The sequence below is a fragment of the Zalophus californianus genome, chromosome 1 (assembly GCF_009762305.2).
Source record: "Zalophus californianus isolate mZalCal1 chromosome 1, mZalCal1.pri.v2, whole genome shotgun sequence".
In the NCBI taxonomy this organism is placed as follows: domain Eukaryota; kingdom Metazoa; phylum Chordata; class Mammalia; order Carnivora; family Otariidae; genus Zalophus; species Zalophus californianus.
Window position 1 is genome coordinate 31,607,997 of NC_045595.1, and position 465,154 is coordinate 32,073,150.

The 465,154-nt window shown below is 44.3% G+C and overlaps 2 protein-coding genes across 6 annotated transcripts; both read right to left on the bottom strand.

The window, feature by feature from the left end:
* Window positions 1-6,888: 6,888 nt before the first annotated feature.
* PSMD6 (proteasome 26S subunit, non-ATPase 6) lies at window positions 6,889-21,535 on the bottom strand. Its single transcript, XM_027585967.2, has 8 exons — window positions 21,309-21,535; window positions 20,492-20,697; window positions 17,415-17,560; window positions 16,945-17,164; window positions 16,727-16,835; window positions 11,964-12,132; window positions 7,228-7,305; window positions 6,889-7,101 (listed from the first exon to the last, which is right to left on the bottom strand). Exons 1-8 carry the CDS (start codon window positions 21,451-21,453, stop codon window positions 7,005-7,007), a joined length of 1,170 nt encoding a protein of 389 aa, XP_027441768.1. The 5' UTR covers window positions 21,454-21,535; the 3' UTR covers window positions 6,889-7,004.
* A 76,524-nt stretch (window positions 21,536-98,059) lies between these two features.
* PRICKLE2 (prickle planar cell polarity protein 2) lies at window positions 98,060-413,133 on the bottom strand. 5 transcript variants are annotated; one of them, XM_027585020.2, is made up of 9 exons: window positions 413,031-413,133; window positions 412,161-412,246; window positions 184,694-184,877; window positions 154,497-154,610; window positions 151,291-151,428; window positions 147,300-147,503; window positions 144,003-144,189; window positions 137,739-138,611; window positions 98,060-104,077 (listed from the first exon to the last, which is right to left on the bottom strand). In XM_027585020.2, exons 1-9 carry the CDS (start codon window positions 413,070-413,072, stop codon window positions 103,203-103,205), a joined length of 2,703 nt encoding a protein of 900 aa, XP_027440821.1. In that variant the 5' UTR covers window positions 413,073-413,133; the 3' UTR covers window positions 98,060-103,202. The 5 variants fall into 5 exon arrangements, with proteins under 5 accessions (XP_027440821.1, XP_027440822.1, XP_027440823.1 ...); XM_027585021.2 differs by lacking the exon at window positions 413,031-413,133 and adding an exon at window positions 412,565-412,606; XM_027585022.2 differs by lacking the exons at window positions 412,161-412,246; window positions 413,031-413,133 and adding an exon at window positions 251,235-251,461.
* Between the last annotated feature and the right edge of the window lie 52,021 nt (window positions 413,134-465,154).

Here is a 465,154-nt window from a genome sequence, read left to right on the forward strand (position 1 = left end):
GTTTTTCTCCAGAGGTAAGTTTTGTTTCCACAGCTAGTGCGATCCCTTCCTTGCTTTTACATACGACTTCCCTCCCTGGAAGTGCAAGTGCATTTTGGTAGTTTTCAGAGCACAACATAATATTTTATCTGTAGAAACTGGGCCAGTGTTTCCATTTGCAAATCATTCTAAGAAATTAAAAATTATTCTTGTTCTTGGGGCGCCTGGGTGGCTCAGTCGTTAAGCATCTGCCTTCGCTCGGGTCATGATCCCAGGGTCCTGGGATCGAGCCCCGCATCAGGCTCCCTGCTCAGCAGGAAGCCTGCTTCTCCCTCTCTCTCTGCCCCTGCTTGTGTTCCCTCTCTCGATGTCTCTCTCTGTCAAATAAATAAATATTTAAAAAAAATAAATAAAAATTATTCTTGTTCTTAACATAGTAAGGGAAGCAACCGATTTGTGTGTTGGAGAAAATGTCCATGTATTACACAAAGGAGCCAGTCTGGTTTCAACCCCCACCATGACACGGACTTCCCATTCCGTCCTTAGATCAACCAACTCCTAATATCATTTCTAAGAAGCTCCTTTCGCCTCGGGCGTCCTTCTTAAACTTCCTGGGAAGAGGTTCACTCAATTTCTTAACCCTTTTTACTTCCATTCCCTTGCAGGTAACCTGGCCGTGGACAGCAGGAGACTCTCCCGATTCAAGGAAGGGGGTTGGCAGGAAGGCAGGGTAAGAAGGTCATTGTCGGCAGAGGGAGCAGACTGGGCAAGCACAGGTGGGAAGCAATGTGGAAGAGAACCATTCTGGGTGGAGCTTCTGGAAAGGAGGGGCTGAAGGGTTGCAGAAGTCGGCACCAGGTTGTCAAGGACCTGAAGTGTCATGGGGCCTTCACCCTCAGGAGCATACAGTTTAACCAAATGTAACTGTCACAGCCCAGAGAGTCCTGAGGCCCAGTGCCATGGTGCTGCAGGTGTCAAAAGTAAAAGCCATTCAGATCCTTCCCTTTTTCTTGCATTCCCCTCTCTTGTGCCTCAAACCTCATCCTTTACACCTTTCCCTCTTCTCTCCCCATGCCCCTCCCCACCCCCCTCCCCACCCCCCTCCCCATCTTAATCAAAAAGCTCTCCTGTAAATCAAGCCCACGGCCCTGCCCCTTCTCATCCCACTTTCTACTCTTGCAGTCTTTTCTTTCTACTAAGAAACTTTTGCTCCTGTTGCTCATGGGAGTTAATTAAACTTGTCTTTCACTTTGTAAGGCTGTGTGATTCTTGGCACTTCTCACCCCTTTTTCCACAACCGAAGCCCAGGGACCAAAGCTGGTACTAGCAGAGATTCTCTTTCAGGGGAGGGTGAGATGGAGCCCAAGGAAAAAGTTTGCAGGAAGAAGGGGAGATTCAAACACATAATTTAATCCCTTTTTTTTTTTTATTTTTTAAATCCCCATCCCATAAGGGCCCTCCAGTAACTGTGGAGGACAGCATGGAGAGGTGAGAACCTTGGGACAAAAATAAGTTACGGTGCTGTCGTAATAATCCAAGGAAGAGCTACTGCATTTCCCAACTACGGCAGTGACCATGGGGATAAATAGGGAACTGACTGCAGAGATGCTTTACAGGTAGAACCAACAGGTCCTGCCTGAGGTCTCATTATGTTGAACATTAAGGGGAAGGTTGAATCCAAGATAACATACAATTTCTAGCTTAGCCGAACTGGTTGATGAGCCTTACATGTATGATCTATGACAAAGAAGGAAAAACCTACAACGACGAATTTGAGTAGCCACTGGGAAACTCACATTTAGTGCCCAGTGGCTATATGTACAGTCTGGACGGAGCTTAAGAGAAAGGTGTGAGCTGTAAAGTGGAGGGTTGTCTTCCATTCTTAGATGGTAAATGAGGTATGGGAGTGTATGAGTTCACCTAGGAAAAATAGGGTTGCTGTTAAATTTGGCTCATTGTTAAAATAATGCCCATCTAGATGAATGCTTACAATGCCCAGTGAAGCATTTTGTAAACATTCTGTCTCTCACAAAGCCCCGATAGAGTAGGTAGTTTTGATCCAATCAAATGGAGGAGGAACATCTAAGAAGTTAAGTGTCTCGCCTACGGTTCCGCACCTACCAGTAGCGTTGCCAGGCTGTGAATTCAGGTCTGTCAGATCAATGGTTCTTAAGCTCTTTTTTCCTCCCCCCAGATTTCAAGAAAGGAGTATGGACCCTCTCTGCCAGAGGCACAGAAACACCACATTTTATGTTCCGTCTCCAGGACTTCACAAACCTGAAGCCCATCCTCCGTGGCCCAGGGAAAGAAGAAAGCCCAAGATGAAATCCTGGAGAGCGTATTTTTGGTGAAGACAGAGGATGAGGTTGAAACGGTTTCATTACAAGTTTAGACAGTTGACTCCATTGTAATTAACCCCACCAACCCACTCAGGTAATGTTTGCTTTTAATTTTTTTCCTCCTGCCTCTTTCTTCGGGATAATTGGAACAGCAGTTATTAGTTGAGTGAAAAAGTTAGAACTTGGGCAGGGAGATTGCCCAGCAGTTAAAGCATATGAGGGTATGGCTAAGTCATTGATGATGTCCTCGATCGGGACATTCAAGGAACAGAACCAGAAGCTGCCCTGCAGAATCTTTGCAGACACTCTCAAGACATTTTATTTGTAATTACCCTTCTGGTAAGTCTTATGATCCTCCTTCCGGGTAATTTGTCTATGATGAGACAAGTTAAATGGTTTATTCACCGTCACAGAGCTAAGTCCACGTTCAGTTCAGTATGGCCATTACTGGAAACGGGGCTAACAGAGGCGGATCCAGGTTACAGAGTTATGATAGTGGCATAGCACTTCTAGGGACAGGTCAGGGAACAGAGGAATTAGGGTACTAGGGGTTGGAGTCGAATAGCAGGTTTCAGTTTGAACCACAGAGCTGTTCAGAGGTGCTTGAGATCCCTGGGTCCTGGGTGAGACCATGGCAGAGGTTGGAAGTGGCCTGGGGGACGAGAACACTGAAGTTCAGGGTAAGGAGCTGTGAGGCGTGGCTATTTCTGTGTAGGTTGCCAGTTTCCAAGTGGTTGCAGTTGAGAGGAAGACAGAGCCAGCTGCTTGGTCTGGTGTGAAGAGGATGGAGCGGCTTGGAGGTCTGGCGGCAGTGAGCACAGAGAATTGGTGGTATTGGTGGGTGGTGATTGGCTTCAAAGAGAAGGCATTTTGAATGAGGGTGGAAATCCTATGGCCAGGAGACAGCAGTGCAGACTAGGAAAGTGTGGACTTCATGTTGGCCCCACGTTCCTGAGGTATATTTGAATGAACAGCCTCTAACCCAGAGGAGGACTTCGAGAAATGCAGAGTCCTCAAAACCCAAGTGCAGAGTTTCAGTAGCCTTGATACTCTGGTAAACTCCTTAAGGGGGTTGTTAAGGTTGTCAGGACGCCACCTAGTGGCAGTCTTGACTAAAGCGGTCACTTCCCTGAGGCCGCCTCGGGATTTCTAGAAGCTAGATGGAGGCCGATGGTTCACTGGCAGATTGCCCCTTTTACTTAAGCTCACAACCAATCTGTACACGAAAATTATGCCAGACCTTTGTGAGTGACAAACGGTGATCCTCCCCCTGGACCAAACCGCTACAATTCTTACTGTCCACTGTCTTTTGTAGGTCTTCAGAAACACAAAGACTAATGCACGCCTGGGGCTCTATGCCTCTGAAACCCACGTTAGTCCACATTCGAGTTTGTCACGTTTTTCCAGATAGGGATTTAACTTTACTCCCCCATTGCCATTGTGGAGGTGGCAGGTTGCTACAATTTGTAGTTTGTACAGCATCAGGAAGGTGAGAGATTATCGTAGTCCCCCTCCTTTCTTCCTCCTAATCATGAAGCAACAATAAGATTTCAGTGATCAGCCATTAATCCTCTTTAAAAGCCAGGTTAAAAACACCAAGGATTAATCCAAAATTAGGCAGTTTGCTAACGATCAGTAACCTGCTGATCAATTAATACTAACACTCGGTCAGGCTACTACAGGGCTAAAGGTGTTCCATCATAAAATGGGTACAGAATGGGGCGGTGGGGGTGGTAATGCAGGGGCAGCAAACTCGAGTGCCGGTGGGCCCAGCAGGTAGTAGAAGGTAATGGGGCCCTGCTGGAGAACCCGTGCTAGCTGGGTAGCTTGATGGGGAAAGTGAGCCCAGAGAGTGAGTTAGCCTCATCTGTCCATTTTTCCACAGAAGCTGGGTAAGTGACCTTTGAATTGTGCTTTCAGTTTTTAGAAGGTGACTGTAAATGAATTTTTATCTTGAAAACTAACTGGGGGGGGGGGGGAGGGTCGCAGGCGTGGCAGTGCTGCAGCTCGTAGGTAACCAGTCTCCAACTTTGTTTCATCAGGAAGCATCCTTTGCCATCCTGACTGGCTTTGGCCTTTTGAGCTTTTTTGATCCCTACCTGTGGGAAACATGGGCCTGGACCTAAAATGTTTTTGACAAGTCTTTTATTGGGTTTAAAATACTCTGCCTGTCCATAAAGCAGACGCTAGCATTCCATAATAACTAACAAATGTTAAGTTTGTTAAAAACGTCAGTTTAATCTCGATCAAATACAAGAAACTCAGTTTTCAGCTTATTCTATAAAAGTTGGCTGAGGTGGCCCAGTTTATCGTATGTGACAGTATTCTACTAACGCTCAGTGTACAGTGAAAAAGAAATCTTTTAGTATATTGCTTCAGTGTTCAGTGTGTTAGTGTTTTCACACAGAGAACTGCATGAGCCTGATTGCTCCCCGGCTCTGCAGATGAGGGGGAGAGGCTCCCAGAGATGAAGTCCTTTCTCCCTGCATCAGGCAGCTAGTGTGAGGAGAGCTGGGACCAGAATTTGGTTTTTCTGGCTTTAGTGTCAATGTCAGTGCTATTTCTCCCATACTATATGGCCTCGTTTAAAAAGAGATCTGTCGGATTCTAACTTTGTTTTCACCTCCAAACCGATACTTCCAGGCTAACAGTGTTCCCCTGGGATTTGTAACTGCATAGAATAACTTAACATGTAACAAAAGCTCCACTTTGTATTAAAAACTACATTTGCATAGTATTAAATGTGGAAAGCATGAAAATGTTGACAGTAGCTGCCCCTGCTGAGTGGGACTACAAGGCCGTCCACCTTACTTAGTATCTTGAATTTCTTTTGCAATGAGCATACATTCTTTTTCAGGGGAAAAAAAGGGAAAAAAATTGACTCCCTCACCTCAAAACTGTATTGTTTCCCTCATAAGTTATCAGCTTCTGGAGTTTTCAATTTCCCTATCTTGAACTCGGAATGGATAGCACTTGTTTCTTTTGGCTTCCCTTACCTATCACTCTCGCCTACTAATTTTAGACAGTTGGGCTGAAATAGTGAAAGAAAAATAAAATCAAGTACATTTTAAGCTAGCAGAGGAAAAAGAAAAAGTGCTTTGAGAATTCCCTGTCTAGACCAGGAGTTAGTCTAAGCCTTGAATGAAAAGCCAGACTTGCTCTGTGAGCACATCCGTCCCGGCGGTCTTAGAGGTAGGAGCCCAGGGGAAGGGCTATTTTAAGAAACTGACGTTTCAATTCTACTTTTTTCCTTTAGCATGAACTGCAAGGAGTCAATTTGCTAAGAACAGAATTCTCATTTTTAAATGAACCCAAGGAACACAGTGAGTTCTCAATGACTACACGCTGGATTTAAAATTGCTGATTTTCAGCATCATGGGTTTAGAATACTTATATTCACATTTTCCTCGAATTATAGTGATTATTGGTAAGGTTTTCTAAATAAGCATTTTTGGGGATCCAGCTGAGGATAGTCTCCTATGCTTAAGGCGTACGCAGCATGGACTAGCCTGCCCTTCACCATGGCGCCCTCAGGAGAGCGCTGTCACCCCCGCAGCACCACAGTCCCTAGTGCGTTCATGAACTGTGTCGTTGGCAATCGGGCTGTGATTTCCCAACCTTCGTTATTTCTAGTTTACGTACGTTTTTTATCATGAATGAATGTTGAATTGTATCACATATTCCATCGACTGGGAGGTTTTCTTCTCTAATGTTAATGAATCATTCCGATCGGCCCATAAGTAAAACAGCATGTAAACTACAGAAGCAAACTTCTGTCCCCTTCCTTTTACAGTACAGTGCCATTTCCCATTCTCTTTTTAACTCAGCTCTACCCAAACGGCTTTGTCGGAGTCAGCATCCAAAAAGCTTGGGGTCATCCCAGACTTTTCCTCCCCCTCCCCTCCCCCCCCCCATTCTAATCTTTCAGCGAAGTCGGCTGCCTGCCCCGTCCACATCACCATCAGGCATCCCCTCCAGTCGGTGACACGTCAAAGCCGGCCATCCCTTGGCTTATAAACCTCCAGTGACTTTCCCTCTTTCTTCGCCCAGATATTTGCATGTTCCTCCTCTATTTAAATGTCACCTTAGCAGAGGCCTTCTGTGATACCCCATGGGAGAGCTCTTCACACCGTACCTCACTCTTGTCTCCTTTATCAAGTTTTAGATTTCTTTTTTCCTAGCACTTAGCCCCATCTGACTCACCGAGCTTATAATTAAGAGAAAAACAACTTTGTTTTCCTTACTGTAGTTCTATTTGTTGGGAAAAGAACCCCTTGCCAATATCGACATAGGTTTTTTTTTTGTTGTTGTTGCTTTTAATCAATGTTTGGTGAGATTGGCGGGTTATGGTTGCCTCCTCAAAAGTACTGTTGAGGTATGGGCTACTCTAGGGCATGTACTCTTTCAAACTTCAGGAGACTGGGGTAAGACATGAAGGGTTTGTATTATCCCTAGTGATTTGAACTCAGGCACTGTAGTCTCAGATTACAGTCTCAAATGACATAAAATGACATTATTTTAACATTACTGGTACCTATCCTTAAAAGGTGTATATATTAAGAAAAGTAAATTGAAACAAACAACAATGCAGTATTTATTTTATACAGTTGAACTGGGTACATAGTAAAGTAAGCTATAAAAATTCCAAATAGTTATCTCTAAAGGAAATCCTTTGTTTACATGGTTTTACATATTAATTACTCTGGAAAGTTTCTGAACTCTGTTTAGTAGTAGATCTCCTTTCTTGATAGTTTCTTGGTACTGCCAGTTCTTGCTATCAGGCCTATAAATAAATTCAAGAAAAAAATGAATTCTTTACCAGTCACATTACTCCATAACAAGAGTCGACCTACTTTTAAAAGAATGCCCCCTTATTCTACACACAAATGACGTACAAACTTAGCAGTACCTGTTGGTCTCCACTATTTCATTTACTTTATCTATTTTGCAGTGTAGTCTCCCTGCAGCAATAAATCTGGACAGCTCCCTACAATTAAGAGGGGGGGGAAAAAGGGCATTAGAGTAGGAGCCTTATACAAAATTCTTAAAACTGCCCTAAATACACACTTCTACTGCCTCTCAAGGTAACATTCAGTGGGCTTCCTGCCTGTGCTCTTGACTATGCAGCAGCTGGGAAGATCATCGGGGGCATACTGCAGGATCATCCCAGAAGGTTAAATCACTTACTGGAATAAACAGCAAATTCATACTGAGTGTTTGTATCAAAGAATGAAATCATTCAGAAGCACGTGTTCAAAGCTTCAGAGAAAAACTTGGAGGCAGGAAAATAAGGAAATAATGAAACAAGAGCAGATGATGCTCAGGATTTTCAAAATTAAGACTGAAGAATATGCCACAATAAATAAGGATCAGGAATGCACAGCTGATATTAATCTGTTGTGAAAAAGTATTTCTGAATATCTATGTGCAGCCATAACCCAAACCTCAAAATTAAATAGGCAGAACATGCTTACACACAAATCTCAATAAGCATGAGTAATGAAACACTATCAAAGATTGTCTACCAACAAAGAGGAAAAAAGTAAATGCTTAAAAATGTACAATAGATATGTGAAGACTTTACATGGAAAGATGACTGCTTTAAAATAAAAATCTACTTGTAATAGAATTGTTAAATTTAAATAAAAATTATACGACCAGTTACTCTCCCAGATACTAAAACATCTTGATCCTAGCACATAAACAACAAAAAAGAGACTCTAAATCCTAAACAAATTTCTAACAAAAGTGCCATTTGAAATCCATGGGAAAGGGCTGCTTTGAGACAAATCCTAGAAAAAAAAACTGATAAATGTGGTTAAGTACAGAGAATGTTCACACAGGACAATACCAGCAAAACCAAGTCACGAACTAAACGACAACGTGGACAGATGTTTGCAGTATAAGCTGGGGAAAACACCGACAAATCAGACAAATGGCTCATTAAAAACAGAGGCAAAGTACATACACAAAAAAGATCAATTTTACTCATTAAAAATGCAAATTAAAGCTGTAGTGAAATGCCATCATTCTAGGGAGAACAAAGCATAATGGAATGTTGAGGAAGGTCAGAGACAAACACCATGTCTCACACTTACTGGAGAGCAGATTTGTGCTTTAAAAGTGTCGAGTATCATAACTAATTGCCCCAGGACCCACTATGCCTTCTGTACTAGTTGTGTCCAAAAAAAAAAAAATAATAATCTATGAAAAGGAACTAATTCTTAATGCTTTCTCATTCTTAATACCAAGATGAAATGTTTTTAATAAGGAAATGTACAATTTTGGAAAACCTGGTTATGAGCTTCAAAAAGCCTGAAAGACAAAAAAGTTACTGCTATTGGAAAATCTTAAGCTGGAGGTCATCCTAAACTAGCAAGCACTGTGGACAGTTACAGAGCATGCTTTATTTCTCTACTCTCCATCAAAATATATCTTGATCCAGTTGCTACAGTGTCCAGTCTTCGCCAACTGTTTGAGTTCTTTTACTGAGTGGCTTTCTACACTTGGGTTCATTTTCCAGACACTTAAATAGTTCCATCTCCACAGGGAACCCATGTGCAACTATTATCCCGGGACTGAGGTTCACAGAGAAAATCACGCAAGACCGAACAGCCTTCCTTGTCCCACCCAAAACTTGAGACGGGGGGAAACCTCTGAGAGTGGTTCTGACTTACAAAGAAGCTCCAGGCATGCACTCTGACTCAAGAATGCCCTCTCCTGAGGTGAGGACAGACTGCCCCATTCTAAGAGCCGGACTGTCCACACACCTAAGTGGACAGCGAGGCTGCTGCCCGTGCCGGCATCACCGGACTTGAGGCCTTCACGGGACCTCTGCCCAGACTACTTGAGGAGGGTCCACACAAGTTGTTAACTCCTGAGCCTGGCATTTAAAGCACTGCTTATCTCAGTTCCCGCACATACTGTCACACACTCTATCCAGTACAACTAGGCTACCGGTTTCAAAAACATGTATCTGTGCTATTTCTTCCATTGGGAAAGCACTTTTTTCCTCAGCTTCTTACAAAAAATCTTAAAAAAGCAGCGACATCCAGTCTACAGGTCCACCAGAAGGCATCTGTGGATGTGTCCATTTCTCAGGCACTTCAATCAGATACAATGACTCCTAGGTATGCTCATTCTGAAACTATGTGCATCAAGAATAATCTGGGCACAGCTTCCTTTCTGGTTACAACAACAAAATTTAACTCCAAATGTCCTCTGTTTCCATTCAAGTCCCATTCCTGCCTTTAGAGCCAAACCACTTGTCATCTCCCTCTGTGCCAATCAACACATCCCAGGATGACTCCTCTTCCCCAGCCATGGCTGTTTCTCCAAGCCCTGAGCGTGGTGGCTGATACACAGAAGGTATGCAGTAATGACAACCCGAGCATTTACTGAACAAACCACCTACCAATCAGATTTGCATCCCTTGTTTCAAACAGAAGACCTACCAACAAAGTTGTGTAACACAGTGCCTGGGTTTCTAACCTTAAACCTCTCAAAAGTAGTGTTTCCTCAAATAACGGCCCCTTCCTATTCTCCCGACAATATCTTACTGAGTCCAAGGAAGTAGAGAAGTGGAAGAATGGTATAGAATTATGTTCAACTTACCAAATCAGACCCTCCTTAAAAAAGGATTTCACCTAAAATGATTTTTATAAGGGAGGAAAAAAAGAATCTGGGAAAACCCAGATGTGAATTGGGTATCAGAAATTTAAAACAAGATCTTAGTAGGTAACAACTAGAGCTCTATACAACTTTTGCCTTTAGAGCTGGTCTGCAAACATGAAGGAAAAAAACTGAAATACCACCTGAAATGTACGTCTGGAATGCAGAGGTCATCGTAATGACTTACAAGAAGGCTGCAGTGTGTCTAAGTGACACGTTCCTGCTTTAGTTTGTCTTACCCGAAATTTCATGTGAGCCTCAAATGGCCCCTAAGTAGTGAAAGCTGTATCACCTCCAAGGCACAGTTAAGAAACTGAGGAAGGGACAGAACCAGACCAAGGCCACAGGGCTATTCGGTGGCAGAGCTAGAACAAGGAGCCAGGCCAACCCTGTTCTTCATGCACTGCTCACCACGGTAAGCCACTCGTTCCCCTGAGTCATGAGAATCACACTCGTAATGGCCATCCCCCATCCCAGCAACCAGCTCTCCTGGGCAGTGGTAACCAGACTTAAATTTCAAAAATTAGTTCAATTTCAAAATAAAACTAACCTAGGAAGACCAGCCTTCTATTTTGGTAAGGATAATTTTTAAGACACAAAACTATCACTGCCTTTTTTCTTTCAGAGGAAGAGAGTAAGGGGATTTCTGGTGGTGACTGTGCGACAGTGTAGGTTATACATAAGATTTATATCTCTGATCAAATGTAAATATGTAAAACCTCAAAGCAAGCCTATAAACAAATAGTGAGATGCATGCTAAAGTGTTTAGGGATGAAATGTACTGGTGTCTGAAACTCCGGAGTGCTTAAAAAATAGAATATGTAATAAAGCAGATACAACATGTTAATTATGGAATCAATCACTTATGGGAATTCACTGTAATTCCTTAAAATTTCCTACATTTGAAATTTTTCATAATAAATTAGGAAAATCAAACCCCTAAAAAGAGCATTTTTTTTTTCTAAATGAAATATACCATCAATGAACTTTACCAAATGACCATCTTTTTCATTTTGGGCCACTGAAAACTACCACCAGCACTTAACAGATCTGTCTTTGGGAACCACGGATCCAGATACCGTAAGGAAAGCACATACTCTGTGTACATCTTCCACACTCCACTCCCACCCCGCTAGTCCAGGCCACCGTAATAGCTGCTCCATGAGCTCCTGTATTCAACAGCCCACCAAGTCTCCCTGACCCCTCGAGGTCTGTGTAAGATAAGGTTTCATGCCTGATCACTCTCATGCTTAAAATCCTCCCAATGGCTTCCCACAGGACCTAGATTAAAACCCAAGCTCCACACCATGGCCCACCAGGCCCTGCACAAACGTACACGTGCCTGAGTCTCCCACTGCTGCCCCTCCCCCACCACTACCACTCCACTGCAGCCACATGCATCTTTTTGTTGCATTATCTCCAGAGATTCATTTCTATCTGAAATTACCTTATGTATTTATTTGCTTACTTGCTAATTCTCCCCATATAAAAAGCATCTTTTTTGAACATATTCAAGGCCATGACGACAAGGACCTTAATGCCAACCATACAGTAATGGCTTAGTATTTGATGAATCATTGATTTAAGGGCTAAAAGTCCCATCTTTAACAACTAATGTGACCAGAATTGCAGCAGCAACCAAAAACGATGAAGGCATTATCAGAGAAAATATGACCTTAATGTGAAACATGAGAGCGGCCTCTAGGAGTCATCATTAATAGCAATGTGGTCCACAAAGAAGGGACAGAATACTCCTGTCATAACACCTGGTCTGACTTAACCACTCTACAACTCAGTATCCCCAGCTGTTAATAAAAGGGGCACATCATGAAGGCAGATGACAGATGATTATTCTGATAATATTTAGAGAAAAATTATTTTTTTATAATTGAGGGAAGCAATGTAAACGGAGAAAATGTACAAGTTGAGACATTAAATAACTGAGATATGCATTAACATATTATTTATACTTACTGATCAATGAATTCCACACCAACACCAAAGGCTTCTGCCATATAGCCAAGAGTTAATGACCTATAGGATTCCAGCAGCTGGCTGTATGCATGAATTCTCATTTCTCTTACATAGTATCGATAGTGAGGAGCAAAAAGCCAGTCCTTTTTCATTTCCTGTTCCACAATAGCTGCAATGAATAAGAGGACAAATTATGAGAGCTTTTCTAAGACTGGTAAAACGTACAGAGGATATTGATCAGCAATCCACACAGATACAAATTATTTTACTAAATAACTACTATGTATCACTACTCAGAATAGTGAGGATATGGCAGTAAACCAAAAGACAAGACCCCTGCTGCCACAGAAACTAAATTTTCAAAGAGCAGAGATAAATGAATAAACAAAATACCCTTAGTAACAAATTCTGTGTTGAAAATAAAAGTGACAGGGTGACTAGGAGGTCTTCCGCTGGATTGGGGCGGACAGAGAAGACCTCTCGGAGGAGCCAGGCAAACAGCAGGAGGCACAGAGCAATGCAAATAATGCAGAAGTTGTCATCTTCATCCGTCCGTCTGTCCGTCCCCCTGCCCCATGGGAAGAGCCAGGCTCAGCCCAGAAGAGAAAAGAGGACAGATTCAGTATAAAGCAGAAGGGGGGCTGCTACAGGGATATGGAAGGTGAGCAAGACAAAAGAATGAAAAATAGACTTGTGCCTCTGGCTTTAACAAAGAAGCAAATCCCTCGAGAATTTTTGTTTTGTTTTCTGGTTTTGGAGATTTTTTTGGAGGGGTCAGGGCAAGGGAGATTCACAGTGTTCAAGTGGATTCACCTACTTTGCATCCAAGTGAAGATACCAAGAGATATTTAAGTATGGGTCTGGTGCTCACTGAAAAGTCTGGGGCTAGAAACATGAATTTGGGAATCATTGCCTTCCAGATATATTTGATGATAGAATGAAGATGGAGACGGGCAATGACCAAGCCTGAGGCAGTCACTGAGAGGTCTAACGAAGGATGAGCTTGTAGGTCAGGGGGAAACAAGGCTGTGTTATTGTTCAATTGTGGCAAGATGCAAAGGTTGCTCAACATCAAAAGAGATAAGGATGAGTAAGGCTACAGACAGTTTAGCAACACGGAAATCAATGGCCTTAAAATGAGATGATGCTCATTCTCACAGATAAAAGAAATGCATAAACATCAAGTCATTATGTTGTACAGCTTAAACTTACACAATGTTTTATGTCAGATCTCAATAAAACTGGAAAAAAAAATACAGTAAGAAAATCTATGGAAGAGAATGGGGAAGAAAAATGTTGGTCAGGATGGGTCACATTCATAAGCTGAACATAAAATATCTTCTTCTGTCATTTATGTGCCATTTAAAAGAAGACTCAAGAGTTCAATAAAAACTGTCCTTGGAAACAAACAAGAAATGAATAAAATATGAATATATTTTTCTCCTCTCAGACTGGCTAAGAGTGGAGGGGGGGAGGGGTGGTGGGGAAGGCTCTCTTCAAATGATGTAAATTGAGGGGCGCGCCTTGCTGGCTCAGACTATGCAACTCGTGATCTTGGGGCCATAAGTTTGAGCCCCATGATGGGTGCAGAGATTACTTAAAAATAAAATCTTTAAAAAAAAAATCGATGTAAATTAAGAGAAGTAGAAACTGCGAAACTATACATTAATCAGCACAGGGAATATAGTCAGTAATGTATTAACTTTGTATGGTAACACATGGTAACCAGATTTATATGGGTCATTTTAAAATGTATATAAACATCAAATCACTATGTTGTACATCTGAAACTGACATTGTATCTCAGTTATACTTCAGTAAAAAAAATTACGTAAATATAAATTGGCACATTTCTGGAGAGCAACAGTGATCAAGATGTAATGTATTTTCACTTTGTAAAATTCACTTTCTTGGATTTTTTTTTTTTAATGAAGCGGAAGTAGAAAAGATGAATTATAAGAGAATGTTCAAAACAAAGTTGCTCACAACAGAAGAAAACTGTAAACACCGTGATTTTTTTTTATCAGTAGAGGATAAATTATGGCACATCCAACACACTGAAATAGAAGGTCTTCTAAAAGTATAACTAGAAGCTCCAAGGAGCTCCACCTGTTTGATTTGCCATTACATCCGCAGTGTCTGATACATGACAACTACTTAAAAATACTTACTGACTCAATGACCAACTATTTTTATAGAGTCATGAAAAGATATTCACATTATATCGTGAAGAGAAAAAAAGCCACTTAGAAAACAGCACATAAAAGACACCCACATATGTTTAATGGTGTTACGTGCTTGTATCTCTGGATACAAATGTCCCTGAAAGACACACTTGAAACTTGATAGTGGCAGTCACCTCTAGAGAACGGACTCTGACAGGTTAGGGAGAGCCTTTTTCTTCTTCATATGACAGTGAAATTTTTCCATGGGTATGTATAACCCTGGGTTTTTGGTATATTGTTTTCCATTTCTTAAAGTACATTTAAATGAACAAAAAGTTTGGAAAGATACATAAAATCTTAAAATGGTTATCTCTGGAAGAATTTTGTGAGTGAACATGTGTATGGATTTGGGAACAGGGCTTTCTCTATTTTTATTTTAAAAACAATTGGGTATTACCTAGGATAGGATGCAGTTTCCTTTTTCAAATGAAATATTTTAAAGTACATACACTATGAATATTCAGGGAAGCAAACAGGTTCACAAAACCAAATAAATCCTACATCTCAGTACACTAGAGAGAATAAAGCATATAAATAATGATGACTATCATCAAAGAAAATTTAACTATCCTGTTTTCTGCATTTAAAATATCTGGGAGGGGCGCCTGGGTGGCTCAGTCGTTAGGCGTTTGCCTTAAGCTCAGGTCGATCGAGCCCCACATCGGGCTCCATGCTCAGCGGGAAGCCTGCTTCTCCCTCTCCCACTCCCCCTGCTTGTGTTCCCTCTCTCGCTGTGTCTCTGTCAAATAAATAAAATCTTTAAAAAAAATAAAATATCTGGGAAATGTATACATTTGGTAGAGATAAGTTTCACCCACAGTGTTCAAATAAAAGATTGCTGTTAGGAATGGGGACAGGAGGAAAAGATTAGTATCTAAACAATTCAGAGGTTTCCCAAAGCCATGAATTTCATTTTTTTCTCACTTTCCTCTTAAATTAATTAACGCAACAGATGTGCACAGAGCATGCAATAATGTACAGGCAATGTACTGGTGTCAAGTTCCTTACAAAGATAAAAAAAACAAAAAACAACCTGCTCCTGATAATTCCAGTTAGTAGAAGGAACAAACAGAAAGAATCACAAAATAACATACTATTTTAATTAGCGATGGGGCATATGACCACAAAGCACACAAAAGAGGTTCAACATCAGAGATCAGAGAAATGCCAATCAAAACCACCAGATACCACTTACACACCCACTAAGAAGCCTATAGTCAAAAAGACACAATAACAAGTACGGGATGTGAGGAGACTGAAACACACACACACACTGCTGGTGGGGATGCAAAATTGTGTAACTGCTTTGGAAAACAGCTTAGCAATTCCTCAAAAAGTTAATCGAAGCGTCACTGTATGACCCAGCAGCTCCACTACTAAATACACACACACAACCACACCACCCGAGAAGTGAAACCATAGGTCTATACAAAATGTAGACAAATGTTCCTTACAGCCAAAAAGGGGAGACAACCCAGACGTCCATCAACGGATGAAGGGATTGTAAAAATGTGGTATTTCCGTATAATGGAGTATCATTCAGCCATAAAACGAAATGGAGCACTGACACATGCCACAGCACGGATGACCCATGAAAGGATGGTGTTAGAGAAAAGGAACCAGGCACAGAGTGCCACACAGATATGATGCCATTCACATGAAACGTGAGAGTAAGAACACACAAATCTACAGAGATAGATCAGTGGTAGCTGGGAGAGGAACAGGAAGTGACTGCTTAATGGGAACAGACTTCCTTTTGCAGTGAAGACGTTCAGGAATTAGTGATGATAATGACACAACCCTGTCAAGATAATAAGGCCACCACATTTTAAACTGGTCAATTTTATGATATTTATATATCAAGTAAAAAAGGGGGCATAAAATGAGAGCTCCCCAGGAAGGTAGGGAAAGGATTCATTCTGAGTGAAGAAGGGAAAGGCCCCACATTTGAACAATAATTCTGCAATACGATCTTGTGTGCAAACGCACCTGTATATACATTTGAGAAACTAAGGCCAGGCAGGTAACTTGTCATACCCCAAGGGCCCTCGTTCCCACATTACATAGGGCAAATAGTATGAATTCTTATGAAGCAGCCTAACTTTTATGCATGGAGAAAGCACTCCATAAACACTGGGCCAAAACCCACTTCAAAAATAGACCAAGCATTGGGGAGCCTGGGGGGGCTCAGTCGGTTAAGCGTCTGTCTCTTGATTTCGGCTCAGGTCGTGATGTCAGGGTGGTCGGATGGAGCCCCGCATGTGATTCTCTCTCCCTCTTCCTCTGCCCTTACCCCCTGCTCTCTCTCACTCTGACATAAATACATCTTTAAAAAAATTTTTCTCAACAAACCTTTAACAGTGTAAACATCAATCTTACCTCTGCTACTCCCCCCCCCCCCTTTTTGGGGCCAAAAAATGGAGCAACACTAATCAAGGACCTGCAGCAAAGACCTGCACAGTCTGTCACATCTTAGTTATCTGCACACAGGATCAGGATTAAGACAAAGACCACTGAAATGAGCAGCTCTCTCCTTACCTAAGGACTGGAAGAAAACGGAGTACCGACACTCATAGAGTGAAAACAGGTACTGCCGGACCGCTGGAAGGCTATGAAGCACCTCGAGGATCTCGGCTCCTTTAATCACCTACAAATGAAAACACAAAAGAACACACAAATGTATGCTTTAAGGTGTATTCAGGTTAGAAAAGTGTGGAGTGATTTCTAAATATGAGTATTAAAGATTCGGGCATTACCTTTTCCCTGAGATCTGGTCTTTCTAAGGCAATCATGCTGACATAGACAGTGTAAGTCACAAAGGTCTTATAATCCATAAGTTCATAGGATGTGAATGTTGACACTGTGTCAAGGAAGAGTTCAGCTGCCTGTTTGAAATCACGAATAGCCACACAATAAAGACCTTGATAGACCTTTAGGCGGTTTCTCCTGTCCCAGTCTCCTCCTTCCTCTATTAAGCTATAAATAAAAAATAAAATAAGGTCACAATCTGGAAACGGACAAGGCCACTTTTTGTAAGTGTTGTGTTCTTTTCAAACAGAAAACAATTTGAATCAGAAGGCGATATTTAAAGAAAATATTTTACTAAAAAGCACATCAATTATTTGACCTAATTTACTAGTTGTAAATAAAATAGGTACATTTCTTACATCGGTTTCTTATTTATAGCATAATTTACAGGGAATATATCACCATCATTAAAAAGTACCTTTTGGCCTTCTCTGTGTTTCGTGTGATGAGATCATTATCCATATAAAATAATCCAATCCTAAGAAGATAGAACACAATGTCCAGTCGGTGACCCAAGGCCACAGTTTTGTCATATGTCTTGCGAAAGGCTGTCAGAGCACCCTCCTGTCAAGAGAACCAAGGCAACAGGTGAGGAAGGTTCAAAGTTTCAAATGCTACCAGCTGTCTGGAATTCTCGTAACGAGGGGTAGAGGGGACAGGTAGGGATGAGGTACCCACGGACTGGCAGCTGGTGAAGCTGGGTGATAACCGCATGCGGAGGGGTTCATCATACTTTTCTCTCCACTTGTATAATGTATAAAAAACACATCAGATATGCCTAAGCATATACTTAACAGTCTAAAAAATGATGTAAGAACATTCACAATTTATTCTCAATTGTTTCAACATTCTTTGTTGTACATAGTCAGCATTTTTTCCCACGTTCCTGTAAATTATCACACTACTTTAAGGGTAACGGAAGCTTTACCTTAGTCACTGACCATGAGAATACAAAGGAGTATTTAAATATGTAAGTAAGTCTGTGTCAAAATATCGTGGAATAAAATGTTTCTACTGCTTTAAAGACACAAACATGAATAAAATCATTTGTCTATACGTGGTAATTCTTAGTCTGTGTCTGGGTTTATGTAATTTTAAGTTACACAAGTTAATAACGGGCTAGTAAGACAGTAATGGGCACACCTGGCACTCAGATCTTGGTTTCTAAATACAACCCCCTGCCCCCCACAAGCTAAAAGAAACCAAGGATCCTTGGAGAAATGGATGATTCCAGGTTTGGAGAGTAAAAATAACAGGTGAGCCTGTAACAGCTTGTTGTATGAGAAAATAAGGAAGACCAAGGAGATGTCAAACAAAGATGATTTCTTGAAGGAGCTTCCACTAACATGCCTGTAACAAGACGAGTACCATAGAGAGTAATGACTGTGATCAATGGTAACACAGGGAATAATAAAAATCCAGTAACAGTTAATAATATATTTAAAATGAAAGTAAACAGGAAAGGAAAAAAAAAAGTTTTTAGAAAAATGCTACTTAATAAACATGGAAAATGACATGAGCACATCACCAATTTATAACTCCTGATATTGACTCGAGCACGTTCTTGTTGAAATTCTTCAAATCCAGAATCAAAAGCTTTAAGTTTCTCATTCACATCTAATAACGTATCCTCTTTAAAACCAAACCACATCACACAACTGATAAAACCAAACAAACTGTTGGCTATTTTTTTTAAAGAATACTTATTCATTTGAGAGAGAGAGAAAGCGCGCGCACTCACGGAAAGAGGGACAGAGGGAGAGAACCCTCAAGCAGACTCCGTGCTGAGTGCGAAGCCCGTCGTCGTGGGGCTGGATCTCAGGACCCTCAGATCATGACCGAAGCTGAAATCAAGAGTCCAACGCTCAACCAACTAAATCACTCAGGCACCCCCTATTAGCTATTTTTAAATTGTTCTGTATTTCCCAAATTTTTACAATGACCCAATCTTGTATTTACAATAAGAAAAATCTTGTTTTAAACCTAAAATGGGATGCCTGGGTGGCTCAGTCAGTTGAGGGTCTGCCTTTGGCTCAGGTCATGATCCCAGGGCCCCGCATCGGGCTCCTTGCTCAGTGGGGAGCCTGCTTCTCCCTCTGCCTGCCGCTCCCCGCTTGTGCGCTCGCTCGTGCTCTCTCTGGCAAATAAAATCTTTAAAAAAACAAACCTAAAATAATAATAGTTCTTATCACTAACATTTGAGCCCTCTGCCCCTATCTTTAATCCTCATTAAGCAGGAACTGTTGTTACCATATTTTACAGATGAGGAAATGGAGGGTCCAGTAAATGGTATTACTGAAACCAGAACTTTAACCCAGGCAATCTGATCCAAGAAACCATACTAATACTTTTTTATACTGATGCCATGACATCTGTCATGTAAATACTTCAGGTGCATATGCACTGCTTAAAATTAATGACATTCAAAGCCCATCCTCCTAACCACTATTAACACAACTGCTAAATTAAATTCAAAAGATGTAATACCTGTGGACATCGGTCTCATGCAGAGATAAGAAAGTATCGATCAGGTTGGCCACTACGTGGAAGAAATGACCACATATATTAAGACAAAAATCCTTCCTTGTCCCAGCAATTTCATTTCCCAGAACATACCCTAGAGAACATTAGCATATATCCACAAGGAGGCACAGTGAGGCAGGTTTTTACATCAGCCGCTTGTACTAGCAAGAACAGCTGAAAACATCCATGTCCATCAACAGCTGAAGAGCTAAGTAAACTTTAGCACAGCCTTACAATGGACTAGCTAGCAGTTAACCAGAATACGTATCCCGTTTATATACATTAACATGGAAAGGTCACGATGCAATGCTGAATGAAAAAGTAAACAGGACAGCATGATTTCACTGTAGTCCCACTTATTAAAAAAAACAACACAAAAAAACAAAAACAACCTTTTTTAGTATTTCATTTTTTTTTTTAATCTCTACATGGGGCTCAAATTCACGACCCCGAGACCAAGGGTCACGCGCTCCACTGACAGCCAGGTAGGTGGCCCCCAAAATCAATTTTTTAAAATATAATACTATCTAATTTACGTGCCTGTAAATATACAATGAAACAACTCAAAATGGTCACCTTTGAGAAGATAGGGAATGAAGAAAAATCAAATAGAACTTCAGCATTAACTAACGTTCAGTTTCTTATAAGCAGACTATTACTTGTATAAGTTTTTAAATTCAACAGAACCAGTGCTTTCCAACCAACGTGAGAAAAGTGCACTACTGAGAATGATCCCAATTTTGTAAGAGCAGTAAACCAACAAATCTCTGCAAGAGCCCTTAGGTTTTTATTGGCGTGGACAAAGGGAAGAACACACACACACCTGGCTGGACAGGGGATAGAAAACTTTTTCTGGACTTATTTTTGTGCTGATTCGCTAGGCCAGGTAAACACATTACCTTTGCGCTTGTTTTTTAAAAGGCAGTGAATTTGTGAAATAGTGCCTCTCTGCGGGGGACCGTCTCCACCCACCTTGTCGCCTATCCGGCACAGGTACTCGGCCTTGGCCATCATGGCATCCCGGATTTCGCTCTCTCCCAGATTCTTCTCTGCATCTTCCAGCTCCTCGTCCAAACGTTTCAACTCTTCCTCGTTCGCCTTTTTCATTTTATTGAGCAGGTCCGTGTCCATCTGCCAGTCGAGGGATTTGCACAAGGCTTCGTAATAAGGAGCCATGTCTAAGAGCCAAAAAGAGGGACAAGACTTAGAAGCCGGCGCCCCTGGTAACCTCAAAGTCAGTGTCCACCCCCTTCTCACACACACACTCGGTGTCCACCCCCTTCTCACACACACCCCCACACCCCCCGTCGGCTCATCCACCACTCTCCCCGCCGTGACCAGGAAGGCATGGGACAGAAGATCCTGGCAAAGGGCTTGGCAAAACGTAAACGTCTGCTGCCGAGAGACTGCTTAGACGCATCCTCAGACGTCTACGTTCAAGTCCACACAGCCCAGGGGCACCGACCCCACTCTAGCCCATCATGCGGACAGCTGACCTCTCCTACGGGGCTGCGCCAGCCCGGGCCCGGACGCTAAGAACAGCAAGTCCTGAGCCTCTCTTCTGTGCCTGGCTCGGAGCTCGATCCCTCGGCATATCCCCCCAAAGCTGCTTTCAGAGGAGAAGGGCCCCCACGCATGCAGACATCCCCCCCCAACCGAGAGCAAGGCTGGAGGGCCCCGAGGGCACCCCCCCAAGCCCAGAGCCCCTTCGGGGAAAATGCCAGCAGGCTCCGGGGCGCGGGGCCAGCCCAGGCCTAGGCCGCTGACTCGGCGCTCGCGCGGGCCTCACTGTTATCCCGGACGGCCGCCATCAGCTCGTCGCGCACGGCCGCGTCCCCGCGGTGCTCGGGCAGGCTGAGCAGGAAGCGCAGCTGCGCGATGCGCAGGTCGGGGTTCTTGGGCAGACCCTCCTCCTCTAGGTTCTCCAGCGGCATCTCGGCGGCGGGGGTAGCACCTGACGGCGGACGGCAACTCGGCGCGGACCCGCGGCGGCTGCGGCAGCGGAAGCGGGAGGAGTCAGCGAGGGCGCCCGGCTGCCTCCGGCCCGGCTTTCCGGTCCCGGGCCAGCCTCCGCCAGCAGCGCCCTCTGCTGTACAGGCTTCGGAACACCTCACCCGGCTTGAGCGCCGGCGCCCCCGTGTGGTCACGAACGGCTTTCCCTCGCTCCTGGCCGCGACAGACAGTCCCAGGATACATGCCGCCCAACTCGGAAGATCCATTTTCCGAAACTCTCCCTCCCTCCCTTTTTAGCTAGTCTACTTTTCATCCTGTTCGTAACTGACAGGAGCTGGCAAGCATTTGAAATTTTTGAAAATATCGTCATCCCATCACCATCACCAACAATAAAGGCAGACTCTAAAATTTGTGGAGTCCTTCCTCGCTGCCTGAGCAAGATTGTGTATCAGCTATTTAGCAATGCGGAAATAAAAACCTCTGGGCACAGGTCTAAATCCCATGTTCTTTCCGCCAGTCTAAGAAAATGCCACATTAATATTTTGTTTATGCATAATTTAAATCATCGCATGCCTGCATTTTCAGCCTTTTTGTTCTTGTAACTACAGTCTTCAGACTTGGTAATGGTCACGGGAAATTCCATCCAGTGAATTTGCCATAATTTACTTTTACTCTTCCTTCCGTTACAAGTCCCTTTCGGTCGTCCAGAGTTGTTCTTTTCTTAATATAAAACCTGAGATGAACATCACAGGTCATTTGATATTTTAGTCCCCCCCCCCCAAGCATAAATTCCCATGCAGGATTAATAGACAAAAGGTAGGAATGTTCTGTGAGTTTTAAATATTTAATGTCACATGGTTTTCCAAAAGAACTGAACCAGTTTATACAGCCAGTGAAACATTTGGGACTGCTACATTTGTGCCAGCAGTAAGCATTATACCACACATTTTTTATGATTTGCTTGTTTCAGTAAAAATAAGCATTGGAAGACACCTCAAAGGATAATAAAGAACATAGAAAAACATTGAGGACTCCATCATGTTAAACTTTTGGGGAAGAACTTTCTAGCCATCTTTCATTCATTGATTCAACAGATTTATTACGTGGTTGCAAAGTACTAGGGTTGGTTCCAGGCGCTGGTGACACAGCAGTGAAGAACACAAGACTTTGTCCTTGTGGAACTGACATTCTAGAGACACTTAGCTTCACTGACAGGTACCTTGATATATTAATAGGATCATTCTATACCTGTACCTGATAAACTGTTCTGTTCCATCCACCTTTCCATGCCAGTAAATATGGACTGACATTATCACCTCTAATGACCACATAGGATTCCATTGTTTTATGGGCCAACTTTTGTCCCATCAATCCTTAATTGCTATCAATTTGGGTAATGATTATGTCTTCAGTCTCATAAATACCAAAGTGTTGATCATCTATGTGCATATATTTTCACATTTATACAATCATTTCTTTTTTAAGATTTATTTACTTGAGAGAGAAAGAAAGAAAGAGAGCTGGGGGAGGGGCAGAGGGAGAGGGGGAGAGAGAATCCTCAAGCAGACTCCCTGCTGAGAGCAGAGCCCAATATGGGGCTCAATCCCAGGACCCTGAGATCATGACCTGAGCCAAGATCAAGAGTTGGCCACTTAACTGACTGAGCCACCCAGGTGCCCCTCTATAGTCACTTAACCCACATCCCTACAAGTGTAATTTCTAAATAAGAGGGTCTAAGCACTTTGTATTTTGACATATTACATAGGGATTATATAAATTATTTTTCCAAAAAATGAAATAGCAATTTATATTCCCACCAATATTTAAAAAAAGGATCTGTTTTCCTCTTTGCCAATACACTTTTATCAACCATTTTAAGCTTTGACAGTTATAGCAATGTTGCTTTCTTTTACATTTATTATTATAAGGTTGAATTCTTTTCACATATCTACTATGTATATTTCCTCTTATGAAATGCCTGTTTTACTTTGTCAATTCTCCTACAGAATTTTGTTAATTTGTAAGCACTCTTCACATCTTAAGGATACTAATTGCCTGTCAAATGTTGCAAATTTCTTCCCAGTTATTTTTTTTTACATTTTAATAAATTTTTTAACACAAATATTCAATATTTATATAGTTAATTTTATCAATCTTTTCCTTTATGGTCTTTGTTCTCACCATCACATCCTAGTAAGATCCTACTCACACTTGATTTGAAAATTATTAACCCACGTTTCCTCTTTTTTTTTTCTTTTCTTTCTTTCAGTGCTTTAATCTTTGATCCATCCGGAATAGATGTCTAAAGAATATGGTATGTCATATTTAAAATATTTCTACAATTTGCTCTGTAAAAAAAGTATATATATACATATGCATATACTATAACCATATTTTTTTAATCCAGAACCCATTACTTGACATAAGATTTGACAGCAAAGAATATTTGCAATTAGCTTTATCTTAATGAAACAAGCTTGTTCTCAAATGCCTACCCTCCTGCTTATGTAACCCGAAGGAGTGGCAGTTCTGTGTCACATGACCCAGAGCTGATTAGACCAAGTGAAGCAAAAGGAAAACAACTAATTGTCTGGTTGGCAGTTCATGACTAATCTGGCTTGTCTTGACTAGATGAGCTGGTTGGGTGAATTGTTTTCTTCAGAATTTGAACTAGGAAACTCCCTGGTTCTCCTCAGAAGGAAGCAGTCCAGGAAAGCCAATACCTGAATAATAATTCTAGAAGAATAATTCTAGAACGTTAATTCTAGAAGGAATAGAGAGACCTGAGAAGGCAGACATCCTAGAACTAAAGGACATGGCATTTCTAGTTTGAAAGAATCCATTGTATACTCAGCAATGCATTTTTTTTTTTTTTTAAAGATACCTCATTGTGAAAACTTAGAACACGGGGTACAAGGAGACAATTTGCAAGATTTTTAAAGAGAAGAAATAAGGTCACTTAGGCAAGAATAAGAATCAGAATGAAAGGTATCTCCTGAAATACAACACTGGGGACCAGAAATTAATGGAACAAGGCCTTCAAAAAAAGATCAAAGTAAAATGGTTTCCAACCTAGAACTCCACACTCAACTTTTATTCTGCAATGAATATGGGCATTTTAAGACCTGCAACGTCTCAAAACCGACCTCCCATGCACCTGTCCTCAGGAAGGACGTTGCAGAGGATGAACTGTCCCTAGAAAACAGGGAATTCCACTCAAGAGAGGAGCTATCTCTGGGATCTCGGGACAACAACCTTGCAGGTGACCTGGAGGGCTGCCCATCAGAAGTGCAGCCAAAGTGGGTTCTCTTTGAGAAGTCACTCTCTCTCTCTCTCTCTCTCTGTCTCACACACACACACACACTCACTCTCTCTCTCTCTCAGTCCACAAGGAGCTCTTACTCTAACTCCGAAATCTATGCAGAAGCTGACCTCTTTCTACCAACCCTATTGCTTACACTCTGGCCCCGCCCGCCGTCATTCTAGTCTGAATCACGGGTGTTCTCCTCATGGGTCTCCCTGCTTCCCCCCTTGTGGTCTTCTTAAACAAGCAACCAGGAAGGCATCATCCTTTCAAAATTTAAGTTCCCCATTTTGCTTGTGAAATCAAGCCCTTGCAGTGGCCCCCAAGGCCGTAAAAGACAACATTACCCAACGTCTCTGCTTTGCGCCCCCCACATTTCCCTTCACTCACCCTGCCGCCCGCCTCGGCTCCAGGCCCCTGCCCGCACCTACCAGGCATCTTCTCCTGGAAGGCCCTTGGCCCTGACCACTCCCTCTGCCTGGAAGGTGCTACCCCAAGACACCGTCCTTCCCTTCAAGGCTACTCAGATGTCACCTCTCAGAGGGGCCAGCCCCACTTATTTAGAATTCCATTACATCTCCCTGCCTGCCCTTCCAATCCATTTTACCAAGCTCAATTTCCCCCCCAATAAAATTCTTCTAAAGTACTATTTTTTATTATCCTTATTGCTTATTTCTGTCTCCCCAACTCCAGGGTAAACTCCAGGAGAGCACGGATTCTGTCATGGGCACGGTCACGGCCAGTGCCTCGAACAGAGCCTGGCACCTAGCAGGTACCCACAGAGGCTTCCTGAGTGAATGAACGAGTGAATGGGGTGGGGCTCCAGACGGGCGTCTCCAGGAAGAACAACAAACAGGTCAAATACGTGAGTTTGAAAGTTCTGAGAACATTGATACTCTTGCCCATGAGTTCAGGGGTGAGGCAGTTACAGGAGTTTGGAAAACTATGCCAAAAAACACAAAACAAATATGAATTCCAGCTATACCAAAGTTGTACCAGAAAGCAAGTGTAACTCTACAATCCTTCATGGACTCCCTTGTGAGCGACATTTTTGTAGTTATAAAAACGTAAATGCTAGGCAAGAATGGAAACGAAGCTATGACAGAAAGATTGGAAGAATGGGGGGGGTGCTGATGAAGGTGGGACCGGCAGTTTGGGGTGGAAGCAGATTGCACGAACTTCTCTGCCGTTCTTGTCCAATTTTTCTTTCTTCAGCCTGATAAAGGAACTTCCAACTACTTCCATTTTGACCTCCGGCAGTACTTTGTGATAGATTGTGTTCTTCTTTCCAGCTTATCTCTTCGCTCAGGCAAAAGACCCGGAGGGCAAAGCATCCTGTGATGGGAACCTCAACTACACCCCCCCCCAGAAATAGGGACAGCCCTGGCGTCAGGAGGACCCCCCATGATGGACTCCAAGACAATGACCCACCTGACCTTTACTGCCCACCTGCACGCCCTTCACCTCCTGGTCTTTGTCCCACATTCTCCTTAGAGAAACTAGAACTGTTTTCAGCTTTTTGGAGACAGTCTTTGAGATGCCAGTCCACCGTCTTCCCGGCGCCGGCCTCACTGAAATAAATTCCTTTCTAGTTTCACCATCACTCATCTCTCTGCCTTTGGATTCGGTCAGCGGTGAATGGCCGAGCCGGGTCTGTTTTGGACGTGGGTGTCCGAGCTTCCGTTACAAGCCAGGACCGAATCTACCCTCAGAGAGTCTGAGAACACGTGTATGTGCGGGGCTTTACTTTCCATAGCAGGGAGTTCAAAGTTAATATTTAAAAAACTGGAAAAGGGAAAAGTAGCACAAGTAAATGGTTTAGAAATATGGGGGTCAAACCCCCAAAACACAAGGTTAAAAGTGATGGTCTCCAGACTGCAGGGTTCTATTAGGGCGATGCTCTCATCCAGGCACTGTGGGTCTTTTTCCCCAAAATAAATCTTTACAAAACATATACTGCTTGAATACTTTGGAGAACATATTTAAATATTTGAGAAAAGAAGACAAAGCTCTGCTTTTTTGTTTTAATGCTCTTTTGAATTTCTAACTGTGAAGATTTTTCATCTGCAACTCTTTGTCTCCTAAAATTATACCTCTTCACAGATGTGTTACGAGTGTGTTTTTGTAAATGCATTACTCACTCTTGACACTTCGAGAAATCGGCATCGCCGGTGGAGGCTCTCCACCGGAGGAATTACTTTAACCCCACAGACAGACGGGTGAATTCCAACAGCAGTGAGCATTCCTGAATGAAAATAACGCACAGATTGTAGCAAATGCAGAAGACATTTGACTTTAATACTTGGGATACTTTCGGTGGTTGTTTATTATTTCTCTCACCCCAAGTTTTCACATTTTTTGTGTAAAGATTAATCTCTTGGTTGGTTGTGTGAAAATAGTCATTTCTGTCATTCGATTAGTGCAGGTGAACCCCAGCTTTACACAAAATCCAATACACATCTTACCCGATGTTATAAAACTAAGAGCTTAGAAATATTTCCATTCAAAGAGGGAGGGAGGTTAGATGAACCCAAGTCCGCCAGCCAAGAATTTTTTAAAAAGTGATCTTCAGAGAGTCAGACTTGTGACAGGAATTGGATATATGATGAAAAATTCAGTATTATGTTTAAAGGAACACCTGCCTCTCTCATCATTAATACAGAGAAGGCAGTTTAAATTAGATAGGACTGACGGAGTTTGGTTTCCTGCTCTTGTTCATACAGATTCATAACCATACGGGGACGGCCGTCACCAGAGGATCGCAATCCCACGGGGTGCCCCCGCCTGGTGCCCATATCCTCCAAACCATTTTCGAAGTCCTGGTGTCATGCTTTCCACTCGACGCCGAGGGGGCAAATTTCCAGTCAAATGTGTCTTTCTCGGGGCTTTTTAGCACTGTTACCACTAATTGCTGAGAAATCAATCGAACCCTGAACTGTTGCTGTGATTTTGTTGACCAAAGCGGCTCTTTGCCCCTTATCGACAACTCATTATTGAACGCTAAATCACCCATTCCATGAACCTCTCTGTAGCCATTACCTCAATTTGACTGGATTAACTCATTTCACAAAGACCCTTCTTTTAACCTTGACGTTCGGGATCTTTATACTTGCACAGAGGATGAAATAAATATGCATCTTCTTTGTCGAATCCTGCCTCACGGATATTAGCAATGTTTAACCAAAACAGGCTACGATGAGCTAAGGGCACGTATGTCTTCTTTATTTGCTCTGCTTCTGGGGCTTATTTTAAAATCATACTTTCTTCATTTTTTATTAACTGTATCACAAGCCCTTCTCTACTCAGGCCTGGTCTTATTTAGAGATCCTAGCAGCAAGCCCTCCTCCTCCTTCACCGCCTTTGTACTTTGCCTTTATGTTAGAGCATCTGGCTCCGAAAAGGATGTTCTGTTTCAGGGTGCTGGGTTTTTTCATCTGAGCAGAACGGAGTTCGCTCCCTATACTGGGCCTGCTGGCTGTTGATTGTGATGAGTACCATACCCACTAGGAAAAAAAGAAAAAAAAAAAAAAAAGCGTTCCTCTTACTGTATAATTAACTCTATCTGCTTGGCTGTGCTGGTGGTCACTTTTAATTACATGTGCTTTCGGATTTCTCATTGAATTTCAGAGACTTCATTGAGAGGCTCTGGTCACAGCTCCCCTGCTTATGTCCAAGGTGGGTTTGTAGGGGTAATTATCTCTGCTCCCGTCAGCATCTTTCCTGGTGGGCAGTTACTGATGACACCGTATAGGACGCATTCTTTCCATAGAGCATCTGCTTGGAACGCAGACTTTCAGTGTTATTGCAACATAATGATCAACTGATGTAGCCTGCTCATTTATTCCTCACTAAATTATACCTTTCCAAAGGATCATTTTGGAGCCAGAAGAGGGCTTAGAAAATGCTTATTCCTGGATCCGGTTATCAAACTTGAGTAACTGATGTAAACCATATCCGTTTTCTTTTGTGGATTACTAGAAGCCACTCGGGCAGAGTCCGAAGCGGCAAACGCGTGGGCACAGTACGACACCATCACGCAACCCCACCGATGTTCTGTCAAATAGTTGCTGGACTCTGGCTGTGTGCCAAGCTATGGCTACGTGCCAGGTGGGGCTCCTACTATGTGTTCGCGGTGCCGGGGCGCAGAACAGACTAGCAGCCTCTAGGCCCATGGAGCTTACATTCTGGTAGGGAAGAGACAGGGAAAGACGTGCCGACATTAAGCCACTAAGTAAATTATTTGGATAGTGGTGGGAACCGTGGTAACATGGACACATCAGTGGAACAGAGATGCTCAGGAAAGGCTCTTTGGTGAGGTGAAATTTAGGCTGAGATAAAAAGGGTGGGCTTGGTTTAGGGTCCCTCTTAGAGGAAGTTACCTTGTGCCAAGTCTCTTGATTCCGTTGGTAACTACCTCCTTTCATATACAATAAAAATAGTGATGAAAAGGTTTTATAGCTTTTTGCCCCCTTCACTATTTTTTTAAATAAAGATTTTTTTTATTATTATTATCTGACAGAGAGAGAGAGAGAGAGCACAGGCAGGGGGAGACGGAGAGAGAGGGGGAGAGGCAGGCTCCCCGCGGAGCAGGAGCCAGACACTGGGCTCGAACCTGAGCCGAAGGCAGCCGCTTAACCGGCTGAGCCACCCCGGCGCCCCCCGCCCCCCATCACTGTTTACAAACTAGAGAGTGATGGGAAAGAGCAGGGATTTGCACCTGGCCTTGTGCAGCCATTGAGAACACACCGGGTGGTCGGAAGAGCGGCCCGTTTCTGGTAAACTGCTGACTTGGAACTAACTATCAGTGTCTTGGTAGCTCTCCCACCTCCGGTCCTGCCCACCGCCCCCGCGGAGGGGCTGCTCTAGGTAAATACCTGAGACCCCGCGCGCAGCGGCGAGAACGGCAGCGAGCATCTACCTGAGAGAGGTCCAGGCCGGCCACATTCTGACCCAGAGGGAAGGTATGGGGCACTCAGACTCGGACTTTTCAGAATCGGAATCAGAAATTGGTGAGAATCACCACTTAGTAGCAGGCACAGAAACCAGGGTCACGGAAGAGAGACAGGCTGGGGGACAGAGCGGCCGCAAGTGAAGAGCACGCTGGAACCGTGAGCAAGGGGGAGCAGGAAGAAGGTGTTTATGTCTCGGAGAGCAAGGACATCGGGTGGCCACTTCAGGCAGAGCGGATGGACACAGGGGCGTGGCTTCACACACTAAAACGAATATTCATCAACCTCATGCTGAGAAGGGACCAGGGGGGCGCGTTAGGTCCAGAACCAGCAGCAGGACGAGCACGAGGACTCCGAGCTGTGCTACTGCTTCTGACCTTCCAAAGAGCTCTAGTACCAGCCTCACCCACTCGCACCAACCAGCCTATTTTCTGGAGGACTCATGAGACAGGCTGCGTGGCTAATGTTCCAGTCTCCTTCCCTCTCTCCCTCCCTCCCCTCCTTCTTTATCCCAAGTCTCCTGACATTAAATGCTCCTGACAGTCTCAGAAGCCATCTCTGCCTCCAGGAAGAGCCCTTTGGTACAAGTGAGCAAAACTACTCATGCCCTCACCCTTTCACCTAGTAATCACTTCTAGGAACCTACCCTGAAGATACACCTCCGCGAAAACACAAATGTACCTGCACATGCTTATATACACGTGAGGGCACTGTTCGAAATTATACAATATTGGAAACAATTTAAATGGCCAAATATAGGAAAGTGGTTGAACAAACTATAGCACATAACACACAATGAAATACTATGCAGCGGTGAAAAGGAGTAAAGGAGATCTTTAAGGGCTTTTATGGAGTGACTTGCAGAAATCAACAGTTATCAATGTAAACGGTATAAATTCAAAGGTAACTAAGGTGGTAGGCAATACAAGGCGGTAGGCAATGTAAAAGGTACAAATTCAAGGCGATAGGCAATATCAAGATATAAATAAGGCAGTAGGCAATGTAAAAGATATAAATTCAAAGGTAACTACTATGACAAAATAATCAAGAGAGAAAAAATTGGGACTCTGATTTTGGTCGTCAGAAGCATCTAAGACACAACCACAAAGCATGACTGTAACAGAGCACCACCAGTCGAGTGGAACTAAATGGCACCTGAACTCCTAGTTCTTCTTAAGATAAGCTTGGAAAAACCTGCACAGGACCCACTGAAATGGTGCGGTTTCAACCACCAGCAGATTCAGCAATGCAAAGGCCCGAGAAAGTCAACCTTGGGAACAAATTCAATAATGAGCGTTTAAGCAAGACCTGTGGCCTAATCGTGGCATAAATCACAACTGTGCTGGACTTCCTATTGCTCATCTATACTACTTAGTACTGCTTTTATTTGGAGCTTTTGCTCGCAGGAAGCACGGGGTAGGTGGGGAGCTGGAGCGTTCCTTTCCTCTGAAAAGCCAGGTGGAGGGAAGGACGGGCGGTGTTTTGCGTGGCAACCAGCAGAGGGCAGCAGTGCCCACCGAGTCTCACCAACCACCCCCTCCCCCATACAGCGAATGTAGGCCTCTTCCTAATTTCACCGGGGAAAACATCAGGAAAATCCACTCATTTAGAAGTTGAATATGATGAACCCCTGCCCCTGATTTGAGTTACAACTGAGGCAAAAGATCCTTAAAGGTTTGTATTCCTAATTTTAGATCCTGACAGTAATCTTTGGAAAACATGGAAATAACTTAGTATTCTTCATGTAGTCAGCTTTGTATTGCTTCAGCCCCTGCTATGGGCTTGACTCATTAACAAAACGAAACAAGACCAAAAAGAGGGTCTACCTCCAGAGGTAGACTCTGGAGACAAATCTAAAACTCTATTTTAAAAAAAGTTTTAAGCCAATGATTTTTTTAAAAGTGACTTACGATGATCCCAAGTATGTATTTTTTAAAATAATGTTTAACCCCATGGAGAATAATCAGCAGTGATCTGGAGGCTGGCGGTTCTTGGTTAATTCAAACCACAGAGAGCAGACATGTGAGCCCTGGCTGTTTCTAAGACTTTGTGGTTTCTTCATTTCTGATTTCCTTGGTAAATTAAATTGTTCAAACTTCGAGGGAAACCTTTATTTTGGTTTAATATTTTAAATTAGCCTAAAAATAGTAATAATGGCACCAAACTCACACAGCATTTGTGGTGTGCTGGATACTTGGTTAAGCACTCGACAAATATTAAGGCATTTAATCAGTACAACAACTCAAGGAGATAGCTGCTATTGTTTCTCCATATTAGAGCGGTTCAGAGAGGTTAAGTACCTTGCCCAAGGCCACACAGCTAGTCAAGGACAGCGGAGGATTTGAACTTAGCAAGTCTGGAGCCTACTGTAAGCTCCCAGCCATGATACCACACTTCATGGTGGCAAACATTAACCACACCATACTCCCTCTGCAAGCATGGAACCTTCCCATCGAATTACCTCCCTCTCCTTCCCCAAGAATTCCAACCTGCGGTCTCTCTAGACTGATGGATGGCCCCAGTCTTTGGCATCTCTTTCCCCTCTGCCAGGTGCCACGTGCATAGAAACCTTGACATTTAAGAGAATGAATTCTCTTGTTGGTTCACGTGGGTTTCACAAATTCTGAACTTTTGCTCGTACTCTGTGCTGATAATTTAAACCACTGTTTCGGCGACTTTCAAATCGAAGCCTAATTTCAAATGTATAGTTTAAAAGTTAGTTAATAAAAAAAAAATTAATCACTCAGCTTATACCCAGACTCAAAACAACTGTCATCTTCCCTCCCCTTATCCCCAGGGTAATCTCATCAGGTTGTGCAGCGGACGCGTCTTCCATAGTCCCTAAAACGCCTCTTAAATCTTCTCCATTTCAGTAGCAGTTCCAAATGCTCCCTCCCCTCAGCCTGGGCCTTTATAACAGCCTCTCAACTGGTCTCCAGACCCCCATCCGTCCCATAGACCTCTGCCAGATGAAGCTTCAGAAAGCAACATGTTGATCAGACCATATTTCTTGCTCTGAAACCTTGCATGGCTTCCCTTGTCTGCAGAATTAAGTACTGAATCCATTAAGGATTAGTTTTTTCACCCAGGCTCCAACTTTTTACTACTCCCCAGGCCAAAAAAATGCTTCGTTCTATAGGCAAATTCATAAAGACAGAAAGGAGAATGGAGGTTACCGGAGGCCCCGGGGGCGGGGGCAGGGAGAAGTGGGAAGTTCGTGCTCAACCATGGCAAAGTGACTGTTTGGGGAGAGGAAAATATTTTGGAAAGAGATAGCATGAAGGTTGCACAGCATGTGAATGTAATTCATGCCACTGAATTGAATACTTCAAAATGGTTAAAGTGTCAAATTTTACGTTATATATATTTTATAAGAAAAAAAATTCAGGAATATACGTTATTCTAGTCCAAGAGACCAACTGCTTCTCTCTGAACCTCACTCCCCCTGTTATTGTTCACCCTTATACAAGGCAGAAAACATGGACTCTCCATGCAGTCCACTATCTCTGGAACCTTGCAAGGTTCCCTGCCTCCTCCCTTTCTACCTCTGATGAGCGAAAGATTAGAATAAAACTTTCAGAAAGTCTCTAGTGGTTTTTATTGCTTTTCTGTCACCAGCTTATAGGAACAGTCTTTCCTTTCTTCTTAGTGAGCACAGGCCTTCTAAAAGGATACAGAAATAGTCAAACAAGTTTATTTCACGGATTCTGCTTTCCAATCAGATGGCCTTTTGTGGAATATTTTCTCCACGGGGGTCATCAATGCTCTGGACTGCCACGCCATGCACTGGGGAGTCTTATCTACCCCTCTTCAAAAGCAAGCTGGCTGGGAGATTTCCTAGACCATGTACAAGCCAAATGTCTGCAATTTTCAGCATTTTTTTTTAAATGGCGAACACAGATTCCACGCATTCAGCTTTATTTTAGGGAAAAATAATTTAGCATCTTATCTGTTTAAAAGGATGCTACAATTACTGCCCAAGAGCTTTGTCATCACTGAGAGATCTCTAAGTATGGTAAGTGCACATCCCTGGAGGAGACATCTCAAACAAGCCTTGCACCAAGAGCTCTGTGCTGAGAGGGCTGAGGAAGGTTCTGGGAACAGGGCAGCAAGCTAGCAACTCCTCGTGTCTTCATGCTCACCTCCGTCTCTCTGCATCTTCTGGGGTCCTTCTGCTGAAGTCTGAGGGCAGTGGAGTTCAGGTGAGGCCTTCAGCTCTGTGGAAGCTCTGGTGGAAAAACCTATGGGAGTATTCCCCTCCCCCCCCCCCCAACATGGGCTGGGCAAGTACAAGTGAGTGGCAGATGCCGGGAGGAGTCTGACGCACAGTTGATGTGGCTGGTGCCTCCTGGAATTGTGCATGGTGACAGCCTTGGTTGATATTGTTCCCTCATCCTCTCAGATTGCATCTCCTCCTCCAACATGCACAGGGAGAAAACCTCACCAGGAGGGCCTGCAACTTCTCACCTGCAACGCTGACAGAGTGGGGTAGTGACTCAGAGAGAAGGACCACAGCCTAAGATTCCTGCACCCAGTCACGATATCTCCCATCTGTCAGATTGAAAGAAAATAGCTGGAGATAAGCAAATAGCCCGAAACTATAATTCCCAAATACCCCTTTCCAAGGCAGTAATTAAGACTCAAAACCAACCACAGATGAGCCAGAAGATAGATCCCAAGACGGAAGAAGATAGAGAGGTCACAACCATTCAGCAGGATGTTGAACTCCATTTGCAACCACAAAGCTGACATTAATTAAACCAATAGGACCGAGCACTTACACACCAAATTCTAAAAGTTAAGCATATAAACCAAAAAATGATTACAAATTCAAGGAGAACTTGAGCAAATTACTATTATAATCAGAGACTTCTAGGCTACTCTTTTAGACAGCATATCCAGCAAGCAAATTAAAAAAAGAGAGGAATTAAAAAAACACAATCAATAAACTTAAGGAAATTGGCACCTATAGAACCTTACACCCATTGAAGAGGGAATATACATTCTTTAAGAAAAGATTTATTTATTTGAGAGAGAGAGAGAGAGAGAGCGCGCGCACACGCATGTGCTCATGGGGTGGGAAGGAGGGGCAGAGGGAGAGAGAGAATCTCAAGCAGATGCCCCACTGAGCACAGAGCCTGATGCGGGGCTTGATCCCATGACCCTGAGATCATGACTTGAGCCGAAATCAAGAGCTGGACACTTAACTGACTGAGGCACCCAGGTGCCCTGAGGGAATATACATTCTTTTCAAAGGTCCAGGAATATCCTCAAAGGTATCACAGAGAAGTGACTTAAGTCCACAATTAAAACTTTAAAAACTCAAAAGCATTGAGATTTCTATAAGCCACAATTTTCCAACTCATAATCGAATAAAATCAGACATAAGTAACTTAAAAATGACTGAAAATCTTTCCCATTTGGAAAGGGAAAGGGCTGTTGACAATGTTGGATTAAAGAAGAAGTCATAAAGAAAAGTAAATAGTTCTCTAGAATGCGAAAGAGAGTCGTAGGGAGCATGCAAAACCTTTAAGACACAGTGAGACCCATCCTGAGAGTTTATGACCTTGAATATCTTCCTGGCTAAACAGAAAAGACCAAGAGGAACTAAGGAGTTCTCATTTCCAAGGAAGCACACCAAAATAAACCCAAAGAAACTAGAAAGACAGATAAAGATAAAACCCCAAAGTAATAAGGTAGCGTAAGTAGATGGCAGAGAGGATAAATAGATTGAAGTTGCCTCTTGGCAAAGACTAATGAGATTAAAAAACCCTTTAAGGTCCTGATTAAGAAACAGCAAGAGAGATACCAGGAGAACATAAGCAGAAATAGGTCAGCTTAGAAAGGAGAAAAATAAATAAATAAAAGGAGAAAGGAGAAGTAGCCACAGAGACAGAAGTGATTAAAATAAATTAAGAGATAGAATAATCAGTTACATAGTAACGGTTTTCAAAACTTGGAAGGACAAATTCCTAGCAATATGATCAGTTATGAAAACTGACCCAGAAAATAGTTTACATTCTTGAATTAAATGTAGCTGGAGATATTGATAAAAGATCACGCATTTTTCCAAAAATGGGAGATGTTAGAGATATTTGAATACAGATTGTATAGTAAACGATATTTGGGTATTACAACTAATTTTCTTTGCTGTCACAAGTATGGCAAAGCCCTTGTCCTTAAAACTTTTGTGCTAGGGGTGCCTGGGAACGTCGGTTAAGCATCCCACTCTTGATTTTGGCTCAGGTCATGATCTCAGGGTCCTGGGATCAAGCCTCGAGCTGGGCTCCCTGCTCAGTGGGGAGTTGGCTAGAGATTCTCTCTCTCCCTCTGCCCCTGCTTGTGTGTGCCCTCTCTCACTCTCTCAATAAATAAATCTTTAAAACAAAACAACTTTTGTGCTAAAGTATTTAGGGATGAATTGTCATGATATATGCAATCTCCACACACATACACGGTAATATCATTCTAAAACTACAGTAATAAAAACAGCATGGTACTTGTGTGTAAAGATAGACAAAGCAATTAAAGAACAGACTAGACAGTCCCTAAATGCCCCCCTCCCCCATGGACAACTGATTTTTGAAAAAGGGACAAAGGCAATGCAAAGAATTCTCACTTTTCCACAAATGATGCTAGAATAATTGGATATACATATGCAAAAAAATGAACTTGGATCTCTAAATCTCAGCACATTACAACCTAAGTCTATAAAACTTCCCAAAGAAAAGAGGAGAAAATCGTTGTGACCTTAGGTTAAACAAAGATTTAGATGTAACACCCAAATCCATAAAAGAACAAATTTGTATGTTGGATTTTATGAAAATGTAAAATCTCTGGTGTTCAAAAGACACTGATAAGAGAATAAAAAGACAAGCCACAGATTGGAAGAAACTCTGGAAAGTGTCTGATAAAAGACTTGTACCCAGATTATATAAAGAAGTCTCAAAATTCTACAAGAAGAAAGCAAACAACCCAATGAAAAAGAGCAAAAGATGTGAACAGATACACCACCAAAGAAGATATATCCAGATGGCAAATTAGCACATGGAGAAGTGCTCAACATCATTAATCACTGGGGAAATGGGAATTAAGACCTCAAGAGATACCTATTACGATGGCTACAATGAAAAAGTCTGCCCATGCCAAGTGGGGGCAAGGATGGGAAGGAACTGGAGTTCTAACCCACGGCTGGTAGGAATGTAAGACGTTAGGACACTTCAGCAAATCGTATGGCACAGTCTTAAAAGGTAAACACATGATCCAGCAATTCTTCTTCTAGTTATTTACCCAAGAGAATAGGAAACAGACATCCATCCAACACATGTATATGATGACTCCGAGAAGCTTTATTTGTAATAGTCCCCAAACTGGAAATGGCCCAAATGTACATCAAGAGATGAATGGATAAACAAATTTTGGTGCATCCGTACGATGGAATATGGCTCAGCAATAAAAAGCAAGGTACGCACAACAACATGGATGAATCTCCAATTAATTATGCTGAGTGGAAGAAGTCACCCACAAAAGACCACATATTCTATGGTCCCATTTACGTGAAGGGTCCAGAACATACAAATCTATAGAGACAGAAAATAGATCGGTGGTGCTTAGGGCTGGGGAGTGGGCGCTGGGGGATTGGGAAGTTGGAGGTCAATAGCTAGACTACGAGGTTTTGTTTTGGGGTGATGAGAAGGTAGTAAAGTCAACTGTGTAGATGGTTGCAAAACCCTAGCACCAAAAAGGACGGCATTGCACTTGAATGGGTGACTTGTGTAGAAATTCTATCTATCTCAATAAAACTGATACGCAAGTAAGTAAGGGGAAGACCCTGCTCCCCTCTGTTGTCTGAGATATAAACAGACAACATTACATGACTTCTGAGTTCTCAGCTTATTTATTCAAAATTACGCTGGAATTCAACTCCACAAGCGCAGGGACCTTTCAGGGTTTTCTCTGCTGCTGTAATCCCCTTTGCTTAGACCAGGTTCAGGCACAAAACAGGTGCTCAATAGATATTTGTTGAATGAACAAGTAAATGAATTACAACCACTACTTCTGCCACAAGGCTCTGAAATAATGCCCATTTTTGGTTGCAGAGAACAGTCATGGTTTCAACTCTAGATTCAGTGGTGAATGGTCTCTAATCTCAACATTTTTATACTTAAATTTAGCAAACTGACCCACCCAGGAGGAAACGGGTGGCTGGAAATCTCAATGAACAGCAGGCAATGACATTCCCAAAAAGGGAGGTGGTCAATATTTGCTGTTTCCCGCTTAACCTCCAGGGTCTGCTTCCACGGTGACTATATTAACGAAGGCTTTGTGGTTATAAGCCGCAGACACAGACTCTGGTGGACTTAAGCAAAAAGGAGACTTATTTGAGGGAGGTACAGACCCTCCCAGGAGGCAAGAGAAGCTGCAGAACGAGTCTCATTATGCGAGGTCCAAGGGACTCCAGCCACCTGGCTAGTTACTTCAGGGAGCGAAAGCTGGGATGAACTCATTGTAGCATCTGCCCTTCCTCAGCTCACTTCTCTCAAGATTCAAAAGGTGAGGAGAATCCAATTGGTCCAGCTGGTCCCATGCTCGTCCCTGGCAAGGGAATCATCCCCGCTCCTCCCGGACCATGCACTTTTGGGGGGAAGTCATTCCTCAAAATGGTATCAAGGTGTGTCAATAGCGGAAGAGGGGACAGGGCTGGATGGGGGAGGGCCATGGAGGTCACTGCTGTCAGCTCTCTGTTTGCAGCCTTTTCAGGTTGATGAGTACGTGCGTTTTGGGTGTGATTTCACTGATGTTCTACTCAACAACCTTGGGTGTAAAAGGTGTGCCATTATACTGTAAATTAATAGTCAAATTATAAAATAATACCTACCTCTGACTGATAAGGCAGGAATTAAACTCGGCCATATGGGGCACAGGAGCTGGGGGTGGTGAAAACACCGGAGCCCCGGTGTCTAGGCAGGAGGCCTTCTGCTCCCTGAGCTGGGCGCCCTTCTGGTCTGAGCGGATCTTCTTCACCCCTCAGCCTTCTCCACTTCTGCCCTCCACGCCTCCACCCCCATCAGGAAATTTCAACTTCCTTTTTCCTAAGGTAATTCCTAAATAAACTGAAGCTTTGTGGGGAAGAACGAACAGGGAGAAGGCTGTTTTCAGGAAATTGCTACTTCAGGTCTGACCTGCAAACAGACCTGTGTGGCCACCAGGCTGGTTTCCTAGGGGCTGCCCACTGGGTGGCCTAAATGACAGCAATCGACTCCCTCCGCGTTCTGGGGGCTGGAAGTCTGACACCAAGGTGTGGGCAGGGTTCATTTCTCCTGAGTCCCTTCTACGTGGCTTGTGGATGGCTCTCTTCTCTCTGCTCATGGTCTTTCCTCTGTAGGTATCTATGTCCTAAACTCATAAGGACGCCAGTTTTTGTTTGAGGCCCATCATATGACCTTTTTTTTTTTTAACTTCACTCTATTTTACTTTAATAACTTCTTTAAAGGCCTATCCTCAAATATAGTTACATTCTGAAGTAATGCAGGGGGTCAAGACTTCCGCATAGGAGTTATCAGGGGACAGAAGTCAACCCGCAACATAATGGACACGCATGGTGAGAACCTTCTTGGTGCCAGGATGGAAGAAATACAGTGAGAGGGACACACAGTGGCACACCTCAGGGAACCCGCTAGGGACACTCCGTTATTAAGTCAGCAGTCACTTTGCCCCGCTAACTTCTGAATACTGCTTCAGCCTTGGTTTGCTTTTCTGCGTTATTAGCCAAGGCAGAGCATGGCCCATGTGTCTGATGTGGTTGATGCTGGTATGCTGTGAATTTAGACGGAGGTGGAGGGGCGTTAAGACTGGGTTGTGCTGCTAATCAATTACAATCTTTACGCCCGAAAGACTCACAGAAACAATGTGCGAGTGTGTTCTAAGCCCCATTCACTTATTTAACCAGAAAGACTTATAGTTGGCTAACTTGGGGTGGCCGCCCTCCTCCCGTAGCCCGCTTTGTGGAGGGGCCCAGCAAAGTGTTCAGGACTCAGGGGCCGAGGTCGGGCAGCTTGCCTTTGAATTCTGGCTCTGCTGCTAACGGACTACAGAGTCTCGGAAAATTGAACCTCTCAGTGCTTCGGAGTTCCTATCTATAAAATGAGTAATAACAACATTGCCCGACCCCTAGCGCTACTGCTGATTCCTTGTGTTACCACATGCAAAGTGCTCAGAACACGGCCTGGTACATACGAAGTGCCCAATAAATGTCAGCTAGTATTTATTATGTGGCAGCCAAGAAACGTTAAAATCCCACCTTAAAAATTTATCACCAGATGATGGGAGGAACTGTTTTGTTCTCGAAGTTGCTATACAGATAGCAATCAATATCTCTTTCATTATCCGAATGCCGGCTCTGTGAAGACCTAATCCATTTAAAATTAGAGTCCTTGCAGCAGCAGAGACAGCAAGCACAAAGGCTGACGATTTATTCTAGATAGACCCCAGCGCGTGGGCCATCACTCTGCCCCGATCGACTCTTGCTTTACATACATTTCTAGCAACCTTGCCTCTTGGGTTTTCCAGAAGGAGCCAATTGGAAAGTAAAGGAGGGAAGTGCTTAGAAGCAGGTACACTGGCAGTAGCAAAAAGAGACAGCTGAGTTTGTCAGCTAAAGGAAGAAGCAAGAAAATTAAAAAGCCGAGCAAACAGTCCTGCGCAGCTCAATAACCCCCAAGGGCTTCTGAGCACAGCACAATGATTGATGTTCTCAAGGATGACCCGCAGACCTGACTTCCTTACTGGGGGAATGGCCTCTCCATCCACTGGGCCGCCCAAGCCGGAAAAACCGGCCTGGTCCGCAGCTCCTCCTTCTCACTTTTCTCCTGGATTGGCTCAGTCACCAAGTCCTATGAACTCCTTCTTCAATGGATCTGGAGGTTCTGGTGCCTGACAGAAGGAGGACGGAGGTCTTGAAGTATTAATACATGGATCCCAATACTCTACTGTGACCACCTTATCATTGTTTGCTGGACAAGTGTACAGGAGATTTCCACCTGGCCTCCCTGCCTCCAGCCTCTTTGCCTGAGGACAGCAGAATCACGGATGGGGGGAGCTACATGCTCATGGTTGTCTAGTACCTATCATGTGTTAAACATACGCTCATCACTCTGTGCAAATAAAGAGAAACGGCATCTCTTAACATAGGCACAAAGTCACTATTTTATTTTAGGAAATAAGGCTAAGTATATGTATTCCGAGTGAATTAGAGAAAGTGAGGTCATGAGCTCAGTAAGCCAGGACCCCAGATACCATTTTGACTTCCACTGTATACATCCTGAGGGGGAAGGGGGGGGGGTGTGCGGTGTGGAGCAGACCTTAATTCTTCCTCACTTTCTTCTCTTATGCCCTCCTGAGCTTGATGGAGCACTCATCTGGGGCATTTTCCTCCCAGGGTCTGCTCTCTCCATTGGTGCAGGGCCGTGCGGCGGCGCTGGGCGTCTGCTGGGCGTGCTGGCTCTGCCGGCGACAGAGGGCACAGATCGGACAGTCTGATCCTGTGGAAACCACAGAGCTCTCTGTGCAGTGGGATGCAGGGTCCACGCTCACTTCTGGGGTTATTATTCTCCGCTCCCTTTATCTGAGGCTAAACTCCAAGAGAGCCATTGACACAAAGGCCGCGAAGAACTGAAGATCCGCATCCTAGGAGAATCCCTATCACTTTCACTTCATTCTAACTCTGAACCGAATGCAAATGTGCTTAGTGTCTTTCCTGCAGGCATTGCGAATACCAGCATCCACCTGATCATTAGGTTGATAAAAGTGCCTTCCAATTAGGAATCTTAAATAGGGCATTTGGCCCGCTCCGAAGCAATTTGCCTTTTAGCTCAAAAAAACAAAAACAAAAACAAAAACAAAACAAAACAAAACCCCCTTAGAATAGGGTGATTAGTAGACCCCATTTAGGTATGTACTTGTACTTGGTTCCAGGGAGTGTCCTTTGATGAACAACGGTCAGTCGTTCACAAACGGTTGCCGCCAACACACTGTCATCACTTCTGTGACCTGCACGTAGGCTTCTGTCCTTGATTTTCCTTTGCCGTCGCTGTGGGCCTCCTAATTCTCTGCACTTGCTCAGCATCTCCCTGCTCTCGGAGGGGTCTTGTCCTTAGATCAATAGTGCCCGGTGTTAGTGTGCTGAGACTCCCTCGGAAAGCCGTGTTGCACTGCCCGGAGACAGCCTGCCCTCATGCTGTGACGTTTTCCCCGCTGTATCTCAGAGCTTGGAGGCACGGGTCATGGAATGTCACGGAGTCACGTGAGAGCGCATCTGCCCCGCCAACGCAAGGCGGAGGGCTGGGCGCCGTTCCACGGGCAATTCGGCAACCGAGAAGAGGAGATTTTATTCTCAGTATCTCTTCACCCACCGCCCACTCTCAGCCTTCCCTTGATCTCCCAGGATGCATATGCCTATGGAAACTCCAGCCTCACTCTGTTTTTATTTTCATCTGTGATATGCTCACATTCTGAGCAAGAGACCGAGAGAACGAGAATGCTTCCATTCTCTTTTGCTTCCAAAGGTTTGGGCCGATTTTATATTTGTATGGAGTAGAAATTAATGAAAATAAAATACTTTTGTTTGGTCCAGGGGATTAAGATGGACACACTTCCAGTTAAAAATAAATGAGTCCCAGGGATGAAAAGTACAGCATCAGGAACAGATTTGACAATATTGTAGAACTTTGGGGATACGCAGTAACTACACGTAACTGCAATGAGCACTGCACTGTGTATTTGTCAGATCACTATATGGTACACCTGAAACTAATAGAACATCGCATGTCAACTATACTTCAAAAAAAAAAAACAGGAAAAAATTTTGCTTTTAATTCCCAGTGTTTATTTTTTTTTTAAAGTGTGGCTTTTGACCTAAATTGGTCGAGTAATTGCCATAGACTCAGCTTAAATCACTTTCAAACTTTGCAGACACTTACAATACAACCTGTTTTTGCATGTCACCATGCATAATTTTTTTAATCCCCCCCTTCTCTTTTTGAACTTTCTTTTCTGATTATTTTATAAATAATCTTGGACACGTGAGTGAAGCCACAGAAATATGCACTCTACCTCCTCTGAAAGTTTGGGGACACAAAGGAAACAGTCTTTTTATAATGTATTTTAAAATATATTTTTAAAAACAACATTTACTCTTTTCATTAGACTTCTTGCTATTATCCAAGAGAAGAAAATTAAAATTGTCTGTAATTCTACCTTTCAGAGATAATCACTTTCACCCTGTTGGTGTATAGAAATCTAATCTCTTTTAAACAGACAGAATTTGGGAAAAAAGCTTTCTGCAAAATTTTAAAGCCAAATTTAGAGGTAAAATGAAGTCAAGGTTTGGTAGCGAATTGGCATTGTTCCAAGAGTCAAAAAATAAATGAACTCAAACGTATTCCTGAAAAGCTGAGGCCAGTTCTGATGGAGCTATCTGGGAAGATTACCTAAATACACAATTCCTAGCTGCTAATTATATCATTTATGCTAAGTGTTCTATAATGAAGTTGGAAAAACTTAATCTCAAAAGAGCAACAAGGTAGGAAACCAGCGAGATGACTGGATTTGTATAACAGAAGCAGGAACCGATGTTCTCGAAGAAATGGTCCAACAGGGAATTGTTTTTAAAGATCCTTCTTCCATGTATCACCATAATACAATTTCTTTCATAGTTTTGGTTGATGCTCTCCTTAAAAGTAAATATAACCCCCAACTGGGAAGGGTGTACGCATCACCTTTCCTTTGAACAACTAGAGAAAGTCAGTTTTCCCTTCTTTGTTCAATTAAAACAGCAACTTGAAAATAAGAACACATGGCCATGTGATAGGAGTAGCTAGTCCTTTTATATTTTGTGCAGCCAGAGTACGTACATATTTCCTCGGATAGGGGGCTTTTGCAAATATAAGCAGAGATTTCAGTAGAGGTTCACTGACAAAAGAATGTTATGCCAACATCTTTTGGTGGAATTCGGTAGCCCAGTCAGGAAAAGAGGTCTTTTACATACATTTTCTATCTTAGTTAACATTGCCAACCATTCGTTTATAGAAAAAAATCAACACAATGAATATTGTTGCCCTGGTCTTAGCCCCCCAAATAATGTGCTCTTTGGGCCGGTCTCTAGGTAGAGATGGTGATTGAGGACTGGCTCCATTCGGGAAGCCAGGAGGAACAGCCCATGTTAACACAAAGAGGAAATTTAAGAGGCCTAGGGGCTATTTGAACAGTACCCTGGTTATGTCACACATTTATAGACATAAATGTTGCTGCCTCCATGTCCCAGCTACTCTCTCACAGGGCTGCCAGGTGCTACGGTGAAGCATCCCTCGGCATCCCACAGAACAAGAGCTCCCAAGGACTGAGGGTTAACCCACCTGACCAGTGGAAGCAGAACAGAACCTGAACACATGTGGGATCCCACACGGCTGGGGTTCGGGGCCATGTCATATTCAAAGGAAGAGCCCATCTCACAGAAAATGCACATCAAAAGCCACTGAATCTTGCTCAGTCTCACAAGAAAACACTGAATAGAATATTTTTAGTGCAAAGCAAGTTTCCCTTAAAAAGCCTCTTTAGATGACATTCCACTTCCAAAGTCTCTGACACTGCCTGCCAGGGACATCTACGAGAACGCCATCTTGTCTGTTTCCTCTTCCGAGGGACCTTCTGCCCACATCCAGACCCAGGGGCTCTTCTACCTGTGCGGTCCCTAGCTTCACTCCCTGCCTTATTTCTTCACTATCTGGACTCACTCATCCTTGCTCACTTCTTTCTTTCTTGTTTTTCAATTCTCTCATGAACAGGATCTTGCACAACAAAGTCGAGTCTGAAAACCCGTCACCAACCAATCAAAAATCATGAATCCAAGAAAAACTTCTCTTTCTGATGGAATTAATAGGGACAACATTATCAGCTTATGGAATTCTGGGCATGCCTGCATCCTACAATTGTTGGACAAAGCCAATGTTCTTTTCACCCGGCTCCTGGCTCCCAAGACTCTAGTCTCCAAGGGAAATGCTATATATATGCCTTTGAAGAAGGCTTTTGCTGTACACCCACTCATCTTTCATATTCTACCTCATTCATTCAATAAGCATTTTGTGCTAGGTGCTGGGTTACCAAGACGCACGTGGCAACGCAGCTATGAGAGAACCTGCACTGTGCCCTTTCATCTTCATACACACAGAACATGGGTAAAATACTGTGTCAATTATGCGGATGCGGAAAGGCATCTGGAAGAAGGAATCTGAGTTAGAACATGAAGAACGCGGGAGGGCAAGGTGTTCTACACAGAAGGAACAGCATTTGCAAGAAGTTCTCCTCTATAATGTGAGAACAAAGAGGGATAGGATAATTATCTTCAGATGTTTGGTAGGTACCTGTGTGGAAGGCAGAATAGCCTTGGTTTGAGTTATCTCAGCGCTGAGAAATGGGATCAATGGTCAGGAATAAGAGAAGCCAGATTTATTCCATCTAAAAAAGAACTTGCTGATACGTGCAACAACCTTACAGTACTGATAATAAGAGCAAATAGTTACATGATGCTTATTACAGGCCACATAGTGTTGTGAGTGACACATGTCCTTTATGAAGAATTACAGATATATGGAAAATCAATCCCCATAACTACCCTCTACTATTGCTCAATTTATGGGTACAAAAACGAGGCACAGAACGTACGTACGTAAGGCCCCTGGATTTGAACCTACACAGTCTGGCTCTGGCATCTATGTTCTCAGCCACTTTTCTATACTGCCAATGTAATAGCACAGTGCCTATTGCCAAAGGTTTCCAAGTGAGGGTGGGGTGGCCCTTTTCCAGGAATGCCGTAGAAGAGTTTCCTGCATCAAATGGGAGGCTAAGCTACATCACTTCTAAGGCCCCTTTTTCCTGTCAACCTGTGAGGCTGGCAACTCATCCCAAATCTTTTCTTTCTTTCTTTTTTTTTTTTTTAGGTTTTATTCATTTATCTGGGGGGGAGAGAGAGAGAGAGCACGTGTGCAAGCAAGAGCAGGGGAGCGGGGCTGGGGGAGGGGCAGACTCCCCACTGAGCAGGGAGCCCGATGACTTGTGGGGCTCCATCCCAGGACCCCGGGATCATGACCTGAGGCTCAAGGCAGATGCTTAACCGACTGAGTCACCCAGGTGCCCCCATCCCAAATCTTCTTGGTAGGTTCCTAACTCCTAACCATACTTCTCAGTCTCCTTTTTACCTCCCCAATTCAAGACATGACTTCCAAAATCACACAGCTCTCAGTCCTAGCTGCGTGACTCCCTCCACACTCTCTTGTTGCCTCCCAAATCTTCAATTATACAGATCAACCGAATGTTTGTGGAAAAGTCTCTCCACCTCCTCTCCTGCCTCTCGGCCTCGTTCCTGTGTGTCCTCTCCCTGTTCCCCCCACACCCTTCTGCAGCTGCACCCCTGAGATCCAGAAATCAATCTGGTGAAGACAGGATTCAACTCTGAGAGTGTAAAGGAGAAGCTGAGGGAGAAGCAGAGGGGGAGAGGGCCGGTCATGCATGCCGCAGTGTGGCCCTTTCCACAGGAGAGTCCTTTTGTGGACCTTTTACCAGTGTGATGAAAAGCTCCTCAGGTTTTGAGAGCACAGCAAGAGGACAGAGGAAGAGGAAAACGTGAGCTCTGTGTGCCGAGCTTGGCCTCTCAGGCCTGGAGAGCTTTTCACTGAAGGGTCTCTCAGATTTGGCTCGAAAAGGGGGAGCCATTCTGCCTGTCTCCATAGAACCGGGAGAGAGACTTCAGATATTTCTATTTGTCTTAAGAACAGCTGGTGGCTCCTATATGAATCTAATTAAGCATCTTCCTGGCTGCAAACACTTCAAGTTCTATTTTTAAGATGAAGAATGTTTCCCAAAATGTATCTCACAGACGACTGACTGGCTTCAGACATTTTATCCCCAGCACACCATTTTGTGGCACAGGCTAAATGGCATTAAAGAAATTACTCCGACCTGAAGCTTGGCCAAGTCAATAATATTGATTGATGGACTTAGGATGTCAGTCGTCTATAATACAGGGCTTCAGACCAGACTCACTGTCCTTTAACCCCGTCATATCTGTGGCTAAGGCCCTTTCCCCTGATAGCCCGTCCCCAAAATAAATGGCAGAGAAGATGAAAACCGAGTACATTTGCTTCAGTCAGATGAAGCAAAGATGCAGGTGCATTTCTGTCTGGCACCTATGCTGGAATTAATGCTGTCACTGGAACCTGGGTGGGCTTGGTTGGTCAGGGGCAGGCTCTCCACCCAAGCACCTAACACGGATCTGCTCTGTCCCATTTGCTGACGCCTGCAGCGTGACACCCCAGACAAGGTAACGGGATGCCCAACTGTGGAAAGTACAATTGTCAAAGAAAGACAGTTACTGTGATGTAAATCCCGGGGCTCCTGTTGAATCTGTCCTTCTGCTCATAAATACATACCTAAACCAAGAGATCCTTCTAGAACTTGGAATGAGTCTCCTCCTTTCTTCTGCTACCATCACTAATGGGTGTGATCAGGTGGCAGCTTAGCTCCTGCCCCATAAAAGGGAGCAGAAATCAAAGCTACCTACCAGGGGATTTTCCTACCTCAAAGGAAAAAAAGCAAAAAAATAAAATAGTACAGCAAGGGCTGTATAGTAAAATATATATTCTTCTCCCTAAAGAGAAAGAATTTCAGCCAATTCAGAGTGGATGGCTGCCTAGCAAGGGTCTCACGTTGCTCCCAACAGAGGGAGGGAGGCAGGGGTGAGGGGTGGGGGTGGTAGCAGCACTACCATAGAGAAAAGACAGCAAACGAGGGTGCAGAGCCAGACTACAAGGCAGAGGGAAATAGGAAAAGAGCCTGAAATTCTTCCTCAAGAATCCTTTCTTTTCAGGTGAGCGGAGCCAGGATTTCCTGTAACTATGCAGTCAGGGGCTGGGGTGGATATTAAGTGGGGCTTCTCTTTGGAAAAGGGAGAAGGGTATTGGGCCGTGGTTTGGGTCCTGTCTTGACAGTGCCATAGTGTCACCACGGCCCACCAGCAACTCCCCCACGGCAGGGATGGGCTAGCCTCGGAGCCCTCCACAACTGCCCGGAGACTTTCCTGAAGACGAAAACGGTCTTCCAGGCCCCTGCCAGTCCATAAACCGGAGCGATCGGTGTGCGATGCTGACAAGTCAGTCCTGCTTTGGGTTGACATGGCAACACAGCCTTACCTTCCCTCTGTCTCCCAAGTTTCCACGCTAGTCTGTGGAAAGGAGCAGCTCTATGTACGAGAAAGGGTGAAAAATGGAGAAAATCTTTCTTCAGGTATAATGGAAGCAGAGTCCGACTAGGAGAGAGAGAAGCGAAAATGGGCCAAAGAATAGGAGAACTAACTAAAACCCCGGGTCCAGTGAGGCCACTTCAAGAAGACGAGAGATACAAGCTTTGGTGAAGAGGATCAGAGTCACTGAAGACCAAAGGAAGAGCAATCACAGCGAGGAAGTGGCTCAAGCTGCTATCACAGTCGTTCTAGATATCCTGTAATTGAAGATTTGGCTTCGTGAAGTCAGAGGCCAAACTAGCAGCCAAAATTCTTGACAACGGGGCCATCCCTGGGTTTCTGCCAGCACATGGGAGTCACGTAACGAACCATCCAACCACAAACCCCCAACTCGGCTTCACTTCCTGCCCAGTAGGGGATGTGCCCATCTGCCCACTGCCCACCACTCTGTTAATAAAGGTCTTCAACCATGCTTTCTCCTCACTCCTTCTGCCCCCTGACCAACCCTGGTGCCTCCCCAGGTGGCCCTTCATGGTGTGCTGTGTCCCCTTCTCTTGAGAACAGTGAGTAATAAGCTCTTCTTCAATGGCCATTGTCTCTGCATCTGTCACTGTATCATCCCTGATGAAAACAGAATGTGGGTACATTTATAACACAAAACATCATTCTGAATCCTCAAGAGCATGTGTGCTTCTAAATTGTGTTGGCAGAGCTGTTGTCTGTGAGCAAGACTTTGTGCTCTTGGCCTGTATGATTTTGAAGGCCGAGGTCACCAACCAGCTAATTCTGACCACACTCAACCTTGTCTGAGACTTGCAAACTATGAGTGCTTCACAGGACTCCACTCATTTCACCCTCAGCCCTACACACAAGATGCCATCATCATTCCCATCTTACGCAGGAGCACACGGAATCAGAGAAGGTGAAGGAGGAGCTTGAGATGACTCAGCTCGTGGGCAAAGGATCTCAGACACTGTCTGGAGCCAGTGGCTGGGTTTTTAATGCTATGTTTATAGGATACCGATTCTTACCTCCAACCCACTTGCTGCACCTTTACTTCTCTCTGTGACTGTCACATAGTCACATGCATCAACAAATATTTAGTGAGGGTCACATGTATGCATTGCATTACCCAAGGCACCAGGAGTACCTGCCTGGAAGAAAAATGATCCCTGCCAGCTCTTGGGGAACATATGGAAAATCTAACAGTCCAAGATAGCCTCCAGTAAGACCCAGTTGATAGACAACAGGAAGATAATGGAGAGTGGGGGCAGGCTTTGAGGTAGCTGGAAAAGTGTGTGTGTGTGTGTGTGTGTGTGTGTGTGTGTGTGTGTGTGTGTGTGTGTGTGTGTGTGTGTGTGTGTATGGGGGGTGCTTAACCTGTACCTTCAAGGAAAGAGAGGGGTCAGAAAGTGGGGAACCGAGGTGAGGGCATGGAGGGGAGGGGCAGGACGGCAGGAGGAAGGGCAAAGGCACTTCAGAAGATTACACTTGCCATGTTGACACTTTGGCTTGGAGTGACCCTTCTTTGATTTACGTGAGGGGTTAGGTTGCATTTGAAGAGGTCTCGATGCAAGATGCTGAGGGGTCTTGCATGGCGATGTCAGGAATCCAGTGTTTTGTGGAAGAGCTGCAGCTGGAGGAGGAGGAGGTGTGTGTAGGAGTTGAGAGAGAAAGTTACTGTGGGCAGGAAGGAGCAGGACCGGGGAGGTGCATTGTCAGAGGAGAGGACCGGAGGGCTCTGTGAGGTTGTGAGGGGCAGCAGAGCCAGGGCGACATAGCCCTTGGTTCTGGGGGGTCGCAGAGTCCGGCGTCCCAAGATGGACGAAGAGCTGTCTGGTCAGGATTAGTGGTGTCAGAGACACATAGCATCAAAACGCTAGTGAAGTTCTTGCCCTCTCTCCTTATTCCAAGTCTGAGTAGAGGCATTTTAAAGATTTTTATTTATTTATTGAGAGAGAGAGAGAGAGAGAGAGAATGGTAGAGAGAGCACGAGAGGGGGGAAGGTCAGAGGGAGAAGCAGACTCCCCGCTGAGCAGGGAGCCCGATGAGGGACTCGATCCCGGGACTCCAGGACCATGACCTGAGCTGAAGGCAGTCGCCCAACCAACTGAGCCACCCAGGCGCCCTGAGTAGAGGCATTTTAGAGGCTGGTGTTACCTAGTGAGTTTTTAATGATTTAGATGACTAACACTATGTGCTAGTGTTCTATGTGTCAGTAAAGCTTTTGTTTTAAGCAATTTTCTGTTAATTTTTAGGTTTTATTGGATGAATAAAAAGTTACTGAAAATAGAAAGTATGTATAGGTGTTCAAAAGGAATATTCTAAATGACACAGAAGCCTACAGGCTGGAGATAATGACTATTTTCTTTTGGTATAAGCTAACCTTGCAAACATTATGTTTGCACATACACACGCATATTTGTGCGTATACTTTATATTGTAAGTATATTTTTACATATGTGTGTACTTATTTAAGCATATAGGTGTATGTACTTACACAAGTATACTCAAATTGTATATAATTCATTTACCAACAGATTGTTGTTTCTATGCCAAAAATTTTTATATATACACACAGAAAAATGTTTTTGACTTACAGTTACATGAACATACCATGATTTGTTTGGATATTCTACTTGCTTTCTGTTTTTAGGGATTATAAGCAATTAACATTTTTGGACATATTGCTGAGCCCTTGTCTGACGATTCAGGTAATTTTTATAAATAGATAAAAAATGTTATTTCTCAGACTTCTTTTTTCTTTGTTATTTTCAATATTTCCTCTTTATCTCTACACATCTGTTGAGCATAGTTTTCCCTTGGCCAATTTTCTCACACAGTCTCACTTGAAAAATGACTTTACAAATCTCCCATGAAGAAGGATTCCAGATAATTTATGTAGATATTTTACCTTCAAGGAGGGAGAGCACAACTCCCCGCTCCTTCAATGTGGGCTGTACACAGTGGGTTCCCTCTGAAGAGCACTGTATGGAAAAAGGGCGGTGGGAAAGTAACTTTATAGTGGGAAGACTGGACAACTACCTCAGCCAAGTGACCAAGATCACACCAACAGCCATAAATCATGCTGATAGTCTCCACCCTTGATAAGATGTGATGAAAACACACTTTACCTCCATGGTCTTCCTCCCAATAACCCTTGACCCCCGTCTTATCATGAGAAAAACATCTTCCAACAGTGGGCCATCCTACAGAATATGGGACTAGTATTCTTCTAACTGTTTGGGTCACAAGAAACAAAGTCTGAGAAACCATCACAGCCAAGACGAACCTAAGGAGATAGGACAACTAAATGTGATCTGGTGTCCTAGGGCATTGGTAAAACTAAGGCAATCTGAATAGAGACAGAAGGTTTAAAAAAAAAAAAAAGAGCGAGAGACAGAGACATGAGTAAAAACTGAGACAATTTGAAATATGGACTTTCGCTAATGATAATGTACTAATATTGATTCATTAACTGTAACAAATGTACCGTACTAATTAAGAGATTAGTCACTGGGAAACTTGGCACCTGGTAGATCAGAACTCTCTGTACTATCTGTTCAATTTATCTGTTAAAAAAAAAAAAGCTTTCTAAAAATAAAGTCTATTAAAAATGAGTGGAAGAGCACTCTGAACGTGGTTAGAGAAAATACTATTTCAGAGCTGTGTGAAGACCTAAAAGTAGAAGTGGGGACTGCACATTGGGCTACCGTTAGGCCAAGTTGGGCCCTCCCTGGAGGGGGGGAGGTGGTGCTGTGGGGAAGGGAGGTCCCCAGAGAGCTGAGTGTAGTCCCTGGCCCACAGGGAGAGAGCTCCAAGTACTGGGCCCATCATTCCTTAGTCCCTCTTATTTTAGACATTAGCCTTTTCCGAGTCCAGCTTTTGCGAAGGTGGAAGGTATGTGTCTAACTTCTGAGATACTAATGAACTGAAGAAAGACTCCCCACCACCGCCACCATCAGTATTCACCATCACTGACTCTGAACTTCAAAACAGTGGATCTATAAATCCTCTTCTTTTTATAGCCTTTTCTGAGATTCCAACCCTGCTTGACTAAAGGTGTCCATTCTAGAAACTCCATATTCTCTCTCTCTTTCCAGTTACACCAACGATGAAAAGAAGAATTTTCAAAACCCCAACACTGAACCCCAGGACCACCCCCAATAGCGACAAGTCACCATCCTGCACCAGGCCGGGTGCCTTAATGTCACTTGCTTTTCCACAAGCTGAAGCCTTTACGGGTGCACTGTCCACTGGAATGGCAAACTCTGCGAAAGAAAACTTGGAACCAGACTCTTCCCACAGAGTCACGAAAGCAGAGAATAGGGCAGTAGAAGGACACCATTCACTCATGCTCTCAGTCGGAGCAAATAATAGCAAAAGGCCATTACCATTACTAATCGGTACATTACGTAAAACACACCAGTAACTTTAAAGTTTTTTCTTCGCAGGTAACTCAATTTTTTAAAATATCAGTCATGTAACCTACTTCTAATAAAACTAGCTAATATAACTGATGACTTTACTATGTGGCAGACTGTTTTAAGCACAAATATTCACTCAATCATCACACAGTTCTAGGAAGTGGTTAGTAGTTTTGTTTCTATTATACAGATGAAACTGAGAAGCAGAGAAGTGACTTACACAAAGTCACACAGGAGGGAGAAATCACACCATGACACTTTGATTCCAGAACCCAGCCTCTTAACCTCTATGCCATGCAATACACATGTATCCTTACATACAAATATGTGTACATATGCACGTATACATAGAGATATATGTGCGCATGTTCGTGTGAATACACAGAAACCTGTCCTTACTGTAAACCATTGTAAAAGTAAAACATTCTAAAATTAATACTGTAATACATTCTAAAATTAGATTTTTCAAGTTCTGTTTCAACTAAACCTCAGAAGAAAGTCATTGACTTTTCAAAGGTTTGAACAACATGGAACAACAGCAAAAGCAACGGTTGGGTACTTAAAGAGGAATTCTTAAGTAAACTGCAATTTTCATATCCCTTTTAGCAGATACAAGCCTACGAAGATTATTACTTGAATGCTATTTCGAAGAAGGAATCTCTCCCTTAGGACAACTATTATCAGAGATACAATATTTAAGTACAGTTGGAAAACTTGAAATCCCCTTGGAGTTGGAGGGAAGTGGATTTCTCTAATGAAAGCTATTTCTGATCCTCCGAAGAAAAATAATAAAGGCCAGATTGATTTTCTTTTGCAGGGACTGAATAGGCATTCTTAAGCCTCACCCGCAGGTAGCAGACCTCCGACTTGGTATTTCGAGCTTGTAGGTCACAGACACGTCGTTTTATGAGTGCATGCAAAAGTAACCCGAGACATGGATGCTGCTGGCATTTGGAAGCCCCTTTTTAAAGATTACTTTCTAAAATGATGTATAATTTCAAATAACTTTAAGGTATAGCAGAATCATTTTATTTCTGCACCACAGTCCCCTAAGCGAAGAAAGGCCCCATTTCCAGTGGCCAAAAGAACCTCAGAGAGAAGCATTTTCCCCTGCAAGTAAGCAGCATAGCCAAGGACGAGAGCTGGAGCGCCATGGTCCTGGGGAAGGCCGATCGAAAGCGCAGATAGGAGGAATATTAGAAAGAGTCCGAGCTATACAGAGCCTGAGAGGTTACTGGACTATCATAGGCCGGAATGGTCCCTGCAGTGGCTGAAACCTTCCCCTGGGGTGCCTATCACAGATCTGCAGGTTTTCCCCTCCATGATTAGGAGGACTGCTTTTGTTCATGTTACCATGGTGATACCCAGACCGATTCAAAGGGAGTTTTCTAAAGTGTTGTGTGTTCGGTGTCTACGTATTTCTCGATATGTATATATCAGGGGTGATGCACAAACATGTGTACGCATGGACACAAAGCCAAATCCAATCACAGATTCTTTTGCTGGGTAGGAATGTCATTCTAGTACTGACTTATTTTGAATCTTATTTTTCATGGGTGGGTCATGAGTTGGAGGGAGTAAGATTTTCTGTTACACAGAAATTCTCGTTGTAACTATAGGCCTTCCTGAGGCAAATTCTCCCTCCTCAAGACCAATATGGTGAAATACAGGGTGGAGAGAGGGCCCAGGTCAAAGGTAAATAAGAGGACTGTCTTAAGGCATTCCCCCGCCCCTCTTTTCTTTCTTTTTTTTTTTTTTTAAATAAAGTCCATTGGAACTTGAGCAAGTCAGGGACAGCCTCCATTGTCTGGACAAGGGTTCCTAAAAGGAGAGACTATAAAGAGGTAAATCAGATTCATCCAATCTTAATTTCACTTTGTTCATAGAATCACCTGGCTGCCTAAATGGAAATCCTCAGTTATTCCTGCCTCTGCCCTAGCTCCTGTCCGCAGCATTGCCCACTACCCAGATGTTCAAATAAACCTCAGTGATTCTTGCCTTCTCCCCTTTAGCTTGCCCCAACATTCATTCAGTCTCTAAGTCCAGGGCAGTTTCTTCTCATAGCCTCTTAAATTAAACTTCTCTACATTCTCATCATCTTTACTAGGACCATTGCAGTAGCCTCTCAATAAACTTTCCTACCCCTGCTGTTCCCTAAGCCATCACTCACATGGCTACCAGATAGATCATTCTGAAAGAGATACAGTCTTGTCACTACTTTACTCAACAACATCCTTGGCAGAACATTCAAGGCCCTCCACAATCACATTCCCTGGCATTTTTCCACTTAAAATTGAGAGGCCAGCTGAGGTCAATATGCCCCCTTGAGACCTAGCCAAAATTCAGCTTGAGGCCCTTTCCTGGTTTCTGAGGTAGGTTTACAATTCTAAGATTTTTCCTAATTTCTAGGGTTTATATTCTCTTGGTCTAGACTCACTAAAGTTGGTATGTGACATTAACATACTGTAGTGAAAGATTATATGGGAAGCACCACAGGAAATATTTTACACACATTATTTTAACTAACACAACAACCCAGTGGGGTTGCAACTGCTATTCATATTTTATGGACAAGGAAACTGAGGCTAAGGAAGAAACACATCCAAAGGTACTGACACTAAGTGGAAAGGAGGTGGGCAGTCGGGTGTATCTGATTCTAACATTACTCTATGCCACTCTTCCCCTTTCTTCATATTTTGATAATTTATTCATTCATCCATCTATGAATGCATCAGGTACCCCGCTATGAATGCGGGCAGATGTTGGAAAGAGTAAGAAATGCACCTACTCCTAAAAGGAAACAGAATCATTCAGTAGGATATTATAGCATCTCAAGAGTAAAGCAAGCCCCCGATGCAAAGTGCTCTGAGCCAGCACGGCCCAGCTCCAGAGCCTCAAACTCCTCCCTGCTCTTCACTTGGCAGCCATGATCTCTCACAATGTTCCCTCTTCTCACCACCTTCATCCAGCTTTCTCTTCCAACACACCAGCCAGTTTGCTCTGCAAATATGCCAGGGCATTCTCATCTCTCTGGCTGTAACCAGCCTGATGTGTCCCTACCTAGAGTATTTTCTGCCTCCCTCAGTTCTATTTTTCAGCACCCATGTCAAATCCCACCTCCTCAAAGAAGCCTTTCCAGATGACTCCTGGTGTCAATGATCTCTCCTGTTCAACTATCTATATAATCATTTTGGCTGCCTATTATTTTCTATTTGACCCCCAATCCATTGCTTTGTTATCAGGCCTCTTTTTTTATTTTTATTTTTTCCCCTCCTTGGGATCTTTAGCAAAATTTCACCCCTTTTCAGTAGGAAGATAGCTCAACACTTCACTCAACAATTTAGGCTGTTCAGTTGAACAAGGTCAAATTTGAGTCCTGATCTCCTTGTCTATTAGCTCTGTGTCTTGGAACATTTATGTACCTTCACCAAGTCTCAGTTTCTTTATCTGTAAAATGAAGATTGTGAAGGGGTCTACCTCACAGAGCTGTCATGTAGACTAATGTATGTAACTTTTTTTACAAATACATATTTTTAAAGATTTATTTATTTATTTTAGAGAGAGGGAGAGTACAAGCAGGAGGGGGAGAGGGAGAGAGAGAGAAAATCCCAAGCTAACTCCATGCTAAGCGTAAGCCCAATGTGGGGCTCAATCTCATGACCCTGAGATCACAACATGAGCTGAAACCAAGAGTTGGAGGCTCAACCAACTGCACCACTCAGGCATCCCATATGTAACACCTCAGAGCAAGCTAAGAAACGCAGACCCTGGACAAAGGATGGAGTCATGCTATTAGATGATAATCACTAGGTGTGTGTTGTAGAGGAAGTCATGAAAAAATAACGTCTAGGTAACATCTTTGAACATAGAAACAAATGAAAACATGTGACCAGGAGCAAAATTCCATAGTTAGGATTTATAATCATTTGGAAGGCTGAGATGAGCTATGCATAAAATACAGAGGTCAGCTGGGTCACCTTGTTTGAACCACACGTACTTTTCACAGGTTCTGAGAAGTCCACTGCTGTCCCCAAGATTTCTCTGAATTCCTTGGAGGTCGTAAGTGTTAGTGAATCACCATGGCCCTGAACCTGAAGTTCTGAATGAACCGTCTACTATCTCCGTTCCCTAGTCAGTCTTTTCTTAATTTCCTTTAAATGAATCTCTCAGACAATCAGAGCATTTACTGCAAGTCTAGAAGAGTGTGTAGAGACTTCTATTGCTGAAGTTCAGACCACTAAAAATCTGACACTAGAAAATCCTGTTCTTAAAAGGGCCACAGCTATTTCCATGGCTTGAGTAAGTTGGAGCTTCCCTCCTAGTCACCTGGTCTTTCACTCCTTCCCACCACCACGTCCACTATTAAATGGAATTCTTCCTAATAATCAAATGCTGTCTTTATTCCTGCAAAATCTATGCCCTTAAAGCCTTATGTTTTCTCTTGGAAACTCATCAAGGTATTTTTTCAGAAACAGTTATCTTCCTAAAGGGAATAGTGGTCCCTGCTAATCTTCCATTTGTTAAAATTCATCACATCTAAATGACTGAAGTTATCCATCCCAATCAGACACTGGCATCTCTGCCACCAACTGTCATCTGGGGCACAACCAGGCCGCTTTTGATGTATCTATAAAATGAAATGATGGAGATGCCAGCCAGTGTCCATCAAACCATAGGTGTCAACTACACAGCTGAATGATGTAAAAATGATTAAGTCTGTCCAAAAGCAGTTAAGGAACCTACATCTGCCTCAAATATAGGAACATAAAGGTACACAAATCCTCACAGTAAATCAACACACAAGCCCAAGATTTAAATGTCATCAATGTGCTCAAGAGGAATGTGTTATTATCTAGCCCTCAAGAGGAAAGGTGAAGAACTGCTAAGTTATCAACTAAGTTATCTCAGCAGTTAGAGATCAACAAATAATTATGATGTCATATGGTGTCTTTGGAAGAGGAAGTGGCTAAGTTCAGTACTTCTACCTCAGTCTCTCCTGAAAAAGTTGGATTGCAGTCATCTGAAGGCTTGACTGAGATGGGAGCGCCAGCTTCAAAGATGTCTCCCTCATGTGGCTGCTGGCCATAGGTCTCAGTTCCTTACAGGTTCTTGGTAGAAGTCCTTCGCCACAGGACCGCTGGAGTGTTCTCTCAACATGGCTGTTGTCTCCCCTGAGACTGAGTGACAAGGCTGGGGGGACTATGACTTTCATCATTTAGTTTCAGAAGTCTCATGCTATAACTTCTGCCATGTTTTATTAGTTTGAATCCAGTTACTAAGGAAAGGGAATTGAGGAACGGGAATTAGGCTTCACCTTTTTTTTTTTTTTTTTAAGATTTTATTTATTATTTATTTGAGAGAGAGTGAGAGAGAGAACAAGAGCAGGGGGCAGAGGGAGAAGCAGGCTCCCCGCTGAGCAGGGAGTCCGACATGAGGCTGGATCCCAGGACTCCGGGATCATGACCTGAGCTGAAGGCAGATGCTTAACCAACTGAGCCACCCAGGCGCCCCCAAGGCTCCACTTTTTTAAAGAGAATGTCAGCCAGTGTGGGCCTATTTAAAACCACTGTGAGGAGAACACCTTTAATCTCATAGAACCACCTAGAGGTAACTTCAGGAAAAACTGAATCAAAGACTATAACATGTAGGGAGAACTCATTCTCTTCTCTCTCTCACAAGTCCTTGAGGAATCCTGTGCCCATTCTGTAGGGAAAATCTGACAGAGATAGGAGACAGGATGGAGGAGGAAAATGTGAATATTGGGCATGCTGATTTTTAATATTCTATGCCATCCAGAATTATGTCAGAAGCAGAGTGAGATTAATTGGGGAATTAAATCTCTTTCCTTGTTCTACTCGTTTCCCTCCCAAGCCCTTCTCCTTAGCCATGGAGGCTATCAAATGACACACCGGGTTTTTTCCTCCATTATTCTTCACACTAAGGACCCATTAGGCTACATCAATGCTTCCAGGGATCAAACAATCAATCATTTCTTTCTCTGAAAGGGGGCCAGAGTGATCACACATTTCGCTCTGCTTGATAAAGGCTACGGCTGGGGAGCCAGCACACACATGATAAAAATACTTTCCAATTGATATGCAGCTATTATTAGAGCTGGTATTTACTTAAACGGTTTGTGTCACCATATTGCATTTACTGTATTGTGTCAAAGAAGGAATGTTTAGCTCCAAAAACAGATTTCTTTTTTTGATGCTGCTAAGTGGCTTTGATTTACATCTGTACTTTACAGTCACTGTTTCCTCCTCCTAGAAAAAAATCTCCTCCTCCCTTTTCTATTTCAAGTGTTCATTTAAAGCAAAGAACTCCCGTTTTAAACTAAGACCTAAAACCAGAACTCTTTGTATGTTTAAAAAAAGGATCTAGCCTAATAGATTAATTCATAGGTTTGCCAAATACCTTACGGTATTTAATGAAACAAGGTCTCAGATTAGATGCAGCTGGCCAAAGGAATTTTTTTTTCCCCCAATGACTGCTAGATAAGATTCAGTCATAATTTCAAGGATGAACAAAGAGATACAGGACTCACAGAATTAGGAAGGTAATGCTGACCTTTCTTACATGAATTCCATCAGGTTTCCTCTCTCACCTCCAACTGCTGCACTGAATACCATTTTAAAATGAAGTAGAAGGTAACTTGCCAAGTCAAAGGATCATCACGTTGTTTCAGATGTGAAATCTCATTTATAGCTAACAGGGACCAAAGCCATAAACATAGCTCTAGCTGCGGAGCGGAAGAAACAAAGAATGGAAAGAATGGAAGAGCATGGAAGGACTTGTGGTATCTGTCTGGACCCCTTTGATGACTGTAGCCCCTGAGACAGAAGTCCAGAGGGAAAGTGAGAATAACCAGGGCACTCCAATGAAGGGAGGCCACCTGAAGATGACAATGTCCTTCAAACTGTCCTTCACCATATCTGGCGTGAAATGGAGGCTCATTATGTACTTTGTGAGCAAAGTAACTTAGGTCAGTTTGGGAGGAATTAAGAGCATATTTGAGTTAGATCCCAAAAGATGAATACATTGTTCCCCAAATATAAATTAGGTATCTGGAGAAATCTCAACTATTCCAGGAATTATGAGTATATGTCATTACTAAAGGAATAACAACAACATTTTGGAATTTAATAGAATCTCCTCCCTGCCACACACATTCCTCATCAAACTGAAAAATGTTTATTAAACACTATAAAAATGTTTATTATTTAAGGATAAAAATCCTGCACAGGCTCTTGAGAGAATATGACAAGTACATAAAAATATAAAGAAAAAGAAAAACCCAACCATAATGCCTTTATTTAGGAACAGACATTATAAACATTTTGGCTTATTTTCCCCCAGTAATTTTTTAAGCACCTTGTTACCTAGCAAGGATAATACTGCAAGTAAGCCTTTGCATCCTGCTTTTTAGAACTAAAAAAATTACATTTTATTCTGACTAAAAAGCGGATACGGGACGCCTGGGTGGCTCAGTTGGTTAAGCGTCTGCCTTCGGCTCAGGTCATGATCCTAGGGTCCTGGGATCGAGTCCCGCATCGGGCTCCTTGCTCAGCGAGGAGCCTGCTTCTCCCTCTGTCTGCCACTCCCACTGCTTGTGCTTTCTCTAATAAATAAAAATCAAATCTTAAAAAAATAAAAATAAATAAAAAGTGGATACATGTTCATTGTAGAAAATCTGAAAACAGGTATAAAGAAGCAAAAAATCACTAGGAATCCTATTGCCTCACATAATCACTTAATATTTTTGTGACCTTCTCTTCCAGGATTTTTTTTTTCCTGGTCTTTAACAAACCTGTAGATTCACATGAGAGAATGGAATCATTCGCTGTGTTCAAGTACCATTTATCCAAGATTTGAGTTAAAAACCCCAGGAAAGTCAAATAGTTTAATACAAATTAAGTGGATTTTTGGAGGGGACATACAGTGTTATCTGGGAACAAAGATGCCTCTAGAGTTGCAACCTAACTGCTCCTCTCAGGTGGGAGGCTTTGTGTCCCCCCTTTTAGAGAAGGTCTGGGCCAAGGACAAGACGGTGGGACACAAGAGACAACAATGTGGGAATGAACATTCGAGGCTAAGAGGCAGCTTGCAATGCCAGGAGAGCTGCTATCACCAACTCTCATGCAATATCTCTGCTACTAAAAATTCTATTTAGCTAACAAAATTTGTATTGAACAACAACAAATTGACACTAACCAACGGCCCCGGTTTTTCTCCCAGGGGACTCTCCCTATTTCTCTAAGCGAGGATCACACAGATTATTGCCAAGAAGAATTAAACTCAAAGGTCTCACAACAGCAGAAATAGAAACCAAATGATGATGAATCTGGATTTTACATTGCACAGCAATACAATTTTATGAGGCTGGTTTCCAGGGGGCACTGCGGGGTACAAGAGGCACAAACGCAGCTCTCCGCAGGTCACATGTGATCAACGGGCAAGCCGCCTGCTCTTCTGGAGGTCTGGATTTATCTCAGCAGAACCAGGGCTACTCGCGCCTTCTCCGTGAGTTAGCTGCGGCTCGCATCGGCTCACCAGGGAAAGAGCCTTTCACACACAAGGGAATTAACGTTTGTTCATTCCTTGTTTTACACTCACAGACTGCCTCTCACAAGAGCAGGTGCGATATACCGTGGGACATTGGCCAGGCGCATCTGTGTCACTGTGGATTAGTTTTAACACGGAGAATAATTATGTTCTTTTTGCTTATTGCAGATCTGCTGAAGTGGAGACAGAAGGGAAGGAAGAGGTTTAAGGTGGGGAAGATGTTTCAGCTGTTTATATTCAGTAAAAGAAAATGGGAAGGAGAGGGGGGTGGGTGGGGGGATGGGTGAAATAGCAGAAGGGGTCTAAGAGCACACTCCTCGTGATGCGCACAGAGCAATGCACGGAATTGTGGAATCGCCATGTTGTACACCTGAAACTAATATAACCCTGTATGTTCACAATACTGGAATTAAAATGAAAAAACTGAATAAAAAAGAAAAGAAAATTGGATTACAAATGTAACTTACCGGTATCATTAAAAGTAAAACAGTCCATAAGTATCTGAAATAAATAGCGAAGCTGGTCCTCCATCACCTGTACCTCTCCAGAAGGGACCACTGCTCCCGGTCGTGTGACCATGCTTCCAGAACCCTTTCTATCTATCACAGGTACATAAATACACATGCTGGTGTTTTCACATTGTCTGCTGGGCCCTGTGGGACATCCCTGTGCTTGGTCACCACGGTGGCATCTCATTTTTTCCTAAACAGCACCACCCGCTGTCCCTCGGTCCGAAGAACAGTAATAGAACCGACCAGTCTGAGAAGAGAAAGACATGCAAAGGCCAGGTCTTCACCTTCGATTGGAGGAACTATGAACAAATAAACGTATTAAGCTCTTGCGAGACTCAATAACTTCATCTGTAAAATGGGCCAAAGGACACCACCTCCACCCTAGCTGCATTTCTGGGAAGCCTAGTGAGTTCTTGTACATCAAAGTGTCTCACAGACTAAAGCAAAGCACGACCCTGCCTTCTCTGTAGCCCCCTGTGCGGTGAGAGAGGCAGAGAGTAGAGCTGAGGCCGTAACTGTGTCGGTGCCACACTGGAGCACTTAATGCCAAAGCTCTGGGCAATTCCGTGATGAAAAGGTCATGACAGCTTGTTCTATACCAAAGCTGATTGCTTTAGTATTTCAATTTTAGTCAGTTCTGAATTGATAGAACTTCAAAGACCTTTGTTCCATTTTTTATGGTGGTCCATCGCTCACAGAAGCAGAAAGCACTGGATTCAGAGGCCTCTTCGTTACTAATGAAGAGGCCATTTTCCTGTCTGCCTTGTGAAGATAAAACCGAAATGAAGCTGGGGTCTTTCCTCAGTACCCTTCAGAGAGGTGAGCTGGCAATGGATCTGGATTACTTAATAAGTGGTTAATGCCAGGGAGAGGTGGGAAGATAAGAGCCTGAAGGAAAAGTCACCCGAGGGTCGGATTAATAAGAGCCCTACCTGTGCGCTTTCCTGCAATATTGAGGCATGGGGCTTCTTACTAAGACAAGGCGATTCCATCCCCCCCGACAACAAGATAGTTCTGACTTTGCCTTCAGAATGGCCTGCAGCCTTGTCTCCAGGACTGTGGCTCATTTGCACATGACACCACCACGTGTTTCCTTCAACTTTATTCTTGAATTTGGCATTAAAAAAAAATAAGACCAAGACAGGGGCGCCCGCCTGGCTCAGTGGGTAGAGCAGGTGACTCTTACCCTCGGGGTCATGAGTTCAAGCCCCATGGCAGGCATACAGATTACTAAAACAATAAGGAAAAACACCAAGACACAAAATTAGGGCCTTTGAGCTTTAGGAGGGAAGAAAGGAAGCAGGGTGGCTTCAGTTTCCCAAGTTGTTAAGGAGACATGTCCTACCTCCCACCAGGCCCCAGGGGTTCCAGTGTCACAAGAAGGGATATTTACTGTCACTGAAACAGATACACTGCAAGGCTGCCCAGCATGGTGCCCACAGACACCCTCCTTCGACCTCAAATGCAAGCCGAACTTAAGGTCAGGTTCAAGTGCACTTCGAGTTGAGCAGAAGGAATTTGGTCATCAGACAGATTGCTGGTCATGAGGTTAGTTGCCCTTGCAGTTCATTAAGGAAAATTTCAACTTCTTTGATTCTACCCTGGGAAGATCAATCCTACCATGTAATAACTCACTGCCTTTTCATCAAAATACTGCAGATCACCAAAATTGCCCAAGCAAATAATCTAACTCAGAGCCCCCCTCTTTTTTCTTTCCCTTCTTACCACTAATGAGTATTTTCTTCTTCCTACCAGTTGCTGACACCTGGAAAATTCTTTAAAAATATATTGAGGCTTCCCATTGGGAGCATCTTTTCTATGAGCAAACAGCAGACCTTCCCCTCTTGTCAAGAACAAAAATCCAGGCTCCAGAGAATTCTGCTAGCAGTAATGATATTCTCCTGCTGCCTGTGGGCCTGGCTTTAGTCCATGCTTTTTTTCTTTTTTTAGAACAGGAAAGTTTTCCTTAACTGAAGAACTCTGCTCTTATCACAAATTTCAAGACATTTCTCTGCTTTAATTCTCAGGTGTGTTCTTTGTTCTGCTGGCTCAGGAGCAATTTTCAAGCCCGTTGTTCAAGTGTCCTCAGAATGAAGAAGACAAACCATCCCATCAGCAGAACAATAATTTCCACTTAGGGGGAAAATACATCTTGCCAATTCAGTTCACATTTTCCCAAACACAGTTGTAAAACTCCTTGCCCTGTGCATAGAGTGTAAAGGAAAAACCCCCACATGGAATGACTAATGAGGCAGATGCAAAACAGCTAACAATAAAAGCAAACACAAAAATAAAACAGCATGCGTCAGGTGCCATGTCAATCACAAGAGAATGTTTTTCACATCTAATCATTAAAGATTAAAGGCTGGATATTTAAAGCATGGAAAAGAGGGGGTCCTTTAACAATTTAAGTAAGGTGAGAAAGCAGTGTGGTGGGTTTGGGAAAAAAGAAATTTGGAGTCATACTTGGAGTCAAGTACCATTTCTTCTGTGAATTAGTTGGGTCTCAGGAGGTCATCTGACTAGTTTCTCAGCCTCATTTCCACCCTAGGTGGATGGGGATGATGGAAACAACAGCTCTCCATCCCCCCTGTCGGGAACTCACGAGAATCAAAGGAGATATTGGACACGAAGTTACTGCATGGTACTATATGAATATTTGAACTTTTTTTTTTTAAAGATTTATTTGAGAGAGAGAGAGAGAGAGAGAGAGAGAGAATGAGAGAGCACATGAGAGGGGGGAGGGTCAGAGGGAGAAGCAGGCTCCCCGCTGAGCAGGGAGCCCGATGCGGGACTCGATCCCGGGACTCCAGGATCATGACCTGAGCCGAAGGCAGTCGCTTAACCGACTGAGCCACTGACGTGCCCCGAATATTTGAACTTCTAAGAAGAGGTCATTTGAAAGAACGGAGATGGGGAGCCAGTGGATGGGACTGTGGCATGTGCGAGCTGGGATTGACCTGCCCCTTCAGGCTCCCTCCTACATCCCCCATCCCAGTTCTGGGGGGCCAGCTTATCAGACCTTTCCAGTAGGGCGCAGGGGAGAGTCTGGGCATGCCATGCAGCTGCAGAGCTAGCCAAGGCCCGGGAATTTCCCTCAGGTTCTGCATGAGAGCCCCCCTTCATTGTTTTTATGGAAAACTCAGACGTGTTTGAACTTGAACCAATGTTAATGGAATTAGCCACAGACTCAGTTAAGGGCAGTTGGAGTGTTGGTGAGGTGAGGTTCATGACTTGGAGATTCTCTGGGACTTTAATTGGGGCCAAGAGGGCAAGTAGTAACCTGAAATTGTTTTGTTGCAACTGGGACTGTACACTCTGTTCCAATCACTTTAGGGCTTCAGGAGAAAGTAGAGAAGAAAAAAGGAAGAAGCACAAAGATGATAAAAGAGAAAGAGAACAGGAGGTGCCCAAGAGCTACAAGTGCACACGCTGACTTGGCAAACCAAGGGAGTATGGCTTTCCCTCATTCCACAGCTCACCTGTGTCACGTACTCGGGTCTCCTGTGTCCCCATGGCCATGGCGGATTGATCAACTCAAGGGACGTAGGAATCTAAATGCATAGACGCCTATACCTTTTATCTGTCTTCTTCTGCAGCAGCCCAGGCCATTCCTGAGGAAGATTCCAGTGCATTGTGGGCCAGGAAATGAAATTCTGGGTTTGAGGTCTTAAGCTGAAGTTCCAGGACAGCATACCAGTCCTAAATGCCCAGAGGACAGCAAATTCATGTGATCTACTCAGTGTCATACTGGGGCTAAGCTTTGAGCCCTGGGGTTAGGTACAGAAGAAGAATGAAGTTCACCGAAGATTCAGGGCTCTCCGCGAGGCCGCCACCAGAAGACAGACCCATGAATAGAAGCACGGGTTCCTCAGGAGGTCATGTGTAGAAACACTCTCTGCCTCTCTAACCAGCTCTCCTGGATGTGTACACGCGTACACACACACACCCCAGCAGTCCCCAAGCTCAACCACGCACAAAAATCATGCTGGAATCTTTAGTTAAAAAGTTAGAGAAAGGGGGCACCTGGGTGGCTCAGTCGGTTAAGCACCTGCCTTTGGCTCAGGTCATGATCCCAGGGTCGTGGGATCGAGCCCCTCATTGGGCTCCCTGCTCAGTGGGGAGTCTGCTTCTCCCTCTCCTTCTGCCCTCCCCCCCCAACCTCCCCCACTGCTCATGCTCACTCACCCTCTCTTCGAGCATTTTCTCTCTCAAATTAAATCTTAAAAAAAAAAAAAATGTACACATTCTCTGGTGTCCAGTCTTCTTGCTACCTTACCAAATTGAAATTGTTGCGTCTTGGACCTGAGAACGTGGTATTTTTTAAATTATTTTAACATTAAAGAATCAGCAATTTGAGTAAAAGAGTAGCTCTACATCCCAATCCGAGAACACACAATTTTTTTTATTTTTTAAGTCAACTTGTAACACCCTGCCTATTGGTGTATTTAGAATTTTTGTAGTTTTCATACTACCGGAATCTGATTGTATTCTTGTACTCTACACCTCATTATCTGATGAGTCTTCTTGTTTACTCTAGTTTTTTACCTCCCTACTCCCCTTCCAGATTACCACTCATAAGACGTGTCACATTTTCTTCCACAGGCCTCTATGCTTACACACGTTAATATACACATGCATATTCTTGGCTATTGATTCTTTCCCATGTATATCTGAATATTGCTTTATTTCCACATAATACATCATGGCAATTCTACAGGTCCCTCGGTGTTGACATAACTCATAGTTGCATAATGTCTCATGCTGTATTAATTAGGGTTCTCCAGAGAAACAGAACCAATGGGGTGGGGAAAGAACAGATTTTAAGCGATTGGCTCATAGGACTGTGGAGTCTTAGTCCAAAATTTGCAGAGTAGGCTGGCAGACCAAATTCAAAGGTAGTCTGCTGGCAAAATTCTGTTTTGCCTTGAACGGTTAATCTTTGGAACAATCGGGGGAGGGTCACCCACATTACAGACAGTAATTTGCTTCACTCAAAGTCCACCTATTTAAATGCAAATCCAAAACACCTTCACAGAAACATCCAGAAGAATGTTTGACCAAACATCTAGACACCGTGGCCCAGCTCAAACCTGACACAGAATTAACTATCACACATGGTATGGATGCAACCCAATTCTCTCACTGTGCAATTGATTCCTCTAGTGATGGACTTGTAGGTTCTTTTTTCTGTATTCACTTTGTCTCTATGAACAATGCTCATGTATCAAAAGCCTTCATTTCCACAGGATAGGATCCCAGATGACTGGGTCCCAGGGTATGCTTACTTGTATTTTAACAGATGCTGTTAGATCATTTCTGAAATGAGTTTTAGTGCTTAAACCAAACTCTTAGGGTGATTCTGGCCTAGCCAGGTCAGCTCTTATCAGGGAGAGCACCAAAATTCAACATTTTCTTCTTAGGCCAATGTGGAAATGTTTACAAGAAACTTTCTCAGGGCTGAGACCTCAAAGCCTTTCTCATTCAAGTGTGCAGAGATTACAGGGGTTGGCGTATCTGATAACTTCATGTTACCCACAGGCATGCCCCCCCTCCCCATGCTCTGGGATAGACCCGGGTCAAGGATGAGGCATGTCCTTTCATTTGACTTCAAGGTCACCTTTGTGACTACAGGATAAGGCTTTGAGATGTTAATTTTCCCCCTTCGGGCCTATTCTTTCCCTTCCCTTTATTCCAACAAAGAACTTAAGAAACCAGATGCCAAAGAAGACAATCAAAGGGGCCTGGGAGGTTTCTTGTCCTGTACAGAATTTGGGACATTTCTGCAGTGTCAGAAGGAAGCAAGATTTCCAAGATGAGACAGGGATAGAACAAGCAAGGGAAAGACGCTAGATCAAGGGTTGTTCCTAAGCTAGGGGCAGAAGAGAAACGTCTACAGATTCTGGAACCATTCCAACGGTCTGGCTGAGAAGGAAAGACCTCAAGGTACAGGTGCTGAACATCAGGCTTTGGCAGATGGGAACTTTGGCTGTCTCCCCCAAGATGCCCCCTTCCAAGCATAGCACCCCCTACCCAATCTTGGCTCAGCGCAAGCCCCCAGAACTATGGTCCAGCCCTGGGTTAAAACCCTAGTCAGAACAGACATTAATCATCTTGCAGAAGAATAGGAGGCTTGGAGTAGAAATTATGTTGATTTATGGCAAGGTTTCTTGACACCAGCACTATTGATACTTTGAGCTGGTTTTTTTTTTTTTTTTTTTTTTTTTTTTTTTTTTTTTTGCTGTGATGTCCGTCCTGTGCATTGTAGGATGTTTAGCAACTTTCTTGACCTCTACCCACTAAATACCAGTAGCATCCCTTCCCTGTCCCCAGTTCTGATAACCAAATGTCACACGTCGCCAAATGATTCCTGGAGATGGGGTGGATTGTACCTGATTGAGAACCAGTGATTTAAGGGAAAGTAAGGAAAGGCTGTTACTTTTTAGTTTATGAGTAGAGATCCTTAAATAGGCCTTGACATTGATCTATTCCTTGTGTAAGGGAGGCCACCTAGCCATTGTCCTTCTCCCAGATCTGCCTCCCTGATATTTTGCTTGGGCCAATTATTAAACATTACCCTCCGTTCTCTGAACCACTTGTCAACAAGCAGATGACACCCAGCAATGGAAGGACGTGTATCTTAATTATACCTGTGGTGGCTAATGGGTCAGTGAGCATTTGGGGTGCCCTAAGCCCTTACTGACCTTTCCCAAGCTGGGGCCTGTCAGTTCCATGGCTATGCCAGACTACAATGAATGCCAGGTCTGGAAACGCTGGCTGCCCTCCAGGGCCTTTTAGTTCCACACTAATAAGCCTGATTTAGGCTTTGCATTACAGAGCAGCAACGAAGTGTTATTGCCAGCAAGGGCAAAGAGCTAATGTCCGTGGTCTTTTCTGAGCAAGCAAATGAACGTGATATTTTCGCCACCTCCTCTCTTCTGAGATGATTCTTGGAGAGAATCCACTTGGTTATCCATGGACGTGAACATAATTTGGAAGCAGCAATCATGCCAGATGGCCAGCTCAAGCTGGGAGCCCTCAGTAGATTCCTGAGCCAAATTTCTCATTCCCTGGAGGAGCAGAGTGGAGGGTGTGTGTGGCTGGGGAAGGCCAAGCTTTTCATTTCTGGAAAAAGAAGCGAAGACAGGGAGAAGCCGGCAGGAATGGCCACTGTCCTTGCCAAATATGCATGGTATGACTTAGGTGAATGATTGAGAAAACTTCCTGAGTGCCAATGTGGACAAATCCCACAACAGGATACCCCGGGAAGCCATGGAATGCCCTTTCCTGGAGGTCAGGGCCACCTGGGTGGTTCTGACTCTCCTGCTTGACTCAGCCAGCCCAGACAACCGGAGTGACCTCTCAAGGTGTGTCTCACAGTTCAGAGTCCTAGATCTGTGTGGGCTCTGGGGGTGGGCAGCGTGAGCAGCAAGGCACGGGGCCAGTAACAGGATCCTGGGGGTTGGTAGCTGTAATGAGCAGAAGAGGAACCCCGGAGAAACTTCTATACTTTAGTGTGCATCAGAGCCCGCTGGAAGAATACAGAGAAAGAGGGAGAAGCAGAGAAGGAGAGTGGGAAGCCAAGGGAACTAAAGTGGGTGGGAGGGTCTTTAGAAAGTGACATATAGGGGCACCTGAGTGGCTCAGTTGGTTAAGTGACTGCCTTCGGCTCAGGTCATGATCTCAGGGTCCTGGGATTGACCCCGTATCAAGCAGGGAGCCTGCTTCTCCCTCTCCCTCTACTGCTCCCCCTGCTTGTGCTCTCTCACTCACACAATCTCTCTCAAATAAAATCTTAAAAAAATGACATATGGACAAAGGACAAATGAAAGGCCACCAAGACTATTACAGTGACACTTTAATAGAACGGAAAGGAAGAAAAGTAGGCTTCAAGATCATGAAATAGTTCTATTTCATCATCTCAATTTTTACAGTATTTCTTTTTGATTACTAATTCATTACTGAAATACATCAGATTTTCATCTTTTGTCTTATAAACTAGGTCCTGGGACAAAAATCACCTGGGCTTTGGTCTTAGAAGTCATGGTTCTATCACTTAGTATAGGACTTTGGGCAGTTTTCTGAGCTTCAGTTTTCTGATATTTAAAATAAATATACATAATACCTGACTCCTGAAGTGTTATGAAAGTCAAATGCACAAGCTAGTAAACTAAACACAAAATGATGATTATACTCATTTACAACACAACAGTCTCATCCAATCCATTCTTCATTCAGCTTTCAACATGAAAATTTGAAAACCTAACCAGATTAAGGGGCTCTCATGTCTAAATGCTCCATGGTTCCCCATCATTTTCCAGAAAATATTCAAACCTCCACAGCTTAGCCGACACAGCTTCCCCAGTCTGGCCTCTCTGTATCCTGGCCCCGTCTGCCACCAGTCTAAGACTACATGCAATGGGATAGCAATCCTGTTCATCTGCATTGCATTCTCCAAATGCAGTTAACACGTGGTACCTACCTCCCTGCTGTCAGAGAGGGTCGGCATAGGGGGCCTTCCGCTGCGCATGATGGCAGGTACCCTGGTTTAGGGCTGCAAATGCAAATGCATGCAGGGCCAGGCAGGGAAGGTCAGTAGTGAGTGGGCTAGGGGGGAATATAGGTGAACAAGTAGGGTAGTCACTACTTAGCTAATTCTCTTGCCTTGCACAAACAGGGCTGCATGCAATGTGGGGAGATCTTCCAGAGAATCCCCTCCAGGCCAGGTTTTGATATGAACTCTCCTAATTTTTAAATCTTGACAAGGTATTACAAATTTTTTTAAACCAAGTGTTGTCCAAATAGAATATATCACAGGGTTGGATATGACCATGAGTGATCATTTTCAACCCCTGGCCTTATCCTTCATGTATGTTGAAATAAAACTGAACTTCTAAAAACAAGAAATGTTAATAGCTGCCCTGATGTTTCTTGATCAAATTGTTCTGGTCCATCAAAATGCTATGCGAGCACCACCTCTTATGGGAAGCTTGACTAGACATGCCCTCCTCTTCCCACACCCCCACCATTCCATCCCCTCTACCACTTCCTTAGTCCAAGTCTTCATCAAAGCAGATCATCCCATGATCCATAATGGCTGCTGAAACTCTAGCCATCATATCTGCATTCCAGGCAGCAGGACAGAGGAAGGAGGCAAAATGAAAAAAAGGCCTCCTAGATAAGTCAGTTCCTCTCAAAGAAATTTCAGAAGCCTTAACCAAAAACTTCACGTGCTTTACATACAACTCATTGTTCAATCATAGCTCCAATGGATTAGGGAGATATAATCACATCACTAACTAGAATAAAATCAGAGTCCTGTTGTAGAAGGGGAAAAAAAGGTTATTGAGTGGGCCATTAGCACTCTCCCATACTTAAAGACTTTGTTTTCCAGCTTCTACTATTGTTCATACAATTCATTCTCCAAACAACCACTATTTCTAAATTGGATTATACATCCTCTCCAAATTGAACACCTTTAACGGCTTCTATTCTCCTTTGGACAAGACCATAACCATGTAAGGCTAAAATGCCTGTGTGACTTGACCCCACTGCTTTCCTCTCCCCCACCCCCCAGTCTCATCCTCTACCTTCTTGTCCTCTGTTCCACCTGCACTGGTGAACGGGGCCTTTCCCACCGTTGCATAGGCTATTCCCCATCTTGACCTCTCCTTCCCCAACTGGCTGATGCCTCCAAGCGTCAGGTGAAGGACCACATCCACAGAAAGGCCATCCTCATCACCTAAGGTAGAACACTTCCCCACCTCCCTTCTTCTTGGGCTACACGCTCTCCCAACTTCTCTACAGTTGGGGGACATAGGGTTGGTGTGCGTAACCATCACTGATGAGCAGTCTTTCCCACTAGACTCTCTGTTGTAAGACAAGGGAACATGTCGGACCTGTTCCCATCTGCACATGTTCCTGTGCCTGATAGATTAGGGACACTCAGTAAATATTACCTGAATCTCTATCAGAAATCAGTGTTTGTTTGGCCCTTCTGGACTTAATTAGGTAAAGGAAAGGTGAGACTCAGCCAAACATTTACAAGCTACCCTATCTCTCCAAACCCATCACACAAAATTATGAAGCTAGGATTAGATCAGATCCTGCCCAACTAGCCGCTTAACACTTAAGAGCACTTCCCCTTCCTCCTTGTACAGAATAGCCTTTCTCACCCTTTCCAGTGCAGCTGTTCTGGGCTGGGGGGTGCATATCAAGTGGCTGCTCCCACATCCCGAATTCAGTTAAATGCATTAATCAAACCTCAATAATTAAGCATTTGCAAGGAGAGGATGCCCCACCCCGTTTCTGTTTGCTTCAAACTAAAACAAACACAAAACACAAAAAATAAAAACACAACTTCATGTAACTATTTGCCTTTAAACCTCTGCCTTGAAAAGGAGAAAAAAATTAAAACAAAAACCAGGCAGGAAATTCTCCAGGGATGGATCATGCACCCTTATCTGAGGAAGCAAATTGTACAGGATTGGGGAACCCATAAACCAAACGGCTGGCAACATCTACAGCTGGGGCAGGAGAGACCCATCAGTTAGTGATACTTCCCCTTCCCTAGATGTGTACGATCCATTCCATGCTGGGCCTAACAGACACAAAGGAAAAAGAATGTTAAAATTCTTGTACCAACCAGAGTGCTGACATTGGTTTTCTGCTCCAATTAGTGCGGGACCTTGAGAGTTTAGGGCGACACTCTGACCACATGAACTTTGGCGAAGTGGTGGAGGATGGGAGGCCCAGATGCCTTGACCCAACAGCAGATGTCAACACTAGGATGGTCCAAATAAGTGCAAGTTTATGCCTTTCCTTCTCCATGGGAGACCTCGGGAGATAGTATCTCACAGCCTTATACCAGATGCTAATCAGATTATATCCAGATGCTCTATAAACATGTGTCAGCAGTTGAAAAGACCTATCTTAATTGGGCCAAAATTACTTTTTCCAATGCTGTAGGTAAAATGCACAAGTGAAAATATAACTGTGGTTGTTTAAATATACCCTAAGGTGCTTTATTTTTCTTTAGCACAGAGAAAGTCCAGCTCGAGCAAAGGCATGTGCTTGCAAGAAGTCTGTTTGAGGGAAAACAGTGGAGAAAGACATTCGGCAGCTTCCCCAACCTCCCTGTACCTACATATGGTATTTCTCATTGCTTTAGGATTCCATCACCTGATTTGAAGACAGTGCAAGTTTTAATCCGTCTTTCCTTCTTGCTGATTGAGGAGCTCTTCATGTTAGCAAGCATGCTGATTTCCTACTGAAGAATCCCCAGAATGGTTCCTTGTGCATCCAGGGCAGAACTTGTGTTTTCCTACCAATGCCTCAACCTCCATTTGGTGTGGGCCTACGTAGTACATGGACCAGTGGGGGGACATCAGTGAACTGTGTCATAGACAGCTGTGAGCTTAAAAAAAAAAACAACAACAAAACAGTGTAGGAGCAGAGAGACAAGTCAACAGGCAATTACTACCCATGTGAAAACACCGTGACAGAATAAGATTAAGATGCTATGGGAGGAGAGAAGGGGTTCACTAGATTCAGACTGGGGATAGGGATGTGTAAGTCAGCCCATGGGAGGAAGAGGTAGAGTATGAAGAAGCCAGGTAAGCAGAGGGGAGAGAATGGTGTACTTCAGGCCACAGAAACTTGGGTGCCATGCACTGGGTCAGTAGCTATAATTTACACAAATTTCAATTAGGAGGTAAGTAACTAAAACTGTGTCAAAATGGAATGGGCTTCCCCAGAAAACAGCAAGTTCCATTTATTAGAAATATGCAGAGACTGCATTAACATTTTGTGGTTTTTTTTTTTTTTAAGATTTTATTTTACAGAGAGAGAGTCAGTGAGAGAGGGAACACAAGCAGGGGGAGTGGGAAAGGGAGAAGCAGGCTTCCCGCGGAGCAGGGAGCCCGATGCGGGGCTCGATCCCAGGACCCTGGGATCATGACCTGAGCTGAAGGCAGATGCTTAACGACTGAGCCACCCAGGCGCCCCAACATTTTGTCGTATTATAAAAATAGATGTCTCACCCAAAGCAAGAGAAACAAAAGTGAGAGTCAACAAGTCGGACTCCATCAAACTAAAAAGGAAACCGTCAACCAAATGAAAAGACAACCTATTAACCAGGAGAAAATATTTGCAAATCGTGTCTAATAAGGGGTTAATATCCAAAACATACAAAGAATTCACACAACTCAACAGCAAAAAAACTGATTAAAAAATGGGCAGAGGGTCTGAACAGACATTTTTCTAAAGAAGTTGTACAGATGGGTCACAGGTACATGAAAAGGTGCTCAACATTAGTAATCCGGGAAATGCACATCAAAACCACAGTGAGATAGCACCTCACAGTAGTCAGAAGGACTAGTATCAAAAAGACAGTAAGTGTTGGCAAGGATGTGGAGAAAAGTGAACCTTTGTACATGGTTGGTATGGCAAACAGGACAGAGCTTCCTCAAGAAAATTAAAAGTAGAACTATCATATCATCCAGGCATTCAACTTCTGGGTACTTATCCAAGGAAAACAAAAACGCTAACTCAACAAGAAATATACACCCCAATGTTCATTGCAGCATTATTCCACAGCTGAGCTATGGAAACAACCTAAGTGTCCATCAATGTATGAATAAAGAAATGGTGGTGTATATATACAATGGAATATTGTTCAACCATAGAAAAGAATGAAATCTTGCCTTTTGTGACAACACGAATCAACCTTGAGGGCATGAAGCTAAGTGAAATTAATCAGAGAAAGACAAATATGTTATGATCTTTTTTATATGTAAAATCTTCAATAAACTCCAAGCTGACAGATACACAGAACTGACTGGTGGTTGCTAGAGGCAGGGGATGGGCAAAGATGGACAGACTGGTTTTTTGTTTGTTTAAATTGAATAAAAATGGGGTGCCTGGGTGGCTCAGTTGGTTACACATCTGCCTGCAGCTCAAGTCATGATCCTGGAGTCCCATGTCCAGCTCCCTGCTCCACGGGGAGCCTGCTTCTCCCTCTCCTGCTGCTGCTCCCCCTACTTGTGCTCTGTCAAATAAATAAATAAAATCTTAAAAAAAGATAAATTGAACAAAAAATTTTAAAAAGATCTCTATAATAGGTGGAATGCTATACTGGGTCTATGGCCCCAACCCCAGACCCAACCCAAATATCCAAAGGTAGAGTTCAGGGAAGGGTTTTTACCTAAAAGCTCCACTATCAGTCATTAGGCAAATCAAAAGCACAGTAAGAAAACCACTTCACAAATCTCTAGTGTATGGCTTTGTTCTCCTGTCCTGCCTGATCACATTCTCTCCCTTTGTCTTTTTTTTTAAATCCTTTTTTTCAAACTTATCAATTCCTTTTATAAAATTTTTATAATTTTCATCTTTACAGTCATATTCCATCCCTTCATTGTATTAACCCTTATTTTTGTACATATATAAGTTTTTCTTTCTTTAAAATTTTGGGAGGCACTTTCTTCTAACCAAAATACACCCAAAATCTAGTGTGTGGCACTGATCTATACACCAGTGTGATCATATTTGATCATATTCTGTCTTTTTTGTTTTTGTTTTTATCTTTTTCTTTTTTCTTTCTTTCCCTTTCTTTTCCCCTGGTTTCAGGTCTTTTCTGATTTGTTTAGAGTATATTTTCTGGGGACGTTGTTACCCTGTTAGCATTTTGTTCTCTCATCTATTCTCCTCTGGACAAGATGACAAGACGAAAAAAATCACCTCAACAAAAAGAACAAGAGGCAGTAACGACTGCCAGGGACCTAATCAATACGGACATTAGTAAGATGTCAGAACTAGAGTTCAGAATGATGATTTTAAAGATACTAGCTGGGCTTGAAAAAAGCATGGAAGATATCAGAGAAACGCTTTCTGGAGAAATAAAAACTAAAATCTAACCAAGTCAAAATCAAAAAGGCTGTTAATGAGGTGCAATAAAAAATGGGGGTGCTAACTCCTAGGATAAATGAGGCAGAAGAGAGAATTAGTGATATAGAAGACCAAATGATGGAGAATAAAGCTGAGAAAGAGAGAAACAACTACTGGATCACAAGGGCAGAATTCGAGAGATAAGCGATACCATAAGATGAAACAACATTAGAATAATTGGGATCCCAGAAGAAGAAAGAGAGAGAGGAACAGAAGGTATATTGGAGCAAATTATAGCAGAGAACTTCCCTAATTTGGGGAAGGAAACAGGCATCAAAATCCAGAAGGCACAGAAAAACCCTCTCAAACCAATAAAAAGAGGTCAACACCCCGACATCTAATAGTAAAACTTACAAGTCTCAGAGACAGAGAAAATCCTGAAAGCAGCTCGGGAGAAGAGATCTGTAACCTACAATGGTAGAAACATTAGATTGGCAACAGACCTATCCAGAGAGACCTGGCAGGCCAGAAAGGACTGGCATGATATATTCAGAGCACTAAATGTGAAAAAATATGCAGCCAAGAATACTATATCCAGCTAGGCTGTCATTGAAAATAGAAGGAGAGAGAAAAAGCTTCCAGGACAAACAAAAACTAAAGGAATTTGCAAACATGAAACCAGCCCTCCAAGAAATATTGAAAGGGGTCCTCTAAGCAAAGAGAGAGCCTAAAAGCAACACAGACCAGAAAGGAACAGAGACAATGTACAGTAACAGTCACCTTACAGGCAATACAATGGCACTAAATTCATATCTTTCAATAGTTACCCTGAATGTAAATGGGCTAAATGCCCCAATCAAAAGACAGGCTATCAGATTGGGTCTTGTTTTTTTTAGTCGATATGCTGTCTGCAAGAGACTCATTTTAGATCCAAAGACACCCCCACATTGAAAGTGAGGGGGTAGAAAACTATTTACCATGCTAATGGACACCAAAAGAAAGCTGGGGTGGCAATCCTTAGACAAATTAGATTTTAAACCAAAGACTATAATAAGAGATGAGGAAGGACACTATATCCTACTTAAAGGGTCTATCCAACAAGAAGATCTAACAATTGTAAATATCTATGCCCCGAACATGGGAGCAGCCAATTATATAAGGCAATTAATAACAAAAGCAAAGAAACACATTGACAACAATACAATAATAGTGGGGGACTTTAACACCCCCCCCCCCAACTGAAATGGACAGATCATCTAAGCAAAAGATCAACAAGGAAATAAAGACTTTAAATGACACACTGGACCAAATGGACTTCACAGACATACTCAGAACATTCCATCCCAAAACAATGGAATACACATTCTTCTGTAGTGCCCATGGAACATTCCCCAGAAGAGATCACATCCTAGGTCACAAATCAGGTCTCAACCGGTACCAAAAGACTGGGATCATTCCCTGCATATTTTCAGACCACAATGCTTTGAAACTAGAACTCAATCACAAGAGGAAAGTCAGAAAGAACTCCAATACATGGAGGCTAAAGAGCATCCTACTAAAGAATGAATGAGTCAACCAGGAGATTAAAGAATTAAAAAAATTCATGGAAACAAATGAAAATGAAAACACAACTGTTTAAAATCTTTGGGATACAGCAAAGGCAATCCTGAGAGAAAAGTATATAGCAATCCAAACCTTTCTCAAGAAACAAGAAAGGTCTCAAATACACAACCTAACCCTACACCTAAAGGAGCTGGAGAAAGAACAGCAAAGAAAGCCTAAACCCAGCAGGAGAAGAGAAATAAAGATCAGAGCAGAAATCAATGAAATAGAAACCAAAAGAACAGTAGAACAGATCCACGAAACTAGGAGCTGGTTCTTTGAAAGAATTAACAAGATTAATAGCCCCTGGCCAGACTTATCAAAAAGAAAAGAGAAATGACCCAAATCAACAAAATCATGAATGAAAGAGGAGAGATCACAACCAACACCAAAGAAATACAAACAATTATAAGAACATATTATGAGCAACTCTATGCCAGCAAATTAGATAACCTGGAAGAAATGGATGCATTCCTAGAGATGTATCAACTACCAAAACTGAACCAGGAAGAAATAGAAAACCTGAACAGACCTATATCCACTAAGGAAATTGAAGCAGTCATCAAAAATCTCCCAACAAAAGCCCAGGGCCAGATGGCTTCCCAGGGGAATTCTACCAAACATTTCAAGAAGAATTAATACCTATTCTCCTGAAACTGTTCCAAAAAAAAGAAATGGAAGGAAAACTTCCAAACTTGTTTTATGAGGCCACCATTACCTTGATCCCAAAACCAAAGACCCCATCAAAAAGGAGAATTACAGACCAATATCCTTGATGAACATGGATGCAAAAATTCTCACCAAAATACTAGCCAATAGGATCCAACAGTACATTAAAAGGATTATTCACCACGACCAAGCGGGATTTATCCCTGGGCTGCAAGGTTGGTTCAACATCCGCAAATCAATCAACGTGATACAATACATTAACAAAAGAAAGAACAAGAACCATATGATCCTCTCAATAGATGCAGAAAAAGCATTTGACAAGGTACAGCATCCTTTCTTGATCAAAACTCTTCAGAGTATAGGGATAGAGGGTACATACCTCCATATCATAAAAGCCATCTATGAAAAACCCACAGGGAATTTCATTCTCAATGGGGAGAAACAGAGCTTTCCCTCTAAGGTCAGGAACGTGGCAGGGATGTCCACTATCACCACTGCTATTCAACATAGTATTAGAAGTCCTAGCCAGAGCAATCGACAACAAAAAGAAATCAAAGGCATCCAAATCGGCAAAGAAGTAGTCAAACTCTCACTCTTTGCAGATGATATGTTACTTTATGTGGAAAACCCAAAAGACTCCACCCCAAAACTGCTAGAACTCATACAGGAATTCAGTCAAGTGGCAGGATATAAAATCAAGGCACAGAAATCAGTGGCATTCCTATACACCAACAAGACAGAAGAAAGAGAAATTAAGGAGTTGATCCCATTTACAATGGCACCCAAAATCATAAGATACCTAAGAATAAATTTAACCAAAGAGGCAAACTATATGTACTCAGAACACTGTAAAATACTCATGAAAGAAATTGAAGAAGACACAAAGAAATGGTAAAACATTCCATGCTCATGGATTGGAAGAACAAATATTGTGAAGGTGTCAATGCTACCTAGAGCAATCCACACATTCAATGCAATCCCCATCAAAATACCATCCGCTTTTTTCAAAGAAATGGAACAAATAATCCTAAAATTTGTGTGGAACCAGAAAAGACCCTGAATAGCCAGAGGATGTTGAAAAAGAAAAGCAAAGCTGGTGGCATCACAATTCCAGACTTCCAGCTCTATTACAAAGCTGTCATCATCAAGACAGTATGGTACTGGCACAAAAACAGGCACATAGATCAATGGAACAGAATAGAGAGCCCAGAAATGGACCCTCAACTCCATGGTCAACTCATCTTTGACAAAGCAGAAAAGAATGTCCAATGGAAAAAAGTCTCTTCAACAAATGGTGTTGGGAAAATTGGACAGCCACATGCAGAATAATGAAACTGGACCATTTCCTTACACCACACACAAAAATAGACTCCCAAATGGTTGAAAGACCTAAACGTGAGACAGAAGTCCATCAAAATCCTAAAGGAGAACACAGGCAGCAACTTCTTCCTAGAAACCTCACCAAAGGCAAGGGAAGCAAGGGCAAAAATGAACTATTGGGACTTCATCAAGATAAAAAGCTTTTGCACAGCAAAAGAAACAGTCAACAAAACCAAAAGACAACCAACAGAATGGGAGAAGATCTTTGCAAATGACATATCAGATAAAGGGCTAGTATCCAAAATCTATAAAGAACTGATCAAACTCAACACCCAAGGAACAAATGATCCAATCGAGAAATGGTCAGAAGACATGAACAGATTTTTCCAAAGAAGACATCCAAATGGCCAACAGACACATGAAAAAGTGCTCAACATTGCTCGGCATCAGGGAAATCCAAATCAAAACCTCAATGAGATACCACCTCACACCAGTCAGAATGGCTAAAATTAACACGTCAGGAAATGACAGATGTTGGTGGGGATGCGGAGAAAGGGGAACCCTCCTACACTGTTGGTGGGAATGCAAGCTGGTGCAACCCCTCTGGAAAACAGTATGGAGGTTCCTCAAACAGTTGAAAATAGAGCTACCATACAATCTAGCAATTGCACTACTGGGTATTTACCCCAAAGATACAAAGGTAGGGATCCGAAGGGGTATGTGCACCCCGATGTTTATAGCAGCAATGTCCACAATAGCCAAACTGTGGAAAGAGCCAAGATGTCCATCGACAGATGAATGGATAAAGAAGATGTGGTGTGTATATATATATATACACACACATATATACACATACACACACATATACACACAATGGAATATTATGCAGCCATCAAAAGGAATGAGATCTTGCCATTTACAACGATGTGGATGGAACTGGAGGGTGTTATGCTGAGTGAAATAAGTCAATCAGAGAAAGACATGTATCATATGACTTCACTGATATGAGGAATTCTTAATCTCAGGAAACAAACTGAGGGTTGCTGGAGTGGTGGGGGGGGGATGGGGCAACTGGGTGATAGACATTGGGGAGGGTACGTGCTATGGTGACAGCTGTGAATTGTGCAAGACTGTTGAATCACAGATCTGTACCTCTGAAACAATACAATATGTTAAAAAATGAAAAAGATAGCAGGAGGGAAAGAATGAAGTGGGGGGACATCGTAGGGGGAGACAATCCATGAGAGACGATGGACTCTGGAAAACAAACTGAGGGTTCTAGAGGGGAGGGGTGTGAGATGGGTTAGCCTGGTGATGGGTATTAAAGAGGGCCACGTTCTGCATGGAGCACAGGGTGTTATACACAAACAATGAATCATGGAACACTACATCAAAAACTAATAATGTAATGTATGGTGATTAACATAACAATAAAATTTAAAAAAAGAAAACCATTTTACTCCCATTAGGTGTGCAAAGCCTTTAAGATGGCTCATTTTATATATATATATTTATAATTTTATAATTATATACATACACACACATATAAAGGAAAACCAATGATGAAGAAATATTGAAGTCTTAGGGCTCCTGGGTGGCACAGTTAAGCATCTGATGCTTGATTTTGGCTCAGGTCATGATCTCAGGGTCATGAGATGGAATCCCCCACTGGGCTCTGCGATCAGCATGGAGCCTGCTTGAGACTCTCCCTCCTCCTCAACCACCCCCGCCCCCCGCCATCCCCCCAAAGCACAGGAACCCTAGTATATTGCCAGTAGGGAGAACAGCACAGCTGATGTGGGAAACTGTGTGGTGGCTCCTCGATAGTTAAAGAATTATTGTATGATCCAGCAATTCTACTTTTAGGTATCTACCCAAAGGAATTGAAAGCAGGCAGACATTTGTACACCGATGTTCACAGCAGTGTTATTCACGATAGCCAAAAGGTAGAAACCACCCAAATGTTCATCAACAGATCATTGGATAAACAAAATATGGTACATACATACAAGAAAATGTTATTCCACCACAAAAGGAATGCAGTTCTGATACATACCACGCCATGAATGACCTTGGAAGATATGATGCTAAGTAAAATAAGCCAGGCAGAGAAGTGCAAATATTGCAGGATTCCACTTACATGAAGCACCTAGAATAGGATAGGCAAGAGAAAGCAGACTGGAGCTTACCAGCGGCTGAGGGGAAGGGGAATGGAGAATTACTGCCTAATAGTTATAGAGTTTCTGTTTGGAGTAAAGGAAGAGCTTTGGAAAGGGATAGTGGTTGTACAACAGTGTGAATGTATTTAATGCCACTGAATTTTGCACTTAAAAATGGATAAAATGATAAATTTTATTTTTTAAAAGATTTTATTTATTTGATAGAGAGAGAAAGAGCACATAAGCAGGAGGAGATGGAGAGAGAATCTCAAGGAGACTCCCCGGCTGAGCCCAGAGCCCAATTCCCAGGCTTGATCTCATGACATTGAGATCATGACTTGAGCTACAACCAAGAGTCAGATTCTTAACTGACTGAGCCACACAGGTACCCTTAAAATAGTAAATTTTATGTATATTCTACAATTAAAAAAAAAAAAAAAACCAAACCCACAACTCCCCAGCTGATTTCTAAGCAGTCCACAGAGCAGTTTTGGAGAACCACTGGACTAGTTGATTTCACAGCCTTAAGAGTTTGAAAGGCTTAAAAAGTCCAAAGCATTTGCACAACATTAAGTTAGAACAGACCATAGGGCCCCCCTTTGGAATACAGGAACTTATGAGCGCAGCTGAACTTCAAGTGTTTTTTGGTATCTGTGAGCCAATAAAGGGCCTCCCTCTGATGCAAACACTGAAGTGTAAGTAAGGTCTTTCCCAGGGAGGGTGGCAGACTGGGGGTATTTCAGCTCCTATTGCCCCCTTCTATGATCCACTTATGGGGAATTCCATTTCTCAGGGTCAGGTTTACCCAACAGAAGCCTACAAGCCCCCACCTGTATCTCCGGACTTGCATCAGTCTCCAGAAGTTGGGAAAAGAGGAAGGGGACTACAGCCCAGGTCTACACGTGGATTCCCTCAATAACGAAGTCTGAGACAAAGGCTGGGGTGCAGGTAGGTCTTCTTTGGGAAGTGATCCCAGGGAGGAGCGAGGGATGGAGGAATCAACAAGGAAGGAGTGAAAGTCTATTCTAAGAATAATTTAGCCGGACGACTCTAGGAACAATAAAAAAATCCCACAGGACATTTTGAGAAGTCTTAAGACCCAGAAGCCAGAACTGTCCACCTAGAAATCGAAAAGGGAAAATATTTACACTTCTGCTCCATTCCTTAATGTCAAGAATGGCTTCATGGGCATGAACTTCTTTCAATATACACTTTGGGTGGGTTGAGGGGGTGAAAAGTCAGAGAAGAGTCAGGGCAGAAAGCAAGAGGCAAGTGGCCTCAGGCCAAGACCCAAAGGGAGGCATTATCAGGCCACGTCAGCATGGAGCTCTATGAAGCCTGGGGGGTGGGGGGAGGGAGGGCTCACTGGCAGAACAGCAGGTGCATTAAGAAACTGGCCTGCGAGGGTGTGAAGTTGTGTACAAGAAGGGTCCAGGTGTTAAGAAGTGATCCTGCAGTTCTAACCCAGTTTGCAATTCCCGCATGGATCCACAATCTCAAAAGGACCATAGAAGGGTTGCCTACAGAGCAGCATATTAATCCATGACCTGTCTACACTCAGAGGAAAACGGCAGGGGGTCGACTAGGAAAAGAGGGAATACTGCTCCCAGTTGTTGTTTGATTTATAAGCTGGAACCCCTATAAATCACAACAAATAAAAAACATGTATTCTTTCCATCATTCGTTTGTCCCAAGTGGGATTCTTTTCCCCAAATTTCCACTCGTTTCTAAAATCGGAAGCCCCATTTCCTTGTCAGGGAGCGGGATGGGGGGAAGCAGCAAATTGCAGCTCAGTGGTTCTCAAAGCATGGTTCAAACTAATGTCATCATCATCACCTGGAAGCTTGTCAGAAATTCATATTCTTAGGCCCCTCCCCAGAGTCCCTGGATCAGAAACTCTGGTGGAGGCGGGGGGGGGGGGGGGCGCGGCTAGGGCCAGCAATCTGTTTTAAGAAGACTTCCAGGTGATTCTGATGCACGCTCAATTTAAGAAGTGCTGCCTGAGAACGCTTCATCAGTCACATGCTCTCAACCAGGTTTTCAGACACTCCTGGTAGAGCACGAGGCATGATGTGTTGACTCGGTTTTTACTTAATACCGGCAAACATTGAATATGCCTGCATTCATAGTTTTAGGGTTGCTGTCACAAGTCACCTCAAACCGATAAGCACTGAGTAACATATAGAATTATTGAATCGCTATGTTGTGCACCTGAAACTAATATAACACTGTGTGTTAACTGTACTGGAATCAAAATTAAAAAAGAAACTCCCCCAAACCCCAAAACAAAACAAAATCCAAACCAAATTACTAAAAACCTCATGGCTTTAAAACAACAGAAATTTTTTTCTCTCACGGTTCTGGAGACCACATGTCCATAGGGAAGGTGTTGGCAGGTCCAGGCTCCCTCCAAAGGCTCTCAAGGAGAATGCTTCCCGGCCTTTTCCAGCTTCTGGTGGCCCTCAGTGGTCCTTGGCTTGGGGCCACCGTGGAAGTCTCCACCCAGCTCTCACAGAGTCTCCTGTGCGAACCTCCCCCAACGCAATGCGCTCTCCTTCCTTTTATATGAACACGAGTTATTGGCTGTAGGGTCCGCCCTAAATCTCGGGAGACCTCATCTGGAAATCCTTAACTTAATTACAGAGCAAAGACCCTATATTATGGTCGCATTCAAAGGTCCTGGAGCTAAGACTTGGATTTACCTTTTGGGAGGTTAAAATTCAACCAACTGCCATGTCCAGCATACTAGAACCTAAATCTTCCTAAAACCCCCCAGTTTTTGTTTTTGTTTTTCACAGATAAGCAAACCTAAAATCCAGTCATTTAGTTACCTTTTCCCCGCTCCTTGGGCTATAAGGAATCACAAGTAACTGGGATGTTAACTCTCCAGCATGGAGAACAGGCGTTATCACCCCACACTGATGTTCCAAAGTACAATGACTTCAGGTCCATGGCTACACAAATGAGCCCTTCTCCCTCCTTCACCCCACATGTCTGAGAAGCATAGTAATTAATCACATCCAAAGGCCTGGTTGCTCACAGGTGATACTTGTCCCATGAAGCTGAAGGATAAATTACTACTTCAAACACCGGCTGCCCCGGAAACTAGCCACCTGTGCCCCAAAGCGAGCGCCCGCTACACGCTGACCTTGTATCCCAGGGGCCACTGCTGCTCCTGGCTCCAGTGCCCGGCTCTCTGATTATAGCAGTGGGGGAAATATGGCTTCTTCTCTGCCACCTTACCCCAAAGGTGGCAATATGCCCTCTCAATTTATGCACAAGCCCAAACCTGTCCGGGATTCTCCAAGTGAGTCAGTTCTTGGAGTGGTGAAGGGCCACCTTGCTACATAACTCCAGGGAGACCATTCGTGTTCTATTCCCTCAGAATCATGCCCTTGTGGGTCATGCCTGCCCACCCCTGACATGGCCAGAGAATGCATCCACGCTTGGGATCTCTCCATGCCTCAGAATCTTGGCCTAACTCACCTCCATCTTGACTATAGAGGAAATTGTCCTTTCCCCCAAAGAGACTTACGCCCAAGTTGATTGGCAAGGGGAATTCCATTGCCTTCATGGGAAGCGCCACCTTCACCTCACTCTCGGGAGTATAGTCTAGCCCCATGGCCCAGGAAGACAAATTCTAAAAGCTCTGACACTCTAATAGGTCCCTAACTAAATGTGAGTTCAATGCTGTCGGTGCTCTCCTTGCTATAAGTATAATTGTTGAAAGACATTTGTAGACATTAGACATCATGATGTTGGAAACCAAAAGAGTTTTTAAGAAAGGAAAGTAAACTCTCTCATGTACTTGCCAAGTGTCAGTCAAAAGGTGCTGTCTGGAAATGGCATAAAGATGGACTGGCTTCTAGCCCTGGCCAATGTTGGGTGTGTTTTTATTTAAATCCCAGTTAGTTACCATGCAGTGTAATATTAGCTTCTTATGTACAATATAGTGATTGAGCACTTCCATACATCACCCGGTGCTGATCACAAGTGCCCTCCTTAATCTCCTTCACTTATGTTACCCATCCTCTCACCCACCTCCCCTCTGCTAACCATCAATGTGCTCTCTATAGTTAAGAGTCATTTCTTGGTTTTCCTCCCTCTCTTTTTCCCCCGTTGCTCATTTGTTTTGCTTCTTAAATTCCACACACATAGGAGTGAAATCATATGTTGTCTTTGACTGACCTATTTTGCTTAGCACAATACTCTAGCTCCCTCTGTGTCATTGCAAATGGCAAGATTTCATTCCTTTCTATGGCTGAGCAATATTCCATTGTATAGAGGGACCACATCTTCTTTATCCATTTATCAGTTGATGGACACTTGGGCGGTTTCTATAACTTGGCTACTGTAGATGACACTGCTATAAACATCAGGGTGCATGTATCCCTTTGAATTAGTGTTTTTGTATTCTTGGGTAAATACCTAGTAGCGCCATTGCTGGATCATAGGGTAGTGCTATTTTTAACTTTTTGAAGAAACTTCATACTGTTTTCCAGAGTGGTTGCACCAGTTTGCATTCCCATCAATGAGCACTGGCCAACTTTGCACCTCCCTGAGGCTCACAGATGGGATGCCGTGTGGATCGGGTCTGAAGCCTTGATTACTTGCCCCTCATTCTTTCCTTGATCATCCTGTTTGGAAGAGACTGAGTGGAAACCACGTGGTGTTCTGCTGGGAAGATAAAGAGGGGCCTGTCCCATCTGCAGCTCAGCCGGCTTGTCTGAAGGAACCTCCTGTTCTCCGCCCACACCTGTACCGCCCCCAGCAGAGCCAGCCCCCAGGCTGGAAAGCTGGGTGATGGTTTTCACCTGAAAACAAAGAAGCTTCATAGGAGTGAGGACAGGAAGGAGAAGTAACTGGAGCCAACCATTGCATTTCTTTCCTTGGCTCAGCCTACCTGGGCTTCATTTGTACCCGCTCTCCTCTTAGTAAATGAGAATATCTTTGCCTCTCATGTCTTGTGTCTTTTTTTCTATCTGGGGCATAGAGAAAGCAACAAATGTGCCCAAGGGCATACAGTCGGCAAAGGACAGAGCCAAGTTACAGGATGTGAGCAGTCTAAATCTGTGCATAGTTCCCTTTCAGGGGATCCTAGGTCCCCAGAAAGCCACAGCTACTGAAAGAAACATCCCAATACCAGGAAAGCACTCTATCTCCTGGCTGGTTCCCACTTCCCATCTACAATGTCTTCACCACACTGCCTCTTCTTACCAAACTTCCCAGGTTTTCTTCCCAATTCCTCCCTTCGGATGCCCACTGTTCGGGTCATACTGGGCAGTTCAGGACCTCCACTTCCTTGCTTGGATTGATGCAACAATCTCTCTGCCCCGGCTCTCCATTTTCCTTCCACTCCAAAGTTATCCTGCCTTCTGCAAAACAAATGGAATCACTTTATGTTCTTACTTAAGAACTTTAAAAGGCTCCTCAATGGCCAGAAAATGAAGCTCACTCTTTTGCCCGGCACCCACAACCTTTCACCACCCACCGCATCTGTCTCCCCAGCGTTGTCTCCTGGCACCAAGGCTCCTAGCCACACTGACGGCACAGTATTCCCCGAGTCTGGCGTATGGCTCTAGGTTGCCAAGCTCTGACTGTGGTTTCCCCTGCCTTCCCACAACGTCTTCACCTGCTCAACTCCTGCACATCCCTCCAAATCAAACTCAGATAGTTCCTTTGAGAAACCTGTATGTCTATTCCTCTTGTGAAACCTCTGACCTTGAACTCCTCAAGGTCATAAGCGATATGCTTTTCAGTATGTCTGGTACCAAGTAAAATGGCTGTACATAGGACGTTCTTAATGTGATTTTGGGAAAGAATGTTTTGTTGAGCCTTTAGTAGGGGTCAGGCCCTCTGCTAAGTGGGTCCTAAAAATATAAAAATTTAATAACAAAAACTCTTGGGATGCTCTTTGGGGCTGAATGGTGAATGTACTCTTTCATATCACAGCACCTTTACTTCTTTTAAACTCACTTGCAGGGCACCTGGCTGGCTCTGTTGGCTGAGCGTTCGACTCTTGAATTCAGCTCAGGTCATGATCTCAGGGTTGTGAGATCCAGCCTGAGGCTCTGTGCTGGGCATGGAGTCTGCTTGAGATTCTCTCTCTTCCTCTTCCTCTGCACCTTCCCCACTCACATGCACTCAAGTGCATGCATGCTTTCTTTCTCTCTCTCTCTCTAAAATAAATAAATCTAAAAAAAAAGAAAGAAAAAGAGAAATTCACTTGTAATACCTAAGATTTGTAACAGGTTGATAGTACTTACATGTTCTTTTAGCAAAAATCTTATTTTAGCAAAGAAAAGTGGTATTTGAAACAATTTTTTTTTGAGTATAGTTGATACACAATGTTACATTCATTTCAGGTACACAACATAGTGATTCAATTTCTCTATATGTTATGCTGAAAAGTGGTGTTTCTATAAAACTTTTGTATAACAAGTCCTTAAATAAATATCTTTGATGGGTTGATTCCAGTGCAACAAAACTTTTTGCCTTGGCAGATGTATACAATTCCTGAAAAAACAGATCACTACACATGCACATACATGTGAGCGTATTATTAACGTTCTTCCAGTGCAGAGTGGGGGCAGGCCCTGGGTCCAGTCATGGCCCCAGGATCCCGAGCTACTGAATGCAGAACTTTGATCATGCAGGTGTTATGTCTGATGACTTAACCACTGAACTTATGTCCTTTGTGATGGAAGGTGACGGATGCAAGGAAGAGAAGGTGTACTTACAACACAGGTTTCTTTCTCATGGCGTAGTCTCAGAGAAAGGAGTGACAAGAGAAAAATCACATATCCCATTGAAATACAAAAATAGAACTGGTAAGCATGCACAAAATACAATAATTCCCTTAATTTCATTCCACTGAGCGTGGCTCATACAAAAATTAACAATGTCAACTACTTAGAAGTTTGCTCATTAGCGTAAGAGTATACTTGGCTCAATCTAGCAAGAAGCTTTTCCCTTGATACTCTCATCATTTTTGACAAAGACCCATTCAGAGGATGCAGGGACATATATCCTGTCCAGATTTCAAACTCGTGGAACCATTAGTGCTGGGGCCCAGAGGTGCCTGGGCCCTCCCTGTCCTTCCCCCTTCCCTGTTGGTCCAACGGACTCACATCCTTGGCTGAAATCTGGGTTCACAGACTTCAGCGGGGGGGGCACACTTTTGCCCTGATGAAGGTAGCACAAAGGCTCCTTCTCCAGTGCTTGTTCGACATTTTGGATGTGGTTTCATTTGTTGTTATACCTGTTATTTACCTGGATGGCCCAGCTAACAAAAACGACTCTTTGCTATCCCTCATGGGTCATTGGCCCATCTTCAGGGCAGGGGAGAAAACAGAAGCAAGGGACCCTCCAAGGGAGCAAATGAAGACTTGGACATCTTCTGAGTTCCTGCCCTCTGGGGTCCTATTCCTTTCCAGGCTTCTTCTGTAGCTGGTTCTTTGCAGGCCATGTTACTGTCCACACTGAGGATTTTATTTTCAGCTGTCACACGAGGTTAAAAACTTGTTTGTGCCCTGGTTGGTGTGCCTAGGAATTGTGTGCTGAGCTCTTGGCCTCTGTCTTTTTTTTCATTTTTATTGTTATGTTAATCACCATACACTACATCATTAGTTTTTGATGTAGTGTTCCATGATTCATTGTTTGTGTATAACACCCAGTGCTCCATGCAGAATGTGCCCTCTTTAATACCCATCACCAGGCTAACCCATCCTCCCGCCCCCTCCCCTCTAGAACCCTCAGTTTGTTTTTCAGAGTCCATAGTCTCTCATGGTTCGTCTCCCCCTCCGACTTACTCCCCTTCATTCTTCCCCTCCTGCTATCTTCTTCTTCTTCTTTTTTTTTCTTAACATATATTGCCTTATTTGTTTCAGAAGTACAGATCTGTGATTCAACAGTCTTGCACAATTCACAGCGCTCACCATAGCACATACCCTCCCCGATGTCTATCACCCAGCCACCCCATCCCTCCCACCCCCCACCACTCCAGCAGTCTTCAGTTTGTTTCCTGAGATTAAGAATTCCTCATATCAGTGAGATCATATGATACGTGTCTTTCTCTGATTGACTTATTTCGCTCAGCATAATACCCTCCAGTTCCATCCACTTTGTTGCAAATGGCAAGATTGGCCTCTGTCTTAAAAAAAAAAAAAAAAAGTTTTATTTACAGGACTGTGTGGATGGCATTCATTTGCAAAACACAGAGCTGGAAAGAGGAAGAAGGAAGAGAACTGCCCTGATGATTTCAGGAAGACTCCTTCCAGGGGAAAAGGTGCCTCTGGGTGACATGTACCTTGTGGGTGAGCTTGGGTCCACTCAAAACTGGCCGAGCAGTCTAGGTACAAAGCGAGAAGCTCTTCCCTTGATACTCTCATCATTTTTGACAAAGACCCATTCAGAGGATGCAGGGACATACATCCTGTCCAGATTTCAAACTCGTGAAACCATTAGTGCTGGGGCCCAGAGTTGCCTGGGCCCTCCCTGTCCTTCCCCCTTCCCTGTTGGTCCAGCAGACTCACATCCTCGGCTGAAATCTGGGTTCACAGGCTTCGGGGGGGGGGTACACTCTTGCCCCGATGAAGGTAGCACAAAGGACTGGACGATGGAGAAGTTCCCTGCATCCCAGCTCCCCGAGAGCGGTCAGCTACTATTTACAGCTGCTTGGGGCCCCTGCGGTGGGGCGGTTAGGGGAGAACGGAGGGGTGATCAGCAGCGCGCACCTGTGCTACCACCCCTCGGGACACCGTGCACCACTTAGACACTACTCGGTGTGGGCTCAGGCAATACTCTGGGGATCGGATGGAAGAAGCAAACTTCTGTCTTGAGTCCTTGGGCCAGTTCAGTGCAGACTGCAGTTAGGACTGCTGGGGAGCATTTCTCTGGAGATGCAGTGACCCCTTTGAAGACGCTCATAGCTCTGAGCCCCTGGCTGGGGATGTTTAACACAGGGCAGCCTAGTGATAGGAAAAAACGGCAGGCAACTGACTTATGAGTAGATTAAGAGAAGCCCATGGAAGGAAACAGCTTCTCGTAAGGATGAAGTTGGCCAGGGAGGAGGGTAGGGGTCATCTGCTCAGTTCAAGTAAGAAACAGGGAAGTGAGAATCTCTGAGGCGAAGCAGCAGAAGTGAAAGGAGAAGCAAAGCAGGATGATTATTAATCAGGAACTCCAGAGAAATGGGGTTTATGGAGTTAACGTTTCCGGAGATATATGGACCTTCTGCCATGCTTTGTTTTTTGTACTGGATAACTCAGATAATGAGGTAATTGAAAACTTTTCTTTCTGCAAGTCAAATTTTGGCTTAAAAAAAGACAAGGGAAAAGCAAAGGAGAGCTCCATAAGAACAGGAAATTTGTTTACCTTATTCACTGTTTTATCCTGAACCCTAGAATAGGGCACACAGTAGGTGCTCAATATACATCTGAGGAATGAATATGCTATCCAGTGAATTAAGCTTAGCAGTTTCCCTCTGGAGCCTTTGCTTTTGTATGGAGGAGAAAGCCTTCCCCAGTCTTTCTAGGGCAACACTCGGGTTGATGGAGGGCTCCATGCCATCTGGATTCTCTTGCATGGGTCATTTCGATCATTTAATTCTTTTATTCCTTTTGTTTAACAAATATTTATCAAAAACCTACTCTCTGCAGGCACTGATTGAGCTTCACATGTGTAAATGCAATGGTGGAGATATGTGCCTGCTTGGAGTTTACAGTCTTGTAGAATGTAGTTCTCTAAGCCTATTTTCATGGTTGGAGGCTTACATAACTGAATAATTTAACCAGACCAAAGCAACCAACCAACCAAACCAATCAAGCCAACACACAAAGAAACTACATCCAAAGCACAGGCCCTTTTGGCCTTCAGAACTTCTCATGGCCATCAAGTGACTCACATGACCAGACCATCCAGACTAGAAAGAACCTTGAGAGGTCATTTTAGATTTGCCCCCACATATTAGTCACAATAGGCTGGGTCATGCTGTAGCGACAAATCAACCCTGAAATCTCTACCATTGACTACAATGGAAATGTATATCTTGTTTACAAAGCTTGCTATGGATGGTTTCTTCCACATCGTGACTCAGCGAAGTCTGCGTCCGTCCAGTGACTCAGCATCTCACCCTGAGGCATCCAGATCACCGCGGTTTGGAAGGAGAAATGATAGGTAAATAAATACATAGGGGTGGTTCACTGCCTTAGTCTGGAAGTGTCACTTCACTTGTCCTCAGTGTTTTGGCCAGCACAAGTTGTGTGACCCCACCCAGCTGTAACGGGGTTGGGAGTGGAAGGGAACACATGGACATTTGGTGGGCATTAAATGTTTCAGATGTGCCTGTTCTTTACACAAAAATCCTCCTGAATCGTCATTGTGCAGAATTGAGAAACAACTTTGACACAGTTGATAGATGAGAGTTAGAGGATAGATTTTGCAAATAAGTGGGCCAATTTATTTCCTGAGTTCTTTATCTGGGAATAATTTTGAAATGAAAGGAATATAGGAAATAAACTATATTATAGTTATAATCTAGGCTCACTTTACTGGATAGAAAGCATCAACTTCTTTCTTTGTGTTTCTTCTGCCATTGGGGCTTTTATTACGTGTTGTACCATCTCATTTATTTCTAATTCAGCTGTAGATTTCTTATTTACTAAGTGTGCCCTGATTCTGTCCTGGCTTGCTCAGGCACATTTTCCAATAAACAATGGTGGTGTAATTAGCACTAGATCCATGAAAGAAGTATGTTGAAATATGGTAATTTATTCCATTTGCTGATATAAGTTTATTCCTGGGTAGCATTTTTCCAGATCAATATGGATTTGATTATTCTTAAACCTTCACTTCCTGGTGATGGTTCTTTCGTTATATCATAAATCGTCTGATTATAATTCAGTGGCAGGAGCCCTTGACTTCAGTTTTTGCATTTATAGTTGATAGTACTTGAAATGTTGGTTGTTTCATTAGGGAGTCCAAGGGCGCCATTACTCCTTGAAATTGGAAAACACTATGCTTAGCTGGAGTTAAAAATATATATACCAATTTGGGGGAAATTCAGTAATGCCAACCTGATCATCGGAGGCTGGGAGTGAAATTTTGCCTTGCAGCAACTCATCACCCAGAGGAAAAAAGCCCTCGCCTCGGAAGGAAAGCTGGAGCTTTGGCGGGAACCCAGACACTCAGGGGGGTAAAAGACTAAGCCCACGATCTCTCTTGGCCCTTTCTATTTACTGAACCAAGATTTTTAGGCATCTTCCTTTTGACTTCCCTTCAAAATATTTTTTGAGGCTCTATTGTATTTTAGGCCCCAGGAAAACAGTGTTGAAGACAGCCAGGACCCTGCCCCTCACGGAGTACAGGTTGCAAAGGGGAGAGTAAACTCACACTTACAAGATGGTGATAGGGGACATGCAGGGACCCCTGGGAGCCCAAGACAGAGGGACCTATTTCCAACTTTCTGGGCGCAACTTTTTCATCACGAAGGAAACCTGTGTCCACGGAGAACTGAAGAACGAGAAGTAGTCACATGAAGAACAGATGGAACAGAAGAGATAGAAGTGTGCGTGTTTAAAGCGGATACAGCAGCAAGTCTGGAGAGACTACGATGGTTAACAGGAAGATGAATGTCGTTGGACTTTCATGCCATTTACCTGTCATAGGCCAATCATGCAGGGCTGTCCAGCCGCTGTGGCTTGTATGTTCATGGTCATGGCTGGACTTCTCCATGAGACAAGACGAGCTGAAGACAGAGAGCAGGGGCCAGACCTGAGAGCTTGTCTACCACAAAGGGTTCTTAGGTTATGGGCCTTGACCATGAGAACAGATACAACGACTTCCCTCCTCTTTACCAGGCGTGAGGCCAGCTGGATGGAATTCACACAAGCTATGAAGTCAGAGAAAAACACTCGGTCCCTGCAGCTTGGGAGAAAAAAAAAAATTCATCCAGCGTCAGAAACAGTGTCGTCTGGAGGGGGTCTGAGTAGTGAGTGAAGAAGAGGTAAAAACTAAGCACCAGAGAGTGGCTGATTTGATTTACAGAATAAAGAGCAGGGGAGGGAGAAGGGAAGTGGGACAGAAAAGACCTGAGCACTAGGATCGTTCTTACGGGAGATACATTTTGGGGTGTCTGCTCAGCGCCTGGCTTTCCCTGTTTCCTCACCTGCAGATACTAGCATTCTGGCAGCGTGCTAGCTCGGGGAGTCACCCCCTTTCCTCCAATAGGTGATTTGACCAGGAAGGAGCACCTGATCCAAGCTGAGCCAATCAGAGTTTCTTCCTGAGAATAAGGGGTGAAATGTGGAGGATGGCAACTCAGGAGCTGTGAGGAGCCACGTCTGTCCATGAGCTGCCCAAAGCAAAAGCAAAGGCAGAAGCCTAAGCACACATTTGGTGGGAAACAGACTCAAAAATTGGGATAGACTCCTTCTCAGCTCTTGGTAGTTTTCCTCGTCCTGGTTCCAGGCTCTTAGGAAGGGGCTGCCCCTTTGGTCCTTGGAAGACACATAATATCCTAAATCAATTCTCTTTCCCTCTGTTTCCCTTTCGCTCTAGTTACTTTGAAGTAACTTTTGACAATACTTTAAAATCCAAAGAACCTGGCCTAAGACAGCTGCCCCAATCCCTCTAAGTTGTTGAGTTACTCTCTGGTACTCGTGGTCTCCTCTGTTTGCTAACTTGTGTGTTCATGGCACAAAGCTGCGCATCCACCTTGAGGATCTGATTTGTCTCTAGAATCACCAACCTGGCCGGGGAACAAGTACCTGCTAGTATTTTGCTGAGAAAGCTCTTAAAGCATCTCGTCTCCTGCTGGGTAGGATTGTGTCCTTTCACAGCTTAATCTACCCACCCCCCCACCCCCCCAACACACACACTTCAGCCTGTGTTTTTGATCATCTTCTGAGAAGCTTTCCTTCTCGGGCTCTTGTCTTGACGTCTCTCTCAGACAAAATTGGTTGTATTTAGAAGTTACACTGGCGTGGGTTTTCCATAGGGGCTGCTCTTTCTCACTGTGGGCCGAAAGCAAACCAGTGTCTACACCTCTGGTAGATGAACATTGGAGAAGAAGATCCTTCCAGAGCGAAGCTCTGGAATGCAGGCTGGACTGCATGCAGTACAAAGGGCTCTCGGAGGAATGGATTTCCCACAGTGAGAGAGGCTCAGAGCAGTTTCTCCCAAGGCTGGTCTCAGATCCCCGAATGCTTACGAAAAATGCAGTTTTCCTAGTCCTGCTGGAGACCTGCTGAGTGAGACTTTCTAGGGATGGGGCCAGAGACTCTGGACTTCAAATAAGCTACCCAGGTAATTTTGATGTGTGAAAGCCACTGGTTATGAGCCAGGAGTAGCAATCCTCATAACCAAACATAATTGTTAGACTGAATTTCACAATAAGCTCACTCTCTTCAATGTATTCATGATATATCTCAGAAAAATTAAAATCAGTTAAACTATACTTCTATTTGTGAAGACAGTCACTCCTGGGAAAAGTGAATATACCTCAGATCCTCTAAATTGTATTGTACACCCCAGCCTCAGATCTTTCCAACCTGACCAATGGACTTGTTATCAGTCTCCTGAAGTGGGTGGGACTGGCAGACATTTGTTTATCTGTTCTGGAAGAAAACAAACAAACAAACAATTGCTAAGGCAGAGTCTCATGAAGTGTGGTCCTCAAACCTGCCGGATTGGAATGACATGGAAAGCCCTGTTAAAAAAGCAGATTCTGGGGTTTGACCCCAGATCCGCTGAACCAGAACGTCTGTGATTAGGACCAGGAGATTTGTTTTGTTTAATAAATCTGCAGGCATTTCTTACATATAGGAAAGATTCAGGCCTTCCTGGGTTGTCTCTAACCCCAGTTTAATGCTTACATTAAATGACAACAAATGAGCACTGTTAGACCGGATACCCATGGTATCTTTCTGCTACTCTTTCTCTTCAAGATGATGATAGTAATCGCAGCAACAGATACTATGTTTTGAGCTCTTATAGTGGCAGACATAGCGCCAAGAGATTTCCATGCATTCGTTCAGTAAGCGCACATGATGCCATTACTCTCGCATTAGTCAGATAAAAACTGAGGCTCAGGGAAGACATGCACATTTCCCGAGATGATACAACAAACAAGTGGCTAAGAGGGGATTAAAGTGCTAAATGCTTGGGGGCACCTGGGTTGGCTCAGTTGGTTAAGCATCCGCCTTCAGCTCAGGTCATGATCTCAAGGTCCTGGGATCGAGCCCCTTGTCAGGCTCCCTGCTCAGCGGGGAGTCTGCTTCTCCCTCTGCCCCTCCTCTGCTTATTCTCTCTCTCAAGTAAATAAATAAAATCTTGAGAAAAATTGCTAAAGAGGAGCAGGGCAAAAGAAAACATACGGAAGCCGCCATTCGGGATTCATCCTTCATATACCTTAATTATAACTGGAATCTGTTTGTGGTGAGACGTCTTGAGGGACCATCTCCTGTGGGTCACCTCAGATCTCTCTGGGCTCACATGCATCTGTGTTCTTGGTCCTGCTCTCAGCCTGAGTTTCTGCTCCCTCTTCCTTCATCTTGCCCTGATGCTAGCAGGCCCAGCTCCACCTCCGGGCTGCTCTCCCTACACATCCTCCCGGCTTCTGCCTACACTGCCAACTGCCTCAGTCTCTCAGAAACCCTGAGTTTATATTCTTGAAAGAGGGAATCTGATTGGTCCAGTTTACCATGCCATGTCACTTACGTCACTTATAGATTGCTGGCTAGGTACCATATTGACGCCAATCATTTTAGCTGAAGAGGAGGAAGATGGGGGTCACAGAGTAAGACCGTGGCTGCCTGAAGGCCATGCTCCCCAGGAAGGTCTGTAAGCAGAACAGGCCTGGTAATTGTCATTTTCCAACACACCTCAAGCCTTCATCCAAAGGCTCTCAGAAGGCCTTAGAATGAAATAAGACTCGTCTGCAACTCTCAAGTCCTCATGGTTAGGGTGGGTGAGAATATTTGCTATGTCAGATTTTATGTCTGGTGGAAAGTCCAGTTTGTAAGCTCCTTTAGGGTAGGAAGTTTTGTTTTCTGCATTGCTGTATTACAAGCACCTAGAACAGTGCCCAGCACAGAGCAGGTTCTCAATAAATATTTGCTGAATAAATAAATGTTATTGCAGTATCCAGCAAGTCCGAAATGTTGTGGATCAGACACGGGAAAATCTGATTTACATACTGCTTTGGTCCTGGCTCCTTGATGGTATTTTAAAGATTTTACTTATTTATTTGAGAGAGAGAGAGAGAGAGAGCGCACACGAGTAGGGGGGAGGGGAAGAGAGAGAAGCTGACTCCCCACTGAACAGGGAGCCCGACGTGGGCCTCGATCCCAGGACCCCAGGATCATGACCTGAGCTGAAGGCAGACACTTAACCAACTGAGCCACCTTGGTGGCCCAGCTCCTTGACAATATGAATGCCATCCTAGCCATAACACAGCCATGGACATAACTCTCTAGACAACCCACCTATTATTTGCTTAAAAGCTAATACAAATATTTTGGGGTTGCTTGTTTTAATTCCTGCTAATAACTGAAAATTAACTGTGTGGCCTGTGTAGGAGTCAGTTTCTAGAATCCTTAAGGAACAAAGATGCTAAGAAAGCAAATCATTTACTTTGGTGGTTCTCAACCAGGAGTGATTTTGTCCCCAAGGGACATTCAGCAATGTGTGGAGACATTTTCTTTCTTTTTTTAAATTGTGTTAAAATAAAGATAACATACAATTTACCATTTTTAGGTGCTGAGTTCAGTAGTATCAAGTACATTTACATTGTTGTGCAAACAATTTCCAGATTTTTCATCTTGAAAAACTGGAACTCTATAACCATTAAATAACTTCCGATTCTCTTCTTCCCCCTCCCCAGCCTCTGGGGGAAATATTCTATTTTCCATCTCTATGAGTTTGACTACACTAGGTATCTCACAGAAGTGGAATTATACAATGTTTGTCTTTTGGTTGACTGGTTTATTTCATTTCCCATGATGTCCTCTAGGTTCATCTATGTTGTAGCATGTAACAGGATTTTCTACTTTTTAAAACCGAATGATATTCCACTCTACGTATACACCACATCTCGTTTTATCCATTCATCCATTGATGGACATTTGGGTTGCTTCCACCTTTTAGCTATTGGGACCAATGCTGCTATGAACATGGGTGTGCTCCTATCTTTCTGAGGCCCTGCTAAGGCCCTGCTTTCAATTCTTTTGGGTATAAGCCCTAAAGTAGAATTGCTGGATTATATGGTAGTTCCATGTGTAACATTTTTAAAAAAAGATTTTATTTGTCAGAGAGCGAGTGAGCGCACAAGCAGGAGGCAGTGGCAGGCAGAGCTCGATGTGGGACTCGATCCAAGGGTCCCGGGATCATGACCTGAGCCGAAGGCAGACACTTCACTGACTGAGCCACCCAGGGGTCCCTATGTATGCATTTTTTGAGAAACTGCTGTGCTCTTTTCCACAGAGGACACACCGTTTTACATTCTCACCCACGGTACACAGAGGCTCCAATTTCGCTTCCTCACCCACCCGTTATTTTATTTTATTTTATTTTTTTGATAGTAGCCATCCTAATGGGCATGATGCATGGAGAGATTTTTGGCGGTCACAACCCAGGGGGAGGAGAGCTACTGGCATCTAGTGCGTAGAGAGGTCAGCGATGTTGCTAAACATCCTACAAAGGCACGGGACAGTCCTCCGCCACCAACAATGAACTGGTCCCAAACATCAACAGTGCTGAGGTTGAAAAATCCCGATTGACACAATCAGGTTCACCCTTCATAGTAAACCTCATCCCCTGATACGTGTAGCCTGTCTGCTTTGCTGAAGATGCTCAAAGGCAACAATTTCATGAAACGTGCAAAGGGAGGGAGGACTGAGAAGATCGGCAACGTTTCTTTTATTCAAATTTTATTGGAAGTTTACAAATGTATTACAGACATCAGTAAAACATATCCATTTTACAGGGCACGGATCTCAAGCAAAGTGTTCACAACAGTCTCTGGCAGAGCCCACACCAAAGGCCTGTTGCAGACCTTCTTTACAAATAGCTTGACACTCGACACACAACACAGAGTCTGGCCTGCCTCACCTTCTCAGACCCTCTGAGGTTTTGTTTATGCACTTGGAGTTAAAGCAGGAGATGGGCAAAGCAATCCTGTACAGGAAAGAATGTGTTTAGGAGAGGGAAGACTGCCAAAGTCCTAATTTGCTAAGGAAAATGAAGGACTCTTAGACCTTAGAATGTTAAGTCAGGGTCCATCGTAGAACCAAAATGCTTTATGGAAACACAAGAATATCAACTAGAGAGGCTGGAGAGCAGACCTTACTAGTGGGTAATTCTCTCCAAAAAAATTTAAAAAGGCGGGACAGTGACCTATTGAACACGAATGGCCAAATGCCCAGTAGGGTGAAGGGATATCTCCAAAAACTCTCAGGATAGAACAATTTTTTTTTCTATCCTACAGATTCATCGTATTTAAATCACCAGAAATGTTTTCCTACATGACGTGACTTTCCTCCCTCCTTTTTTATTCCCCTTGGGGAAATCTAGTTTTGTCAGCAGGAAGTAAGCTTATAAAAGAGTATACCTCCCAATAGTGAGTCACGGTTTATGGCAGTCTTGTGTTGACTGGGCTACTATTATGAGAAAATGGAAAAGGAATCCATTCCTTTCTTGGTCCTAACCTTGACAAGTGCTTCCAAGTGGTCAGACAGACGAGCTCTGGTGTCTGCTGACAGCCCGAAGGGGCCAAGCACTGGATGCAAGGCAAAGCTGTCTTCATTTCTACTTCCCTTGTGCTTCGAGAGATGGACCTCAAAAGGCGGCCAACCTGAAAGTGCCTTCAGAATCAGGAGAGGAGGCTTCGCTGAGTCCTGCAGCTGGAAGGCTGTCCGTAGAGCCCATTTCAAAGCCTTGAAGGTGCCTAAACAGTTGCTAATAGCAACTCTTCTGACATGAAATATTCAGATAACTGGTTTCATTTCCCACTTTGGCCAGAGATAGATCCTCCTTCTTAGGCGTTAGCATCTGGTTTCTGTTAGACAGAAATACACACAGAGCACTTCTCCTTGGAATTCAAATATTTGTGTTATTTCTGGTTAGAAGGTGGGATTAGACGAAGAGTAAGATGGCCTCTTATCTGACCTCTGCAAAAGGATGAACAGAAGGCTGTGTGTAATAATTGGCCAAGAACATGGGAATGCAAAAGGAGGCCAAAGAGATTTGTCTTTGTTTTACTTAGAAAAGTCAGCCTCCACTTTTAGCATCCACAAAGGAATTGGGCTCCACAGTCATTTATGAACGAGGCTTCCTAAAAGGTTGGTATTCTGTTTTGGGCCCATGGCAAACGATGGAAAGATAAAAATCAGTTCACAAATGAGACTTGTTATCAAATGACCTCAGTTCTAATCGACTCATCCTGGCAGCGTGGAGTGTCATAAAGCTTTCTGAGGCTGCATCCATGCTCCCCAGGAAAGCGTAGAGCCATCCATTGGTTTTATGGGCCGGGTTGCAGGGATGGTAGAGCATGTGCTACATCTATGTCATCACCGGCTGCACCTGAACTCAGCAATGGCGAGGGGTACCCAAGAAGTGGAAAGCCACCGCGGGAGAAGGAAATACAGTTTGTTGCAGTGCAAAAGCATCCTACAGAATGGGAAAAGAGGATGAGCACGAGCTGTCTTCTGGTCCCCTGCTGGAAAGACAAAATTGCTTGTTCACTGGGCTGGCTGAGGACAGAACGGAAGGACTAGAGATGAGAAGGTGAATGCGGAAAGGAGGCATCAAACAACCACCACTAGGAACTCTACCCGCCTTGCACCTGATCCTGCTTTCCCTCACCTCATTCACCTTCATACTTGATAGAGATCCTGGAACTACACGACAGAAGGAAGGGGACCTGAATGCCACACTCCATGCCACCAGGCTGCTAAGAAAGCTGTTCACAATATCAAGGGTTGCATGTATTGGCAGGGCCATTCAGGAAACCGTCAAGGGCGACTTCTTCCTGGGAAAGAGTGCATTCTGTTGCCACTGAATTGAGCAGCGGTAGGAAATGACCTGAAGTCCAAAGTGGTGGTTTTAACCAAAAGACAAGGAGACCAATATGAAGAGAGGTAGGAAAAGCAAACCCAAGGTATTAGAGATGAGGAAACTAGGAAAAGATTACTTTTCTAGAACAGTCTATCGGAGAGGAAAAGAAATCTAGGAAGAGGTGAGTATAAGCCCCACTCACAGGCAAAACTTGACCAGGAAGAGCTCGTGGTTGTGATGGAGGAATCGGGTGAGGACCCTAAGTTCTTGCCTCAGAAGAGAACGCGTTGAGTTTCTGGGACTGGGATTCCGTGATGTTAGGTGTAAGTTATCACGAACGGGTAGAACTCCTCTCCAGGGCATTCACTTGGAGGTCCCATCACCTTTGTGATGATTTTACCAGCCTCCTGGGCATCATCTGTAAGGTGCCTGGCTGCATGTGGGGTGGGGAGAAGCTGAGATGGAACACACGGAGGTGAACTTGGTTATAGACAGTGTGACCCTGAGGCTTGCATCTCAGTATATTTCAGGCTCTGGCCAGCTGAGCTGCCAGATGCTCCCTGGGCAGCTAGCTCTGAAGTCACTTATCCCTCCCACCCTTTCACAGGATGTGGCTACGGGTCGATTTCCGGCCACCCTCTTCTTTCTGCTGATGGTGGCTCAAGCCTCGTCTGGGGAAAATAAGAGGTACTTTTGAAAAGGATGGAGTTAGAAAGCAGCTTTTACCAGGAGAATTTCTTTCACTGGATTCCAGGCCACAGAGGACAGACATGATTTTCAGTTGTTTGTTATGTTAAGCGATCTACTTTTGTCTCTCTTTTCTTTTTCCCAAATGCCTTTTTATTCTTATCAATCAAGGAACTCAAAACTCCAAATTGGACTCGCCCGATTTCTACCAGAAACCTGCCACTTCAGTAGCATGGTGTTGCACATTATTTCTTAATCAGTTTTGCCAAGCAGTTTACAAACTTACTATACAAACGTAATAGAGTTAATTCTCCGGAGGCTTGGATAATTAATGAAGCATTTAGATATGAAGATAGCATGCGGAAAACAGCCACAACCAACATTTGCATTGCTTTTTTAAAAAATCAGTGACAATGACAAATGTCATATTAATACCTGAAAAGCAAATTATTTTAATACATCCTGAATGGAGTGCCATTTCCACGACCTTTACAGCCTTCTTTTCCCCAGACCCATTTGGGATGGTGTCTGAAAAGCCACTTTTCACATTCTCTCCATAAAAAAAATACTAGAAAATATTAACTACTATACTGAAAAGAGACCACGCTCACCTCACCATGGCAGATGGGCACTGAGATACACCGTGTACTACATCAACAGTACATCTCACTAAAGGTGGGTCCTCCGATGGATTATTTCAACTGCCACAATCCATTAAAGGGAGGAGGAGAATGGAAGAAAAAGCCAGCGCTTCGTTTTGAACTGAAGCAAGGTAGGAAGTTTTATTTTACTATAAACAACACAACCGTTAAATGTCTTCTTCAAGCAAACTCACTTTTGAGCCCATTTTCTGTCTGACCAACAGTCCCCAAAGTTCAACACGAAAATCCCCCTCTGAACAGCATTTGTTTTTCAAGGCCATCACCCTGAAATCTCCCGAGCAGCTCCCGTTCCTGGGTAACCCAGACACTCTGGTTACGGGGTGTGTTAAACTGGATTCTTTCCACAAGCACTGGGGGGGGGGGGGGCGGTTATTCAAGGTAGTGGTCACCTCCACTCTACTTCATTTCCAGAAGCTCTCTTTGCTCTGACCTTCCTTCATATTCCCCTTCAGTCTCCACCCTTGACTTGCTTTCTGCTTTTCGAATTCCCTTGTTCCTTCTCCATGCATGACGTACGATCTAGAACACCCCGTCACTCCCAGAGCCCCACAGAACCTTCTGCCCCTACATGTGTACTGCTTAAGTTCATTTGCACTGAGGACAACCGGTTGTCAGGCTAAGGCAGCTGTTCTGTCTGCCTTGGTAAAGGAAAGCAGATAATATAATCCAGGAAACATGAGCACCAGAAAATAATGCCACACTCAAAACAACGTCATGCTGACATCACACGACGGGTACCACTCACAGTCACTTTCATTTTCCCCAAGGGACAGATCAATAGCAAGCAACTTCAATGTTCCCAGCAGGGATGGCGTTGCTCACGGGACTTTACGGACACTGGTTGGTTTCTCTAATTGGCAAAAGTTACGTTTGCAATTAAAAAAAAAATTACTATCACTTTGTAGAGAAGAAATTCTACTGAGGGTGGGAGCAGACTTAAGGATATCTCCTTAAGATGGAATGGAGCATAAAATACTTTGGGTGTAATAGTTCATTTTTTTTTTCAGCCACAAAAAGTCAAATTGAATAAACTCCTTTGAAAAAGGTCTCACTGACATGTAACAAATTTGTATAGAAAAAAGAAAAAAAAAAAAGGTGGTCCTGGATCACCTCTGAATACTACTCAAAGACAATGTTGGATGTGCATGCAAGTCTTCACTGAGTCCTACGATATAGAAATTCCTTTGATATTACAAAATACAAAAATATTTTATCAGAACTCTCATTTACATTGCATTTACAATGGACATGTAAATAACTTAGTCTTGGGTCCTGGCTAATAAACAAATTACTTACTGGAAAAAGGGTCCTAAAAGTAAGAGAACCAGAGAGGATATAAGCGAGCGGGAAACAGTTTGCCATCTTGCGAAAGGCGACTCCACACAGACTGACGGGAAGGAAGGGGCCAACCCTGGCCTCCACAGAGTCTACAGCGTTTCCAAAGTGAAATGTGCAAATAATACTCAACATGCCGAGAACTGGGACTACCTATTGAGTCAGTCTAGAACCTTGCCTCCACAACTGGCACCATGTTCCTCTTCTCCTCCAGCAACCACCCCCGGAAAGCGCTTTAAAACTGAAAACAGTGCAAGTTTCTGGATGTACATTCTTAGCTCCCATCTTCCCCCATTCCCTGACCCCAATCGTATTAAGAGATGATACAGTTTTTGCTCTTTTGTCTTTTCCTGCTGTGCAACTGTCCCCTGCCCCCTAACGTGGAAGACTTGGGGAGGCCGTAGGAGCTGTATTTGTGCAACAGCTCATCGCTTGTGACGTATCGCAGGCGGGCGGGCTGGGGGATGGGCTCTCCTAGGAAATAGCCCTCATTGTCAGACTCCGAAGAGGACGAGCAGGTGGAACACCAATCATACTCGGTGAAGTAGGGTCCCCACCGCTCCCCAAAGGCATTCTGCAGGGCCAGGTCCGACACCGTTCTCGGGCACTGGCCGTACAGGTCCCTTCGGGACCCTTGGCCCAAGCTCTCCTGGAAGCTCCGCTGGCGCATGAACTGGTCGTAGTCCTCCCTGGCTCGGAGCGGGGGCCTTTCTTTTAACCGAGAGATGGCCTCGCGCTCGCTGGCCAGGTGGAGGGCGTTGTCTGAGCGAGAGCGCCGGGAACGCCTGGAGCGGTGGGGTCGGAAGCGGCGAGCGTCGTCGCGGGAGGTACTTCTCCTCCGCGTGCGTTCGCTCATGGGCTGGATCCTCATGCCCTCCTGCCCTGGCAGCTTGCTGCCCGCCATCCCCCCCTCGAAATCAAAGCTCTGGTGCAGCCTGCCGTGGGACTGCAGGTCCCTGTACCCAATGGGGTTGCCGAGCTGGTGGAGGTTTCCCTCCATCTCCTGGTACTGCTGGGCAGAGAGCAGGCTGCGAACCGACTCTGCGCTCCGGAACTGCATGGACGAGTTAAGCGTGCCCATGTTGCTCAGCTTCTCGGAGACATTCATTCCAGAGTCTTTGCTGAGGTCGGGCATGGAAAACCGGGAGAGATGCTCCTGGCGCTTGGCGCCACCATCGGCAGACAGGCCTGGGGGGAGAGAGGGAAGAGAGGACCACGGACATTAATACAAACGTGCAGTCTTGTTCATCGGAACCGCCGTCTATCCAGGATCGCTGCATACGGTTGTGCAGTTGTACACTGCACAAAGGCGCTCTCAGAATGTTTGGGAGAGCTCTCCCCGCTCCACAAGGGGGGGGGGGTAGTGCCCACCTAGAGAGGATACCTGGTTAAAATGCATCCACAGAGGTATATTTTACTAGTTACTAATTCCTCCAAAGGCTCATCGAGGTCACTAGGAGCCCATTGTGCATCTTACCCATGCTTCCTCTGTTTAGAATTTCACTTTACAAAGTGTGTCAATTACCCCTTTGATCTAATGCTGCACTGTTAAGTACAGGAGACACATATCCTGGATGTGGAAGGTTTCAGCGACAGCCACTGGGCCATGCCCAGGCAGTTCCTACCAACACTGAGCCTCACATCTAATCCCATGATACCACACCAGCTCACTTTCCTGTTAGCCTCCAGCAGCTTCCCCCTGTGCCTGTAGTCCCTAAGCCCCATAGCCCAAATGTCTGGAACACTAAGTGACTCCCTGGGTGTACATAGAGGGATATTTACTCTCTCAGGCTCTTCAGTAAATGACTGCTCCAGGGTTTTAAATGGGCCCCTAACAGCCAGAAGATGTGAGTGGGACTCTGGGACACTCCTTCTTCCCCAGGGGAGGCACTTTTTTTAAAACAACACCATGACCAGCGGGTATCTCTAGCAATGGACCTGCAGTCCCTAGGTGCCATCACTGGCACCACTGAAATAAGCCATTCTGCAGGAAGTGGGAGATGCTTGACTTGGGTAACTTCCATGCTGCCCATCCTAAAGCAGCACTCTCGAAAGAGAGGCTTAAGAATGGCCCAGGTGGTAAAATCTCAGCATTTGCACTCATTACCTGTCGGAAGATGAGCAATTTGCCATTGCTGGTTGCAGAAAACATGTCTTTGAATTGCAATGGCCCATTATGACCCCTGCCACTGATTATTCATCCCTCCCTGCTGGGGCCAACAACTCCACTCCCCTGACAAAACTAATGTTCTGAACACTTGAAAAACTACTTAGCAATATCTATTTAAGCTAAATACACACACACACATGAATTATCAATGAAGCTGCTTTGAAAATCTGTGTCCTTGTGTGTGTGTGTGTGTGTGTGTGTGTGTGTGTGTGTGTGTGTAGACTTATGTGTTAATTCTTTTGGGTGTACAGAGTGGCGAATCTATGATTTTCCATTGTTACTCTTGATTATACACCAAACAGAAATCAGTTTATAGGTCCAAAAAACGTACAGGGGTATTTGGAGAAGCTTTCTTTATAGTAACTTAGAACTAGAAATAACTCAAATGTCAATTAATAGGAAAAAGGATCAATAAATTGTATTTTATACCATTCTCCCTTAAAAGGAATTAGGAGTCTGGAAAGAGGGCTGATTCCAGGACAGGAGGAGGGAATGTAAGATCTGAGCCTGGAACATCTTGCTATGCCAAAGAGGAAGGAAGTGTTACAAATGAAAAATGAGGGACTCACACTCGCCAAAGCTGAGCAACTTGAGCATCAAAACATTAAAAACAGTAATGATTCATAAACCATTGAAAAAGGAGGAAATCATGAGTCCATACCTATACCAGATAAACACACCAATAACTAAATGGGGGAGAAGACTGGGCTCTTGTATACAGTAGGATGTTGAGCAGAATGAGTATGCATGGAAGGGGTGCTGGATTGGAAGACCACCATTTTGTAACCACTGTACATAAAGATCGATTCATGCAAGAGTCAACTTATGCTCAAGTCAGGGGGGTAAAATTTGATGGGGGAGCAGGGTATTTGCACGGTGGTTAAGTGTTTCTCCACGTATTAGTTTCTAAGGAAAAATTTAGTAGCTACACAATGGAGAAATCAGATAGCACTTTGACCAGGAGAATCAACTTAACATCATCGATGAGGCGTAACTGGACATTGCGTGCCTCCCAACGTAGGTCCTGAGAAGGACACACTATCACTCAGGCAATGTTCCAGTTAGGAACATTTCCTGAATGGATTGAGAAGGAAACCTGAGATAAACTCCCAAATGACGAAAATTCTATTTAAAAAAAAAGGGACTATATCTTAAAACATTTTTTTTTTCCAGTATCATAAAAGTCTGAGGGAGCGTTCTACACTGAAGAACATGAAGGAACCATGGCCACAATATAGAATACCTGATCCCTCTGGAACTTATTCTCTAGTGAGAATGTTATAGAGCATAACTGTGGAACGACTGACAAAAATTGGGACATGGGCGGGGCGCCTGGGTGGCTCAGATGGTTAAGCATCTGCCTTCGGCTCAGGTCGTGATCCCAGGGTCCTGGGATCGAGTCCCGCATCGGGCTCCCTGCTCCTTGGGAGCCTGCTTCTCCCTCTGCTTCTCTCTCTCTCTCTCTCCCTCTCTCTCTCTCTGTCTCTCATGAATAAATAAATAAAATCTTTAAAAAAAATTGGGACATGGGCAATTAATAACCATATTATGCCAAATCTACTGTGGTAGTTTTGATAATGGTGGTAATTATGATACTGTTGGAGAAGATCCTTCCTCTTGGGAAATACACAGGGAAGGACATGGTACTACATGGCTGAGCTGGATGTGACTTCCTCTCAAATCATTCAGAAATACATTGCATGTGTGTGTGCGCGCGCAAGAGAGAACCAACGATAAACCAATGGGATAAACTGTTAACCAGAGGTGAATCTGGGTAAAGAGGACATTCTGGGTATTGTTTGTTCCATTTTTGCAACATTTCAGTAAGTTTGAAATTACTGCCAAATAAAAAGTTTCCCCCAAACTGTAGTGTGTGCATATACAATGGTTTGGTTTTCCATGTCCGAGGAAGTTACTGGGGCTGGGGGGTGGGTGGTGTATGCTATTGGCATCTAATGGGCAGAGGCCAGGGAGATGTTGCTGCACACACGGGGCAGACTCCACAACAAAAAATTATGCACCCCCAGAGGTCAGTCATGCTGCCGCTGAGAAACCATCATATGGTGGAATTCCACACAATGACGAGAATGAACGACACCAAGCAAAAGGGATGAATGTCGTAGAAAATGCTGGCAGACACAAGAGGGTACGTGCTGTGTGAGCCCATTTACATGAAGTTCAAGAGCAGCCTGAGGCCATCTATGGCGGCAGCGATCAGGGCAGCGGGAAGGGACCTCAGGGAAACTTCGAGGGTGCCAGAGATGTTCTGTATCTAGACCTGGGTGATGGTTATAAAAGGATACACATGGAAAAATTTCTTGAGGTGCAGTTTTAATATTTTGCTTGCTTTACCTCATATATAAGCTATACCTCAATAACATGGCATAAAAATAAAGCAGTGTTCTCATTAAAGAGCCAAATTTATAAACGCTGGCTATGCCTGTGGAGAAACTATTCTGCCAACCACAATACTTTCATCTAGATTTTTTAATTCCACTACCGGGGTAATTGTCAGGGCAGTTGGGGATGAGGTCTTTAATTCCCCCTTTCCCTGCTGCTTATCTCTGACACACACACCATAAAAGCTGATTTACAACAGCCTAATCACTTCCAGAACCTCCCCAACCTGAAGTCGGGAGAGGACAGGACAGCAACCAAGGATGCTGAATGAGTCGTCGGAGCAGGTGAACTCCACCCAGTAGGGAAGGAAAACATTCTTCAAAATCACAGGGAGAAGCAAAAGCTGTACAGGTGGGTGCAGTGATCTTTGCTGGGCTTTCTCCTCAAGCCTTGGAGTGGAATCAGGGTCAGCATCAACAAGCAAGCAAATACCATACATTCCCAAACAAGCTGTTTTCCTGACCCTGTCTTTTGGAAACATAGGCTATTCCCTCAGGGACATGGGGGTGGGATTGCAAAAGCTACCTGCTCACTGCAGACATTATTAATACATTAATTTACTTATGAATAAAGCTTCTTATTGATTAACTCAGATTTTTCTCCAGGGTCTTCCTGCACGCAGAGCATGAACAGAATGGTCAATGTTACCCACTGATGAGCAACAATCATGTATTTGCCCCTAAACAGGTGTCTCTGTGGTTAATTTCACTATTGGGAAAGTCCAGAGTCCTTATGCAGACCTCAAGACCCTCAGGGGCCTCCAAGATCACCCACCAAATGCTCTTCCCAGCTTACTTGGCTTCAGTTACACCTTCACCACCAGCGAGCTCACTCCGGCCCTCTTTGGAAAACCCTCCCCTCTGCACTGCTGACTTCTGCTCATCATTAATGTCCCCTCTTCAGAGATACCTGCCCTGATTGTTCTTTCTAAAGCAGCAAGTTGTCCCCCCAACAACCACTTTGTAGCCTTGATTTCTAAGGTCCCCACCCTGACTTATTTTCTTAAGTTCATATGTTTGCAGTTGAATGGATGTCCCCTGGGAGCAGGGATCATGTTCCCCTGTTCACCAGACCCCCCCCCAGAACTAGGAGTACCCCACTGGTGCTCAATAAATATTTATGGAATTAAGGTCAATGGAGCCTCACACTGCCACAGCTAGGAAAAAGCAGCTACCCTCTGAGCTGGAGTGGGACAGGACTTAAAGAACAACCAGTTGTAATTCAGATGGGTGGGATGCTAACCGTCAGGAACAGAAACACACGGTCACACCTGTCAATCTCATTGCCTGTGGCTTCATTACGCGGCCTACCATCTGGGGCGTCTCCAATTTTAAAGCCGAAGACGGGTGGTTTATAATTAGCTCCTCGATCTGCACAAAGTGTTTGGGCTTATTAATCACAGCTCTGGAGATGTGTTTAAATTAGCAGCTTCCATGCCCCCCAGACTATCACAGATCATACCTCAACTTAAGAAACCTTCCTTCCCTCCCTGTGAGCTGAAATGGAGAACTACTTCCTGGCTGGGTGACTTGGGGCAATCCTTGGGCCTCTAGAGACACATCTCTAAAATGGGTATAACGACAGTATCTGAGTTGGGAAGTTGTAGTGACATTAGAGGAGGAGAAATGTACTTTTCCTCGTTAAGACTCATCACAATTGCAGTACCTTTGTGTGGTCTCTCTTTCACCTTCAAGTCCTGGGCTAGTCTGGAACCTCCAAGAGGGCAGGAACTGACGCCTGTTTGCTAGCCCTCACCTTGCTGCCTGGTATTGCAGTATTCTATATGCTGGAAGAAAGTAGTAAGCAAGATCCCAAACTGCCAATGAAAGGAAGCATGCCCCAAGAATTTTATACCCAGCCAGATGTAAAGGCAAACAAATGCATGAAGGTGTGATCCTATGAATGAATGAATCTGAGAACGACAACACCCCCCGCAGGCCAGACACATGGCAATGTTCACTGAAGATGAGCCACAGTTAAAATAATTTGTACCTCCAAACTGCAGCTGGGGACTACTTCTCTACACAGAGGAAATTCATCTCTTTATTCCATTTGTCTGTGTAGCATGAGACTCAGTGTCAAATCCCTGCATATTGATAGAGTCCAAGCAAATGGGGCTCTCCTATGTCACTCTCTCCTGCTGCAACAGACACATTTTACTTTTCTTGCTGCCTAAGCCGGGATGTGTGCATGTGCATGCCCGCAAGTGAGGTGTGGTAGGGGAGGCAGAGACTGCCAACTCAATTCTCTGGGGAGCCCGCAGAGTCTGACCCCACGTGTGACACTGGCATGATCCCAGTGCCCCAACACATTCTGGAGAACCTGGCTGAAGAATCCCATCAGACTGCATGAGCCATGGATTCGAAGTCATTCTCTCTCCAGTGGAACTGTTTTCTTAATAGACAGAGAGGGTCTTTTCCTCCCCAACTAATGCAGGATTTGTGAGCGGTGCTCGGGCACTGTGTAGCGAACAGCCTGCATTTACTCTTACCCCAGCGATCGGTGTGGCCAGGAGCTACACAAACTGCAGGGGCTGCAGGTTTCCGTCAGCACCGCAGGCCCTGCCCCCAAAAAGGAGAGGTCGGCGTGGAATTTCGCCTCTGCTCCTCTGTGGTTAAACTGTCAGCATGAAGCTACAGCCCGGGTGCTGTAAGCAAAACCAGCATGTCAGTCTGAGCAACAGCCCCGCACCGCAAATGGAAGGTCTCAGAGAAGCCGGTGACAGTGAGAAAAATCAATGCCTTCAAAGAATGCCCTGGGTGTGATGGAAGAAAGGCAATCTTTGCGGTGTTCCCTCTCTCCGCTTATTCTGAGAGCAGAAAGGACGTGCTCAAGTCAAGAGAGAAGCCAACGCAGACTTCAAGGTAACGCAGCCCTTTTTGCTGTATCTTTCTGTTCCTTATTTATTGCCCTTTCTAGTCCTATCCCTCCCCTCCAAAGAAACTGGCACAGAAAGACAGTTGTGTTTCTGCCAACCTAAACGGTGCATTCTCATTTTACATTTCTGGGCAGTAAAAGAAAGAGGAACTACTCACCTTAGCCCTCTAGGCATTTACGACGCACTGATGATTTAGTTCGCCCGCAGTAGGGTTTTCCCTTTATGACTTTTTCTTTTTTTCTGAAGCAGAGACGTGAATAGGAATTGTCTGGAATGGGGGTTTGCAAACTAGAGCCCAGGGTCCAAATTCAGATCACTACTTTTTTTTGTAAATAGTTTTATTAGAACACCACTACACCTATTCATTTGCATACCATCTAGAGAGGCTCTCCCACTACAACGGCAGGAATGAGTAGTCACAACAGAGACCGTATGACCCACAAAGCCTAAAATATCTATTATCTGGTCCTTTCTAGAAACCGTCAACCTCTGGTTTAGACCCCGAATGTGCTGGGAAGCTGTATCAAGCCTAAGCATCCCCCAAAGTCGTGCGCTCTGCACAGTCTAAGTGTCTCAGGGCCTGCACAAAAAATGGCTTTGAGGGACAAGCTGATTCAAGGGTGCGTGTGGGAGGGGTAGTTTGATCAGGTCCCTTGGGATCCTTTTTCCGACTAAGTCAGCTGATTTCATCAACACTCAGAATTCCAAATTGGCAATAGCTGGAGAGAAGCTGTCATCTGGGCAGTGGAGTTTAACCACCACCACATGTTCCTCAGTGACAGGGCACGGAATGTTCGAGCAGAGCAGGACGGGGAAGGCTGAGGGTGGGGCTGGAAAGAGAGGGGGAGGGGAAAGGATAAGGGAGAAATTATGGACACAGTCAAAGTTCCTCGCTACTAAGAGTGTGACCTGTGGCCAGTGGCCATGGCGTCCTACCCAGACTTGTGGACTCCCGACCTGCATTTGCACTGGAGCCTCTCTGGTGATTCACACGCCCCTGAGGTTTAGAGGAACGCTGTGCCAGAGTTGTGACAGAGTCTCAGGGACAATCTTCTTGGCAACGAAAGATGCTTCGACTCCAGGAAGGCCCGCACCCTCAGATGCTGATTCAGGGTTTCTCAACGTTGGTACTACTGGCATCTCGGGCAGGATAATTTTTTTTTGCTGTATGGGGGCTGCTGTGTGTGTCGTAGGACCGTTAGCACCATCCCTGGGCTCTACTCACTAGATGCCAGGAGCACACCCCTCCAGCTGTGACAACTCACAATGTCCCCGGACACCACCAAGTGTCCTGTGGGAGTAAAACGGCCCTGGCTGAGGACTCCTGCCTGAACAGATGCAATCCTGGGGCTGCTGCGGACCACAGCCTAAGAAGGACTCTGTTCCTGATCTTTCGGCAAAGCTGGCTAAATCCTGCTCCACCCCACAAGGCAAACATGAGCCCGACCAGACAGGCTGGACACGCTCTCCTTCTAGAGAAGGATGAGTGCATTCCACGAGGCTGGGGGTGGTAATGTCTCCCAAATCGGGGAACTGCAAAGTTGTTTTCGCTCTAAACTCCCCTCAGCACACCCACTCCTCACAGTCTGTCTCTCCCTCAGTGGGTTTCAAGAGTTCCCTGGGGTTAAGGCCTTCACTGTCTTATTTTCCTCCTCCCTCTGAAGCTTTTGAAATCTCGAGCCCTGACGCAGCTCTCTTCCATCCTTAACTCTGGTCACAGCCTGTCTAGGGGGTCCCAAGGGACGAGCTGGTCATAAGTGCTTACAGTCACGTGTCCACCATCTGCTTCTGGGGTTCCAGGGAAAGTGCTGGCAGATGCAAGAAACAATTTTCTTCAGGCAGCTGCTGCCGAGAGGGAGGCTGAGGCGGGCTGGGGGGAGAGGTGCACGCTTCTGACTTCGCATCACCCCACTGCCTGCCCCGATTCCCCTCCAGGGAAGGGCCCTTTCCTTGTCCCTGACCACTTGGTGAGACTGGCCCAAAATAAAGAACAGCTGCCTCACAACCAGCGGGTTCGAAAGAAGGCCATGAGCAATTCTGGTTGCCCCAACAGAGGCCTTGGCTTCTAGCAGCATTCATTCCAGAGACTTGCCTTTGAGCCAGAGTGGCTGGGAAGTGACAAGTGTCACAATAGGACTAAAGCCGTTTTCTTTGCAGACCCAGGGCAGTTACCAGAGAGCGCCTGGTCAAGATCAAAACCCTGATTCAGAATGGAAGTCCCTTGCCTTCTATCTGCTGGATTGCTCATTAACTTCCTCATAAAGTTACCCCAATAGAGACTGACGTGTAAAAGATAGTGAGGGGGGAGACCAGGAAGTGACATTTTTAGAAACATGTGGGGTCAATTTTAACTCCTCTCCAGCTCCGTGGGGGATTGTGGCCAAGTAGCCACAAAGCCTATTGCTAATTGAAAGGATGCATAAAAAATTCAAACCAGGTGAAGCTTGTTTGTCAGGGTCTGCTCTGGACTCACACTGACCGCAATGCTGCTTTCCAGAATCCATCTACCCAAGTCAACAAGCAGACCACACTGGAGTCTATGTTTAGGAATCACTTGATGACACGGAGCAGAAGCTCAATGGCTCTCCAGCGGCAGAGAGCGGGCGGCCAGGGCCTTGGAGATCCATTTGGTCTCTTCAAAGATTCTAGACGAAGCCATTGCCAGGCTCTGGGAAGCAGGCCCTTTCTGGTGACACCTCCAAAGGCTCTTACACGGTACAGGGAAGACAGACAACTCAATCAGCATATCAGTGCAGCTGTTCCGGGGAGTAATCAGAGGAAGGAGGAAACACAAGGCTATCCTAGAGAATAAAGGACTAGCTCTACCTAGACTGCATGCTGGCAAAGAACCCCGTGGTGGTGCATGATAATTATCCTAACACCTCGAGGACGTGAAGGACCAGCCACACCAAGAGTGGGGGAAAGCGTTCCAGGCAGAGGGAACAACGAGAACATTCTGTACCAAAGTTCTGAGTGCTCGAAGAAGGGACAGGAGAGCAGCGTCACTGGGGCACAGAGCATGGTGTGAGGATAGGGAGGCAAATGGGAGCCAGAGGGAGGTTCTCCCAGGCCACTTTGGGTTTGAAAGTGTCTCTCCTGTGCTTGTCCGCAGGATGAATAAAGCCCCTCCCCGCCACCATGAGAGGCAGCACAGGGGAGTAGAGAAGAGCACTGACTTTGACGTTCACCTTCCAGCTTGGCCTCCTAGAGCTATGCCTCCGCAGGCAAGACCCTGGCCAGCATGGTGCCTCAGTTCCCTCATCTGTAAAATGGGAAGAAGAGTAGACTCCACCTCATTTCTGGTGACAGTGAGTAGTAAGGGGGTGAATACACTGAACTTAGAACAGTGCTGGGGCAGCGACATCCGACGGAATGTTCTCATTGTCTTTCACCTCGTATTTGCCACTTTGCGAGTAGTTTTCTGCCTGTTGTTATAGGTGAACTCACTAGGCACTGGGATGCAAGTTTTTCAAGTGGGTAACAGAGAGCGGGAATAATGTGCCCATGGTCACACAGCAACCACTTCAGAACTCCTACTTCCTGCCTTTTATTCGCATGAGTAGAAAGAGTACAAGGAATATGGCCACAGGGCTGTTAGTCAGAGATCTGACAGGAGGCAAAGAGAGAAGTAAAGAACCATCCATCCACACATTCGAGCATTGAACCAGTGGCCACAATTCACAAAATCCTTTTCATTAATGGCTAACTTCCTATTGCATAAATATGAATTCCTGCTACACGCAACAGCACAGATGAAGCTCATGGAGTGAAAAATGTCAGACACAAAAGAACACAACTAGTACGATTCCACGATGTAACATTAAAAACCGTCCCAAACGAATCCGAACTGTTTGAAGTTAGGACAGTGCTTGCTTTGGAGACGAGGGAGGGGCAGAAGGTGGGAGGGGCATTAGGGGGCTTCTGCAGCCTGGTGCTTGACCTGGGAGTGGTGCAGGACTGCAATAATTCATTGGGCTGCAACTCATGATTCCTGCACATTTCTGCTTGTTACACACCTATAAAGTCTGTATTAAAAATTACCACAAAGAGTGGCAAGAACGTACCCATGACAGTTTGAAAGGTGAATATGTGTAATGCATCCCCCTTCTGGTATGCTAGACGGGTATGGCTGGAACCCCCATATCTGGAGGGGAGGGCAGTGTGGTACCGGCAGGTGAAAAACTGAAAAGAGGAAAAAAAAAAAAGATGAGCAACTTGCCCAAGGTCATGGAGGATGATGGGAGTCAGTGACAGAGGCAGGGACTGAATTAGTTCTCCAGACTTCCAAAGGCAGCTTCTTCTCAAACTTGAGCAGGCATGCAAGTCACCCAGGTATCTTCTTAAAATGATGATTTGGATCCACTGCATCTGGGGCTGGGTCCAAGATTCTGAATCTCTAACAAGCCCCCAGGAGATGCTGATGTTTTTGGTCCACAGACCACACTTGAAATAGCAAAGGTCTGGGTACTTTCCTTTACCATGACCTTGGAAAGAAAGCTTGGTTTCCTTTGTTTCTCATAATACATCTAGGAAGGTGTTGATCGCAGACCAACCAGAGGGCTGTTCCTGAGCATGTAATGCTCCTAAATCTCTGGCCAGGGGACCAAAGAACCCTGAGTAAGAGGGAGAAAAAGTACGGTCTTGCTCTACCCTGTTCCTTTCTTCTCCACTCATCAACATAAATGAAGCTGCCACCAACCCATTTCTCTGCTGCTTCTTTTTGTTTTTTTTAAAGAACTGATGTATTTATTTGAGAGAGGGAGAGAGGAGAGTGAGAGTGTGCTTGCACACGAGACAACACGAGCCAGGGAAAGGGGCAGAGGGAGAGGGAGAAGCAGAAGCCCTGCTGAGCAAGGAGTCTGACACGGGGCTTGATCCCAGGATCCTGGGATCATGATCTGAGCTGAAGGCAGATGCTTAACTGACTGAGCCACCCAGGTGCCCCCATTTCCCTGTTTCTGACAAGAGCAAAGCCAGGACTGAGTTCTTGGAAAGCATAAAAACACTGAACCTGGCCATGCAAACTTCCCTTCCTGCTCTCGATCTGTGCCCTTCAGCAGGCTTCCTGAGGCAGCCTGGGCTTGGCTAGCCTCACCCTCCACACAGATGGAATAAGCAGCTGCTAGCCCAGGATGAGCTGGGAATCCAGAGTTCTCCAAAGCCCTCCAATCTCTCTCGCCCTACCTTGCCAATGGCACACATATCCCAGTCTGGGAGTTAAGGAAGCTTTTCTGAAGTATCCTCTCTGGATGATGCGAAAAAGGATTCTGTATGCAAGTAAGATTTGGCAATTTCTGAAGCACTTCTCAAAACCTTTAACTGGCGTAAGTGCAGTAGGAATTACCACAAAGAAGATACTTTGACAATAGAACCTCTTCCCCACCTGGCTCCACCCACACTCGAAAGGACACATTTTGGGAAACGGTGGCTTAACATTGATTTCCTGTTAAAATCCAAACATATCTGCTGACAATTTCTATCCCTGTCAATGGAACAGTGCCGCGTGCAGTGGAAACTGAAGCCTAGGGCAAAAAGGAAATAATCAGTAAAACTGATCCTGTCTTTATTTACAATTTTTAAGTTTTGTTAATCATGGATTTTTGCATGAATTTTGATTCTTAAAATGCTGCAATGAACTATTGCTTATCGTGATGACTGAGTTTTTGGCACCCCTTTCAATTCCATACCCACAGGAGGTGCCTCATGTGCCTCCCCATGGTCCACACTCCAACAGACAGGACTCTCCCCTTTTACCTTAGTCAAACCTTTCATTTCCTTTGTGAAATTCCATGGATTGTACATTTCCTATAAACTGTGTTTACTAGGGTAGTGAAAAAGTAATTGGTCTGGATAGGGAAGGACCTGGAGTCCAGTCACAGCTCTGCTGCTTTCTCTGGGAGGGAAGACTGAATAAATCACTTCTCCCCTCTGAACCTCAGCTCCTCTTCTGAACCTGCACTAGAGATTCTCCAATCTTCTCCCAGCTGAGAGTCTGTGATTTTTTTTTTAAAGATGGTTCAAAAGCCTTTTTTTGTCTTTTGTTTCTATTTAGATATATATTAGATATATGTCATATATTTGACATATAACCTTGTATTCATTTCAGGTGTACAACACAATGACTGGATATATGTATATACTGCAAAATGATCACCACAGTAAGTCTAGTTAACATCCATCACCATATAAAAGTTCCAATTTTTTTTGTGATGAGATATACAATACAGTATTATTAACTACAGTCACCATGTTGTACATTATATCACCTGGACTTATTATTTTTTTAAAATTAAAAAAATTTTTAAAAGATTTGAGAGAGAGAGAGACAACACAAGTGGAGGGGAAGGGCAGAGGGAGAGGGAGAAGCAGACTCCCTGCTGAGCAGGGAGCCTGATGTGGGGCTCGATCCTGGGACTCCAGGATCATGACCTGAGCCGAAGGCAGATGCCCAACCTAGTGAGTGACCCAGGCACCCCCTTTTTTTTTAATTTTTAAAAAAGATTTATTTATTTTAGAGAGAGAGAGAGAGAAAACAGGGGGAGGGGCAGAGGGAGAGAGAGAATCCCAAGCTGACTCTGCGCAGAGTGCAGAGCCCCATGTGGATCTCACGACCCTCAGATCATGACCTGAGCTGAAATCAAGAGTCGGATGCTTAACCAATTGAGCCACTCAGGCACCGCACCCCCCCCGGACTTATTTATTTATAACTGGACATTCGTACCTTTTGACCCCCTTCACTCATTTCTGTGAAAGTTTGTGATTTTGATTCTATGATCCAAGACAGACACCTCCCATTATCAGATCAGTATGGATTACTGTACAGGTACCAGAACAGAGCCTACTCCCCAAAGGAGTGATGTCTGATCATGGGGTAAAAGAGAGAGCAAGAAGTACTGGAGTGTTGTTTGAAATGAAAACACTTAGGATGTTTCCCGACAAACGTTCCCAGACAGTTAGGGAACATTTAAGGATGTAGTCTGTTGACAGAAAGAAAAGAAAGGGAGAGGAGAAAACTAAACCCAAGATTTGTGTATTTTCGTCACTGCTCGTTATGCCAAACCTATTGCTAGGTCACAAGTGGATCGTGCAGTACCTGTTAGCCTCTGCTTTGTCCCCAGAAAGTCAGAATGGATGGCCAAGGCTCACTTTATAATATAAAGTGGGGGGATGCCTGGGTGGCTCCGTTGGTCAGCGTCTGCCTTCGGCTCGAGTCGTGATCCCGGGGTCCTGGGATCGAGTCCCGCATCGGGCTCCCTGCTCAGGGGGGAGCCTGCTTCTCCCTCTGCCTGCCACTCTCCCTGCTCGTTTTCCCTCTCTCTGACAAATAAATAAATAAACTCTTTAAAAAAAAAATAGAGTGGGGTCCTGACAGCGCCTGTTTCAGAATTACCTGGGCAGCTTCTTTAAATGCAGTTTCCCGGCTCCTGTCCCATAACTACTGCATCAGGACTTCTGTGAGTGGAGCTCAAGACTGCATTTTCAGTAAGTGTTCTGGTTGATTTGGATGCCTCTTTCAAATTAAAAAACCTACTGCTTTGAAGTCAGATGAGTGTGAATAAATAAACAGGTCGGCCCCCCTCACTGGCCGGAAACCTTGGAATTCAGAGTCTGAAAAGCTGCCTGTTCTATAACTCGGCCTCGCTAGCGCCAAGCAAGGTGCGAGGATTCTGTGACCTGCCAAGCCCCGAGCCGCTCTCAGACGCAGGATTTCCAGGACAGTTTGTGTTACCTTTCCCACCAGATCTTGGCTGGTGAAGACTGATGACTTAATTCCCCGGCCCCTGTCACTAAGTGTGGTCCCTGTGCCAACCCAGCTAGGGTGGATGGCAACCCAGCTCCCCTGGAAACTGTTCAGATGGCTAGCTCCCGAGAAACCCATCAGGCTGCTGTAGAATGTAGACAGGGAGGGCTTTTACTTGGTCTGGCTCCAACTCTTGGGCCATCAGAGCTGTTCTCTGCTCTGGGAGCACATAAAACCTCCAAATATCAGAGCAGAGAGGGGACCACAGCGGGCATGTTCTGTAGTCCCCGTCTTCAAGCAGGATTTTTGGTCCTACCAACTGCCCAGCTCAGAGCACCTCATCTTTCGATGAAAGTACAAACTTCTATTACCTCGAAGAGGGCAATTTGGGAGTATCTATAGAAACTTGCAATGCGCATATCCCTTGGCCCAGAGGGTCCCACTTCTAGGGACTGATGCTATGGAAAAACCTGAACAAGCACACAAATACAAGTAAAGAATGTTTGCTGAAACACAAATTTTAACAGTGAAAAACTGGAAAAAAATCCAAGTGTCCAGCAATAGGGGATGTGTTAAAAGAATGATGGTACCATCATACAATGAAACACTAAATAACTTCATATAAGTTAGAGCTATATACACCGACAGGGAAAGATGTAAACAAGACATACTGTTAAGTAAAGAAACACACTGTGAAATGGTATGATGACTTTTTTGTTTAGAATTATTTATCTGTCAGCGTATGCCCAGAGACAAATACTAACAGAATTGTCACCTAATGGTGGGTGGATGCAAATTATGGGACGATTTCAATTTATATAGTACAGTTGACCCCTGAACAACATGGGTTTCAACTGCGTGGGTCCACTTAGACACGGATTTTTTTTTTTTTTTTTTTTTTGGATACAGTGCAGTGCTATAAATGTATTTTCTCTTCCTTATGTATGTCTTAACATTTTCTTTTCTCTAGCTTACTTTATTGTATAAACATAGTATAGAATATATTTAATATAAAAAATGTGTTACCTGACTGTTTATATCATCCAGAAGGCTTCCAGTGAACAGGAGGCTTTGAGTAGTTAAGTTTTTGGTAAGTCAAAAGTTATATGCAGACTTTTGACTATACAAGGGTTTGGTACCCCCAACCCTGTGTTCTTTAAGGGTCAATGGTATATATTTCTGTAGTTTTGTGATATTTTAAAAACTATTTTTGTTTGTAATTTAGAGAAGACAATAAAATTACATGGAAAAAGTTGGGAGCCCATCCCATCCCTTTTTACTTTGGCCCACTTCTCAGTAGAGCTAGAGGCAAGATGCTTTCCCTGGGGCTGAAACGGAGCCCAGGACAGGGGTACTGAGCACAAAGTCTATCCTTGACAGAACACTATGAGGCACAGCAAAGACAACAAATTCTACCCCAAATCTTGTGCTAAGTTATTCAGAACCTTTTGCGATGGAAAATATCTGGAGTTCCCAGGGAGGCACGGGAAATCAGGGTCAATGGTTCCAGATCTCAAACTGTCCTGTCTCCACCCACACCATTATCCCAAAGCTCTGAACCCAGACAAAGGACGTGCCGCCTCTAGGGCTGGTGTTAAGTGTGAGCCACGAGGACATTTACGGTGGTCATCACTACCGGCCAAGTAACGCCGTATGAGGAACTGTGCCCTGGTGGTTAAAGGCTCTCTGGACTTGGGCTGCCTCTCATCAGCTGTGTGATCTTGGACGATTCCCTTAAGCCCTTTCCGCCTCTGTCTTCCCATCTGTGAAATGGAGGCTCATTTGTTCAACAAATATTTCATGAATGCCTATCAAGGGTGAGATTTACCAAATACCCACCATGTGTCAGACAATGCACCAGCTGCTGGGGCAACAGTGGCCAAAGCAAACCAGATGCAGTCTCTGCCCTTAAGCAGCTTTCCTCCCGGTAGGGGAGGGAGACAATCAACAAAATAAGCGGTAAGTGGCAAATAGTGCTAAATGCTACAGAGGAATGTAAGGCAGGGAAGAGGGAAGGGAAGCATTTTGTGGGGAGCTGCATCAGGGAATAGGAATGGACCTCACCCCTACAGAATGAGCTAATGCACGTAATGCTCTCGGCGTAGCCCCATCCCATAGAAATTAGCCAGGAACTAAGGCCATTCCTACCAAGACGACCATTATCACTACCACTGTCCACCCACTCCTCTCCTCCTACCTCTGCAGCCAAGTCCTGTCTTTTGTAAGTTTTTCTCCATTGGTATTTCACCCTTCTGAATATGTACCATGGACAAGCCATGCCGCTAAACAATTTTACATATCCAACCTCATTTGATTTTTATGAATCCCATGAGAGTAGCTTTTGTTACTCTCATTTTTTTTTTTTAAATTAAGTGGAATTTGAGCCTCAGGGAGGTTGTGTGTGTGTGTGGAGAGAGGTGGGGGGTGGCGGATCACACAGGGAGCATGCAAATCTTAGTCAGCTTGATTGAATTCAGAGCTGTTCCACCTTCCAGGCCAGAAAGATGGATCCTACCTGCCCAGCTCAGAGCAGGCAAGGCCTTTCCTGAGGACCTGGCAACTGTGCCCATGTGCCCTATGGCACCATTTCCTGCCTAGGGAGTCGCAGCAGGCCACGATGCTGAAGACAACCAACTAAGGCACGTGTGGAGTCCTGACTTGCTTTCTCTCTCTGGGTCCTATTTTGTGATTTGGGGGTCTCCCAATAAACAGACTCAGGAAGTGGGCAACAGGCACCAATTAAACTGGAACCCTCAACTAGGGAATGGGAGTTGAGTGGGAGCAGATTAAGTGAACAGTTGAGGCCAGATCTCCAGATGATTTCCTCATAGTTTATATGATTTAAAAAGTTCCCCATTGGGGCACCTGGGTGGTGCAGTTGGTTAAGCGTCTGCCTTTGGCTCAGGCCGTGATCCCAGGGTCCTCGGATCAAGCCCTGCGTTGGGCCCCCTGCTCAGCAGGGAGTCTACTTCTCCCTCTCCCTCGGCTGCTCCCCGTGCCTGTGCTCTCTCTCTTCCTCTTTCTGTCAAATAGAGTCTTAAAAAAAAAAAAATAAGTAAAAAAGTTCCCCGTTGTTCTTTTTTATTAGAGTTTGCAGCACTTCGGGCTGCCCCCACGGAAAGAGCCTCCAGTCTCACAGAGAAGAGGTGCTGGTGGCAGAAGAGGAAGAGCAGAAAGAGGGGACAGGAAGCAGGAAGGCTGGGGTGCTCCAACGGTGCCCACAGCCAATCAGCAGGGCCAGGAGTGCTCCCCGCTTTCTCCATGCCCAGGGCAATGGAGTCCCTGCCGCTGGTACAGAACATACACGGAACTTCTCCTGAGGCAGAAAGAACCTTCCGGAGAGATTCAACCTCTGCTGCTAAGGGGAGGTAGGGGTTTTGGCAAAGTCAAACCAGGGATCACCCAGGTGGGGCGAGGTGTGGCTATGTGTCCCCGATGCGGGGGGAGAGGTGTATAGCAAGGGAGGGCTACAGGCGTGTTAGAAGGCATATTCAGCCTCAGCCCACTGGATGCAATACCCTCCCACACTCTGTTGTGACAAATCAAAAGGTTCCCAGACACTGCGGAATGTCCTGTGGGGAGTAAAATCACCCTCACTGAGAAGCTTGGGGTTACGTGTAGAAGGACAAGACATGAGCACTAGGACCCCGGGTCAAGCCATCGGCTGCGCTGTGGTGCTGAACACATTATTCAACACCCCCGAGACCTGGACACCGCTGAGATCTGGATTCCTTGTCTGTGAAATGGAGATGAGATGATACATGTGATTCATGGTGTTATTATCAAGATCAACTAAGAAAAGTCTACCTTAGTAGTTAACACAGTGTCCCACTGACAAGGCTTCACAGCTGTCAGCTCTACTTGTGACAGGAGATCTGGGTCGCCTTGGGGATGTACAGAGGGTGGTCTCTGAGCAGGAGGGTGGGAGTGCGAAGAATGAGGGGCTCTCGTTGGGTGGGGGTGTTCGAGTCTTGGGTTTGGTTTGTTAAAGAGAGGGCTTGCCTTATTCGAAACACAACAGAACGTGGGAAGCACTGCTCAGAATCAGTGCTGTCTGAAGCAGAATGGCAGAGGATCTTGGTTCTGCTGGAACAAGGCAGAGCAACAAGCAGGAAGATGAAGAGATGGGACTCCCCTGTCCTGGTGGGCTGTTCTCATCCTGCAATGGCGGCTGGTGGGGTGGTTTTGGCTGAGCCCAGGCTGGCTGCTGTGAGGAAGGGAAGCAAACGATGAAAGGTGTGGGAGATGATTTTTTGAGGGGTCTATGGCCGTCGGGGGACCCTGTTCATTTTGGCTTTACCTGCTGATGTGTCCCTGGAAAACCCTTCCCACCAGAGAAAGACCTAAGCTTTGTGTAAACTCCCTTTTCTCAGGCACAATTAAGGGGTGATGTCACCAAGAGCCCCTCTCCGTCTTCTTCAAGAGCTCTTATTTGATGGAGGAAAACACAGAGTAGTGGTTACGTGTGTAGACCGGCAAACCCCACTTAACCCATTCACTAGCTATGTGACCTTAAATTCTTTGACTATTGGTTCTCTCATCTCCAAGAAGCGGGTAATAGCTCTAATTCTTGTTGCTGTTATTGCCCACTTGGCTTTTCCACTTTAGTCCTTAGCTACAACAGTATCAAAATACATGGGTACTGAGGATATTCCCCATCTCTGTTAATATGGAAACAACAAACATATTTTTAGCGTTCACTGTGATCTATGCAATGTATTAAGTGTCTCCTCATTTCATGAGCCAAGAATTAACAGGGGTCTATCTGACTCGTGGGACTATCACCTTAATAACAATTTCTAGGCCCTTCGGGTAGGATTTGGTAGAGCACAGATGTTACTCGAGCACATTTTTGTGTATTCACAAATGAGCATTCTCTCCCTCAAGATGCAGTACTTCACAGAGAAAGGGCCAAAGTAGGGCAATAAAAGCAGAACCACCTCACAGATCATCCCAGAAGCCAGAAACAAATGCACATGATGAAGAATTTGGATTTGCCTTAATACCTTGCTTCTCAGTCTTGTCTGCTTGACAGAATTACTGGGGAGCATGAAAATATCCCCTTGCCCAAACCAAATGCCAGACCAGTTACCCTGGACTCTTAGGGATGGGGTGCAGACATCTGTATTCTTTACACTCCCCAGATGATTCCATGTGTGACCAAGATTAAGAAGCAGTGTCTGAGTACTTTAGCATCTACCTTACATCTCACCAATAGGTGTCCAATCACACTTTCCCTTAAACGAGATTGAGAAGACCTGGTGGCCATTTTCTTTAGAATAGTGTTACAGATTCACTCTAAACCTTTTGAGTTTGAGGTAGGAAATCCCATGAGATATTGGCTCCTTTTTTCCATGTTAATGGCAGCCAAGGGCCTCAAACATGTGATGGTTCTTGAGATTTGCTAAGGATAAGCAAGCCTTGGTCACCACTCAGTGAATGTGACCTAACTGTAAACTAGTGAAGGTCTCATCTCTTGTCCTGTCACAGTGATGAGATTCTAGAAGGGCAATGTCACATGATAATTTCCCCTCCCAACAATACAAAATCCTCCTGCTGAACTTCTGGACCTTGGCCTTAGAATGGGATTCTGAGGAAAAGTGGAAGGGTCCAGAGCTTTGAAGGTTAAGTGAAAGCCTTCTGTAATTTCGACAACATCCACCCGGGAAAAATAACAGCTGCTCAGTCTTTCTTCTTAAAGACCAACAAACATATCTAAAGAGCCCCAGATTCTGTTTCCCAGGGCCAATACTGGCTAATTTGTGCAATAAAAAAAGAAGGGGGTTTGTGAATCATATTTCTGCGTAGCATATGTTTATGAGGATTACTGTTTACTTAAGGAAAGACTTGCATTAATCAGATTTGTACATTAGTTGCTTGGCTAACCCTGGATACCTAGGGTAAAATTCAAAGGCACTGCGTATATGAAACCCAGGATATGACTAAGCACTGAAAGCAAAAGTAAGCTGCAACAGTAGAAAGATCAACAGAAAGAGTTCACAGACGTTTTTAACAAAACTTTTTTGTTTTAAATGGCATGTTCTCCGCTCATGTTCCCTAACACACGATATTTTTGACCCACTGCTACTTTGTATGCTTGCACTGGCTTTCTCAACTCACTCTGCAAGTCAGCTGACCTTTTCTACTTTAAGACACCCACTGAAGAAGGGGACGAGGCCAGTATCCTCAGAGGGATTCCAGGAGGTTGAGCCGGAGCCAGCAATAAAATGTGACTGCTTCACAGCTCCAAATATAGCTCTCTCCCCCTTGACAACTACGCTGGCCTGCTTTCAGTTGCTGGAACTGCACAAATTCTCTCCTGCCTCAGGGCCTTTGCATATGCCATTCCTAAGGCCAACAGCTTCCTTCCCCTCCCTTTCTCTTCCTGCACAAGACCAAGTTCTTTTATCCAATTCATAGCTTTAATGTCACTCCAGAGAGCTTCCTGATCATCCTTTTTAGGTGGGTTAACCCTCAATATTCTCTATTCTTGATCCTGCTTGTTTCCTTCACGGCACTTATTACAATCTATCCGTGAGTGTGTGTGTGTCCCCTGCTAGATTATAAACCATCTCCATCCTGTTCTCCCCCGAAGGCTGCACTAATGGCTGAGCTCTCTTACCTTCTGGCTTCATGTGGGTGGGGCTTGACTCCTGGGAGGAGATCAAAGGGCAGAGAGTGAGAGAGGTCAAGGTGTTGCCTTGGTTCCCTTCCCCAGGCTGCAGGTTGGCCCCAGTTCTCTCCCTGAGTCCTTAGTTCCTACTCAGCAGCCCTCCTTCATTGGCCTTTCTTTAATTACTCTTTGCAAGTGCCACCTATTTCCTGCTGGGGCCCTGACCCACACAGGGACTGGGTCTGATTTATTCACCAATGTATAACTGACACATGGTAGGTGCTCAATAAATATTTGTTGAATACATGAATATAAAAGAACGAAGAATCAAGATTTTTAAAAATGTCTTCCTCTTCCCCACTCTGTTTCCAAAACAATCTTGTATCAAACGCTAGGATAGCAAACAGATAAAACAGGGTTGTTGGGATTCTAGGTGGGTGGGGGAGACACACAAGCATGGTCCTCTTTTGGAATGGCAACTCTAGAAACCCAGCGTGTTGGAGATCTATTTTGGGGGAATGCCACGAGGGAGGATGTAGCATTTTCTCCTGTGTTTACACTTGAGGTACAGGACATCAGGGGCTGGGCTGAGAGTATTTACATCTCAGTGCTCCCAAGGGGACTTTGGGTTCAGCTGGTGGAAGACAGTGGGGGTGGATGGGGGTGGGGAGGAGATGGTACTTCTGTGCACCCACGGAAGAGTGTTTAAGATTCTTTTTTTGCCGTCGTCTTGGGGCTCAGGGGAAAGCTGGAATAAAAAATGTCCTCTGACCTGATGTGCTCCATCTCTTACTTCCAGATAAAGATGTGGCACCCAGGGGCCCTAACTCCTGAGACCCCCACAAGAAACAGATTCAGAGGGCAGAAAATGACAGAGGAAGCTATCTGCTTCTCAGGCAGCCCTAATCCCGAGCAGAAAGCAAGCCATACAGGACAGTGCTCAAGGGACAGAAAGCCCAGCAACCTACAGGTCACCGTTCCCTCAAGGATGGTGAGACCTGGGCTGCACCGAGAACGGTATGAGAACCTTGGGGCCAGGCTGGAATTCCTCTCCCTGCACGGGGGCCCGAGCTTGAAATACATCTGCAGACGAGGGCCTGGCTGGGCTTGTTTCTGGGGCTGATAATGATCTCCGTGGAAAACTTCCACTGTTGTCTGTCCCCCATTGTCTTCCCAGCTCGGGGCCCAAAGCAGGACCTGTTTCTCATCCACAGATGCAAAGAACAAATTAACTCCTCTAAGCTGTGCCGAATGGGAATTCTCTGAGGAGTTAACTGATGCTGGGGGCGGGGGCAGGGAGCGAAATCAGTGAAGGAAAGGCTGAGGTCCGGGAGTGGACAGTCGCCTTTCTCAGGTGGGGAGGGTGGGCTCCATTAGCACTGATAGGTGTTACATGGGCATAATTAGGCCACAGATTGTGGTAGACTCTTTAAGCTCAGATAAAGCTGGAGATTGAGATCCAGGGAGAAAGGGCTCATCTTTCTTGCTGCAATCATCCCTGAAGATCCACGTAGCAGAGCTCCCCACTTGTGGGTGTCCGCGTGGGTCTGGATTATTGATATCTACAGAACCGCCAAGCGTCATGTCCATCCATTGCTTCCAGCCTCTTCTTCCAACCCTGTACAATAGAAGGATTTCTCAATTCCATTCAATCTTCCCTCTCCCTGGTAAGTGAGCAATGGGCTGAGACACAGTTAAAAGGAAGGTGGCTGGAGGTCAGCACTCTGGGGCACCTGATTATAAGAATAATAATAACTCTCAAATATTGAATTTGCCATGTGCCAGGCATGCAATTAAGTGCTTTCTGCACATTACCTCATGCTACACAACAGCCCCGGGTGGCAGACATTTATATTCACACCCCAGGATGCTGAGAGGGTGAGAGATTTAAGCCACCAGCCTGAGGTCACACAGCCTGAGGTCACACAGTGGTAGTGGGATTTCAACCAGGTCAGTGTGACCCTTAAACACTAAACCCCAGCATGCGCTGCAGCTGGGATCAGAGCAGAAGCACAAAGGGCTCATTCTGCTGCAGGGGGTGCTTTTGAAATGCCTGGCCTGGGAGGCCCCTTCACAAACCATCAGGCCCTCCTCCGATGAGATTCTGAGTGTCTTCCGTGGGAAGCGATGATTTCCAAGGCAATACCCTGTGTCTAGACCAGGCTTTCTCAACCTTGGCACTACTGTCTCATGGGACCAGATGGCTCTTGGCTGTAGGGAAAGTGCTGATCTGTGCATTGTAGGATGTTGAGCAGCACCCCTGACCTCCACCCACTAGAAGCCCCTAGCACCCTGCACCCCAAGTTGTGACAGTCAAAAATGTCTCCAAACGGGGCACCTGGGGGGTGCAGCCAGTTGAGTGTCCGACTCTTGGTTTTGGCTCAGATCCTGATCTTGGGGTCATGGAATCCAACCCCGCATCAGGCTCCGCGCTCAGCATGGAGTCTGCTTGAGATTCTCTCTCTCTCCCTCTGACCCTCCTGCTCATGCTGGCTCTCTCTCTCTCTCAAATAAATAAATGAACCTTAAAAAAAAAGTCCCAAACATTGCTAAACGTCCCCTAGGTGGCAAAATCCCCACCCCTCCCCACTCACCCCTATTGAGAACCACTGACCTAGACCACCCTGCTCACACCGCAAGGGCCTTTGTGTACGAGTGTGTATCCCCGGTAAAGGAAATTTCTCTTCTGATCTTCTTACCTAGAACCCAGTATCCAGATATAAAGAAAGAAATTAAAAAAAAAAATCGAGTTATTCTAGGCTGTTTTCTCTCCTCTCTCTTCCAACTCTGAGCTCAATCTGCTCCCAAGGAAAAGACACAAGTAAAGCCTGAACTGGATTTTTCTGCCTTTGAAAATCAGCACCTCTAACTTAAAAAGCAGCCATCAGGATGTCTGCTCCCGCCAGGCTGAGATACCCAGGCAAGGTCCAGACTGCTCACTGCTGGGGAGCACAGAATCCCGGCCAAGGAGATTATGCCGTCAGAATCAGAATAAGACCCCACAGGTGGCCCTAGACTGATAACACCCTCAGGGAGGGCAGACCGGACTGGGCGGGATGACTGACCCCAGGAAGCAAGAATCCCTTACACTTTGCACAGTTGAAAGTCAAGGATCTGTTCCAACGAAAGGCCCAGAGAATAGAAATACACCAAAGGACGTTTTCTACTGCTTTCTGCAAAGAGCAAAATGAGCACGTTTTTGCCCCCACTCCTGTACAGCAGAAGAAGAAAAGAGAAGACGAGCTGGGTAATCTGCAAACTGGGACACCAAACCCTCGGGTAGCCAAGAGTTGAGAAAGGAAATAGGTCTATTTTAATTAAGCAGAGGGGGGAGTTCAGCAGGACATTGTTAAGCTGTTAAAAGTTTTTGTACCAAAGAAAACACTAGGCTTTTTCTTAGTAATCTGGTGTTGGAAGACACAGACTTGATCTAGACGGTGCCCCGCCTGTTTACTCAGCTGGATTTGTGGCAGTGCCCCCCAGAAACATGTCGTGCTCTGGTTTTGGTTTGGGAAGGGCAGGCGGGAGGAGGTGCCTGGCAGCACACGGCTGGGAAACACACACACACACACACACCAGACACACACACAGCTCTCTGGGTGTTCACGGTGATGCTCCTGAAAATTATTCTAGGTTAACCAACCAATCAACCCACCTCCAATTCATGGGAAACTTTGGTCTCCTGGCCTTTTCACTTGCATGTTGATTTCCAGCCGAAACAGGCCCTATTTGGAGTCAGAGTATTTTATTGTTCACTTCTCCTGCTGCATTCAAGGACAATACCAAAACCACCAAATGTTCTTGGCAGGTATTACTCTCTTTCACGTTTAGTCCAAACTGGGTACGTAAGAAACATACCATCCCTGTCTCAGGTAATGTTCTCTTAGCTTCCTAAGATGCTATTTACTGTGCCAAGGGCTATTTGATGTCAGGGACATCTTCAGAGCTTTTTAGAAGAAGCATATCTGATTTTTCTTTTGTCTAAACAGGAGGCTAGACTCATGGCTAAGAGAAGATGCAAAAGGGTACCATGGGCGAGAAGAAAGTTCTAACCACAGACAAGGTGGTAGGGAGGGCTGCTCGCTCAGACATGATCTGGGTTTCTCTAGCCCAGTGTTCCTTAAACTTAACTGGCCTAAGAGTTCTGTGGGGGCATTTGTTAGACATGTTGATTCCCAGGTCTGGGCCATGAAAGATTCTGTTTGCAGGACTGGGATGGGCCCAAAAATGTGCACTGTTGACAAGTATCCCAGATGAATGTGATGTAGGTGGTCCCCGGGTAACTAATTGATGGAGGGGATGGTGACTGTTTACTTGGAGAAATAGATTCCTCAAAGCTGCCCCAGGTGGCTTGTACTAGGAAGTGGGGTTTTAATCGCACTCATTTTCCACTGCTCGGGAGGCACTTCGTGTCTGGGCAGAGGAGGGGTGGCTGGCCCAAGGATGGGTGGCACAGAATCGCTGACGGGCCTCCCAGTTCCACCAGAACACTCCGTGGAGGAGATGCTCAAGTGAGGAGGTCAAGCATCTGGCGAGAAACTGTGCCAAACTATTTAGAAGGTTTGATTATGTTTATAAGTAAAGAGTGAGTCAAAAAAGTACATTTTGTTGATGCAAGTCAAAGGAAATCAAGATTTCAATACAAAACAGTTTGGGAACCCCCAAATGTCCCATTCTGGGGACATGGTGACATCTATTCGACTGAATATTAACAGTCATTAAATGTGATGGTGACAAAAGCTATGAAAATAAGCTAGCGACAGAATGCAAATGAAGAAATTTAGGACCCAGAGTATCCAGTATGTTTACAATTCAGAAAAAAAAAACCACACCAGTATATAGCGAAAAAAATATTAGCACTAGCCAAGTGGTAAGGGCTGGGTTGTATTTTTCTATCTTAATTGTTCTCATACATTTTCCTAGTTGCCCATATTTAAAAAACTAAGTTCTAAAAACCTGAGTTTCCAAGCCATTATCAAGTGGATGTGAGCAATGTCGTTTCCCTTTATGAGATTCCCACATTCAAAAGCTCCAAGAGAAATGCACACAGTTTCTTTAAAAATCTACTCTACAAAATCTTGTACCAGCCTGAAGAACCCATAGGTCCCCTGTCTCCACCCCCGGCCCATTTTCCAGTGTTGCCTTTTCAGTAATAAAATGAATAAAATCAGCAACCTTTTCTCTCCTTTCAGCAACAATGGTTACTTACTCTGGGTAGAGATGACTGCTCATGCCCCTGGAGGTTATAAATAAGCCTCCTGAATGGTTATTAAAAACCAGGACACTGGAAAAATTTCTCTGAACCTAGAAAATGTCAGTGAGACCATGACCTGAAACAGGCATGCATTGGCCCCTCTGGGGTGAGCTCTATCCTGACCGGTCTGTCTACTGCCCCCCGCCCCCCGCCCCCCGGGGCTCTGAGAATATCCTCGGCTTCCGCACATAGCACAAAACTGACCCAAAAACAGAAATGTGAGATGAACAGATTCTGCCACGACTTCCACTCTGCTGGTTTTCATCTGGCCCTCGGTGTGTGAGTCTGGTTCAGAGCCATGAAATACCAGTAAGAGGGCACCACTTCCATAAGGAACACAGAGAAAGTCACTCCATGGGACCAGTCAGAAACCTGAATCACATCCTCAACACTGAGCAGAGGGTTGGGCTCTGTCCAATCTGCCCTTGCAAAACGTCTCCTTACTGGCCTGAATTCCCCACATTAAAATCATTGCGGAGACATGCCCCCTTGCCTCCAGCAATTCGTGGTGGACATACATAATGAACATATGACGTCAAGTTCACATGATGGGGCTTCTGGAGGAAGAACCAGATCCGGGATCAGTCCCAGATGGGGTGCGCTCAGTAGCAGACACCTGTGCTGTTTACTTCCTTGTAGTACAATCCCATCTCCTTTGTAAATGCTACCTTGGTTTCTCTTTGAGAAGCCCATCTCCATTCTCAGTCCCTGCAGTTTGGATGGGCGGGACCCCACCACCTAGGGCCCAGGATGGGCATGTGACTCAAGACGGACCAATCAGAGCGAAGTTTCCTCCGCTCCTCCCACCACAGGAGTTAGTTTAAGAATTGTCGGGTGATGCAAGTCAGGCAAATGATACCCTGTTCTGGGACTTTGGGCGACACTATTATGAAAGATGAGTTCCCATTTCCTTTCACCTGATGCTAGTGGATGTTAGCCTAGAACTGCCCCCAGTCATCTCGACTACCACTGGGAAGAGCCCGCCTGAGAACGAAGCCAGCCGGTGGGGAGGAAGCAAGAACCCAGAGAGAGAGGGAAAGAAGGTGGGTCCCGAGGACATCATTTGGGCACCTGGGTCCAGCTGTTCCCAGAACCCAAATCCTGTGAACTTTGTAGACTCTTGATTTAAAGAAAACAAACTTACTTGTTTACACCAGTTGAGTTGGGATTCTGACACTTGCAAACAAGAGTTCCACCGTTCCCATGGATGAAGATGATCCCAAAGCATTCTCCAGGCTGGCCCTGAGGGCAACTGACAGGACTCTGGGTTTTCTGATCTGTAATTCCAGACCAGGCCACCCATCCTTCCCAGCGTAGGGGAGGAAAAAGGATCTGAGCCATGAAGTTCATGAGCATGACTGAGGTGTGGCCACTCAAGTAACAGGCGCCAGCTGGTTAGGAGGTTTGACCCAACCATTTAAATAAACTCGGGTAGAGGATGCATATCCAAACTATGCAGAAGAAAAGGAGCAATGTTCCTGCCCAGAATTAAATGTAGAAATGTTTTGCATTACAAGGATTAAAAAACATTGCAGACATTCTTGGTCAAGTGAGCTATTCCAGTTGTTACTCCAGATCCCCACACTGTTGTTCTCTTGCTCTCTCCCAATTTGCCAGCAAGGCTGAAAAATTACCCCACAACCCCCTAGCAATCAGTAGATCTGGGTGTTGCACAACGAAGTGTCCCTTGTCAAAGTGTGTCAGTGACACGTGTGTAGGTGCCACAACCGTGCAACACTCATCAAAGGCAGCAGGAAGCCCTTTGAGATTTCTGTTTTGCCTGGGTCCCTGCATATCTAGGCCAATGACACATGATGCTTTCAGCTGATGCTGGCCTGGGTCAAGAATCCCAGAGGTGGCAAACTTTTATACATTTCGATGTTTTCAATTTGATCCTCTTCTGTCTCTCAGGACCCTTCCCCCGAAGGCACTGTCACCCTGCCAATTTTCTCTCCTAGGTCACAATCCCATCCATCCTCCTGTATTAGTCTTCACTTTTGTTTACACTGTGGGCCTTCTTTCATATGTTTGTACTTGCCAGACATTCCTACCACAGGGCCTTTGCACATGCTGCTCTTGCTGCCTGGAATCCTCCTTCCCTTGTCCTTTAGGCATCACTTTTTCAGGATACCCTATCTGACTTCCCTGACTCAGCTATATCCCTCTTTGTATGCCCTCTTTGCCCACACTTAATCACAGATTCAATTTCATATTGTACAATTAGATGCTTACTATCTATGAAACTCCACTAGACTGTGAGGGGCAGGAAGGTAGGCCCCTTGTCCACATTAGCTCAGCACTGTATCCCTAGTGCTTTGCACAGGCAGTGGCACCTACTTAATAGTATTATCAGCTAATGGCACTGAGCACTTAGAGGACATCAGGCACTGTCCTAAGTTCTTTACAGGAATTAACTCATTTAATTCCCACAACACCCAAGAAGGCACGGCTGTCATTTCATTTCAGAGATGAGGACACTGAGGTGCAGAAAAGATAAGCCCAAGGTCCCAGAGGTATTAAACCACAAAGTTCACCTTCCAATGGCCGACTGGTCTACAGCCCATGCTCTCATTGACAATGCGGTAACTCACGGGGTAGGCCCTCAAGTCACACTGGCTGGCTGAATGAACAATGAATGAATGCACAGAAACCATCCTGTCTTTACTCCCATCGATACCTGCATTTCCTTCCTACAGGTCCCGGCTCTCTCTGACCCAACCACTCCTTGTGGCATGTGGCTGATCCTCAAGGAAGAGCCTCATTGCTGTGCTCAGGGCGCCTTGCTGGGGACCAGCTGACCATCTCCAGCTGTACTTTGGTGTAGCCTCTGTGTGAGGCAACTGGTCCCGATTTGAACTCGACTCTTCACCTGGCCCCAGTGTGACTTGAACCGTGGCCCTGACTCGCGCTACAGCCTTCCTCTGCCCTCTGTGGGTGCCTCCTGCCAGGTGCCCACCCCTGGACTGTGTGCACCTGTCTCCTTTGTCTTTAAGTGCCCCCCTGACCCAGGAAGGTCACCTCGGACTGCCAGCTTTGCCTTCTGCCATGCTCCCAGCTTTGCTCCAGCCCTGCCAGGGCCAGACGGACATCAGCAGACTGGCTGCGACAGGAAAAGAAATCCTGGTCCCTTCAGATGGAGTCACTGTGCAAATCCCGACTGTGACCATGACCCTTCCTGTGGGGATTATACCAAGGTGGTTGAGAGTAAGGGCCTTGCAGATTATCACACCCAGGTTCAGGTCCTGGTTGTCAGTGGTGACCATGGGGAGGTCATAACCCCCTTGGACTTGAGTCTACTAATCTGTAAAACGGGGAAAAGAATCAGACTTATCTTACGGGGCTGTTATGAGGATTTGGAGAGATGTTACATGTGACATCACCATCATGTCAGACCACAGTCTGTGGTCTTACAGTTGTCGCCCGTTACTACTAGCATCACCATCCCCGTGTGCCATGGTACGGGGGTTAAGGGCACAGGCCTGGAGCTAGAATGCGTGCATCTGAATCCTGCTCCTCCATTTCCAAGCTGTGTGGTCTTGAGCTACATAGCCTCTCTGTGTCTCACTGAAGTCATCCATAAAATGGGAATAACAACGGTGTCTACCTCATAGAGATATGGTGAGCTAGTTTACACAAAGCCCTTATTACTGTACCTAGTACGTGACCAACACCCCAACACCCAGCCTGTTGCCGCTGTTGTTATTACTATCTGCAATCCTGTGATCACCCAGGCTGCAAGCTGCTTTGCAAGCACGTTTAGACAATGGAGAGTTCGAGAGCTTCTGCAAGGCTCCAACGGTGCTCGTGTCAATGGTGAGTGACTGTGCTCGCCTGACTCACTCTGCGTGAGCATAACGGATGGCCGGTGTTTTCCAGGGAGAAGGGGCAGTATGCTCCCATTTCTAAACAAACCAGGAGGTGCCAAAGCCCAGATCAAAGGCTAGCAAGTCAACTGGGGCTGTTTCTCCAGATCTGTTCAAAGGAAAAATGCTGCCTACAGAAAGATCATGCTTTATGCCAGTTTAAACACTATAAACTTATTCAATAATGTGAGTTATTGACTACGGAAGGAAAAAAAAAATCCATTATCGTGAAGACTAGCTTTCACCTAAGGATCAAGGTGTTTTGACTAAGCCTTCTATGACACATACTTGTTACTCACAGACTAGGATTCCAGGATTTAAAGATACACAGTTCTGAGCACTGCCTTCTCAAAAGACGAGGGAATTTTCTAGCAAAATTTAAATGCAACAGTGGGGGTTGGCAGCAAAACGACCGACTTTCCAAGTGTAGTCAATATGACGTCTTTGGGGTATGTGCGTGTGTGCATGTGTGTGTGCGTGTGTGTGTGTGTGTGTGTGTGTGTGTGTGCAGCGTAGGATCTGGAAAGCTATTTAAGGTTTGCTCCAGTGACCAAGGATGAAGCAGTGCTTCGAATATGAGCTGCAATCTTTCTTCCACACAGCTGTGCCTGACAGATCTATGGAAACACAGGGGCACAGAATGCATTTCTTCAGCTCCCTGTTTCTCATGCCCTTCGCATGCTGGTTAAAAAAAAAAAGAGGGTCCCACGGGAACATCTGCAAACCTAAAAATGCAAACCTGCACAGCTGGTGGACGCTGGGAGATGTCAGTAGCCAAAACATTCCTGGAGGCCAAAGGTGCGCACCAGTATGCTTGGGATAAGATGCCAGCATGATAAAAATGCAATCATAACAACAAGTATCAGGTAACCATTATAGAAGGTCCTCTGCGTTGAAGACTATATTAATGAGTTTTCATGCATTATCATATACTCCTCCCCAAAACACTACGAAGGAAGTACTGTTATTCACTAAATTCCATAGATGAGGTAACTGAGCCTTACAGAATGTAGGCATTTGTTCAAGGCCACCCAGCTCCTACACGACAAAGGCTAGATTTGAACTGGGACTCCAAACCATTAATTGACAATCTGAAAAACTGGGGCTCATGGGAGAATTTCCACAGAGACTAATGATGGGGTTAAAATTGGGGTCATCCTACCAGCTCCCTCTCGCCATCTGGGTTGCCCAACAGGGCGGCCGCTAGCTACGTGTGGCTAGTGAAATTAAATGTAATTTCAAATTCTGCTTAGTGCTCTTGAGCACTTGAAATGGGGCTGGTGCAAGTTGATGGCCTGAAATTTTAATTTCACTTAATTTTCATGAATCGAAATTTCAACAGTTACATGTGGCTACTGGCTTCACTGGGCAGTGCTGATCTCAGGCATTTTTTTTTAGCAGTATCAGACACGGTTCTGGGATGCTTCCCCCAAATCTGAGACAGAGGGGGGCATTTGGTGTTTTGCCCAAGGGCCCAGAGAAAATCATAGGGATAAATTCCATGCCTCTTCTTTGGGATCCGAGATGGTATATTCTTCAAACATAATCACGTGGCCTTTCTAGTATTTCCCAACACCCAGATCTCCTGATTTTCTCCTAAGTCACCGCATGACAATAAAGTCAAAACAGACAAGCCCAGGAACAGCTGTTCTCAGACAGTGGCTGCATCACCATCAGCAGGGAGCTGGTGAAAATGTAGCTTCCTGGGTCCCCCCTCCATAGGGTCTGATGCAGGAGGTCTCGGGGGACGTCCTGGATTCCATGTTTGAACCAAGCAGCCAATGTCGAATGCAGGGAGTCTAGCTTCGAGAAACGCTGCTTCAGAGGCTGAATTACCTATTTATCTCCTGGCCTCTTAAATAATTATAGCATATAAAGTTTTCAAGAATAGCACAAACTGGGCTGAAAGCCAGGCAGTCATCACTCAGCATCAATTGCTCGCTTCTATGACGTGAGGTAAGGTGCTTAGTCACTGAGGCCTCATTTTTGTTTCATTGGAAACATGAGGGTAAAGATACCTGCTATTTGTCCCCAAGGACACACGAGAACACAGACGTGAACTTGTTTGGGAGGGATAAGGGTTAAAACCCCCCTGTAGAGACACCCTATGACTTAGAGACATGTTTTGCTTGTCTAGCAGAGTTTCCATAGACTTCACATTTTAAAAATCCACATGTTTAACTTGTCTGGAGAACTTGGCAACCTGGTATGATTAAGAGCACTGCTCTGGGGTCGTAGGCACATATTCAAATCCCCACCCCATCGGGGCGCCTGGGTGGCTCAGTTGGTTAAGCGACTGCCTTCGGCTCAGATCATGATCCTGGAGTCCCGGGATCGAGTCCCGCATCGGGCTCCCTGCTCAGCGGGGAGTCTGCTTCTCCCTCTGACCCTCCCCCCTCTCATGCTCTCTCTCTCTCTCATTCTCACTCTCAAATAAATAAATAAAAAAAAAAAAAAAAAAAAAAAAAAAAACAAAACAAATCCCCACCCCATCTTTTAAAAGCTGGGTGACTTGGGGCAAAGCCTTCAACTTCTCTGTGCTTCGTTTCTTCAACTCTAAAATGAGACTCTTAATAGGCTATCCATTTTCTAGGACTGGGAGGGTTTAATTAAGTGAGTTAATATTTATAAAGTGCGTAGGACCAAATTTGGCACGGGGTAAGAGCTACATAGCTGCTAGATGAATAAATATCTTTGCACACGGCAACAACCAGCTGGGGCTGAGCAGGGGCTGACATGCACAAGTTTATGACAAGTTCCACCAAGACCCACTGGACTCTGGGGTCCCTGATGTAAGGGGTAGACGTGTGTCTCCCTCCTCAGGTGCTCCGCCCATAAGGGAAGTGCATCTCAGGACAGTACTTCTCAGCTGTCTATGGTGAAGGACCCGTTTTTTATTCTCAATCCACCGTGGAAGGATATGTGACCCTCCTGAGCATGACTGACACACAGCACATGCCACACACAACTCATTCGTGGGTTGCACGACACCCTGACTGGTCCGTACCTGGACCAGGAAGACGAGCCCGCCGAGCATGCACTCGGACGTCATGGCAAGGTCAAACTGTTCCAAGAGTTCCTAAACACTGTCATTTTTAGTACTTCTCTCACTGCAGGCTGCGGCTAGCTTCCATGTGCAGACTGCACGTTGTGTAGCGCCATCTTAGAGAACTTCCACATCAGTCCTCACAGGCAAATGGGCTGGACCATTTGTCTGGAGAAAGCAGGCCTTGGATGGTCTCTCTCTTCCCCCTTCGCTCCTTTTCCGCCTGACTGTCTTCTCCTGTCCATCCACATTTCTTTGGCCTCTATCTGTACATTAAAATGATCTCCCTAATGAGACACTGGGGTTCGGAACAGCCTTGCAAGCTGTCATGGGTGCTGTGGTGTCTCAAGCACCACCCGGTGTTGTCAGTACTGTCTCCAGCTCACAGCTGCCTCTTCTCCTGAATGTTCTCCTTGGCCAGCAGTACCTGCCATGCCCCCTGCCCCCATCCACAACCTCATCCCGGAGCTGGTCTCTAGCAGCCCAAAGCCGGTGACTGGCAGACATGGTGTGCGGGACGTCAGCCCCTTTGTCCCAAGAGGGAGCCAACTGTACGATGCAACCCATCCTCCAGAGCCCCCTGTGGGGCCAGGCTGAAGTCAGATGCCAGCCCAGATAGCACTCTCTGCTTTGGCTTCCCCGCCCCAACCCTGGCCTGTCTCTCTCATCCCCTTCCCTGGAAGCCCGCCCTCAACCTGTCCCAGGCCCTGCTTATAGGGAACACGAGCAAAGACAGAAGCCATCTGAAACTGGGGTTCCCCTCCCGAACGACCTTCTGGAGGAAGGCACATGGCAGGAACAACGTGAAAGTCCTGAAGACAAGCTTCAGGTCACTCAGAGATTACTGCCTCTTGCTTTCTATTTTCTAGGTGACCAGAACCTACCTGTTGCATTAGACAGGGCCAGTGATTCCATGGAGCCTGGAGGGGTCTGCTCTGTGGGCGTCATGTCCTCGGTATATTTCAGGGAACTGATTGGATGGCGGGTCCGACACTGCTGAGTGGAGATGCCCCCTTCCTCCTCCTCCTCCTCCTCATATTTGGCGACTGGAATGTTGCCTCGGGTTTCACTAAAGCTCTGACTGGACATATCGCTGTAGCTCTCCTGGGACCTCAGCCTTCCCGGGTAATAGTCCTCGCGGCATTCCTTCATGAAGCTGCCACCGTGCCCCTTCATGGCCAGGGATGAGCTCCTTTTGGGGTTGCTGAAGTGCTTGGCCCACATGTCAGGCTGGGCCCCGGCCCCCTGCCCTCCCGGACTGTAGGAAGTTCTGATGTTGCACTGGCTGAGAAGCTGCAGGGGACTCTGGGACTGGTTCTGCTCCATCTTGTTCCCATAATGGTAGGGCTCGTCCCGGCTCCGCCAAATGGGGTCCCGGTTGAGGCTGGGCGTCTGGCTGGACAGGCTGAGCAGGTCCATCTGCAGTGACAGGGGGTCCACATCGGCTGACAACCGGTTGGAACTCACCTGCAGCTGGCTGTGCTGGTTTAGCATGGGCTCCTCCGTCTTGCCCTTGTTCTTGCCGATTTTGGCACTGCGCCGGGACTCCTTGGCCCTGGCGTTCTGGAAAGCCGAATCGGATGAGTCAGAGCCATTGGGGTCCTCCCCGGCACTGCAGGCCCGGGAGCAGAATATCTGGCCCTGCTTTGGGAGGAATGGCCGCCCCAGAAGGGATTTCTTGCAGTGAGCACAGCAGAAACAGGTCTCGGTGGCATGCCAGTGTTGGCCGTCGTAGGTCATCTGACCTTGGTCGATCCCTGGGGATGGAAAAGACATGGAAGAGGCTGACAAGCTGCTCAGAGTCCTGTGTTATGATGTGAAACACACAGCATCCTGGTTTGGCTCAGGGTTCCAGATACAACAGAATAAAATAACAATAAGTCACTAATCAGAACCTCACATAAATGGTATTCATGTCCCATTACGAGAGCCCCCTTGTTGTACCAGTCAGCTGCTTCTTAACTCATTTGCTCTGAGCAGAGAAAAAACTAGATCAACGTGGCCTGTCCCTGAATCCTTCTGCCTGGAATAGATTCTCCCAGACAAAATTATAATAAAGCTACTAACACATGATATAAAACTGCTTTAAATGCTTTGCATATAGGTGAAGTCACTTAACCCCGCCACTGTATGACATAGGTTTCTAATATTATTTCCATTTCTCAGATGGGAAAACAGAGGTACAGGAGGGTTAAATAACTTGCCTCACTCAATACAACCAGGAATCACAGGTGAGATCTGTACCCGGAAGTCTTGCTCCTAACCGAGACACTGACACTTTCTCTTTCACTCTCCTTGGGCGTCTGCTCAAATGCCAACTCCTTGGAGAAGTCTTCCTGCACACCTGGTAGCATGCTCTCCACTATTCTTCACCCTGACCTGCTATGGTTTTCTTCACAGCACGAACACTGTTTGACAATGCACCACCACACATGTGCATCTGCTTATTAATTCTCTCCCCTGCCAGAAGTAAAGCTCTAGGACAACAGAGTCATTAATTTTCTGTGGCATGTCCAGGAACATGGCCTGATGCATCAGAGGGGCTCTTTATATGTTGAATGGATGACCTGAATCCCTTACCAGCACAGGCCATTCAGATGAAGAAATCACTTTAACAGTTTAGTGGAAAAGAAAAAAGTGGATTTCAACACTTGGTAAGGAAAAACTCGGGTGTGGTTCATCAAAGACATCCTCCACAAGCACGCACACCCTTTGCTTAATGTCATCAGGAAAGGAAGAAACACATTTCCTCCCCAAGCAAGGGCTGTCCCTGGTTTGCATAATCTTGTTACATACCTGCACTGCAGGAACCTCCCAGGGGCCCAAGTGCTCTTGCTTCTCAGCATCTCTTCTGCCCCCTGCTGGTTCTAGGACTTAATCTCCCTGTGGGACACCACCTTTTTGGTTTTTTAAAAATACTTTAATTATTCGACAGAGAGAGAGAGAGCACACAAGTAGGCAGAGTGGCAGGCCGGGGGAGAGGGAGAAGCAGGCTCTCGCTGAGCGGGGAGCCCCATGCGGGGCTCGATCCCAGAACCCTGGGATCATGACCTGAGCCGAAGGCAGCCGCTTAACCGACTGAGCCACCCAGGCGCCCCTAGGGACACCACCTTCTTGCCACCCTTGGGCCATGAGCTTTGGGCAGGGCTAAAGCCATGCCTGGACCTACTACTGGCTAGTAAAAAAACTGTATCTCCCACCCTAGTGGCTGCTTCAGACGTGGGTGCAAGACCTGCACTAGTCCAATGGGAGAGTCACCTGGGACTGTCACTAAGATAGTGACGTAGGGAGGTTCTCTTGACAGCAGCTGCTAAGCTGGCAGGATGGAAGTCTGAGTGCACTGGGGAGAGCCTGTGGGCTATGCAGTCTCATGCAAGTGCTGCAGAATGGAAGGGGACCTTTGCAAGACTCCTGATTTCTGATAATAAAAATCTTTGCAGAAATGTAGTACTAGTGTGAACCTCCACCTTTAGTAGGAGCAGTCCTGAGCCTGGATCTTCCAGGAATCACTCTGAGAGCCCTGTCTGGAGAGGTGGTAAATAAGAAACCGGAGAACGATCTCTAAAGGGAAAGGCAAGAACAAAGGGCAAAAGGCAAAGCAGCTGTCCCGGCCTCCTGTGCTCTCGGCCGCCTACCTTTAGGTCCCTGGAGCCCAGGGAGAGGGAGAGAAGCACAAGGCACTTCCTCTCCTACGAGCTCCGCCCCAAACTAAGGGGTCTCTGTTTCTTTGGGAGTCTGGCCCTAGGGACTAAGAGGGGAGTTTTAGAGGGACAGAAGCTGCCACAAAGGCAAAGCGAAGGCAAAGCGGTCACCGTGGAAATGCACTGTCAACAGGGCATTCCTGGGAGGAGTGGGAGCTGGCGGGGCAGGGCTAGGGACGGGACCCAGAGCTGCAGCTCCATCCACACTTGGTCCCCAGGCTCCCAGCAGGAAGCAGGGCAGCAGTGCGGGAGGCTGAACTCTGGAGTCCTGCACAGTGGGGCTTCAGGAGTCAGTGAGGAGGAGTCAGATGAAGGGAGCTTTGCATCCCAGCTGCATCCCATTCCAGCATTTTTATTTTTCTCTCTTTCCTTCCTGTAAAGGGTAAGAGGGAGTCTACATAACTAACTTCTCTTCACCCTTCTATTCTCCATCAGTTGTGATGGAGCTGCTGAAGCCCATCTGCTGAGGTTCCAATCCCAGCTCTGCGGCTGTGTGACCCTAAGCAAGTGGCTTCATCTCTCTGTGCCTCAGTCCCCTCTGCAGTAAAACAGGGATAATAACAGTTCTGACTTCACAGGGTTGTTGTGAGTTAATGTGCAGAGAGTGCCTAGACCTGTATCTGCTAACTACTCTCACTGCTCTTCTTCTCCTAGTTTCGTTACGCCTTGATTGCCCATCTCCCTCTCTGCTCTGAGGGCCACTGCCTGGATGCAGTCCAAGAGCGAGCTCTGGGGCTGGCTCCGTCTTCCCTGCCCTCCCCTGAAGAGGGCTGTGCTCACCCCCGGCTGCCCCACATCCCAGGCAGCCGCAGGCTCACCCGCTCCCTGTCAGAGGCACGCAGGAAGCCCGGTTCCCGTATTTGTCCTTCCCCAGCTGCCTCTCCGAGCTTCTGCAAGGACGCATGCTCTGATGTGGCAGCAGGGGCCCAGTTCTGGGGACGGGGCCTTGCAGAAGGCTGGGCTGGGGGTCGGGTGAGCAGAGGGGAGGCGGGTGACAAAACGGCCCAGCAGGCAGTGCAGTGTGGTCCCTGATCAACATCCCTGATGTCAGATGGTCCTCTGAACTGGTCCTGAACTCGAAACATCTGGAAAAGGGCTCTGCTGTTCCACATCTAAGCGTTCCTTTTTAATTCCCCCCTCTGAGCCCTGTAAGCCCTTCTTGGAGGGTGTGTGTGTGTCGAGTGCTGCTCTAGCCTCGGTCTGTTTACAGGACTGTCTACTCTGCTGTGCGTGGGCAAAAGCACCGTTGCCCTAGCGACGGCTGCCTGATGCAGGGTCCGCTCTGAGTGGCTGTATAAATACGGAATATTTGTATAATAGGGTCAGAGCAAAGCACCAGGAGATGGTGGTATGCAGGACAGACAGAGCATACCCTTTCACCATTGCAGGAAAATGAGGTTTCACAGAAAAGTAGGGGAAGGGAAAAAAAAAAAAATCAGGGACCACATTTTAACTGCAGCAGTGATAATACTGCAGGCCACAGAGGTCCCCCTCTCTGGTAAAACGCTGATGCCTTTTTCTGGATTTAACAGGGAGGAGAAGGCAGTGCCTGTCAAAGTCCTGAAATAGCTAGAAGGAGAGAGAAAGAGAAGAAAACAGAGGGGGCTTCTGAGGTGGACCTGCTGTGGTGACAGACAGATTTTCTCTCTTCCAAGTTGCTGAGCAAACATTCTAAGTGGCAGTTTCTGGAGAGGCTTTTAAGCCCCAATGGAAAAGGACAGAAGAAACAGCAACACTTGCGAGAAGTAGGTGTCCTGGCGGCAGGTGAGCTGTCCGTACCCTCGCCGCCTACTGGCAGACCCAGAATCCACGAACAGCAGAGCTGGCTCTGAAAGCTGCACCATCTTCCCCCCGACACAGCCCACCCTGTCCCTCCTCATGTGGCCAGCCACCTGTCCAAATCGAGGTCCCCATTTCCTAATTCTTAGCATCGAAGCAAGTCTGTTTCCCTGTTTTGATCTTGTGAGAAATGAAAACTGGTGGGTCCCTGGTTGAGGCATCAGGCCATGAGAGGGGGAGGCCAGTCAGGGGTTAGGGGAAGGTGGATGGGCACATCACCCAGGCCCTCCAGCAGGGAATACCGCTGGATAATACTGCTGCATAGCAATGCTGAACCCCAGGCCCGGCAGGGACTCCAGCTCCGAAAGGCGTCATGAAAGCAGATCTGAGTCTGCGGGGACAGACTGCCCAACAACAAAGGACCACTGAGCACACAGTAAGTGCCTTGTCTGCAAAGCTGTGATTTTTTTTACCAGCTCCCAAAGCTCTCCAAAGTACTAGGCTAGGTTTTTATTTGAATAAAAGATCATTTCTGACGAAGCAGGGAGACAAAGTCACTTCTTTTGGTTCCTGACAAAATCCTTGACATGGGGCAAAATGGGCTCCCATTTTGGGCTGATCATCTCCATATCTCCCCACTAGAGGTAAGAAGCTGGCAGCTTCTGAGCAGATTTCTTGGACGTGCACAAGCCACAGGAAGAGCAGGCTGCTGGTCTCCCAGACATTCATCCCCTGCTAGCTCTTTCTTTTCCTTTTTAAAGGGTGGCTCATTCTGAAGGTGCCAGAACAGGCGAGCTGAATGAAGAAGCCACAGATGCAGCATGATCTGGAAGAGTGCTGAGGGTTGAACAAATCGGTTATTTGCGAAGGGAAAATGATTTCCACCATCTCAGATCTGCTGCATCTTTGGGGAGTTTATAGCTTATAAGCTACTTCAGGTTCTCTTGCTTCGTATTTGGCTGGGTCAGCTTTTGCTGAATTTTTTTTTTTTTTTTTTAAAGACACGCTTGCCAGAAACCATTTGGTTTTCTTGACTACCCCTTCCTACCAAGAGGACTATCCCGGTTCCACCCTCTGTGGATCCTCAAGTTTTCCAAGGAGGCTGTGGAAGACATCTGTTTACATTTTCCCTCAGAGTTTCCTTCTGGGACCTCTCCCCCTCCCCTTGGTAGTGGGGCTGTACATCCCATAACCCCAACTCAGGGGTGGGCCTATGACTCAGGTAGGCCAACCGAAATACCCTCTTGTCTTGTTTCCAGGGTGGCACACGTGACCAAACCAGGGATGATAAGGTTCCTATTTGGAGGAACTGATGTGGATACTAGAACAGACGTGGCCTCACTCCTTTTGAGAATGCAAGTGCTAAGATTATGTATAACTGGGGAGTCCTCTTAGCCAGCATGTGAAGGCAGCTTGCTTTATACCGATGCCAACAGAGGGCAAGCAGTGCTGAGACACGAAGGATAGAAAACCCTCCAGACTTTGAACCCTTGAGCCATCCCTACCTGAAGCAAGCACACCCTTGACCTTTCCAGTAAAGTGAGCCAAGAAAGTCCCTTTTTTCGCTTAAGCCAGGATGAGCTGAGAGCTAAAGGGCTTCTAACTACACCAGACGCCAAGGAGACCCAGTCATAGTAGGACTGAGCTGAGTACCAAGTGTTGCCTCACCTATGTGTTGGGCACAGGTGTCGCAATATTCTGCATACAAGGACTCAAAGCAGCGGCAACAGTAGGGCCTTCCCTCCTTCATGATGTAGCGCTGGCCGCCGAGCACCGTCTCGCACTCGAAGCAGCAAAAGTGTTTCATGTGCCAGTGCCGTCCCTCAGCTTCTGTGCATTCGTCTGCAAAGATGATCTAGAGATGGGGAAGCCAAAGGATCAGTGGTTAAGACCCAGCCAGGAGAATGCACTTTACCGGAGAAGAGCTATGGTGACCCCAAATTAGAAGGATGGGAAAACAGGTCTTTCCCACAAATTACCCAATAAAAAAATCTATCTGTATTTGAATATTCTATATTGATATCAGTTAGCATACTGGGATTTGCCTAGAGCACAATTAACCACAGTTTTTGGCCTGCCCAGATATTAACTGAACCACATTTTAATAAGAGAAATAAAGGTCTACCCTGAAGAATATAAAGCAAGACCAGACACTGATGGTTCGTGGGCACTTTGAACAACAAATACGTGTCTTATTTGGCTGATGCAATATCTTTCTATGTCATTTTAACACCTAGACTCCTGGTTTCTTTGTTGAAAACATAGTATTTGAGAAGGAGGATTGCTAGATGAGTGGTGAGTTCTCCAGTTCGGTCATATTTTTCACCACTCACTGCTGTCTTAAAATGAGTCACCTTCGTGTACAAAACCTGCCTTGCCCACAGAAGCATTTGTGTTTTGACCTCTAATACAGACTTTTTTTAAAATTTCAAAGCACAGACTTTAAAGCTGACTACAAACCACAGTAATCAGGGCGGTGTGGTACTGGTATAAAAACAGACGTACAGATCAATAGAAGAGAATGGAAAGTCCAGAAACAAACCCAAACAGTTATGGCCAATTGATTATCCACAAAGATGCCAAGGACATTCAATGGGGAAAGAATGGTCTTTTCAACAAATGTGGCTGGGACAGCTGGATAACCACATGCAAAAGAATGAATCCGAGCCGTATACAAAAATTCATTCAAAAGAGATCAGAGACCAAAGGAGCTACATACTATAAAATGCTTAAAAGAAAACACAAGTGTAAATTTTCAGGACCTGGATTAGGCAATGGTTTCGTAGCTAGGACATTGCAAGTGTAAACAACAAAAGGAAAAAAAAAACCAGATAAATTGGACTTCATCGGAATTAAACACTTCTGTGCTTTAAAGGACATCAAGAAAGTGAAAATGTAACCACAAAATGGGAGAAAATTGGTGCAAAGCATGTATCTGATAAGGAACTAGTATCCAGAATATACAAGCAACTCCACAATAAAAAGAAAAATCACTCAATTTAAACAAACAAACAAACAAAAAAAACAGGCAGAGGATTTGAATATACAGTTCTCCAAAGAAGAAGATAGAGAAATAGCCAATAAACACATGGAAAGATGCTCAACATCATTACCCATTAAGGACAGACGTATCAAAACCATAATGTGATATCACTTGCACCCACTAAGATGACTAATGAAAAGTAGTGTTGAGGATGTAGAGAAACTAGAACCTCCTTCACTGAGAGTGGGAATGTAAAATGCCATAGCTTCTCTGAAAGAAAGTCTGCATTCCCTCAAAAACTTGGACACAGAATTACCCTGTGACCCAGCAATTCCACTCCCACTTATATACTCAAGAAAACGGAAAAATACATGTCCACACAAAAACCTGCATATGAATGTTCATAGCAGCATTGATCATAATACTCAAAAAGTGGAAAGAGCTTAAATGTCCATCAACTGACAAATGGCTCTACCTAACATGACCTATACACACGAACTGAGTATTATTCAGCCTTGGGAAGGAATAATGTGCCGAAAAGCTACAGCGCGGATTCACCCTGAAAACATTACACCAGGTGAAAGACCACGTTCACAAAAGATCACACACTGATTCCATTTATGTGAAATGTCCAGAATATGTAAATGCATAGAAACAGAGAATAGATTAGTGGCTGCCAGGGGCAGGGGGAGGGGGAGAAGGGAAGGGACTGCTAATAGATACGAAGTTTCTTTTTTGGGTGATGAAAATGTCCGGGATTAGACAGCAGGGAGAGTTGCACAACTTTATGAATATACTAAAACCCACCAAACTGGACACCCGAGAAGGGTGAACCTTATGCTAGGTGAATTACATCTCAATAAACAAAAATTTCAAAAACCTCAATCATCATATTCTATTTGCCATTAGATAACAATAAAGTATTAGGAGCACTAATTTCCAGAAGTGGAAACTGAGGCATGAAGGTAAAGCGGCTGCCGGAATTCAGGTGGAACTGAATTCAGTTTCCCAAACACCCATCTAGAGGGTCTCTCCAGAACATCACCATCAGCATTAGAAACCAAATTAGTTAAGGCTGGTCAGCTTCCTCCTAGGAAAAGTGAACCCCTCCTAGGCAGGCAGGAGTGGGCTGTGGCTGAAAAGGGGAGTGGTGCTTGCAGAAGCTCACACTGCTGTTTGCAGGGTGGGATGGAACCAGAAATCCACTAGGAGGAAACCCCTATCCAAGATCTTTCCCAAATTAGTCCCATAAAAGTGGTCATGTTTAGAATATTCTCTTTTCTCCTCCCAACTTTTTAAAAAAACTTTTTATAGAAATATAAGCTCCAAACTTTTGAAGCCAAAGCAGATTTTCTCTTCTTGCAGTTTACAGATCAGATTTGGGTGTGCCTGTGGTGGGAGAAAACACCAGGCACAGGCTTGGTGTTCTAGTCCGCTTTCTGACCTGGGGTAGCCAATTCAAGTACCTCTCAGAGCGTGGGACAAGACTCTCCTAAGGGAGTATGCACCTGCCTCCTGAATCCCCATCAGAACTTTTGTCAGTTACAGGGAAACGAAATAGTGCCACCAAATGTCTCTCTTCTCAAACCAACATGTCCCACTGAAGCTCAGGAATCCCAACTCTTTTAAGACTTAAGTGCCACAGCATTACTAATGATTACTCCCCGGGACCCAGGCTGAAATCGAAAACTGCACAATGCTTCTCTGAGAGTTCGGGACTGCCCTAGTGCCGGTGACTCTCAGCTACAGAAACTGCCTTCCGACCTGGATGCCCAGGAGATGGCGACCTGCTAGCAACCGGGGAGGGGTGGGGCTTCTCCTGCGAGGCGTAATGCAAGAAGGTGGAGCGGCCTCTGGTTTTCTTCTGTGCAGAAGAGCACAGGACAAAGTATGGCCTATGGCCAGACGGAGGGGCGATGGGCGGGGCCTCCCCCCCCCCCCCCCCCCCCCCGCCACGCTGGGGCAGGGCAGCATGCTCTGACCTCGTCACAGGCTGCGCAGCGCGGCTTCAGGCACTCGGCGTGGTGCCGGCCACAGTATATCTTCCCATCTTGGTAAAAGTAGATCAGATCCACCAGCAGCTCGTTGCAGACGGTGCAGATGAAGCACGGCGGGTGCCAGCAAACGCCGTGGCCCGCACGGGACGCAAACACGGCGATGTCCCCGCCGTTAATCTGGCCTCCGCACTGCGAGGCAAACAGACACGTCAGAACAAACATCAGCCAGTCTCTGTCTGTCGGGGGGAGGGGGGGGGGGGCCCTAGCCGAGCCGACCGGATAAAAGCCCACCACTCCCACCAAGGGTGGGTGGCTGTGCACTTGTTTTCAAGCTAGTCACTGTGCTACCTGCTTTACATACACAGCAGGGCGGGTTTTGCTTGCCTGCCCTCCCACTCTTCTTCCTTCCAAGGAAGACAAAGCTAAAGTCACTGAGGAAATCAGGACTCACAAGGTGGGAAAGACAGAAGAGCTCCTTTGGCAGAAGCTCTACAGGCAGGGGGCAAGCTGACCCGTGGTGAAGGTGTCCATATCTTCTAGAAGATCCCAACTCCATCCGGAGGCACAGCTGAGTGTAACACCACAAGGAGAAGGGGGTGGGAGGGGTGCATTAGGGGCGCTGTACCATGGGAGAGGGAGGGGCACCTGGGTGGCTCAGTCGGTTAAGCGTCTGCTTTTGGCTCAGGTCATGATCCCAGGGTCCTGGGATTGACTTCCACGTCCGGCAGAGAGCCTGCTTCTCCCTCTCCCTGTGCCTGCTACTCCCCCTGCTTGTGTTCCCTCTCTCTCTGTTAAATAAATAGGATAAAATCTTTAAAAAAAAAAAAAAGATAGGAGAGGGAGTGGGTTCATAAAAGTACTTTAATGATTTCTCCAAAGCCTTTCAGGCATGTTTTCAGTCTGCTTTCTCTAACATCTTTTTACCTAGTCTTGACTGAAAAGGTACCACTTCTAAGGCCACACCATGGAAAGGGCTTCTCTCCCCCTTTCCTATCTTCTCACTCATGTTCCAAAGTTCCTTTCCCAATGCAGAAAGGACAAGGCAGCATCTCTGATAACCTATGTTATGGCTGAGGCTGGGCCTCTGAGGGAGGAGTAAAGTGTGAGGGTGGTGGGTCCTGGGAAAGGCTCTCTGCTGACCATGGCATTGGCCATGAGGTTCACAGGCTGAGGATCTAGTTCCATGGCCCTAAGTGAGTGGCTGGCTCTGGGGACAATGTCTAAAGAGTAGAAAAGATACCTCTAAACCTTTCCCACACCATGGCCATCATACGGGATTAAACGTTTCACAGGAAATGAAATAAAGGTCTCATGGAACAGTCTCTGGGAGCTCATTAAGGTAGTGACCAGACAAAAGAAAAATACTGTTGCAGAAAGTAGTATCTTTGCCTTTTGTAACATGAGTAGACCTGGGATAGACACAGTGATAAACAGATAAACGGAAGCACATTAAAAATTTCAAGGGTTTACTTGAGCAAATACAGATTTAAATTGGGCAGCACCCAACAGAAGGTGGTTAGGAGGGCTCCACCTACCTGGAGCCAGGAGGGAGGTGCTTATAGAGAAGACAGGGATGCAAAGCAAGGAAATTAATTGACTGGCTGTAGCTTAAGTGGTTGCCTTAATTTGAGAAAGCCTAGCTGCCTATTGGCAATTGGCTGGTCTTAAGTGTCATTTTCTCAATACTAAGACACTGCCCTTGGCTTAGGTTTTGGTTTGCTCACATAGGTTATAAAGCTGTCAGAGACATCTCAGTGTAATGGCCTCCTTGTTCAATTGCTTTAACAGTACGGAATCCTAGGCAATCCTCACCTTAATTCCATGATGTATGTAGGCATTTGTCACCTCCATTTTGCAGATGACAAAATGGAGGAAAAGTAACATGGTCAAAGTCATCTGGCAGAAACATGAGTCAAACTTCTCTGCCTCCGTGCTTCTGTCACTATTCTACACAACTTTTGACACCCGCTCATGAAATGTCCAACCTTCCTTTTTCCTTAAAAGAGTGCAGGTGGGCTGGTTCCAGGAGACGGATCTCAGGGGGACAGAATTCCTGACGCGAGGACACCAAATCTCACATCTTTTCTTTTTATTTTTTAAACTGTTGTTAGCATTTTTCAAAGTATTTATTTACTTATTTTAGAGAGAGAGAGGGGTGGTGGAGTAGGGACAGATGCAAAGGGAGAGAGAAACTCAAGCAGGTTCCGCACTGAGCAGGGAGCCCAATGCAGGGCTCGATCTCCCTACCCTGATATCACGTCTGAGCTGAAACCAAGAAGTGGACACTTAACCGACTGAGCCACCCAGATGCCGTTTTTTTTAAAGGATTTATTTATTTATTTTGAGAGAGATAGAGAGTGTGGGCGGATGAGGGACAGAGGCAGAGGGAGAGACAATCCTCAAGCAGAATCCCACTGAGTGTAGAGCCTGATGCAGGGCTCAGTCCCAAGACCCCGAGATCCTGACCTGGGCTGAAATCAAGAATCAGTTGCCCAACCAACTGTGACACCCAGGTGCCCCCCTCCTTTTTTCTTTTCCTGAATCTCACATCTTAACCATTGACCACCTGCATCTCAAGAGTGAGTATCAAGGGTGAAGATTCCACTGCCCAATCTCTGGTCCTGTGGTTCCCCTATGAAGTAGCATCTCCATTCCACCCACCTGAACCTTCTCACCCCATGCCTTTGAAATCTCAAAAAAGGGCCACCAAATGGCACCCACTCCCCTCAGGTAGTATCTCGATTTCTCCTCACTGAGCCAGTTCATGCATCTTCAGCACCTGAATGGTTTCCTCAAGAGCTTAAGGAACTGGAGGAGGCTTTTCAAAGAGCAGCACAGCCAAGAGCAGTGCCAAAAATGATGATCAGCACCAGAAGGCTCTGTGGCTAAGAGGAGGGGCAGGGAGAACCCAGGCAGCCTGCATTTCCACCTTTCTTTCTTTAAAACCCTCTGCCACTGTGCCCTGAGCACTCTGCAGGAGAGTAGGAGGAAAAACAACCCCCAGACCCAACTCAGTGAGGCCCTGGGGAGAATGCAGGGTTGGGGGGGGGGCGCATGAATTTCACTAAAGAACCCTCAAACCCAAGGAGAAGACCCTTTACCACCCCTTTAAATGGTCCTGGGATGATCCCATGGTCCAGGCAAATTCCATTTTCTAAAGGACTCATTTTAAAACATAAATCCATCATGTCATTCCTGTGCTTAAATCCTTCAAATGGCTCCCCATCTCCTTCCAATGGCTTACACAACTGGCCCTCTATGAACTTGGACTTCACCTGCTACCTCTCTCCCTTCACTCCCTCTGCCGTGCGACAATGGCCAACATGCTGTTCCTTGAACACAACAGAAATGCTTCTGTCTCCAGCCTTTGAGCTGCCTGTTCCCTCCACCCTCTGCCATCTGCAGGACACACTCCCTCAGCTCCTGCAAGACTTTGCTCAGAGGCCACCTTCTTCTTTTTTAAAGATTTTCATTTATTTGTTTGAGAGAGAGAGCAAGTGAGAGAGAGCATGAGTTGGGGAGGGGCAGAGGGAGAGGGAGAAGCAGACTCCCTGCTGAGCAGGGACCACACCCCCAACTCCACCCCCTCCACCCTCCCGACACAGGGCTCGATCCCAGGACCCTGAGATCATGACCTGAGCTGAAGGCAGACGCTTAACCGACTGAGCCACCCAGTCATCCCCAGAGGCCACTATCTAAGTGGTGCCTTGCCCGGCTACTTTCCTGAAAATTGCAAGCTCCCCACACCTGCTGTATTTTTTCTTCTTTATTTTATTGTTTGACTTTTTCCCCTAGAATGGACCTCCTTACAAGGGCAAAATCAAAAGCTTTCACATCTTTTGTTCACCGCTGTATCGCCAAGAGCTAGAACTGTGCCTAGCGCATGGTAGGCACTCTATGAAACGGCTGTTGCAGGAATGAATGCATGACAGGATACCAGCACAATTCCTCCCCACTCCCTGGAATCCATGCTCACCTGTTCACAAATAGCTCCTGTCATCGTGACTGGGAAGGGCCTGACATTCCCTCGACCCAAGTTTTCACGTTTCCTCTGGTTGCTGAAGAGCTTCAGCTCCCTCTTCTCCTCCTCATCCAGGGAGTTGCAATATCGAACCTGGACAGACACAGAGAATGTCATCGAGGCCGTTGCCCTCGCTCCGTGGGATTTCTGAAGCCCATGTCCCAGAGTTTTCTCGATAAATGTGCTCCCACTCAGCTTTACAGCGCTGGCCTGCGCTGGCCCACCAGCGGGCTTGGGGCTGGTGGACGTGTCTCTACCTCAGATAAAAGAGCTCTCTAAAGGCGCCGAAGTCATGAGCAGAGCCCAAGTCATGAGCAGGCTCAAGGTTCTGTAACAGTCCCTCAGCCTTACTATCTGCTCCACTGCCCCACGAAGATCCACATCATGTCGGGGAGCTCTGGCGCTAGTCAAGATCTGGGACTTTTTCCTACTTTAAAAATGATGTGGATCTTCAAATGGATTGTGGGGTCCTGATAGGTTCACCTCCTTCTGTCCATGTGAGTGATCCTTGACACCAAAGGATGGCTCCAGGCCAGCGAGCCAGAACAGTGGTCAGAGGGCTCCCAGCTTCTGTTCTCCTGCCACATTTTGGGAAAACGGGGAGCCAAAGGCTTGAGGTGAAGGAGTTGGTCCAGAGATACGTGCCCTGCTTCACGGAAGTCCCTGCATGTTTATCTGTGTGCAGGAAGGAAAGGGTGGCCCACTGGGCTTTGGCTAATCCATCCACTTGCGTTAAGATATTTGCCTTCTTGATAAACACAGAAACTCATGGCCTTAAGGGACAGACACTATGGACACTCAAATCCAGCATTTCCGGGTCTTTCCTATTAACACATACCGCGGGAATTCTGCCATAGTCTCCAACTATTATTAATACTGTTTTTAAAATGGTATCACTTTTTAAAACTTGAATATTTATTTAAAAAGAAAGTATATTATGATTATAAATTAGAAGTCAGCACCACCTACAAAAACCAGAAGGTGACCGTAAAACAAAACAATGTGAGAATGAAATCAGGTTGTTAGATTCTAGCTACTTCTGCTCAGGGGAGATCCTGAAATGGAGATTCTTTTTTTTTTTTTTTTTTTTTTAAGATTTTATTTATTTATTTGAGAGACAGAATGAGAGAGAGAGCACATGAGAAGGGGGAGGGTCAGAGGGGGAAGGTCAGAGGGAGAAGCAGGCTTGGGAGCCCGATGCAGGACTCGATCCAGGGACTCCAGGATCATGACCCGAGCTGAAGGCAGTCGCTTAACCAACTGAGCCACCCGGGTGTCCCTGAAACGGAGATTCTTAACACGATTACTTAAAAAGTGGAGACTGGTATGAGTTGGAGAGGTGTGAGAAAACTGCTAGCCCAAACTGAAATCCCACCCCCCCGCCTCCTGGGGCTGATTCAACCACTCCATCCGGAGGAATGAAGCACAATTTAAAAGGGAGTGATTCTCTTATTATGTGGCTCACTTTCATTTACTGCCACGCCTCTGCACCACCCAAAGTCCTGTGTCTGTCAGGCTTTGGGAAACATGGACCTCATTCCATGTCCTGTCTTTCTTTGCAGTAACGGCGGAAAGGTTAGGCAAAATGCTCAGATGGTTTGTTATATGACACTTAGTGGGAAATCTTTGGAGCAGAACTGTTGCATCCTAACTGGAAAACCAGCTGCTTCATCTGAGCAAAAGAGGGAAAGATCAGTTACTGACTTTAGAACCACTCTTTGTCCTCTAAAGGACCATGTTCAAGTGGGTGAAATCTGCCCACTGGGTCACTTGGAAGGAATTCTCTCCAACAGGAAGAAGGAATTTGAATGGTCTCTTTTCAAAAAACTACAGTTAACTGTAAACAGAATAAATCATTAAAAGCAGAGAACAGATCACCTTGCTCTATCAAGTAAAAAAGTGTTAAAAGAAAGCCGTCCTGTGGAAGTCCCCGTAAGCACCACCGCTGTGACCTGACTGGCCCAGAATGTATGGTTACACCACTGACATTTTATGGATGTGCTTTTAAAGAAAGGCACTCCCCTCCTGCTTGTAAAAACCCGCATTTTCACGTCCAAATTAGTTAACTGGGCATGGGGTTACAGTGCTCGTTCTCGCGTTTAAAGGAGAAAACATTGTTAGTATTTGTTTTATGAAGTCGGAAATGGGTGACAGGAAATCATGGCTCTCTTTCTAGGGACTTGCTTCAGTTTTTAAGCTTTTGCTTCACTTACGCAAATTTATTTTTGAGGCTGTTGAATTATCCCTTTTGATCTGAATATGGGAAGATAAAGAGTAAAACAGCACCTACTCAATTTCCCCAGAGATCTGGTTTGTGGGTGAGAGCAGTCGGTAGAGAGCTAGGGTCCAGCTTTTTAGAGGGCTTATTTCTCCCTTCAATTTAAAATTGTTTAAAATGCAATCAGTTAGGTGGACAATTCAATTCTAGAGGATAGCTATTTTTAAAAAACCAGATACTTAAAAATTAATTTCTAGTTTACAAACCTAAGCCCTTCAAGCAGGGTGATCTTTTATAAATGTATTCATGGATTGCCCTTTATGAGCAATTTGACTTCAAAGTTAAGAAACGCCTAATTACTGTGTCTTCTATTGAGGTTCAGGAAAAGAAGGATAGCCTGCAAGCCATCCTAACACATGTTCAAATGGGGACCCTGCCAAGTTGGCCTTTCAAGGACAAAAACACAGACGTTCAGAGCTGCAAATCTGGATATGTGACTTCTATTGCAGCATAATGTGGAAAACTTGCACGCTTCTTTGACATGAAAATGCCAGAGAATCACATTTTTTGCAGGGCTTGACCTTGAACTGGCCCGGGGAATGGCAATCAGCTAAGGGACTCAGGCAACCAGCATATTCTTCTTCAACTAGGAAAACCTGGGCTTGAGCTTTTAACTTTTAGGGCTCCCTGGACACCCCAAAACGGCTAGTAGCGCCAGGCACAGAGGTGAATCCGGTCCATAATGAGATCTGCTTCTCGGTAACACTCCAGAAAGTGTCGGGCCGTTTCTTTTGGCTCTAATTAAGGAAGTTAAATCCTAAAATGAAGGGCCAGAGTTTTTCTTCGGAGACCTCACTGATCACAGCATTCTGATTATGAAGAGGGTAACAATTCACAGAAGCTTCTAAGACAAGTCTTCATAAGGCCCCCGCGAGCCCCTTACCTCATTGTCATGTGGCGGCAGCTGGTGTAGTAGCTGCTTGATTCGAAGTTTCTCTCCAGGACTGTTGACGTAAGGAACCTTCTCTTCTGGGAGACAGCTGTAGTACTGGTGAACCTGCAGGATGAAAGCACATGGGTCACTTGGCCATTCCCACTCCCCGGGAAGAGGATCCCAGCACACATTTGACTTCCTGTCCTTTCTACCCTTTGCAACTCAACAGCATCTGCGGTTCTCACTGCAAGCAGACAAATTCATCCTTGAAGAAAGAGTGGAGCGAGTCACCCGTATCTTGGGGCTTTCCCTCTCTTGAAAGGGAAAAATAAAGCCAGCAAACTTTCCCAGAAAAAGAGAATTCAGCAAATAGGTGGGGGAACCCAGAGGGTAGAGCTTCGTCGGCAGGCTCCCCCTCCAAGAGAGAGAGAGACAGAGAGACAGAGAGACAGAGAGACAGAGAGACAGAGCAACTTTACCATTTTCTCTGTGAGTCTCCGGCATGCACCGTGCCTCCCTAGTCAAAGGGATGTGTCAGTGCCTGCCTCACCCTGGAGTCAGGGCCAGGCTCTGGCACTCGCTGAGCTGCCGGGTCCCTCAGCCTCCACCTACATTAAAAGCCCTCTAGGTTTGGAGCGCTTTATAAGGGCAGGTAGCAGTTCCCATTTGTCCGAAAAGAGAGTCACTACATCTAGGATACTGAGTATGTAATTAAAAAAATCGTCATTGACAGGAGTAGTTTTGCATATCCCAGAATGCTCCTGTTTATGGCTGTTAGGACATATTCTTGCACTTTCTGGGGCTCACTCAACTCTAACAAAGACTTGGGAAGGCATCTAATTTTGCCTGAGAAACGAAAACAGACATTCCACTATCCAGCTGTATGCAAAACTAGGGTCAGGAAAAACTGGCCAAAACAGAAGGTATGCTATTATACAGGAGAGGGGGGAAAAAAAATCCCACAAGCTCAGATGACATCATGGAAAATTCTTTTCAACTATCTCTTACCATCATGACCAGCTCTTGCGAAACAAGGCATTCATTCAACAAGACACAGAAGACAGAAGACTTGAGGCTCTAAATTCATTATATTTGTTCCACTCCACAAACTTGGTCTAATTCCCTTGAGTTTAGGGAGCCCTGGACATGAATACATGTTTTGGGAAGGCTGGGGCAAAGAGCTACAAAAGCTCTGTTTACTTTGATCTCCAGAAACGAAATCATAACTTTTTTAAAAGGTGGGGGGAAGGAAAGGCTTTGCAATGACAAGGCCTTAAAAAAAAAATGCGAAAGCCACCTTTATTTTCGTAACACATGATTGTAACCATTCACCATCGTGTGCGTATTACTGTCTTAAGCAGAGCCCAAAAGCAACCATAAACAGACTGCTCAGACTAGCTGGCTTTCTCAAGACAGGGGTTTCCCTGCAACCCCTCCCTAGAGGCACCTGGCAGGGAGCCACGTCTTGGGATGCGAAGGAAGGGTTCTGGGTTTTGAAAGCAGCCCACAGGTTACCAGCCCTTTCTCTGAGAAGAAATGAAAGCCAGATCATGAGTTAGTTTGGGATGAGGAGCTGGCCATGGGCTCATCAGAGACCGGCACCCCACTTTATGCTCAGAGGAATCCGTGCATCATACACTGTAGCAGGTAAGTGCAGGCAGAAAGCAGAGGCCTGTGTCTTGGGGAATGGGCCTCACCCCCAAGTTGACAGACTGCTTCTAGCAAAGCCTTGCTGCAGCATCCCCCTTTGTCATTCCCACGCTAGTGACAGAACCTTAGGGACAGATGCTAATAGGAAAGGAAATCACTGGAGACACTTGACAGGGGAGTCCAATTTGAGTGCAATGGCTGTCTCCTGAATTGCCCTCAGGACTCACACACCCCTCTTTGCCACCCAGGGCATGGGCTTCCCTGAGAGCCCCTGTGACTTGGCACCCTGAGCCCAGCCTTCGCTGACACTGGCCAAGGCTGAGCCTGGCTGGAATCTTCCCTGCCTCTTTTGCAGCTTGGACCAGCTGTTCCTGAACCCCCATTCGCGGCTCTGTCACTTCCCATCTCTGTGTTCCTGAGTGAGTTCCAGAACCTCTCAGAATCCTCATCACAGGACTGTGGCAATCAAACGAGAGTGAAGGCGAAGCACTTGGCCCTCAATAACAATCAGTAGCACGAATACATAGCGGTGAGTCTATTATCCGGCCCGCAGGCTCCCAAGGGAACAATCCAGATTTTTCCTGGCCTCTCTTCCATTTTGAGAGGCAGAGCCACACTATCAGCTTGCAAAGTGAGACCAAACCTGGAGGCCCCCAACGACCTTAGTCTAAGAAAGAAGGCGGCGGGGGCAGGAGGGGGGAATGTTATTTAAGCTAGTTTGATTTCAGAGGGGAAAAAAAAGCAGATTCTCACAAAGATGTGGTGTTCTCTCGAGAAACCCAACAGAATCGTAGGGTCTCAGAAGGAAACGGCACCAGCTACTGGAAGGTGACTGGTAAGGGATTCTCATCTCTCTAGTTCCAGGGTCCTCTTATCTCTGCCCTAGTCTTCTTCCTCAGCAGATCTGTCCCTTAGCTTCTCAAAGTTTAAGGTTTCCCACAGCTCCTGAACTTACACAACCTCCTTTCATGGCCATTCTAGACTGACTCACTTGGCTCCGTTCCCAAGTCGCCAGAGAAGGACCCTGCCTACCCCATCTTGGGCAAGGTCCACACCTGCAGACTGGATCAGAGAAGTTCCATCCTGTTTTGAGACGTCAGGGCTCGGCAAAGTAGAGATGGCCATGACTGGAGACCTCCAGCGACCAGGAGCTTAATAAGTACCCTGGCAAGCTGAGTTCCATCTTAAAGACTTGGAATTCTTCTGGCTACTCTTTAAGAACATAGCTCTATCTTTCCTGGCTGGGCATCTTGTGTTGCCTTTTATAATTCAAGCCTACTGATCACAGCCGCAGAAAATACGTCCTTTCTACCAGCATCCAATAATTCCTTGAATACAGAATGTACTAAAAATAATTCCTCTCAGAAGGCAGTCAACAGTTTGGTGAATGACTTAAAAATTTACCTAGTGAAATACACCATTCTGAAACCAAATCAGCTAATATTAACTAACAACCTCCCAAACCGTCCCCATGTCACATGGTAGGTGATCCAGCTTGCTCGGAGGACACGGAATGAGTTGGTCCTTCACCACTTCCCTTGGTCCTTCCACCACTTGGCTTCTGTGTCTCCTCCTGGTGTTCAAGAGCTTGGGAACTCCAAGCTCTTCCTTAAGCAAAGAGGTGGGAAGGATGGAGAAGCTACCCTCTCGAGTTCCCAATCTGGGTCTGGCTCGACAGAATTGCTGCATGTTGTTTCCTTTGGCATCCTCCAAAATAAAACTACTGTGTAGCCCAAAACAAACACTGAGCAAACCAACGGTAAGGGGAAAGTATTTAGTGTACTTTCTGGCACTATGGAAATTAAATTTGGCACCACGCCTGAAAACCCTGCAGATCGCTCATTTTCATCCAACCATGCTTCTCTCGTTAATTTTCACAAGCAAATAATCATATCCAATAGAATTTTGTCAATGATGACCATGACCAAGCAATACCTGCTATGGTGATCACTTATTCCTCCTGTGTATACTGAGTATCATTCTCCAAAAGGACTATGGAATGTGCTAGAAACTTGGTTCCATTTACTCATTACTCAGGTAGAGGTGCCCTGCGATACTGCACCCTGGGTTGAGCTGTACGAGGTACACTTCCCCCAAACAAAAGCATTTTGCACACAATCAACTGGCTCAGGAAAATGAGATAGCTGAAGGCCTTTATTTATGGTGTCACTCCCCACAGCGAGGTTTGGCAAGAGCTTCAGTCTGTGTCAGAGGGATTGTTAAGAGCTTTAGTCAGTGTGCAAATAAAATCTACAAAGCAAGGTCTCGCCCAGTTGGAAAGACTGGGTTTGTCAGAAGGAACTGCACATTTGACAGCATATCTGCCTGGACAGAGATGGGAAGGAGGGAGTCAAGTGACTCCCTGTTGGAGAGAAAAGTGTGCTAATTTAAAAAAAAAAAGTGCAAAGTGCTTCATTTAGAGCGGTGGTTCTCAAATTTTAGCTTGCATCAGAACCACATGGACGGCTTCTTAAAACACCTTTCTGATTCCACAGCCCTGGGGTGGGGCCCGATGATTCACGTTTGTACTGCCTTCTCATGTGATGCCCCTGCTGGTGGTCCAGGGAGCACATTTTGAGAGCCTTAGAGTCATCCAGCTGTTTTCCCTCAACAGCCGATGCCTTGGGGGTGCCAGGTAAATGATGCTATTCCTACGTTCTCCCGGAGATCCAGGAGGCCCAGAGGAGGGGAGGGAACTTGTTGAATCTCACTTAATTTTGCAGGTATCTCTTGCCACACCTACATACATGCTTAAGAAGGGGGATTCCATCAGCTCTGGTAAGGATAAGCCATTCTAAGGGCAAAGTGCTCCTATTATTGGGTGGGACATTTTCCATATCAAAAGCATCCTGTGTTCTTAAGAGTGCGAACCCAACAAAGAAGTCAGACTTTCTTGGCTGATCTCAGATTCAATTGTCCTTCACCCTCTAAATGAAGGAAGGAATCAATGAATATATTTATTTACGGAGTGGCTCTTATGGCAGAGGTGTTTTTATATATGGTATCTCGTAAACCCTCCCCATGCCCTGGAGGCTGGCAGATTGTACTCATTAGACTGAGCATCACACAGCTAAAAAGGGGGAGAGCCATTTTTGGACTTGGCTCCTTTACCCTCCCCTTTGTTTTTCGTGGATTCTTGGCCTTCTTTATCAAGAAAAAGAGAGACTGGCAGATGGATGGGAAAAAACTAAAAAACTAGATATAGTAGATTCCCAATATGTATGACTGACCACATACATGATGAACACGTTTTCCTTTGGCGTGCTCCATAAAATGACCCAAATGAACTGGCAGTATGTGAAATATGAGGTACTCCAAATGAAACGGTATTTCCACAACTCCATGGAATGATGGTATAAGGGAGTTGTGGCAGACATGGCTACCTACTTACATCCATTTTCCTTTTCTCCCTTAGTAAGAATACCAAAATCTTACTTGAAGCATCAATATGCCCACCTTAGAATAATATTTTTACATCTCCTTAGTAGCTATGAGTAGCCATGCAATTAAATTCTGGCCAATGACATATAGCATGTGACTGCTGGGAGGCTGAGCAGTTGGCAAAGGCCTTTTTTTTTTTCCCCATTCCCCCTTCTTACTGTTTCCTGTATGGAATGTAAAAAACAATAGCTGGAGCTCCAGCAGCCATCCTGTACCATGAAGTTCTTTATTGTACCATGGAACACCAAACCAGCTCTGGGTTGCCTATCTCCAAACTTCTTTTACCAATGAGAGAAAGAAATGATTTTTTTTTTTATTTACAGTTTTGGGTACTAGGAACTGAATGCCATTCCTAAATGATACAGCAGTGGTTCTCAAATGTTAGCACACTGCAGAATCATTTGAGGTCTTCATTAAACATTATCCCCATTTTCATTCTTCTGGGTCTGAAAAAAAAAAAAAAAGCCCAGAATTCTATATTCTTAATAAACACCTCATACCACACGAGGAGAAACACTGGTTTAAGAAGGCAAACATGACTCCACAAGGTGAAGGTAAAAACTCCTGAAGTATAATCTCTGATGTGACACATTTGAAACGCTTTATAAAAGCCCATCTTAACCCAGAGACTAACTAGAAGATTAGACCTTTATTTCACACTCTCCCTCTCCTGCAGTTTGAGAAGCTTGGAATCTCAGTTAATCTACCTCAATTCAGGAAGGCATTATCTAGTGAGGTCTCAGAAGGCCAGTGCTACAGAGAAGGGAAAGATGCTGCCTGAATTTGTGGCACGTGGTGGTTTTTATGAAAAGTGCACACTAGTTCTGAAATGGAGACCTGGAGAACAATCGGGAAGCATTACAGTCATAAGCAAGTGGAGATGGGCTGATTTTAAGGGCCCATTTGTTCACTGTGCCCCCACTTGCCAGAATTTCATTACCCAAGCAAGAGGAGAAGAGTGGTATTAAGTGGCATCTAAGAGGTAAAACTGTACCAAGTTTGGCTCCTTTCCTTTTCTCCTGAAGACCCACATTATAATTTTAATTGGTTTACTCAGGAAGTAATGTAGGAAATAACAGTCCAATACCTAATGCCTAAATAATGCCTCCATGGTGCTTTAACTCCCATAGGGTTAGGATCAAAAATCAGAAATAAAAGCTCATATGCAGTGTTTTCAAAGAAGAATATTTCAAAGGCTCCTTCCTTCCTTCCTTGCTTCCTTCCTTCTTTCCTTCCTTCTCTCTCTCTCTCTCTCTCTTTCTTTCTGGGACCCAATGTCTGATTCAACATTAAACCATGTCAGACATAGGTTCAAAACATACCCAGACTCCAGTCACCCTCCCCCACCCCTATAGGACTGTCCAGCCAGGACTAAGTGCTCATGGGAATTATTGCCACAGCTGCTTCTGGACCCTGGCTTTCACCTTTGTTCCCTGCAGCTGATTCTCTATTCAGCAAAAAGAACTACCCTATTTGAATATTAACCAGGTCATGTCACTGCTCTTCTCAAAGCCTTTCATGGCTTCCCATTCCCCTCTGATTCAAAGCCAAAGTCTTCACTATATGATCAAGATCATGCCTCCTTAACACTTGCCGGATCATACCGCTTACTATATTCCTGTGGCTCAGTTATGCTCCCAATGGCCTCCTTGCTATTCCTCCCACCTCAGGGCCTCTGTACTAGCCATTCTCTTGCCAGGCACATTCTTTTCCCCCGATATTTATGTGACTGCCCACCCTCACTTCCTCCAGTCTTTGCTCAAAGGTCATCTCATCAGAGAAGTCTTCTTCCTCAGAGACAACTACCCTAATAGATCCTTATCAGTGAGGACTACCCTAATAAATCAGCACCTTCATCACCTCTTACTCTTGAGATCAGTGCTTCTCAAATGGGGCTAATGTTGACCCCCAGGGGTTATTTAGGAATGTCTGGAGACATTTATGGTTGTCACAACTGGGGTGAGTGTGTGTGTATGTACAAACATGCATGTTATTTGCATATAGTGGGTTGAGGGCAGGGATGCTGCGAAATCTCCTACCAGGCAGAAAATAGCTTCCATAGTAAAGAATAACCTGGCTCAAAATGTCAATAGCATTGAAACTGGTAAACACTTACCCTGCTTTTCTGCAAAGAACTTACCACTTGCTGATGCATAATCTACTCATTCACTGTCTCTCTCTTCCCTCTAGAATGTGAATACCTGGGATTTGGTTGACTATCTACTCCCAGATGAGTGTCATATACTTAGCAGGTGCTCAACACATGTTTGCTGAGTGAATGCATGCTGTGTTCAAATCTCACCTTTCTGCCTCTCTGGTTTATGGAAAGATTTGGACAGATACACGGGGCAAGAGAATAGAGGTGAGATTTCCAGAGGAACCAGAGTAAAACTCACAGAGCTTCCCTTTCATCTCATCAAAGCACCTGCTTTGTCACTGAAGATTCCTGATGTGGGGGGATGGAGGAGCAGCTAGAAAGATGAATGGAGTAACTGACGAGGGACGATTTCTTTAAGAGGAAGGGGCAAAAACAACGCCCATTTGTATTTGAAGCTATAGAATTTCTTCCAAGTTGAGTCAACTTTGTTCAAACTACAGAAAATAATCACATTATGTCCTAAGTAGTTCCTGTAATCGCAAATCATGTGTTCTTATATGCCTCCTAGTTCCACATACTCACTCCTTCCAAACCTTTAAGTTTTTTAAATTTTTTATTGAGCATATTAGAATATTAAACTTCAATGTTTAGTTAGAAAATACTTTCCATTTAGTTTGGAGCATTACCTGGCAGTTATTGTATCCTGTCTTGAAGAAGAGGTCCCAGAAATGAAGGAAGTTGGAGTTTCAACATTTCCCCTTCAAACTACAATTACATAAAGACTCCCCTACCCCAATTTTACCAAAACACTCTTTGCAGAATGTCTACAATTTGCATACATGCCCTGCTAAAAATTCCTCAACAGTTGCTTACTTTTTTTTTTGGTAACAGTTTCAATATTGCCTTTAGACAAAATATACACATACATATGTATGGAAAAAGCAGGATGGTAGTTTCCTATAGTGGTTAAGTGTTTGGACTCTGGAATCATATTGTTTGGGTCTGAATACCGGATTGAACACTTTCCATCTGTACATAGTTGGGCAAGTTACTCTGAATTTCTTATAAAGTCAATATCTTCATCTGTAAAATGGGGACAATAACATTCACCTTAAAGTACTGCCATGAGGATCAAATGGTATAATGCCACTAGTACAGAGGCAGGCATGCAGCGAAGGCTCTGGTTTTTAGCTTTGAAGCCATTGAATGCATAAGTCATAAATGTCTATGTCATGGACTGGATTGTGCCCACCTGTTCACATGCTGAAGCCCTAAACCCCAAAGTGATTGTATTTGGAGACAAAGCCTTTAAAGAGAGGATTACATTTAAATGAGGTCAGAAGGGTGGGGCTGTAATCAGAAAGAACTGACGTCCTTATAAGAAGAGGAGACACCTGGAGCATGCATGCACAGAGAAAGAGCCATGTGAAGACATACCCAGAGGGCAGTTGTCTGCAGGCAGGTCTTACCAGAAACCAACCCTGCCGGGACCTAGATCTTGGACTTCTTGCCTCCAGGACTGTGAAGGAATAAAATCTGCTGTTGACGCCACCCAGTCTGTGGTGTTCTATTATGGCAGCCTGAGCAGACCGGACAGGGCCGTCTCCTATATGCATGGAACAGTTCAAGTGCTTGTGGGGAAAGGACACGCATACAAATAAGAAATGATCTCCGGATGAAGGAGGTTATATTTCAGTACAGTATATAAGACAAGTACTCAAGTGACCATAATGCAAAGTTAAAATAATGCAAGAGCCATCCGAGGCAGACAAAAACACAAGTTTCAAAGAACAATAAATCAAATTCCTAAATTTGTACATTTGCCCATTTCCATGGTGGAAACAATCCCGCTGTGGATGATTTCTAGCTACTCATGTGACGTCATTGGATATGGGACTGGGAAGAGATGCAGAGTAGCATCCATTATATGGTATTGCCACCACATGGATATAACAGAAGAAATAAACCCAAGCGTACAGATAACAGTGAAACATAGGAAAGTAATTATGAAAGGATGAGTTCTGAGTACCTATCACCTTTGTTTTTAAGTTAAGTTTATATAATTAAGCTTTAAAAATGGCTGAATGAGCACTGGGTGTTATATGCAACTAATGAATCATTGAACATTATATCAAAAACTAATGATGTACTATATGTTGGCTAACTGAATTAAAAAAAAAAGAAAGTTGCATTCTCAAAAAAAAAAAAAAAAGGCTGACTTTAACAACTGGCTTACAGAATTCCTGAAAACTTACCAACGGGATCTTGTGAGGTCAGCCAATTCCAGCACACCACTGTCAGAAACTTATATCATCAGTTTCTTTGGCAAACTCTCTTTAAAAAGGTAAAACAGTAGGAGGTCTGTAAATACCTAAAGACTACTTCCAAAGACATGAAGACAACCACCCAGCTCTAGCTCTGTCTTTGATGGTTCTGGCAAATAGCATATTGTGCCAAGTCATCTACTTTTGCTGATATGTTCTTCAAAATATTTACAGGTCTCACTCTGCTAGTCCTTTCCATATCCCCTCCATCCGTGTGCCAAAAATTTTGCCCTTTCTTTATACATCTTTTCCTCTGCTCGCTTCTTGTTTCCTTCTTAAATCCCTGGGTGTAATCCAGAAGCGAAGAACATTTAAAAATAGTCATTTATGTACTGGCAGGTGTCTGATTTTCTCTTCTAACGTTAAAAAGGATGTGAGTCGAACATATTGTAGGTATCCACAAGAAAGAAAAACAACAACAAAAACCCCACCTGAAACCTTAATAAAACTCTACTTTTCTTAAGCTAGACTGGGAATGGTGCTCTAGTAGGTCATTGATTCTTACTTGAAAAAAAGAAAAAGAAAAAAAGATCCTCCACTTCTGGGATAGCCATTCAAACCACAACTATGTTACTATTTGTCTACAGTGTAGAAGAGGGTAACTGCATTTGATATTTAATGTTTGAGTCTTGACTATGACAGATGCTCAGTCTGCAACTGTGACAAAGTTATCTAAATTCTCTGGGCTTCCGTGTCTTCATTTCTAAGACTAGGATAATTGTACTCATCTTGCAGCGTTGTGAGGAACAAAGGTGATGACAGAATGAAAATACACTGTTAACAGTAAGGCCATATATAATTGTCAGATATTATTACTGAAAATAAAAACAGTGGGTTTAAGAATTGCATTGCATTAGAATTGGGCAGCTAGTAATAATAACCTAAGTATAATGGTCTAGGGCCAACATGGCATTTTGTAAAAACCACCAAGCATCTAGGTTCTATCTTTCTATACCACCATCCTGTTCGTGGCATCTATTCTCCAAATCACAAAATGGTTGCTGGAGCTCCAGCCATCATATTCACATTCCAGGCTAGAAGATGGAGAACGTCCAGGGGAATATTACCTATCTCCCAGTTGGATCGATAACATTTAAAGAGATTTCTTAGAAGTACTATCCAACTTCTATTTGTAACCTTTTGTCTAGACCCAGCTCTAAGAGAAGCTAGGAAATGTAACCCCTAGATAAACAACTGCTGTTCAGAATAAAATCAGGTTTTGTTAGTAAAAAAGAAGGAGACACTTATATTGGAAGGACATGTAGCAATTGTGTCCCAATAAATATATCAGTTTTGGGTTACCTCTTCCCTAGGTGGACTCCTTAGGAGTCTCCTGTATGGCATCTTTCCTGTGTGTTAAGTTATTTTTTCTGATTCTACACTTCATATAATTAGTCCATTTTCCACCTCTATTATTAGAAAAGACAGATTTGCAATGTCATGTAAAACCATTTTGAAGAAAATTTAGAAAGGAGCAACAGGAGAAATGCTAGAACAAATTCAACTTTTTAACTGCCCAAAGTGATGTGTAAGGATACAAGCTATAATTCTAGTTAAGAATTCTTCCTTAAATAGACAGGAGATTGGTGATCACAGGATGCTGTTGAAAATCCATTTTAAATTACAAGTTGGTTGGGGTGCCTGGGTAGCTCACTCAGTTAAGCATCGGGCTCTTGATTTCAGCTCAGGTCATGATCTCAGGGATGAGCCCTGCAAGGAGAAGATGAGTCCCCTCCCCACTACACACACATACTGTGTGTGCATGCTCTTGTTCACGCATGCTCCTTCTCTCTCTCAAAAGAAAAAAAAAAATATATATATATATATATACACACACACACACAACTATATATAGGTTGGTGATCTTTATTTGGAATCAGTTCATTTAAGGCAGTTTCATTTCTGCCCATTAAATGACGGTTGTGAACCCATGAAAAAGTATGAGAACTAAGGGGCTGCGTATGTATTACTGAATAAATATTTCTGACCACCATGGCTACCTTCAGCCTGAGTTCCACTCCCTGCTCCATTAAGTTTCAAATGTATCATGCATATAATGGCAAGAACTGAGTCCTCCCTGCTCTGAGAGGTCAAAAGATCAGTGAAGGTTATACCTTGGCCTGCAGTTCAAGGTTAGCTATGGCCATAAAACTCTGAATGTCCTACACTATGCTATTGTGGAGAAACAGATGGGAAGGAAGGTTTGGTGAGGATGAGCTAGACGATGCCACTGTAACAGACAACAAGAAAATATCACTGGCTTTGCACCACAGTCATTTTTTAATTAAAATAAAAATTTTTAATGTTCTTATTGTGGTAAAGCCTATATAAGATTTGCCATTTTAATTATTTTATTTTATTTTTTTGTTGTTGTTAAGTAGGCTCCCTGCCCAGTGTGGAGCCCAAAGCAGGGCTTAACTCATGACCCTGAGATCAAGACCTGAGCAGAGGATCAAGAGTCAGACACTTAACTGACTGAGCCACCCAGGTGCCCCCATTTTATTTTATTTTAAAGTGCACAATTCAGTGGCATTAATTATAATCACAATATTGTACAACTACCACCACCACCACAATCTTTTACCAAAACATTCTCATCATATCAAACAGAAACTCTCTACCTTACATTAAGCAATAATTCCTTATTTCTCCCTTCCCTAGCCTCTAATCTACTTTCTGCCTCTATGAATTTACCCAGTGTAGATATTTCATCTAAAGGCAATCATACAATATTTTTCTTTTCTGGCTTATTTTGCTCAGCATAATTTTCCTAAAGTTCCTTCGTGTTGTAGCGTCTATCAGAATGTCTTCCTTTTTATGGCTGAATACTATTCCATTGCATGAATATACTACGTTTTGTTGATCCATCCATCTATTGATAAAACTTGGGTTGTTTTCACCTTTTGACTACCGTGACTAATACTTCAGTGTGTACAAATATCTGTTCAAATCTCTGCTTTCAGTCGTTTGGGTATATACCTAGGAGTGGAGTTGTCAGATCATATATTTAATTTTTTTTGAGGACTTCAAACTGTTTTCCACAGCGCCTGCAGCATTTGCCATTTCCACTGGCAGTATACATGGACAAGGGCTCCCACTTCTTCACATCCTCACCCACACTTGTTATTTCCCATTTTCAAAAATTATAGCCATCCTAGTAGGTGTGAAATGGAATCTCACTGGGGTTTTGATTTGCATTTCCCTAATGAATAACGATGTTGAGCATCTTTTCAAGTCCTTATTGGCCATTTGTTGATCTTCTTTGGAAAAGTCTCTATGCAAGCTCTTTGCCTATTTTTTAATTGTGTTTTTTTTATTTTGTTGTTGAGTTATAGGAGTTCTTTATATATTCTGTATATGAAAGCCTTATCCACACCAGTTTTATTTCACACTTACACTATACCTCTGATATGAGTAGGAAGAGACCCAGGTAATTGAGGCTCTATATTAATATGTGCCTCCACAATGATGAGAGCAGAGAAAACAAAGGCTGGAGCTGAATACTGGCAATTCAGTGCTTTTATCTGGATGTGAAGCATGCAACTTCTGCACATATTTCATTGGTTAAAGCAAGTCACATGATCACGTGTAATCTGCACGTGCCCAGAAGAAGCAGGAGTCAGTCATTTGCCAACAGCACTAATACCCACTATAGCAGTGAAAGAATGGAGTGGTGTGTGAGCAATACACTACCTTTCGGAAAAGAAAGGACAGTCAATTCTTGTTATTCTGGTAGTTATATTCTATAAAGTAACGGCAAACATCAAAGCAGTGAATAGTAAACCATTGCTCCTAGGTAAAATACAGGACTAGGCTCCTGCCAGCCTCTGGTCACATTTTTGTCAGTGGATCAATATAAGACCTTGCTTTAACTACATATATATATGGTTGATTTATTAATATTGAATTCACGGCTGACAGCCCTTGAACTCATGCTGAGTGAAGATCTATTATTATCTATTGAACATATATTCTCCATGAGACACCTCAGAGGATTCTTGCCCTCGGAAACATTAGACAGCACTTTAGCACTGAGCTTGCGAGGCAACTTAAACAGTGAAATCACCGAATGCAAAACATGTAGCACTAAATAGACGACAAAAAGCATGCGTCTTTTATGGGACCCGAAACAAAAGGCAGAAGCATTGCCTTGTTCAGCCTCAACTGGCAATGTGCATGGTGGATGATTCAATTTTCTCACCCCTCTACACATGTCTGGGAATAACTGCAAAAGTGCTGTGGGTACCGATCTGGGGGTTACAAACAAATTTTGATGATGAGTAGGTGAATTTGCAAATACTCTGTGAATAATGAGGATGAACTAGATTCTAATCTATTTGACCTATTCAGGAGTGAGGGGCTTACCCAGGATTCTAATTTAGGTCTGACTTCAAAGCTCATTCTCTTTCCATGTCACTACACTGTCTTCACACACCAGTCACAGGATTACACTCTACCCCAAGTATTGGATGAATAAATGGCCAATGCAGTCACAGTTCATTCTTCAAGCTTGAGATTCCTGCTCAAGCCTTGAATAATGAACAGGTTAGAGTGGCTGCTTAATCACGAAAACCACATGGGCCAAATGGAACTCCAGAAAAGGTGGACATCAATGAAGTTATTTGGTAATGTACATGCTTTGAATGTTCCATGGTAAGGATCATGTGAACTGACTCAGGCTTGACAAAGTTTTTTCTTTGAGGTCTATGCAAGAGAAGATAATGTGTTCAAGTTTATCCCCAACAAAGACCATGTCGTACTTGAAACGACTGCTCCAATCCCTGAGAGTACATTTTTAAATTTTATTAGTTTATTATTATTTTATGTACTTATTTTGTGGTAAAATGCATATAATATAAAACTTACCACTTTAACCATTTCTAAGTGGCATTAAGTACATTGTTGGGCAATCATCACCACCATCCAGCTCCAGAACTTTTTCACCTTTCTAAACTAAAATTCCATACCTATTAAATACTAACTTCCCAATTCCTGCCCTCCCACTCCCGCACAACCATCATTCTCTTTTCTGTCTCTATGAACTTGACTACTTGAGAGCAATTTTTACTACATGTTGTAACCAAATGTTCTTCTCTGAAATTCTAGTGAAAATCAGTGGGGAGAAAAAAAATGAGTCAGACAATATATCTATGCTTACATTTAAGTCTTTTTATAAGCAACTTGCTTCTTTTTTAATAAGGCAATTAAAGATTCCAGAGGAGACACTGGGCCCAGCCATCAGTATCCATAACAAATGAGAGGATGTGGGAACTCAGCTGTTCACAGAGAAGACCCATGAGATGAATCGCCACTGATAATTGGGCAAGTTATTTCTCCTGACTTTTCAGCCTCAGGGCGTTAACTTAACATTTCACAGATCACAGAATTTCCATTATATAGCACCTCTTCCTCACTCAAGACAGTCTCCTTATTATTCTATAAGTGTCATGAGAAGAATCAAAAGTGTTAGCCAATAACTGCAAGAAAAGAGAATTCAGTATCAACTAGGCTCAGACCCAGATAGGTAGTTCTGGCAGGTACTCTTCAGCATCCTGACATTCCTAATAATCTAGTGTAAAACAATGCTCATCCACATGTCATCACAATCTCATGCAAAAAACAGTAGATACCATTACGTGCTTAGCCAACAATAGTGTCTAGTTGTAGTAGCACCCTGTTGTCTTGGTCTTCTGTCATAATTACAGCATTTTCCCTTGTTGCCTGTAACAATCTTTACTCTTGTTTTAGTTTACTGAACATTCCTGCAAAACTTCTTTGGAAATCGGCAGAAAATGGATGAAAAAGAAAAGCAAAACTTTAATTTTACTCATATTTTTTAGAAAGCAGAGCTATAAAAATGGGGAGTTTCCAAATTTGTTCTTATCTACGTTAAGAAAAGGGAATAAAGATATAAAATAGACATGAAATGATCTCAACATCATTAGTATTGATGTGATTTTGGTTTTAAATTGTTTCACTATGCTTGAGCAAATATGAACTCAAGCGAGGTGGCTGGAAAGCACACTGACGTACAGGCTTTTCAAGATGGGAGGGAAAAGTCTTTCACGAGTAATCTAAGAAATGGTACTAAAAGGACATCCCAGAAGTTCCCTGTCAGAATTGGGAAAGAGGACGGAAACACTGATACTTGTTTAAAGTGAATGACATGTGAACACCCTGAGTGTGAAGGGAGCTCAGGGTACGTGAACAGTGGCAAGGGATCCAGCACGGTTGGATGTTAGGAAATGGTGAGCAACCCCTACAAAAATAGGAATATATTCCACAGCTTTCCAAAAGTAAAGGAAAATGAATGAAACTTCTATTAAAAAATAGAAGTCAAGGGGCGCCTGGGTGGCTCAGTTGGTTAAGCAACTGCCTTCAGCTCCGGTCATGGTCCCAGGGTCCTGGGATCGAGCCCCGCATCGGGCTCCCTGCTCGGCGGGAAGCCTGCTTCTCCCTCTCCCACTCCCCCTGCTTGTGTTCCCTCTCTCTCTGTCTCTCTCTGTCAATTAAATAAATAAAATCTTTAAAAAAAAAATAGAAGTCAAGAAAACAGAAAAAAGTAGAGGAAAAAAGATGGCAAACACGAACAACAAAAAGTGGTAGTAATAATTATCTAAGTTACCATTAACAAATGTAAATATACTATATTTATCAATTAAAAGACAGATTATCAGTTTGGATTAAAAAGAAAAACACATATCCATCATATGCTGCTTACTTAAACCCATAAGAAAAGGTTGAAATAAAGGAATGAGAAAGCACAGTCTTGTAGTTTTCACCAAAATGAACCTAATGTGCAATGTTAACATTCTACAAACCAGAATTTATTTTTTTTAAGATTTTTATTATTTATTTATTTATTTATTTCAGAGAGCGAGAATGAGAGAGAGAGAGAGCGCACATGAGGGGGGGGGAGGGTCAGAGGGAGAAGCAGACTCCCCGCCGAGCAGCAGGGAGCCCAATGCGGCACTCCATCCTGGGACTCCAGGATCATGACCTGAGCTGAAGGCAGTCGCTTAACCAACTGAGCCACCCAGGCGCCCACAAACCAGAATTTAAATCAATATAATTAGTAGTGATAAAAAAGGGATGCTACAATTGATTAACGATCGTTAATGATCCTCGGTCATTTCAAAATTATTAGTGATACAATATGTTGCTCACTTTGTAACAGCCACTGGTTCACTTTTTATGTTTCAGGAAAATATTATTAATGCAGCATTCATAAACTTTTTAAAAGCTATAAAAATGATTTTCCTGTTAAAATAAATCAAACGCAAAACACACTAAAAAGGGATGCTGCAAAATGATAAAAGGAAACATCTAGGAAAATATAGCATAACCATAAACTTGCAGGCACCCAAAACATAGCCTCAAAACATATAAAGCAAAAATAGAAATACAAAGATAAACAAACCCATAAATACAATGAAGAATTTTAAGATGCCTCTCTCAGCCATTGAAAGATCAAAAAGGTAAAAAATTATGAAGGCAATAGAGGGTATTACATCAATAGTGATTATTGCTCACTAACTCTATGATGCTGTTTTCCAATAACTAGGAAACATTACCTTCTTTATTCTTACTTTATATTGGGAGGAAAGACTTAATGTCTTTATTTTCTAAATGAGAAACAGAAGCTATATGGTGCTAAGAAACTTGGTCAAGATCACTTAGAGATATTACTGTCTGAAACTGATTTTTCTGATTCATAACTTTTTCTGGACTTGAATGCCCCTTTTTCTATCTATCTGTCTGATCTACAGTCCTTAAGTATTTTCCCTGACGTTATAGGGGGAAGAGGGGTCAAGTAGATAAAACTCTGCTCCTTCAATTCTGGCTCTATGTAACAACATGCAAATCATAGGCTTTCTCTCAGACTGTGTTCTTAAGCATCAAATGCATGGTTTAGGTTCAGTAATTTCTGTGGTCTCGTTTCTGTAGTTCTTGTGTCTGCCCTTGCTCTCTCCCTATTCTCTGGAATACCACTTCAGACTTAGATCTCAGTTTTGTTATCACAGATAGGCCTTTCCAAGAAAAGTGTTTTCACACCAACTGGACTTCCCAATTGGTAATTCTATCTAATGCCTCTTGAAATGCCAGGTACTGTAATAGTGGCCCTATAAGGCAGGAACCATTACAACCTCATTTTATAAATGAGGAAAAACGACTTCACCAAGGTAAACTTGCTCCAATCATAAGTATAGACAGACAGACATAAGTATAGACAGAGTGGCAGACGTGGATCAGGTCCCTGGTGTGTCTGATACCACAGTTATGGCTTTTAATCCCTATGCTTGGGAAAGACCACCCACAGACCTTATTTCAGCAGAGCTGTTTCTTCTGTACTATTCATCATCCAGATGGATTCTTGATTATCCACATAGCAATGGGGTCCAGGAGAAGATGGATGCTTCAAAATCCTGCACAAGCTCAATGTCAAATTTATTCACACTGATCTGAACCTCTCCCTCAAACATGAAAAGTTGCCAAGTGCTTAGCAAAATTGGTTCGTTGGTATTTCAGCTCCTTTCCCTGCCTACCTCTCTGTCCAAGGCTATGATGCTTGCAATGATTTGCTAAATGTGAAAGAGGAAGGAGAAAACAGAAAAGGGCATGAAGTATTCACAATCTTGACCATCAACTTGGAAGAAAAAAAAAAAATCTCCCCTCCTTTCCGCTACTAATCACTCAGTGCCAGTGAGGATGGGAATACCACTTCCTCTAATATCCTTTGGCAAGGGTCAGACAATAGATTTCCCAAAGCCCCAGGATTGCAGGGAAATAAGAAATAAAGTCATCAATAAGCTAGGCTAGTTAATGGTTACAGTCCCTTCTATGTTGCTGCTAGACTTTTTGGTACCTTTGTGGAAATTACAAGATACCCTCCCAAGTACAAATAGAAAAAGTGCCCAATCTCTTAAGATAAAGTAATGCATGACATCAAGATAAGATGTAAGGTGCCTTATGCTAAGCAAAAGGTACTCTTCCTTTCGGGAATCATCAGAGCACAGGTGACTATCAGCCTCCAATCACCCCCTTGGCTAGGAAACTTTGTGCAGTGCACAAACTGTACAACTGTATGTGGCAGCCCTGATCCCCTCTCAAGTGAGAGCTTATGAATTTATCCATTTGGTGCAGGAAATTCAGACTCAGAAACTGCCTGAATAATTAGCAAGATCTGATCACTGAGTTTTAATCATCCAGAGCAATAACAACTACCACCACTATTTACTGAGTGCCAACTACATATTAAGCACTGTCCTACAGAATTTACAGAGATGATGAAATGAGCCAGTCTGTGGAACCGATTTTTCAGTGCCATCCATCTGGATGTTGATGAGTTCTGTCCCCAATCTCCTTTTTATTGTGCATAATTAATATTAAGCAAATTCCTTCTGACAGCACTTGGCCAGAAGGCTCCATTAATTCCTGAGGCAACCACAGAACCCTAGGAAGAACCCACCATTGGTATGAGAAGATGCCTTCCTTCCTTTCTGTTAAAGAGCAAGTTCATTCATCAGTCACTAGACTGAGGTAATTGAAATACAATAAACTGCACATATTCAAAGTATATAACTTGATAAATTTTGACTATATATATATAGCCACAAAACCATCAGCTTAATCAAGATAAGAGAAAAAAAATCTCTATTATCCTCAAAAGTCTCCTGTTCCCTTTTGCCATTCTTCCTTCCCACTCTCCCCACCCCTCCTTTCCCCAAGTAACCACTGACCTGCTTTCTGTCACTACAGATTACATTTTCTAGAGTTTTATATAACGGAATCACATAGTATGTAATTTTTTGGTCTGACTTCTTTCACTCAGAATAATGATTTTTCGACTCCTTCATGCTGTTGCACGTCTCAAGTCCATCCCCTTTTATTGTAGAATAGTATTCTACTCTATGGATACAACACACTTTGTTTATCCACCCATCCATTGATGGACATGGGGTTTCTGATTTTTCACTATTTAAAAGAAAGCCCCATGTTTAAGGTATTGTCTCACTTAATCCTTACAATCATGCTATAGTTAGATAATAAAATTCTCATTTTTCAAATGATGAATGGAAAGCTCATGAAGGCGGATGAACTTGGTCAATGTTTGGGAGCAACACAGCTAGGATTTGAACACAGAGCTAGTGAGTGTCCAAGCTCATGCTCTGGAACACTGTGAGCTGAGAAGAATAGGTACTTCAAAGACAGAAGCCATGGGAGAGCAGCACAGAGCCTGAAGTCTCTGTGGGTCTTCCACAGAGAGGGTTGTCTCCATCTGCCTGTGAATGAGTCCCTGTCACACAAAGCAAAACCTCAAGACAGGGGCTGGGAAGTGCCCGTTTTACACTGGACTTGGAAAACAGCCACACAGGAATCACACCTGGACTAAGGGTTTGCAGGTAATGATGACTTAACAAATACCGGTCAAACGAATAAATGGCTGAGTGCAAAGTGAATGAATGAATGTACAGAGAAACAGATGGATAGATGGAGAAGATCAGTTATTAATTGACTTGATAGATTCATCTAACCATCTCATGAAACTACTCAAAATATCTCATGAGTCAGAAGGCAAAGATTATCCTGATAGTAAATCAGCTGTCACAGGAGCTCAGTGTAGGCTGCTCAGTCCACAGAAAGGGCGGCAGCTGTGCACGCAGGCAGGAAGTCCAAGTCTTGGGTCCCACTTGCCATCCTAAGGATCCCAGAAAACATTTACTATAAAGGCGGGGGCCATCCATCTTGAAAGCTAGAAACCCCCATGGCAGCTCTCCTTTCTGGTGTTTGCAGACGAGTCTTGGTTTCTCCAGGCATCCCACTCCACACACACGCCTTGACAAGGCCCTGCTTTTGGAACCTGGCCACAACGCTGCTGATGTGATCCGGGAGACGCCCGGAAGCCTGAACCCAGCTTCTAGTCCCATCTCTGACAGCTCCGTTGAAAACAAGTTCATTAACAGGCAGTTTTATTGAAAAGTGCACACAGGCATATTTCCCACTGCCACGTGATGATGTCAGTGCATTTTTGGAGCCAAGTTCAACACGGCATCCATCGTTGATATGACTGGTTTGCTGAGAACTGTGCAGGAGATCGCTTTGGGGCCTCCTTCTACCTCCCTTCCCCACTCACCTCTCACACGGCACCGAAAGCCCTGGGATGAGTGGCAGGGAAGGTGAACACAGCAGAGGCCGCTTAGAAGAAATTTAATCCAATCCAGTGGGGGAGCCATGCGTCTCACTGCAGCCATGAAATTCCATCCTGAGCTCAGCATGTACTGATGGAATAATGAAATGAAGATGGTAGTGCAAACGGCTGGTGAGTCTAACGATGGTGTTTGTGGGGTTTTTAGAGGGATGATTTGATTGTATGTTCCCTTCTTAAGAACCAGAACCACCCAGCAGGCCTAGAGAGATGAAGCACTTTGTCATTCTTCTCTCCCTTCCCCCAGATCTGCAAGCTTCTGTCCCTCTCGGTATAAATAGCTTCACACATTCAAAAGAACAAACTGTCTACAGCCCGAAAGTGAATATGGCAAAGCTGGCTGCTGGCACTGGGGACCCAGCCCAGGGCTGAGTCACAGCTGTAAAACTCATCCTTCTACAGTAACAGGGACCAGAGCATTTTCTGAGTTAACAGGCCAAGGGGAGGGCCGAGGAACAGAACCAGTGAAGGGATTTTGAAAGGGGGCGCCTGGGTGGCTCAGTCGGTTAAGCGTCTGCCTTTGGCTCAGGTCATGATCCCAGGGTCCTGGGATCGAGCCCTGCATCGGGCTCCCTGCTTGGCAGAAAGCCTGCTTCTCCCTCTCCCACTCCCCCTGCTTGTGTTCCCTCTCTCGCTGTCTTTCTCTGTCAAATAAATAAATAACATCTTAAAAAAAAAAAAAAGAAAGGATTTTGAAAGCATCCTGAATCTCCTTTAACAAACAACCCTGTACCCAGGCCATATTCAAGAGACATCAGTCAGGGGCAAGATGCTGGAGAAGGAAGGGGGTAGCTTCTGGGGCTCACCCCCTGTCATTACCCAACTCTGCTCCAGTGTCCTGGAGACCCAGAAAATGACCGTGGTGATGACAGCAGCTACCATTTGACGTGGACCACCTATGGGTCAGCATCTCCCAGGGTCCACAGAGAGATATTCAGTAGGTCTTCACAGCTACTTCAGACCTGGGCAAGAGCCTCTTCATTTTACAGACAAAATGAGAGAAGCTCAGGGTACCCCAGGTCACATAGCTAATAACTGGTAGAGCCAAGATTTGGCTCCATGTATTTCGAACATTGGTTTTTCCATTACCCGAGAGCAGCAGTTCTCAAACTGTGGCATGGATCAGAAACCCCTGAAGTCCCTGTCCAAAAAGAATGTTGGGCCTACCTTCAGAGTTCTGGTTCAGTAGGTCTGGGACAGAGCCTGGGAATCTGCATTTTAAAAAGATTTATTTATTTGTTTGTTTGTTTGTTTATTTATTTATTTGACAGAGAGAGAGAGACAGCAAGAGAGGGAACACAAACAGGGGCAGAGGGAGAGGGAGAAGCAGGCTTCCTGCTGAGCAGGGAGCCCGATGTGGGGCTCGATCCCAGGACCCTAGAATCATGACCTGAGCCAAAGGCAGACGCTTAATGACTGAGCCACCCAGGCGCCCTGGGAATCTGCATTTTTCAGTAAGTTCCCTGGGGTGGGGGGGTACTCATGCTGCTGGTAGGGGACCCATACTTTGAAAACCACTGGACTAAGGCTGACAAAATGTGGGTATAATCTAACCATCATTCTATGGAACAACCCAGCTCAAATGTCATCTCCTCGGAGAGGCTCTCCCTGGTCACCCCATCTAAAGTAGCTTCTCTAAATCGAGGACCAGCAAACAGTTAGTGGGCCTTTGCGTCAAATCAGGCCCACTGACTATTTTTGTAAATAAAGTTTTATTGTCACCTGGCCATGCTCAAACTGCTAATTTGTCTGTAGCCTCTGCTAGGATGTCAGCTCTAGCAGGGCAGGGAGACTTGTTTGTTTACGGCTGTCCCTCAGTGCCCAGCATAGAGTTGGCACCCCCTAATATCTGCTGAGTGAATGAGCATCGAAGTCAAGTGCCCAGGTCCGTGACATGGGAGCCTGAGGGCCAGTGCAGGAGGAAGAGGCGATGTGCTTCTCACCCTGTGGGTTGTCAGCCAGGATGAGACAGGGAGGAGAGCCGGAGATAAACAGAGATTGTTGATGGGGGAAAATCAGCCTTTGAAGTTTCCTGCTTCCTGCAGTGATGGGGAAACAGGAGGCGGAGAAAAGAGGAATCCCTTAGTCACCAGGGTCAACGTGAGATTAGGGGAAACTTCCTCCTCTGAGAATGAAAGAGCCTTGTGTGACACATGCCGCCTGCTCCTTCCAACACAAGCCACGTTGGCATCCTTGGCTCTGATATCCTGGGTGGATCGCAGCAGAAGAAAGAGGGGTGGAGGACGAAGGGCCCGAATTAGCAGGGGAGTCGCAAAGACAGCCAGGGTGAGTCGTGGCTCCGCCCCTTCCTACCTGTGGCAACCTGGACGAGTTTCTGATCCTCTCCGAGTGGCAAGGGATTCATGGAAAGAGGGAGGCATCTTGTACAAGGCTGAAATGTGATTGCTTATTCAGGTAACATCTGTTTATTGGATGGGTAATATGTATCAGGCATTATTTTAGGTACCAAGCGCACGCGGTGAACAAGGCAATGTGTGACTCCCTCCGAGAGGCTCACATTTGAGAAGGTAGGGCATCTGACAAAATGCACAGACAGAAGCCTACAGGGAGTACCAGTATGGGGGCTCTCTGTTGCCCTATTCTCACCTGCAGGCAGAATCATCAAGATGATGGGTGTGAGGGCTCCTTCCATTTCCCAGGGGTTTCCCAGCCTTCACATCCATGGATGCCTTGGTCAGAGCTGGACGCTGCATGGGCTCCATTCATCTCTCCCCAGACCATTCACTACCCCCTGCCCAAATTCTTCATGCAAAAGCAAAGTTGATACTGATTTTGTTTCACTTCTGAGCTTCATACAAATGGGTCCTGTAACACCTGCAACAAGCCAGATCTTTGCATGGCTGGCTTCTTCATGTCCTTCAGCAGCACTTCAAATCTCAGTTCCCCAGAGACTCCGTCTCTGACCAACCAGCCTAGATTAGCTGGTCCCTCCAACACTCCGGCCCACCTCCACTGTCACGGAAGCTGCTGTATTTTCTTCATGGCATGGATTAAATGGTACACCACTTGTAAAGCGCGCAGGATCGTGGGTGACACTGGAACAGTTCACTAAACGTTTCTATCACCATTATTGACATTATTGTTCTTTTTTCATCTATCACCATCTTGAATTATCTTGAACATCTATTGTTTTCTAATTTATGTCTCTAACACCCACCCTCTCACACTCTAGCAGAAACCTTAATCATCTTGTTTATTATTTTAGCCTCAGGGCCTAGAATAGTGCCTGAAGTATAGTAGATACACAGGAGTGTCTGTTGAATGAGTGAATGAATGCATGAAAAAGCCCCATCGCTATTCCCTCTTCACAAAAGTCTCCAGCATTCTCTCTGATTCACTCCGTACACTCTCAGGGGGGACACAATCCCTGGAACACCGCCAAGAAGCCCTACCCCATTAGAGGTAGGTGCTGAAGAGGCTCTAAGTGGCAAAGAGGCTAGAGCCAGGAGTGAGGCCTCCTGCTGACCCACTGGTCTCCGGTGGGGGGGGGGGAGGTTTGTAGAATATTCTTCGTTGTGGGAAGGCTCTCTTTGCACTCTGAGCTGCCCGCAGAAAATGCCCCAGAGACTCACTGCTTCCAGGCCTGGTGACCTCCTGGTGGTAGGAGCCCTCAGGCACTGAGGGGGATGTGTGGCAGAGCTCATTTCTTCAGCAGACGGCCCAGAAACCTGCTTGGGGCACAAGAGAATTCGGTCAGGTGGCTCCATGTGGGCCCCCGTCCAAGTTGCTCTGGCTCAGTGGAACCAGAAGTGCATTAGAAAGATGTGGCACCTTTACAACGCTCACACAGCAGACAACCTGGGGAAGAGAAAGGCCTCTGGATCGGCAGAATTCAAAATGATTTTACTGAAAGCCTTGGAGAAGGCCGAGAAGAAATCCAGGTCTCCCACTGGCCCATGCTTCGCTCACCTCCTCCACCCCGACCTAACCTTCCTCTGTCCTGGTCAGCCCAAAGTTCCCTTCGCCCTCTTCCTGCCTGCTGAGGACAATGGTCATCTGTGTCACTGCAGCTTCACAGGAAGGGCAGGGAGGTGACAACCACTTTATGGAGCACCTTCTGTGTGCACACACTCCCCCATTCGGGGTCCAGAGCAGCTCCTGTGGCCTACAGCTCTGAGACGATCAGCTCCCAGGTCGGGGTGGCTGAGACCGAATCTGTCCATCAGCTGCATGACCGGGGGCATGTTTTCTGAATTTCTCTGAGCCTTGCTTTATTCACCTCCGAAACAGAGACAGGAATGATAATTTCCAAATAAGGTTTGTTTTGAGAATGGAAAAGGAAGAATGCAAGCAAAGTGAAAAACTGTAATAAGTGTTCATAATTTTCTCCACTGTTCTCTTCGTCGTCATCATCACCATCATGAGAAAACTGAGGCTCTGGGAAGCTGAACATCTTTGCTGAGGTCAGGAAGGGATGGAGCTGTGGCCAGATCTGCCTGACTCCAGAGATGAGGTCCCCCCCATCCCCCGTCCACGCTGCTTGCTCTTCACCCCGTGGCTCCCAAAGGGCTCCGCGCATTTGGATGGGGACACAAATGATTCCCTGCCAGGCCCTTGGCTCCTACCACCTGGCTCCAGGTCCCGTCCTGGAGCCAGCAGCGCTGTGGAAGGTGTGGGCTAGAGCACGGTCCTTGTGAGATGTCACCCGTCCCCTGGCCCTTGTCAGTGGAGGAAAACCCGGAAGCAATTGAGATGGGTTAGGGGAATCTGCTTAGAACACATGCCTTTGAGAGAAGCACAAGGAGCAGGGAAAATTGATACGGAATCATCCTTTATGTAGAAAAAACATTTTGAAGACTTTTCTCTTTCCATGTGATGCAATCCGGAGCCTTTCAGCTTCTGCGGAGGACCCCAGTCCTCTGCTGGTCTCTTTTAACAACTATTAGTTGGGTGGCTGCCATGGGTCAGGCTCTGTGTGAGAGGCTGGGGGATTCCTGAAGAACAAACCAGACAAAATACCTGCCCTCTTGGGTCTTAGAGCAAAGTGGAGGAGGTAAATATCTAACAGATAATTATAGCAGAAGTATCAAATTATGTTTGAAAAGTGTTAATAAGGAAAGTAGCAGGGACCGCTACAAAGCATGTAAGTGGGGACCTAATCTCGTGCTGGGAGTAGGAAGTGGTCACAGGATCTCCTTGAGGAAACACATTTAATCTGATACCTGCTGGATGAGCAACCATCACTGAATTAAAAGCCAAACAAAGAATTTTATGTACCTCCAAGAGAGGTAAGTCTAGACTTTCACAGGGCTCATAACCAACTAATTTGCCCCCTCCTCTAGGTAGTACTAGATGGTCTGCTTTGCCACATGTGGCAGAATACTAGGAAAGCCAAACATTGGACAATTGCTCCCAATATCTTCACCCTTCCTGTGAGGGGTTGATGTACAAGTTCCAGAAAAATAACTGAACTGCCACTCTTGAGGGGCAAAACCATAGTTAAGGTCAAGGTAGTTTTACTAATGTTTGGAAACCAAGGATTCGGGCATTCATATTCGAGAACCCTCTATAGATACTCAGAGTATCCAAAACATTGATGGAAAGGAATTCACTCAGGAGACGCAATCTGACGGTCTCTTCAGGTTTGCATGGAGCAATGGGCAGAAATTAATAGAAAAAACACATCCATGAGTACCCAGTGAAGATGATCCACCCAGAGGACTTACCTTTCTGGACAGCAGTTTGTCACAATAAATCAAAAGCCTTAGAAAGGTTTACATGAGACCACGCCACCTCTAAAAATTCTTGTATAAGATGGATGGCCACTGTCCCCTTATTTAATACAGAGGAAAGTTGCCAACAAGGCACACGGTCAAAAATAAACCTTCAGCTCAGGGGTGCTCAATGGTGGTACTCCTGGCATTCGGGAGGGGTGGCTTTTTCTTTGTGCAGAATCATCTGGTAATTTTCAGGATGTTAAGCATCTCAAGCCTCTACTCATTTTAATGCTAGTGGAACTATTTTGACAATAACTACCCCCTTCTAAACATACATTTCCAAATGCTCCCTAGTGATGGGTGGGACCACTGCAGATAAGAAACTACCAATGAGGACCAGACAATCATTCCAAAGGATAATCTGGATCTAAATACACGGATACCAAAAACTGTTCACAATACATGAAGTGAAACAAAAGTCAGGGTAAGTTTGACAGCATCATCACATTTTTGTCTAAAACAAAATGGAAAGTTCTCCCATTACAAAGATACTTGCTGCACGCATACAATAAAGGTTGCAAAACAACAGTCCTTGATTCGTGGAATTATGGGTGACCTACCTAGAACACGGTAGGGACTCGAATAAATGTCTGCTGATGTGAGTCAGCCTTTTATGTCTTGATTGAGCCAGAATTTTGCTGCCAGATCCTTTAGGTTTTAACATCACTTTGATTCAGTGGTTCTCAACTGGGGTGACTAACCCAACCCCAGGGTCACAGGACACTGCCTGGAGACAGGTTTGGTCACCCCAAGGCCCAGGGGAGCGGGTGGTGTATGCTACTGGGATCTAGTGGTAGAAGCCAAGGAAACTGCTAATCATCCTACATTGCACAGGACAAACCCCAACAGCAAAGAATTATCCAGCCCAGAATTCCAATAGTGCTCAGGTACTGAAACCCTGCTCACCATTTGCCTTTCTTACGGCTTGTTAAGTATCCTCCAAATTCTTCCTGAAGTATCATCTACTGTAAATTGATCACTAGAACATCTCTAGAAGACAGAGATATTATTAACTGATTTGAAGACAAACTGGAGCTTGAAAAAAGACTACAGATGGTCAGTCAGGGCAGTTGAGGTACTGGAGGGCTCTCTGGATGACATGACACACCTTGTTTGAGGTGAACAGAGCGGAAGGATGGGAGCAACCTCACTGATGACTTTTCAGTCTGGTCATTAAAAATCATGGCATAAATGCTCTTCCTTTCTGGCATCATCTATTATATTTATCACTTTTTGCTCTACTTTAAGAAGGTCAGGTTTTGCAGCTAGTAGGTTTTTATGAAATTAAATGCCCCTATTCAAAAACACCTCCCTAAACGGGAGGTGACTTCCAGGTGCATTATACTTAATTGAAGGCATTTCTCAGAAGAAATAGAATTTAAATAAAGAGTATCACCTGAAGGTGTACTACCAACCCCATGATCAGGGAGTCAAATGAAAGGTTTTTAACAGAAATGAAAGCACATGACTCTCAACTCTGGCCTTTCGTATTTTGCCTGTAGCACAAAGCATTTAACTTTCACTGTAATTTCTCTTGATAGAAAAATGAAGTTTCTTAAATCAGAGACAACTAGACATGATATTAAACATCAGCATTTTTAGTGAAAAGCATTCAAGGTCTCAAATTTGTCTAATCTTAGAACATTCCACACAGCTTTTAAAAAAAATCTTTAAACATATAGTTCCATAAGTAACAGATTTTAAAAGATCTTATAATTTTAAAATTTGAATTCCATTTCTTTCAGGCAACATGATCCCTTCAGACACCTTTAAATGCAGACTCCATTTTATTAGGCAAATATACAGCCCTTCAAATGGCTTGAAGAGAGAGTCTCTCTGGAGAACAACAGCCCTTCCTAACCCTCTGTGTCACGTAAGTCTGAAGAAATTCAGGGAATAGAGAAAACCACCCAAGGAATAGCAGAATTATAAGAGATGGGAATATCCGTTCATTGGACATAATTCAAACCACTTGTTTAATAGCATTAATTGTTTTCTGTCAAAACAAATCAAGAAAATTGTTTTATATTTCCCAAAAACGCTCATTTTGGGTGAGTCAAGTAGCCTTTAAAAATACTATCAGCACTCACTTTTGGAATTGGTGAACTGAACCAAGACCCCAACTTCTGCAACTGTCTGTTCTCTTGGGCCAACCAAAAATTTTCTTTGCGTCTGGAAATCATAGGATGATGTTTCATTGTCTTAGAGAAGAGTCTACCTAAGCAGGAACCCCAAATAGCTTAGCTTCAGAATTTCAGGGCCCAATTTAGCAGAAAGTGAGGTGAACAAAAGAAAGATGGGTTTCCTAGAAGCTGCTGCAAATGAGGTTAGCAAGAAAATGAAACAAGCTCACAGATGTATCTAGGTGTGAAAACTCCCTGCTCAAACACTGGCAGGAGAACAGTGATGTCAAACAAAGATAGTCAATCACCCACCACCTCATTTGAGTGTTCAGACAAACTCAATCAAATGCTCTCATTCTTCTGAAGCTTACTCTTTAATAATACAATCTTTACCGAAACAGAAGGAAATAAAGATATAACCTTAACCTGCAAACCGAGAGAAAATGTTCTTATTTCTTCCTGCTGATATCTCAAATCCTCACGGAGATTATTTTCTGTGAATGTTTCTGTTCTAAAACATTTTCTTCCTCATAAGAATGAGAACAGAGATCACAAAAATGAAGTGCCTGCAGGGCTTAGGAAGGTCTTCTTCAAGACATAAATATGAACTTTTACATAAAAACTCCTAATATTTAAGGATTAGTAACTAATTCAAAAATTTAAATAATACTTTGCTGGCTAAACAAATCCTACCTGTGTGCCTGATTTCGGGTGCCAATTCGCGACCTCAAATATTGGAAGAAGAAATGGCTAATCAAAGAGATGTTATTAGGGGTCCACTCTTGAGTTGTTTGCAAATTCTTGGGTCTTCCCTAATCATAAAGAACTTTTTCTAGCAGGATTATCACACCAAAAGTCCCTGACTTTAAAATTTCAGGGTATTTTAAGCTTCCAAACATTCTGTCTGACATAGGGAAGATCACCAGAGTCGGCCATTTTCTGTGTCAGAGGGGCAAAACTAGGGTGTAGCTCTCAAAGATGATGAGAGTGTCTAGCTTAAGGAAGGGGCTTCTAAACCAACATGAGGCTGGTGGAGGAGAAAACTCCAAGAACAGAAATGCAAAGCGGAGGCTATCACTGAGGAAAACGCAGTGAAACAGAAAGAAACCGAGTTCATCTGATCGAGCCAATAATATTTGCAGCCTGTAGGTAGTTCAAATATTTCAGGAAATGCCAATGTCTTTCTTTGTAAAGCAAGGCCAAACTTAGTATTTAAACACAGCATATATCACTGGGAAGAATAAGGCAAATCCTTATGTCCTCACTCACCTTTAACAAAGAATCTTAAGATTCATGGCCAACGTAGAACTCCCTTCCCCCCTTCAAAAATCAAATTTCCCTTTCTAATGTTTCAAAGCCAACGTTTCTGAGAAGTTTCTAGTCAATCTTCTGTTGACAGTTAATAATGACAATCCAGAATGAATTAGCAATGGCCCACGTAGGACTCTTTTTCATTTCTCTTCCTAAGTGCCCACTGGTGCCCCAGACATTGTCAACCCGTGGAGCCCCAACCACTTCTCTGAATCAGCAAAGTGAACTCTTCCTTCTGAGCTGGAATAAGGAAGGATGGGCAGGACGAAGATAAACAGCCCAAACCACAACTGCCCTCCCCATCAAGAATGGTACCTGTTCAGGCTTCAGCCCCGGCGGGATCCAGGCGTACTCCTCCAAGGCACAGCCTGAGTCGTCGTCTGATGTGGAGTTCCTCTGGAAGTCAAACATGAGTTTGCTGACAGTCTTCTCCATCTCTAGGGGCATCACTGTCACCATGTGCTCCTCCTGAGGGCACTTGCAGTGTAGGCAGATCTTCCTGCAAGCAGCAAAGGCGGGAGATGAGAAGGAAGGCAAAAGAAACCATTTTTCACCTGGCTGCCAGTCATCAGCCCTTGGATCCCAAGCCATAAATGCAATTCCTTGGCAACTGCCTTTTGGCAAGAGCGCCTAAAGTGGCGCCCCCACAGCACACCTGTCTTCTTGGAAGGTGTGGTGCTGCACACGTGGAAACGTCACAAAAGGTCAGAGGCCACTAGTTAAGCCTCATGAGAATGTTCGAACATGGACTCCAACCTATTCTTCTAAATCAGTATCCCAAGAGCAATGTCAAAATATCTCTTACACTTAGTAGAGCACTGGATATGGACCATGACTGCAATTTTCTTAACTATAATAGTAATTAAACAGACATAATACATATGCTGATCAGAAATATTACCAGTGGATTTAACAAATACTGACAACATACCATTTCATAAAAATGTCCTAGAAGCTTGGGAAATGGTAGATGTTTTAAAGAGACTGCAGGTGAGATTTTCTTTAAGAAAAAGAGCAAGAATATATTTTTTTCCACCAAACAAATCTGGCCCCAAGGTCTCATGGAAAAGACATTGTCACCTCTACTAAATATCCCCATAGGTTTGAAATTCTAATCAGAAACCAAATCTTTCCTACATTGGTTTGTTTTTTTTTTTTAAATATACAGTACAAGAGGATCATGCATGTGAATTATTTCAAAAGGTAGCAGCCAAAGATAAAATCTCTCCCCAAAGTTGAACATTTCTCTTTTAAGGTTACCATCTGTTCCCTTTTCCACGGCTACAAAAATGATGAAGCAGTGAAAAGGTTGATGTCAGCAGCACAAAAGCATTTCTAGCTTCTACCAATAAAAAAGAGAAGAAAAAGAAATCATGGAGGAAAATTTTTAGAAAATGAGTTGTTGTACGTGGTATTCAGATCTTTATTAGTTTCAATAGCATCTTATCCAGGCCATGAGAGGGCCCAGAATCCTAATCCCTACATGGGCTTAATTTTTTTGAACAACAGCTTTGTTAAGATAGAAGTCCCGTATCACCAAGGTCACCATTTTAAAATGTACAAATCACTGGCTTTTAGTGTATTCACAGAGTTGTGAAACCATCACCACTATTTAATGCTAGAATGTTTTAATTAACCCAAAAGAAACCCAGGGCACATGAGCAGTGACTTTCTACACCCCCTTTCCCCCCAGGCCCTGACAACCACTAACCTATTTTCTGCCTTTGTGGCTTTGCCTGTTCTAAATTCCGTATGTATGGCATCATGCAATACTAGTTTTTTGAAACTGGCTTCTTTTATACAGTAGGCTGTTTTCAAGATTAATCCATATTGTAGCATGTGACAATCCTTCCTTCCCTTTTACTGCATTATGATATTCCAGAGTACGGGTTAAGTTACATTTTGTCCATCTATCCAATCAGGTGGCCATTTGGATTGTGTCCACTATTTTTACTTTTGTGAATACTACCGCTCTACGTATTTCTATACAAGTATTTTTGTGTGAAACACAGGTTTTCAATTCTCTTGGCTATACACCCAGGAGTAGAATTGCTAGGTCAGATGGTAACTTGATGTTTAACATTTTGAGGAACTGTCAAACTGTTTTTCAGAAATAGCTGTACCATTTTACATTCCTACCATTAATGAATTGTTTTATTTTCTCTACATCCTTGCCACACTTTTTAGTATCTTTCCGTTGTTTCCATCCTAGTGGGTATGGAGTGGCATCTTATTGTGATTTTGATTTGTACTTCCTTAATAGCTAATGATATTGAGCATCTTTCTATGTGCTTATTATATATCCTCATTGGAGAGATGTCTGTTCAAACTCTTAGTCCATGTTTAAACTGTTATTTATCTTTTTATTGTTGCATTATAAGCATTCTTTATATATATTTCTGAATACAAGTCCTTTATCAGAAATAGGATTTGTAAAAATATTCTGTGGGTGGTCTTTAGTTTTTTTTTTTTAATTGTATGAACACTTCCAAGTCTGTTCTTTTTTTTTTTTTTAACATAGGCCTTTGGGATTTTAATTAACAATTATTTATTTATTTTTACTGGAGGGGGGGCAGAGAGAGAGGAAGAGGGAGAATCTTAAGCAGACTCCGTGCCAACACGAAGCCTGATGCAGGGCTTGATCTCACAACCCTGGGATTGTGACCTGAGCCAAAATCAAGAGTTAGATGCTTAACTGACTGAGCCACTCAGGTGTCCCTGGTTTTCACTTTATTGATGATGACTACTGAAGCACAAACGTTTCTTATTTTGATAAAGTCCCACTTATTTTTCTCTTGCTATTGCTGTGCTTTTGGTATCCTACCTAAGAAACCATTGTCTAACTCAAAGTCATAAAGATTTATTCCTATGTTTTCATCTAAGATGTTTATGGCTTTAGCTCTTATATTTGGGTCTATGTTCCATTTTGAGTTAGTTTTCAAGCAAGGTAGGAGTCCAACTTCATACTTGTGTAGTTACTCAACTGTCTTAGCACCATTTGTTAAATAAAAAGTCTATTCTTTCTCCATTGGACTGTCTTAGCATCCTTGTCAAAAATCAGATGATCATAAATGTAAGGTTTATTTCTGGATTTTCAGTTCTATTCCATTGAGTTATCTGTCTGCCTTATGCAAATACCACTCTGTCTTGATCACTGTAGTTTTGCAGTAGGTTTTGAAATTGTAAATGTGAATCCTCCAACTTTGTCTTTGTTTTAAAAAAAATTGTGCTAGCTCTCTTGGGTCCCTGGCATTTGCATCATGAAATATGAATTTTAGGATTAGCCCTGCCATTTTCTGCAAAAATCTAGCTGGGATTTTGATAGGAATTGCACTGAATCTAGACATCAAGTTTGGAGAATATTGCTATCTTAATATTAGATCTTCCAATTTATGAACAAAAGACGTCTTTCCATTTATTTCAGTCTATTTTTTTTTTAAGATTTTATTATTTGACAGAGAGAGACAGTGAGAGAGGAAACACGAGCAGGGGGAGTGGGAGAGGGAGAAGCAGGCTTCCAGCCAAGCAGGGAGCCTGATGTGGGGCTCGATCCCAGGACCCTGGGATCATGACCTGAGCGAAGGCAGACGCTTAAGGACTGAGCCACCAAGTGCCCCTATTTCAGTCTATTTTAATTTCTTTCAATGCTATTTTGTGCTTTTCAGTCACAATCTTACACATATCTTGTTAAGTTTATTCCCAAGTATTTTATTCTTTTTGATGCTATTGTAAATGGAATTGTTTGCTTAATTTCATTTTCAGATTGTTACTGTATAGAAACACCAATGGTACATATACATTGATCTTGCATCATACAATCTTATTGAACTCGTCTTTTCAGTTTCAAGAGCAATGGTGTGTGTGTGTGTGTGTGTGTGTGTGTGTGTGTGTGTGTGTGTGTGTGTTTTATTCCTTAGGATTTCCTATATACAAGATCATGTCATCTGCAAACAGAAGCTAGTTTTATTATTTCATTTCCAGTTTGATACCTTTTATGTCTTTGTCTTGCCTTCTTGCCCTGGCCAGAACCTCCAGCACATGGTCAACCCAAGTGGCAGTGGCAGACATTTTTGTCTTGTTTTTGATCTTAAGGAAAAACATCCAATCTTTCACCATCAAGTATTATTTAGCTATGGGCTTTTTGTAGATGCCCTTTATCAAGTTGAAGAAGATTCTTTCTACACTGGTTTGTTGAGTGTTGTTGTTATCGTTTGCATCACAAAACGGTGTTGGGTTTTATCAAATGCTTTTTCCCCTCTATTAAGATGATCAGTTGGCTTTTGTCCTTACTCTATTAATGTCTTGTGCCTAAATTTTGACACCAAAATGTACTCAAGAAACAAAATCAGTCTAGTTCAGCCAACTCAGTCTTGTCAGATTCTCCCACTTCCAGCTTTTCATCAGATTGAAAATATGCACAGACAGAATGCACACTTGGATCTGGTTTGCATCTCCAAACTCAAAGAGGTTTTTCCAAACCCTGGCTGCTACTTTTAAAAATAGTCAGAGCCCATTTTAACAGTAACTCTTTAATTAACCAGCTACTGTAAAGAAGTCAGGGGTGTTAGGAAGTGGTCAGGGATTTTTCCCTCCAGTTATTTTATACCAGTTAATGACTTAAGGAAGAAAAAAAAAAAACTCTTGTGTGTTTAAGCAACCTTAGGAAGCTCTTTGGTGACTAACGGCTTATACTAGAAAGCCATACTTTTCAAACAAAATGTAAAAGAATTTTTAACAAATTCAGTCTCCAGAATATTCATCTGTACAACCCATGTATTCAGCAGTGCAGGGAAGCAAGTGTAATAATACAATATTTAATGTTTAATGGACATATCTAATGAATTGAAGCTCCAGAAGAAGAAAAAAGACAAGAAGAAAACAAAATACAGAATAACAGAACCAGACCCAGAATGAATCTCACTGAGTAGAACTATGAACAGAACAGAGAAAGGGGAGAGGGCTAAGGGCCGATTTCGTCACCCAACTAATCAAGCACCTACCATGTGCCAGGCACTGCTTTTTGCACTCAGGAAATCTAACCAAAACAAATAAGGATCTCTGCCTTCCTGGAACTTGAGCAATCCCCCTACCAAATAATTTGATCAAATAGCATATTAAAGATGCTAAGCGCTAGGGAATGCAAGAACGGTGAAGCTGGATGAGGGTGATCTGAATTGCGGAGGGTGCATTTGGCTTATGTATACCTTATACCCGTGAGCCCAGATCTGTACACCAGCCCTCCAAGAAAGAAAATATCATCCCCACTTTCCAGAGAAGAAAACAAAGGCCCCAGAGAGATCAAGCAACATGTTCAAAGTAAACCCTAAATGGTGAGCAGAACAGAGACTCAAAATAGGATTTACTTGATCCCTGAACCCTAACAACTGCAGAAGGCATACCTGATCCCAAGCACAAAATACCCTTTTGCTCTTGATCAACAAACACATTCAGAAAAATCAAAATCAAAGAGAAAACAAAGAAAAAAGAAAACAAAATGGTAAATCGAAACCATGAGGACCTCATGTGTTTTCCCTGCTAGCTGCTTGCCTTCCACTTCTCATTCATAATTAACAGGCACTCCCGCGGCAAGACGTTTTTATTTGCAAAGAATTTTCAATCTCTGAGTGATTCCATGACAGCCTTTGAAAGACTAATTTAATAACCCCTGTTTACAAATGGGGAACCCAAGGCCCAGATGCTCAGAAAGGAGCAGAGGGTCAGAGATAGGCCAAGAGGATTTATCTTGATCCTCATGTCTCTCTCCCCCCTCTTGGCAACATGTACACAGCAACACCCGACAGCTCTCTCTTTCGACACACTGATTAAAGCTTTTCAGGAGTGTGTGGGGAAATATATTATTTGGCTTAAAAAAAAAAAAAAAGACACTTATGAAAATAGAACCTGCTAGTATAGCAGGATTTCATTAAAAAAAAAAAAACTAACCATATAAAGTGTGCATTGGTTTCATTCTGTCAGAGTTGACATGTTTACCTGCACATAATTGGGTTTGTGACTGACAGGTTTCCAGGAAGAAGGCAGGATTCCGAGAGCAGTGATCCCGCATTCCCCTTCCTTTCCTCCCTCTGCAGGGCAAACCACCCCTGCAACGACCCCCCATCCCCAGCCCAGAAGTCGCAGCTATTAATGTATTTGCTTCCACATCCAGAAGCCACGATCTGTTCTTCCATGGGATACACAACACTGGTGGGCAGGTGGAGGCTCTCTTTTTAACTATCTCAAAGTACTCTGTCATCTGCACCCTTGGCCACGCCATTTGGAGAATAGCTAATTTATGCTAATTAACTCACCTACCGGGCTGTGGAAGGGTTGATTATAAATAGATTGAGTGCCTGTTGGGGGGGGGGGGGGTCTCATCTTGGAAATGTTGACAGGTTATTTACAACACTGATCCCAGAACCACAATGTCTTGTTTTGTGTGAGAAGCAATAGGATGAGGCAAAAAGGATGCTCCTTTATAATGCAATTCTGATAAGCTGATGTCCTCAACTGCAGATTCTAGATTCAGATGGCATCGTAACCATCATTAAGTCCTTTTTTAAAAAATGGCTTTCTCTCTTTCACGCTCCCGCTCCCTTTTTTTAATGAGTGGAAACATCTTTTGCAAAAGAACTCCTATGTGAAAACTCGATATATAAAACAGAGCTGCCCAAGTTGATGTGAGGGAAGGAGGCCTGACCTCTCTCAAGCTCAACCTGCTTTCCAAACTCCAGGCATTTTCCTGGCCCTAAGATCCCAAGAACCTAAGTTTGGAAACCAGCATACTTTCGACAGCTCAAGGTCATTCCTAGCACTTAGCAAAATGTGAATTAGACGCTCAACATTCTAATAGGTGATGGAAAGACAAAAAAAAAAAAAAGAAGGAGGCTATCAATGGCTTTCAAAAGACAAACAATTCCTAATCATGAAACTCTGCATATAAATAATTATCCTAGTCATGGGAAATTACATATCTGGTTGCCAAGACATTACATGGAGATGCTTGGGGAGGAGTGGGGTAACCCGGAGACTCAGATTTGACAGATCTGAGACAGGGCCCAGGAAGTGCATTTCTCCCAGCATCCCTGATGCACACTCAGAGGACATTCTTCTGTCGCTGGTCTTCCAGTTAGATGGGAACACTGGGGTCAGGGAAAGGTCTGAAAACATGTGTTCTACCCACACACCGGATGGTCTCAGGAACCCTGAGCAACGTACATTTTTAAAACTGTTCCAGGGAACCTATGGTGATCCCTTCTGATGGCCGTGTCTTAGACTCTCACATCACTAAGCCCACCTGTCACTCAGCTGGGTACCCTTCGGGGCACGGGTGTAAAAGGTGCTGGAGAGGCATTATCACATCAGCCACCAGAGGGGTGTCTCATTGCCAGCCCTGCCATCTGTCCTCCTGCCTTCCACCTCCCCTGTGCTGTGGGCTTCTCTGTCCCAAGTCCATGGCCATGGCCAGATCAGGTTCGGGCCACTTTCATGCAAAGGGTCAAAGGGCAGACTGCTTAAAGGGCAACTCAGCCACAACACACACTAAGTGACTGATGAGGAATGGGCAACACCAGCCATGTGGCTGCGCCTCAGGCTGCCGAGCTCAGAGTGGGAAAATACATTTTTGTTAAAGACAAAAGGGATAAAATTACCCAAAGTCTTCCATATCTTTTTGCTACGTAATGGACGTGTCCTTAGTATTTGAATTCTTCCATGACTCAGGGAAGGCAAAAAAATAACTTCTTTTATTCTTAATAAGAGGAAAAGGGGAAACCTTTTTCTCCTTATTATAAAGTTACTGCTTCCTTACCTTAAAAAAAAAAAAAGGAGCACACAGTTAATGGAGAAGAGAATCAGGAATTGCAGATAAGCAAGAAGTGAAATATTTCAAAACACTCACAATCCCAGGGATAATCACTGTTAAACAGAAACAGCTGCTGGTCCTCTTTTTTCCTTCGTGTTAAGAAACTGGAGACCAGATTTCATTCTATGTGCTCCCCATCAGCAAGTACCAAGAGACAAGACTGGCCTGGAATGACAAGGCATGAGCCAGAACACCCACACACGTACACACAACACTCTCGGCAAAGAGAAGGGCATTATTCAATCCAGATAAGTGGGTTTGTTCTGATCCAGTGCCCTGTAACAGGATTAGAGAACTTACTTATGTAGCAAGGAAGATGCCGGTAGTGTGGGAATTGCATATATATTTATGGGTATCGCAGAGTTAAGTTAGGTCCGTCAGATAAAAACACATCTGAAAAACCAGATTTCAACAGCTATCGACTTTCAATTTTCTGTGCAAGTGGGGAGAGATGGGGCATGGATAATTTAAAACCACTAAGCCCTGGCTGTGAATTGGGTCTTTGTACATCGTCACATACTCTCAATGCTGTAGCAACTGACATCACTTTAAACCACCTGGAGGATCCACCCTAGGCAGGATGGACTTGGGAGGAGCTGGGCAGGAGCTCGACTTTTGCAGTCTGCTCTGCTGCCCAATTTCCTTAAGTTTCCAATGAGAGCATCAACTTTTCACATGCATGCAAAGAGTCAGCCTAAAATGAGGTGAACATTGTTCTGAGTCACTGTCCCGCGGGGATACCTCCCCCTGGGTGTCCCTAGGGGGTAAATCAAAGTGGACGGGGTGAAAAGAGTTTTTACTGGGCTGCAGGCTGCCCCAAAGTCAACAAATGAAGAGACAGTGGGTGTCGTTAGCAGAAAAGGCATTGCCGTGCTGTGTTGCAAGTAAGCCGATAAGAACTGCAAGTGGGGGTCTGCCGGCCCTAAGATACAACTCACATAATCCTGTTGTGAATAAGGCAAAACTGTCAAATGACACAGAACACCAGCTGTTTCCCTCCAAAACTGCACAGGTCACATGACTAGATAACCTACGCATGGAGCTTCTGCTCCCACCTTCTGCAGCCTTCACCAAACACACGTGGAGGATCAGAACGGCAGAAAGGAAGACAGGCAAGAGATACATGGGCGGGGGATGGCCTGAAATGAAGTCAGGATGTTCCAGTTGGTGAAACTGCCCCCCAAAGCAGTAAGGGCTCAACATGACAGTTCTGACCTCCAGGGCCCAGGCTCCTGTCTCTCCACTCCAACCCCTGCTTTCTGACCCGAGGACGCCAGGTAAGGGTGAACACGGTGGCTACGTTTCTACTACTAGCATAATTTCTCACATTTATGGAGGATGTATAATATTCGTATGATCTTTGCGTAGTTTATCTCATTTATTCATTCTCAGCAGTCGTGTCGAGTTAGCATTTGAATCCATGGCACAGATACAAAAATTAAGGCTGTCAACTCGTATGTGACTTCACGGAAGTTGTACAGATGAGAACCTATGTCATCTGACTCCAAGACAAGGGATCTTTCTACCACCTTGAATCTTCCTTCTTTTTTTCCATGCATCCTTCCATCCTGCCATCCATCTGTCTGTCCGTCTGTCCATTTATCCATATCCATCCAGCCATGCAACCTACCCACTATCCAAGCAGACAACAGTGAATGAGCATCTACGGTATGCAAAGGTACAGTACTAAGATGCTGGACATAGAGCGGAACCAAGACATACGGCGGTTTTTAATCTCATGCAACTTAGACTCCGGTGGGGAAGGCACACAATAGGCAGATAAACAAATAGCTAAACCTGCCATTTGTAGCTTGTGGTAAGTGCCATAATGGAAATAAACAGGGAGATGAAGAAGAGACGGGCTGAGGATGGGTCAGGATAGGCCTCCCCGCTCCAGTGACTTCTGAGCTGTGATCAGAATACTGAATAGGAGGCAACTCTGAGAGAACCCAGGGGGAGCGTTCTCCAGGCAGAGGAAAGCAAGCACAAAGGCCCTGAGTGGGGAAGAGTGCAGCATGAGACATTCTCAGGAGATGGTATGCGGCCTCCCCTCCCCCATCACTGTCTGCCTCCATGACAGTGACCACACTGGATGAGCCGCTGCCTGTCCCAAAGCTCAAGCACAGATGGGAAATTCAGGGATGGCAACATCTAAGAGTGTGCCTCAAGTTCCTCTGTTCTCCTTCGTTCCCTTCTCCTTGAAATTCCTATGTCCCTCTGTCTTGATACCCAGATATCAGCATATCCTGTTATTTGCAGCCTGACTGGCTCCTTCACTCCCTCCCCCCAGCCACAATACTCTGTTCCCACCCCTTTCTGGCAAACACTCAGTCTGAATGAGGGACCCAGGCATGAACCTTGACACTTGCCATGTCTGCAAGCAAGATTCCTATCTCTGTGAGAAAGGAAAAATGGTTTCCTAATAAACACAGAAGCTAAAGGGCGAGGACTGTGACCCAGGGCCAGCTGGGTAGGAGGCTGGTGCGTGCTGAGAGCCAAGACCATGCTGCCTGGCTCCTTCCAGCTCCCTGCCCTCTGCCCGGGCTCCAGCGGCTCTGGCCATCTGCACCAAGAGGAGCTTCTCTCTCCCAGGTGCTGCAAAGGTGGTAGAGGATAATTTTCAGTGTAATATGTCAATTCCTATTTCCATGAGCAAACATACACAGCTCCCTACTCTGAATTTATCTTGTAATTTCTGAGCAGTGGAAACACATTCCCTTTGAAAAATAAGTCTCCTGTATGACCTCTCTTAGAAAAACTTTTCAACCTCTATCACCATACTTTGATTTAGGAGTATGACGTCTCAAACTGAGGGACAACGCCTTAGATCGGCTGTCCCCATAATCAGATCCTCAGGAGGTATCTGAGTATAAAGAATCGTAGGGGTTGATCCCCAAAAAGTCCTGAGGAAATTGAAAAGGGAACTGGGCGAAGGGAAGGGTGCCAACATAAGGTGAGGTAATGAGCAGGCTGCAGTGTTGGACAACAGTGACCCATTTCAGTTCAGGAGCTATGGAAGATGGTTTGAAACACTCCTCAGAAATGTATCACTGGAGAGTCCAAGAGGCAGAGGTGGTTATCCACCAATTACCAACTGGGTGAGGACTGTACCTGGGGCCCCTCGGCTTACCCACAGGCAAGACGTGGACAGGACCCATGGGTCACAGTAAACTGGGCTGGTAAGTGCCAAGGGGAAAAAGGGAATACCAAATATGTTTGCTGCAAGCAGCTTCACTTATTAAACAATAATTCACTGAACATCTGTGTACTATACATCCCAGGAGGTATTGTGAGGAATTAAAACGAAACAACAACAACAACAACAACAAATAAGAGTCCCTGTCTGACTGGGACACAAAGATATAGTCACAAAGAACTAAACCATACATATCAAAGTGAAGAGTTCTTTGGGGGATACTGAGGAGAATGTCCTTGTTTCGAGGAGACAGATGCTGAAATATGATCAGGTAAAGGGTGTTTGTCATTTCACACAGGTAAGCTAGAATATTAATAATATATATGCAAGTGTGGAGAGAGAGAGAGAGGGGACAACATGTAGCAAATGTGGCAGAATGTTAACAGAGAAATCTAGAAGAATGTATAGAAACAACGATGTTAACACGGCAGTTTTTCAAAATAATTTGTTTTAAGACAAACCAACTAGAAAACCACTTTCTGCGACTTTGCTGTTAGGAGAGTTATTAACAGAAAACCTACCATGTGTCAGGCACTGTGCTAGCTACAGAGAGCTCCTGGTTACCAAAGAGTCAGGGAGGGCTTGAGGAAGCTGGACATGAACGTTGCCAAGTAGGAGGATACTAAGCAAAAAGAGAAGGAAGGAATATTCCCAACAGATGAATAAAAGACATGGAGGTGGGAGAGAACACGGTGTCATCAAGATATGGAGAGGAGTCAAAGATGGCGGCAAGGGGGCAGGTGGAGAATTACACCTAACAGTCCATGTGAAGGAGTGTTGACTTCATTGTAAAAACGTTCCCTGGCCAGTGAGGAATCTGCCTACCAAACACACAGCTAGCTAATTCAGCATCATAATGAGTACACACAGTGAGCCCTCAAAGGAGAGGAGCTTGGCCACGGATGGTGTCTCCATGGCAACACTGCTACCTACATCACTGCAACCCCAAGAAAGGCTATGGGTATCTAGAGGAGCTCTGATTTCCTCAGCTGCCTGTCAGACCCACTGGTCTGTGAAGAATACACCAAGGTAGACAGAATGGTTACTCTTTCTGGAAGAATTCTTCAACCTCACTTTGTCCACATGCTAACTGTGATTTTATGACACATATGTTTTTGCTTCGTTGGTCACTGAGCAGAGTAAGTTCCAAGAGTGCTTCCTTTCCCGATGAGTCCTTCAGGAGAATAGTTTCTGAGGAAGTAACTGCAAATTAAATTCTAACACTCACCTCCAAACTTCATGGCAGGGACTGAAAGACTCCACAAAATACCTCTTTATTTGCCTTCTTCTTCCATGCCATCTGCTGAACTACTTGTTTAGACTCTACCTCCCTTGTAGAAGAGTTGGCTAATCTCAGGAAGACAAGATCTGAGGCATTAAATATTGATTGGCCTAAGTACTTAAAGGCAGTATCTAGTGCAATGCATTAAGATCTTAGATTCTGGAGGCACAGTGACTTGGGTTCAAATCCTAACTCCACTATGTCATTGACTTGCTGGTAGGATTAGACAGTGGATACATACAGCATGCTTCAGGTAGTGAAACCTGACTAGTTACCAGTATGTCACGCCCTGTTGCTATGTGGAAGGAAGGAAAATAAAACAAGTAAAAGCAGTCATGATCCCTGTTCTCTAGAAGTTAATCTAGACCCTACTAATGTATTCCAGTTAGGATAGAAAATAGATCAATGGAAAAGAGGGAGCAAATAAGTCCTTTCTATAAGTCTTTATTAAACACCTACTATATACTTAAAGGTGTGCTGGACTAATCAAGTAACTTGATTACTATCCTTACCAAAGGATTACTTATCTTTAGCATGCTTTTAATATTTCAAGGTCACACAAATGATCTTCTTTTCTTACCAAAATACAATAAGGTAGAACAGGTTACATACTAAATTATTGACCCCTGGACTAATCAAGCACTTTAGAGCATACCATGCATTTTACCCTTTGAATTACCTTTTTGAACCTCTACAAGGTTAATGAGAACAGCAAGGGCTATTATTTTCCATTTAGAGATAAAGAAAATGAAGCTCAGAGATGCCAAGTGCTATGGCTGGGAGTGCCTAGAACCCCAAATACTTTTTTTTTTTTCCCCTGAGCAGGGGAAGTAAAGTCCATTTGGTTCCATTTCTAGGGTATGATTTCCCCACGCTTCCTTTTCTTTTTTTAAATTAATTAATTTATTAGAGAGAGAGAGAGAGAGGGAGAGAGAGCTCATGTAGGGGAAGGGGCAGAGGGAGAGGGAGAGCGAGAATATCCAGCAGATTCCCCACTGAACTTGAAGCCTGACGGGGGGCTTAATCTCATGACCCTGAGACCATGACCTGAGATGAAATCAAGAGTCGGACGTTCAACTGACTGAGCCACCTAGGCACCCTCCAACTTTTCTTTTTAAGAAAATATTTTCTGATTGTATGCTGGGTACTTTCCAGCCAGTTCCTTATTCAATCCTCAAAGCACAGTACGAGATGGAAATTATCATTATTATTCTCATTTTACAGATGGGAAAACCAAGGCTCCAAGCGTTTCTGCAACTTCACCCTAGCTCCCACGGCCAGGAGGTGATGAAAGCAGGAATCCAAACCGAGATCTGTTGGACTCCAGAGCCCTTCACCAAACACCTGAATGCCTTTTTGATGCCCTTGCAGACTGACGGCACCGGTCCCCTAATCCATGTAGAACAAGTTGTGCTTTTCTCCGTGTTCACACAGAGACCCCCAAATCACTGGCAGGTCATAGGAAATTCTTAAGTGGCTGCTTATTAATAACATTTTCAGTTTATGTTAGGCTGCCTTTCATCCAGGGGAACTCAGCCAGCTCCACACACAGAGAACCACTGAAATCCAGCCATTTCTGGTATGGCGGTGGGCCAGCTGGCAACAGCATCCCTCAGGGGCTTGGCTTGCGGGGATTCTGGCAATGGTCACACCCTTCAAAACTTGACAGGGGCCCTTTAATATCCCTGCTGAAGGGCTTGAGGCAGAAACTTCCAGAAATCCATGTTCCTCAGTGAATGAGGCCAAAGGATCAAGACAACCCCGGCAGATTTGGGAGACAAGAACATCAAAAAACTGGGTGTTTACCAAATACTGAAGCTGGAAGTTAAGCCCCTCGATTCGGATTGAGTCAGACACAATAGGGAAAGACGTTGTTTTCAGAAGAGACCTGGCTTCAGTCAAGTCCAAGGGAAAACAAAACACATTTCTCAGGGTTTCCCACAGCGGGAGGCTAGGCGAAAGAGGCAAGATGCTGACTTCCCTTCCATGGAAGCTGGATCCATGGAATGGTTTTTGTGGTTTTGTTCCGAGCCACAGCTAGTTTCCTCATTCTGCAGCAGTGAGAAGACAGGGGAAGTACATCGAAAGAAAATAACATTTCCTAGTTTCATATTTTATTGGAAAGAAGCCCTTGATGGATTGAATTCACATGGTCTACAGGAGTAAGGGTTTGAAAATACTTTAGAATTTGTTATATTCAGATTTTGACAAGGTGATGGACGGTTGAAGAACGTATGCCCCCTGGACGTACCCCCACCCCCAAAGCCTACTGGAAATAGCCACACCCACACACTTTCGGCATGGTTGTCACCATGGACAATGGTCCAGACTGTGGACTTCCTCGGTGCACGGATGAGTCTCGGTCATTTCTTCATTGGCTCGTCTCACTATTCTTGCCCTTTACTCTCGTAGTCCAATTCACCACGACCTCCTGCCCCAGCTATTGTAACAGCCCACTCTTCGAATTCCCCTCTTCCAGCCCTGCCTTTCTAGAATCTATTTTCCACCAGCTGTTTGTTTTTTAAAACAAGGGAGACAACACTCAAGTCTCCTGCTTAAACTGCTGGTTCCCAATGCAGTCAGAATGAAGTATACTCTCCTTAACCCTGGCCACAAGATCCAATGTAATTTGCCCCCTTCCTCTCTCTCCAACTTTATTTTGTCCCACTCTCCACAGAGTCTACTGTGTGTTAGCTACATTGACCTTTAATTTGTCCTCTGAACTTGCCAAGGCCATCGTTCTCTTAGGATCTTTGCAGCGGCTTTTCCTCTGCCTGGAACATCCTTCCCTGCACTCTTTATGAGCCGGCCTACTCTTCACCATTCATGATCATTCAGACTCACCTCCACCAAGGACGCTCCAGAAAGTAGCCCACTTCCCCTTCTCAATCACTCGCTGTTCTACCGCCCTTCAATTTTTTTCTTAACATTTGTCACGCTCAGAAACTTATTTGCCGATGTCTCCATTATGCTTTTCCCACTATAATGTAAATTCTACAAAGTCAAGGAGCTTATCTTATATCTAGAACAATAAGCATTCAATAGGTATAGTCTTTAAAATGTTGAATCTTTAATGCCCAGCCCAGAATCTAGCTTGGCAGAAGGCTCTGAACCTTTCACGGCCAGGCACAAGATTATGGTCACTGTGTAAAATTTTCTTTTCTTTATACTTATTTTTTTGCAGTAACTGAAAATGTATATTGTTACCATGATGCCAGAAATGTAGAGTGTGAGTCTACTATTCACACAATCAGTAGTATGTCAACAAAATCATACCAAAGAAAGACTGCCTTTTCCTGGATTAAATGAAAGTAGGCAAAGAGGAAGGTAAGGGCAGAGAAGAAAGTATTTATTGTTGAGAATGACTGAGAATCGAACCATAACTAGACTGCAATTTAATTCTGTTAAGTGTATTGCAAAATGTCAAGTTTTTGAAAGAATGCCTTGAATATACCGAAAGACTGAAAACCCCTGTCCTAACCCAAAGCAAATGTTCAAAAACTTGTTCAAGTGTTCAATGAATACTAAAAAGTCTCTGAAACACAGAAGAAACGAGGACTGCCATGGCCTTGGCACCTGAGACCACAGACCTCAATTTACCCATCTGTAAACGAAAGAGATCCAGGTAATTCTCCTCTGTGGATCCAGGTATCCACAGAGCTTAACATTAGCCATGCAGAAAAGTAGTGTGCTTCCTTCCACAGAGCAGGAGGAGAGTTTGTTCCAGTCACTTAGTAACCTTTAGAGATTTTCCTGGATGAGGTTACAACCATATACCATCTAGTTTAGTAGTTCTTATCTTTTGGGTTACTTTATGTCTTTAGGAATCTGATGAACGCTGAGATCCTCTCCCTTTAAAAAAAAACACCCACACGAAAACACCCACATGTTCACAGAAATTTTTGCATTTAATTTCAAAAAGTTCATCAATCTTTGCTGGTCCTTTGGTACTCCTGGATTCCAAGTTTAAAACACCTGGTTTCGAGAACTGGTTGAGCACAGAAGGCCTTCTCTGCTAATCCCCATAGGGCCTGAGACAGCGCCTTCCATGTTGCTGATGTTCTATTTCTCACTCTCTTTTACAAATTCAAAATAGCAAATGATATCATAGTTACCGCTTAGGAAGCCGAACCTTAGCAATTCAATGGTACAGAATTTAAAACAACTTTTAAGCATGGCCAGGGCAAACCACAGTGGTGTTTAGGCAGCAGCTCAGGCAGCGGAACTGACAAAGGGAAGGGAAGGCAGATTTAAGCCAGTCTGATCAGTGGAGCCCAGTGCTTAGGTTGCTTTCCATCTACTCATCTTTCAGAAGCCATTCTAGCAGGAACCCGAGCTCCCATTGTTGGGAGAACGATATGTGAATTCTTTGCTTTGTATTTTCACCCCACTTTCTAATGAGGCAGGTGTTGCAGTGTCCGAACCTGCACAGAAAGCATGAGAGATGGGTGGGGGGCTCACTGTTCCGGCTGGTGGCAAGCATCTAGTCTAGACCAGCTTTTCAGGTGACTTCTGACATGATGAACTCAAACGCAAGGAGTAACTTAAGCAGTCATTTAAACCAATTCCTGATTCTTGATTGATAAGCTGTCAGGGGGAGGGCTTTAGCCTAGTGCTGTGCAGTTGCTGAGCCAAAAGCAGCCATTTCCTCTGCAGGGTCACCTACCTAATGGCTGAACCGCCCAGAGGATGTCTACAGAAAGCAGGTCATTGTAACGTGGGTATTCCTCCAGGAGCATCATAGCAGGAAAGCTGGAGAAAGACTACATTCACTGGTGATGAAAAGTGACAGGAACCTTAAAAACACTCACCAAATTAATCAGAACAACAGGATGCATATCCCAGAGAAAGGAGAAAAACTCTATTAAAACTTGAATTAACTAAAAATTCAATGAACTCAGACTTTCAATAGGCCTGCAGGTTGTCCACTTTGGGGAGGGAAGAATAAAGTGTGGAGCACGTGGAAAACAGAATTTCTTCTCCGCACATCTAAGCAATTAGGTGTTTAATACATAGTTACCAAATTGAAAAGAGAATCAAACTTCAGGGAGTTTTTAAGGGTTGACATTACATGCAGGTTAACTCTCTTGGGCCAACTGCAACGGATGGGTACGGGCTGCCTGGTGTTGTGGGTTGAGAACAATTCAAAGATTCTGTTGGTATGTGACGAACAGATTGTAGGGTTTCATCAGTGAGATCTGCAATGGACCAGGGAGACTGGGGTCTGGTGATGCAGGTGCCAGGCATTCGCCACGCTAACTCTACAGTCAGGATGTTTCTAAGAACGGATTTCATATATGGGTACACATTCACATAAGAATAATTTCCCCACCTGAAGAAGACTGCCTCTAGCAGTCAAATAGAAGCTTCTGGGGAATAACAGGGAGGAGTGAGAGAAGAAAGCAGACATCTGCTTACCCTGCCAGATCGCAGCCTGGTGTCCAGTGAGGTGACAGATACCAAATTCAAAGGATGTTCGCAGTCAACCTCTTATGACTTCCACTGGAAGAACAAATTCACTGGGAATTCACGTTCAGGATAATAATTTACATGGCTGCGACGTCCTAAACCACAAGAAACATGCACAAGAAACCCTGCTCTTCCTATAATGGTAGAAAAGTGATTGGGTATATTTTCCAAATTGGCAAAAATAAGACAGGAAACTAACTTGGATTTCATTGCAAATAGCCAAAACCTCAGTTAACCAGAATGCCCCATTCCTCTGAACAATCCTCTTAGGGAACACTTTTTGGGGGGCTAGCTGAAATACCTGAGACAACACAGCAAACACCTGTGCTCTTCAAAACTTCACAAAGCATTTGACTTTAATTTATAGAAACTGGAATATTTGTCACTTAAGACAAATACAACCTCATCTGGAAAACACTTCATCTACCTCTTCTAATTTCAGGTGTCCTGAATACTTAGGTGAGCATACCAGATAAAGGAATGTGTTTATTTATATGATATGTTTTGTGTAAAACACACATACACACAAGTAAGTTCCAAGATCTTTCCCATCTATCATCTCTTTTTTTTTTTTTGGAAGATTTTATTTATTTATTTGACAGAGAGAGACACAACAAGAGAGCGAACACAAGCAGGGGAGTGGAGAAGAAGAAGCAGGCTTCCCGCCGAGCAGGGAGCTGGATGCGGGGCTCGATCCCAGGACCCTGGGACCATGATCTGAGCTGAAGGCAGACGCTTAACGACTGAGCCACCCAGGTGCCCCTCCCATCTATCATCTCTACAGCTGTGAAGGCTCCAGACTCAGATGGTACAACCCAAATCCCAGGCTGACCATTTATGAGCTGTGGACCTTGGGCAAGTTATTTAACCTCTTTGTGCTTAGCTTCTATAGAATACAGATGATAACAGACTCTACCTTGTGAGGTTATCACGAGTATGAAATAAGATCCAGCACACACAAGAGCGAGCACAATGCCTGGCATTCAATGTTAGTTATTATTTTTATAACTCTGTAGGAGAAGCTCCGTAAGAGCTGAGTGATTTCTTTGAGGTTTACTCAAATATATAATTGGGATTAGAACCTGGGATTTCTGAATTTAGTTAAATTTTCTTTCCTGTGCAGCACTGGATGCCCGTTAGAAAGTGACAGGAACAAGAAGGAGCAGCAGTGGCATAACCAGGGAGCGTGTTAAAAATGCTGAGTCTGAATTTTAGCAACACCCCAAGGGGTATACACATTCGACCCAAGCAGCCTTCCTCTCTGGCACTCTGTGGGATGCTTGCATACCTAACAGCCCCGAAGGGCTTCTAGGAGTGAATGAGCAACACCAACACACGGTGAGGTGCATGCACCCCCTCTTCACTAGTGTGAAACATCCAAAGGTCAGATGTTTCTCCAGGAAGCTTCAAGTCATTCTCTGGAGAGCTACTGCTTCTCATCTTGCAGCACATATTCACAACACAGAGGGGTCAGGTCCTGATAGAAAACCTGACCTTTTAGTTCTCTGCACCAGAGCAGCCAATGGGGCAAATCACACGCCTTCACCGACAAGGCTGAGGTCATTCTCAAAGTTCACACTCCATCAAGGTCGGTGCTGGAAGAGAACTTATAGATTATTTGATTCAGGACCTTTATTTTAGGGATGAAAGAACAGAAGCTCAGAAAGGGAAACACATACGTTCTAGTTAGAACCTAATGTGCATGCAACTAGGGGTCGAAAACTAACAAGCATGGCCCCTCTCTCTCTACATACACTCCGACTGGGTTTGCCCATGTTCACTTACAATTTTAGCATGGCAGAACTTCCCACGCTGCCTCTTGTCCACCCAAGGGCTGCTTCCACTGGCCTTTAGCTTTTACTCCTCACCTCAGTGTGTCTTAACTGACTTTCCAACCAACCTCCCTTCCATTCTAAAAGCCACATTCAAAACTGGAGTTGACGCCACTGTATTCTGTTTTAGGTCTGACAAATTCTCTTCCATGTTTCTTCTAATCTTATCAAAAGATTAACTGAAAGGATTTTGAGGGGTGAATAATGAGATGTTTCTCAAATGAGAGATCCACAGAAATGATCTAGAAGGTAAAGAAAAAATATTTACAGTGGGATGTTATGGTAAGAATGGCAGACATTATTCAGGCTTCGGATGATGATTATCCTGGGTTTGAATCCCAATTTTACTCTTTACTGTCTGCATAACCTTGGGCAAGTCACTTAACTTTGAGCAGTCTTGGTTTCTTGACTATGAAACAGAGCTAATGATCCCTAGCTGCATAATTGCTGCAAGAATTAATAAGGCAAGGTATGTAAACCACATTATATGTCAGCTAGCACACAGTAGGTGCTCCATCTCTGATAGTTATTAATTTTTCTATACATTCACACAAACACTAACACAAAGACTATAAACAGATACACAGACAACCAAAACATACTTACACGTACACTAACAGCTACTCTGAAAACCTATCTGACCCTGTGACCACAGAAAGTATGGTTGTTTCTCAGCTGAATTCTGGAACTTTCCTGAACAAGCATCTCTGAGGACTCACAACTGATGAATGGATGCCAAGAAAAGAGCTGGAAAAATGGCATCCTGCCCAGTTGAAATAAAATGCTAAGAATTCCTGTCCCAGTTACTTTTAACCCTGGATGGGGCTGGATAACATTTGTAAGGTTTGATTTAAGGAGCCCGGGAAGGGTGGGGGCTCTGAGGCCAGTGGCGCTCCCCGTGTGAGAGGAATGGAGGCAACGCAAGTCAGCCATCTATCATGAGGCATGCAGAGTGCCAGACTGTCAAAGGTACCAACCTGGGCTCCATCTCTGTTCCACATTCCAAGGACTAAATGATGCCTGTGATCCCTCCAGAGCCTCAGGATTGGTTTATATATAGCAGCTCAAATGCTAGAACCAGGAAGAAGGGGGATACCAGAAATCACATTCTTCCTTCCTCCTTCGGGTTCACTCTGCTGTTCTGAGACAGTGAGATTTGGGTTAACACTTTCCCATATGAGGCCGGCCCTGACTTCCTTGAGGCCCCCACTTCCAACCAGTGAGGCTTCTCGATTCTGTGTCCCTTCTAGTGTCACATCTCCTCTTCTGTGTCAGTGCTCAGAAAATTTGAGTCTTTGGTTCAGCAAACCTGACTTTTCCAGACTTAATGGCCAAACATGTACTGGAAGTTTACCATCTACACCCAGGTGCATATCGTACTTGAAAACGTGCTCTTTTTAATTAATTCATTTTTCAAAATGGTCCATGGTGCTCTGGTGGAAAACACATACTGTGTTTAGCCACCAGTAAGGTTTGAGGATTTAAAATGGCTGCACTATGAGTTCTGTAGGACAGATGGGAAGAGGAATTTCTAGCTGAAGGAGAACAGAGGCTCCTGTCTTTGAGTTGCAACTTCACCCACAGGGAACCTTCAGCTTTACACTTTCATGGTGGATTGGAGATTGCTCTGATATTCTCCCAGCTGCTTCCACATTCTGGCTTCCCTCCTCCCCTCCTCCTAACTCCTCCATCTAGTCCCTCCCCCCCACCCCTTTCTCTTTCCTTGCTTTCTCCCTCTGCCTTGTCCCCAGGGAAATAACAAAACGAGCAACCCTCCAGGTTTCAGGCTCCAAACAAAGAGCTGCTCCAACAACAGGCCAAAGGAGAAAGAAAACCTAGTCTCCAAACTCAACTGGCCAAGCCCCCAGTGAGATTTTGGAGGACTTAGGTTGCTGGAAACTCAGTGTGATCTTATCCAACATTTTATTCTCTGCATCATCCAAACATGCGTTCACGTGCACGCACACGCACACACGGACAAGGCATACAAACAAGAACGTTTCATTAAAAATCTTCACAGGTTGGGACCAGAGCAAAGTGGCAAGTGTCAGTTATGAACATCAATGAGGGAAACCGATTTTCCCAGTGCCTAGCCCCAAAGCTTCTTAGTTTGCCACAGTTCACGGTCACCAGCAATTACCTGATTTTTAAGTACAACAGTCAGGGAGAGAGGGAAGAGAGAATGGTTTTCATGGGCCTTCAGACACAAAAGAAAAGTCCTTGGCCAAATGAAAGCCACAATCCTGCCTGAGGGACAGACCATTTTCACTGGAGTGTGTTTGAAAACAACAGAGACGAGAGAGGACCGTGTCTCGAGGCTTTCTGAAGAGAGACATTGCTGCTAATTCAAGGCTGGCAGGGCGGTGCGGTGGTTAAAAGCTCTGTTCCCACTCTGAGCCTTTGGAATTGAAGTGTAGTAGAAGCAGCATTCTGCTAGGTCCCAAGCTTCATCACCAGTGTGTCATTTAAGGTAAGCGCCTCTCCCTCTGTGGCCTTAGTTTCCTCCGTCAAATGAGTATTTAAACTCCTACCTCCTGTTGTGCATAGGTTGAGACTAAATGGGAAATATGAACATTATCGGCACCAGAAAGAAAATCCAACACCTTGCAGGTACCAAGAACTGGTCAAGGACATCACAGCCACCATTTCACGGCCATGCTGTATGTCCAGGAGAACTGATTTCCAATTTTCACATAAGGAAACCAAAGTTCAGAGAGGTTAGGCAACTCTCTCAAGATCACATACACCAGCAGGAGATAAGGGAGGTGGGCTGCCTTCAAGGTATAAATACAAATCTCTATGCAAAACACAACTTTCCTGAAAACCCATAGAAACCAAGAATGACCAACTCCCAATTCTGAGTCTCCTAAGGAAAAATTTTCTGCAAGACTCCTCTGGCTCCTTTGGTCACTTTTCATTTGTCCTTCAAACCCCTACGCTGGAGCTCCACTTCACCTAAATTTAAAAGAAAGATGTTGAGAAGAAAGGGAAAAAGAGCTGTCAAACCGAGTGACTAAAGTACACTCAGTGGCATGAGGCGCACACTCCCAAGTCTGGAAAAGACCTATCGTGTCAGCAGAGACCAAACATGGCCTATTCCTTTCTTCACAGCGCGTCTCCACACTGGAGCCACCCACACGGTGACATACACGCAGCCCTGTGACTTCTGAGGACCCAACCAGCAGATGAAGCCCACATCCAAAGGCCTCTCCGGAGGGAGGAAAAAAAAAAGCAAAGTGTCTGCACTGAGCAGAAGAAAGAAAAGGGCTGCCTCTCACATGCAAAGTTGGAACTGAAGAGGAATGTGAACAGAAATCCAGAAATGCGTCAATTCCAATTTGGATCCCACAGCTTTTCTGCATGTGACTCGTCAGCTGCCAAAACAGGAGACCTTCTTTCGGCATGCCTGAGCCGCAGCTAGGGCTAAATGATTTTTGTGATGCCATCCGGTCCCTCGAGTTCTACAAAACACAGTAGCCCTGGATGATGCACTTGATTCTGTCAACTCTATCAATAGGGTGGAAAGTTCCCTTGCGTGGGGATGGATGTGGATACTTACAGTCCCTGCTGATGGCACCTTCACCACCAGTCACACCCCTCTGCAGACAAATGGATATAAACATATTGCCTTTCCGGTGGACTGTCTTGTTTTTAGCAACAATGCTTACTCCGGGGATAGTGATAAAAAGGAAACAATGCCAGCAGTAACAATGGCTAGTATTTACTGAGCATGAGCCCCATGGCTAGCACTGCGCTCCGTACGCCCTCTCATTAAATCCGTGTACCTATCACACTGCCTTTAGGTCCTACTGGTCTCCCCATTACACAGACAGGGGTCAACCCTCAGAGAGGTGGCTAGCTCTAAGTGTCTTCAGTGTTGTCTGAATCCAGAGTCTGCGCCCTTGGTCAGCATCCCTAAACAGTTCCTAACCTTTAGGTTCCCTTCTCATGCTTTAGGCTTCCATAAATGCATCTTCCTTCCTACATTTCTATTTATTCCCCTACACTGCATGGCGAACCTTTACAAACCTGCCATTCCAAACAATGCTATTTTATTATTTCTGGCTGCCCCATGACTATTTATAGGCCGAAATGCCCAGTGGAGCCAACATGTTTTAATTTAAAAAAAGAACTTCCGAGGGGAAAGAGCATCTGATGGAAAGGCAAAACCTTTACAAGCACACAAGGAGCCATTAAAATCCAAATTTCCAAAATATGGTAATTCTGTCAAAGTTGTGACTTACTCCGGAGCCCAGGGGGATACTCATCCTGACCCATCTGTGAAAGCCATCAGCAGCCAATAAACCTTCTGGGGAGCAGGATTAGAGCTGCCAATTCGGCCTCCAGCAAGGAGGCCAAGCTGCTTCGTTTAGTGTAAGTCTCAGGGAGATGGTTTAAAACAGTCTCTGGAAAGAGATGATCCAGCAAAGCAAATTGCAGCCTCACAAGCTGCAGCTTTGGTATATGGCAGTCCATGCCGATACATTCATGGCACACTGGAGCCCTCCCCTGACTGTGGTCATGGATGCATGGCCTGGAAGCAGAACTCTCTTGCTGGGGAAATAATATATGTGCCTAAATTACACAAGAGCGGTACTTGGACCGGCGGATGGCATCGCATCTGGTACAGATCACTTACCCTGGTGTGATGTGGCCCAGCCCGGCTTATTTATGGTTCATAAAAGTCCCGTCGGACCCCAGCATATTCTAAGACCGCACAACAAAGAATAATGGGATTAAAGATCTGGATTTCATCGCAAGACCTCCACGGCAGATTAGTAATGCTTGGATTGGTTTTTGGGAAACCAAGAGTGAGGAGCACTAACTAGGAGCACTCCTCCAAGAACCCGATGTCGAGAACACACTGAGTCATGTGTTTCAGCCCGGTAGTGCAGTCATCTTTGGGAGCTCTGTCACCATTTCTAACATGAAAGCACTGGGTAAAATTCAACCTAAATTATTCGAGCACCATTTCTTTTACCTGGAAGTCTCCGCGAAGTCCTCCTTCCCCAGACCCTCTAAGGGTTTCTGACACCCTGAGCAGAAATGACTACTGTGCATGAACACTAGCAGGTGTTTGGTTTTTAAACCCTCCCCCCCTTATGATTATTATTTTTTTTAAAGATAGCTGCACTTCTTTCACAGAACTGCTGCTTCTAAAGCTGGAAGACGATGATGGAAGCGTTTCTTCAAGACTCCCTACAGCTGTGACATGTCACTTTGCAAGTGAGCTTTCTAATCAGCATTGAAAAGGTAAAAGGTGCCAGAGGACCACTAAAAATGTCACTTGACTAAGATAATGGAGCTGTGATAACCCCTCCTCATGCAAAGCATTTACATCCAGCTTTCTCATCCTTCCTAGAAAATACAGTTTTTTAATGTGAATCAGAACAAAATTCTTACCTATCTCCAGGGAGGGTAAAATGCCCAGTTTCAGGGGGCCGGGGGGGGAAGCTTCCACCAGACCCTCTAAGCTTGTCAATTGCCACAGTTCACTTTCTCCCCAGGTCTGGCTTCTAAGAACGCAAGCAAGACCGCAGGCAGCCAAAGCATCTTCTTCTGGAAACCCTTCTCAAAATCTAGACCCTTCCCGAAGCCAGAAGCAGGCTCAAGGTGGAGCTGCTCTGCCCGTGCTCGCAGAAAACAGCACTGCTGGTTGGAGACCCTGCTGGGCACCCACCGAGCAAGGAAAAAAAAAAAAAAAGTGTGACTTCTACCCTTCCTTTGGATCCGACTGCCTTCCTGAGAACCCAGCTTCTCAATCTGCAGGAAGTCACGGACCCCGGCTTCAGCGTCACCAACTGATCCTGAGCCAGACCCGGGGCGGCCAGTCAGCTGGTCGCAGAGCCCAAGCCACTGAACCAGGAAATGTGCAGCTCGGCCAAAAAAATAAATAAATAAATAATAATAATAATAATAATAATAATAATAATAATAATAACTGCCGTAGGAGAGGCTGGTTGGTGCCGGAGTAGTCGCTGTTGCAGTGCCCGCATCCTCCGCATGCTAATGAAGCCGTGACGTCAGCAAGTCAGTCACGGCATCTGGCCGCCCCGTCCCGCTGCCCCGCACCAAGATTTATTTACATGTAAATTAGCCTCGCCTTCCAAATCAATAATCCCCAAGTCAGGGAGAAGGGGGGAAAAAAGCCTTCGCGGGAAGCAAAGGCTCTAGCTCTGCAACCCCCGAAGGAGTACAAAAATATCACACGTAAGAAGACAGGCTTTAAAGATATACACCTATTTTTTTTTTTCTTTTTTCTTTTTAGAGGCTGTGCTCTTATGTGCCGGGGATCGGATCCGGGCACAGTTATCAGCCTGAGAGCCTGTTTTAGATTATATGCTGCATCAAGCCAGGAGTGGAATCCAAGCTTGTTTTTTCCTCCCCCCACCAACCCCAAAACTGTGTGGAGACTTCAAATGCCTGTACTTTCTTTTCTCTCTTTAACTTTGATTTCTCGGTGTTTGCTGGCTGCAGACTACGTCATCCTTGAATTTTTGTGCATGCCGGAAATTAAACAGAAGACTACTTTCCTCAGGTGCTTGGGTGATGAATTAGTCATTCCCTCCCTCAAGCCCTGACCCTAGCTCCTCCTGAGTATAAGAGATGACAAAGCATAAATCAGCCCAGGGGTATTTGAGGGCCCTTAGACCCTTAGAGAGCACTGCTTCCATTTCTCCATTTCACATATTACAAAACTGAGGTTTGAGTAGACGAGGGCTTTTTTTCCCCACAGTCACACTGGGACTTCAGCAAGGATAGGCTAGAACTGTATTTCCTGAATCCCAGACTGCAACTTAGTTAAACACCTTTGGGTCTCTAATATCCCATTCACTGTTCCGATGGAGGCCTATCCAGGCAATCAGCAAGAAGGAACTCCACCGAACTGGGGAGTCCTGGGTTCAAATCCATTAATTTCTGCAAGTGATGGATGTGACCTTGGACTAGTAATTTAACTCCTGGGGTCTTCAATTTCTTCATCTGTACTGTCCCTTCATTCAAGAAATATCTGCTGAGCACCTTACTCTGTGCCATGCACTGTTCTAAGGACTAGGTATGGATACAACGTTTGCTCTCTCCTAGCTCATATTCCAGTGAGAGAAAGGAAAAAGTGTTGAATGCAACTGTAGTGAGGACTGACACAATGTCACACTCCATAAAAAAGTGATTTCTGACATTTTGGATGAAGTCAGAAAAAAAATCACCAAGGCCTTCTTTCCACTAGGATGGTCATTGTTTCTATCCTCTATTTCCACGGTCACCTCTTCTTCTTTTTTAAAATCAAGTGTTCTTCCAATGCTGCCTATGCAGTATGCTGGGCCAGGCGAGAGGCAAGTGTAAGGCAACATTCTTGCCCCTGTCGTTGTGATAAGGAAGTGCTGTGGGGTCCTTAGGTGGAGGCTGAGGGAGGGGCTGGGGAAGCTGGGAGAGAGGTGTATTCTATCAGGCACAGAAGTGCCTCCAGGACAAAGCAGCCAGCCCGGCTCCTTGCCCACACTCCTCCGCCTGAAGAACCCACTCTGATGAGCTCTGCCCTTCCAGTGGGAGTTCCTGAAGCTTCAAATGAATTTCTTTTTTAGATGTGGGGAAGTTAAATGATGTCTTTTGTTATACGTAATTGTATTAATAATGCCCTATAACTTCTTTCTGAACGCTTCTCTTCGGTTCAGAGATCTTTCATGGTGAAAATCATGGGACCTGGTCTAACATGGCACTAATTGAAACAGAATACGAACGAATGAGTCACACTGCACTTCAGATGTCCATCACACAGAGCTCAGAGCATGTGTGGAAGTGGATAGTCCCCCTAGACCTCAATATCCTTCAAGGAGGAGATGAGCAAATACAACAATTTGGGGCCACCAATGGCGAGGAGGCATCCTACTCTGGTGTGGCCATTGAGAAGCCGCTTCAACTTTCTATGCGCCGTCCCGGTTTCTTCACCTGAAGATGGGCTCGCTACTCTCTGATGGACTTATGATCATATGAGAATTATGAGAAGCCATTCACAAGTGATTAACAGTGAAGCAATGACGAGGAAAGCTGGCCCAGGACTACCAACTTCACGAGAGTTAACAACAGAACATGGGGTCTGGCAAGGATGGCCTGGGGACAGACCCTGGCTCTGACATTTGCTAACTGTATGATTTGGGGCGAGAGGTTTTCATCTATAACAGGAGGGATAAGAACAGTGCCTACCTCTGCAGGGCTCTTTACAGAATCAAACAATCCTCAGCATGAAGCATTGAGCACTGAGCCTAGCACACAGCAAACGTTCAATAAATGTGAGCTCTTGGTATTGGACATAATGGTGCCTTCACTGTTAAATTTGGCACTCATTAGTAAACTGACTAGACAAAGTTCTGAAGATGGGAGGAGGCGGGTCAATGGAGACGGCAAAATCATCCCCACTTCCAGGGTATAACTCAAAGTCCCACCTAATGTGGGCGAGCTGCTGACATGCCCTTCACATGAAACAACAGACATTTGCAAGGGCTATGAAACTAGGGAGGAAAGCAGTAAAAATGACCAACAGGCACTAGAGGCCTCTCCCTCTGAAGCTGCACAAGAGGGCAAGACAGCTAGATTTCTGGGAAGCATGGACACTTCCTTCATTCATGTATCCCTTCACTCATTAAATGAGCTTCTACTATTTGTCCATCACTGTGTTAGGCCTGAGGGACTTCATGGTGACCAAGACAGACACGAGTCCTGCCTTAAAAAAGCTTAGAAATGAGAGGGGAAGACAATTAAGCAAGCAATTAGTGAAAATGATGTACGTCAGGATAGAGCACGTGCAGGGTTCTGGAAGGTCTAACTGCAGTCAGGAGGGGGATGGTGCAAAAGCACGTTGCTGAGGTCCTTGTGATAGCACGTTGAGCACAGCTTAGTGATGGGGAACCTGGAGATCTATGCATTATCCTTGTACAGATTACTGAAATAATAAAGCCTACAGATCAGTAATGCCTCGTGACAAGTATTTTCATCCTGGACACCATCCTACTCAGGATTTTTCGAAAATAAACTGCTAGGTATTAGACAAGGTGAGACCCCAACTGCTTGGAAATTTCAGAGACATGGTAAATGGGGACAAACCTCACACTGGTTTTTACAAAAACAGAGTGAAATTCCACAGTTATGACAGCAAACTTCTTGGCAGGGGGTGGCACGGAGAATAGGCAATACATATGAGACACTCAATCCAGTGGATTCCAGGGATCTGTGAAATTCAGGACACTCTTGTTGAGACAAGGACACAACTCCTGACCTTCAGAACTTCCTATTTAGACAGAAAATAAGATACTCACATAAGTGGCTGGAACTACATACAGTGAATAGGAAGAGAGACGCAGAAGACTAGATTCATGTGGCTGAGGTGATCAGAAATCAGGAAATGTATGACTTGAGTTCTGTTGAAGGTGAAAAATAATCTTTTTCCCCCCCCTGGAATGAGAAAACAATTTTATGGGGGGCGGGGGAGAAGGCCTTACCCAGCATGATACAATATCCAGAAGCCATAAATGAAAAGTCTGCTATAATCGCCAAGGTTAAATGTGAGCTGCTAGAGAAGGTGTTGCAGGCAGGAGGAAGAACACAGATATGAGAGAAAAGTGTTAGCACCCATGCAGAATTAAAGACTTGTCTGCAGGGGCACAAGACAGCAGAACAATACCAACGGGATGCTGGCAGGGGCTGACAAAGAGGGCGCTCCTCACATTCAGGAACATCAAATCAGCTTCACACTCTAGCCAGCATCCGCCAAAATCTTGTTAGAGGGGCGCCTGGGTGGCTCAGTTGGTTAAGCGACTGCCTTCGGCTCAGGTCATGATCCTGGAGTCCCGGGATCGAGTCCTGCATCAGGCTCCCTGCTCAGCGGGGAGTCTGCCGCTCCCTCTGCCCCTCCCCCTCTCATGTGCACACGCGCGCGCGCGCGCGCGCGCGCTCTCTCTCTCTCTCTCAAATAAATAAATAAAATCTTTAAAAAAAAAATCTTGTTAGAGGAGTGCAGGGAAGGAGCAGTGAATCACTGCTGGTGGGCTCATAGAAGAGACGGGGAAACAACAGGGGAACGGTGGCCCCTGAGATGAAGGGCTCTGTGGAGGACAGTCCTAATGAACAGCTTTTTATATCCACTTCCGGAGGTGTAAAATAAGATGGAATGGATTTGAAATGAACTAAAGGGGGATTTCACTCCGACTCAAGGAAGACTTTTGAATATGGAGATGATAAGAACCGGCACTGGTCACTCAGAGCAATGGCAGGGACTTGGTCTCAGGAACACTTGAAAAAGAGAAAGACAGGGGCACCTAGTGGTGCAGGAGGTTACGTGTCTGACTCTTGATTTTGGCTCGGGTCATGATCTCAGGGTTGTGAGATGGAGCCCCGTGTCAGGCTCTGCGCTGGGCATGGAGCCTGCTTGGGATTCTCTCTCTCCCTCGGCCCCTCTGCCCCTCTCCCCACTCTATCTCTTAAAAAAAAAAAAAAGAAGAGAGAGAGAGAGAGATAGAAAGACAGCACCAGTCCTAGCTAGTTAATAGATTAGTACCTCCTGGCCCTGCTACTGTGAAATCCTAATTCCTATAAGGGATATTACCAAAGTTTCAAAGCATGTATGTAACAAAAGTCAAAAGTTCATTTAAGTTTATTTTATTAAAAAAGATGTATGGGCAGAATATACATATTATATATGTACTTAGAGTTTATAATTTAATTTTATGATTATAATTTATAATTACATATATAGTATGTATAATACATATTCTACATACTCTATATACATAATTTTAAAGAATATTCTTCAAAACTTTATACATACACATATATATATATACACACACACAAATGCATAGTTTTATATAGTTTTAAATGATCCTCAAATTTCAAAATCCAGTAAATTTTTTAAAATGGGGCCGAGGAGGCTGACAAAGAATTGTTTTATTAGCTGGGGTAGGCTGGACTCTGAGGCAGTAACAAACAACTGTAATTCAGTGGTTTAACAACAAGAACTTGATCTCACACTCATGCAAAGTTGGCTGGAGGTGCAGAGGCTCTGCAGCCAGTGACTCCGGGATCCAGTCAGCTTCCTTCTTGTGTTTCTGTGGTCTCAACACCTAGTTTCTGGAGGTGCTTTTAGGTGCTTTAGCCTGGAGGCAAATGACATCACCTCTATTGGTCAAACTTGTCACATGACCTCACCCAACTGCAAGGGGGCTGGGAAGTATATGCCCCGGAGGAAGAGGAAATAAGAGACTCTGGGAACCCTGGTAACATTCACCACAGCTGTCAATTTTTATTTTTGCCATGTAAATCCATCAGCACAATATACTAAAACCATAGTGTCTTAAAACAAAGGGAGGTTGAACATCAAAAATAATGACAGTTCTAAATGAATGCTAGAGATCAAGGATGCATCTGCTTTGCTCCAAAAAGAAAAACGACAACAAAAAAATCCACATTCTAGATTTGTAATAACTCTCAAGCAACAACAACCAACCCACGTAAACCATACGGAAAATCAACCTGTGAGATTTCTGTAGCGCATGGAAGATACATGTGGGGCTCACCAAGTGCAGGTAAAGATAAATAAGGCACCCACAAAAGTGGGGCTGCTTCATGAAAAAGAAAGGCTCCAAGGAGATTCCCCTCCACAGTTAGTGTTAATGTTACTCCTGACTTGGTTTTCAGACAAGGGAGCAAGAATGAGAGGGGTGAACATAAATTATAAAATTGTTCATGACAGACATAAGGATTGACTCACCCGGAGCACCCCTTCTTTCTTGCCTATTTGTTTAAGACTCCGTATCATCAATGTTTCTCAGACCACGGACACATTTCTAAATCTTGTGAAAAATAATCCAGTACACTTGAAATTTAAAAAAAAAAAAAAAAAAAAGGCCTTCCTTTCTCCTTTCTGCCATTTTAGGAATGTTCCTCATCTCAGACATTTTAATTATTCTTGATCCTGATAATCTAATGCACGAAATACTACCACAGCCTCTTATCCTTTTTTAATTACATTAATTAAAAGGAGAAGTGTGGACAGGCTAGCACGGACAAATCAAAATGAAAGACTGTTACAGATTTTGCTCCCTCCCCCTAAAAAAGATTAGAAACTGCATCAATGATTTAAACATGCTTACCACTGCACATTTCCATGAAAATATTGTTAAACTGACATGATGCGCTAGAAAACATCGCTTTTGTTTTAGAGAAATAAAGCTATACTTTATTACAGCAGCTTTTTGGAAGTACGCATTTTCATTAAACAGCTGAGTAGAAACCTGAATTTTCTCTGAATAAAGGATGAGAAGAATGAGCAAGAGTTGCACAGGGATGCTTTGGTTTTCCAGCACTTCCTAAATGTGGGCACTAGAGCTCCACACGCTTCTCTTGGGAGAGAACACTGGCAAAATGGAAGATACCTCAGAAAAAAGGCTGAGAAACTCTCTGCCTCAGAAAACATTCAACTTGCAGCAAAGACCTGTCCTGGGAAAATTATTTCGGAAGACGTAATGTCACAGATGTATGAAAGGACACACTGTTTTTCTTAAGGAATGGGAAGGGCTTACATGCCAGGTGTTTTCTACACATAATCTCATTTAGTCCTCACCATCACCTCAACACTGTAGCTCTTACTATCCACTATTGCCTACATGAGGACAATGAGTTTCAAAGAGGATCAAGAATGGCACCAGGACCCACAGCTGAGACTTGGTCCTGGGTTTGAGGACAAAGCCTGTATTTCTCCCTCGAGTTCAGAGGTTCTCAAACATCCTCTCAAAAACCAGGTATGTCCCAATCAGGATGTGATATGTTGGAAATCATTTCTTATTAGAAAACAAAGAAAAATATGGAAGGTTCCCTGGCCCTCCAGATTAGATCAACTCTTCTTCTTCTTCTTTTTTTTTTTTTTAAGGTAGGCTCCACACTGGCGTGGAGCCCAATGTGGGGCTTGGACTCATGACCCTGAGATCAAGACTTGAGCCAAAATCAAGAGTCAGATGCCTAACTGACTGAGCCACCCAGGTGCCCCTAGATCAATTCTTTTGTAGAAAACTCATAGTATTGCTTTCTTAGATAACTCCTTTCCTTTAGAACTCTTGTTATATTTCATAGATCTGCATCCATGGTGAGGGACTATGATCCATCCTTGATGAATGTTAATGAATTACCTGATTAACATCTCTCTCTAAAGAGACTGCATGCTCTCTGAGGGCAGGGATTGTGCCTTTTTTGGCATGCTGTTCTGTTCCAAGCATCAAGCACAGTGCCTGGTGACCTGACAGCTCATGAATATTTGTTAAATGAGTAAAAAGTCTGACAATAATTTTCTTGTCTGGAAATTAGAGGGAATTCCTGTAAGAACGTTCCTCTGCTCACTTGCGTACCAACACGATTTTGTGAGGGTAAGGAGAGGACAGATTTACCTTCTCTGAAGCACTTTCTTAGCTTCACTTCCGTGATGGCACCTTCTCCTGGCTTCCCTTCTATCTTGTGACTGTAGTTCCTCAGTTTCTTTTGCTGATTCCTCCTCATCTTCCCAACAGCTAAAGACTGGCATAACCCAGGGCTCAGTCCTCAGACCCTTGCTCTTCTCTATGTACATGCACTTCCTTGATCTGGTCTAGGGTCTCCAATTCCACTTCAGACCAGCCTTTCCTCAAACTCAAGGCTTACAAATCCACCCGCATCTACACCTGGACGTCTGAAGACTTCTCAAATTTAACAAGAGATCAGTTCTCCATACCCTCCACCCCCACACAGATCTGTTCTGCTGGCAGGATTCACTCTCACAGTTAAATGGTAACTCCATCTTTCCAATGGTTGAGAACAAACACCTTTGAGTTACCCTTCACTCGTTTCCTTCTCTTGCCCTGACATCTAACGTAGAAGCTGGCAAGCCACATCCCATTGGCCAAATCCACTGTTTCACGTTTTTGCAAATAGTTTTACTGGAACACGATACTTATTCATTTATGCATGTCTACGGCCACATCCAGCTTGCAACAGCAAAGTTGAATAGTTCCAACAGAGACTGTATGACCTGAAAAGCCTAACATATTTACTCTTTGACCCCTTTTATTGAACATTTTGTAATCCTTGACTCATCCTGTTGGCGCTACCTTCAAAGCGCCTGCAGAACCGAACACTTTCCCATCATCCCCACCCTTCTCCCCCTGCTCCAAGCCATGTCCTCTCCCTCGTGGATGGAGATACAAGCCACCATCAGCTCTTGCCTCTATCTGGCCCCCCTTTGGTCTATTCACAAAACTGCAACCATAGTGATTCTCTGAAAATAAACAGTGTGTCACGCTTCTACTCAAAATGCACCAATGCTATCAAGAAATGGGCAGAAGACATGAACAGACATTTTTCCAAAGAAGACATCCAAATGGCCAACAGACACATGGAAAAGTGCTCAACATCACTCGGCATCAGGGAAATCCAAATCAAAACCTCAATGAGATACCACCTCGCATCAGTCAGAATGGCTAAAATTAACAAGTCAGGAAACGACAGATGTTGGCGGGGATGCGGAGAAAGGGGAACCCTCCTACACTGTTGGTGGGAATGCAAGCTGGTGCAACCACTCTGGAAAACAGTATGGAGGTTCCTCAAAAAGTTGAAACTAGAGCTACCATATGATCCAGCAATTGCACTATTGGGTATTTACCACAAAGATACAAATGTAGGGATCCGAAGGGGTACATGCACCCCAATGTTTATAGCAGCAATATCCACAATAGCCAAATGGATAAAGAAGATGTGGTATATATAGCAGCAATGTCCACAATAGCCAAATGGATAAAGAAGATGTGGTATATATACACAATGGAATATTATGCAGCCATCAAAAGGAATGAGATCTTGCCATTTACAACGACGTGGATAGAACTGGAGGGCGTTATGCTGAGTGAAATAAGTCAATCAGAGAAAGACAAGTATCACATGACCTCACTGATATGAGGAATTCTTAATCTCAGGAAACAAACTGAGGGTTGCTAGAGTGGTGGGGGGGTGGGAGGGATGGGGTGGCTGGGTGATAGACACTGGGGAGGGTATGTGCTATGGTGAGCGCTGTGAATTGTGCAAGACTGTTGAATCACAGATCTGTACCTCTGAAACAAATAATGCAATATATGTTAAAAAAAAAAAAGATGATGATGATAGCAGGAGGGGAAGAATGAAGGGGAGTGAATCGGAGGCGGAGACGAACCACGAGAGACGATGGACTCTGAAAAACAAACTGAGGGTTCTAGAAGGGAGGGGGGTGGGGGGAGGGGTTAGCCTGGTGATGGGTATTAAAGAGGGAACATTCTGTGTGGAGCACTGGGTGTTATGCACAAACAATGAATCATGGAACACTGTATCAAAAACTAATGATGTAATGTATGGTGATTAATATAACAATAAAAAAATTTAAAGATTAAAAAAAAAGAATAGTACAGTTGAAGCTTTATAATAGTGAAAAAGTGAGAAAAACCCAAACACAAAAGCAATAAACAGAGAAAAACAGAATTAGTTTAACATGTATGTTACATAGCCACTAAAAATAATGTTTTCAAAAACATTTAAGGGCAGGGGGAAAAGTTTGCAATACAAGAGAGAAGACAGTTACTTAAAACAGTACAATTTCATTTGTTGTGAAATATATATATATATTACTTAAAGCTAGAAAAAAGTTAAGTGATATTTTTTGAGGGGCTGGTAAAATTAAACTTCTGAGATTCTTTTTTTTTAAATACTGAGCATGCTGGGACGCCTGGGTGGCTCAGTCCATTAAGCATCTGCTTTCGGCTTAGGTCCTGATCCTGGCGTCTGGGATGGAGCCCCAGCTGGGTTCTCTGCTCAGCAGGGAGTCTACTTCTCCCTCTCCCTCTGCCTGTAGCTCCCCCTGCTTGTGCTCTCTCCCTTTCTCTCTGTCAAGTAAATAAATAAAATCATTTAAATACCAAAAAAAAAAAAAAAAATGCACCAATGCTGCTCATCTCAGAGTAAGGCCCTTGAGTTTGGGACCCCATGACTTCTCTGAAACCATCTCCTGCTACTCTCTGCCTTGCTATCACATGGACACTAGTCCTCACACACACCACGCCCATATTCCAGATCTTCGCATTAGCTCCTTCCTCTATCTGAAAGGTTTCTTCTGTCGCTAGCAGCATGGCTCACTCTCTCACCTTTTCTAGTCTTAAAAATGTCACTGCAGTGAAGCCTCACTATCCTATCCCAGATTGTCTTCCCTCCCACCTTGCCAAGAGTGCCAAACCTTTACCCTACTTTTTTTTCCTTAGCACTTGGCACTTAAAGTTTTATTGAAATACAATTTACATATCATACAGTTCACCCATTTAAAGTGTACAATTTGATAGATTTTAATATACTCATAGAGTTATGCAACCATTATCACAATCTAATTTTAAAACACTTTCACCAACCCTTCATGCCTTAGCCAGGAATAATCACTCCCCATTTGTCCCACAATTTCAGCCCCAAGCAGACATTGATATATTCTCTGTGTCTATAGATTTGCCTATTCTGAGCATTTCATATAAATGGAATCATGTAATATGTGATCTTTGGTAATCTGTTTCTTTCACTTAGTGTAGTATTTTCAAGGTTCATCATCCATGTGGTAACTTGTACCAGAAACTTCATTCTTTTTACTGTGGAATAATATGCCATTGTACAGATATACATTTTATTTACCACTTCATCAACTGATGAACGTTTGGGTTGTTTCCACTTTTTGACTATTATGAATAATGCTATCAGGATCATTTGTGTATGGTTTTTTTGAGGATGCATGTTCCACTTTTCTTGGGTATATATCAAGGAATAGAATTGCTGGGACATAAGGTAATTCTACTTAACATTTAAAGGAAGTACCAATCTCTTTGCCAAGACTTAAGAATCAACTGTTAATCCTATGAGGGTTCCCTTATATTTGTGATGTTGTTTTCCCCTGCTACTTTCAAAATTTTCTTGTTGTCTTTCATATTCTGACTGTGATGTGCCTCAAGGCAGTGAGTGTAGCTCTTTTTTAAATTTACCTACGTGGGTTGCATTAGCTTCTTGGATGTGTGGACTAGTATTTTCTCATCAGATTTGGAAGTTCTCCACTATTATTTCTTCAAGTGTTGTTTTTTTCTGCTCTTTTTTCTCTCTTTAGCTAATCCCATTATGCATATATTGGTGTGCATAATGCCATCTCATATTTCTCAAACATTCAGTAAATCAACCATCACACTGTGCACCTTAAACTTTATATAGTGATGTTTGTCAGTTATTTCTCAATAAAACTGGAAAAAATTTTTAAATTACTTTTAAAAAGCTCTGTTCATTTTTCTTTTTTCTCCCTATTCCTCAGATTGTGTCATCTTTATTGATCTACCTTCAAGTTTTCAGTTTCTTTCTTCCTCCAGATTAAATTTGCTGTTGAGCCCCTTTTGTGAATTTTTCATCTCAATTATACTTTTCAACTCCAAAATTTCCATTTCTTAAAATAATTATTTTTTAAAAAATGATTTCCCTTCATTGATATTCTCCATTTGATGATGGATTGTCCTCATGCTTTCCTTTAGTTCTCTAGACATAGTTCCCTATAGTTCTTTGCACATATTTATAATTGCTGCTTTAAAGTCTTTGCCTGATAAATCTGACATTTAAACACCTTCACAGGCAGTTTCTTTTGCTTACCTTTTCCCTGTGTATGGGCCAGACTTTTCTCTTTCTTTGAATGACTCATGATACTTTGTTGAAAACGGAACATTTTAGATAACATTTGAAGCAATTCCAGATACTGACCCCCTCCCTCCCTTTTCTGGAGCTCGTTGTTATTGTTGTTGATTTGTTTAGTCACAGGCTAGACAAGTTTAGTGAAGTCTTCTGCAGGGTGCAGCCTCTGATGTTGCTATTCAAGAGGGCCTGAGTACCATCGCCCTGAGCACCTGGCTGATTTGTATTTATTGGTATCACACCCAGCTGTTAGCCTCCACTAATTGCTCGCTGATTGTTCTCCTATTTTTTGACAATACCCTGGGGCACAAATTGCTCCACAGTTTGATCTAAGGTAGGGCTTCTTTGCAAGGGCAGGGTGTTGCCAATCTCTGAAGTGCCCCTCCCAGCGTGAAATCACAGCCCTAGACTGAGAGGTAGGTGGAGAAGGAACCCCATGTTCTTGGCTGCATACTCCCACAGTAGAGTATCCATCACACTGATTTGTGACGGGGATAAGGAGCAGCAGGAGATGTGTGGGTCATGGCTCACATGCCACAGACTCACTCTTCTTACCAAGATTTAGTAGATTTTCTTGAATAGGTATTTCTGCATTTGCTACATACCCTTGGGACAATTTTCAGAAACCTTAAGTAGTTGTTTTTTTAAAAAAATAATGTTCACAAATGATTATTTCCCTGGTTAAAGGGTCTGCTGTGCTCCCCATACTGTCATTTCGTAAACTGATGCACAGGACTTAGTACTCTTAAATCACTATATATTTTACTTGCTTATGTTGCTATACATTCTGCCTCCCTATGGAGACCTAAAAAGTAAGCTCTAGGGGATGGTAGGCAGGATTTTTGTTTCATTGAGCATTCTATCCTTGAAACCTAAAACACTGCCTAGCACACAGTAGGCCCTTTTTAAAAAATACGGTTGAATGAAGTGCCCGTGACCCACAGCCTATCCTATGTATGCCGTGACCAATCATAAACTGCCACAGCTGATGATCCACTTATGGTTGTGACAATTATTAATAACTGCAGTCCTTTACATCCATGTAACATTTTTTTGCAATTCTCTCAGAAGCTGATCACAACCCTGGGAAACTGTCACACCTGTGAATGTCATCAGGCTGGTGACTGATGGAGAGAAAAGAATGAGAAGTGCAGTAATGGTACATATATTGCTCAACCCACTGTGCTGGATGCTGTTCCTTTTCATCTTAAATCTTCTTAGCATCTATAAATAGCTCTGAAGAGCATCTAATTTATCTTGGTTAAAAGAGAGTACTGCTACAACGAAACTAGCCCTGGGATTGGAAAAGAAATCTGTATTTGATTCTGGGCTCCAGCTCTTGCTATCTGTGTGACACTGGGCAAGTTGCTTAACCTCTCTGTCCTTCAGAAGTCTTCTCTGGAAAATCTGAGTAACGGTGATAACTGTAATACCTCTTGTTATATGAGTTCAAATCATCTTCACAAAATATTCTGCACCGTATGAGACACAGCAAGAACACTCAGTAAGCGTTAGACTCTATTATTATTATCTGTTAAATAGTCATCACAGACCTGCCACTTATTGCATGGGGATGATCTGTACATCCAATGGGAGATTAGCTCTGCAGGCAGATTGTTCGTGCGATGCATTGTGCAAAATGGCCTTATGAGAACTGCAGAAGTAAGTCTTCCTGGCTTGCTGGGCTGAGAAAAAGCCTGGTAGTGTTTGTTTCGGTCCCAGTCCTTCCTTCCACTCCTCCGAGCCTGTGTCCCAACTTGTCAACCTTCCGACTAAAGGAGGCCCTGCAGGAGAACCTGGGAATCCTGCCTCAAGACCCTCAGTTCCCTCAGGCAGGAAGTTCCTGGGACAAGGCCAATCATTTTCCAACACTGCCTCCTGGCTACCATCTTGCTCAGCAGAGAACCAGGCCAAGGCAAGGTCAAACTACAAAAAAACACAGGTTAACACAACTTAACACGCCAACAGAAATGAGCAGTGGGAGAAGTTCAGTTACACACTGTCATGGGCTTCCCTATAGAGAAGGTGGTAGTGTTTGCCCTAACGTGTGAGAGTCCGACCCACCGAAACAGCCAGCATCTGGAGCACAGAGGAAGGGTCCCTGATGGCCAGGGACCCTCTGGATAATAGGGGGTCTGTCAGGCAGGATGTATCCAAGGGCAAATCCCAACTCTGCCCCTTATTAGCTGTGTGTGAACTGTGACAAGTCACTTTTCTTCTCTCAGCCTCTTCTAACAGTTCCTGCCTTACGGACTTTCTGGATTGTAGGAGCTACTACCGGTAAAACTGCCGAGGACACAGCAGGTCCTTAAAAACTGTTGATCGAGTCTGAGTGTAAACATGCCATCAGTCACGCTCTGGACAGTGAGGGCGACCAGAGCCCCCCGGCCTGAGCGGCAGCAGTCCACAGGGTCAGTTGGCCTGGCTGCGAGCTTCCCTGTGGCCGAGGCCTGTAAAGCCCTCAACAGCCCAGGGGGTGTTCATGCTGCCTCGTTGATTTTTCTCCTCTTGACACCACAGCACAGCGAGGAGGAGCCCTGCTGGGGCATCCTCAGGGTCGCCAGGGGACAGGCCCGGATGGGTATCAGAGCAGGCTGCTGTGGTGAATTACTTAGCACCCGTTCTCCGTGGCAGCGGCCCCACTCATCCGGCAGGAGCCACATTCCTTGTCCCGCAAATGGCACACGCCAAGCCCAGCTGGGGGCTGAAGCTGGCAGAGCCTTTACGGGGCTCGACTCAGCCCAACTGGGGAGGCCGTGCAAGGAAGGGCTGTTTGGAGCCCAGCCACCAAGAAGACACACACGGAGTGTTCAGCCAGCTGGGAGGAGAGGAGCCATAGTGCCGGCCACCAGAAACACCAGGAATGCAAGAAGCTTCAAGGCAGCCAGTGGTTGGAGTCAGCTGCCCAGAAAAAACAGGAATGCTTCCTGGAGGGACCCTTTGGCAGAGCCAAATCAGAACCAGCAGGTGCTACCCACAGATCTTCCAGAGGCCCAGTCTTTTGGAATCTCTAAGATGACTGCTATCAGGAAAACCTAGCCATAGGGCCATACCTGGAGAGAAGATTTATGAGCCAGATTTATACGTGACATTTACGACATACACAACTTCTAATATAACCCTCAGGACAAGCTTCAAGGTTATACCAATAGTGTAAAAGAAACTGAGTTATAGATGAGGAAACTGAGGCTCCGAGAAATCAAACCTTTAACTACATGCATTCCTCCAATTTCTGATTCTATTTCCTTTTTCTTCTATCCATGGCTGTGCTTTAAATTTTCATTTAGCTTGCTGAGACCAGTCTTCCCATTCCATCCCATTCCATCCTAGGTTTGGGTTGATCCTGACATAAAAGACCTTACTCCAGGATTAAGAGACAAGTTCCTTGTGCTTGTCATGAATGCAGGGTTAGCCAGCTACAGTCCCTCTTCATGGCAACACCGATGTGGGAAAGACTGAATACTTGACACACAGCTAAAGCCGCTTTGCAGGCTATGGAGGTGGTCTAGGATAGATTTGGGTCAGTGTGATGCTCTTCACTTGAAGAAAGAGATGTTCTTCAAATTGAGGAAATGTAGCCACTCTGTAGGACTAGGAGCATTCATAGAATTCTCCTATGGGCCGTGCAATGCCTCAGTGAGTCTATCCTACGGGTTCTACAGAATTCATCCCTCTGCCTTGGCCAAGTTAGTCACCCACGTGATAGGCCCGGGGCTTCGAGACACACCCACCCCTCTAAAAAACAAAAACAAAAACAAAAAATAAACATGGCATATCTAAGCCCCGACTTCCCAAAGTGGAATCCTGGATTGGCAGCATCGGCATCATCAGGGAACCCGCTGAACACGCAGGTTCTCAGGCCCCACCTGGCCCCACTGAATCTGATGGGGAGCCATCCAGGGTATCTGCATGCAGGGTGAACTGTGAGAAATGGTGGTCTAACTAATCCCCAGCACCGGCAGTGGAAAGCCGACAAGAGGAAGAACAGGTGAGACAGAATGACCTGGGAGGGGTCCAGGATGGTCGGCTGGCGGTGGAATTCGGCCCACTTAATGTTTTGTTGGGCCTACATCCGAGGTAGGGAAACTGCAAAGAGCCAACCAGTATAGATGTTGGGTTCTGCAGGCCATACATTCTCTCACGCAACTCCTCAGCCCTGCTCCTGCAGGGATCATCTGTAAACAAGTGGGAGGAGCTTAGTCTAGTAAATCTTTGAACAGGTGCCGGCAGAATCGGGGCTGCAGGGTGTGGCTTGCCAACCCCACATCTGCACAACAGCTTCTCCTCACAAAAAAGAAAAGAAAAAGCCTCAGAAGGTCTGGCCATTCTGAGCTCAAGTTCCGGAGACACACTGATTAGGGGGACCAGCTGAACGGGGCAGCCTTCTTTAGGATGGGGACACTCTTTGGTTCTCCACAGTCCCTACCTCTTCTCTCCCAGACACCAGGGCAGAGAGTCAGTTCCCTTTACTATCCTGCTCATTGTCTCCATTTACATTACATCTATTTACACCGACATAAATGTGCATTTGTACATATATGTGTGTACGTGTGTGTGTACATATGTATATTTAACATTCACCAGCTTTCAGTACATTTACGCTGTGGAGGTATCTCAGTGATCTCTAACTACGGTAGTATGAAGCCTGGTTCTGACTCCAAGGATGAGGGCTCCCGCTCTTGCTCTGTCCTTGACGCTGTAACTTGAACCTGAGTCTGACCCTCTCAGAGGCATGGCTTCCTCGTGTATCCAGATGCAGAAGCCACCCCTCCTAGGGTCGCTGTGAGAACAAGCGAGCCAGACGCCTGCAGGCCTGGCCAAGCAGAGGAAACGGTTTTGTTGTGTTTTGTTTTTTCCTCCATCAGGTATCTAAACAGTTCCTTACATCAAAATGGGTGCTGTTCCAGTGCACTGGTCCTGTCGTCATCCACCTCAAACCCTGAGCCTGAGAGACATCCCTGCCTGTGTATTACTTTGCTCAGATCAGCCGGAGGGTTCTTTGGAAAGCTCAGGATGTCAGGTGTGACTTCTGATCATCTTCTCTTTTCTGCAAGCAGCTCAAGGGATCAGAGGTCTTACGGGGAGCCTTCCACCCTCATCCAGTTGTCTTTCCTCTTCTTCCCATTTCACACTGTCCCAAATAAATAAATAATGTGTGCGTAATGATGATCATCTTTTTTTTTTTAAAGAAGGAAAAGGTCGTATTTAAATGTCACCTTCTTAGCGGTCTAGCTGGAACCCTGCATTTTAAGTTACATGAAGCAAACACAGCATTTTGAACTATGCCTCTTTCTCTTTTTTCTTCCTTTTTCCATGAAGGAAATTCCTCCACCAAACCACCTCCGTCTTTCTTCCACTCATACCCTTTCCCCACCAGGTCTCTTCCAGAAAATGTCTCTTGAAAGCACATACATAAATCCTTAACTTATCTGGGTGGTATGTTTCACAGAGAAGCACAAAGATTCTTTGACTGGTTACACAGTTAATTTTCCATTTACATTACAGAGCAACAATTTATTCTACAATAAAACTAGCCAACCCTGGGAGTCCACTTCAGCCAAAGCCTTGGCCGGGGGCCAAGATCCCTGGATTCTTTCGCTTTTACCACCCCGACTCCCGCCCTTGCACCGGCCACCAATACTTCCCAGCTGCTTCTCCTGGGGTGTCTTTCCCCTACGCCATCTCCTGTGTGTCTAAGACACTGAGCACAAGTCTATGAATGGCGATCTGTGGCTCCTGCTGGCGTGAACGGTGGAGCTAAGAACACACCTGGCCATCTGTAAGAGCACAGGGCAACTGAGAGGCTTCTAAAAGGGAAGGGAGGCCACGATGAGAGAAGGTTGTAAGAATATTGAGCTCTTACTATGACCCAGTCATCCCAGGAGAGAGAATGATGACCTCCGTTTGCGAGATGAGAAACGTGAGTGATGGAACACAAATGTGGACGTGGGTCTGTCTTGTCCTGAGGTCTGTGGCTTATAGAGGCAGGGATGGACCGAGAGGGTTCAGCTGTGGTGCACATGTGAACACAACTCTAAGGACAGGGCTGTCATTCCTTGAGGATGAGTGCTTGTTATTAACTTCTGGGGACAATGGGGAAGAGGGTGTTTCTATGCCGGACCCAGACCAGGGTTTCTTGGACCTTGATATTACAGACAATCTGTGCCAGGTAATTCTTGGCTGTGGGGATCTATGCCACATACCGTAGAGTGTTTATTAGTGTCTCTGGCTTCTATCCACCAGAAGCCAGTAGCACCCCTTTTCCTAGAAATGCCTGCAGATATGGCCAAACGTCCCCCTGGGGGACAAAAATGCCCCTGCTGGGAACCACTGGTCTAGAAGTAGTTCGTACTTTGCAGTAAGTTATTAACTGCCTCTTTGGGAACCATACAAAGCAGAGGTAAAGAGCATAGATTTTAGCATCAAACATACCCAAACATAGAGGGATGTTTGACCTGAGTGTCAGAATGCTCAGGTCTGTCACCAGCTCTGCGACCTTGGATGAAGTATTCAATCTCTTTGAGCTTTTCGGTTTAAAATGGGACAGAGAGTATTATATTTTGAGGATTACAGGAGAAAATGCAGACAAAGGCCTTAGCAGAGTGCCTGACATAGAAACAATGTGATATTGGCAACCACTGTTATTGTGATTAAGAAAAAACAGATGTTAGAAGGTGTCTAACCACCTCGTCTGACAGATAAAATACAATGAGGCTCAGAAATAGGAGGTATTGTTTCTAATTAGGACTTGTTCTACTTCCCCAAGAATACACATTTTTTGGCCACTGCTCCCAAAGCCCATGATCATTTCTGCCCCATAAAACTGTATCTTGGCGCCTCCTAGTATATTATTTCTGTACTTCCCATGTCCTTTCATCTCATAATTGCTAGGATTCCAATTTGTGGCATTGGAATTACGGAATGGGACAAGTTGAGTCTCTTAGGTAAGGACCTACTGTCCATTTGGCAGAGTGATGAATCAAAGACAAAAGACAAAAGAAAACAGGAGATAAAGAAGTGTTAACTTGCATGAAGTCACGGCAGTGGCTGAGAGAGACCCTTCCGGCATTTTTGAAGTCACAGTATTTTGGCCTTGATAGTCTGCTGAAATCAACCCTGGTGGCGAAATACCCCATGTTGTTTGATTTTGCTCAGTGAAAATGTTTGGGCCACCACTTGGTAACCAAAGCCAGAAACCCTGGGATCTCAGTTCAAGTGGAAAAATATCATCTCGATATGCTCCAGTTTATATACTCATTTGTGCCTTGTCATTTTGAGGGAAGTTATAAGATGAGCTGGCTGGTGGAGGGAGTCATGTAGTAACTAATGTGGTAATTAGTCTCTCACTTGAAAATGTCTGGGATAATCATCAAGTCATATTTAGAAGGGAGCTCACCCTGGCTGCTGGAGTTGACATTCAATTACCCTGGATTTAGGGGACATGTTCTGGACCTTCTGATGTTGGCCACTAGGTGATGAAAATTAAAGGAAAAACAGTGATAAACCTAGAGGGAAAAAAGTGAATGGCTGGTGTGTGTGTGTGTGTGTGTGTGTGTGTGTGTGTGTGTATGTGTGTGTATGGGTAAAGGGGGTACAGAATGACAAAGAATGGGTATGGGTAAATTCACATATTCCTTTAAGAAACCACAGTTTAGCATGATCTAGGCTTTATTTGGTCACCAGGATACAGGAAGAATAAGGCACAGTCCTTGACTCAAGTGGATCACAGCTCAAAAGATAACAACTGTATACATAATACACATACATGATTACATTGAGGTGGTCAGCAGACCAAAGGTTCTCAACCAGAGTGTCACGGCATACAACAGTGTACCCTGCGTGCTGAAAGACTGGGCTGTCAAATTTTGATCAATGTGTGTGTTATTTTGTAGCCAAAGATAGACACTATAACACTGATATCCTGCCTAAAAGGACGTAGAATTCGGTTATTTAGCCACTTGGTGTCAATGGGGTAAATTAATAGTAAAAGATAAGAAGCATAGGATAGTTTCCAGACCATTTTTCTAAAAGAAAAATTGTGTATTCATTGGATAGATGACATTGGAAAAATTTTTTTCAATTTTCCAAACCTTGCTTAAAAAAAAAAAATGGTTTAATTTTATTCCCTTAAAATGATCTGCCAAAAATTCTAGTATTTCCAAGAGTTCCACAACTAAAAGGGTTGGATGGCTAGATGAAGACGGACAGGAGAACCACCCCTTGGGGTATACTAGGTTTCTCAATCTGGAACAAACTAGGGAAAAATGGATTCGAATTCTTGTCATCAAGGCTATATAAATGTTAGTGGCCCTCATCTCCTACTGTCCCTCTACTTTTGGAGCATTCAGAGGACTCAGAAATCCATGCTCCATGGGTCGATTGCAGCTTCTACTTGGAATCCGACTCCATGCTCATACCAACAGAAGATCTTAAAGCAAAATGAGAACCTTGAAGGGGAGAGATGTGTTCAAGTAGACTTCAGGAGGATATACTGAGCAATTCAGGGGTTTTGACTTGGTGATAAAACTATTCCCTCAACCAAGCCGATCACTGAAATCCAGGGAGGCATGGGGGAGATTCTTCTTTTGGACCAACAGATGATTCCTGAGAGAGTTTCAAATCCAGTATAACCCGCAAGCTACACATTCTCTAGCTGAAGGTTCTATGGTGTGAAACCCAAATCTGGCCTCAGAGCTTTCAAGGAACAGCAGAAAGCACTGGTGAAAGGACCAGGTATGTGAATCGCTGTGTGCTCTCCGTTGGCCAATAACACAGGTATTTCGGCAAAGATGACTTTTCTCCCTTTTTAAAAGACTGGTCAGTCCGGTCTCTCCCGCATATCACTAAAGACCAAATCCCTCCTGTGTGCACCCATCTCCCTTGGAAAACCTCACTGCTGTAGTTGTCATTTTAAAACTTTATTCCAGGGATCTTGGTGATCATGTCAGGTAACCCTCACCCCACCCCTAGCCCCACACCCACCTTTGGACATTAGAATAAAAGTCTCTTTTCTTTTTGATCTTCTAGTTTCTATACGTGATAAGGCCTGTGGTCTCGGTTCAGTTACATCAGTGGTTTTAAAGTTTTCATGTGCAACGGAATCACATGGAGGGCTTGTTATAGAGAGACCTGGGGGTCTCAGCCCCAGACTTTCTGCTTGTCAGTGGGTCTGGGATGGGTGGAGGCTGAGAATCTCCATTTCTAACATGTTTCCCCGTGATGGCAAGGCTAATGCCGCTAATCTGCGGACCACACAGTGAGGACCACTGAATCAGATGCTTAAACTTGAGAGGTAGAGCAGCTGGATCCAGTTCACAGCCAAAGGTCTTACTCACCCATGCAACGCCCCTACCTTTGTTTCAGTAAAGTCCCTGGTAAAAAGTGGTTCTTGAAGTTCTCAGGTTTTCCTGCCCCCTAATACAGGGAGGAATCCCAGAGAAGGAGGGGGCAGGATCTACCCACAGGGTTCATTGCCAGGTTTACCAATAGTTATTCACAGGAAGGTCTTCGTGGGTCAATCTGAAGTCCATTTTTCAAAACTCATATATTTGGGATCACATAGTCGAACATCTCATTTTGTAGGTGAAAACCCTGAAACCAAAACAGGTCATGTGACTTGTCCAAAGCCACCAGGCTGGCTAGCAGGGCTGCCCCTAGAATCTAGGCCTCTTGACTGGTCAGTTTCCAGTATACAATTCTTCTCCAGAAGGCCAGGCTCCCCGATCAGGTGATAACATTTTAGTGATCTATATAATGTTTCTTTTTCCTCATTTGAACAGAAAGCCCCCAAAATACAGTTTAATAATTGCAGCCATCACTATGTATGCATTTTAATGTGCAAGGAAGATAGAAGTGAGGTTCTTTTTGAGGCAGCACATCCTATTTATATTACCTTGCCATGTATTTATAGGCTACAGATTACCTTTAAGCATTCTGATTTTAAAAGAGTAACACTCTAAAATGACTATTATTCTCAAGAGAGAAAGACATTTTATTTTGCCATCCTTTTGTCTTGCATCATATATAACCTCCAGAATGGTAGGTGGATTCTTTTGATTCCATTGTTTAGCTCTGCAAAATTTTGCAGCAATTAGGAGCCAAGCACAAAGTTTTTTCCCCAACTTAATACGACACCATTTCAAAGGAAGGAATGCCTAGACTCAAAGTGTTGTAGGTCATAATTTAAGTGACCCCGGCCCTAACCATGACATAGGATAGAATTAACTGTTTTCCTCCTAAAGTTTCTTTAGCCATAGGATGAGATACAAAGATTATCACAAGAGATAGGCCTTCGGGTGTGGGATACTACTGAGCTGACAACTCAAATTGATTTTTATTGAATAAATTCAATTAGGAATTACAGCATGGAATTTCATTTTCTAATGGGCCTGAAACACAAGGGGCTGTGTAAAATAATTTTGAGATCAAAGTGACTTTGGGTCTGGACTGGTTTTCACCAGCTTGTCACCAACTGCGAAATCAGCCATTCACTCTCTAGATGGGTCAGGAAGACTGATGGGCCCTCCCCTGGTCTGCACACCCCAATCCATGAAACTTTAAAGTCCATCCCCTGTCCAACTTATGTAACTGAAACTTTACTTGCTGAACATTTGTGCAACAGAAAGCTGAGCACTTAATACTTCTTTTTTTAAAAAGGCAGCCCACCATCTCACCAGATAAAAATTAAAATGCACATTAGAAATAATTCACTTAACATCAGTTAATTTTCATGAGTCATTCCCATTAACTTCTTGCTAATGATCTGTCTTGGCAGAAACCTGCTTCACCTAACTCCTCCTCTGTCTTCCTTCCTCATTTCAAGGAAAGCACTTAATAATGGGCAAATGGCAACTAATTAGGGGGAAAAAAAACCCTTCTAGTCAACGCCAAAGGGAAATTGCCTCTCTTCCCCCAATAACTTCCCAATCAGAAAGGACCAAGGAGAGGTACTTAATGTGCAGCAGCCTGTGAATGTGGGGACAGGCACAAAGTCAGTCAGTTGCAGGCTAATAATTAAAGTCTGCCACGTGAAGAGCAAAAGGTCAACCTCTCTAGCTATCAGGCAGGTGGTGACTTGAACCACAGATCAATCACCATTCACATCAAAGGAGTGAGAGGTAAAGCCAATGAGACAAATCCAGCTGGAAAACTGTGTCCCTTCATTTGATAATGTATCACCCCTTTTTTAAAAGACACCCCACACCACTCCCTTTTGCAAAATGTGGCAAATCTTTTATCCTGATGGACTCTCTTAGGAAACAGAATTAAACAATAATAGTAGATGCCACAGAAACCATGATCACACACTACCTTGGCTGGTAACAGGACTTAAGGGAAGCTGAAAAATAGGTCGAGAATTTAACCCTTAAAGGAAATTCTTTATTGATTCCTTACCCAAAGCTGGAATTTAAAACTGTGATTTAAAGTAAGCTCCTTTGATATACAAATTTATCAGACATTTCCTCAATAGGATTTACTACCTTAAAACTCTTGACAATCTTTCCCCTTTCCGTAAAGAAAAATATATACGTTAACAACCTAAGGGGGAAAAAAAATTGCAACTGTATGAACTGTAGTACCGGTCATAGTCTTGTCAAATGGAGACTCAGCGTGAAAGATTATTACTTGCCAATAAACCACACAACCAACCTTTTGTAACTAACAAGGCTCAACCCCTAAATGGAAAGAAGCTACACAGTAAATGCCTTGAGGACTACACAGCCCTTTTCCTTGAGCCCTACAGCTCATTGGTTCTGTTGCACCCCCAACATATCCCATTGTCCAGGTCTGAATCCCTCCCACTTTTGGGGGGGTATTTTTCTGCTTGCCGTCTTGTACTGCAAGGCTGTTCCTACCACCCACACTATAATGGATGCCTCTTCATGCGGAGACTCTTCTGCAGAACACACAATGGGTAGCAAAGCACTCTGTGCAGAAGAGACTGTCTCTAGGATGCATTACTTGGGTAGCTTATCAGTTTCTAAATTGCTTTTACATGGAGGAGCTTCAATCCAAACCTCCCCAACACTTGGTGAGATGGGGTCTTTTTCCACCAATTTTCCTGAACAGAAAACAGAAGCTGAATGACTTGCTCAAGGCCTGAAAACTCTTAAGGAGCAGAGGTAGAAGGGAACTCAGAATTTCAGAAGCCATCACCGCTTTCCTTCCCTTGATCACCAAAGGAAATGCTGATTTTTGCTCTTAACCATAGCATTACCCACCAGCAGGTTTTATGGAAGGCTCTGAGAGCCAGGCCATTCCTGGGTCTGCATTACAAGTTCTCCTTGCGCAGCTATATCCTCATGGGGCTATAGTGGGTTTCTCACCTGTTGGTATTTTCCATTGGCAAATGTCCCTGTGAGAGAGGGAGGAGTGGACCACACTGAGAACCGCTGGGCTATAGAGAGGTCAAGTTTACCTTGCCTATGGGCGGGCGTATGACCCAAATCAACCAACCAGAGCATCCCACGCCACTCTCCCCTGCCCTTGATTAGTTCAGGAGTGCGTCTGCCAACAAGACAGGGCCAATCAATGTTTTTTTTTTCATGAGGAGGGCACCGTTAAGGGCACTGGAAGTGTGAGGAAGCCTTGCTCCTGAGATCCTGGCACTCTTAGGTCGATAACTGTCCACGGTCATCGTTGGTGAAGGGTGGAGAGAGCATGCCTGGAAATGAAGCCAATACAAAGCGGTACAGATGCAGGAGAAGAGACAGAGTCCCTATGACACTGTGCAAGAACACACCCCCAGCAGTGCCTGAAATAAGGGCCACCCCTCTGAATTCCCATGAGCCAATAAAGTCCCTTTTGGCTAAAACTGCTTTGACTTGAAATTCGGAACTTGGCAACCCCGGGAGGCCTCCTTTACTGCAGCGTGTGAAGCCCAACGTGGGCTTCCCGTCCAGCAAGGGGTGCAAACCAAACTCCTCTTCCAGGCCAGCAAGGCCTTATGTACCCTGGCATCTCCCTCCTCCCTGCTCACCCATCCTGGCTCCAGCCCCAAGATCCTCCCCCTTGCTGTCCCTCGACACTCCAGGCATGCTCTGTATGTGCTGGTCCCTCTGCCTGGGACATGCCCCCAGTCCCGGCACGCCTTACGTCCTCCAAGGCTGCATTCAGCACACTTTCTCTGGAGGGAGCGCAGTAGTCACAAGCCACTCTTTAGCATTTCTGTTGAGAGGCAGACAGTCCATTTCACACATAAGGCCAAGAACTCTGGTGAGGGGTCAGAGATCAGGGACTTGCTCGCATCTGGGTGTCTGTTCCTCACTGCTGCGCCTCCCGATCTGCAAGTCTGAAGCTTTCAATTTCCCAGTCTGAGTCTGGGCCCCTTCACCCATATCGGGTTTGCCTTTGAGCACAGCAGTCCAGTTACATCTGGTGACTTAAGCTAGTAACATTTCACATCTTGAATTCTAGTTTGTCCAATACACCACAAATATTTACTGAGCTTCTAACACATGCCAGGCCCTGTTCTAGGCTCTGGGGACTCATCAGTGTGTACAACAGACACAACCCCCTCTCTGATGAACCATCCAAGGATAGGAGTCTCTTACCGCTTTAGACGCAGACAAGATTTATCGCTTTTCTGGTCAGACATTCCTATGGGTGAATTCACATTTTAATGCAACACACTGGGGACATTATAACAAAGTGATTAAGAATGTGTATGAATTAACCCAAGAGGGTCTAAAAAAAAAAAAAGTAATGGGCATAGTCTATACCGATGCTGACAGTCTTCCCTCATCTCTAATATATGCCTCTCTTCTTTGGAATCTGATAGCCCTCATTCAGGCCTTGGCTCCACCACTGGTCTCGTGACCCTGACTAGGTCAGTTAACCACTCCAAGCTTCTACCTCCTCCTCTGTAAAATGAGGGTCACAACAGTTTCCTATCTTGTAAGGCTGTTAGAAGGATTCAATGACGTGCTTCAAATAGGACACTCAACAAAATGATAAAAGAGGAGGCATTCAGCATAGGGATGGGCTCTGAAGCAAAAAGCCTATGAAAATGACTTCCCTCACCAGCTTTCTCTTTCAGGAAAGTTCATACTTGGTCCCCACTGACTGTGCCCAGCCAGGTCCACCACACGCTAGAAGGACCCAATGGAAGCGTGCCCCCTCCCCACCCACTGGTTGACTGGTTGGAGAACACTGAGCAGGAGGTTGTAACTCCTTCAGCTGAGCACCGGAGTGGTGGGCATGATCCTGCATCATCCAAGTGTTGATCCTTTACCTCTAAGAAGTGGTTTCCTCCATGGCAGGACTGGTCTATTTGCTGGTCAACAGCACTTCTGCTCTGGTTTTCAATACACGAGTAGCATGAGCTCTCCCTGGTGTTTCTATGATCCCTTTCCTACCAAGCCAGGAGGCAAGATGCACAACTGCATGAGAGTAGTCAGGGAGCTTATGATCAAGACTTGGCACTGTATCTCTTCAAGTCTTTGTCCTCCTCTGAGCCTTGGTTTCCTGAGGGGCAAATCCTAAGTGGATTAGATTGGGGTCAACAAACCTGCTCTGTAGAGGGTCAGAGAGTCAAGCTTTTAGGCTTTGAGGGCATGTAGTTCGTATCATCTCTGTCACACCTGCCCTTGCAGTAGGAGCACAGCCATAGAGAAATAGAGAAAACATAAATGAATGGGCCTGAATGTGTTCCACCAAAACAATGTACAGAAAAGATCGCAGGCTGGATGTGGCTAGAGTGCCAGACTTTGCCGACGCCCAATTTGATGATCTTTTCTTGGTACCTTCCAGTTCTGAACGTCCATGATTTAGTGATTTGAGATTCACCTCCTGTCTGGCCTTACAGGAAGTCTCAAAGGCTAGAAAGTTCTAGGTTAGAATTAAAAGTTTAAGAAATAGTAACAACAGCTAGCACTGATGAAGCGATTGCTATGTACCAAGTATTATCCCAGTGGCTTTATGTGCACTATCTCATCTTGTCCTCAGAGCAATTTGTTGGGGTACATCCCATAATGAATCCATTGTACAGGCAGAGAAACAGACTCAGGCCATATAAGTGACCCACTCGACATCATCAAAGTGCCAAGTGGCAGAACTGGAAGTTGGACTACTGTCTGACTCCAACGTCCTTGCTAAAAACTAGCCAACTATGGGATTATCGCAAAGTTGTTCAGAGACCTACTCCTGCTGGGCGCCCCACTCCCTACCCTGGGTATTGTTCCATGAACCCTCCAGAAGTTCACGTGAGAAACCCTGTTCTTGCACGCCACATAAATTAAAAGGTTGGCCTAAAAATAACACAAGAGTTCACTACTCTAGATGATGAATTGCTTTTTAATGCATAATAATTGACTCCTTGACCAGCTCAAGACCTTACAGCAGTTGGAATACCTACAGCATGCCTTATTTGGAAGGTGACCGACCACAAGAGGAGAGTGTTGGGTCTGCTGAGGCAATCTGCACTCTCTCACCCAGCCTCACACAGCCCCATTTAAAGAATCTTTTCCACTAAGAAGAAGGCGGGGGGTGGGGGGTGGGGGTGGGGTGGGAAGAAGAGCCAAGGGTCTACATCTTACCACAGTTTATCATAATTAAACTAATCATAAACAAAACGCTCGAGAGACAGTGGCCTTGGAAAAAAATTAAAGGGCAGTTTGGAATGTGCCTGGGATCTGCTGGCTCGCTGCCCAAGAGATGTTTCAAGGTAGGGCGCCTGCTATGCTCCATCCCCGCCTGTGCACTGTCTCACTGTCTTTGACCTCAACCAAGTCTCCTCTAGCAACTGGTGGTTATTCGCACAGTCTCTCTGGGCCCCTCAGACAGATGGAAGTCCGTAATAATAGAGGTGTCGGTTTCGGCTCAGCCCCGGTTCCCTCCGCTCTTTGGTGGTAGACGACTGCACTCTCCAGAGAGTTTTAGTGTCCGCAGCAGGCAGTGAAAATGTTAATGCAACAATTCAATAAATATTTAATGGCTCTTTCCTTAGCTTGCTGATGCGATCAAGCAGGAGCCTCATTACTAAAACCTACTTTCACCTCCTCTTTTATTTATGAGCTTTATTCCTTTCCATTATCACACACAGCCCAGTTTAGACAAACCAAAGTCCCGAATACAGTAGAAAGAGGAACACACAGTTCTATACCAGGCCATTAAACCTCAGTGCAAGTCATCTCCTGGCAAGAAGCTTTGCGCCTGGCCCCCAACTTGACAGACAAGACTGCGCTAGACAAGAAGCCACCTCAGGAACACGGATCTGCTATTTTTATGGTGATGGGAATATTCAGAGGAAGGGGAACAAAAAGACGGGGCCCCTGAATCCATTTCTCATCTCCTCACTAGCCAGGGCTAGTTATTTATTATTATAGTAGATTGTGTTACATCTTGGACGAATAATCATCTGTTTCAGTGGATTTCATTCTTCCCGCCCACATGATCCTACTCACTGAGTCCAGCTCAAATGTCCCCACCTCTTGAAAGCTTTGCCCATTTCTCCCCCCAAGTCAATATTAATCATTCCCGCTGTGGTAATCCCATGATCTTTGTTGGAAATGCTATTACAGCTTTTAGCTTACAGGGTGACTTAAGTATTACAGTCAAAAGTAGTAGAGCTGAAAGTGAAGACTCAAGTTCAAGTGCCTGGATTTGCCATGCACAGCCCTGTGGTCTTGAACAAGTTACTTACCCTCTCAACACTGTACTGACTTGTCTTTAACATGGTGATGATGCTGGTACCCCAAAGGGCTACTGTGGGATTACGGGAATTAAATGATTTGGTACTTAGCAAGCATTCAAATGTTCCAATAGCTGAACATTTGTGCCTACATCTGTATTTATACATTACTCATAGATATACACACATACAGACACACATATGGGTATGAAGTTTCAGATTCCATCCACAAACACGGAATATGTAGAAGTATGTTGTATATGTAGTAAGCAGAGGAACCTGAGGTCTCATACCCACCTTTCCCCAGCTTCCCGTTCAGGATAAGAAGTTGTGAGCCTGGTCGGCTAAATGCCAGGCCATAGTAGTGAGCAGTGTCACTTTAGAAGTCCTCATGCCCAGGCACTGTTTCCTTGCTCCTATGTCCTTGCCTCCATGCAGCTTGGTAGGGAAGTGGGCTTATGACAAGTCCTGTCAGCTTCCTTTCTGCATGCCCGAGCTTGATAGTCACTGTATTTGCTTCCTGTTCTGTGTGACTGCTGAAAAGGTTTGGTAGGATTCTCAAGATGTGCATTAATGTTTAGGGAGAAGTAGGAGGTGTCGTTGAGGCTTTAACCACAGCCATGTGCCCTGGTCCAGTCTTCACTGGGCTCTCCACTGACCACTGAAGGATGATAGTCATCATCCTTCCTTATAGGTACTTTGGGAACGTCTTTTGGAAGGATCAAGGATACAGATCACTCGTCATCTCATTCCTTATGTTATGCACGTGGACCTTCCCACAATGCTTAAGGGTAGACTTAGGGAGAGGGACAGAAGACTAGAATTGGGCAGACCTGGTCAAATCCTGCTACCTCATGGCCTTGGGGAAGATGGCACTCTCTCCAAGGCTCACCTTCTACCCTTGGGCCACACGGCAGAAAACTCTAGCTGCTAATCCTAACATCTCTCCTGCCCCCTCAGGAGTTAGGATTCCAACTGTTCTCTAAGCACACTAACAGGTGGAGTAGACAGCCTCTTCTGCAGAGGTGTGTGATCATGTGACCATGCCCTGCCAATGAGACAGTGGTAGGATTGGGGGGCACTTTGAGAGGTCTCCCTAAAAAAGAGGAGCTATGTGCTTCTTTCCCCCTTTATTCTTGCTTACTGAAATGCAAATGTGATGGCAGGAGCTGGTACCAGGGGGTGATTCTGGCGACAGAAGCCTTATGCTGAGATTGGCAGGGCAGAAAAAATAAACCGAGGTCACTATGACACCTCTAAACTTCTTTTACAGGGAGAGAAATAAATGCCTAACACATTTATGTCAATGTTGAGTTTTTCCCTGTCCTCTGCAGCCCAACGTAAGCATTACTGACACGAACGGCTCAGCAACAATGTAAATAAAACTATGGCCTCCAGGCCAAATCCACCCCACCACCTGCCCCATGAGTGAAAGGTGATTTTCTGCAATAAACGTGTGCCATCAATTTCATGACAGGGAACAGTAATGCCAATCTCCACCTCCTCAAAAAAGAATTTCCTTCTTCTCACTAGCAGACCCATATTATGAAAATGTTATGCTCAATTATTATCATTACTCTGGGAATTCTGTCAATAAAAATTGCGTGGGAATCTGTCCTATCATTATGTAAGTACCTACATGGTGTCCACAGCTTTGCCTCTTTACTTGCAAAGCCTAAAATATTTAACATCTGGCCCTTTACAAAAAAAAAAAAAAAAAGTCTGTGGACCCATGACAGAGACCCATGGCACTGCTGGTCATCTAAAAAAGGTATAAAAAATGACAGCTGTTATTATAACTAAATCTCCAAAGGAAGTTGGCATAGCAGTTGCTCAATTATTTGCCCATTTTTGTGAGAGATTATCATCCTCTAGAAAAGTATGGCTTAATTCTTTGTTGACTTTAACAGATAAGAAATCTTCCAGAGTCAACCTCACCCTTCCCAAACAGCCCCACTTTCATTGCCACTTCTTGGTCACCAGGCAATACAAAATAAACACAGGAGCATAACAAAGACACAATGTTTTGTTTCCTATGCCCCCCTCCCCACTCCACCTGTCATAGACATATTTGAAGGCCACCAATCATAAAAAGGGACAAAATGAACAAGACAAAGGGACAAGACAAGCCTAGTTTCATTGAGATCTCCTCTCTCTGAATGTTTTGGTAACTATGCCTAATATCCATCTTACAGTTCCCCAGGGAATTCCGGATTTGACATGTGTAATCTGGCACAAATTAATGGAACTCCAAGCAAAGCCGCAAATGGGATTCTACCAGTCACCGTATGGTAGCAATGCTTCATCCATGACCAAACTCAGTTCAGGGATCTAGGAAAGAATCTCTCATGCATATAATACCAGGAACAGCTGAAGCATGAGTTCCAACCTTCCCCTGACAAAAGGAAAATTATATGGCTGAGTTAAGCCAGCAGCTCCCAACCTTTGTCAGCAACAGCGCCAACTTTTTGGCTCGTGCCCACATCACACTACCACTTTGTGCCAACTCCTCCCTCCACCCTTCTGCCCCCAACCTTCAGTCGGACATGCTCTAATCTATAAGACAGTTTGGGTTGTTCCAAGTGCCAGGCTTGGGATTATGAAATGGGTGTGTAGGCTTACTTCAGTGGGGGCCTCAGATGGAGAAGGAAAGGGACATCTGTGGCCCATATCATCTCTCCTTAAGGCAGTCAGGGAGGGAGGGGTAGACTTCCCACTGGCAGCAGAGGCACGAGTAAATGAGTGGGGTTGCACTGAGAGGGATGCCAGGATGTGGAGCTGTGTCCCTGGCTGGGTGTCGACTACTTTGAAATGACCACACCTGGTCCCAGCCCACTGGAAGGTAGGCCAAGAGAAGAGTATTCTGCAAAGTGTGGTGGTTCAAAGAGATTTCAGAAATCATGGAAATGTCGGCGTGGCCAACAGTTTCGGAACGTGGTGGGCAGGAACGAAGGAGAATGATTCCTTCAAAGCAGCCATGACCCTTGATTACGAGATGCTCTCTGTGTTGCAGAGCACCTGAAATAGGCTAGATGGGGAAAAAAAAAAAAGTTCTTGACTCAAACTTTTGTGGATACGTGGATAGTACTAGAGTGACCAAAACAGTACTCTTTGTAACAGCCTCTAACTAGAAATTAACCAAACACCCACCAACAATTGAATGGATACATTGTGGTCTATTTAAGAACCGTATACTAAATAATTAAAATTAATGATTTGCAACTATATACAACAAAATGATTGAATCTCACAAACAAAACATTGAGGGAAAGCCAGATTCAAGAGTACCTATTGTATGGTTCCATTTAAGATATAAAAACAGGAAGAATCTATGATGCTAGAAGGAAGGAAGGAAGGCTAATGGTTAGTGCAGAAAAGCCCAGAAGAGGGCTCACAGAAGCAGCTCTGGGACCCTGATGACATCTGCTTCTTGATGTGTGTGGTGACATGGGTGTGGTCAGTTTACAAAATCTCCCTGAGCTGAACATTCATGTTCACTTTCCTTGATTATATTATACTTCCGTGAAAAGATCTGAAAAATAAAAGGAGGCCTTTCAGAGGTCCAGAACCATCCACTAGTTGTAAGAGGAACCTGGATATTTTGTGTGATGAAGCAGTCCCTATCACTTCATTTGACAAGAAAGTTCAAGGAGAAAGAACATGGTTTAGTGAGGTAGGAGCAGCAACAATAGTAAAAACATGCCATGAGAGTAACAAGCTAATACTTAGTACTGACCTGTGCTAAGTGCACTACAAGAATTATCTCATTTAACCTTTATAATCATCCTATGAAGTATGTACAACTACATCCCATTTAATAGTTGAGGGGACTGAGGTTTTGAGGGTAAAGAAATGGGCCCTGTGTCCCAACGTAACCATTCTAACTGCTGCCCCATGTAGCTGTGGTGGGCGGAGCTCTTGGCAAAGCAAGGACTGGATGCAGGTCTCCTGATCCTTGAGTGAGACTGAAAAATGACCCCCCCAAAGATATGTCCATGTCCTAAATCCTGGAACCTGTGAATGTCATCTTCTTTGAGAAAAGGGTCCCTGCAGATATAATTAAAACTATGGATTTTGAAATGAGAAGATTATTCTGGATTATCTGGGTGAGCCCAAATGTCACTGTAAATGACCTTATAAAAGAAAGGCAGAGGGAGATTTTAGAGCCACACAGAGAGAAGGTGGCCACGTGAAGAAGAGGCAGATACTAGGAGTGACACTCCCACAAACCAAGAGACACCAAGGACTGTCGGCAGGCACCAATATCTGGAGGAGGCAAGGAATGGATTCTCTCCCAGAGCTTCTGGAGGGAGTATGGCCCTGGTGACACCTTGATTTTCAAACCTCTGGCCTCCAAAACTATGGAAGAATACAGTTCTGTTGCTCTGTTGTACCAAGTTTATGACACTTGGATATAGCAGCCCTAGGAAACGAATATATCCCCCACTTCCCAAACATCGTATGACATCATCTAAAGAAGAGTGCTCTACAAGATGGCAACAGGTGTCCCTGAAAAGCATCCTAGGATCACAAAGATTTGGGAAACAATGTTAGATAGGTTTCTTTATAGTTGAACTTCTCAGGACCTTGACCATGTTTACTCTGCCTTATGTGTGTTTCAGAAGGGATATGGTAAATGCAGAATTTCCCACACTTAACTGGAGGATCCCACCAAACATTCCTAGGAGGTGCTATAGTGCGCCATGTTGAATGCACTGAAGAGACCCATGAGGAAAACAAAGGCCTAAAAAGTTAAGGGTTATTACTTTGCCAAGCTCATGATTATTTTTCTAAAGCCCCCAAAACACGGTTTAGTAGTTACCAGGTCAAGAGTTGGACTAGATAATCTCCTTGGGCCCTTCCAAAGCTAACAATTTCATTCTTTATGGACAAGACCAAAGACGATTCCTGTCCACAGCAGACACTGTTCATCAATCACAGTGCTGCCCCCTGAGCTCTGAAAGGGCCCTTTAATGCTTCCAACCAGACCTCCAAGCAAATAAACCCTCTGCACTTTTCCTGTTCTAGTGACTGGATGAATAGTCTAAATAAGCCGGGGCCTGCAGGTTTTCAGAAATGCCAGTATTATTCTCTTCCTACCTAGGGAAGGACATTGTCTTCCTCACCAATACTTGCTGATTTTCACTCTTTTCTAGAATATACAATCCTTTGTTCTGATTTTTAAATGAGCACTCCAGTAATGATGTTGGGTGAGGGTCTTCGGGAGCAGGGAGGGGAGGAAGTCTCAGGCATTAGACATCCAGTCCACCTTTGTTCTCTGGGCAAGATTTTCTCCACGAGATTAAAATATATATAGGGGCGCCTGGGTGGCTCAGTTGTTAAGCGTCTGCCTTTGGCTCAGGTCATGATCCCAGGGTCCTGGGATCAAGCCCCGCATCGGGCTCCCTGCTCGGCGGGAAGCCGGCTTCTCCCTCTCCCTCTGCCCCTGCTCGTGTTCCCTCTCTCGCTCTCTCTCTCTCTCTCTCTCTGTCAAATAAAAAAAAAAATAAATAAATAAAATACATATACATGTTTACTGCCCTGTGAGTTGCAAAGCCATTTGTGGGACTTCCAGTGAATCTTAAAAATCTTTGCATCTCGGGATGCCTGGGTCGCCCAGTCGGTTAAGCGTCTGCCTTTGGCTCCAGTCTTGATCTCAGGATCCTGGGATCGAGCCCCACATGGGCTCCCTGCTCAGCGGGGAGTCTGCTTCTCCCTCTCCCTCTCCCTCTCCTCTGCGCTCTTTCTCTCACTCTCAAATAAATAAATAAAATCTTTAAAAAGAAAAAAAAAAATCTTTGCATCTCAAGTAATGTTCCCAGGGCAGCAGCTGATCTGGTAAGATTTCCTCAGCAGGAGAACTCAAAGGCTCAGGGTCTTCAAAGAAAACCATTAGCTATGGGGACAATTTTTAAAAGGTGATAAAACACTAAAGCCTCATTCCTACTGTGATAACACCTTCCTCCAAAGAGTTTATAGGCCTCTACAAGGGGCAGCTATCATTGACCTTGTTTTATAATTAAACAAAACAAAACAAACTTGAGGGTCAGAAACATTAAATATGTGGATTTAGTGCGGTCACAAAGCACGTTAGTTTTCCTATCACCAAGGAAGAAGGAGATGAGAGAAGGAGAAGAGTAATAAACAGAACTTTAAAACTGTTTATTAACTAACAATTTTCTTGCAGTTGCTGTATCAGACACTGAGTTAGGTGGCAGTCATTCAATTTAGTGCACCCCCACTGGGTGGCAGGCCTGTGCCCTTCAGGAGGGAGAGGAAGACAGTTATCACATTGAAAAACACTTCTATCTTGAGAAGTGCTTTGAGCAAAAATTCGTAAGGTAATGTGGCAAAAACAGAGTGTCTGTGTGTTGGGGAGTTGGGGGATGGTGGTGAAGCCAAGCCAGGTAGGGAGTCCTTTGGTAGAATGACATTCAAGCTAAGAAGGCCAGTGATGAGAAGCCAGCCAGGCAAAGTTCTAGAGCATTCTGAGCAAAAAGGAACAGCAGGTACAAAGGCCCTAAGGCAGGCAGAGGCTTGGGTGGTCAAAGGGCTGGTATGACTGGAGCACAGGTACTAGTGGTTGGGAGATGTCCTTACTGAGAAAAGTTTGTGCTGGTGTTGTTGGGGTGGGAATGGGGGGGTCTCATAGCTCATGGTAATGTGTTTACAGTTTGTCCTTACGGTCATGGGAAGCTATTTGAAAGTGCTAATAAGGGAGCGAGAGAATCTGATTTAAGCTTTAGAAACACTAGGAATTTGGGAAGGTGACTGAGTAATCAAAGTAAGGCATGATGGCGGCATTCGGAAGTCATGCCTGCAGACACACTGAGCAGTGGTCCCCTTTGGGATATATATCTTAAGTTTTTTTTAGGGAGGTGTAATTTACACACAGCAAAATGTGTATTTTACATGGAAGACTGATCAATTTTGACAACTGCCTATCCCCATGAAACCCATACTCAATATAAGCTCCTTCAGAACCCCATGAAATTACCTGAAACCCCGCTCTAAGCCATCTGCCCTCTTCCTTCCCCATGTCCCAAATGGAATATATTTTTGAGGTTGAGACGCAAGGACTTATTCCCACTGGACTGGACAAGGGAGTGTATGGAAAACAGAAAGATGCCCAACGTTTGTAGCTCAGCAACTAGATGGCTGGGCGGGGGGTGGGGGTCCATTTGCTGACCTGGTAAAGGCTCAGGCTAAGGAATAAATCTAGGGTTGTGCTTTGACATGTGATGTTTGAGAAGCCTGTTTCATATCTAATAAAGACACTAAAAAGAGACGTGTGTACATAAGTCTGGAGCACAGGAGAGAGGTCCAGGCTGAACACGTCAATTTGGGAGTCATCAGTATGTGATGACATGCAGCCAAGGACAGATGTTGGCAAGCGAGCAAACGAAAATGAACAACAGAAGAACACAGAGAGAGAGGAGAAGAGCAGTCCAACTTAGGAAAAACTAGTGGAGGAGAACAAGGAAAGGAAAATATGGCAAATGGGACATATAGAAGGTTAGAGAGAGAAGAAAGCCAGAAGGAGAGAATGATGCTCCCAGAGGGCTCAGACAAATGTTTCCGACAGGTGGAAGGCAATCTCTTAATTTACGTAACTTTATTTAAAACTCTGTGGGGTAGGTACCATTATTATTACCCTTTCAGAGAGAAGGGAAAATGGAGCTTGTGAGATGTGAGTGACTTGTCTAAAGGCACCCTGCTAGTAAGTAGTAGCTGCCATCTTAAAGCCTGGCAGCTCCCCCCCATCTGCGTGGTGCAGCACGGTGATGGGTGACGCTGCAAAGGGGTTCTGGGACCCCATTAACAGGGAACACGCAAAGCCAAACAGGGCTCAGAGCCTTTAATGTACTAGCATGAACTGTGATTCCTCAACAAAAGGCACAGGATGTCACATTTTGCAAATATACATGGAATCATTTTTTGCTTTCCTGTTTGGAAGAGCAATTTGCCAATGGGTGCTCCCTGGAACACAGACTGAGAACCACTGCTTGCCTGAAGGCAACAAAAGCACACCCTCAGAATGTGTTTAAACAAAGCCCAAAGTGCTTCCATGGTCGTTATGTCACTTGTACCCAAAGGAGAAAGGGTTGACAGGAGCATTCCACTGTACAGATAATGGAGGCAAAGCTCATGAGGTTAAGTGGTTTGTCCTATATCACAATCTTGCAGCAATTAAGCAAGATAAATCAGCACCCGTCCGTGTGCCCAGAGGCAAGGGAAATCAGGTCAGGCCAAGGGGGAATCAGGAAGAGGTCTAAATGAGACTCCTCATCTCTGCCTCTCTTCTCAGTATTTCCTTTGCATTTGTTTTCCACAGGACTCTACCCAGATTGGGGGCAGTTTATATAGAACACTGAAAAAAAAAGAGGGGCTTCAGGTGTGCTCAGGTTATGGGCATCAGGAAAAGGCTTCCACCTCCCTGGGCATGGGAACCATGAGGGGTCATGCGGGAGGACTCTGTGGAAGTGTACAGAGAAGACAGGAAGTGGCCCTGGGAATTGTGAAAGGGCCTGTGAGGGGGACAGAGCTGCCTTAAAAGATTCCAAAAGCTGGGGGGGACTGAAAAGCATCTCACAAATGAATTAATCTAATCTTGACTTATCTTGGCTTGGCAGTTAGAGAACTCAGGGCAAATTAGCTGGACAATCCTTAAGTATTAAGGATTCACACCTACACCCCTATTCAGTCCTTCCTAAATTCAGCCAGAGCAGACTGCATAAAAGGGGTCCCTGTGGACTAGCGTCTCCTAGATGCCAGTATCATAGGAAGAGAGAGCTGGGGGAAGGGCCACTAGATCCAACTTGTAGCGAGAAGACCTCCCAACCACCAAGAGCATCAGCTTGAGCACAGGGACAGAGGAGTTGGAGAGTTACAGGTCCAGGTCTCCTGCATGGCCACTTAGTAGCTATGTGACCCCAGGGAGTTACTGAACCTCTCTGAGCCTACTCTTCCTTATCTGTGAAATAGGGATGATAATAGCACCTATCTGGGTTAATGTGAGGATTTTGAATGATAATGAACAAAAATGCAAAGTGTGTTTCAAACTAGAGTCCAAGGTCCCACGTGGGATGCTTCTTAAAATGCAAATTTCCAGGTCACACCACAGATTTACTGAAACAGACTATTCGAAGAATTCTTCCGTGGAGTAAAGTCTAAGAAAGGTTGGTGAGACATTTAGTCTATGCTTGGCAAAAAGTCAGTAAGTTAACAGCTATCATTCTGTTTATTATCATTTACAATATGCATATATGAGACCTTTACCCCAGGCTGGACAGCCAAGTGCTCAAAAGTGGAATTGTTTGAGGGGCACCTGGGTGGGGCAGTCAGTTAAGCGTCCAATCGCTTTTGGCTCAGGTCATGATCTCAGGGTCATTATCGAGCCCCACATAGGGCTCTGTGCTCAGCAAGGAGTATGCTTGAGATTCTCTCTCTCCCTCTTCCTCTGTTCCACAAACCCCCACCACCACCCCGCACTCTCTCATTCTCTAAAATAAATAAATAAATCTTAAAAAAAAAACAACCCTGGGATTGTCTGAAATCCAACTCAACAGATATTTGCTCATCCTCAGAAGCCTGAACAGAACCTTGATCACTTATAAAATGCATAATTATAGCAGCCCAGGTGAATGCAAAGTAACCTTTTGCAAATGTTCCCAACAAATCAAGCAGTCATAGTTTTTGTTTGCTTGCTTTAAGAAAAAGTGGTATGAAACAAATTTTCAAAGAGGTGATAAGCAATGTCACGTACATAACTCCCTGTGGACTGGCATCTTCTTGGAAGGTGCTTTGTGACGAGAGAGCCCCCTGTGATGGGTACCATGATTTCTATACACAGGCTGGCTGGTAAAAGCCAAATATGAAGCAATTCTCAAAGGCCTCCGGGCTAAATTTGCAGGGAAATCATTCATGAGTTTTCCCAGACACTAAGTCCCACAGTACCTGCGTCTGTCTGTTTCCTCTGCCGCCCCTACACCTTCCATTGTTCTGGAAAATGTCCAGATACAATCTCTGCAAAAGCGCGTCTTCTCCTGCTTGTCACGCAGAGAAGCAGGATATGAAAAAGAACGTCACCAATACAACTGCATGGTAATCAAATGCTAAGTATCCTGAAAAAGAATCCCTTGCCATTTAGATTTTGAGAAAATAAAAAATAGCAGCAGTGAAACGGGTTTTTTTTTTTTTTTGAACATTGCATTTAAACTCTCGCTACAATTTTCATAAAGTTTCATTATATGCCACAAGGATTACCATTCTGTGCTCTAGTAGCTAAAAAAATTACTCCCTCTGCTTCCTCTCATTGACATTGGAATAGTGCACTGAGTTTATATGCGTCCAGGGCTCTCCTATTTGATGATGTGGCTAGGAAGTACTTAATGTGATGGGATACCTTTCAGGAAAGATTAAGAAAAATGGCCGGGGGAGTAGAGCATCTCTGAGATTTGGTTTTCCAAATTATTAAAAATGGCAGATCTCTGTAAGCACAACTTGACAAAGCAGCACGCTGTTGCCCTCAGTTGTCCCTTACAGTCTTAATTGCCCATTCTCCACATTGCCGATGCACGATGCACTTTATGGTAAACTCAACACAGAACCACTGTGCCTTCTCTGCACACAGCTCTATGCAGACCATAAATGTCACCACCAAATTGGTGAGCGCTAGCTCCAACCCTGGCGCATCTCCTCCCTTGAGACATCTGTGTCCCTAAGGATACCAATCCCGACTTATAGGAAATCTTGGGAAAAGCAGCCAAGAGCTTTTCCTGCTGAGGTTAGTGGGAGGAGGCCAGTGGGGAAGTGCGCTCGATAAAACTGTCTCAAAAAATAAGTTCCGTCTTAAAAAGCTCATGAAGGGAATGAGAGAGTTATTTCAGTTTCTTAAATGAAAGCACACCCCCAAAAATAAGAAATAAAAGGCCTGTTGATGGAGAAGCTTGAAAGACTGGGAGTTGAGATTATCACGGCAGAAAGATTGCCTGGTAACAGAGCTTTCTTGTATTACACCCAAAGCTGTGTACCATCTGAGGCTGATTCAGGAAAATACTCAAATCTCCTGGTAATTTCCTGCAGACAGGACATTTAATCATCTCCAAGCCTCCACCACAAAAGGGGGGAAAAAAAAGAAAGAAAAAAGAAAAAACCTAAACCAAATGATTCACACTCTTAAAACGAATCTGCCTTCAGAACGAGAACCATTTTCTGCTCTTGAAAAGCAGCGACGATTTGTTATTCTAACAAAGTGTTCTTTTCCTCCAAACAGAAATAAAAGTCACTCGAGGAGGGCTTGTACTGATTTCTGCTCTGCATTTCTTGAAACTTCCATTCAGTCAACAGTTTCTCCTGGCAGGTTCTCAGAAATCCAGGGAGAGCTGGGTAGTCAGTGACTAAGAACACAGGATCATTTTTATAAGCCTCCCTTCCCCCCGACTTTTTGGCCCCATGGGAAGATGTTTTATTGTAGGACGAGCAGAATTAGCTGCACATATAAATTCTTCACTGCTCAGCTCACTTGACACCTTTATCTGAATTGCCCAATGGCTGGGGAGATTTGGCAATGGACAATTTGAAAAGGACAAGCCCAAATCCTCCCCAAGTGGTGTTTGTTCACTCTGGACATACAGGGCCATGTCCATCTCTCTAATTATTCAATGAGTTGCACAGATAAAAACATCTGTTTGCAGAAAGCAGGGAACCCAAAGCATACAAATGATTCACACCACCTCAACAACTAGAAATAAAGCCCAGCCCAGCAAAATGCCGAAATAATTTAATACGGGCAGAAATGGGAGTTTGGCAATCCATGCATCAGACTTTGCTCCAATTTTGGAAGACATTTCTTCCAGCTGTCTCATCTTAAAAAAAAAAAAAAAATCTCTGACCCTTTGCATTAGGCTGGACCCTTTGCATAACTTCTTGCTTAGTGTTATATGCAAGTGAACAGGCAGATTGGGGAGGGCGAGGAGGGAAGCTAAAACTTTATCTTTTCAGTAAACCTTACCCCCACCCCCCAAACCCTATGGATTATTTTGGTTTTAAAATTCCCTAGGATACAGCTGCCCAGGCACACTCCAGATATGCATAATTCCAGTCCTCCTCAGGTCCTGACTCCCCGAAACTGAGGGTGCACCAGAAAAACTGGAAGAGAGGATTCCAATTAACTACCCCCCCCACAAAAAACCTTTCTCCATCCTTTAGACTACCCCATGTGAACTAGAAGAAGGCCAGGAGAGGGGTCTCTTCCCCACTTCTACCCCCAATTCAGAGTGAACGCATGAACAAATTCAGAATTGCTTAATTACGGGGACCTACCAAGGAGAAAAGGGATGAATATTAAAAGTTCTAGGAAGGCAAGCAATAAGGAGTGTGGGGAGAAGTCCTTCATTTTTTTAATGATCTTTCTGAAGACACTGAACATATTTTTTGATAGTGTAAGGAAAATAAGTAAGTAGGTCATTAGCAATAAATGCATTTTAAGTATGTGAGGAAAATGAATCAGAGAATAGTGATTGTTTAAAAAGCAAGTTCGGAGAAGTTTAAATGTTTCCCCCAAAGTCGTCCTAATACAGTCACAACAATACCCCCACCTCCTGGTATCGTCATTATTATTACTGGTTAATAAAGTGGCTGCGCAATAGCCGGCAGACAGCTCAATATGATCCCTCGGTCCCCTCCCTAGAGCTCACGACCGCCTGTCTCTGTGTGGCCAGGCGCATCACTGCCAGAGGTCAGTGTCCCAGCTCCAGGCCTCTTTCCCTGGGAGGGTCGGGAAAAGCAGGAGCAAAGGCGCCCCAGCGCCCCCTCCTCTGTGAACCCCGGCCACAGGAGGGCCACTTACCCGGCTCAGCCTTGCATCGCCCGCCGCTGCGGCGCCTCCGCCGGCGGGGAACGGGAAAGGGGGGGCAGGCGGCTAAGAAGCCCGGCGGGGCGTCCGCCGCCAACTGCCCGGAGCCAGAGGGGGCCCTGCAGGAGCTCTGCGCAAGGGGGGTGACATTCCCGGGGCTGTGGCCGCTGATCCGTGCGCGGCAGCTCCGTGGGCCAAGATAACCGCTCAGGTCCCGGGGAGAGAAGCTTCAAGCTCTCCAAGGCTGCCTCCCTGCTGCTTAAAGGGACGCCTCTCCACCTCCCACTCCGCTTATTGGTGAAAATCCTGAGCCACAGGCCAATCCTAGGCCTGTTCCCGAATTGAGATTTCAATCAAGGAAGCTACTGCTTTAAAATTAGAAAAGGCTGATGGGTGGTGGTGGTGGTGGTGGTGGTGGTGCTGGTGCTGGTGCTGGTGCTGGTGGGGTGGGGTGGGCTGGAGGGGGTTCAACCACCTTTCAGAAGCAGAAGGGCACAGGCTCTCTGGCTTTTGCATGCAGAGGTCCTGAGAGCTGGCTGTGGCTGGAAGAGCAAGATTATACTGTAAAGAGCACTGGAGGAAAACAAGGAGCCCACTGGACCCTCATCCTTCACCCCTCTGGTCCATCTCCCCCCAGCTCACTCATCATTCAAGGGTAATCCAATTGATCCCAGATGCTGGAGACCCTCTATGCCAGAGAAGAGCCTCCAAGCTCTGTGCTTCTAAAGCTTCCCCATTATCTTCCCTTCCAGACACTCATCACGCTTTTTTAGCTTAATCTGTCTCTGCCTTCACACTGCATGTTCCACCAGAGCAGAAATGATTTCACCAATAATCACACTATTACTCCCTGCCTGGAACACTGTGAGCTCTCAGGAAATATCTGAGGAAGGAGGGAAGGGAGGGAGGGAGGGAAGGAAGGAAGGAGGGAGGGAGAGAAGGAAGGAAGGAAGGGGGAGAGAGGAAGGGAGGGGAGGGAGGGAAAGAAGGAAGGAAGGAAGACAGGGAGAGAGGAGGGAAGAAGGGAGGGAGGGAGGGAGATGTCCCGCATTGTTTGTGACAATACAAATGTTAATTAAGAGGTAGTATTCAAGAGTCCAGGCACTGATTTCAGACACAATTGTACCCAAATGCAGTCTCTGCTTCTTGCTAGTTATGTAAATAACCTGTATCTCAGTGTCCCGGTCCATAGAGCAAGATGCTGTCTCCTGTCTCACAGAGCTGTTGTCAAGATTGCATTAGCTCTTGTCTGGAGTAGAGGAGGTTCTCAGTTAATAGCTTCACTAGTTGTTGTTATTACTGAAATCAAAATACATCTGCTTGAGGTTGGGATTGGTCTGACTGCTGGTTTGTCTTTTTGGTAAGTACCCAGTCATTCATGAAACAGATCTGAGTTCAGTGCGGATTCAGCACCAGGCCCCAGGCAGAGTGCCAGAGTCACCAATGAATGATAACACCCTTGACGGCAAGGAATTCATAGTGGGACTGGAGTGGGGGGGGGGGGGGGTGCGGGAATTAGCCAGGGTTTTCCAGAGAAACAGAACGAATGGGACATACATAAATTTGAGATTTATTAAAGGAATTGGCTCTCATAGTCATGGAGCCTGAGAAGTCCCATGATACCCAGTTTATAACGTGGAGAACCGGAAGCCTAATTCAGTCCAGGAGGGAAGGTCTGAGAATCAGGAGCAAAGGGTATAAGCTTTGGTCTGTGTCTGAAAGCCTGAGAACCAGGAATAGCGCTGTCTGAGGGCAGGGGAATATGGATGTTCCCACTCAAATAGAGAGAACACTGACCATTCCTCCACGTTTTTGTTCTACTTAGCACTCAAAGTAATGGGTGATGCTCACCTGCATTGGTGAGGGCAATCTCTGTGAAGTCTACTAATTCAGATGTTAATCTCTTCTGGAAACACATTCGCAGACACAACCCCAAAATAACGTTGTACCAGTCATGTGGGCATACCTTAGCCCAGTCAAGTAGACACATAAAATTAACCATCATAGTGTGGGGGAGAAGAGAGAAAAACAGAGAAACAGGTCACCAAAGAAAACTACGTGAAACGATATACAAGCAAAGACATATGTACAGGAATGTCTATTGGAAGATAGTTTGTAATCTCAAAATAACTGAAAAAATTATCCAATAGGGGACATTGTTAAATAAATTATAATACCTACATTTAATGGGATACCATGCAGTCATGACAAGAAAAGAGGTGGAGCTAAGTGCACTAATATATGATGAACTCCAAAACATATTGCTGAGGGCAGTGTAGAAGGTAAAATATATTCTCACCAGCATAAATAAATCGTCATGCATTATGTCTACATATGCATGCTGTTTATACATTAAAATGCCTCTAGGATGATACCTCAGAGAATGATAAAGGTTATTACATCTAGCAAGGTGATCTGAGAAGTTCACAGGTTGAAGACAGGAAGGAGACTAATATTTCATAACTTGCCCTTGTGTATTATTTGATTATTTTACCATGAACTTGTAGTAAGTTCTTAGTTCTGGGCAATCTGGCAAATGATGAAAATTCCCACCCTTCAAACACCTAGATATGCTGGATAAAATATTTAAAAAATTCTTTAAGTGCTTAACCCACAATAAGGACAGGAAAATACCCAAGTAGTAGAAATAAAGAGGTAGCCAAAGAAAAGAATGGTAAGCATGTAAACTCATGAGGTAGAGGGAAAGGTGGTGGCAGCAGGGGGAAAGTCTGTCTTGGTTCCCTAGGAACTAGGGTTTTAATGCCCATGCAGGACAGGAGACAAGGCCTTGGGATAAGGAGATGCAGGAAGTTGTTATGTGACCCCTGCAGAAAACCAGGAATACTCACTGAGGGTTGCACCCACGAAGAACAAATAGCAGATTAGAAAAACTGTCGACCAGCCCAATGAAACTTGTCTATCTTTAGGAATAGGAAGGAAGAGTTTAAGCTAAGAATAAGGAACCCTAGGCCTGTGCCTTTCTTGAGAGTAGAGTACGAACAACCAAGGTCAGAACCAGGAAACCCTAACTGAAAAATAAATAAAAATAAATTGGTCCTCTTCATGATATGCCCGGAATGCCTCACAGAGGCAGATGAAAAATAGCCTTGGAGAGCCAATATGTGGCCCTCAAAAACATGAGCTCCCACAAGTAAATTACAGGACACCCAGGAAACTGATAAGACCCATGTCAACAAATATGAGGATGAGAGCTCAAGAATTTAGGGTCATGAAATACCATTCTGAAAAAGAACATGCATGTCTACAATGATTAAAAGTCTACAATGATTAAAAACATGAAAGCTAGAATTGAAAGCCTAAAAGGGAATAAAAAGTGATTCCTATCTCTCCTCACTGATTCACTGACATTAAAAACTTGACCGATCGATTAAGCAGGAGGTCAGATACTCCTGAAGAGAGAAATAGAGACCTCAGGATGGAACAAATGAGGCACAAAGGGATAAAGAGTTGAAAAAGATGTAAGAGAGGGTAAGAGATACAGAGAAGAGAATGAGAAGGCCCAACCTATGTCTAATAGGAGTCTCATAGGGAGAGAAGAGAGAAATTGGGGAGAGGCATAATAGCTGAGAAATTTCTAGAATTTATGAAACTGATGCATTCTCAGATTCAAGAAACACAAGGTATCTGAAGCAGGATAAATAAACATAAGAACATCTGCATGTATTAATTATTCATAAAAGTACAGTTAATAAAACAGTGAAGTGTTAAAAAAAATGGAATGGTTTAATAATGCAAAGACAGAGGGAAGCAGAAGGCACTTAACAGAACAGCAGAGAGGCAACTCTACCATTCCACATTTAGAGCTGGATTACATTTCCCTAAATCCTTCCTCCTCAAATACAATGAAGTCTAAACTACAGTAGATCGTTGAAGGCCTAGCTAACAAAAACGTGAAGGCCTTCAACATTATACATGGTGCCCAAGTAAGAAGGCAAAGTGGCAGAGGTCTCCTGGGAAAGATGGGCTCATTCAGCCATCAGACAAAAGTAGGGGGCGGGGTAGCAGCAGAGAAACAGCCCAACACAGAACAGAGAATATCATAACAAGGGAGTATAAACTGCTATGGAAACACAGAGGAGGAACATCCCAACCAGCCTTGCAGGGGGGAGGTATTACCTGAAGGAAGGCTTCCTGGAGGAAGTAACATCTGCACTGACAGAGCTGGTATCTTTGGAAGGAAAAGACTTTAGAGTTAGGCTTGGCTTTAAATCCCAGGACTGCCACTTATTATTAGCTTGTGACTTTGGCCAAGTGACATAACTTTTCCAAGGCTCACTTATCTCATGTATGAAATGGAATTATATCACTAGTCTTGGGGTTGTTTTGAGGTTTAGGGATAATATACATAAAGCATTTAGCAGAATGCCCTGTCTATAAGTGATTTTCCATTAAATGGGCTGCTAGTATTCTCATTAGATGAAATCCAGTGCTTGGATGGGGGGGAAAAAAGCCTCTGTCTTTTAAAAGATGATTTTTTTCTAAAAGTTAAAGAAGACAGAGGTTTGCAGAAGTTTCATCAAACTACCCTGAGGAATATGAAATATTCACTGAGTATCTACCCTGCAAAAGGCATATTACCAGGCTATCAAAATATAGAGTGTTATCAGATCTGGTCCTTTCCATAAGGAACCTAAAATCTACTTCCCAAAAAGTAACTCAAGGCCGCATATCTTGTGTCAAATACACGAATCCCTGGGGTGTTAAATCCTGAAATGGGCAGAATTCCTATCTAGAGCATTCAACCTTCAGATTCCCAGCCACAAGTCAAGTTGCAAGAATTCAGAGTCTAGCAGCGGAAGGATTAAATGGACCCCCCTCTGTATTACTCAATAGGTTTATGAATGACTGGGACAATGGATGGTGGGGAAACTCATCAAGTCCAGCTAATGATGCTAAGTTGCCTGGCTCTGCCAATGCTTGGTGGATAAAAGCACACAATGATCTAGCCAGTCTGCAGGAATGGCCAGAATGAAAGCAGACAAAATTCCATCGTGGTAATGGTTGTGCCTGCCCTTTGGAAGAAGCACTGAACTGTACAATCTTAGGGAGGGAGGAAAGAACTGGCCAAGGACATGCTTTCTATTCATTCCTGCGTGCACCATGTAACAAACATTTATGGAATGTCTACTGTGAGAAAGGGTTTGCCTTATCAGCTAGATAAACATGGAAAAAACATGACTAAAACACAATGCCTGCCTTCAAGGAGCATAAAATAGAGTGATCTGAAATCCTCTGCACTTGAAACTACCCATGGCCTCCAACATTCTTCCTTCTACCATGAAATGGTGATGTAACCTTTACCGATTAAACACCATCTTGTTGCAGAATGGCAAATAGATTTCATCTCTTGGACTAACACTGATTGATTAGCCGTGGCTTCCTGGAGTGCTGACTTGACAAGAAGTCTGAGACTACATTTGACAGGCAAGCATGCTGTGATTGATTAGTGATGTCTGTCATGTGGACGGGAAAGGAGTGACAGCACTAGGCTGTAAATTTGACATCTCTCATCCAGTTCAACCCCCTCGTTCCACAGATGAGAAAACAGAACAGATCTTTCTTTCTTTCTATGGCATTATAAATTCAGCAACTCTAGCAGGGGCAACCGAGGAGAACCTCCATATCTGAAATGTTGCTGAGAGAGAAAAAAACATCTATGGCTTAGAATATTTCTGATGAGCTTTTAAGATATGCACTCGAATCCTTTAAGAGGCTTTATATTCTGTAGCAAACTGACTAAATGGAGGAAGCTACCAACTTTGATCTGGTTAGCTGAAAAGGGCATCCCTCCACCCCCCAGACATACACAAGATCAAATTAAACATATATCATTTGAATATGCTTGATGATTTAAAATGTATTGGGGGACGGAAATGTCTCTAAATAAAGCATATTTCAGAAACACAACATGAATAAATACATAGAACAGCAATTAACATGTTATCTAAGACAGGACAAAGATTTTTATCATTTTATTCTATTAAATGGTATTGATATCATCAGCCAAAGAAAAGCCCTTATTTATTTTCATAGAGACCCCTTATATCCTGGGGACTCTGTAACACTAACTAAGGAGATAGGGTCTGTCCCTGTTAAGCATTTCCACGCCCAATCTATCAACACTCACAGCCATCACCCTGCCCAATCACAAAGAAGCTAGGCTAATTTGCTGCAAAGGACAAAATAGTAAAAACGAACAACAGATAAGCAGAAAGCCCAACCCCAGACTGATTCAGATACAAAGAACAAATTGTAGCATTTGATCAATATGCCAGCTCTTCTGTCTTGCCAACTGCAAAGTGAATTTTACAGAAAACCAACACTTTGAGAAATAGTTCTAATTAATTCAGTAACATAAACTCCAATGAAATATTAGGGGGAGGGTATGAGGGAAGAGAGAGAAAGAATATGAGGATGAGGAGGATGAGGAGGGATTGACGGAGGGAAGGAAGGAAGCAGGGAGGGAGGGAATGAATGAATGAATGGATGGATGAATGAATGAATGAATGGGAGACTATGAATGGATGTTCTGGAGACCACTAGGTTTACCTTAAGGGCCCAAAAAGGTATCTTCCGACTCAAGAATACAGCAAACCTATTTATATTTCAACTGAACACACTGTTAAAGGTTTGGATAAGAAATTAAAAGGTAACCCACCACAAGCGACTCTTTAATGCATAAATCAGCCAGGCTAGTCCCCCCGTCCCCTGCAAGCCTCACTCATTTGCATACCACCGATAGGATTTCTGCCAAATCTGCTTTTAATAAGTACCATGTTCATAATTTGTTAAACTGAATATGACCTGTATTATTATTTAGAATGAAATTGTGGTATATCCATATAATGGACTACTACTCAGCAATTAAAAGGATTGAACATACGCAACAAGATGGATGAATCTCAAATGCGTTATGCTAAGAAAAAGCCAGACCGAAAAGGTTACATATTAGAGGATTCCATGACATGGCATCCGAAAAGGGCAAAATTATAGGAACACAAAGCAGATCAGTAGTTGCCAAAGGTTGGAGGTGGTAGGTGGGATTGAGTAGCATGAGAAAATTTTGGAAGGTGATAGAACTGATCTGTATCTTGACTGGGGGAGTGGTTACCTGACTGTATGCATTTGTAAAAATCATGAAACTGTAAACCCAAGAGTGAATTTTACTGTATGCAAATGGAAAAAGTGAAAAAAAAAAACAGATAAAAGACCAAAAGTCAAAATCATCCCTAGTATCACTTTGGTTTTAATTATTCTGTATTAAATATTTTTCTGTTGTCTTATTTTTATAAAGATGTTTAACAAGTCACTCAAAAAAACAGTTTTTAGGAACTGTGGCCTAAGGCTGTAACCCTCACGTTGCTCCTTCTTCACTAAAAAGGGAGATGATGAAGTTTTAGAAAAGTGGCAACTCTACCCCCCCCCCAAATGAGATCCCCTTCTTGATGTACCTACAAGGTTTAGAAGACTGGAAAGGGAATTTTTAAGGATGTGTGACTCAGTGTTGGTTAATGACCTGACTCTGTACCACCCCAAACTACCTCACGTTTTGGGAAATGGTGCTATAGATTGAAAGCTCCACTGGGGATTGTCTCTGTCTTGTCTTTCACAGCATCCTCAGGGCAAACATAGTAAGCACTTGATGAATATTCATAAAATAAAGGAAATGAACCTTTTTACTGTGTCCCACACTCCAGCCCTCCAGGAAGGAAAGCTCCTGAGGCAGCTCAGTTCATCACTGGACAACTGGCTCCTAGATTAAGTTCTTCCTTCCAGTAAACTGGCAGTAAACACTCTACCAATAGCCAGTGCAGCCCTCTTTCCCACTCAACACCCTTCAAAAACCCAAACCTTGTCTTCTATCAACTTACTTTTATTAACTGTTCCTCATGGGACATGGTTTCTAACTCATTGAGATCCCAACCACTCAAAATAGAGTGGTTGTGGGGAAAATTTGTCCCTGTGTTTTTAGGAATATTGTTTTGGGGGTATATGCCACTTGCAACCATACTGACCTGTATCCAGATTTTTGGGGGGAAGTCCATTACTCTGGCATTTGGAAAACAAAGAAGCATTATGCAAATGACCACCCCTCCCCATTTCCTCAGACTCTGCCCTTTTATAAACTCTCATTGAATCCCTGCAACAGCCCTTTGAAGCAGGGATTATGATGATCTCCATTTTTCAGAGGAAGAAACTGAGGCACAACAGAGTTTAGTCAACTGCCTCTAGTAACACAGCTTGTACGTGGCAGGGATGGGATTCAAACCCAGGCAGTTCTGCTTCCAGATCCTTGAGACGTACCTGCTTGCATATACCGATCACTGGCCAATATGGAGATACTAGTCACCAAAGACATTCAGAAGAGAGGCAGAGAGGAAACTGAGCACTGTAGTTTACTACTATGAACTTTTCATGCACTCAGTACACTTATCCATCCGCCTGTCTAACTTATACTTACCGAGTATCTACTATATACAGGCATTATGGTAATAAGCTTTGGGGACACAGGTGACACTCAAAAGGAACCCACAGTCCAGTGGGAAAGAGACAGATCTATCACACATACATACATCCAACAAAGCGCTGAGTGAGTAATGTATCCCAGGTATGAAGAAGTGCTACAGAGGAGGTAACTTGGACCAACCAGCACAAGAAGGTGATGTTGGCAGCAAGTCTTGAAGAATGAGTAGGAACTCCTGAGATGGTAAAGCGAAGTATAATGAAGCAGATACAACAGTGTGATGGAAATTCAGGAGGCTAGAGAGAAACCCTGGAGGGGCAGGGGAGTGACTCTTTTCATAGGGCAAATCAACCTTGGCACTGATGACACGGGGGGGCCAGATAATTCTTTGTTGTGGGGGTTGTTCTGTGCATGCAAGATGGTTAGCAGCATCTCCAGCTTCCACCTGCCACATGCCAGGAGTATCCTCTCTAGATGTGATGACCCAAAGTATCTCCAGATATTGCCATGTATCTCTGAGCAGCTCATCCCACTGAGAACGTGGACAGATGGGAAAGCATGTACGTACATGAGAGAGAGAGAGAGAGAGAGAGAAAGAAGAGCTTGCCAGTAGACTAAAACAACACAGCGAGGTAGTTTGGTTCTAGATGGTGACATCAGACAGTCGGTCAGACCTCTCCAGTTCTAAGTCACCATCTGGCCACTCTGAAGCTCATTTCCTTTAAAAGGGCCTCCTCCCAATTCCAGACTGTGCATGCGATCCACAGAGAAGCCATTATTTTGATAATCTGGTTACCAGCTTGGACATTTTATGCCTTCTACCTGATTATATGGTAGGCAGAATTTGGAGATGGCCCCCAGGATTCCTGGCCTGGGGGTACACACATACACTCCCCTGGTTTTCCAACCAAACACGATCCTAAGGAGCTTCTGGGAAGGGATTTTACTGCTGTAATTGAGGTCCCAAATCAGTTGATCTTAAGATAAGGAGATTACCCTCAGCGAGCCTGACCTAATCTTAGGAGCCCTTAAAAAAGACTAGGATCTTTCTGGAGACACAGATTCAAAGAGAGTGGGACCCCTGATGAGAGGGGGATTGTCAGTTACTGGTTGTGCGGATGGAGGACCACGTGGCAAGGACCTAGCAGTTCCCCTTGAACTGCTGAGAGTGGCCCCCAGTTGACAGCTAGCAGGGAAACAGGGAGCTCAGTTCTTCACCCAGCACAAGGAACTGAATTCTGCCAATGATTTACATGAGCTCAGAGAGGAGCAGATGAGGACACAGATGGCAAAACCTTGATTTTAGCTTTTTGAGAACCTGAGCAGAGAAGCCAGTCATACTACGCCTGAACTTCTAACCCATGGGACTGTGAGATGAGAAATAGATGTTGTTTGAAGCTACTAAATTAGTGCTAATCTATAATGCAGCAGCAGAAAATGAATACATCTTAGATCCCCCAATTCTCCAAGGTCCAGCGAAAATCCTTCCTCCTCCATGAAGCCTCTCCCTACTGTACAAAGGGCAAGCAGGGCCATTTCAAGTTTTCTCATGTTGATCCTGCTGCCCCAGACATTTTCGGGGGCATCTCAGGCCGATAAACTACCATCCTGTCTACCATTCAATATGTCCTGAATGGTTGCTTGCTTTTTTGTTTGTTTGCTCCTCTCCTCCACTGCCCCCCCACCCCCACTGCAAAAATCAGCATTTGGAAGATACTGGTCATCTCTTCAAGGCTCTTCTGAATTTTTCCATGATGTCTACAACAGAGGTGAGCCCACTGTAGATGCTCAGTAAATCATTACTGACTGATGACCATGGGTCCTCACCCTCCACCCCGACATGAGGGGAGAAGAGGCATTGCATGCTATTGCCAAAATTCATATTATGATTGAACTGACTTGGAGCAACACGCCAGCATTCCAAAGAACCATTTATATTTCAATACTTACATGAGCTCATTCTCTTGGCTGACGGTGACTCTCAAGTTATAGTGACCTCTCACCAGTCACTTAACTTCTCAGGGTCAAGTGACTGATCAGTTACTGTGAGCTGCCAGCCAAAAAGTCTCAACGCTCCTTGCATTTCAGACTCTTGTTGCTCCTCCCTCTAGATGTTGAGTTTTCTGGGTTATTGGCCTTGGAGTTTACTCTCCTAGTTAGGAGACCCAACTGGGGAGGTTTCCAAAAGGAAGCCTGCCATTAGCATTGCCCATCGAGTATTAAACCCTCCTCTAGAGGGGCAACAAGAGACTTTCAAGGATTCACTTTTATCTGGGATGATGATTAGCACAAGTAGGGAAGAATAATTAACAGAAACTATTAAATAAGTTAAATTGGGACAGATTAGGTCTGAAAACTATCTATGCAAAAAAACAAATAATTACGGACAAAACTCAGCACCTGAACTGACAAGCTATGGAGTCACAGCTTTCCAGGGTGGCATAAAAATTATCAGGCTGTAAAAAGTCAAGCTTCACTCTGGCCTCATTCAACTCCCTTAGTGAATTTTGCTAACGAGACCAGAGGACCACAAGCCACCAAGCAGAGCACCAGGGACTGAGGAAGGCAGGATTCGTATCTGGGAAATGCATACTGTGAGAGATAGAATGGAAGTATTTCTGGAAAATTATTGCTCATAGTAACAGATTCTCTGGATGAGGGTGGTGAATGTCAGCTATGTTGCCACCTAAGGACGGTCTCCACAGCAAATGCCACTAAATGACCACAGCACTCTTTCCAGCTGGGCCTGGAACGGACCTCAGGATCTTTCTCAACACAACTCTCTTTGGAAGGAAGCACCTATCAAATGATCCCAACTGGCCTGCAACATAAAGTCAATCAGCCTCCTGTTGAATTGAATGTATTGAGACTTCCCACTCCTCACCTAGAGCCATGCTTGCATTTGGCTTTTTTTGTTTGTTTGTTTTTAACATGGGCTGGGAAAAAGAACACAAGAAAAGAACAAAGAAACTGAAGCACATCACCTACTCAGCTGTATCCTGCTGTGTTTCCAGAAACCCTCCTGTCCCCAGAGCCATTCTTTTTGGATACTTGGAGGTTCTCAATGTTTGGCTATTCAAACTTCAGAGCAAAGAGAGGAAGAATCTTCTGTTTTGTTTGAAGGCTCCTCTGTCTTGGTCCTGCCTTTGACTGGAGTCCTTTTCAAGTTTCTGTCCTGGGCTCTTTTCTACATTCTCTGAAGGAAAGCTGATGAACTCTCATTCTCTCTAGCAGCATCTGTTACCCTCTGTCGGCTGGCTGACTCATTTACTGCCCGGCACTGTGCTAGGTGTGGAGGATGCAGCAGGGAACAAAACAGGTACATTCCCTGCCCTCATGGAGCTTATATTATATTGTGGTAGAGAAAGACAATAAGTAAGTAAGATGAGAAGTACTAAAGGGGCAAAGTCAGTCAAAGGAGGAGAAAGATGGGGAGATGCAAGCTGAGAAGGGTGCCCAGGACCTCAGATCTCCTTTCCAGCTGTGGGAGCTCTCATAGGGATCAGACTCGTGAGTCCTCCCCACCTTCTGGGCACCTCCGCCAGGAAGTCCCACAGGCACAAAATCACTGAGTCCACCAAAGATACATCACCCTCTTCCAAGCCTTCTTCCTCAGGAGAACCCTCCATCCAAACAGCTTCCAAATGCCCCTCCACGCTACTCTCTTCTTTATTCCTGCTGCCGTGCCCTGATCCCAGCACTGATGTCTCCTTCTCGGGCCGGTGCGCCAGTCTGACTCATGGCTGGAATTCCCGCCTCTCTTCCCAGCTGAGCCCAAGCCCATTTCACAAGCCATGGCTGGAATGATCTTTTTAAGCAAACCATCCGATCATGACATTCCCTGCTCAGAACATTTCTATAGCTCCCCAGTGCCCTCAGGTAAAGGAACTGGACTCACAGAGACCTCTAGGATGTGAACTTTACAATGCAACTTTATCAAAACTGTCTCCCAACTGTAGCTAAAATTACCTGTTTGCACTTCTTCTGGTTTCTTGCTCTTCCTACTCCTGCGACCTGAAACACAGTTCAGCCCTTTCTCCTGAGCAATGCCTACACATCCTTCTGGACACTCGGGAAACCTCCCTCGACCTCAGAAGACCCTCGCAAACGGCCTGTCAGTTGACTAACACAGCAATCAGCATGCTGTCTGGTGCACAATCAGTATTTCCTGAATAAATGCATACGTCAATGTACAAATTGATTGTTACAATTATAACCAATTTCTTTTAGGCTTTATTTTTATTTATTTTTTAAATGTTTTATTTATTTATTCATGAGGTCGGGGGGGGGGGCAGAGGAAGAGGGAGAAGCAGGCTCCCCGCCTAGCAGGGAGCCCGATGCGGGACTCAATCCCAGGACCCTGGGATCATGATCCGAGCTGAAGGCACACGCTTAACCATCTGAGCCACCCAGGCGCCCCTTCTTTTAGGTTTTAGATCCAGGCCTCTGAAGGCAGGAATTCCCATGCTTTGGGGTAAGTCTTTTCTTGCTGAGCCTCAGCTTCCTCATTTATCAAAAGAGAATAATGGCTCCTACTTTGGAGAGGTGTCATGATGAGAAAGTGAAAGAGTGTATCATCCAAAGACCCAGCACATGGCTGGTGTGAAGTAAGCAGCTGTGCAAACGGTAGCTCTTATTATTTAAAATATTTTTGCCTGCAAGTCAGAGGACAGAAATGCTTTCAGAGATGAGTGTCATTTCCCGGAGCTCATCACAACAAGGGGAAAATGAAGAGAATGAGGAAAAATGCATCCTCTTCATCAAATGCCCTTCTTTCGTTTGAAGATCTTTTGAGCACTTTGGACTTGCCCTTCTGTTTTTATTCTGAGTTCATTTAGCTTTAAGCTCATAGTCTTTATTTTAATACACACTGCATTTTAACAAGTAGGTCAAAGCCATTTTATACTTGCAATATGATTACCATAGTAATAGCTGTATTTTATAACCTGCAAAATGCTCCCAGGGAGACCAGTAGGGACAGCTACAGTTTGTAACAAAAATAATAATTTCAGCCCTGCAGAATAAGCTCCTCTTAAAAACTCTCTTGTTGCAAGTATTAATTTTTGAGGCTCCCACAATATCTGGAAATGGCAAATGCTAATGACTAACTGAAGATATACTCAAGGGTTTTACTGGAGTATGTCTTTACTTTTAGTAGCTTTATGTTTAGAGTTAATATTAGTAATAATAATAGTAATAATAGTAATAAGCAGCAGCTAATACTTATAGAGTGCTTGAAGCAGATTGTCTGTAAAAACGGTCTGAATAATTTCCCTACCTGTACGCATGCGCCTGAGTAGTTCTCTCCCATTATGGGTACGGGCTTGGCTATGTGACTTGCTTTGACCAAATGCGATATTAACAAATGTGACAGAAGGAGAAGAAGCCTGAAAAGAAATTGTGCATTTGGCCTTTGCCCTTTTGCTGCTCTTGAGAACTGTGGCCACAACCAAGCTGGACAAGCCCAGCTGCTAGTGTCCCAGCTACCATCACATTAAACTTGGAACAGAGGCCATTCAGTAAGCAGTCCAACCCAGCCCCAGCCACAGTGCCCTAGACCAGAAGAACGGCCCTGTCAATCTGAATGAGAGATACTAAATGGGTATTATTTTAAGCTACTAAATGTGGGGCTGCTTTGTTATCCAGCATGAGCTAACTGATACAATGTTTATATTACATCAGGAAGTCTTCAAAGTGCTTTATATAAGTAAACTCATTTACTCCCTATCACAACCTTTTGGGGGCAGTACTATTCTTTGTTCCACAGATGGAGACATTAAAGCACATAGAGAGCTGGTAACTAGCCCAAGATCACACAGCTAGAATATGATGGAGCTTGATTTGAAACCAGTCAGTCTGGTTCCAAATACCTGTTCCAAAACTACACAGTACTAATTCCCAAATCTTCTCATATTTCTCCTATAGAAATGTTTTTTTCTATATATTATGGAAAGCATTGTTTAAGGTAAACAACTATGTCAACAATCAAGATCACAAAACACTGTTGTTCCGTAAGGAATATATTTTGGATCCAGAAAGCAGTCAATTAAAAAGCACCCCCAGTCACCCATGCATCAAATTCCATTCCAAAATTCTGATGGATACAATATAACTTGATGTACGCTTAAAACCATTATCAAATATACTCAAAAAATTTTAAATCTGACTGATACAATGGAGCTTTTAGAATGAATTTGAAAATAGAAAGTAAATAAGAAGGTTCCATCAGAATTTATTAATTTAATTTTTTAGGTCATGTACTTCCTCAATTCTTCATACATTTCATTTCAGTCAATTAAATCACAAACGCAATACAAGCTTTTTAAACATAAAGTAAAAAGTCTCTACCTCACTCACCTCCAACTTCACCTTGTTAATGTGACAAACTATTAATAATTTAATGTGTATCCATTTATACTTTTCCTTTAATTATGCAAACATAGTTATTAAAGGCTTACCAGGTTATTGTTCTTTAAAATTGAAAATAAGAAAAAAAAAATCAGTTAAAATATTTTAACAGGCTTGTCATTCAAAGAAATTTTTATAGAAGTCTCAGTTCATGATATCAAGTACCTACAACATTAACTGTACTTTAATTCTCAAAGTGACAATTATTCCTTCACTTTACACAATCAACAGAAAGGTTAGCTTCTATGACACATATAAAGGAAGCCAATTTTCTGGTTTTTTGGTCTAAAATAGAATTCTTATCTGAAAGGCATTACTACACCTTTTAGAATTAAAGTCATACTCTCAGCATGGCCATGCCAGATGAGAGTCCAGGAATTCTAAAACAAGCTGTGAAAATCACAGACACACATCTATACACACCACCACCCCAAAACAAACAAACAAAAAAACAGTAAATGCACAAGTACAAAAATGAGAGGCCATCCCAATGCAGAATAAGGTCGTGTCACTGAATGGAATGAATTCCTTTAGAAGGTAAGAGTGTCAACCTATATTGCAAGTAGATAGGAACCATGGGAAGTCAATTTCTATCAAGAGATAGCATCATAGCAAAGCAATTCACTTTCCATTTACATCCAAAAATGTCTGAATTTGATTTTTTTTGAGAATCTAACCTAAAATATTTTTGTTTGGATCAAAAGGTTTTTGCCCTGATCACAAATGACCTTTGTAGAGAATATAGAAAAAGTGAACACTAACGTAGGAAATACTATCTTTGTATATGCTTTGGCCTGTTTTCTTTCTTCTTCATGATATGCTATTCTAGACAATGTGTGGATAAAGCATATGAGATCAGGATAGTTAAAATTCACTTCAGATTTCCTAAGGGCAACCTACTGAGATGGGGAAAGGGAAAGGGAAATGTTCCTGCCCCTTCTATCTGAACAAGATAAACACAAAGACACTGTTCCATTATTCCCATAATGGAATGCGCTCTACATCTTTACTTAATTCACAACAGTGAACAGTGAACTATATATATATAGTTTTTTCTTTAAGTCCATAATGTAGCCATGAGTCTATAATCTGAACGGGTAATTAAGGGATGATAATAAGACGAGCATTAACACAGGAGCCCTTCACTTTTTTTTTTTTTTTTTTTTTTTTTTTTTTGCGAGAGAGAGAATGAGAGACAGAGAGCATGAGAGGGAGGAGGGTCAGAGGAAGAAGCAGACTCCCCGCCGAGCAGGGAGCCCGATGTGGGACTCGATCCCGGGACTCCAGGATCATTACCTGAGCCGAAGGCAGTCGCCCAACCAACTGAGCCACCCAGGCGCCCGCCCTTCACTTTTTCTAGTTCATCCATTCAAGACATCTTTATGGAACAGCTACAATATGGCCGGTCAGGGGACGGGTCCTAGGAATGTAGGTGCCAATAAGAGTTACAGTGAGATGGAAGATACACCCCAAAGGAGTGGACAAGAAGATTGTGGGTACAAAAATGTTTGTGCCCCTGCTGAGGTCCCTCCTTCAACAAATCTAATTAGACCTCTCAAATAGTAAGTAAGTTACCATGCAATGTTCAATAATTGAGTTGAGATCATGAGATTTCACTGCCTTCACTCACTGAACATCCTTCTGTGCCAGGCACTGTGACAAGAGCTGGAAATATAAAGGGAACCAGACATGAGCCCTGCCCCCATGTGGACCTCATGTCAAAAGGCAAATGTAAAAACATGGTGGCACGGAGTCACAGAGCAAAGACACCTAACCTAGTTTTAGGGAGGAGGCCTTCCCAGACAAGTTATATTCAAGTTAATACCTCAAGGATGAGGTTCTCTTTGGGATTTTAAAACAGAATTCTGTTTAAAATATTTAATTTCTAGCCAATGATGTGAAAGCAGTTTCTTGCATTGAGGGAGTGATGAGCCGAATCAGGTCGCCAGCACAATATTCTCCAATTTTAATGTGTATCGAATCACCTGGGATCTTGTTGAAAGGCAAGATTCTGACTCAGTAGGTCCAGGGTGGAGCTGTGATTCTGTATTTCTAATCAGTTCCCAGGAGCTGCTAAGGCTGCTGGTCCAGGGACCACACTTGGAGTAGCCGGGCCCTTGCACGAAAGGGCCCCTTGGCCAACAGATGTGTTGTGCTTGGCTCCTGCAGTATTCTAAAAAGTTTCCATTAGTTGGCAACTTACAAAAATCGGGAGATTTTATATAAAAAGCAGGATTTCCAGCTTCTTCTAAGAAATTGGCATCAGACAAAGTGGGCTCTCAATTTCCTCAAGGCAGCAGTCGACTGGAGGCAGGTGGATGCCTGTGATTTCTGGTTTTCCACAGTGGCCTAGCACCCACAGGAGTTCCTACCTTCTCTGACTTCATTCCACATGCCTTCCTTCCCCTTAGGTATTCAGCAGCTTGAAAGTGTTAACAACCCACCCAACCACCCAACATTCTTCCAGGAGCTGCCTGCACACCTGGCAGGAACTGGCACCATTCATTTATAATAAGGAAGGACCAACAGCTTTTATGGAAACAGCACAGCGTTCTGCTGCCAAATTTATCTGACTTGGCAAGTATCTGAACTGCTCCAAGGTGGCATTTCAGTATACCCCATTACAGAGATAACAGGGCATTTATGGAAGGACAAGCATGGACAGTAAGAGTACATGGCCTCGGGCATCAGATGCCAGTCTGGGGTGCAGCCCAGGAAGCTCAACTGGCCGAGGATCCAAAGAACCCACCCTCATCCTTTAAGAAGTCAGCCCCTGAACGCATCTGGAAATACTTCTCGAACTCGAGTGTTGGCCAGAAGTGGGGGAGGGGCTCCACCTGGAGAGAATGTGTGGGTTGGCACATGCAGGAGTGGGTACGACTGGACAGACCTCACGTCTTTTCATTGTGAAATACTTACCTGCACACGGGCAACTGGGCTATTTTTTACATTTGAACGATGCCTCTGCACTTGGATAAGAGAGAAGCGTTCCGCTTCGTGGCTCAGGCTTTTACAATTGCCAGAAGCCCTCAGGAGACATCCCTGCCATCCACTTATTAACAGACAGAGTGAAATGGACTGATAAAATTTTAGTATCAATTGATGAAAAGTATACCAGAAATCACTTAGTCTCTGGTGCTTCCGATGGCTGATGTGTCTGTCATTTCTATGATGAGAAAGATCTATTCTTACTGCATTGGACTGGAATTAGGCTTGTAGAAAATAAAATCGGGTAAGTCCCTCCTGTTTGTGACTGCCACCACGCATCTTGCTCATCATGACTTGTCTCTACCAGGGTCATTTTTATAAGACTTTCTTGGATTTGAACCTATCTTTACCTATCACTGTTGAACTGTTTGACCAAAAACTTCACATTTTCATAGAGCCCATGAGAAAAATAGGGTAAAATTTTTTTAGAAAAATCATTGACAAGCAATAAATGCTTATAGCAACCTGAGGGGGGGAAAATGGAGCTTACAGCACATGTATATTAATGCATACACATGATCATACCACACATATATTAATTTTGTGATAATAATAAAATGGAACTGAGAGAATCCATACCCTATTGACAAACACATAGTTAAGGAATATTAACTTAACCCAGCTTTTCTGTTTGTTTGCTTATAGTATTCAAATCCCAATTTTTAAAGCTTTCCAGATAATGGACTTTGGCATAAATAACAAATGTATAAGAAACTGCTTTAAAAACATATTACCCAACACTGCAAGGTGACCTAAGTTGAACTAAGTGGACCCTTGGACGTTCCTGTCCAATTATCATCACAATTCTTAATCATATGGCCTATGGGTGAATGTCATTATATTACATGCAATACACAGTGATCTGCACTCATCACAAACTGTGACTAACTGATCATAGGATTATCTGTTCCATGTTGGTCTTCCATTCTAGAATACAGAAGCACCAGCTAGTGGGGTCCAGGTTTACCCATGACTGTGATCCCAGAAGCAAACAGTGCCTGGTACACAGTAGGCACACAGATATTTATTGAATTCGCAGGTGGCTAAAACTGAGCTAGGAAACAACTGCTGCCTTAAGGAAGTTGAACTCAAAACGGGAACTCAGAGGACTACAGATTCTCTAGGACTACCTTTAAGGGAGGCACTGATGCCCTGACTGGCATCACATGCTCACACTTAGCGTTGAGAAGAGAGCAAGGAGCAAGCAGATCAGGTAGGATTTTAAGAGACTCTAGCTAATTAGGACAATGTTCCTAGTCTGGGATGTAAGAAATAGTATCAGATCCTAATTATCAGCACTATGCTTTTCAAGTATCAAATGTGAACTTGGGAACTTGAATTTTGAACTCAAGTCAAAATGAAGAGGTTGGCATTTTTCAAGATTAACTAAAAATCACCTGTCTTCTTTTTTCAACGGCACTTCAATGGTTTCGCAAAGCTGCCAGAACTATAGCACATTCGGGTATCCTGGGCAGCAATGACCGCATCAGGAGCATTCATGAAAATCTTAAAAGGTTAATGTGACTCTCATGTGCTTCAGTCACAACAGCCAGGACAATGGGGCCCAAGACAAAGCTCTGGGCGGGACTGTGTCATTTAACAGCAAATCACATGCAAGAGGCATGGGTTCCTGAAAAAAGAAGAAAGCCATGTGTGTTTGGTATGCTATGAAAATTTACAACATGGGTAATAAACAGGATAGCTTTCAACTCTGCACATATCATTTGAAAGAATCTTTCATTGCTCAAAACTGTCCAATGTGGATGAACGTTTGGCTTAACCACAGAAGTTTTGATCCTAACCATGGGCAGGAAGGAAATGGTTTAATTTCTTAATTTCTTTCAAGGGAATAGGATCATATTTAATACCTATAACACCAATGACAGGTTTAACTTCTGGGGCCCCCAAGCATAAATGGCCAAAAATGTTCTTTCACCCTCAAGTACAAAAATAAACCCATATATAAGTAGAGAAGGCTTCAGATGGCGAGGTGTGAATTCCACACAAAACACTGCTTACCTTTAGGTTGCTGAGAATGGCCCTCCTTAGGTGGACAGACTGGCAAGACAGGATCAAAGTACTCCATTCTTACAAAGATTTGGCTCATAAAATTATGTACCTATGAAGTGAACTTTTTAACAACCACAAAATAAAATAAAATAAAATAAAATAAAATAAAATAAAATAAACCCTGTAATGTGTACCTGAAGTTCAATTCAATCCAAGAAAAGCTTGTTCTGGTGGCAAGATCTACATTAGGTACCCAATGCAGCCATGTATCAAATGGCCAAAGATGGAGTAATACTATCTTTCAAACGAATGCCTTTCAAATGAATTATGGTAATCCAAGACCTATTCCCATGTTCAAATAATGAAATGCAGGCAGAAATTTATCACCTGGAGTCATTGCTCTCATAGCAATTATGATAAGCTTCTATGAAATGTTCAATTATGAAAGAGGGCAGCTATGGATAGCACTGGTCTCCCAAGCAAGACGCAACCATCTAGTCTACCTGACGCACAGCTACGCATATCTTAGGCCTTCTCTGGCTCATTCTGAACTTGAACCTTTCCTTGATCATCTGTCTTTTCTTTTCCTTAAAAGGAAAAGTTTGGACTACACAATCTAGACAGTCTTAACCACTCATAAGTGTAATACATTCCCCCTATAATTGAACGGCCAAAAGACACCACATGAATAATATTTAATTATTCTCATTGTTTTCAATACCAAAGGAGTTTACTGACCTGGGCCAACCTGACTGGCAAAATGACCTTAGAAGTTGTCACTGCATGCCAGTAAAGATATCCAAAATTAAAACAGGTTTTCTTTCTAATACTTAGAAAAGTTATAGTCCCGACAGGACATTTTTTTAAAAGATGCCTTTTTCCAACAAGTTCAAAAGTTAATCAAATTAGCTGGGAAGATATTCCCATTCCTTAAGAGACAAAGAAATGCAACATCCAAGTGGTAGGCTTGGAGCAGCTTCGAAGAGTGTTCTATGCTTTTTAACCTCTAACTTGCATTTAAAGGTCACAGACTACTTGACCATTCACTTTATTAATTTATGAAGTCAATGACATAAGGATTATTAACAGGGCTCAGGGTCTCCCAAAAGCATTAAAGACAAGAAACTAATCCACATCCCACCTGAAATTTCCCATCATCATGCAATTTCAAGGTGGCTGCATGGTATCCCCTAAATTGCTTAGGATGACAAATGTTTCCTTGGTGGGTAAGCATCTTTTAACCCTGCTAAGATTTATAATGACATAGAGAAACATTTAAAGGAACCAAACCTATAATCTTCACACAGTTTGTATTACAGAATCTGTACATATTTGGTACTTCAATCGTTTTAACATTTAAGAGGATTTGCCCTATTCATATAACCAGGTTGTTTTTGTAATTCCAATTTAAAATGTTTAATTGAGTAATTGGTATAGACTTATAATTTTAAACTAAAACCTTACGAAATTTACATACAGTTTTAGGTGACTTCAGTCAGCTTAATGTTCACCATAGTTACAAGTTTAATTTATGAGAATTGCAAGAATTATTAAAAGAGGAGTTTGGAAAGGGTGTTTTCTTGGGAAAGGAGGGGGTCAAGTCAGAGGACTTAAAAAAAAAAGCCAAATATTTTACATTTATGAGCACACCTTAAAATGTAAATAATTTAATTATTTAAATTCATAAATGGGGACCAAAGATTACAACCATTATAGAATAATAAGATCTGAATGCAAAACTAAAAGAAGAATTAGGTTTTTCAATTACTTGAATTTAAGTTTTAAAACCAAAGCAATCTCGACATAATCCTCCCTTAAAAAACAAAAACAAACAACTACCCTCCAGTGACTCCAAAAAACTCACATAGACCACTGTCACTAAGGTGACTCCAAGGGCTGATATGAAGGCCACAGCAGGGATCATGCCTGACCCTCGCGTGGTAATGTGACATGTCTCAGGGTATGTCCATGTATCAGCTGCTAATAGGCATTGAATCCATACTGTAGGCCAGGCCCTGGCTAAGCTCTTTGTAAAGATTTCCTATCTGTTTTATAGAACAGCAATCCAAAGCTTAGGGACATTGTCTATCTTACCAAGACGACAAGGTAATAAATGCTAAAAATGGGACTGGAATCCCATGCTCTTAACCACCAAGCATTCTGCCTCCAATAGGAACAACATCCCATGAAGCCAATGAGTTTCTAGAACCTTACTACTCAGTAGGGACCATCAGAATTGGCAACACCTGGGAGCTTGTTATAGAAATGCAGATTCTCAGACCTACTGAATCAGAACCTGTGGGTGATTCTTAGGCACATTAGCATTTGAGAAGCACTCTTCTAGAGCAGGGGGCCAGCAAACTTTTTCTGTAAAAGGCCGGATAGAAAGCAATTTGAGCTTTGTGTGTCTTATGTTCTCTGTTGCAATCACTCAACTTTGCCATGAAAGTAGCCACAAGCAATATGCAAATGACTAAGCATGACTGTGTTCCAAAATTCTTTATTTACCCAAAAAAAAAAAAAAAAAAAAGGGTCATGGGCCAAATTTGGCCTGTGGGCCACAGCTTGCCAACCCATGGTCCAGAGTGTAGTGGCTATACCATTCGGTTGGGTGGATCTGCTGAAAGACAACTGAATACATTTCCCATCTTGGGAGGTGGAGCCCCCACCCAGCCTGACTTCACCCATTGCTACCAAGTAGCAAATTCCCAGTAATACCATCTTCCAACCTCGTCAAATGCTCCCTTTTTCTCGAGGTCGGATGGTTATGTCTCAATTTTAACATCATTTTACAGGGGACCCAGGGTTCACAAGGCCAGTGGGAAATTTCCCCAAATGCTTTTTCCCTTTGGTACAAAGACATCAAATTAAAAGGGTGTGAGTGCATTGTTAAGTTCTTTGGGGGAATTAACAATTGGTCTTACTTTTCAATAAACACAACTGTGTGAATGCAACTGGCTTTCTCGCACATTAACAGACTAGGATGCCCTCAAATTCTGAAGAACTTCTGAGCCAAGTACTACATGATGATTCAATGTGTTGGACAGCAGTTCCTTAGCTGACAATTATGCTCTGCAGACGTGCTCAGTCTTGCATTCAGGAGCACCACACTGATTGCTCAACTGGGAGTAAAGGCTAAGTGTCCCATTGCAAGAGCTCAGCTTTTCCAATCAGAGGTTCCCACAAAAATCTGAACACTACAGTTAAAATGAACAGTTACTGCATTATTTTCTTCTCTTTCATGCTTCCTGTCACAAGTAGAAAGAGGCTTCTCACACTCCGCAGGAAAACTCAGGAAAGGAATTTAGGAGCTGGTCTGGGGAAGGTGCTGGAGCCAAGCAGTTTTACGTCTTCTACTTGTTCAAGAAAATGTAGAGAAACCAGAAATGATATAAATGAGGCAACTGAGAGAAAAAGTATTTATTAGGGGCAGTTACTGAGTGATTACTGTTTACAAGATACTGTGCACAAGCCTTCCCAGAGTCTGTCTCCCAAAATCTCACCACAGGTTATGAAGGGAGAAGCAAATATTGGGATGAAGACACCAAGGCACAGTGAGGCCAAAGGCCACTAGTAGAGGAAGACCGTGGATTTGAACCTGCGGACACCAGAGCCCAGGGGTTTAATGAATACTTTTAATTTAAATTAATCTGAATTAAACAGAACTCAAGGACTGTTCCAGTATGTTTACAATGCCCTCGCCAACTTTTGTAAGAAGACACCTCTGCTGTCTCTTCCTCCCACAGATAAGGCTGGGTTTCATGCCCCGTACTGCCATAATGCCCTGCTCTTGACCGCCTCATAGTAACTGTACTGCTTGGTCCTCTGTCTTCCCCTCTGAAGTACAAACCAGAATTCTCAACCTCTGCCATGTGTAGACCCTTGGGGCCAGAGAGTTCTTTACTGTGGGGCCTGTCCTGGGAATTGTAGGATGTTTAACAGCCTCACTGGCCTCTGCCCACTCAATGCCAATCACAGACCCCACCAAATGGGGTAAAAACTGCTCGTGGTTGAGAACTATTGCTATCAAACCCCCTGAGGACAGGGTTTCTGTCCACCTCAGTGTTTACCTACTGCCTGATGCAGGCCCTGGCACCCAGTAGGTGCTTAATAAATACTGAAATCACTGCATAATGTCTTTTTCCAGTGATATAGTTAAGGACATTGTTAGTGTTGGTAAGATGGATCTAGTAGGCCCAGAACGAAATCTGAGTCTAAATCTTCTTTGTACCATTTTGTTCAGATGTTTGGTTTCCACGACAGCTAGAGTCATCTTTAATGAGTATATTTCATCCATGACGAATTGATCTTATCCCCCAGATATTTCTCTGATCTGCTTCTCCTCATCTTCACTGCCACCACTTTAGCCCAACCAAGCTGCCTCCTCTCTTGCAGAGACTACAGGACGAGCCTCTTTACTGCCATCCCAGTGCCCTCTCTGGTGACCCTCTCATCTGTTCTGCCTGTGACACAGGAGACACATTTTCAAAACCCAAATTTATTCATTCCACCCTCCTGCTGAAGGCTCTTCAGTGGCTTTCCATTACTCGTTAGGTAAGTCTTCTTAACACGCTTTACGGAGTCCTCAGAGGTCTGCCTTGGCCAACCTTGGCAGCCTCCTCCTACTACCAGGGCTGTGGTTCCTAGAATAGGCCATGATCCCACACGCCCCTGGGCTTTTGCATATACTATTCCATGTGTGGAACACCATTTCCTCTTCCCCTTACCTGTCCTCTCTGTAGATCTCAGCCTCAGTGTTGCTTCTTCCTGGCCTGGAGGAGGTACCTCCCTCAAAGGTCAGTGTGGAACCAAGTTTCATTCTTCCCTAGCATTTATCCGCATGGCCGCTGATCACAAAAGAGGGCAGGCACCTTGTCTACTTTTGTTCACCTTTATAATCCCAGTGCCTGACCCATGGTGGGTACTGAATGAATATTTGTTGAATACACCTGCATCATCAGTCACTAAACAGAGAGACACGGTTTGAAAATACAGAGGTTTCACAGACGAGATGCACTGAAGCAAAGTGGTTAAGTGCGTGAATTAAGGAGTTAAGTTGCCTGGGTTCAAATTCCAGCTCTGTCACTTAATAGCTTTGAGACCTGTACCTTACTTTCCTCATAAAGTGGGGAAGAGAGTACCTACATTCCCAGTATCCTTCCTGATAAAGCATGTAAGCACATAAAGCCTTCCAACAGTGTCTGGGACATAAAAAAAAAAAAGTATAAGAAGTTGTTATCACTATTATTGTTAATATTTGTGCAGGGGGTGGTATTTTGATTTCTGTACAACTGAAATGACAGGGTGATACTCTCTGATCTCAGCACAGGTGACGCCAGCAGTCACAATGGAGTTCTTCTGTTCCCAGATGAAGAGATTCAGTTCTGCATTCTACAGACCCCCGCACCTTCCCCCAAGGCCCTCCGTAGACAGGCAGAAAGCAGCTTTGCAAAGGGTCCCTTGATCAGGTTCTGGAGAACCAACTCCTGAGCTCATAGTAACAGCGCAGCTCCTTCATCAGCTCCGCACCCTGGGAGCCGGCTGGCGGGCGCTGAGGCGCTATCAGCACCTTGGCCAGTAGACTAAGAAAAGACTGGACTTGTTTGCAGTGCAATTAAAGTCCAGCTTCCCTGGAAAGCCTGACTCCCCCTGTGGACCTTTTTCACTCAGAGGCTATGGAAACACAACTCAAAGTTGTTCCTGGTCTCCTCTCCATTCAACAGGTATGTCCCAAACGTAACTTAAGGGCCAGGGACTGCGTGATGGGGCAGAGATTGGCAGCCACCACTCGGTATAGGAGGCTGAGCTGCGGATCACTTTGTGATGAGTGGCTTTTACTAATCTCTGTATACTTATGAGAATTCACCACGTTATCATAGGGTTGCTCCGGTTCACTGATAGCATATTTCATGGAAAGGCAAATGAGGCCTTGCATTCGTGTGCAGAATCACCATTCCCAAAACATAATTCTAATTCCAAACATAACCGCAGGTTAAATTCCATTATGAAAAAAACTCCTAATGCATATGTAGGCCCAGGATTTTGTTGCCTGCAATGAGCAGGCCATTGTTTGGCGGAGGTTTGGAAATCTGTTGTCATATAAATATTCTGTTGTGCTGGGATTTGTTGTAATGGGATTTGGCCTATAACTTAACTGAGAATTAGCAAAGGGCCACTTTTATTTCCTGAATCCTAGTGCCAGAGGGTACTGGCACGAGAACCAGCTTTCTCCTAATGAGGCAATTAATACCTCAACATGGTCTGCCTAAAACACATTTTACTGCTTTGCTCATCAGAAAGTAGGATGAGTAATAAAATATCAAAAGGCAGCCAGATAAACATTAAGGTAAAGAGGAGAAAGGCTGTCAATAAGAGATTATTTGTGCTTTCCCTTTATGTCATGAAAAAGGATAGATCACAACTCAAGGTACCTTTTTTAAAAAGTGTTATAAACAGCCAGGTTCTCCTTGTACTGTGTGTTACTTTCAATCATGCTCTAATCTAACCCAGCTAGAGGAACATCTACATTACAATTTAAGATACTGAGTCCTTTGGGTAACAAATCCAGAAAGGTGAGTCATCCCACTACAACTCACTTGAAAGAGAAAAATATTCAAAAGCGGCAAATGAAAAAGTATGATTTCAGATACCAAAAAGGGTTTTAGTCATTCCAGCTGGTACCAGGTACAAAGGTTATGAGTCAAGATAAAATATCTACTTGCCAATCTATAGGATGTTCAAAAATTTGGACATTTTATGAGAAATAGTGCATTCACTATCTACTTTTCAGATTAACAGTTGGCCCCAGTGCCTCAAATTTCAATGTATTTCGGGAGCGCCTGGGTGGCTCAGTCAGTTAAGTGTCTGCCTTTGACTCAGGTGATGATGCCAGGGTCCTGGGATCGAGCCCTGCAGTGGGCTCCTTACTCAGTGGGGAGCCTGCTTCTCCCTCTCCCTCTGCCTGCCGCTCCCCCTGCTTGTGTGCTCTCTCTCTGTCAAATAAATAAATAAAATCTTAAAAATAAATAAATAAATTTAGGTATATTTCATCTAAAAAGATGTCAGGAGGGTACAGAAAAATATATTTGAAAAAATAATTAAGAAAGAGTTTAAAATTAGTTTATCTTTTTTCCCAATATCTCATTCTGTACATATTTAGGTCCATTTAAAATAAAGGACAAAGAATGACCCATTAGGAAAAATACTCCCAACACTAGCATGAGAAAGAAAATATAAACTCTAAAAATTAAAAAAAAATGAATTTGTTAGCATAGCCATCAAGATTTTAAACACATTTACCTTTTGAGCTAGCAAATCCAGTTCAATGGATTTATCTGACCAAATGACTTATAGATATGTGTCCAAAAATATGCACTATACCACTACTTGTAGCAGTGAAAGCTTAGGGGGAAATGCCTAAATGTTCATTAGTAAAAAATTAGGGCACAGCCATACAAAAGTAACAGTACCCAGTCATGAAAATTTAACTCACAGAAAAGTGAGTTCTTAAATCATTTGTAGCACATACTGGCTACAAATGTCTTGATGGTATTGAACACCTAGAAGGAAAAACAATTTAAATCACTTCTTGAGTTCTTCTGCACAAATGACTTAAAATCCTACAGACTTCCACTTTCATTCATAACTAGGTCTTCAAAGTACTTATTAAGGATTTTTAAAAATTTGTGTTCATAAATTAAAACCAGATTGCCTAGAGAAGAAATTCCAGAATGACAGAGTAAGGGCCTCCAAAAATCCATTCCTCCATAAAAGCAACAAGAACACTGGCAAAAATTGTCAAACTAAACTTTTGCAGGGCTCTGGAACTTAAAGGCTTGTAACAACCAAAAGGGCATTAATTTGAGAAAAACAGCGTAATTTTGATGAGAATAGCAAGCTCTGTAGCATTTTAGCTGATATTGCCCCCACCCTCGTCTTCTCATTTCTGCGGTAGCCCTTAAAACCAACAGTCTTACAATAACGGTAACTGTAGAAAAAAACAGTAACGTAGCAGTCACTGGAGGGATGGCAGAATGTGCTTGGATAGCCCCCCATCCCCACCCCACTGCCCCAGGAGAGTCCCATCTGCAGAGACTTGTCACTATTTGACCAGTCTGGAAGTTTCCTTTAAAAGCCCTATTAATAGGGCTTGTGTTCAGTTGACTTCAATCAGAGTTGGCTCTGTGGTAAAAGCCCTATCCCCAGACGTTTGTTGAAAACATTTAGCAGCAATTGTTTAACACTGCAGTTGCCTGAGAAAGTAATACCATTTGGGGAAAACAAGAGGCTGGCCAAAAGTCTTAAAAAGAAAATTTAGAGAATGAGATTAATATGGAGGGCTTAGAAAAGCTCCAACATATTATTGGGACTTTAAAAAGTAGGCACGTGAAGGGCTATGCACATGCCCATGGAAGATTTAAGAGGGCTCTCTTACCTCTAGTTGACCTCGCTGTTCTGACAAATGGGAAGTGAAAGCCAATGCAGAGTCAGAAGCTGCCTGAGTGCTGAATGTATACATCAACACACACACACACACACACACACACACACACACACACACACACACACACACACACCCACACACACACCCCAAGCAATCTGATGGAGAGGAGATGTATTTGCCCTGGGTATTTAAGAATATCTCTGTCCAATTACTAGGTGGCCACTAAGGTAACTCTATAAAAACCTTAGTGGACACATATGCAGAGAATATACACTATAGAATTCATCCAGGAAAGTCACTGAATAGCCAATAACAGTACAAAAACAAACCCTTTGGGGATGCGGGAAGGTACGATTTCTAGAGTCTTAACAATACTATTTCAAATGTCCAGATTTCATTTCTAATTATGAGACCAGAAACCTATAGCCCATACATAAGAAAAAGAGCATTTGGTGTAAATTGATCCTGAAGAAGGCCAAATATTAGATTTACTGAACAAAGATTTTAAATTATTATAAATATGTTCAAGAGTTAAAGGAAAACATGCCTCAAGTACTAGAGAAAAGTATGTGAACAATCTCTACTAAATAGAAGATACCAATAAAAAGATTTAAAAAATGTAAAAACAAACTGAAAAGGGAGCCCCTGGGTGGCTCAATCAGTTAGGCGCCCGACTCCTGATTTTGGCTCGGGTTATGAGACGGAGCCCTATGTGCGCTGGGTGTGGAGCCTGCTTGAGATACTTTCTCTCTCTTTCCCTCTGCCACTTCACGCCCCTCTAAAAAACAAACAGAAAAGAAACAAAATGCCCAAACTGAAATTCTTGAGTTGAAAAGCATAATAATTGAAATAAAAATTTCATTTCACTAGAGATTTGTGAACTACCAGAAGAAACAATCAGCAAGCTTGAATTTAAAGATGATCTAGTCTGGGGATTACAAGGAAAAAGAATGTAGAAAAATGAACAAAGCCTCAGAGACCTATAGGACACAATCAAGTGTACCAACATATACATAAGAGAAATCCTAGAAGGAGAGGTGGAAAAGAAATGCACAGAAAGAAAATGTGAAGAAATGATAATTAAAAAGTACCCAAATGTGATGAACATGCATGTACACATCCAAGAAGCTGAACAGACATCAGGTAGGATAAATTCAATAGTATCTCCTTCTAGGCACAACATAAATTGTAAAAAGTCAAAGACACAAAGAGAAACTTAAAAGCAGCCTGACAAAAGTGACTTCTCAAGTACAAAGAATTCTCAGTAACAACAAGCGCAGATTTCTCATCAAAAACCATAGAGGCCATGGATGGAACTAGAAGGTATTATGCTAAACGAAATAAGTCAATCAGAGAAAGACAATTATCATATTTCTTCAATCATTTGTGGAATATAAGAAACAAAACAGAGAAGCATACAGGAAGGGAGTGAAAAATAAAACAAGATGAAATCCGAAGAATAAAACAAGACAAACCATAAGAGAGGCTTAACTCTAGGAAACAAACTGAGGGTTGCTGGAGGGGACAGGGGTGGGGGGATGGGGTACCTGGGTGATGGACATCAAAGAGGGCACGTGATGTAACGAGCGCGGGGTGTTATATGCAACTGATGAATCACTGAACACTACCTCTGAAACTAATAATATACTATATGTTAATTAACTGAATTTAAATTAAAAAAATAAATTGAAAAAAAAAAAACCCATAGAGGCTAGAAAGCAGTTGGATGGCAAATTCAAATTACTGGGGGTAGGGTGGGGAGGAGAAAGACCATCAACCAAGAACCCATTAAAACTATCCTTCAAAACCAAAGAAAAAATTAAGATATTCCCAGATAAACAAATACTGAGTTTGTCACTAGCAGACCTGTACTGCAAGAAATACTAATAAAGGTACTCCTTCAGGCTGATAGTCACATGCAAAAGAATGAAGCTGGACCGCTTTCCTTACACCATATATAAAAATTAACTCAAAATTAATCAGAGACCTAAATGTGAGACCGATGTAAGACCGAAAACTATATAAAAAAAAAAATCTTAGAAGAAAATACAGGAATTAATCTTCATGACCGTGGGTGAGATAAGGGTTTCTTAGATATAAAACCAAAAGCACAGCAAGAAAAGAAAAAAAATAAATTGGTCTTCATCAAAAATGAAAAACTTCTGTCCTTCTCAGGATTCTATCAAGAAAGCAAAAAGATAACTCATAGAATGAGAAAAAAAATTGTAAATTGTATATCCAATGAGGGATTTGTATCCAGAATATATCAAGAACTCCTAAAACTCAACAATAAACGGACAATCCCATTTAAAAACGACCAAGGATTTTGATACATATATCTTCCAAAATGATATACAAATGGCCAGTAAGCACAGGAAAAGATGCTCAACATCATTAGTCATTGGGAAATTACAAATCAAAACCCCAATGAGACACCACTTCACATACACTAGGACATCTACAATAAAAAAAAAAAAAAGACAAGCGTTGTTAAGGATGCAGAAACGATGGAACCCTCATGCAGTCTTGGTAGGATTATAAAATGGTACAGCTGCTTTCGAAAACAATTTGGCAGGTTTTTTTTTTTTGAGAGATTTTATTTATTTATTTGACAGAGAGAGAGACAGCAAGAGAGGGAACACAAGCAGGGGGAGTGGGAGAGGGAGAAGCAGGCTTCCCGCTGAGCACGGAGCCCGATGCGGGGCTCGATCCCAGGACCCTGAGATCCTGAGATCCTGACTTGAGCCGAAGGCAGACACTTAACCGACTGAGCCACCCAGGCACCCCCGATTTGGCAGTTCTTAAAAATGTTATTCCACTCCTAAGCATATAACTATGAGAAGTGAAAATGTAGGTACACAAAAAAACTTGTACATTCTGAATAATCATTAGCAGCATATCCACAACAACCAAAGAGCAGAAGCAATCCAAATGTCCATCAACTGATGGATGGAAACACAAAATGTGGTCAATTCATACAGTGAAATATTATTTAACAATAAAAAGGCAAACAGAATACTGATACATGCCGCAACATTACTGAACCTTGAAGATGTCCTGCTTAATGAAAAAAGCCAGTCTTAACCACAGATTGACGCCATTTATATGAAATGTCCAGAATAGGCAAACCCAGAGGCAGGAAGTAGATTAGCAGGGACTAGGGACAGGAGGCAATGGGGGAATGACTGCTCATGCATACAAGATTTCTTTTGGGGTGATGAAAATATTTTGGAATTAAGACAGTGGTGTTGGTTGCACAATTCTGTAATTACACTAGAACGCACTAAACTGTTCATTTTAAATGGGAAAATTTCATGATGAGTGAATCATAGCTCTACAAAGCAGTTTGTCTTTTTTTTTTTAAGATGATAGGCATGAACAAAAAATAGATTGCCTGGATTCTGGAGCCAGACTACCAGGTTAAATCTCAGGTATGACATTTATTAACTGAGACTCTTGCAAATTATTTAACCTCTGTGTACCTCAGTATCTTCATCTATAAAATGGGCATATTGATAGTACCTAATTAATGGGGTTGTCATGGGGATTAAATGAATCAGCTATTGTTATTATTTTAGGAGGGGGAGGTTCAGGCTCTCCCTGACCTTCTGAGGAAGAAAGGAGGGGAAGAGAGATGATGGAGCAGGTGTGTCTAGAATCAGAGAATCAAGTTGAAGATATAACCCATGAGTCCCTTTATTTTTTCGTGCTGAGAGAATGGGCTGTGGGGGTTTGGGAAAGAAGTCACCCTGGCATGCTGACAAGTAGATGAGAGGCCAGCTGAAGCAAAAAACCCTTCATGTTCAGGGATGTCACTCACATGACTCTGAGAGTCCTTACTTACAAAAACATGGCGGCCTGGAATTAGTAACAGAAAACAGAATGACAGGACTTTTCCAGGGCTGTTGAGTGGCGGGGGTTGTGGGCAAAGAAAAATGGAGCGAGGGAAAAAGAGTATGCTCAGAAATGTCACTGAGGGATTGGCAATGGAGTTTCAGTCAAGAACAGGAAGGATGTGCAGCTAACAGAGCCAAGAATAAAACAATTGCGTGAAGTTTCTGAAAGATGGCTAGTCTGAAACAAAGCTTAGCTATCCAACAGGAAGAAAGGAATTAGGATTCTTGAGCCTGGAAATGAGACAAATCAATGATGACAGATTCATTTTTTGGGTCGATTTTTATTTATTTATTTATTTTTAGATTTTATTTACTGGAGAGAGAGAGAGTGAGTGAGAGAGAGAGCGAGAGAAGGAGCAGGGGGAGGGGCAGAGGTAGAGGGACAAGCAGAGCAGGGAGCCCGACACGGGGCTCGAGCCCAGGACCCCGAGATCATGACTTGAGCTAAAAGCAGATGCTTACCTGACTGAGCCACCCAGGTGCCCCTGATTTTTTATTTCTTTCAACATTTTCTCCCTATGCTTTTTTTTCTCTCCAACACTTAATCACTGTCACATTCTCTTGCTGGAAACTGATCTTACTACTCAAGCTTCTAAGGTAATGTAAATTTTAGTGGAGGTGGTATGTTTGAAATAGTACATCGAAGAAAAGTACAGAATAATAACAACAACAACAACAACTCATGAATTTACCTACCACTTTTCTCCAAAACCCAAAGCAACGTAACCCAATTTATTGTATAAATTCCCCAGGGCAGCATTTGCTGCATCACCAGGTGCAAATCTAGTATTCCTTGGGAAAAAAAGCATTCTCTAATCAAAATGATTTTGAAAAATCATTACAAAATATTCCTCTTTAGATATTCACAATGAATCTTAGCATATTTAAGGCTCTGAAAAGTCCTGCAGTGAAGAAAACTATTATATTTATTTAAACTGAAGTTTCCCAAATTTATTTGATGAGAGAATCCTCGCTTTCCACAGAAACTGTTGTAACATAATTCAAACATGAGGTCTGTGAAGCGCACTTTCAGACGTGACTCGATGAAAAGGCAGCATTATCTATAATGAGCACATGGGCAACTGGAATGCCAAAGAGGGGAAGCAACTTCTTAGAGCTTGGTAAGAAGACTCCACTGAGACATCCAGGTCTGTCCCCTTTTGCCCTGCCAACTAAGTGAATTTCCCCAGGCACAGCTCACGTGAAATTTACCACCAGACAAGGCATTTCCTACAATGACATCAAAGCAGACGCATGTAACAGATTACCGCAGCGTCTGGGCACACTGAGGTATAAACACGAGATGGCATCACGTGACCAGTCTCAGTGTTCAACCTTGCTGTGTCAAACTCCCCTTACCTATCAGGTGGAAGTCTCCATCAATAAACATCTTTATCTGACTCTAATTTTTCATTAACTTCCAATTACTTCAGGTGTCGCATTCTGGTTTTCTAAGACTAAGCCCATGTTCTTTTAAAACCCCTATTTTGTATTTGGATCAACATTCCTTCCCCCATCCCACCAGGGCAGGTGGCTAAAAACTTAAGGCAGAGGCGTGTGGTCTGCCTCCGAGGTACTCTCTCTTTCTTCAACCTTCTGCTCTGGTGTTTGGGACACAGAAGATGAAAGGAAACAGGAGATGTGCCTCTTTATCGGCCCCTGCGGCAGATTAGAGATGGGTCAAAAACATTCATCTCTCCAATATACCTTTTCAGAAGGAGTATCTTCCTCTGCCTCCCTGACGTTGGACTTGGTCATGTGAGTCACTTTGACCAATAGGATGTTAGCCGTCATGACATCAGCAGAATCTCAGTGCACGCATGAGCAGCAGAGCTTGCTCTCTTGCACTTCATTCACTGCCATGAGTAAAAATTTCCCCAGGTAGCTGCTGCCCCTTTGACCTGGGTACCAAATTAAACACATGGGAGCAGATCTGAGGCTAAGCCCTAGTGAACAAGCATAGTTCAACTCACACCTTGAAGCATGACACCAACCCGTTCTAGGAAAGCTGACATGAGCAAGAAGCAGTGATCATTGCTGCAGGCCACTCTGATTAGGGATGGACTGCCAAGCAGTACTACTGCAGGAAAAGCCAACAAACGCAGTGGGATCACACGGAGATTATGCACAGCTAGCATGGTTTCCTTATGTGCATTTGGTATGAACAAGTGGCACCTAGTTGCCCCAGTCATTGGAGGGCCTCCTGAGAGAATTTAGCCCCCAGTCTGCCTGACTCCCAGCTGGCGGTCTGGTGCCACATTCCTTTAACATATGTGGCGACATTTCTCTCCAAGTCCAAAGCCTCCACCTCACTTCCTCTCTCTGTCCTCCAGCTCCAGCACCCTCAGGCATGACGAGGGCAGGTCTACACCTCTGCAGAACCAGAGGGGCCCTTGGCCCAACCTGTGCCTGACCATCCCACTACTCCCCTCTCTCCTGTTTTTTTGGCTAAATCTTGTCGCCAAGGTCCCAGCAGGTTGTAAGCCACTGTCACAGCTCGGCAAACGCACACCAAAGAAGATCACCAGGCCCTGACTTGAGCATAGAGAGAGGATGATTGGCAGCTGGGACATGTCCAGACTTTACAAACAGCTCTCTCTTGGAACGTCCCTCCTGCGGCCTCGAAAAAATGCAGCACTATGGGGCGCCTGGGTGGCTCACTTGGTTAAGCGACTGCCTTCGGCTCAGGTCATGATCCTGGAGTCCCGGGATCGAGTCCCACATCGGACTCCCTGCTCAGCAGGGAGTCTGCTTCTCCTGACCTTCTTCCCTCTCGTGCTATCTCTCATTCTCTCTCTCTCTCTCAAATAAATAAATAAAATCTTAAAAAAAAAATGCAGCACTATGGGACTGTAATTTTGTTTAACATACATCTGCATAATTAGGGTGATATCATGTATGTGCCAGTTAGTTTAGTCTTAAATTTGGGGGTTGTAAGCTAACATGTGACCAAGAATACACAAGACTCAGGCCACTTAGCACCGCACTGGAAAGGGCCATAATCCAAGGACAGCTACCATATGCACACTTCCTTAGCTGAGTTTAATCAACAACCAGCAGTTGTTAATTAGCATCAGGGATGCCAAAACAGGTTCTTATTGGTGAAACTAATGACGTGTTAATTAGCATGATGGATGTTAGAAATAGGGTCTGGCTGGCGAACTCCAAGGTATTTAGAATGCTTGAAGTGGCTAAAATCGTCTGGGTATACTTCCCACCTCTGCGTGAACTGGAAAGAAAAAAATCCACTTTGGCCTGTACCCCGCGCTCTTATGATGACACCCCTAGGCATAGACAATGGAGATTTTCTAATTGAAAGAGTCCTAACGAGTGGAGTCAGAATCCTGCCTCTGTGATGGTGCTGGGTTGGCCTTAAATGAACCTTTCGTACAGGGTAGGATGGGAGCTTCTCAAACACTGGTTCTCAACTTGGGCTGAACAGGAACCTTGCATGGGGAGTTTTTAGGATCCCAAGAGCCAGGTCTCACCCAGGAAAATGATGTAGGAATCTCTTGAGGGAGGACCAGGATCAGACCTTTTTAAAGCTCTCCTGCTGGTTCCAATGTGTAGCCGGGGTAAGCCCCACCACTAAACAGCTATACGGCATGCTGGGACTGCACTGGGCTTGCAGAAGGGGTTGGTGAGCTGTTTTGAGCCTGCTTTGCTAATGAATATTCATCTAGTCAATGTCTGTATGCGTGGGAGAATTTGGTCCGAGGCCTGCTTTCATTAAATTGGAGCAAGGTTATAGAAGATTAGCTAACACTCACCAACTCTAGCTTCTTTGGCGGCTTCCAAAATATCTGGAGGGATCAAATTGGCTTTGGTCAGCTCACAGTGAGGGGATAACCCCCTACTTCTCTTATAGGAAGGAAAGGGAGATAATAGCTTTTGGGAAATTCTCTTCTCCCTAAAAAGACAACCTTTCTCTCTTTCAAGTTTGCCTCTTTTACCAGATCAGTTTGTGGGTGAAGCCAGAAAGGCCCCTTCTACTTAAATAGAGCCCACTGGCAAGTGCTGCAGGGCCCCAACTTTTGAACTTAGAACACAGGGTACTTGCATCTTCTGTTCATACTCTGGGTCTTGGCCAAAATTCTGGAACAACAAGAAATGATTTCTGTCAGTTCCCAAACACTATTCTATTACAAATCCATAAACAAGTGGGCAGAATTAGAGGCCAAAGCCAAGGATCTTGGGCAATGCCCTGATGCATTTAAACTCAATGGTAAAATGATGGAAGGAAGGAAGAAGTGCTACCCCTGATTTTTTTCTTCCCAGTCTCTTGACAAAGACTAGACTGCTGAACACAGGGCTCATCTCCACACTAAGCAAACCTCTTCTCCCTGGGAGCTCTCTGTTATTACCACTTCAGGGCCCTATCTGCTTTAATAACAGGCATCCATCAGGAAAAGCCCGTGAAATAAACAGACAGTTACAAATAGGACAGGCTACATTTACAGGAGGGGAGAATACGAAGAGATGAGATTAAATTTTCTGTGCTTTTCATCTTGCATGTCACTCTCACCAGCTGAAAGAGTTTGCTGTGTCCTTTTTCCACCCACAGCGTGCTTGCCGAGATCTCCCAGCAGAGACTGTGGTTGACAAGAATGCCACGTGAATTAGAAGCATAGAAAAGACTTTCATGTTACCCTTCATGGAAGAAAAAAAAAAATATGATAATTCTAATGGACTAAATTGTGTATCCCCCCAAATTCATATATTGCAGCCCTAACCCCACACTGTGACTGTATTTGGAGACGGGGTCTCTAAGGAGCTCATTAGGCAGGGCACTAATCCCACAGGACTAGTGTCCTTGTTAGAAGAGGAAGAAGGGGGAGCGCCTGGGTGGCTCAGTCATTAAGCGTCTGCCTTCAGCTCAGGTCATGATCCCAGGGTCCTGGGGTCGAGTCCCACATCAGGCTCCCTCCTCTGAGGGAAGCTTGCTCTCCCTCTCCCACTCCCGCTGCTTATGTTTCTGCTCTTGCTATCTCTGTCTCTGTCAAATAAATAAATAAAATCTTTAAAAAAATTTAAAAAAAAAGAAGAGGAAGAGGGGCGCCTGGGTGGCTCAGTTGGTTAAGCGACTGCCTTCATCTCAGGTCATGAATTCAGGGTCCTGGGATTGAGCCCCACATCAGGCTCCCTGCTCATCAGCGAGTCTGCTTCTCCCTCTTCCTCTGTGATCTCTCTCACTCTCACTCTCTCTCAAATAATAAAAATCTCAAAAAAAAAAAAGAGGAAGAAACACCAAAGATCTCTCTTTCTCTCCCTCTCTCTCCCTCTCTCTCTCTCTGTCCCCTGCCCCCCCCCCCCCCACACACACACAGAGGAAAGGGCAGGTGTAGACACAGCAAGAAGGTGGTTGTCTACAAGCCAAGAAAAGAGGTCTCACCAGAAATGAATCCTGTGGTACCTTGATCTTGAACTTCTAGCCTTGGGGCTAACCTCTAGCCTCTAGAACTGTGAGACAATAAATCTGGGCTATTTAACTCACCCAGTCTGTGGGACTTTGCTATGGCAGCCTGAGCTGACTAATGCAATGGTATTGAAAGCACTTGTCTTCTAATGAAGAGAAATAGGTCTTCATTTTACCAGGCGGAGTTCTACTAACTAAAGTAGGGAGACTTTTCTCTACCAAAACTGGGGGTGATGGAAGGAGTGGAAACTGGAAAAAAAAAAATGCCCCCACAGTGCAACATCAAAAAGCAAGTTGTGAATGGAAAGTCCAAGCTAGTCAGTGCTTACTGCTGGCCAATCAGGACTCAGAGTGAAAGCAGGGCTCAGGCAAATGCACGTAGTGCAGTTTTAAGTATCAAACCAAAAAAAAACAAAACAAACAAACAAACAAAAAAAACTGGAGATAAAAGCTTCCAACTGGTTGTAGAAATGCCAATGTCTTCCATTGTTTTGCACTGGAGTGAGTGAGCATTATAATCATCTGAGCAAGAAATTTCGATCTGTGCATGTTTGGGTTGGAAAAGGGAACTCTGGAGAAAACAATCCCTGAACATTTCAAAGCAAAATCTTCAAGTAAAGACTAATTCAGAGTGGCTGTTTTTGACACTTGAAATAAATGGAACAATATCTGGATTCCTAACGCTTGGCTAACAGCTTAACAAGCTTCACGAAACACAAGCTACATTTTTCCTTCTCTTTTTAAACAAATGCATCACAGCAGTTAATAATAATGCTCAGTCATAACATATGAAGAGCTTGAAATATTTTTTTAAATACCCTTTAAATAGAAATCCTAAGTTGCTTAAAAAAAAATCTTGTTTAAATAAGAGTTTTAATACTACATTGCAATTCACCTGTACCCGGTCACAAAATTGAGTCCATGGCACTTACAAGTACAAGCCATGCTGGGCTATCCGGTGGCAACAACAACCAATCATTCGCTCTCCTGAATTACACCTCTTTCCAGTGGAAACAAGCATCCCAAAAAACTATTCGTCAGGGTGCAGGACTGAACGGTTACGTGGACACCAGTTGTTGGAAAATGTACATATTCCACGTGTGAGGGCAGCAAAATGGAAAGAACAGGGACGGCACACTTCTCAAATTCTACTTGGACTTGGACCCGCAGACTTTGGCCAGAATGCAAATCCCAGCGCTGGATGATGAGGGAAGGAGAACGGGAATCCAGCTTTTGTTGAGTGTCTGGCTTTTAACTCATACTCTTTCAACTTCAACCCACTGTCTCCCAGGAAGAGAGAAGTGGACTCCTTCAGAATACTCTTGCAGAACAAAGGCCACTGTGTGCCCGTTCCTCTGTAATTTATACATCAAAGATGCTGCTCTGTCCCCAATTTGTGTCTTTTGTGATCCTCTGCAGAATCTCTTGACTCACAGACATTTAACCTGGACTCTTAAGTTCATTTCTGTATGCTACTTTGTTGTCTGGTACCTATTTTTAGAGCATTTTGTGTGTATGTCTGATGTGTCTTCAGGACAACAGAGGACCAAAGAACATTTTGAAATGACCACAGCATCACATATAACAACCTTGTAGAGTGAGGAAAAGGAAGGGAAGAAAAAAATCAATGGATTCCATATGGGGTATGAGCTTAAATGGTATATTTAGGAAGAATGAGATCTACTGTGGCCATCTGTGGGGTTTTACCTAATGGGTTTTTCCCATTTCCTGGGTCAAAACATCCCGGTTTTCATTTAGGAACTATCCCTCCCCACTCTCAGATGAGGTAACTGAAGCTAACATAAGAGTAGGTGGGTTAACCCCACTCCACTCTTGGGCTCCAACGACTGGCACATGGTCCTAACCCTGGCCACCTTCAGCCCCCTTCCTCCTTGGCCCAGGGATCGGCTTATGGGCAGACTCTTGTTCTAAGTGGAAGCGTCATCCCCAGGACTAGTCCTGAAACTTTTGAGAAAGACTCATTTCCTTGTTGCAGAGGTTGTCAAGCTGGTTAGAAAAAGCCTAGAGGTGTTCAGGTCAAATCCCACCTAAGAATGATGCCAAATGAAAGGGAAGCCAAGCCCAAGGGATGAAGAGAGAAAATGTGAGGTCTGATTTTGTTAGTTAGGTGACAGATGAGCTCCTAGATCTTGTCGTGCTGGAAGTTAATCTACTGCTTGGTTCTGCTGGCAATACTTTCAGTTGAAGTAAGTTTGAATTGGACTTCTGTCACTAACAACCCAAAGTCCTGATTCATAAAGGTCCCTCACTCCCAGTGGCCTACGAAACAAGGTAGTATGTCAACAACTTCCTGGGAAAACAGCATAATGAGCAGGCTACCTTGGGCTCAGATGACATGGGTTCAAATCTCAGCTCTTCTGGGGCGTCTCTGATGATCTTTTCACCTGATTGTTCTTTCCTATAAAATGGATATTAAAAATATTTCTTCTTTGGACCAATCATGTAAATGAAATAAGAAACAGTAGGTGACATTTAGAACAGTAGGTGTGATTTAGAAACAGCTACTAATACTTCTCCCCTTCCCTGTTCTATCTAGTTCATATACTCCTTACCTGAAGAGCCGGCAAAGGTAGAGAGTAGTTCTCAAAGTGTGGTCTGGAAACTTCCAGGAACCCCCAAAATCTTTCCGGGGGTCCATGAGATAAAACTATTCTGATAATAACACTAAGATGTTGCCCTCATTCTTTAATGGTCAATGAGGTTTTCCAGACGCTAAATCACTTGTGATATCATAACAAACTGAATGCTGAGGCCAATGTGATTATCCAGCTGTCTTCTATTAAGCCAGACGTTAAGATTTTGAAAAATAATGGCATTGGGCCCAGTCATTTTCTTTTTGTTTGCAAAATATGGTATTTATGATAGCATGTAACAAATTCCTTATTCTTGTATTTTAAATAAGTCAGTAATTTAAAAATTTTTCCAGTTAGAATTCTGATTATGGTAAATATTTACAGATATATACCACTCAAAAACAAGTTATTTTAACAGACTAAAGGGGTCTTGAGAATAAAAACTTTGAAAACTCATACAGAGCACGGATTTGGGAACCAGATGAAGTGAGTTCAAATTCTGGCTATGCTATTCACTGACCTACTGAAGGAGGGAAGTGACTTAACTTTTCTTGGCTGGCCTTACTTTTCTCATTTGTAAAATGGGCATATTATAGTAGCTACCTCCCAAGGTTATTTTAAGGATTAAATGAGTTAATATACGTAAAACGCTTAGTTCAGTGAATGCTAAAAAAACCCAAAAAACACAAAAAAAACAAACTTAGTTGCTATGATCATTATTACTAAATTGAAAATATGGCATAAAAATGCTAATTATACAGAGCTCTACAATATATGCACTGTTTTTGGTGCAACAATTCCTTTCAGCAGATTATTTAGAAATACTATGTATTGGGGCACCTGGGTGGCTCAGTTAGTTAAGCATCTGGACTCTTGATTTCAGCTCAGGTCATGATCTCAGGGTCATGAGATCAAGCCTCTGCACTGGGCTCTGCACTCAGCACAGAGTCTGCTTGAGATTCTCTCTCTCCTTCTCCCTCTGCCCCTCCTCCCGCTCATGCCCCCCCCCTCAAATAAATAAATAAAATCTTTAAAAAAAAAGAAATACTATGCGTCAATAAACACCATGCATTCAAAGATCAAAAGAGACTGTGCCTCTCCCCCAAAAAAAGATTGTGTCCTCAGGGAATTTATAATTTAATAATAGTAAGAATAATTATTTAGATCATACTTTTGTACCAAGCACTTTTGACCGTTCACCTCAAACCACTGAGATAGGTACTATTGACTTCTGCATTTTATAGGGGCAATAACTGAGATTGACAAAGATGTAATAATTTGCCCTGAAGCACACAGTTAGCAATTAGGCATATATCAAGTAAAACCTACGCGTGCAAGACTACAGAGCCCTTGGTCTTTACCAATACCCTGCAGAATCCCTACTGGGGTGGCTGAACCATGGAAAGTACTGAACCAAAGTTTACCTTCAAAGAGAAATAGAAGTATGTCCTTACTTCAAAAAGGCCTCAGCAAATCCCAACACACCCACTTTTATAGGCATCCTTCCAATATTGAAGGCTGTAGGGACATGAAGAATAGAATTACTTCTGTTACAGGTTGGGGTACAGAACAATATTGTAAATGTGAGGGGTAAAATCATGAATCCCATTCTTTAAAAAACACAGAAATGAGCCAAACTATATATATCTTTATAGAAGGGGTATGCCTGTTTATGAGGGGCATTACCTGCTTTCAAACAGTGCTTGTGAAAGAAAAAGCTCTTCTTAGGCAACAATCGAGGTAAGAACCACCAAACAAGATACAGAAACGTCACACACAATTTGTAGCCCAAATTATAAGCTATTCCCCCTTCCTATACAATCTTTCAGCAAAAACGAAATGTGCCCCAGGGGAACGAATAATAGTTAAAGCCAGCCAAAAATATGGCCTTTAGGAAGAGAAACAATAAAACATCGATTATTTTTAGCAATTTCTCATTATTTGTCTTGGGAGGGTGCTTTTCTCTTTCTCTTTTTTTTTTGGTCAAAAGATTCATTTTCAGATTAGTCACAGAGGGCTGGCAAAATGCTGGGAAGTTGAAGGTACTTCAGAGCCGTCTTCTGGAGCAATTCTCCAAAACTTTTCAAGGAAATGATGCTGCCCTTGCCCAGAAATCGGTGTGAGCTGCAGAGTTTGAGCAAGGCAGAGAGCAGAAACCTTGGGGTAAGTGCCCCTGGCCACTTAGCTGAACTTGGAATAGACCTTTTCCTCACTAAAGGGAGGAGTTACCTAGAAAAGGTAGAAAACCTGACACAATGAAGGTCTCCAGGACCATAAATACATGTGGAAAAACAAAGGAAGACTTTCGGGGTGCCTGCCTTCCACTCAGGTCATGATCCCAGGGTCCTGGGATCGAGCCCTGCATCGGGCTCCCTGCTCGGCAGGGAGCCTGCCTCTCAGTCTCCCTCTCCCTCTCCCTCTGCCCCTGCTCATGTGCTCTCTCTCGCTCACTCTCTCTCTAATAAAGTCTTTAAAAAAAAAAAAAGGAAGACTTTCAGAAACGAAGGAAAAAAATGCGTATTATAATATGTTTCAGCCGGAAAAAAAAAAAGAAGTTAAAAAACAATTCCTCATAAAAGTGGTGAAGATAGGTTATATAAAGAAAATGAGAGTATATTATTGTGGTCTAACTGAATATTTGCAAAAGCTCCCTCTCTGTGAAATTGTGCAGTTACTGTGGAAAACAGTATGGACGTTTCTCAAAAAATTAAACATAGAATTACTCTGTGATGCAGCAATTCCACATCTGGGTATACATCCAAAACAACTGCAAGCAGGGACTCAAACAGGTATCTGTACACCCATGTTCATAGCAGCATTATTCACAATAGCCCAAAGGTGGGAGCAACTCAAGTGCCCACTGGAGGATAATGGAGGAACAAAATGTGGCACCTACATACAAAGGAGTACATTCAACCCTAAAAAGAAACAGAATTCCGGGGTGCCTGGGTGGCTCAGTCGGTTAAGCGTTGGCCTTCAGCTCAGGTCATGATCCTGGAGTCCCGGGATCAAGCCCCAAGTCAGGCTCCCTGCTCAGTGGGGAGTCCGCTTCTTCCTCTCCCTCTGCCCCTCCCCCCTGCTCCTCCCTCCACTCCGGCTCCCACTCGTGCTCGCTCTCTCATTCAACCTCTCTCTCAAGTAAATAAAATTTAAAAAAAAAAGAAGAAAACAAAACAGAATTCTGACCCATGCTGCATCATTGCATTCTGACCCATGATGATCACTGAGGACATTATGCTAAGTGAAACAAGCCCATCATAAAAAGACAAGTCCTGTATCAATACTGTATCATTCCATGCAGAAGGATCGAGATAGGTTATGCCTAGAGTAGTTCAATTAATAGGGCCAGAAAGTAGAATGGTGGTTACCAGGCGCTGGCGGAGGGGGAGTGGAATGGGGGATCATTGGTCAATGACGACGAAGTTTCAGTTTGGAGAGGTGCAGAAAGGTCTGGAGATGGATGGTGGGAATGGCCGCTCGACAGGGTGAACATACTTGGTACCAGTGAACTCTACTCTTAAAAATGACGAAAACAATAAATCTTATGTCACGTGGATTTTACCACAATAAAGTAAGCTGGAAAAAAACAAAACAAAACAACCCAGAACACAAAAGGAGCCCCCTCCTCTGCATCTGCACTCTTCTTGCAGTTTCACGTGCTGATCCTCCCACCAAGAGGCAGTGTTCTTTTCCCCAGCCCTCGAATCTGGGCTGGCTCTCGGACAGACTGGCTTTCGGGACAGACTGTGGCGGAAGTGACATTCTGGGATGTTGGAGCTGAGGCCTTCAGAGCCTCTGCAGCGTCCACTTTCCCACGGGAAACCCAGACATGACATGAAGAAGTCCAGACTATCAGGCTGGGGAGAAAGAGACACCAGATGCAGAGAAAGGCCCTTGTAAAATGAGGGGCCATATGCGGAGATGGGCCACAAGAGGAAAACTAAGGCGCCCCAGCCAAGAGTCAGCACCCAGTCACGTGAGAGAGGCCAGCTGGGGTTCTCCAGAACCAGCTCGACTGCCCCAGCCAGCACCATGGGGCGCAGAGGCAAGTGAGGCAAGCTGAACCCTGCCCAAATTCCTGACCACAGAATGGGAGGTAGGCCACAGATCGGTGACTGCTCTAAGCCACTACATTGTGAGGTGGCCTGTCTCACGGCAATAGATAATTGAAACAGTGGTGCAAACATATGCCCTCGTTTTAAAGAATTTCCTCTCCTCTTATTCTACTTCTACCACTAGGTATTACAATCACCCATTCATTCAACAAGTATTTACTGAGTACCTGCGATGCAGCAAGACTCCTGCTGACATCTGAGATGTATCATGGAAGGAGACGATGACTCCTGCCCTCAAGGAGCTTACATTTTTGAAGAAGGAGGACAGAAGAGAAATACAATTAAGAAATAAAATAGTATGGGGACGCCTGGGGGGTTCATTTGGTTGAGCATCTGCCTTCGGCTCAGGTCATGATCTCAGGGTCCTGGGATTGAGCTCTGCATCAGGCTCCCGCTCAGCGGGAAGCCTGCTTCTCCCTCTGTCCCTCCCCCCCCCATGTGATCTCTCTCTCTCTCTCTCTCTCTCAAATAAATAAATAAAATCTTAAAAAAAAAGTAGTATGTTTAAAGGTGAAATGTGGTGGAGAGAGGAAAGGTAGCATAGAGCACAGGGGGCAAGCAGAGAGGAGGGAGGGACACGGGCATTCCTTCTAGAAGGGCCTGCACCAATCTTTTCCGTGAAAAGAGAATTCATCTGTTCCAACCTATGTTTTTTGTTATCTGACCTTTTCTGATGATGATGCCTTGGTTTTAATTATATGTAATCACTGTGCTAATGGAAATAAATATAGGCAGCTCAGTTCATTATCTTGATTACAGAAAAAATTATATGTTCTCTCATATTGCTACTACATTAAAAAAAAAAAAAGACGGAAACTTCATCTGCAGGCAAAACCTTGAGGAAAGACTGGGAGATCCCCAAAATTCCTAAATCCCACCCCAAATCCGAAGGGGCATCTGTGAATTTTCCACAGTCCTTACGCCAAACTTCACCAAAGATGGACCCTCCGTAATGCTGGACGATGAAGAATATAGCTAGCTCTGCAGAGAGCTTTTAGTGCTCACCATTTATCAGGTTCACAGAAATTGGTGGTGAAGACCACAGGCTTTGGTGTCAGGCACACCTTGGTTCAAGTCCAAGTTCCACAATCTACAACCTGGTTGACGTGTTTCCCTAAACCTCAGTTTCCTGGTCTATAAAACAGGCATAATTACACCCCGCTTCACAGAAGGAAGAAATAAATGAGACCACGTACAACTTAAAGCATTTAGCCAGTGGCTACAAAATGAGAAGCAGTAGGTAAGTGTTACCTGTTAACACAGGATTACTTTTTATAAGGTGTTCTGGGTATAAAAACTGCAGAAAAAGGACGGTCAACGCTTGACTTTATAACCACAGAATGATTCACCCTTGGACATGTCGAAGGACTCTGCAGGTCCTACCATGAAGGCCAAGAGCTCTGGACCTGCGCTGAGATAAAGCTCATTATTTACAGGTACCTTCCTGCTACAACCATATTCTGAGGTTAGATGTAAGTGATCCATTAATTATGCATGACCCTGGGGCAGAATTAATCATAAGAGGTCAAGTTGAAAGCCAGTGTTAAATGGAAAAAAAGACACTCCCCCCTAGATCTATTTAAGGCCCCCATGAATCATCCCTGAGACTAGATCCTAGAGCTTCCCCTGCCCTCTTGAAACAGTATTTCTGACCCCAAATTTGCAACTTAACAATGAATGTAGGGAGTTTTGTCTTTTTGGTGGGAGGTGGGGTGAGGAGTGCTGCCTGGCACTTAAGCTCTTTTTATGTTTGGAGAATCATTGCTTAATAAATGGAAGATGGAGCCTATTTCACACTAGAGAGGGTGAAAAGTGAAAAACCTCCATTTGCCGGCTCTTCTGGCAGGTGGTGCACAGACATGAGCCAGGCCTGGCCAATCACACGTACCTGTCTAGACTAGAATATGGGCTAGAATATGGATCTGATGACACAAAGGAGCAGGGATGGGGGAGCATGTGAGTCTTCTGACCAGCTACAATGTGGGTTTCTAGGGGTGGCAGGGGTAGAGGCAGTGTCCAGGTCACACACCCTGAGGTATGTGAGTAAAGCCTCAACCATGTATGGTGTTGGCCGCCATGTCCCTGTGGATCCATTTCCCAGTGTGCTTCTGGTTGTCTGACTCAAAAGAGTGCTTCCCTTTGATTTATCTGCACTCAAGAATCTGACTCTCCAGCCTTCCTGGGGATTCAGTAAGCTTCCTGATAACTTCTGAATACAGATTTCCCTGACTAAATCAGCCTGAGCTCACGGCTGCTAAGAAACTTGACTGATATGGTAATTCTAAAATAGCTTCCACACACTAAATCTGACCAGGTGCCAGGCCCTGGGTCATGCTCAGTGTCTCAATTAATTCTCATGACCACACTGCAAAGAAATCCTCTTGTCTCCCTCTTGGAGAGGAGGACACTGTTAAGTGGTAGAAATGGAATTTGACTTCAGGCCACTTGAGCACCAATACATCCAGTTAACCACCAGGCCAGATTTTAACTCCTATTCCTTGTGACCTAGATCATAAATTCAAAAAAGGTTACGGAGAATCCACTATATGCCAGGCACTGTTCAAGACATTAAGGATAGAACAGTCATTATAACAAGCAAAAATCTGTGCCCTGACAGGATTCGCATTCTAAGTCTTTGCTAAAGACTGGATGTTTGTGTCCCCCTCCACCCCCACCCCAGTAATATATTCAAATCCTGACCTTCAGCGTGATGGTATAAGGAGGCAGGTCTCGGATAGGTTCTCCAGTCATGAGGGTGGCACCCTAGTGAATGGGATGAGTACCCTTATAACGGAGACCTGAGCGCTCAGAGCAGGAAGACAGTGGTCTATGAACCTGGAAGCCGGCTCTCACCGGACAGAGAATCGGCCAGCACCTTGATCTTGGACTTTTCCAGCCTCCAGGACTGTGAGGAAGAAACTTCTGCTATTTATCAGCTACCCAGTCTGTATTTTGTCCTGGCAGCTCAAACAGATTAGAGATACATTCTTGATTCCTTACTCTGCTGGCTGGTTTTCATTAATGGCACCATGTTCTCTGTTTCTGACCCCAGCCCAATTAACTTCACGAAGTCCGTGTAACCGCACCATTCCAGTTCGGGGGGGAAAGAGCCCAGACTGGATATGTGCTGACACGCAGCTACTCTCAGATACTCTAGACCATCGTGGCGTCTCCCAGCTCTTCTCAACACAGCTGTGTGGGCAGGCGCTGCTCAGTGATCAGATCTGCCAGGAGGGATGAATCCTATTTGCCATCTCTGTTAGTTGTGCTCCAGCAAATCGCCACAGACTTCAGCAGCCGAAAACATTTATTCATTATCTCACAGTTCTGTAGGTCGAGGACCAGGGGGCTCTGCTGCCTTCTCTGCTTGGCAGTCACAAATCTGAAATCCGGTGTTGGTGGGTGGGCCTCTGATCTGGAGGCTCTGGGGCAAGTACCCATGGTAAGCTCTTTCAGGTTGTTGCAGAATTTACTTCTTTGTGACTGTAGACCCAGATGGCCTTCCCTTTGCCTTTGGCTGTATAATGTAACATAACCATGGAAGTGACATCAGGGGAAAAGATCATGGAAGCCACCTAGCAGTTTCTGCCTACCACACCACCCTGAGGCTGGGCCTATGGTACAGCTATAATTTTCAATAGTCTCGACAGAGCCAGTCTTGCTGGGAAGATGACATGAAGGATGTGAGCTCTACGGAAGAACATTCCAGGCAGACAGAACTGCAAATGCCAAGTCCCAGGGAAGGAACGCAGCTTAGGTGTTCGAGGAACAGCTGGAGGCCAGATGGCTGGAATGCAGTGAGTGATGGCAGGGGGAGGACAAGAGGCACCCCCTGAGGTTACGGTTGCGGTTCTGAATCACAGAGACCCTCCAAGGCCCTTGCAGGCTCCTCCAAGGACTCCAGCTTTACTGTGTTGGAAGAGTTCTGGCAAGAAAGGATGGTGGCTCAGTTGGGGTTGTGGGTACCAGAGGGGCTCTCTCCTCTGAAGTGGTCAGATACGAAATATATTTGGAAGGTGGAGCCCACAAGGACGAGAGAAAGAGAAGACAAAAATGAAAAATTCTGACTTTAGCATTTGCAAGCTGTGAATCATTGGGCAAACCATCGAAACTTTCCATACTTGGTGTGTTGAACAGTGAAAGAAGATGGGCAGATCACTTACATGTGGCAGGATTTTTACGAGAATTAAATATGGTAAATGTGTTCTGAAATCCGGCAGGTGCTCAGAAATCTTTTCTTTCCTCATTGCTTACTACTACATGCCCGATTCTGGCACATCCATTGTGACTTCCTCTTTTGCAATCCCCATTCTTAAGTAAAGGCATTAAAGCCAACTCAGGTTAGAGTTATAAATGCAGAGAGGAGGGACCAACGTCTGTCTGTCGCATTCTACCCCTTTGATCAAAGGGTTAAATAAGGATGTGAGAGGCTCAAAGAGGCCCCAAGTCAGAGAAACATCTAAGAGCCTCTTGCTCATGGGTATAAAGATGCGCATTAAGAAGTTGACCTTCCTAGTGGGGCTCCTGCTCTGGCAATAAAGGTGCATATCTAGCATAGAGGAACAGCTCAATAGGTATCTGTTAAATGAAAACGTTAATAAATATTTACACCTCCAGTGTGGGACTCTTGATCACAGACATCCCATGTTCACACTGAAGGACACCCACTAACAGTGCACGAGGCATTTAAGAAATGAGGCACTGGCTATTTAATGGCAGGAGTGGTAATGTCTTTATTTTGCATCCTTTCCTTACCACTTATGAGCCGGAAGACCTTGAACAATCGAACTGAGCCTCAGTGTTGTCCGCTGCATTTCCTCATATACTTATTGAGCAGACTAATGATATATATAAAATGCCCAGGAATAGTGCCCCGTACTATTCAGCAATATAGTAAGTCATCAATAAATGGTTAACTGTTATTATTATCAACATTAATAAAAATAGATCCTGAGTATAGGAACCAGAGCCTCGCTCTGAAGCTCTGCCCTGTTTTTTCCTTTTTCTCTCTCTCTGACATAGGAAGAGTCAAATTTAGTACACAGTTCCAAGAAAGATTTTGAGATGATTTCTGTAGAAGGCCAGTTAATAACACTGCTGCCCTTAAGTTTGACTTTTTTTTTTTTTTTTTCCTCTTCTGGTGCTAAATATGCTAATTTCTCTTTTCTGTCCTACCGCCACCCAACCTGCAGACTCTCCATTGACCAGTCTGAGTGACTCACACAGTTTGCTGTGATGCATCTGGAGTTTCTCACAATCCTGCCTTCTCCCAAACCTACGCAGATTTGTGTCATCAGCAAATTTCACTGACTTGCCAGGGAAAGAGTTGACATTTACACACCCACAGCTCCAGGCAGCAGTGACCAAGCCAGTGAATTTCTAATGAGAAAGGTTTTGGTCTCTGGAAATAAATATTTGACAGCTGGATGTCTCCAGAAGAAAGTTAACCATTTTAACCCATTTGCAGCCATTTTCCTTCTTTCTTTGCCCGTTGCTCTCTTCCCTTTCACATTTTTTGCCAATAGAGCTGATACTGACTACCAGTGCTCTTAGTGGAACGGCCTAGAGAGAGGACGTTAAAAGAAGGGGACAGGTAAATGGATCATGAGACAAGGTCTGCCATAGAACTGGTGGCTGTTAGTGGAGGAAAGATGGCAGAATGCTTTACCCTACAGTGTTGGGCATCACAGACAATGTGTTACAAAGATGCATGCTGGATTGAGGGCAGGGCTACTTGTGTCTTCCCAACCTCCTCTGCCTTCTTCTGGAAAGAGCAGTTCAAGTTTCCCTTGGCAGCCTCTCCCTCCCCAGTTTTGGTTGAGAATGTCAATCAAAGTCCATGCCCCCACCCCCTACTGAGCACATGACCCCAGGCAAAACCATTTCCATTTCTCTCTCCCTTGCTTTAGAATTTTCAGCAGAGAAGCACAGTATCAGAGAAGGTGGACCAACAGACATGGATTCCTGCTCCCTTGATCCTCAGGTCCTGCTCTTCCGAGAGGTCTGCTTTCTCTGCTTTGCCTTAGAATGTGTAAGGCACTCTACATCCTTCCTTTTTATGGAAGCTAGCAGAAACACTTTCTGTTGCTTGCCATCGAAGACTCGCAAATGACATAAGCTCTAAATCTAGCCTTCCCAGGGAAAGAGCAGCAGTTCAGAAAAACAATAAGTTGATATGTTTGCATTTACCAGCTGTGCACTGGCTTTTTTTATTGCAAGCAAGGAGCTATTTTCAAGACAGCTGTAAAATTGTCACTAAGGGTATCTTAGTTTAATAGTTTTCATTTCTCCTGGCAGTTACTGGGGAAGAGCAGAGATGAGGGAGAGGCTAGGAGGGCCACAGACATAACTGATAGACTGGCACTCTTGTGAGATTAATTAAGCAAGGCTAGTGGGTTTTATCAGCATAAGAAAAAAAAAGTTTGAAAGGAAAAGAGACATCAAAACTATCTAGAGATGGATTTGCAAGAACAGAATAATGGAGACATCTTAGGGGTTAGGTTCTGAAGTCATTGTACAAGGCAAAAATAATTGAGTCACAATGAACTTATCTCTTGAATTACCAAAGACGTACAATGTAACTGATGATCCCATACAGGGAGATATTATTATAAATGTATTACAGAAACTGAAATGTACATTGTGTAATAAGAGTACATATGCAAAGTCTAATTTTATATTTTTAACTATGTAAGACAGACAGAATCTGAAACGTGAAATCTCCATGTGTGAGAAGCCCACACTACAAGCAGCAAGTGGGTTCTATAAAAGAGAGACACGTCTCTTGTCTCACACATAATCTGGGCACAAACCTTATGAATAGAATCACCTATGGAACTTTAAGTGTTATTTTTATCTTGGGAAGGGGGCTGACTTAGTTAATGCATGTTAGAAGTACATCTGATACAATGCCTGTGACCTTAAGGGGTCATTTACTCTACCCAGAGGCCCCTGCCTGCAATCATGTGAGCTGCTACCTAGTTAGACAGCACTGGAAGCTTCGCTGAGCCCTCAGAGTTGGACTTCTCCCAGGCTTTGAACACTAAGACATACCAATTATCCTAAAGTCCTTTACTTGCTTTTGCCTTCTTTAATAAAACACAAATAAAACTCTATAAGAATATTTTGACAAAAATACTAAAATAAAATCAGCAAATCAATGAAATTTAATACATAATTTAGAAGCAGGCAGAGATAAATACAAAAACACAGGTACAAGGAAGTGATTTACTCACTGGTCATAGAACCACAAATTAATTTAGGCCTGACAGAGACCTTAAAGGTAATCCAATTTAATTTTTTTTTTGAACAATAATACCTACTGCACAGTAGGCACTCAGTAACATCTGTTAAGAGGATCAATAGCTTGACTTTTTGAATTAGGAAACAACAGTGATTAAAGTGATTCTTGAGTTCATCATGACATTCAAAAGAAAAGAAAAGGAGAAAGGCAAAATTTTTAAAGTATGAGAAAGTACAAGGGAAAGCTCTTGTGGACAGAAGAATGTCAGCTAGGAAATGGAGAATGAATGGTAGAATTAGAAAATCAACATTTTGCAACCCCCACTGTAATAACCGGGTTCAAGCGAGGCTCGTCAGTACATGCTACAACAATGGGGTGGAAGGGTTTCCGGAACAAGATATTCGCACAGATTACTAACTACAGTGGGGAAAAGTTATCTCTACAATGGAGAGATCTGGATGATCAAATTAAGCAAACTCATGTCATGTTCCTCCAGATGGAGGGGAAGCACATAGTAGCACCCATGCAATATTCTTACCAAGAAAAGTCTACCCTAATTCCAATCATAAAGAAGCAATCCAACAACCCAGAGCGTGGGTCATTCTATAAGATAACTAGCTTGCACGCTTCAAAAAATATCAGTGTCACAAAAGACAAGAAAGGGAGAAAATTTTCTAGCTCATAGGAGAGTGGGAGACTACACAAGCAAAGGTAACATGTGAATCTTGAATGGATCTTCTATTTTTTTTAAGGCAAGAAAGGACATTTGGGGGAATACTGGAGAAATCTGAATTGGGACTATATATTAGATATTACTGAATTAATATGATATTTCTTGGACGTGAGAAAGTTATGGTGGTTATGTAGGAGCGTATCTTGGATACGCTAGAGTTCTTAGAGGTGAGGGTCATTATGTCTGCAAGGATTCAGCTCTGTTAAGGTGTACACCACCACCACCCCCCCCACACACACACAGCAAGAAAGGAAATGTGGCAAAATGTTCATGATTGGTGAATCTAGGGGAAGGTATAGAGATATTCTTTGTGCTGTCCTTTCATTTCAGTATTTTGATATTTTTTCAAAAGAAAAAAATTTGGAGGCAATAAAGAATCAGGTTCAGAGACATCTTTAAATGACACACCCAAACCACTGGGAACGTTATCAATTACAGCTTAGGCTTAGTCTATCCCTTAGTTTCCCCTCAGGCTTCAATAAAAGATTGTCATTAACCCAGAAGCTGTTAAAAGTCAAGGCCTCATAGGATGCAAAGAACCAATGTCAAACGTGTTTGCAGCCAGAGTATATAACGAATATTTACAACTCAATAATAAAATGACAACCCGATGAAAAAACAGGTAAAGCATATTTTTCCAGAGAAGATATACAAATGGTCAATGAGCGCATGAAAGGATACTCAATAACATTAGCCACTAGACAAAGGCCAAAGGCACCATGAGACACCACTTCCCACCTACCAGAATGGCTATAAGGAAAAAGACAGTAACAAGTGTTAATGAAGATGTGGAGAAACTGGAACCCTAACACATTGCTGGCGGGAACCTAAATGGTACAGCCACTTTGGAAAACAGTTTGGCAGTTCTCCAAATTTAAGCACAGAGTTACCCTATGACCCACGAGTGTCACTCCTTTCCTAAGCATATATGCAAGAAAAACAAAAACACCCCTATCTACGAAAATGTGTACACAAATTTTTCACAGCAACATTATTTACAATAGCCAAAGAGTGGGCACAGTCTCAACGCCCATCAGCCGTGGTGTATCCACGTGATGGAAGATGATCTGGCAATGAAAAGAAAGGGCACACTGATACATACAATGGTGTGGATGAACCTTGAAAACACCACACTAAATGCAAGAAGCCTGTCACAAAAGCCTACAGATGGTCTGCTCTGTTTATGTGAAATGTCCAGAGTGTGCAAATCTCCGGGGACAGAAGTGGATTAGTGGTTGCCAGAGGCTTGGAGGAAAAGGAGGGTGGAGAGCGACTGCTAATCCCTACAGGGTTTATTTTAGGGGTGAAGAAAATGTTCTAAATCAGACTTTAGTGCTGGTTTCACAACCCTGTGAAAATACTAAAAAACAAAGAATTGTACACTTTAAGTGACTGAATGGTCTGTGAATTATCTCAATGAAGCTGACTTAAAAAAATATATATTTATTTGTGTGTGTATACACACACACACACACACACACACACACAATCACACAATTATGACCTCAAAAAAGTGTTTGCAAGCAGCTTTCCCCCTAATTTTTAATTTTTCTAGCAGGACATTTCTTCCCTCCTGCTACAATTCATAGGTAAGTCCCATGTTGCCATTCTAAACTCTTTACTATAGACCTCTGGCTAAGTGGACAAAGAGAAGCCACAGGAAGCTTAACTTGCCTTTTTCCTACAACATGAGTTAGGACTCAGTTACTTGGAGTTCCATCCTCCCACACCGGGAACATAGGCACGGAAGGATCAGCTGGTACCCAACTGTCCCTGGGCAATGATCACACGTACACGATCAGGCTCAAAACTGCTCTCTGAGGCAGCCTGCTTCTGAAGCATCTGCTTTCTCAGATGAATTGGGAGTTTTGAAATTAGGAAACAAAGAACCAGGTTTTTAAAGGGACAGAAAGCGGTTTATGCACTGATGAGAAAAAAGGGAAAGAGGAAAAAGGAGACCAGTGGCACAGGCAGGAAGAAGAGAGTTGGGTGTGCGAAGCTGGAGCAGAGCTATGATGTTTTAGCCCCTCCAGCAAGCTGTCCTCCTCTTTCTGGAAATGACTATCTGATTTCCCACAGGAAACCATTCTCGGTGCTTCAGGAGCCTTGGTTTCGGTGGTGTGGAAGTTCAGCCCCAGGGGAGGCCCCAGGACCTGGTCTAAGCCAATCTGCACACTCATTCCACCTGCTGCGGTGATTGGTCCAGGGATGGGCACATGACCCCAATTAAGTTGGAAATTCTGAGAAGAAAAAGACTCTGTGAAGACTTTTAAGCTAAGAGGAGCTGGCAGCAGTCTATCCTGCACAGATGGAATGGGAATGGAGAACGGTCCTCCTACTATATGGAACCCTGATGTAGAAGCTAGAAATCCCTGATAGTTTGGGCTACTGAGTCAGTGATTCCCCTCCCTCACCCCCCTTTTTTTTCTTAAACCAGTTTTAATTAGTGTTCTTTCCACAATGTAAAGAATACTGTGTAACATGGAAGAAAATCAATAGAGTGGCCACCTAATGACAGGGAACACTATCTGGGACGGTTAATTTTATGTCAATTTGGCGGGGTCATGGTACCTGGACATTATATGGTATGACATTATATGTCTCCGTAAAGGTATTTTTAAGATGAGATTTTCATTTAAATCAGGAGACTCTGAGTAAAGCAAATTACCTTCCATGATGTGGGTAGGCCTCATCCAAGCAGTTGAAGGACTTAAGAGAAAAGACTGACCTCCTTGGAAGAAGAGGGAATTCGGTCAGCAGACTGCCACTGAACTCTTAACTCCAGCTCCTCCCTGGATCCCCAGCATGCCAGCCTACCCTGCCGTTTCTGGACTTGCTGGCATCCACAGTTGCCTGAGCCAATCCCTTAAAACAAATCTAAAATAAATCCTTAAGATAAATCTGCATCAATCTCTATCTCTACCTATAGATATACATACAGACAGAGATGTAGGTATAGACTTAGAGGGAGATATAGGTTTCTCTTGAGAACCCTAATACGTGATCATATGGTGGTCCCAGGGCAACATGTTGGCTTTCTGAGTTTGAGGTGGGAAGAACACATGCTAGCGTTCTCACCAATGCTACCTTCATCCTCAACAATAATCATACACACTGCATACCAGGTTCTGTGTGACATCTTTGCTCCTGTCAGCTTAATTACCTAATATGCCATTCCCATTTTCATAGATAATGAGAGGTAAAATGTCTTGTCCCAGGTCAAAATGCTGGTAATGGAGACCCAGGAAACCAATCCAGTTCTCCCTAGATCTATCCCGAAGACTTCATCCGCCAGACCAGCTGCCCAATTTCTGGGAGAAAACTTCTGAGGTTACACTTTTCTTTCTCAGAGATTTGGGGCATGGGGCCACACATGTTCCAAGAAAATACATCCACACACCCATAAACCATGCCCCTGCCACCCTTCTTCCAACACTGCTTCCCTGTCGGGACCCCTCTGTCCATTTAAACTCCAACTTATGGGTGGTGCTGGTCTGGAGTGAGTCACTGAGTCACAGGGCCGTGGTCTCTGCCTGTGGAGAGGAGGATCCAAATTCCAATTCCTAAAGCGCTCACGAGGCTCACTAACGTGAGTTACCTCACACCCTCTCTACCTTTCCTCGGTCACGGCTTGATTTTTTGACTAGGCCTCTGCTGTCAGGTGCAGCTTTAGGGTAACGTGGATGGCCAGCTGCCATAATGGAGAGAGAAGGCTCTAGCAGCAGATCCCCTCTGAAGTCTAAGCAGAGGCCTTGAGGATGCTGTCCGGGCAGAAAGGTGGACATTGGTGTCCTCTCTCCTTAGGATGGCAGGAGCGGCTGTTACCGGATATTTGTCATTTCTCTCTCCCCTCCATGACAGAGGTCACATTCACAGACTACCTTTAATATTATTTATCCAGCATAGTTTGAACTGGCTCCTTGTTTCAGTTAAAATAAATCTCCTTGAAAAAGGAGTTTTACATATTATATATAGAAACTGTTTTTACTTGCTATAAATAGAAAATACATTGGAAAAAATAAGTTTTAACACGCTTGTCCAGCAAAGGCCACGAGGCTGTGGCTGTAATTTTATTTAAGGAAAAAAAAAAAGGTGAGATTACAAGTAATGGAGAGGTGCTAAAGACCTATTAGCTAGTAATCTTGAATGATGAAAATCAGACTAAATATGACACGTCATTTGAAAAGGCCAGGGAGTACATGAAGCACATAGGTCAGTGAACTTTGACTGAGCACCTATTTTGGGTCAGAACCTGAGCTGGTTATCCTTGCCAAACATTTCAGTAAGAGTTCCATCAGAAATGATTGAAGAAGAAGTTTTGGCATTTAATTCAATTATGTTTCAGTATAAAGAAAAGCATCTTCAGATGCTCCGATTTTTAAGTGCCAATGGAAGTATAGGATTTCCCTTCCCTTTCTTCTAACGCCATCCATGAAGATACATCTTTAACTCACATAACTAAAACATACAATCTTGAAGCTTATTAAACTGGAATTTCAGTTAAAAGAAAAAAGATCTACTAGCACCACCTTAAGTGACCTATTAGCACTTTCCTCTAACGTCTGTGGAAAAGTGTAAAACATATTAGCTTTTTTACTATGTACTTTATTATTATTTTATTTTATTAGATTTTATTTATTTACTTGACAGAAAGATAGAGAGAGAACACAAGTTATGCAGAGAGGCAGGCAGAGGGAGATGGAGAAGCAGGCTCTCCACCGAGCAGGGAGCCCAACATGGGGCTCAATCCCAGGACCCTGGGATCATGACCTGAGTTGAGGGCAGATGCCTAACCGACTGAGCCACCCAGGCGCCCCTGTACTTTATTTTTATTTAATGCAGAACTTGTACACCAACTGAAACCATCTTCCTTGACACCTAAAAACAACTCACTGCCGTATAAAATCATTTTTTAAACTGCCGTGCCATGGAAAACAAAATGGACTTTGGAGTTCAACACCTGGGTTGGATTCCTGCTCTGCCACTTAGCAGCTGTGTGGCTTTCAGCAAATTATTTAACTTCTCTGAATTGCCAGCTCTTCATCTGTCAAGTGAACATAACAATATCAACTTTGTAGGGCTGCTGGGAAAGAGAAAAGGATAAACTACACCTAGCTTGGTGCTTGGTACACAAGTAGGCACACAATACCCGGTACACCTCTCTGATGGGAAAACGTAGGCATCAGCAATGGCTGATGGTGAAAAAGTGGGTTCTTGTCAAGGATGACAACCTAAATGCCCACAGGGTCCCAGCAAGTCACATGAAGGAAGTCAACATGTTGGGTAGTGTCCTAATAAAGTGGAGATCCAGCAAAGGTTGTATCTAAAAGAGGCAGTTGCTTGTTCATCCTCAGCTGACCATCCTCATGTTATGTGTGAACAAACCGAGGTACACTGAGATCAGGTTAACTTGTCTGACCCTATACAGCTTAGGAAGTGGCAAAGCCAGACCCAGGTATTCGGTTTGCAAAGCCAGTCACTCTCTTTACGCTCTAAGGGCAGTGAGTGGCTCTCAAGCTTTTGGGTCCATCAGAATCACCCTTGTTAAAAATAAAAGGTGCCAGATGATTCCATAGGTCTTAGGAAAGGGGAAAGGACTGAGAATCTGCACTTCTAACAAGTTCCTCGGTGATCCTGATGACGCTGCTCTGAGGACCTGGAGAACCACTGTCCTAAGCTCTTCTTCCTCTCCTAAGGCTGGTCCTGTGTTCCAGACCTTCTGATTGAATTTTAAGAGAAGCCAGAAATGTCGTCTTCCATAGGAATGCTCACCATATTTAAATGCTGGCCACTAATTCAGTATTTTTAACAATACTGTGCAAGCCAACAACAACAAAAAACCCCGGAAACAAGCTTAGCAAGCCAAATTTGGCCTCTGGGCTGTTGGTTTGTGATTTGTGCTTTATGTGTCAAAAGCATTTTGAACACATTTGTGCAACGAATGTTTATTGAGCACTTGTTACACACCAGGGGGGCTGATATGGGAAATGAGTCGAGAGATGAGCCAGGCAGATGAGAAGGTCTCTCTTTGCAGAGGTCACAGTTGGGGTGGCAGCAGGGAGGGGAGTGGGGAAAACAAAGACTAACGAAATAAATCAAAAAGATCTTTCCATCTATGGTAAGCTCCCTGCAAAAAAGCCAGCAGGGTGATAGACCGGATGATTTCCTTGACTCTTTACAACTCTAGAAGAAGGAAGGGAAAGTGTATTATGCCTCCATCGCAGCTGAGAAGCAGACAAAAAATAGTTGAATAATGTGCTGTGGCCAATGTCCCCCAGGCCGTGGAGGTCAGCCAGGAACCACACCACTGCCCGAGTTCCCTGCCAATACCAAATTCATGACATCATTCCCTCTCCCACGGATTATTTACCTCATCCCAAAGTATGGAAGGTCAAACCACCCCGTTTTTTGTTTTTTGTTTTTGCAGTCTGCCTCTGCAGGTGAAATTTAGCTGTAATTGTCTAATTGCTACTCTGGCAACGGCTGCCACAGATACATTTCAGAACTCAGCACAGGTGCACTCGTGGCTGATGTTCTATTTTCAAGGGCGAAAGGAAGGAATTAGGAAACCTGATGTCTTCTGCTTCAAGAGTTAAGATGAAGTTATTTTTTCCCCCAATCAACTCCTGTTATCTCGTTTCAATTTTCCAGAGTGTCTTCTCATCATAAATTAAACTGGGTTGCCAAATCCCAGAGCAACAGAAATGGAAAGGTAGTTGGGAGGAGGAGGAGAAGAGAAAGTTTGGGAGCTTATTAAAGAGAAATGTTTCTGTGTCCTTGAAGTACAGTTATTACATAAGGAACTGTATGTGATAATAATAAAAAATGATAGGGCTGATAAAAATAATAATGATTGTGATGCTGTTGACCATGGCTGGCACTCACCAAATATTCACTCATTAAAGCCACAAGATTCTGCTTTGAGGTAGGTAAGCAGCCCCAGGCCTATTTTACATATTAAAAAACAGATTTAAAAAAAAAGTCTAAGTGAATTCCTTAAAATAGTTACTGCATTCTTGATTCCAGCAGTTAATTCAATTTCAACAAGACACCCATTTTTTTTTAAACACTTGGAAGACAGATATGCTGACTTTACATGTGCTTTAATTATTTTCAATTCAGCACTAAGGAGATGAGCTGTAGCCAGTGGTATGTGCCTTTACAAACTTGACGCGTAATGGAATGAAAATGCCAAGGCGGACAGGGCTAACAAAGAGAACACCAATAAGTCCATCCCCACACCCCCTCCACATCGTGGCCCATTTCAGGAGTCAGCACAGGTCAGACCTTGTCCCTGGACACAAAGCATGCAAAGTTACCGGGTATAAGAGAAGTAATCTATCACAACTCCAAGGTACACACCTACCATGAGCCCCAAGGTTCTGTGTTCTCAGATTGTTTCCTGGGTAGAGAGAGGCAGCGCAGGCAGAACTCAGTGTGACTATTAGCTGCAATGATCAAGTCAGAAACCCCCCGAGTCTCAGTTTCCTTACCTGTGGAATGGGAGGTGATGGTGACAATCACAGGTGCCCTGTCTACCTACAGCCTACAACAAGGATAAAATAGAATACTACATTGGAAACTACAGAGGGACAATCAAACAAAAGCAAGGGGATCGGGACCACCACCTTCGCCTCAGCTGGGCTCGTGAACTACGGGTGTGCAAAGGAGACGTCATCTTAAATTTCTTTGCACCTCTTACCACATTACCACATAATGATGTCGAGTGCAGAGCCGAGGCTTTGTGCGAGGGGCTGGCTTTCAAAAATCTTTGTCCCCGTTTAAAAGGGTTCACCTAAGGTTTTCTTCAGTCGACTCTACCAATACATCTGAAATATGATCTGATTGCCCCCAAAATAGCAAAACTATTTCTAAAATGGAAATTGAGTTCTTTGAATTTATTTTCTGATTTAATCTTCCCCATAGCCCTTCAGGATTGATATAACTAGCCTCGGTTTTTGATGTGAAAACTGAGACTCCGTTTAAATAACTTGTCTAATTTCACACAACTAATAAGCAGCACAGGCAAGATTTGATTCCAGATTGGACTGCTCTGGAGTCCGAGGGCTCCCGCATTTCTAAATTGTGCAAAGCTTGTGCCCACTTCAGTTTAAGTAACTTCTAAACTTACTTGTATATACTATGAATAACTCTGCCCTTTCTACAAATATTTCTTAAGAGACTACTCCTCTTAACAAAAAGAAATGAGTGTTGGGGCGCCTCGGTGGCTCAGTTGTTAAGCGTCTGCTTTCGGCTCAGGTGATGATCCCAGGGTCCTGGGATTGAGCCCCGTGTCAGGCTCCCTGCTCAGCGGGAAGCCTGCTTCTCCCTCTCCCTCTGTTGCTCCCCCTGCTTGTGTTCCCTCTCTCGCTGTGTCTCTATCAAATAAATAAATAAAATCTTTAAAAAAAAAATGAGCATTCTTTTGGGCCTATATTCAAAATAAATCTCAACCCGGTAAGAGTACTACAGATGCTTCCCTTTATTCTTCAATTTCTAGAACACTGTTAAAAAGGGGTGTGCAAGGTGGAAGAGTATTGTATCACGACAGCTTAAGCCAGGATGGTGATTCTCCAACTTGAGCTTGCCTAATGAGCATGTATCCGGGAAGCTGGTTAAAAATGCAGACTCCCAGCTTTCCTGCCACTCCATTATCATTCCACCTGCTTCAGGTGGAGCCCAGGAATCTGAATTTTAATCAACTCCCTGGTTATTCCCATGGCGTTTGGTCTCAGACCACACCCTGTTTGAAACAGGTCAAAGGGGAATTAGGTGGGGAATCAGGAACCAAGAGCCTAGCTCTGGGGCACGTTTGTTCTAAGGCCTTCAACAACTCACCTAACCTCTTTGGACTTTTGTGTTTGGAAAGCAACTCTTTCTTGGATGATCTCTGGCCCCCAGCCTTTGGGGGACTAACTGGGCCTTGTGTGTTTCAGAACTTCTAGATGAGCAGCACGATCTTTCAGTGTCTGGTCTCTGTGCCAGCTATCATCCACGGGATGTCTAGTGAGTGCTTTTGTTTTTAACTGCAGAACAAGCTCCAGATGAAGGGGTAGGAACACTGTGAGGAAACCCAGGCCTCTCCCAGCATTTATAGGACTCCACTACAACCTGAGAGGCATCCTCGGAGGGCAGAGTCATCAGCAACGACAGTGTGCTTAATGAACTTCCTTCCGCTAGTGTTTACATGACTGCAGGAGGCCCCCTCCTTGGCAAATACGTGTAACTAAGGAGGCAGCACAAAGACCATTTGAAAAAGAGGGATTCCTCAACACTTCTAAACACATACAAATCTATATACACACATACATATACATACACACAAATATACACACATATACACAGACACACATATGTATATGTTTATATATGTATATAAACTAGGGTCCTTCAAAATTGGCAGTAGAGGGAAGACCTTGCTTAAGACTGACTTTCTTCTCCTTGAGGCTAAAGTTCCCAATCCTACCTGTGCATTAGAACCAACTGCGGGCTGTAAGAAAATGTATACATTCTTCTACGCCCACCCAAAGGCTTTTATTTAAAGGGTCTGCAGTGGAGACTCCAACACTGGTACTTTTCAAAGTTCCCCAGGCAAGTCTGCTCTGCAAACTGAATTGAGAACAACTGGCTTTGAGGACCTTCAATCCAACCACGCAGCTGACATGAGGGAAGAACTGCCCCCTTCCCACAAAGGACCTTTCCCTTAGCAAAACTCAGGGACAACCACAATGTTTAGGCCAATGGTCTCCACAATGGATTGAAAAGAGTTAAAGTTTATATTTAAATTAATTTTTACCTAAAAATTAGGGGATTCAACTTTATAGATGTTTACCACATGGCTTGACAATGGGACTGTCACTTGATTTTGCTGTCAGCTGGGCATGGGGCATGCCTCTAAGTGGCATTGACAGGACCCTGAGAAAAGAGTGGGAATGGCATAATATGGGACAGCTGATGGAGGGCATATTGAATATTAAATTTTAGCACTCTGTAACATATACTGAGTTTGCTGGGTTAAATGGATTTATGGAGCTGTAGAAATCTAGTATTACTTGAACTAACTTTGACAAATGACTTAAACAGATTCTACAAAAACTCCATAGACTATAATAACGCAAACACAAGGAAATGAGAAGTAGGCAGAGTTGGTACATCTTCTACTCCTGGTGTAGGCTCTTTGAATGCCACATTATAAAGTAAAAGCAATAACCAGAAAAACTAACCATTAAATTGATTAAAACAAAAAGATCAAGATAGTTCTTTGAAGTATGGGTTTTGTATACTATTACTGAAACCACAAATGTTGATTTACACATATGTCATGCTTTGGAATACAGACAGTATTCACTTTGCACAGTTCCTTATGCACAAATTTCAGTTACCCTGGTTTAGTTAAATAATGTTAGTCTCCCATCATGGTTCAAATTTCAATTTCCATGCTATTTTAACTGTGAGTAATTTGCATGGTATTTAACTGTGAGTAATTTGCATAAAGTATAAACTCTGCTGCTTCCACAAATCACTATGTAAATAACAAATGTACATTCTGATCAGTAACCAATCATGTTACTTCTTTCCAAGTCTGCCAGTGACTGGCCACTGCCTGCACATTTGTTACTTAGATCATGCACAGACAGCAAAGCATGGAGCTGTGTTGCCTGTTTGTCTTCCAGTGATACCCTCATATGACTGAACTGGCCACTAACATTCAAAGTGTAGCAAAGAAACATAAAGTGATCATGCTGGAAATGGAATACAAAGAGAATATAAATGGAATTATTAAAGAAGGAATAGCTGACCATGGAGTTGATTATGGATATGCCGCCAGAAGGATTTAATGAAGTTGAACTTATCAACATTGATAGCAAAGTACTGGTGACAAAAAGGATGAAGATTTATGTCAGACAGAAAGTGACACACAATAAAAAAGTTCTCTCTAAAGGACCTCTTGGAGGGGTGCCTGGGTGGCTCAGTCAGTTAAGCCTCCAGCTCTTGGTTTTGGCTCAGGTCATGATCTTAGGGTTGTGGGATTGAGCCCCCTGCCAGGCTCTGCCCTCAGCATGGAGTCTGCTTGAGATTCTCTCTCTCCCTCTCCGTCTAACCCTCCTCCCCCCTACCCCTGCTAGCACTCACTCACTCTCTAAAATAAATAAATAAATCTTTAAAAAAAATAAAGGAACTCTTGGAAATATTTCATGAAATCATAGAGCATAAAATGGAAACTGAATCCAGATTCGAAAGGAATGTGACAATTTGCCAAGTTATAAAAAAGATGCTTGCTCTGTATCCTAGTTATAAGATAAGGAAGACAAGCACGGTGTAAACTACTCTTGGTAAGATTTTGACACACACACAAAAAAACATTTTCATGGTCAATGCTTCTCGTGTCTTAAACTGGAGTGTATTAAATATCAGTTTTACTATTTTTCTTATTTCCCTATGCATTTATAACCAACAGTAAGAGAGTTTTTACTATGTTGAAAAAAAATTTTAAGGGTCCCGATACAATTGTAATTTTTCCCACTGCTTATTAAGATCACTTTGCAAAGTTTCAGCTTGCATGGTTATTTTTATAGTCCCACACTGCCATGCAAAGCCAGTACTGCCGGTTTTAGCTAATCATAGGAGTATATGTATATAATTTATTGATAAGTAAATGTACATGGTTTGGCAGTCTGTGTCCAAACATTTTCTACTGAGGGAGTATATAGTTAGAAGAGTCTAGAGACCAGTGACTCAGACCATGTTTACTGGAGAACAAGGGATGGAAACAGTGAAATGACCACAGTAACAAGGAACAAGGATAATCCACATATTATGGTGTAGCTTTCTCAACTTCCCTTGGATGCAAGCCTTTCCTTCTAACCTCCAGCCTGACCCCAAGTGCAGAGGCCATCTTGAACACCTCCTACCTGGGCATGCCCTCTAGGACCTCAACCATCTTAATCCTCAGAGGTGGTCCTCAAAAAGACATCACCCAGAGCTTGTTAGAAATGCAGGTTGGGGGCACCTGGGTGGCTCAGTCATTAAGCATCTGCCTTCAGCTGCTCAGGGCATGATCCCAGGGTCCTGGGATTGAGCCCGGCATTGGGCTCTCGGCTCAGCGTGGAGTCTGCTTCTCCCTCTCCCTCTGCACCTCCCCCTGCTTGTGTTCCCTCTCTCGCTGTCTCTCTCTCTCTGTCAAATAAATAAATAAAATCTTTAAAAAAAAGAAATGCAGGTTGGAGGCCCTACCCCTAGACCTACCGAATTAGAATCTTCCTTTTAATAAGATCTTCAAGTGATTCCTAGACTCCAAAGTTTGAAAAGCATGACTCTAGACTTTGTGTCGGAGTCTGTCCATGAGGCAACACAGGGGCCAAGAAGAGACAGGGATTTACTATGTCATATATCGAAGGACTACAGTCTGTATTTTGTCTAAGGACTTGGTACTTCTCCAGGTGACTGATGTCACTCACCAAAAATAACAGCAGCAATAGCAAACATTTATTAAGCACTCATTCTATGCCAGGCAGTGTGATAAACTACTGATATCTTCTCATTGAAGAGTCACACGATCTGTAAAATGGGAATAATGATACAACTCCCAATAAGTTGCAAAATTGCACAGAACCTAGATTACATTGGTAGACTGAGAATGTGGAGCTGCCTCTATACGTGAACCTCAGAGGGTGTGTGTGTGCATGTGTGTGCGCACGTGAGTGTGTGTGTGTGTGTGCATGTTTAATTTTAGCAAGAAAAGTCAGCTGCTTATCTTGAACCACCCTTTTTCTTTAGGATTTCTCAAACTACTTCCCTGAGTTACTGCCTATAGCCAACAAATTGAGGACCACCTCAAATTTGGGGCATGGGTCAAATCCCAACTGGCTGTTTTGCAGAAACTGACCAACTTCATGTGGTAATTCAGGGCACTGAGAAGAGCCAAAACAATCTTGAAATAGAAGAGCAAAGTTGGAAGGCTTGCATTTCCCTATTTCAAAACTTACCATAAAGTTGCAATAATCAAGACAGTGTGTTACTGACATAAGACAGACATGTTGATAAATGCAAGAGAATTGAGAGCCCAGAAATAAAGTCACGTATGTACTGTCGATTGATGAAAAGGGAGCCAAGAGAATTCAATGCGGGAAAATGATAGTTGTTTCAACACATGGTTCTACGACAACTAGATATCCACATGCAAAATAAGTTGAACCCATTCCTCATACTACAAACAAAAATTAACTCACAATAGATCACAGACCTACATGTAAGAGCTAAAACTATAAAATTCCTAGAAGAAAACATGAGTAAATCTTCATAACCTGCAGATAGGCAATGGTTTGTTCGATATGATCCTTAATTACAAGTGACAAAAGAAAAGTATAGGTCACATGGACTTCATCACAATCGAAAACTTTGGTGCTTCAAAGGAGACCATCAAGAAAGTAAAATGATAATCCACAGAATGAGAGAAAATATTTGCAAAGCATTTATCTGATAGGGGACTTGTATCTAGAATATACAAAGAATCCTTAAAATTTAACAATAAAAAGGTAACTCAGTTAAAAGTGGGCAAAAGACATTTGTCTGCAGAAGATACACAGTGGCCAAATGCACATGAAAAGCGGCTCACCATCATTAGCACAGAAATGCAAATCACATCCATGAGCTGCACGTCCAATCCTCTAGGATGGCTCTAATCAAAACACAGAAAATAAGAAGCACGGTGGAGTTGTGAAGAAATGGCAATCCTCATACTTTGCGCCTGGGGATGTAAAAGGAGATAGCCACTTTGCAAACAGTTTGACCATTTCTCAAAACGTTACAGATGAAGTTACTACCTAACCCAGCAATTCTACTCCCAAGGATATATACTTTCCAAGACAAAAGACAACATACATCCATACATAATATCTAAAAAGAGGAAACAACTCAAATGTCCATCAACATTTGAATAAACAAACTGTGGTATATCCATACAATGGAAGATTATTCACCAATTAAAAGGTGTGAAGTACTGATAATTGCTACACCACAGATGAGCCATGAAGACATTAAGCTAAATGAAAGACGCCAGTCACAAAAGACTGTATATTGCATGATTCTACTTATATAAAATGTCCAGAATAAGTAACTCCATGGAGACAGAAAATAGATTAGGAACTACTTAGGGCTAGGGGAGGGCAAGTGGGGAGTGACTGCTAATAGGTATGGATTTTTTCCTTGCGGTGATAAGAATGTTCTGGAATTCGACAGTGGTGACAGATACACAACTCTGTGAATGCACTAATGACCACTGAATCGCACACTTTATAAGGATGGTTGTATGGTATGTGAATTATAGTTCCATAAAGCTGTTGAAAAAACTGGGAGCCTAGCGCTATTCCCATGATTTCCCCACCTAAGGACAGCTCTGATGATTCAGGTCAGGGGCTGGAGCTCAGTTGCTCCAGGCTCCCTTAAGCCTGGTCCAATCCTGCTTCTGTATCCACCTGCTGTTAAAAAGAGAAGTATCTTTATTCTCAAGGAGGGTATGCAGGCAGTGAGGTCCCTCCAGACCGAGCGTTATAATTAACATAGTTGCCAACTCACATGCCAGTCCTGCTTGGCAGTTTTTAATACTCTCTATGGATGAGTGAAGCTTCTGGTTTGGGACCCTTCTCAGAGGAGGCAGGGAAACGAGCAAGGGAACTGAGTTCAAGTCTTGATCTCTAAATAAGAATAATAGAGCCTGGGGAAGATGGTTGGGGGAGGTGCCATTGTTAATGTGGTAAAAGTGTGACATTGAATTTCTCTCCTTCTCCTCAACTAATTAGATTTCCATTTTAATTAGGCTGACTCCATCTGCCATCCCTTCTTAAATCCTTATACCAGCAGTACATGAGATTGCACCCCAGTCCAAACTTTCTATCCAGCCAGGCTGGAACAGCAAAGAATTTACAGAAGTCAGAATTTCACAGAGGTTTATTTGTATAATTAATAACTCAATTAGCTGAGATATCGTGGGCAATCTACATTTCAATTCAATTCAATTATGACATTGCCCCCTGCGTGAGTTAGCCCAGGAGAGCAGCACTTTAGAAAAAAATGCTAGAAATGACATTTCCATATATCCCTGAGATTCCAGGGACATCAACTCACCAGGAAAAGCCAGACAGAAATCTAAATGCATGACTCAAAGTGCTCGATTCCCACTGGTAGTTTGTTACTCATGGTGCTTTGTAGGAAAGAAGACTCTCAAATATCGAGTTTAACATAGATACGTCTGTTCCCTGCGTATTTTCCGAGCTTTAAAAGCTGCAAGTTCTTTCCAGACTTCTAGTTACAAGAAAAAAAAAAAAGGCTAATTGCTCCGACCCCCTAAAAGACCAGTGCAGACTAGCAAATATGTACACACACAAACATGCACACACAGAGCACCTTGCTCTCATTTTTTTGAGGGGCTCAAATTTTTCAAGAATCTGGCAGGCTCGCCTTCTGGGTCCTGGAGTCATTTCCAAACTTGGAGCCGCCCCCCTCATGCTTTCAGGCAGTACGTAATTCAGACCTACGTGCATTTAAAGTTCAGTGGCCAATTTGTAAATTGCCCAGGGTTCTGGAGGAGGTCACCAGTATGAACACTAGGGACATTGCCCATAAACTATGAAATAAAGGGCCATAATTTGTCACACAATGTGCTTTTCTTCAGGAAACCTCTATACTTGCACAGCTAGCTCTTAAGAGTTAAATGAAGATGTTGTAAAGACCTTAAAATGAGGCCCAGAGGAAAAAGAGGAATATTCTTCCCCTTCCAATTCTGCTTTGGAGTTCCGAATCAACTTCCTAATCCTGCTGTTTCTGGGCCAACCACCCCCACCCTTCTCTATTCCCTTCCTAGGAACCAACTGCATCTCAGCCTGTTCTCTCTGGGCTCTGCCAGAAGGGAGCCCTCCTGCATGCCTAGGACCACCCACAGACTCCTGGCTCTGTTTGGACAGGAGGACCCAACTGCAAAGAGGGAACATCTTGCCTGTTTCCAAAAGGGGGTTGAGTCACCTTGGTTCAAGCAGTCAGATCTGAGCAACATTACACCCCCGTCCTCATCTACAACAGGGGTATCCAAGCAGAAGCTGATGGACCAATGCTTGGCTGGCCAGAGCCTTGCTACCTCTAACAGGTTTTTAAAACATAACGACTTCCAAGGCCCACCCCCAGAAATTTGGATTCAGTATGTCCTGGTGTGGTAACTGAGAATCTAGAATCTTTTTTGTTTGTTTTTGTATGCTTCCTAGGAGGTGTAAATGGATAGCCGGGTTTGGGAACCACTGTTCTAGAACCAAGATACTAAAGGTAAGGCTGTCAAAGAGGTGAGATGAAGGGAAAATACGAGAAAACACATGCTTATTGACATGAACAGCACAGAATTCTGTCTGGGTGCCTTCAAGAGAGAAACCACCCACATCCTGGTATGCATGGAGCTGGTCAGAAAGGGTTTTTTAAAAAAGGACAACTTCGGAAGTGAATGGACTTGGCTTTAGGTCTGCCGCTGAGGCTGTCAGACACCAGGTCTAGCGCCTCCCCTGTGACTGAGGAGCTGGGAAACCTTAGGCAAGCCTGAGCCTCAATTTCCTCAGGTCATAAATGGGGATGGTGAGGCAAAGGACAGTAATGACAGCCACTAACAACTTTATTGTGTGCGTTTTGCACTGGTTGGGGTCCTAACATCACAGATGTGAGTTCACTGGGGAGGCGCGAGTATAAAGGAAGACATTTCACATAATGTGCTTAGCATACTGCCTTGCACATTGTTACAGAGCAGCTACTGTTACGGTTTTACGGCTGTATTTGGCCAAACCGCCCTACTGTCTCCTTAAATAGGAGCATAAACTTGCACTTGCCTCCAGTCAACAGCCTCCTGGTCACCACAGCCCCCTTCCCTCCCCACCCTTGCCCTGGTTTCTGGTACTGCCCCTGATATACACTTTAGGTTTACTTCTATGCCAGAACTTTAGGTTCTGGCATAGAAGGCCTTGGTTAAAATAAAATTATTCTCATGGAGCAAAACCCTTCCCTGATAGACATTCATACTTCAGATATAATTTATTTTTTGGACCAGTTACTTAGCAGAAGGGTTGAGGATTTAAAAAAAAAAAAAGGGTTAAGGGAAAGCAAAATTCAAGTCTGTAAATGTCAGTAAAATTTGCATATCCTTTCAGGGTAAGGATCTTCATCTTAGAATCACTGACACCTTGGAAAACTATTATAATCCATGCACTCTCTCTCCAGAAAAATCCTATGTGGGCATGCACACACATAAAATATTCTGCATATTATTTCAGGGGATTTGTTCCACTGAGGGCCATCAATGGATACCCTTGAAAAACCAGAGTCTCTAAGTTAAAAATCCACCAAGGGTTGGCAAACTCATTCTGTATAGAGCCAGATGGTAAATAGTTTCAGCTTTGCAGGTCATGTGGTCTCTGTCACAACTACTTAACTCTGCCATTGTAGAGGGAAAGCCGCCACAGAGGATAACACAAATTGCATGGCTGTGCTCCAATAAAACTTTATTTACAAAAACAGGAGGCGGGCCAGATTTAGGGTATAGTTTATTTTGCTAAGTCACTGTGGGTCAAAACTCACTCTAGGAATGTATAGGACCAGAGCCTGCTATGGTATGGACTACAGTGTGACAGGTGGGAATGCCCTCTGCCCTGCAAGCCCCCTCAGTCCTGGTTGAGCGCCTTCAGAGTGCACTCTTCTGGGTGTCCTAGGAGGTGGCAGTGCCAAGGAGGCCCGCTTATTTCTCATCCATCTCTGGACCCCAGGCCCTCAAGCACCAGGTCCTTGGGCTGTTTGCATGTAAAACCCCCTTCTCTATAAATTCCTCTGGAATATGCAGCTCCAAATCCATTGATAGGATTTGAAACACAGAGTGGTATTGGTTCATCCCAAGAAGGTTTTGAAGGGGAGAGAGAAAAAGAGTAGCCTTGCCTTAATCTCAGAGCAGGCCTCAGTTGTCCTGAGTAAACTTACATGAGTTACTTAAGTGGGCTTGCCATAGGAGGGAAAATAGCCTTATTAGTTTTGACAAATGTCATAAGAAAACACCACATCTTTACATGTGCATGATTAAAACCTAATCTCCAGACAGCAGGAAGAGAAAGCCACTCTTTTTTTCCCTGTGGTCATGTTTTTTTAAAGAACCTTTTAAATAATACACAAGGCTGTAATCAGATGCTATCCAAAGATAGAGATGACATTATTAACCACAGAAGAACCTGTTTCTCATCCCTCCTCTGCTACCCTTGTCCTGGCCAACACACGGGATATGCGTCGGGGCTGATAACTAACGTTCAAGGTAGCTCTTCTGCCATGTGCCCGCAGACTACCTACTGAAGCCGCAACTCAGACTCCCTCTCCTGTAAATAGGTCCGTACTGTGTGGCTGAAGTCGCCTCGACAATCAAAGACAAAAATCACTTGATGGAAAAACCACTTGGAATTTTGCAGCCTCACTCCCCAGTTGCTTACATTTCCCGAGGAATGGCTTCCTACTGTAAAGTATCTTCCTGTTGACCTGAGTCGGGTTGGGGAAGGGGTGGAAGGGAGGCTGTTCTTCCTCCAGAGAAAACACTGAGCTAAAGAACATGAACTTGAACTAGTGGAGTCCGGACCCCAAAACCACTCACCACAGGATGAGCACATTCAGTGCCCGTTTAGTCTGTGAGCCTTGAGTCTGCACTGTAAAAGCTTAAAACACTGCCATGATCTAACAATTGTAAATTCTTGAGCTCAGTCAATTTAAAAACATCCCAACGAACATTACCACAAAATAGCTTCAGAGTAAACAAGGGGGTATTTGCAGGGTTCCACCCCCCACCCCCCGGCCGCCCCACACAGGCACGCAGAATGCCTGAACAATGCATCCTTCATGGAACAACTTAAGTTCAGATTGTCAGCCACCTCACCTCCTGACAAGACATATTTGTCTGTCTTCCAAGCATTTACATTTGCTGACATCACCAAAAGAATGCTAGATGAAGCGAGCCTTTTACTAGATAAACATTTGGTTTTGATAAGGGAAGTTCATTTCTTCTAAATGGAAACACCCCAAAAGACCACTATTACATTTTTTTCACTGGAGGTGAGTCTAAGAGATGTCTCTGAGACGCCAACAAGTGGGTGCTCTGGGCTTGGGCACTTAACACCAGGGAGGGGAGGTCTGCCCTGTGCTGGGAAGCCATGCTTGGTTTTGCTCTTAGAGATCTGAGTTTCCTAATTAGGAAGAAGCCTGGAGAACATCAAGAGGTCAAATATTTATTTGCAGAGAAGAGGCCAGGCTTGCCTAATGTGCTCTCCCGATGGGTAGGTGAGTCACTTCCAAAAGCAGCCAGAATCACAAGCTGCTGAATTTATAAATGGCTGCCAACCCCAGCGGTTAGGACCTCCTTCCCTAAGGACACAGGCCTCCCGCTAACCCACCCGCCTGGACGCTCCGCACAGCAGGAAGGCAAGACTGTGCTCCTTGAGAGGTCAGCCCTGGTCACTGGCATTTCAGAAAGTCTACGAATGTTTCTCTTCCCTAGAGTTGGCTCGGAAGACCAGCTGTCAGCCTGGGAAGGTTATTACCTTGAAGAATGCTGGGTGTCTAAAAGATAAATACCTAGGCCCTACGATGCTAAGTTTCCTTGGTTCCAGAGTTCTATCCCCTCACCTACAGTCTGCTCCTTTTCTTCTCTCTGCCTCTTTCCCCTCTTTCTCCTCGCCCCACCCCTACACCTTTGCACCAACCCTCTAAGTTCCTCTGAAGAGAGCAATACCATTTTTCCTTCCTGGTCTTTAATCTGTCACTAATAGGGATCAGTATTTTCCAGTTACATAAAGAGTGCCTGTGTGTCTTTATAACATATGCTGACAAATCATTTGGCAAACGCTTTCTTTTGTTGCAACAAACTGCACTGTGGAGGACTGTAGAATTGGCAACCAAACATGAACACTCTTAATGAAGCAACAGAGATAAGAAATCCATCTCGATGCTGACTGCAGGCTCTGGGGAGTCAGAGTCATATTAAAAAGGAAAATTGTGATCTATTATAGAGGATGGATGTTTGCTGGAATGGTTTCCAGATGGATCCAGGAGGCTCCAGAAGAGAGGTTACTAAAGAATCATGCAAGGTTCACATGGAGGGTGCTGTTAAGCCACGGTTTATTTTGGAGGAATTTGCCCCAGCTTCATCGGTGTAATTAAGACTTTATAGATTGTTCCCTCCAGCGGGACAGTGGACCGGGTCAAACGATGGTAAGTCGTGAAAAGCACTCTCGCCTGAGAAGAGCTAACGCTTCATTTATTAACAACAAAGATTACTCAGAGTCTACTACATGCCAGGCACTATTCTAAGTCCTTGGCATCCATTAGTGAATAAAACAAGATTCCTGCCCTTACATTTAGTGCAGGGGCAGGAGAGGGATACACAGACAAGAAAGAGAGACCAAAGAAATCCGTAAACCACATATTGTGTTAGAAGGTGGTTAAGTGCTCTGCATGAAAGAAAAAAATCATATTAGAAAGACTGGGAATCGCAGGGAAGAATGTGGTGGGAAGTAGAAAGAGATCGTCCAGGTCGACCAAGCAAAGACTTTAAGGAAGTCAGGGTATTCCTGACAAAAGGGAAATCTGATGCAAAGGTCCTCAAGCCAGAGCAGGCCCAGCACGTTCGGGGAACTGCAGTCTGGTGTCACTGGAGCAGTGAGTCTGAGCGAGTGGTGGTATGTGGGAACTGGAAGGAAGTCGGGGTGAGGAAAGGGGCTGTTGATCCCGCAGGTGACTCCAAGGTCACTGAAGGACTTTGGCTTTTAGACTGTGGGAGTACAGGGTTGCCACTGGAGGCTTCGGACTCAAGACCTGACTTAGGTCTTCCAAATATCCCTCTGGAGGCTCTTGCTGGAACCCAGGCAACAGACAGCAGTGACCAGACCAGGGGGGTGCCGGGGTCACAGCCAGAGTCTGCGTATTCTGCAGGCAGAGCCCGTAGCACTTCCTGGTGGGCCGGGCGTGAGCTGTCAGAGGAAGAGAAGAGTCAAAGATGACCTCCAAGCTTCTGGCCTGAGAAATGGGATGAATGACACGGTCATCGAGGGACATGGCAAAGCTGCGGCTGGAAGGGGTAGAAGACAAGGGATCCACCTCTGTCCACGTTAAGCTCCCTTCGTCTAGCAGTCATCCAAGAGGAGAGTCGGGCGGAGACGGCCACTGAGTCCGGGCAGAGGTCAGGGCTAGAGATGTGGAGCTTCACGTCAGCGGCATCTGGAGTGCTTAGAGCTGCAAGAAGGGCGAGCTCACCGCCCTTCCAGGCATTTTACAGACACAGCCACTCTGATCCAGGAAAGGGCTTTGATTCCCCTCTCGGTCCAGTCCTCAATCTGAAGCCCTGCAAGCAAATGCAACCACAGACAGAGGCGGAGAAGCTACCACCCCTTGCTCTTCAAACCAAAGTCGTGGTCCGCTAAGAATGCACAAAGAGAGTTACGTGGAAGCTTGCATGGAGCTTTCAGAGACAGGAGAGTGGGTGACTCCTGCTTATTTTGAAAATTATATGGTGCTTCTAGAGAAAGAAGATAATGGGAAAAAACAGCAGGAGCTCTAGAGCTCCAGTGTGCAGTCCGAACAGGCAAAGTAACCAGTTACCTGAATCTAATCCCCGCCCCCTCTCTAATTTCAATTCAAGTCCTATTTCCTGTGCCTACTAAGTGTGCAGGTCTCCCCTGGAGAAGGCTCTCACTTCTCGTCTCCACCCCCTGGAGCTCCCGGGAGCCATCTGCGAAAGATCTACCTCTAATGCAAGAAGCGCTTTATTTATACTTCTCATAAAACTCTTCACGTTTTTATATATTGATTGATATATACTTTGTCTTATTTCAGGGAGAACTTGAGGCAGCTTATGAAAAGACATAAAATACAAGATGGCATAAATTTAAAATAGGAACAAAAGGAAAAGAGAAATGAGGACGGGGACATAAAGCGGATCCAAGAATGAGGCTAAACTGCATACCGAGAAGATGTATGGGCCACAAACTTGGCTCTAAATTTGTAGCAGCCGATGTGGAAAAGGAAAAATGACATAATTACACAACTCGCCGTGTCCAAAAAGTAAAATCAGTCCAAATGCTCTGGAAAAATTAAAACACTCCCATACGCCCTAGATAACATCACTCTATCCCTTCCTCCCTTCAGGCACCCAGCTCACGACTTGTCTCCAGGAGCTATTCAGTGCCTGTGGATGTGGGAATGAATACATAAGCAAATAAACTCATTCACCCCTTCATTTACCATTCATTCCCTTACCCCAGAAGTGCTTCCTGAGCATAAACTCGGTGGCAGGCACTGAACTAGGTGCTGGGGATAGGTTGGTGAGTAAAACAAACAGGGTTACTTCCGGGGTGGGGGTGGGGGGGCTTTACCTAATAATTACAAAGTGCCTCACGCTACGAGGAAAGAGATGGAAGGCTGAGATGCAAATAACGAGAAGTAAAACGTGGCCTGTGAATCGGTGTGTTTGGGCAGGCCTATCTGAAGAGGTAATAATGGCTGAGCCCTGAAGTCAGAATGAGGTCGCTATGTGAAGAACCAGGGGAGCTGCAGGAAAAGTCCTGTGCAAAGGTCCTGAGGCAGGAAAAAAAAAACTTGGCATGATTGAAGTACACCAGAATGTGTCCAGAGATCACTGTGGCTCAAATACAGTAGGCAGGTCAGAAAGGGGCATGAATTGACTGCTGGCAAATCAGATCACACAAAGCCATGTAAATCTTGGAAAGAATTTGGTTTTGTCCTAAGTGCAATGAAGGGTTTTGAGCTAGGGAATGATATCCAAGGTAGGTTTGAAAGATCGCTGTGGTTACATGTGGGTGAACATACAGGAAGGCAGGGGGCAGGAAGATCAGTAAAGAGGCTGTTTGTTGTCAGGGCCAGGCATGTACTAGAGGAATAAAAATAGAAAAAAAAGTGGGGGGGAGGTGGGTGAAGAAAGGGGGTAAGTTACAAATGAAATGAAGAGGATCTGGCAAGTAGTTTGGACAATGAAGAATGAAATCATTAAAGGAAGGGGTCAAGAACAGCCCAAGGTTTCTAAGGCAGAAATGATGACAGTGTAACACCAGCTCAGGGAAACTGAGGCCCCAGCTCTCCTGGGCTCCGTGCTAAGCACTTGGTCTAAATTATCTGTACCATCATCTCAGCCACTCTGTGTGGTCGGTACTATTATTACCATCACCACATTACTGAGGAGGAAAAACATAGACAGGAAACATCTAAGATCCAAAGTCCATACTTTTAAGAATTAAGACCATGATGAGAATCATGTGTGTGTGTGTGTGCGTGCACGCGCGCGTGCATGTGTGTGCTTAACACAGTTGTCTGGTACCTCCCAAACTTCCTGAATTAGAAGCCCAGAGGTGGGGCCCAAGCATTCATCTTTTTCAGAAGCTGCAAGGGTGACTCAGCAAGCACAGTAGGAATTCAGGCAATGGTCCAGCTGTTGAAGAAACAGGGCACTGTGTGGCCAGGTCTCCAATAACAAAGTTATGTTCAAACTACAAGTAATTGCTAACAAAGTGGGAATAATTATTCCTTGTTTTTGTTTTTGCCTTCATCAAGGTCTTAAGTGCTAAAATTCAGCCAACTGTTTCTCGAGTTCTTCTTTTAGCAAGTGGTGAGGGGGGCGGGGGAAGGGAGAGAGGGGGCAGAATTACCAGGGAAGGAGGATGAGACCTACTTGCCAAAGTATTCCAGAATCTTTCTTAGAAGCTCAGACCAGAAGTGGAGCTTGCAGATTTTTCAAGGGTACACATGCAAGGTTTAGACTGCTTTCCAAATTTGGAAGTCTTTCTCCAGACTGTTCCCGATCAATGGCTTTCTAGGTTTTACCAGTCTCCAAGAAAGACAATTCTATCACGTGCTCTGGCAATGATGTCCCGTTGTTGGATACCTTTGTCTCAAAGTTCCTTCCTGTATCTAACTTAAATCCCAGGAGCTGTTATTTAAACTCATTTCCTCCTTAACTGCTAGTGGATATTCAAAAGGGTTGGCCTTGATCTTCTTTGAAGCAATCCTTCATGTGGAATAAAAGACTTTTCTGCGTTCATAGAAAAAGAAAGGAGTACATAAACTCAGCGAAGAAAGAAAAAGGAGAAAAATCCCTCTCAACTTTCATTTCCAGGCGTGGTCTTCCAGAAAAACATAAAATGATTTATCACATACATATGTTAGCATCTGGAGTGAAATGCAGAACTATAATTATGATTGGAACTGTTGAATTTTGAAGCTGGAAGGAGACAGTTAAAAATATGTATGTATATTTATTAACCATCCACTATAATTTAATTAGGTTTCCTCATGTCAGCCTCCCAGTCACCCTTCAGGAAGGGATCAACGTGCCCTTTTTTTTTTTTTCTTTTAAGATTTATTTATTTATTTTAGAGAGAGAACATGAGCGGGAGGGGCAGAGGAAGAGAGAGACTCTTGAGCACACGCCCCACTAAGTGCAGAGCCCAGCACAGGGCTCAATCCCATGACCCTGAGATCATGATCTGAGCTAAAACCAAGAGTCAGAGGCTTAACCAACTGTGCCACCCAGGTACCCCTCAATGCGCCCTTCTGGGTGTAGGTGAGGAAACTAGAGCTGAGAGGGTTCATGAGGCATGTCCACGACCACACTGCCCAGCTATGCAAGTGACAGAAGTCAAATTCTAAGATGCATTTAGTGGGGACTTCAAAGTGGCAGTTCCCAACCACTGACAATTCCACTCCCCAGGGGACAGTGGGGAATCTCTGGAGACATTTTCGCTTGTCCAACTGGGAGGAGAAGGTGTTTCTGGCGTCTAAAGGGTCAGCTAAAAGCCAGGGATGCTGCTAAATATCCTGTAACACACAGGATAAGCCCCAAAGCCAAGAACTAGCTGACTCACAATGTCAATAGTGCCAAAGTTGAGAACCTTTGCCTTAGAAAATTCTCCAGTGAGATCCTTCACTCCTGACAGATTGAAAAATGGAAGCACAAAGATTTAGGAGGAGAGATGTTTATATTTCTCAACTTAAAACCTCATTGAATTATTATTTTCAGCTACCTGGAGAGAGTTTACCTTCCTACAAAAAGAAAAAAAAATGTGATTCATTTTGTTTGGCATTTCATAGGTGTCACGAAAGATTTTTTTTTTTTTTAAGCACTCAAGGAATAAGTATGATTCATTTCCTTCCAAGGCCAGTGTGAAGCCTTGCTTTGAAGACACTCAACTATTACTGCCTGGTTCTTCTGAAAGGAGCAGGCTAGATCCAAAGGTGAAACCACCAAGCGGTCACTATCTGGGAAGTCCTTCATGTGGTGGTTGAGAGCCAGGGGTCCAGAACCAGCTGGTCTACCATTAAACCCAGCTCCACCATTTATTAACTGCACAACCTTGGGCAAGTTACTAAAACTCTTTGTGCCCCATTTTCCTAAAGGGGATAATGAAAGCCTGAACTTCGTATGGGTATCATGAAGATTAATAGAGTAAAATGCTGACTACAACGCCTAGTTCTGAATACTTGCTGCTGTTGTTATTGTGATTACTAATATTATTCTTATTCCCTTGGTGAAACAGGAGAACAGCAGGAAGTTCTGGATTTGAGGAAGATTTTACGAATAAATACAAATTTAAGACCTGTCCGTTGTTCCCAAACGCAACTGTGGGCATTACACTTTCTAAGAAAAGGAACGCTGCTCACATGGATGACAGATACAAATAGGCCCTTTGCACCTGCTCCAAGGGCTACATGAGCCAATGGACAGATACACAGTTAAAAATGCCTGTGTACTTACTGTGTGCCACACACGACGCTCTCCATCACATCACACCTCAGTTGTTGTTCCTAACACCACGAAGTAGGTGCTCTTTCACAGCTTCCTCTTACCAGTCAGAAAAAGAAAATCTACTGAGATGAAGAACCATGCCCAAGGGCACTCAGCCAGTTTACGACAGCACCAGGACCAGAATGCAGGTGCACTTGACTCTGACCTGAGTGTTTAACCACAGGTATACTGCCTCGGCCTGTCTTTTATCCCAGGAACAAAAGCACAGTGTGACCCAGGGATGCACAACAGTGAATCAGTTTCCCTCTGATGGACTTGAACAACACACCGTGTTCTTGGATTTTTTTCTTTTGTCTGCCACATTTTCTCTGTAGGCTGTCCACTAAGTGCTCTAGCTTAAGGAGGCCTAAATAAAGCACACGTACCCAAGGACACCTGCTGAGCTGCCTTCTGGAGAGCATTTGGTCTGCCCAGGCCCTGGAGAACAAAGGAGGAATTGTATAAGCCACATTCATCTTGGAGGCTCCAGAACTATGCCACTTATAAAAACGGTGGCTCTTGAGAGACTGGCGAGGCTACCCGCATGGGAGCGGTAAGTCCAGGGCTGGGCCAGATGGTGCCGGTAACTGGCACTCCTTCTCCCAAAGTCCAGGCTTGCCACCAGCGGGGATGTTTGCTCCCTCCGGAAAGTCCACACCAACACCCCTTTTTAGCTCTCCATGTAACACCTCTGTGGATAACACCTCATGCTCAAAGTCAAAGGTTGTAGGAACTTGGCAGTTCTGGCACGGAGTCCTAGAAGGATGCTCTTCAAAAAAGCAGAACTGGCCCAAACAGTTTCACAAGTCAGAACAGGCATGTCTGCGAGCCACTGCTGAATCCACAGGTCAGGCAGCATCTGGGAGTTCAGGAGGTTTCTAGGAAGTCATCAAGTCTAAGCACAATCTCCAAAGCACATAGGTGATGCTAGGCTCAGAAGCTGAGACTAAAAATGCATGGGAAGAGAAGGATGCTTCTGTTTCCAGGTGGCACGGAAAATAATGGAATAGGGTTAGAAGGAGACACTCTCTGGAATAGAACCTTTCTTTTCAGGGCAATGTAGGACCAGGCCCCGAGAGGCCCAATACACTGCTCAGTGGGATAAATGGAGTTATTTCCACTCCTTTTATGTTGTGTGTGTGTGTGTGCGTGTGTGTGTGTGTGTGTAGTAGTCTAATTCTTTAAGTTTTTATTTTAATTCCTGTGAGTTAACATACACTGTAATAGGGATGCCTGGGTGGCTCAGTCAGTTAAGCGGCTGCCTTCAGCTCAGGTCATGATCCCAGAGTCCTGGGATCGAGTCCCGCATTGGGCACCTTGCTCAGTGGGGAGCCTGCTTCTCCCTCTCCCTTTGCCTGCCGCTCCCCCTGCTTGTGCTGTCTCTCTCTGACAAATAAATAAATAAAATCTTAAAAAAATATACAGTGTAATATTAGTTTCAGGTGTACAATACAGAGATTCAACACTTCCATACGTCACCCAGTGCTCATCACAGTGCCCTCCTTAATCCCCATCACCCGTTTCAGCCATTCCCCCCCCAACTTCTATTATGTTCTTACCCTTTTATTAATTTAAAATACCTTCTCTAATTATATCCTCAATGCATAAGACTCAAATAGAAAGCACCCAAATGCACAGATGTGTAGAACATAAAAATCGTCACTAACCCCACCAGCCAGGATCACCTAAGATTTTAGTTCATATATATTTCAAGTAATTTTTTCAGCAACATGTTAAAACAACAATTAAAAAATGATTTCAAATGACACTCTGTTATATAGGTTTTCCCCACTAAGAGTATAACATAGTTTCTTATTTTTTAATACAATGTTTTATAAATACAGTTTATTTAGGTCTTTAAAATAATCTTATGTACAGATTAGGACATTGAGACCAAGTAGTAAGGTAACCTCGATAAACCAGACAGCACCTAAACCAAAGGACATGGCTGTGTTTAAACAAAACCTTACAGGTACTAAAATGTGAATTTCACATAATTTTCATATGTCTCAAAGTATTTTCCTTGTTTTTATTTTTCCTAACCATTTATAAAGGCAAAAACCATTCTTGGCTTACAGATTTTACAAAAATAGGAAGTGTGCCAGATTTGGCCCTCAAACCGGCAGTTACCAAGCCCTGACCAAGAATACGGAATCTGTTTGTGCTAAATGCATCTTTCCTTATAATGTTTTGGTTGTTCTATTCTTGAACTTCAGGAACAAACTAGCCAATGCCAGTGACATTTCCATGCCTTAACGTTAACGAGAGCAAGAGAATGAAGAGGTTTAAAAAACATTAATAGTGGGGCCAGCAACTGGACAAATACAAGGCGAGTGGACAGATAATTATATAAGCTAATGTTGGTTGAAGACTTAATACGTGCCAGGCACCAAGCAGAGGGCTTTACACATATTAGTAAGGACAGGAGAGGTCATGCCATGATAACACATGATGCCGGTAGCTCACTGCTTACAATCACAGAGGTTAACTTCTCCCTCGGGCTACATCTCCACTGGCTGTGGCCTGCCCCCTGGTCTCCGCTCCTGAGTCCAGGCTGGGGGAGCAGCCTCTATTAGGACCACTGTCAGGCTTACAGTGGGAGGACAGGAAACATGGCAAACCATGCTGGGAAGTCACACATATCCCCTTAACTCAAAATTAATTAGGCAAAGCACATTAAATGATCGTGCCTGAGAGTAACAGGGTGATACATAAAGTCTTCTGGGGGATTAAGAGAGGAAAATACTTGTGAAAACAGTTTACAATAATAACTTACTTTATCCTAACAATCCCTTGAAACATAATTATTTTCCCCATTTTACAGATGTAGAAACTGAGGCCCAGAGATTTAAGCTTGCCAAAGTCACAGAGATAATAAGCACAGGGCTGGTATGTGACCCCAGATGGTCTAACTTGAAAATTCATACTCCAATCCCTAGACTCTTCTACGTCTGCAAACACCTGGATAGGTGTACTAACCTGAAGGTCATCTACCAGGAGGTATTTATCACTATCCAGTTGAACAAAATAATGGGACTGTCATCCCAAGAGGTCAGACATCATGACAATTGTTATCCAAATTATGCCTACAGAACACTGAGGAATATACTGAAGAGATAGGCTCCTTCCTAGAGGTAGAAATACTTACAGCAGACCCAAACAGATAAGACTTGGAATAGCATCATTTAACAAAACAAAATCAGTGAGCTACAACTCAAACGTTTTTAGAGACATTTTGCTTTAAAATGAGAATACCCAGGGTGCCTGGATGGCTCAGTCAGTTGGGCTTCCTATTCTTGGATTCAGCTCAGGTCACGATCTCATGGGTCATGCGATAGAGCCCTGTGTCAGGATCCTTGCTCAGTGGGGAGTCTGCTTGAAGATTCTCTCCCTCTACCCTTCCCCCACAGATGTGTGCTCGCATGCTCACTCTCTCTTTAATGAATAAATACATCTTTAAAGAAATAAAATTAAATGAGAATGGCTTAACTCCTTATACAATGAAAGAATATGGTAAGACTAAAAAAAACATAACCAAGTCACAATTTAATATAATAGCATTTCTGGCAGCTCTGCATGAAACAAATATTGGATAAAAGGATGAAGAAGAGCACCAAGAGACCCAACTGTAGGGGTCTTGTTACAATCATTACAATCAAGCAATGAATGATGACTTATTTTCAGGATCAACACCTATAACCCTATAGACACCTACTGATTTCCAGGTCATACAGAAACTATCTCTGTATTATTTGCTAAGGATAACCCCATGAGATGTAAATATCTACCCATTTACATGTTCTAGGCAACTGGCAAAGGGCTTTACAAAAATACAACTCTATGAGCTAGGTACAATTATCCCATTTTACAGGTGAGGAAACTGAAGTTTAATTTGCTCAAGGTCACACAGCTAATAAGTTACAAAACCAAGATTCAAGTCCGATTTCTCTAATTCCCAACTCTCCCACCCAGCCTTCGATGGTGCCTCGGGGATCAAGCCACAGACAGCTAAAAGCTCGCAGGACGCATCAACAGCAGCTTCCAGCCATGAGAGTTATGGATCTCCACAAAATCTTTAGTCACAATGCAAGGGCATCGTGTGTACACACTCATTTGTCAGGATCCTAGTCTGTCAGTCATCACACAGACCAAGCCATCAGTGACTTAAACAAAAGACAGGTTATTTCCATCTTGGTTAACAGTCTGAGGATAGGCAGACCAGGGCTGATGCAGAGATTCCACGGGTCCAGGGACCCAGCCTCCTCCTCCTCTGTTACGCCCCCATTTTTACAGTCAGTGTGCCTCGCTGCCACCATGGCCACATCCCTGAAGCTGGGAAGCAGGAGACAAAGGAGGAGAAGAGGGCTTGCCTCCTCCTTCTGAGACTGTGACCCAGGAGGTTCCCTCATCCACTGGTAATAACTAATGGACGTAACTCCACCTGGTAGCAAGGGAGGCTGGGAAATGTAGTCTTTGTCATGTAGCCTCCTAAATCTCAGCATGAAAGTAGACGGGCAGGGGGCACCTGGGTGGCTCAGTCGGTTAAGTGGCTGCCTTTGGCTCGGGTCATGATCCCGGGGTCCTGGGATCGAGGCCGGCATCGGGCTCCCTGCTTGGCGGGGAGCCGGCTTCTCCCTCTCCCTCTGTCTGCCTCTCTGCCTACTTGTGCTCTCTATCGCTCTGTCAAATAAATAAATAAAATCTTTAAAAAAAAAAAAAAGAAAGTAGACAGGCAGAATAGAGGCAGTGTCCCCACCACAAAGTAGTAAGGAATGGGGCGCTCAAGTCCTTAGCATGAGAGACAAGAAGAGAATTGGCTCTGCTACTTAGTCCCACAGAATGTCCTTTCCTGCCCGCCGCACAGAGCAGTAAGAAAGGAGGGAAATGACAAGAGTGACAGGAAACGGTGTGAGGACTGCAAAGTAGAGGGTGTGAAAAATAGAGGCGAAGGGACAGAATGAGGCCCCGTCGTTTACCCTCCCCACTCCAAGCAAAGACACTTGGCATCTACTTCCTGCACAGAAGAATTAATCGGATAACTACCTGGAAGGAAGCAAGCCCATTTCAGGAGGGGTCACCCTCACAGCAGCCCAAAGCCTAGCAGCGGAGCTCACCCCAGGCTCTCCATGGCCCTGCACTGGTGCTCACCCTCGAGCAACCTCACCCGCTGGCTGGCGTTATTGCCAAACGCCATCACACAGGTGGTTCTTTTGTTCTTCTTTCCGAACTCAGGGCATTATTCCCGCTCTTGCTTTCACTGGAAGGAAAGTCATCTACTTTAGGACACTGGTCTCTCTGATGTTACAAGGCTTTTCAAGAAATATTAGGAAGTGACCAGGTCAGGATCAAGAGATAAAAATGGAATTTCTCCAAGTTAAGGAGAAAACCAATAATAACTATAAGATTCATTATTTCAATGTGCCAGGCACCATGTTTCAGTGATACAGATAACAATATAGAAACATATAATAATGTATATGTGTGTGTGTTCCTGCAGCCTCAAGTGATCCATTTTACAAAAATGGCTCAGAGAGATTGAGCAGGTGTCCCAAATATGCACAGCACGTACATGTAAGAGCTAGGGCTTGAACCCTGGCTTCTTGGGCTCTAAAGTCATTAAGCATCTCTAGCACCTATATACACTGCAACCACTCCACCCTCAACATTGCCATAGCAGCTGTGGTACCTTGAGCAGATAAAAGCTATTTCAATACAGGGAAACTTCACTCTGTATCAGGGGCATTTCTAGGAAGCAGCATTTAGTCTTTATTTAAAAAAAAAAAAATCATAATTTAAATGAGCTCATCATTTTAGAGAATATTCTGGTAAAGCCTTTTGTAAGCAGAAGAAACTCCTTTTGCACAGTGTGTACCTGTTAACTCATTGTTTTGCACATTTTTATTTTCAGACATGGCATTCAGTTAACTTTCAAAAGGGGAGGTATTTACATCTGTAGAGCTTTCAATTCTATTGTAGCTGTGGTTGGATTGTAATCATTTGGGAACTGGCTATCCCATTTCTGCATCACTCAAAAGGTTGAATTTTTCGTTCAACCTGAGAACTAAATGTAAATAAGGGAGGCAGGTCAGATGGGAAGGCAACAAACCGCACAGCAAATGCCCCACCTGAAAGGGGCCCCCCGGTACTGAGTTCCAACCAGCCTCGCAATGCTCTGAGCCCAGTGCGAAACTACCAATTTATAAACAGTAGTGACCGATCCCGTTCTTTAAGAAAACCTACATAGGCCAAACAAACACATTACAGGTATATTGCTGCCTATGGCCACCATTTTGCACCACATTGATGTGGCATCAATTTCAATGATGATAGTAGTAAAAGAAAAGAGAGAAGGAAGATGGATGGAGATTAAGTGGACAGATCTTGGAGTTGGCTAGATCCAGACTCTACTCTTTAACACCTAAGTAGCCAGCGAAGTAACTTGCCATGAGCTGTTAGCCTCTCTAGGTCTCTGTAAAATGAGTATAATGGTACACCTACCACAGGGGAGCTATGAGGATTCAATGTGACACAGCATGGACCCACTTCTCAGTTTCAAAATCACACTTGTCCAGAGGGTCCAAGACAATCACCTGAAGCCGCGGTGTGAACACAGAGTTTAAGGGGAAAGCTCTTTATCTCCTTCTCCTTCCCTCCGTCCCCACTCCTGACGTTCCTTCCTTATCTAAAAAATAAGTGCCTCTCCCCACAAATGGAAAAGTCGCTCTGTGTAGCTCTTGCATTTTTAATATCCACAGTTTTTAGATTTCCTTAGCACTTTCATGACACCTCTAGCACCATTTCACATTGCCCTCTTTCCAGGTACCATGAGTCCATAATGTTCATGAGACCATGAAATAATGACAGAGAATGATGATGATTTCTCCTTTTGTCATATTGTGGCAAGTACAGGAGAGTTCGTTAGTCCTCACCAGCAGAAACTCACACTTCCCTGAGAGCCCTGAGAAAGCAACTTTCAATATTGTAATCAACTCAGGTGTACGTAAAAACAAAAATACTTTTGGGGCACCTGGGTGGCTCAGTCAGTTAAGCATCTGCCTTCCACTCAGGTCATGATCCCAGGGTCCTAGGATGGAGCCCCATGTCGGGATCCCTGCTCAGTAGGGAGTCTGCTTCTCCCTCTGCCCCGCCCCCCCCCCCCGGCTTGTGCTCTTTCTCTCTCAAATAAATATAATCTTTCAAAAAATTAAAAAAATAAAATACTTCTAAGATAGAGCTCTAATAAATCAGTACTGACATATAATTGGCACTTTATCAGTATTAATTAAATTAATGCTGAACGGAGCAGAAATAAACAGCCTAAGCATATACAGAATTTTTTTTTTTTTTTAGAGGAAAAGAAAATTCCACCACCCAGACACAACCATAATTACCATTTTGGTATATTTCTTCTCTGTCTCTTTTTCTATGTGTATGCATTATTTTAAAAAATAATAAGAAACTAAATATACAATTCTCCCTTATTAATATATCATAAGCATTTCCTGTATCATAAAAATCTTAGTCAACAACAATTGTAATGGCTACATTATTTGAAGATACTAATATTCCAGTCTCCTATTGCTAGAATGTTTCATAATCTTATTGCTACATATTTATGTTATTTCCAATTTGTAATTACAAAAAATAACATTGTTATAAACACCTAAGCATTGCAGTTTTTTTCTTCCTTTTTTTGGACGATTTCCTTAGCAAGGAATCCTGCAAGTGACATTCCTGAATGAAAGGGAGTGAATATTTTGGGGGCTTTTGAAAATATCTTGCCAGAAACTGTGAACTAATGTGTGTTCCCAACAGTACTGTATGGCAATGCCAAACAGCCCACCCCCTTCAACACTGTTCTACACTGGCAACTCAAGCAACAACCACAAAACCTTGGTTAAATTAATACACAAAGTGGCATTTCATTTTTGTGCTAATTTGCACTGCTTTCATTGCTGATGAGCTGAACTTCTAAAATCCCCATTTGCCATGTGGACTCAGCTTATCTGCACTTTCTGTTCATATCCTTTGCCCATCTGGAAGGCACTCTGAAAGCAAGCAGTCATCGCTTGTAAAAAAGAGAATAGGTTCTGCCCATGCTCTTTAATCTTGTTTTTTCCTCCTTACTTCATCTTTTTACCGATGTTCTAACACTGAGAAGTGAACATGAATGCCAGGGAACCCGTTCCTACCTATAGAGGAGAGGGCTGACTCTTCCTCCCTGGGTTAGAAACCACTGGGCTTCTCATCCTGTATCCTGCCTTTCTCAACCTTTTTGAGCCAGAGCCCACAGACGCCAGGGGGGAAGAAAGCCCCACCAGCTCAGAGCGGGGTGGAGGTGAATTCTACAAGCGGCACCACGAAGACTCACCTCCAACACCAGCTTTCGATTAGAAAGAAGATTAAAGAGCCGTCAGAATTGATTTCAGCAGCGGTCACTTCCCCTAATCTGCTTCCCAAGAGGCATGGAGACTGGCACACACACCGTGTAGCTGTGCCCTCTGAGCCACGTGTCTCGGGGAGCTTCCCATGCTATGGGAAGTTTGGGGGCCCGAGGAGGAAGGCCACCTTGTCACAGAACTGGGCATGAATTCTTTGGAAATATTTGTTTGCAGGAAATTAACTAGGCACAGAGTGTTTGGGCTCTGCAAAGTCACAGAGACAACAGAATAAAAAATCCAAGGTTAATATACAAGATTAAATGAGAGACCTGCAATAGCATTTCTTATATCCATGTAGCAGCACTCCTCAAAATAAACATCCTCACTGTGGATGTTAAACAAGAAGGAATGGAATTGTTTTTCCTGGTATGCCCAGGATTAGTTGCAGAAGCTCGGGGACAACAGAACCTAAGCTCATTTGCCTGAAGCGTCCACTCCTCTCCGGAGTATCAACAGGGACTTTCCTTCACCTTGGTGTTATTATTAACAAAAGCTGGTTCAATTTGATTTTTTTAATCCGCAAACCCAACTTCACAAAACACTTATGGCCCTTACCCTACCTTGCAGGCATGTGTCATCAAGAGACAGGTAAATACTGGCTCAGGGCAGCCAAAGACAATGCTGTTACAGTTGCTCTGTACCCAGATGCTGCTTCACCTAGCAATAACGTCAGCACTTGGCCAGGACTGAAATGAAACAACATCCTCCTGTGTCTTCTGCACCTGAATACTTACATAGCGGACCTTCTGGGGCCAAGTAAATACGATGATCAAGCAAACTGGCCTTGGTATCAGGCAGACAGGACTAGAGTCGATTCCTAGCTCTCTGCTCATGGGTTGTATGACAATGGGCAAGTTACTTATACTCTCTTGGGGCAAGTAAGTTAATAGTAAATGAGTTCAAATAAGACTATTTAAACAGTGCCTGGGACATGGTAAGAATTGCATAAATTATTGTTATTACAGTTCCTCAACCTTAAAACGAACACTTATTTCAAACACAAGCTACCCCTTGAAGGCTAAATTGGGAGGATTAAATAAATCTTGCAAAATGTTCATCATTGTCTCTGGCCAAAAGGAAGTGCTCAATAATGGCAACTAGTCTTTTTAATTAATGAAGAACTTCAGAATTTAAAAAGTATACAATCAGGGTGCATAGGTGGCTCAGTCGGTTGGGTGTCCCACTCTTGGTTTTGGCTCAGGTCATGATCTCGGGGTTGTGAGGTCAAGCCCCAGCATTGGGCTCTACACTCAGCATGGAGTCTGCTTGAGGTTCTCTCCCTCTGCCCCTCCCCCTGCTTGAGCGCTCTCTGTCTCTCTAAAGTAAATAAAATCTTTAAATAAAATAAAATAAAAAGTATACCACGTTAGAATGTCTCCATTCTAGTCCTGAATTTACCACCTCTCACTCTGTGAATTCATTTCCATTTTCATTTGGGAATCTGGCATAGATGAGCAAATGCTTAGGATGTCACACAGGTAATTCAACACTGCTATATTGGTTGTGTAAAACAAAGTCAAAAAACACATTTCAAATGAAATAAGAGGGAAAACAAACCAAAAAACTGGTAAGGAAACTTACCAATCACTGAGATGGCTATAGCAAAGGTGGCCAACTCCCAAAGAGAAAAGGTTGACACCCTTCCATGCTTTCTATCAAACCCAGTCTTGGAGAGCCATCATCATGGTTCCCTGACTTCTTAAGCCCAGCCCTAGAAAAACATCATCATGATTTTTTATCTCTTCATCCAAGAATTTAACCACTGTCATATGCCTGAAGCTCTTTTCAGAGCAGGGAATGCACATCTTCCTTTTTATCAGATATACTGCCAACTGTTTGCTAAAATGGTTGCACTAAACAAAACAAAGGGGGGCGGCGCTGGGTGGCTCTGGTGGTTGAGGCCCAACTCTTGATTTCACCTCAGGTCATGATCTTGGGGTCATGAGACTGGGCCCCACATCGGGCTCTGTGCTCAGTGGAGAGTCTACTTGAGATTCTCTATTTCCTTCTCCCTCTGCCCCTCTTCCCTACACACACATGCTCCCCCCCATATATATAAAATAAATCTTAAAAAAAAAACAAAGGTATAGAAAGTCATACCACATTGTCCTATATGTATAAGCAGGAAATGGAATATCATAAAGCAATCTTAGGCCACCCTCATAGGTGAATGCCTCTGGGTGTGAATGTTTGTGTTGTTTATGTCTAGTGAAGAGAAAACAGCATAAGTTTCTGCAGTCAACAGGAACTAGTGAATACATGCATTATTCATATACAAGAAAACCTAAGCCATACAGGCAAAGAAGCTTCTATACCAATGGTTCTCAACCTTTGCTATACAGCAGAATCTTTGGAGACCTTTTAAAAATCCTCATGCCCAGGCCACAGCCATAACTGTTATATCAGAATCTGTGGGGGTGGAACCCAGACATCCACGTTTCTTAAAACTCCATAGGTCATACCAGTGTGCAGCCAAGTTTCAGAAACACTGGGCATGAAGATATTTATGAATGCATTCCCTATGAAACTTGGAACAACCTAAACACCTAACTAGTATGTGGGATTATATGCAGGTATTAAAGAATGATAACTGGGAACACTGGAAACATGCAGAAATGATTGTGCTATCACATCAAGTGGAATGGACAAGGTTGGATTTTGACTCCTGTGGGCAATAGAAAGCAGAATGTTGTCTTTTCCATGGGTTCTACGGTATGACCTTGGAGTTCCAAGCTCAATTCTCCAGCCTCCTGTCAATTCTTTAAGTCAATGATGTGCTTCCAAAAACATGTTTTGTGTTTCTTTTCTAAGAAAAATATTTTAAAAGTTGTCCATGAACTATTAAGTGGGTAAAAATATGCATGAATGTGAAGAGACAAAGGAAAAGAAAACAAAAATCATAAAAATATACAGTACTACCAGGGCATGTCATCACATGATGTGACATCTGAGTAAGAGCACTAAGGAGAAATTTATTAAATTTTAGTCAAGGTCATTAGGCAAATGCCACAGTTATAAATGTTGCTAATAAAAATCATCAATGGAGACAAAAATGGTGGGCAACAGGATGCTGAGAAACAGGATATTTGCAAATCTCAAAAGTGTCTCCCCATAAGATATGTATTAATTACAAAGACAAAATAGTAGCTTGATACAAGAGAAACCTGGCAAACAGTACCTTAAACAAGGTGTCAAGATTGGTATTTCTGCAGCACCTGGGTGGCTCAGTGGGTTAAGCATCTGACTCTTGGTTTTGGCTCAGGTCGTGATCTCAGGGTTGTGAGACTGAGCCTTACATCGGGCTCCACACTGAGCAGGGCGTCTGCTTGAGGTTCTTTCCTTCTCTTTCTCCCTCCCCCTCTGTTGCTCCCCCCGCCCCCCACTCACTCTCTCTCTCAAATAAAACAAATAAAATCTTAGGGAAAAAACACACTGAGATCATGTAGCTCCTGATACATTGAGATGAACACAGCATCCTTTCTGTGGTCTTCTTGTTCTTACTTCAGTCTGATCATGCAAAAATATCAGACAAATCCAAACAGAAGAACGCTCTACAAAATAAATTACCAGTTCTATTCCAGTGTGTCAAAGTCATGGGGACAAACACCAAGCAGTGGTCACAGGCTGGAGCAGAAAATTATAAAGACACATGACAACTAAGTGTAATGTGAGGTCCTGCAGAGGATCCAGGACCAGGCAAAAAGGACATCAGGAGGAAAGCTCCTGAGTTTTAAATAAGGTCCGTGGTTTAGTTAGTAATATTGTGTGGGTGTCAACTTCCTGGTTCTGATGATTGTATAATGATTTTGGAAGATACGAACCTTAGGAGAACCTACAAGAAAGGTGTGCAGGAACTTTCTGCATTCATTTTTCAACTTTCTGTGCTTCTAAAATATTTCAAAATAACAAGTTTTTAAAGACTAGTTCAGTTGTTTAAAAATAATTATTCACGGGAGCGTAAACATCATCTTTCTTCCCCAAATGAGCTATCATGGGCCTCTGCTTTGGAGATTAAAGAATAGGGCCAAGGATGCTGATGAAGATTACTGGGTAGAGGACAGTTTCTTTTTCTTCTTTTTTTTAAAGATTTTATTTATTTATTTGACAGAGAGAGAGAGAGACAGTGAGAGAGGGAACACAAGCAGGGGGAGTGGGAGAGGGAGAAGCAGGCTTCCTGCTGAGCAGGGAGCCCAACATGGGGCTCCATCCCAGTACCCTGGGATCAGGACCCGAGCCGAAGGCAGACGCTTAACGCATTCACCCAGGCGCCCCTAGAGGACAGTTTCATTCTGATGCTTGCACTGATGGGCACATAGTGAAATCCAGCCCTTTCATAACTGAGGACTGCTGCACAAGTAATGATGAAACCATCAAAACAGCCCTGGATTTGCAGTCAAAGGTATGGAGACACACGCTCAAGTGCCGGCAATACAACACAGGCTTTGTGATAAGGAGTCAGATGCTTGTGATCTGCAAAAATGGAGATGAACAAACTTTATTGCACATGAGTATTATGAGGATAAAGACAAGAGATTCACCTGAAAGCATCAGGTAAACTGTAAAGCCCTGCTTTAATACCAATAAAATGGTTATTGAAATTAGCAAGATTAACAGTAATGCCTACCTAGTCAAGATAATTCTGCAGTTTCATTCCCAAACCACAGCATCCTAGCATCTAATGATACTCATCCCATATGGAAGCAAATCTGTCTTGCCTTCTGCCTGAACTTGGAGCCTGGGGCCACCAGTCTTCATGTGTGGTCAGTATTAAGCACCATCTGTCCTGAGTTAACGCAACTCCTCCCAAGTTCAAGCAATGAACACAGGCTGCACTTTCAACATCATAAATAAATGCAGTATGAAGGAAGGCCTTCACATTCTGTTGATTACTTTGGAGGGTGGCACTCACCTCCTAGCCATTTACCCATCTACACAGTGTGATAAAACGCCTTTTGAACACTTTTACAAGCAATCAGATGCAATCAAGTTCTCTTCTTGCTTAATTCGCCTCAGCAAACAAGATACTAAAAAACCCATAAGAAGCTGGGCTTCGTTTCAAATCTTTTTTTCCTGCTGCACATATATTCCCTGAAGTCATTCCGCTCCTTCCCTCCATAAAAAGCCCTAACAATGGCTATGTTCATTACCTCTGTGTAGGTCATCTTTCTCAGTGCTTCTAGGACCTAAACTGGAAAGGAAACTGAGTGTCGTAGGCATCTGCTGTGTTAGTCTCCTCGAGATCCATTTCCTGCTTCTGGTTCATGGCACCTCAGTTGTCCTCTGGGGGTGGGGGGGCACGCTTCCCTCATTCTCAGTTCACACAGCTGAGCACACCAGGCTGCTCCCACCCCAGTACAAATGAGCTGGGACTGGCCGATCAGCACAGTCCATCCTCCCAGCCACAGTTCCGGGATGGGACATGTGCAAGGGCGGCCAATATGGCAACTTCTGCAGGAGTAACTGGAACAGAAAGTTCCCTTTCCTGGGGGCACTATGGTAATAGGATGTCAGCCTAGAGCTGCCTGAGCCCTTCTACCACCATCCGAAGAGGGTCTGCCTAGACACAGAGACCACAGAAAGAGACAGACAGAAATAAACCACCACCAGTGCCTAAGCCTAGAGCTAGGGTTATACACCCTCCCCTCTACTGATTGTTTAGTTACTTGTGTCAATATTTTTACATCAGTCTCCTTAAGTTAGGTTTCTGTCCCTTGCAAACCCAAGTAGTTTGCAAGGGACAGATGGAGACACCAGGGAGACACCCGGTGGAGACACTGGGTAAAAAAACATTGAACACTCCCCTTTGTGAACAAAGATGATGCTGCCAACCTGCTGTTTTTCAGGGGCCAGAGATGGCTGCCCAAGATCAGCCACAATGACCTCACCCACCTGCCTTGTGGTCATGGGATAGATCATCTGCAAACCAACTGGCAACCATAAGGAGGCATCTTCCCCAAGGGGATGAAGATTACCGGTGTAGAACTCACTCATACCACACACAGCCCGCAAAGAACCTGTCCAGACTTATCTATCTTCTATCTTCTTCCTCCCGCATCTTTGACATTCCAAGCTCACAGAATGTCCTTCTCTTCCCTGATTCACAGCACACTGCCTCATGTTGCCACCCCAATGGCCTTGTACTCCTCCTCTTGGGCCCAAGTCAGAGACCTTGTGTGCAAGGTCTCCTGTGACTTCTCCAGGTAGAGTTGGTGGTTCTTGTGTGGGTTCCCAGAGAAAGGCCATAGCATTAGGTAGAAGTGACCATGTGACGAGACAAATATTGATGGACACATGTTTCCAGGCTTCCCCCCCAACTACCGACACAAGTTCTGGCTTTGCCAATCTGCTTTCTCTATCACCACCCTATACCCACCCTGTACCCCATCTGTGGTCTGTGGTCTGAGGGCCAAGGAGGGTTTGCATTCACTAGGGCACTAGATTAGGCTTCTGTGAAGCCGAATTGAGAGAAAGTGGGGGTGGAGAGGGAGAAATTGGAGAGATGTGAGGAGGAGGGTTGGGGGAGAGTGTTTTTTGAGGAATTTCTGGGTAAGTCTGGATGACAAAGATGGAGAGGAACCAACAATATGTGTGGATGGATGGGGAAAATGGTTTTTTTTTTTTTTTTTAAGGAATGTCTTCAAGTATCCCTTTACGATATTGGAGAAAAGGATGGATTTTTTTTAAATTACCTAAAAAATGTGTCACCTTTCTTTGATAACAACATGTCTCTTCAACACACTGGTCTCTGGAGACAGACAGACACATACATACACTCACACTCAATAGTACACACCCAGCTTTATTTAGGTCTCTCTCTCTCCTTGGAATGTAATTTCACTAAAATCAGGGGGCATTTCCTTGGACTGTTAAAACATGACATGACTCTTAGTGCTTGGCATACATTATTTCATCAATTCCTTGCCACAGTTCTGAGAGGATAAAGATTTTATAGATGAGGGAACAAGTAGTCAACAGTCTCTGTCCTTTCCTTGTTTTAAACTAGAACACAGTATCAGTTTTCCCACTGAGGATATGTTTCTTTTCCTTTGTTCCTTCAGGTAGCAAGACTGCAAGCACCTTAACAGCAGGGGCCTATAGGAGCCCCAAAGCCCAACATAATTCCCGGCACATAGTAGGTATTCAATAAAAACTAGACCATTGACATCCGATGTGAACCACAGTTCCAGTCCATTCTGTGTAAGAGGTCTCCACTCTTCCAAGTTTTTCCTCAGAAGTGTCTGCCTAGATTTCCCTCCTGCCGTCCCTGCCATGGCAAAAACAGAAACAGGAGAAAGGAGCCATCAGCTCCCCTAGTGGAAGCTACGAGAGTCATGACATACAGAGGGATGAGCCCCCAAAGCTGGGGCCTGGCTGCCATTCTTGGGTCGTTTCTGGCACAATGGCTTCAATAAAACTCAGAGCTGCAGCTGATCACATTGGTGCGCCTTCTTTCAAAACACGCACTCAGACTGAAGGCCCAGGGAGGGTAGCTGGTTTCTGAGAGCCACAGTCACACAGGGGCCATCTTCCCTGTGATTCGCTTCGGTTCTTTGCTATAAAAGGAGTAGCCAGTGGGCTGACCTACCTCCCACCTGCCTTTCTCAGACCACCATCACAAGCCAGGCTCCACAGCCGCCCATCCACCCACAGTGAACTGCAGCCAACATCTAACTTTGCACGGAGCAGACCTAGGACCCTCAGGGCTCCTAATCTGCCCCAAAATAGGCCAGAATGCCAAGCCCATGGCACACCGGGCTGGAATATGAACAGCAGGCCAGAATATACTTTTCAGAGTGACAAGGACTTAAAAAAAAAAACGAAGCAACCAAAATATTTCAATTTTCCTTTTGTACCAGTCAGGGTTGTTCAGAGAAACAGGATCAGCAGGATATATATATTATGGACGTATGTGTGCGTGTGTGTATGTATGTATGCATATATACGAGAGAGAGAGGAGAAAAGAGAAAGGTATTTTAAGGAACTGGCTCACACAATTGTAGGGGCTGGCTAATCTGAAATGCACAGGGCAGCCCAGCAGGCCAGAAATTCAGGTGAGTCAATACTGCTGTCTGGATCTGAAATCTGTAGGGCAGGCCAGCAGTCTGGCTATCCATGCAGGGTTTCTCTGCTGCAGTCTGGAGGCAGAATCCCTTCTTTCCTGGGGCACCTCAGGCTTTTCTCTTAAGACCTTCATTTGACTAGAAAAGGCCCACCCACACAACAGAGGGCAATCTGCTTTACTTAAAGTCCACTGAGTGTAAAAATCAACCACATCTAAAAAAAAAAAAAAAAAAAATCCTTCACAGCAACATCTAGACTAGTCTTTAACGAAACAACTGGGCACCAAAGCCTCCTCAAGTTGACACAATGAATTAACCAAAACATCTTAATGCAACACATATGATTCAATGGCTTTTATCTTCTTTGGACTATGAGGATCTCTCCCCTTCATAAAGTTGATTGAGGTATCGTTTACCTGTCACAAAATCCATCTATTTTAAGTATACAAATTGATGATTTTTAGTAACTTTATCAAGTTGTGCCACCATCACTCTAATCCAGTTTTAGAAGACTTTCATTGCCCCAATAAGATCACTCACATATGGGGATCCTTTGGAAAGTCTGCTAACTCTAGCCAGAACAAACAGGTACAACACTATAGGTTGTTTATGCCCAGCATTCAAGGCTTACCGCTGTAAATATTCTTGGTAACATCTTCCATCTTTGCACAATTTTGGATAGAATTCCAGGGGCCAGATATTCCCATAAACTTAGCTCCATATCCAAATGGAGGCCACTGATCCAAATAGTCTCCAGTCCAGCCCCTCCATCCTCCCTCCTTGACTTCTGCATGCATCTAGACCTCTATGACCTCTTACCTGGAAAACTGCACCCTCCTTCGAACACATCTGTCTGTCTCCAACCTTGTCTCCCACACAGCTGTCCTCCATCTCCCGGGCAGCAGGAGTCTTCTACATGGAAATCAGCCATCCTTAGGGCCTTTCCAAGGTCTTCTCTCATCCTATCTGTACCAAATCCAGAGGTGGTCCAAACATTATCAATAATACATATCAAGCCCTGTCTGATACAGCTCCTGGCTATTTTTCTGGCTCCATCACTGGCTGTTCTGCCTACTACATCCTACTTTGTAAGCTGAAACTGCTCATCCTCTACCCTGTCCATCCAGCCAATGCTCAGGTGGAGTTAGATAAGGTGCAACATTCCTCTGTCCTATATATTAAGCACATTTCTATTATTGAACTTATCACATCATATTATAACACCAAGCTTCAACCTCTCTCTACCCTACTGCGTTGCTCCTTGCAAGCCGCAATTAACTGGTCAACCAGCATTTACTCAACCAGGAAGCAGAGAGGCAGGTAAAAAACTTAATCACAGCAACTATATTCTTTCAAGGTCTGATTGCCTATAATCAATATCCTGAATTATCTTTTGTGGCAGGGTTTGGATACCACTCTAGGAATTATCCTACAGAAATAACAAATTCAAAAAGACTATGTACAAAAACATCCATAGCAGTAGTTTGGAAGACTGGACCATAGGGTGCTTATTATTGTCATCTGGGAGGGAGGGAGCAGGGAGAGTCCAGTAATAGGGATTTGGTAAAATAAGTCATGGTGCAGATGAGGCATAGGATATTACACTGTTAAATAACATGTAGATAGATAGATAGATAGATAGATAGATAGATAGATAGATAGATAGATAACGGGAAGTTAATTAGTTGCTATTTGTTGAAAAAGTGGTAAATTATCACATATTTATATGAAGGTACACACACTGGATATTTTATATAAACAGACACACACATACACATACACAGCAATACACACACCCACACAGAGTTTAGAAAGTAAAAATTTAACAGTGGTTAATAAACTTAAGAGGGGGAAAGTAGTAGACATTATGCACGACTTATAGGTATAATTTTAAATTTCGTTTCTCTTATCCCTATCATCTAAGTATTTACAACGAGCATGTGAGATTTGTGAGGAGGGAGAGAGCAAACAGTGGGTAAAAGAAAGGGCTGTGTGGTTCCTACAGACGCGACCCTGAGTAAACAGAATCCCTTGCAGCCTTAATTTCCCCACCTAAAAAAAGGAGTTGCGCCCCCAAATCATGCCTCTCTCTGCACTGTGGTGAGGTCCATGTAAAGTGTTTAATCCAGATGATGGCACACCGTTCTTAAATAAATCAATACCTTTGAAACAGGGAAAGATTTAAAGAAATAAACATCAATAAACAAATATGCACACTGTGTCTTTCAGAAGACATCACCAGAATGTATGTTGGAGGTGTTGCTCTCGCACAGCTGAAGTCTAAGGAGGCCCTGGTTGGGTTGGTGAACAGGTGGAGAGGGGCCACTTGTCAAAACACCTACCTTCCTGTGCCACTCCAAACAGCAGTAAGGATCTGTTGGAACACTGCAGGCAAGACTGTGCCCTGCCAAGGATGTGACCCAGAGGCCACCTCTGTCTTCATTCCCTTCCAAGAGGATTTTGTTTTCCATTAATGTGCCACAGCAGGTGGCCATCCAGCAGGTCCAAGGTCCTTGTGTAGCTCTGGACCACATGACACTCCGTTCTTTCAGCTGGGGAGGGTTGCGGGGAGGGGAAGGAACGCTGGGGCAAGGAGGGAACGAAGCACACACTACCTGCCTGAACAAGAGAGAAATCAACTGGGTGCTTGAAGAATCAGTGGTGTTCCTTCCGCCTTGTGCCAGCAGTGCAGGGTAAAGGAATCTGGTGTGCAGGCATCAGAGTATCTATTTTTCACGTCCAATTGTAAGAAACAACATTCATCTTTTCTAAGGGATTCATTCATTTATTTTGATCATCCAATCTAAAGTAGGTCTGCAACAATTATTTTCTTACTAGAAACCGTATTTTTCCTCTATGGCATTTACTAGAGTAAGCAATTAATAACATATTTGTAATATAGTATTATAATAAATAATAATATTAAAGCTTACTTCTTTAATGCTATTTCCAGGGATCTAAGGACACTGGAAACAGAACAGCAAGGATCTACTTACATGGATGCCCCAGAAGAATGTTCTTCCTCCCTCAGTGACCATGTCATATAGGCACCATAAAATTTTCACTACGATCCTTCCAATTGTTCTAGGGACACATCTACTAACCGATGATAAAGGTGGTAACAGTCCATCCCTATGTCTGCCTTTTACCACAGGTGAAAAATGGCTGCCTATATTGTGGCATGAAAACTAAATCCTCTGATGGCCTTTAAAGGTCCTATTTGCCTGTATCAATTATTGTTATCCCGTACGCCTTCCTCCTGATGATAGCGGATTGGATCAAGGAGACAGTTCGTGGAGAGGTAAAACTGAAATTCAGAACACGAGGGCTGTCGAACATGGTAGCCTTTCTAGCATAATACTTCTTTTAAAACTTCATGTCCCGGGGTGCCTGGGTGGCTCAGTTGGTTAAGCGACTGCCTTCGGCTCAGGTCATGATCCTGGAGTCGAAGGATGGAGTCACATCAGGCTTCCTGCTGAGCAGGGAGTCTGCTTCTCCCTCTGACCCTCCCCGCTCTCAAGCTCTCTCTCTCATTCTCTCCCTCTCAAATAAGTAAAATTTAAAAACAACAACAACAACAAAAACTTCATGTCCCACGACTTATGAAACTCAGTATGGGAACTCCAAGTTGTACACTGAAATTCAACAGATATTTAAGGGGTGCTTTTTATTGGCCAGGCACTGACCTAAAGGAGGCCACCAGACCTCAGACAAGAGAGCAGAGGACAGTGCCTTCCTGGAGCTTACATGCTAGTGGGGGAGACAGGCGACAGACAAGGAAACAAATCAGTGAACAGGATGGTTTCGGGTGGAGCAAGGGCAATGAGACAAAGAGACAGAATGAGATGACAGTACATGTGAGTGGAGGTGCAGATGTGAAGGAGAGGCCTGATGGTTAGTAAGAACTGCCCCAGGAAGGGCTGGGACAAGGGCAGGCAGTGTAGGTGGGCAGCAAATGGAAAGCTCTGGTGCAGGAACAAAGCTGGTATGTTCAAGAAACAGAGAGGAGGCCAGTGGAGAAATCAAATGCAAGTAGACCAGACATCAGAGGGCCTTCCAGACGTGCCCGAAGGAGTCAGATTCTCCAGAAGCGAGGGAAAATGACTATAATATCAATGATGGCAGGCAAATTAGCTCCATGCCAAGCACCGTGCAAAGAACTTTACACTCGATATTTCATTTGACCCATGACAATTGTGCGAGGTAAGTATCATCATTACTATTTTTCAGATGAAACAATCTAAGCTTGGAGGAATTAATAAATTATCATTTTCAAATAGCTATTGAATGGTGGGACAGCTGGGAGTAGAATGCAAGCAGTCTCCGTCCTGGGTGCTTCTCCCGCCTCCTGGGTTCCCTCCTAAATGACCTCTTCTCCTCGGACACCTACTGAGCCTAGCTTAAGTCCTGCAGGAATGGTGATTTGGCCTCACCCACCCATAATCCCGGCAAAAAAAAAATTTTCTATCAACAAGGCAAAAAGACAAAAGCCATTTAGTTCCGATTTTCTAGCAGCTCTGCAGGAGGCTCGGCTCACCACCCACACACTCTTTTATTAAGCTATAATAAGCCTCAGATGAAAACTGTTGCCATAGGTGAAGCTTACTTTAACATATGGTTGATCCAACTGAAGAAAAACATGTTAAAAATGCATTTTTAAAATCCCAATTTACTTGTATAATGGTTTTTTAAAAATCATTTATCGTGTTTCTGGTCTGCTGATGCATTCCAAATGTTGGGGTATGGAAACCTGTCCATGTCCCAGGGTTACTCGTGAAACTGATAACAAAGGCACTTGGCCCCCATGGAGTTTGGCTTTCAGTGTTTGATTTGATGCAATTTGCAAAAACATAAAGAGGTAACCTGTGGTTTTGTAAACCTGGTTAAGGGCGATATGTTTCTGACTTGAAAGCTAGCAAGGATATTTCTAACACAGCTATTCAAATACCCTCAACCCTCAGCTACAGAAGGCGTTGCCTGGCTCTTGGTGGGGGGCGGGGGGAATATTCTCCTAGCAAAGCTCTCTGCTTGGCAAGGCAAAGCACGGGGAGGGGGTAGAGACAAGGCCACAAAGAAGCCATCAGATTGGGGTGGGGTGGGGTGGGGTGGGGGTGGGGATGAGGCAGAGTTTCCTCTTGGCTATAAGTGAAATTGGCTAGCTGCGAACACTTAATGAGCTCGCACTTAATGTCAGGCAGTGTTCTAAAAGCTTTCCATGTAGCAGTCATTTAGTCCTCGCTAGGGCCCTATGAGGTGGGTCTTGTCCCCTCCAGGCTAGACTGGCAAACTGAGACATTGCTGTACAAGGTCACACGGCTCTTGAGTGGACAGTGCTCTTTGACGATGTGGATGTGTGGGCCTAGAAAGCACTCAGTCTCCCTGTGTTCTAGTCCAAAGATGAATGGTTTCTCTTGACCAATCTAGACCAAGGACAGTGATCATCTACCATTTCTCAAACACTGGCCACAGGCATTCCACTCCCATTCACCTACCCTACCTACAGCCCACCACTGACCACCACAGCAATTTTTACCTTTCATGTACATGCCACTTATTTTATTAAATTTTTAGTTTAATATATTTATTTTAACCGGAAACTTGGATTTCAATAGGAAAATCAATACATTTTGCTATAAATGGAAGTTAATCATTTTTATTTAAATTTTTTTTTTTTTTATTTCCAAGTAATCTCCACACCCAATGTGGGGCTGGAACTCACAACCCTGAGATCAAGAGTAGCTCGCTCCACCAACTGAGCTAGCCAGGCGACCCGGAAGCTAACCATTTAAAAAAAAAAAATACATGAAATATCCAGAATAGGCAAATGTATAGAAATAGAAAGTAGATTACTGGTTGCCAGAGGCTGGAGTAGTGGGGGACTTGGGGGATGATGGCTAAGGAATGTGGGGGTTTCTTCTAAAGTAATAAAAATATCTGACTGTAGTGAAGGATGCCCAACCCCGTGAATATACTAAAAGCCATTGAATTATACACTTTAAATGAGTGAATTGTGTGGGACATAAATTATATCTTCATAAAGCTGTTTTTCAAAACGTCTATATGATGCTCTCACTTTAAAATAAAGGAGAGGGGCGCCTGGGTGGCTCAGTCAGTTAAGCGACTGCCTTCGGCTCAGGTCATGATCCTGGAGTCCCGGGATCGAGTCCCGCATCGGGCTCCCGGCTCAGCGAGGGGCCTGCTTCTCCCTCTAACCCTCCCCCCTCTCATGTACTCTCTCTCTCTCTCATTCTCACTCTCTCAAAATAAATAAATAAATCTTTAAAAAAAATAAATAAATAAAATAAAATAAAGGAGAAATAAAAGGGAAGTGATTTGTGATTACAAAATACAGTAAATGTCAAATAATGTTATAAAATTCCACTTAGACTCTGTAGTCTCCCTGCTGACAGTTCTGAGGGCCTAACTTCTTTTTTTTTTACGATTTTATTTATTTATTTGAGAGAGAGAGTGTGTGTGTGTGTGTGTGCATGTGTGCACAAGGCAGGAGGGGCAAAGGGAGAGGGAGAAGCAGACTCCCCGCTGAGCACAGAGCCCAACTCAGGGCTCCATCCAAGGACCCTGAGATCATGACGTGAGCCAAAGTCAGATGCTCAACCGACTGAGCCACCCAGGCAACCCCTAACTTCTTTCTTAAAAAGGGAATCACAAAAGTGGATTCACTCTCACATCCCCTAGGAGGGCTATAATGAAAAAGGTAGTCAACAACAAATGATGGCAAGGATGCACAGAAAATGGAACTCTTATATACTATAGCTGGGAATGTAAAATGGTGCAAGCCCTTTGGGAAACAGTTTGGCTGTTCCTCAAAATGGTAAACATAGAATTACCGCGTGAACTAGCAATTCTGCTCCTAGGTATATTCCCAAGAGAACTGAAAACGTATGTCCACATTGAAAACTTGTACACAAATGTTCATAGCAGCATTATTCTTGATAACCAAAAAGTGCAAACAACCCCATTTTTTTTTATTTTTTGAAGATTTTATTTATTTGACAGAGAGAGACACAGTGAGAGAGGGACACAAGCAGGGGGAGTGGGAGAGGGAGACGCAGGCTCCCCGCCGAGCAGGGAGCCCAGTGCGGCGCTCGATCCCAGGACCCTGGGATCATGACCTGAGCCGAAGGCATACGCTTAACGACTGAGCCACCCAGGTGCCCCACAACCCCATTTTTTATCTAGCAAATGCTGAACGAACAAAATGTGATATATCCATACAAAGGAGTACTATTCAACCATAAAAAGGAATGGAATCATGACTCATGCTAAAACCTTGAAGAACCTTGTAAACAATTTGCTAAAGTAAAAGAAGCCAGACACCAAAGTGTATATATAGAAAAAAATTGCTTGATTCCATTGACATGAAATAACCAGAAAAAGGCAAATCTACAAAGAAAAGACGTAAGTGGTTGTCTGAGCCTGGAGAGGGGGGAAATGACTGCTAATGGGCATGAGGTCTCTTTTTGGAGCGATGAAAATGTTCTAAAATTGATTATGGTGATGCTTGCACAACTGTGAATATACTGAAAAACGTTAAATTATACAACTTGAACTGTTGAATTGTATGCCATGTAAATTAAGTCACTGTTAAATAAAATAAAAAATTTTAAAATTCCACTGCCAAAAAAGTAGATTCATGCTGTGACTCAATTGTAATGTCTTGTCTACAAACCATCTAAGACATCTTGCACACCACCAATGCCAAGGATCACATAGTTGGGCGAACATTGTTATTAGGCCTGCCAGAGTTGGAACTTTGAGAAATTCAAATGAGTTACAAACAAGTTTCCTAGGAAAGTGAAGTCCTTAGCTTTTCTCTCCAAAAGTCCATAAGTCTTAGGATTTTATTTTTAATTGCACAAGCTTATCATTTGTTTATTCCTTCAAACCAGCATTTATGGTGCCTCTGCTATGAGCTAGGCACTGTTCTAGACCATGAGTGTAAAGAGGTGAGTAATTCAAAGGAGGTCCTTGTCTTTTTTTTTTTTTTAAAGATTTTATTTATTTATTTGAGAGAGAGAGAATGAGAGATAGAGAGCACGAGAGGGAAGAGGGTCAGAGGGAGAAGCAGACTCCCTGCCGAGCAGGGAGCCTGATGCGGGACTCGATCCTGGGACTCCAGGATCATGACCTGAGCCGAAGGCAGTCGCTTAACCAACTGAGCCACCCAGGCGCCCAAGGAGGTCCTTGTCTTTATGAAGTTGATGTTCTCGAGAGGAAAACTCCTCCAGAGATAGAATAAATTATAAAAGTTTATAAAATGATGACAGAGTATTACACGTTATGAAGAAAATAAATTAGGTTAATGGGATGAAGGAAGATGAGGGACAGGGAAAGGTAGACTGCTCTTTAATAAAGAAGCTGAGTTTGAGGAGAGCCCTAAGTGAAATAAGGGAACAGGCCATGCCAAACCCTACAGGGAGGAGCTAAGGCTGCAGGACCGGGTATACTCAAGGATCAGGAAGAAGGGTGGTATGAAGAATAAGCAAACGGCAAAGGGTAGGAGATGAGGCCAGTAAGATGGGCATTGGGGACCTAACGGGTCACAAGGGCTTGGATTTCATAGTCGGGGGAAGGGAAACCATGAGGAAGGTTCTGGAGTGGGGGTATGCACGATTTTACAAGGTCACTCTGCCTGCTGTGTGAATGGATCATAAGAGGGGAAAATGGAATCAGGGAGTCCAGGGAGAAGGTCTGGCAGTAAGACAGGCCAAAGAGGGAGGCAGTGTGATGCACAGTGACCCACAGTGGTAGCAAAGGAAATGGTGAGAGAAGACAAACACAGACGGCTTCTAAAGGTAGAGCTGATGAAAACTTGCTGCGAGTTTGATGGCATGTATGAGAAAAAGGAACAAGCAGGTTTCTGGCCTAAACGAGGGCACTGACATCAGATAGAAGTGCTTAGAACAGGGGCCAACAACTGAAAAGGTGCTCAAAACATGAAGCACCATCCTGCACCATCAACATCACCGATGTCATTACAACCACCGTGATTATCACAATTTCCATCATCCCCCCCACCACGGTCATTCCAAGTGCCACCAACATTTCCATCACCCCACTATCACCACTGCAGCACCATCAAGAGCAGGGGGACACGTGGCACAAAGGGCAGAGGAAACTGCTGGAGGAACAAGTCTAGGTCAAAGACACCTGCATCCCAATCAAGGGCCTGGTTCTGGACAAGCACCAAGGGCGGGTTGACCTGTCCCGGAACACTGCCTAAGTTACAGGGCCCTGGGGCATGCCCACCACCTCTCTCTCCCACCCTGTCCCCCACACATATTTAGGTAAGCTTCTTTTTGTCGTTATGGTCTCTTCAGGGACTCCTGTCCTCACTGTCAGGCTTTTGCCTGGCCCCATCCTGGTCCAGTCCCTCTGTGGAGCATGCCTCCCCTCCCCCCACCCCAAACGGCCTGATGCATCTTCCAAAATTCCTGATGTGTGTGCAGAACATTCATGTCACTGAGTATTACAGTATCCACAAAATGCAAGCAGTATGCTCAGCGCCAGCACAGACCCACAGCTGGCACAGTCTATAAATGGAATCTTCAAAATATAAATATATTAATTGTACTTGCAAATCTCTAACCCCTAAGTAACCTTATGCCTGAAATACCTCTAAGACTCTTAATCCTCAGCGCTTCTCTGCTTCCTACGAGAGGACTATTGAGGGACCACCTCTTCAGGGTCAAGGAAAAAGAATCTCCACTTAGGTACTTATCAGCAGGAAGGTCAGGAAACAGATGGAAGATCAAGTTCAAGAAGAGAGAAGCATGCACGAGAAGGCTCCACGTTCTCTGGGTGAGCCTTAATGGTGACGTACAACTAGTCACCATTCTAGCAAACGCCCAGTGTACATTAAACAGCCTCTCAGCTCTTGGAAACCCATGGCCTAGCATTTCTTCTCCAAATACCGCAATGTTATATAATACAATTGATCTCAGAATTCCACTGTAAAATCCTAGAACAGAAGGAACTCAGAGCTGGAGGCTACCTTTTTACTTCCAGACAAGAAAGGGGACGTCTATCTAGTGGTAGGATAGCTCAGGATCATTTTTCTTTAAAACGTGGCTTTAAAAACACTAATTTGTTCTTGCAAAATGCTCATAACTTGTTTTCAAAGTGGAACATGAGCTCCAGACACCACTTCTCTCAGTCCCTGGCCAGCCCCAAGTGCTTTCTTTCCTGGGTGGGGTGGCCAGTGCACTGTGATCATCTCGCTAAAGAGAGCAAATCCCTTCATCTAGGATCAAATCCATGCCAATATTTTGGGGACCTATATGAGCATAAGGAGGAAAGAGAAATGATGACTTTTATCCAGTGAACAAAACTCCTTATAATTAGGTTGGTGGTTTCTATGGTAACAAGGAGCTGACTCTTTTATTTGAAATAAAAAATAGCAACACTGCAGCTGTCCTTGCCGTCCAGACGCTCCAAAGTAAATGAGAGATTTGATTTCACATTTGCTGTGACTGCTGAGGACTTTCAACTACGTATTTTACTTGCCGTCAAGTTTTGGCGAGACGCTGCGTCCCAAATCCCCCGAGAAAACAGGTGTGAAAAACACAAGCAAACAACAACCCAAACAAAATCATGTTCCCTCTCTGCAACCAACCGGCTGTTTATTTCCTTCTTCCTCCTTGTCATAAGAAACCACTGAGCCACCTCCTTGAAGAACACGGTTGGTGGTGGTTCACCTTGAAAAGTCATTGGAACTCTCCGAAATATATTTTCACGTTCATAATAACAGCATCCCCTGTGACTGAGGACTTTATTGGCTGCCAGGTGCAGGGCCAAGGGCTTTCCCCGAACCATCTCATAAAATGCTCACAGCAACCCTATGAGATCAGTCCTGTTATCACCTCCATTTTAGTGATAAGGAGGTATAAGAGGTGAACGAACTCGCCCACTGCCAGTAAGAGCTTAGTGTCCATCCCTGTTCTAGCTGATGGCCAAAGACCATGCTTTGCAGGGACGCCTGGGTGGCTCAGTCTGTTAAGCGTCTGCCTTTGGCTCAGGTCATGATCCCGGGGTTCTGGGATGGAGTCCTGCATCGGGATCCTTGCTCAGTGGGGAGCCTGCTTCTCCCTCTCCCTCTGCCTGCCGCTCCCCTTGCTTGTGTGCGTCTCTCTCTCTCCCCCTCTCTGACAAATCCATAAAATCTTAAAAAAAAGAAAAGAAAAGAAAAGAAAAAAGACCAAGCTATGCAGTGGCCACACGATACTATCTTCTGTCTTTACTGTCATTTTATAACGGACACCAAAAAACATCATTTACTAGGTGGAGGCCCTGTCTGAAACGCCCTGCAGAGAACAATCAACCTTAGAGGCCCCTCCAGCTCATCTCTAGGAACGACCACTTTCCCCTTCTCTCTCTTTCTCTCCATCCCACATGGTGCCAGCATGCCTGAAGAGACATAGGAAATGATTTTCTCTCCAGAGGGGACCTGCCTATATAGTCCACACACAATAGTCAGAAAAGCCAATCATCACATCGTCAGAGGACTGTGTCCTCACAGTGGGATACACCGCTTGCTAGGGGCCAATAGGCCAGGGAGGCCTCAAATAGAAGGTGGCCCTTGAGCTAAGTCTTGAAGGAATAGTAGATGTTGCTCAAGCTACACAGGGACAGAGAGAGCCTCTCTGGCAGAGAAAATGACTGGATGGCAAATCCATGGTGGGGAAGGGAAAGGTGCCGTCAGGGAGTCTTTGTTGTAGGGCATGGCTGGGAAGGGCCAGGGGAGCTCAGCAAAGTCCATGAAATGAAGGGACTTGCATGTCTCGGCCATCCATGAAAGAGGAAAAGAGGGAATGATACGCACAGGGAGGGCATAGGCTTCCCTATGTGATATTCTAGAAATCTGAATAAATTGCTTCTGGTTGTACACAGCTCTGGGGACTAAACCACATGGACTGTGGAATTATCAGCATTACCTTTGATTATCCACCCTACATGATTGCCTCTAGCAAGAGACCATGAATTCCTTAAGAACAAGAGTTGTATCTTATTCATCCTTATCCTGAGTCTAGTAAAAGACCCAGCATACAACAAAAATGTAACAGATGCCAAATGAATGAATATAAGTGGTCACCAAACACATGTTCTTTGACATATAAATATTAATCACTGATGACTACGTGTCAACCCTCACTATAAACCAGCTGCTGTGCACAGCACTTTATATACATCATCTCATTTAATCATTATACTCACTATATGGAGAAGATACAATAGTAGCCTCATTTTATAAACACAGAAAATGAGGCAGCCCAAATCCACAGGGCTAGTCAATGGCAGAGTCAGATCTGGAGCCACGTCTGCAATCTCTCCCGGCTCATGCTCTCTGTCAGCAGGCTGTGGTGAAAAAGCCAATTTGAATGGTTACAGCAACAGCAGAAGCTCAGTGATTGACTAGTGCCAGGCACATAGTAGGTACACAATTATGCTGATTGGAGCAATGATTGAAAACCTGTTGTGTGCAACGTACTGGAGTATGTTCAAAGATCAGGGGCTCCCTGGTTGCTGATGATTGAGGAACTCCTCCCAAAATGATTTTGGAAGTGGGGGAGGGCTGGGATTCCTGTGGCAAGAGTCATTCTCCTATAGAAACAGAAAAATGATTCCTCTGTAGGTTTTTATAACGGTGCTTTGATATATTTTGCCTGCTCAGCACCTTTCCTTCTTTTCAGTGATAAACTGACCTTGAATTAGTCCTGGGGTGCCATGCCCTTCCCCTTTCTCCACTCAAGCAGTTTGGATGGGCTAGCCGAGAATCCTGATCCAGGGGAGGTATGTGACCCAGATCTGGCAAATCCAAGCATTTAATCTGTTTGGCCACAGTTCACACAATCCAATCAGAGCCAATCCTGAGAATTTCCCCTGGGGCTACACAGAAAGCCAAGGTCTTAGGTGAAGCTGGTGGGGGGGGGGGGAGGCATTGAGAAGAGGTTTAACAAGGGCCTACCATCTGACTCACAAGGGTGGAGACCATGTGACAGCTGAGCCAAGTAATGGAGAGATCTGTATCTTAAAGATGTCCTGGAGCCTTTGCATGCAGCCCTGTCTGGCTATTTTGATAACCTCAACCAATAAATTCTCAGCCTGGTGCATAAACCCCTTTACAACTGGTCTCTGGCACTTGCAACCTACAGCCCAGACAAATACAACTCCACTATAAGGAAGCGATCCAGGATGGCGAGTAGGCACATGTGGTGATCCCAGAGGAGTGGCGAAAACACGGAGGGGAAGTTACTCCTGAGGGTGCATTTTACTTACTGCATTAAGGCTCATTCTATAAGACAGTATTAAAGCCCCCTTTCAACTCCTCCAGGTAGAGCAGTTACCTAATTACTGCCCCAGGGCACTACAGTAGATTCAGACCCTTGGAGACAGGGAGTTAATGCAGCTTCCAAGGAAGATGAACAGGACAGAAATTCATTCATTCAATAAATATTTATGGAGCATCTTCTACCAGGCACTGAAGCTAACATCTGCAGAAAAATTATCTCATTTACTTCAAAGGGGAATTCAGATATCTTTCACGTTAAACTTTACTGATCCGTAAGACAATTGAAGGGAAGGGAACAAAGACAGCCCTCCCCTCCACCTCCTGCCCCAAGCACTAGAAGGAAAGGTTTGGAGAGCCACGGGTGGCTTAATAGGTATTTGGAAGTAAATGAGAATCTATAGCATATGCAAAGGAAGGTGAAGGGTAAACTGAGGGGATTACTGATTTGAATGCTTTCTGCAAAGAGGAAAGATTCCCCCCAAGACAGACTGAAGAGGGAGACCAAGTACCCATGTCAGAAGGAAGAGGTAGGGTGGAGGGCTTTGCTAGAAAGAATACAGCTGAAGTGCTTGGTCCAGGGAAGCCAAACCAGACACAGCAGGGAGCAGGAATCTTCCTCAGGGTCACCAGGTTCCCCTGCAAACAAAAGATTTAGGGCCAAGATGCAGGCCTTAGTGCTCGAAGAACCATTCTGTAACATGACTTTGAGGAAGAGAGCTCTGAACTTGGCAAACACAGGCATCTCTGCTCCATCAGTCCCCAATACCTACAGGAGCACCTCAACACTCTTCAGAGTTGCAAATCGTCATTGAAAGGCAGCTGCTCTGAAAGGCCCAGAAATCAGTGCCAGAGCCTACAGAATTCACTGGTCCACAGAGGGGGCAGGAACAAAGAGGAAGTTTCCTTAATGGAGCAACTGTCTGCTGACTCAACCTCTTAGGCTTCAAATTTTTTCTCTTTCTTTCTTTTTGGGCAAATTTTACTTGCTCCTCCCAACAGTTATAAACAAAACACACCAACCTCTTGCCTCATAAACGGAACAGTAAAAGGCACATTTTACAGCAGCGCCATACAAACAGAAATAAATGCAAGTCCTGTATGTGACTTGAAATGGTCCACTTGTCATCTTTAAAAAATAACACGCTCAATCAATTTTACCAGGAAGTTATAGTTAGACGAGTAGATGCACAATACCATCGCCATATACAATCAATAAAAAATTAGGAATGAGATAGTTTCCACTGTCTGTAGCATAGAAGACTTCCATCTCCAGTGTGATTTCTCACTCAGAGCACATCTTAGTCAGGATGAGTCACACTTGGGGTGCCTGGGTGACTCAGTGGGTTAAGCGACAGACTCTTGATTTCACCTCATGAGATCGAGCACCATGTCCGGCTTCAGGCTCCGTGGTCAGCAGGGAGTCTGTTTGAGATTCTCTCTCTCCCTCTCCTTCTGCCCCTCACCCTGCTCACACACACACTCTCTCTCAAATAAATAAGTAAAATCTTAAATAAAAAATAAAAAAGAAATAAAAAAAGGATGAGCCACACTTCAAGTATTCAATAACCGTATGTGGTGGGTGGCTACCATACCACGCAGCATAGGTCTACGGAGCGGGGGTGGCAACATTTCCAGCCAAGACCCAAATTTCCTAACAAGAATTCCAAAATGAATGTATTTGAGGAAAAAAGAAAATAAAGGCAATGAGACTATGCTACAATATCACTAAAGAACCAACCAATACGCACACAGATATTTTCAATATTACATTTTTTAAAAAAGCTGTTAAAACCATTATGATAAAAGCCAACTCCATGACGAGGGCTAGGGGACCAGACTGACACCCAGCTGCCCCTTTTCCATGGATTCACAGAATCAGGGACCTCCACGTGCTTTCTGTGATTTCCTGTTGGAGGCTTCACTTTCAATTCGATGCATTACCTCCTGGGCAGAAATCAACATGATATACATTTCCGCCGCGGAAAACGTAGAGTTGCTGGCCACGTAAAACAGAATCAATCTTCACAGAGTAGGGTGAAAAAAATTCAGTCCCTCAGAGATAGGAGACTAAGAAAGAGATTGGAGCCATAAACACCGGGGCTAAATTCCTGCTTCTGCCTTTCCCAGTGGGGTTTGGACTTCAGGCAAATGACCTAATTTTTGGAAGCCTCAATTTCTTCATCCGTAGGATGGGAATAATCACAGTAGCTACCTTCAGGCCGATTTCATGAGTCAATACTTATGAATGTTTCCCATGTGGTGCATGGAGGTCCATGCGCCATGAGGCACAGCGTGAGTACTCAGTACAGGGTAAGGGACATTATCAACATTGTCATATAATAACTTCTAATAAAAAAGGCACTCATGTGGAACTTGTTACTGGGGCTGGGACCAAGTGAGGCGCTCACCTTGGATGCAACATTTAAGAGGGCACCACAAAACTCAGCAATCAAGAAAATGGTGTTTCCATGCAGTATCTTAAAAAATCAAATTTAATGCAAAAACAGGTGACACTGAACACATCATCAAAGTTTTTAAATAAAAACAAGATTACTGGGCGCCTGGGTGGCTCAGTTGGTTAAACCGCTGCCTTCGGCTCAGGTCATGATCCCAGGGTCCTGGGATCGAGCCCCACATCGGGCTCCCTGCTCATGCAGGAAGCCTGCTTCTCCCTCTGCCTGTCGCTCCCCCTACTTGTGCTCTCTCCCTCTCTCTCTCTCGCTATCTCTCTGTGTGTCAAATAAATAAATAAAATCTTTAAAAAAAAAAACAAAAAAACAAGATTACTATTCCTGAATTTCCTCCCCTCTGCCTCCGGCTTCTGTCTGGCTCTGCAGGGCACTGTCAAAGTGCAGTCTTTCCATAAAGCTCATTTATCCAAAGTTTTGATGTTTTGTTCTCATGCCAGGAGGGTGGGGAACGACCGCAAACCCCAGGCCCTTGAACTCATGGGAAACTCGGAAGCGCCTGGTCCCCCAGCACTCGTGTCACTATGGGACGGGACGGGACAGGAGAAAGGAGACCAGAGTCCCAGGACAAGAGCCGCGGAACTGCATCCAGGGCCCAGCCGCAAGGTTCACCACGAATGCTGTGTATTTCCTACAATAAGGACAGTCCTGAAGGTGCAACCATCCCGCAAGCCCCAGAAAGAGTGCGAGGCACCAGACAAAGGTTTGAGGGAGCAGTCAGGCCCCCCTGGTCATTCGGAGTATTATCTTCTCCCCTTCTTCCCTGGAGGCCTCCTCACACAATGGGCCCTGCTGAAGGGACCTGCCTCTCCCCTTCACCTTCCCTCAGTTAACCGCAGCAGGGATCAGTTGCTGCAGAAACTGAATCTCCTCCAGACAAAGATGCTTTAAATGGCAAATAAATACGGTATGTGGGAGTAATCAAAATCAGCGCGATGCAAGCCTCCCTTCGAGCCCAGATTATTTTAAAGCATGAGCAGAATTGTCAATGAACTGTAAAAGAAAGAAGGGTGGAAGAAGCAAAAACAGAAACCCACCACCAGCCTGGCGTTGTTGGGATGAGAAGATAGTTTACATTCTTGCTAACTCGAGCTGAATCTCTGACCGTCAGGGAGGCGGCGGAGGCCCTGCCTCCACGGCCCTCTACACCATCTTAAGTTTCAGCAACCTAAGTTGGCTATTGTCACGCTTCAGAGGTCAAGTGCAATCAGAAAGCTGCTAAATACAGAACCTCAAAGAGGAGAAAATGTATTCTTTCCACAGCTCTGTGCCTTTTACAGTTCACTTCAGAAGGCTCAACTGCATTGTTCCCATTTGGTGTTAGGGAAATGTCTTCTCTTTACTGGCTCCACATCTGATACCTCAGAGGAAAAGAAAGAACAAGAGAAACCCATAGAACACCCAAGGATGTGTTTCTGCAATATGGCTGCTTCCCTCCGTGTGATGTCTAATTTGGTCCAGGCTCTCTTCTGGCCCCGGGGGATTCTGGGAGGTGTGATCTTTTCTTTTTTGACTATACAAACTGTTCCTGTCTAGTTACTGCACTTGTGTGGTTTCTCATGAGGGTCAAACAGTCACCAGGAGCTCTACATCACAAGCACAAGACCACAGTTTTAGAGAACTCCAGCTCAGAATTTGGGGTCCTTCATCCAAGCAGGGTTACCAGCTTCCAAGTGAGGCTTGCATCGGAGTCTACGCAAGGTCCCATGTGGCAGGACCCAACCTTCTCATTTTTCCAAAATGTTCTTTCCAACGCCCCAAGGCTGAAGAAAAACAATTGCTTTCAGTACTTTAGATTATTAAATTCCTAGGTACTGAAAGAAAATTCAAATTCCCTCTTCTAAGGGGACCACTACTGAAGAATGATAACGTATTCTTACAACATTTTTCTTGACAAAATACAGTCATCTCACCTTAGTGCCCACAATGAAATATGTTTTAATTTTCACTTTAGCTCCTCACAGTAACACAGTTCTGTAACACAGTATCAGAGACACACACATTCCAAGCTGTAGAGGCAAAGCTTTGGCGGAGAGCAGAGAAATTTTACCCTGAATTATAGAGAGTCGGGAGTGAAACTAAGGAGGCACCTGGATCGTTTTCCTTCTAGTTAGACATTTTACACTTTCATCTGCGTTTCTCAAAAGGTGCTTCATATATATGTTTCGAGAAGTTAATAGATACACCCTCAAAGAAAGAAAGAAAGAAAGAAAGAAAGAAAGAAAGAAAGAAAGAAAGAAAGAAAGAAAGAAAGAAAGTAAGTTAGTTAGTTTTGATGGCCACGAAAGTTTAGTAAAATATACCAAAACTTCTTCTAGAGAATTTGTGACACATGTTAACATATTAAAAGTTCTGTCTTCCAATAAAAATAAAACAAATTGATAAATTCCAACCTCTTTGACTTGGTGTAATGCCATATTTCCCAAATAGTGGGAGCCCATCTCAAAGTGTTTTCCATCTTCCCATTTGTGCTTTCTTGGTCACATCTGGATTGGAATTTCACCATGGAGATGGTCTCAAACAGGATCCCACAGATACTTTGTGTGGAAAGTATAGATAACAAAGCCCCTTTTCCAGTTTAACAAATACTTCTTTTCACCCTGAGTTTTTCTAAGCCCTAGTTTCTTCAATAGGAAAATTAGGATAATAAATTTCATCTTCCTAAGGTTGCGATGAGGATTAAAGGGGATAATCCCATCAAACACTTGGCATATTGAAGGGTAGATGGTCAGAACGCAGCAAAAGTTAGCTGCCATCACTAGGACGGCCACCACTATTATGAATTTCCACCCTGGGTTTATCATAACCAGAAGTATCTGCCAGGCTGGTTGTCCATGGAGCTAGGAGTTGTCCCCAGAAATTCAGCCAGTCATAGGATTGGCCCCCATTTCTCTGTCTTCCCACCTTCCCTTAGCTCTCATTCTGCCCCCACCCCTCCATCCTGAATCACAACTTCTTTCCCATCCAACACCACTTCCCATGCACAAATCCCCCATCGACCCCCTACTTTCGCTCTGATCCTCAAAAGCCTTCAGTAGGGACATTGGGAAGAGAAAGTGAGAAATGGCTCAGAACCACAAGAGACCAGAAGGAAAGAACCCAGAAAGCCCTCTCCTGGTTTCAAAAGGAGGGCAAATTGACCTGTATTCCACAGCTAAAGGTGCATTCTCCATTTTACTCCATGACATTTCCCTTTTGCTGAGGCTTTGATTTGTGACTAAATAATTATCTGTTTAATAATGATTCCCGGGGAAGTTTCAACAATACAAGCCAATAAAGATCTGATCTGATTAAAATTATCAAGTCTTAGAGGCACCAGTTTCTTTTCTGGAAGGCGGTCAACAAATTAGGTTTCTTTCACCTACAGCCACAAAGATGATTTAATGACTTACGACTCAGACTCAACAAATGTTTGCTAAACAGTCCATTTTGGAATTCTATCATCTCAGGCACATTTTTCTTTCAAAATGCTGATGTGAATTTAGGGGTTATGATTGGGATAAATACCCCTTTTCATGTTCTTATTTGGGTTGCTGATGATTATCAAACAGATTCAAAGACACCCGCTTCCGCCATGCTGTACTCAAAGGCCATTTATTTTACTCTTAAACCAGTGAACAGAAATCAAACACTTTTATAGATTTATAGTCTCCCTTGAGCCAACACAGAGCACTGTGAAAAAAATATTTTAACCAAGTTAGAGGTAAGAACAGATATCAAAGCAATTATAATATTAAACACACAAAAGCCAGCAGACATCCAATGTGGCCAGAATCTCAAGACCGAAAAAGTTATTTTGCCAAAGAAAACCAAAAGAAAATCTCAAAAGGTAGCAATTTGTAAGACAAGAACATCAATCAACTTCAAAAAGCTCTGTGCTCACATGTACGTTACCACAAAATGCTACATTGGACAAATGTTAGAGGTTTGTCTGGAAACCACAGAAGCAAAAACACTAAAGCACCAGGGCTGGGAATAGATTCCCAGAGAGCCAGCTGGGTGTAGCAATCTGGTCCAAAGGAGGGTGGAACCACCTTTAAAAAGATACCACGTGAGCTTGTCTAAAAAGAGAAAGAGCAGAACTGATAGGGATGGGGGCGAGACCCCCTTCATTTTGGCTTAGAAATTTATTACATCTTCATTAAATGTGTTTATAATGTTTGTCTTGCAGTAAACAGATGGACTTTTTCCAAATGCCCTTAGGTCTGACCTGTGGGCCACTAGGGAGCTTTAATGAGGACACCTAGCTGACGGGGGCGGGGGGGGGGGATGAGAATGTGCCTCAGAGGAGGGAACACTGGGCACAGGGCTTAGAATGTAGTGACCCGGGCCATCTTCCTGCAAAAGGAGGGTTGCAAAGACTGACGCACAAGGTTGGCTTTGGGTGGCAAGCACGAACAACCGTATCTGTTAAAGTATGGAAACACTTGGCAAACAGCCACTTCTCCAAAACGCTCCCCGAGGCAGCCCCACCAGCACCCAAGGATTAATTTGGAGCACTGAAGGGAATCTCCAAAGGCCCATTTCCAGTGCGAGGGCCACTATTGGTCGTGAATTCCAGGCATCTGTGCCATGGCATTTATTAAATATTTTGAATAGCCTTCCTGTGTACATGACATTTCACCATCTTACTCCAAAGGTGGAAAAAGGATGAACCCATCACCTAGGAACTTAGAGGGGTAAATACTGCTTTACAGGATCCCAGAGAAATGAGATCAAGGTCTTGAGGCACACCCAATTTCATTGTACTCTGTAGATACCGCATCTTTTATAAACTGAAGGTTCGTGGTAACCCTGTATCTAGCAGGCCCCTCGGTGCCCATTTTTCCAACACCATTTGCTCACATTGCCTCTCTCGGGGTCACATTCTGGCAATGCTCACAACGGTTCCAACTTTTCCATTATAACTGTCCTAGTGACCTGTCATCAGTGATCTTTGATGTTCCTATTGTAATTGTTTTGGGACCCCATGAACAGAGCCCGTGTAAGATGAGAAACTTAGTAAATGTTATGTGTGCAGTCTGACTGCAGATGAGGTGGAAACAGTATGAGAACTAGAATTTGAAGTGGAGCCTGAAGGAAGGACTGCACTGCGGAAATCTCGTGATCAGACTTCAATGGATGAGGAGTTGTTACTTATGGGGGAGCAAAGAAAGTGGTTTCTTCCTTTTTTTTTTTTTTTTTTAAGAAAGTGGTTTCCTAAGATGTCATCTACTCCTGGTGAAGATGCTGTGATGATTGTTGACATGACAACAATGGATTTAGAATATTACATCAACCTGGTTGATAAAGCAGCGGCAGGGTTTGAGAGGACCGACTCCAGTTTTGAAAGAAGTTCTGTGGACAAAATGCAGTCAAACAGTTATCACAGGCTGCAGGGAAGTCGTTCGTGAAAGGAAGAGTCCATTCGTGTGGTAAACCTCATTGCTGTCTTATTTTAAGAAACTGCCATGCTGCCCCAACCTTCAGCCACCACCGCCCTGATCAGTCAGCGCCATCAACATGGAGGCAAGACCCTCTACCAGCAAAAAGGCTATGACTCACTGAAAGTTCAGACAATGGTAAGTTTTAGCATTTTATTTAGCAATCAAGTATTCTTAATTAAGGTATGTATGTTATTTTAGATATAATGTTATTGTACACTTAATAGATTACAGCATGGTATAAACATAACTTTTAAATCTTTAAATGTTTTTATTTAAATTCCATTTAGTTAACAGTATAACATTAGTTTTAGGTATAAGTACAGTGATTCAACACAACACTTCCATACAACACCCGGTGCTCCTGAGAAGTGCACTCCTTAATCCCCAACACCTGTTTCACCCATCCCCCCACCGACCTCTCCCCGGGCAACTATCAGTTCTCTATAGTTAAGAGTCTGTTTCTTGGTTTGCCTTTCTTTTTTCCCCTTTGCTCGTTTGTTTCTTAAATTCAAAATAGGAGTGAAATCGTATGTATTTGTCTTCCTCTGACTTATTTCATTTAGCATAACACTCTCTAGCTCCAACCGTGTTGTTGCAAATGGCAATATTTTATTTTTTTTATGGTTGAGTAAATTTGGATGTGTACACACACACACACACACACACACACACACACACACACACACACACACACACACCCATCTTCTTTATCCATTCATCAGCTGATGGACATTTGAGCTATTTCCATAATTTGGCTATTGTAGATAATGCTGCTATAAACACTGGGGTGCATGCATCCCTTTGAATTAGTATTTTTGTAAATACCCAGTAGTGCAATTGCTGGGTTGTAGGGTAGCTCTATTTTCAACTTTTTGAGGAATCTCCATACTGTTTTCCAGAGTGGCTGCACCAATCTGCATTCCCACCGACAGTGCAAGAGGGTTCCCCTTTCTCTACATCCTTGCCAACACGTGTTGTTTCTTGTGTTGTTGATTTTAGCCATTCTGACAGGTTTGCAGTGATATCTCATTGTAGTTTTGATTTCATTTCCCTGATGATGAGTGATGCTGAGCATCTTTTCATGTACCTGTTGGCCATCTGGATGCCTCCTTTGGAAAAATGTCTATTTAGTTCCTCTGCCCATTTTTTAATTGGATTATTCTTTTTTGGGGTGTTGAATTTTGTAAGTTCTTTATATATTTTGGATACCAAGCCTTTATCAGATATGTCATTTGCAAACATCTTCTCTCATTCCATAGGCTGGTTTTTAGTTTTGTGGATTGTTTCCTTTGCTGTGTAGAAGCTTTTTATTGTGATGATGTCCCAATAATTTATTCTTGAATTTTGTTTCCCTTGCCTCAGTAGACCCATCTAGATAGAAGTTGCTACTAAATTTAACTTTTAAAGGCACTGGAAAACCCAACATTCATTTGACTTGCTTTATTGTGATATGTGCTTTATTGTGGTGGTCTGGAATCGAACCCACAGTACCTCTGAGGTGTGCCTGTATTCCTTCTCGAATGAGAAGGAGGAATAAATGGACATTCCTTGCCCATGCTGCTGCTGCCCAGTGAGCCGAAGCCAGTGGTGTTTCTTCAGCCTGGCAGGCCGACAAATGTTAGCTCCAGAAGGGCGAGAACTACGTCATATTCCCCTAGTCCAGGCCCAGGCCCGGTGTAACCGCTGTGCGCAAGCTAAATGAAACATGTCAGGGCTACTACCTGTCAGTCTTAAAGTCAAAAATTGAATTGAATGGCAAGTTCAATCTTATTATTATTATTATTATTATGTGGGCTTTTCTACCTTGAATTTTACTCTACAGCGTACTCAGTAAAACACTGTTCACTATTTTGGTTTGGCTGATCACATGGCAGATCTCCACCAAAGGCCTTATTACAACACCTCTCCACCACCTACCTCCCACCAGAAACATCTGGAAATACTCGGGGGCAGTTTTTGGTGCTGTGTATTTAGTGCACAAAAGACAATGATGTATGTATGATTTAGTCCTTTACCATGAAGAACTGACCCAAACCCAAATCCTACAGCTTCCCTACTGAGAAACTCAGAACCACCAAGGAACTTAATTTTTCTAGAAAAGGAGGTTTTTTCCATGGAAACCATCTCCAATTCCCTCAATCTCTGTTACCTGTGTCTGCATATCTGAGCTATTTGGTCATAGTCCAGATGTTGCCAGTCTCTAAATTACAGTCTTCAAGGATGGGCATTGATAAGTCACCTCCTAATCATTTGTCCTGCGAATCGATGCCTGGAAAGGTGGCAGCCAAGAGTGATAATCAAAAGATTTAGTAACCAGCAATGACTGGGGGTGGGTGTAAATGAAGGGACTAGACCCTTCTTGAGTGCTGGGTATCAGCTCTAGATGTGAGCTGTGAAGGTCCCTGCCAGTGGCAGACAAGGGTTCAGGGAAACAGCATATTCAGAGGACATACCCCTGAGGTTTTCATATGGTGTATGATGGTAACCAATGAACTGTCGCACAGGAAGACCGCTCAGCTTGAGTGAGGTGGCTGAGCCAAACGGTAATGCTGAATCACTTAACAAACTTTTGGTCTAAACTGGTTTATCTCCAGAGCCTGAGGCAGGTTGAAAAGGTCAATGCCTATCCTTGAAGACTGTAATTTAGAGACTGGCAACATCTGGACTATGACTCTTGTACTTGGATGGCAGGCAGAATAAAAATGGAATGATGGTGATGATCATCATTTAGGAAAGACCCTTGAACTGACCCTCCCGTGAACCTTCTAAAGTAGGAATTATTTTCCCATTTTACAGATGAGAACGTCAAGACCCAGAAAGCAAAATATTTTTCCTAAGCAGAGGTAGGTGTTTGAAATTAGAATCCAGATCTGTTCAAATCCACAGCCCGTGAGCTTTTGTGAAGAGTGAAAAGAAATGGAAGAAACAGAGAAAGACATAGGAAGAGAAGAAACATGATACACTCTGCAATGCATTATATCTATCCAGAATATAGAAGTAAGATTTAAAGGAGTCCAAGAAATAAAGCTTTCTCCTCTATAAACTCTGTCCTTTTTTTCGTCCCCATAAGGCCCAATGGAAGGTCCACTCTCCTCACCAAACTCTCCCAGTTTCACACATCCAGGCAGATGTGTACCTTCTCAGAATTCCATGAAGACCCAAAGTCTGTGTCATATCAATGACCGCTGTCAAAATCGCACCCATCCTTCAAATGCCACCCACTCCTCAGAGTCTCTCCTCTGACCACTCTGGACCCCACCGTGGCCCGCACAGCCTTTCCAGCTGCAGCAGTACCCACTGAGAGCTGTGTCCTTGCTTTGACTCCCACTGGGACTGTGTCTTTCTCTTAACTGTCACCATTCAAGTAGTTGCATATGGGTTCTTTGGCGGGGGGGGGTCTTACGTCTGTAAGTATAATTTATATTTTTAAAGGATAAATCCCACCGTCAGCACCAGCACTACCACTAACGTACTGTTAGCTGCGTAGAGTACGCCGACACAATGCCGAGTCCCTGAGGCTGCTCACATAATTCTTACCCCAACTCTGTGACGTGGGGTTTTTTATTACTGCCCTTTCCGCACCTACAAACTGAGGCTTCAAAAGACAGCATAGCTTCTCCGATATCATATGTGGCTTCTTTCTTTTTCTGTAGTCTCCAAAGTACATCTGTCCAACAGGGAAAAATTCAGCACCTTGTAAATACTTCACGCTCTTTCATCCATCCATCCATGCATCCATCCATTCACTCTTGGAGTCTGACTACATGCTGGGTAGTTCATAAACCAAAAAGAATGAGTGAGCCCCACCTGCTGCCCTCAGAAGAGTCACAGGCTAGTGGGAGATGCCCCTTTTCCTCCCAAACAGGCCCACAGGATAGAACATAGGAAGCGCAATGGTGGTGAATGCTCAGGTTCCTACCTAGGTCAGAGAACAGGCATCCAAAAGGAGATGGATCCAGGTGATCAACAATGTCTGCCGCTGCCACGGACACTGGCAGTGGAGCCCTCCAGTGAATGTGATGTGCCCTTCAGTACCACCCTCCCCTGCTCAGCCACACGCGTCCCCAGAGGCCTCACACAGCAGCGACCTGAGGACCCGGGCTCTGACTATTCTGAGTACTGATCAGCAGCACATGGCAGGGAAACAAAGTCCCCTTCCCATCCCCTTCCTCATTCTTACAGATGACTGTTTGAGGCACTTACAAGCAGCTTCAGATGAGTACACATGTTTTATTTCCCAGCAGACTTTAAATAACGACATCCTGCCATGAGCTGAAAATCTGGTTGGCACTGCTGAGGACATGTCAGCTTGCTTCATGCCCTTTAAGGCACCAAAAAATTTTTATGAAACATAAAAATTTTAAAAGACAAAAATTTCAACCTTTTCCTTCCTCATAGGAAAAATGACCACCAGAAAAGAGAGTTTCCCCCCCGCCTGGTTGTATCAGGCATCTGTTGCAACAATAACGCTGACCCGAAGACCTCAGAGGCATCTCTTCCCCAGAGATCTGCAGGAGCTACTCTAGGACTGGACTCCCTCATGCATCGGGGGGCGGGGGCTGGCTGATTTAGGCTGAGTTCGGCTGGTCTACCCTGCTCTACTTTACGTCTCTCTCATTGTTTTTCCTGGACCATAGGCTAAGCTATGCTCGGGATGGTGGTGGAGTAGGAGAACTCAAGCAGAAACATGCCTGCACTTTTTGTTCAAGCCTCTGCATACATCAGGTTTGCTACCATCCCACTGGTCAAAGCAGTCCCATGGCTGAGCACAGAGTTGGAGCAGGAGGGCACTACCAGTAACGTACAAAGAAGGGAAGAATTTGGGCCACCGATGTCATCAGCAACCACAGCGGTCCTGGCCACGTTACAGAGCCAGTGGTGGTACTTTCTGAACCCCCAATCAGTCTTGACTACACCTTTCATGGCCTCCCAGCTGAGAAACCTATCCTGGGAAAAGGGGTCTGTATGGCGGAAGGTGGTCATTTCTCAGACGTTTTGATGGTGAATTCCAGGTAACACATGAATCACCTGGAAGAATAGTTACACGCTATTCAGAAAATCAGAAGGGACAGTCACCAACAAATCAAGTACCAAAGCACCACTGAACAACGGTTGAACATTTCAGACAAAGCTAGAATAGACTCTTATTTACTGCCTATAACCACTTAACAAGAGTACTTGCAACAAGTGCAAACATTTATGCAGCACTTACTATGTTTGGGCTTTGGGCTAAGCACTCTATGAGTTATTCCTCTTCATTTTGATAACAAACCAGTGCAGTCGATATTACGATGATGATGCCAATTTTACAGATAGGGAAACTGAGGCCAGGGGTTGAACAACTGGCCAAGAACCCACAAACAGTCAAAGGAAGAGCCAGAACTTAAACCCAGATCCACGTGGTCCCACAGATGATGTTTCTTACCACTACCCTAGACCATCCCTGTCTTCATTCACGTAAGTCTCAATGGCCTTGTCATACTGCTTTCTTTATTTATAAATAATACTCAGAGTTTCTGAATCTTCTGTTCCTGACAGAAAGACTCTTCTGTCTAAAAACGCCTACATTTTACTCAATGCCTAGCTAGTCTAATTTGGTGTTTCTTCCATTTATATATTAACTAAGACTGTTTCTAGGGAGAACATCGGATAAGATTCAAAATGCAAGGAATGATTGGCTTCTGCCCATCTCTGAATAAAACTCATGGAGGGAGAAAATCAATACAGCTCCAAGGAGCAGAGCAGGAGTTGGGGGGGGGGCGGGGAAGCCCTTGGCTTCAGGTACCCTTGGTTCCTTCACTGTAAATTCAGACAATTCGGTGATTATATTCAAGATACTCTACTTAATATAAGTTGATATAAAAATACATACCAAAATTTTTAAAATGGATTCCTTTTATTCTCCACATAACATGTATGTGTGCAGAAAAGTGAGCTGCTTGTAAGAAGTTGCTAAATGATACAAGCCATACCATCAACTGTATGTCAACCTATTCTATAATTTTCCATATCATTTGTTGATTCCAAGAGACTTGTTGGCACACTCTGTTGTTTGATGCACTTGTCACAAGTAAATGATGCTGCTGTCTGAATCGCGGTTGACCTAGAGAACCATACTAAGGTCATTCAAAGGCATTCCCACTACATTATAATAGTCATTAGGACCCCAGCCCCCAGCAACTTGTAGCCAGAGGGAGGTCAGATGCTGCTGGTGCACCTTGACCAGTGAATGGGTGTCAGCTCTTCCTACAGAAACTGGACCTAGAGACCTTGAAGTTGGCCTCTTGACCAACTTGACCTCCTGACTTCTCTGAAGTCCCAGGCAGTGCCGGGGCTGGTGCTGCAAAGGCCTGCCTCTGTCTATCGGCTGCCCCGGGACCCCGCTGCCCCAGCCGTGGTACAAGGCCAGGCCTTCTTCACCACCGTCCTGGCTTGGTAGCAATGCCAATCAACAGTGTAACCCCTGTGCCACTGTTCCCGTGCCCAGTGACTAAATTTCAGGCCTGAGCAATACTTGTTTTTGCACCCGCAAAACAAGGGAAGGGATTCCTGTGATGTTTAAATGATCAAATGTAGGAGATATCTTCAAAACAAATAGTAAATACTGCTGAGAAAGTGCTTTGGACACCTTTTCAGGCCCCGAACGTATACTTGATAAAACAAAGGAAATCCAGTGTTATTCTTCCATTCTTCTGTTGCTTTCTGTTCACTAATTCTAGGAAGCAACCTGCAAAGCGTATAAAAGAAACCAAGAATGCTGTTTGTCAGCAGACTGCTGTGCTGGGCAGAGTTCAAACAGTTAATGGAGTTGGGTAAGAACAGTCCTTCCTGGCCAACATGCAGCTCGTAACCCCATAATAAAGGCAGTGCTCCTAGCATGGGGGTCTGCAATAAATCTACACTGGATGTATGCAGTTGCTAAGACCTCCACCCCTGCGGATGCGGTCTCAGAACAAATGGGGGTCTTTGGACAAGAGTCAGATGGTACATGACCGGGCCTCTGAAGCTCTGGTGAATAAAGAAAGAGACGGTAGGGAATAGTGGTAAAAAACATGGTGTTAGGAAGAGCAGGGATGCATGCCCTCTCTCTCTATCTAGAGAGAGGTGCGATGTCGTTAATGATAAGGAATTGGCTCACATGATTATGGAGGCTGAGAAGCCTAAAATGTGCAGAGTGAGCGTGGGGTGGACTTAGGGAGAGAGTCTGGGTTACAGTTTGAAGGTCATCGGGCAGGAAGGGCTACCATTGCAGATGAAGTCCAAAGGCAGTCAGCTGGAGAATTCTCTTTTGTTCAGGTGAAGCTCGGTTTTGTTGTTGTTGTTGTTCTATCCAGGCCTTCAACTGATTGCACAAGGCCCACTCACATTATGGAAGGTGACCTGTTTTACTCAAGTTCACCCATTTAAACGTTAAGCTCGCCCAAAAACACCCTCACAGAAACACCCAGAATGTTAATGTTTGACCCGTCTCTGGGCGCCCTGTTGCCCAGCCCACCTGACAAAAAATCACCCATCATAAGCACAACCCTAGAGAAGTTCACCACATTTCAGGCACGGGTTGACAGCCATTAATTCTGGATTGGTATAGAAATTCCCGGGGTTCCGTGTGTCAAGAAAAGTCCAGAAGGCTTGGGAATTCTGGGGGTTTTACAGAGATGGATTTCTCTAGCACATGGAAATCTCCACTAAAAGGGGGTGGGGGATGGTGAGGAAGAGAGACACACCCCAGGGGGAAACCATTAACAGATAATGAATCATCATCTGAGCTTAGCAGCCCCTGCTGTTTTCTCTGACAAAATAGCATGTTTGCCAGGCAAGGTTATTTGGGAGGGGAGAATTCATGTGTAAAAAGCAACGCTGGATCCAGGACTCCTAACAGTGCTTCGCTGCATGTGCGCGTGCGTCTGTGCCTGTTACACTTAGCTGGTAGAATATTTAGCTAAGGACACATTTCCCCCCCTTCTTTAAATCCTTTGCTGATTCCTCTTCCTCTATAAATCCTCTGAACATGGCAAGGCCTCAGGTCCTACAACCATTCGCTCTGGAAGTCATCTCCATCAGATTTAAGGACCATCAACAGGCAGATGACTTCAGGATTTATTTTTCCCAGCCCCAACCGTCCCTACCAAAGAGCAATTTCCTAGGGTACATAATATATCCACCAATAAAAAGCCTCTCACTCATCCCCTAATTTTTTTCTCTCTCTTTAAAATGATTCCTTCTCATCACACAATGGGTGAACTCCCCAAACCACAGAATAATCACCCCTGCCTTTCATAATGGGCATGGCCCAGTTACCACACAACCGAGATAAAGCCCCTATAACTCCAGCCGCTTAGTGTGGCATTTTCTCTCCAGCCTGCGCCTCACCCCTGCTACGTAGCACCCGGCATCCCCTAGGGCCTGCTGGCAGGTACGCGAAAGAATGTAAAACCGTTAGAAAGGGCTGACCCTAAGTCTTGAGAGGCGGTTGATACTACAGAGAATAAAACTTCTAAGGAGACTGCCACCAAAAGCTACATGTTTCCTTTTGAAAAGTTTTATGTGTTAGATAAGGGGCAAGTCAGGTTTTCTGGTAAATTTTTATCAGGAGAAACAAAAGGAGAGTCATCTCTTTCGTATAATTCAGGGTGCTCACAATTTGCTTCTGCGTTTCCTGAGAGAGTAGATGCATATGCTAAGACTGGCCAAGTTTCGAGAAGCACCAATGCGCTTCCCATTTTAACATGCCCTGGCAACTGAGGCAGGTTATTGCTAAAACTAGACCAGCCTCAGCATTTAATCATTTGTGGGTGTTACTCCTTGGGTTGCTGGGCTCCTGACTTGCCATCGGCTCAGCTCAGGGAATTTTAAGCCAACGACAAAAGCACAGCCTTGCTTCCTGGTCACTGATATCAACACCCCTGCCCCTTACACAATAAAGGGGTCTCGTTTTCATGATGACTGTGGTTTCAGTGCTTTTAATTTGATTTTTGTCTGGCACCTAGGGGAAATGGGGATTTGGGAAGCTCTTTAATGCCTTCGTTTTACAAAAGAGCAAAGCAAAACCCAGAGAACCCCAGCGGCCTGCTCTAGGCCACACAGCACAGCCCTTAACCTCAGGACTCCATCTCCCCATCTGTGAAATGGCAGTAACAAACAAAGCTGCCTTATGAGGTTTTTGTGACTATTAAATGCAATACTGTATAAAACAGACTCACTCAGCCAAGTGCCAGGCACAAGAAAGAGAAACAGATGTTTGGCATTAATGATCTTCTCCAGGCTAATCCTTTGAGCCAGGGACTGTTAGGATAGCCTGGGAAATCGGCAAGGCTGGCTGCAGCGTGTTCAGTGTCCCTACCACTTTGTGTATTTGGTAAAATAAAAGCAACAACAAACACACAAACAAAACCCCCTTTTGTCTTTGAACTTCACAAATTAACCCCAACAGTGTGGGGGGGAGGGGTTGGGGCCAGAAGAAGAGGGAAATCACTCCCCAAAGAAGAAAATGGCCCTTCCTGCAGATAAAACATGGCCTCTAGGAGAGCAAGGGGCTTTTCTCCCCGTTATGAGGCCAACCTAATCAAAGAAACTTTTTTATGGGTCCTTCAATTAAATTGCCATCTCGCAAAGGAAGCCTTGATAAGCATGAGAGACCGCCCTCTGCTGTGGGTTTTCATTAGTGCAGCAAGGGTTGGTATGGGAGCTGCTGGGCCAGGCAGTGGACCAAAGTCCAGAATCCTGAAGGGCCTGTGGGGCTGCAGGACACAGACTTCTTCTTTGAGTTCTGTCCCCCCGAAATGGAAAGAACAACTCTACAGGGTTCTCAGCCAAATGAAGAATTCCAGAGGCGAGGATGGAACTGGGAGGGGAGGTGTTCCTACAAAATGATCCGCTTGCATCCCTGCCTACCCAACCTTGCATCCAGTGAAGGGCCCGCAGGGAGAATAAAGGTTGGTTCACTTCTGAAAAGCATTTCTACGTTTCAGACGGACAGCAAATTATTACAGAATTCCAAAGTGATGAGCTGAAGGAATCAGCAACAAGCAGATGAAAGGTAAGTCAGCTCCTCTTTCCACAGTTAAAATGCTGGGCAAACTCCAAGAGGTCACTGTGCTGGTTCCCAGTCTCCCCAGGTACCAGGAACAGGAGGACTGCACACTCCGTAAGGAAGAAGAATCCTGTGGTCACAGCTGACCAGTGATGCCTGGCAACCTTCCATCTCTGGAGGCAATCAAACCCAGCCTGGATGATGCCTTAGGGGTGGGGGAGAAATCTCCAGATTTCAGATTCAGATGGGCAGTTGGTCTAAATCAGTAATCTCAGAGTTTGACATTTCACAATGTCCAAAATCATTTAGAGGAGCTACACGGGGTTTGAGGGCATTTATAAAAACTATTTAATATCACCATGATTTCTTCAAAGAAGGAATCATTTGAAACAAATCTAAAGATCAAGACAAGGATCAGAAAAAGAAGAGCTATCCTTTAAATGGACTGTATTTAGTTTCACAACCCTTACTCTTCACATTTAGCTGTGAACAAATGAAAATATCCTAGAACAGTACTTGTTTACCCATTAATTTGGAGAAACTTTTTATGATCAAAAAGGATTGATAAAGCTATCTTAATTTTAGAAGGAAAAAAAAAAACCCATCCAATACTGTGTTCGCATTTAAGAATTTTGGAGGATCTGGGATTGAGCAGCAGGGAAAGGTGAAGGTCTTGAAGAGAGGCTGGAGTGCACCATGCCGTCTCACCCCCCACCTGGAAAAGACAGGGTTCCACGAAGGCAACGCTCACCTACCAACTATCAGAATTTGGGGCTCATGGTTGGACTTGAGAAATACCTTGAAAAATGAATGCCAAATTAGGTACATATTGTATTTTCTTGGAGAACATGTTTAGAACTTTCATCATGTTCAAAAAGGGATCCATAAAGTCAAAAACTCTAAAGTCACTGATTTAAAAGGGCCAATTCCAAAATAATGTCCTACTGGAATGTATAGCAGATTGAAATAGCCCCAATCTTCACCTCTCCCTGCATCCACACTTTTGCTCATTACAACTTTATTTCTCTACTCCTCACCATTGACTTGGCCACAACGACTTGCTTTGACCAATGGCAAATGAGTGGAAATGACAATGTGCCAGCTCCAAACTTAAGCCTTAAGAGCACATATGATTTTCACCTTGCTTTTTTGTACCTCTACCACTGCCATGAGCAGAGCCTGTCCAGGTTAGCCACAGATCCCAAGAACAGGATGAAAGACTTGAGAAGCAGAGCCAATTCAGCCCACCCCTAAGCTCACGAGTGAGGGGAAAAAAAGTGCTTACTGTTGCATGCCACTGAGATTCTAAGGTTATTTGTTACACATCATTACTGTGACAATAGCTAACTGATACAGGATCTAAATTGGGGAATTTTCCTAGAGTAGAAGGAGAATACCCTGATGCCATTAGGGCTGAGTCATATGAGGAAGAGTGCAGCTTCTTCATCTCACTCCCACCTACCTTCTACAAAAGCTCCTGACCCCTTTCCCAATCCTTGGCTGTAAGAGAAGTGAGTCTTCTGCTCAAGCAAAGAAAAATAAATGAGCTGGGACCGAGAATATGGGTCACCATATTGTGCCTATTTTGGCTGCTTAACTTTAATGGATGTATGCATTTTCCAAATATTTGCAGATTATCTCTTTTAAAGCCCCAACTTTAGCAAATGCTCTTGTAATTGTTCCAAATCTTTTATAGACTTGCCCACCTTAGCCAGCGGAGCATACACCCTATAGTTTTAACTATTTTGTAGGAAGGCAGGACGAATCATAGGCTGCAGAAATAAATCTAAACTCTGAAGCTTTTGATTTTGTGCAAAACAACCTCCCTGAATCTGTCTTCTCACCTGTAAAATGGGACTCCTACTTACTTCAGAGGGTTGTGGAAAGGTTTAACTAAGTGATGTATAAGCTACTTAGCTACTGAAAGTGCTCCATGAATGCGTGATCCTCCCATGCTGACACCTTGGTCAGTATGAACTTTAGCTGAAGTATGGAGAGGCCACTTGGGGCAGAGGCAAGAGGATTCCTGTCCTGGTTTTGTCCCACCCCACCTACGCTGAACAATCCACCTCTCCTTCTGAGCCTTGGCTTCATCATCTAGAAAATGGTGATCGTGAAAAAACAGAAGCAGAAGAATCTTCAGGGTGCAGGAACCGCAAGATAATATATGCAAAAGGGTTTAGAAAACCGTGCAGAGCCTTGCAACTATAGGTTATTCTTATTCTTGGACAGAAGCACAGCGACACCTTCAGGGAGCACTCCTGTTTTAATGGTACTTAGGAACTAGAACTCGTGGTGCTTCATAATGAATACTTACAAATACTACTGCAGTCTACTTATGAAAAACCATAGGAACTTAAAGGAGACCCATTTACTGAGAACTAGCCAATCCAAAAGTGAAAATGTAATTCAAAGGGCTTTCAAAGAAAGTGGAAAACCACAGTGTTCTGTTAGCTCCAATATTAAGATTCATTTTGCTTTTGGTCTGAGAAGGTGATGCTCATGAAACCCTATCTCGAAACCTAAAAGCGTGAATGCAGGATCCAAAGCTTTCTCATTTTGTGGGGTGACAGAATGGGTGAACAGCGCAGGGAGAGGAGCTGCAATGCAAAGCCTCAAGAAATCCATGTTTTGACAAAAGAGTGGGAAAAATGAGAACCACCACCTAAGTGAAGCTTTTATGTGGCTTGTAATCAAACCTGACTTTGCTTCACATACTGGAATATATTAAACATATGGGTCATCTTTCCCCACACATGTTCAACTTTATTATTATTGCGCAGCTCCGAGCTGAGGGCGCAGCCTCTCCAACTGGGCATTGACAGAGGTGTAGAGACAACATCTCTACAGGACAGGCTCTGGGATCCTGGTGCAGAAACGGGGCCCCGGGATGAGAGTCTCGATTAGTTCCATGTGTGAGAAAGGACCGCTGTTCCACATCTCTGCATTGTTCCTGTAAGATTTCTTATTCTTTTCCTCGTCACGTAGTCTTCAATAGAACTTTTGCATCCCTGCTGGGGGGGACTCTTGAATTCCCAAGGATAAATAAGAGGACTGGAAACAAAATATGGGGACATGGTGGGTCTATCAGGACCCTGGTAATAAAGAGCCTAAAATCAGAAGGTCCATCTGAATATGGACACAGGAGACTTTCGGGAAAAGCAGGTTAGCCAACGAACAGACATCTCTTCCTACGGGTAAGAATGGTCTGATTCAGTCAGTCTAAGAGATTAGGGGGAAAAAAATTTGAGCAAGAGTGTTCAATAACTTGTACATATTACAAGGGAAGTTGAGGGGGCCTTCTTTGTTAGCATGGACTCAAGTTCAAGAGTGGAAGTCAGTGGCTGATCTTGGAGCTAATAATAGTTTTTAGCTATCGCCAGGCACTGTGCTAAAGGCTTTACATTGACTATACACCATTTTATCTTCACAATAACCTCATCAAAGCAGTATTATGGTCTTCATCGTGCTTTAGGGGAAAATGGGAGCTTAGCGAGTTCCAGCCCCTCACCCACAAACTGAGATGTCGGGAGTACCAGGGATGGCATCCGAGCTGGCTAAATTCAAAACCTCCTCCAAATAACATCCACAAAGGGATCTGAAATATCAATGTCCGCATCTTCTAGAATCAGATGTCTTTAGCACAAAATCAATCTTTGTTAAAGGCAAGCTTTACAAGGAGGAAGATCTCCTACATTCCCCTCCCCAACGTCCCTCACACCCCCCACCTGCCAATCGCAGTGGAAGGATTAGGTTTTAGTTGGAGGGAGAATTCAGTGACCAAAATTTTATTCAATTCAAATGTTTATCGGTCAAAAAGCATTCACCATAAAAGATTCATTTTACATTTATAACTAGTGCAATAACTTTTTATAAGTATTAAAAAAGAAAATTTAAAAAATTTATACAGAATGTCTAGACCTTAGTTGGTAAATCACCACAGGAGACCCAGATTGTGGCCTGGGCTATGTGACCTAGTACACGCTCTTAAGAAAAGTTACTTCCACTCCTTGTAAATCTGTTTTCTCAACAGGACAGACCAGGAACTCTCTGAGAGTCTTCCCAGGTCAGAGATTCTGTAAGACACAGAAGGGAAAGGTACCTTACTCTGAGATGATGTAAGAAAAATGTTCTCCTTATCAAGAACTGAACAATAGAATCTGTGAAGAAAGGAAATCTCCATCTAGGAATTTCTCAAGGTTACCCTTGAAAGACTAATGCATACTGAAAAAATTTCCAGTGATTCCAATCACCATCTAAAGGACATAGAGACATCTGTTAATTAATAATTAATGACTTACTAGGAAGAACACGTTAATAGGCAAATTGTGGTAATGTGTGTTTTCTCAGCACGGGAACCAGTGTCTCAAGTGATGACCAGGCAGTGTCGGTGGCCACGAAGAGGCTACCGCATGCTAGCGAGGCATGCTGTCCAGGGCCTCATGCTGCAGACTGAGACAAAGGATTTCTTTCACCCTAGCTCGTCTCCACTGCAAGCAATAGAGAGACCAACAGAACTGTCATTACCATCCCAGACCTCGTGATTTGATGTGATGCCACCTGTCTCATGGAAAACCGTAGCTGTCAAAGAAATCTCAACATGCCCACCCCAACATGCTTCAGTCAGACAGACTCGATTGTAATCTCTGAAGATCGCCCTTATGAAAGTTTAACAAGAGACGGGAATTGACATTTATGGAGTATATGGTAGGCAAGCTGCGTTGGTCATCTTATTTAATTTTTACAAGCAAACCCTCTCATCAGGCGCATGAATGTCAATGGGAGAACTCTGGAAGGCCAGGTCAAACTCTGGAACTGCGTAAAGCCCTTCAATTCCTGCGTCATGATTCCAACTGCCCGCCCGCCCAGTCCTCGGTGCCTTGTTTGAAAACATAAACCTCAAAGGACAATAGGCAGCAAATCCAACTTAACCACAGTTGAGTTTCTTTTCTTTTTATACAGTGAGTTCCGGAGGTCAAAGGATGCCGCCCAGTTAGGATAAGGATGTTGCATAAAGGAAATACCCCCCCCCCCGCGCCAGTTTTCCCAATCGTACACACAGAGATCTTGGAGAAGTTACCCTGTTATCTGGTGACCCAGGAAAGCTAGGAACATTAAAGTTGCCGGCAGCTGGTTTAACTTAGGCAATACATTTCTCAACATGGTTTTCAAACATTTTGGAAATGAGAATGCACATAACGGACTTGCCTGAACTTTGTATTTCCTTTCTCGGCTTTCCTCCTGAGCCTCTCCCAGCGGCCTGGCTAAATTCCAAAAGCAAACACTACACTCATATGTTCCAGTCTCCTTATTAACTTCTGCAGCAATAACTTCTGATTCACTGTCATGCCTTGGTTTCATTACACTCTGTTCATCAGGAGCAACACTGATCAGCCCGTTTTTGCCCTGCACCCACCCCAGAAAGGGGCACTGGACCAGAGATTTAGTTCCCCCTGACTCCCCCCCAAAATGCCCTGATTTTTAAGACAGAAGCCCTCCAAAGGGGAATCACGTGTTTCTGGAAGAATTCTGAACATCTCTGAAGTGACAAAGAGATGGCTCATTACCAAGAGACTGGGAGAGCGAAATGGAAGGGAAACTGATATAAAGCACTTTCAAGTTTCTCAAAAAGGAAAAAAAAATTGTTTTCTCCTGATACCTCTCAAAGAAGATGTACTTGGTCCTAGCATGAATCCTGGGAGGAAACAAGCAACAGGAAAAGCAACCTGAGCTCTCATCTTCTAAAGCAACCTTCCACTTGAGCATCTCTAGCTTATGAACAAACGAAGGTATCCTAGTGGCTTCATCTTTTCTTCCTCACCCCAAATATGCCATCCTTTGATTCTCAAGCTATGATAAGATATATGTGGAAATGAAAAGATGCCTCTCATCTACATGGATTTTGTCAGAAAGAAGAACACCAAAATGTGAGCCCTCATTTCTAGCCAACCAATAGAACAGAGCGGAATATAGGAATGGGAGCTATTTTGAAGGTTTCCCATGGTTACGGCTGCTATGGAAATCATTTTCTTCTCTGGGGTTTTCAGATATCTGAGCCCAGCTTCAATCACTGTTTAAAGAAGGAGAACAAAGGGAGAACATGGACAGAAATTGCTTCTTTTATTTAAAGTTTTTAAAAGGTTCCAAACTGGGGTGGTGGGAGGATGGGAAGAAGCACCAATGGCCATGGTAACCTCAAAAGACTGCCATCAGGGTCAGCCGGCATGGGACCAGATCAATCCCTCAAGGTCTGGAGAGAAACCTGTGCTTTCTGGACAGAGACAGATTTATCTTTTAAAGCACCAAGTGAAACATATTGCTCCCCATGAAAAATCAATGGCCTCCTACAGTCCTTAAGATAAAATCTTAACTCCCCAAGATGGTGTTAGCCCAGGCATTCTTCTTCCAGCTTACCTTTCTTACTCTCTGCCTTATTTTCTGCAGGTCAGCTGCCCTGGTTTTCAGTACATCAAATATGTTATGTTCCTCCCTTCCTCAGGGCCTTTGCACATGCCATTTCCTCCGCCCAGGGGACTCTTTCTCCCTTACCCCCATTATCACCTGTTCATCTTTCAGATTAAATGATTAAATATCACCTTCTCTGGTTCACTTAGCTTGGTCAGGCCATCTATCCTTCCCTATAGAGCATTTGCTGCAATTTAATGAAATCTATAATTTGATGTTTCAGGATTCAGGAGCACAAAGAGGTAGAGTAGAAACTCTATGAGGGCATGAACTGTATCCATGCTTTATCCTGCTGTACACAGGCATTATAGTTCAGTGACTTGCACATGACTGGCACTCAACAATTAATGGAGTTCCATGGTGTGATACAGGTAGATTTTTGTCTCTGTCCGATGTCACAGCATGGCATTTCTCTAAGCCCCAAACATCTCATATGTGACAGCTTTGCAGGAGTCTTACAAATATGGGCTGTATTTTATCGCAATTTTATCTCAATAGAGCTAGAAAAAGAAAAAAATGGAGTGGAGTTACACCACAGATAAGGCTTGGGTTTCGAAGTCAGCACACAAGGTCAACTAAAGTAGAGCAGTGGCTCTGGATTGCGGACGATGTGCCCCCTCGGGTAACATGTAGCTAAAGACATTTTTGGTTGCCACAACTGTCATAGTTGTGAGATCAGGGATGCTGCTAAATGTTCTACAATAAACAACGCAACCCCCCACAACTGAGAGTTATCCAATCCACATATCGATAATGTCAGAATAAGAAACCCTGATGCAGAGGAAAATTACTCTTCACAACACACCTGAGAAAGGCGCCATCTCGGAGAACGATAGCCCTCTCTCCTGGTCTATCCCAGGCAGCTTTCTGCCCATGTTGGAAAGACACTGCTGCTATTTCAAGCTGAAAACTAGACAAAGTCTAGTTTTGCATCAGTGCACCAGGTTGCATCCGTGCGTTAAAAAAATATTTATTTTTTTTAAAGATTTTATTTATTTATTTGAGAGAGAGAGAATGAGAGATAGAAAGCACGAGAGGGAAGAGGGTCAGAGGGAGAAGCAGACTCCCTGCTGAGCAGGGAGCCTGATGCGGGACTCGATCCCGGGACTCCAGGACCATGACCTGAGCCGAAGGCAGTCGCTTAACCAACTGAGCCACCCAGGCGCCCAAAGAATATTTATCTTTAAACACTAGCATCTCACTCAGCATGGCAAGAAGCCCACATGACCACAGGGATTTAGAAGCTGAAACCAACAAGAAGCAAGAGATTCATGTTCTCCTCCTGTTCATACTGGGGCTAGGCAACATGAGTAGAATGGAAGTAAAATGTCCACACTTTTCCATCTCTCATTCTGTCTTTTCCACAAGGATGAAGTGGTTCCAACAGGAACTCACCTGCCACCATCTTGCCAATAGGGTCGGGTTTGTCTCCACTGGAATCCCTCTACCCACATCCCCCAAATGCTTCCCTCTTTGGTGCAGGTGAAAACGCCACTCTTGGAGATGCATTCCTTTGGATCTACCATTTCTCATACAAAATGGGTTTGTTCAATTGTATGTTCTCTTAAAAAATGTAAATCCGAGGTGAGTTTTAAAAAGTAGCACTTTGCCTTTACATAGGGAGGAATCTATGTTAACTGAGAAAATGAACTGGTATAAAAGAACTGGACACGAAAAAGTAAGGGACCTGGCAGAAGGTAGGGTTGCATATATGGGGCCAAAATGTAGAAGGCACTGAAAAGAGTATGACCTGCTATGTGACACCAGGCAAGTGACTTAACCTCTCTATGCCTCAGTTTTGCCACTTGCAAAATGGACGTAACAAGGCCAGTCCCAGAGGGTTGTAGGTGAAGATCAAATGCAAGAATGGAAGTCAAGCTCTTAGATCAGTCCCTGGCCCATAGTAACTACTCCACAAACAGTTTTCTCAGGGCAGGCCACGATCCAATTGTTAGAAGACTATAAAATAAAGACAGGAAGCCACTTGAGGAAGGACGCTTAGAGATTTTGCACACAGTCAGCATTCAGTAAATATTTGGCAAATGTTTACCTCATTCATTTATTCATCACTTTGGCCCTGGTGCCTCGCTACCAGGACTGCAATGTTATAATCAGGGTGGCAATAAACCAAGCCCAACTTTCTCACTTCCAATGCAGGCCATGTGACCATACTTTGGCCAATGAGATGTGCATCGATGTCATGGACGAATCTTCCGGGAAAGAAGACGATTCAGTTGCAACCGTGCTTTCCCCCTCTCCCTTCCCCTTTCTTCCCACCTCATAGAGAGTGCTTATGCAGGGTGGCAGAACAGGGGGGCGGGCAAGAAAAGCCATTTCGCTCTCTTGAGGACAAGAGCACGTGCTAACAGTGGGCGAGCTGAAAGAGAGAAGCATGGGTCTCAGATGACAGCTAAGCTGACATACCACCCCTGAATGCCCAAAGTCACTATTTCTCATTACGTAATAAAAATAAAATTCCTAATTCACTTAAGCCAACTTTCGTCTCAGGGAGGAGGGGGGTTGTGCAATTCTTCACCAATAATTACACTCTTTATGGTATAGTGTAGTGTCTATACTGTCTCCTGGTCAGGTTGTTCTCAGAGCTTCCACTAACTCCCAGCAACTACCTAAACACTAGTGACTAGTATCTTCATCTCAAGCCCTAAGCATATACCAAGCCTGTCTCTAAGACAAGTCTCTAGAACTTCTCCATCAGAATGTCCCACCGGCCACTCCACCCCATCCTATCCAAACTGAAGCCCTTCCTCTTCTCCCCAAATGTGTTCTCCCCCTCTTCCCAGTTTCGGCTTCCCTGTTTGGGATATTCCACATCGCCCAGAACGCAGAAACCTTTCTTTTCATTCAATCCCTCCATTTCAAGTCAGCCACCGAGTGTTAAAGAGATCGAATTCTAAAGTGGCTCACAGATTCAAGCCCATTTTGTCTTGGCCCCTGTTACCAGAGGGGGCCAAGGGTCAGGGGGAAAGGGCAGATCCTCACCAAGACCTTTTTAATGCATTACCATCCACCAAGAGCTCTAGGATCATCATTTTCTAGAGCTGACATGGTGCCTCAGAGAGGACTCTCAGTGAAGAGCAATACAACATTCAGCCTCTATGGCCAAAGCAAAGTAGATCATTAGGACAATGATCCAGGCCAGTGAGTCTGATATATTTTTCTATTCTGAATTCCTTAGGTAATGACGGTGGCACGGAGGTGTGTGCCGTGTTCAGGGTGGTATTTTGGAGGCCCTGATTCCCTCTGCCTACCCCCATCCCCACAAAAGCACTCACACCACTGGTAAATTAACTCAGTAGCTTGGAGATACAGGTTGGTTGGTTTGTTGCCTAAATCATACTCCAGTCCACCAGGATGAAATAGAACTTCAAATGGCTTATCAAAGATCCAACAGGGTTAGCCATTAGGAGAAGCACTAACGGTGCAGTTTATTATGCCACAAAGAGGGGCTTTCCACCAGGCAGGCAACGTGGCTCCCACCACCGCCATTCCGTACCAGCCAGCTCCTGGCACTCGACCTGCATTTGGGAATAACATCAATTCATCTTCGCTGATTTCCTCTGCGATAACTTCATGACTATTTATGGGAAGCTTCAAAGGCTAAGTAATGCTAAACAAACAAGGAGATAAGTTGCTGAAATGTTAAACATCTGCCCTGGCCAACCTCACAAGATTTTGCTAGGGGAATTCTTCTAAGTTCATGTAGATTATCACTGGAAACCAAATGCATGATAACGTCTCAAAAAAAAAAAAAATTATCCTAGGCCAAACTGAGGAAGCTTACAAACCAACACAAGATTATTTTTAGAATGTCAGCTATTGAGAAGGGAAAAAAAAGTATGAAAAAAAGAGTATGATTATACAATGTGAAGAATAAAAATGAGATCTTTTTTTCTTCAGAAACTATCTTGACCTTTTTCCATTCTAGCCTGGGAACTTGGCGAGTTAAAAAAAAAAATCTAATTAAAAATCACTGCTGATATTTCAGTTCAAGTGAAAGTAATAAGGCTTTAAACTTTTTGGATGAACATATATCATTTTTCAGAGATAATCTTTCATAATACTCTAAATTAGATGTCTTACAGAGAGTTTTGCCTTTTCTTTTTAAGTGGATGATGTTAAAATGACTTTCTCAAATGCCACTTCTTCTTTCCCTTTCAATTTTAAGTAGCTAGGACAAGTGTGAATACCAGGGCAAGGAAAAAAAAAAATCAATCTTTAGGAAACAAAATATGCAGGTCTCTATTCACAGATCCTCTATCTGCTGTGGCAGAAGACAAAATTCAAGTGAATTAACTGGGCAGTGAAAGAGTCAGTGGATAAAAAGAGTTTCTATTTTTATTAGGCATCATCATTAAAAAGCTTTCCCTGTGCAATTAGATGTTTTAGCTCCAAGGAGTAGCCATTACCAGATCACATTAAAGACACACACTCAATAAGGAGTCTGAACAAATAGTTCTCAGCCTAAAGGCTTAACAACAACAAAAGTTAACGTTTATTAAACACCGCTTTGTCAGGTGAGGTAATTAGCATTTATGGGGCAATTTAATATGTGCCAGGCCCTTTCCTAAGTTTATTGGAATATTATCATTTCATCCTCGCAAAACTCCGTACGTCTCATAGAATTCTTCTCCTGTACGTGAGAAGCAGTGAAGATGAGCAAAGTTAAGCAACGTGGTCCGGCTTTTCAGATCAGACAGACCTGGACTTGAATGCTGGTTCTGACATTTACCAGCAGCATGAGCAAAGCCAAGAGCTGACCTCTGAGACTCAGTTTTACCCTCTGTAAAATGGACACCTCCCTTGCGAGGTTGCTGTGAGGACTAAAGGACAGTGTATATAAAGCACTTGGCCCAGCAGCTGCCACAAAGAGGGACCCAACACACACCATTTCCTTCCCTTTGTATTTAGTTCCTTACTTGCATTTATATCTTTGCCTCAAGGGGAAATGTTGGGCATATAAGTGGTCAACTGTTCTCACCTATTACCAACCATAACTGATGAAAAATAACCTATGAAACCCTCCTTGCTGTTACAGGATACATATCCAAACTCCATGACTCCAGCATGAAGGGGAAGTCCCCACTGGGGTGATTATGCCTTCCCATTTATTCTTCGGCACGTCTCCCAAAGCATCGCACACATACCATTGGTGGGAGCACTGAGTGTAGAAAGGCTGGCAATGTTGTTTCTCGATCTAGGTCCTGAGTGTGCAGTTTGAGGAAATTTTTCAAGTTGCATGCCTGATTTGGACACTTTTATCTCTACATGTAATACTGAAATAAAAAGTTTTCAAAAAACAATTTCCGGGGCGCCTGGGTGGTTCAGTCAGTTAAGCACCTGCCTTCGGCTCACGTCCTGATCCACAGGTCCTGGGATCGAGCCCTGCGTCGGGCTCCCAGCTCAGCGGGGAGTCTGCTTCTCTTCCCTCTGCCCCTCTACCCCTGCTCGTGCTCTCTCTCAAATAAATAATAATCAAATCTTTAAAAAAGAAATTTCCACATCAGCATATCCCTTGGAAAAATTACATACTGTCAGATACCCATCCCCCAAACCAAATTCCATGCCTTAAACCATTACCCCAACCTTCTTCTCAGCCCCAGCCCCTATGCCTCCTCCAGCCTCCCCATCCCTTCACCTTCCAGTCTTCGAGCTCCTCCTTAGGCTCCATCTTGCCTCTCCCTGTCACGGCTTGGCTCTCCCCACCGCTGCCCCCCAGCCTTAAACCCTGTGTTGTCCAGCTTCTCTGCCTCCGCTCTCACGTTCCTCCTGACCCAGCCGGACCTTCCCCAGCCGCAGATCTGAATCTCATGCACGGTCAGCCGCCTGGAGTCCTACCAGTCCTTGACGTCCCCTGCAGCGAGGGACCTGGCTCCCCACCCACGCCCACCCTTTCCATCTGCCTCAGGAATCCCCACTCCCTGCCCCTGGAGTTCAGCTCTTTCTCTGAGACCACAGCCCTCCCTGTTTTCACACTTGTTTTTTTGTCCCCCCTCCCTGTCATCTAATTCCCATTCTAAATTATATTCATTTTGACTTTTAGAAGCCAATGTTAACCAAATTACAAAGTCAACAATCACGAATTTCGATCACTAATTTCAACAGCCAACTCTTAACTGGGTGCTTCTTAGAGTCACACACTGTTCTTCGGACTTCATACACACTGATTTATTTAATCCTCCTCACAACCCTGTAAGGTAAGTACTCTTCCAGTCCTGAGTTCAGGGATGGGCGAACTGACACTAAAGCCCAGAGACGTTAACTAACTTGCCCAAAGACACACAGCCACCCAGGGGTGGAGCTGGGATGGGAACCGGGGCAGTCTGAGCCCAGAGCCAGGCCTCCTGAGCGGGACCGCCACCTGAAATTGCCTCTCAGCCATCGGGACCCTGCCTGGATCTGGCTGAAGGCACGGAGGGGGCCCGGGAGTGGTGGAAGTGGCTGCCTTTGGGAAGCCATGTCCTAAGCAGTGCTGCTTGGGCCAGAGAGAGGGAGCTGTCAGGCCCGGCTCCTTGCAAGTGAATGGATCACTGACACAGGGCAGTTCCCTGAGGTGCTTGTGGTGGGGCCTGGTGATGCCCCGGGCTGGCCTTCTCACCTCTTCAAACTCTGATCAGGACAAGGGCTGGAGAGACGGGCTCATCACGCCATGGAAGGAGGGGGGAGGGCAGCCAAAGGGCATGCTATGTGTGTGTGCAGTGGGTTTTCAGTGAGCAGGAGGAAAGGCAGAGACACATGAAGTTCCCATTCACCTCCAGAGATTCTGCTTTTGACTCGGTCCTAAGCGAATCCGAGAAAAAGATGCTTCATGAAACACTGAAGTGAGGGGACAAGTCTCTGAAGAAGAGAAGGCTTCTCATTGTGAAAAGCAACGTCTGATTTAAAAAGAAAGCCTACTCAATGGTGTGGTTATGAAAAGCCAAACTTACCCCAAGCCAGCAATTCTACTGGGTTCACAGGCTTCCAAAGAGAGACAACAAGATATCTGAGAGCATGCTCCTCTCCCTTCATCTCCTCTCTCCAGACAAGAGTCAGAATTCTTTATCTTTCTGTGCCTTACTCTCCTTTGGGGCATCTGGTGAAGCCCTTCCCAAAGGGAGTAAAATAAAATGTATCAGATTATAAGGGAAACCAGTTACCTTAAAATACATAGTTCTTAAAATTTTTCAATTTGATGTAGCAATTTATGTCCTTTTATGTTAGTATACATGGTACATATACCATACAACTTCCATATCTTGTATGTCATAGAGTATATGTTATATAGTTATATAGTTATAAATATAAGCTACATTACTATTTTGCTTTTTTTAGAGTGAGAGAGTAGGTGAGCAGGGAGAGGGGCGGAGGGAGGGAGGGAGGGAAGGAGAAAGAGAGAGAGAATCCCAAGCAGGCTCCACACAGGGCTCGATCCTAGGACCCTGAGATCAAGACCTGAGCTGAAATCAAGAGTCGGATGCCTACATGACTGAGCCACCCAGGCGCTCCTGTTAGTAAGTTTTAGATATTAGTTATAACTTATATAATTTAGTATATGTGGTGATAATGCACTTACTAGCATATGATTCACGAAGATCTAGCACCAAGTCTGGTAATACCATAATTTCTAAGCAGCCTAATTTCTAAGTAAATGATATTTCCAGATAACTTCCATGACTACTATGTGACATGAAGACATCTGGAATTTTTATTGAGGACAGAGTCACAGGTATTGCTAATGCTATTACCATGGTTTGTCGCCCTCATAATTGAGGGAAGTGCCGAAGTTCAAGTAGGGGTTGGTAGAAACAAAAATGTAAACTGTCTCCACCCAAGTTCAGGGGTGCTCTGAATTTTAATCAGGGGCAGCCAGGTTAAGAAAATGTGTTCTAGAAGGATGTCAGAATAAGGCCAAGGCTGAAATGGGGGGATCCAATGGCCGGTAGAAAGTAAACCTTTTAGAAGGGCATTTTTCTACCTCGGTGGGTCACTAATTATCACAAGTCAGCCTGACTATCCTTCTCATACTGAGCTGACTTTTCACCAAAAAAAAAAAAAAAAAGGCTCTGACAGCTCTCCTCAGCCCTCTCTTTACTTTTTGCTTCATTTTTAACCAGTCTTCAGAGCCATTTGTACCTGTAGCCTACTGCCAATTCCTCAGTTTTAATCCTCCCAGGTTAAGTCATAAGCCATTAGGAAACATATTAAAGCAAAAAAAGACTTTTGAAATCTTTTAAAAAGAGTAGCCCCTTCACAGCAACCGTTTAATTAAGGGAGGGTTATCTTAGCTACTCTCAAGAGTAGAGAGGAGTGAGTACGGAGAATAGTGGTGGACAGGGGGCTCCGGGCCCCTTTCAAATCCGTAACTCCAAGAGGTCAACCTCCTTTGCACGACCCCTGCCCCCTTATGGATAAAATAAAGATAATTCTTTAAAAGAAAGAAATCCAAAAACTTCCTATGCGGCAGTCACTATGCCAAATGGTTTGCCTTCCTTCTATCACTTTTTCCGCACTGGAAACCTGTTGAGAGGTATTCATATTCCCATGTTACAGATGAGGAAACTGAGGCACAGAGAAGCTAGGTAACATGACTAGGTTGACAGAGCCAGGTGGATGAGCAAACTGAGATTCCAGCTGGAGCCTATTAGCACCACAACCCCCTGGGGAGGGGGCACCTCTGCTGCTGGGATTTCTCAGGAATGCTGGGCACCTTTATTTCCTCCCATTTCAATTTGATAAGACTATGTAGGAGAAAGGGCTTTGCTGGCTGAGTGATGCCGTGTCAGGGATTTCATTCTTTATGGGTATCAGTCTGGGTACTTCCTTACTTTGCCACAACGGCATGCCCACCCTCCCAGTCTGTCCAGGCCTGCAGCTGTGGGGCTCAGGGGCAACATGCTACCACGAAGGACTGAAAGAATCCAACTCCCATGCATGCAGGCAGAAAAATCAACACCGACCAGTAGGACGTCCATACTGGGAATCTGGGCTCTTGAGGAAAACGTGCCCGGGCCTCTCATCTGGGCTTACTGTTTTTTGTTTTTTGTTTTTTTCTGGTCCACATAATGCTGGCTGGAATACAGGTTCATTCTGTACCCTAAGAGCACCTCTACTCACCTTTCTTCCTTCGAAGACTAGCAAGTATAAAACCTCCACTTATTTATTCCCTGGTTATTCAATTATTTCAAATGGACATCATTTTTGGTATCTGGTGTTTGTCTACCTGAGCAGCGTAGCACCAACACGCCTTCAGAGAGGGTCTTCTGTTACCATCTCCATCACCAAACTGCCTTGAAGCCAGAGACAAACATAAAGTAGGTTCCCTTTAACTTTCTCATGTCCTTGTTTCATGTCACTGGGCCAGGAGACTGTAGGCTGGAAAGGACTGCACTCATTCAGCCACTTATTCATGATACCAACTATGTATTGAGTACCCACACTGTGCCCACACTTTGCTGGGCCCCCGGGGATGCAATGATGAACCAGCACACGTGGGCCCAGAGCTTACAAACTTGGGACCAGGGGGCACATAGTGGGAGCAATGTTCTGAGGTGACATTTAAACTGAGAGCTAGAGGCTCCGTGGAGGAGCATCCCGGGCTGGGATAGACGGGAAAGAGCATTCCAAGCAGAGGAAGCCACATGTACAAGGACCAAGGGGAGAGCTGAAAAACCAAGTGGGGGCAAAGAGGAAAATAAGAAGAACCTTACCCACTGATGAGAGTGGAAACCAAAACAAACATTCTCAGGAAATAACGTGTCCTTAACTTGGTAAGTTCCCCCCCCACACACCCATGCCCCTGCAAGGCCACTCCTGGGTACCTGGCACCAGGATGCTCTTGCATGTTTATCCCAAAGAACAAAGGGAGAAGCAAACAAAAGCCTGTCGGGGAGACAGACTTGGGGCAAAACTCATAAGCAAAGCAAGGAGATAATAAACTCCTAATTCAAGAGAACGGTTACCTCTCTGTGGAGGGGGCTGGCGGGGGCGGGGGGGGGGGGGGCGCGGGCAGGGAGAGGATGGAATCAGAAAACATAATAACAAGGTTCTTTCTCCTAAAGCCAGGTGGCAGGCTCACAGGCATCCACTGTGTTGCTACTGTTTATGCCTTATACATATTTTATCAGTATGTTTGTATCTGCTCAATATTTCATAAGAACCACTACTCTGTATCTGAGTGCTGCGTGGAAAATCGATTAGTGGGGTGAAAAGGTGGAAGTGGGGAGAGCTGCCGGGGGCAAGGGCAGCTGCTGAGACAAGAAGGAACAGCGGCTGGGAGTAGAGCAGGGATATGGTAGAGACGGAGGAAACTGCTTCCAGGCACATTTAACCTGTGATTTTCAAACCAGGTTTGAGGTTTAATTCTAGAAACATTTCTGGAGGGTGTGATGGGAAAAATGAGCAAGGGGGGTTTTATTCGCTTATTTACTCAGTCCCTTGTTTTTTACAGATGTGTCAATCAAGACCCAGAGAGGAGATGAGACCAATCAGGGCAGCACCAAAATCACGAACACCCAGCCCTCTGCCTCCTTCCACCCAACCTTGCGACAGAACACTAACTCCCATTAGGATACGCTCGACATTCAGTACCGCACCGTGGGCATGATCAGTAGCAGAATGTTGACAGCATGTCGGTCCTTGTCCACAGTAGGGATGGCGTGTCTTACTCCCACAGAGACTCTATCAGGAGAAAACTATTTAATAACTCCCATCTCAGTACAGTGAAGTTAAATCCAATCTAGTGGTTTTGCAAAAACTTGAGGCTGGCAAATCAAAGTAATGAATACAAATGGCATTCCGGGTTATGTTTATTTTACCACAATAAAAAAGAAGGTTTTAATTGGCATTCCAAAGAGTTTGTTGAACTTAAATGCTTAGCCATTGAAAATTAGTCTTCTACCCCCATACACACTGATAGCTACATCTTCAAAAACCAACTTTTTTCCTTCTAACAATATTTATGTAATTGAAATGTGTATTCCCTTTGATTCAGTGATTCCACTTCTAGAAATGTATCCTATAGATATTTTCATGCATAAAGGCAATGATGATCCATAGATAAGAATGTCTACTCAAGCAACATTTGCAACAACCAGAAATTTTAAATATCCTAAATGATCATCAGTGAAGATCTGGTAAAAATAAATTATGGTACAGCTATATAATGGGATTTTACAGTCTTTTTTTTTTTTTAAAGAATATTTATGTAACTGATACTAAAAGCTCTCCAAGATCTACTTTTGAATGACAAAGAGGAAGTAGCTATGGTGTGCCACCATCTGTGTTAAAAAACAAACAAAAGTTATGTACACATACACACATGTATATTCATAAGGGCATATGCCTAATATATATGCATTCCTATATATATGATACGCATCAAGGAAGGACATCCAACTAATTCAAAATACATAATTTTATGATATAATTTTTACTGTATTTCAGGGCATGTGGGGCCATAGTAGGCACATAAATTTTCTTGAATGAATAAATTCCCTACATGCTTTTTATAAATCAACTTCCCGGTGTGTTTTATAAATCAAACTTGACCCCAAAATGTCATCCAATTTTTTCTCAGACATTTTTTTTATTACCAATTTAACACTGTTCTCAGGTAATTTAGGAAAGCTGGTGAGGAAGAACCATCCAAAAAGCAACTCCAGCTTCGAGTCTTTCACACAAACCTATCCTGCAATAAAACCAACAAGGCAGACTTTCCAGCAAGCAAAGTTTTTGAATGGTGATTATTTAATTAAGAGGTTAAAAAGGCACATGCCGTTTTCTGTTCACACAAAGGCGATAAGGTTTCACCCCTTGCCCACACTCACACACAGTAGCACTGCGGCATACTTCTCCATGTATGTAATGTGAACCCAAGCTTTCTGCCTAGTCTGCTGGTAAAATGATAGGGGCTATCAAAGGGATTAATCGTATCCCTTCATTCTATACCCTTTAATCCTAAAATAAGCAGTTCTAAATGCATTCCACAACAGCATATGTACTTTTTCAGAGGGTGAAATCAGTGCTCCATGATGACATTCCTGAAGTGTTCCAGGTTATTCCTCGATAGATAATGGTGGAGATGCACAGAGAGGTTGAACTATAGGGGGAAAAAAGTACTCTTGCTTCAGTACTTATTATAACCATGTATAATTGAATTTACTCTAGTAACTTACAAAAACTCAAGGTTTCACATGAAGTCATCCCTACCTCAGAACAATGTATCCTGGAATAGCACACTTGCCCTTAGCAAGCACTCCCGAAATTAAAAAAAAAAAAAAAAAAAAAAAAAAGATTTTGGATCCTCCATCATTGAGAACATAGTGCCTACCTTATTGCTGGAAATGACAGTTCTAAATCTGTCCAAGTAGTCAAAACTAATTCTTGACCCTGGGACAGAGGCTAATATAATAGAGCCTTTTATCCAACACAACCAACATCTGTAGTCCAGTTGGAATGAAATTATGCTGTGGTTGTCTGAAAATCCAAAATAATAGTGGCTTAAACAAGATAGAAACAAATTTCTCCCTCATGTAAATACAGTCTGGAGTTATGCAATCCAAGGCTACTATGGAGTCTCTATGGTCACCAGGAACTCAGGCAATGCTGGTCTTGTTCTGCATTCCTCCACACAGGGCTTCCACCTCATGGTCCAATTGAGCTGCTCAAGCTCCAACTGTCACATCCACATTCCAGTGGGCAAGAAGCAGGGGTACACGCTTTCTTTTGAAAGGTACTTCTGAGAGGCTGTAGTTACCATTTTAACTTATATGCCTTTGAGTGGAACTTAGTCAAACAGCAACCCCTAGGAGTAAAAAGGGCTGGACATACCGTTTTAATTCTCAGGCTATCTGCCAGACAGTATTTTACAGGTTATATCCCTAAGGAAGAAGTAGATGATGGCTGTGGGGACAACTAGCAGTGTCTGAGGAATCACAAAATAATGATACATACATATCTTAATTTTTTTTCTTGAAATATATAGCCATACATTCATGTCTAGGGAGAGAGGAGATTTTGCATATGGGTTTACGGAACAGAATGCCGTTTATGTCATGCACAAAAGAAACCTATAATCCTCTTCTTCAATTTCAGCTTGGTTGTTTTAGAGGCATGTCATAATGTAAAGATGCTCCAACAAATCTAGGTCCTTTTACCATCTCTGCCTCATTCCCAGTGTTTTAGAATCATTTTGTCCAAAACCTAATTCGACTGGGTTGTTTTTAGTATTCATTACTGGGTTATTTCCAAGAACTGAGCTTCGTTTTCATAGAAATACCAGCTCTTATTCCTGTTCACATCTTTACTTCATAGATTTATGAAGTTCACATACATACCGACAGTCCCAAGGATAACAGGCATGAAGAGATTTAGGAACGAACAAATTGACTCCTGGTAATATACAAATCTACAAGACAACTGTAGGGATCAGAGACTAGCAGCGTCCTGAAAAAAGACCTATTAACTGGACGTTTCATTGAGAGAATGGAGATCTTTGGTTTATCCAGCAAGGGGATTGAATGAAGAACTCCCCTCTAGTTTCTTCTTGCCAAAATCTCCTCAGTTGGCTATTTCAGCAAGAAAGCCCTAGTAATGCTATCATCATGTGTTAATGATGACAGAGCCCTTCCTGATTCATCTATCTGCCTCAATCTCAAGATGAGGGAAACTGAGGCCCAGAGGAGTTCAGTAAGTTTCCAAGCATCAGAGGTGTGCTTTGCACTTTCCAAAGGCATTTGCTGCTTGCAACACTTTGCGTTACTTCTCAGTGGGTGAGAACGCCATTGGCTTTGGGGCAGGATTACTGTCCCTGTGATGGCACAGAGTCCCAGGCTAAAGAACGTTTAACAACCCTGTCTCCAGCCCACTAAGTGCAGCCCTTCCAAGTCACTGTGACAAGAACACAGAAATGCAGTCATGAGTGGCCAGATGCCCACATCCCTAGACGGAGACGTGATATTTTGTTGTAGTTTTATAACTGTTTTCCTGTTGTCTCCTGAATCACACAATCACAGCCTATGGATCTTGCTTATACCCACAGACAATGCCAAATCCTAAGGAATCTTAAGAGCTCTTTTAATCTTCTCGACAGAAGTGAACAAAGCTTAGCTCAGACACGAGAGTATGCATACTATTTTAATAATTCCTAGGAAAGCAGATGCTATAGTTCTTGGAACACAAACTTCACTGTTCTACACAAATCTGTTTTCTAATAGCTATTTATCCCGGACTCAAGTAAACAAAAACATGAGAAATGCTAATGTAATTAAGAAAACAAATAATGCCTTTTCATACATCTGCCTGATGAGATCCTTTGTTCAGTTTTCTATTGAGTCATTTCATATTTTTCTCATTAGTTAGAGCTGTTTCCACATTTTGAAAAATTAGGTCTCTTTATATCACGCATTACCAATAATTTTCTCAATTTGTCTTTTGAAAATTTTGAAGTTATTCATGTGAAGATAATCTTCCTTTATGACTTCTGAGCTCTAGGTCATCCATTCATTTATTCATTCATTCAACAAATTCTATCGGGATTTTTGCCATGCACCAGGTATTTTTCTGAGAGTTGGGGAATTAAACAAACAAACAAAAAAGACATGGAACAAAAGATTCTTATGAAGTTGAAATTCTTGTGTGGACTACAGTAACTAAATCTAGTGCAGATCAAAATCCAGATAATCCATTAAAAATGTAATGTCAGATCGTGAAAAGGGCTCCGGAAAAAAACTAAGAGAGCCAGGGAAAAGGGAAGGGCTGGAGCACTATTTAGAATGGTTAGGAAATGCTGCTCTAAGGAAACACTGGAGAAGAGGCCTGGAGGGAAGCAAAGCAACAAACTGTGTGGACATCTTGGGGGTGGGGTGGGGGGAGGGGGTATGCCAGCATGGGCAAATGCCCTGAGGTGGAAATATGCCTACTGTGTTTAGGGACCAGTAAGGGACCAGTATGGCAAAAGGGTATGGAGTGGGGGGCAGAAAAAGAGAAATTATTTGAATTTAGATATGTCTTTTACTTTCCAAATTTGTAAAAGCATTCGTCCAAAAGAAAATTTAATTTTTTTTTAATGTTTTGGATCTCTCTCTCCTTATTGCAAATGGAAAATTGCTTGTCCTAGCACCATTTGTTAAATCTTAGCCCACTGCTTTTACAGGTCACCTCTCTTGTACACCACTGTGCACAGAGACTCGGATCTAGTTTTGGAGGCGTCCTGGTCTGCCTCAAGGATCACTTCCTGCTCCAGCACCACATTATTTCATTTCTGTAGCCTTATGATGTATTTTACTATCTGGTGGGGCTAGAACCTCCTAAATCTTAAGTCATCTTCGCTGACATCAGACCTTGGCTGGTTCTACTTTCCAACCAATGAAAGAGCTTGAAAGTTACTTTAGTAAATTCCATGGCCCCTAGGTGATAGGAAGGAGGAGGAATCCAAGATTATACTAATGCTCAAGTGGGGGTGGGGACCCTCTCTCCAACCTAAACTCCTAGCCCTCAATATCAACACCAATCACTTAACAGTAATCTAAACTGCTTCATGATAAGAAAGCTCATTGACTGCTAATGTGGACAGTCATTTAAATCATGTTTATCTGTTCTCTCCATGTGACATTAAGTCCTGGAGGGCGGGGCTATAATGGATCTCAAACTATATTCTCTGGACCACCACTAGCACCAGCAGCACCTAATTTATTAAGTGGAAATTAAGCACTAACTGAGAGCTAATGAATTGTAAACTCTGAACAGGAAGGGCGTAGCCCCACCACTGTTTGGATCCCTCTGGAGCTGGGCAAATAATATGGTGCTCAAAAGCCCACACCACAGTCAGAGTCCTAAGATCTAACCTTGGTGTCAATAAAACTAATTGGGTGACCTTGGGGAAGTAACTTAAACTTGCAGCATCCAGGTCTCGTCTTGAAACCAATGTGAATCATGGTGTCTATCTCATAAAGGGTTTCAAAGAATTAAATCTAAGAATATAAGAAACGTGCTTAGAATAGAATAGCCCTTGCCCATTGTAAATGGTCATGATAACTAATATGATAGTGATAATGAGGAAAATCTTCATTTGCTTTCATTTTATTTCAGTTAATTTATTATGAAAAGCCGACGTCCATTCATGCTGAATTTAACAGAACAGAAATCAGGGAATGGGGAAGTATAATTAATGTTAGACTTTTTCTGACTGTGTTTACAGAGAAGTGATAGGAGCTGGGGAGTGGAGTAGGTTAGCCATGGCAGGACTTTGTAGAGATGGGACCGATCTCCAGGATTATGAAGAATTTTCTAAGGGAGCCCATTTTTCTCCCCTTTGAAAGTCGATCAATTATATAACCTAGACATTAATTAAAAGCCCCAGGGCCAATAGTTCTTCCCACAAATAACTGTCTACACACTATCAGTTCATTTCGTATACATCTCCCTGGCAAAGCCCAACAAAAGCTACAAGAAGATGGATGAACTTCATAGGGTGACCCTGCGGGTCAACTGATTCAGACTGAATTCATCAATACGGACAGCAAATTCCATCCACTAATAGCAGTTTGCACAATCCCCGCCTGTTGCAAGCATTTAGCTGCACCTAGAAAAGACAAAAGGCGGGTTCCCCACAAAGGTGCCCCAAAGTCAATACTCAGCCCTCCAGCGCCACTGTACTTTTATAGATACCATGTTTAAAAAGCCCTAGTTCGGGTGCACTGCTGAAGAATATGAAATAGTATATGCTTCCTCACCATGATTATTATTATAATGGGTTGAACAGGCCAAAAGATAGATCCACCTGGAATCTCTAAATTTGATTTTATTTTGGAAAGGGGTCTTTGCAGATGTAACGAAGTTAAGGACCTTGAAATGAGATCGTCCTGGATGAGGGCGGGCCCAAATCCAATGGCAAGGCCTTCTGAGAACAAAAGGAAACACCCTGTGATGATAGAAGCAGAAATGGGAGTGACATCTACAAGCCAAAAATGCCAAGGGCTGCCAAGAGCCACCGGAAGCTAAGATGGAGGCGCAGAGTGGATTTCCCCCCAAGAGCCTCCTAAGAGAACCCACGCTCCTGACGCCTTGATCTTGGACTTCTAGCCTTCAGAACTCCCAAAGAATAAATTTCTGTTATCTGAAGTCACCCAGTTTGTACTCATTTACATAATAATACAATTATGTAAAACTCCCTATTAAAACCCTAGGAGGACACCACACCCTAATGCTGAGAGGACTCCTTTTTGGGTCATGGAGTTGCACTATTTTTTTTTTTTCCCTAAAGAAATCATTTGACTTTGTTGAATTTTCCAAATTGTCTACACGGCACATTTATTGTCCAACAATTTGATCAAAATTAATTTAAAATATGAAATAAACCTGCTTTAAAATGCTGTTATCACCAGGATTTTTTTAAAGTAAAAACCAGAATTTTCCAAAAATCCCTAGCAATTGGATATATCTACGAAACCGTTCTACCTTCCAGAACCCAGGAAAACCTATGTATGTATCCTTCCCTGTGGCTTCAAATACTCCTGGACCCAAGATGATGGAGATGTTCCTGTCATCAATTGCCTCCAAATCTGGGGCTTCATGAAGCTGAGAGGAGACTGTCATTACAACGTCCCAACAACTCAGTAAGTCACTGGAGAAGCTCCAAAGGCCAAGTCATCAAGGATGCAAATGACAGGCGCGTGCTCCTGGATGCCTGATTGTGGAACAAAAGACTTTGAGAAATTATATTACCAGAGTAATTTCATAATATCGTTGAAGAAAACACCTGCATTCTTCTAATAAGCCCCCTGGAGGCCTAATTCCTCAGCACTCGTGCGGAAGACCCACTCTGGATGTTACGTGTACACTTAATGAGCCAGTTTTTAAGAATTGTGAAAGCAGTTTCTGCATCACCAAGTAGTTTACCAAACATAAAATCAAATAACGCTCTCATTAAATGCCTTCAAGCTGTCAAATGTGTTTGTGTCTGCTTTGCAACGTGGTGTCAGAATCTGTGAAGCATTGGGGAACATAAGTTCAAAAGCACAGGTCCAAAGATGGGAGATCCTGTTTATTTTTAGCTTATCGACTCAAGCTGGGTGCAGAAGGGATGCTCTGTAAACTCCCTCCCCTGACCTCTTCTGCAGAGGTTTCCTCTAGGAAACATCCAAATGGCATTCTGCGGACTCCCAGACTCCCGCCTTTCACAGGCTCCCCACCATAGCCCAATTTAACACCAAACCTGTCAGCAAGCTGAATGGAGCCCCCTTCAATGTATGCAGATCTGACGGGGAAACTGCAAGTAGCCAGTTTCTCACCTTCCAGGCACCCTAAGCCCTCTGACTTTGTAGGATTTTCACCTTAAAGCCCCCATCCACAAACCCACTAGCCCAGGGTTCTTCAGACATTCTGTTCAGTATAGACAACAGTCCCAATCTCATGCCCAGACCACTGAGAATATGACTGTTTTTCCCAAGGTACTGTTTCTTTTTTTTGTTTTTAATTTTATTTTATTATGTTATGTTAATCACCATACATGACATCATTAGTTTTTGAAGTAGTGATCCATGATTCATTATGTGCATATAACGCCCAGTGCTCCATGCAGTACATGCCCTCTTTAATACCCATCACCGGGCTAACACATCCCTCCACTTCCCTCCCCTCTAGAACCCTCGGTTTGTTTCTGAGTCCATAGTCTCTCATGTTTCGTCCCTCCCTCCGATACCTCCCCCTTCATTTTTCCCTTCCTACTATTTTTTTTTTTTTTTTACATATAATGTATTATTTGTTTCAGAGGTACAGGTCTGTGATTCATCAGTCTTATGGTACAGTTTTATATTTAGACAAGGAGACTCAAAAATGCCAGAGCTAAACATGTTGTCTTGGTTAGAACACTTGTGATCTTGAGCCCCTAAGACCTGGTTTCAAATCTTGACACCACTACTTCTTACCTGTGTGACCTAAGGCATTGTTACCTAACCTCCCTGGGTCTCAGTTTTCTCCTGTTTACAAAGTAGAAGATAAAATACATGCCTCAGAAAATTGTTCTAAGGGAGTCATGGGCTACAGCATGAAAAAAGCCAACCACACAGCAGACCCTCAACAATGTGAGCTCCTTCCAAAGAGCATCTCCCAGACAGGGAGGATTTAGCTACTTAGATGTCCTGCTCAGTGCACTTGTCCCTGCCAAGTGGCAACTTTATTCTGTTCTGCCATTCTTATCTCCTTCCAGTCATGCATAATCACTCACTTGCTTCTTCAAATTAGTAGCACAAAATTAGATGTCTACAGCAGCCAGCCCGAAATGTAAATGAGTGAGGCAGGCCAAGTATAACACAATAGGGAATGGTGGGGACTATGGAAAAGTTGAACACATGTGTCCCTATCAGAAAGTAAGGGAGGAATACAAGCCCAGAATTGCTGGAAATTCTTTACTCCAAAGAAAACCCCAAACCTGATTTCTTACACGAAACATCAAATGTTGGCAACTACTTAAAATTTTAAATCTGGTACCATGGCAACAAAACATAGGTACAGGCTAGATCTTATCTCAGGAGTTTTCAGGGTAGGATCTTGGGGTTCAAATATTGTATCAATATCCTTGTTTTTCATGCCTTAGAAAAGGGAGTTTCTCCTTAATGATCATGTAAGTCCAAGTGTTTGGTGTGGCACACAACCCCAAAACCCGATACTTAATTAAGCAGGCTTGAGTAACATGGATTAAGTATTGCCTTGATGATGAGTGGCTTTCATCTTGGACATGAATTTTCATGGTCCGGTTGGTGGATACAAGGCACAAAAAAGGTCCCTTTTTATATACTGACCCCGAGGCAAAATTTACATGTTGTCTTTTTGTTACGGTTTGCAAACCGTTTTTAACAAATACCATATGCACACTTCATTTAAGCAAATAGACTGTGAGGGTATAAGGTCCAATTCTAAACTCCACTTCATCTGAAGTATATTTGTCTGCAGGTAAGTGTGTGAGGTGAATCTGCTCTTCCATCTGGAATACTCATTCCTTTAGAACCTGAACTCCCACATGGTTGGGGGGCGGGGCGGGGGGGGCTTGGAGACTCCATCTCTTCTGACTGAAGTTCATAGAACTAGGATCATCACAGCCATTTAACAAACGAAGCGGGCGGGATTTGTTCTCTGTCACTGAATCTCCAATTTCCAGGGCCATAAACCCATACCTTTCTACTCCTTTTTTTTTTTTTTTAAAGATTTATTTATTAGAGAGAGAGAGAGAGAAAGAAGGGTGGGGGAAGACTGTGACGGGGGGGAGGGATAAAGCAAGAGAACCTTCAAGCAGATTCCCCACTGAGCACAGAGCCCAATGAGGAGCTCGATTTCACAGCCCGTGAGATCATGCTATGAGCTGAAACCAAGAGTCAGATGCTTAACCAACTGAGCCCCAGGCACTCCCGCCTTCCTACTCCTTACCCAATTCTGCTCTCCATCTTTCTTTTGACCACAAACCTACGGGGCTTACGTTACACACCCCACACAATGTTCCATGCTCTATCCCATGCAATCCTCCTGACAACTTCATAATAATAATATCATTCCCATTTTTCAGATGAGAAAACCAAGGAAGGCTCAGAAAGGTTAAGTCACGTTTTCAAGGATTCTTAGCTAGTAAAAGGCAGAACCAAAACTACAATACCAGCAAAATGTCTTCAAAGCCTGTCCCTTTAACCACTCAGCCTTAGTGTTCCCACATAAGCCCTTATCCACTTCATAGAAGTTTTTATGACACTGCCTCAAAGTATACATTTCTCCCCAGAGATCACCCCCCATGGCTCTCCCATACACAACGCAGGTAGAATCCTTTTGATCTCCAAATGTTCAATGCTCTGGGAATCATTCCCTCTAGGGAATGCTCCCTCTGTCCCACAGGGAATTCCCTCTGGGGTTCTCATTAAGGGCAGAGTTAAAGGATAACCTTACAGCTTTTTGAACCAAGAGACCACAAAATAACACATTTATGAGATTCCCCCTCATCCCACCAACCTTAAACAACAGAAGCAGAAGGATGAATGACAACCTTTCAACAGAATGTGAGTACCACTTTCCAGATTAAAGACAAATAAAATGTATTTTGAAAAAAAAAAAAGATGACTGACATCAGCGCTCTGTGTTTTCTCACTATTCATCGGGTACAAATGGTCACTCAGGGTGATTAAACAAGGATTAATTACAAGGTTGCTTTACCAGCTGAGATGTTTCAAAGTTTCAGCCTGAAGAACACATAAATATACGCACATTTTTTCAATGGCAGGGGTGGAATTTGGCACCATCTATTTGGAGGACAATTTGACAAGAGCTCCACGTAGCCCTGTTGTAGCATAAGAAAAGCTATCATCATACAGTATATAATCAGGAACGATGGAAAACAACCAAAGTGGCCATGAGCAGACAATTTTCAATTCACTGATCACCCATACACTGGATTCTAAAAGCTAATAAATGTATTAGGTTCGATTTTTTTTGCTCTTTATATAATGGCATGCAAAGATGTCCAAAAAATTTCTAATTCTTAAAGTATGCTACAAAAGACCATATACAATGTATATTTTCTCTAAAATCTTATGAACAAATAATAATTTGAATGAATCTGAGGAAATAATAACCAAGCCATACGCAATAGATCTCGAGATGTCTAGCTGTGGGGTCCGCAGACTTTCAGCACAGGGCCACGTGGTCAACTCTTTCAGTTTCCTGGACCACAAGGGCTGTCTCAGCTACCAGATTCTGCTATTGCAAAAGCCACCAGAGAGGATACTAAAGGAAGGGGCATGGCTGTGTCCCATTAAAACTCTATTTATGGACTTAAAATGTAAATTTTATACAATTTTTATGTGCCATAAAATGTTATTCTTCTTTTGATTTTTTTCCCCCAATCACTTAAAAATAGGAAAACTATTCTTGGCTAGTAGGCTATACAAAATCAGGTAGCAGCCTGATTTTGTCCCACTGGCTGTGGTTTGCTGACCCCTGCTCTCAGAGGTGTAATTAAGGGTTTTCTTCTGTGTGCTGTGTAAGTTTTATATGTGTATGTGTGGGAAGGTGTGTGATTTTAAAGTACTTTATAATAGCCACGCCTTATTTCAAAATCAGAGATAATAATACGGACATACTGGGATGAACTAACAGCTTCCTTCACAAGAAACATCCTACGAAGGTGCTGAAGTTTCCATCAAGCATATTATCAAATGCCAGGGACCTAAAGTGAGCCAAACAGCAAGCTTCTGAGCTGCTAAGGATCCTTCCCTACTTTGAAGATTCCAGGCATGCGTCTTGGGTGCACACACACCCCATCTCCTTTCACCCCCACCCTTTTCTTGGCCCTTCAACTGACCGAGACAGTGTTTTTCCTCCCCAAGCAAAATAATCGGTGGGAACCCATTTCTTAGCCAAATTACAATCCACTAAAGGGGGGGAAATCGGAGGGAGAGACAAACCATGAGAGACTATGGACTCTGAGAAACAATCTGAGGGTTCTAGAGGGAAGGGGGGGTGGGGGGATGGATTAGCCCAGTGATGGGTATTAAGGAGGGCGTGTACTGCATGGAGCACCGGGTGTTATACAAAAACAATGAATCATGGATCACTATACACTACATCAAAAACTAATGATGTATGGAGACTAACATAATAAGATAAAAATTAAAAAAAAAAAATCCACTAAAGGAAACCAGGCCAGCATCTCCCCAGATCATCACCCGAGTCATCAATCAACACAACTGCCAGGGCAACTAAGATGCTTTTCGAGGCAGTCTTGGCTGACCCAGTGAGCGCTGCCTCTGGGGTGGCTGAGTGGGGCCAAAGCAATCTGCTTGGAAAGGCCTCTGGTTGTGGCTGTCCGGAGACAAACCGTTCTGCCTAACTAAAACCACCTCACAAAACTACCACTGGTCTGAGTTTTCCACATCAGCTGCTCTTCAAAGTGCAACTCCAGGAGGCTTATTCTAAAAGCCTGTCTTTTAATACTCAAGTCGAATCTACATTTATCAGCAAAGCTGAAACGTTAAAGGGATTACAAGGAGCTTAGAATCCACTGGCGGTGCATTGATCTGGTCTTGCAAGCCTCATCTCCACATGCCCTTTAGAAATGGCTTTGGTCTATCCCCTGGTTCTTTGGTTGTCTTTGATTTCTGTACCAATCTCATCCAGGTTGAAGGGGAGGTTTCCTCTGGTTCTAATTCCAAAAGGTTCTCACACTCCTTTCTTCTAAAACCAAGTAAAGCTACTTGCATATTCCCCTACAGAGTGGTACAGACCAGTGATTGGCAAACATTTTCTGTAAACGGCGAGACAGTAAATGTTTTTGGCTTTGTAGGCCAAATGATCTCTGTTGCAAATACTGAACTCTATCACTATAGCAAGAAAACAGCCATAGAGAGTATGCAAACAAATGCACTTGACTTTGTTCAGATAGCTATTTATGGGCACTGAAATTTGAATTTCATATAATTTTCCTAGGTCGTGAAATATCCCTAATTTTTTTTCCAACCATTTTTTTAAAGATTTTATTTATTTATTCATGACAGACACACACACAGAGAGACAGAGAGAGAGAGAGAGAGAGAGAGAGAGAGAGAGAGAGAAAGCAGAGGGAGAAGCAGGCTCCCAAGGAGCAGGGAGCCCGATACGGGACTCGATCCCAGGACCCTGGGATCATGACCTGAGCCGAAGGCAGACACTTAACCCTCTGAGCCACCCAGGCGCCCCCAACCATTTTTTTTTAAAGATTTTATTTATTTATTTTAGAGAGAGAGAAAGAGAGAGAGCAGGGTGAGGAGCAGAAGAAGAGGGACAAGCAGACTCTGCACCGAGCACAGAGCCTGATGCGGGGCTCCATCTCATGACCCTGAGATCATGACCTGAGGGGCAACCAAGAGTCGGACACTCAAACCGACTGAGCCACCCAGGCTCCCCATTTTTTTTTCCAACCATTAAAAAAAATGTTAAAACCATGTATGTCTTATAAGTCATACAAAACAGGTAAAGGGTCAGATTTGGCCAGCAAGACTTAATTTGCCGACCCCGGGTCCAGACTGTTGCTATTCAAAGTGAGTTCCCTGGACCAGCAGCATCAGCATCACCTGGGAGCTTCCTAGAAACGCAGAATCTTAGGCTGATGCCTCAATCCTGTTCAGTCGGAATCTGCATTTGAATAAGATGCCTTGGGAATTCACATGCCAGCCAAGTTTGAAAAGTCCTGGTCCAGACACAGAATTCTGCAGTCAGACAAGGCTGGAATACCATCCACTGGCTGGCTATAGAATCTAGGCAAATTGTTTGACCCCAAGAGACTCAGTTTCCTTATCTATTAAAACAGGTAAAAATAACTGCGCCATCTCCAAGGACCGCTGTCAGGGCAAGACAAGAAAGAGATAGAACGCTTGCCTGACATTGTCAGAGCTTTCAAAATGGTAGCTACTACTACAGAAGCGTACTGTTTTTAAGGTCATTGAGAGAGGAGCATGCTTATTCAGGGTTTACAAACTCCAATCACTTCCAGTATGGGACAGGTTGCCTAAATATTTGAAGAGGCCCTTCAGTGCAACTGGAATGTCAGAGACAACGGCAAGCCAAGGTCACATCCACCTGAAGAAAAACCACTCATAGGCTGCCAAGGTAGCAAAGGAAGCTCCTTGCTACCACATCGTTGCATTTTCAAAGAGAAGCTGGAAACCTGGATTTTAATGTTATAAAAAGCCCTCTTACTTAACACACTGTGCAGACCAAAGAAAATCCACCTGCAGGCTGGATGTGACCAGAGAGCCCTCTGCCTTACAACAGAGAGATAACAAGAGGCAGTAAGTCACCAGAAAATGAACCGGGGTCTTAGAGCTAAATTCTGGCTCATTCTCCCTAGTCAGGAGACCTGGGACAGATTATTTAACAATTCGGAGCCTCAGTTTCCTCATCAGGGAAATCCCCACATCTACCTTGGAGAGTTTGGTGAGGACGAACTAGAAATGTATATAATAGTGGAGGTACAGCTCGGGACAGGGTAAGCGCCCATCCTTGTCATGGCTGATGTTTTGGCATTATTATTACTGTTTTTATTCATCGAGCCTTGGCATTTGCAGGGCAAATCTTCCCTGCAAAAATGGCTATTTTTCTCTCCCTGCTCAAACTGGTTGCAAACAAGCAGCTCAATTAACCCCCACTGAGCATGCTGTCTCGTAGTACACGGAGAGCTTAGTTATTAATGATTTTGTTCTGGCCGCAGTCCATGAAGATGCCTTAATATTCCTCTTAATGAAACTTCCCTCTGGTGCCCGGCCACTGCGGGGTTGGCTCTAGGCTGCTTTGAGGTGCTGCTTCTTTGTGGCCAGGTCACCTGCAGGCAACAGTGCTTACTTTTGCTCTCCACCTGCCCTAGATCAGGTGGAGAGCACTGCGCTTGACAACAGTGAGCCCTCCTAGGGGTTTTTTTTTTTTTTTTTTCTTTAGAAACCCTACAAATCCGCACATTTGCCACCTACAGGTGTGGATGATAACAGAAACGGGGAAAGAGTATTGTAACTCAGGGAAATCCCCACGAACTCTAAGAGCCTTCCACGGGACCTTTGGCATTTTTCCTCACACGGAGGAAGCCCCAAAGTACAGAGAACAATCCGGCATCCAAAGGGCTAGGTGTTAGAACTCCCCATTTCTCTCTCTTTAAGGAGCACACCAATCAGCTGGGGATCTTGTTAAAAGCTCAGACTCTGGTTCAGTAAGTCCAGGGCAGGGCCTGTGATTTTGCATTTCTAGCAAGCTCCCAGGAGATGGTGATAACAGCTGGTTCCCGCCCCAGGTTTGAATCAACAGGGTTCCTCCTCCTGCACTTGCTTCATCTAGGTCCCTGCTCAAATGTCACCTCCTCTGAGAGTCCCTTCCTGACCACCTTATCTAAAATGTAATTATTTGTTGAATGAGGGCAGGAATCCTGTCTGGTGTGTTCTTTGCTATATCCCCAGCACCAGCAGAGAGCCAGGCACGAAACACGCACTCAAATATTTGTTCAGTAGAGAGATCCCACTTTGACAACGGAGGGAAATGAAACTCAGGGAGCCCAAGCCATTTGCTGAAGGTCACACAGCTTGTCAAAGCCAGAGCAAGACAGCGGGGCCAGCTCCAACCGGACTTCAAAGCCTTAGCTCCCTCCACTACACCAGAGGAGGAAGCAAAGTTTGTTTACAACACGTTTCCTCCCCTAGAACGTTCCTGCATCCAGTACCTTTGAGCTGGATGCAGGGCCTCCATTCTGTTCTACTTTGGGGAGGTGCCTGCTGGTGGGCAGTGGATCGGAGAGGACCAGTGTGGAAGCAGAGATGCGAGAGGAGAGGCCACGCGGTAATGTTTAGGGTGCCTTGGTACTCTGGGGTAAGGGAAATTCTCTTTGGGTCAGACCCAAAGGAGCCTTTCAGCCTCCGTCAGGCCAGCCTTTTGCTCCTCTTGGGGCACAACGGTCTCTCCCAGGGGTTCACAGCCTCCCCAGTCAGAGGAGTGGAAAGTGAGCACACTGTGGGCTCCAAACTGCCAAAAAAGAACATTGTGCTGTCCCCCAGGAATAGCTGTCCCTCTTCTCCAAAAGGTCACCAGAAAATACACCCATGGGGAAAAAGGAGGGAGCAAAAGCAAGGAGCTGTTTCCTTTCCAGCAATGGGCGGAAATACCATAAAAACCCCATTCATGGAGCCCCAGTGAAGCCTTTCTGCTGTCAATGGGGAAACTGCTTCTGCATGAAAACCCGTCTCAGCCTCATGAAAGGGTCTCTCTCCAAAAGAAAGGCTCCCTCATGGGCTGAAAAGACAACACTTGTTTTCCCCGTCACAAAAATCAACTGGATTAAAACGGCTGAAGGTTCTCCAAGAAACTGTGGTCATGAATGTCTACCGTAACCTGGACACCCAGCAGCCTCAAACGGGCTACTGAGGCCTCCTCCCAAGCAGCAGTTGAGAGGAAGCTAAAAATAATTACCAAACGTAGCCACTAGTTACCGTAAGCCTGATCCTGGGCAAACAATGGGTTTTCCATATCTCATTTAACCCCTCCAGTCATGCTGTGAGCTGAGTACCATGATTATTCCCACCTGATGGTTGGGGAACCAAGAACTAGGGAGACCAAGTGACTCACTGGAGGCCAGAGGTCACACAGAAGAAAGGAGGCGCGTCAGGCCACAACCCCACACTGCACACCACCCCACAGACCTCTGGTCAGAAGGTGACCCCAAGGCTCCTGAGGAGGGGAGGAGCTGGGAAAGCACTCTCCTCTTCTTGACTCTGCCTTTCCTACCCCCATGAGAGCACCAGAGAGATGGGAAAGGAAGCCAGCAGTCCTGCCATACTGGATTGGGTTTACAAAGTCACACTCCTATACCCATTCCATGGATCACCTACTTTCACATTTGGGATGCGCAAGGGGCCAGCTCAGACCACACCTATTTGGGCTACAAAACCGGCAGTGATGGGTGCCTCTTTCTGCCCATTACATATTTATAAGGTCGCCTGGCCTTGCCTCTGACACAGAAGTTATTAAATGCTTGGGAGCCATAAGGGCTGCGCTCAGCGCCTTGAAACAAAGCAAAGAGGCTACCAGACCCGTCAGAGGCAGGAACAAAAGCATTTCATTTCTGAAGGAGCCGGCTGGGAGTTTCCTTGGAACTGGGTGACCAGCACACATTACCATTTGGGAGAAAGTAGAGAAGCACACACAGAGGGGTAAAATAAAATCAAAGCAGGCTTTCCCCTCCTTGTGCCCAGAAACCGCCCCTTCAAAGGGCCATATGAGTGGTGGGGAAAAGGGAAAGATGCACTCATCAAAGAGAGAACACTTTAGGATGTCGTCTCCGACATTCTCCTGTCACTGGTTCTTCCTTTTCATGAAGTCGCCAAGAAGGATCCGCCTCATCTTACATCATCAAACTGAGAGTCTGCAAGGCTGCACCCCAACTTTTTCCAATCAGAGCCCCAGCAGCCACATGCAACGGGAGGGCACCCCGATGCCGCATCTCCCAAACATAATCATTCCAATCCAGGCTGGGGCTGCCTGGAAGTCAACAGTCACGGCCCATTAATAAGAAACATCTGGCCACCGAAGAGGGTTGACACAGTGCAGGCGGGCAGTAGTGGATTTGTGGGTGGGACCCAGAGCTACAGGGGCTGAACTGGAAAACACCAGCTAGTCTGGGGTATCCTCCACACGCTGCGCCGCGCTGTGGCCCTTGGAGACACTGCCATGCCCAAGTTGAGCCGTTTGGGGCTGAGCAACTTAGATACACAGAGTGTGGGTAGGAGGGACTCAAAACTCTCCCATCAGGGAAATGCAGCCTGAGCCCAGCTCTCCTGCATCCCCCAGTGTCTGGCCACCACTTCCACCTTTCAATATTTGTAGCAGATGTAGCCCCAGTCTTAAAGGAACAGCCTTTGCATTCTTTCCATGTGACTTATAAGTGAGATTTACAAAAGGAGATAAATATAGGCGTTTGTGTGTGTGTGTGTATAGACATATGTTTCCCCACTCCCCACCCCCTAATTGTTATGCCTTTAGGAATCGGATTTAACGCATCCTACCTCCATTTATGCAAGGCGAACCCGGGGCACTGGTCACCACAGGCGTTACATGGCTGGCCTCTCTCTATCCGCCCCAGTCCAGTCAACTTCAAAACAAAAAGACAACACAACCATGTTTCCACCACGGGGGCTCCCTCCAAAGCCCCACTGGCGTCCCAGGCAGAATGACCTGCCCCTCCCACCCCACCGTATCAAATTTGCCTCCAACGTTCCTCTCCGTTGTGGGGATGCGGGGCGGGGTGCTGCCGGCGCCCCAGGGGTGGTCTCCCTCGTGGGGAAGGGTGTGTGGACCCGGGCTGGCTACCCTCTGGCGTGGGCACCAAGCCACCAAGAAATGGTCATGGCTGGGGCTTTGTCTCCCCCAGACACCTTGGTCACGGGTTTCTAAGAAACAAAAGCAAGACCTTTCTGTTCCCCTGGGTCCCTGAGAAGCGACCATCGCTCATTCGCCTTGAGCCATGCCGGTGCTCCCGGGAAGGGGGCAGCACAAGACACCCCAAAACACAGCCCAAAGTCAAGTCCGCGGCTAGAGCTACAAGAGGCTGGACGGTGGAGCTTAGATACTGTGATTCCGACCTGCCTTACGGGAAAAGGCGAGGGAGGGGTCTTTCCCGGGCGCCCCCACACTATGACACACAGGGCCACCGCTCTGGGTCTCGCTCTCGCCCAGACTGGGTTTCCGGACTTAACCCTTTCGGCGCCTTCCAGCGCTCCCGCGCGCCCCGGACACGCCCCTGCCCTCGGGGCCGGCTTACCTGGGGCCACAGGTGCGCGGCCGCCGCGCGGAGGGAAGCTGGGCAGGGGCGCTCGCGGAGGCCCGGGGGTTGGGGGGACCCAGAGATCGGCCCTGCTCAGGTGGGGGATACTCACCGAGCGGCTGGAGAGTCTTTTCCGGGAGCTCCGGCTGAACATGGCCGGGCACCTCCTGCACGCAGCGCCGTCGGTCGGTCGGTCCGCACCGCGGCCGGGAGGGCGGGTCGCCTGGGCGGGCACGCTCGGCGGCCCGTGGCCTGGTTGTCTCCGCCTCGCAGCCCCGGGCTCGCTCCGGAGCGCACGCCTCCCCCGCCTCCCTTGCTGGTGCCTCTCGCTCTCCCGCCCGCAGGTCCCTCCCTCTCTCCCGGCATCCCCCCCGCCTCCCCGGGTTCGCCCCGCGGGCCGCGGGCTCTTCCCATCCCTCCCCCGCACCGGCTGCGCCTACTCTCTCCCTTCCCCGGCTTCCCCGCCCGCCGGCCGCCGCCACCTCGCTCCCGCACCTGGGCCCGCCCACAAGGGCTCGTCCCTCACCCCAGGCGAAGTTCGGGCAGGGACCATTTGAAGGCCCCCTGTTGCTTTGGCCTGGGTAGCGGCTGGAGGTGGAGGGATGAGGGGTTAAGTTTTTTTTAAATGAAGGTAGAATTCACATACAGTAAAATTCCCCCCTTGTGGTGCACAATTCTACCAGTTTTGACAAATTCACACAGACCTGTTAACAGCCAGCACAATCAAGAACAGTCCCATCGTCCTCCAAAATGGACTGTTTTAAAAAGTTTTGTGACATGGGGCGCCCGGGTGGCTCAGTTGGTTAAGCGACTGCCTTCGGCTCAGGTCATGATCCCAGGCTCCTGAGATCGAGTCCCGCATCAGGCTCCCTGCTCAGCAGGGAGTCTGCTTCTCCCTCCGACCCTACCCCCTCTCATGCTTTCTCTATCTCATTCTCTCTCGCAAATAAATAAATAAAATATTTAAAAAAAAAGTTTTGTGACATGCCTGGAATGCGTTCACTCCTGGTAGATGAGGAGAAGAAGGACGACAGATGCCCCCACCCGCCCAGCGCCTGGAATACAGCACAGTAACTGTTGAACCCTTGCAGGGCAAGCTTTGACGCACCCCCTCCCCCCACCACGCGCCCATGCTTTTCCCACCACTTGGTAGCTGGTGATCTTCCCAAAGCAACTGACTTTGTGATTCTGTCTCCTTATCGAATAAAAAAAAGATACAACAAGAGTCCTAATCTCACAATGTTGTTGAGAGAGCTGAGTGGGCAGCACAGGTTAGAGTTGTTATAGATGTTATAACAGGCACAGACTAAGGGCTCATTAGAGATTAGCTGTCAAAGAAAAAAAAAGTTTGCAAGTCTGAGCAGTATAGGCCCTGGTGTCCACTTCCCATTGATGTTTCCGCTGAAATACCACCTCCCCTGAGAAAACTTCCCTGACCCCCTATTGTAACATCTCACACACAGACACTCCCTCATACCACCCATGGCATACACTGAAATGATCTTGTTTACTTATTTGCCCTCACCCACCCTTGTTCACTTTAGTGGCTCTAGGGTCTCTAACAGCACCTGCACAATGTGAGGACTCCATAAATGTCAAATGTCTTGTCATTGTCAAAAAGGTATTTCTCTGGGCTTAGGCACTGAGGCTGAGAGCTGAAAAGCTGTGTGCTTGGGCTAATAGCAAATTAGTGGCAAGGCCAGTCTATCTATACCCCAAACGCAAAAGAACGGGGACGTGACCCAGCTTAGATACTTGCTGTCTATCAGTGTTTGCTGATGATCATCAATGCCTAGAGAGTAAGGTTTGATTTGAGTTCCAGGCCAGAACAAGGGTGAGGAAAGTGCAGAGTGAAATTTACAGGCGGCCCAAAAAACTCAGTAACTGAGATAAATAATACTTTTATGCACTATTTTAAAGAATCGTAATTGATGCAACAAAGTCAACATTTTAAATGAAGACCAGATCCTACTCTGTACTTACCCGTCCCTCCTTCACTCACCTCACCATAATCCTTGCTCTGAAAAAAATACTCCAACACTTAGGGACCTAAAGGGTAGACTCCTTTATATTGCTTTTATGTATTTACCCAACACCCCCCCCCCCCAGCACCAGTAGATGGTACACTTGCAGAGAGTAAATGCCATGGCTCATTCATCTCTTTATTTGCACAGGCCTAGCACAGGCTCTGGCTCATTTCAAATGCTTGACAAATGTTTGTTAAATGACTAAAGGGAAGGCAGTAGCTTTGGTAGAGGTGGGGGGCAGGGGTGGGAGCAATTAAAACCCCAGGTGAATAATCAGTACAGGTGCAGAAGGCTCACCTGGCCTTCTCAGCAGGGCGACTGCATTCCCTGCTCCATGCTGCACTGTGCATGGCCTTCTAACTGACAGGTGTGGGTCGGGAGGACCATGTTCTCGCTGTGGATATTGCCTGCTTGTATTTTAATTATGAAAACTGTTGGCGAAGGTCAGGAACAAAACCAATGCATTACAAGTTTCTAACAGACGGAAAAACGTATCCTGAGGAAGCAGCACCTTCTTCAAATTCCCTGGAAGGAAGTACAAGGGCAGGGGGCAATCGTCTTGCCTCTGGATAGACGTGGCTGGTGAAGGATGTAACAGTAATTATGCCCTTGGGGAAAGTGGTGTGGGTGATCTGGGCATTTCACTTTTGTTTCTTGGTTAAAGAGGAGAGGCCAAGAAGATGTAAGGGGTCTCCACATGTTGTCTGATCGAGCCACATGCATGGGGTCCAATTTCACCTCCTAAACAGAGCACCAAGGGCTTCCCCTGACATCGGCCATAAAAAACACCCCTGACATCAGCTGGGCGTCCAGCTCTTGATTTCGCTCTGGTCATGACCTCAGGTTTTGAGATCAAACCCCAAGTCACGTGCTCTTTCTCTCTCTCAAATAAAGTCTTAAAATAAAAAATCCTGGAATTAATGTAACATTGTATGTTAATCATACTTCAACTTTTTTTTTAAAAGCAGTAAAACTAAAAATTTTTTTAAATTTTTTTTAAAAAGATTTTATTTATTTATCTGATAGAGACACAGCAAGAGAGGGAACACAAGCAGAGGGAGTGGGAGAGGGAGAAGCGGGCTTCCTGCTGAGCAGGGAGCCTGATGTGGGGCTTGATCCGAGGACCCTGGGACCATGACCTGAGCTGAAGGCAGACGCTTAACGACTGAGACACCCAGCGCCCCTAAAAAAAAATTTTAAATCACCCCCTGCTGGATGAGTCCCCCTTGGCTTATCTTCTCTGAACAGGAGGCTGTTCTCCATGGGCTTACTTACACCTGAGGCTCACGTTTGAGAAGCAGTGTCTTACTTCTCTAGTCAACAAGCATTTTATCTTGCTTAGGAAGATAAAGTTTGGTAACTCGGGAAGGAAAACTCAATTTCACTGTCAGCTGTAGGTGAACAGTAGACAATTTATTTTGCTTTATATCGCTGCATTTACCCTCCATAGACCTCTTTGATGTGTGCTCTTTCCTCATCTCTCAAGGCAGTGCAATTACTCATGGAACCTGGAGAAATCCTCATACATGATTACTGACATGGAAAACGCCTTTGCTATCATACAAAGTTTGGAAAACAAAACCAGTAGAGGCTGTCTGGCTTTAATTCGTCTTAAAATAGGCATCAAGAGACTGGAAAGAGACACACAAAATAAGTTTTTTTATTTTTGCCTTTTAAATTTATTTCCTGTAATGAACATATGCTCATTTTTATAATCAGAAATGTAAAATTATTTATCTGAATGGAAAATTGTGCCCTTGTTGCCTGAGGTCTTCTAATACCAAATCTGGAGCAGGTGTAGCAAGAAGCTGCTGGTCTCCCTTCCCTTCGGTCTCTGCATGCCTTTCTTCTGTGGTGGGAATTTCTATTTTTTTCTTATACGAATCTGAGACAATGAAGCCAGGTGAAGCCTCTGACGTCCCATTTCCACACACCTGCAGCAAACTTTAGGGATGTGTGCACACAGTGCTTCCTAAAATAGGGACTAAGAACACAGTATCGCAACACAGGCTCACCCAGGTGCACATCTCCTGCTGTTAGCTACTGGAAACAATCCTGAGTGTTGCAAAGGGCGGAAAATCTCCCTGAACGGGCAGCCAACACTCAGAAGCTCCATGAAAGCATCCCCCTAATCAGAAGTCTACAAAGAGTATTTTGAAAAAGTGTGGCAAGCCATGGGTGGTGAGGGAGTTGGCAGGGGTGACAGGAGAGCTGAGTCTCTCTCAGTAGTGGGATTATAAGGGGCTTTCCTCTTTCATCCCAACCAACTCTTCTGTAGTGTACACATTTTCTTGTAGGAGCATGATACTGACATATATAATCAGGAAAAAAAATTAGATCAGGAGAGAACTGTAATAAAGAGTATTGGTGGGCTAACTATTTCACAGGGCATCAAGTCATCTTAAATTTATAAATATATTCTCATACATGTAAAGCAAAAATATTTGAAATGATAAAAGGTACTATGCTAAGCATCCTAGGTCTTCTCTTCAAAACTCCTTGGGAATTCTGCAGAGCCATTGGCCCAGCTTATCCTAAAAATTAAATTACAAAGAAACCACAAACACGTGGTTAAAGAATAATTGTGACAGTGCTGTTTCTAAGAGGAAAAAGAAAAGTCACAAATGACCTAAATACTTAACATTAGAGGATCGAGGATCTGTTAAATGAAGAATGGTGCATCCACCTAATGGAATTCTACTCAGACATTGAAAGTAATATAGAAGGTAGGGAAATTTGTATGAATATTGTTCCATTTGGAAAGTAGGTTACAAAATAACAATATGCATTCACCATTTGCAAAAGATTTTGGGTACCTCTTATGCTTTCAAATATATATATATATATATACATTTGAATATTGAAAAGTCCTGAGACTACAACAAAATATAATACAGTTGTTATCACTTATTTTGGGGTTTGGATTTTAAGTGGTTTAATAGTTTCCCTTTTACTCATCTAATTTTTATAAAAATAAATGTGTTTCTTATATAACAAAAAAGGTAAAAAAATATATAAAATGTGTAAATAATTGTTTGACTTTTTAAAGTTCTAGAACACTAGGTGGTCCTAAGTGGTAGAATATAGATGATTTTTGTTATCCTCAATTTCTGCAAGAAGCATGTATTATTTTGAATTAAGAAACACTTCTAAATCTGAAAATACAATGGGTTTTAAATATGCATATATAGTTGTTTTATACAACAAATACTACTATTCTTTTGGAAGGAGAAATTTCAGGTTTCATTTCTTTGCAATTTTCTACATTGTTTTCCCCTATGACATATGTGTCTTTTGTAACAACAGAAAAATATTTGTTTTCCCTTCTGTTACTCCCTTTAACCATGCACTTGAGGGCTTTATAATACTGTGCTCCTGGTCTTCCCAGTTCCCCTACAAAAACACAAAGATGCAAAGTTGACTTTTTAATAATTCCTTATGCTAATGTTGCAGCCTACATTCCTAAGTAACAGGCTGGAACCCCAAGACTCACAGGAAAGTCAGAAGAAGAAACAAATGCTCACTGAGGTCATGTGATTTGCTTAGTATCTTGCACTGTTGAGAAGTGGTTCCAGAAGGAATGAAGCCCAGCTTTGTTGTGCCAAATTTTCGTGATCGCTTACTGCCTATGGGGGATAGCGTTCTATTAAAACGCTCTTTCTCACCTTGTCTTTCTTGCTCCTTCTCTCTCTCTCTCTCTCTCTTTCCCTCCCTCTCAATCTCCCTCTCTCTCTGTCTCCTTCCCCGCCCCCCCACACGCACAGAGAAGTGTTCAGGTTCCTCATGTGCCTTGGGGTGGGAGCTGGTTGCATCCAAGGGGCACCTTTTAATTTACCCAAATGTATGTTTGAAGGACCAGCTTGGGTCTGAGGAAACAGTGAGTTTGGGAAGGTGAGTGAACATCTTTCCTCCTTGACTGCCTGCTTCCCCAGACTCCCTCAGCCTCTCTTACCCCCTGCTCACCTCTCAAGGATGCCCCTTTCCTTTAGCACTCAACTTGGTGTTATATCATTTTCCTGCAGTGTCTCCTGTCCAATAAATAGAAACCATGAAAAGGAAAGAGAAGAGAGCTTCCTGGCACCCATTTCCCTCCATTGTCCTGGTCTCTGTCTGAGAAGCATTGTGCCAACAAGGTCTGACACAGGGAGCAGATACCTGGATGTTGATACCTGATTCTCCTCGGTCCTAACTCCAGACCAAATTCTCTGCCCTGCCCTTCTCAATCTGTCTGCTATTTAATGGCCTCTTTGTGTCACAAAGACACTATGCTTATACTTTATGATGGTAGAAGGTGAGAGGGCTCACTTGATGGGATTTAAACACTCACGGTGACGCAGGTCAGCAATCGGGACACAGGAATGATGGCTGCAAGGTAGGAAGCCTGGCTTTACAGAAACCCTTCACTCCTGCCCTTTAGCTCTGAGCAGTGTAGAAAGAGCAGTGAGTCGCAAACTTGGCTGGACATTAAGAATGACCTGGGAGAACTTTCCTGTGTGATTCTTCAGGAGAGGGCTTCGAAGGGCCAGCTCCCTTGGCTATGGTTTGCATCGGCTATACTTTTTTTTCTTCCTTCCAGAAGCTGTGCCCTGCTCTGAATTTGTCAGAATAAAAATTTCAACATCCAGGTAACAGTTTATAACATACAGGGTTTTGCCCAATATCCAAAAGTTCACTTTATGCTGCTTCACTATCTCAAAAGACCTACATTAGTACCTGTTTTCACTAACTGAGAGAAATCTGAAGGTGATTTTTGCATTTATGAAATGCTGAAAGGTTTCATAGGAAGACTTTACTTTGAGAGAGCAGGGGAAACGTGTCTACCTCGAGAGGGCGGGTCCGGGTTTCTAGAGAGACTTGTGTCTGCTACGCCTGGACCAGGCAGCCAAGTGTGGAGCGGCTAGGACATGAGCCAAACTCTGATCCAAAGGAGTAAAAGACTGGGAGGGGGATGGGACACGGTGATGCAGGAGAACCTCCTTATTGGCTGTGTGCACAGGCATTCCGGGGCAGAGGTATGTCTAATGGGGATTGTTCAAGATGCTGTGCCATGGCGGATGCGGCCTCCATCCCAAGACAGAGGAATCTTACATAAAACGCTTAGCACACCTAGATTCTGGAATGGGGCTGAACTTTGTGTCAAAGCTGGCAAAGGGCCAACTCTGCGCTGGCTTCCGGTGACAAGGAAACAGCCTACTACCTGGGCTTCAGAAGCATAAACTCAATCACAGCGAAACTATTTACGCACATCCGTCCGAATTTGTTGGACCACCTGTGCTGGGCTCATGCCCCCCTTCCCCCTCCCCAGATAGAGACCCACTGGACCAATTCCTGGACCAGTAACTGGACAGTTACTGCTACCAGCCAAAGCTGGCTCCAATGAGAACTGTTCAATAACCTCTGTGAGCACAGACGACAATCAAATCCACAATGTTAATGAAAGAAAAAGAGCCTCCGATTCCCAGAAACAGCATGGATTTCATGTTTCCCACTTACCCCTGGCTTCTCAACAAACAAATTGCTTCAAAGGCCCAGAGCTAAGTTAACATTTCAGGTGAGGCAGAGATTTAGTGTTTTGTAACAGCTTCATCAAGTGGATCTGATTTTTCAAGGTTTCAACCTCGTGACTTCCCTTATGTGCAATTTCCATGATCCTTTTTTCTTCTTTCTTTCCTCAACTAGCAGCCCCTCAAAACCAAACCTGATTTAATATCTTGATAAGACCCTTTCCAGATTCTTTTCAGCTGGGAAACTTGCCTCTTTTGTCGAGCCCAGCAGTTCTGAGCCCTGGCTGCGCATGAGAATAACCTGGGGAGTTATTTTCTTTAATGTGTCACGTCTGGCCCCATCCCAATCAATTAAATCAGTATTCCTGGGGTGAGACTTGACAATGGATAGTTTTTAAAGCTCTCCAGGTGAGTTTAAAGTCTAGTCAGCCTTGGAAACCTCCAACCCATCTCTTTTTCCATGATTTCTGTACTCAGCTGCCTAGATTCCCCTTCGGGCTGCCTACTCTGCACTACCCTTATCCTACCCTTGCCCCACCCTGCCTGCTCAAAGCAGACAGGGCATCTCATCTTGGGAGGTACCAGAAGAGGGAAACACAGAGCAGGACAACACTCTCTAATGTCTTGCTCTTCAAAGGTGATGTCAGTGACAGGCAGCTTTGAAATTACCTGGAAACTCATTTGAATGACATAATCCTACTACTCAGAATCAGCATTTAAACAAAATCCCTAGCCAATCACATGCATATTGGAGTCTGAGCAGCATTGTAGTAATTAACACATACACCCACATCCTCACTACAGGACCACCTGGAGGCCTCTCCTTGAGGGGCCAGGCTTGGAAATGCGTGCTCCAAACCCTCAACCCCCCCGAGGTACTGACTCTGTATGAAGCCTTGTCCTAACTGCTTTCGTAGACGTGGGTTTGTTTTATTCTTGCTACAGCTCTGGGAGGTAGATGTAGTATTATCCCTAAAGGAAAGAAAACAAGGCTCAGAGAAGTGAAGTGGCTTGTCCAAACTCGTCAGTGATAGACTTGAAATTTTGGTGGAGGTCTGTTTGATTACAAAGTTGGTTCTCTTTACAATAAAATAGGTGTTGTGGCGCTTTGCCCAGAAACGGGTGGGCACAGAGTGGTTGAAACAATGTGCGCCATCCTAGCCCTTCTAGCTTGGGACTGAAACCCACAAGACTCTCTCCCTGATGCTACCACAGAGAGACCAGTTGTCCTGCTCCAGGGGTGAGTCACCATCCCACCTTGGAAGCGAAAGAAAGGAACGTTGAGTGGCATGCACAGCCCCGCTGAGAACCACCCCCAGAGAGCAGTCTGGCCCCTTTCTTGGCGGAATCCTCCTGGACATGCAGTCATTTCCTCTTCAGCAGAGAATCTGATCTCTTGAGTATTAAAACTTACACTTTTCTTTCGTGTTCTCCTCTTCCAAGCCAAAAATCATCAAACCAGATGGCCCTTTCTCTGTCATGTATGGGACACGCACAGTTTAAAATGTTTGTAAAAAAAAAAAAATTGGGAGTGTTGAACAGAACTGAACCTTCCTACCTAGCTTATGGGTGGGGTCAGTATGTCCAAACCGTTAACGAAGCTACTTACTCTCTGGCTCATGAAGCCGCTTCTTTCATCTTTTAAACAGGATAATTAACACCACAGACTAGGTTAAAAGCTAGCTCTCAGCAGAGGCCTTCCTTGGCATTCCTTGAGCTTGTAAAATGGATGAGTAGTGGACTGAGTTGTCCTCTCTTCATAAAAGCGGTTGCCAGGACGTATGTCTGTATAGCTCAGGGCTGCCTAGCCGATCAAACAGTAATTCTCACAAGCCTATCTGTAGAGCTGTTATTTCTTGTTCACATCACAATCCAGTGCAAGTGGACCAGGAGAAGGAAGGGCAAGTGGTCGAGAAAGGGGAAGGAGGTGCTCTGCTCCACCCAGACCTCAGGCTTCTGATCTACCATCTTGCAGAACTGCACTAGCCAATAGGGCAGTCACTAGTTGAATGTGCTCTTTGAACATACTTATTACATTCAAGTGAATGTGAGTAAACATTCACCTCCTCAGTTACACTAGACACATTTCCGGTACACAACTGCCACACGCAATGAGATGCTACTCTATTGAACGGTGCTGAGTAGAAGTTTCCCCATCATTCTAGAAAGTTCTATGGGACAGCTCGCTCTAAACTTCAGAGTCCTCCACTGGTTTGTTTGTATCCTATAGGCAAGGAAGAGGAGAGAGTATGGAGGGTTAATGAGGAGGGCTCAAGTAGGGTGTGGGAATGGTGACATATTTCCCCTTAATTCCATCCGCAAAAACTCAAAATTTGGCTCATCACACTGCAAGGAAACTGGGACGTGTCCATGAGCTTTGTGCCTAGAAAGAAGCACAGACATGGGTGAGCCCTGGGCAGCCTTGTCCCAACGGCCTTATAGGATGTGCAATATTCCATACCTTGTAATTCTAGTAGGATAAGCCAAACTTCTAAGGAACATTGCCTGACTCTTGATTGTTGTAGATGTAAATTCTTGGTGAAAACAACAAAACAGTAATTAAGGTGTCGTTGAAGGCTGACCCTTAGGTGCAAAAAATCTTTGACTACAGTCAACCACTCCACTTGATAAAGAAAGCCTCATGACATTCATCTCCCCAGTGGCAAACCAGGTGGAAAAGATACTCTGTTTTTATGCTCTAAATCAAGGTTGGTGAACTTTTTGTGTAAAGAGCCAAATAGTAAATATTACAGGTTGTGTGGGTCATGCAGGCTTTATCACAATGACTCAACTCTGCAACGGTAGCGCAAATGCTTTCATAGAGAAACGAGTATGACTGTGTTAGCAAAACTTGATTTAGAAAAGTAGGTGTTCGGTCAAATTTGGTCTGTGGGCTTAGTTTGCTTATTTCTGCTTTTTTTTTTTTGAGATTTTATTTATTTTAGAGATTGGGGATGGGCAAAGGGAGAAGGAGAGAGAAACCCAAGCAGATTCTGCTCTAAGTGTGCAGCCGACACGGGGCTCCGTCTCATGACCCTGATATCATGACCTGAGCCAAAACCAAGAATCAGACGCTTAACCGACCGAGCCACCCAGGTGCCCCTGATTTCTGCTCTTTCACCAGGTCCTCTTCTCTTTCTAGAAAAATCACCCTTCTCTTCTGCCCATATCCTCCAAAAAAGGAAGGAAAAAAGAAAAATGAAAATATTATTGTATATGTAGAAACAACATTCCGTGTTGAGCATTTCACTGGAGTTAATTACATTTAATTCTTACAACCCTTTAAGTTAGATTTTGTGATTGCCCCCATTATACAGATGCGGAAGCCGAGGTCCAGAGATGTTAAGTGGCATGCTCGGTGCCACATAGCAGGCAAAGGCCGAGCTGGGATCAAAGCCAGGTTTGGCTGATACAGAGCCTGAGATTCTAAGTGACTTCACTATGAATCACTGGGGCTCAGAGCATATTGCTTAATATCCCCCCCAACATGGTAATCAGGAAAGAATTTATCCATAGGCATCACCAGACAGAGGAATTAGAACAGGAGATGGAAAAAGAACTTATAGACACCAAATAGTAGTTGATGGGCTTTATTTGTGAACACTGGAGAGGGGAAAGGGGGAGGTAGAATAAGAACAAAGCATATAAATTATGTAGGGGTCTATAGTCTAGCAGTGGCAGATGGGGAGATCATTATTGTGATGAGCACAAGGCTTATTAATGTACCCAGTGTTAGCCCTCCCCCATCCTATTAGAGACAGGGACTTTTGTCTTTGACATTAGCTGCTCCTTTCCCCAGTTCCCAGGTTTTTTTAAAGAAAAAATGTAAAATCAGGACATTGGGTATAGAGAGATATATCCAGGTGGAATGGAAGAAAGGGAGGAAGATTTTTGCTAGGCATTTCCTGTGCTTTCCTTTCTTGTGGGAAGTCTGGGTAGTGAACAAACCAGAGAGAGAGAGAGAGAGAGAGAGAGAGAGAGAGGGAGGGAGCAGCCAGAGAGGTAAACTATACAGCATATTGCTTACAATGAACAGAGGTAGAAAAGAACCTGAAAGAGCATGTGGGCTGCTCTTGGAGAGACTTGGGTTTGGGGTGGTGAATGAGAAGCTCTGGTATAAGGAAGGGGTGCAGGAATTAAGAAGGAAAGGGAATGCTGGGGTTTTGAGAAATGCTACCATGAGTTATAAACCGGACCCCTTACAACATTCCTTAGAAGTTGCAATTAAAGCCCTAAGTTACCACTGTAATTACTTTTGATTTGAAGATGTGACTCTACAAGAAGGTTGGGACCTTGGGATTTTTATCAGGTGATATGAGCCAAGTGACTCCATTTTTAACATCTGCACTGGTCAGAGGAATCCAAGTTTTATGCAAAAGAGAATTATAGTAATCATAGCTCATGAGGTAGAAAATTCTCCTTCTCTAGAAGTCTTCATGTAACCATCTACTGTGATGTTGCAGGGAGAAATTCATGAACCATGTAGAGGAAGGGTTCTCCAACCCGGCTGAACATCCAAAGAATTGGAGCTTGCCCAATCCAAAGTCCCAGGCTCCTTCCATTTCTGTAATGGTGTGGGGGACTGACCCTTTACAAAATCTCTCCAGGGTATTCAGAGGTCTTGGAACCAATGATGTCAAGAGTTGGGCAAGGTGACCAATATTGCCTCTTCCAAGTCTAACATGACAGCGGTATCCCCCACAGGCCTCTCCTTCATAAAAGCATATATCATAGGGATCCTTAGCCAATTAGAATACATTCTATTGAAAAGGAAGTATATCCAAAGGATTTCTCAAATAAAAAAAGAGAAATAGAATGAACAAAGTCACTATGAAGTTACATACTGCTTCTTTTTGGGTCCGCTCAGATGATCCTTTAAACACATTAAACTAGTCCACTTACTTATTTTAGTGCCCTTTATCCACATCTATGGGCACAACCCCTTCTCTGAATTTACGCCAAAAAATCTTTTTCATGAGAAAAGGGAGTTGGATGGACAAAAAAGAGACAAGAGTTTCTTAGGCCTGCCACAGAAATTCTTCTAGAATCCAGGTAATTGTGGCTGACAGTTGTATCTGGAAAATAGCAAGTAAACTACATATTGTACAAAAACAGTCCAAGGTGGAAAGCCATAAGGGAGCTCCTTGTGAACAGGCTAAGTTAGGATGATTTTTCTGTAAACTGAGTGTGTGTATTGGGGATTATAATTTTTAATATTTTCCCCCTGATTGCAAAAATAACATCTATTGCAGAAAACATGAAACATTTAGAAAACAGAAGAAAAATTTAAAATATATGTAATTCCATCACTGAGAGAGAGCTGTTTTAAATATTTTGGAGTATACCTTTCCAGATGAACACACACTCATACTCATATGCATATATATGAATCTATATGTACATGTAATAAACTGATTTCAAAAAATTGGAGTCAAACTGTACATACTTCTTTGTAACCTTTTCTTCCCACTTTATCTCTCATGGGAATTTTCTCACATTGTGAATATTTTTCCACAGTATAGTTTCCAAAGCCTGCATAGGATCCTAGTAAACCCTATCGTGGGCCAAGGAGGTTGTTTTCAGTCTTTGATATGATGGGTGACGCTACTTGTCCATATCAATATTATTTTAAATCAAGACACAAAGATATAACCCGTGATGCCAAGGAAAACAGCGACACTGCTAAACATCTCATGTTTTATTTATTCTCAAACACTGAAGATGTGTCTTGGGAACGGGTTACCTGGTTCAAGTGTACGGAGCTAGTTCTCCCGGGGTTGACTGCAGCTGATGAGCTGCTGTGTCAGCCGTCTTCCGTTATAAGAGAAGCACCTCCCCTCAGGTGCACCAACGCCCTGCCTTATGCTCTGGCTTCTGGGCTCAGGAAACCTTTTGTCCCTCCAATAGTAATAATGCTAAAGGGGCAGAAGAAGAAAATGAAATGGATGGCTTCTCTTATGGGCTGAATTGTGTCTGCCCAAATCCCGATGTGGAGGCTCTAACCCACCCCGTTCCTCAGAACGTGCCTGTATTTGGAGACAGACTCTTTGAAGAGGCGAGTAAGGTAAAATGAGGTCATGTGGTGAGTCCTAATCCAAAGTGTCTATGTTCTGATCTCCTCTTCTTATAAGGACACAGTCATATAGGACACACACAAAGACCATGTGAAGACACAGGGAGAAGACAGTCATCTACAAGCCAGGAAGAAAGATTTCAGAACAAACTAATCCTGCTGACACTTTGATCTTGGACTTCTAGCCTCCAGATTCATGAGAGAATACACTTCTGTTCTTGAAGCCACCTGGTTTGTGGCACTCTCTTATGGCAGTTCTAGCAAATGAATATAGCTTCCTAATACTTCTTCAGAGAAAATCTGTTAAAACTGTTTTTTTCCTAAAAAAAAAAAAAAGCTACCCCCAAATAAAAAAGTCTTTTCTCCTTTTCTTCCAGGTGAGTCAACCCCCTAAGAGCAAGCTCCTTTAGAGTCAGAAAGATGGGACTAGAATTCAGGCTCTAGGACTCATCTGCAGTATGACTTTGATGTGTGTGAGCCTCAGTATCCTCATCTTTAAAACAGGGGTCATGATTCCTGTGCTAAATAATACCCACCCCTCAGGAGGATTCTGCACCTGGCAGATGGGAGGGGTCCCCAGCACAGTATGTAGGAGGCACTAAATGAACCTTGTTCACCAGCGGCCTGTGCGAGCTCATCTACCTCCCTGCAGATAAAGTGAGTCGTGAGAAACCGTGTCATTTTTAAAAAGAGAACCACATGTTCAGAACTTTCGCTTTCAGGCAGACTTGCTTGGTTGAGCCCACACGGTGTTTTTTAAAACTTGGAATTAGCTGTCAATATTTTTAAAATAAGAGATTCTGCACGAATGCTGGGTTTCTGGCTTTGTGAAAAATCCGAAGATCTGGCAGCACTAAGCCCCACGCTCCTTTGGCTGCATTCAGCTGGAGCCACCCAGCAGCTGTCCAGCCTTCTGGCTCACATGGCTTCTGGGCACGGAACTCGTCCGTGTCGCCTGCCAGGCCCTGTAGCATTGCATTTGTAACCCAAGCCTTAATGCATAAACTAATTTTTATAAATAGAAAATACGCGCACGTATATATCCATACAGAAATATGTATATACATGTGTAGGTATGCATATGTGTGTATGTCCCTCAAGTCACGTGCCTCTTGACATTATTTCAACATCTTCTCCTTTTTAAAAATCTACTTTGGCCCTGAATACATACCTTTGATTGAATAAAACAAGCCTAAAAACCCCATCACCACATACATCCTAGTAATGTGGATGGAACTTTATCGTTCCCCCCATCTAACCTTTCATTTTATATGTGTGGTCACACAGCCCGTTTACAGCCAAAAATGTAGCTTTGGAAGGGGCCCCTGAAATTACCTCGTCTTTGTAAATCCTCACTGTTGCTAGAAACCTCAGAGATTTAGGAAAGGTTTTTATGATCTGTTTCCATTTTTGTCAAATAAACAAAAAGAAAGAAACTCAAACATTTCATTAGTCCCATTAATTTTCTTTCTTTCCCTTCCCACAATCCCCCAAATATCATGGAAATGATCCCAGGTATTCCTAAAACAGGCTTACCTCCACCCATCCTGTGAACCTCTGCGTTGTCTGGTATTAGTTGCTAGGTAACTGAAGAAGATTTATGCACATCTATTGTTAATTTCGAAGACAGTTTCCAGCCCTGCCATAAACAGCACTAGAAGCAGACACCACACTTGCTTAAGAGAGGCTCTTCTCACCCTCCTTGAGATGAGGCATTTCAGGGCACATCTACAAGGTCTAAAATACTCTGGTTAAAAAAAAAAAAAGGGTAATGCTGGTAAATTCCCAGCTGTCTGCAAAACAGTTGAGCAAATGTGAGACATTTGGGCCCATCTCCAGTGCCCTCTTGTGCCAAATCCATTAGAAGTTTTTTTCAAAGAGCATCATCTGCCCTCTTAGTTTGTCTGTACAGAATCTAATCCTGTGCTTCTCTCCCCCAATCCCTCCCAGCAGCACCAAAATCCAGTCTTTGAATGGAAAACTTTGTATCCCAGAAGCATCTGCAAAGTTATTTCTCAAGTCAGTGGTATCATTACCTTTTTAAAGGCTCCTGTTAAGGACAAGTACCATATATACTAGATTGGACCACACGCACAAATTTTATTGCCACTGCCTGGGGAAGTGATGAGGGGACCCAATTTATATGATGGCCCCCCAAACCAAAGTTTTATAGAGTGATCATAATTATAATGACTCTTTGCATTGGGGGAGCAGTTCCTGCTTTAATAGGACCTTCCCTGGCCATCTCAACATTGGATTCTCACTGCAACTTCTAAAGACGCCTGGCTGGTGGCATCGTCCATCACTTCTGGCTCGGATGACTTGCTGACTTCCAGCGTCTGCCAGCTGGTGGTCCAGCTTTGCCTCTTCCTAATCCATCCTCCACACAGGCTCCAGGGAGTTCGCTTTCACACGGAGACCTGTGCATGCCAGGAACTGTTTAGATCAGCCACTGCACTTCCTGATTGACGGGACGTACGTTCACGTTCCTTAGCACGGAAGGTGAGGATCTCCATCACCTAGCCTCTGCCTTCTTCATCACTTTCCCATCACTGTCCCTGTGTGTTTTGCATCCCGCCAGCCCTCACTGCCTCTGGTATGGTTCCCTGCACACCACGCTGTGTCTGGCCCTTGGGTCTTCGATATTACTGCTTACGCTGTCTGCACAGCATATATTTCCACCATCCGATGACTGCACCACCTCCTCGAGGCTCCCGGAGTACTCGCCGCATAGTGCTATCAGTGCATCTGGGGAACTGCTTTATCATGTTCTGTTCATCTGTCTTCCTCACTACGTGTCTTCATTTTTTCCAAGGTAGTGTCTCTCTACCATCTTCTTCCCTGTGGGATCCCCACAGCCTGGCACAGTGCCTGGCCTATCCTGTGCATCAGCCTGTTGGCAAGAAGGACGAAAGGGGAAAGGGACAGAGATCCTAAAAAGGAAGCCATTAACATCTCTGATTTATGGATGAGGCAACCGGGCTCTGATAGGTAGCGTGGGCTCAGGCAACACAGTTAGCAAATGGAAGAGCCAGATATGAAGAGGGAGAAGGAGCCTGAGAAATAATCTAACCCACCCTTTCATATAGTGGAAAGAGCTTCTGCTTGCATTCTCCCAGGGATGGGGCATTCACTGCCTTTCCAGGCAGCCATTCCCACGGCCTGTCAGCTGCCCTGTAAGACCGTGGTTTCTTGGGTGGTGCTGAACCTAGTTTCCCTGATTCACCTCAGCCTGGTTCCACTTTTGTCTTCTGCTGCTAGACATTTCCTCTTGTCAGAGCAGAAACCTCAGACTTCCCATCCTGTGCATAAATCACCCTCAAGTGGCTCCTACCTCCCACCATCATCATCAAAAATGCAAAACTAACCAGATTCCCAGCCTGAACAGAAGTGTTTTCCATGCACTACCTAATCCAAACCTCCCTGAAGCACAAGTTAAAAAAACATGCCCAAGATCACACAGCTAGAAAGTCACAGATCAGGGCTGGACCCCAAGGGGTCTAACTCCAAGTTCATGGATTTAACCACCTCACAATACTCTTGCCTGTCTGAGCCCTTCAGCTATTCGACAGTGAAAAGCTAAGCAGATTAAAGGTACATAATTCTCTTTTTTTTTTCTTTCCTCTAATACCAGCTTTACGGGGACATAGCAGATCTCTCTCCTCTGAGGATTCTTTTTAAAAGTGATTTCTTTCTCCTTCCTTCTCCCCCGCCCCAAGTCCCATCTGAGGAAGAAAGATCACTGGGTTGCTGGCTTTGCAAATACCGTGTTATTCACGGGGTGCTGCACCGGGATGAGCCAACTCATTAGTTTCGAAGCCTCAAATTAATCTTACATTACTGTTCTCGCAGGTTAAAGGTCATTTTTTATCTTCTTAGCTGTATCCACCACCCAGGGAAGAAACTGGATCTTTATGCAGGCGGAGACCCCTCTCCCTATTGTACCAGCTGTTGATGTTTCTCTGTTCTTCGTCGTGAGCGGAAAGTGTACAGAGAGCTGGAATTGTTTTAAAAACCCATAGGTGGTTGTTTTTTAAGCAGGAGAATTTTGTAAATCATGGAACATAGACATGATTAAGAGGCTGGTACTGGGATTGTTGAAAAAAAGCTAGAGACTTAAACTGCTCTGTCAGAAAGAACTGGAAAGAAAAAAGTCCCTTCTCTGTTCTCCAGCTTTGCAACTTCCCTCTGGTGCCCCCTAGTGGCAGAACCTAACATGGCACCAGCTGGCTGGGAGAAATGGCAGGTCCAGCCACAGCATCACTACATAGCGGTGACTTTGAGGGGGAGAGACGGCTTAAAAAATGGCACCTGCAGTCATAGCTCTATCAAGGATATGTGCTAAAAATTTAAGTATGCTGCTGTGTGGACGCACTGGTGGGGTGCTAGCGATCCACATTCATGGAACGTTCTATGCTTGGTCCCGATAACCTCCCAGATCATGAAAGGAGTCACCCCCACAGAGTGAGGCATCGTTCCCAGATTGGGCTGCCCCAGTTAGACTGAAGTTCCTCCTGGGTAGCCCTGGCTGGATCAAAGCTTCATTGAGGAAGGGAAGAAAGCAGCATTGAACCTTGTCTGCCTGTGTTCACAGTAGCTATTGTCTCATCCATAACGGTGTAATCAGAGCGAATACACTGAACGGTATTTGCTTTCTCCCACCTGGGCCTTCTCCCACATTGTCTCCCAGTTCCATAGGGAGGTCTGGCATATAAAGGAGGGTGGGGGGTGGAGTGGGGCAAGAGTTATGGGTCACCCCTGGAATAGAGAAATTATAGCCCGCTCTTTACATCTCCAAATGCTTCTAGACAGTAGGAACCCTGGGGAAAGCACAGGTTGCCATGCAGGCTTGGAGTACGATATTGTTGAAATAAGATAGAAACTTGCCCTTTTCCACGAATATCTTGGAGCCAAAAAACATTCCTGAAAGATAGCAGCTGCTAAATAGAGCAGGAAAAAGGTCAAGGTAGAAAGGTCAGATTTGGCAGAAAAAAGCAAAATATAGCCATCACAGTTTTTAATTCAACTTAATTTTTAAATTATATTCAGCAGGAAGTTTAATGACCCCATGGAACAGGGCAAAGGTGTTACATTCATTCCATGCCATGCTTCCTATTCAGGTCCACCCTTTCTCAAAGATGGAGAGGCAGCAGGACATGAACCCCACTGGGCATTAAAGCCCCTGAGCACAATTGAGGATGGGGGCTGGGGAGAAAGGGCTGTTCTAAATTGGGTCCAGGTGGGGACCCAGCAATCATTCCGGCCACTCTTTTTTTTACCTCCAAGTTGAACTGGCACTGTGGGGAAGGGAGGGAAAGTTGCCAACTAGCAGCCTGCCAGTTGGCTGAAGCTACCTTACCCATTCTGGCCTGGAGAGAGAGAGAAGTTCGGGGCAAGACTTTTCAAGGTCGGTAGTACAGCAAACACTGGGCCTCCTGACCTGGCTTACCGTGGGTGACTGGTCTTAGCTCCAGCTGAGTTCCACCCTACACTTCAGGTGTAGACAGGAGCAAGGCTGGTTCCTGGCTTTTATGGACCCATGGGACACGGGTGTAATGAGAATCATTCATTCTGCCTGCTTGGCATCCTTTCCACTTTCTTCTGGTAAAAGCACCATGATCTTCCTGTGGTGCTTACAGCCTTTATGTCTTGATTCCAGATGCTTCTCTTTCCCCTGCCTCCCAGTACTGGGAGGAGACCTAAGTCTGGCCAATTGAAATCAATCTTTAAAAAAAAATTTTGTTGGAATGATCAGAACAGAAAAGCTCTCTTTTGATGGAGGTTGTTGGGAAAATGGCTTGTGTATCAGCTCAACTGTGGCCACAGGAAGTCTACACAACAGCCCTGTGCCCAGCTCAGTGGCACACAAGAATAAACACTGATCACACTGATGGGCCTGTGCATTAGCATCTGTGGTCAGTAGGCAATTCTACTCTACGTGTCTTTTGTTTCTCTGGGACCAGCAGGCTACCTGGAGTGTATTCTCATGGGGATTCCAGAAGCACAAGAGAAAGGCAAATGGAAACAGGTAATTCTTAGGGGCCAGGCTTGGAACTGACTCACTGTCATTTCCAATCATATTCCTTTGGCCAAAATCAGTCTCACAGCCATGCCCAATATCTGTGGGGTGGCAGACGTATTCCACCTGTGGCAGGAAAAACTACCACATCTCTGGCAAAGAGCAGGCATGTGAGCAGGGTGAAGGCTTGGAGACATTCATACAGTCAATCCCACGGTACAAGCCGCCTTTGCTGCTGGCCGATTTGCCACCTGATGGGTCAAGTCTGCCTGAATGAAGCCAACAGAAAGGAGAGCAAAGGCAAGACATGGGGACTGAGATGTGATAACATTGTTGAAGTCCGTGAATCCTGCCATGTCCTGACTTTTCAATCATAGAATTGTTTAAGTCTGTTTCAATTGGGTTTCTGTCCTTTGTAACAAAGACTCCTGACCTATCTGTATCAGTCAGGAAACTCAGAAAGTCTACGGCATCAAGTCTAAATGAGAAGTGGCAAGATTCAAAGAGCAACCAAGATAAAGCAAATGAGTTCTGGAGGCTGAGCCTAGACTGGCTGCCAGAGGCCACTGGACATGGGTTATGGAGCCTTTTACAAGGTGCCCTGAGACAGCCAATCAGTATAAAGGGAGTATTGAAGGACGCTGCCATCTGACCACTCTGGACCAAAGGAATATAAGGGGTCTTGTTTCTCCAACATCCGACAGAAACAGACAAAGGATACCAGAGTAGGTCGTACTGATGTTAGCCACACTGGCCACCCCTGATGTTAGAACAATGTAAGTTCTGGGAAAGAGCCATGGGGCTTCCGGGATCATAGGTACTATAAAACGTCCTTGATCTTGTGATCCTAAAAAAAGAAACCAAAGATCTCACAGGAGGAAAGGAGAATTTTGGCCTAAGCGGGACACAAAGATGCTAATATTTGAATAGCCTTTGCAACAACGTTAACTATAGCCGTCACCATTTATTGAGCATGAGCCATGTGCCAAGCACCGGGCAAGGGAATCGCCATGTTTAGACATCCAATCTTGTCAGGAAACCTGAGAGATCAGTATTTTATCACCATTTTACAAATGAGAAAGAAGTTAGAGAGTTTCCATCCCCCATCTAGGGTCCTTGGGCTGAACCTCTGCCCTGCCCCAGAGCCCTTGTCATTAACACCAGTCTGTGAGCCTCTCTAACTGTGATTCTTTGTTCTTTGTGACCCCAGAGCCCACAGAGACCTCTTAATTAGTACTTCCTTCCTTTGACCTTTTTATAGCCTCCTGTTCTTTGAAATTGGGCCCCAACATCGGATTGGAGAGAAAAATATCCTCTCTGTAAAAACTTCTCTACAGTCTCATTGTAGAGGGCGGCTCTTTTCCCTGTCCTGCACCCAGTGATCTCTCTTGAGTAAGAGCACCCGGGTTTCCTTTGAGGAATCAGCTTCCCCAGCCCTCATCCCAGGCTGCCGAGGTGGGACTGGCCCCATGTGGCTGAGCCTGCCCCTTTGCCTCCCACTGCAGGGGTGGGCATCAGAGTCTTGGTTGGCAATCCCTACCGTCCATTACCTTACTCAGAGAGGCTCCAGCATGGTGGGGCCAGAGTCTACTAAGGTATGACCTTGGGCCACTTACCTGATCATTTCTTGTGCTTCAATTTTCTCCTCTATAAAATGGAATGATAATAATAGCCCTGACTCTGTAGGGCTGTTATGAGAGAGTTAAGGTAACACACACACTGATACAGCTGTGATCGTCACTGACCCACGCGTGGGTATGTGACATATGCAAACCAATGGGAATCTTTGCTAGGATTTTGTTGGAAGTACTAAAAAAGCAGTCCCTCCTCTCTTTTTTTTCTCTCTCTTCCTCTCTCACTCTCTCTCTCCCCTCACCCCCACACATGTCTTTCATCTCTACCTCTCTCTGGTGGGGGTGTTAGGCTGTGGGATATGGGCCTGGAACGGCCACCGGAAAGGAGATCTGAGTGGTCCAGGTTTTTATCAGCATTGTTTGAGGACCTGGGTTGGGCTGTGCCTGCAGTCACCACTTCCCTGGACTTTTCAGTAGCATGTGCCAGGGAGTACCCTTCATGCAAAATACCAGTTTTAGCTGGAGTCAGGGCAGGGGATGCGACCGCTGAGTGAAGAGGGTAAGACTCGTTGGACTATCTTCAGACCTCAGCATCTTCTGACTTTTCTCTCCTCTTCTAACCCACGGGACACACAGAGTAAATAACTAGGACGGGAAAGAGGGAGGAAAGAACCTTTGTGCAATTTATTTCCTTCCTCCCTCCCTCTCACAGTCAGCAAAAGAGCACAGCCTCTTTGGAACAATACACGTCTGGGTGGGAATCTCAGCTCAGCCATTCTCTGGTTATAAAGACACACACAATTTTTATAAGCCCACTAGTTCAACCAGACAAAATGATCACTTTTATAGGTCAAAAATTGGTTGGATATTGACAATTTCATATTGGTTGGATATTGACAATTTCATATTGTTCAAACTAACAGTTCCCACCTTATGGGGTATTGTTGGGATTAAACGAGATGATGCATGTGCAGTTGTTAGCACAATGCCTGGCACCAAGAACACGGCTAAGTGTGAATTGCTGCTACCACTACGGCGATGGTGGTGGTGGTGGTGACGAAGATGATGATGATGATGATGGTGATGATGTGGTGGTGGTGGTGATGAAGATGATGGTGGTGATGATGATGGTGGTGGTGGTGATGATGGTGGTGGTGGTGATGATGGTGGTGATGATGATGGTGGTGGTGGTGATGATGGTGGTGATGAAGATGATGGTGGTGATGGTGATGAAGATGACGGTGACGATGATGATGGTGGTAGTAGTGATGAAGATGATGGTGACGATCATGATGGTGGTGGTGGTGATGAAGATGATGGTGGTGGTGATGATGGTGGTGGTGGTGATGATGATGGTGATGATGATGATGGTGGTGATGAAGATGATGGTGGTGATGAAGATGATGGTGGTGGTGATGATGATAGTGATGATGATGATGGTGGTGATGAAGATGATGGTGGTGGTGGTGGTGATGATTGGTGGTGATGATGATGATGCTGGTGATGATGATGATGCTGGTGATGAAGATGATGGTGGTGATGGTGATGGTGGTGGTGGTGATGATGGTTGTGATGGTGATGAAGATGACGGTGACGATGATGATGGTGGTGGTAGTGATGAAGATGATGGTGATGATCATGATGGTGGTGGTGGTGATGAAGATGATGGTGGTGGTGATGATGATGATGGTGATGATGATATGGTGGTGATGAAGATGATGGTGGTGATGAAGATGATGGTGGTGGTGATGATGATGGTGATGATGATGATGGTGGTGATGAAGATGATGGTGGTGATGATGGTGGTGGTGGTGGTGATGATTGGTGGTGATGATGATGATGGTGGTGATGAAGATGATGGTGGTGGTGGTGATGATGGTGGTGATGAAGATGATGGTTGTGATGGTGATGAAGATGATGGTGACGATGATGATGGTGGTGGTAGTGATGAAGATGATGGTGACGATCATGATGGTGGTGGTGGTGATGAAGATGGTGGTGGTGATGATGGTGGTGGTGGTGATGATGATGGTGATGATGATGGTGGTGATGAAGATGATGGTGGTGGTGATGATGATGATGGTGGTGGTGATGATGATGGTGGTGATGAAGATGATGGTGGTGATGATGGTGGTGGTGGTGATGATGATTGGTGGTGATGATGATGATGGTGGTGATGAAGATGATGGTGGTGATGATGGTGGTGGTGGTGATGATGATGGTGATGATGATGATGGTGGTGATGAAGATGATGGTGGTGATGAAGATGATGGTGGCGGTGATGATGATGGTGATGATGATGATGGTGGTAATGAAGATGATGGTGGTGATGGTGAAGATGACAGTGACGATGATGATGGTGGTGGTAGTGATGAAGATGATGGTGACGATCATGATGGTGGTGGTGGTGATGAAGATGATGGTGGTGGTGGTGAGGAAGATGATGGTGATGATGATGATGGTGGTGATGAAGATGATGGTGGTGATGGTGATGAAGATGATGGTGGTGATGGTGATGAAGATGACGGTGACGATGATGATGGTGTTGGTAGTGATGAAGATGATGGTGACAATCATGATGGTGGTGGTGGTGATGATGATGGTGGTGGTGGTGATGATGATGGTGATGATGATGGTGGTGGTGATGAAGATGATGGTGGTGATGGTGATGAAGATGATGGTGGTGATGGTGATGAAGATGACGGTGACGATGATGATGGTGGTGGTAGTGATGAAGATGATGGTGACGATCATGATGGTGGTGGTGGTGATGAAGATGATAAAGATGATGATGGAATTGGTGGGGTGGTGGAGAAGTACTCACAAATCAAAGGGAACAGAAAGAGGGGCAGTTTTCAGCAGTTTTCAGGCTTGACTGACAGTTCTGCTTATTTCCCCCCAAATCTTGTACTTGGTGGGTTTTGCTGTATTTGTCTCCACCAAGTCAGGGAGACCAGTGGTTCACAAAGGTAAACCAGGAATCTTTAGGCCTCAGTGGCTCTTCTATTGAAAGGATCCTCTGGGATCCCGGGGTTCTGTGAAGTTCTGATCCCCAGGGAGGGAGAGGAGGGGAGGGTGGCATGGTGGAATTATGTCAGAATTGCTGCACAGATTTTCAAACATCTTGATGTCAAGTAGTTTCTAATTCAGTGACAACTGAGGCATTCATTTTGATTGTGGCTTTCTCACCTATCAGCCGGTTATTTTGGTTAAAACAGAACATTTGTTTTCTGAAAAGTGACAATTTGATGCCACCAAATTATCCAGGCTATTCCTCCCTGCTTGGAGCTTTGGGACACATTCTTCCCTAAACCCAAATGGCTCTCCCCTCCTTCTTCACCTGACTCATTCCTACAGAGCTCTCAGACTCAGTGTGACTTTGTGACACCTCTTAGACACCCAAATCCATTGTCCCTTCTGTTATATGCCCTCATCTGAATTGATCATATTCTTTCACACCACATATGACAACGTCATTTGTCCTATCATCTGTCTAACTATCTGTTGAACATCGTCTTGCCCACTGGGCTCCAAGATCGAGATAACAGGTGCCAACTGGGTGTACTTTATTTTCACTGTTCCATACCCTGAGGAACGGCATGTGGCTGACACTCAAAAGGACATGTTAAATGATGACTTAATCATTCAATAATTCCTAATAATTCAGTAAATGTATTAATTAGTGACAGAGGCTTGGACCTTTCCCATGGGAAATATAATGAATTTTCAAATTGGGGTGCATAAAGGGATTGCAGCCACGATGCCAACCTGGTTCACTGTAGGAAGGGAGAACAAGAAGAATGAAAAACACTTTGAGCACACCCTAGCTTGTTGTGAAATCTGGGAAAGGTGATTGAAAGACATTCTGGGATTTCATAAAAAAATCCTCAACATGCTTACCAGAGACTACGGGAAGCTTTTTTTTTTTTTTAAGATTTTATTTATTTATTTGAGAAAGAGAGAATGAGAGACAGAGAGCATGAGAGGGAAGAGGGTCAGAGGGAGAAGCAGACTCCCCGCTGAGCAGGGAGCCCGATGTGGGACTTGATCCCGGGACTCCAGGATCATGACCTGAGCTGAAGGCAGTCGCTTAACCAACTGAGCCACCCAGGTGCCCTATGGGAAACAATCTTGAATCCAGGCATGACTAGCAGGCTGGAATGAACGAAGGAATTCTACATTAGAATTAGATGGGATAAGGGACACTTGTCCGTCACCATGAGATTGCAGGCTCAGTCACAGGTCCTTTGGTAGGTGTTGGCTAGCAAGAGTGCTGGTGTTCACCTCTGAGTTTACCAGAGTCATTGGAGTTTGCCAGAATGATCAACGATCACAGTGGTTATAAGACGGGGAACATTTCATTGAGATCTCACTAACCAATCAAACTGCAATTTACTTGCTGGCCATGGTATCTCCCCTGCTTCACAGAGAGGTTTCTAAGGTCAGAACTTGGACCTTATTTTATCTTTCAATTTCTGTTTTGTAGAATAAATGTCTCTGGATGAACAAATGAACGATTTCTATTATTGTCATGTGGACCCTCTCCCTCAAGAAAACAAAGTATCATCCAAATCCACAGATCCAGGTAATATCCACTCCATAAAATCTCCATTATCAAGAAACAAATACTTATTGAATGCTTACAAGGTACTAGATAGCATCTTTGAGAGGCACACGGGGACTATGGTTTCAAAGAGTTTAATTACCTGATTAGGAAGTATTCTAGTAAAAGGTTGTCCAGATCCACATAACACAAAGCTCGCTCAATTTAACTCAAGTAAGGAAAAAAAAAAAAAGAAAGAAAGAAAAGAAAGGAAAACTGGTTGGGGAATCAAGAACAGGAGACAGAGTTTAGTGAGGGGCCACGGGCCCGAGAACTGGAACCCAGGAACAGGGGCCACCTCTCTGTCCCACTTAGGCTTTTCCATCTGCTTATCTTGCATGTGACCCAAGCTGGTGGCCAGAGTCCACACGACATGATGACCTTGAAGGTCAAGTGCTCATTCTAACTGATTCATCATGGCCACAGAAGGTATGGGGTGGATCACGTGATTTGATGCCTCCTTAGCCAGCTATGAGCAGGTTGCAAACAATGACTGACATTCCAAATGCAGGCTAAAAGATTCACATACAAGAAAAGGTAACAGAGCAAAGGACAAGCAGAAGAAGGTGTAAAAGTCCAGGAATAAAGTAGTAACAGTGACTGTGCTCTGTAGAAAAGGAAATACAAAGGGGAGAAGGTCCCTAAATCTAAACGTTAGTAATAATAAAGAATTCCAAATCTTCTCTCCCAAGGGCCATGGCTGTATTTGCTTCCAGTGCCAGAATGTCCCAGATGATTTTGTTAGCAAGCCCAAGCCCTCTAGTTTTTGGAGTGCTATTTCAGGGCAGTCTCTAAATTGTCTTGAGAATCACTGGCCTCCATGATGTTGAACCCCGGACAAGAAATGCCTTGCCTTTGAGGTATCTTCAGGGATATAAACACGGACATGATTAGCCCCCCACAAATTAATAATAACATCTAATTCTCACTTAGAACCTAGTAGTAGGTTCCAGATACACTTCTAGGTGCTTTACACATATTAACTCATTTAGGCTTCACATCATTTCATCTAGATTTCAAACATTCACTGAGCTCCTACTGCATACAGGGTGGTTTGCCAGAACCTGCCAGAGTCTCCTACCCATTCTCCCCATTCTACCATGAATATTTCTTCTTGCTTGCTTTAAAAAGTAACTAAACATGTGGTTGTATAGGGTCGAGTTGAGAGTTGTGAGCGTCAGAGTTAAGGAGCAAGTGAAGTTGGATCCTAATGCTGTCACTTACTGCTAAGGGACTTTGGCTGGGGTTCCTATGCGCCCTGAGCCTCAGTTTTCTCATCTGTAAAATGGGGAGAATAACAGTATCAACCTCACACAGTGTTCTGAGATGATAAATTGGAAAATGTATGGAAAGCTCTCCATTCAGTCCCTTGCAGAATAAGCATAATCAACATTGATAATTAGCTTTGCCATTAAGAAATTAAAAGCAGAAATTTACTGGATACCAAGATGGATTCAGGAAAGAGAACACAGCTAAGATAGGGTGGCTCAGAGGAGCAGGGCAGTATAAAGAGATGGGATGAATACAGAAAATAATTTTTTTATTATAATCTGAAGGAGAATATAGGGTAGGGTCTGATATCCTCTACCTTCCATTACTTAGTTTTAAAAGAAAAAAAAAGGTTAGTCTTGTGTTGGTTGGATGTTTAATTTACTGCATTATTCCTTCAGGGAGTTTTTCCTTGGTTTTTTGTGCTCCCCACCAACCAAGTTCTAAGACTATGTGAGTGTGGTGTAGGGAAGGTTCTGGTAGACCAGAACACAGGGGTCCAGTCCTGATGCTTTCCCTAGGCTTCCTTTCCTCTCTTGAACTTAGAAGTGTAAAATGGATATCATCTCAGATCTTTCTAGCATGAGTTCTATGAACATCCTAGAGGAAATTTTTTCCCTTAATTTTCTCTTCAGGATCAATGAATTATAATTACAAATTATAATAAGTTGAAATTAAACAAATTAGCCTCTACCATATTAAGAAGTAATTTTCTTTAATTCTTTAATTTTTCTTTATTAAGAAGTAATCATTCATCCACATAAGGACTTAAGTTAATTCCCTACTCCTTGGAAGGAATGAAAGTGAAATACATCCATTGGGTTATTCAGTCTGGCCTTTGGGGTCCAGGAAAAACAGGACTGCCAGGAACCAAGGAGAAAATGATCTGTGAGAAAAACACACAACAAGGCTACTTGTTTTCTGTGTGTACCTATTTTTGCAATAAAACAAAGTAAAAGTTCTAGAGAAATACACTCCAAACTTGTAACTTCCAGTAAAGAGGGTGAGGATCATGATTAGGAAGAGTGGTCCAAGGCAACTGTAGCTTCGTCTGTGACATATTAAGTTTTTTTTTAAAAGGGAATCTATCCATATCTGATTTAGGTAATTAAAGTTGAATTGTTTAAATAGGAAACCTGGCTTAGAGCATACTTCTCTAGGGAACTGCAAGAAAGAACAGTTAAAAAAAAAAAAGAAAGAAAGAACAGTTTAGCAGGCTGATTTCCCCAAGGCCAGGTCAGGGTTCAGCAACCCCCTCCCGGCATGTGCCCCCCTCCCCCCCACCATGATCCCAGAATTTAAGAGGTGGCTGGATCAATTTAGTTATTAACTGAACTGAAAAAGTAATTTTCTAAAGGAGACTGACTACTAATTTTGACATTGATGTCAATATGTAGATTTCTTTTGTTTAAAAGAAAGCATCTGGTTGTGTTTTCCCAACTATTGTTAAAGCAACACTGGATGGGAAGACAAATGTGCATAAACTGCTATTTTGGGGGACTCCTGAGAAAATAAAAATATGAAATAGAGCATCAGGAAAATGCGTTCAACGGTGGAGGTGGGTAACTGCGTCCTCAACTCTTTCTCGGTGAATTTCACACACACATCTACCTAATCTCTTTCCTCCAATTCTCAGGAGCTTAGCGGTGAAAAATCACATAATCAACATTTAAAAACTGTCAATGGATCAGAAATGTAATGGAGACTTTATAGCCACAGATCTTCCTAAATCTCCGAGCTAACCGTTGGTCTCAACTGCTTCCTCTACAATCCTGATCAAATCCACTGCAAAACCACAGACACTTATATAGCCTTCCCATGTAAAGCACTTTGTACTTTTCTGTTCTGCCAGCCTGTTAGAACTAGTATCAAATTCTCCCTCCTGCTGGGCCCATCTCCTGTGTATGAAAAGATTCCTGGCCTCTATGCCTCCCTCTGAGGCATTCTGAATATCCAGGACTTCACAGGAGATACTAAAAATAATAATACAATTTAAGGCACCTTTTTGCTATTCTTTACCAGTAACTGTGGGGAAGAGGCAAACTATAAATAAGAATTAGCTAACAGTTTGTTCTCAGACTACACTGGGCCCATGGAAATTAAGGATTTCTTTAGAGACCAGGAATCAAAAGGTCACCTCAGGATCATGGGTAGTGCTGGGGGAGCGAGGAGTCATCTACCATCTGGAAGGGCAAGAAAGAGGGTCTTTAGAAACCTAGGTTAAGAAACCGGCAGCTATAGGGTGGCCTGGACATAGAAATAATCATAGTCAATAGATACAGCGGAGACTCAAACTGTATAGATCTTGTTCTTAAGATCTTGCTTAATTCTATGACTACTCAACCATCATCCCCAATACACAGATGAGAAAACGGAGTGTTAGAGAGGGAAAGTCACGTACTTAGTAAGCAGAGGAGCTGGGATTTTAATCAAGGCAGTCTGACTACCCAGTAGGAAGGAAGAAGGATGGAGAGAGGGAAGACAGGTGGATGGATGGTCAGTCTGAAAGAGACTAGAATTGAGAAATTAAGGTTTGGGAGCGATTAGCAAACACCTTGGAACCAAGCAATGTTTGGAGGAGGTGGTAAACATCAGTAGTGAGGTTCACTTAGCAACCAGGAATATAAATACGGCAAAACCAGAACTCATATACACGCCAAAGGAAGGTATGTCAATCGGAGACTCAACACACTCAAGTGAGGACAATTGGAGGGGAGGTTTACTTAAAAAGGGGCTATTTCGAGCAGGGCAAGGACAGAGGAACAGAAGGACTAGTGCAAAACTCCAGGGCTAGGAGCAGCTAAGGGTCACGTCCCTAGATCTGAAGGGATGAAGGAGGGGACAGAGTCTGGCTGAGGTGACCTTAAAAGGAAGGACCAAGGAAGTCCCCACCCCTCCACTTCCCCTCTCTCCAATCTGCAGGGCTCTGCATTGGCAGACCCCAGCGGAACGCCAAAAGTCAAGGACACCCTGTGACAGATGGTCAGCTACCAGGCACAGAGCAGGGGGTCTGAGTGGGGATCCAGATGCCCAGCCCAGAAGATGGAGGCAGCACTTTTACCTAGAGACAGGTGCAGAGGAATGAGCAGATAAGGGCTGACAGAGGGGTAGGAGAGAGCTAAGGTTGCAGATTGGCTCTGATCTAAAGGAGCAATAACATAGCCTGAAAACCCACACTCAGCCACTAGTGGGAACTGCCATCCCCACAGAGGGGTGGCTAAGACCCGGGTGAGCACCTCGTGACTGCTGCGGGTTCTTTGAGCTCTGCGAACGTTTACCTAATTGATAGCATCTAGCACAGTGTCTTACTGCAGGGGTGTTAGTAGCTAGTTGGGTTGCTGGAATGCTGGAAATAGCTATTTTGGTAAAGGACACACAGCCATTTGGGGACCTATGAGGACATACAGAGGTGACACAGAGTGGTGGGTAAGGAGGCAGACCCAAAGACCCCACCTCCCCTCACTCAAAGGCACAATCCAGGAGGAAGCTTCTTTATTCATTCTGGACCACATTCCCAGGGGACCAAGGGACTTTGGTGACAGAGCTGGGAATGAACTATGTTCAGAAATAAAAAGGAAAGACAGAAGAAGAGAGATACAGGGGAAAAAAAAAACCTGTTGTCATTATAGACATTAATTGGACTTATTGTAGTGATCATTCTGCAGTGTATACAAATATCGAATCATTATGTTGTACACCTGAAATTAATCTAATGTTTTTTTAAAAGATTTTATTTATTTATTTGAGAGAGAGAGACAGATAGTGACAGAGATAGCGGGAGAGAGCACAAGTGGGGAGGAGAGGGAGAAGCAGGCTCCCTCTGAGCAGGGAGCCTGACCTGGGGCTTGATCCCAGGACCCTGGGATCATGACCTGAGGCCGAAGGCAGATGCTTAACCAACTAAGTCATCCAGGCGCCCCCATTTTGTTTTGTTTTAAGATTTATTTATTTATTTGAGAGAGAGAGGGAGAGGTGGAGAGGGGCAGAGGGAGAGGGGGAGAATCTCAAGCAGATTCTGTGCTGAGCATAGAGCCCGACACAGGGCTTGATCTCATGACCCTGAGATGATGATCTGAGCTGAAACAAAGAGTCAGTTGCTTAATCGACTGTGCCACCCAGGCGCCCCAAAGTTGTCTGGTTTTTAATATTGCAAGAGAAAACTAAAGAGATGGGCACAGAAAAGAAAAAAGTATTTCTTTAGACAGAGAAGAAAGAAGAGAATTTGATTTGAATATACACATTATTAACTAGAACATAGGCTTTTTTCTTTATCCCCACTAAACATATCTTGAAGAAATGTTTAAAGAGTTCTGGCTTGACTGGGAGATTTGCTGTGAGGAAGTCTGAGAGTTCAGTCCCACAATTTAACAAAATTTGTCAAACGCAGAACATGGCTTTGCTTGTTGATTTCCCTTCTTCATTTCTTTCTTTCCGACAAACTCTAATTCATCATGCACTTGCTGTTTGCCAGGTTCTAAAGGTTGAACATGGCTTATTTGATCCAACACCCAAGGGGTTCTTGAGGATACACAGACCTTGAGCTCAGATATGCTTTAGACCCACATTATCCAATACAGTAGCCACCGGCCACATGTGTTTATTTGCATTTATTACAGTTAAATAAAATGAAAAGGTCAGTCCTTGAATTTTGCGGTAGCAGCTTGTTAGCTGCTCCGGAGTACACATGGCTAGAGACCATCCTTTTGCTTGGCGCAGATACAGAGTGTTTCCATCATCGCAGAAAGTACCTACAGCTGAACAGCACAGTTCTCAGACACACCAGGGCTGTTTCTACCCCCTGTGAAATCGCTATAGACAGAAAAACTATCGTTCTGATTTTTAGTATATGTGCTGCCGAAGAAAGCACCAGAAAAGCTATCATTAATTGAGCACCTCCTCTGGGCTTCAAGGTCTGAGTCAGCATCTCACCCCATTTTAGGGATAAAGAAACTTGAGCACAGAGAGACTAAGCAACTTTTTCACCATCACACGGTGAGTTGCAGAATCACGGGAGATTGATTTCAAAAGCTTTGCTCATTCAGGGGTTGTCGCCTTCCAAAGGCATCTCCCCCGAGAGTGAGCTGAAGCACCATCAGAGCTCAGAAAGAGCTGCTGGGGATTCTGGCCCTTCGGACAGAGAAGTGGCCACATGCCTTTGGGGTCAGACAGGCTAGAAGACCATCTAGCTGGGTGACATTGGCCAAGTCACGTATCTACTCTGAGTATCCATAAAATGGGGATGTTTACAGCACCCACCTTGTAGAGCTATGAGGATTAAATGAGACTGCGCACGGAAAGCACTTAGCACAGTATTGGCTACGTGGTAGCCGTTTAGATATGTAGATGTAGATATGATGATTATTTCCCGAGTGAATCCCTTTCTCCCAGTTAAGTTAGAAACCACAAGTCACCTCACGCCCTGCAATGCACATTTCCGAGTCTGGCGCGCCCCCTTCTGGTCACTCCTGGATACATCACGCGGCCCGGTGTTCCCTAGGGCTGCCTATCCACAGTGTTGGAGAAACTTGGCTATAGAACAGAGCATTTAGAAAAAAGGAAAAAGGTTCTTTCACATTGCAGCTCCTCTTATCACTCAGGAGAAACTCAGTGCTTGCCTACTTGGCTGTGATCTTTGCTGCCTTAACTGCCAAGCAGATAGAGAAAATGTACCTCTTTAGGTCCCCATTCTCCATGCCCAGCCCATGCTCCCAGGCTCATACTGGTGTTACCTTCAGTCCGATGCTGAATTAAGTCCTAACCATCTAAAAGTCCTGTTAGTGTTCTTCTCTTGCAAGTATTAGCATCTGCTCATGCCCCTCCATGTTCTCTGTTCCCACCTCAGTCTAAGCCAGCATTGCTCACCTGGGCCACCTCATCAGCCTCCTACCTGGTCTTCTTCCATCTTTGCCCTTCTCCCACCAGTCCAGGCTGCACCCAGCAACTAGAACCATGATCCTGGCCACAGAGCTACTGGAATGCCCTGGCGGGGGGCGGGGGGGGGGGGCTTTAATCAACTACCAATGCCTCGCTGCCAACCCAGACTAATAACATCAGAGGCTTGAAGTCTTGGTTCATAGATACATAGTTCATACATTCATGGCTCATTAAAGCTCCTGGGTGATTCTTTTGTGCATCCAGGATTGAGAACCACTGAGCTTCTAGTCCCAACAGGAAGTATCATCATCACCTGGAAGGCTTGTTAGAATCCAGACTGCTGGGCCCCACGCTGGAGTTCCTGTTCAGTAGGTCTGGGTGGCCCTGAGGATTTCCGGTTCTCACAAGTTCCAAGGTGATACGGATGCTGCTGGTCTGGGGACCACACTTAGAGATCCAGTATTGTAAAAATATAATTTGGAACGCAAGCTCCATCATTACACTCGGATATACGTTTTAAAATTCGCCTTCTATCCCGTGGCCTGCCAGGCAGGATGTGACCCCTCCTATCTCGGGGCCCCTCACTCCCTCTGCTCCGGTCACTCTGGCCTCCTGTCTGCCACTTGAGCACTTGAAGACTTTTGTACCAGCTGTTCTCCCAACCCAGAGGGCTCCTCCTTTACCTCATCTCTTGGCTGGTTGCCTCTCAGGCTTTGGGGTTCATAGAAATGCCATTTTCTCAGAGAAGCCTTTCCTGACTGCCCCATTCATCATGGGTCTCACCTTCTCACCTCTTACTGTCTTTCTCAGCAACCTGCTTATTTCCTTTATAGCACCTGTTACAATCGGCAATTATGTTAAGTGTCTGCTCACGGCTAATAGATCTAGCTCTCTGCCAGAACGCAAGTCGGATGCAGGTGCGCGAGGACTTGGGCTTCTTGTTCACTACCTGTTACATAAATGGTCAGTGAGTGAAGATTTAGAGAACGTAAGGCTTAAAAATAACAATAATATAAGCAGGAGCCATTTTCCCCCTGAGGCTGGTCTTTTACCATCGTATCTCTAAGCCACAAGGAGCTGGCAAGGCACGTGGCATCACCTTCAGTCTACAGATGTGGAGATGAAGACCCCAGGGAGGTAGAGACCCTGGACTGAGGTGAGACAGCTCAAAGTGGTGGAACCAGCTGGGATTCCAGGCTGCCTGCTTCCATGTTCCCCCTAAGAAGAGGGAGGGAGGGAAGGAAGGGGAGGCAGGCGGCAAAGGGAGAGCTTGAAGAACTCTTCTCTCAGGGAATTTTTAACTCTACTAAACTCTTAGCCAAGGCAAAAACAAAACAAAACAAAACAAAAACTGAGCTGAAATCAAAGAACCCTTGCCTTACTTTCCAGCTCTCTGATTCTCCCAGAATCTCCTTAGAAGAGAATGATCAAGCAATGATGGGTGTCTCAACTTTAAAGATTTTTTTTTTTTTTTTTTTTTTTTTTTTTTTAGTAGCTCGTTCAGAGCCTTTGGAAGAAAAGCACAGGTAGGAAATGAGGAAGGCAGAACCTGGGCCCTGTACCGCTTCCTGCACGGCCTGCCTTGGCCTACATACGTATTACCAGGGAGCAGCGGGGTCACCTTCCTTTTGTGGCCACCTGCCTTGTGACTGTATTAGCTAAGGTAATACTAGATGCTGTAACAGGTAACCACTTCTCTCCTCAAACTCAATGGCTTAACATGCTAGAAGTTCATCTCTCTGGTAAAGTCCTAAATCAGTGCTCCTGATGTGAGGGAGGGGAGGGAGACCCCCTCCCCCCATCATGGCTGGGGGAGGGGACAGCGCACGGCAAGTTTGATGGGTCAGGGTCGGAAGTGGTGCACATCATCTGCACCCACATTCACTGGCCAGAACTCAGTCACACGGTCATTCTTGGCTGCAAGGGAAGCTGGGAAATAGAGCCTAGATGTCAAGGTTAGGGAATAGCCAGCCAGTTTTGGCCTCAGTCCCCGAGCTCTGTGAGGAGCTGTCCACCCTGGTCCACCTTCTCTTTCAGATGGAAGTATTTCCACAATTGCAGAGAAGACTGTGAATGCAAGTGCCCCTGGGAAGAAAGCCACCTTGATATTAAAGTCACATCTCAGAGGAAATGACAGGGTTCCAGTGCTCCCCCAAGGGAAGGCTGGAGGGTTGGGGAGGGACAAGGAAAGAAAGAGGAGGCTGGATGCACAACTGCTCAAGTTCAGTCTTGGCTAAGAGAGGACTACAGCTTTGTCTGCCATTTTGGTGTTTACCTTGACTTCAACTCTAAATTTTCCAAAATTTTACTGACTGAAAAAACACTTATTGTTGAGTATCTACTGTTTTACAGACATAGTCCTAGGCTTTGGGGATACCAATAAAGAAATAAAGAATATGATATAAGTCCTATTTTTTATCTGGTTGAGGATTTGAAAACATCTGTGATAAAAGTTTAACACAAATAGGGGCGCCCGGGTGGCTCAGTCGGTTAAGCATCTGCCTTCGGCTCAGGTCATGATCCTGGGGTCCTCAGATCGAGCCCCATGTTAGGTTCCCTGCTCAGTAGGTAGTCTGTTTCACCCTCTCCCTTTGCTCCCCCCTCCACTCATGTTGTCTCTCTCTCTCAAATAAATAAAATCTTTTAAAGAAAAGTTTGACACAAATAATATTCAACATTGCACTCAACACATGACACAAATGATCTCATTTAATCCTCACAAGAATCCCATGAGGTAAGTATTATTATCATCCCCATTTTACGGAGGAGGAAACTGAGACCCAAAGAGATGAAATAGTTGTCCCCAATCCCCCACTTTTAAGAGGCAGGAACGAGTCTCTATTCCGTTATGCTGCCGCTACCAGGGCATGGCCCCACCGGCTGCACGCTGACGTCAGCACCGGCATAATGCAGTGGGCTTCTGAGAACAGAAGGTTTGGAGCTCCCAACAGTTACTGAATCCAAGAATAGCTCAAGTAACTCCTGATGACCTCGGGGCCAAGCAAGACCCTTTGTCTCCGTGCTCATCGGTTTCCCCTGACCATTCCTTTGTTCCCATAAAAGCAGCATTGCTAACGGCAGGAGCAGAAGTTGTCATCAGCTAGATTCAGCTTCTTTCTGTGTCTGAGCCTTTGTTTTCCCATCTGTGAAATTGGAATGGGGCCTGATTTGCTCATTTTCTTTCCAGAGCTCGACAAATACTGGCTGTCCCCTTCATCTCGCACCTGATTGCAGATGGCAATAACTATGTGAACAGAAGGCAGATTTCTTTTTTTTTTTTTAATATATGGGTTTTATTTTATTTTATTTTATTTTTTTAAGATTTTATTTATTTGACAGAGAGAGACAGCGAGAGAGGGAACACAAGCAGGGAGAGTGGGAGAGGGAGAAGCGGGGTCCCCGCAGAGCAGGGAGCCCGAGGCGGGACTCGATCCCAGGACCCCGGGACCATGACCCGAGCTGAAGGCAGACGCTTAATGACTGAGCCACCCAGGCATCCCAGAAGGCAGATTTCTAAGCTTTGGGCTGCTTCTGAGAGCAAGATCTTTGAACCTCCATCCAGGGGAAACAGGGGGGTCAGGGGAGCAGCTGAGGGGCGGGTGTAACATGACTCCAAGTGTCCCCCAGCCCCATCTTCCGTATACCCTATCCATCTAGATCCAGTCCCAGGCAATCTGGATTCTCACCATTCTCTCAGAATCCGCATCAGGCAAATTCAAGACTTTGGGGTATAGGGTTCAGAGAGATGAATATTAGGTACCCCCACAGGCCTCCCCAGTCAGCCTTATTTCTTAGCGATGTCTTTCTGGATGCTCCCAGGAGCCGTGCCCGCCTGGCAGATATTGGAGAAGGCTGAGGGAGCATGAAGGAAAAGCAGCATCTTGGAACGGTTGCCTGGTTACACAGTGATCTGGACCACGTGGTCTCCTCCCCTTGGAGGGCCTGGGGTGAGGCTGCTGAGGAGGGGAGGAACACAGGGCCCTGCACAGGGGGGGGGGGGGGGGGAAGAGATGCAGCTGGAGCCAGCTCCTGGACACTGTGCCTTCCTTCTCCAGCCCCACTGCCCACAGGTCGGGGCAGGATGAGCGGACAAGCTGCCGGGGGAGGAAGTTTGCCTCACCTGCTCATCAGCTGTGGGACTGGGGCATGTTTATATAGGCTCTTTGTGTCTCTCCTTCCTCCCTTTTAACATGAATCTACTGTGTACTGTTGGGTCTGATGGGTACTATTAGTACACACCTCACTGTGCTCTTGGAAGCTTCCAAACAGAGAACAGAGGAAAAGTGTGGAGCACAGTAGGCTGACCATACAAAAGCTAGTGCTGCCCAGAGTTGGAAGCTGATGGAAGGAGCAATCAGAAGTCCCAAGTCGGGACCTGCTACCTAATTTGAGGTCCCAGTGCACTGAGGTCCCATTGCAAAGAGAAATGCAGGGCCCCTCGTTCACAAAGTAGCAAAGAGGTGCTATGAAAGGTACTAAAATATAAGGCTTTTGTTCTTGTGCATACTCTTTCGACGATCGTCAAGTACCTGGAGGAACAGGGAAGTAGAGCAAGGCACCCCACTTTCCTAGAGGCTCTTTACCCTAACCCACATTAGACAGGCAACCCCCAATATTGCAACTTCCATCTCAGGATGCCCTAGGTTCCCGAATCAGACTGGGGACGAGGCTCAGCCCTGCTGGGCTGCACCGGAAATGCACCATGGAGCTGCCAACCTCAGGCAGGGATGGCTAGTGTGCCCTACCCTGAGACCCCGGTGGCTGTGCGTGCCAACCCGCCTCATCCACTGGCCCCTGCTGGTTGTAGTGGGAATGGGGCTGGGAGAGTGCGGAGTGGCAGACTGGGCCAGGCGTGGGACACTGGGCGGGCGGGGTGGGGTGGGTGGGGGCTGAGAACCCACCTGGGCAGGCAGCGGGAGGCAGGAGTCCCCACACAGGGAGGCTCCCAACCCTCGGAGCAGGCTCTGCTGTCCCAACAGATTTCACTTACGAAACACAGATTCAAAGACAGAACGACTGAGAATTTCCAGACACGAGCTCAGAGCATTAAGCCCCAAGTGCAGGTTCTGTGGGGCTGTCCTGGTTGCACACTACAATGGTGACCCTGTCCTGAGTTCTGTCACCACCTGCCCACTCTGGGCCGCGGTTTCCCCTTCTCTAAATGAGGGGGGAGGTACATGGTTTTTACACTCTCTTCCAGCTTCTTAGCTTGTGTGACTTCCGTCCTACTGATACACTGTGTGGCCATGGGCAAGTCCCTTCCTTTTTTGGGCATCAGTCTCCCCATCTGTAAAGTGGGGATTCAATGACCCTGAAGGACCCTTCCAAGGTTAATGCTCAAAGAGGTGACTCTTCCCCGCCCCCTTGTTTGAGGGGACTTTCTCCTTCTGTGGAAGGGAAGGCAAAATCTTCAAGCAAGTGCTGGGGGCTGGGGTTGGCTGGGACATTCTGGGTCTCTTCCTTCTGGTGAACTGACTGGTGAACTTGGGGATCAGGAAGGGGAAAGGAGGGAAGTACAATCAGCATGTGTTATGGAATTAATGTTTGCGTACGCTGTGAGGTGCTAGAAAAGACATATGGGTCTTTTCACCCTGTTCCTGGCACAGAGCTCTGGAGACCCTTGTAACTTGCTGGGTGATAGGAGCATCTTTTAGTTCTAATGAGGTGACTCTGCGTGGGATCCTGGAAGGGGGCTGGCCACCAGAAAGACCAAGCCATGGTTAGAAGCTTGGAATTTTTCAGCACCCCCCATTCTTCGGAGAAGGAAGAAGTGCTGAAAATGCAGTTACAGATCTATCGTGCCTACACGAGGAAGCCTCTATAAAAATCTCCAATGTACAGGGTTCAAAGAACTTCCAGGTTGGTGAGTACATCCAGGTATCAGGGAGGAGACACGCCCCAGTGCCGTGAGGACAGAAGCTCCTGGGCCTGGGACCCTCCCAGACATTGCCCTATGTATCTCCCCCATGTGGCAGTTCATCTGTATCCTTTACCATATCCTATAATCAACTGGTAAATGTAAGCAAGTGTTTTTCTGAGCTCTGTGAGCTGCTGGGGCAAATGGATCTAACCCGAGGAAGGGGTTGTGAAAATCCCCAATGTGTAGCCAAGTTGGACAGATGTTGTGAGTAACCTGGAGACCTACTAGCAATGGGTGTCTGAAGTGAGGAGGGAGCGGTCTTTTGGACTGAAGCCTTACTCTGTGGGATCTGACACTATCTCTGGATAGATAGGGGCCAGAATAGAGTTAAATTATGGGACACTTAGCTGATGTTGCAGAATTGCTTGTTGTGGGGAATGCCACAGCCCCCTCACTTGATGACGAGAGGTGTCAGAAGTGTTCTGTTGTGAAAGTAAAAATTCAACCCCCCTCCCCGTAATTCATATGTTGAAGCCCCAGTCCCCAGTGTGAGGGTATCTGGAGGTGGGACCATGAGAGGTAGTTAGATTTAGATGAGGTTCTGAGGTGGGGCCCCCATGATGGGATGAGTCTTCCCTTTAAGAAGAGGAAGACACATCAGAGCTCACTCTTTCAGCCATGGAGGAACAGGGCCTTCACCAAGAACTGCATCTACAGGCACCTTGATCTTGGACGTGTCAGCTTCCAGAACTGTGAGACATAAATGTCTGTTTTTTAAGTCATCCAGCCTATGATATTTGGTTATAACAGCCAGAGCAGCCTTTAAGGAAGACTCACCAGCTAATAGAGCAGAAAGGCAAAGGAGAGCAGATCATCAGAGAAGATGAGAAAGCGGGCAGCACTGGGCCTTTCAGTCATTCATCTATACATTCATTCATGCATTTGTCTGGACAGGTGCAGCACTCTCCCCATCTCCCTGCTTCCATGCTATCCCCTTTTAGACCATTCTCTACACAGTAGTCTAAGGGAACTTCTTTTATGATAAAGAGAACCATGTGCTTCCCCACTGAAAACCTCCATCAGTTAGGATTAGGTTCAGCTGTGACAGATACCCCACCCCAACCGTGTCTTCAATAAGACAGACATTTCTCTTTCCCATAGAAGCAACCAGCGCTAGGCTACCCGAGACTGGTGTGGTAGCTCAATGGTGTCAGAATCCAGGCTCCTAGTCTAGCTCGTGGCACCTCCATCCCTAGCCTTCATTTTCAAGATTGCCTCCAAGTCCAAGATGGTGCTGGGGCTCCAGCCATTGAGTCTACATCCCGGAGCAGCAAAGACGGGGCCACTCCCTGCTTTCAAAGCTACATCTCAGCTTGCATTCTAGTAGCCAGCTTCAGTCACATGACCGCATCTATGAAGGAGGCTGGGAAAGTTGGGTCTTTACCCCACAGTCCTTGCACAGCTCCCTCCTGCACTTCAGTAAAACCTGTACCCTTTCCTATGCCTCCCAAGACTTGGCCCATTTTCCTGCCTTCCTGCCTCCCAGCCTCACCTCCCTTGTCCTGCTTCAGGCCCCCTCTTTGGGTCTCTCCAAGGCCGAGGCTCTTTCCACACAGGGATATCCACCCATGCTGTTCCCTGGGCCTGGAACACCCCACATTCACTCTGGGCCGGCCAACTCCTTCCCTCCGTCAGGGCTGGGTGCTCCATCACCTCCTCAGAACGGCCCCCCAACCACACCATCTGACAGTCCTCATTCTTCTTTCCTGACTCCTCCTTTTGTTTTGTTATAGCGTAAATGACACCTTGAAACTATTGTATTAATCTACCTGATAAAAAACCAAACCATGAATGCCTGCACCAAATGCCTGCGTTTGGATTGATCGCCCCCTTAGAAAGGCAGCCCCAGGAGGGGAAGGTTTGTGTCCTGTTCACAACTGGATCCCCAGGGTTTCTCTGAACAAACTATTCATTGCTTTCCCACTACGTAGCAGGATCTTAAAAGACAGTAAGAATATCATCCACAGAGAGGCCAAGAGATGCAATTAAGGGTCCATCTGCTGGAGAGGGGTAATACTCAGCCAGGGAGGTCAGCGGAGACAGGGATGCACGAGCCCAGTAAAATCCTACTAACGAACCTGCAGTGGTCAGAAAGACGGTTAGGGTCTTTTCAGGCCGTGCTCTGGCTCCATCCCATGTCTTCACCCTGGTGTTCTTGCCTTCTTCTGTCCCACTCTTAACTTTCATGGCCTTTTGTTTATTCCTTATCCTTGTAAGCAGCTTTACATCCTTTCTCAGAGAGGGTGGGGTATAAACAAACAACTACAGGACAAAATGTAGAAAGTATTTGGGTGTGTCCAGGAGCCAGGAATAGAAACCTACTTCAACCACCGCCAGATCCCAGCAGGCATCAGCCATCTATTTGTCATGGTCTCTTGGATTTTTTTTTTTTTTTAAACAAGAAACACCTATTTCTCAGAGTTCTGGAGGCTGAGAAGTACAAGTTCAAGGTGTCAGCAGATTTAGTATCTAGCGAAAGCCCTCCTCCTGGTTCATAGTTGGTCATCGTCCTGCTGTGTCCTCAGCTGGTCTCTTCTTGGGTGTCTTTGAGGACTTCAACTGGATGTATCCAGACGGCAACTCATAGTCTCCCTCAAACTGGTCTTCCCCTAGTCTTGGTAAGTAAGTTGTCTAAGATGTAACCCAGGCACTATCCTCAAGGGGTGGTCTAACATGGTGATCAGAGCTCAAGCTCCCCACCTCGGCACTACTGGACTGATGGGGCTGGATCATCCTCTCTTGTGGGGGATGTTCTGTGATATAAGAAATTTGGCAGCAGCCATGGCTTCCATCCTTTAGAGGACAGGTGCACTCCCTATCCCTGAGTTGTGACAGCCATAAATGCCACCAGATATGGTCAAATGTCCTCTCGGGCAAAATCATCCCCAGGTGAGGACCACTTTTTTATAGCAAGGACTTAAAGCTCAGACTCTCAGGCTTGACATTCCAACTCTGCTGTGGGATGTGGGGCAAGTTATTTAACCTTTCTGTGCTTCAATTTCCTCTTCTATATAAAGGGAGGAAAAGAATAGTCCCTCCTCCACAGATTAAATCAACTAGTATGTACAGAGCACTTAGAACAGTGCCTGGTGCCTCCAAGCAATTATTCCTACCTTTGTAGGCATTTATTCCTGTAAATTAGCAATTATTGTAAGCAATTATTCCTACCTTTGAACTTTCCCCGTAGCCCTCAACCCAACCCATCACTATTCCTGGGTAATTCTATTTTATGAAGATCTCTAAAATCCATTCCTCCTACACCATCACCCTTGCTCAAGCCACACTAGGCTTCCTACAATTTATTCTCTACAGAGCAACCAGTTGGATCTGCTTAAACCGTTCAGTGCTTACAACAGTCACAAAGTCCTGTTGTTTTTAGGAAGAAGCCCCTCACCAATGGCCTAGAAATTAAAGAATGACCTCTATCTATCTCTAGATCTTGTCTCCTAACTTCATCTCCCTTCTTGCCTAATCTTAGCCACAGTGGTTTTTCTTTCTGTTCCTCAAAAGTGTCATTCTCTCTCCTAATCCAAGGCCCTCAGATATTCCAGACCCTCTGTCTGGAATACTCACATGAAGCTATCTCCAAAGCAGTGATCATGGGCTTTTTAAAAAATAAAGATAGGCCATTTCCTGGGAGGAGGAGTAGAAAGAGTTTAAGTGACTGAGCTAGGATGGGCTGCCTTGTTCAGTGGGGCAGTGTGTGCACTGCACAAAGAGCCAAGGCCGTGAGATGTGACTACAATTCATCCCAAGGCTCCAGATGCCAAACCATACCCATGCAGGTGCAGAATCATCTGCTCACCAAGCTGTTTGTGGAGCAGTGTGCTCTGAAAGAGGGTGCCTTTGGCTGATTTGTAATGAAGAGGCCATACAGGTTAATGACAGCATACAGTAGATGGATAATAGTGGAGCTACATTTAAAAATGTGTATTTCCTATCTGTTGTAGAGACATTAATTTGCCAAAGACCAAGGAAGAGACCAACTATGCCAACTGACTAGCATTCTCTTTCTTTCCATGGCTAGAAAGTAACTATTCTGCATCTCTGGTACTAGTGTAGAACGGAGGCTAACTTAAGAAAAGCTGTCCCTTACTCGTGCATGAAGCAATTGGACAACTTTCAAGTCTTAGAATGATACAATTAGCACTTTCCATAATTAAATTCACAGTAAAATGCCTTCTGGGAATCCAGTATTTTTTTAAATTATCTATTCTTATTAACCTTATTCATCTGTCTCATAAAAAATGTAAACTAAGCCTAGCCATACAGAACACATATCCTAACAAATATAATTAGCACTAAATATTTAGCCTTGCCATTACAACACTTCAGAGGCAGAGGGAACCTCCCAGGATCACCTAGTACAAACGTTCACCTCAGTGGTGAGGAACCTGGGGCTCAGTGGTTATAAGCAATGGTGCCTTGGACTACTCAGCTCAGAGGTGGTGTTGCAAGAGGGTACCCACGTCTCCTGCTTGCCACATGACTGCTTCCATCAGCCACGGGAGAAAAAGAGAAAAAAGAATTCCTACTGTCTTACCAAGTAGTAAGTATAACTGAAAGCTACATTTCTAACCAGGTTCCAGAGTCCTGGTTGGCAACTCTGGGCTGCATCTGATTATAATCAATTACAGGGATTGCTGTTTTTCAGATCACACATGTGCAGGGTATCACTCTCTTAGGAAACAGAGTCTGGGTCGTGGAGGCTCAGGTGCATTTTGTCATTCTCATGCTGTTGAACAGGACTGAGGGCTCTGAGACCACTGAACCTTAGGGAAACCCCAGTCCTATACTTTGCGATTTACACATTATAAAGTAAAAGTGAGTGCTTCCCAAAAGCGGTTGACCAGAAGATTTGAAGAACAGAATATCTCCCTGCCCCCTCCCCCCGATTTGGGCATGCCTGGGTTTAAATCCTGACTGTACCACCTACAATTGTCACCCTGTGGAAATGATTTCACTTCTCTGAGCCAGTTTCCATGACTGTAAAGGGAAACGCTAATAGTTATTTCCCAAATGGAAGTAAGTGGTAGGATTAATATATATATTAATTGGTGTTAATTATTAACTCATTGGTAGGATTAATATATATAATATTATGTATATACATGTATTATGTACATACAATATATATTAATATATACATATCAATATACATGAGGATACCACGAATGCTCCTAGGTGAGCTGAGATTTTTTTATCCCGTTTCCCTAACAAGGCTGTGAGGTCTCTGCAAGGCCTTTGCTAATTATCTTGACCTTGGTGTGCAATGCCACACACAGGGCCTTGTCTTATAATCTGCTCAGTAAATATTTGCCGTGAGTTGTGACTTGCATGAGTGTGTGAAGAGGTTACATCTTTTCCTCTGCAATACTAGCCTACTCCAGCGGATTGATGGTACTGTGCCCGAAGATACGTCCATGTCCTAATCCCCAGAACCTGAGAATGTGACCTGGGTGGAACCTTGTTTTAATCTATTCAGGTTGCTATGGCAAAAATACCACAGAGGCACCTGGCTGGCTCAGTCAGCGGAGCACACAATGCTTGATCTCAGGGTTGTGGGATCGAGCCCTGTGTTGGGTATAGAGATTACTCAAAAATAAAATCTTAAAACACACACACACACACACACACACACACACACACACCCCACAGACTGGGTGGCTTATACACACAAACATTTGCTTCTCACAGTTCTGGAAGCTGGGAAGTCCAAGATCAAGGTGCTGGCCGACTTGGTGTCTGGTGAGAGCCTGCTTCCTGGTGCACAGACAACCACCTCGTCACCGTGTCCTCATGTGGTGGAAGGGATGAGGGATCTCTCTGGGGTCTCTTTTATAAGGGCATTCATCCCATGTATGAAGGCCTCACTCTTATGACCTCATCACCTCCCAAAGGCCCCATCTCCTAATACTATCGTGCTGGGGATTAGGTTTCAACATATAAGCTTTGGGGGGACAAAAACTTTCAGTCTGTAGCATACCCAAGTCCAGCAACAAGTGGTCCCTCTGAGGGACAGAAGAGAAGTCACAGAAACAGAGAAGTCATGTGAAGATGGACACAGAGACTGGAGTGACACGAGCCACAGAGGAGGCCAGCAGCTACCGGAAGCTGGAAGACACAAGGAAGGGTTTGCCCCTAGAGCCTCCAGAGGGAGCGTGGCCCTGCTGACAAGCTGGATTTCTGACTTCTGGCTTGCAGCACCACGAGAGAGTACATATCTGCTGTGACAAGCCACCCAGCTTGCAGTAATCTGCTATGGCAGCTCTAGGGAACGAACATGCTAGCGTGAGGGAAGCACTCAGTAAAGTCTGGAAGAAGTCAAGTCAAGGGATTCTTGCCCACATTTTGGTATCAGGTCCTTGGACTCTATATACATCCACAGCATTTTACGCAAGTTAGATCAACCAGGAGTTGGAATTCTGGTGGGGGTACAATAACATTTGAGGTTGCGTTGCAAAAGCAGCAAGAAGTCCTGAAAAGCCACTTGGATGGTGTTAACTTACTTTTCCTTGAAGAATATACCATGTACTTCCTCTCCCCTGCCCCCCTCTCCCTCTCCTCCTCCACCCCGCCAGACACCCCTGACCGCGAGTGCTTATACATAATAAGGATTTTTTTGTGCAGAGGCAGAGATGCCCCAGAGACATCCAGGGGAGGTGTCAAAGAGCAGGTGGACATTCAATCTGGAGTTTAAGGGGGGGATTAGAGTTGGCACCCAGGATGGCTCCAGCCCCCACCTTGCGCTCCCAGGTCATATGGCCCAGCTGCTCCCTGACGTGCCCTCAACTGAGCTCCCGAGAGCTGCCACCCCACCTGCTACTCACGCATCTGTGAAACTAGCCCCTTCACTCTTCCCATTACTCTGCTCTCCTCCATTCCTCTCCTGGTCTCCCATCCCTCATCCCATCGTGTTGGTGCCACCTTGAAAATGTGCCGGTGATCCAGTCACTTAGCACAATTTCCACTGGTACCAGAGGCCACCATGCTTTCTAGATGGGACTGTTTTGCGTGCTATCCTTATGCAAGGGGCCATGCGAACCTTCTCTGTATGGTGCCAAGTTTAGTCTATGTGCTGCCAAGGCGAGCCGCCAGATGGGACTATTTTAAGAGCTTCTTCTTCACTGGTTATCTGCTTTAACCCCTGTTGCTCTACATTCTATTTCCAACTGGTAGTGAGAGAGAGCTTTTGAAAACCTAAACCAGGTCCAATGGCTTGCTAGCTGATTCAGAATAGAATTTAGGATCCTTACGCTGGTCGATAACATATAAGGGACCCCATCTCATCCTGGCCACTTCTCCTCTGATTTCATCTCTTCTCACTCCCCCCGCCCCATAGAAGGAATGAATAAAAGCATGGACCAACAAAGAGCACTTTTGTAAAGCACACTGGTTGCACGCCGTGCAAAGGTTCACAGCCCCGGCTTTGCAATCAGGCTGCGCAGGATCAAACCCCAATTCCGCAGCGGCGTGGTGCTCTGTGACTTCAACCCATGGTTAAGAAATATTTTGAAAACTTCAGGCTTTCAAAATAAACGCCGGCCTCCATCTGCTTACCAGGCAAAATGAAAGGAAAAGCCAAACCCAAGCCATAAGCAAAAACATTTAAAACTGTTTGCCTATGATAGGTCAGTAGACAGCGGCCAATGTAAAGTCTTACCAGGACATGCAGGCCTTTGGGGGAAGAGTTTCCAATGTGGTTTACATTTCAGCTTTGGTATTTATAAACAGAACGAAATCCGAAGACATCCTGGAGGGAAGGAGCCCTGGGAGATAAGCCTTTAGGTAAATAGTTGAGGAGGCACCAGAAGGGGCTTCCTGGGGATGGGCCATTAAGGCCTCCCAGGGGCAGTGACTGGGTGTAGCTGGAAAGTAGGAGTGGTTGGGTGTAGCTGGGGAGTAGGGTGGGGGGGAGAAATGGAACAGACCGGGGCTTCTCAAATTTGAAAACGCAGGCACCACCTGGGCATCTGGTTCAATAGGTCTGTGCTGGGGCCTAAGATTCTGCATTTAAAAAAAAAAGATTTTATTTATTTATTTATTTGAGAGAGAGAGAGCAGAGTGAGAGCGAGTGTAGGAGCATGGGGGGAGGGGCAGAGGGAAAGGGAGAAGCAGGCTCCCAGCAGGGAGTCCCGCAAAGGACACTGGGATCATGACCTGAATGGAAGGGAGACCTTTAACCTACTGAGCCACCCAGGCACCCGGATAAGATTTTGCATTTTTAACAGGTTGCAGGTATCGCCAAAACTTCCGGTCTGTGCGATGCACTTCGAATAGCAATGGTCTGGTAGGAAAGCATTATACACCCCTCCAAAGATATTAGTACCTCAAAACAAAACAAAAACAAAAAACCCAAACCCCAGAAGTACAAAGAGGGATCAGTGCTATTTTTATTCTCAGCAGATAGGTGTCTTAGAGACTGTGTCTTACCATAAACCACCCAGTGAGATTCACTTATTTGCTCAACAAATACTGATTTGAGCCTTGACTAGGTGCCCGGCACTGGGCACTGTTCCAGGTTTTTGGGGTGTGATGGTAAGTAGCCATGACAAGGTTCCTGACCATAAGGCGTTGTCATTCCAGTATAGGAAGTCAGGAGAAACTCAGAAACACATAAGGAAATACACAAGCAAAAAAAGAATGAAATTGTGTCTGTTTGTGATAAATGGCAAAAGAAAATAAAACAGGGTTATGAGTTAGAGAGTGGTTTGGGAAGGAGGACTCTTGAGAAGGGTGAGAAGTCAGCAGCCATGCAAAGCTCTAGAGGAAGAGTGTCCCAAGCAGTTAGTGCAAAGGTCCTAAGTTGAGAAAGATCTTGGCAAGTTTGAGGGATGGTAACTCACAGCAGTTGAGATACAGGGACAAACAGGGAAAGAATTAGCCCAGAGCCAGATTATGGTAGGGAGCTGGGATTTATCCTAAGTGTAATGGGCTGCCCTTCCAAGGTTTTAAGCAGAGGAGTAACATAAGCATTTTAGAAACACCACTCTGATTAATCTTAAAATCACTAGCAGCAGCACAAGCAGACATTATGTGCCTCCTAGTGAAATAGAAATTGGATGACACGGTGTCACTGATGAAATAGTTTGCTGAATATAATTCTTTAAATCTAGTTTATAGGAACATAGACATACAGGAGATAAAGAAAAAGTTCAAGGATATCACAAGGAAGTATTCAGATAAATCCAGAAGATGAAACCACTGGCCTCCTTTCTTTTCAACAAATGAAAGAAGGAGAAAAATGGGAAAAAAAAAAAGGCATGAAAAAGGGGAGGAGGGTGTTACAGATTGAAAGAGAGTTAAAAGATATCACAATCAACTTTATGCAATGAATGGATCTTAACTGATCGTGGTTCCAATAAACTGTAAGAGACTATACGTATTGTTTTACGTTGCTGAGTTTTGGGGTGTTGTGTTAATGCCGCAATGACATGAGATCGATGTCATTATCGCTCTGATTTACAGATGAGGAAACTGAGTTCTAGAGAAGTAAGCAGCTTGTCCAGATTTTAGAAACTGCTCTCTTCACCACACGCTCACCAAGACTGTTTTGACAGTCTTCCTCCGTGACTATGCCAACTCGGAGCACTGTGGTCTTTGTGTCTGCAAAGCCACCTCCATTTCTTAGGTGCTGGCGATGATTAGAATGCTTTTTCATTACCAAGGAAACCTTTTATTCCATAGAAAAATGGAGCCATAAATGATTTAGCGCACACAAGGAGGCAGAAATGGAAATTGCTGCTGAAAACCAGCTCCTCTGTGAGCAGCGGATGGGGACTGGAACAGAAGCGTGGCCTTTCAGAATTGCTCACATCCTCTACCAGTTAAGTGTTTGGGGAAGCCAACAATGGCTTCCTGATGTGGAAATCACTTTGAAACAGGTAGGCTGGTAGTTAAAGCCATTAGTCCCACTTGGGTTTCAAGGACAACTACAAAGAAAATATTTTGTAAATGGTGCAAGAAGCAAGGATTTGTCAACCTTAGCCCAAACAGGCCAAGCAATTGCTTTTAGCACTTCATTTCCTAAGTGGACTAATACCTGGGCAGAGATGGAAAATAAACCCCACTACAGACAACATAGGGTCTCTTAAAAGCCACAGGTCTCTGCACCGGACACCTGCTGAGGGAGGAGCTTGGCTCTTTCCTTGGACAAAGAGGTTTTCTTTCAGGCCCAGGGTGGAGGGAGTGCAAATGAGTCCAGCACCTCTGGCCCAACCTTTCCTCATTGGAACACAGCTGGCCGCTCCAGCAGAAAGCCCGAAGGGACGCTGAGGCAGGCATGTCCAAGTGTGGCTCAGTCAGAGTAAAAGGCGAGCCCCAAAGAGACATGGAATCATTAACTGGGAATTGACTTCATCTTGACCTCGCAGGGGCCTGTGGTTCCTAACCCGTGGTGGTGTCTGCTCCAGAATACAGTGGAGTGGTCACAGGAAGTGTGCCAGGTAGGACCACTTTCTTTCTTGCTCTACCGGCTCACGCACAGCAAGGTTCTAGATGCCGTCTTCTTTCTGTGAGGAAGCTCACTGGTGTGGAAAAGTCCGGCGTGAGGAGATGTTGGCCCTTGGGTCTCACCTACACCAAGTGGTTAAGACCCCGGGTTTGGGAGTCAGGCTGTCAGACTCAACCTTCGATTTCCTCAGCTTTAAAATGGGAATAAACATGGTGGTTCCCCCAGAAAGCTGTCATGAGGGGTCCATGAGAGGACATGTGCAAAGCATTCAGGGCTCCGGGTGAAATGATAGCCTTTGGAGGTGTGCAAAGGGGTAGCTCTGGCCTGTCATATGGTCTATTAGTTGGGGTTCTCCAGAAAAACAGAACCAAGAAGAGCTAGCCATCAGATATAGGTACAGAACAGATAAGAGATACATAATACCTACTGTTATACTACCTATCTAGAGAGAGAGATTTATTCTTACGGCTTATGCAATTACGTAAGCTCTGCAAAATTTGCGGAGCGGGCCAGCAGGCTGGAGACCCAGGGAAGGCTGATGCTGCAGTCTAAAGGTAACCTAGAGGCAGACGTCCTCCATCCTCAGGGGACCTCAGTCTTTTTCTCTTAAGGCCCTCCACTGATCGAAGGAAGCTTCCCACAGTGTGGAGGGTAATCTGCTTTACTCAAAGTCTACTGATTTAAATGTTAATCACATCCTATCCTATATATATATATATATATATATATATATATATATATATATATATATATATATATACACACACACATATATATATATATATACCTGCACAGAGACATCTAGACTGGTGTTTGACCAAAAACAGGGTACCATGCATTAGCCAAGTTGACGCAAAAAGTAACCATCACATATGGTGAATGGTCATTAAATACAGGTTCTATAATTCCTTTGATGTAGTTACTGTGATTGTTGTTGGTCTGTATATCCTTTCAGATCCCTTCTAGTCTTGACATCAACCTCTGATTCACAGCTTTCATTCACGTTTTGCACAAGGAAACAAAGACCCCGTGGCATTTTGTGTGCAAATGGCGTCCGAGGAGGAACATACAGGAAAACCCAGTTTTCTCAACTCTAGGACATGGAGTTGAGGTAAAACCTGGGTAAATCCCTTCATACTCTCCCCTTGGTAGCCCTTCCCAAATGAAAGCACAGATTATACATAGTGTGTACTCATGCTCTACATATATGTTCTAATAGCTAAGAGATCCTGAGTACTTAACTACATGCCAGGCAATGTTCTAAATGCTTTAAATGTAGTAGCACATTGAATCCTCACAGCAACCAAATAACATGGGAGCCATTATTATCCCTCATGTCGCTGAGGAAGAAAATGGGGCTGGGAAGTGTAGGCGTCAAGGCCAAGGCCAAGGCCAAGACAAGCCATTCCACCTTGTTCTAGAGCCCAGAGATACTGACTAAGCTAGGGGGTGTGCCCAGGGACCACACGGGAAGCCCCTAAAGTCTCCTTCCTTTGCTCTGAGGAAGCTGGGGTTCAGGAGGCTCCCACACCCATTCTGTGGGCCCCACAGGCCCATTTGGGATTTGGACAATCATTTTAGCATCTGGCCAATATCTCTTAATGCTTAAATGTGCAGAGAAGGTATAGCAGACAGATTCATGACCTCCGAAGATGACCGTGTCCCAATCTCCCAACATATCACAGGCGCTCACCTTACATATCATAGGGACTTGGCAGATGTGATTAAGTTAAGGATCTGAAGATGAGGAAAATACCTTTGCTTATCTGGTGGGCCCAAGGCAATCAAGAAAAGCAAGTGAGTCAAAGTTAGGAAAAAGTGTTATGCTGATGAAAGCAGAGGTCAGATACGGAGAGAGAAATCTGGGAAAATGCTTCTTTTCTTTTTTGAAGATTTATTTATTTGAGAGAGAGAGAGAGAGAGAGTGCGAGCGTGTGAGTGGGGGTGGGGCGGGAAGGAGGGGCAGAGGGAGAGGGAGAGAGAGATTCTCAAGCAGACTCCCTGCTGAGCACGGAGTCCCATGCAGGGCTCGATCCTGTGACCCTGAGACCATGACTTGAGGCAAAACCAAGAGCCAGATGCTTAACTAACTGAGCCACCCAGGCACCCCTGAAAATGCTGCTAGCTTCAAAGGTGGAGGAGCGGCTGTGAGCCAAGGAATGTAGGTAGCCTCTAGAAGCTGGAAAAGCAAGGAAACTGATTCTCCCCTAGAACTTCCAGAAAGAACAGAGCCCTACTGACCTCCAGAACTAGGGGATACTAAATTTATAGTTTTAAACCTGGCCTGAGGAGATGCATTACAGCAGTAACAGGACATAAATACGAAAGGTTTCCCTAGCTGCAATGAGAAGAAGCACCCTGGCTGTGTCCAGCTCCTGATCTTATGCCCAGTGGGAGTCTCTGGCTAACCGTTGTAGAATGCACAACGTTTATGCATGCTAGCAATAGGAAAAGGGCTTAAGGGAATCAGAACCAGTGTATTAAGCTTTTAGTGTTAGGAACATGTAAATTTGATAGCTTATATAATTGCCATGACTTTAAACATTTGAACTATGAGAGTGGTAGCTTATAATGCCAGTTTAAAATGTGTCATTGAGTACTTGATTTAAATTTACAATTTTAAGTTAAAGCCATGTTAGATTGATTTTCCACTTTGGGATATTTAAAAGAGCTTTAAGGCCACTGATCTATGTAATATTTATACTATACATTTGCATTTATAAAAAACACTCAGGTACGCAGATTTGCTTAACAGAAATAAATTTCATGAAATGTGTAAATACTACATAAAATATTTGAAGGCTTTTAACTGACAAAGAAAGAGATGGAGCCAACATTATTTAAAAGTTTTTTAAAAAGTAATTGCTAAAAACTAGACTGATAAATAATAGAATTTCTAAGCTGAACTCCAAAGATTAAG

Excerpts from the sequence above, each read along its gene's own strand:
- PSMD6 (XM_027585967.2), bottom strand. The coding sequence starts at position 21,453 with ATGCCGCTGGAGAACCTAGAGGAGGAGGGTCTGCCCAAGAACCCCGAC. Across the intron at positions 17,561-20,491 it reads TGTGCCGGATAGGCGACAAG|GAGGGTGCTCTGACAGCCTT; the intron begins GTGGGTGGAGAC and ends TTCTCTTGACAG. Across the intron at positions 7,102-7,227 it reads GAAATAGTGGAGACCAACAG|GCCTGATAGCAAGAACTGGC; the intron begins GTACTGCTAAGT and ends ATTTATTTATAG.
- PRICKLE2 (XM_027585020.2), bottom strand. The coding sequence starts at position 413,072 with ATGTTCAGCCGGAGCTCCCGGAAAAGACTCTCCAGCCGCTCG. Across the intron at positions 147,504-151,290 it reads CAGGAGCTATTTGTGAACAG|TGCGGAGGCCAGATTAACGG; the intron begins GTGAGCATGGAT and ends TTTGCCTCGCAG. Across the intron at positions 144,190-147,299 it reads GCTGCGCAGCCTGTGACGAG|ATCATCTTTGCAGACGAATG; the intron begins GTCAGAGCATGC and ends CCCCATCTCTAG.